This window comes from Dermacentor andersoni, chromosome 2 (assembly GCF_023375885.2).
Source record: "Dermacentor andersoni chromosome 2, qqDerAnde1_hic_scaffold, whole genome shotgun sequence".
In the NCBI taxonomy this organism is placed as follows: Eukaryota; Metazoa; Arthropoda; class Arachnida; order Ixodida; family Ixodidae; genus Dermacentor; species Dermacentor andersoni.
This window is the reverse complement of record NC_092815.1, coordinates 77,179,250-77,601,137: the sequence shown is the minus strand read 5'-3', so window position 1 is coordinate 77,601,137 and position 421,888 is coordinate 77,179,250. Positions and strand designations below refer to the sequence as shown.

Below are 421,888 nucleotides of genomic sequence, written 5' to 3'. Positions count from 1 at the left end.
GAAAGTGGTAGCGTTAACCAGTCAGGCACGTTCAGTACCTTTTGTCGCGTCCCCCAAGACATTTCTGTAAGTAATGTCTTGAACAAATGAATAAAGAAAGACTAAAGAAAGAAAGATGTGGTGGGCCGAGATTTCAGCGGCCGCTAGCTGGCACCGAAGTGCGAGAGAGAGACAGAGAAAAAAATTATAACAGTTTTTGGGAGATTAATAAGGTATCTTCACTCCAGGGTCTTGCTTGCTGCATTCGCCAGTTCGAATTCGATGAACGCAGCAAGGAATAAGACAGAGCTCCAAAACGTAGCGTCTGGTTCTTTGTTGCTGCAGCTGTGAACTGCTGATCTGATCGCGCATTAACAGACGCGTCGAATTGATGAAACACGCTGACGACTGCGTGAGTCCAGGATCGAGGCAATTATTTCAGCCCGACAAGCCGGCTCAATTGACCCGCCTGTGTCGAGATCGTGCGAACGATCTTGCGACTGAAATACAAAGGACAGGCAGAGGGAAAGAGCCCGAAAAAACGCAATTGATTCCAAGCATCATGGTTTACTGAACTTTAATGCAGGTATATTTATTGCATTGGCGACAATGGTCGTTTTCATAACTGTAGAGAGAAAAAAAAAGATGCACCCAATAGCCAGGCGAACGTCATTTTCTTTATTAAAAATATTATTTATTATAACTCTCACAAGCACGTGCGAGCTGTTGAAGTGTATACTTGTAGACAAATATATGTGCAGTAATCGCAGCCCCTGGTAGCATCCTTCTCCAACAAAAGCGCAACATGCTATAGCATCCCACGAACTAGTGGGCGTAAAGTCGCATACAGGAAAAAGATTAGGTGCGCTTGGTCACATGTGCACTGAGGGGGTATAGCTTTGAAAGTGCACTGGTCTCAACACTAAGCGAATTTTTTTTTTTGCGACACTCTTCTTAAAACGACGCATTTACAGCATTTGCGCACGTATACGCTAAGTACGCGTTTTTAAGCAGTATATACATGCGACCCCCGCAACAATATATATAGGCAGCTGCAATGCTGTGCATTAGGTAAGGCACTTGAATTTCCTGCATGCTGTAAGACTCGTTAATGGGCAAGTTCGTTGCTGTTCACTAGGTACAGGTATAGTACTTATTATTAGCACAACAAAAAAAGACTATTAAGATACGCAGAAGGGGACAAGAGAGGCGTCAGCTCTCCTGTCCTCTTTTACGTGTCTATCGGAGCACGCCAAAATACTTTGGTGGTGCGCACAATCTTTGAATAAACCGTCCTCACAAACAGAGAACCAAAGAATATTAAACTAAGGCGTACCGACAACATTTGCACATACTGCACTTAAGTACAAATGGTCACATGAGTTAACAGGGAGTCTTGGGCGTTGCTTATACGCAAACGGGTCTGGCATGCCCAAAGAGACCAAAGGGAAACGTAACGCCCGGCTAGCGTTCTTTCGTATAGCTTTTATGGGGTTCTTTTGTGTACCTTTTCGCGTTCTTTCGTATAACATTGGGGTTCTTTTGTGCACCTTTTCGCGTTATTTTGTAAGCGCGGCGGTTTGCGCCCATAACTTTGCGTATGCTCGAAATCTAGAACTCCCCGATGAACGTTTCGCATTGGCACTGCACGACAGTCGGGTCGCTATAATAATAATAATAATAATAATAATAATAAAAAAAGGCGTCAGTCCCAAGTTGTTGCGACAGCCCTACCTTGCATCAGCGTCATACCAAGACAAAATATAGTCCTAAGTTTTTCTTTTTTTTTTATGTATCGTGCTCTGTCTGCAAGGTTGTTGGTGCATCATGTGTGGCCAGAATGCGGGGTTCAGGAGTATGCGCTTTGTGCAACGCTTTCTCGTGAGTATGCGCGTTCCCGACAGCTATGCGCAGTACAGACCGCGGCGGCGAATATTCGTGGACCTTCGCGCAGTCCAAAGACATTTCTTTTAGTAAAGCAATGAAGTGGATAGTGGATGTTGCGCTATGTACGTCCGCGTCTTGTCCCTTATGTTCGCCAGTGTAACACTAAGCGCAATATAATCATGGGCATTTCTTTTACGGCAATAACGGGCACAAGCATGCTTTGCGTGACAGCCTCTTCATCGTTTACGCACTCTCGGCAGCTCTGAAAATACCGGCGGAAAAAACACCTTCCGCCGCACCTTATACGGCCACCGCGATCAGCACGCACTCTATATTTGACAAATGCGTTTGAACACCATCATCTCAAGAGGTTAAAAAAAAAAAAAAAGAACAGGTGAACGACATATAACCGACAGCCGGAACTACTCCCGAGAAAGGTTTAACGGTGTTTTTAAATCTTGATGACTTGCTCACAAAAAAAATCACCGCCCAAGCACTCGGTACAGATTAACCAGCGAAGCTTAAATATGCGGCCCCGGTTTTTATCACTGGGTTAATCCCGACGGCTCTTGAAACGACGGCTTGGTATGCTGCCGGATTCTCGGTACGCAGTGCTGCTTGCGCTCGGCTGCACGATCCTGTTCTTAATTGTGCCCGGGCTGCGGCATCGGCACGGCGTAGACGAGCTCGTTCCCAGTTCTGCTCGCCGCCTTGCTGATCGAAAGCTGTCTGCTCCTCAGCAGGAGTATGTATGACGCGTGGCCTAGCCATTTCGGAGCCGAAGAGGAACTGCTGCGCGCGCGCTCGGCTGCGACGGAGAGCAACGACGTGGCGCAGCCAATCGCGCGTCCTTTTTTCTTTTTTTTGCGCATGCGCATGGGGTTGCGCCGGAGGAGCTTTCTGTGCACAGGCGACAGACGGACGGACGAATCGGCTAGCCATATACACCTTCGCTGTAAAAGCCAATGCGAGGTGTGCATGAGTATATGTGCGTGCATGCGAACATGCGTATATCTGACCTCATGTGGCGATTGCCCATGCAGGCCGTCTGTCTTTCGTATGGCAGCGCACCACACGCCAAAGAGCTTCAAAGGCGATTGTTTAAGCAATACTTGAACGAAGCTTCGCTAAAGAGTGACAGCAAAATATGGTATGCCCTTAACTATACCAAGCACCGTAATCGACCGCTGCGCATGCGCAACCACAATTGGTATTCTGTTTACATGAGGATTGCCATATATACTATACGGAGAGACAATTCCTATGTCGCCGCGTCCGCCAGGTGACTTGACTTCGATGGCGTATTTCCATCCGCGCTGGACTACAGAGGATGCGCCGCGAGAATTGCAGGTAGAGTCACCAGAAAATCAGCTGCAAGGCATGGGCCTTTTCGCTGTGCTGCTTTCTGGCTGCTGTGTGCTCCTGTTTTGTACTGAGCAAACAATACCACCATCTTTACCGCATAGAAAGAAGGGTACTGAAGGAGGACACCCGGGTAACAACACTCGGGGAGAAGGGGGGAGAGGACAGTATGGCCTCACCGGGTGTAGATAGGTGGTGTCCTAGTCCACGCCCCATGCGACCTCACCCTCTAAGTAACGGAACCGGATCTCGAAAGATGTGCTTATTCTGAATGCAAGCACGCCTGAAGCAATTTCAGGTGCCGAGAACACGTCATGACCACCGTGCTTTTGAAAATCAGCTATTGTGTTAGGCTTATTCAAGGATGGTACCGAACAAATGTATATACAGGGACGTGCGCCTTTCTCTTAAAATAAAAATAAAAAATTCGCGCTTGATGCAGCTGCTCTGTTATTCCTGCTCAAATTTTGCAGCTAGGTCGCACTTGGCTATGGTGGCTATAGAAGCAGAGGTGGCGCCAACGCCCGTAGTTCGCGGCAAAAGCGCGCTCCTTCGATTCATGCCGCCATCTAGTAACGTTGGCCACCACAGCGGCCGTGGTGGCGCTGCGGTCAGCATTGCAATCTCTATCCTAGCCCCTCCGCCTCTTTCGCCCGCTATCTGTGCGGCACGTGCGATTGTCGTCTTCTCGGTTCGACGTTGCGCATATGTGATTTTCGCGGTGTTTTCCTTGTGGTGAAACATTGCTCGTTAGCATGTAGGCTTGGGTTCCGTGCCCTGTTCCAGTCAAATGGATCCTTGCGTAAGGAAAGCGAAGCAAACGCACTGCTTTGCGCCTCACTGCACGCCCGGTTACGTATCGTCAAGGAAGACGGGAGGCGTATCACTCTTGTTTTCTGTGCCAAAGGACCCCGAACGTTCTGAAACGCGGCGGCGGGCTGTCCCCCAGGCTGACAAATTCCTCGACGAGAAATCAGCCCCCTAAGAGCTTCACTTCCACGAACAATACGTTGTGCGGCATTCACGCACGTGGGCAACGACGAAACGGTCAAGATTCCCCGTGATCGACCAGTGCTTACAAGCGACGCAGTGCCATCAATGTACCCAAGTGCTCCATCGCACCTCTCCAAGAAAGCAGCCCTCCCCACTGCTGTTGACAGGGGAGGACTTCTATATCCGTCAGATCAACTGAATGCACTGGCGACATCAATGGATAACAATTTCACCCATTGCTTCAGTGTGAAGCAAGTAAGAAGCGACAGCTTTATGGATCTGGTATCTTTTCTCCAGCTTGAACCTCGTTGGCTGACCTGAACAAACAAACAAACAAAAACAGCACTTACGAATAGAATCGTAACGTTCTATGTGCTTACAAGGCTCCATTTCTACGCAAGTCTCAGAACACAAAACGGGACGAAACGCGGGAGCGAATGAAAATTCTATAACTGCGTTGAGTGCTCTAAATTGTGCCTTGAGAAACTTGCTACAACTCCCCTTTTTTTTTTATCAGTGACTTTTAGTTTCAGTTATGGGCAATTTCTCTGATTTGTATTGAGAAGAAATCCTATTTCCTCAATGCAATGTGCAATAAAAGTAGTTTTGGCAACCTGGATTTGATTGCTGAGGTTCGTGACTGCTTCTGCTGTCTCCTCCATTAGTTGGAGCTGGCCGTCGTGAGCTCGGAGATCGTATGAAAATCACGAGTTTCCTCCCTATCGAGCCATAATCAATCGCTATCAAGAGCTGAAACTGCATGTAGAACTTTATTCACTATGGGCATCAAGTCCTCACTTGTGTTTTTAACTTATCGGCATGGAAGCGCGTCCGAATACTTATACGAGGTGTGACACAAAAGAAACGAGACTAAGTGTGTAGCTTGAAAAAAGAGTCGAGTTGGCAACAACTGTTTTGCTGACGTAATCCCACACATCTCCTCTATTCATGCGTCCAGTTTCGACGGAATCGATCACGCCAGTTGGGAGTGCTGCGTCATTAAGTGAATTTGTGCAACTGCATTATGCCGGAAAAATGTCTGATGTAAAAACCGAACGGCGAATCAACATCAAGTTTCTTGTGAAACTTAAGAAATCAGCCATGGAAACATTTCAAATAATAACCGAGGCTTATGGAGATGTAACTTTGTCTCGTGCACGTGTGTTTGAATGGCATAAGCGGTTTTCAGGGGGAAGGGACAGTGTGGAAGATGATTAACGTGTTGGGCGCCCAAGGTCAGCGATTACAGTCCAAAACATTGCCAAAGTTCGTGATGTGATCAGGGGTGACCGAAGATTAAGTGTTCGTGCAGTGGCGGAGTTTGTTCACTTGGATAGGGAATCTATTTGACGCATTTTAACGGACGAATTACACGTGAGGAAGATTTGTGCGAAGGTTGTCCCAAAAGTTATGTCCGTTGACCAAGAACAGTGCCGTAAAGACGTGTGTGTGGACATGTTAGAACGCATTGCAAACGAGCCAAATTTGTTGGAATCTGTTGTAACATGTGATGAGACATGCATTTTTACCTATGACCCAGAAAGTAAGCGCCAGTCAATGCAGTGAAAGTCTTCAGGATCCCCAAGACCCAAAAAAGCACGCATGTCAAAATCAAAATTCGAGGCAATGTTAATTGTCTTCTTCGACATTAATGGAATTGTAATGATTGAGTGGGTTCCCAGTGGTCAGACTGTTAATCAACACTACTACACTGAAGTACTAAAAAGACTTCGTGAAAAAAATTTGGAAAAAAAGGTCACAGTTGTGGAGTGATGGATGGCTGTTGCACCAGGACAATGGACCCGCTCACACGGCCCTATCTGTCAAGCAATTTCTGACCAGCAAAAACATTACTATGATGGGGCATCCTCCTTATTCACCTGATTTGGCTCCATGCGACTTTGTTTTACTTCCTAAAGTTAAATCTTGCTTAAAGAGAACCCATTTTACCTCAGTTGAAGAGGTTCAGGCAAAAACAGACTCCTGAAGGGCCTTCCAAAAACCTCGTTCCAGACCGGTTACCAGCAATGGCAGCACCGAATGCAGAAGTGTGTGAATGCTGAAGGGGACTGGTGATAACGTCACAGAAAACTGATTCAGTAAGTACAATAAGTTATTGGACCAGTCTCGTTTTTTTTTTTTGTGTGTCACACCTCGTACACGTCTTATACACAATACACGTCTCAACACAAATCGCAGAGAAATTGCTAAAGGCTGCCCGCGGCCAGCACGGCCCAGCGCGGTGGGCGCATCGAGGATGGATGGATGTTATGAGCGTCCCCTTTGGAACGGGGCAGTGGTTTGCGCCACTAAGCTCTTGCTATTATGCTGTCTATTGTCCTACCCAGGTTAAAAAAAAAAAAAAAACACGATGAACTCCCACAACCTAATTTTCATACCCCCTATTGTGAACTTTGCTTTTGTACGACTCCGTTTTTTGTCGTTTCCCTGCTTCCACCAATTTTCCAATCGCCTCTTACTAATGTCTGTTGCGGACATGCTTACTTCTCCCCTGTTCTCGCTGAACTCAAGGGTTTCAAGGAGGCCAATGGTGCCTAAATCGACCGCTGGGCAGATTTTCTCACATTTTAATAAAGCATGCTTCCATCGTTTCCCTAGCTTTACCGCAGCCCAAGCACACGCTTCTTCTTCCTTATTATATCTCGCTTTGTAGGTGCGTGTTCTAAGGCATCCTGATCCCACTTCGAAAAGTATTGAGCTTCCCTTTGAGTTATCATAAATTGTTTCTTTCCTGATTTTGTTTTTTTCCTCTTAAGTTTTTTTCCTCATGGCAGGTTCTTTTTTTTTCCATGTCCGCCACTCATGAGATTATTTCAGCCTCTTTGACTTTCCGCTTGACGTTCTTTGTTGCTGTGTTGCTCACCCTACAGGCCGCATACTTGCTTGTAAGCTTCATAGTTCTTTTCCTCCATTGTGAATCAATGTTTTTCCTGTACAGACACCTCAACACTCTCCCAGCCCATTCACTTTCTTTCATATTCCTCACTCGTTCTTCATCGCGCTACGGATAGCAGCGCCACCTAGGCAAGACATGAATCAGAGGAGAGTGGCGTCACCTAACTTTGCACCGTTGCTTGACTGACTTGATAGTCAAGAAAAAAAAAATGCGAAATTGCCTTCGTCTGCGCCCCTCGCAGTGGGCGATGTTTAAAAAATGGCAGCTATGTCAGTTCCGCCGTTCAACTTCGCAGCACGGCAAAGCATGGCCTTCGAGATTGGTTTCCTTTAATTGCTGGGGCATTCGATGTGGACAACCTAGACGAAGGCAAATTCGCAATTTCTTTTCTTGAAAAATTAGGCAAGTAACAGTGCTAAGCGTTATTTTGAAAGAACCGCCGCCATAAAATGGGATCCTGCTGCAAAAGTTTTAAGCAAGGGCAGTGCAGTGGTAAGCGCAAGATCTCTTTTCGACTTTAAGACTATAAAACGCACGTCGCTCTAAAAAAAACATAAGGCGGACCTCGCACAGAAGCCTCACGTTATCAGCCGCCTACTCTGCGGCTGTATCGAAGTGGACGCGCTGGCGAAAACCCAGCTCGAAAGAGAGGAATGTATACAGCATGCGCATTCGAGTGTCGATCATACAGGGTCGATCGACACCATACTAAACCATACGATACATTTTTCAAGGAGCTTCGCAGCCACACCGGAAGCACCGGGCACGTGACCGACGAGACGCCCTCCTCACAAAAGCCCCCGCGTGCATATAGTATATTGTCGCGTTAACTACATCTTGGACTTGAGCGCGTAGGAGGGTGCCGCGACCACTTGTTCGTCTATCAGCCCCTGCACCTCGGCGTCGCTCAGCCCGACGATTTCCTTGAGGATCTGCCTCGTGTGCTCGCCGGGAAGCGGCTCCTCCATGTCCGGCTCGGCGGGCGTCCGCGACAGCACGGGCGCCGGACGGGGAGCCGGCGGGCCGTCCTTGCACTCGACGAAGGCCCGCCGGTGCGCGTTCTGCGGGTGCTCGCAGGCGCGCTCGTGGTCCAGCACGGGCACCACGCAGCCGTCCGTGAGGTCGAACACGGCGCACCACTCGGCTTGCGTCTTCGTTTTGAACGACCTGGCGAACGCCTCCTTGCACTTGTCCCACTCGGAGAACTGCGGCACCTCCTCCGGGTCCAGGCCCAGACCTGCGCGCGATAGAGCATGCGTTGTGCGTATGCGTATACGCATGCAGCGCGCGCGCTGTAAGAAACAAGACGAATGCCTGTCACTCCTTCTGCGGCAAGTGGACGTACAACTTGACTGTTCCCGCCCTGTCATGTGCAAGAGCGGGAGACAGACCTGCATCACCTTTCCGCGGACATGCCCCAGACTTTCAAGCCATTCGTGGACGTCATCTGCGCCGCGTGGGTCTTTATCCCGAACGGCCAGCAGACTTGCTCAAATGGACTCATGGATCATGCACATTTCCTCTCTCTCTCTCTCTCTCTCTCTCTCTCTCTCTCTCTCTCTCTCTAATCTATGCGGGAGACAGGGCTGTTAGAGGCACAGTTATGGGAAACTTAACTGGGACGCCACAGGTATTTCGTCACACATATTAAAGTCGCATATGTGTGGAAAGTGGCGCTAGTCTCATTATTTCTGCTAACCAGACATGACTTCCTTACTCCTCATATCGGCTGCAATTTCGCAGTTGCAACGTGTGACCTAAAGTTATTAAGAAGTTAAACTAGCATACTTGAGTTAACTTGAAATTATCGTTCAAGATTTTCTTGGTGCTGATGTCCGCCTTGCCAAGTATCAGCAAAAGCGACGAAGGCCTATATATATGAGTTTGTTTCTTTCTTTCTTGATGTTTCGCATAAAGGAACGCCTGTTAACACTCATTTACAGCCAAAGTAAAAGAAGAAAAAAAAACGAAGAAAAAAGCGGCAGCAGACGCAAACACAGTGTTTGGTAGACAAGACAAGACGCGAGAAAACATGGCCAGAATTCCGTACAATTGTTTTGCGCCACTCACCTTCCACGAGTATCTTGTAGAAGTGTGGCTCGAGCGCTCCCACCGACATGTACTTGCCGTCCTTGGTCTCGTACACGTTGTAGAAGTGCGCGCCGCCGTCCAGGATGTTTCCTCCGCGGTCGTCGATCCAGATGGGCAGCGCCATCTTGGAGCTGCGCGTCCGCCACAGGAAGCTGCTCACGTACGCGCTGCCCTCAGTCTGCAAGCGCGCCACGGCCGTGCGTCAACACCGCATAGACTCGTGCTGCTGCTTTTTAACATTCCATAGCTACTTTTTCTTTTTCGCGTGCCCCGCCCACTTTCTTGAACTCTGCACTCGAACCCTGTACTCGAAAACTGCACCAACGTAACCTACGTATATAGTGCATGGGCCCTCTGTCGAAATACTAGTTCCCCTCCGCAATCAACCCGATACGACAGTATGGAAATAGCTATTAAGTGGAATAATAAATGCGACAGCATTTATTTTACGTATGTTGTATCCGTCCTGTCGCTTTATTGAGGATAAAAAACAACTTGTCAGCGCTTTTCTCCGAGCCATCCGTCACTTGCTTTTCTCTGCAAGGAAGTTGAAACTTATTGAAAAAGAGTTTTCTGCACATTATTTTCCTTCGGGGATTTATTACCCAGACCATATATGCCCGGCCCACTTAATTTGCTGAATCCGGTCAGTGCAATCTGTACTCGAAACTATAGCAATGTAACGTATGTAGTACGCCACTTCTCTAAATAGTTAATCTCCATATAGTCAACCCGACACGACCGCACGGTAGCAGTGTTTGCACACACTGACTTGTGCGCAGGTACGAGCGATGTGCACCACCTGTTGCACGAGACGATTGGGGGGAGTTCCATGAGGCTGGGTTAGGTATTAGGTTAGGCTAGAGGGTTAGGGTTCGCAACTTGAATGTGGAGACCTTTCTTCAGCAGTTTTTGTTTTCTGCATGCTTCCTTCATAACTTAAGTACAGAAAGCGCTGCCAGAAAGCGCTGCCGGAAAGCACACAGAACGAAGGCATACGCAGCGCACTTCATTTGACGGCGTCGCTTTTTCTTGTCATCGTCTGTCATACGCTGTTAATTCCCCTTGCATCCGATTTCAATATACAGACGTAAAACCCAGATGTGCTCTCTTAAGACAACCCCTGAACCGATTTTAATAAAATTTGTTGAATTGAAGAGAGAAAGCTGAACTCTACCGACTATAGCAAGCAGGATATTTTTCACTTTTTGTGGCCTAGAAGCTTTTACAAAAATTGCCGAATATCGGCACCATTACATAAATCCGTGACTATGTACGAAAAACATGTATCGCAGTTCTGTAAACTGCATGCAGCTATCTAAAGCCGAAAAATATGCCCTATGAGCTATCTATCGGCTTAGCTGAAATCGTTAGAATGTTTACGAGGGTTTTTCAAAAGTCCTATACTCACAGTTCAGTGATGTGCACGGAGGTGTATAATACACTAATTTTATCTGCCTTAGATCGCTCAATTGACGCAATTTACAGGATTTTGATATAGTTTTTTTTTTTTACTGCCAAACATGAACACCTTCATGCGTACGAGGAGCGCCGGAGGGATAGCAACGAAAATGTAAATTGCACCGGCGCGAAATGACCGCCGACGAAGAACGTTCCCGCGATGCTAAAGGAAAACGACAATCGCGAGCCCGGGCACCTCCGAACGAGCGACGACACCAGACTCGCAACGCAAAAAAAAAAAGACAACTATTCCACTCTATTAAGATGGAATGGCAGCGAAAGCTGACGACGATCAAAGCTCTCAAACGAAAAGCAAAGTGTTTTCGCTGCCATTTCATCTTCACAGAGTGGAATGGTTGTCTTTTTTTATTTTGCGTTGCGAGTCTGGCGTCGTCGCTCGTTCGGAGGTGCCCGGGCTCGCGATTGTCGTTTTCCTTTAGCATCGCAGGAACGTTCTTCGTCGGCGGTCGTTTCGCGCCGGCGCCGTTTACATTCTCGTTGCTGTTCCCTCCGGCGCTCCTCGTACGCATGTTGCTCTTCGGTTGTATACACTATACGTGTCCGCCCCATCGATAACGCAGCTGTTGAATGGCTCACACCCGCTTAATCTATGGCTCGTACCCCCGTATAGACGCGGCCTCCCAATTACGACGACAGAAGGGAAGTGAATTCTACGCTGGAATGATGAGCGGCAACGGTGCCAGCTGTGGAGGACGACGACGACGACGACGACGACGACGAACGCGCGAGCAGTTCGCGCGGTTGGTTGAAAAATTTGTACGAAAATTTTCTTTTTTAAGAACATATCTGTTCTTACCCGTGTGCCTGGGGCCTTTTTGGATCCCATGTGTGGCAAGAATAGTTCAAGGGCGCGTTACAGGTTGCCGAGCCCACAGGGGTATGTGCCATTGAGGTTGGACCCTTTCTGTACTATCACCAGAATCGACCGCATGATGATTTTTCTGTTGCCGGACGCCGAAAAAAACTATGTAAGGTTAGTCATGTACAGCTTTCGCTGTAATGAGACATTTTAGCTTCTGGTAATCAGCCTCTTACCGGGAAATTAACACGGATAAAGTTTCTGAGGTGAACTACACAAGTTTAAACTGATTTAGCTTGTACTTCTCTATACTCGCGCTGCCTCAGCTTTTCCGTGCATTCGGACTAACGGAGAAAAAAGATACTGCGTAAAAAAAAAAAAAAAGAGGAAGAACAGACAAGCACGAGAGTGTATCAACACGAACTCTCTGGTGTTTTCTTTTTTTTCTTGCGTAGTATTTTTATTCTTAAGCATTATAAGCCAACTCGCCGAACCAATCTATCGAACTACTTGGAAGCGAAAATATTTCGTTATCGCTAGCGACACGAACGGAGGCGCCCCCTATTCTACTTGTCGCTATACGCATCCGCGGTATCTAGAGGCGAATGGCGCGAGAAAGCATTCACGCGTAATGAGTTAACTTTGAAACAAGTGAAAAGACAACTCGCGCACGAAACAACGCGTAACCGCGTGCCGCACCCCCAAGTGGTGCGCGACGCCTTTAGCGAAGAATTAGAGAGTGCATCACTGGCCATGCTGGCGTCGATGACCTGTCCCTTGCCGGAGCGCTCCCGCTCGAGGAGCGCCATGCAGATGCCCAGCGCGCACAGCAGGCCGCCGCCGGCGAAGTCCGCTATCAGGTTCACCGGCGGCTGCGGCTTCTGGCCGTACGCGCCCAGCATGGACAGCACGCCTGCGCGCCAAGGACACACACACGTGTACACACATGCGCGGGCTCAGCCTTCGTCGGCAACATGCCGTGTCGAATTAAGCGCTTACTTTGCATGTGTACATTATGAACTGTGATGAAGGAGTATACCATGCGACACAACGGGTTCTCACTGTACCAGTGCTATAACACTCACTCATGTTGAAATGTATTTCATTATGCTTGCGAATGTATAGGGTAGAAACCACTGCAAGAGATTAGGGCTGCGATTTTGTAGCAACGCCTTCCGCTCGAGCATCCACTCTTCACGGCCGGCTGATCCCATTGATAAAGCCTGGGATACATGGAGCGAAAAACCGGCGTCCAGGCGGCGAAAAACGCCCGGCGTCGAACGCTCGCCCCTCGGCGTCCAAAAATTTGACTCCCGCCGGCTATCCGGACCGATCGGAAAAACCGACGCCCGGCGATCGACGCCGGCGGAAGTCGCGGGAGTGCCTCTCGTGCTCACCAGGCGTCGCGACGATCGAACTCCCACTGACTTCCGGTGGCCGCCGAACGTTTTGTGTGTTTTTCCTTTTTAGCTGGTGCCTCCGTGGGAGCGTCCGTCGCGCGGCCGCGCGGAGTGACGGAATGTGGGCGTTTGCGCTTGTTTGGACGCGCACTTTTGGTCTCTCTGCGCGTGAAAAGGACACCATCGATCGTTACAGCCGAATATTGAATGTTTCAGAGCATTAAATGAAGAGTACAAATTTGTGTATACATATTTTTCGTCTACAAACTTAAGTGGCGTGCTCACGAAAGAGATAATTATATATGCGGTACAGTTTTCTTACCAACCCTTTCAAAAATTGCAATTACTGTGAAATATCCTGCTTAAAACCTTTATTCTGCGTAAGTGTTGATTATTACTCGAAATGCAGGAAAATAAGTGACAGCAAAGGTAAACTTTGCCCATATTTACAACGTCAAATTGCAGTAAACTCGGTGGACTCCAATAAGTACATCATGGAAGTCTAAAAAAAAAAAATTGGTGCCGATGTGCTCAATAACATTTCCTCGTTTTAAGAAGTTAACTTTCGTCGGGGGTGATGGGGCATTATACTCTTTGAATTTACTGGTGACGCCAGCGTCACTATAACCGTCGCGTGGGTGCTATGAGCTAGCACTGGCTAATGTGAACAATATTTCGTCTTTTCGCAACTCTTGGTGGTGCTTGATTACACAGATTGCGCTCTTCTCTTTTCCAAGTAGTAGGCTTCCATTCATACTCTGGAACATCGGGAAAGATTGTTGATGGCCCCGCATCGTTTTTCGACTGAGGCACATCATCAAAAATGGCCGGTAGCAAGAACGAGAAAAGAAATTAAACGTACGAAGCAAATAAAAAAAAATGCGTACACTAAATAAAGTAACTTTTATAAATTGCTGACTTCCGCGTCACAGCTTGCACATGCTGTTGTCGGCGTACGTATAGAAAAAGCGACGCTAGCAAAGATAGCATACAAAGGGACAACTGAAACTGCTACGCTAAAAGCCTAATGAAATCCAGAAGGGTACACGGCAAGCTGTATGCCCTGAGGTGAGCGGCAGACGAAACTAATGAGACACATATGGTGACGCACGGCACCGGGGAGCGTCCAAGGAGCGCACATGTGAAGATACCGAAGGATTCTGCTTCCACGTGAAATGCCGAAAGGCGTGAGAATAGTTTACAGAGAAAGCGGGTGTTCCAGACAAGCCAAGCGTTGGTACGAAGAGAAAGCGCCCACTCGGTATACGGTTGCCGCGGATACAAGAGGTGCGCGGAGGCTGCACAATATCCAAGTGCTCTAGGGACAGCACTGCAACCATGGCAAAGTCATCGAAAGCAGCGAGACTAGAATACAATGATAAGCTCATTTCAGCAGTGCAAATACGTGGCATAATTTGGGATTGTGGTCGCCAGGACTACAAGGACCAGCGAAAGAAAGCTGCGGCATGGACAGAGATCATCGCCGATATCGGAACCGATCCGGAAGGTAAGTTCACAATGTTGGTACTGATGAAAACAAATTTATATGCGGAAGTGATCACCCGATGATACCACCCTTTGTGCTTTCGGTACACGACCGCGTTGATTTATATATTCGTCGCGCCAACTTATTGTCGTTCTAATTGTAGGATAGTTATATAATTCTTGCGCCCTTGATGTCCCATCAAACTCATTCCTCCTGCTTTCCTGTTGTTGTTTTATTTCTTTTTCATTCCCCTTTATCTCAGCATATAGTTTTCAAAACCAGTGCGCGATCTATGTGTGCGTGCACACACGGAATGTTTTGGGCGCCAGGACGCGTGTTTGGGTGCAGCAGCTTCAGGCGCTGTTTACACCGCGCGTTTAGAATAGTAAGTATTCTAATTTTTTTTTTTTTTACCAAGTTACTTTAGGATCACGCTCGGAACGAGAGCCGCCCATTTCACGCCAAATATCGATAATTCTATCCTCTCCAGCTGCAGTACAAAACGCTAGTTCTTGGAGGAGGCTTTAAAACAGGAACTGACACTGAAGTAAACATCAATAACCACAATTTATTTTTACGCAAAGTAAACGTCGCTCTTGGAGATCCACAAAACCTTCTGCAACGCCTGCACTCCGCGGTGATCGCAGGTGCCCGCTCACTCAACGTAGCCAGACCCGTCAGACGGCGCAAAGCCAGCCCGCTAAAATGCTCACAGCTAAATGAAATGTGTAGAAATCGTTGGTAAGCGCCTCTATGAAACTTTTTTCGAAGTTGTTTAGTCATTAACAACTAATAATACAATAAAAATTCAGCTTATTCTTTTTTTTGTTATCCAGAAACACATTCGCAAAGTCTGGCAACAATGCGGCGGGCGCGCGGCGGCATCCGCCCGTTTGTCGCTGCATGTAAGCGAAGCCAGCGAACCACCGGCGTCGTCCCGCCGCGTCTATTTCCGCCGCGCGATGTTCGCCGTGAAAGAACGCTCCATGTATCCCGCGCTTAACGCGGACGGAGAGTCGCTCCGACCATTCACGAAGCGCGAAAAGGAACAGCATCGGAAAAGGCATCCATACAAAATCGCGCTCCTTATTAATCTTGATATACTTAAAAGCAGAGCGCGCGCGCGCACGCACGCACACGCGCGCACACGCACACACACACACACACACACACACACACACACACACACACACACACACACACACACACACACACACACACACACGCACACACACACGCGCACACGCACGCGCACACACACACACACACATTTTACTCTCTCTCTCTGCGGTGGCGATCGTCAAGCCTACGAGTCTTTGTACACCATGATCACGTCATTGAAATACAAACTTCACGTCATTTCTAATTTAACTCTTTCAAATGCACGAATAAGTCTATCTTTTTAAGTATTACGCATGCTGTAAAATGACATAAAAGTTGTAATACACTCCACAAGGTATGTTATGTAGTGAGGTATGGACGTCAGACTCTGGAGTTTTGCAAGACACGTAGCGCCACCTGCCGTTGCGAAGAGGCAGTAATTGAGTAGTGCGAAGCCCGACTCCCTTGCTAAGTTGCCTATGCAGATAGCAACTGCGAAACAACGATTTAACTAGATTTTGGTCCATATTGCGAGTGTTTTGCGCATTTAACACCCAGACAGAGAGCTATGAATTTCTACGCTAGTCGGACGCGCCGCCGAAGTGCCATAAAGCGCTTGCTGGCTCACTCTTCAAACTGATGGCGGAAGCGACGGCAACCACGATAGCTCCGCGCGCTACGAAGAAACGCCGCAATCAACGCTACTGTTGTGTTGTAAATCGCCATGAACGTGAAGGGCAGGATAACAACGTTCAGTTTTACCGATTTCCATTGCGATCGTATGAAGGGGAAAGGCGAGAGCGCTGGATACGGGCCGTTCAACCTGTTGGTTAATCGGATTACTTGCATTCCCCACAACACAGCGGCTCGCATGAGAAAGTGCGACAATTTTGTTATTCTGTAATTGTGTTGCGTGGCCCTGACGGAGGACCGTGGTAACCATGCGAAAACTCAAGCATCTGCAGCCGCCACTTCGTTAGTAACAGAAAAAACAACGTTGCGAACCATCCTGCTTATGTACCATCGATATCTCCACATTTTAACAGACGTCCGCGTCCGCTTGACTCAACAAGTGGAACGGGGAGATTTGGCAGGTCAGCGTAACCAAACATCTTGGTTCGTTTATGAATTCAAAATCCAGTTCTAGAGCATCGTCGTATCGCGAGCACATTTTCTACTTTCGGTATTTTGCATGTCCTGCGCCGATACAACAAGCACGCTTCGCAATGTACTGAGCCTGCTCGACTGCGTTTTTCAAATGTGAGCAATAAAGTTGCTGTATAGGAGCACTGGATGAGTAATTGCGAGGTAACGCATGTGTGTAAAGAAAAAAAAAATTTCGCGTTTATTTACATTTATTTGTGCGCGCTTGTTGCTCGAAGCGTCTGCGAAAAGTTCAAATTAAGGTACTGAGCGATGCTGTAGCTCCTGCGAGAAAGATGCAGCGCGTAGGCACTGTAGGAAGCTTACTTTCGTTATGAGAGCTGTTCGCTGCCTTGGAAACCGTTTTCTGTCTGCTGCCCTGGAAAAGGCTATTAAAAGATTTACTCTCTGTAAATAACTGCGAGACAAAACATTACAATAAAATACATAAAAATATAGGAGATACTTAAGTCTTGTGTTCAGGACATATTCAACATGAACCAATTTGAAATCCTTAGATTTTTATGCTGATATGCCTATAGACAAACCTGATGCTCTCCGTACTTGCGAGTTGCAGCACGCCGAAATAACACTTGAGACTTTATTTTATATTGTACACGTACTTCGCCCTGCTGAGCTTCCTTTCCGAAGCGTGGATAGGCGGAAGAAGTTTTCCAGGTCCTTGATTTTTAGGAAACCGTGCCTCAACACAAACGAAAGAGAAGGGTCCATTGTGGTCTATGCACCTTCGCTTGCGGACAGCTTTTCTTGCACTACCCAGTTAGCGCCAAGGCTGCGATGGGGGCGCTGGTGACGGGTTTTTCCGCAGCGCCGCCTGGGCAGAGTCTGAGGTCTATAGGTACGTACTTCTGACAACAACTGTTACCAATTGTCTCTTTGTACATGCAAGTATTTCGAGAGAACATTTCTGACCAGAATTCGATTCTCACGTGTTCGGCTATACAGAGACGTGTTATGGGACGCTTACCGGAAAGTGCGACGTAGTTGATGTCGTGGCCGGCCATGGCGGAGAAGGGCCCCGTCTGACCGAACCCCGTGAGGCGCGCGTATACCAGCCGCGGGTTGGACTGCAGGAGCACGTCGGGCCCGATACCCATGCGCTCCATCACACCTGCAAAAGTTGAGGGGGCGGCAGGACGCGGTGTCACCGTATATCGGTATTTATATATAGGCCCTCATCGCGCACTTCCTGCTCAAAGGCGGCACCAAGCGGTCGTGAACTTATACTTGAGCGCAAGTTAATCAACCAGCGGTGCCCTTCACCAAGGCGCAGTGTTGTTTTGGGGCGTAAAAGCGCACGAACAAATTAATCGACCTTGCGAGTGCAAGTTTGCTTCTTTCCGTGCAATAGCATGCGCAGAAACAAAGAGGTGTCAATACGCTACATCTAAAGCATGGCTGCATTTTGTGCTTTCAGTATTGTGACGTGCTTTAGGGGCATGTGCAAATAAATCACACTGAGAGGGGCGGTGGCAGAGTAGCGTGCTGGAAACCAGTACGCTCGTGTCAGGTTCATTCACGGTTGACTAAAAGCGTGCTCAAGTCACTGATGGGCTACGAACAACCACGGGTGTTCGCTATTTTGCCTCGTCTGCCAACATGGTACTAGAGTAGGGGTAGTGGGCCGAGGGGGAGGCGCGGGCAATGCGCGTGCGTGAAGCAGAAAACCCGGAAAATATTAGCGGCCGCGAGGCGGCGCTATGGGTCCTTTCACCTGGGGCCCGCCGTGCCTGTCGCCTGCACTCGTCCACGTATTTGTGTTATTCTGCTTTTTGTGCGCGCATTTGTAATTTCGTGTACAGTTTTTTCTCTGGCAGATGAGGTGACATGAGGAAGACTCGTAAGAAGAACTACTGCTTCGCTCCCGGTTGCAGAAGTGGGTGAAGAACGCGCCGAAGTTGTTTGGTGTCCTCGAGGACTACGAAAGGCGCTGTGTTTGGAATCGGAACATTCACCACGCTGATAAGTCCCTGGAGCTGACTGACGCTGCGTGTGAGCTACAGTTGGAAGTACATACTTCGAGACTATGTTCACATCATTGACGGAAAGGCAGTGCGGATACCACGTGGAAAGCCCTGGCTTTCACCCGACGCTGTACCGACCAGCTTACCGAATGTTCCCGACTACCTGTCGAAGGTGCCAGCACGAGGAAGACCTACAAGAAAAAAATTTTGCGCAGAACCTGCACTGGGGTGTAGCTCGGCTAAGAAACCTTGCTTGCAAGTTGATGAGCTTCAAACGGATGGGCCGGCAATCGACGTGCAGTACATGCCGTGTCACTTATGGAATGTGTCTCAATCGGCAGAGCAGTGGGCTACTCAATTTTCCCAGCTATGGTGGTGCTGCTGCTTATGTTCACGTTTCCTTTAACAGTCAGTCTCACGCTGTCATAATCGAAAAGACTGTATTCATGGACTCCGGAGGTACAAGGCGACGTTGTCTGCCGGACGAACGTTTGCCGTACGTTAATATCAGAACTACAACCACTCTCGCACGTACACCATGGAAGAAGCGAAACAGATGCTTCATGACTCTTTTTGTTCTGTTTTACAGCGAAGCTGTCTATGGCTAGCATCCCGGGATCTCTTCGTGGCGTAACGTCGACAGAAAACTATCATCTATGGATCATACCTCCGTAAAGCAGAAGCTACAAGCACTTATCAAAGTTAAGCGAACAGTGCATACATTCTCTGGAATCACGCATACAACAAACAGAACTGCATGTGTTTCAATAAAAAACAAGCTTAAGACAAGCATCCGAATAACGTGCATAATAGGTGATAAGACACTCCTACGCCTACATGCAATGCGAAGCACATAGCGCTCCCCGAATACGTTTCCCAGTAAAGATTATCGTTGCGCAAGTTGCCGCGGCGACGACAGCCTTGCTGTTGCATACGAAGCAGGGAGTGACGTAACTTTCGTAAGTGCAAGAAGAATCCGCCTATCAATTGATTTATGTTGTGACACGTGTATAACGAGGACTCCTGAAGAGCAGCGTGCGTACGAGGTGCGACGAATTTCTCTTATCTCTGGCTCACTCTCTGTAGGTGCAAGAAGTGGCGGCGCAAGCCAGGTCGCAGGCCGCCGAAACGTAATAATTGGGTAAAGGGCATGTGAATACCGCCACGTGAATAATTTCAACCTACGTCGCAAAGGGTAATCATTCTAGTTGTCGTTTGCAGCTTCGCTGTCCAACCACCTTTACAGCATGGATTGGAGCCCATTTTTTTATGTGTAAATAAAGCGATCTCTGCAGAAATAGACCTTTGCGTACGCTGAATGTTTTCTTTTCAGTGCAGGTTCCGATAAGCGTGACTCGCATGTGCCAATGAAACTTTTTGAGCCTGTGTCCTCGCAAGAAAAAAAAAACAAGAGAAAAAAACGAAGCAACTCGGTTTCTTTCCCCTAATTATCTCTCTTTTGTATATTAGAGAACGCGGTGGAGCGAATTGAAACGCGTTTCTCCAGCCGGGCGAGGAGACATCCGGCGCGTATGCATGCATGAAGGACCCAGGTGAAATACAACCCCTTAAACTTCGTAAAGTAGCGACACTCTCCTCCTACGCTTTCACTCCTCCTCGTTTCTCCTCTCTTTCACGCTCCCTCCTCGACCGTGGCGCCGCCTACACCGCTCGAGCGTAGCAACCCAACACCCTCTGTGAGCAACCGCGCCAACATGCGCTCCTCGCCACTCCGTAGACGCTTCTGGAGCGAAAATGGCGCTGAAGCACGGCGCGAAGGCCCACGTGATGCTGTTGCGCCAATGGGCTCCCTGCAATGGTCAGGCGGTGCGGCGATCGGCTAGATCGGCTTAGATTTACTGTATATGCTAGCATATACAGTAACTCTAGATCGGCTCAGCCGTCAGCGCCACCGTGTCAGTTGCGCGAAACACCGAGGCGGCCGCTGCTGTGGAGGCATGCTTTTGCGGCGCTCGTTTGAAACCTTTCGGACGTTCTAAATTGCGGTTTCAAGGCAATCGAAAACGTCGAGGCCCATTTTGGACCACCGACGCTTGAGAAAGGACGTAAAATCTTTTACTAAAACCACGTATACCGTGTCACAGAAGTAAACAGCACGGACATCACAGTGAGGTGCTTAAATTAAATTGTGGTGTTTTAGGTGCCAAAACCACGATCTGATTAGGAGGCACGCCGTGGTGGGAGTCTCCGGAATAATTTGGACCGCCTGGGGTTCTTTAACGTGGGCCTAAATCTATTTACACGGGTGTTTTGGTATTTCGACCCCATCGAAATTCCGCCGCCGTGGCCGGGATTTATTCCCGCGACCTCGCGCTCAGCAGCCCAACACCGTAGCCACTAAGCAACCACCGCAGGTCGCGAAGTGTTTGTCACAACAAAGTAAGTATGCTTACGACGTCGATCTCGAAGTGCGTTAACAAATCATTATGTTATGCCACTTAAATGAGCAAATACGGCCGGGACGTCTTTGAACTGTCATTTGTCGCTTCCTTACTTGGAGCGTGCCTTGCACCTCACATTGTAGAGGTTTTGGCAAATTGGCAGGTAAGTGCTTTTTTCTCCGTTGACGAAGTGCCTCGAGCATAATCTGGTATTGTCGTTCGGGCTCGAATGTGAGAGGGCATTACCGCTGAAGCATCATAGAGAGCAATCAGCTGAGACTAAACAACGTGAAGACTGAACGCTTGTGCGCATGCGCTTGTGTGCGCGAGGGAAATGCTAATTTTCGAATACTCGACGTGTTCTGCAGTGTACTCCAACCTTAGTTCTGTTGTTCTAAGCGCGAGAAAACATCAGCACGAATGAGCTCGGTTCCAGCATTCGCGTCTTGATCTTGGCGCAGGAAGAAGCACAGCGCATACAAAGCTCCAGCACGGAGCGCTTACGAAGCTAGATTTGACACCTAACAGCCACTGCGAGTTTGTTTTGGAGCAAGACGAGCTAAACAACTATCAAAACTGATTTACAACAGCCGGAACCAGTTCACGCATTTTTATGCAGTTGACGCTTTATTGTGTGTTTTTACAGATGCCGCTGCTGGCTCTTTTTCATTTCTTTTTCTTGATTTTGCACTTACGTCTTAGTTCGTTTAACAGAAATTCGCAAGACCGACATGAACCGCGACGATCCACTTCAGCCGCCGGGTTGCTTCCCCCGGTTTTGAAGGGAAGCGGTACAATTGGATGCCGGCATCCCCTTCCCGGTTGTGAAAGTTCTTAACGCAGCAGTATCTGCGCTTGTTCTTTTTGTTCACACTTCTCACGAAGGAGCTGCCAAGAGGCCGCGGGGAATCCGTTGGAAAATTGGAAAAGCAGGCTTACAGGTGGGCCTGAGCGCACCACGGACAATGGTGAAATGGCGGTGAGGGCCTACCCGCGGGTGCTCACCGCCGCTGCCAGATGGCGCGACATGTACAGGCAAACTGCATTGCAGGGTGCCCATAGCGACGCGGCGTCGGTCTTGGCCAGAGCGCGCGAGGAGGAGGCGGCATTCTTCAAAGCCTGCCGCTACATTACGAAGTTAAGGAGCTTTAAGGTGAACGGCGCAGAAGCGCCACCTGCACGTTTCTGGGAAAACTGCTTCACCGCGGAGCCTTCCCACGGTCCACTACCCCTAATCTAGTACACTAGAGTCTCACACCCGAAACACACACACACACAAAAATTCGAACACCCTCATGGGTGAAATAAGGGTGTTTCAGTTTCTTGCGCTCATGCAAACACCCTTACACACACTCCCTTCCCAACATATAGGGTGTTCTTACAGGAAACACTTCGTTGACACTCCAGTTCTTATAATTTACACCTTCAGAATGCCAGGCGTAAATAATCAAGGATACAAATGCGTGATAACAGTGTTTGTTCTTGGCAGATTACGCTATTAAGTTGCGTGTACACCTGTGGTGCACACGAATGGGGATGCAAACTGCTGCCGCGACGGCGCAGTTCAACATTAGACAGTTTTAGTTACACGTACGTAGAGGCTTTGCGTACGTATAGCTTCTACGTGTCAGCAGTGCGCATGCGTACGACGTAGCGGGCGCGCGAGCGTCTTACGGACGTACGTGAGATTCAATTCTTTGCGTGCGTTTCTTGCGTACGTAGACAGCTTCGCGCGGGAGTTCCGCGAGATCACAAACAAGCGATAGCGGGCCGCGCGCGCGCAGACGGCTTGCATCGAAACACGGCGGCAGGATTCAATTGGCTACCGCCGTGTTCACATTTCCCGATAGACGTAGCTACGGGGTCCCTCTTGGCGTGCGTCGCGTACGTGTAGCTAAAAGCGTTTCAGATGGCGTGCACGTAAGGTACGTAGGCTTTTCACGTTTGCGTACGTGAAGCCTCTACGTACGTGTAACTAAAACTGTCTATTGACGATCGTAACGTTGGCGACGTTCAACGCCAGCTGTAATAATATTTTTTTTTACTATTTAAATTTGGTGATTCTTCCAGTCAATGTGCCCTCCGCCGGGAGGGTGCACACCGATTTGCTCCTGTCCTGTGGCTTCACCGCGCATCCTTGGGCAAAACACATTTTTAACGCACCACGAATGTTCGGACTAAGTGCTTCAAATGCATATGTTGTTAGAAAGGACTACCCTCTCAGCGCAGTCAGTTTAAACTTTTTTTTATCGTCGGCCAATATTTTCAAATATAAATTTCCAAAGAATTTGCCCATTCAGTCACGATTGTGCATGGCCGTGAAGTTCCACAGAATGGTGAAGGGGCAATGTGCAGAATTCCTGGGCATATGATATCAAGACGTGCACTAACAATTTGTAAAATTTACTGCACATACACTGTCTCGCTGAATTTTAGTTCTTGATTACAAATCAGTTTAAAAAAAACAGAACATGCTTCACGCTGCACGGCAAAGTAGAGAAATGGAGGGAAAAAAACTTGGTGATGATAAGAGCCGAACCCACAACCTCCGCATTACGCGTGCGTTGCACTACGTACCATTTGCGCTACGACGACAGAAGTTCCCACGTTCATGCATTCTTAGGTATTTATGCATGTGTCCAAGATCAGTGGCGTAGCCAGAAATTTCGTTCGGGGGGGGGGGGGGGGGGGGGCTAACGTTGCAGCTCGGCCTCCTCCTAAGAGGAAACATTAGGTCGGATGCTCTTATCTAAATACATGTAGAAGGAGAATTGGTTTTTCTCGGCAACCACTGCACCAAATTTGATGAGGTTTGTTGCATTTAAAAGAAACACTTAAATTCTAGTGACTGTTTGTTTCGAATTTTCGATTTAGGCAGTCAATATTTTATTGAAAAGTGGCAAAATCGAAAATTTTCAGGAAACGAAACAATGCAGTTTACAACTCTGTATATCAGCAATGAAAATTGATATCACAATTCTGTGATTTGCACATAACAGGACATCTACAGCGGACAAAGTTGATATGTTACACATGAGTCTAAAGAAATGAAGTCTTATGGAAATACGGCTTTTGCAGAACCCTTGTACATAACATAACCAATTCACGTAAGATACAAATAGACATATCGAATTTGTCCGCTTTGAATGGTGCAATGGATGCTGTTTACAGAAGCGGGATATCTGTTCTTGATGCAGAGCTATTAATTTGTAAACTTCGTGTTTCTATTTTTTTCGAAGTTTCGAATTTTTCAATATATTTTAAACAAAGTTCAGGCCCTAAATCGAAATTCCGCTTCCAACAGACACTAGAATTTAACTTACTCTCTGAAATGCGACAAATTTCATTAAAAGCGATTCAGGAGTTATCTCAGAAAAGCGTTTCTACGTTTTACATGTATCTGAATAGGCCACGTCGGAGTTCGGCCCGAGCTAAAGCTTCCTCTTAAACAATTTGCCTATGGATCAAATACATGAATAATAACTGCATTATCATTGCCAAAGATGCTGCAAACGAATTCTTGAACGCTACGCACTGTCAATACAAGTAAAATATGTATTCTTTTCATAAAATATTATACTCGTATGTGCCAAAAATTGTGCCCAACATAACTGGTGTCAATGCTTCCATGTTTTTCGTCTATTTAATAAGTAAAGAAAATATCACACGAACTTTAGAACTACATCAGTTCGAAACCACCAAAGCATTCCATGCCGCTGATATGAAATATGTAAAGGCCATGAAATGAACAAGTTGAGGACAAATATGTTAATGACACTTTGTCATTCAAGATCCTTGTTTACATTCTTGTACATATGCAACGGCCAGTGAAAAATCTCAATGACGCTGTCATTTGTTCCAATGTATTACGCAGGAGCAGCTGTCACCGGTCGTGTATGGTGAGTAATTGCACCGAAATTATAGTCGCAACAGAGAGCACGTATAAAAAGCAGGAGTTTTGCAGAATATACGAGGATGAGTCAAATGAAAGTGAGCCAGTGCGAATATATGAAAAATGGGGTACTTTGTTTAAACGTAGCCTTCATTTGCATTCAGACATTTGTCCCATTGACAAACGAGTCGCGTAATTCCCGTCTCATAGAGTTGCTTGGGTTGCTGCTTCAAAACGTCTGCAACTGACATTCACGTCATCGTCCGAGACGAATCTGGTTCCCTTGAGCTGTTTTTTCGGTTGCCTAAAAATGGGGAAGTCGCAAGGCGACAGGTCTGAGCTGTCTGGCGGATGTTGCAGCGTTCCCCGCTTGAACTTTCCCAGTTTTGTATTAACCACATCAGCGACGTAGGGACGGGCATTGTCGTGGAACAAGATGACCCCATTCGTCAATTTGTCACGTAGTTTGTTCTTGATTGCGACACGCAGCCGATCCGGCGTTTAGCAATATCGGAAACAATTGATAGTCTCTCAAGATTTAGCAAATTTTATCAGTAATGGCCCCTGACAATCGAAAAATAAAAGTCAACAATACCTGTCCGGCGGAAATGACGGCCTTTGCTTTCTTTTGGGGTGGTGAATTCAAATGTTTCCATTATAAGATTTGCTGTCGTAATTCAGGCTCGTAGTAGTGGCATGATGGTTCGTCTCCGATCACAATTGCAGACAAGAAATCGTCACCCTTATTGTCATACCGGATCAGATGAGTGAAGGCAGCGCCGAACATCTCCGTATTCTGGCGGTGGTCCAAAATCTTGGGCATCCATTGCGCATACAAGAGCCGATAGCCGAAATGTTCATGAATTACGGCGTGAACGGTGACGGTGAACCGAACCGTGAGCGATGTTCACACGCTCTGGCAGTTCATCGATGCTTATCCTCTGTTCTTGTGTCATCAGCTCATCAACCTTTGCAATTTTGTTAGGTGTGATTGCACGATGGCTTTGGCCCGGTCTGGGATCGTCTTTGCAACTTTCACGTCCTTCTTTTAACCGTTTGTTCAAGCGCTTCACAGTGGCCAATGAAATGCAATGTTCGACGTACACGGCAGCCATACGGTGACTTAATTTCTTTTTGGGAAACACCTTCAGCTGTCAAAAACCTCACGGAACTAAGCTGCTCCACTTCTGGAGCGTCCATTACGTCACGCAACCATGTTCATCCCAGTGTATGAGAGCGTTAAAGAACATTTATCCTCAAACCTGCGTGTCACTTTTGTAAATCACAGATGCCTGTGTGCTACGCGCAGGCCTTGCAGATAATGAACAGAACCATAATTGCGCGGGGTGGGCAGGCTCACTTTCATTTGATTGCCCTCGTACATTAGAAATGCGAAGATACAATGGAATATACAAATACGAAGACACAGCTTGATAACGGGCAAAAAAGTGCCACTGGAAACATAGTTCACTGCACGTATACACAAAACATACGTATAAGTCTCCAATAAAACTACGTATCTAAGAAAGAGTCACGCTATATAATGGGTCAAACAAGGCAAATAAACATGTTACGCAATCACAGATTCACAGAATCCTAGATCCCGCCCCCATTCCATCCACTCCCCCCGATGTATTGTGCGCGACCGAAGGCGGCGCGCTTGCTCCTCACTTTTCTCCCTTGCGCACGCAAGACTGAGCCACCATCGTCGGCTCACCCATTCCCCCTCACCCCCACATGCTTTCACTCGCACATACAGCATGCGGTGCACGGTCACGATGTTATCGCCCTTAGAATTTATGCGGAACATGAGGGCGACGGCGACGGCAGGAATGCGCCTAGTCTCCATATAATTGCTATTGCAATAATATAATAAGAGTATCCGCAGCTGAAGCGTCCCATGGCCCATTACTTTCCGCAAAATAAGTAACAAAATAGAACTTTCACCACGCGACAATTCGCTGCGCCTCAACGTTTTTTTTTTTTCCTTTTGTGGGGCGGGGGCACCATAATGAAAAAGAAACGCAAAGGAAAGTATGTTGGTCACAATCGAATGCCTACTTTGGGCAACTAATGTGGCTATTAAAGGAATATTGAAGAAAACACGAGACGCTTGGTCCACCAAGAACCATGCGCATACTGCTCGGTATCCTACACCGGCGAGGCAAGACATTTAGGAGAGGTTGCGCTCAGGCGAACGCGGTGCAATCCGTCGTCCCCGCAGTGATGGCGGTGAGCGACCATTGTTTCTTTTTCTCGTCTGCTAGCCAGAAAGCGTCTAAACTGCCAGACGAAAATGCACTCGGCCAGAGAAAACCGAATGTGCACCGAAATGCGCCGCGCGGTGGTCGGGGCAACACGAGAAAAACGCATGCGCTCTGGCTGGCTCTCGCAGCCCGCGGGCAGGGGAGCGAGAACAAAAACATTGAAGGGAATCAATGTGTCCTCGCGATTAAAAGTCAAAGTAGAAAAAATAAATAAGAACGTAGTTACCTTGGCTGGCTTTGTGTCTTCACTGGATGCTTTGGTGCGGGTGAAAAATATGTTGATATTTTTTTATGTGACATGACGGCAGGAATGAACCACCACAACGCTTCGTCCCATCGGGCATCGCTGCGGGCTTTGTGCAACTTGTCGGATAGTGTGTTGATTTGGCTTGTCTCGTTGTATGGCCCGATGTGTTACTTTGGAAAAGTTAATGCACCTTTGGCGTCAAATATTTATGGGAACATTAAACTTACAAAGTTCCGCAATTGAAAATCTAAAGCACATGTTTTGAAATATCAATGCACCTTTCACATCAAAAGTTTATGAGAACTTTATACCCATAAAGTTTCGGAATTGACATCCACGCGCTCCGTAGACTCCATGATAGAGTGTAGATTCCGCGGCCTCCGCGAGATGCCGCGCCAGCCCGTTCGCCATCAAAAGGTCCTTGAAATTTTGTGCTCGGATGGGGCTGCTAGCGTTATGTGACTCCCGGTGCATGGGCGTTGCCGCGAAATCTAGCCCGAGTTGGCAATTTTCGCGGTGAAATGGCTTTTTGAGCGTGAAAAAGACGTTCTAGACAAAATCCAGAATGATTTCCGGCGCCGGGGCTTGCTTTGGTCGGCGGTGAATGGACAGCACGAAAAAATTTCGGGGGGGGGGCTGAAGCCCCATAAGCCCCCCCCCCCCCCCCCCCCCTGGCTACGCCCCTGTCCAAGATCTAAACCAAGGAGGGTTAAACCGAAAATAACGCTTACATTACCGGCTTCGTTTCTGCATTGCTTCAAAACTTCGTCGGTGTTTTACTTCCGATTATTATAATTTGCTATATTTTGTTCAGCATGTGGACAACAGTATATAGCCCCATTTTAACAGTCGCTTGTCGCGAAATATTTTAGTTTTGATATTGGAAAAAGAAACCCGAATAGTGCATTTTCGTGTACAAGTAAAATATTACACCCAAGCTATTTGCATTCGAAACATCGAATATTTGCCTACCCTATATTAGTTACAATGGCAAAGCTAAAGCCATCTATACCTTGCTGTACAATTCACTGTTTTCCTTCACCTGCACGGACGTTAGACCAACATGAAAGGTCTAGGTAAATTATTTACTTCACACTATAGCTTATATTCGAGTGTTTCAAAACACCTACGTTCTTAAAATCCACTTCACCGTTATAGCGCGCGAATTAGATACTTTTTTTGTCACACTTCAGTGACGCGCTTCAGAAGATATATTGGCAACACTAGACTGTAATGGTTCATAATATGCGATTGTGAACCAGATCTGTCAACGACAAAGATAACTTTCACTAACGCATTTTTCAGCCTTTCTTTATTGCAATGGCAATCGGCCGGATAATCGGGCGATCTTTACGGCACGTGCCCCCAGTGGCGTAGCAACGGGGAGGGGGGGGGGGGGGGGGGGGTCCTATACGTCTGAAGACACCCGGAAATTGTCGATATCCTCGCCTTCCTCGACTACACACACACACGGGGGGGGGGGGGGGGGTACAGCAGACCTATGGGCCCCGGGTGCCAGATGACCTATAGCTACGCCATGGACTGGGTGCCAACTAAGCCCGGTCTCAGTTGGCTTCGCCCAGTAATCAAGGCGAACTTCTGTATAACTTCCAATGAATATTTTACAATAAATCAACACGTAGTTAACGCATTACATAAAAGAACGTGTCATTGTTTATTGGTCTGCGGCCGCTAAAGCGGCATGTACACCTAGCCCTATGCCTAGCTGGCATAGAGGCTCCCTTTGGAGTTTGTACGGTAACTATATGGTTAACCTCCCTACCTTTCATTTATCATTTGCTCTCTCTCTCCATACGGTAACTCTAGTTTGGCACAGGTTCGCGTACGTCGTCCGTACATTTTTTGCTGTCGACTGCACATTTCACGTCGTTTATTTCGATATTGCGAACAAGAAAACCTAGCTTTCCCAACATTTCATCTTCTTTTTCGCAAGCAAATGAAACATGGAAAGCACACATTTGGAATGCCACATCGTCTTAAGGACGCGTTTCCCCACATTCCATATACACTAAACGATTTCCTTTGTAATAACGATACCTTTCAGTCTTCCTTTTACCCCCGTGTTCGCGAGTGGAATAACCTAGATGCATCTATAACTAACACAGTATCGCAGTCTGATTTTGTTAAGTTATTAGAAGATGAAATAAGTAGTTAGGAAAAAATAGTTCTTATGGACCTATAATCGTCAGAACTCCCATTTTCTGAACTATAGCTATACATTTACCTCCTTCGTTTCTTTCTTTGCTTTTATCAAACTGTAATAGTCTTTACGTACATGTAAGCTGAAGTGTACTATTTATGTGAGTTGCTCTTGTTATTCATATTATTATTGTTGTAAAATTGTGCATTGAACCTGTTTGATGGATTTCCATTTACATGTTTTGATGTTCTTACCATTCGGTATAAAAACATGCATTGTATGTATAATCATATGCCTACCTGCTATAGTCTCGATATGAGACTGGCAGTATTGTAAATAAATAAATAAATAAATAAATAAATAAATACCAGCAAATACGTCGTTCGCTACATAGGTTGCAACAAATTAATATTTTATTCGCTTAAAAGGCAAGCAAATATAACACCAGCTTATACTTCCACCGTACGACGTCAAACTAGCGTGCGCCTGTTTTGATTTCTGCTCCAGCTCAAGCGGCGGTTTTCGGGAAAAGCTGCGCAACACCAACCAACTTCCTTCTTTCTTGCTAAGCACGAGGTCGCGGGATCGCATCACGGCCACGGCGGCTGCATTTCGATGGGGGCGAAATGCGAAAACACCCGTGTACTGGTTTTGGCACGTAAGGCCCCATAATTTAATTTAATTTTTCCTTCTTTGTTGTCACTCGACATATGCGCGGTGTTAAGGTTTTAAGTGCGTACAGCTTGCGGTAGATCACGGGCTATGTAGCTTCACAAGGCGCATCAGGCACAAAGCGATATGGTACGGGAAATACGCGCCGTCAACTAACTGCCTTCCGGACGTGTGCAGTCTAGAGGTCCAGACACAAACTGCCACAGCGGTCGCAAAGCGTACGTACACCCGCGAGCAAAAGTATACGGACCACAGGGTCACCGAAAATATTGACGAGTGTACTGGAAAATTCCCAATGCCAAGTTTGAACTGCAGTCTTTAATTTCAAATTGCATTCATAGGCAGATGAGAAAATGAGCTTTATCGCGCAATCCCTGGTAGGTATACTTTTGCTCCCGGGTGTACATGTGAGGCAGGATTTTCGCAACACAGATCGAGGATCGAGTCAGAGCATGACGTGCAAGCTTGACATGCAGCTCATGATTAAACCAATATTATACGACTGCATGCAGGACTGCAGGCACGTTCAGTACTCGATGATCAATCGCAGATATTCCGCACAGGCAAGAAAATTTCGCAATTACTACCTGGACGGTAGCACTCAAGTAGAACGTCAGAGTTGTTGGCCATCTTTTGCAGCAGAGCAACCCCTTTCTTCTCCCTGAGGTCGATCACGATAGATTGCTTGCCCCTACACAGACGATCTGCATCGAACTGCGGTTTCGGCTGAAAATAAAACAGAAAGCAGATCACATAACAAAAAATTGTCGACGTGCGCAAAATCGTGCGCATTTGTGCCAGTAAACCCTACCCTGTCAATTCGAACAACGGAAGCACCAAAGTCACGTAGCACCATGCCGCAGAAAGGGGCCGGAGCCAGCCCTGCCATCTCGAGGACTCGGATTCCTTTGAGAGCCATCACACACCTTCCTTGATGACTTGAAGAAAGGCCGTGCCGGCACGACGTATCTTGATAGCTTTCGCTGTGTGAAAGCACCCTGATACCTCCTATCACGGCATTAACAGACCTTTCCGTACAGTCAGGTAATGCAAACGCAGTTCGTTGACAAGTGCGTTCAAAGCGAAATTTGCGCCCAGTTGATACGTTGGTTATCAAACACACTGGCTGTTTCGTTTCCTCGTCTTGAATGTCGGCTGCTTCGCTTTCGTGTTTACTTCATGGCAAAAGCTCCGCAGCAAAATAATAGTGTCAGATATCATCACATAAAGCCAAAATACAAAAATAAAATTTCACACAATATATATTTTATGTTTTATGAGCGAGTAATATTGTCTTGTTCATTGTATATTACAACTGTGTTTATACTCGCTGCGGGGCTGCATCCTAAAACATGGCGGCGTACTCAGACGATTCGGAGTCGCTCCAGACTTTTCGGCATATTTACAGCTGTGACTTGGACACAAATTTTAAAATTAAAGTGTAAGTACAAGCGCATGACTATGCTTAGTCGCTATTTGATCGTAAGCTAGTTCTGGGTAGCGTGGTTTCATGTGCTGGTGGGGGTTTATCGAAGGGTGTGTTGGAAGCCAGCTGCTATCAGCTGTTCATTGCGGTCCTTTCAATTAACGTTTGCAGACGGTCAACTTTCACTCTGTTTTCGTCTACGTCACACAAGTGCGAGCATTTTGTGCAGTCCTTTTCGATTGTGGCGCAAACATCAGGCTTGTTTCAAAGCGCGGCGTTCGGACAATCCTCTGCCGAGGCTGATGACAGGCCTTTCACAACACCTGCGTCTCGCTGTTCTCTTTTGTGTGTTGTCGCAGCTGCACACCCTTGACGGCCGTGTCGACTGTCAGCAAGCTTGGGCCACTTGTTGCGATTCTGTGCTGCCGGTCTACGTAAAGTTCGCGCTCGCATCTTCGTGAACGTTTTTCGAACCGGTGCTTTCGAAATTACAAGTTGCAGCAGTTATTCTGAATGTTGTCTTTCTCGCTTTGGTACAGTTGCTTAATTAGTGAAACGGTCTAACTAGTGAAACGTTGGCTTAAAGGTCGGTCTTGCCTCACCTTCGCTGGATGCTAGTCTTAGAGAGGGCGTCTGTTGATAGCTCCTCCTCCCGTTCTGTTTATCTTTTGTTGGGGGAGGGAAACTTGATAAGAATGGTCGTTTGCGGAGCGTGGCAAGCACGCATGCCACTCTTTGTCATATCCACAGTTATAGCTGAAGCACGTTGACTTAACGCGCGTGCGCTAATCATTCAGACCTTCGTTGTGGATTGGGTGCGTCGGTTTAATAATGGGCATCCAGATGTACCAGCCTGATAAGTTATTAGACAATGAGCATCATGTGGCTTCGGTGCATAGGGCATAATGCGCAGATTCTTTTTATATTGCTTGGCACTGTCCTTGAAGCATTATTAAAAATACAACAGCGGCTGTGTTTCAAAGCTAAGAGCAAACTTCTGCCTTTCTGACTAACCTGACTTGTCAACTTGAGTAAACAATACGTGGTTTGATTTTGTTTTGTTTGACATAGCAGTTGTCATCGCTGCTGTTAGTAGTTTATGGCATTATTCTGTTTCTCAGTGACACCTCAAAGAAACAAATGACAGCATTGCTGTCTAGAATGTAGAGCAGTTTGGAATGTGAAGAGGGTCTATTACTTTTCTTAGAAAATGCACCCGCGGTACTGCCCATTCTTAAAGCCAGTAGAGACCAGGACACATCAGTGATTTCATAATGAATGCAGTAAAAACAAACCAACAAAAACTAAGAAAGGAAAGTCAGTTTGACGAGCATTAATTATTGCAAATTATTGCAAAAGACCAGAAGTTTTACAAGCACGCTCTGTATTCTGCATACAGTTGCACAGTGTAGGTAAATCAAGATATCGGTCATGTATGTGATCTACAGGTGCAATCGCTTTGCCATGTGGTGCACGTCATGACAAAACAAGCAACAGATATTAATGGTCCGATCTGGTCTAGCACATTCATTGTATAAAAAAAGCTTTGAGTAGTTTTGCTTCTACTCTCTTCATGATTAGCATGGTGAAGTCAGTTGTGAAAGTAAGCTGTGCTAATGTGCATACCTCAGATCTCTGTTTTTCTCGCTGAGTGTCTTTGGCTTTGTATGCATTTATGGCGCAGCAACAGCTGTGTTAGTGATACATGGTCCCATTGTTCTTGCCAGTCTCTGATTCTCGCTGAACAGTGCCTTTCACTGGATACAAAGCAGTAGGGCAGAGCAAAGTGAATTCTGCACAACTCGTTATACCAAGAATCGACCTTCACTTTCTTGATTCTTTGATCTACCTGTTACTGTTAGGTTAAGCCACAAGCAGTTGTGTCAGCAAATTCCTGCTGTATACGAAGTACATTGCATTCACTAGGGGAGCGCTATAATTCTTCTGTTCATGAAGAGGAATTGTAGAACAAATATTTATCACCAAACTCAGTATTGTTGCGAAGGCTAAGGATGTTGTTGATCAAAGGGGGAAGAGGAAGGGAAGCCTATATATACACACACACACATAGCATATTATGCTATATGCATATTATGTGCGACAGAACTGGAGAGATGTACTGAAGTCTCATTTCATGAAGCTATGTGGTATGTGCAGAGATGATTCCATTGAAACCAAGTCATGTGCGAGATTTGCAGCAGATTGGTAGGCATGATTTAGATTATGGCAGATGACACACATGTGGTCGACTTGATAAATAGCATTTCATGCCTGCACGTACTTCTGAGTACAAGATAAGCTGTTTGCTTTTACTACCACTATTGATAAAGCTGGATTATTGTGGCTTCCTGTGCTTGTCATTAGTTTCAACTTGCACTTTATCTTTTATATTGATAGGCGCCATGTTCATTGTGAATTTGTGCTCAGTAATTAACCACACAGCAACAGACTTGTTTACTGTACATTTCACTCTCTTGAAGAACTAATCAGAGTGCATGAGTACTCTTAAAGTGCTATGCATACAGTGAAATACACTGTCATCATGGTATTCTCTAGGTAGTAATTTAGCTATTGGTGGTGCTATCTTGCTTTTTAAACTGCAGAGCAGATTCCTGAGTGTCTGCACAGCATATTCTCAATTTCCTCTCACCGGCTTTCATGCAAGGAGGTAAGGGGGAGGGAGGGGGTGGTATGCAGTATTATATGCAATTGCTGTAAGCAGTCATTGAACAAAGTAATAATTGGGTGTGTTGGTTATCTTTCATATTAAAAAAAGCACTGCATCTGTGTTTTGCCTTCCATTCTTGTGGTGCCATTCATTGGTGCTGTATTTCCAAGACGAAGGATTCATTCTCTCTTGTTATAAAGTCTTTTATTTCTTTGGTGGTCTATTACTTGAATTGATGGGTGACTGAGTCCAACAGTAATGGCATGGCCATGCTACCATTAACCATTTGTGTCTGGAAATTCCTATAATCAGAATTGGGCACATGAATAAGAGAAGTACTTAATGGCTATGGTTTTAGATGCACATGCTAGCCTCTGTTCTGGCTACCTCACCTGAAGCTATTACCGGAGTTTACTTATAAGCTGTCGACACTTTGATATGTTGAGAGACTCCCACATGATTTTTAGCATCCCTCCTAGTACCCTGGAAATGTTCGCGAGAATTCCAGTGCTACCTGAAAAACTCCTGAAAACTGCTCGTGCTGCACTGTGCTAAAAATTGTCATATGGAGCCTAACACTTATTCTTTGTGCTTTATCATGGACACCATACCCAAAAACATACATTCCTTCTCATTCGTCTACTATCTATAGTTCTATGCATCTTTGGAGATCTTCCTTGTGTCAAATGTGGATAATTTGATGTCTCTTGTTAAGAGGAAGCTTTAGCTCGAGTGCTCCTATCTAAATACATGTGAAAGGAGAATTCGTTTTTCTCGGCAACCACTGCACCAAATTTGACGAGGTTTGTTGCATTCAAAAGGCAAACTTAAAATCTAGTGACTGTTGGTTTCGAATTTTTGAGTTAGGTCGTCAATTTTTTATTAAAAATTGGCAAAAATTGAAAATTTTCAAAGAACGAAACTATCAAGTTTACAACTCTGTAACTCAAACACTATAAATGGTAATACAATTCTGTGAATTGCATCTAATAGTACATCTAAAGGGGACAAAATTGATATGTTACACATGAATATAAAAGAAAATTAATCATAGGGAAATACAACTTTTGCAAAACCGTTGTAACCAACGTAACAAATTCATGTAAGACGTAAAATGACATATCGAATTTGTCCGCTTTGAATGATCTAATGGATGCCGTTTACAGAGCCGTGATATCAGTTCTTGATGCAGAGCTATGAATTTGTAAACTTCGTGCTTCTATTTTTTTCAAACGGTCAAATATTTCAAAATCGTTTTAAGAAAATTCAAGCCCTAAATCGAAATTCCGCTTCCAACAGTTACTAGAATTTAATTTTCTCTCTCAAATGCAGCAAATTTCATTAAAATCGGTCCAGGGGTTATCTCAGAAAGACTTTTTGGCGTTTTACATGTATTTGAATAGGCCGCGTCGGAGTTGGGCCCGAGCTAAAGCTTCCTCTTAAACTACACAAGTATATCCAGGACTTTTCCAAAATGACCCTTCTACATGACCCTTTGACTTCCATGTAAAATTTAAACTCTACATTATATCCAATATAATTTCTTGCAAAAACCAAGCAGGATTCCTTTTTGTATCCCTCACACAATCATTACTTTGCGCAAGTATGCACTTGAATTTCACAACATTGCTAATTTTTTACATTCAGGGCATTTTCTGAAGTGCAAGGATGATTTTGTACTGCCAGTAGGATTTGTTTGCTTGAGCAAAGTGGGCAATGGCATGGCGGTTAGAATGCATGGCTTGAAGCTGTATGGTTGTAGGTCTGACCGCAGGTATATCGGCTCACAGATCTTATGTTGTGCTGGGCCAGAGCCAAAGCATGACAGATAAGTAAACATTACCGTCTAATTTCTTAGCTTATAACTGCTGCTTGCAGCATTCACTCACTCTGTTGTCACCCAGAGAGTGCCTGCCTGGTTGTTTCTTTCAGTGTTGTAGTAGTATTTGCTTGCTTGCTTGCTTGCTTGCTATACCTTTATTGACGTGCTCATTATTGGATGTTGAGAATGCTAACAGGGTCTTTCTTGTTTGTGGAAAATTAGTCTTGCAGAAATCTGCGATGTGGAGGAAGTTGCAGGAAGGGAAAAATTGTCGTCCACCTGACAGTAACACTGTGCTACTGTCCTATGGACAACAATTTTTTTTTCTTCCAGGTATCATTCATGTGGAAAAAATAATTTCCAATTACCGTTACTGTAAAATTGTAGCCTTACCTACAAGTTGAAAGCTAGGTTATATGAAAAGTGCAGTGATTAGGCACGTAACAGATGGCTGCCTCCACACTCTGGCTACCCACATTCATATGTGTAATTTTAACACCGACCCTTACTGCCTCAGTGATGCATGCTAAAAACTATGCAAAGGGTTTATTAAACCTCTAGACACCACATTTGTAGTTTAAACCATTGGCTTCAGTTGAATGAAAGTTGGAACATCCAATACTGTCTTTTCACATCTTTACATTGCGAAATGACACTTTAGAATTTTTCCAAACAGCTTGTTTTAAGGTTTTGGGTCATTTATGGGGCGTTGCCTGCGCTTAATTTTTTTCAGGGGTACGCTTGAAGGCACAAGAGAAAAGCCCAGCCATCAAGCCCTCCTCAGTGACCCTATGCTGAGGCACTCAAGCCTCTATGATGAGAACCGGTCAGATCTTGTTGTCTCCTGTCAGGTCTTCTCTGGTGGCAAACCACTGGCCCTACCTGTCCAGACCTCGTACAAGCCCTTCACAACACGCTGGAAGTAAGCATTTGAGAGGAAGATTATCATCATTATCATCATCATTGCCATCGAAATAGAGCCCATGATTGTCCATTAGGTTCATGGGTTCCTTCTAGTTCTCTTCTATTCTCTTTATCCTGATTAATGCAAAACTTCTTGGAAATCCATTATGTGGAAGCTGTGGGCATTACTGTCTAGCATGCCGTGTACTGACTGGATATTGCCTGTAAAGAGAGATGTGTAGTTAATCTCTGACTCTGCAACATGCAAAAGGTGTGTCATGGGTGGTTCATTCACTCACTGGCAGGATGTGGAGACAATTTCAGTGGCCACATTTTGTAAGAATTCTTTTCCTCTAACTCTATCGCTTTCTTGTCACCTGCCAGGCCGAGTGACTGATCTGGTAATAGTAAGGGCGCAGTTCCATGTGAGACACTGATGAAGAGCGGAGAGAATGGAAGTTAAAAAGTTTAATTTATTTCATCCTTAAAGGCCCGAGGGCATCACATAAGGAGGGGCTACAATTCATGTAGAACAATGCATAATAGAAATTCAAGCACAATGAACACAAACACTACAAACGTGGAGGGCTCAACGGAATAAATATAGACAAGGGATTAGTAGGAGAATGGAAACATACAGAAAACAATGCATGTGCAGCAATGCACGCAGATCAAAGTGAATGTGTGATACATGGTGAAGTCGGCGAAATATTCATGTGTTCTGAAGATGAGTGGCGAGTTTTGCGTGAAATGATTTCTGATCACCGGACAAAACTATGTCAGTTGGTAGGGCATTCCAGAGGATTATTGCATCGGAGAAAAGTCAGCTGCTCATTGCTTGAGTACGGCTTTTGATACTGGCTATGGGGTGACTGTGGCTAAGCTGACTGGAAGTTCAGATCGGTAGTGTTGGCAGGGAGGGTCTTGATTCTGGGCGATAGTAAAAACTGTGCAGCAGGCAAAGATGTGAGATGATGCAACACGACTGAAGTGTGGGGAGGGAGATTGATCGTTTGAGTGCAGTGATGCTAGTTTCTTTTGAATATTTAGATGTGATAAATCGGGCCGCACGGTTCTGGATCGTCTCGAGTTCGGCAGTGAGGTATACTTGAGATGGGTGCCAGGCGGACGGTGCGAATTCAAGTTTGGGTTGGGCGAGTGCTTGGTAGGCCAGCTTTGCCAAGTCATGGCAAAATAATGCTCTGAACTTAAACCAACAATGTTTTATTCCTGAGATCTGTACACAACAGGTACAATCCAAAGAGCACGGCATTGGGTTGGCATTTGCCTTCTAGAGGAGAAAGCACCTGCAAAGTCTTCTAAGTCGCACATGGCTCTGAGCTAGGTTCACAACAGACAGATTCACTTTGCTACTGGGGCATGGTATCAGATGGGTCCTAGCATCTGATAGCTAAGAGCGCCAAACACTAATCTATCAGGGGAAATAGACGCACCAGCTTGGGCGCTGCTGGTATGAAACACCAAGCCAAGGACAAGAAGGACCTTCTCTGCATGGTGCACAACATAGTGTGAGCGACGCATTCACCCACTCAAATTTAGTTTCTTAATTTTGACCACAACATTGTGAGTGAATGTCTGTTCTCTAACCCTTTCTTACTTACTCTTTAATTATGTCTACCACCTTCTTTCTGTCGATTACTGAACAACATATTGGTTATTTCATGTAAATAGAAAAGCATTCAATTTTATTTATTGTTTTCGAGTGTTAGAGAAAGACTGATGCTTGTTAAAGAACAAAAAAATATTGAGGCAGAAATTATCCTTGATGATTATTGCTTTCTTCAGTAACTACAACACCGACTTTGATGAGGTTCGTTGCATCTAAAAGAAAGTTAAAATCTAGTGACTGTAGCAAGTGGATTTCTTATTTTACCCAATAAGTTATTAATAAATATTGCTAGAAATCCCGAAATTTGAAAAAGAAAGAGAAATATGAAACTATGAAGTTTACGGCTCTGTAACTAAGCAGTGAAAAACATCACAATTTTGTAAACAGCACATAATAACACATCTAAACTAGACAAAATTAATGTATTATACACTGTTCTGAAATATACCATTATGTTAGTAGGACTTTTGGAGAACCCTTGTAAATAGTGTAAAATATTCACATAAGCTGTAAATTAATATAGCAAAATTTGTCTGCTTTAGAATCTAGCAGATGCAGTTTTCAGAACTGCTACATATGTTTGTTCTTCTTCTTTCTCTTTCTTTTTTCAGAGTTGCAGATTTGTAAACGTCGTGCTTATATTTTTTAAAACTTACTGATATTTAGTTAATTCTGTAAAACATGCCAGATCCTAAATCAAAATTCTGCTTCTGCAGTTATTAGAATTTAACTTTCTTTTTCAAACACAACAAATTCCATTCAAATTGGTTCAGGGGCTGTCCCATAATATCATTTCAGTATTTTACATGTATTTGAATAGAATGGCATTGGAGTAGTCCACAAGCAAAAGGTTCTTCTTAAGTGCTTTGTTTGATGTTTCTTCAACTGCATGGATGCTACCCATTATAGATGGTAGCTGCCTATGCATACTGAAGTACGAGACGTACTTGCAAGTGGCAAGATCGACCCCTTTGGGGAACACGTGTTTGGTGACGCCACCACATCCCATAGCGGTAACTCGGTTCATGATGCTTAGGGTGATGGCAAACACTTCCATGTAATGGGGGAACCACTGTTTGGCCATATTCGTCCTCTTGCTGCTTCATGCAAAAGAGCCCAAGCAAGTGCAATTCTGTCGTGCTTGGCCACATAGAATGCCCAAGAACTAGGGAGTCTTCTCGTGATGAAGAAGCATGACGACCGTGGGATAACAATGCTGGCTGGAGTAGCGACAATGGTGTGACAGTGACTACCTGATGACCATGAGGAGTGACGACGATGGTGTAAGGCTGACGATGCGAAGACAACATGATGTCCATGCTGTATTGATGCCGATTGGACATGGTATGATGATATGAGGATCTATGACAACAACGACATGGCGACAGTGGGGTGATGATGCTAAATTAATTATAATAGTATAGCGACTATGGCGTGATGACAGTGGTATGATGATAAAGGCATGACAAAAGCGAAATCGCAACAATGGAGTGGCGGCAGTGGAATTGCTAAAAAAAATAACAATGGAACAACCACGATGGACTGATGTTGATGGCTCAAAGACTGTGTGATGACGGCGATATAACACAGTGACAGCAACAGAATAAAAGCAGCAGAAAGATGACGATGTCCTGTACCGGTCAATCGGGCCACCTTAATGCGCACTATATCTGATGTTTGTTTGCACTGTGTCCGATACTGGCCAGTCTAGTCGCCCTAATTTGCACTATATCCAATGTTCGTTTGCACTATGTTTGATACCAGTCAATTGACTACCTTAATTTGCACTGTGCCCACATTTTTAGACTGCGCTATCTCTGGGTTCAGGCCACATTTTTCGGAGACCACATGTCATCGAAATGTTATTGTGTCAGCATGACCGTGTTGTGACCTTGGCTCCGACTAGGCAAAGAAATACATCGCATTTAAAGCTGCTGCTTCTACTAGTGGAGTTCATTAGCATTGAACAAAGTTGACTTATGTCACTAATGTTCTTATCTTATTTTCTTTATCTGTGCGCAGCTGGAACGAGTGGCTCAAGCTTCCTTTGAAGTTCAGCGACCTCCCACGTAATGCTGTGCTGGCGTTGACAGTATGGGATGTGTATGGTCCCCGCAAAAGCATTCCTGTAGGGGGCACCACAGTTGCAATATTTGGAAAGTATGGGTAAGTCAATGATCTGATGTTTTATTGCATGTGTAAAATTATTGTTTTGGCTGGGTGGTTAAGTTGATCATTAAAAAGCTTGATTGTACCTGGTAAATTATAGGAACCAAGTGCATAGCCAGTTTCAGTTCACATGTGAATCTTTTCTGACAGTTCTTGCATTGAGTGTAGACCCTGTTTTTTGGAGCTGAAAACTGGCCCAAGTGTCTCTTTTTGCCCCTTGGCCCCTGGTTGGCGTCGAGCACTTACTTTTGCTTGATTGGATCCTTATGTCATCCTTGAATGATTTAGCCTTTTCCGTAATCACCATGAACAGGTTATGAAATGTTTTTCCTCTTTTTCTCAGAGCAGCATTTCTGACAGTGTCATCATTTCTTAGCAATGATCTTTCTGATTCTACTTATCCTATTGCGATAAATGTTATTTTGTCAGAAAGGTAGACGAATAGAAATTGAAGTAGGCTTATATCAGACAAATATTATGACAAATTTTCAAAAGTAATAACTTGTCTTGAGTGTTACTATGGGTTCATACTTTAAATTGTTTGGCATGTTGTAACTTTGGTTCCAATTACTCTAGATCATTCATTTTCATGCCATTGTATACTGCAATCGCTCAAGGTCATTTCTATATGTCAATATTTATTACCCCATATACAGTTTAGTAAATAGCCCACCTCCAAGCAAATTATATATATGTATATTTACTTTTATGAAATATATTTACGATGCAAAAAAATAAACTGAATGTATATTTTAAATTAGCACACAGAAATACATAAACTCAGCAAGTCTCATCAATATCTACCAAGAAATAATAAAAAAAAGTTCTTAGATGCAGGGCCCCCCCTAATGCGAGATGCCTTTTTATTCAGCTTTAATATTCGATAATTTACTGGCCACGGACAGGACTGTCATCAGACCTGTGAATCTTATTTGGAGGGACCAATCTGGAGTGGCTGATGCTTTTGCTTTTGCAAGACATAATGTCATGCAGCACTTTAGTGTGGCAAAGGGCTGCAAATAATTGTTTGGGTTTTGCGTTAGAAAGCTGCAAACTTGAAGGCTTTTTTTGTGTGATATATGTAGTGAATGCCATTGTAACAATTTTGACCACATTGGGTGTGTAATGTGCGTCCAAGATTTAAGTACATGAGTGTGTTTGCATTTCATCCCTTTTCCAATATGTCTGGGAATTGAACCCCTTCAGCAGCGGGATGCCACCACAATAGATTGAACCACTACAGGGGTACAAGAGGTGTTCAGCCGCATCATGACACTTTAGGTGCACATCCTGTAGCTGAGGTGAACTTGAGAATCGTCTGACTTTGTTAGAGGGCTGTTAGAAGAGGTGTGTGTCTCAATATTCTTTAAAGGTGCCTATATTTGTTGGTTTGGTTAGTCTTTGCGTACAGAAGGGGATGCTGCCGAGAGGTCCATTTTCCGGATGTTTCTCTACTGCAAGAAATTCAAGAAAAGCATTGAACTTGCTATTTACTTGTACATTATTGACATAAAATATTACAGAGAACTCAAGCTTTAAAAGTGGCATTCTTAAATACCATATTTATTCTATTACTATGAGACGGTCGCAATTATGAGGCAAGGGTGCAGTTACCAGCCGTGGTGGCTTAGCGGCTATGGTGTTGCGCTGCTAAGCACGAGGTTGCGGGACCAAATTCAAGCCGTCATGGCTGCATTTCGATGGTGTGAAACGCAAGAAAACGCCTGTGTCTCGCGTATTGGGAGCACGTTAAAGATCCCATGATGGTCAGAATTATTCCAGAGTCCTCCACTGCGGCATGCCTCATAATCAAATCATAGTTTTGGCATGTAAAACCCTAGAATTAAATTAATTAATTAATTAAAGGTGCAGTTAGGAGAACCAAGAGAAAGAACTTAGGTAAGCAGACAAGGCAGAGTAGCCGACGGACGATTCAGGTTCGGCGGGTATTGCCTGAAATACTGAACAACCAAGTCCTCTGCACCCTCCCCCCCCCCTTTCTTGGAAACAATACTGGATTGGTAAAAAAATTCCCTTTCTTTTGAGGTGTGGTTTGGTGGGAGCGCCTGCCACGCCACCGTGAAGCCATACAAGGCGAAATTCACGTTGCTGAGACTTCACACCTCAAGGGGAAACTTGGATAAAACCCGAATCCTGCCTTTACTGCTAAATTTTTCAAATTCTCGATGCAGCTTATACACACGAAAATACGGTTCTGCCTCACCTGTTAATGTTTATTAGTTGCTACAATTGGTGCTGCCATCTAAAATTTGTATAGCTGGAAATGTGGCGCTGCTGCTGCCATATTGAAGCAGTAACTGAATCTATCAGCCTCTTATATAAGACAGGTAGTGGGAAAGAACCTTACCATATGTTCGAATAGATATGACATTCCATATAAGCAATCAGGCATACTGACTTCATATTTGCCTTTAGCACTCCTTTTAAACCCTCAACTAGTTCATTACAATGAGATATACAAGCTTACCTAGAGTGTGTATTCCACAAGCACCTATCTCATCGAAATTGTTAAACTGGCAGGATTGATTGATTGATTCTTTATTGGTTTATCACATATACATGTGATGGGAGGCGAAGGGAAAAGCCATTCAAGGATGGCTTGAGGGAGTCCTTCGCCCCCACGCTGGCAAAGACAACAGCAGAGGCACACACGTCCTGTTCACATGGTCGTACACTTTTGCAAAACCATCATATTAAGCACAACATTGCCATAAACCTTGACAAAACCATAAAATTAAACACATTAGTTACTGTCCTACGTAGGGCAACATGCGTTAACATACTTTACTTCACCTCAGCATCGAATGACAGCACATTTCATAACAATGTACGGTTAGTAATAGTGACATTGAAACAATATAATTAAATAGCAATCGTAAACAGCTCTAGTGGTCAATGTTAGGCTAGAAAGAATGTGTACAAGTCAGATAATGTTGCTTCGCGAATATCGATTTGTTTTTTATTAAACTCATTTAGTAGACGTGGAAGTTTGTTTTGGAGCATTTGCCGACCATAGCCAGTGTGACAATATGGAACATTCCATAATGAGCCCAGATGAGCAAGACCTTTACAAATAATTTGTAGACTTGGTATGGATGAGCTGAGCTCACTCATAACTATAGAATGGCTAATGGCTCTTTTGTTGTCAGGTAATTAATTAGCAAACACTTGTTGGCATATATGGCTGCAAATTTAACCTGCTCAATTTGTGCCAGGGCAATGCGTCAAGGCATCCACGACTTGCGTCTCTGGCTTGGCTACGAGGCAGATGGCAGCAGCAAGACGCAGACTCCAGGCAAGGCTTTTGGCTCCAAGGAACAGATGACAAGGCTGGTGAAGGTAAGGAGAGAAGTACACAAAAGTGTTATGTCCACAGTTGAGTGATTGGTTGGACAGTTCTTCATGCTTTGTCATTCTTTATATGATTCATCAGGAGAGTTCTGTAAAGAAAAGGCTGTTCTGTGTTTTGGGAATGTGTAGGATTTTCCAGTGACCAGATCTTTTTTGAGAAATTTACTGTAAAGGAATTATGCTAGTGTACAATTTCCTAATTTTCTTGGACACATAAAATAAAGTGTAAATGACCATCTCTTCCTTGCTTGCACTTCCCCTACTTCAATAAATGGGTGGGAAAGCTGTTTACGGTCAAGATCTTTTGTTTGATGACAAGCTGTGCAGAGCAGCTGACTCAAAGAGGCGGAATGTCTGTGGCAGCACGAAGTATGGTCTAAATTAGCCATATTTATATGCATTTGCTCTGTAGCGCCCACCTCTGCTTTGGGTCCAGGTGGTGCTCAGTTACAATGAGCTGATAAAAAAATAAATTGGAGAGACTTGGGGTTGGCGTGTGCACTTTACACATAGGCTTGCATGGCAGCATTCAATTTGTATGCCTATGTCCTGGTTGTCACTCCCCTGCGCCACCCATGCACTTGTTCTGTGCACCTTTCAGCTGAGCAAAAAGCACCGCAATGGCCGCCTGCTTAAGGTTGACTGGCTGGACAGGCTGACCTTCCGTGAGATTGAAGTGGTGAACAGCAAGGAAAAGTCGAGTTCCAACCAAATGTTTCTCATGATTGAGTTCCCCAGAGTTGTGTTCCGTGACCAAGAGTACACCGTCATCTATTTTGAAAAGGTGGGTGAGGTACCTGTGCTGTGACTTGACTTATTTGGTTTCGCAGCTGCATGTTGGCTCACAGAAGCTTTAGGGACATTTTACAAGTGTGTGAGATTATTGGAGTCGTAATCTGGTAAGCTTTCTGATCTAGCTTATCATTGGCACTTTCAAGATGGAAGGACGGGACATGGTCAAACCATGAAGAAGAAATAATGTGGTAAAATAGATGTACTCAAAACAGTTTCAAAAAAAGGAATCTAATGCCATATGCCTTTGCCTTCGTTATTCCTTGTATATGCAGTCCATAGTTTTCATTATGGTTGCTATCAGTTGCCTGTTCTTATGCTATCTTTGTTTCCTGCCAAGGCAGATACATGTTAATCGCAAAAACAAGCAGAATAATGCAAGGGCAAGGGCATTAACTGCCATTCTTTGCTGTGTTACACCTAGGATGGAGATGACCCATGCCAAGCCAGCCTACCAGCAGAGATTGTAACTGTGCCGGATCCAGATGTCTCTCTTGTAAGATGTTTTCGGACACTTTTCTATTTTCTGGCACATTACAGTGGTGTTTAGAGCATCTTGCAATGTTAGGCTTTCACTTTTGGGACTATGGTGTTGATTTCTGTTCCAGTGCAAAGCATTCAAATTGTGACTCCAAATTGTTAAAGTTTGTTGTAATCGTACCGCTGGCACGAGTTGTTGGGGACTCGGTGATGACGCCCGTTATTGCCAATGGGTCGCAAGCCCCAAGGGTAGCGTTGGCCTGGCGGCCTGGGGCACTGGAAGCATCCGAAGGTCCCGGCAAAGCATGAGAAGACTGGTAACAGAACAACTTGTTTATTCTAACATAGCAAAAGAGCGGCCGGTCAGTTCGACCGAAGTGGAGAGACGGGAGAGCACGTAACTCAGCAGTACAAATCGGAGCCTCCCTCTTGGCGTCCGGGGGCAGCTGCTCTTATACTCCCGGCGTCGCGGTCCAAAAGGGAAGGAGGGAAGGTCACGGGATGAAGGTCACGGGACGGCGCAGCAGGAGCCCACGACGGCGCGAACTGTCGGGCCGAGAGACCTGCTGAACCGAGTGTAGTGACGCATCGCCAACCCTCACCCACACGACGGCGCGAACAGTTGAGCCGAGAGACCTCCAGGCTCCTCATTCGGGGAACTCCGCTCCCCGGCTGCCGCGCTTTGACAAGCGAGGGCACACACACACACACGCACACACGAAGACACGTGGCACTGAAACACGCCTGGGCACGCTTGGCGGGTAGGCGTTGCGGCGGCGTCGGACGGGCCAAAATGTCCGCCGCTTTGAACAAAGCCCCGGCGTCCGTTGCATCCGCGCCGGCATTACCGCGCGTTGTAGGCGAAACGTAACAGACCGCCCCGCCGGGGGAAGGAGATCCCGATGGTCAGGGGACTGCATCCGCTGTCCGGAGGGATGTCGCTCGATGATGCTCATAACCGAAGTTGGGCGTCCTTGGGCGTTTCTTGAGCGCAGCGCACAGAGAAGGCCTCGTTCTCACGTTCAGGTGCACACAGGACACTGCAAAGTGACTTCGGGAGAGTTGACATTTTTGTTCTCGTTTCCGGCAAGCGTTAGAACCACGCCAAAAGTCAACCGCTCAGTTAGCAAGCACGGCACAACCCTCACTAAGCCCTGCCAGGCTCTTTCCCCTTTTATACTGCTGCCTAGTTCCTTACAGTAGTTTAGCAGCACTCAGAACGCGTCCACAAATCGGAAAAATTGCACTAAAAAGCACATCATCACTTTGAAACACTACACAAAAGCAATAAGTTAAAAAAAATCCTGCCTCAGGAAGAAAAACATCAGTAACAAGCAATTTTGAGGCTGATTCCCACGTTAGGGGCTTCGACTTAAGCCATCGGCGTTACCGTTGAGACTCCCCTTTTTGTAACGCACCTCAAAGGAATATTGTTGCAAAGCGAGGCTCCAGCGCAGGAGGCGGCCATTTTTGGGAGAGATGGTCTGCAGCCATTGGAGAGGGCAGTGATCCGTTTCAATGATAAACCTCGAGCCAGCTAGGTAACATGACAATTTCTGAACGGCCCACACGATACACGCACACTCTTTCTCGGTGGCGCTATACGCCTGCTCACGACTCGTCAGCTTACGACTAGCATACAGGACGGGGTGTTCTACTTCTCCATTTTCCCGTTGGCACAGTACAACGCCCATGCCTCGCTCACTAGCATCACACTGAACAACGAACCCTTTTGTGTAGTCGGGCGATCGTAGCACACGCTGGCTTGTTAGGGCGCTCTTTAGGGCGCTAAAAGCTCTTTCCTTCGTCTCATCCCAGACGACTGTTTGCGGCTCTGTCTTTCTTAGAGCATCCGTCAAGGGAGCTGCGATATCAGAGTACCTGGGGATGTACCTCTGATAGTAGCCGGCGACACCTAAGAACGACCGAATATCGGTCTTCGTGCGCGGTTGCGGGAAGTCTCGCACGGCGGCCACCTTTATTTCAGAGGGGCGGCGTCGACCCCGACCAATCACGTGTCCGAGGTAGACAACCTCGGCCTGTGCTAACTGGCACTTGGGAGCCTTGACTGTCAAGCCCGCATCGCGCAGGCGGGTTAGCACTGCCCGCAAGTGCGCCATATGTTCCGGCCAGGATGCGGAGAATATCGCTACGTCGTCTAGATACGGTAAAGCGAATTCTTGCTGTCCCCGCAACACTTTATCCATGAGGCTTGAAAAGCAGTATGGCGCGTTCTTCAAACCAAAACTCAAAACTTTAGGACGGAATGTCCCCATGGGTGAAATGAACGCCGCATACCTACTAGCCTCTTCTGTAAATGGAACCTGCCAATAACCCCTGACAAGATCTAGGGTGGAAATAAACTGAGCACTACTCACTCTCTCAAGGCGCTCCTCGATGTTAGGGATCGGATAAATTTGATCCTTAGTGATGGAATTAAGCCTGCGGTAGTCGACGCAAGGACGAGGTTCCTTGCCCGGTACCTCAACTAAAATCAAAGGGGAGGTATAATCACTCTCACCCGCTTCAATAACACCGAGCTGTAGCATTTTCTTTACCTCAGCCTCCATAATATCGTTCTGGCGGGGTGACACCCGGTACGCCTTGGATCGTACTGGCTCTGGGGAGGTAAGTTCTATGTCATGAGTAAGGACAGAAGTCCTACCAGGCCTCTCAGAGAACAGACCTTGAAACTCTTGTAAGAGCTGGTGTAGTTCGGTTTTCTGCTCAGGCGACAGCGATGCTTTACTTATTAAGTCACTAATGACTTGATCGGTGTCTTTCCTGTTCGTCACTGAGCCTAGTCCCGGAAGCTCGACCGGAAGCTCTTCTAACTTTCCCGCATCGGGATTTTCCTCTCCAGTATCTGGTGCCTTTAACGCTACAGGCTCAATTTTATCCCGTTCGGGCGTGCTCTGAATACTAGCTTGCTGCGCCTCTGACCCTTTTTCATCGTTTAACAACGTCGACCCCGCAACTACCGCCTTTGCAGCGAGCTCCCGAACCTTCGATCTGGTTAAGGCCTGAACGCTAGCCTCACCAAACAAAAGCCCCTTCTCGCGCAGGAGGTGATCGGACCTGTTCGAAAATAGGTACGGGTACTGGGGGGGCAGCATAGATGACACTGCGGCCTCCGTCTCAAGTGCTCCGAAAGGTCCTTCAATAAGCACTTTTGCTACCGGCAGACACACGCTATGAGCTTCCACTGCTTGCTTGATCCATGCGCACTCGCCCGTGAACATATCGGGTTCTACGTAAGAGGGGTGAACTACATCCATTGTAGCTGCGGTATCGCGAAGCACTCGGCACTCTTTCCCGTTCACGAGGAGGTCTCGCATGTAAGGCTCGAGAAGCTTCATGTTCTCGTCAGTGCTGCCTAATGAAAAAAACACGACTTTTGGTTTTGTTTCTGGGCACTGCGCCGAAAAGTGACCCGGCTTCTGGCACGTATAACAAACGCGCGCTTGCCTCGTCTCGAACCGCTTTCTGCGTTCGGCTTCGGCTGCCGCCGTCTCCTCACGTTCGGTCGGACACTGCGCCGAAAAGTGACCCGGCTTCTGGCACGTATAACACACGCGCGCTCGCCTCGTCTCGAACCGCTTTCTCATGGGCATGAACTTCGGCCTCTCCAACTTGGAGCCAAATTCACCCTTTTGACCGTCCTTAGCTCCGCGAGCCCGACGCGTCACAAACTCCTCGGCTAGCTCAGCGGCTCTAGCCACCGTACTAACGTCTGGCCTATCCAAGACCCAGTACCGCACGTTCTCAGGTAATCGACTATAAAACTGTTCTAGCCCGAAACACTGCAGAACTTTCTCGTGGTCACCAAACGCTTTCTCTTCTTTGAGCCACTCCTGCATGTTTGACATAAGCCTGTACGCAAACTCTGTATATGACTCACTTTTGCCTTTCTCATTTTCCCGAAACTTCCGACGGAACGCCTCCGCTGACAGCCGGTACTTTTTTAGCAGACTCGATTTCACTTTGTCGAAATCCTCTGCCTCCTCTCTCTCCAAGCGAGCGACTACGTCGGCCGCCTCGCCGGGTAGCAAAGTGAGCAAGCGCTGTGGCCACGTTTCCCGAGAGAACCCCTGCTTCTCGCACGTTCGCTCAAAGTTAACCAGGAACAAACCAATGTCCTCTCCAAGCTTAAACGGCCGCATCAGGTCAGTCATTTTGAACAATACTCGTTCTCCTGCACCGTGTGCCTGACTTCCATTACGAGCGCGTTCCATCTCTAACTCGAGACGCTTCATTTCCAAAGCGTGTTGACGGTGGCGCTCTTCTTTTTCTTTCTCTTTTTGTTCTTTAAGTTCACGCTCCTGTCTCTCTTTCTGTTCTTTAAGTTCAAGCTCCCTCTCCTCAATGGTCTCAAGGCATTCCGACAGCTCGTCATCCTCAGCTTCTAACTCAAGAATAGCCCTTAACAGTTCTGGTTTTCTGAGTTTGTCTGAGACATCCAGACCCAACTCTCTCGCAAGCTCCAGCAATTTTGGTTTGCGCAACGACTTCAAATCCATGGCTGCTCTGAATGCTGCTTTCTCTACTGCCTACTATTGTCTTGCCGCAAACTAACCCGGCAGCAACGACAACCACAATTACCAGCTCTGTTTCTGACACTAACAAAAGCCTGGCAAAACTCAGAAAAAGAAAGTCCCGCACTCACCAAACCTCGCAGCCAAGAATTCCGCGCAGTCGTTCCGCTGCAGGCAACCAGTCATCACACAGGGCTCGCTGCACTGCTCCCGGATGGTCGTTGTGCTGCTCAGCATACAGTCAACCGCATCTCTTCGCTGCTGGCCTCCGTTGTCGCGATCCCACCGCTGCCACCAGATGTTGTAATCGTACCGCTGGCACGAGTTGTTGGGGACTCGGTGATGACGCCCGTTATTGCCAATGGGTCGCAAGCCCCAAGGGTAGCGTTGGCCTGGCGGCCTGGGGCACTGGAAGCATCCGAAGGTCCCGGCAAAGCATGAGAAGACTGGTAACAGAACAACTTGTTTATTCTAACATAGCAAAAGAGCGGCCGGTCAGTTCGACCGAAGTGGAGAGACGGGAGAGCACGTAACTCAGCAGTACAAATCGGAGCCTCCCTCTTGGCGTCCGGGGGCAGCTGCTCTTATACTCCCGGCGTCGCGGTCCAAAAGGGAAGGAGGGAAGGTCACGGGATGAAGGTCACGGGACGGCGCAGCAGGAGCCCACGACGGCGCGAACTGTCGGGCCGAGAGACCTGCTGAACCGAGTGTAGTGACGCATCGCCAACCCTCACCCACACGACGGCGCGAACAGTTGAGCCGAGAGACCTCCAGGCTCCTCATTCGGGGAACTCCGCTCCCCGGCTGCCGCGCTTTGACAAGCGAGGGCACACACACACACACGCACACACGAAGACACGTGGCACTGAAACACGCCTGGGCACGCTTGGCGGGTAGGCGTTGCGGCGGCGTCGGACGGGCCAAAATGTCCGCCGCTTTGAACAAAGCCCCGGCGTCCGTTGCATCCGCGCCGGCATTACCGCTCGTTGTAGGCGAAACGTAACAAGTTGCTTTGGAGTATGATTTGTTCTGTCAAGTAAATGGAAGATGCAGGTTACTGAGTAGAACTCAGAGTAAAGCAGAGTGATGCAATTTCAGTTTCTACAGTGAACTCTCACTTGAGTGCACTTCAAGGGACCCCCCAAAATATAGCTCACTTAACTGAAAGTTCACTAAACTGAATATTCACTAAAACATGGAACTACAGAGGGCACAGCAGACAGTGAGTCAAAAGTGTAAAGTGGAATTTGTAGAGTTATGTACATCAATATGTACGAAGTGTGTAACAGTTATGTTGCTGCCTATCTAATTCTGAAAAATAAATAAATATATATATACAATTTTCATTTGCACTGGTACTCCTATAGTGCAAGAAGTAATAAAGCTGTCCAGAGAGTCTATCTTTTTGTGCATTTTCTCTGGCACAGCTTGTTGCGAGACACATGGATACGCCGTTCACCTTTCGTGAGTTGAATTTGACGCTTAGCAAATTAAGAAGACGCTGTGCTGTGGGTCCCGATTCGATCAGCAATCAGATGCTGACAAATCTGCCATATGAACGAAAACGAGCCCTTCTGGACATATTTAATCACGTCTGGAGCACAGGAGAGATCCCAGAAGCGTGGAAGACAGCATGGGTGGTGCCAGTGCTCAAGTCCGGAAAGGATCCTGCAAACCTCACCTCATATCGGCCAGTATCGCTAACATCATGCGTATCAAAGTTGATGGAAAGACTAATATGTACGAGGTTAACATGGTATCTTGAGCAAGGAAATAGACTGCCATCATGTATGACCGGATTTCATCCACGGTTGAGTGCCCAGGACAGTGTCTTGTACCTACTAAGCCATATCGAGCACCATCGCGTAGACGGCCTTTCCACACTCGCCATCCTTATGGACGTTGCCAAGGCATACGACTGTGTGCTTCATACAGGCATCATCAACGGACTCCGAGCCATGGGCGTCTCGGGAAATGCTCTTCGATTCGTCTATGAATTTCTCAGTGATCGATGTGTCCAAGTTAAGCTCGGAAGTATGATGAGTGACAAGCGACGAATTTCCCTTGGCGTCCCACAAGGAGGTGTCCTATCTCCCTTGCTTTTTAACGTTGCCATGGCCAGCCTTCCAGATGCCCTGAAAGTAGGTCGGACGGCAGTTAAAATGTCCATCTACGCAGATGACATCTGCATTTGGATCTCGGGGTACCAACACAAACGTTTGGCCCGGATAGCCCAGGCCGCAATCTCCACTATCGATCGCCACTTATCGACGCTTGGCCTATCTTTATCAGCAGAAAAATCTGCCTTCATGCTTTTCCCGGGAGTGAGACGCAAGTCAACACGTCTGACGCTGAATATCAGAGGGCACTCAATTCTTCGTGCAACTCATGTTCGATTCCTGGGCGTCACCATCAACAACAAGCTACTATGGCGTGGTGCGGTCGAAAGTGTTGTGGCTGCATCAGTGCAAAGAGTCAACGCACTTCGTCGATTGGCAGGTGTACATTGGGGAAACAATCCTATATCCATGCTTAAACTGAACGCTGCACTGATAACAAGCCGCATTCTCTATCAGCTCCCTCTGATATCACCGTCATCGAGTCAGTTCGAGCGCTTGGAGGCAGTGCACAGAAAGGGTCTTCGCTTGGCGATGGGAGTTCCAACGGCGGCTTCAAACAAGAAAGTCACTAATGAGGCAGAGTCTCTTCCACTCTGCCTCTTGGCATCTCAGGCCTTGCTGACGCAGCTATTAAGGCTGCGAGTCACGCGCAGGCACGGCGCTTCTCCGGCGGCTAAGAGCAAGAACTCGCTCACATTTCCATGTGGCGCTGAACACCTTCCGATATTTAGGATTGGAATGGCCTAAACGAAGTTGCCTTGACCCGCCATGGTCTTTTTCAGACGTTACCTGCAGCCTCAATGTACCCCACCTACCGACAAAACGCACCATTTCAACTGCCGAAGCAAAGTTTATTGTGCTGGACCACTTAGCACTGTGTTTCAAAGCCATCTACAAGTGTACACAGACGGTTCGGTGCGCGCACAAACAGATGGCTGTGCAGCGGCATTCTGCATACCATCCGTTGATGTGTCATGGTCTGGCGGACTGGATCGCGTAGTTTCCTCTACAACAGTAGAAAGCGCTGCAATCACCGCGGCTTTGCGGAAACTACGGGCCTTTTCTGCACGAGATGTCGGGGTGCTGACGGATTCCAAGTCAGCATTACAGAGATTACATCGGGGCCTACCTCTAGAGAAATTTACAAGGCAGTCTCTGGCACTGATTGACGACCTAACGAGCAAAGGATTTAAGATAAGGTTTCAGTGGATTCCATCACACGTAGGAATTGATGGAAACGAGGAAGCTGACGCCCTTGCACGCCTAGCGCTGACATGTGTCCCAAAAGTGAAAGCTCCAAAAGCTTTTCAAAACCCTAAGGGTGCAATCCGCCTTCACTTTAGAGAGATGCACAAGAATCCACACGGATCCTGTGTTTTTCATGGATTTACATGCGGACAAGCGACGCTTTTATACCGCATCAGGACCAACTCCGCGTACACCCCAGCTTGGTTATTCAAGACTGGGCTTCGCGCTTCCCCACTCTGTCTTTTCTGTCGTGACATTGGCGACATCGAACATTTCATTTGGCTATACCCGCAGTTTGACACAGAAAGAAAAGCGATGGTCGACAACCTACAAAAGAGCGGTCTTACGCTCAGGAGCTTTGAAGACGTTGTTTTCCCCGGAGGGCCCGCGGCATTCAGGAAGAGAGTGCAACGACTGCTGATAGCCCTCCTGCGAGACATGGGGCTCATCGACACCTGGTGACACACCTCTGATCTCAACTCGAAGGAGGATCAGGCGGAACAATTGCCGGCTATGTATGCCAGGCTAACCCCGCCTGCTTCAACATCACCACCACCGCCACCGCCACCACCGCCACACAAAGTCTTGCAACTTCCCAAGGCATCCTACAGCCTTGTCTAGAATTACAGGATTTAAATCTGCCTCTGACATTGCATCTTCCTTGTCGCACTCCAGATCTGATAGTTCAGCACAGGTAACGAGCTCACCGTCACACTGCACATAGTCGCTGCTGGAGGGGTGATTTGGGGGCGGTAGGCATCTGCAATGCCAACACTGCAGAGCGCAATGTCTCATTGAACTGATTTAAAAAATGTGCCTGGGTCCACTGGTCAAGTTTGTTCAACTGAAATATTTGCTAGTCAGAAATTTGTTCAACTGAAAGATTTTTGCATAGAATGCATAGTAAAACCTCCGGGGATTTTCTAAAAGTTTGTTATTCTGAAATACTTGTTAAACTGATTATCGTACAACTGAGAGTTTACTGTTAGTAGGAGCCATGCATACAGTCCAGATAATGAGCTGGCGTGTCTTGTGTACCACCCAGCAAATTGTGTATGGAGCATGTAGCACTGCACATCAAAGGGACCATGAGCGTGCCTTGACCATGTGCAGCCAACAAGCAAGTGTCCAAGCCAGAAACAGGCATTCGAAGTCAACAGAATCTCTCTTTGGGCCTTTTCATACATCCTTTCCTCACTGCTTTTCTTCACCTTCATGCTTGGTGCTTAGCCTCATCTGTGTGCACACATAACTGCTTTGAGCCTTTGTAGATATGCAACAGAGCTGCTTCAGAGGATCAGTGGCTATGGCATTCTGCTTATGGGTGTGTAAATATTTGAAACTCCCCTATAACAAATCAAATACTGGCTTATTTGATTTGGTCTTTGAATCATATTGCCACGATCTGTAAATATGAATATTTTGCTAATAATTTCAGAAGGCTTCAAATTGTCAACTTTGGCATAAATGTCATCCCATCGGCCATAATGGACATACAACTCATGAAATTACGTAGTGGAGTACGCTTTACGTCACTCTGTGAGCCACCCTTCTAAGGCTAAACCACTAATGTTTGTACCCACCACTGACTCCTGAGTATGTGAATAAACTGCTTGCTTGCTCGTAATGTACAATTTGTGCTTTTAATAAGCAACATATCATAATGTGCTTTGTAGTGACAGAAACTTTCTAATGGTGTGAATGTACCATGTTGTGAAGATCGCTTTGTATTTATGGTTAGAACAGCTGTTATTCAAAAGCTATTAAAAAAATTTTCAATTCGGTCTTGAAAATTACTGTTCACACACCCCTATTCATTTGCTAAAGGTCAAGTCACAGGTTCCATTTTTGACTGTGGCACTGGCATTTATGCAAGGGGAGGATGCAAGAATACTCACATACTTAAGCTTTCAGGTAAAAGTTTGATAAATGCAAACTGCCAAAGTAATGTGGATGGAGCCCAATGCACCGCTTTGGAACATAAAAACTTGCCAGCTTGTATTTAGGTGAAGCAGTGCATTGAAGTCCTATGTGATGGCAGCACTCATGCTTTCTTGTTTATGCTATCTGTTGACTTAATGCCGACAAGCATGGTGGCTCAGCATGATAGCTTGCAAGGTTTCTTGCGTCAGTGGCCATCTGCCATGAAGCAGACGTGGTGGGAAGATGGTGACAGTAGTGGGAACCAGGAACAAGGGCGCTGGTTCTGCTAGCCCATGCAAAGCATAGGTGGGGAAATTACAGCCTGTTTGAGCCCTTCACTTTGCAAAGAGCTAGTACAGAAAAAAATAAAGAAATGAGTGCTCTTCTGCATTAGATTTTGGAAGCCACAAATGCTCTCATAAGAAGCTTTCATTTTTATAGTAATTTTAACCATTCAATGTAAATCCAATCATTTAGAATGACTCGGTTCTTTTTTATTACCAAATTTGAACGCTGGGCTTTTTAATAAATACAAGTGCGTATGGGGGAAAAACTGCGAGTAGGTATTTTGAAGCCATGATGTGGTAGCGAAAACTTTACTTGATCAAGAGGCTTTCGAATGAACAATTGTACTAGTTTGAAGGCCACATACCTGTTAGGCAGTGAGATCATGAAAAGAATTCATATATTCAGTTGTGTGCAATGTGATAAGTCTGTTGTATGCGATGTGATAAGAAAGTTATATCAGCTGGCACCACATGACAAGTGTATGTGGTTAACATGACTATTCTTTGTGCCTTTACTGACATCACGCTATGCATGTTATCTTCTGGTGTCACTGTAAACATGGGATTGCGGGCATATTTTGGTTGTAAGTGACCAGACGCCGTTTTCTGACTTCAACTAGCTGCCATGGTATGCACAGATGTGTTGCAGCACTCTTTGTAGCCCGTTTCTGTTCGAGTTTGATGCTGTTGTTTGTGAGTGCTCATCTGACATTTATGTACAACTCTCAGTACTTCAAACTATTATACACTGACTCTGATACCTGCATGTAGTACTGTGTTAATTTTCTGTTAGCAATGGGCAGGCAATGCAGTGCTTCTAGCTTGTGTGTTTGAGGTATGTATGTCCACTCAGTTGTTCACATCATGCTGTGGACCATTTGCACATCCTTGTTTCAAATCTTCTTACTCCTATGCAAAAACTTTTGCCGATGCACTGGTTCTCATGCGATACTGTTCGGTCTTAGAGTAGTTTTCACTGCTCAGCCTTTATGATTAGCATATGCCCTGTTTTTAGGTACAAAGCAATGAGCTGCTTATTATGAGTTCTTCACACACTCTTGTCTTTGCAGCCTTGTTTCACTTTGCCTGCTTTTCATACACGATGTGCTGTGCAGCTTTTCTCCTAATGGAAAACTGTCCATGTACGCAATGTCTGACAGGAGAACCTGGTGGAAAGCAAGCATCACAAATTGTCGCGCAGCCTTCGTTCAGGCCTAACCGACAAGGACCTCAAGCCCAACGCTGCCACACGAGATCAGCTAAATGTGAGTGGAGAGCAATTTCATGGTGAAATGCTTACACCAGCATTCAAAAGAAAAAGGCCTACAGTTATGTCCAACCTGTCTCTGCCCTACAAAGAATTGGGATAAATTAGTTTAAAGGAGCAACTATAAATGCACTATGTTTTCAACATACCTTGAAGCCACTTAACTTAAGAAGGCTTTTAAGTAATTACTAATTTAGTTAATTATATTATTATAATGTTGGGCAAGTGTACAGCTACCACTCTAAAAGAAAAAAATCAATTAGTGTGCATAATGTTAGCCTATAATTGCAAGTATGTGTGCATAACAAAGAAGAATGTACAACTCAGTAGCATAATTATCCATAAGTTAGCAATTCAGTTTTGATAAATTTTCGGGTTGAACATGTTTAATATTATTAAACTAAATAATCTCTAGCGGTTGCTTTTTGTTCAGTGGTATTTTTTTATTTTTTATGCCTCGTGCCTTTTTATGTTGTAATTTTAATTTGTTCTGTTTTATAGCATCTCGTGCAATTGGGATGGCAGTGTGTTATAGTACTTGAGTTATAGAGCATGGTTTAGTTTCAGAAAGTTCTGTTGATTGCATTAAAAACTGGGACATGTTTATTTCTTTGTTGCACAGGTGATAGTGAACTACCCATCAACCAAGACCCTGACTTCGGAGGAGCAGGACTTGGTGTGGAAGTTTCGCTTCTATTTACAAAGCCAGAAAAAGGTAACTGTCGCTACAACTACTAGCTTATGCATGTGATATGTAATGGATACAGTCCGGACATTAGTTGAATCTCGATAATTTCAAATTCAAGGGGCTGGAAATTTGTTCAAATTATATGGAGCTCAATATAATGAAAGCTCACCTAATGAGTACTTATGTGCGGAGCTGCATGACAAAGTGCACAAGCACTGAAATTAACACATGCATGATGAGTTGCAGGTCGTCGCCGACCGATTTTTTGGTTACAACCAGGCCAGAAATGTCTGAGTATTCTATTATTTTGTGTATAACCTGCACCAAAAATGCAAAAAAATTTAACAGTATAGTCAAGATGCAGATTATATGCGAATTTCACTTTCAAGTGTGACTTCACGGCAGCACACGCCATGCTGCCATGAAGTTCACGGCAGTTGTGGCAAATTGGCGCAACCCCGAACTCCACTTGCCGAATTCGAATTACCGGGTGTTTTTGTACATTAAAATACACGTGATCATGATGAGACCACTGCGTCAGTTCGAATTAACCTGAAGTTTGAATTACCAAGGTTCTACTGTAATATATCAGTTTCGGTGTTTAATAAGCAGACTACTGGGCTCTTGTAAATCTCTTGTGGCACAAGATTGTGGCATCATATATAAAAAAAAAAGTGAGAAAGCACACAACAGAGCATGCCCATATGTGTCAAACTATGCCTAACTCACAGGCATATGCTGATCAAAAGTAAGCAAGTTTTAACTGTTAAGTGGCGCTTCACGGCAATATACATTGCTGTGAAGGTGCACCTAAAGGTATAGTTCACACATCATTACGCATTGTGTTGCCGTGAAGGCTTACTATTCAACTTAGAGCAGCAATGAAAGCAATCATGACTGCTTTCACTGCTATGTCAAAGAGTGTCTTATAGATGCAGTGATAGGATGAAATAATAGTTTATCTTCGAAAACAGCCATCACAAGAGATATAATGCTCTTCTTTGATGCTCTATTTGTATACCTTGGTGTTTTTATTTATATTACTTTACTTTTAGGTGCCTTTGAGGTCATTTAGTTGATGTTCTTGTACTATTTTATTTAAATGAAAACAAAAGAGACATCTGTCTCCACTTGATGCTGTCCACATCATCATCTACACGAGTTTTTCTTTTCCTGGTACCTTTGCAGGCTCTTGCGAAGTTTGTAAAGTGCGTCAACTGGCAGTCTGGCCCTGAGGCACGGCAGGCTGTGGAGCTCGTGCGGACATGGCAGCCCATGGATGTGGATGATGCGCTAGAGCTGCTCGGGCCTCAGTTTGCCCACCCTGCTGTACGCCGCTATGCTGTGGCTCGGCTACGGCAGGCGCACTCCGATGACTTGCTGCTGTACCTGCTGCAGCTTGTGCAGGCCTTGAAGTATGAGCGCACGACCACCAACAGTGACCCTCATCTAATGCGGGTTTCTACAGCTGGCACTAGCACTTTGCCAGCAGTTATTGAGCCTGAGCCAGGGCCTGTGCCGGGCGAGCGAGGAGACAGGTCAGTTTGTGTTCTGCGCCATTTGCTGCATTGACAGCAGTACTGTAACCTTGGAAGGGATGCTAAATAGAAAGATAAGTTTAGCTATGTTAGTAAATTACCATTCTACAATATGGAAAAAAAAAGCCACTCTTACTGTCAGAGGAGGTCTGATAAGCCAAAATAAAATGTAAAAATGAAAGACTGATGGCGATGCTGCCATCAAATTCTTGTGCCAGTTTGCTGTGACATGGATTCTCATGGTGTCTGCTTCGACCTAGGTAGTAATTTTTCATCAGTAATTATGGACTACAATCTGTGTGCCAATGAGTGAACCTAGCAAGTTACTAGGACATTTATTCCATCACACCATCCTAAATAGACAAAATAAATTGAAATTTGTGACAGGCCAATGACGTACTGGCGCTGGCAATTTGGCGCCAAATTTTAAGAATGGGAAGTGTGGCCTCCATTTTCTCTTCTAGTGGTTGGCCCCTTACCATGAAATTAAGGAAATAGCATTCTGAAAGAACGCTTTATCAGTGCAAATTGATATTGTTAATTAAGGGAAAATGAGGCATCCACCCAATCGTAGCAATTGCTACAAAGGAAACGCGTATGGGTTCCTCGAAAGAAAAGCCTCGCTGTTGAATATAGACTACTAAGTAAAATAGCATGATGAGCTGTTGTGCGTGAACTTTAGCAAACAACTCACCTTAGAAAGGGAGAAGCCCCATTTTTCTCACATTTCTTCCAGCATGCCGTGGCTTGTCTTTGATCCATTATAATCTAGTAGCTATCTCTAAATCCACAGTGATATTGAAGAGATAGTGGCATGAGCACCTTCTTGCTAGGCTGCCTCATGTGCATCATTACAGTGACATCTGTTGAGCATGGCGTGACTCATAAGCACTGCCTTTAGATTGGCAGTATGGAGTAATGCACCATGTTCGAGATATCGTGGGCAATGTCACAGCTTTCTGTACCATATTGTGTGGCGCTGCACTAGCTGTGTGGCATTAGTTTCGCAACAGAATGCTTCTATTTCATTCAGTAGACTAAGATTTGAGTTGGGCCTGTAGTGACAGCAGTTAACAGGCTAAATCAGTGTTTTACATGGCCAGCTGTCCCTTCATCTGTCTGTTCTATTAAGTTGCAGCGTGAACTGTAGTGGTTGTTGTGTTGCTGTCACACAATCTCCTTGCCATATGGCGAGGAGATTGCGAAAAATAAGAAACTTGTCCACTTTCACCACTATGCATTGAACTTCTGTCAGTGGCACTTAGAAGCTGGACGTGTTAACCACTCAGTTATTTTGCAACTTTCACGCTTGGCAGTTTGTGTGGGGTTTCTAGTGGTGTGATACAGCCTCAGGAGCACTTCACATGCATTTTGGAGGCAACAGCAGTCAATGTACTAGTGCAGCATAGATGGTGCTTGATGAAACACTTGTTCACAGTGTGGCTTTGAGCACAGCTCAGCATTCTTCACGCAAGGACAGCTGTTCACTTTCATTGATGCCAGTCATTGAAGTGTTGGCTTTATGCTGCTGCAATTATATTCTGCTTTTGTGGGTGTTGCTGTTTTCTTGCCATCGTTGCATACAATTGGGGGAAATTGCACAGGATTGCAGGAATTTGAAGACAGCTGGGGCATTGGGAGGAGTCGCATAATTAACTACTTTATAAGTGTGTGCCATGTGTGTAGCCTTGTTCCAAAAAAATAAAGGGAATCAGGTAAAGCATTACAAACATCCATTCGGTCTAAAACAGCTTGAATTAAGCAGGACACTCAAAAATAAAGGTTGCAGGATTGCTATGAACGATATTGCTGCGAGAGAGAGGATGCAAGCTTCTTCATGTTCCAGCTCAAAGTAACAGCTCGAACAATAACATTTTTCATAAGTGTTTATGACTAATTGCTATGCACACTGTTTGTGCTGACTTTGCAAATCGGATTAGGGGCCTTCCAAATTGACCAGGGAACAAAATGCTTTTCCTTGTCAGGGGAAGCTTCACGGCATCGTCAGAACTGGGAGCTAGCCACTTGGACTCCTTCTCGGACAGCCTACGTAACCCAATGTCTTCCTCAGTGGCCGGTGCTGATGATGCCTTTCAGCAGGAACCTTTGCAGCCTGGCAGTGAATCTGATGTGTGTATATCTTTAACAAAACATTTACATAGTCTGACGTTTCTGCTGTTTGTCACTCTGCTGTGGCAGATTTGGTGATAAAGTGACACGTGCATGAAGCTTGGAAGTACAGTAATCATGTTCGCAGTTTATCTTTTGGCAAGCATTACTGTCAAATCAATCCGACATATTTTCAACCCTTTATTGACGAATGTTGCCTACAGGCAGCATACCAGAAAACATTTATTTTCTTGCCAAGCTTCAGTATTGAGTATTTTCAGGCTAATGTCTTCGGCCAACACTGAAAGACGAGAAGCAAGCGTCATTTGTTGGTTTAGAGCAGGAACACGGGATGAGTAAGAAGTTTGGCATGCAACTCGCTTTCTTTTGGAAGCACGGTCAGGAACAGACCGATGCAACATCTCCAGCTTCATTGGGGTCACAGACACGTGATGTAAAGCAAATGAAATATGCCCCTATGATTCAAATATAATGAGTGCTTTCTGTATAAATTCCAAACGAATACATGGGTTGCTTGGGGTGAAGCCCACTTCCAGATTTCTGCTTGGTGTTTGTTCCCCATTGCTGAAAAAATTTCCACTACAGTCACCGACCATTTATTCGGACCTCACGGGGACTGCGGAAATGTTCGAATAAACAGGTGTCTGAAAAAGCAGATTAAGAAAAAAAAAAAAGAAATCCTTTATTTCCATGCACTTATTCGGGCTCAGCAGTAGGCTTGAAGAAATCGTGAATGTGCCGTTGCACGCTGTTCCGTTTACACGCAATCAGATAAGCCTGAATCTCGGAGAGGGTTGTACGGTCACTATAGGTGGCTGAAAGCACAGTCGCTGCTTGTGCATGCTCCACATGCGACGGCAGCGTAGCACATGGTGCGTCATCTTCCGACTTGGAGTCATCGTCCGGCGGTGCAGAAGAAACCTGATGAATGATCTTGCCGTCATTGAGTTCTGCGCATGTCAGTACAGCAGCGTGAGCACCTTTGAAACTGTCAAATGAGACGGTGTTCGGAACCACTGCACAGGTCTCGGCAGAACACTTTCATCGTCAGTAGGGTGCACATCGGAAGGCAACAAATCCTAAGCTCCCGGCACTCGCTTGCAGGCATTCCCCAGCGCAGTCTGCGCGGGCACTGTCGGTGCCATTAGACACTTGATGCTATGTTTCCTTATGCCACGTTGCATCACCGCAACTTCGACACAGCACACAAAGCAAACATCACCACGCCGCCACGCCGATACCAGTCGCACAAACGAAAAACGTGGCCTACTCGCAGCGTCGTGCATGAAGAAACAAACAAATCAGCTGTTGGATTGTCTTGACATGGCTTACTAAGCTGAGACCGGAACTGCTGTAGCCACGAACCAGGCAGAAACGATGATGATGAGCGGGGATTTGCAGTAGCGCCACTTCGTGGGCAGCAGGGAGGCTCCGTTCAAAACAAAAATGGCATCCAGCAAGTCGAACCATGTACCGGTCAGAGTCGGTGCATGGTGCTTTCGATCGAGTTGGCTCAAGGAGTGTCCGAAAAGTCAGACGAGAGGTTGCAAGGTGTCCAAACTTTCGGCAGTTGTTATACATTATGGTCTATGGCAAGAATGGCGGTGTAGCAAAGCAGACCGAATAATCGAGCGTTTCCAAATTTTTGGAGTCTGAAAAATTAGTCAGCGACTGTACACACACACACACACGCACACACACACACGCTCGCGCGCGCACACACGCACACACCCCCCCTCCCTTTTATTATGCTTATTTTCAATGTGTTTTGCACATTCAGATGGAAAATGATATGTGCCGTGATTAAAAAGTTAATAGTACTGCAAAGAAATTGTGTGTAGCATACACACAAGTTCTTTGCAGGAAGGGCTTAAGAGCCAGGAACTATGGGCATTGTGCTGGGGTCACTCTAGCAAGGTACAAAAGTGAAGGAAACAACAACCACGAATGTACTGGTGTCATTCTGCCGTATGTGACACTTTGTTGCAGGACCTGTTGAACTAAATACAGGGGAAGCTTTAACAAGTGCCTGTTCTTCTCCTTCCAGTGTGACCTTGCAACATTCCTCATCAACAAAGCTTGCACTACTGATGCACTTGCCAACTATTTCTATTGGTACGTACTGCTATAATCGAGTGAACTAGACTTGAATAGCATTAGCAAACTACCGCTGTTAAACATCATTGTACATTTGAACACTCAAACTTGGGACAGCTGCGTAATAGTGCAAAGACTATATGAAGCATTGATTACTGGTTTTTGCATTCAGGTACCTGTATGTCGAGACTGATGACCAGGACAGCGTGGTAAAAGACTCCAAGGTGAAGGAGATGTACACAAACGTCATGAAGAGATTCATGCATCGCCTTCAAAAGGTTGGCTGGTCTTTTATTTCATGCAGCGTTACATGTACCCTTGTTATATGGAAGCCCAGTGAAATGATTAGACATCACACCGATAGGTAAAGCTAGCTGATCGATAGGCTCGTCTAGAAGTGTTTTGTTCGAATTTGTTGAACATACTGTGGGCACTGGAAAGAACAGTTGAGTTGGAAACCAATGTATTTTGCCACAATTTGGTCATGAAAGTGTAAGACCATGCACAGGCGTGACTTTTGCAGCGGGAAGCACCGAAGTGCTGAAAGAAAAGACAAGAACGAAGGGCCATGAATTATAGGCGTACTACTCAAGTTCGCGCGTGCACACCTGACCCTTCTCTGGATCACACCCCGCTGGCAGAGCGGCACTCGCTTGCTAGCACTTTCGCAGCAGCCCTAACAGTCAGAGCTGTGACCCCTAAGTCACGGTTCGTAGTGAGTTACGACCACGGCGGGTTCAGGTCAGTGGGGGCAGGGTGAGTCTTGGACTTAAGGCGTTTATTACAATACCAACAGAGGACAACAAGAGCAAACACAAATACAATACCCCCGCGGCGGAGCGTTCCACACGTCTGAGGCAAAGGAAACCGCACAATGTTGGAAACCACAAGAAAGGCTGATAAGGGTTCAGCTCACCCAGGGCAAATTCGCGCTCGGACTCTGGGGCAGTCAGTCGCTCATGAAGGCCGAGCGCTACAGGGGGGCGGCGTGTGGCGGTCTCAGCAGCTGAATTGAGATGCGGCCAGTCGCAAGCTCCTCAGCCGAAAGACAAAGACGCATCGGGGGAATAGTGCTTCTCCCAAAGCGGTGGATAGGGAGTCTCCCCAGTTCCAAGAAATGGAAAGGAAGGAATGGGGTGCCCTGGCTGCAGTGTCGCGGCCAGGCACGAAGAGCAGCGGGAGCGGCGAACGTGCCCTCTCCTCGCTACCCTCAGCGAGCGAGCACATGAATTATTGCGTGATTACTGCGTGGCCGCTCCGGAGATATCGGGATGCGCGTGCGATCCCACAGAGCTTAGACCAACTCGCCCAAATGACTATTCTTATTCTGTACACACAATTTGTATGAATATGCATTGTGAACTGGGTGGCTTCAATTTTGCAGTTGTAATGTGTGTCTCAATGTTGTTAATTAGGAGTTATTTAGTGGATTTTAATCAATTTGTCCCGTAACAATTATCACAGAGATACTAATGTTGACCTCTGTGAATATGCTGCTCAAAAATTCATTTCCTAATTTTTGCTGTGCTCTATTTAATAATTAGTTTAACTCTTCCTTGAATCCCTGGAACAGCCAGTATTGTCATTCAGATGTGTTGTAGCAGTGAGACACAGAGATTTAATACCTAAAAATTTCACTGTACCGGTAACATTTGAGTCATCACTCAAACTGTTAAAGAAGCAAGGCTCTGTTGATAGAGATAATTGCTTATTAGTTTTAATAAAAAGCTCTCCTAAAGGTCTTTGTTTAAATTTAATGTAGACAGGCCTGCACAATCACATGCATCAAATTTTTATGCCATAGGGCAAACAAATGTAAAATGAAAGGAAGTAAGAGTGTGTTAGTGAGAAATGAAAAGTATTTCAATAGATGCTGACCTCCTAGACGTAAAAAAAGAAAGGTCGAACTTTATTATATATGAAGAAAACACCATGCCGTTCTAGCAGATTTTCTGCTAGGTATAGTTGACCTTAGGCTTTTTTGTTTGCAAAAGGTCACTTTTTTATTGGATACTCCACTAACAGTAAGGGGATAATGCAACTGCAGCATAGTATAAAGGCTCCTAGCAAGTCTTCAGTAAGTGTAAGTGCTGCAGGTAACAACTCAGCTGAATATTAGTAAGCTTTTGTGAGAGGGGTCTGATAGAATTAGTTGAAGCATTTGAAAACAGCATTTCCTAACAGCAAAATACCTTGACCCGCAACAATAAGGCCCCAAGTTTCAAGGCTCTGCTGGAATGCACTGAAAGCTGCAGACTTTCTGGGCAAAGGCCAGGCGTTACAAACATGGTTGATTTCTCGGATCTTTAGGCCTACAAGTGCAGTAGTTAATCTTTGCTAGCATAATCACTACTTGTGCTTGTGAAAAATGTCTGTTTGCCATATTTTATCTGGCTGCATATCGGAATTTTTATTGTAGCAGATGTTTAACAGATTCCAAATGTGCTTTCAATGTAGCATCTATGAGAAAAGATGGCAGCACTGGATGGCATGCTGGCCTATGTTTGGGAAGAGGGGGGGGGGGGGTAGGAAAAAGCATTAGAGTAATGCCTCTCTGCAGGGATGCCGACCCTGTTGGCAAAAATCGCACATCAACTGCGGGACTTAAGTCACATTGCCTTGTGAGTAATGGTGAAATCCAGTGAACGTCATTGAAAGTGCTTGATGTGCACCAAAAATTTCTCTCTGCTTTTGGAGACACAACACGGATGCATGCAAAAAAAGCAATCTGCATTTGTATTTCTGTGCCTTTGTGTGCATTTATGTTTTTGTTTCCTTTTATTTATTTGTCTTTTCAACAATTTACTGCTTTAATTGTTTTCTTCAGGGCAACTGGGAGTATCGACAGAGGCGAACCATGCTGGAGAAGCAACAGGTCTTTGTGAACCACTTAGTGAACATCATGAAGATTGTTGCCAGGGAAAATGGTAACAGGCAGAAAAAGGTAATTTACAAATACCTGCATGGCTGTTCTGTAACCATGTGAAAAAGCAGTCATCTGCTGGTGTTTTAGATGCAATTCAGGACTGATTATCATGATTAACACTGTAATATATAAATATTGTTGGGACCCCTCATAAGATAGCCTTAGAAATATTTTTTTAATGAGAAACATGAAAATATATCGGTCAGAATGCTTCTGAGCATTTATGAAAGTTCAGGCAGACTCTAGAAAGCGAAAAGCAAGGGGAGGGGGAAGAGTGAGAGAGAGAGAGAGAATTTCTGGCTCAATTAGTCCGTATGTACTCTAAAGGATCTAATAGAGTTTTAGAATAGGGGCCCGAAATAAGTAGTGTCGAAGCCGCAGTGCATGCGCGAGACGCAAACTGTTTGGGTTTTGCGTTGGGCATGCTACTTCGCTGATTTAGTGGGAACCCCAAAAGCTGCCCCAAAGCATTTGCGTAAACAAACAGGGCGGCACCCATCCAAGCGACGACTCTAACCTAGCAACAAACTGGGCTCGATTCGTGGTAATGCGTGAAGTTTGCAAGCTAGGAGAAGTGACTGCGGTTATCGCTTTCTCTCAACTAGCGTGTGTTATGAAGATTGATTCATTAGACGCCGCTGATTCCGAATTCGATTGTGGATTTTATGGCTTGTAGGCCTAACGCAGCTTAGCTTGGCTGGTGAAGGCACGTAAGTTTGGTTACTCAAAACTAAGCGCAACTAATTGTTTACTGCTAATAGAATAACTTCTAAATTGTAATTAAATGATAAGACATGAAAGTCAAAATTACTATTCTTATCATAAAGTGGTATATTTTATTTAATTATTTCTAATGGCTTTTTTTTTTTCTTTTTTGGCTGTCAGGGCAAGACGCCATCCGCAAACGCAAAGCCCTATTCTAAAACTCTTCACTCCTGCGTGCCCCAATGCTAACACCCACAAAGCTCTTTGGGGCCTCAAACTATTGGGGCCCCTATTCTAAAACTCTCTAATGTATAAAAAGTGGTCCAGCTTCTGCAGGTTACAATTATAAATTGAATTGACTGGTTCCGCAAAGTGTTGTACAGAAAAAACTAACAAACCAAGTTTGCATCAAGGAGGAACTTGGGTGCTCATTGTAGTTCTTGTGACTGTTTTTCATTCTGGCATTGTCTTGTTTACAAATTTTTCATTTATCTTTAGATGAAGTTGTTCATTTTCTGTGGCAACCAGCAAAATTGTTTAGAGATGCAGAAGCCCTTCTTTTTTTAAGATCTCTTACAGTCCTGTGGGAATCCACAGGACAGCCACAGCAATTGTAAACACTTAGCTACCTTCTGATGACCTTGTGATTAATCTTTCTGAATCTGTGATGCCACTGTGTCTGTACCCAAGTCCGGCTAGGTGAATCAATGTAGGCAATATTTTGGTGATATTGATGATGAGTGCCTGCAACAAGAAAATCTCATTTGGTGGGGAGGAGCCTGTAGCAGTTATCGCTGCTAAAAAAAAAAAAAACATACTATTGGTGACAGGTTGGTGAGGTGCCCAATTTATTTATTGAATATTCAGACTTCCTCGTGGTGCCTTCACGTCGCCCATAGAGCCAATGTTAATGGCAGCTGAAATTTCGGATTCTGTACCATGCTTCACTCAATTTTCATTATGGTTCATACGGCACTTCTGTTTTCACAAGACTTGTGGTGGTGCCCTTTGAATGCACAGATGGAGAAGCTACACGCGCTGCTGTTGGAGCAGGAGTCCCAACAGCTCATCCGATTTCCAGAACCCCTGCCTTTGCCGCTTGACCCCAGTGTGCGGGTGCGTGGCTTGGTGCCGTCCAAGGCAGCTCTTTTCAAGTCAGCCCTCATGCCCTGCCGCCTGAGCTTTCTCACCGACGACGTTGATGGCGGCGAGTACGTTGCCATCTTCAAGCATGGTGATGACCTACGCCAGGACCAGCTCATTCTGCAGACCATCACCCTTATGGACAAGGTCAGTTTGACACTTTCTCCTCTCTAGCATGTCGGCAGGGGGTCAGTGGTCACAGGGTAGGTAGCCAGTTTTGCATATTACAAGTGGATGTGGGCTTTATAAGGGCGTAGGCTTCAACTCGTTGGCAAACCATATCTCATTTGTCTTGACGATAAGTGCAATATAGTAAGTGGAGGGGAGAGAAGAGTGAAAAGAGTGCTATATTTTCTGTTCTGTCTCTTCCGCTTATTTTGATGTGAAAGTGTCAAATGGCCCATTGAGCAGAAAAAAAAAAAACGGCAGCATCTGTAGCAGTGAAACTTGCCATTGGCTGTGATGCCACTTCAGGAGTGTGTGAGGCGCGCTCGTGGCGCTGGCTCACGCTTGCTTGTTTGGGCCTCGACGGAATAGAGTGGGCGAAAGGGAAAACCTGCTGCTGCGGTATTGTGTGATGGGAGAGGGAATCGCCACAATGACACATGACACTCGCTCTCGCGCTCGGGAGCCTGTGTTATCCATGCGTTCTTTGTCTGTGCAAGCTCTTGCCTGCATTCTAATTGCACCCTGGTAAGACGAAATCAAAACGCGCCAAGCGTCTCAATGCGTTCGCTTGCCCCTAAGGAGTTTATAACTCGAAGGACCGCTCAGCGGTGTTCAGTTGGACAATAATGCTATTGTACTCACGACTCATAAGAAGTGCTTAGGTGTCTTCTTTTTTTTATAATGAAGAGAATTATGATGAGCTTGCTTGTATGATTATCTTCTAGGATTCCACATGCTTCTGTAGCATTTCTCCTTCTCTGGAGCTGTTCCGAATTCAGCTGCACTCTGTGCTTGTTTATATGTTGTGAGTGACATTCAGCAGTTGCCTTTCTCATGGTAATTCCATGTTGAGTGAACAAATTGAGTGAGCTTTCAGTGCTGTCATCTGCTGGTAAACCTTTATGTTTAAAGCTCACTGTATGGCAGCCAGGCTATGTCATTCTGCTACTGATCACATTGTTATCTCTTCAAATCTCAGCCATTGGTAGCTTCATTTCGATGGGTGGATAGCAAGAATGTGCATTGATGTTTCGGTGTATGCTGAAAAATCCCAGGTGCTTAAAAAATATTGAGTAGTCCCTGTGTTTCTTTTGGATGTTGAATCTAATAAGTCAATCAAATCAATTGTTTCTTACACCAAGCTTGTTTCTAACATCCTTACATTTTAAAATCCTTTGCCCCAAGATGTTTGCTTGTGAACAGTGAGAGCCTGAGCCTGAATTTATAAGACACAACAGTGACTATGTTTAGGCGTGAAACTTTTTAATAGGGAAAAAGTGATGCTGTTCTGCAGGTGCTGAAAACAGTCAACTTCTGGAGGGATATGTTTGCATTCAAGAATATGTAGCATTTTGAGTTTTTTTTTTTTTTTTTGCTAATTTAGTGTAGTGACTAAATTCTCACTTTTTGCGGTATTTGTAGTAACCAGGATTTTGCTCTTTGTAAAAGCTTGTTCACCTGAATAGGATGCTATAATTAAACATTTACATTGTTGGTTCATCTAGTGAGTGCTTTCTGGTTTTTGCTTTACTACTTTCTTTGTTTTTCCAGTTGCTGAGGAAAGAGAATCTTGATTTAAAGTTGACTCCATACTGTGTCCTTGCTACAAGCACGAAACACGGTACGAACGTGTATTATTCTGCTTCGTTTACATATCTGACATACTGGTATAGTCTATTCATGCATGTTGCAGCCGAGCATTGCTGCTCTGTCTTAAGGTTCATGCACGAAACTGATAAATTGTATAAAATTTTCTCCAGTAATATGTGGGCCATAATTAAAGATGGTGATTTGTCTGACTGGTGTCCTAACACAGCTAGATCGCATGCAAATTTATTTGAAAATTCTCAGAAAGCTTGCTAGTATCAGCGGCGTCATTGCACACATTTTTGCTGGACATATTTACAACACTCCTTGTTCTTGGTTAAGGTGTAACGAGGTTACAAATACTTTGCAAGAGTTTCAATTCAGCTACCTTGCACAGCAATAATTTCTTTGGCCTGGTGACACAGTCTGTCCTTCAGGCAAAAATGCAGTGGGCTGGTATAAAATGTAAGCAAAAATAGGGAAACATGACAGAGCGCAGCGTACGTCGTCTCTTGCAGTCCTTGTCCTTCGCGCTGTATATTGCTTTTATCATTAATTACCAACTAGCCCAAGCAACCACCCTTGTCCTCCAGAAAACATTTCGTCTCATTGTGAAACGAAGTTTATCCTTGTTGCCAAGCAGGCTGTAATGTGTTGGCAAGCACAAGGAGGTTGCATTTAGATCAAAAGGGACAGCTGCCTGAGCATTTGTAGCTTGCAAGAAACTAGAGTGGCCACAAGTTACCTCGGATGCAGATACACCTAGCAGACTCCGTCACAGTTATTTCCTCTGGGTTGCTAGACAAGCCATGCCTGGCATTGCTGCAAATGACCCATCAGATGCAGTATCTGATTCCAAGTTTCGGCAGACATGTTAGCCTGCAAGCACATTTATTTTATTTCAGAGAAAAGACAGCCAGCTGCACTTTTTGTTTCTCAAGAGCCATTTAGCTCCAAGCAAAATTATGTCTGTCCTTTGTTTCTAATTGAGAGCTTATTGTGATATCAAGCACTTTCACATTTACGCTTATGTTTTGGACTATTTGTGTCTTCTGCGAAATAATGTTCAATATGAATGCGACGTGCAGTGTAGAAGCAAAAAAGAAGTGCTGCGGTAAATGTGTGAGAGCTTTGCCATAGTGTACGCATCTTCATGCCATTAAAACCTGTATACAAAAATACTGATGTATTTTAATAAATAAATCCACACAATTTGCAGCGCAATGCAAAGCTCCAAAAACAATTTTGTATGTACCTACATTGCATCATCGCAGTGCACACGGCCACACACTCATGACTTTCTCTTCGATGTGCGGTTTCATTGCAAAGTGCCTTGCAGTGTCATGAAACTGCGCCTTGAGGCAAAATTTGTGTACAACTCACACACTGACCTGGTGTAATCTCCTTGGTTGTCTGGTCCAGGTAATACGAGTACCAGTGCGGTATTTATGATAGTACTACTTCTGCCAGGAAGACATTTGGCAATGACTTTTTGAAGTTATACATTGTAAAAAATAAATGTGAAAGAACAAAGAAAGGACAGCAAATTTATATTTTTGTTACAAAAAATGTTTTTTGATGGAAGAAACAGATTAGTTCATTTTAAAGAAATGGCCTTTAGAGTCAAAGACAAAATTTTTCTTGATTTTGACAGAATTTGTCTCCATGCTGCTAAGTGAAAAATTTGTCCTCAATACTGTGAGCAAAATTAGATTTGTTCATCTCTTTGCTATCGTCAATTAACATTTGTGTGCAGCTTCACTAGCCAAGCAAGTATATATAGGCAGATCTCACACGTATGAGCCAACTGGTCTTAGTTTCTGAATAAGATGCAGATTCAATCAAGGCGAGTATTGCTGCTTAGAGCATGGCTATGTAAGCTTGTAAAGTGGATACTTGGATGGTGTCGTGTAGTACCAGGTTTCTTGGCACCAGATGTCTTGCAAGGCTGCCACCTCTCATATGTTCTATACAGCGTGCTCATCTGTACATGTATGATCTCTTACAACCGCATTCCAACCTTTGACTCTTTTTTACTACTGTGCATAAAGATGCAGTTATCAGGGGAGTGAAAGTTACTCCCTTAATGTAATAAACTAGAGGAGTGGCAAAATTTGTGTACGCCTGATTAGCAGCAGCGCAAAGGACAAGAACGAAGCGAGACATACTTGTCGTCTTGCTTTGTCCTTGTTCTTTGTGCTGCCGCTAATCAGGCGTAAACAAATTTTTTTCTGTAAAGCTACAAAATACCAAGAAATACATTAGTTTGTTGAAGTCACAGAAAAACAAACTAACAGAAAACAGAAGAGAAAAGAAAATATATGTTACAAGAATTGCCATACTTTCCCTGTTTCTTTTTTCTCACATATTTTTTATTGTACTTATGAGCACAATGGAGCACCCCAATGTGTTGTCTGTTTCTGTAATAACATGGTGGAAGTAGTTGTTGCTTTCTGTTACAGAAACAAAGAGTTGTAATATTTTTTCATGCTAGCACTGTATTTGCTCAAGGTTTAATAATAACCTGTTGCTTTTGTATGATGTGGGCAGTAAGAAAACGCTATTGTGCTGAAAACTTTGCCATTTGAATATTTCTGTGAATGTGTTTAGGATGTGAATAAGTGTACCATGCAACACAAAACTAATTGTTCTCTAATATACACATATTCCTCACTGTACTGTTGTGTTCCTTGCAGGCTTTGTGCAATACATTGAATCAACATCTGTCGCTGACGTCCTCAGAACGGAAGACACCATTCAAAAGTTTTTCAGAAAGCATGCTCCCTCTGAAACTGGCCCATATGGCATATCTCCAGAAGTGATGGACGCGTACGTCAAGTCATGTGGTGAGTCTGCAAGCTAAAATCTGTAATAAAATTTAAAGGACGGATATTGTTTTCGATTATTTTAAGTTTGCAGCTTTAAGGATTCCCAGTCAGTACAGTATCTACAAGACTGGTATTCTCCAGTGCTCTTAGGTACTGTGGCGTACTGCGGTTAGGTTTTCTAGTGCACTGGATTTGTAGAAGACTGTAGCTGACTGTGTCTGGGCCTGGTTAGATTGCCCTGCATTTAAGTAATTAGTGGTTTCAGTAAATATGGTGCAATTTCCTTTGGCCTCCCCTGCTCCATGTTTGAAATTGTTCATTCTCGCCTTCATCTTTTTGCAGCTGGTTACTGCGTCATCACATACCTGCTCAGTGTCGGTGATCGGCATCTTGACAACTTGCTTCTGACAAAGACAGGTATGCCATTATTTGACTACTTTACTGGGACACAACATTTGTGGCATATCTGAAATGTGCAACTTACTTTTTCTTGGACAGCAGGTGCACTCATGTGTCTGCATTAACTCACTGCACAGTTATTGTGTGTGAGTTCCACTATTAGAGAGCTTGGCATTGTTGTGTTGGTAACAACATTGGCAACCAGAAGAATGGAAGGGAGCGTGGAGGTGTTGTGTGTTTGCATCTTTTGGCTCTTTGTTCTAAACACTTCTGATTTGGAGTCATCCATATTGCTAGTGTACATCGTTGACAGCAGTTCTTGAAGCTTGTGCAACAAATTTTCCTTGTTGATGACTCCTTGTCCAATGATTGATGAGACCTCTTGTCCACTCTCATTGACGTTAGCCTTTCACCATGTCAAGGATTAGACTAGTGTAAACAGTAAGAAAAATAAAAACACATTACATTATGAAGCCAGAGGCATGTGGCACTGTGTGTAAATTGTTTGATCATTAGGCCCACCTTTTCTACGAAAGTTGACCATGATACAAGAAAGACCATTTTGACATCATGGACGAAAGAACACCTTTGTGAACTACATTTCAAATGTTGCGAGATGTCGCAATTTAGGGTATAGAATAAACATGAGAAACGTATCCATGGCGTTATACCTGCGCATAAGCTAAAGTGACTATTACCTGAGCAAACTTTGAGGAGGCAGTCACTTTGCCCATGCATGTTCGCATGCTGTTGCTCTATGCAGCTGTAACATCTGAGCAGACAGTCCGTTCTTCATGTGTTTCTAACATACCAGATAGCGATGAAAACTGACTCGCAAGGGTCACCTGTGTCTCTGAGCTTTTGTCAGGTAACACAGGAAGTCAAACTTAAGTCAGAGGGCATTGATTTTTCTCTCCAGGAAAGCTATTCCACATCGACTTTGGCTACATATTGGGCCGGGATCCCAAGCCACTGCCACCACCAATGAAACTGAGCAAGGAGATGGTGGAGGCCATGGGAGGTATCAACTCGGAGCACTACCAAGCGTTCCGCAAGCAGTGCTATACAGCATTTCTGCATCTACGCAGGTGAGCCAGTGCTGTGATGGGTTCAAGTCAATGAGGTGTTAGGCTGCTGTATGCAAACTCAGTGGCTTGAGTCCAATCTACACCAGCTGCATTTTGACGGGACTGGGCGCCAGTTAAAATTCTCAACTGGTTGATTGAGAGTGTGTGAAGGGTGAAGTCTTCTAATAAAATTGAATTACACAGCAACTCATCTGTAACAAGTTGCGTTAGCATTATCTGTTTTTGGTGCTGTGTTGTTTTGAGATGTCTTTCAGCTAAGACTGCTGAAAAGTTATTGCCTTTATATGTGAATATTTTCAGGTGATGGTTCTCTGGAGTTTCCCAAGAAAAATAAGACTATGGTTTCGGTGGTTGATAAATAGACCTTAGTGATTATGCTGACCTTGCAGTTAACACTGCTGCTGTTTTGTAGGGAATTTTAAGGTGGTGCTGTTAGGAAGATCCATGCAAATGCTCAGATCTTTGTATGGAACTAAACTTCTTGATTATACTAGCAGTAAAGTTTTCACTATAAAAAAATTTTAATGCAGCTCAGGCTGAAGCATCTTGCATAAATGATCAGTGCAGGGAAAATCACCCATGGTAACATTCAAACAGTCTTTGTGCGATAGCTGTAGCCATCTTCAATGTGGAAGGGAATTGCTGACATGCAAGCATTCAGACCCTTGTTTTGTTTTCAGGCATGCTAATCTGATCCTGAACCTGTTTTCATTGATGGTTGATGCAAGCGTACCTGACATTGCACTTGAGCCTGACAAGACTGTGAAGAAGGTAAAGTTTCCACAAGAAACATATTATCTTTGTAATACCAAACATTTCGGCCAAGACAAAGCAATTGTTAAAAACACCGCAGTAGAGATAAATGCGTTATTTTTCTGGCAACACATTATTTGTGCTGGCGACCATCAAAAATAGTCACGAATAAATTTTATAGATTACTCTAGGGCCCACTTTGTTGCAACCGCAGAATCGAAGCTAGATGTTGCTCAAGGCATGTCTGCATGGTAGCAGTCCCGAGACTAGCATTCGTTTTGAGATATTCTTGCCCAAAAAGTCTGTCACAGGATACGTTAGTTCCAACATTCGTATCAACTTAATTTTTTTCTTTCTTCTGTAAAAAAAATGTGAAAGTATAGTTCTTCAACTTGAAAGTGATTTATTTATTGGGGTTTCACATCCAAAAGCAAAACTGTGACTTTGAGAGACACCATAGCAGAAGTCTATCATATGATACTACAAAGGGCATTGCAGGGTTGGCTTTTTTGTTTATACGAGATTCGTGTTACTTATACTGGAGGTGTTCAGTTGTGAAAACTTCAGTCCCTTTGTTCTCAACTGCCATCTTCGTGTGTAGGTGCAAGACAAATTTCGGCTGGACCTGACAGATGAAGAGGCAGTTCACTACATGCAGAATCTGATTGATGTCAGTGTCTCGGCCGTCATGCCAGCACTTGTCGAGCAGATCCACAAGATTGCTCAGGTGAGAGCCAAAGGCTTAGCGAACATTCTCTGTTGGGACTGAAGCTGCAGACAATGCATTTTCAAACTTATGCCATTTGCAAATTCTTAAAGGGCTCAAATGTCAATGCAGTGTACCATATTTCGGTGCACATAAGCCACACGAGCTGCAGAATATGGCATTTGGATATTCGTAAAAGCAACGTGGCACAAAGCAAATGTCTAGGAGCAGTCTTTGTCTATATGATCAGTCATCACTGTTCTTATTTCTGCTCTCTGGCAAAGTGCATTGTGGCTTCAAAGCAAAGCAACACACTCCTACGTGCAAACTTAGGCATCAGCTTAGACCTCACATCAACGTGGAGCTACACCTTTTGACACAAGTTGCAGCATATGCAAAAATGCAGCAAATGTCTTGATTTTTACTGGTTGTCCACATATCTATGTATGTGGCAGTACTGTATAAATACTAGCGGTATGAAACGTCCTTTATTCTTTTATTAATGTTCTCTATTGGCCGTGAAGCATAGAAATGACTCTTATGTCAGCCAACATTGTGATTGTGCATTTGTAGCCTGTTGCTTTTAATAGTGTCAATTTCTAAAGACGATTTTGTATTGAGAAGACTGAACAGCCATGCTCATTCGTCTCTCCTGCATGCAGTACTGGAGAAGGTGACAAAGGCATCCTAGGCACAGACACCATCAGAAGAAGGCTACCAGACTGCCCCCAAGAGCAGCACCTAAGCGGGGTGTGCATCGCTGAGAGAAACTGCTGCTGGCGTCCCAGCACTTCCATTGTACATATTTATTGCCACTGTACAAATAACAAAAAGAGTGATACCGGAGACGAATATACAGGCACTTACATGGCCACCCTTCTTTCTCCGTCCGATGTCTGTATCATTTGACCCAACCAAAGATAGCAGATCTGCACACTGAATCGACTGATCTCGCCACACTTGGAGCAAGTGTACACCTGTCCTCCTAGCAATGTGGTGCCAGTAGCCCTTGTTGCTTTTCTGTTGCATTTAGGCTAAAGGCAACCTTCAACAGAATGCCCAAGCTAGCTGCATGGTGGGTTTTGTCAATGCATTACGTTAGTGGCGGGTTGGAGGTATTTCGCCATAGGCGTGTCCGCCAGTCCGTGCCCCTACTGTACAATTGTCCTATCCTACTATCGATTTTTAATCTGACACTGATGGAACATGCCAAGAGGGTTTGAATTAAAGGAAATGTTCAACAACCGTGCGTGCATTTTCAACATGCATGAATAAAAAGGTGGGTTGAATTAACCAACACTGACTGTACCTGTGAGGCTGTTTGCCGATGCAGTCGCACTGCTGGTCTGTGTTTAGGTTTCACTGATTCTTCAATAACACAAAGTGTTACACAGTTTTATTCATAACAGTTGTTCACAGAATCAGAGATAGACAGTGATGTGCCTGATAGATTTCATTAGGACATACAGTGTATGCCAGGCAATATTGCCTGAATTTAATGTAAGCGAGTAGCTACTCGCATAAACTGTTTTTATTTTTATCCTGCGGTAGGTATAAAACATTAATGTTAACAAAATGGCTTGTTACGCAAGATATTTGGCTAGCAAACTACAGCCAGTCATTTGTTTTAAAACTAAATGGCCTTTCTGTGTGCAAGTCTAAGCTGCCATAGTATACTTTATTTTTCCAGGCTTACAACTGCCTGTGGCTGTGAAAGTGGCTTTCTGCCACCCAAAACAGTGCCAACGGGCAGCACATGCTTTTAATAATGCAAAAATACCATTCACCATAGTACTGAATATTACTGCATAATTATTGATTATGATACTTGGTAAAACCTCTTCATAACAAAGTAATCAGGTCCACAACAAAGTTTGATCATAAGCACTATTTTGATGAATGTGGAGTCAGGGTGTCTACCAAGTTGACATTTCCAAATTCCCTGAGTTTTCCAGGTTTTCCCTGACTGCCATTGCAAATTTCCCTGAGTGATGCAGAACTATGTTTTATGTCAAGACGGGCTGAAACCATATCGCCTGATGCTGTCACTCTCTAGTAATCATATGAAAAAAATAAAGAAGCGCCTTAATCCAATTTGAATACTAAGGAGTAGTGTTTGTGTTATTCAAAAAAAGAACAGAAGGCCGGGGGGTTAGTAAAATGCACAGCAAATATAAAGTGTCCTCGAAAAAAATTGCAAATGGAGTCGGACATTCTCAAATACGGATAAAAAGGAGATGCATATAGACGCAAATATTTTCGAATATGAGCTATTTCTATCAACTCAAAGCAAGCTCAGTGGTATGAGGTCCTAACTCTGTCACAATCGAGATTCTCTCTCAACAGCTCGTAAGTCAACCTCAACTGTGCTGACATACTCTCAGCACGCGCACGACTCCTGAGTGTTGTGTTTCACTGCTTTAAAGAGTTTATTTTGGTTTGGATGAGGGACACATGCATCTCGCCATTAGCCAAAACTTTATTTTTTGAGCTCAAGCTCCTTCAAAACGGCGGCAGCGAGCTTCCTTCCCCGTTTATTCCTCAATGCGTAGGTCATTTCTGTTCTTGTCCTCTTTCCGCCACTCGTTCGCCCCAAGGACCATTTGAAGCATCTTGGTCAGTTGCACAGTCTATAACCGATTTTTAGAACTCCCTAGGGGCTGCGAAAACGTACGAAAAATCGGCCAGGTGAAAAAAAAAATGGGTGTCATTTAGTGCCTTTAGGGGCTCAAACCATACAGGCACGTTCGAAAACGCTCTGAAGGCCTGTCGGTACACATATTAGGCATATCGGTGCTCGTACTGTGACAGGAAATACCGGGTGCACGCGTGTATAATTAAGGAATACACACTGTGTTCCGTGGCAATAACCCCTTCCCACGCTTGTTATGCTTCACTGCAATACTTTTGCGTATGCTTCACCAAGTAACATTTCTGTACAAAGGCGAAGCTGACTTTCAGGAATCGGCGTTATGCAACGCACCGTGTTTTCCAAGTTTCTAGGCCAATCGCGAGGACCACAAAGGCGGAGTCCGTGCCATTGCTGACAGCAGCTAATTCTTTCAATAAAAAACTCGGCATCCAACGGCAAGAAGCTTCATAGCGAACGTCGAAGCAGCTAGGCCTAGTGTTGCCGCCATGGCAGCAACGGCTGCCAGCGGATCTGCGTGCGAGAGTGCCGGTTCGAGGTGCCGAAGTAATCAAAACGGCAGCGGTGGTGCCTTTGATTATTGCCGTTTCGGACCTGCGGTCACGGCAAAACGTCCGGAAAATCGGACGGCGAAGAGTTCTTGCATCGGAAATGTCACACATTCTGATACGTTGACTCTATGGGGTACGTGGCGGTGCCGCGAAGCCGTCCAAATTATCGGGAATCCGGAAAGTCGGTCGTTGACTGTACACTCGCAACTCCTCCAGCCGACGACAGGGCGTCAAAGACGATTCATTACGATTCCTGTCTGTTACTCGAGCCAGCATTACAGCGACTTTCGACCCTTTCAATAAAATTGCCGCTAATTTTCCCTGATAGAGGCCCAAATTCCCCGAGTTTTCCCTGACTTTTTCCAGACTACTCAAAATCCCTGAGAATTCCCGGTTTTCCCGGTTGGTAGACACCCTGGGAGTAGTTCAAACACAATTATCATGCAGGAAAGGCAATCCAGTACTCCATTAGCATTAGCTAGAAAAAATACTGCAGAGAGTGGATGGAGACCCGAGACCTCTGAGAGAGATGGAGTGGATGGTTGGCGAAAGCTCTGCAGGACTATAAATAAGGTTACCAACCAAGTGGATGGTTCATGGGCGGTATGAAAACACTTGGTTAAGTGAACTGTGCAGGGTAGACCAGTATGAAAAGGAACACGTGAATGGTACTCTAGCAATAATTTCTGAACAGGTATTACTTCAGACCTCACACTCTGATACTTTCTAGCTTTTCTGTAAAAGAATTGACCCCTAAACATCGACTTCAGCGGCAAAAAAAAAAAAGATCTTTAAATGATTTGTTACCTCTCATGCTGGCCCACTAAGTGTACCGTCCAGTGAGAATTCCCACTAAATGACAATGATGTCTATATTGTAATGCCATTCCACTCTTCATAAAGCTGTGTATACCAACGATGCAGTCTTTACTCTGTTGCAAATATTGTATTGACAAATCATGATACGTTGCAGCCATTCCAATGTGCTTTTCCACGATCAAGGTATGTTTGCATGACATCTGGGCAACACACTCGCAGGCTGCTACATATTGTTCCCCGTCATCTTGTTAAAAACAAATGAAAGGGCATCTTTACAAACCTGCATCAAGTGAACAGGTCTTGAATTAAAGAGCATACAAAAATGACTAATTTAAAAGGCCCAATGCATGCTTTTTAAGAAGAGGTGAATAAAAAATATATAAGTGGCATGCTGACATGGCATCTTGAGGAGCATACAGCAAGGAAAGAAGATCCTCATTAGGAAGTTACATGCAACGTCCATGAGGGCGATAGATGGTTTAATAAAATTAGCGCACTTGATTTATAAGGACCAAAAGAGTGATCAAGGAAAGTGAACTGTGATGCAGTCCTTTGTCACTGGTTTGTTCAATATTGTTATCACGAGTCTGTTAAAGGGACCCTGAAATGATTTTGACAATTTTCTACAAACATATTGAGTCATTAGAGTAGGACCTTCTAATCATTAATTGATGCATCTAAGTGCTCCGCGTAAAGCGTGCAATTTATTACAAGGTTTTAAAGATGCATATCGCTGCCAATCGCAGCACACTGCGCAGCAGAATTTTAAGCCGCCCCTACCCATATAACGCAAATCACCCATATGATGTCAGTGGGATGAGCTATCCGATTGGCTGACCAGGGCGCGTCATTAATAATTTTTCCAACTTTATAATAAACAAATGATGTTCATAATAGTTGGAATGTAAGTTAACTTGTTTTTATAGAAAGAAAGTAACATAAAGGGAATGCACAAGAACAATTTTTCAGTACACTTAAGCACTTCCGGCACACAGCAAGTGTGCTTGAGTTACAACGTGCTCCGTCTTTGACGAGAGCTCCGCCGTCAGTGTCAGTCTGTCTTGTCGTGAGCGCTATGATTCGACTTTGTTGCGTTGTGGACTGTAAACGTAGCGACTGGCAATATGTCAAGCTTCGACATCGTGTCACTCTGTAAGCCAGTAGGCGAGTGGACTGGCTGCAGCGCATCGGACTGCCGCTATCCGATCGGCGCCAGGATTTACACCAGAAGATTACTAACGCAATAGCGTTACGCGAGTCCGGTATTAGGGTAAGCGCAAGCGCAAAGGGGACAGGGCCTGGCCGTGTCCCCTTGCGTGTCATTTCATGGGATGAACAGAAGCGCAAATGTGAATGGTCTGCATGGTGCAGCCACCTGGTGGCATAGAGCTCAACCAGACACAGTAGCAGTAACAAAATGTATTCTCCTTTGCTGCTAGTGTAAATTTTTCGCAGGAGTGTAATCATTAACACGTTTTTGTTAATGTTTAAAATGTTTTACACTTGGTTAGAGCAATATTAGCTCTTTCTCTAGCTGGTTAAGATCTGCGCCAACGGATGGCTGGACCGTGGAAACTGATCAGGCAGCTCACGTACGTCTACGCTAAAGTTCCTTCATCAGCTTGAGTTTATGCCTCCACCGTTCCGTCGAAACAATCCGCTACTGTGTGGTTACCGGAATACCAGACACGTCCGGCGCTGCGACAGAATGCTCGCAATGCACGCTGCTTCGATAGCTTTCTCGGCCAAGCGGCTAGTGGATAGGTTTTGCATGGGCGGGGGCTGGCTCAAAAACAACCGGAAGTGGACAATGTGACGTCGCATCGTGACGCAGAACCAGTGAAGGCGGAGCTTAGCCCCGATGGCTCGGCGAAAGAGTTGAGGAGGAAAAGCATGGCTAGGAAGGAGGGTAACTTGTGATCGGTTGTAGCTCCATTAATACGTAACGCTTCGCTTAAATTGTGGTGCAAATGTTCTACTTAAGCTGTACCCTACGCGTCTACAAAATTTGTCCGAACCGTTTCAGGGGCCCTTTAAAGCATTCGCGAAGAGAAAGAAAGCTTATGACACAATCTGCAACTTGTGCTGTGCACATAAAATATTTCCAACACGCATGCCACATGTTGGCAACACTGTTTCTATACTGGTGTTTTTGAAGCATTTGTTGCTTATGCAAGATGTCGTTGGTCTTGAACATATAAAAACGACAGTGCCCACCTTTTGCCAGGTGTGGTCTTCATGATGATAATTAGCTTTTGAATGCACATACCTTGAATAAAGTGATAACTGAAGTGACTTTGTCAGGAGGGTTTATATGAAGTGACGTAGCATGTGGACACAACACAGCATGTGCACCCATGCCTAGAAATTTGTCCAAATTTACTAGTGGTATGAGGCAGCCGGGTATAGCTTGTCCCCAAGTTTATTGTAGGGCTTTCCTTAAAAGATGTGCAGTAGTGCTACATCAGTTATAAATGCAACAATAACCACAAGCAGTTCACTTGAAAGAGAAGAAGAAGGTGCTAGTTTCTCTTGGCTACTTGTGTCAGACTTCGTCATACCATCCATCTTCGTCGGCATCATTATTCTCCTTCCTCGTCTCAGTCAGGAATTGCTAAAATTAAATTCACACAAATATGTAGGTGCAAATGCAATGTAAAAGCATTTGTCATCAGTCATAACAATAATAACAACAAAGTGGTTCTGTATTTCATCACCGAATTATGCACAGCTATGTAAGCACAATAGACTGATTTCTCCATGCTTGGAGTGCATTGACGGGCACTCTGGCAAACTAGTTAAGCAAATTAGTCCTCAATACCTGGTCCATCATGCTATGGGTACAATGGCGTCCTCTCAGCTGTGCAATCAACTCCACACCTTCTCTTAGCATACCCTACCAATTTTAGCATGATCTAAGTCAATCTAAAAAAATTAAATAATATTCTAGGGTTTTATGTGCCAAAAACATGATCTGATTGTGAGGCATGCCATAGCGGGCGACCCCAGATTAAAACCTGATTAAATCAACACCTGGGGTTCTTTAGCGTGTACCTAAATGTAAGCACACAAGTGTTTCTGTATTTTGCCCCTAGCAAGATGAGCCACTGTGGTTTGGATCAAACCCTCAAGCTCGGCAGTAAAATGCCATTGTGGTGGGGAACGTCTACTGTGGTGGGTCTCTAAGCCAATCTGTCACAATAAAATGTCTGAGAGGGTATGAAACTAGTCACTAGTCAGTCTTCTGAACTGCTACTAATGCCATCTTTTGTGGCAGCAGTGACAGTAAAACTGATTGCAAAATTGTTTACTGGTCATGTGCATACTGTCATGGTTCAATGTGCACTGTGATCCACTGTTAAAGGGAACGCTTTAATGTGTGGCTCTTGCTTAGCTGGCATTCTAGCTGCAAGTGTTAGCTGAAGCTATGTCAATTTACTGCACAGATGTGTAGAAAATTGTCACCGCCACTAACCGCTTCATAGCTCCATAGCCAGATGATTGTGCATCTGCCAGAGGGAAAAATTCACATGTGCTCTGCAGTCATCTGTTCCCTTTATCAGTGGACTGCACTGCACACTCAATTCTTGCTCGTTATATCTGTACCAGCACTTCGCGGATAAAAAGTGGAACATGCTAGCTCCTGGACGCATGTAATACAGAAAATGTTTGCCTCCATATGGACTCGATTAGCGGTGCCAAACAAACTATGAAGGGCAGCTTATTTACTAGTTTATCGACTCTGTTGTTGACATTCTGCACAAAAAGCTCAGTGAGGCAAAAAGTTCCCTATCCGTAATTTTCACGTTTAGCATTACACAGGCCATAACTTGCAACTAACTTTAACGAGTACCTAGACCAAGGATGAAACACACTTGTATATGCTACACTGTATGTGCGGTGTCACTTCCTCAGCGTTGTCACCATTCTTGTTACCAACCTTGTCAATCTTGGCCACCATGACATCAATTTCAGCACAGATGCTTTCCAACTCTTTGTTCTCTTTGGCAACTTGTGCTTCTAATGCAATATTTTCTTCTTCACATTCTTTCAGTATAGCAGTCAGGTTTTTTAGGCATCTCTGGTACGGTGGCCGTAAATGGTCTTCAATGTCCTCATCTGGATTTCCAGATGGCCGCCTTGTCAGAAAAGGGAAGCAGAGGAAACATTCATGGGTAAAAAAACTTGGTGCAGGAACCATCATTGATGAATATCAATGTAAGTAAATAGATGCATGCTTCTAGAAAGCTATTCACTTTATTAAAGAAATGATGTAATTAGTGGTCTGTACTTGTTGCAGTAAGGCTAGTTGCGTAGCGTTTGTTGTTTCATTGTGTATTACAGAGAGAAAAGTCACACACACTTCACAGAAATGAAGTTAACGAGCACTCCTGTAGCTGTAGTATAGGTGGCTATACATATAATCTGATTTGTCACGTGTATTGTCTCCAACGTTACAAGCATTGGTGTGGAAGGCGACTGCCATCCTTCTATCCTGCAGCCGCCACTATGGAGAGAGTGAGGCAGGACACTGTCCTTTCCCAGCAATCCACCACAACACCTAAACCTACAGGTGCCACAAAGCTCTTGTACGACATCACGTGCGACATCAATTCGTTGCGCGAGAGTGTATGCCCTTTGCATTAGCCATCAAAGTCCAACCACCAGGAAAATGGGCAAAATAGTCAAAGAAAGCTCTTTTCTTTAAAAGCTATGACAGCTAGACCACGTATATAAGTGTGTCCTTGGGGAAGTGAGTAATAATAAATATATCCAAGCGCTTCTGGAAGGTGTACATGAAGGTGTACATGCGAGAACCCCTTCGCATTCCTTTAGAATGTGCTGAGTGGTCTCTGGATTTTTTTGCTGCAGCAAGCACATGCCTCATCTTGTTGCGAACATTTGCTCTGGTATGCTTTTGTCCTTGGGCAACCAGCTTGAGCCTCAAATAGCAATGCGCTGCCCTGTGTGTTATTGTGCAGCTTTCTGACTTCTTTCTTCCCATCCTTGTAAATCTCCATGGTCTTTCTTGTTTCCATTCTTTGCACCCAATTCACTGTTTCTCTCTTTCTTTTTGATGATTCCTGGTTGTCTATTTACACTTTCATTTGCCCTCTACTTGACCTCTTCCTCTATTCTGTGTCCACACTAATCAGGTATAGTTTAGCCGCCCACTCATTTTCATCCCTGTTCCTGAGTCTTTCTTCAAACTGAGTCTCTCTGCTAGGAACGTTTATGTCCCTAGCACAGTTTTCCTGATGCCCAAGTGGGTTGGTTAATTTATGTGCTCAAAGGATATAAAAATTAAAGGTTGGGCAAGCCACACAAAAATTAAAACTCAACCAGCAGGCAAGTGTACAGCAATGGGCTCATTGCTGACAATGGCTGACCGGCCTTTACTCTTTTGCTCTAGGCTGCGCATGCACATACAGTTATGCAAATTAGCATGATGGAAAAAAAAGTGAGACCAGTTTTGCCAGCCTGTCTGTGCCTAAAGCTCAGTCTTGCATGAAGTACTTACACTTGGCAACGCTTCTTTAGTAGCAACTTAGGCTAGTTGGTGAATGTTCATACTTGGCAAAACGGCAGTAAAACAAGTGAAATGTGTGTGTATGTACCCTTCTTCATTTGTTTTAGTGCTTGATGAAGCCATTGTAGTGTAAATAAAGACAAGCATAACAAAAGACTGGACACCACGAGCACTACACTTCGGTCTTGCATTCCTTGCGTTATTTCTTATTAGCGCTACATTGGCTTCATTAAGTATCAAACAGCTAGCCCAAGAACCAGTTATCCTAAATTTTAGGAATTTTTTTGTGAAGTACGCATGCTTCTTCAGTACCAATACATTCAACCTCTTGCTGGACTAATTGGTGAAACTCGGTTATTGGAACATAGCACTTGTCCTGTCTATACTTCATTTGTGTGTGCAATTTCTGCCTCTGTTATATCTAATTTCTAATCCAACCACTTACTACAAGGCTAAATGGCTGTGCTGATTTCATCACACGGGAGAAGTCATTCATGCATGTTTCTGGTATAAGTGGCCAAAGAACATAGTGTTGGGTGCTAGTTTGTTTTGTGGAATATGGAGACATTCATTTGGGGAATCGTACAGTGGAGCAATCTTCAGGTACAGGGAGAACAAGATATGTGTAAAGACAGGCACAATGATGTTGCTGGCCGTAGCGGTTGCGACAATATAGAGGCAAAAAAGGCTGACGAGTGATGCAGTTGACATAGTCCGAGAATGACCAGCATCCATAAAGCTTCACAGCAGTGACAACAAAGTTTATCTGCCGTTCTTTTGTGGAAGAAGCATGTGGTGGCAAGGTGGAAAAAGACAAAATTTTTCAGTTTTACTGAGTTGCATGTAAATCTGTCAGACTTGGCATCGATTTTCCGAAGGCACATCCATCCATATGTTTGCTGATGATTGAGTAATTTATCGAACTATCAATCTGACAAACCAGCTCTTTAAACTGACCTAAACAATATACAATAATGGTATGACAAGTGGCTGATGACTCTTATCCTAACAAATGCAATCTTGTGTCATTTAGTCGCAGTGTTAACCTCGTCTATTTTCCTTACATAATTCATAATGTCCACGTGGATTCCGTACAGTAATTTAGGTATCTCGGTGCCATGCTATTAAGCGACCTCACTTGGAACTCCCACGTTACAAACATTGTATAGTCAACTAGCAAAACACATTTAAAACGTCATTAACGTATCGCTCCGAAACACGTGAAGATACTTGCCAACAAAATGCTTACGAGACCAAAACTAGAATATGCATTACCTATCTGGAACCTGTATCAAGACTACTTTAAAAACGACTTCGAATAGCTTCAAAACCGTGCAGCCAGGTTCATTCATGTTTCCTATATTCTTAAGACACCAGTGTATTATCTTAGAAAGCTGAAAGCAACTTATTCCTGCTTTCTTATTGTCATCGTATTGCCAGCCTCTGCTTTGGTTGTTAAATTTTGCTACAGCTATTTCTATATCCAGCGCTACGGAAGCAGCCGGGACCGCTTTCGTTTGACGGCGCTAGTTCTCAATGGGTATATGCTACGAGTCAGCATGTAAGCCAGGGCCTCGAACAATGACAGAAACACTAGTTTAATTCTTACCACGCAGGCGTCCCTTTGTATTTTTCTTGCTCTTCGATCAGGTAGCTCAGACTCCTGAACTTCTCGTCCAATCTTAGGTCGTCGAAAGTGGATCTGCACTCCGCGCTTATGTACGACAAAAGCTGATCTGCGAAACTGTTAATGTAATTCTCCAACGAACTCTTCTCGATGCCGCACTTTTGAAGTTCAAGCGTGTTCAAGCACCACTGCCTGAAACGAACCAACAGTGTTACAAGATGTTTACGCATGCATAAGCATCGTTATTTCATCACCTGAACTTTTCGAGCAGATCCTTGGAAGCTTTGTCTACGGCACGAAGAAATTTTTCAGTACGTTTGCAGTACTGTCCATCCATAATTTTTCCGTTATTGTTTTGCACTTCACTCAGTTCCCTCAGTCACGACTAGCATAGAGACGACTAGAGTGTACTCTAGTCACGACTTCGCGCCAAAACAGCCGCCATCAGTCGGTTGCGATCGCGGCACGGAGGAAGGAAACTAAGGAGAGGCCCTACCCCCTCCGCGCGCTAGGAGAAAAGTGTGGCGGAAATGACGTAGTAGGTTCTCAATTTTTGGCTGCTTTTTTATTTTTTTTGTTGTATGGCCACGCCTTTTGGGCCACAATGGCGGCGTTGTTATGGTTTTGAGCGCTCACACGTGTTGCTCTGGTAGGTTTCGGGCCGTGGCAAAGGCGCTGAGTGGGCGGGTTTGCGTTAGTCACCGTGTCTTGTTGCGCTGTGTTACCTGCACCGTGCTCTGCCAGATGGATGGATGGATGGATGTTATGAGCGTCCCCTTTGGAACGGGGCGGTGGCTTGCGCCACCAAGCTCTTACTACTATGCTGCCTAATATCCTACCTATGTTCACCAATGAAAAAAAAAAAAAAAAAAGAAAAAAAACCACTATGAACTACCACGTCCAAATTTTCTGATACCCTATTGCGAACTGTGCTTTTGTACGTCTCCGTCTTTTGTCGTTTCCCTACTTTTCTTCCACCAATCCTCCAATCGCCTCTTACTGATGTCTATTGCGGACCTGTTTGCTTTACCACTGCTCCCGCTGAACCCAAGGGCTTCAAGGAGGCCAGTGGTGCCTAAATCGACCGCTGGGTAGACGTCCTCACATTCTAATAAAATATGTTCCGTCGTTTCCCTAGCTTTACCGCAGCAAGCACATGTTTCTTCTTCATTCTTATATCTCGCTTTATAGGTGCGTGTTCTAAGGCATCCCGATCTCGCTTCGAAAAGTAATGAGCTTCCCTTTGAGTTATCATAAATGGTTTCTTTCCTAATTTCGTTTTTTCCCCTTAAGTAGTTACTCATGGCAGGTTTCTTTTCCATTGCCGCCACCCATGAGATTAATTCAGCCTCTCTGACTTTCCGCTTGACCTTCTTTGTTGCTGTGTTGCCCACCCCACAGGCCGCATACTTGCTGGTAAGCTTCCTAGTTCTTTTCCTCCACTGTGAATCAATGTTTTGCCTGTACAGATACCTGAACACTCTCCCAGCCCATTTACTTTCCTCCATATTCCTCAGCCGTTCTTCGTACTCAATTTTACTGCGGGCTTCCCTAACTTCAAAACTAGTCCAGCCCATATCCCCTTGCACAGATGTTGCGCGAGCGCGCGACACCACGCGCAGCGCGGCGTGGTTTCGCGAAAGATGTAAACAAGAGAGGAGGGTGGCCCAGAAGGCGGAGCATCGCCATGAGCAACGCCAAATTCTGGCTTCACTTTTGCTTCACAAAGAGTGACGTCAGGGCCTCTCCTTAGTTTCCTTCCTCCGTGGATCGCGGCGACCAACAGCAGTTGCAACCATAGAATTTATATATGATGATTATGAAGGAGGAAAGAGACGCTTAATTTCTGCAGCCCATCAATATTAAGAAACTCTATGGTTGAAACCATAGAGTTTCTCACTATATGGTTGCAACCGTGCAACTGTCCAAGCCTTACGTAAAAACACATTTATTATAAGTTACCTACAAAATCCTTATTAGACTAAAACTAGAATATGTATCACCTATTTGGAACCTATTATAAGTTATTTTGCTAAAGTTCACATTTACGAAAAAAAAAAAAAAAATCAGACGACCCTAATTGCGTTTTAATATTTCATACCGCACCTAGATTAGCCAAGTCAAAACAAGTTGGGTTCGGTCGCAACCGGCATATACAGCGTCTGTCCAGTCTGTCCTGTCCGTCCGTTCTATTCTGTTGAATAAGAAAAGATGTGTGGTGTGGAACAAGTGAAACTCAGTTGGTTGAGTGCGATTTCGGATCTATGTTGTCGAAGTTGTCATAATCTGAAATAATCTGCTAGCGAACGCGTTTTCATTGACGTTTCGTAGAGATACATCTGAATTGTCCGGCGAAATGCGCAAGTGCAGCCGACGAACTCGGTGTACTTGCGGTCAAGGAGGTAGCAATACTGCCATTCAATTCTTTTCGATTTCGCGGACGTAATTTTGACTCGCATCTCCTGGATGAGCCTCAAGTTCGCTCATCAGTTTCGTTGAGTGCGCGTTGCTCTTAGCTTCAGCCGGGACATCTTCGTGACTGTAAAAGATGCGCCATAGGTGGTGTCGTATGTTTCTGGGACTCATATGCGTAAACTTTTTCTCGGTGTTTATTATGTGGATATATCTCGACAGCAAGTGCCCGTGCTACGAGGCATCTCGAGAAGGCGGCGACGTCAGAGCCACCGGGGAGGCAGCCCGGCAACATCAGCGCTCGTTCGCCGCGCCTCAGGGCGATCACGACTACAGTGCCGGGGGAGCTTTGAAGATGCGCAACGCGGCTCCCCTCGACGACATCTACGACCTGCCGAACTCCCTCGTTACTCTCGTGGTGCGCGAGTTCGAATTCTATGAGCACGACCTAGTGGAGACTGTTCGCTCTTTCCACACAGTGTTTCCGCGCATGCCGATCGTGCTGTTTGCAGACGACGTGCCGTATCCGCCTCTGAGGTTTCCCCGGGACGAATTCGGCCCGAACGTGACCGTCGTCCCACTCTCCAGGGATCCAGGCCGCTACCCCAACGCTACGCGGTTGGAAAACTACGTTAAGACGGACTTGGTGCTGTTCGTACCCGATTCCGTGCGCATGACGCAGCCAGCCATCGTCACTACCATGATCAAACGCATCTTTAAGAACCCGCGCCTCATGGTGGCCGTTCGAATCGCGGGAGAGATGCGACGCTGCCTGAACCTGGACGTGAACTTGCGCGAGTGGACGCTGGTGTATCGCAAGGCGCCGCGCACGGCCGAGTCTCATTGCGATGCGTTTGGAGGCCGGCATCTGCTCATGGTCAAGTCCGAACTGTTGCTGTCGCTCAGCGAGCCGCTCGTGCGCCCGTTCCCTGAGGCGCTGTACGTACAGACAGCGCTCAGAGACGTGAAGGTAACTGATATGTTTACGTTGCATTGATTTGCTGAGTCAAGCGTGTTGTTAATTCCCGTCGCCAAAAATGAAACAAGGCGTATATGAACTGCTGGCGATCCGTTGCGCATTTCCTGCTTATTTTCTACACTGTCATTGAAGTTATTAGTGTTGTTTAGGTCGAATTACTGCAAGCTCTTACGGCCGCAGCGCCCTACTGCCGCTTACTGCATGCCACAAGGATTGTGATTAATTATTTTGTGCGTACTGTACATTTCTTAGCAGTAAGAAGAGGCCTTTAATTTATTTCGCTCTTTTATTAGACCATTAACTTGGCCCATCTGCATATTGTTTCCATACAGATTGAAATCGTCGACAGCCTAGTTGCCCAGAATGGCCGCCCGCTCTTCACAACAGAGCATAATCGAGAGAAACTGCGTGCAGCCACTGCAAGTCGTCGATCACAGCTCTACACCAACTTTGGCGTGAAAAAAGTTCACCAGCCCGGTGGGGAAGTCACGTGGCATGGCTGCAAGCGGGAGACCTCTCGTTGCTTTGGCACTGTGGTAGATGAGACGCCGGACTACCTGTACAAGGGGCGCTGGACACCACCGTGTTGCCTGGAAAACTTGCGTCGCACAGCCAGGCATGTCTTTGCCATTCTGGAAAGGTGCAAGACCCGTTACTGGCTAGAAGGCGGTAGCCTCCTCGGTGCTGCCAGAAATCACGACATCATTCCATGGGACTACGACATTGACATTGGTGTGTATAGCGATGATGTGCAGCGCTGTGAGTGGCTGCGAAACTCTCAAAAAGGTTCTGTGATTGATGCTGATGGCTATGTGTGGGAGAAGGCCACAGAGGGAGACTTTGTTCGTGTTCAGTACAGCAGCACCAATCGAGTGCATGTGGACATCTTTCCCTTTTACTCCCGAAACGGTGTCATGACTAAAGACACGTGGTTCAAGAGCCATCCGCAAGACAGGGAGTTCCCAGAGCACTTTCTGAAGCCTCTATCTACTATCCTCTTTGTAGGAGTGTTTGCATCAGCACCCAACAACATCACTCAGTTTCTGGAGCTGAAATTTGGGAAAGGTGCTGTAGGGAAGCCAGAGTATCCAAACCCAGCTTTGTTGGCCTATCCGAAAAGCACTGGTGCTTAGCGTTGGACTAGAGCAATTGGTATGTGGAATTCAAAACATGGTGATAATAGTCTCCATAGCAATTTGTTGCAACGTTTCTGCTTAATTATTGTAGAGCATAACATTGTGCATTTTCAACTTTTTTGTCCTTTTGGATTCTTGTAGGCTTCAGCAAACTCGGTGCAGTGCTTTGCCTTCATAGGCATAATGACATAATATCAGGCATTTTATCAATCTCTGATTTACTCTTGCTTTGCTCAGAGTTTGTTTTCCTTTGTGGAACCTTTAGAATGTTTTGTAAGTCAGCAGCCACTGCAGAGCGAACCTTTTAAAACAGAAAATACATATTTAAAAGGCTAAATATAAGATTTGCTGTGGCATTCCGTCCTCATTGCTGCCATTGTGTCATTATATCCTCATTGCTGTTTTTAAAAAGAAATAGGCAGTCACTGACCATGTGTTATGATATGGCGATGTTTTGAAATCTGTGCGATATCTACGATCACAGCTTTGTTCTTAATTTGCTGCATCCCTGATAATTACACACTCCTTTATGACTTTCCTATGTTCCTGTTTGATACACAGTTGAATTTCGTTACTGAAGTCTCATCCACATGAAAATACCTTCGTCATATCTGATATTTGTTACTCGATATTGGTGATAAACGTATTAGATTTACTTTGTTATATCCAATAATTTGGTATATGTGTTTAGTACATCAAGGTTGGACTCTGTGTTTCTAAAGTTGTGCTTTCTTTTTGCCCAGTTTGTTTGTATGGTATGGTACAACTAATGCGCTTTATCCAGATGGATCATCACGCAGGCACAGGGTCATCCTGTTGGGGAGTGTGTTAATTGCCACATACCACACCCCCTACTCCTTTTGTTCTGTTGGTTATAAGAAAAAGTGGTCTCTTTAATTGTTTTGTGCAGTGTGTGTCATATCGCCACCACTGACGTCGTAAACACCATCTGGCAAACAAAGGGGCAAACTTGTGCGGAGCGCGCATAACATAATCAAACCAGGCTGAGAGTTGGGCAGGAACTGATTTTAATAAACACAGTCCGAGTATATATGGAGCTCCGTGCACTACATGGTTGCATGACTGATGGAGGCGCACTTCACCATCCACTGAAGAACTAAAAACATTGATTGAGAGGTCAGAGACTTGACTCAGAGATCTGTAACACCACAGTGTGAATAGTGGAAGACCTGACTTAAAAGTGAACTCCAAGGGTTGGTAGTTATCCCAACAAACAGCTTGCCCACCCAAAAGCTCATTCAAGTGAAACATGAATGCATACACTTTCTAAGCACACTGGGACATTGCATCTGTTTGCCAATATGATTAGGTTGTTCAAGTGATGTTCAAGCAAGTGATATTTCATTGTATTTGACCGTCATGTTTAGCCAGGTACTACACTCACTGGTTGTGTGACCAAAATGTGTTTTTGGAACCACTTTATTGCAGGTGGTAATAGCAGGCAAAACTATATTAGTGCATCATGTAGTAGGTCGGAAGCCATTTTTGCCTAGCATTTTTTTTTATTGTGTTCAGAACTATGGGTTCAGTCAGTTTATTGCATATTTTTGTCAGACAGGGCTAATAATTTTAAGAGAATGCATATCATTTACTTTTTATAGCGAACATTTACCTCAAGTTTTGCATTTCCATGATCAGTGCTGTAACCAGAAGCTTTATTCAGTCAGTCAGTCAAGAACTTTATTGAAGTCCTGAGGAGTTTCAAGCCGTTGGAGATCCCACGCGAAGAACTCCTCCGGCCAAAACCGTAGGCGACGCCCAAGTCGGGACGGGAACGTGGTGACGCGCAAGAAAGATTTGTTCAGCCTGCTAATAACCTGTTTCAATTTCTCAAGAGGGTGTTACAAAATTTTAAGAAGAGCTATGCCACCGAAACAAACTTTATGGCTATGCCTGCAGCCATGATCATGTACAGAAAACAGAAGTGCTGAGTTGCATGTTTTCAGGCACGGCATTGCAATTAGACTGGTACATAAAGCAGCTTTAATACTCGATTTGTTGCAGGAAACTTAAGGAGTACTGACATGGCAACTTTTATATCATTTTTTTTTGTCTTAAATGAAGGTTCAAATCCTCTAAACCTTGGCAAAAATAATGGCAAGTACCAGAGTGGCCTGACCAGAGTGTCCTGACTAATTTAACGCAATACTTGTTTCTGTGAAGCAGTTTCAGTTTTGATACTGAGGAGGTGGATGCGTCATGATATCATGACACACCGACTTGCTTCGTTCCCGTGATCGCTACAGCTGCAAAATGTGAGCAGAGCCTGGAGGAACACACACAGCACTCTTCTGTTTAGATCGGCAACGCCATCATATTTAACTTTATTGATACACAACGTTAGCAAATTTGCCATGACGTCATGTTGATGTCAGGTCTGCCATTGCGAGATGACTGTGGCTTCAAGTTAAAATGTATCTTCAACCTTTGTACTTGCTAAATGTGGTCATATTGTGCAAGAGAAATGTGTGGTTGGGTATATACAACTTTGAAAATATGTCAGTACTCCTTTAAGCTTTCATATATTTCTCTACTGAGGGGAAATGTGAAGCTGGTATGTTACTTATCTGGAATTGCACAAAGCTCAATTGCACAAGTTTTACCATGGATGGAGACTTTGTTAGCCAAAAATGGGTGGAAAAAAAAAAAAAGGCTGGTGGCGCCATCTTGAAATTCTCACAAAAGCTGCCTGTGACATCATAAAGTTTGCCAGCATATCTTCACTGCTCATTAACTCGAAATCAATAAACAAATTTCAATTCCGATGGGGGGCCCAATGCAAAAGCATTCATGCACTAAAATTTGGGTGCTAAATAAGGAACCCTAGAGGCTCAAATTTTTTTTACTTTAGCTTTTTTGTATCGATTTCGCAGTTAATTTGTTTTCACCTTAACACCTTTACTGCTGTGATCAATCTCGAAAAAAATTTTAAAGTTAAAAAGAAACAGTGAAAGTCATTGTGTATTATTTTCTTGTCGAAATTACAAGAAACTGAACACGTACACATGTGCAAAAATTGCCAAAAATTCACAACGAGTTAACGTATCATCGGCACCAGAGGATACTCATTGTGATGGTGGTTTATTTCGTCAGTGGCAGTTAAGGGGTTAAGGGCCCAAAGGCATTGAACAATGGAGGGCCCAATTACGTGTGAAAGTAGTAACTGTAAAAACTTGGTAAAAAATCATGATTAAAAAAAAAACACTGTGAAGTGCCTATAGTCGTAAATACCAAGCACAATGGTGTTCCCAGCATTGAAAACACATTGCATAGAGGAAATACAAAAGGCACAAAAGTAAGGGTAACGAAGAAAAATGTGTAGTATAGGTTGGTGCTTCAACTGCAATGGCAAACAAACAACACAAGGCATGTTCTAATGGGGAATACATAACACGTAAAAAAAGAAAGTTTTGTGTAGATTGGCTCTAAGTCACATTTGGTTAGTAAGGTAGATGTTTACTTTTTTGCAGAATTTTATGTGGTCTGTAGACATCCCAATGCTGTTTGGTAAGCTATTCCAAAGGTTTATAGCATCTCAAAAAAATTAGCTTTGCAAATTAGACGTGGGGCTTCAGATGTGTGGTATAGAAAGCTTGTGACTGGTACACAAAGGTGTCCTTAAAGGTTGTTCTAGTAGCAGGTTCTGAGTCTTTGGGTTATAATAGAAGGCATGTAAAAGGCATAGTCCTGAGATGATGCGGCATGAGACGAGGGTTGTTTGTTCTAGTGATAAATTTAATAGTGTGATACTGGTATCCTTTGCATAGTTTGATGTTATAAAACATGCAGTATGGTTCTGAATCGTTTATTAGTCAGTCGTGAAGTAAGGCTGTCATGGATGCTAGACAGATGATGCATACTGCAATTTCGGTCAACTGAACATTGTGTAGGCTAGTTCTTACTTCAGGAGATGCATCTTTCAGATTGCGTCTTAGATAGCTAAGTCCGCGTGAGGCACTTGAGCACATGGATTCTCTGCAGGATGTCCATGTTAAAGATGGGATTATGTGCAAGCCAAAGTATTTGTACGATTCTGCACAGTTGTTTAGAACTGATTTTATGTAATAATTGTTCAGGCTAATCGAGCTTTCTGATTGAGTTTGAGTTCAGATATATTGCTGTTACACTTGTTGACCTGCAGATTTCTGGGATATTACATGTTGTTAAACGTTTATTTCTTTCTTTTTCAGTAAAGTGTTATAAGCAAAGATTTCTAATTTCCAACATGGTAGCTTCTGCTCTTTCTTTTTTTCCGAAAAAAGTTTTCTTTTCTGTATCCCATCAGGCATCAGTTATAGTATTTACATTAATCAGATAGTATTTGCTCTGTTTATGTGAGCAGTATCCCCACAGCACTGTTAATGCTTCCTGTTACTGGAATACTCCAAGTTTTCAGTTCATTTCATACTACTGAACTACTGTTGCGTCTTGTGTCATAGCATTGCTGTGTACTTAGCGGAATTTCTAGCATTATGAATACTTAAAGAACAATTTTTGCACTGTCTTTATACGTGATAAGGTTAAAAACTTGTGCTCTGTGGTGTGGGCTTGGGGTCACAGACCTTTTACCTGAACTGCAAGTGATTTTCTGAGCATTGCTTATTATTGCATTTAAACAAAACTTTGTTTCACGTCTCTGATTTATTTGTTTTTACGTTGCAGATGCACTTTGTGTGCACTGCGCACCTGTATTTTTGTTGGAGTACGTATTTGTACGTGCATGTGCCATTTTTAATATTTAATGATGTGTAAGCATTTAAGTTCAATTGCAGTGCCAATTGTGCCCCTGCGCAAACTCTTAATGCAATACTTGAGAGTTCTTTTCTGTTAATAACTTCATAATTCATGTCTCAATTTTCTAGTCATATTGTACAATGCTCTTATGTAAAAAAAAAAATATTTACCTTCCTCTGTGAACTCTCTATGGTGTTGGTGTTGTCATTTTACCCACTACAGTGGATGTGACATTCTGCTGCTAAACACAGGCTTACGGGTTCCATTCTCAGTAGCGTTTACCGTACTCTGACATAGTAGGAAAAAAAAAAAAGAACCTTGTCCAAATTAACCCAAAGCCCCCACTACAACGTCTCATAGCCAGACCTCCACTTGGGCTGTAAAATCTCTTCAGTTAAATTTAATGTTACTGATACCGTTATATTTTATTGTTAAAAAGGAGAGACAATATGAGGGAGACTGTTAAGGGGGAGACATAATAAGATATTTAATCTTTCCAGGTTTTACGTAATGTTCTGTCATTCCTTTTCTTGTCGTGCATGTTGAATAAGCTGTGATGCAGTTTAATAGAACAAAATAAAGTCGGACATATTTGTCCACCTTTTCTGTCCACTTGAAAAATGCCATTCACCTCTCAGTGCTACGTGCTTACACATGACAAAGCCCAAGCTAAATTACTTTATGTTCTGTCGTGCCTTTCCTTTCAAGGACGTATAAGAAGGTATATGTTATAGGATAAAGGTAGCATCGTTGTGTGTTTAACTATGAGATTTCACATTCAGTTTGACAGTGTCGTTTGTTTTGTAGAAGCAGGCCTGTACAACTTTATTTATATATATAAATATATACTAAACACCAGAGCTTTAGAGAAGAAAATGGGTACAACAAAAAGAACTAAAGGAAAAAGAAACCCACGCAACGCAACAACATGCAATATGATAAAGCATTAAAAGGATTTGTTGCTTGGCAATTTGGTGCAGCTTGCTCTACATTCATTTTAATGGTGTGAAGAACAGATGCCACACAGAGAACATGACACACAGGTGCTTGTGTGTGTTGTTTCCTTTATGGTGTCTGTTCATTGTAGCATTAAAAAGAATACATTGCATGTACAATGATAAGTGCAGTTGTATTAAAAGAATATTATTCAAGCCAAACACAGTAAAAGGCAAGAACAGTCACGTACAATCTTTAGTGAAGAAATACAAACATTGACTGGCAAGAAAAAGGAAGAGATTCATTAGTCTGTTATCGATAAAATGTCAGCAATAAGGTGGTTCATGTGTAGTATGTGATGTAGATGAATAAAAATGTGTTCTTATCTGGCTAAGAAGGGATTAAACATTGTTATGGTGGTTAACATAGGAAAATAAATTGTGTGAGTATTGCGTTGCGCTCACTGGGTAACAAAACTGGTGATAAATTTTTGGAAAAAGCAAAGGCGAGAACATTTTCTGCATGGAGAAAAGGACAGCAAGGACAAAGCGGCTTCCATTACAACAATGCTAATGGTATATATAGTGTAATTAAATGGGATAAAATGATGCATTATTCTGTACCGGCTCAAGAAAAATGAGGGTGGTATGGTCAATCCTTTGAAATCTTTGACAGTCTTGCACTTATGTGCAAGACTGTCAAGATAGTCGGTTAAAAATGTTGCAGCAGGGCTTGTGCGCAGGGCAGCCGCAGTACTGGACTTTTATTCTGAACTACATTATGCACTGTTTTGTTATGCACCAATGTGATCCATGTGTAACCAACCACAAGAACACATCACATTTTGTGTTGCCATAGTTCTGAGTACTGGAGACAGTAATAACGCTCGAAATTCAGAAATTAGAAGACATGAAAAAATTTTAGAAGTGCATGGTGTGTTCTGGCTGGATCAGGGTCCGTATTCTGAAACGACTACTTTCGGCTGTACTATCGCCTTGGCCACGCCTTCACCATCGGCATGCGCTGACTGGCTGTTTTAGCAAAATTGGATGAGTTGTTTGGCTGTTTGAGCACTACGTCATCCGATTTTGCTCAACCAGCTGCTCAACCAGCCAATCAGCGCGCGCCTGACGGCGATAGTATCGCCGAAGTGGATCATTTCAAAATATGTACGGCGGTTTGGCTTTTCTCCCCCCTTAAAGCCTACGACGTCAATGTACCTTCATCTAGACCGTTCGTACGTGTCGGAGACAGTCAAGTACGTGACATTACAAGTTTAGCTGGTCCAAGGCGCAAAAGTCGTCCTCACGCAAATTGAATTTGGCGCCAATTGCCTTACCTGACGTCAGTGAAGGAGTCGCAATCAAAGGCTAGCGAAGCTAATCGTCAAAAGAAGCAATCATTACGCCGTCTTATCGGCTCAAATTGGAAGGTTTATTCAGTGCACAGCGATCATGTCTTCCTCGCACATTCACCCTTGCCTTCAGTATGCTGTCAGGTGTTCCGCGCAAGCTGTTGTCGAGGCTGCAGGCAAAGCCACCCGTCTGCAATGTGTTGATGCGATGCCTCCGTAGCTTCGCGGTTCGAAAGCGTTGATGTGGGTAGTTTAGCATAGCGAATGTTACAAAATGAGGTATTACACGTGCAACCGAAGGCTAAACGCCTCTCGCTAGCGGCCTTGGAACCATGGAAGACAGCGGGATCGACAGTGATTCCAAGACGAACAGCTGTAATGGTGGCGATCAGCCGCAGCAAGATCTACCGGTTCCTGTGAAGACATTGGATGGCTGTGAAGCGGACATGAACGAAGCAGAAGGCGCTGAGAAAGAACCACAGGCTTGTAGATTTGCATCTTTACCGTAGCTTAAGTTTGTTTGGGTGTTACCCTTCACCATTTCCTAAACCTTCGACGACGCACCACAACACACGAGGACGCTGGCAGTAACCATCTGTCCTAGTCGGCGTGTTTTCTTGTTTAATTTATTCATTAAGCATTCCTTAAAAGCCTAAAAAAAAGTAAAACATGTGCGGTCTCGTAGTGCCTAGGAGAAAAACAAATTAATTTCTTGGGTATTCACGCGACGTAACGACGACGTTTGTATTTCTTATTCATTTAATTAGACATCTAAAAATTAAGTAACGAAAACGCAGTCGCGTTTACGACTTCATTTTATTTGACCCCTGATAGTGCTTTTCGCGGTTACTCTAACAATAAGCAGACGTGTTCATTTGTCACCGCTACATCCGCGAACACGTTTGCATTTTAAGATCCTCCGAAACAAATTCATAACAGACCATCGCACGGCTGTCATCGGCGTATTACGTTTTGACATTCACGTTACATTGCCGTTCTGACGATTTGTACAGCAAACTCCTTTGTCGATTTGCCCAAAAACTACGGCCTTAAAAACTGGAGCAAACAAGCAGTGGCGAAGGCAAGATATCCAGCTAGGTTCTCATAAATTAGCTGATCTTTACGATTTACCCGTTAATGAAGGCGTCCATATGCATCTCTGCTGCGTTGCAGGAGGCACCGCCAGAAGAACCGCATAAGACGCCTCAGGAGCAGGCTGCATCAAAGTCGAGAGCCCTTCAACTTCATAGACGATTAGGTATGTCATCACATCACATGCATCATTTGACGCCTTCTCTTCAAAACGTTAAGGTAAAGAAAGCAAATTTATTGGCGGCAACACATAGTTTGTAGTGCAAAAGGTAACAGGAAAGGAAGAACAGCCGAACAAAAAGAATAACTCGTATAACTAGCTTTATTTAGTGAAAAACGTGTGCATATATTCAACGCCTTTATGCACAGATCCAAACAGCGCGACAACAGGTAATGCCTGCAACCCAAAATGCAATTGCACAGCCATATCAAGAAATTGAGACTCACTCTTGTAAAGCAACATGGAAGGCTCACTGATGCATAAGCCACCCTTCTTAATATATGCTTCAATTAGCTTCCATGCCCTCATATCATGGCTTCTTTCGAGAATGCGCATGCCCTCAAACTTAAGTGCACAGCCGCATGAGCCACACTGGAAGGGTAGGGATAAAGCAGTTCTATTCTTGATCGAGAGGACATGTTACCACGTTTGGTCATTAACACACCAGCTAGTTTGGCCAATGTGTGTCTTGCCACAGCTCAAAGGTATTTCATATACCACACCTACAATGCTGCGCAGATAGGACCTAGCGTGCTTCTTTTTGCATGTCAACTTGACCTTCTTTGTCAGAGTACGGCCATGAAACCTCAACAACTAGTTCGGTGCTGAAAACACCACAGGCACACTGTGCCTGGTTGCCATCCATTTCAGGTTGTCGGCTATCTTATGCACGTAAGACAATGCCTGCGGTCTTCTTTTGGGTGGAGTCAGGCCTACTGCCACAACCTTTCAGCCTTGACAGCTATGTACCAACTACCCCAACCTAGTTTATTTATTTATTTATTTATTTACAATACCCCTAAAGGCCCTCGAAGGAGGGTATTACATAGGGGGGGGGGTGTTACAAGAAAAGCAAGTGTACATTCAGGCACAGCATACATAAAAATAAAAGCACTTACAAGACATTTTTTCTTTCGTTCAACAAGGCAGTGTAGTCATCATAATGAACCAAGAAACCAAAAAAGAAGAAAAAAAAAGCAACGTACGTAAAAACATCAGGAGCAAGCAACAAATCACAAATGAAAAAATTATCAGGAAAACACTTAATAGAGAGTTTTAGAATAGGGGCCCCAAACGTTTTGGGGCCCCAAAGAAATAGCGTCGAAGCCACTGCGCATGCGCGAGACGCAAACTGCGTTTGGGTTTTGCGTTGGGAACGCTATTTCGCCGATTTAGCGGGAGCTCAAATAGCGTTCCCAAAAGCTTTGCGTCAACAAACATGGCAGCACCCATCGAAGCGACGGCTCTAACCTAGCACCAAACTGGGTTCGATTCGCGGTAATGCGTGAAGTTCGCAAGCTAGGAGAAGTGACTGCAGTTATCGCTTTCTCTCAACTAGCGTCTGTTGTGAAGATTGATTCATTAGATGCCGCTGATTCCGAATTCGAGTGTGGATTTTATGGCTCGTAGGCCTAACACGGCTAAGCTTGGCTGGTGAAGGCACGTAAAGTTGGTTTTGTTGCTCCAAACCACGACCTACTGTATAAAGTAGGTCGTGCTCCAAACTAAGCACAACTAATTGTTTGCTGCTTGAAGAATAACCTCTAAATTGTAATTAAACGCGAATACATGCAAGTCAAAATTACTATTCATATCATAAGATGGTATATTTTATTTAATTATTTTTAATCGTTTTTCTTAGACGCCGTAGTGGCGCTGTCAGCGCAAGACGCTATCTGCAAACGCAAATCCCTATTCTAAAACTCTTCACTCCTGCGTGCCCCAACGCTAACATCCGCAAAGCTCTTTGGGGCCCCAAAATATTGGGGCCCCTATTCTAAAACTCTCTAATAAGGAAACAACATTTTAACAGCTCATCACAGTAGTGCAAATTGTTTCCTTAAATTTGGTTATGTCAGTTTCCATGGCTATGTATGAGGGTAAATCATTCCAATCGATGATAGTGCGTGGTACGAAGGATTGAGCGAAAGTTGATGACCGACACAAAATGCGTTTCACTTTGTTAGGGTGATCGCGGCGAGGAAAGATAATCAGCGGTGACTGAAAAAAATCATCACGAAGTGAGGAATGGTGGAAAATGTTATGAAATAGTGATAAGCGAGAATGTTTTCGACGAAGGCTCAAGGATTGCAAACCGGCACGATTTTTTAAAGATGTAGCGCTGATGAATGTTGAATAATCTGAAAAAATGAATCGAGCAGCACGGTTCTGCAGGGCTTCAAGGTTAGAGGCTAGATATACCTGATGGGGATCCCAAATTGCCACAACATATTCAATTTTCGGGCGAATGATTGTGATATACGCCTGTTTTCGTACGAGTGGTGGCGCTTGCTTGAGGGTTCGTTTAAGTATTCCAAGAGTACGGTTAGCAGCTGCCAGGGTTAAATTTATATGGTGATGCCATGTTAGGTCAGACTGGAAATGAAGGCCAAGATATTTGTAGGAAGTGGAAGACTCAATCGTGCTGTTATTAATGAAGTAAGTGTTTTCAATTCGAGACTTTCGGCCGTTAAATGTCATTAACTTGGTTTTAGAGATATTAAGCGACATTAGCCATTAGCCATTAGTTCTTTGCTGGCTGCAACATAGAAGTAAAATATATCAATATATATTTTTTTTAGATGCGGCAAGGTTTATGTCTCTTTCAATTGTTGGTATATATGTCAAAGTTGCACAATTTTATTGCGAGGCACCGCAGATTTTACCGAAGGAAAGGCAAGGTGATAGAATGATGCTTTGTGCATTTTCCAGTGAGTCCACATAATCAGAGTAATTGAACTCAATTTATTCAGCAGTCAGTTGATAATGTTTTTTAAAAATTATTGTTAAAGAAATTGGATCACCAACACGAAGCACATGCACAAGTTAATTATTGGCTTCAAGCATTACACAAAAAGAAAAGATATCCATTCACCATAGCCAACGGAACACAGCATGTCAAACACCCTGTTAAACATGATAGTGCATTTAGCAGAGGGGTTGTATACGGGAATATTCAGCTGATTACAGTGAAATGGAGCAACTTTGAGCATTCAGGGGGTTCAACTTACGTGGAACACAGCATTTGTGGGTTTTAATACTTTCGCATTAAAGGCAAACTTCATCCACTTTGGATCGACAGTGATCAGCCCACATATTCTAACAGAAAATTGGGCTGATCCTGAAGGCATTGCGGTTTAACACAGCGTTTCAATGCGCTAGCTGTCACGAGGAAAGAAAGTGAGAAATTGGCAAGTGACGCCAAACATTTCCAAAGGGGGACTTTACTGCGAGAGAAGCATGTGTGTGATTGTGGCCTAATGTTCAGAGCATTCGGCTGCTGGCTGGAAGACGGATGCTTGATGCCATCAACAATCATGCATTTCTTTACAGCATTGTAAGTGGACTTCACCCGCTTTGGAAGTACCTAACAGAAAACTCGAGGTTTGTTGAGCGCACGTGAGCACATCGCAGTGTGCATGAAATCACAAGTTTGTTACAGACACAAGGTATAGAAACGTCACTTTGATAAATGAGAATGTGCAAGGTTGCCCGTTACGCATGAGCTGTCAACACATCACAATCATCGCAGCTTAAGTATGCAACAGCATACTTGGAGAAGTTGTGGTGTTAAGTTCTTGCCTAGTTCATATTTTGTTGCCACCACCGGGCAGGGGATGTATTCTCGCACGATCACTTTCGGTGATACTATTACCTTCGCGCGATATAGCACTTAACCACCCAATCAGTCATCTGATTTTGCTCAGCCAGCCAATCAGTGTGCACCTGATGGCCAAGGCTATAGTATTGCCAAACGTGATCGTCCCAGAATATGTCCTCTGGACTATGAAAAGCAAGTTGTGTGCCCCAACTTGTGTACCGTGACTGAAGGGGATATCAGACAAAAGGCGGGTGCATACATAAATTACAGGCTTCTTGAGCACATAAACAACGTAAGGGTAAACGAAATTGTCCGGCTGCCTCTGCATTGCAGCAAGTGTGGGTGTGAACCAGTTTTTCATGACACAACCGTGCTAGGCCATGGAAAATATCAGGTTGTTAGTTGGTTGAATTAATGCGCATTATTGAAGTGGAAAAAGTGTGTGAGCATTGCCTCGAGGTACGTGGCTTGAAAAGCAATGGGACTACTCTCCCATTTCACTTGATATCTACTGTTTTTAACGTGACAGTCATCAGTCAAGCTGTTCTGAATGCATTGTCCTGCACCTGCAGAACATCGTTGTGGATGATACTTTTTCTTAGTAAATTTTAGCTGTAAGAGCATGCCTGTCTCATGGCTGCCTCGCTGCGTTTTTTGATTTTGCACTTGCTTGCTATTCATGAAAAGGTCTGCTCTTTCGAAATGAAAGCATGTCTCAGAAGAACGTGAAAAAGAAGAAAAAGAAAGAAAGATGTTCTAACAAGTAGGAAAGGCTAGTTGTGTGGTACAGAGTGAGACATTGCAAAAGGCTTAGTGGAGTGCACAGTCAGTGCAGTGTGTATAAGTGTTGCCTCCTGCTTCTCTGTTATTTGTTTATTATTACCTTTTTCTGTCTGTCTGTAGAGCAAGCAGTATCACCATCACTTCCATTAAGGAAGCTCATTCACATTTTGTTAAGTAGTGCTTATTGATTAATGCTTGATTGAGAAAGTGCTTAATTGTGCGCATCACATTGTTCTGCACTGTAAGCTGCATGTGGGGGCACAGATGCCCATAATGATTGGAAGAAAATTAATTAGGCTGAATCCAATTTTTGCTTGCTCTCTCTCTCCATGTTTGTTGTACTGACTGCTCTATTTTTGCATTTTTCTCAGAGCGGCACATACAGCAGTCAAAGAAAATTCGGCAGCAGACACGAAATGCGTGCATCGACACTCAGCCCAAAAAGACACTCCTACCACGAAGCAGGTAAAGTATGCTCACATTATAGCCCACAATAGTCATACTCTATGTCACAGTGCCCATTCAGTGCAGCTAAGCTTACCTTAGGAAGCATGGGAAACAGCAGAAAAAGAGATGTAAGTGCACTGACACTTAGAAAGACACAACACAAGCGCTATGTTGTGTCCTCCCTAGCCTTGGTCCAAATTTTTGTTGTGCCGTTGTCCATGTCTTCTTAGATGAAGCAGCTAGCCCAACATCACACCTTCTTTCAGGTAAATTATCAAATTAAATCATCAACCGAGAAAAAAATGAGGACACTTTCGCACTGTACCAACTGGAACTGTGCAGGAAGGGGATGAAAGAAGAGACAGACAACACAAAGTCATTGGAGCAGCATTGTGTGTTCCCGTGTGCCTAATTCACTTCTTCCTTTTGGCCTGTTTCTGTACTGTTTCACTTTAGATGCAAGACAAACTAACACAGCCCTTCTGAATTCTCTTGTGTTTCTCCAAGATGTTTGAAAGTGCAGTTACCTTGTCTGCAGATACAAACAGTGCTTGCGCTGCATATGGCAGGGTCCAGGGTCTGTGTTCTTGATTGCTTAACTTTCACACCATTGACAATATCTATTGGCACTCCAATACCAGAGGTCTAACCTCCATCAAGGTGTACCAAACAGGTTCCCCCACAGTGCTGCCATTTCTTTCTTCATACAGGCATATTACTAAAATAGTATAGAAATTGGCTTCGAACTTGCTAAAAAGATTTTTCCGTGGAGAATTTCAGGAAGAAAGATCAGTCATGGTAAACTTGTCTTTAACTATTTCTTTCATATGTCTTGTGCATTATGCTTTCCGTTTTCAATATGCCTGAACAACTGGCCTAAAGGAACACCCTTCTAAAGTTTATAGATCTGTTTGTCAAAAAACTGAGACTTGTTTTTTTTTTTTTTATTATTGCGCGATAAAACAGCATCAAAATTACATAGTGCACTGATACTTTTTTATTTTATTTTTTTCTCACATGAACAGGCTTCCTGTGCCCAACAAAGGCCAAGGGTCAACTGCTCAGCCATCAGGAGACACTGAGCCTTTGGTTACATGGAAGTCTGACAGGTGAATGGGCTCTGTTGTCACTTCTGTGAAGTCTTTACAACCCAAGTTTTGGCCATTTTAGCTTCAGTCAGTGGGCTTTGACCATAAATGTGCTTTGGAGTGTTAGCACTTGCACTGTGCACTCACTAGTGAATGTATAACAGCAGGACCTCACTGAAGGCCCAACTGCAACAAAACATAATTGGCCCTTGCGCCATAACAAGCCATACATCGTCATCAAAATTACAATCACTTGTTTACAAATGACTGGTGCTATATAACATTCAAGCAATCTTGATAAAGCTGCAGGGCTAATGATTTTCTAACTTTCTCATTAAGAACCTTTAAATCGCACATAAGCAGATGATGTGTGCACCTGGTGCTTAGTGGTTATGATGCAAATCACAGCACGTTGCCTCTGAGATTTTCAGTGTGCCGTGAGTTTGCTGCGCTCTTAACCTTCTGGGTTCTGTTTCATTTACATTAATCAATAATGGCCATGTTCTTCCAGTTTCTATATTCATTGTTGCAAGCTATTTGTGACATGTCGACTCTTACTTCAAACAAAGTTTTGTACTGAGACTGCTCTATATATACACTTTCTGAAACTAGCCTTCTTATGCAGCCAAAGTTTGATTGGAGTTGGCCATTTATGTATTAATGTAAAGCATTCTTCGGCTCCTCCTAGGAACTTTGAAGTTAATTCTCGTCTTGTCTTGTTTTCGGTCTCTTCTATAAAAAGAAAATTCAAGTTTGCTATAGTTTTCCTATAGTTTCCTATAACACAGCAGTCCGATGCTATATCTGTTAGGCTATGATTGTGTGCATCAACGTACCTAGGGCCCCCCCCCCCCAACCCTGAAATTAAGCGGCATACCCCCCCCTGCCTGCCTACTCCACCACTCCTCACACACATTCATAACGCGCTGACAAATCAATCTATTCGGTGGTCAACATTTTGCTCCTTTACAGCGAGAGCTGTATATGGCTAACCTTACATAGTTTTTTCCCCATCCGTCAACAGAAAAAATCTTCATGTGGGTTGATCCTGGTGACAGTGAAAAAAGGGACGAAGCTGAATGGCACATACCCCTGTGGGCTCAGGAACCTGTAACGCGCCCTTCGAAACCTTCGGGATGGGCCCACGTATGGAGAGTGCTTAACGCCTGCTTAACCTCCGCCATGGGTCAGCCTGGCATTGCACTACTTTTGGATGGACCCACGTATACGAAGTGCTCAACGCCTGTTTCACCTCCGCCGAGAGTGCGCCTGGTATTGCACTACCTTAGGGTTCGGCCAACATAGGGGGAGTGCTTAATGCCTGTTTACGCTTCACCTCCTTAGCGGGTCGGCCCGGCATTGCGCTACCGTTGGGCCGACCCGCGGCGGAGGTGAAGCACTTTGCTTTTCGTTTGAGAGCTTTGACTTTCATCAGCTCTTGTTGCCATTCCATCTTCACAGAGTGGAATGGTAGTCAATTTTTTCACTCCTTTTGGATGGCGGTAGCTATCGGCATCTCCTGGGGTGTGAAGGCCAGCTTTCTCATCGATTCGGTGCCCGTGCAATGAACTCGAGATGAGTTTAGTTGTCACCATCTATTCAACGATCATGCGCATCATTGTTGCTTTGTTAGTTCAACCTTTGTTTAGACTGATCCAGGGACCAGGAAAGGGATTCGGTTCATAGTCAGCTGGTCTGTATGCTCGTGAAACGAGTTGCAGCCGGAGAAAATGCCAGTTGCGTTAAACTTTACCTTTTGCTTCATTATTTCCTCGAGTGACGGCTCGCCACGACGCTAGCAGATACACCCGTGATATGGGTTAGATAGGGTAAAAAAATAAAATAATTCAAAACAGCATCCATCATCAGACCCTGCAATAACTGTTAAAACCATAAGCAGTATGATTGTTACCCATTACCTCGTCTGGCTGTTCCTTAGTTGTACAGCACTTTTCGTGCAAAATTGGCAACCGGAAAGAAGTGCCGCAAGGAGTTGAGAAATTAAGCGATCTACTAAGGGAGAGAGTCAAGGCAACAGCCAATCAGGAAGGAAAAGCAAAAATTAACAAATTTAACCATTGTTCATGAAAATATTTATGGATGAACATCTCTTTATTTAAAAAGGAAGTAGAGAAAACGCTGCCGGAAGTGGAGAATGATTCCGTGTGTTTTGGATTGAGCTTCTACAGCTATCAGTGGAGCCGCCTGACATAGCCACTTCTCTGCTGTGCTAATGTGAGTGTTTCTTTAACCTTCCGCGGTGTGCGCAGTACGTCTAGAACTGCAGCGTCCTGCACTCTACGCAGTTGTACGGGACTGGTGACCACGCATCGTTAGGCAACTTCCCAAATAACAACATGAGTCTGTTTTGGCACTTAAATTGGTAGAGCAGTAAATGAGGGATCCAAAATAACTGCAATTGTTCCGCAAACATATATATTTCTCTATAATTCTTCCAGGGCTAAATAAGAAAGCTGTACTAGAAATCTTTATTTTATACTTTCCCTTGTTTACTTGTTCTTGGCACCGTTCTTCCTGCGCTTCTGTCATGCGTGAGTCCATTTGATGTGGCTCCTTGCTTGCCAAGTAAAGGAGAGGTGTATCTCACAGGCATACCTGTGAGGTACACCTTATTTCTATTCTCTTCCGCGGGTTTACGTATGCTTATGGCGAATTGTGGGTATTATTCACATTTGTACTAGTAAAGCTACCTCCCCCCATCTCATTTGCATAGAAAGAGTTACCTTGGGTTGCCCCCCCTCCCCCCGAAAAAGAAATCCTGGGTACGTGCCTGGTGTTCTCGTGCCAATGCCAACTAGCTCTTTGATACAACTGGCGTGTGCGTCATGTCACATAGCACGAGTCCCTGCATCAGTTTACCTCTGTCCTTCCCGTGCATCATGGCAGGTAGCTCTTTCAGGCTGTGTGTTAGACTGTGCCGCAGGCACGTACCCAGGGGGGGGGGCGGGTGGGCCCGGGCCCCCCCCCGAAATCAAGTGGCATACCCCCCCCCCCCCCCCCTCCCCACCCACGCCACCACGGCTCACACATTTCTAAAGCGCCGCCAGATCAATGTTGAGACTTGGCAGCTGTTCATCGGTCAGTATTATGCAGCCTTCACTCCTTTTAGATGGCGGTAGTTATCGGCATCTCTTGTAATATGCAGGACAGTTTTCTCATAGATTCCGCACCCGCGCGATTAACTCGAGATGCGTTCAGTTGTCACCATCTATTCAACCGTCACGCGCATAGCTGTTGATTTTGTTAGTTCAACCTTCTTTGTTTAGGCTGATCCTGGGACCTGGAGAAGGATGCGGCTGTTACTCAGCTGGTCTGTACTCTCATGGAACGAGTTGCTGCCGGAGAAAACGCCAATTGCGTTTAACTTCTCCCTTTGCTTCATTATTTCCTTGAGTTACGGCTCGCCGCGACGCTGGCAGATGGTCGGAGCCATATACACGTGATATGGGTTATATAAGGTGGGGAAATAAAATAATGTGAAAGAGCGTCCATCATGAAACCCTGCGATGACCCTTAAACCCATAAGCAAGATGACTGTCGCCCGTTACCTCGTCTGTTTTTCCCTAATTGTATAGCACTTTTCGTGCAAAATTGGCAACCGGAAACAAAAATCGCAAGGAGTTGAGAAATTAAGCGATCTACGAAGGGAGAGAGCCATGGCAACAACCAAACTGCAAGCAAAAGCGAATAATAAAAAAGTTAACCGTTGTTCATGAGAATATTTATGGATCAACATCTTTTTATTTAAAAAGGAAGTAGAGAAAACGCCGCCGCCGGAAGTGGAGAACAATTACTTGTTTTGAATGACGCTTCTACAGTTATCGGTCGAACCACCTCACGTAGCCGCTTCTCTGCTGTGCTTATGTGGGTGTTTTTCTAACCTTTCGCGGTGAGCGCAGTACTTCTAGAATCGCAGAGTCCTGCGCTCTACGCGGTTGTATGGGACTGGCGGCCGCACAGCGTTACGCAATTCGCGGAACTGTCAAAACTGATCAACAAGGCGAAAATAAGTGATATTCGAAACTATAACATGAGAAAGACTGAAGAAGCCGTAAAAAAAATTAACGCAGCCTGAAATCAGTAAAAAGGAAACCTGGCATAGGACAAACCGTGATATATGCACTAAAGGATAAGGATAATATCATCAGCAATCCCGAAGATATAGTAAAAGCAGCGGAAAAATTCTAAGCTGACCTGTATACAGTACCCAGAGGAGTCACGATACCTCACTTAGAAACAGTAATGAAAAGGATACAGAAACTCTCCTATAACTAGCGATGAGGTCAGAAGAGCCCTGCAAGACATGAAACGATGAAGAGCGGGAGGAGAAGGTGGAATAACAGTCGATTTAATCAAAGATGGAGGAGACATAATGCTTGGAAAACTGGCGGCTCTTTATACGAAGTGTCTATCGACTGCAAGGGTCCCAGAAAACTGGAAGAATGCAGACATTATACTAATCCACAAAAAAGGAGACGTTAAATAATAGAAAAATTATAGGACCATTAGCTTGCTCCCAGTATTATATAACATATTTACCAAGATAATCTCCAATAGAATAAGGGCAACACTGGATTTTGTCAACCAAGGGAACAGGCTGGTTTCAGGAAGAGATACTTTACAATGGATCACATCCATGTCATCAATCAGGTTATCGCCAAATCTGCAGAGTACAATAAGCATCTCCATGTGGCTTACATAGATTACGAAAATGCATTTGATTCAGTAGAGATACCAGCAGTCATAGAGGCACTACGTAATCAAGGAGTACAGAACGCTTACGTAAAAAGCTTGGAAAATATTGCTACATGCGTGTGGTATTTGTTTGTTTGAACGAGGCGCGTGGGCGCCATCACTCCAAAAAAGAGGAGGAAGAACGAACTGGGCTCGCGCTGTGAATCTAACCGGTCAGCGCTGCAACCGTTGTTGTAAATATAATCTGTAAATAGTTTCTCGTCTTACTGACTCGTCCTTCGCGTAAGAATATCTACAGAGGTTCTACAGCTACCTTAATTCTACACAAGAAAAGCAGGGAGATACCTATAGAGAAAGGGGTCAGACAGGGAGACACAATTTCTCCAAAGCTATTCACTGCGTGCTTAGAAGAATTCAAGCTATTAAACTAGGAAGGCTTAGGAGCAAAGATCGATGGCAAATATCTCAGCAACCTTCGGTTTGCGGATGACATTGTTCTATTCAACAACAATGCAGACGAATTAAAACAAATTATTGGAGACCTTAACAGAGAGAGTGTAAGAGTGGGGTTGAATATTAATATGCAGAAGATGAAGATAATGATAAATAGCCGGACAAAGGAACAAGAGATCAGGATCGCCAGTTGGCCACTAGAGACTGTGAAGGAGTACGTTTACCTAGGTCAATTAATCACAGGGAACCCTGATCATGAGAAGGAAATTCACAGAAGAATAAAAATAGGTTGGATCGCATACGGCAGACATTGCCAGCTCCTGACTGGAAGCTTACCATTATTATTGAAAAGTAAGGTGTGCAATCAGTGCATTTTGCCAGTGCTGACATATGGGGCAGAGACTTGAGAGCAAGTTAAGGACCGCGCAAAGAGCGATCGAACGAAGATTGCTAGGCATAAAAAGAGAGCGGTTTGGATCAGAGAGCGAACGGGTATAGACGATATTGTAGTTGACATCAAGAGGAAAAAATGTAGCTGGGCAGGTCATGTAATGCGCCGGTTAGATAACCGTTGGACCATTAGGGTTACAGAATGGGTACCAAGAGAAGGGAAACGCAGTCGAGGACGACAGAAGACTAAGTAGAGCGATGAAATTAGGAAATTCGCAGGTGCTAGTTGGAATCGATTGGCGCAGGACAGGGGTAATTGGAGATCGCAGGGAGAGGCCTTCGTCCTGCAGTGGACATAAAACAGGCTGATGATGATGATGATGATGATGGAGGTGGTGGGCCCCCCCCGAAAAAAAATCCTGGGTACGTGCCTGCTGTGCCGTCAGGATCAGCCCACATTCCCCAGTCGTTTTCTCGTAGCAGATAATGCTATGAAGACGCTGTGCGACATTATACGGTCTTCGAGATCAGCCCTGGCTGTAATGGAACAGGTTTTAGTGTTTCTTTACCAGAGTTAACTCAAAACTTCCATCATACTGTCGTCATTTTGCATCTGTCGCTACACACAGGCTCATGCCACACACAGAATTGCTTGCTTTACGTAAATATGTTGGTCCATCTGGTAACACGTTGAAGGACTCTGAATGATGCTGGACAGTCACCTACCCACAAAATGGTTTGCATAACATCTGAGTCCCGCAGTACATGAGATCTGCATAATTTTTTCCCCAGTTATAATGCTGCAGCAGGCCAGTCCATGTAAAGCTAATAGCATGATTTACACTATATGCTTCCTTTTTGGGTGTGACATTTTTATACTGAATATGCTAGAGGGAAGCTAAGTCAGTGGGTCTCAGTTTTGAGTGAGAGAGTCCTCCAGATCTGGTTCATCAATTAGTATACATGAAAAGCTTGTTTGATTTTTATTCAGCTGGCCATTTAAATGAAAACCATGTTTTCTGTCATTTCATTACAGTGAAGAGGATTTCGAATTTCAGCCCACTTCTAAGGCAGCTGCCCGTGAAATCACTCAACAGCTGATTAGAGATGGGTATGATCTTGACCTGACCCCTGACGATGATGATCTGGACCTTATTCCACCAAAACCACTGACTCAGAGGTGTTCCTGCTGCAACCCATCTCAGACATGCTCCATTATGTGACCAGCTGTTGTTAATTTGCTGACAGGATTATTTCTATGTGGAAAAGACAATCTTTTTTTGAAAGGAGGCCATGGGGTACAGGTGTGAATGGATTGACTGTCCGGTTTAACATTCCATATTTTTTTTCTGCTGCTGCTGCCACTAGCTACATTCGTGTTGTTGCAACAGCTATAGTGGATGAACTTGTGATGTACCGTGATGATTGTTGCATGAAATTGCACAAAACTCTAAATTTTATTTGCTGCCTTCCTCCTAGTCACCAGGGGATGCTTAAAATCTCAAAGCTGTTATTAGATGATTCCACAATGTTCAGTGGCAGGCATTGTGTGAGCCTCATTTCTTTTAACTGCCCTCCACTTGCCAAGGGTGTGCTTCAAGTTTTTGGACCCTGCCTCCTGAACTGGCTCATAATGTGCAATTTATTTAATTGCAAAAAATTGTGGAATCTCTCCATTTGCAATTCTGTATATAATGCCCACTATGCTTTACTAAGACATAAAATTCTACTATATGTGCTGTGATACATTTGTTCAGCATTGCACTTGAATAATGGTATTGCACGGAAGATTGGGCAGTAGAAGAACCTCGCTTGTTATAAGGGCGACCTATGTCTGTGGCCGTATGGCACATCCTCACGCCCACAATTTTAGATTGCGTAGCAAATTGGTCGCAAATTTTGCCACCAGAGGGAATGACACAATGATGCATTAATTTTTAGGAGCCGATAAGGTGATTTGTGCCACGTTACTGAAGTGCTTATAGCCCTGCACAGCTAAATTCGAATCGGAGAGTAGTATTAGAGTCACATGGATGTGAAACCTTTGTCAGCAGTTTTTATGAGACAAAGGCTTTCTATTTTGCATCAGTCTTTCCAATTACCTTTGAACACATGAACCAAGTTGTCGGGTAGCACAGGCTAAGCTGAAACATTTTGCATTTTACTCCCGATTTCTGCTGTAGTCAAGGTTGTGTGTGTTAGTCAAGGCATCATCGTGGCGGAATCTTCACAGTGCCAGCATTGTTTAATGTTAGTAGAAAACATTTCAGTGCCAAAACAATTTTTACACCAAAACTAAAATATTGCTTGATGCTCCTTTCTTGCCCTTAGTAGTGCCATGTAAGTTTAGCGAGTGATTTCCTATGTGGACATCAGACTGTTTGAACTCAACTATATTTTGATTTTGATTTGACATTTAAGTCAAGTGGCACACGAAATTATGTGCTTTAAATATTTGATGCTGGAACCCGCACTGCTAGTTTGAGAAAGCAAAGTTTATCCTCATTATTCTGCTACAATTGTGCTTGAATTGAATAATCTGCACTTCCTTAAAACCATGCATTTATCGATATTTGGTACTCACGAAATGTTTCATGACACTCATTATGCTTGCACTTACGAGTGTTAGCCAAAAGAATGGCCCTTCACATGTGTGCATAGCAGCAAATGTCACCAGTCTTTGCCATTAGCAGTTCATTCACACATAAAAAAAATCAACCTATAGTTCTCATTACTGTAGCGATCAGTTTTACTGATCTGTGCAGAACAGCTTTGGTTATGAGAATGTAAGAGTAACTTGAAAAGTTACTCCTGGATGTGCTAAAAATTTGTAAAATGATGCGATTCTGTGTATACTCATTGCACTGGTTGTAACGACAGGATCTGTGCACGGCGCTAACATTGTTCTTATGAAGAGTCTGTTTTATTATTCTGACACTCGGTGACACTACAATTGCGAGTTGATGCTTGTGCATGGCATGCTTTGTTCATGTGAGCTTCATCAGTATTGTATTGCTTCAGAACATTTCCATTTACTCTAGTCATTGCCTTATACGCAATTTACTTGGCCACCTTGGACGCACATGTTTTTACGTAACTGTTATGCATTAAAAATGTGGTATTTCGATGTCTGGTGCTGTGAATTGTGGGGATGCTCGACTCCTACATGTTTCCTGACGTATGTCTTCCCTGCATGGCTCTCACATCTCATGTTCAGCTTCCTCACACAGTACCCACATGTGACGGGGGAAGTTGGTGTTGTAGTCATGGAGGAACGAAAATGATAGGAGGGAGCATACTGCAATGTGATTGAAGCCAACCTCGTGGCCCAACACATGTTCACATGTCAAAGTTCGCGGTTTTAGTGTTCCCGCCCTGCAGGCAGAGCCATGGCAGGGCAGATGAACAAGCGCACACCGAATAAGAACTACTGGCATAGCTACTCGGAACAAACGTCGCAGCAAATTTTGATTCTTGCTCCGTGATCTTGACCCAAGAGGTGACGTGTTGGGCCACCACTGCGGCTTCACGGAGCGTTCGCTTGCCAAGGCTGGTTGCATGACGTAATGCTCCCTCCTGTATTTTTCCTTCCTTCATGGTTGTAGTTATGCAGCTGCGATGCAAGGTGGTGTACATGTTCCTATGTGAGTGTCACTTGATGGCATTGATAACCTGGGTGCGAGCGTAACCTGCCTCCTTCTCCTTGGCTTCGCATTGTTGGCACGCTCATAGGCGTGCTCTCAGGGACTAACCTGCAGGAGGCTTCTCGTTCGGTCTTGGAGTATGGCACCGGCTCGGGCAAACACTATTGCGCACATGTGATTTCATTTGCAGAATTGCAGCTGCGAACAACTTTGGTGTAGGACACAGGCAAGCAATTCCTCAGTATCCTTGCATGGTGAGTCGAACGTCAGTTTCTCAGTGCGTCTTCATTGAGGAGCTATTCCTTGTATGTAGCTCATCTAGCGGTCTTGTTGTATAGGAGGAGCAATAAATGCTCTTTTTGTATGTTCGCACTGCTGTGGTATGTGTTCTTTTTACCAAGATCATTCCAGACCCCCATAATGTCATTGCCGACAATGGTCCCAATCCAATATGCCTATGCTGTGATAATACAGATCTTCAGGGTATCTTCAAAGGATAAAAGTGTTGCCAAAGCAAGCCTTTTCATTCGTTTGGTGCACCAATTACCTGCTCAGATGTAATTTGCTGAAGACATGTCAAGACATGTAGATGTGGCTTGAATATCAAAGCTAAAGGCTAAAAGCAAAATATAAAGTCTTGTTGACTGGCTGAACAGAAATGTTGCACACATGGTTTAGATTTTCACTTTGCCATGTGCGTGTGCAGCATGTGATATTTATGGAATAATTTGCTGCCATGGAGGGTTACACTGTCGCTAAGTGGAATGGTAATGGTAAAGTGGAATGTTTTCCATAAGGCTGTTTCTGTCATAATTAATAGCAGGAGTATGTACATACCTGTGCCTCTGAATGGACATTAAAGGCAAAAATTGAATCAATTTGGCAGTGTTTGATTATCCTTCTGGAAACCTGCCAAGATTTATGCTGGGAGATTGATCTCGTTGCAAAGTAAGTCGGGAGTCGAAGGACTGCAATTTTTAAACAAATTCAAATTGCCTGCACTGATCGGAGTGGGTCATGTAGGATCCATGAGCTGCACTGGCAAGTCACGCCTGTGCAAGGAGAGTGCTGCAAATGGTAAAGTTAGCGGGCTGAAGTTAAAGATTCCACATTTTGTTATCATGCGCAGAATATCTTAAAGACATACTGACACATATTTTTGAAGTTGTAGAAACTCTACCACATGCTTTTCACACATAACGAGATGACACTTAGCTAACATAAGATACAGTGAACACTGTCTTAATTTCGTGCTGCAGTTTATGTCGAAATGCCAGACCTGGTGTCATCAACATTATCATGACTTCTATACTAGTTGAGAAAACAGTCAGCATAATCCAGAGACCTTGCCAGGAGCACCGCGGAGGTTGCTTTTAAATATAAAAATATTTCTCTCTCTCTCATCACATCCGTTCCCTAGATGCCAAAACCGAAACTGGCTCCTAGAAACAAGTATTGTAAATTATTTAAGATGCTCTCATGCTTGCCGCTACTCTTCCTTGCGTTTAGAGGGCTTGGAATCTTCATTTAATAAAAAATTCTGGTGGAACCAACCCATCTATGATGACTGTCGATGTTAATGCAATTAGCAGTCAAGAAATGTAGCCACAAACCATATTGCTGTATACATCTTTATTCACAATCTGTAGCGGTGGAAATGGGCAAAGAATGTTAATCGCATTAATACACGCATGCGCCACAGTGCCACCACATACCACAGTGTTTAATGGAGAAATCTCCACTAAACGCAGCCAGTTTTGTCGCGCCAGTCCCCACAGACCACGGCTTCTACACCTTTGGACGCTACAAAGAAAGTTTTACTAAACACAGCCTCCGGACTGCAGCCAGTTTTGTCCTGCTGGCACTGTAGTATTAGGGTTAAGCATATCCAACTTCAAATTTGAAGTAGCATCGATGAAGCCGGCCCAGAACCAAGGGCGTTTACTGCCCACAAGCGCGGCCTTATAACTGCCAGCAACAGTGACGTCATGAAGCGCCGTGTGCAGTTCATCAGTTTGCCCCACATTCTGCACTCCATGCTTGCACTGCAACAGAATTAACTACATCATGACTGCATAGCTGTCTATTTCAGGTGTCGGCTCAACGAGCAGGTGTTCTCAGTTGGACATGCACCTGTGGAGTGTGCTTGCAGCAATTGAAGGGCACTATGAAGAGGTCAGACAACGGCAGACCAAAAAGTGCGTTAAGTATTGAAAGAATGCTAATTGCATTAGAATGGCAAGTCAGAAATGTCATGTCGGTACTCCTTTAAATGATTGTCAAGGCAAGGCAGCAAGAAGAATGGGCCTGGTGGCAGGTTTGTCACCCCGTTTTTAAGGAGATGCTCATATATTATTCACATAGCGCTGATGGAGCAGTATGAACAGGTAGCATCGGTAGGTTCTTCTGTAGACAAGTAGTTATATGTCGTGGGATTTTCAGAACAGATGCTAATAGAAGGAAAGCGCAGTACAGGCTGGCAGAGAACTAGGTGGTGCGATGAAATTAGGAAATTTGCAGGCATAAGATGAGGTCAGGCGACACAAGACAGGGGTAATTGGAGATCGCTGAGAGAGCCCTTCGTCCTGCAGTGGACATAAACAGACTGATGATAACGTCGTAGGAGCTAGTGTCACATCTTAAATGGTGGTGTCGATCTTGTCTTATGTTTATGTTAATTTTACTGTTGCAAGAGCTGTGTTCTTGGCATTGTTGACACCTTGAAGGGCTAACTAGGGTATGCTTGAATATAGAAATTTCTGAATTGAATGCGAATATCCAGAAAAGTGACCTTTGAATATCAAGTTGAATAATGAATATCATCTCATTTATAAACTATAAAGGTTGTGAGAAGGCTTATTTACATCATTTGGTGCACGTCAACTTGGCTTATGAGAAATAACTGAAACTTAATTGTATCTGGCACACCATCATTATGGCAGCAATCGAAACGGGAACAGCACATCACCAGATGCATGTAGGGCGTATTCTTGAAGGAAACATTAATAAATAAACTGGTTTGCTTAAATCAAGAAATCAATATTGTAAGCTGCCCAGAGGCAAAGCATTCTTATTGAGCTCTGAAACTGATGCCTCTGAGCGACAGTTCTGGCTTTTCTGCAGCAGAATCATTCACAGGTCTCCTCTTGCATCTGTCCTTTCCCCAGTAGACTGCAATAAGTGCAGTTATGTCTTAAATTCAAACAGAAATGATTATTAATGCGTTGGCATTAGGAGTGCCAAAAAGGAATAAAAGTGTGTGTGTGAAGTGTGCATAGCCAGTCATGCGGCATGCATTATGTGCGTGTGTTATATAGAATGTTTCACTTAACTTGAACTAAGGAGTTTAATAAAGTAGTTGACTGCAGCTGAATGAAACCAACGACATGCGGTCGTTGGTCACAATAGTGCTGCAATACGACAACGTATGAGCACAGTCACATGGTTTTATTTCATATTTTATGGTCTTTCATTACACGCCGACCCCTCCTCCCCCCCCCCCAAAATCACCACGTAGCATGTACATTGGTGCAAAAAATTGAATCGGTCTTTTCTGAACGCCTGCTAGAACATAACAAAAGGTTTTGACCTTAAAGTGATTAATTTTTTTCATAATTGATCAGATAATTAACTAATTAAGTGTAATATAAAATATGTTTCGAGGAGCACCACATGATGGCAAACCATATATTGTTGGTTTCACCCAGCTGCAGTTAACCACTTTCTTAAAACCTGTGGATGAAGTTACGTGAAACACCCTGTGTGTGTAAATGAGAAGAAAGGGGGTTTACCGAGGGGCCCGATTTTTATTAGCCATATCATAAGAAGCCAACAAACACTGACACCAAGGACAACATAGGAGAAATTACTTGTGCTTTATAAATGAAATAAAGAAACGATACATTATATGGAAATTAAAGTGGATGAAAAAACAACTTGCCGCAGGTGGGAACAGAGCCCACAACCTTCGCATTTCGCATGCGATGCTCTACCAATTGAGCTAGTGCAGCGCCGTTTCCCCATCCACTTTCTTGGGTATTTATGTGTCCTAGTAGAAGCCTGGGAGTGTTAGCCAGCGCCACCACTCACAGACCTTGGCGGCAGACGTGGAACGTCCTTTTCGCCGCAGGCGTCACGAGAACGTGATCAGTTCGGGTGAAAGCAAATGGTCAATAAACCTACACATGCTACCTGAAAGCCTCAATGTTGCCAGATTCAAGACCCTCGTTATGTAATAAACGAGAAGAGGGGGTTAACCGAGGGGCCCGATTTTTATTAGTCATATTATGAGAAGCCAACAAACACTGATACGGAGGACAACATAGGGGAAATTACTTGTGCTTAATAAATGAAATAAAGAAACGATAAATTAATTCAGATTAAAGTGAATAAAAAACAACTTGCCGTAGGTGGGAACCAAACCCACAACTTTTGCATTTCGCGAAGGTTGTGGGTTAGCTCAATTGGTAGAGCATCGCGCGCGACATGCGAAGGTTGTGGGATCGGTTCCCACCTGCGGCAAGTTGTTTTTCATCCACTTTAGTTTCCATTAATTTGTCGTTTCTTTATTTCATTTATTAAGCACTATTTCCCCTATGTTGTCCTTGGTGTCAGTGTTTGTTGGCTTCTTATGATACCCTGCGTGTGTGTGTATGGCCCAACCGTGCAGTCATTTGCAGTTCGCTCCTTGAAGATGCGTAGGACTTGTGACGAGTAAGCTCCTGAACAGCACCTGACACACTTTGCAAAGTGGTCAATGCAGTTTAAATCATGGATCTGGAACCTTAAAGAGGTGCTGAATTTTTGGACAACTTCAAATAGCAAAGACATTTCGTATCTGTACACAAGTAGTGCTAACCTTTTACTTGACTTAATGTGCTAACTTTGTTGCAGACTAATTGGTTCATACTGAATGAGTAACATACTACACAATATGCATGGAGGGTGGAAAGAGGTCTGCGCTCTGCCTCATGTATTTTTCACAGCGCGTTAGTTTAGTGCATGCCTTTAGCATCTCTTAAAGGGACACTAAAGAGAAAGATGATTTCTTCTGCATCAGTAAATCGCCTTTCTACGACGCCAAAAACACGACTCTTACCATGATAAGACACTTGGTAAGCCAGAAAAAGCGCACAAACAAAAGGGTAGCCACGCCTTCTTCAAGTTCCCGCACCTGGTCGCTGTGACGTCATGGATTTTGATGGCATGTTCTAGAGCCTACTAATTATATATAGCGGTACAGATTGACTAAATTGTGTTCTAGAGGAACCAAACATTTAACATGGCAAGTTTCGGGAATCTTTACTCAGCCAACGCGGCCCAAATGCGATAACATACTTTGGGATCCCCGACGTCACACTGACGTACTGGCGTCAGGGTTTCAGCACGAAATTCAAACACTGATACTTCAACCTTCATTTTCTCATCTAATAATCAAAATATTTTGAAATGACTGCCTGCAGGGTTCTCATACAATGCTTTATTAGTCTAAACTGATTTATTGTTTCGCTTTAGTGTCCCTTTAAAGAATGCTGCTGTTTACAGCCACAAACCGCACTGTAAGCATGAAATGCTTTGGCTACACCTCAAATCTTGCTTTATCCTTTTGCTTTTCACCATGCGAAGAGCTGGTCATCACATATATAACTCTACTCATGAATGCGTCTTTAACCACCACTTCAAATTCGTTGAGGTTTGCTGTGGCCGTTACTCAAAACTACTGCCATCACACTGGCTGTCAGACTGATAACTGCATTGTGCCAGAAACTACAAACCACATAGACCTTTCTAATTTTTTTTATTCATGCCCGTTCTGCATTGCTGCTACTCAATGTTGGGATAAGCGAATTTCCCTTGCAGCTGACGTGAAGTCTTAATAATACTCCTAAAAAGTGATTAACTTTTAGTTATGTTGCAATTGGGTGCAGATTTGCATGCTTTTTCCAGATGCGGAAAGTTATTTAGCGGCGTTAAAAGCTTCATTGGAACAACAAAATGGGGATATCAACCTTTTCAGTGGTGACAGACCCTCAGCGTTGGGAGTCCTTTCCTCAGCTATTATAAAACGAACACAATGGTTTATATTTAGTTGTGCAGAAATGAAAAATAACAGGCAAATGCTCTCTTGGTGTGGTCCTCGCATTGCTGTCTTGCAAAAGGAATGACAAAGAACATGGTGGGACAGTAACATGGAAATGTACTGGTACATCAGTGACGCTGAAGGGGTTAATGAGAACATAATAAATTGCCAGTCAGAAATGGAGAAACTCTCGCCAGTGCTTCATTTATTTTGTTAAGCCTATGCAGCAGAAACAAACAATCTTGCAGACTACGCCATGGGAGGTACCATCCTTCCAGCACACAGTCCAAACCTGTAAAGCAACAGAAGATGTAATTAATAATTGGTGATATTTATTTATTTATTCAGGAACTTGCATCGCCCAGTAGGGCATTATTTTAGGAGAGTCGAAACAATAACCAGAACGACAACATGGAAGCAAAGAGGCACAGTTGTCACTTGAACATTCATCTGAAGTAGGCGTCTTGCAAGGATGAGGATACATACTTGTGGGAACATCAACACTTGCATCCAACTGATTCCACTTGCTAACCATAAAATCAAAAGGGAAAAAATGTGCTAATTCATCTGCAGGACATCTTATTTCTTTAACCATTTTAGCATGACCATTTCTGTACGATATGTAGTAGTTGCTCATCATCTAGAAACTTAATACCGCTTTCATCATGAAAAGTGCGATGGAAAAATTTTAACTGAAAATTTTCCTTTCCAGGTGCATAGCTTTCCAACCTAGTTCAATCTTAATGTTAGTTACACTGGAATTAAGGTTACATAGTTACAACTGGCAAAGCATGCAGCACAGTTTTGTATGTGTTCAAGTGTATAGATTAGCGCTTGGCCATGAGGATCGCATAACGGACCACACAGTCAAAGCCTTGAAAGCAAGAATTTAAAGTGCACTGAAAGAGATCATACTTCCACTGCATTCCTGTAGTAAGACAGCATCACTAGATTAAGCAGTTAAAAAGGCCACACCAGTGTGCTTTCTTCAGAAATGGGTTGCAAGCAACTAACGGACAACCTGGGCAGATGTTTTGATAATTTGTGCACATTTTTAAAACGGCAACTGCAGAGCAAGCTTGCAACCTACTCAATTTTCAGCATAGCATTGCTGGGCAATGGAACATCTATATTAAATGCGATATTAAATGCATTTATTTGGCTACCCTAACCCACTGTGGTCCATCTATACGACTTCAATACGATGACCATGTGAAAAAAAAAAAAACTGTAGCCCCTATGAGGTATCGAACCCAGGCCTGCAGTGCAGTATGAAGTATCTATCCTTGGCGCCACACTAACAGTTGGGAAGGGGTATGGCATCCGTGTGACAGTAGCGTGAAAGAGCATTGCCACCCTCACGCTATCACAATGTAGATGTGCATGCATGGCTTGTGCACGGAGGGTTGGAAGGTCTCGAAAGATGTGCATTGTGTTTGGCTGCAATAGTGACGAAGCCAAACAGACACACTCCGCTCTATCAGCTGTAATGCAAGTTTAATAAAGGGTCTTTGCTGTGTGAATGCTCTTGCATAACTTAGATAATCAACGCAGATGGGCTCCGCCAGAAATATTATGTTGCACAATAACCATTGCTGTTATTGTGGCAGAAATGGTGATAAATTGATGGTGTCCACTTGAATGGCATAACCGTGGAGAACACATTGTGGTCAAGGTTACAACTCAATTGGCAAAATTAAAAGCTAAGCAAGCTAGTCCAAAGAGCACAATGCATATAAAGCTTGTCTTGTAGAGCCGGCAGCATTGCAACAGTGATACCAACTGCTGTCCTAACTTAGCAGTGGCATATAGCAATGTGCCAATTTCTGTTTGTCGTTCACAGAACTAGGCGTGAAATGTGGTGCGCGTTGCATTCAACTCTAGTCAATTCAAACTCCTATAGAGACAGACGTTTTCTTCCATTATTGGAAATTATATAACATATCAAGACAGCATTAAGAGATACACAGATATACACACAAATAATTTTGTACAAAGCAGAAGAGTTAACTATTGGCCGCCACTAGGTTCTGTTGTAGGCAGAAGAGAAAAGGTCACTGCACACACACATGCAAGATATCAGAGCTGTGAACCTGCAGTCTGGTTGGTGGCACCATGTGTACGGAGTGCCTGCCAACTTGCACATCTCGATATCAAACACTGGCCCTTTTTGACTCTTCTTTCCAAAGAAGTGTTTTTGCCAGCCTATTTAGTGGCACTGCTCTGCCTTTGGAAGTCTGGAAGCTTAATTTTACCGTCAGCTTTTAACCGTACTTCTCGGTGCACTAGAAATGCAGTGGGTCAACACATCTGATGTTTTGAGGGTTGCTCGGAGAAACCAGAACTTCAAGCTATTGGCGTTTGAATCAACACGAGTGGAATGTGCACAGAAACTGCAAGAAAATGGCTGCAATCCTGCGTGGCTTACCTCTACGTCTCGTAGTCCAGGGGCATGTAGTACTCTGGCTTGTCGTAGCCTAGCTCCTCGGGGGTGTTGATGCCCAATTCGGTGAGCGTAGGGCGAATCTCTTGAAGGATGTATGGGTAGATCTCCTTCACCTTGCTTCCACACTTGTACTGGATGGGAATGATAAATTTGTGGCCACCAGAAGCAAAATGTTTATGGCTGTCTGTATCAAGCTACAAAATATACTTTGATGACGATATGTATGGGGCTTTACGGCGCAAGGCCCAGTAAGAAAGACTTCAACACAGATACAAATCAAATTCGAGGAAGGTATGGCACTCCAAACACAGGGTATACACGTGTTGTCGCTTACCACACAGTCTATAACATGGCATTTGTACCGAAATATTTTCCCTGTTTGTGTAATGTTTCACTGCAAAAACATTTTCTAAAGTTGCAATGCCACTTTTGAGACTAGAATGTGCCCTGGCACAAGATCGACAAGAGGCTCCGAAAGGTGCTAGCTTGATTACGTGACATTTATCAATTTCACACAGACACACATGTTCATTAAACGCCGAATCTCAAGACCTGGACACGTCAAACGTCGCACAAGTAACTTGTGAAAGCTCGAGCACCCTGGAGAGGTCTATGGGAACAGCTTTCATTGAAGAAGCATTAATCTGATCAGTGACTGCAACAACAGCACACAACTATTGGTCTATTCGCGACGCTCGAGCTCACCTGAATGGACTCTAGGAATCGAACAGCCAGAGCGAAGTCGTTGAGCCGTCGACAGGCCTTTAGCGCGGCGATGACGATTTTGGGTTCGGGCACCACGTCGAAACCCTGGAGGTCGTTCATGGCCTTGCGGATCTCCCAGCCGTCAATGTCTTTGCGGTTGAAGTACGCTTCGTAGCGGGCGTCGAACTCCTCATCAGTCTCCTGGCTGTGCTTGGACATCTGCCGCGCAGAGGGAATTGCTAGAAAATAAAAAAAGTTAGAAAAAAAAGTCAACATAATACAGCTTTTAATTAATCGGACACACCGAGTAACGCCTTCGTCTTTAGCCGCAAGAATGGGAGGCTTCATGACACACCAAGTCGCCGGCGGGCAGTCGGCAATCGATTATGTATACACAGGTCCTGTGAAGGTCAAGTTGTTAGCATGGGGAAACGAAACTGTCAGCATTACCGAACGTTACCGAATATATTGGGCAAGAAATGCAGAAAATAACACATATTGCACACGTTCAGAAAACGCAAGATCTTGGATTGGAAACGGCACTCCGCGAGCCGGCGTAGCACGCATACTACAAGCCAAGGTGCAAAATAACAGCCAGCAAGGCCCGCTGGCACAAATCTGTAGCGGGAGAGGCACACGACGTGAAGCACGCTCCCGAGGGGATGACACAAGGGGTTAAATTCGGGCATTTTCAGCGTTCTCCTCTCAATGATAAAAACGCGTACTGAAACCGTGCACACCACAGTCAGGGTTAGCGGCACTGAACGCAACATAAAAAGAATTCGACGTCAAAAACTAACATCGTGTTCGTACCAATTGGAAGAACTGCATTTTTTGGTATGGTGGCGGCTCGTAGTGCATTCACACCGGAACGGGCAAGCACCGCAAACATTTTGCACGAAATAGTTCACTTCGACCTACACCGTTCCTGCCTCTCCTCTGCTAGGACAAGTGACGTCACGCCCATTGTGGTATGGAGTAAAATGCACCTGCGCTAAAGCTTTTCCTTTTCTTAAAAATAAAACACCATACTATACGCAAAAATGGTCAATTAATCTAATAAAATTAATAATATTTTATTGCAAATAGCGCATATGGTAACACAAGTTATTGTGTAACGATCTCAAAAATGAACCGAAACCGAAACAGTATTTTAAGTGAGCGCCTGGAGCGCCTAGCTCGGCTGGCTCGGCATACTGGAGTTTTTTTTTTTTTTTTGCCCTGTACTAGATTTTGTTGTGCTGAAAAAAAGAAAGAACAAAAAAGAAGCTAGAAATTAAAGAAAGCTTTTACCCGAGTTTCTGCTTTCTGTAATCAACCGAATGCTTCCTATTTTTCCTAACACTGATTGTTGCGGCTTTTCATCGGATTTTATTATTTTTAAAGTCAACGAGCTCTTAAATAAAGAGTATTTTGATTTTTTAACATCGTTTCTCATAAAGTATGACTGTGTCAAAAAGTAAAAAACTTATGAAGCACTATGATTCACAGCAGTAACGAGAACCGTTAAAGGTTTGCGAAACCTATGCTGTTCTGAGATGTGCCTTGTCGTGTGCATGTTACCGCTTCTTTAATTTTCTCGTTTAATCGCGCGAGTTTGTTCTTTGTTTATTCAGCTTGCGGTAAACCGTCGCGCATCGCGAGCACATGTGCATGTTTGTGGACTGAAGAAGGAAGAAGCGAGACACATTGGCGAAGATATATGTCTCTTGCGTTCGTAAGTACTGTCGAATATCCTGCGCCAAATTCTTTTCTGGCGGCTGGTATTTTATACCAAACGAGCACGCATTTAACCAGTAGAATGAGTCAAGGAAACTTGACTTAAGCCAACGAAGCAAGGGCATTTCACGCACGACCCTGTAAGCGTCGGTGACTGGTGATATGTCACTGACAATCAGTGTGACAGGCCAGCGTGAAGGTTAATTAAGGAGAAAACGCGGGGTGTCTCTGAGGTGAATGGTTCGCTGTTACGCTCTTCAGAGCTCGCCGAAGAATCGCGAAGCAGCATAGAGGCGTCGGTGACGACTGACGGCGCCCGCCGCGGGAGTCTCTGTTTAAGCTAAGGCACTGCTACCGAGGAAAAACAAAACAAGAAACGAAATATTTAGGGGCTGGAGAGGGGCTCGTTTTGAGGGCGGCGTTCTCTACAGAAAGAGGAGTGCGTGCGTGACTGTTTGTATCATTCATGTCGTCACAATGGCGTCGACCGACTTGCAGCGCCCTCTCTCTACGCATCACTTTTCCCATCCGCTCTCCGTGGGACAGGCCTGACTATATAACCATCGTCTGCTCCAGCGCAGCGCCAAAAACGACTTGCGGCGTCGAGCGATCGCGAGCTTCGCCGGCGCAAGCAAGCAAGCACAAAAGTCTGAGATCGTCGCGTGACGGCGAACATGGAGCGGTCCTCGCTAGCCGAGAAAAACGAGGAGTGGATTAAGATGGACGACCGCAAGGACAACCCGAGCAAGAAGCAGTCGCGGTTCCAGGTGGCCAAGGTGGACTTCGCCGTCGAAAAGCACTCGGACGACGAGAGCAGTTATGAGGAGGACGGTCATGATCAAGACGCCGACGGCCAGCCGGACGGCCAGTCGTGGAACGCCTGCTCGTACGACACGCACAATGTGCGCAGCCTGCGCCACTACACGCGCGAAGCCCTGCCGCGGCTCGACCACTACAGGAACATCATGTCAGTGCACGGACACATGGAGCGACCCACGCTCGACGAGCTGCACAACGCTACGCTGTCGCTGCTGCCGGACCAGAAGGTGAGCAGCTGGTCGCCGATCCTGTCGCGCGCAGCGCGCTTGTCTTGCCTTCGAAGCTCCTCTCTCTTTCCTTTTCCCACTTTTTCTTTCTTTTCCTTTTATTAGTATTCTCGCGGTCGTTCGTACGGATCGCGTAATCCGATATACTGACTCGCGCGCGCGCGCACTCACGAGCTCACCGCAGCAACTCGTTTCAGTCGCTGTCGCCCAGCGGCCGTCGTTCAAAATGCCGGTGCGCGGCGCAGGCTTCCTGGCCCGTCCCCTTTCCCCGTCTCCCCTTGCCGCCGACTCATTGAGCCGCCGCTGCTGCTTGCACTGTCTGGGCCGATCGAGGGATGCGGTTCTCGCGCGCGCGTTTTATTATCGTCCGCGATGCCACACTCGGAGAGGCCCAGATCCCCGCACCCTCGCCACCACCACTCTGAGACATTTCAGCCCGTCATCTCCATTTATTGTTTTCTCCTTCCTCGCTACGCGCAGTTTTTTCCGACCACATGCGCACGAGCACCGGCGAGGAGAATTCGGCGTCTACGTATCCGATCTCTCTTTCTCGGCGGCAAATAGAACCCGGCAGGAGCGAGAAGGAGCGGATTATGATCGCCGTTCAAAAGGCGGACGAGGAAAAAGAAACGAGCAGACGCCGCGTTACGAAAGCTGCAGGAGAGAGATATGCGCCAAAAGTGAGGCAACGGCAAAAAAAGAAAAAGAAAAGAAAAAACGCCGCCCGACACGACGGGTTCATCATTGCCTCCCTTCGTTCATTGAAAAAGAAACTAGTAATAATAAAGTAAAAGGCTCGGAACAACGTGTACACCGCGCTTCTTAAAACGGCGTCTCCCGACACGGTGTTACGTGAACACACACAGCTGTCTGGAAAGGCAGCTACTCCGCATGCGCCGCACTCGGGTCGTCGTCGCTGATCCCGGTGGCAACGCAAGCGCGGGCGCGAACTTCAAGCGGACATATAGCCGCGCGCGCAGAACGCCAACCGCAAGGAGGTCCCTCAAATCTTCGCTTACGCGCGCGCTCGCGGCCCGCGAGAAAGAGTGAGCGACGTTGCGAGAGTGTGATGCACTTCCTTTTCTTTCCTTCTTTTTAACTCGCGATTTTTGCTGAAAGAACGACGGCCTTTTCAAAGCAAGCGGGCTTGAGTGCTCTGCTGCTCCCGCAACGGCGGCAGCCACGCCGATTCGGAGGAGGAAAGCAGTCCGCTTTACGTCGTCGTCTGCTACTGTCGTCTGCTGTTGCTGCTGCTGAATGGCCGCCGCGGGGAGAACGACTGCCCCCTTCTCCTTTCATACTTTTCTTGTGCGTGTGGGCACCCCCCTAGTACCGTGTTCTCCCGCGCGTAACTTCGCCGCGTCTGTTTTCGGTGATTCTCGCCACAACGATGGGACGAAGCTCTACCATGAAAGTGTATAAAGCGCTTATGACAGTGCTCTTCCATGAAGTGTGCAAACGACAAATGCGCTCTTCTGCGCAAGTGTAATTACTATGTTCGGTTTCCTGCCGTTATGACTACTGCTGTTCCGTGCGCCGCGAAACGGTCAAAAAACACATCCTGTACTGCTCCGCCGCTTTAGCTTCTGAATGCATCGTGCCTGAGTGGAAAAAAAAAAAAAGAACAAGGAAATAGGACATTTCAAGCACAACTGTTGCGTCGCTTATTGCGTATTGCGAGCAAACCCATTTTGTTTGTTCTTATTCGCTTACAACGAAAGTATAGCAGAAACTAAGTCAAATGAGCTCCTGTTGGCTGCCCACTGCACGAAAATCGTGGGTGTTATAGCCGTTTTGTGTTCAGCAGCCTACGAAAACTAAAATAACCAATGCGCAATATTATATAAGAGTTTTTAATAAATCTGATGACACCTCCTATTTCCCGGCCACGATGCTGTCAAGGTATCATAACCGAGCACATAAAATTGATGCTGTGAATCTCAGTAAAAGATGCAAACATCGGCTTGATGGACAACTTCTTCGAATTGGCTTAATACCCGCCACTGACTGGGATCTCCAGAGTTCCACATTTCAAATGAAGAGAGATAGAGAAAAAAGCTAATTAGCAGCATGTCTGAGCGCCACCTTCTTTATCCTTTCTAGAATGCCAAATATCTAAACCTATATGTTCTTTATATTTTTTACTCTGTGTGGTGTTACTGCCGATATTTATTCATAACCTATAATTTCTGACAATAGAATTACGTTCGTGATTCTTTCTTTCTGCCTCGAAAAAAAGGAAATACTACTTTTACGTTAGGCTTACCTTCACAAAAAAATATTGGAACAGTTTATACAATGTCTGCTCACGTAATTTTTTTTGTGTGTGGGAACTATACAGATTGTCTCTAAACAGCCTTTGTCGACAAATATTGACTGTTCGCAGACAAACCGACCGCAGGTATGGAGGCCTAATGGTAGAGACATTTAGCAACTTTTGTTGGTAGGCAGACTTCATATATAGATAAGTAAAAGAACAAGTATAGAAGAAGGCTCTACAAAGAGTCTGTGGAAAATATCTCTCTCTCTCTCTCTCTCTCTCTCTCTATATATATATATATATATATATATATATATATATATATATGTAATGTAAGTCGACCAAACGAGAAGGGGGAATTTTGATTGATTGTATGTAGAGTCGACCGTTGGTCGTGAGGCTAGCTTATGCTTGTGTAGGAGATAAATGGCTTGCAGACGAGTAGGTGGCGCTCTCACTTGGATGAATTACTGCTTAAGAGGAAAAAACGAAATCAGGAAAGAAATAATCTATGATAACTCAAAGGGAGGCTCATTACTTTTCGAAGCGAGATCGGGACGCCTTAGAACACGCACCTATAAAGCGAGATATAAGAAGGAAGAAGAAACATGTGCTTGCTGCGGTAAAGCTATAGGGAAACGATGGAGCATGTTTTATTGGAATGTGAAGACGTCTGCCCAGCGGTCGATTTAGGCAACACTGGCCTCCTTGAAGCCCTTGGGTTCAGCGTGAGCAGTGGAAAAGTAAACATGTCCGCAATAGGGATTAGTAAGAGGCGATTGGAGGATTGGTGGAAGAAAAGTATGGAAACGACAAAAAACGGAGACGTACAAAAGCATAGTTCGCAATAGGGGATCAGAAAATTTGGTTGGGAGTTCATAGTGTTTTTTCTTTTCTTTTTTTGTTGTTTAACCTAGGTAGGACATTAGACAGTATAGTAGCAAGGGCTTGGTGGCGCAACCCACCGCCCCGTTCAAAAGGGGACGCTCATAACATCCATCCATCCATCCATCCATCCATATTGAAATGCTCTACTAATCTGATGTTTTCGCATGCACATCGCATGCGAATTTTTTGTTCGCTGCCCGTATCTCGACCAACTTCCCAAAGTCGGATTGGTGGGCAAACCCTTGGTCCTTCTTTCCGGATTAATTGCGGGAAAACACTTTGCGGTGAATATTTTCGAGGTGTGCATGTGTCCGGAAACATGCGCACTATATGACATGTGACGAGCACGCACACGAGACCAATATTTTACCTTGATTGCTTTTTCTGCATGGAACTATTTGATAACTTGGCGCCTTCTTTTTTTCTTTAAAGTTTTCTTGAGGAGGAATCGGTGCAGAAAAGAAAACACAGCTCGTTCGCGCCACTTCGCGGCTGTACAGGCATCATTAGGCCCGCGCGAAGCGCCCAATTTGAGGCGGTGCCCATGTGAACGCGCCTCCGCATTAGGCTATTTATTGAGAATTCCTGCTTCAGGTATGTGCATACATGCGTCGACTATAAATGCAGCCGCGACATCGTCTTTACTACAGAATACTACTACCTAGCTCTATATATGGTGTACGCTCTTGTTATGTAGTTGTTATGTGTATGCTATCTGCGCGGTAAAGATTCATGTATGCCTATATCTGTGTGTATGTATATATTCAACGGATGATTTCTTAACGCTTGTATAACTAAAGGTGACATCGAAAACCCGAAGCACTTCGAGGGGTGCTAGAAGGACTTCTCTCGTGTTTACATCCTCCATTACACCTATATAGCACCAATATACGTGTAGTCTTAACACACCATAATAAGGATCGGTGCAAGTACATCTCGACTCAATGAAAAAAATTAACACCCACAAGGAAGCCGAATGGGTGATTTAAAATCTATAGCACAAATGTTTTCATGGTACCGGCTCGAGCCAGTAAAAGGTTTCAGCTACTGCGGTGCTGACGACATATTGTGACGTCATTCTTTATAAAAGGGAATAGAACTCTCATCGCTGGCGTACACGTGTCGGCAGGCAGACTTAATGATAACGAATACGTTTTGATGTTTGTTTTTCGAAGAATCCTTTAGCGCAAGAACACCTGCGGATGGCACAGTAGCTGTATAGACTTCGTTTTCAGAGGGTGACTCGTGTTGGAAGACTCGAAGGGACGCGTCCCAGCTACTTTCGTCTGCACATGATGCCGGCCTGGTGGGCCTTTGGTAAAGCTATTCGCCGTGCGCTAGTTTGCCAAGGAGTGCTCGAATCTCGGGTATACTGTGTAACATAGCGTCATACTCATCATATATCATCACACCGCGTAACATATCATCACCACCACCAACTCTATACTAGATTAATTTCACTCCGAAGGCACAGGCAGGGAGGGGGGCAGAGGTAGGTGAGCCGGCGACGTCTCCCTGATTCCCGGCCTATACCGCTACGCAAGCTGTCTCCTTACGGCGCTGCCCGTACCTAAATGAAGGACACGTCGACCCTTTTCTCTCCTTTTTCTTAAGGGAACTTATTCTGCGCAGCTACGCCACCGCTAATCTGATTGAGCCACGACAAAGTGAAACTAAAAACAACAAAAGAAGTTACGCCCCGCAGTTTCTGCCTGCGCATACAAATGTATGATCAATGAGGCAACAAAGCCCTGCTCGTTCTTTTTACTGTAACGGTGCAAGCCATTGCTTCTATAGACTTCTCAGTGCACGTGACCTGCTGTATATATTGATTTGTCGCGAACCGACTGTCGGCTTTCCGCCTTAGTTGCGCGTATGACCTTGCGGAAGCGTCCTGTATATTTGGTTTCTTCGCAAGGAAGGCAGAGCGAGGCGTTGAATACCGCGGATGACACGGTACTGGCGGTTTTCGGCCACCGGTCTTCGGAGGCGGGTCGCGTGCAGCACCACGAAAGCGGCGCGTTTCTGGTCTTCTGAGGGTGCGGAATACGTTCCCGACCCTCGTGGAGCTTTCCGGCACGACGGCTCGTCTGGTATCAATCGAATCCCTCGCTGTGAAGCGGTGGTCGTTCACTGTAGGCGCCACGCACGTGCTCGAGTGAGCGTAGACACCCCGCCGTTGTACAGTACACCCTCGAGAACGGGAGCGGCGGGGCGTATACGCACGCAGCGTCATCAACATCCATGGCGCTGCACTAAACAGAGAGTAGCGCGCCGCGGAATGCACCCACCCCAATACTTCCCGCTTCTCCTTCTTCCGAAGAGCAGCATCTTCTACCCGTCTCCGTCCTCCTCACCCCGAAGCCGGAGCGGTCCCCAAGGGTTCTTCTCTGGCGTTTTCTGGTCCGGGCTGCACGAGGGTCGCTGTTTGTTTTGTCTCGCCGCCGCCCGAAGAGGTGCGCCGACCGAGCACGTGACACAGCGGGGAGGGGGCCGGGGAGGGGGGGAGGTGAAGGCTGCCTTCGAGCACCGGTCTTCCCGTTTTAGGTGGCGGCGCGTTTCTTTGCTCTTCTTCATTTTCTTACTTTTTCGGCGTTATTTTCTTTCGCCGTGTCTGCGTCCCTCCCCTCGCCCCCTCCTTCACCTTCCAACCCCTTCTCTTTATTTTCCAATACTATAATTTTTTACCCTTTGAGGGAGAGGGGTGTTCATGTCCTCTCACTTGCGCGGGCACCGCGTCGGCGCCTTCCTCCCTCGAGCCCGCGACCGAGGGAGAGCGGTGTAACAAATGAACCGATTCCAAAAATTTCGTCACTCTCTCCTTTAACTGCGCCGTGCCAGGGTCGGAGCGACCAGTTCCGCTTACATGGCGCTGGTCGTTTACACCGAGCCACTTAATTGTGCGTATGTGTTCTTGTGGCTTGTCGGACCATTCCCTAATGAATAAATATAAGAAAGAAGCAGAATACGGAACGTTTTTGTATTGTCGGTTTCTTTGGCCCTTTCACATGGCCAAGGCTTAAAACGACGAGTTACAGGTGAGAGGAGTCTCTGGTACAACCGCCATCACAACGAAGGCGCACCCATAGCGTCTTAACCTAAGAAGGACTGTAATCAGCAAATATTGAATGCTTTGGAATGACGCATTAAGCTAGCACATTCAAGGCACCGTAACCAGAAATCTCTAGTATCATCCACAGGAGAGGCAAAACGGCACGTTTGGGTTGAGTATAACGTTGACAGTACTTGGGGGGGGGGGGGGGGGGGGGGAAGCACTCACTAGCGCCTCGACGTTCCGCATACGCAGTGCGGATAATCGGCTTACGCAGAGCGGGAACAGCAATGCGCATTGGTTTTTCAAACACATGCTGCCACAGCACCTGAGACAAGCTCTTTCGCGCGGTCGGCTAAACTGAAATGTTTTGTTGCGACAGGCTTGCCACACTTTGCTGCGATACATTTACAGCAAGAAATAATGACAAAAAAGACGAAGAATGGGCGAAAAGAATTATCGGCTAATGCTCAATGGCATGTTCTCGTGCGTTCGACCGTGTTCTCGTTCGAACACTTTCGGGAATTTCACTTTCATTTCCGATCCATTGGGTAAGTCAGCGAACAGGATGCATGCTCGTCGCTCAAATGAGACTTCGCGTTGCATGTTACGTCGTGTAAAAGTGAAAGTATCACTGAAAGTGATCGCTATACGTAGTTCAAACGTTACTTTCCGTTAAAGTGATCGATACGTAGTGCAAAGGTGAAAGTATCCATGGAAGTGATCGATTTACGTAGTGCAAAGGTGAAAGTATCCATGAAAGTGATCTGTATACGTAGTTCAAAAGTTAGTTTCCCTGAAAGTGATCGGTACGCGGCGCAAAGTGGGAAGTATTCATGAAAATGATTTATGCGTAGTGTAACTGAGGAAGTATCCCTGAAAGTGATCGCTATTCGTAGTGCAAATGTGAAAGTATTCCTGAAAGTGATCGATATACGTAGTTCAAAAGTTAGTTTCCGTTAAAGTGATCGATGCGTAGTTCAAGAGTTAGTTTCCCTGAAAGTGATTGGTACTTAGTGCAAAGGTGAAAGCATCCCTGAAAGTGATTCGTACGTAGCGCAAAGGTTAAAGTATCCCTGAAAGTGATCGCTATACGTAGTGCAAAGGCGAAAATATCCCTGGAAGTGATCGATATACGTAGTTCAAAGTTAGTTTCGCTGAAAGTGATCGCTATACGTAGTGCAAATGTGAAATTATCCCTGAAAGTGATCAACCATGAATACACGGTCCCAGGAGTTTTCTTCCTCATTGACTTCGCGTATAAGTGTCCTTTCGTGAGCGATATGAGAAAGGCGAACACCGGGTTTGTTTTCAAGAAACGATTACTCGTCACCTGTGAATTTGGACGTGTCATTCGATTACGTGCGAAATAGCTTTGCCGCGGAATATAGTGTCTCGTAAAACGCTATAGTCCCAAGTAGGGCCGATCGTTGGGCCAGCGTTGCTTGTCCGTAGTAAAGGGCCAGTGTTCCCCAGCGCTTGGCCTTGAATTCCCCTGATTTGAGCACATTGGCTCTGCTTGCAAAGCTGATGTGGTTGTTACCTTCGGCGCACTGGTTGAACCACTGCGGTCTCTTGCATGCAAGTCTGTCGAACTGCTCCATGCGAGACATCATTTCTCCATAGCGAGGCTTCCAACCACCGCGCACTCCGCTCGGAGTGAGCGACTCGCGATCACAGCAGGGAGGATGGCGTTGCCCCGCAGCGCGAATCGGTGTGTGAAGTCCGGGGCTTCCAGTTCATGCCCACCCTCTCGGTTTGTCGGCGGCCGCCACTTTCTGGGAAGCGGCGCCCCCCCCCCCCCCCCCCGCAGGTCTTTCCTCCTTGTCGATCGCTGCCACCGCAGCAGCTCGGAACAAGGGACGCGGCGCGGACTTTCGCGGCTGTTACATTTTCTTCTTCTTTCTCGGCATTTGCAAAAGGTGAAACGACACTGACCTTGAAGTCCTTGTCGGCGTGGTCTTTCTCTCCCAAACCCCTCCGCCCCCCCCCGCCCCCTCACTGCTTTGGGCGCGGTCCTCTGTCTGAACTCCCTCCCGCGTGTCGACGTCTTTGGCGGGGGAGCGGCTGGAACTCGACATCATTTGGGACTCCTACGTGATGTAAATGCGTGCCTCGCGTGTCTAGATTTATTTTGTCGCCCCCCCCCCCCTTTTCACCCCTTTATTTACCGTGGCCTTCCCTCCATTCTTACCCCCTCCTCGCTTACCCTCCTAATTTCACGCAAGTTGGAGCGTGCGCAAGAACCTCGTCAGACGCAGTCGAAAGCACGGCAGAAGCAGCCGTGTGACAAGCGAAGTGAAAACGCGCCTTAACCGACCAAAAGAGCAAGGTCGAAAAAACAAAAGCAAAAAAGGAGAATGACTGTGATTCGCCCCTCCTGGATTTCAAGCTTGCCCTAACTTCCATGTTTATACGAGAGCGAGAGTGACGCACCATTTAGGGTGTAATTATGTTCCGCGAATACAGTCTTCGTTCTTAAGCGTACGTTCTTTGTCGGACGCTGTGCGCTGTGGTGTGTGTGCTTTCCTTTTGGGAACCGTCTTTTGTGCGCCTTCGCCGTTCCCTGCACAAATGCGCAGACCAAAGATCGTTGGAGAATAAGCGGCCCAAGCGAATGACGAATCTTTTTTATTCATTTATCTTGCTCACTAACTTGAAGAATAACTAAATAATATAATGCTTGTATCTTTGCTTATCTTGTATTAATTTAGCTTGGGGATAAAAAATTACACCCCAAAGGGGCTATCTTTTGCTCTCAGCATCCCGAATGTTGGAATAAAGTTTGTTTTGATTTGAGTAATTACCTGCTTGCCCCATACTGAACTCCGTTGCCGGAGAGTTCTCTTGCCCACAAAATGGAGCACGAGCTCGAAAATTGAGTTTGATGCGAGACAAGCGTGTTACTCTCGCATAAAAGAGTAACGCACTTTCTCTCTGTCTTCTTGGATTGTAAATCCCCGTGCAACCCCTTTTACACTGCGAGGCGTATTACCTTCAATTCATTAAAAAAATAACTCGGGTGTGATTACGTAAGATACTTATCCCGCTTATAAGGCCATATGCATGCGGAACTGTGTTTCAAGCACATCTTTTACTTCAGGTTTCGTTAAAGTCGAGGCTACGTTGATCCACATCGCTGCGTCGTCACAGACGACGAAAGACATCCGGGAAGTGCGTGTCATCTAATAGGTTGGCATGTTGATGCTATACCGCGCGATGTTACACCTTCATTTCTGTGTTTAAGCAAAGAAAAACGGTGTTTAAGCCAAAATAAATAAAATAACATGAGAGTAATGTTTACTTCCTCCAGGTACACAGATAACTTCGGATGTGTTGCCCGCGGCTGGAGTGTTACAGGGCACTAAATGACGTTACACCTTTTTAGTTAATGATAGGAAAACCGAACGTACGGCAGGAAAAAAAAAAAAAAAAAACGTATGGTGCGATTTCGCGTGCAATTCGCGACTCAAGTACGCCTGGTCTTGTCCACCAACCGCATCCAACAAGTGTCCTACACATTTTACCGCAGTAGGAACAGCTATCTTTCTTTCAGACTCGCGTCGTATCGGACGCCACTTCATATCACACACGCGTGTCCTCCGCTTAATGCTGCCTCAAATTTCCTTTTATTCCCGGCCTTTGCACTTCGCCGCCGGATGTCCCATGCACTCTCTCCATTCGTTCTCTGATGCCTGGCCGCTTTTCCTTTACGGGGTTTTCCAGCTCCTTGGGGAGCTTTTAGCTATGTAGCGTGTGCCCGTTGCGTAGTGTGGTACGTTTTTTTTTTTTTTTTTTTTTTTAACGCGCTAACTCGGGTCGTCCTGCCTACAACATTTCGCCGCAGCAGTGAACTGGGCGAGTCAGCAGCGCGGCTTCACTGCTATGCATCCCACAGCTCGGTGGCAACCCATTATTGCGCCGCCCTTGCACTGTTCTTCGCGTCGTCTCTTTTTCGTTGGTTCATATAATGATGGGCGACGACCTGCGGAGTAATCGTTTTCGAACTACAGTCTTCTTGGGAAAAATAAAAAAGCGGGAGAAGCCTTCTTTGTTGACTCATTTGTTAGCCGTTGTTCCCAGACTTCACATGGGGACCGGTGTGGCATAATCCGGTGCTCCTGTGTGACCGTGTGGAACACGCTAGATGCACAATTACGCGCAAAGTATAGTGGGTTGCCGCGGTCGTAAGGCTCCAGGTTGAACGTTTGGGTTATAGTTGAAAGAGTCACTGGAACAAGCCGCCCAGCGCCTTGTGCAGTTTAACAGATCGCCACAGAGAGAGAGAGAGAGAGAGAGAGAGAGAAAAGGCGGCAGGCAGCTTTTCGGTTGAACAAAGGCGATGTCACACGTTCGTAGGCCCGCCCCTCCTTTTCCTCACAATGACGTATTTCGCAACTTGCCGCGTTGTTCTATACGACATAAAAAAAAAAAAGAAATCAGTTGTGCGGAGTTCATTGTACTTGTCCTTGCGGGAACATTGTAGCATATTAGGTAACGACGCCTTTTCGGCACACTCTATACAAAAAAGAAAGGAAGAAAAGATAAAAAAGAAGAAAGAAAGAAAAAGTCTTTTGGGGGATTATCTTGTCCCATATAATAATCGTTATCAATCTCGCGCGCTTCGTTTGTTTAAAGGGACACTAAAGGTTAGTATTAAGTCAACGTGGACTGTTGAAATACCATCCCAGAAACCTCGAAACGCTTGTTTCGTGCGAAGAAGAGACTTATTTTAAGAGAAAATGCGTTCTGAAGCGTCCGCGTACCTCTAGCGCAGTTCAAATCACCCGCCCTCCGAACGAGGAGTATTGACGTCATGGTCTCATAGTGACGCTGCGCCGTCGGTGAGTAAAGCGGCTCCCGCAGACGGCGCTACGGCTTTTCTGCACAAAACGCAAACGCGCGGCCAGAAAGAGCCAAGACAGAGCCGACAGTAGCGCGAAAGCGGAACTATGGTGGCTAGCGGAAGGGAAAGCGCACGACGATAAGCTGGTTCTTTATTTTATGACGCCAACATCGACGCTCGTTGCAATGGATGACCCTGACAACGACACATTAGCTCGCGATTCTGGGCTCGAGTTCAGCGATTTAAGCACTGATGAACGTGACCTGCTGTTGAGGGCTCGCGCTGCAGGCGTCGTTGCGTACTACTACGACGACGGCCTGCTTTGAAGGGGGCACTTCACGCGACTTCAGTAAGTCGGCGTTGAACTCGTAATCCTCTGGACGAAAGTGCAGCGAGCACAATACGTGATTTTTCGGCTCTTTGCCAGCGCGCTGTGGCAGAGGTACGGCACTTAACCACTTCGAACGGAGAGGTTCACTCGTTGGCACACAGTGATAAGTAACGTTGGATTCGCCGCTGCAACTGCCCTTAGCCAAGTTCCGCGGACCGTTCGCGCATCCCACGGCATCACATGGACGTGGCATTCTCGCTGCTTCTTCCAAATGCAAGTTTCGCGAGCCAGCAGGACAACCGCAGCACGACACGATAAAGAAACAACTGAAACTCCAAAGCGCGCGCGGCGCAAAGTCGAGCGCGCAGAGTCGAGCGAAAACGAAACCTTTCGATCACCCATACTACTCAAGGGTAACGTCAAAATGTTATTTTTTCTTAGAATCGAATAGAAGTAGACAAGTAGTATTTTCTTCCGTCTTATAATCTAATGAAATCATCTTTTTAATACGAGTAGTTGAGTACTAGTGACATAAATTATGACGAGGAGTGCTTTCGTCATCGGGCTAGTACCGGAATGTCGCTGGGGGGTCTCAAATCGTGTCATGCATTTACGTCAATTTCTCGGTTACTAAAGCTTTGTTCGCGATTATATTGACGCCTTAGACGTTCTAGAGCATTGCTTTATCACTTTAAATTGACTTTCTGGTAACCTTTAGTGTCCCTTTAACACTGTGCGCTCACTATATATGTTTTACTATCAGGAACGCCATGTCGCGCTTATGCAGGCGTGTGTTCGTGATCTGAAAGTACCGGCAACGCAGCGCCAGAGAAAGGAAATGAACGCAAAAATCGATGACAGTTGTTCTTGGGGCCAAGATAAGCCCCATAGTATGCAAACGTAAGAACAAAATTGAGTGTCGGTGACTCTTTTTGAAGGGTTCACCAACACCCGCATTTGCCGTATTTTTGACAGCGCATGTTTACTCAGCAATAAGAGCATAAGTTCACTCCGCGTGGGCCCTATATGAAAATGAACCTGCTCCACAGAGGAGTGCGATAAATCTCGAAGTCGGAGTAAAGTGTATACACTTTTAAACAAATGTACACCCCTTGGGTCGTATCTTGCCACACAACAATAATCGTCATCTGTCTTGCTTGCGTTTCCTTTCTTGAAAATGCTGCGCTCCCTACTTTCCTGTCGAGAATGCTCTGTCATGCTGATAACTCGCATGTCGTCCAGACTTGGAAGTACCGGGCTCGCAGCGTTAAAGGAATAGAAATGCGGACAAGACAGATGACGATTATTGTTGTGTGGCAAGATACGACCCAAAGGGTGTAATTTTGCTTAATAGTGTAGTAACTCTCGCAAAGGGAGTCAGCAACACTCCTCTTTTGCCCTTGGAGTGTGCCGGCTATCGAACGACTCCGAATAATGTTAATTTTACCCCTTCGTGGGCGAAACCTCGGGACGAGTGCACTTTACAGAGCCTTTGCTGTTTTTTCAAAATTTCCATCGACCTTCGCTCATCGCCCTGCGACCTGGGTTGGTTAGTCGTTTAATTTCCTACACGTGGGGCAATCTATTTATTCAGGCGAGCGCAGAATGGGCGGTTTCACTCCGGACTGCTCGCACGCAGGTTAGGCGGGAAACGCGAAATTCTTAGAAATGGAGCCCCGACATTCAGCAATATACAAGAGAGGCGAGGTGCAATATACGCGGCGATCGGGTTATAATGCGCGTATTTCTGCGCCCACACCTTGTATGTAGACAATAGCGCACGCAGAATGAGTTGGAGCGCAGAAACGCTCAAGGCGCGTTGTCAATGCCAACTGTACGTGTTCTCTGGATAGCTCGTTTGTCTGCGGACCGCTCTTCTGTCGAGAGCGATACCCGTGTAGAAGTTTAGCACCGAAGACATCTGCTGCATTCAACTGCGGTGCGTAGAGCACCGCGGAGAATGCCGGGAAACAGGTTTGGAGCCGTCGCCAATGGCCGCAATGAGTATACCGTCGAGTCATTATATATGCATTTGAACGTTATATGTTCGGTAGCCGCTTCTTGACTTCCTGGGCACCTGATATATATATATATATATATATATATATATATATATATATATATATATATATATATATATATATATATATATATATATATATATATATATATATATATATATATATATATATATATATATATATACACACGCGGTTTTTGAACGTTATCAACGTTGAAAGGCCACATCAGGTTTTAGACTCCGTGCTCGATGAGGACGGTCTGAAGTATTTCTAAGCTCTACAGGGTCCAGAAGGTATACTATTGTCATGGATTCATATTAGAAAAACAGTTAAGACAACGCCGACCAAAATGGTGTTGTCATTCTACCTCCGGACCAGACGAGATGTCCAATTATTGATTTCATTGTCATAGATCGAATGACATTTTGGCTCATGCGACATCTCTCTCTTGCACTCAGTGTTATCTAATGCTCGCGTGAATCCATTTCATTCTGCGCTGACACTAATTACATGTAATGAGCACAAGAACATGAAGGTTTGTCGGTGTATAGGGTAGTTCTCGCACAAATGAACGAACTGTAAGTGACTCACTTAGGCGCATTTCGTGATTACGGTGTTTGACTGCTGAACACGAAGTTGTGCATGAGTGAGTGAGTGAGTGAGTGAGTGAGTGAGTGAGTGAGTGAGTGAGTGAGTGAGTGAGTGAGTGAGTGAGTGAGTGAGTGAGTGAGTGAGTGAGTGAGTGAGTGAGTGAGTGGCGATCGGCGCTTGGAATTTGGCCGCTCCCCGATAACAGCACGGGCATGGCCTCTGCCGGATTTGCCAGCGGTACGAACATCACAGCGGCAGCCTGTCGTTCGTATACCCTATTGTTACGCAACGAATACCGCATGCGAATCACACTGCCTATAGTGTACATTGTGTGTAGAGTGCGTACGTATTCTGAGCGTGGGGCGCCCGGCATGCTGTGCGTGGAAAGCTGAGCCTTCCGCGGTGGATCCTGTTAACAACTGCCTCCGCGTGTGTGGACTGTCGCGACGTTCGTCGCAACCTGTACGGGTGATCACTGCACGTGCTTGTTGCATGCGCTTGGGGAACGTATTTATGAGTCTCCGGTCTGTCTGCATAAGTTATCCGGTTTCTCTGTCTGTTCATCGCGGGCCAGCCGTCGGGCTAGCCGCTTGGAAAAATCACTCACTCAGTCGCACTCGCCAATATTTTGTCTGTGTATGTGCACTGACATCCGTGTACACTTGTACTCGTCAGCACGCGCTATATCCGCTCGAAATCGCGCCCAATCACGCTCGTTGAAACATGCTCGCACTCACACTCAAGTTCGCTCGCACTTCAAAGCGGAGTTACTTCCAGCAAGTCGAAGACCAAGTATGCCAAAGTATGCAGAAGTATGCCAAATAGGGCTACTGTGCTTGCGCCCGATTGGTTGCTACTGTGAGAAAATGTGGCTGCGCTCACTATAGAATACATTATCGGGGTCTTCTGACAACGGTAGTGGGCGCCCCCCGGGACATTTCCGTACAGTTTGTTCCGGTGTTATCGAATTCTAAACAGCTTGTCAGATGATTTGCGCTACAACAGCAGCGTGCCCTTAGCATACATATACGAAAGTGTATCCAGTGTCGCATTAAAACACAGTACCTCCGCTTTCGCTTCATCATTTGGAATTAAGTCTTACGCACATTCATTGAGCGACGCGGAGTACGCAATCTGCTGCGGTCATTTAAGCTCACAGCTTTCCCGAATGACTTTTCCTCAGTCGTGGCCGGCCAGCTGTATTGCTATATAGTTTGACGAATTTCGTTGCTGATATTGATACTTGTCGACTGTGGTACCAGCCCTTGATAACTTGTAACAGATGATATGTACAGTTTGTTCCGCGTAACCTCAACGAAAGCTTCCCACTAGAATTTCGCCTTCACATGTCCTAGATACGAGTACTTAACATTGGCATAAATAATGTTATGGAATTACACATAATTATAGGAGCAGCACAATGGTAATCAACGCAGTTCATATATGCTGGAGCGGTTCGTACAGAACATGCATCTGCCAATTATGATAGCAATCGTATCATATTACGTATGAAGCGGCTGGTCAATGATGATCATTTCGAAGTCTTAGTTATACGAACAAAAAAACAAATTCGCTAGTCTTTCACGGCGCAGTTTCAGTGCGTAGAACATTGAGAGCAAGTGCAGGTTGCACTGTGCAGAATTTCAGTGATAGAGCACCCATAGTGACTTTTTTCAAGGCGGTTAAAAAGATAAACCCACACATGCACGCGCACGCACGCACGCAACCATTTATTCTGTGGTGGATTCGCGTGGCGCTGTCATTAAGGCGCTTGTATCGGGTAACGATCAATTGTGTCTAAAGGGGTCACGATGTGCTGTCCTCCTATGAAGGACCCATTCGCTCTAGAAACCGCCATCGATCACTTTGAGAGAGCGCTTTGTTCACATGTAAAACATATCTGCATAGGCTGCTGTCTTTCGCCACAAATACCGCGGCCTTCGAGGCGTCATTTTGCCACACGCCCGTAAAGCGATTGAGTGCAAGAAACTCCTTTGTGCGGGAGTACTTACTTGTTCCGAATCCGACTCAATTTAGGAGAGTCGCTCCCTCATAAAGAAGCGTATCACTCCCTTCGTTCCAAAGTGTATACAGTATTGCGCCTTCTATGCACACCTTCATCATGCTCGTACTTACGCTTCGTCCTTGCTGTATGAATGACGGCGGTCAATGCGTAATCTTTATGTACTGTCTGAGCTCACTGAATGTTTGCGTACTTACGAATTAATTGATACTTAGCATCAATTATCTGCCGCCCTCGGCGGCGTTTCACTTCCCTTACCACTCTACGATTACCCTGATAGATCACCGCTTACCTGCACTAGGCACAGGCCTGCCTAACTCCATTTTCGTCTCCTAATCTAGTTTCACGTTGTGAATATATCTGCATAATCGTGCTCCACGTAGAAGAAACACTCAAGCTGTAAAGGCCCACGGCATAACGGCGCCGAGGGGAAGCGTTCGCGCGAAGCTTCAGAATAGCACGCGATGCGCGCTTGTCTGCGTGGGTGAGCTTGTTTTGGGCGACGCGGAACTGTTCGACAGACATAGCAGGGGAACGACATAAAATACAAATAAGAGGGAAGGAAAAAAAAAGAGGGTGGGGGGAGAACGAAAGGGAGCCGATGGATGGGTCGCAGTGCATGCGCATGGCGTTTACTAACATGGAAACAAATTCTCTCTCTCTCTGCGGGCTTCCTCTTCCTCGTGTGCATACAGATCTCGGTCCTCCAGCCGCTTCCTTTCTGTTTGTTTTTTTCGTCCTGTTGAAAGAAAAGACGCAGGGTGTGCGCGGGAATTGGAAGTTTCGAATACAAGTCAGGTGTCTGCGCGATACTCGATTTTTGTTTCGATTATTTGGTCATTGCCAAATATATATGTTTTATATATGGTTGTTGGACCCTTGCCTGGTCACAAGAAGGGCACTAGCTTATAACCAACCGGCCGCTTAAAGAGCCCGCTGTAAGCGGGCAAGGAACTGGAGTGACCGTTTCACCTTTTGCGAACATGCGAGCTGTCCTCTATAACAACACCGACGCGCATATTGAACGACGAAAATCTGTTTATTTTTACAGCGAAAGCTATATATGACTAACCTTCCGTAGTTTTTTCGGCGTCCGGCAACAGAAACGGACTTAGTGATTTCTAACAAACCCATACGGGTGGAGTGCGGCGGTGCAGATGTCAAAATGCGGAACAGATTAGAACGCTTGCCGTGAATAGTGACGTAATGGTTATCGAAGTATATAAGCAGGAGACGCATCGGCGCTAAAAACAGCTGCATTGTCGATGGGGCGGACACGTATAGTTCGTACCCTTGAAGAACAACATGCGTGCGAGGAGCGCCGAAGGGAGCAGCAACGAGAATGTAAACGGCGCCGACGCGAAACAAACACCGACGAAGAACGTTCCCGCGTTGCTGAACGAAAACGACAGTCGCGAGCCCGGGCATCTCCGAACGAGCAACGACGCCAGACTCGCAACGCAAGAAATGACAACCATTCCACTCTGTGAAGGTGGAATGGCAGCGAAAGCGCTTTGCGTTTCGTTTGAGAGCTTTGACTGTCGTCAGCTTTCGCTGCCATTCCATCTTCAGAGTGGAATGGCTGTATTTTATTCCGTCTCTCTTTTCAAGCTATCTTGATAATACGTATATTTCTTCCACCTATAGAAGCACACGTATATGCGTCATTCGATTTGACATCCGGAGCCACTATATAGTTCTCATATATATTCGAAAATTGCGAGTGGAACAAGTTGGTGGACGAAAGAAACAGGGATACGAAGGCACGACGTCAGTGCTTTTCTTGTTTTTTAAAAGTCTGTTGTAATTCCTGTATTGTCCTCGTCGAGCTGTTTCTGCTTCGATGCCGAATATTCGCGTTCGATTCGTATTCGAAATTTCGGATGCTCGCACACCGCCACGCAAAGCGACGTTTGCGGTCGCCGTATGTGGGAAGCCTGCTGCATACTCGGCATGGCGGCAGCGGTTCCACCGCCGACCTCCACTGCCGGCGCACTGCAGCAGTTTGGTCAGCCGCGATGTAACAGCGGTGTGGCTTCGCTTCTCGCACGCCGCCGTAAGCATGCAGTGCCCCAGCGGCGTGGTTGCGTGATCGGCGCAGTGCCGCTGCGTGCACACGTTTCGTTTCCCACCGGTGACGTAAGCGCGCGTCTCTTTCACTCGAGCAGCGGTTGCAGCTGCCGCGGTGCTCCTCTCTGCCGCCGCCCACAGTTACAGCGGTATCTACTGACGGCTCTTCCGGCTTGAGAAACGCTATAGCTTCCCGTAACAGTATCAGCATCTTGTCACTTAAGGAAAAATCAGGCATCCACCCATTCGTAGCGTTCGCTAATTACTTCTCTCCACCTTGCGGGTTTCCGCAGAACTATTACGTCAAATCGTGTCACTATGCAAACGACTGGTATTACTTTACTGCGAACCACTGAATGAATGAATGAATGAATGAATGAATGAATGAATGAATGAATGAATGAATGAATGAATGAATGAATGAATGAATGTGTAAAATATTGAAGAAAGTAAGCCAACACTTTTGATTCAGGGGAACCTGTGAGAGACGTATAAAGAACGTATGGAACGTAAAAAAAAAAAAAGAAAAAGGAACAAAGACAGCAAAACGTACATACATAGTGTGGCCACGGGGCACAGCTTTGCTCGTGATGTTCACTCGGTGTATTCTTGTTCACGGGAGATCCACAAACTATAGCGCTCGCTTCAACGCGCCCGTTAACGAGGTGCATCGCAAAATATCAATTGGCGTCGCAAAATCATGGGTATACTATGGCATTGCACCTAGCCTTCCTCAAAGGAACGAGGCGAATGAGCGCGGGACTGTACCCTACTCCGTGACGTGTATATAGTACTTCTATAGCTAATCAGTAGACTTTAGAACACTCGGTGATGGAGCTTAACTTGCGTTCTCACCCCCCAGATACTTCTAGCCCCATGCGCCATACAGGCAAGACCGGACCCCGTCAGGCCCTCATAGCAGCACCCAAGCTCCAAGTGACTTCGTTTCCTTTGACAAATGCTACGCGAGCCTATATATTAAGCAGGATTATTATTATTTTTTTTTGTCGAATCTAAACGAAGCGCGTGGCATAGCGTACGGCAAGTTTTTATACGATGCATCTGCAGCTATATAGCATCGCGGTGTGTGTGCGTGCGTGTCCGTGAACCACGGATTCTTGACCCCTCGCTGCCTTGTATACAGAAATGGCGCGCCTCCTTAACTTATCGGCGCAAGCTGCTGAGCTGTGCGTACGTCGGCCGCGCGCGAGGCTATTGCTCGAAGAGAATTCGAGCCTCGCCGTCAAGGTTACACACCACGCTTGTTGCCGCTCGTGAGCGCGTTTTGTTGTTGTTGATTTTCTTTTAAACTTTCTTGAGGGCGGGATCCTATAAAGATGCTGATGAAAAAATACGTAAAAATAAAGAGGGCTCTGTCGTATACTTTGGACGGCGGCTGCATGTAGCGTCCCCTTCCGCCGGTCGCCGCTCTCTCTTTCGCAGGCTGCGGGACGTCTCGAATGTGTGGCGGCGCTTTGGTCGCATTTCGTGCAAACAACAACCGCCCGCGTAGTCGTCGGTACTATACTGTGTTATAAACTTTTCTACAGACTGAATGGATGACGCGGCAGTGTACTGCATACGTTTGTTTTCGAAACTTTATGGAGAATCGTTCGAGGGAGTCTTGCTGTGCCGAAGTTGCTGCATTCTCCTGACCAGCGTTAAAGACTTCCACTACGCAGGACGGTTGCACGTGGGGCCCCTTCTAAGAAATAGCAATAAGTCACGCTTTATTTTTTTTTTGTTTTCTGTTTACAGTTCTTTGCTGCACGGAAAAGAATTTGTTTTCCTCTTTAGTCAACGAAATACGTTTGCGCCTGTTCGGTGTTTTCGCACCTGCGGGGTTGGCGCAACTGGTTTTCCGCTCGTGTTAGCAAACTTGAGGCAGCTGGGCTTTAGGCAGAGACTGATGGGTTTCCTTCTCGAGGGAAGGGAAAACCGACCGATTGGTTGGTTTGAGTTAACGTCGAAAAACAAGAATACCTGAGGTGATGAGAGGCGCCGTATTACGTACATTACTTTGATTTGGCCGCCTTGAGGGTGTTCTTCTCAACACGCACCCAAATCTTAGAACAGAGACGTTTTTCGCATTTTTCACTCCACCGGAATGCGGCCGCCGCCGCTGGGTATCGAACCGGCGACCTTGCGCTTAGCAGCGGGACGCCAATATGTCAGTTGGCCATCGCATTTGGTGAGGGAGAACTGGAAGGAGAAACAGTCTACTCTAGCCCCCCTCCCTCCCGTCTCCTCCTCCTTCGCTGTGGGCAGCTGGCCGGCAGAGATGCGCCGCTGAACGAGCACTTCCGCTGTTTACACTGCGGGATCGAAACGCGCGTTTCACGCGAGGAATGTTCGCGCGGCCGATATCCATTCTTGCGCTTGCCAGCGCGCGCACGTTCGATCGTTCGTTCGCTGTAATACACGACGACAGGCAGTATAGAACGCTGTTCTTGGGAAGATGTTGTGTGCGCGGCAGTTTGCGCTGACCGTTGCACGAAGTTGCGCGCACTTCCCAGAAATGTAATAAAAAAATGTTACCGTGGGCGTTGAAGGTACTGCGCCGAGACACACATACAAAAAAGAAAAAAAATAGAGGAAAATCAGTTTCGTAATACCGCGAAGCGCCGAGAGATGCTCCACGGTGCATTGCACGGACGCGCAGCAATGCCCGCCGCTCATGCAGCGTCGACCCGTGGGTGTTGAGGTGTGGTGGCAGTGGAGACCGGTTGGGCGAACGAACGAGTAGGTGTACGTCCTCCGTTGAGCGGAATTGAAGATTAAAACGAAAGGAAAAACAGAGTAAAGGCACGTACGGCTGGCGTGAAGGAGAAGCGCATTCGTAAGAGGTGAAGCGGCGCCGGTTCTGAGCAGCGGGATTGGATGATAATTTCTCGGACACCTGAAGCTCCGCACGCCCCCGTCCCGACACGTAGATCTATCTGCGACCCGCTGCGACGACGCCAGACAACACGAGATAGAATAATGGGCTTACTCGAAAATAAAAATGAAGTGCAGCGCCAAACGTGCCGAGTCTGCGCGCTGTAGTGAAGAATTCCGCGAATTTTTAAAACACCTCGGATGCCTTAACGTGCACCCAAAACACGCAACACGAGTGCTTTTGCATTCCGCCCGCAATCGAATGCGGCCGCCGCGATTGGGAATCGAACCCGACACCTTTTGCTCAGCAGAAAGTAATATCCACTGACCTCTCGCGGTGGTTTCTCGCTGAGAGTATAGCAGCAGGGCTTCGCTTTAGAGAGAAAGCGAAGATCGGGCGATGGTCGTTTCGTTATCGCTCTTATTTCGCTATATTTGCGTAGCTTTACGGCCGCTTATCTTTCGGAGAGAATTGCAGTGTATGCTCTTCTTGCTATTCCTGTTGTCTCGAAGGGCGTTCGGATAGTTTTCTGGATCACCCTTATTTCTTTTGTATAACCTCGTTCTGAGGCGTCGGCGAACAACGCATAAGCAGTGCATCAGCCAAACTTAATTACTTCTCGTCATCCTCGGCAGCCTTTCGCACCCGTTGTCGGGGCAGTAAGACTACTTCTACTACGATCTACTATAGCCGACGAGTGAAGCGCGCGTCGGGGGGTGCACGCGTTTTGTTTTATTTCTCTGTTACGTCATTTGTGGCATACCGACATCTCTCCGGTGAGCTCATGCGGATAGGGTTAGGTTGTGCGCACAAAACGATGACGAAAGTTCGACGTTGCCGGTTTGAACGCCACGGGTTCTCAGTGCGTACGTCGCCTCGCGGCGGTCTGTCTCACTGAGGGGCGAAGCCGGATTATACGCCGCAGTTTCCGCCGTTTCGCGACATTCGGAAGCTCTGCACCGCCGTAGTCGGAAGGCGTGAACTATAAGCGTATAATGTGACTCTGCCATTAACCGTGGAGAATCGCTATGTGTCCATTCGTTGTGGGCTGGTCGAATCGCAGCGTGTGCTTCACCTTCCGAAGGACATCGTCTCTCTCATATCTTCGCAAGTGTGGAGGAGAAGAGAAAAAGTTGCACAGAAGCCATAGAAGGGTCGTTGTCAAAGTCAAGCAATAGCTTCCCGGTAGACCTACTGAGATATGCTGCTGGGGACGCGCTTATCGGTTAGCTCTTTTGGTTAATGCTACATGGAGGCGTGTGGGTGCGTGTGACATTGCATGCTTGGAGGATCGGTGCGCGTTATGCAAGCCACATTAGGACGCCTTCGAGGACCCTTATCGTGCGCTAGTATCAGGATCGGCCCACCGAGTCAACGTCTCAGGTCGGCCCTGCCTTCCTAGGTCATATACAGCCCTCCAAGCAATGCGGGTGCAAGAGCCGAAGAAAACTTCGCTTAACCCCACAGAGGCCAAACACCACTCCACATCAATGAAAATTGAAATGACTTGTTCTCATTTATTGCTGGCCGTGAAGGGAACATTCATCCCAAAGAAGAAGAAAAGCTGAATTAACGACTGAATAAGGTTATTAGTATGGTAATTTATTAATTAATGGTTTGCTAATGAGTCCACAACTGAAACGTACCCCCATCTTATGAAAAGCGCTATGCTTATGGTTTTCGCGTTAATCTTGAAGGGCTTACGTATACATTTCGAGGTAAATACAGCGTATAAACACACGATACGTTGGGCTTTGCAAGGTTACAAAACAGTAATGATCCTGTGGAAGCTTATGGCGCGCGAAAAGTCAGGGACGCAGAAAGACGTGGTACACACAGGCGCTATGTGTGCACGTCTTTCCGTGTCCTTGTCTTTTTGTGCTCTACAAACTTCACCACGTCGTACCAACACGCCGCAAAACGCTATACGGTATAGTGATCGGCAGCTGAGGCTTTTTCTTCGGGCTCGCGCATATACGCGCGCACACGCGATAGGCGCGTTGTATACCCGCGAGCGTTGGAACGTTCTTGCCGTTTGGCCCTGCACTGCAACGGCTGACCTCCGGCATCTCCTCGTCGCCTGTATGCGGCTGCTCCGCGGAGCGATAAGCCTAGAGATTGAGCCCGTGAAGGATGGCACTATAGGCGTTGCACGTGCTCAAACTCTACGTGCTAAGACATCGAGATAACAAAACCGCGTACAGATAGGGAAACGTGTGCAACGTAATCACGCGTACGTAAGATATGAGAGTTCCCGCTAAGCGAGATCGTGTCGCTAGTGACGTTATCCGCTTCTAATGCCTTAGGACGACACAAACGGAGCGCTAAGCTTTAGTAAGGACGATGGAAAGCTGAGCTAGTTGTTAGGGAGTCGTAAACCTGTACGTTTAAAGAGCAGGCGTATGAAAGAACACGGACACAACAAAATGGGACGAAGGGGACAACACTAGCGTCCACTGTGAAATGTCGCACGGTTGCGAAAAGGGCGTTTGTACTGCCCCCCCCCCCTTTTTTTTTATCTATCTTGTGTTCATTTATTTCATGTCATGCGTGTGAAAACGACCCTCCATGGTAGTGATCGAATTGCCACTGCGGCATTGTGTCGCAGAGTAATAGGTCGCAGGTTTGACTCCATATAGCGTGGGCTTCGTTTCGACCGCAACGGTGTACAGTATGCCCGCGTATATTGACATTTCGCTGCTCGTTAACCTCAGGTGGTCACAGTTAATTCGAAGCCCTCCTCTATGCCTTCTCCCATAGGCCTGGCGCAGCCTCGGGACGTTCGATCCAAATACACGCCGTGACTCGCAAAGCTGTAAGCTGTAACAAAAGCGGTACGTAATAAAAATAAGAATGAAAGAAAGAAAATACATGGAAGTGCCTACTTAAGCATTTGAAGATCGCGGAGACAGGGGCAAGAATAACAATAACACAAAGGAAGACCAGAGAGAGAGGGAGAGAGCTTTGCAGGACGTCTGGTCTTTTCCTGTATATGCATATCGCTCTTCAAAGTGCGGGGGCAATGTACTTAAGCTCGAGTGGGGATGCCGGCAGCCGCGTCGTCTCTATCGTCTTTCTCACGTTTCGGCAGATGCATGTTCCGGTATGTCGAAACAGGGCGAAGGGGAGGGAAGGGGGGGTGGCGATCTATTTCGGTATTCGCCCGGACTCCATGCCCTTGAAATAGCGCCGTGAAGAGAACTCCTGCAGGGCGGAACAGATGCGCACACGTGATATTTTTTTTCCTTCGGTTAAACCGTAAATATTTTATTTACCATTTCCTGTCTCATGTTCTCGCTTAGTTTTGGGGCTGCAAAAAAGAGAGAGAGAGAGAGAAGGAGTGGTTGTATACAACACGCAGCTCTTATGTATCCGTCTCCACCGTGTTACATGGCGTAGGGTCAATGGCTTGTTACACTATACCGCGCACAGGGTCGCTTGTTCGATTCCCTGTTGCGGCAGCTACATTCTCATCGGGGCGCAAATGCGAAGCTCTCGTCAACTTGGACAAAATAATAATGCAGTTTCGTCCGCTGTACGACTTCTCTCGTAGTCTGTGTTGTTTTGGCGACGTTATGCGGAGGTTAATTTGCTTGACGTTAAAGCTCTCACATGTTTGCATTTTGGGCCAATCGGAGCTGGCCTGATAACATTCGACAGAGTCCAGGTTAGCTCTCCTGGAACGAGAATCACGATGGTCGCTGTCCCCCTCGCTGTCTAATTTATGAGAGTGTTGAAAACACGCCAATGGATAAGAGTTAGCCTATAAGCTGCGGCCGTCTTTTCGCACGTTCGATTTCGTTAGACGGAAATAGAGGGAAAGATATTTCCGCGCTTATGACGCAGAAAGACCACCGCGGCGGATTCCGGGGCGTTGGCTTCGTCGCTCCTGGAAGTCGAGTGTCCCGCGAGCGTCTGCAATGCGGTGAAGAGCACGACGGCAACGTCCTTAACTGAGCATTTCACGTCGCCGCGTTCGTTAACGGACGCCGCGTACGCGCGAGCACGATGTCGACATCGCGGAAAAGTAAACAGAATCGTCGAGCGGCGCGGCTCTAAATATCCGCCGGAAGATCGTAGGCGCCGGATAAGGGCCGTTCCACCCTGTATCGACTTGGCCGGGGGTGTGGGGCGTGCGTCTTTCCTGCCTTGGCTGTTCCCGTGGCCTTCACATTTTCGTTCGATTACCTGTATAGCGCGCCGCAGATGGGTGACTGTTTCGCTAAGAGCGAGCCAGTTACAATAGCATAACTATCAGAAGTAACACATGAAGTATCGCGTAGTAAAAGAAGTGAGAGCTAGGCAAATGAATGCTGAACAGAAAATTGGTTACCTTAGAAAATAAAAGAAAGTAAATGATTTAGAATAGAATAGAATAACTTTATTTCCATCTTCTTGATGGAGGAGGCTGCAAGTAAAAGCTGCTCTAGTGGAGGCTTCCACAATGAAATTAAGTTTCGTTCATAACGGCACGGGCAAAACTTCCTCATATATGCTACAGCACGCTATCAGATAAGCCTTAATTTAGGGCCCGCGAGTAACATTGACCACATGGCATTCTTCAACGGGCACACAGCGCTTCTATATTTCGCCCAATCAAAATGTGACCGCCGTAGCTGGGATTCGATCCCGCAACCTCGTGCTCAGAAGCAGCGCTGATACAGTGACCACGGGGGAAAAAAACATGCAGAGGAATGTTTATGGGCACAGTGTCAAACGCTAACGTGCATGCCTGCATCTATACTGCAGACGCTAGCAGCAGCGTATATGTAAATACACTATAGCCGCACAAGTGCAAGAGTGTAACGAACCGCATTGTGCAGCTCTCTTTCAACACCAGGTATTAAACAACGCTGACGGAGCGGGTTCTTTTGGTATCGTGAGCGATTTTTTTTTCTTTCTTCAATGCTGCTCCTTCAGCGCTGATAACAGCAGAAGGCGAGCTGTTTGAATGCCAAGCAGAGGAATTTGACGACGTTCTCTTTCAATTGCTTTACTTGTTTAAAGGCTACTACCCTTGCAACGTAACGCGGAACACAGCTGTTTCATAGCTTCTTTGGTTCAGAATATACATTCAGCGGCGATAGGGCTTATATTTCCGACGAGCACAAAGTCGTGGCTCTAATTTCAGGTCGCAGTGGCCGCACCCGACGATCGCGATTTCGGCGCTCGTTGAAGAAGGAACGCGCGACCTCTCTCCAAGAATGAGTGCGAAAATGCACGAATAATTAGGACTTGTAGGAGTAAGCTTATACCGGTCCATGCACTGGTACAAGCGTATACAAGTTCACCGTGGTGAGGCTCGCAATTTGTCAAAAGCGAAAGATACTCGGTGGCAACCTATATAAGAACTCAGCATGTGTAAAAGCTCTGCCCGCAAAAACGCACTGCAGCTGCCTGTGGCGCCTCAGCGCTCCGAAACATGGTTCCCGTGCGACGAGTTCTCCTCCGCGGCGACGCCACGGAAACGAGCGAACGTAACTGGCTGGCGCATCTACACAAATTATCTTTGTGTTCGACAGGCGCCGTATGTTTGTCGCTGCATCCTCATATATGCTGTCATCGACTATGAAGTCGCCTAGAGACATTTCCCCACATTTGGCGAAAATGACAATTTCGATTTCCAGTGCACCCGCGAATGACATAACACGCCGGTCACGCAAGGAGACAAAAAAAGTTACGACATCAAAAGAGTGACGCAGTTAAAACGGCAACACGTATACACGACACGAGAACACTGCTGTATGTGGTTCAATCGATATGCAAGAGCTCTACAGAACAACAATGTGCCTATAGACAGTCGACTGTATTCGGTCGATCTGTATGACGGTGCATCGACCAGTTTAGCTCGAGGCGTCTACATAAAGGAAACGGCGCAGCCGCGAACGGCGAACCACAGGTATGGTCAGTGAGTCCGGCATGTCGGCAGCTGCCTGTGCTTGGTACTATAGATCTCCCGCTGGTAAAGCGCCAGGCACGCTGGGCAGTCCCGTGCTCTCACGTGTATGCCAGTGGCCGAGGAAGATAAGTTGACGCCAACCGCAGATTCGCGGGAAACGAATTACCGACAAAATATGTAGTGGGTGACACTTCCGATATTCTGTGCCTTAAAGTGGCATCTGCAAAAGCTCCCGCCAACGCGGATTTTTTTTTCTTCTTTCACTCTTCTAATTGCAGACTGGTAGATTATGTCTAGTGAAGTGTGCGAACACTGTGATAAACAACTGAAACGCTACAATCTCAGCATATTTAATCTTTATTGCGTCATGAAAATGAGCGAATATTGGGGGCTTAAGGAAAACAGTGAGAAGCCTGTGATTAGCACGCTGTAACACCTCTAATCTTAGAATGTCCATAAGTGACAAAAAAAAAAAAAAAAGGTTCACCGGCATTTCTTTTTTTTTTTTTTTGCAATGTGCTTTTGCAAAGAGCGGCCAGTTGCGCGGCAATTTTGCGTGTAATTCGCGGGCTACTTTCATGCTTTGAAGAATACTTCTATGGAGCACGTATTGAGCAACAGAAAGCTGCTGTATCGGGAGTTTTTATGTTGCTTTACAATTTTCTCATTGACACTTTCCATCCAATTAAAATGTTTTGAGAATTTGAATAATTAACTAAGGCCTAATTATGTAATTAGGCGAAATGCAAAAGAAAATCTGAGTATCTCCAAGCGACGGCCAACAATATTACGCTGGTTCTGTCCAGCTACGTGGCATTTGCATATCTTTAAAGTTTGGCTCGAGTTACGTAGGCCACCTTATATATATATATATATATATATATATATATATATATATATATATATATATATATATATATATATATATATATATATATATATATATATATATATATATATATATATATATATACAGTCACGTACAAACGCATCCACGTTTCTCTGTTCACTTGTTCAAGCAAATACTGATTAACGGTATACCATGGAGCTTCCATCCTTAGCGGCGCCACGATGCATATCGTGACGCAAAATAGGGCCATAAAGATTGCGAAGGGCCTGAAACGCAGAGAGGGTCGCGGTGAGGACTGTTGTAAGGCCGTATATTTAATGACATGCAATGAAAGAGACAATAGAACGTTATTGCGGATTCGTCAAAATTGCCACACGCTTTTGCTCTGCAACGTTACCGTTATACTGCGGCTTCGTAAAAAATGCATCTTTGCTATCTTTAAAACTATTTCCAACTTTCTATCAACCTTGTTAACATTCTATGGCGCCTGGTACAGGCAATGTAGCGGGTAACGCTATGCTAAAGCATTCTGTTGACACCATTTGTTTCCTGAAAGGTGCTTGTTAATGTTTCTTTGCGCGTGTGGAAAATGTAGATTTAACGCGATTCTTGCGTCATAGTTAAAGGCATAGAGCGGCAGAACGGATTAAGAATTTCGAAATTGTTTTTTTCGTTGAGTTTTGTAGAGGGGTTCGCGAATACCGACTCCGCGCCTGGACTCTCATAAAAGGTACACGAATGTTGTCGACTATTTCACGCGTATCGGGGCTTTCAAAACCAGCGAGAAACTTCAGCAGTTTGTCTAGCGCGAGTGATTACTATCAAGAACAAGGAAAGAACAGATATCGCTACACGACGACATTAAACTTGACGTCGCACTATACATGCGTACGCCTATATATATTCGAATACACTATCTTCTACAACACATTTGGCGCATAGTAATAAATTCTGGAGCACAGACAGGACCAATCAAAAATGATTTAAGATGTACGCAACGCATTTTCAACGTCGCTATTTTCATTAGTGTTTACGATTTATAGGCGTTATCTTGACACGGAGCGCCTGAGGGCGATATATCGCATTTACTCGAATGTAAGCGTTAGATTTCCCCCTTTTAAACTGACAACTGGGTTTTAATTTTATTCTGCGCAGAGCGACCGCATTCCTCGCGAGATTACGCACCTTTCAGCATCATATGGGCCACATTACGCAAGCGGTGAGATCAGGAGATCCCGAAGCGTCAACTAAAAAAAAAAAAAATGGTCGTAGTGTGGCTTGTATACTACGATCTGCTATATAATAACGAACCGCAAACCCGCCGCGGTGGTTTGACGGCTATGGTGTTGCGCTGCTGAGCACGAGGTCGCGGGATTGAGTGCCGGCCACGGCAGCTGCGTTTCGAGGATGGCGAAATGCGAAAAGTGCCCGTGTGCCGTGTATTAGGGGTACGTCAAAGATTTCCTGGTTGTCCAAATTAATCCGGAGTCCTCCAACACTGCGTGCCTCACAATCAAGTCGTGGTTTTGGCACGTGAAACCCCAGAATTCAATTCAACTCAATTCAATAACGAATGGCAAATGAGAGGTCGCGAGTAAGTAGTCGAATATCCTTTGTTAGCGCGCTTGCGTTGTGCTAAAGAAGTCTGCACTTCCAGGCATGGTCCTTTAGCAACCAACATTCTGGAATTCTTAGTGGCCAACGCGCCAAGTCTCTCTCTTTTAGTTTAAACTCATCCGTAAGTCGACGCCAAGCACTGCTCTTACGTGGAAATGTTCAGAGCCCTCGCAATGGCGTATTCGATTGCCAGTTTCGATAGGATGGTTTCGTGAGTTCGTTAATTTCTTTGTGTTTACATTTGTTTGTTTGTTTGCATAGGCGTCGGACGTTCTACCGCTTTGAATGTTTTCTTTCATTCAGGAAATCACGCGCTTTCCTCTTTGACAGTCTCCCTTTGCTTGATTCCGAAAAGGGCCTCCTGGTGCACTTAAGAGCTCAACCAAGGCCAGCCTTCTCTGTGGTGCATTTGCGGGACCGGTTCTGACGCATCCCGTGCTGTACATAGTGAATCTCTGTGTTTCTTTTTAACTTTTGCCGCGCTGTCAGAACTGGTCGCTGCCAAGACAGAGAGAAAGAAAAGAGAGACCCTTCTTCCGTGTTCGGTTATCAGTACGTACCTCTTTCTCAAGTTCATTTTTGGTTACAGAACTGGTTCGTTAAGCGGTTAGCTTCCTCGCGCCTATAGGACAACATCGACTTGGCTGCGAACTCTGTTTCGTTTCTTATCTGTCTGCGAAGTGCCAAGTGTCTGTAAAGGGGCGCATACTCCTATAGTTAGACCAAATCTTCGTGCTGGCTTCTCGTCGGCACCCATAACGCGGAAGAGCTGCCGAATTAAATTCGAATTAAAACCAACTGCACCAATACTGTCGCATCTGAGTTGTTCGGCCTTCTATCAAATATTCGAAGTTATACGTTTTAGTCCCCCTCGTTTCAATTTCGCATCTGCGCGGTAGTTGAATTTAGTTCCATCTGCAGCCAGCACAGTTAATTATATATTTTTTTAACAATACTGTCTACTTGTACCAGTTTTGAGGGTCCTTACAGGATGCGCTTAATATTAAACAAAGAGATACAGCCGCATAAAGAAAACGCATTGGCAGAAGCACGCGTTTGGGCATAGTTTATATGTCCCTTGATAATCAGTTTCTTGATGTCGTTTGACAATGCGTTGCCAATTTTCGTATAATGCAATTAGGATGTGGTTCTCTGACATGTCTACTATAGCTTCAGGCTCTAAGGTGAGACGGTAAACATTCGAGTGACATCAGTCAAGTTAGTAAGCGCAGATTGTCCGGTCTGGTTAGAGCTTGTGGTAACGTGCCTAGCTGCGCTTGCTTCCCGATCGTTCCGTTGCCCCTTGACATCCATCGATTCTGCGTCGCGACAAGGTTTTTGGCACGACATGATTGATAGAAAATGTTATACTGAGGCCTAGTCTATAAAAGTAGGAAGTAACGCACCAAAACTGTGTACCGTATGAAGTAACGCAGAAATATTAATTATTGATGCGTTTCTTGTTTGCAAGAGCAAGCAAAGTAAACGCCAAGCTTTGTTTTTGACTCTGGAAGAGTTAGCAAACGCAACACTGTAGGAAAAAGAACGAAGGGTGAGCACCGTCCTGCCTTTATTAGCGTAATGTTTCAGCGACGTGACAGTCGTCGACGTGACACTCTCACCGCACACGTTCTTGTCAGCCACAGTGACGCTGTATAATATGCCATTGTCTGGTGGACAAGCGATGCAGACGCCCCACGCTAGCATTATTGCGGCTACAGATCAGTCAGCATTAGGACTGCGTCGACCTAAGTTCTTCTGCCGCATTACGCAACGGCAAACGTTGTTAGGAAAGAGCACCGCTGGTGTGTTTATTTCTCGCTGTCGGTCTATACATACGTACATTGGCTTGAGCTTCTTAGATTGTCTGTCAATCAATCAATCAATCAATCAATCAATCAATCAATCAATCAATCAATCAATCAATCAATCAATCAATCAATCAATCCATCAATCAGTCAATCAATCAGAGAAACCTTTATTACGTGATTAGGAAAACTTCATATATATATATATATATATATATATATATATATATTGTATGTATGTATGTATGTATGTATGTATGTATGTATGTATGTATGTATGTATGTATGTATCTATGTATCGATAACCTAATCTCTATAGTGACTGGTCCAATACAAACAACGACTTGCAATACTGTACAAACTGTTACTTGTAATGATAGGGGAGGTAAATCTAGCTCGTTGTACTGGTAATAAACGCAAACGATTGCTAAACGCAAGAACTCAATGGTCAACAGTTATTTGTACAACACGAACAACCATGCACTTAATAACCAGCAGTTTCTTTTGGACGCGGGATTAGGCCGGGGAAAGAAAGAGTGGGTCGTAGTGATGTGCGGGAAAGTTTTCGAAAATTTAGACTAGTCCGTCTTTTTCTTCGTGTACTTTTGTAGCGGCGCCTCGTGCCATAGTTTCCAACGAAAAATTTAGTACTGAAGGGAACCCTGGCACTTTGGTTGTTCAGCTACCATCGAAATGGCGTTTGGATTTTTCTGATCTTCGTGCTTATGGCTTCAGACGTCTTCGTGGCGTTACTTATTACGCTTCATCTCTCTAAATTTTGAGGAAGTCAAATTTCCCTAAAACGCAAAAAACAAGATTCTGCATGCACGCATAAATCATTGCTAATCGTTATATATATGGCGCAGTGTTTTGGTGAATATAATCTGTTTGCAAAGTCCTTAGAAGCCAGAAATAAGGACAATGTTTAGCCAAATACCCATCATTGCCAAATACCCACCATTTCATTTTCATTTTTTTCATTTTATTACCTTAAAGACCCCTTGATAGGGGTATTACATAAGGGGTGGGAATACATTAGGGAATACATTGCTGTAGTACTGCCCATATCATTGCCATGCTCGGGTGCCACCATCTTACACCTTCCGTAGGCACTAGCGCCAGAATTTCCTCTATTAATTTTTGTGGGGAAATCTGTGGCTCGTGTCAGTACCATGCACTTAGGTAACGGAACAACCTTTAGTATTAAGAGCAGCGACACTGTTCTCTTAAGTCCTAACTCATTGTTACTTGGAATATAGCGCGACACGATATAGAATGACAACGTGGACAGAAAATAAGAAGCGGCACAAGCGTTTGCCCCGCCCCCTCTATTCCGTATGTTCTCATCCTAGTGTTTTCGGACTTGAGTCCGGAGTCCATACGATCGAACGTTGGACGCCTATAGAAGCGAGCGGCATTGCTTTCCGTTCCCGTGACCAGCATCCGTGCACGCAGATGCTCTCTGGTTTGTGTACTTCGCACCTTGCGCGTTCTACATGTATATGTGCCTCAGACGTAACAGGATGAACTTGTTGGCGCCTTGGCATGCAACTCACACCGACAGTGTGATCGCCCGATTGTTTCTCGTGTATGACACCATACAACCTTCATTGTATACGAGGCGAAACCGGCTCCAATGTGCGCAACGAAGAGTAACGATCACTTTTTTGAGACCGCTTACTTTCAAAATACAGCCTGAATGTTGTATAGTAGCCGCCGTAGTTGCTCAGTGGCTATGGTGTTGGGCTGCTGAGCACGAGGTCGCGGGATCGAATCCCGGCCATGGCGGCGAATTTCGATGGAGGCGAAATGCGAAAACACCCGTGTACTTAGAGTTAGGTGCACGTTAAAGAACCCCAGGTGGTCAAAATTTCCGGAGTCCTCCACTACGGCGTGCCTCACAATCAGAAAGTGGTTTTGGCACGTAAAACCCCATAATTAACAAAAAAAAAAATTGTATGGCAAATATTCGCACCTCCGTATCGGAGCGATGCGATACGACCTATCGAACATCACAAGAATTTCGTCGCGCGGGACATGCGGAGCTGTCTTCGCTTTAAGTTTATAAAGACTGTCTCAGACCTGTTGCCGTTTGTGCTATGCAGAATTTAGAATCGCGGTCAGTTTCATGTCTTCTCCAAAGCTCTGTCGCCTGGCCTCATGCCTGGGTACTTCTGTAGTGCTTTAGTTGCTGAAAAGCTCTAAGTATTCAGAAAGCGCATTGGTCCTCGTTCTCATGTACTTGGGAGTGCCAGACGTACTACTGCTAAATGTCCCGGAGGCAGGTCTTGCATTCCCAAGAGTTGCCTCGAAACTTTCGACGGTCTGCTTCTTTCTGGTGTTTCCTTCAGTCTGAAAAGATCGCGTGAGCGTATTAAAAGTGTGGTTATGCTGCATACGGCCGAGATGGTGTTGCAGAAAGACACCAGCCCGTCATAAGAGCACTTGACTCGTGATAAACGTAACGTATTGATCGAAACTTTTATGCTGCGACCACTTCGCCCAGGAAGGTTACTGATCTCTTGCCAGGAAGCGGCGTGTTTTCCACTGCTGCATACTTCCGCCCAATGACCGGAAAGTTCCACGACGCGTCACTTCACTTTTATCCCGTGTCGCTCAATCGCGCACTCTCTTATCCTCTGACATTTCGGCAGCAGTGCAGATGATGCACGTCGACGCTCAAAATTTAGACCTCTCACTTTTATTTATCAATTATTATTTGTTTGCCTTCTTGCCTTCTGTAAGAACATTAAACTTCTCCACTGTATGGAAGTTTGCTTTCTTTCTGCGTCTAAGTCATATTGAAATATGGATTGTGATGATCGGTTGGTCGAGAGAGCACGATTGACACGGGAATAAGGACCGCCTGAATTCTGTAGCGATGATGTACTTTGGAGTCATTTGTTCTACCATCACCCGCCACGATGACTTAGCGGCTATGGTGTTGCGCTGATAAGCACGAGGTCGCGGGATCAAATCCCGGCTGCTGCAGCCGCAATTCGATGGGGGCCGAATGCAAAAAACGCCCGTGTCTCTTGCATTGGGGGCACGTTAAGCATCCCCTGGTGGTCAAAATTAATCCGGAGTCCTCCACTACGGCGCGCCTCATAATCAAATCGTGGTTTTGGCACGTAAAACCCCAGAAATCAATTAAAATATTATACGAGTGCTGGTCTTCGGTGACAAAATCACAACGCATTTTCACAGGGCGGTACGTCGGTGCACGCTACAACCGGCCTACATTGACACTGTTTGTTACAGCCTTTCATTTCAACCTATTTTTTTTTTTTTTTCGTTCTGCACCTGGAAAACGCAGGGGCTCGCAAAACGGCTCGCCTGAACGGTACGTGTCACGCATGTCAGATATATGTAGGTACGGCGTTAATGTACTCGCTCAGTTAATGTTTACTGCGCAGTTGCCGTTGCGCATACGTTCAACTGTCCTCGGGATGGAATTCTGCCGCCGCCAACGGAGGCCCGTTTTGCCATAGCCGTAGGGCTCAGCGTCCGACGCCGCATTTCTTCCGTCTTGGGCAAAAAACGCGGTGCGGGTGGACTTCCGAGCCGTTATGCGCGCGAGGAGGTGGGGGAGCAGGTTCTGAGCAAATGCGGTATCGAACTCGAAGCAGGAAACTGGGCGGATCCTACACGAAAGAAAAGTAGGAATAAAAAAAATATATAAAACCGGGGAAAGAAAAGTGGATGTCGGGAATATAAATAGAGAAATAAAGAATAATGGGCGCTCAGCGTATCAAAAATTCCATCGGTGGAAGAAGCGAACTGCAGTGGCACGCAGGAAAGAGAAGGCGTGTGTGTGTGGGGTGGGGGGGGTCTCGCCCGCCTCGACCTTGAGTGAAAGCCCCCTCCGGGTCGGCCTTGGGTGACGTGTCGCTGGCGGCGTCGGTGACGGGGGCACGTCCAGACGTCGTATCGAACTCTCGCTGCTGGCGGTGTGCCCGCCGCCTCTCCACTCCTCTCCGCACCCTTCCCCTCCAGCACCGCCGGCGCTGCAGGGTGGCACCCCGCCTGGCCGTGACGCTAACGTGGTCGCCGCCGCCGCGTTGGCGCCTCGCCGTTCATTTTTCGGTGCCGCAGAGACAATGAGCGTCCATCTCCCAATCTCTTCGTCGCTGACTCTCGTGCTCGCCTGGCCGAAAGGGAGTTGAGGGTGGGGGAGTGAGGGGGGGGGGAGGCCATCGCACGACCCCTCGGTGACGTTCACGCGCACCCCTCGCTCACCTACGCGCCCCCTCACGCTCACCTCACGCGCCCCCTCAAGGAGCCGTTGCTGCGAGCCGGACGAGAAGGAAGTCGAAGAATTGTTCGCGTAACGGCTTTCGGGGCAGGCGCGGCGCGACCTTTTTGATCGTCATTGCGCGCGCCAGCGGGGGCATCTCCGTGCCATGTGTGTCGCGAAGGAAACGCGACGAAGGAGGTTGACGATGTGCCGCAGCTAACACGCGCCGGTGTGCGAGGTGGCTGCAGACGGTGGTGGTGTACAGTTGCAGCGCTACAGTATATAGGGGACAGGCGTAATGAAACGCGAAATTTTCGCCGCGAATGTGAGCCTTTCGTGGATGTAGTTTTATTATTATTATTATTACTATTACTACTACTACTACTACTACTACTACTACTACTACTAAGGCCAACTAATGCCCTGCAGCGCCGGTCCTGTGCATTTCGTGTTTGCGTGTTTCGTCTTCCGTAGCGCGGTGTAACATTGTTTCGTAATGCCAGTAACTCGCTCTGCTTTCAGCGATAGTAACAAGGGACAGATGGAAAAAGAACGAAAAAAAAAAGAAAAGCAAACAGTAGAAACGTTTCAAGACCAGACAGCTCTGCGGTGGTGCTTCCCTGTCTTGTACCTTTCGCGCATTTTACGTTAGTATTTCCTACAATGTCCCCTAGTACTAAAAAGCTCACTTTGCAACCATTTTTAAAGCCTGCTTCATTGACCGTTATCGTCGTCTATCTCGTCCTTTGTGATGTAACCGGCACTATTACCCTGTACTGCTGACCCTGTCCGTGCCGACCGCAAGAGTCCAATTTTGAAAGATGGACCAAGAACGCTTCCAGTTTCGGTTTTAGGTAGCCGTACGTGCGGGGCTCTATTTCAAGAAAGGAAAAGACACAGTAACAATATCGGGCCACGTATGCCTCAGCCGTGCCAAAGAACGCGAATTAACCCAAGGAAAGAGAGAGAGAGAGCTAGACAGAGAGGGAGAAAGCGGATGAACAAGTTATGAATTTAGTGGGCATAGAATCGATGACTTCGACCGCGACGTAGTCGCCTGCATCCTTCCCGCTGGCGCCGATTGTTCACTGCGTGTCATCGTTGACCTTTATTTCGAGGCCGATAGAAAATGCGCGCAAGTATGCGAGAACGGCATCGCGAGGCAGGTCACCTTGGCATTTGCGCGTCCCTGGTTTGTAGACCTCTGCGGGCGAGGTCGTGCGACAGGTCCCGTAACTTCGCACGTTTCCGACCGCAAGGCGGAAGCTCTATTTCTCTTGCGGGAACCGCGTTATTTCTATTCTTCGTTAACGCGTATTCGTTGCTACGCGAATTTCACACAATGCGTGATTCGTCGGTGGCAAACTGATAAGTTAGGGCCGTAGCCTAAGAGGCATCGCTCTCGCATTGCAACAGGTATCGTACCATTAAAATATCTGAGAATAAGATTGTATGAAATGACGCGTGAAGATTGAAATAATTAACAAGAGGCCTTACCCTATATAGAATTAACTGTTCAAAGAGCACAGGCCAGCCAATCGATGTTACAGATACTTTTAGTAAAATGTAGCTGGCCAACAGAAAGAGCCCTTACAAACGAAACAAAAAAGTTCTCCTTTTGAATTTGGCCCCAGTACGTACCGTACCGTATTGTCAGGAGCAAGGACGGGATCTTCATCGAGCACCAGAAAACCCAGCATTGATCGAACAAGCAGTTCCACTGGCTGGACGCTTTCGGTACAACAGATTCCGCAAACCACCGTACTCTCAGAGGCTGTAGGACGCACATGCAAAATCGATATCAAAATAGTTAGATGGTGAAGTTCCAAAGACAACAACGACAGTGAGTAAGAAACACAAGACACTAAATCAGTTTATATTGGTGAAGTATTCATTTTCGTAAGTTTCTTACGGCTGATTATAGAGGCGAAAATGAAGGTCAAGCTTGCTTCTCTGAATTTTCGCGTTGAAACGCCAGTGGCTGTACGGTGCAGGTATCTTATATTTCGCATTATAGCCGCTGTGGCTGTGCAAATGGTATCAAAACTTATTACTAAGTTTGGTCTTTGGCTTCGTTTAGAATAAAGTGTAGTCCAGCTGTAGTGATGAAATAATTAAGCTAGGCTTGAGCGTGCAGGCACCGTCAAAATGCATTACGTCACGGCGAATTATTGGCACCCGTCTTTTGATATAGCGTCTTTTCTCGCTTACCCAGTGGATTTACTGGTATTCTAGAAGGGTAATACACTAATGCAAGTCAAATAATTTTTTTCTCTATTGGCCCTTAAATTTGTAAGCGCTTATTATGGGGATGCAGGGATGCCCTTGCCCCTCCTCCCCGAACATATATGCCCACGGGGCCGCGAGCCTTAGCCAGCTACAAGGAGATTACAATGTTACAAGTTACAATGTTGAATTCTGGAGCTTTACCTTCCATAACCACGATTTGATTATGAGGCACGCCGTGGTCGGGGACTCCGTGTTAATTCTGACCACGAGGGGATCTTTAATGTGCCCCAAATGCGCGGAACACGGTCGTTTATCTCTCTCTCTCTCTCTCTCTCTCTCTCTCTCTCTCTCTCTCTCTCTCTGTTTTTTTTTTTTTTTCTGCATTTCGCCTTTTATACAATCGGAGCCGGAACTCGATCCCGCGACCTCGTGCTTAGCAGCGCAACACCGTAGCCGACAAGTTACAATTGCACAATGGCAAGCAGTTTTTTTTTTTTTTTTTGTAGAAAGGAATTAACCATGCGCAAACATAAGCTTCGAAACTTCGATCACAACAACCACTGATTTATTTGGTGCTTCCGGGAAAAATAGGAACGCCACGCCTGTGCTTTAAATTAATTTCGAACAAACAATACAGCCCTCTGCGAAGCCTTCCTTATACATATCAACAGTCTGGCGTGTACAGCTCGTCATTTGCCCATCGTATCAACGCGCTATAATAGCATGTGCGTGTATCTATCTGTACGTACACCTCGCGTGTCATCCTCGCGCGCCGTGCCCATGCTTGACGGGCTTATGTGGCGGGAAGACACGGCGCCCTTGACGTCTGTCGGCGTCTGCCTCGTGCATGCGAGAGTCACACGTTTAACACACGCGCTCTATCTTGAAACCACAACCGGCTCGTATGCACGACGGGCGACGTGACGTGTGCGAACGCGCTCGCATCCGTGCCTGTCACACGCACACACACACGCGGCGTTATGCATAAATCCGTCGCTCGCATCTGCGAGCGTCGTCTCGGCGCTGTATAGAGCTGCGCACAGAATGGCGTGGTCGTTGCCGTTGTGTGCACAGCGTTACTTGAATGCGTTTAGTCTGTGTTCTGCGGTTGCCTGCTGCTTTTTGTCTTAAATTCGTAAAAAAAAAAAAAAAAAACGCTCCCGTAATAATAATCCGCCCCTAACAAGTCTCATAACCAGATCATGGTTTAATCGCGCAATATCCCAGAATTCGTTTTTTTTTTTTTAGTCAGATATGTACCAACTCGCCCAACAATGCACATTGCCTCAGTATATCTCTTTGGCGTGCCTCATGCAGTGTCGCTCTTTTCCGTGTGCTTTGTCTGGACGCTGGTCCTCCAAAATCTGAATCTCTAATGACGTGTTTTGACCGGTTAATTTTTTTTCTTCGTTCTCTTTTCTTTGTCGCATATCGGCTACTTGTCATAGCGTTGCCATAGTGGCGGCTTGTGTACTGCTGCTGCTGCTCGACCAGCGAATAAGGCAGTCACACTTTTCCTCTATACGTGCCGTCTTTGTCTCACGACCGAGGGTCACGCAGAGACCGTCGCCGCATGATTACATGGTTGCGCGCACATCAGCGCGTGGCTGCGAATCCCTCAATCAAAGCGCCGGGCCGCACCACGGCCGATTGCGACGGCCCGCAGAAGCGCGTTGTCATCATTCCAGAAGAAGAAGTTAAAAAAAAAAAAGAGAGAAGCTTGGACCTTTCGGCAACGTTGTCTCACTCGATAGAGGACTACCCGCTGACGTCACCCGTTAAGGTATAGCACAGACGCGGCCATAGCGCGAAGCTGTTCAGCGTTTATTTGCGCCGTCCTTGCGCTGTACGCACGCACGCACTCGTCGTGAATGCGTTCTCGGATGTTTCGCTTCCGTAATGGCTTTGCGCCGCTTTCACGTCGCCCGTGTTGTTCTTTTTCTACTTTTGCCGCGACTGGTCACGCGGTTGCATTTTTTTTCTTTTCCGTGTCTCTTGCTCCTCCTTCACTCGTCCTAACTCTTTCATTCGAACCTACCCCCGCCTCCGTCACTCCCATTTTTGTTCTATATTGCTTTTGCAGCTTCACTTGTCCTGCCCCTTTTGTGTGGCACAGGTGTGGCCTTGGGTTATCGTCAGCGCCACACAGCCGCCACCTGTCGCGACACTGTGGCGCAATAGCGCTGCGTGCCCAGCGACTGCACTGAATGTATGTACACCCGTGAGCAAAAGTACACGGACCAGGGGTTGCGCAATAAAGCCGCTTTTCTTTCCTCTGCCCGTAAACGCAACTTGAAATTCAGGACTGCGGTCCAAACTTGGCATTTGCGAACTTTTCAGTGCACTCATCAATATTTCAGTTCACGTTGGCTAATTACGGAGAAATTCATTTTTTTCGGCGGCCCCGTGGTCCGTATACTTTTGCTCACGGGTGTACCTGCTCAGCACGCGCGTGTGTGTATAGTGCCAATTTGTATACGGCGTCCCCAAACGACGGCACAACGACAGGCACTTCATTAGCGGGGCAAGTTTTGTTTCCGCAAAGTTCGTGGTGGCGAGACAGCTGAAATCCGATGTGCTTCTCCAGGCCGCATATTGACGCGGAGGTCGGGATCATCATCACAATCATGCAAGACCTGAAATGATGCGAGAAGCAGGTTTTTACGCGGGAGAAATGCGGTCGTGCAGTTGCGTTGTCGCTATTTTACTTTTATTTTCCCCGTTTATCCAACATATTTAGGCTGTGACGGCGAATTCCTTGTAACATTCTCGCGAACCACTCCGCGGCTTGCCAACTGTGGAGCAGCCCATTGCTATGCGACGTCTTTTTCATTTCTGAGAAAGACTCTGCTGAACCTTTCGCCCGTCCTCGGGCGCATTAGTGACTAATCCGTCGCCTACACAATCATTGTGCGCAGCAAACGTCGCCTGTCTTTTTTTTTTTTTTCCTTTTTCTTTGCATGGGCGACTCAGACCGGCCGACCACCGGGTTTCTCTTTTCTACCGTGTCACTTTCAAATAAAACAGGCGCTCTTATGCGTGTACGTTCCAGAACACTGAGTTGTACGCTGTCGCCGATTCATTCCCGTCCCGAGACGAAATCTCTTCGTCACGCAAGCCGACGTCAGCTTCCCGAACAGGCACTTTCGCATGATTGTAGAGCGTCTGGCTGTACGTTCTATCGTACTCATCGTAAGTATCCGCCGCAGCTGAGGATTACTTTAGCAGTGTCCGTTTCCTCGAAATTTCCCATTGGCAGCTTGCGTAACGCTGCCTGTAGCGAATGGAGATAACGCGGAGCTTTTCAATAACAACATGGCGGCTGCAATGACGTCAATGCGCGCACGTTATACCCAAAGCTGGAATCGTTTAGAAAATCTTTCTTGGCTTCGCGCGAACAGTGTATAGGCCACTCGTCATTTGTAAAGCCAGGAAATGGCTTGCGGGAACGGGTGAGCGCTGTTGCTTACGTCTGCATGTGAATACATTTGAGAGAGCACATGTTGGTTGCGTTCGAAAGCGTACGTATCATTTAGAACTTGTGAAACCGCGTTGGGGTAGCGGTATCTAAATGAAAACCGATCGACAATGAAGGACAATATATTTATTTGCCGCGCCTAACCGGCGTTGTCGATGTCGCACACCTTTGCGCTATAACGCGGTATCCCGCGAGCGGTAATACGTTTTCTTACTGGCACGCGGAAACTCGAACAATTGTTGGGACGCAATACGCGCTAGTCATGTCCGACAACGTATTGCCTGCGGACAACGTCGGCCGAATGAGTGACCGGCTCGACGTCGAGAGGCTGATTATATATCGCCTGGTCGTCACGCAGGAAACAAAACGGACGCCGACTTCGATGAAGGAATTATTTCATTACAGTTATCTCTTCGGAATTATTAAAAACTTGACTTTCTGGCCTCCGCACGGGAGGATTTGTTCACAATGAAATGGACACAGGAAGGGCGCGAGGTTAATGTGCGGCTCAGCACATGATCGACCTAGGATGCAAGTGCAGTGTTTCTACAGTCTTGTCCTTTGTGCGCTCTATAAAAGTTCTCTGAAGGTCATTGCATCAAAATATGAAAAAGTTCAGTGCCGAGAGAGAGAGAGAGAGAGAGAGAGAGAGTCTAAATTTTAGTACTTGAAGAATCCACATCCAGGCCCCGTGCCTCTTCATTCAGCTAGGGTTTTCCGATGAGTTCCACTGTGGCTTGTATTCTTTTCATAGTTAGCTCCCGCAAGAGTTGTACGTCGTGTCGATGGACGAGTCTATGGTCGTAACCCCGTAGACGTCGTAGATTATATAGACCAACCATAGTCTGCTCTCACACGGGTTGTACCTCGTGCCGCCCCCCCCCCCCCCCCCCCCCCCCCTGATGCCCGAAACGCGAGCGGTGGCGTCCGCGGCGGAAGTCTCCGAAGGATGGAGACGCAGAGAGAGAGAGAGAGAGCGGGTGGAGACAGAGAAGGGTCGTCGTCGTCGAAGGGTGGCTGAGCCGTCGGAGGAGGCAGGCATCCGCTTTTCCCCGTAACCGCCGCTTCCGGTCACGAACGCGTGGCGCCGGCTCCGCCTGGGGCGCGAGGCGGCCGCGTGCTCAAAGCGCGAGATCGGTCGGGACCCGGCGCCGCCGCGTGGTGGTGGTAGCGGGCAGCGGCGGCACGTCACACGCAAGGCCGCCGCTGCTGCAAGCAGCCGCCGTCGTACTACTCGCACGGGTCACGTGCATTCATGCTGCGGTCTTTTTGCGAACACGCCTGCTTGGCGCACGCGATGGCACCGCGCCGAACGTTCGCCCTTATAGATTACGTTACCGAAAGTGGGGCAAAAAAGAAAAAAGGCAGGAAGTTGCTTCTTGGTGCATGTACGGTACCTTCGTCGCAGAAACAGTGGCCGTTACTACGTAACAATAGTTTCTTTTTCTCTTCTTTTGCTGAGCACCGTAATGTAGATTGAGAGAGAGAGAGAGAGAGAGAGCAGGTTGATCAATCACGATAAGATCTTAAACGCTATGGATTTTGACTGAGCGTACTTGGCTCTAGCTAAACGTTTTTCGTTGAATTCTACATATTCTGGAGGGTCCAGAAATTGCACCTGTCAAGTTTTTAGAACTTGTGCCGCGCCAGAATGACTCGAATACCAGAACATGCACCAATATGCGTGATTTCACAGGTTCCGGCATTATAGTAAAGAAAACTAAAGAAACAAGGAATATGTAGTTTAGCCTTCATTTCTCTCTTCAAGTATAGCCAAACCTACATCAACAAGTGAATGGAAATAACATTAAAAAATACTTCATGATTTTCCTCTCTCACTCTACTTTTTCTTTTTTCTGCCATCCGTTATCACTGCCGTTTTGATCGAAGTGAGCGGTGGCTGTGTAGTCGGCGACAAAACGCCGTCGTGTCGCTGTGGCTTACGTTGAAACTATAGATGACACACCGTAGATGAGAACAGGACCGGCACGTCTACTCGACAGCAGTGTCGGCATTTATCACCGACAGTTCCTGGGTGAATTCGCGCTTGCCCGTCACGCTTTCTGTAGACGGCGGCGCGCACCCGGCATGTCCCCTTTCCTCGTTTTTTAATTACTCTCGGTTTTGTCGGGGCACACGATCTAGCGAAGATGAATGTGCCGGCGTTTCGTAATCGGCAGCTGAGCGCTCGACGGATTCACCCCGAGGCAACAACGTGCGGCACCCGGATATCCTTGTTTCTTCTTATCTTATTTCTTGTCAATGATGCGCTCAGGGCCAGAAGCGTTATAGATAAGGGGTCGCAACAAGCAAGAGACATATTGTTACAGGCAGGAACAACAATGTAGATACACACTACGCACAAACCACTTCGTCGTCTTCATGACAACACCCGATCGCCTCTTTTTTCATACAAAATAGACTGATCATATGAAGAAATGCAGTGAGTTTTAAATATAAAATGCAGAGGCTTAAGATTATACAGTTTTAGCCAAGGCTTCAAAAATTCTCAGTTGAGTGGCTACAAAAATGAACGATACATAACATACACAAGTGCTGCTGGTTGCGAATGTGAAATACAAAGACTTCTTAGGCAATATTAGGTTAAGCTGATTGAAATAATTGGTTATTGATGATAGATACAACTTTCACGGGGGATAGTTCCAATCAATGAATGAACGAGGGAATGAAATGACTGCGGAAAAGATTTAGTGCGACATATTATTTCGAGGCCAACCTTATAACAGTGACAAATTCAAGGAGATGTTAGCTGTGGTTGAAGAAATGCATTGGGAAATGTGGTTGACAAATAAGAGATTTTTTATTTTAATAAAAGTATACGTCGGAACAATTTAGCATTTCAAAGCTCAAATACTGATGATCCAATCGCCGTACTCATTGAATTTTTTTTTTCACTTCGAACAAAACTTTACAAGGAAGGAGTAACCCAAAAAGCTACTCAGATCAGCAGCTCGACACGGTTGCCTCTTTACACAACAGTGTACGAATGGTAACAAACACACAACAAACGTTGTATGCACTGTTCGCAGAAACAGCACGTAAACAGTGTACCCACATAACGGCTCTTTCACAGACGTTTGCAGTAGAACGAATTCTCTGCGCGATTGAATTCTCACTTTGAAGCGCCTTGCAGCTTTCAGCTCGCTCTCAACTTGTATCTCTCGCGGATCCTTAATGACTTACACAGACACGTACAAACGACACGACGTGTCTCTTTCCGAGTGCCCCCGATGTCCCACGCAGTACATTAAACCAACTCCACTCGTCGGCATCGCACCTGGCCACTCTTAACATCCGACCTGCGTGCCAATGCACGGCGTCGAACGCGATACGAAAGCCGAGATAAGAGGTTTCCATGCGCTCGAATGCTTGAATAAAGCCGCACACCTGGACTGGACTCGACTGCGCGCGCGCACACACGCGCAGAGGCGCCTGCAAGACGCCGCGCAATGTCCAGGTGTTTGCACTGCGCAGGAGGACCAGCCGGGGACGCGGCAACGGGGACAGGTGCTCTCCGGTATAGTGCGTGCGTGCGCGCCCCCTACTCCTTTCCTTACCAACCGACCTCCCGTCGACCGCCTGCAATGTTGCCCTATACACTCGCGCTCACGCACGCAGTCGCTCGCTGCGCCGACGTCCCCGTTTCTTCTTATCGCGTTAACGCGCCAGGTCGTGCCCGTGGAATGTGTACTAACCGGGAGGGTGCTCAGCCCTTTAATAGTCGAGACACGTTGGTAAACGGACGCACGGTCGGAGCCCTAACCGGCGATAAAGGAGCGCGGCCCGTTACAAGTGTCGCGGCGGTTTTACGAGCGCGGGCTGTAAAGGCGTCCCGCCCGCGTGTCCGCGGCGGTACAATGCTCGAGGGTAAAGTGTTCGAAAGGCCTTGCGGCGCCGGACGCCAAGCCACAACGCCTTTGTCGAACTGCGGTCCGCGGACTCCGTGCCGGCCTGTTCGGGGAATTCGAGGAGTGCGCGAAGATCGTCCGTGCAGAGCCATCGCGTCGTTGAGCTTCTGGCGCGACACCTGCCGTAACCCATTCCGTCGCGCCGTACGCGTATGGAGACGGAAGTTATTCTTTGGCGTTCCAGGTGGTGGTGAGATGTGCGAGCACAGCCCAGAATATAAATGTCAGCTTCTGCTAACGAAAAAAAGGAAGCAAAAAACAAAAACAGTGTCACAATTCTCTTATAGAACAGGGAGTAATGTCAAACGATGTCATTTTAGGAGGTGTACACTATAGGCTTATACCCGAAGTTCGGCGTGTTGCATTGTGACAACTGATACGATGCTGCTAAGAAATGTCCTTGCTTGTATCAGGAGGCCTTAAGCTAATTAATAACAAGCGCGCCTACTTGCATAAGAAAGGTTTCGCATCTTTTCGGGAAATAGCGGATCATCAATGCTGGCGCAGTATCCTAAATAGCTTTTTTGTAATTATGTCGACTGTCCAGAGATGGTTAAAAACTTCTTGCTGTGGGATAAGTGTTTTTTTTTTTTTGTCATATCTGTACCAAGTTTCGAGAAACCTGAAAGCCAAAACATCTATCGGTCATAATTCGGCACTTAAGAGATGAATAATATGTACGTGCTTGGGTCGCTTGGGCGTTATCTACGTACATGATCTCGTTGAAACCAAAGACAAAAAGACAAAGTAAGCTGGGTCTATGATAAGACTTGCAACTGCCATTAGCTCCAACTGGCGTCGGCACCGTGATTTTAAAAGCTAACATTTCGTACAGGCACAATGTCCGTTCGCGGTATAGGGACACATAGCGCATGCCCCTAGTCGGGACCTTAGCAACTGTAAATGACCATTGCTTAAGCTATTGCTCGAAATTTTGTGGCTCGTAAGTCTTCGAGTGAGAGAGAGGGAGAGAAACTTTATTTTTCAACTAATCTTAGTCCGAGCTACCACTGTCGGAGTCCAGCTTGGTCCCCACTATTGGTGCTAAGTCCATTCAACTTCATACATTGCATACATTGACGTGTTTTATGTGTGCCACTGACAGTGACCCTAGTGTAGCACGAAGCTTTTGCGATGAAGTGGTTCAGCTCTCCCTGGTGTAGAGAAAGGAAAGTGGAATGCTTGAGCGAATTAAAAAAAGAAAATGTGCGGAAGTGAGTGCTTTGTGGCATCTCCAGTAAGTATGGCGTGTGTTCTGGTATAGTCGCAACCTTTAAGTGGGTCAAATGGATCTGCGGTTTTAGGGAATTAGAGCATGACAGCTCTAAAGCATAACGGGGAGGAGAAAAGAAAAAGAAAAGGAAAGAGGGAAGCTTGTTGTGATCAACTGCTGCGAAATGCCTGACTCATACTGCTCATCGGCGCTCCCCGAACACCTGTTGGAAACGTCGCCGCTATAGTAGATGTAAGGTGGTACATAGGTATAGAATCTATTCTTACTCGGAGGGAGGCTGTGCTCGTTTGCGTCGAAATAATAGTGGTTCTTCGCTGTCTTTTTAACGTGCCGCTTCTTTTACTGAACCTCTAGTTCGTCTAAGAACGCTTATATCTGCGTGAGCTACTCTACTTTCTGCAGCACAAAGCGTATTGTCCGTCCCGGCGAAGGAGAAATGATTAATTCGGGGTCGATGATCGCGTGGTCCTCCTACCCTTGTCCGCGTTCCTAACCCTGTAATGCCTAACGTATCATAATGTGCTATGCTGTTTTGGTGCCTCTGACACTGTTTTAATAATTTAAGCACTGGTAATTTTACGCATAGCCTATAGTAACGGTTTGGATACGCTTGAAATAGTTTTCGGTTGTAAATAGCTTATCAAATCATTTACTAATTACGAATCACTCAATTAATTAATATATTATTCAAACATAACTCAATGACGTTTTAGTGTTTTTATGTGTGTGTGCGTGCAAAAGAACTCTGTAAGGCGAGAAATGAATGCGGAGGTGTGTTTGAGCAGTACACTGTTAAAGGTGCAGGCAGGATCGAAAATTAACGGGATGCATCATCTGAGGAGCAGTATATTTTCCGAACCTGGGGGCGCAGCCTGGATTTCAAATGTGCTACCTGCACCAGTGTACGCGGCCAGCATAGCGTTGTACTGTTTCAGTGGATGCAAGTTAAAACTGGGCTGACATTCGACATTATCGCGGAATCTACATCCCACAATGTTTTCGGCCCTTTATGTGCAATAAAAATAAGCTTGTAATCAGGTTAAACTAGTATGCCACTCTTTCGGCGCCGTTTCTGTATTTGTTCTTCGTGACAATAATAATTTAAAAAAACGTACAATACGACCCCGCCCCCCCTCCCCTCCTATCTTATTCCGTCTCCATTGTTTCTTAAATGTCGTGACAAACGGCGGTATCGTTGACGTGATCCATAACGTCACATATCGCGTCGTTTTGGCGTATTTCGATTTTTTTCGTTGTGTGCAGAAAAAGCCTCCGCAGTATTGGTGAAAGATGCCCGGTCAATTCTCGAGTGCACTGTAATCACGTCCTTTTTTGTTGCACACGCAGTCGGCGCATTCCATTCAGATGTTCTCACATCTATGACGTCACGAGCTGCCGCTAGTGCAGGCGTTTCTCGGAGACGTCGCCGCCCGTCAATCTCTTCTATACGTCACCGTCTGGCATACCAGGTCGATGTCCTCGGTACCGTGCACGTTCGTTCAGTATTTCCACAGCGCAGTAAACCAATTTAGCTTATCTGGAATATTTTACATTTATGCTGTCCCTTTAATAAAGCTCGTTAAGAGATTGCGCCGCCACATATATTGTCGCTGTTGCGATCTCTTCTAATTTCTAACTCGCGCCTTTTACAGCACCAGATACGAGTCATTTGCGTTCACTTCAACGCGCGTGTTGGCGAGATGCTGCAAGATGCAGCGACGACGTGTTGCGTATGCCCGCAAACTCTATATCAGTCGCACCCATAAACGCAACGTCGGCGTTCGAGTCCCGCGGCGTTCACGCGATAAGATGCGTCGGGCAAGCCACGACTGCGGGAATACGTGCCACAAGAATAGCTGTTGCGTCGACACCCGGACGCCTGCGTTTATGCACACTGGTGCGATAAGCTCGTGTGTCGTCACGAGAGACAGTGTCAGAAGAGTTCCAGGATTCTAGAGCGGCTGCGTGTATAAAGGTATAAGCTTGTTCGTATTGCAGTATTGTGATTAATTTTACGTGAGAGCTGTAAAACTGCTTTACAAATGGCGACGCGCTGACAGTGTTGCATGTGCGTGTACTCTCATGCTTACCACATGTAGATAGCATGATCCGTCTGCCATCTTATTGTTCTGTTCTGCTATTTAATATTATGCGCATGTATCTCTTTACGAGCACCACGGCTATATGGTGGTGCTATTACACGGTATAACGTAGGCGACGTTATAAGGAGCGCTGTTAAATTGAGCTCGCTGTTAAATTGAGCTTTTTTTTTTTCCTACAACACGCTCTATTCAAAAGCTTACGGTCAAGGTTGGCAAGGAGGGGCTGCCCCGCGTTTCTTCCACGAAAATGTAGCTTATTTGATATTCCCTATGCGCTCACATACGTACGTACTCCCCTGAGAAGAAAAAAAAAAAAAAAAAAAAGGGAGCAGGCATTTCGCGATTTTCTCCTCCGCCTGCGAGTGTAACTTTAAATTGAGGACTGCACTCCAAACTTGGCATTGCGTACTTTCCTGTGCACTTGTCAATTTTAATTTCTCTTAATTGCGAAGAAATTAGGTTTTTTCTTCGTCGAGCCTGTACTCTGTGTACTTTTGCACTTACATACATACATACATACATACATACATACATACATACATACATACATACATACAACCGTGTCCATGGAGGAGGAGGAGGAAAAACTTTATTTGCTCTAATTGGTTAGAAATTAGCGGTGGCGGATGTGGTGGGCCGTGTTCATGGAAGACTCCCCATCCTTCTAGCAGAGGGAGACATTAAGCGCTGCTTAGTAACAAAGGAGCTTTTTTTTACGAGGACTCGCCTTAGCAACGTGTATAATTGGTGTTGGCTGAACGCCACCTCGTACTAGCAACCGTCACTGTATGCGGCCTCTGACGCGCCGCATCATTAGCGAAAGTTTAGAATTTTCGTCATCAGGGCAGGCGTAAGGTCTGCCAAAGACGTGCTCCAATTATTACCCTGCATGGACGGTTATACCACTACGTGAACGCTCTTGCGAACAGCGTGAACATTTTTCTTTTTGATGGGTAATTTTCCTCTCCTTTTACAAAGGCGCGCCAGGAATTCTATACCCAGCACATTACCCACGCGGCGGAGTCATCGTCAAGGCAAGGGGCCGGTGACGCGGGAGCTCGGGTTGCTCGCCTGCTCCGCGTGCGGTGGCTTCCGCGCAAAAGCCGCTCGTGTGCGGCGATTTTCAGGGCTCTGTGCAACGGGCGTGACGTCACTGGCGGATGAGACGCCGCACGGACTCCTCTATTGTGCATACACCCTTGACGGTCGCTAATCCCTAAACTCAAGAAACGGGCAATAAATCTCCAGGAATGCGCCATTCTCTTCGGTTCAGAAAAAAAGAAGAGAGAGAGAAAAAAAAACCAAGAGAACGAAAAAAAGAGAAAAAAAAAATAATATGAAGAAGCAAACAAGGAAGAAATCTTGTTAACAAACTATTGCAGAGAGAGAGAGAGAGTAAACATTTATTTCAAGAACCAGCGTGAAATAGTTCTTTCTTTGCTTATAGAGTGGGCGGCTCCCTTAGTGAAACTGAGAAAAGTATTCTGTCAAGTAGCTTAGAAGGGCGGCGCATTTGGCTAGCTGGTTTTTCATAGTGATTGTAATAGAGGTGCAGTTCGAAACAAGACGAGAAGTTTGTGCTCCTGTCTTGTTTTGCGCGACCACTGATCGCTGTGAAGTAGCCAAGCTGGCTCAGCGGAACGCTATCCGTTGGTACCAGCAACGTGCAGTGTCTCTTTCTTGAGGTGTTGTACAACTTGTCTGCCGCATTCTAGAACAACAAGAGCCAGCTACTTCAGTATAGGACCAACAGCGTTAGTGCCTGTAATTTCGTTTGATTTATATGACGAATCCTTTATAAAGTTAGGTACACTGGTCCTCTCATGCTTCACGATGGTGGCAACTGAAGAATCGATACACATAGTCATTTAACTCAATGTTCGAACTAATGTCGGAGGCCTAATAGATGTGCATTTAATGCCCACGATTTGTTTCCCGTTTCACTAAAGGTTCTGAGTCATTCAGGTATAAGTGGTCTATTTAGGCAGGCACGCTTCAGTTTTATGTGACACACGCACACAATAATGTTTATTACGCACATTGTTTAAGAATGTATATATACGCGTGCGTTTCCTGGTTTCGACGCGCTGAGGCGCTTTTCCATATAGTGCCGCAAGGCTTGGCAACGCCTTCGCACACTGCCGAAGAAAGACGCTAAAAGCAGCAACGCATTCGTACGACGATTTCTGCGAACCATAATTGCTACAGCTGCTTTAGCTTCTCGATCGTTCACGAAGCGCAGCCGACTCGTGCCGTGTATTTTGCCGAGCGTATACACTCGTATTGGCTTGGCTCCGCGTTTTACTTGTAGCTTTCTTTGGCGCCACAAGGTGATGCATGCGTTTTCCTTTCTTCTTCTTCTTTTTTCTTTCTTTCTTTCTTCCCGAGACACGCGTTCATTACGTATTCTTCGCCGTGTTGATCACGCATCGATTTGAACGCCTCATCCTTTCTCGCCGGTCGACCAACAAGGTTGAGACTCTCTCCTTTCTTCGTCCCTTCCGCGGCCTTCAATAGCGCCTCTTCCTCTTCACAATCACACACACACACTCTCTCTCATAGGACTGTTCATTTTTTTTTTTTTTTTGTAGCAAGAAAACACCACTGACACGACCGATTTCATTTCGTAATTCACGTTGACGCAGTCACAGTAACTCGCACTTACGTAGCGCTTTTTTTTTATTGGTTATACCAGTTGTGCCTCACAGTGGAAAAACAGCTAGGAGACTGAAACAGTGGCGGAAAATTCGCTCATGAGCAGGTCGGAAGCAAGGTACCATGTAGAATTTATATCTGTGAAAGCGACGGTGCTTTGGTATACGACAACGCTATTGAACGCGCATATTTTTTTGCAGCAGACGTCTGACCACTGAAGCTTCTGCAGTGGCGCGTGTTGTCAGGAGGCTAAAATACTTCGCAGTGCAAAGTTTGCAGCGCCTTAACCTGGCGTGCGTGTGGCCTACGCAATGCATCTCTTAATTCAACGCCGCGTAGCCGCGAACTCTACTTGAGCTTCTGCGCCAGTTCCGCGTTCCGTGAACTTTTGTGGGCGAGTGTTGCAGTGCTGAAGTTAGCATTGGGCGCACAAGAAACTTCTCTAACCGGAGCCTCAAACTCCGGGATTCGTGCTTCTAATCGTTCCACTGTCAATAAATTTGTCCCCATCTTCCCGTGATGCATTTGTCGTGTTTTAATAATGATGATCTAACAAACGGTGTCTCAGGCTGGAGCCAACGTCTCAGTCAGGGCGATGAGAAGTTTCCCTGTCGAAACGGTGGCACTCGCCGCGGTATTACAGCTCAGCATGGCTTTGACGTTGCGCCACTGGGCTCGAGGTCGCTGCTTCGAACCGGGCCGCAGCGGCTGCATTTCGATGGGGGACGAGATGAAAAACCCTCGTGTAATGAAATTTAGGTACACGTCAAAGAACCCCAGCTGGTGAAAAAAAAGTAATCCCGAGTCACCTGCAACGGCGTGCCTCATATTCGGATGGTGGTTCTGACGCGTAAAACCTCAGAATTCAGTTGATTCATTTAATTAAGAGGAAGCTTTAGCTCGGGCCCAACTCCGACGCGGCCTATTCAAATACACGTAAAAACGCAAAAACGTTTTTATGAGATAACCCCTGGACCGATTTTGATGAAATTTGTTGCATTTGAGAGAGAAAGTTAAATTCTAGTGACTGTTGGAAGCGGAATTTCGATTTAGGGCTTGAATTTTCTTAAAACGATTTTCAAATATGTGACCGTTTGAAAAAAATAGAAGCACGAAGTTTACAAATTCATAGCTCTGCATCAAAAACTGATATCGCGGTTCTGTAAATGGCATCCATTAGATCATTAAAAGCGGACAAATTCAATATTTAATTTTACATCTTACGTCAATTTGTTACGTTGGTTACAACGGTTTTGCAAAAGTTGTATTTCCCTATGAATAAATTTTTTTAAATTCATGTGTAACAAATCAATTTTGTCCGCTTTAGATGTACTATTAGATGCAATTCACAGAATTGTATTATCATTTTTAGTGGTTGAGTTACAAAGTTGTAAACTTGATAGTTTCGTTTTATGAAAATTTTCAATTTTTGCCAATTTTTAATAAAAAATTTACGACCGAACTCGAAAATTCGAAACCAACAGTCACTAGATATTAAGTTTTTCTTTTAAATGCAGCAAATCCCGTCAAACTTGGTGCAGTGGTTGCCGAGAAAAACGAATTCTCCTTTTACATGTATTTAGATAGGAGCACCCGAGCTAAAGCTTCCTCTTAATTTTCGATGTTGCCCCCAGTCTGATACATCCCTTGTTCGACCACTGTCTCGTTTGACTTTTTCGTGTTCGTCATACTTTCCTGGGTAGTTGATCGGTCTTTGTTGGGCTTTGCAGGCCGAATCGCGACCAAAACGAATCTGCATTGTATACATACAAGAGGGTAGACGTTTAGTCGATAGTCTATGTATTCGCAGTACGGTGTTTAGAACTAGCGGAACCACTGATTTCGCTGAATGGTCTTTCACCGTAGCATTGCCGTGGAAATTGAACGTCTTAAATAAGTTTCTTCATTGCGCGGCTGTGCTAGATGCGCAGCGTACGCGTCCACAGAAATGGAACTTCTTTCCCTAGAATGAAGAGATGTTCCCAATAACCAAGAATAAAATATAATAAAGAGACGGTGAGCAACTTATATACCTAGAGAGACATGGGGAGAAAGATTATTTATTTACTTATTTATTTATTTATTTGATTAACAATACATTATTGTCACGATGCTTGTGGCAAAATGTGACATTGTATAGCCACCTGACTAGGCCTCTAGTACCATATTAGCATTCATTCCACAAAAAAAATATTCACGTACAAGACTGAAATTAACATACAGGTCATATATGCCCAACCGCAGAAAATAACATGTCGATTTTACCTACTACAGTGGACATTGACAAACTTCAATAACATAATATACAAGCAGAATTCAAGTACAACGATACAATATACCACAAGTACGCAACTACAATCAACTACGCTCTCTGGCATAAAATGCCAGAGAGCGCTCACGTCAACATCCGCCTACATGCAATTCCGTTATCGAACATTTACGGGCGCCGACGACATCGGCTGACAAACGTTTCGCTCTATTCTGCAAGTCGTGAGTGCTCATCGGGTCAGCTCTGGCTCTTGTGACCTTTCGCGATATGCCGCGCGGCTTGTTTGTGCAACGTAGCTCCGCGGTATACGTTGTGTGTGTGTGCATACGCTGTATGTGTAGACCTGTCGCCCCGTAGAGCTTTCTGGTATGCAAGCAACCCCCCTTGTAGCACTTATGATGCGTGTCCCCGTATCGAGGTAAAGTGGACGCTTTCAAGAGAGTGACTGCCTGCTTTTGGCTCACCCGACAAGGGCTCAAGCCGTCGTGGATGGAAACGCAATTGAACAGGCGTGAGCTACTCTACTTTCTGCAGCACAAAACGTATTGTCCGTCCCGGCGAAGGAGAAATGATTAATTCGGGGTCGATGATCGCGTGGTCCTCCTACCCTTGTCCGCGTTCCTAACCCTGTAATGCCTAACGTATCATAATGTGCTATGCTGTTTTGGTGCCTCTGACACTGTTTTAATAATTTAAGCACTGGTAATTTTACGCATAGCCTATAGTAACGGTTTGGATACGCTTGAAATAGTTTTCGGTTGTGAATAGCTTATCAAATCATTTACTAATTACGAATCACTCAATTAATTAATATATTATTCAAACATAACTCAATGACGTTTTAGTGTTTTTATGTGTGTGTGCGTGCAAAAGAACTCTGTAAAGCGAGAAATGAATGGGAACAACCGTTCCTAATTTTCCATTATGCGGAGGTGTGTTTGAGCAGTACACTGTTAAAGGTGCAGGCAGGATCGAAAATTAACGGGATGCATCATCTGAGTAGCAGTATATTTTCCGAACCTGGGGGCGCAGCCTGGATTTCAAATGTGCTACCTGCTTGTTTGTGCAACGTAGCTCCGCGGTATACGTTGTGTGTGTGTGCATACGCTGTATGTGTAGACCTGTCGCCCCGTAGAGCTTTCTGGTATGCAAGCAACCCCCCTTGTAGCACTTATGATGCGTGTCCCCGTATCGAGGTAAAGTGGACGCTTTCAAGAGAGTGACTGCCTGCTTTTGGCTCACCCGACAAGGGCTCAAGCCGTCGTGGATGGAAACGCAATTGAACAGGCGTACACGTTCGCACGGTTGACGTAGGCCACCAGTGAACGTTCTTCGTCTCTCCATTTATCGCCCCGCATCTGCCTGGACTGTGAAAGCAATCTTCTGTGTCCGTCACAGCTGTCTCAGTGCCGTCGCATTTCGCGAAGCTCATTACTATTAATGACCTTTTTTTTTTCAAGGCTATAACGTTAGTGCAGGTCACTGGGACGTCGGAGGGGAAAACGGAGGGTTATGTTTTAGGCCAGCTGCTCAACTGCATTGCGTTTACCAGGGAGTCAACATACGAACTCATTAATAAACGTCTTGAGCAGAATGGAAACGTAACTGAGATGGAAACGATTGGGGTGAAATCGGCGGAGAACAAAGCAGGTCGCATCAAGTGGATGTAAATTAACGGTGGGCTGAATTTGCTGACGGCGATGTCATTTTTGTCGCTTACGTCGTGCTGTCGCATAGCTTTCACGTTGGGGCACTTCGCAGCACGTAAACTGAGTAGGGACTGTGGTTAAATCGACAGCTTGATTCTCGTTTGACTCTACTACACAGCTGCCTTTGCACTATGTGCTTCAGCTTCTTCGGTATCAGAAGTAATCATGCATGGTGCATCCAGCGGCATCACGCTGGTTCAACCACGTGCATTCTGAGAGCGCGGAGCAGTACGTCGCCTATACTGTTGGGTTTCGCCTTGTGCGAGGAGATTCGCACAGGCTTTCTAAAGAGCGGCAACTGCATGGAAAGCGTTTCCGACGTATTTCCGTCCGGTTTCAGCGCGTCACCTTCACGTTGCGCGAGAATTATGATCCATTTAATGGCCGAAATGCGTATACTATGATACTTACGTTTCGCTTTATAGCCAAATGACGCAGATTTCCGCATGTATTATACACAGCTCATTCTCACGCGGGAAACGCGACAAGAAATGCTCCCCTTGTGGCGTAATTGTCCCTCTAGTTCTCGCAAACAGTGCCGGTCACCGCATGGTGTTCTCAAGGGGCGCTCTGGGGCACTAACTTCATGTTGCGGGGGTCCGTGGCTGTATTTGACGTGTGTGCTGCATACGCGGCCGCGTGTGTCACGCGCCGGTTCGATCTGGTTCCACGCCGGCAGCAGAGACACGGGCATGACTGCACACACCTCGTGCTAATTCGCCGCACGCTGCGCATATTCCTGTGTGTGGACGCGAACCCTCCCTCCCTCTCCCATTCCACTTGCGCACACACGCACGCACGCACGCACACACGCATACGCACACATACGTGCACTCGTGGCGACCTAAAAACGGGACACCTCCGCATACTAACTGCCAAGTTGTCCCTCATGTCTTTCTCCCCCTCCGCACGAAGCTATACGTGTACGCCACGCGTCGCATTGACAAGCTCAGGACTCACGGGGAGCACCGACTGCGTAACCCTGCCTTGTCTGAATTTCAAAGTTCGCTCTCTCCTCGCGCGCGCCCTTCCATCCATAGTCCGCGCATTAATGCGTCGCGCTGGCAGAAGCCGAGCCATAGGGCCACCCGAGACGTCGCCGCGCCCCTGCGTGTGTGTGTGCACGGCCTGGCGGCGGCGGCGGTCGGTCGGTCGGTTGCGCTTCTCCGCATCCGAGGATTGCCACCACGCTTGCGTGCACGGCGTGGAAGAAAACTGCGCGAGTCCTTTCTTCGTCTCCCGCAAGGACCCTGTGCCCGGTCGAGCATGCGCGGCGCTTATCGGATCACCTCCGCGGGGTCGAGGAGCCTTTCTCTGGCGATGAGCGCACGCGCAGTTTCTGTCTAGTCGAACGGTACCTTTTTTTTTTCTGCTCTTCTTTTTTCCCCTCCTCGTTGCGTTTGCTTATATTTGCGAGAGGGAACGGAAACCGATAGGCGTAACGCTGAGAGTTGTAGAGCTGCTGTAGGAACTGTACATGGAGAGATGCCGGTGGATGGACTTTCTAGTTGAGATTGACAGTAAGGATCAGAGATGAGCAGTGGACTTGAACCGTATTTACTCGATTCTAAGCACCCCCTTTTTTTCATGATCGCGATGCCCAAAGTGAGGGGGGGTGCTTAGATTCGAAAAATCTGGAATGACCCCCACCCCTCTCCCTTTTCGCTGCGACATCACGACGAGACGGGTGCGAGAAATAACATTTTATTTTGCAAACATCCAAAAGAAAAATCGGTGCAGACAGTGAGCCCACCGCTTGTGTCGGATGCTTGGTCACTGTCACTGCCACTCACGAGTGCGCGCGGCTCTGCAGTCCGGCTGTGCGGCAAGATCGCGCCGCGGACGCCGTTCCACCTCGGGACTCCGACGGCTCCGGCTCGATGACAGAGCGAGCATGCGCGCTTGGCGGTCTTGGCTACGCGCTCTTCTTAACAAATAGGGGGGTGCTTAGATTCGCGTGCGAACTTTTTTTCCAAATTTTTTCGCGAAAGTAGAGGGGGGTGCTTAGAATCGGGGGGTGCTTAGAATCGCGAAAATACGGTAGATATCTGGTGGGCTGTTTGACTAAAACAGTGATTATACCGAGGGATGGCAGTGAAATTGAGGGCTACGAGGGATTACATGGAGCCGTAAGAAATTCGCAGGTTCGGTTGACGCAGCATAATTGCAGGTATCATTCAGAGGTGCATTGGTGTTGTAGTAGGCCTAAAATGAGTTACTGCATGGTGTTGCTACTGTTGCTGCTGATGACGACACGAGCAATGGTATAGTAGCTCTGTAGGGCAGTCGTAAGTGTTTTTTAATTTTTATTTTGGACAAGACACTGCGAATACTGATAACGGGACACTTAACCATGGCAGCTCCTTCCGGCGATGAGATAGACGTGAGTATCTGGCGAAGCGGTTGTCGTGGAGGGGGTGACTACTGTGGCCTTCGAACGAGAGGGTGAGCTTACTTGCGTTTACACAGGCTCGATTACATTCTTGTCTGGGATGAAGAGCTTTAACACGTGATTGGGTCTCTCAACATCTGTGCTCAAACTTTTGGAAGTAGCACACAAACACCGTCTAAACGGATCGCAAGCGCTACTATAGGCCCTCTGCAATTTTTCTTTTGTTATGCGCACAGATATACACATGCGTATAGGTAAAAAAAAAAATAGGCAAGCACGAGTTGGTCTCAATATTTTATATAACAACCATATCCATTACAGTGCATAGGGTGTCCCAACTAAGGTCAGCCAAGCTATTATAAAGAACAAATAAGAAAAACAATACCATGTGCAAGAGACGGTTACAAGACCTACGCTGTTCTGTCGTCAGACCTGTGGCGAACAAATACCGTAGGTTTTATAATTATATCTTGCACCGCGTATTCTTCATAAGTTTTCTTTCTTTTAACAACTTGGCTAACGTTAGCAGGGGCACACGGTATATAGTAGGTGAAAAAGCACATGCACAGAAAGAGCGCGGCCTCGCGCCAACAAGCCAAACACAGAATGACGCTAAAGGCAACTTCTCACGTAAGTGTGTGTCGTTCTGGATGAATTTAAAGTAGGAACTGCCGTCAACGTTCCACTTTCTCGATTTGGTTTCTTTTATTTTTTTTTGCCTTATACCTGTCGTCGCCTAGCTTCTCTTTCGTTCGTATATCATGTTTTGCCCAGACGCCTTGTGTGTTTTGTGTGATACATATCTCGCACACAAAGAGCCGCCGCCGATGTTTGCTGCCACGTTCGCACCGTTTTGCGATGGTGTAGGCGTGAAAGGAGACATCCGGGAGCCTTTCTCGCGAAAGATAAGCTATACTGTTTGGAGCGAAGCAACACTCGATATTGGTAGGTCAGCGGTTCTGTGTGTTTGCTCCGAGAACTTAGCATACGAAGAAAGAGCCGAAGCATCGTATGTGCAACCATTATTTTTGTTCTCGGTATACCTGTATATGCCACGAACGACCCTACTACGGACGCTTGTATAACCGGCGAAAACTTTTGAGTGGACTGAACAAATGACGCAATGTGTACTGTCAAGTGGCATAGACAAGGGAAACTCGTTTCGATAGGTAACGTCTAAAACATGGCGACCATGACGTATTTTAGTCTTCTGCCATCGCTTCCGGCGCATGCAGCCCGCAAAAGCACATCTTTAGAGATCGTTTACTGGTATACTCAGTGCAAGCCGTCGCTATGTGGGCTCGTGGGTTTGCTTCTCCTACCCGGCTTTTTCTCCGAGTCGCGCGGTGCGGATTTTCCGCGGGTTCCTTCAACTAACACTTTCTTTACCGCCCATCACTGCGCATGCGTGCAGTGTCAGTCACGTGCATTTCTTGCTCGTCTTGACGGCCAGCTCGCAAGGTTTTCTCTGTCTCCTTCTTCCCCAACGGACTCCGCTTCCTAATTCATTTTGGCTGCTGACTCGCGCATCGATTTGATTCTGCGCCGCCGCCGCCATCGACTGATTGCGTCACCTACCGCGCCGGGAAGCAGGGGAAGTCCTCTGGACGAGACGCGCCGGTAATTCTTCTTATTCTCCTCCTGTCTTCGCATGTCTTTTAGTTGTTTCTTTCTGGATCGCGCTGGCAACCTTGACACCGGCTGGTCATTAGCCGAGTAGTCTCCTCTTCGCGTGCGCGATAACCAGATACCGTGTCGGCGGAGAAAACGTTGTTAGAAGCGGCTAACGAGAGGAAGAAGAATAGCCTCATCGATGCGAGGAAGAGGAGGAAGAGCGTGTGGCTCGAGCGTGCGCGGGCGAAATGCATGCAGATGCGTATTGCGAACGTATTCCTTTCTGCCGCAGTCACGCGAACGTGAGGGGCGGTTGTTCGTGGCTGGATGCGGAGGTTGTGGGCGCTTCGTGGAGAGCTCCGCTTGCGTGGTTAACGAGGCCTTCTCTCGCCCCCTCTCCACTCTTGTTTCTCTTCTTCGAGCCGTCGAGTTGGCTCCGGGAAATGATTGCTCAAAACTGTGATTCTTGCCCATATCTGCGTTTTAGGCACCCATGTGTGGGACATCCTAAAGGACTGTGCAGGGTGTGTGCTATAGAAGACTGCTGACTGAGTGAGACATAAGAATTGACGCATGCGGGAGCGCGGTGTCATTGTGTGTCTCACTCAGTCCTTGTCATTTAGCGACACCGCCCCCCCCCCCCCCCCCCCCCCCTAGGCACAGTATATGAATCACCAACTCGTCCAAGCAGCAATACTCCTATAAAAGAACGTTCTTTCGGAAACACCATCCCGCTCAACTCGCTTACACGACAACGAGAGCGGGCAGAGGAAGCGTACATCAACCATTCACACAGTGCCGCATTATGCCTTGTAAAAGAACGCTAACTACGTAGAGTGCATGAGTTGTGAGGGCCCATAGAGGATGCGAAAAACGCTCATGTATACCGTGGTTTGGGTGCACTTCAAACAATTTAAGGAGGTCCCAATTAATTCGGTACTCTCCGCTACGGCGTCTCTCGTTCAGTTTGCGGTTTTGACGGGGGCAAATAAATTAATGTATGATTTAGGGAGCGGCCTTGGCGTATATTGTCTGGGTGGATGTGGAACGAGTATGATTGGAGCCTTGGTTCAGCGGTTGCACATTAATAGGATGTTAATTATGATGATGATGACAGAGAGAAACAGAGGAAACATCTGCTGCCCGTGTGCGAGTCCGGCGCCCATGTAGAGCGGTTGGCGAGCGTAACCGCGCAGCGGGAAAAGACGAACGCATTGAGATCGACGCTCTCCTCGCGGCCTGCTCGCGGGGCAAGGAAGAGGCGCCCTGCTACGTACACGCGGCCCTTAACGCCGCCTAGGAGCGGACGCGCCGACGACAATCGGCCGCGATAAAGGGCTATTACTAGGCCCCCGGCCGGGCGCCCGAGCGGCTTTCCGTTCCTGTTTCGCTTCATCCCGTCCTTTCGGCTACCCGCCCTTTCTCCACGGCGGCGGCGGCGTTGTTCCGCCCCTCGCAATCGAAATGCCTGGACGTCCTTCGGGGCGCGTGTCGTGTTATAATTTTGCTGCCCCCTTCCTTTCACATGCAGGTCTTTTTTTTCTTTTTTCTTCGTCGGAGCTGCGGCCGTGCGAGCGCGGTCTAGCGTTTCTCGTTGTTGTTTTCGTCCTGCGGTCACGTGGCGCCGGCGAGGTGCGCGTGCGTTTCCTCGCGCTGACCCCTCTGGCGGTGACGGCCTTGTTTGCGCGTGTGCCGAAAGAGCTGGCGGGCGGGCCGCTGCCGCAGCGGGCAGCACGTGACTGTGCACGTCGAACCGAACCAGGCAACTAGCGCCGCCAACACAGAAAGGACAAATCGCACGCGCTCCGCGCGCGGCTTCAGTATCAAGCGCGGAAGGTTGTATATGTGTCGGAGAGCAGGGGGCAGCTCGCACGACTAAGCTTGCAAGAATAGCAATAACAACGATGCAGGAATCGTACAAATTCGAAGAGACACGCACAGAAGCGTCTTTTTTTTGTTTGTTTGCTTGTCTGTAAAAATTGAGTCGCAGAACTACCACGGATCGTGGTCGTGATTTGCCCCTTTGGTGGTGGTATTACAGCTAAGTGAAAACCTGGACTTGCGCTTCCCGGAAGGTGTCCAGTGTTCTCTTTCCCTTCGGCGACCGTCCCATGGTGTGAGTCTACTCGGGGAAGGAATGCGGTCGTTGCTCCGTAGGTAGGTCATCGATTTCCCGGTGGCGACTATCACCAAGGCTCGAGCACTTCCATATAAGGCGCTCAAGCTTTACTTGTTCTACCGGGACTTGGCCCAGGAAGCCTGTCTTGGTAACAGACAAAAGCGTTTGTTGGATATATACTTCTCTCACTTCGTGCGTGGATTTCTTAGCATCCGGCACGCTGACTCGAAAGACGCTGTGTTGTCCGAGTATTTATTGATTCTTTTTCCGAGGTCACTTGGAGGCAACCCTATTGGTCTGGTAATAACGCAAGTCTGGTGCTGTGGTGGCCCGGTGCTAAAGGTCAGTGTGCAAATGTCATGCAGAAGCAACGATGTGCGGTCACGTTAAAATCGTTAAAGTTACGCACTGTACCATGTCCTCGACCGTAACGACACTGATGGGTAGTTCCACATAACAGTCTGGGTCCTCCCAGGAAGAGCTCACTTTTCGCAAAGTGTCTGCATTCTTTATCTCCATAACGGTTGGTCGGCTTTTCCGCGTCATTTTGCATCGCGTCAAGCTCATCGGTACCGTGGCCATGACTTTGGGATGTCGCACGAACACTTTCTCAGTTTTGTGCATAGTGACGTCGAGTCATATAACACGGCGCCGTGAAACACCGAAAGCGTCTGCAACATCATTTTCAGACAAAGTAACCGATCGAAGCATACCGCGTCATTGGTATTAGTCACAGTTAGAAAGCACTCATGTTAGCAACCGGCTAGTGATGGCGGCGCTACAATGCTTCTGTATACGGTAGCCTCAGATACTGAAGTTTACATTGAATTCGTGATTTTGGCGGTCCCATTTCTTCTTGCGTGTGCATACAAATCCAACATCCAAACATCTATTTGGCGCACTTGCTTTATACATGTGCTGCCATTTGCAGAGCAGTCACATGTAACCGTTATTGTGTTCGTTACTTCAGCACACGTTAGGCCTTCACGATTGCGATGGGGGAAAGCGTATGCGGTGTCTACCATTTCGTGTACGTAGTTCATGCTGTGCTCCAATCCTTGGGGTCGCTGCAAGCGCCGTGCACTTTTTCACGTTATCACCCGAGGCACCGACTGGTATACTGCCTATACTTGCTGTGACGGTATCTCTGCGAAAGAGAAGTAACCGGCTTGGCTGGTTCGGAGAGGCGCGCGTAGTCGTCGGTGGGCCTTTACGCATGTCCTTTGTGCGGCGTGCCAGCGCGGGAGGCTTGGCGGGGTCCCGCCTTCGGCTAGCCCGGGTACACGTGTCGCTCGTCTCTCGTGTGTGTGGTCGTCTCGAGCGGCTTCTGTCACGTTTCCGCGTGTTTCCCAAGCGATGGGCGCGTATACTATGCGTACTGCTTGCTGGCCTGGAGCCAGATTGGTCTAAGCTTAGGCTCATCCTCTGTGAATGTCCCTTCCCCGACCGCTCGTGTACTGGGCACGCAATCTTCGTGCCGTCGCGAAATGCTTCGTCCGCGCCTCGGCGGGGTCTTTGGAATGGCGCTTTTTTTTTTACGGGCTATTTACAGACGAACGAGAGATAAAATTGAAGAAGAGTCAAACATATAAGCATCAGCTTTGGCAGAAGGTGGTGAATTGCAGCGTCGACCAGTCCTGTCCCAGCACGATCATGTGTTTGCCAAGATCTCGAAGAAGGATGTAGCGAAAGGGCTGAAGTATTGTCATAGTTGGGCTATCGTGAAAAGCTCAAGTGTATTCTTGCTAACGGTGTGTTTGTCCCGCTGGTACAAGTTTTTCAAGCTAGGTTGTCTTTGTGCTGCGAGGTGAAGACGTAAGCGAGGCGGAGTGATGTTGTTGGATGGGGCTGTCATTAGCGTGCTACCAGTAAGAAAGCTTCATGTTTCGTACCAGATGCGTGTCGAGGAAAACCGTGGTATAGAGGCTTTGAGTGCGCATTCGGTGACAGAACAATGTCAGTTTAAGCGGTTGGCAAGGTGGTGCTTCAGTTTTCTTCACTGTGGCGTGTCGTCGTTTGAAACTTGGCTGTTATCGCCTATCCCTACACTAAGGTAATGCAAAACCGTGACATGTAGCCCACTGTGTTTACATCGACCGTAGACAGAAAACACGCATCCGATCATCGCAACGAGCCATGACTGCAGAAAAGACGCCGTCGCTCACGAGAGTGTGATTTCACAGTGTGCTGCTGAGCGTTTCTCTCGTCTCTTATGCACGGCGCGCACAGTTGAAGCACGTCGGACCGAACTCACGAAACATTTAATTTGTAAGTGCTGTTTGCCACTGGCCAGCCGCCTTAGCTCATAATATGTCCAACATCGCGATGGGCTTTCACCTACTTATAGGAACAGCTCTCGCGTAGGAACGTTTTTGTGTATACGAGCCAAGGTTCTTACCACTTCGTCTGGTGCACGAAACCGAACGAAGAAACCGAAGGGGGGCGAAAGTACAAGAGGGGTGCGCATGACCATGCGACAGGCGCAGGTGAACCGAGACGTATTCCACGATTTACGCTGCCTACCACCCGACGCGCTCGGTCTACAGTCTCTCAGAAGACTGCTCCAACTGCTTCAAAGGCTGCTGCCTTTTTCACGCACGTGAAATCGGTAGTAGGATGCCCGCTTTCATCTCGGAGGCGCTTGCGTTGGGGACCAGCACACTTGTCCGGTTGTTGCTCCCATCCGGGCGGCACGTGCCGCCCAGCAAACGCGCAGAAACAGCTCCACTTGTGCGCAACGCCGCAAGAAGCCGCGAATCCGGGCAGCCAGATCCCACGAACGAGCCCACGGTAGCCGCTGGAAGACGTCCGCTGAGCCAGCGCGTGTTCTACAACCATTACGGAGAGTCGTTACACGAGCCAGCCTGCACGCCAGAAAGTGGAAAAGAGGGAACAAAAACACAGAAGAGCCCGATCATCTTTCTCGTGCCGAAGGTTCTGTGCAGCGACTGGCAACCGCAGAGAGGCGCCACTGAACGATCGTGTTGATGTGACAGCGCTAACACTGTAGCGTCCATTACTCTGACTGTGCCCCGTTATGTATACGGTCGCTCGAAATGTTTCTGCACGCGTGTAGACGGTTCTGGAACACAAATGACAGCGTGATGGTTGGATCGCATAGGCGGAAGACACAAGAGACGGGGCCTATAGAAGATGCGCCCATCTAAACGTGTGCGGATTTTTTTCGCTGTTGGAGGCTGAGCGAGCACAGCTCGAGTGAAGCAGTAAATGCATCCTATTTTATTGCTACTTCCGCAGACAGACTGTATTTTCCGCATGCCTGTGCCCAAGTTTCGATGTCCCATCTCAATCTGTCTTAACGCTTGCATATTAGAGATGTCAAAAAATAAAAGGTTATAGAAGAGTCCACACAAAAGCTGCTGTACCTTTCCGGATAACCATTGGCCATGGGATGTGACGAAAGGGCAAATTTTTGTTTTACTGAAAAGAAATTATTCTGTGATGCTCAGCCACAGTATGGTGAAATGTAGATCGTTCCTTGTGGCGATCACAAAAGCTAGCATGGAACGTGCTCAGACGATCTTTGGAGACGCTATGGCACTGTGCGTCGACCAACTTCGATGTTTCAACTGTATGGACCATGCATCTATAATTAGCGATCTAGAATTAAGATCGGCTCGCTAACTTGATGGCGGGGGGACAGGTGGCATGCCTGTGTTTGAAGGACAGTCTGAAACGGTGTCGAATAACGTTTATTGTAATGAAGTAGTTAGTAGACAGTCACGTCGCCGTCGCGGATCTCGGAGCCAGTTTGTCTATCTTGCTGAGCTCTTGTGCAGCTGCTGCGTTTCTTGTTGCCGCTTGACGAGCCGAATAAACCTCTTTACAATTGGTGGAGATGCTGGGACCCGACACTGAGCCTGGAGCTCCGCAACCGGAAACTCCAGCCCGTCCTTGTCATGCCGGAAAAAGATCCTGGACGCCCTGCTCGTGAATGTAAAATTTTATTGCTGATGTAGTATAGCAACAGGCCCCGAGAACAACCCTGTTTTACCTAGAAACACTTAGAAGTGTCAAAACAGTACGAGGAGACATACAGAACCGCTGGCGGATCAAGAGGAGGGGCCCTCTGGGTCAGCAGGAGGGGCTGGAGATGCAGCTTGTGTTGTGCCTTGTGCTCTTTTATGTCTTCAGCGTCCGCATGTGATTCCACCGTCACTTGGCAGGTACCGTTTTCGACGTGCTTCCTCAGTGCATGGAAGTTGCGGAGGGCTAAGTGTAGCCAGTTCTCGTTGCATCAGCTTCTGGGAGGCAACGCGCCCAAGGGTAGCGAAGAAGAGCCTTCTCTACGGCCAGCACTCTCGGGGCCTTTATTGCCTATCCTTGCCCAGGTGTGCGCGCGCGCTACGCCGCCGACCAAATGGAGATAAATGCTTCGTCGACGGCCGACAGTGGCCCGCGGTCTCTTTCTTTCGCCAGCAGAAGCAGCACGAAGCAGAGGCCTAATGGTCACAAATGGTCGTTGCTACTTGAACGCAGCTGCAGGCACACGACTTTCTCTCTGGCGGGGGGAAGTGGCTGGAGAGGGGACTAGGGGGAGGGTGCCTAACGCCCCGCTGTTGTCCCGTCTGTTTGTCTATACCCCGCTGTTGTGCCTCTAATGGGGGTTAGAGAGGAGGCAATTGCACGCGTGCTATGCCTAGCAGGGGGTTGCGCGTCTGTCCCCGTTCGGGAGCCCCCTCCCCCCCCCCACACACACACACTTGCGTGCGACGCAATGGCGCATGTCCCGACGCCTGCAGAACGAAACGTTCCTCACGACACAGTGCACTATACATGGCTTCCGAAGCAAGGTTACTCAGTTTTTTTTTTTTTCGTTTTCTTTTTCGGGACGCGTCACACAAGACCGTTACTAACGACGCCAGGGTTCTTTGTATACGCTGCTTGGCGGGGTCGCTGCAGTGATAGTCATGTCCAGCCTACATGTTCCTGAAGCTGCGGATGAATATTGACTAGAAGGCTGGTGGTCATGTTCTTTCCGGTCCCCTTTTCCCGCTAGCACTTGATCAAAATTTAACCAGCGTTAGAGTCTGCTTTGGTTACTCAGTTCCTTTTACTTGGTTTTTAGTTGTTTTGATACCCTGCGTCAGTTGTGACCACCTTATAGAGCGCAAGTACTATTCCTTCGTTCCCATTTCTACACTTGTTGTAGGTTGCTTTGCACTAGCTGTAGAGATATGGCGGGAATGTTGAACTATAGCAGCTAGATTATTTGTCATGTCTTTTTTTTTTGTTCTTCACACACAACTGACTGATCCTGCGGCTTGGGTTACTTGGGAATAACTATAAACACTTGCCCACACCTTCAACGTCAACCAACCAGCACCCGCTGCGGTGGCTTAGCGGCTATGGTGTTGCGACGCTATGCACAAGGTCGCGGCATCAAATCGCGGCCGTGGCGGCCGCATTTCGATGGGGGCGAAATCCAAAAGCGCCCGTGTCCCGTGCATTGGGGGCACGTTAAAGAACTCTCGGTGGTCAAAATTAATCCGGAGCCCCCCACTACGGCGTGCCTCATAATAAAATCGTGGTTTTGGCACGTAAAACGCCAGAATCCATCCGTCAGCCAACCAATGCTCCGCCCTAACCTGGCTCGAAGACTGCGCCAAGTCGTTGACGTCCTAGACTGTTCGCTGCCACATAGTTGCGGACGCCACCGTGCGCTTTTCAGAACAATGGAGTGCCGTAACTGCTCTTTGCGGGAGTCTCGCATTTAGCGCCATTCTCAGAAGTTTCGCATATAGCACCCTATAAATTGCGTTAACTCTGTCTGCGTTCGGCCACACTTAACGTACTGAACTGGAAAACAGGGCGTACAAAAACACACGGAAAGAGAGTCTAATTGGATCCAAGCAAGTTAGGTTGGGTTAGGTTTCGAATCTGATATATGTCTCACTCTGGCCCTCGGTGCGCGCCGTTCCACAGGTGTTCGAGCGCGGGGCTCAACGCGAGCCAGATCCCCCCTACTCGCGCGCCGCGGCAGCGCAGGCGGCGAAGAGCGCGCATCAACGCATAATAGTTGATCCATTGCCAAAGCGAAAGGAGAACGTGTCTCCTGGCCCAGTGACGACGACGCCGGGCCGCCTCTTGGCGTGCGCCGCTGACGCTGATTGACGCGTGCTGCTCGGCTGCGCCCGCGGGAGTCATCGGGCGCTGATGAGGCCACCGCTGCGGGCGACGGGGACGCGCCCGTCTCTCGCGCATGCGGCTTGCCTTAGGCGGGCGTCCGTTTACCTTTCTCCTTAACCCTTTCCTCGTGCTGTCGCTCTCTGCAGAATGCGCCACGCACGAATGCTTGCGCGCGGTCGCTGGAAATCTCGGTGCGTATACGCTTCGTTGCGTGCTCGGCCGGTGCGAGCGGTCGCTTGTCGTACAACTTGTCGAGGGGCCACGAACTACGAGTGTCGCTTGAGTTGGATGGTGGAAGCACGGGGTAATTGCGAATGCGATGCTTTTCGGAGATTAAGGATCGCGGTGAGGATGAGAGGGAGCAAGACCTAAAGTTTAGTAACACGAAGGGCCATACGTAGTGAATTGCGATGTGGTTTTGTTTTTGATCCCGTGGCCACGAAGTATGTCTTAGATAGAGAGGGTGGAAAGGGGAAGGGCTTGTGAATAATTTTAGCCACTTGGTATTGTTTAATATACACCCAAAACTTAGTACACGAACGTCTTGCGTGCGAGACGGGCCATCGTCAGATTCGAAATGTGTAGTAACGCTCCTATGAATGCGATGTGTTAGTGAGCACGTTCAATCTTCACACTCACTGTTACTAGCCCCTCCCTCCTCCCCCCACCAGCTCTCCTTCCTTGATTTATTTGACGTCCGTGGTGTGACAGGAGCGAATAACGAATTTGTGTAAGTTGTTGCTTTTCAAGAATGTCTCTCGTCGCAGCGAAAGAGAGACACGTGCATAGCCGGGACTTGTAATGGAAACATGGTTATTTTGGAGGAACCAGTTTGAACGCGTTTCTGCTTACTCTCTGCAGCTTTATACTGACCTATTACCGACTTATACTTGCTGCCCAGTTGGTTCATGATTTAGGTTTAATAATAGTGGAAGAACGATATGGACGAGAAGGGGCCAGATGGGCAGGACAGGCGCTGTCCTGCCCTTGGCCGTGTCCTCTTGCGCTATTCTGAAGCTTGAAGGACCTGTTACCCAATTGTTCGACCTACCTACATGGGAGAAAGAAAGATATAGTGCTTTATTATTAAGAAACCCAGCAGCTTTCGCCGGTTGCGCGAGCGGTTTGACAGGCTTCCGGTGCGCATAAGCAATACAAGGAAAGCTCCTCGAAGAAATCTAGGTCGTCGGCGTGTCTTCGTGGTATCAGCGTGCACTCCGTTACTCAACACGCATGTGCGCTTCTCCGGCGTTTTCGTCGTTCTGCCACCTGATGACGAGACTTGTTGGGAGTTTGAATGATTCATGTACGATCTGTAATGTACTTGGCGCGTAGCCTTTCTAATCTTTAGCTCACACGGAGTACGTGGTTTGAGTTCCTTTTCTTATCTCGTCCGAAGGTTGTAGACGTGTCCTCTAGACCATAATTGACTAATTCTAGGAGCCACGGTAAGGTTGACATGTTAAGAAAATCGTACAGGCAATTTTTAACTAACCTTACTGTCTTTTCTTTTATTTTCCATTGGCAGTGTCCACTACAAAAATTCTCGTAGTGCTGACGATTTTTGTCCGTCGACGCAGAGTGCAGTTGCATAGCGACGCACCTCTATAGTCTATACCCGTCGCGTTGTCTCAGAGGCCATGGCGAGCGTGAGGTTGCGGGTTCGATTCACGCCAGGCGCTGCCGCATAGCTCGTGCATTGAGATTTAGGCACTGGGTAAAGAACTCCAGATGGTCAAAATTAATCCGGCTTCTGTACCCCCTGTGTCACCCTTAGAGCTATCTATTGATTTGAAAAATTAAAACCTGTAAGTTCGTGTTTTTCTTCGTTCTAATCATCTTGCGACACCTTTGTTCAATCGCTTCAGATAAAAAAAAAAAAAAACCTCGCCATTTTTTATGCCTATAAGATAAAATTGTGATAGTGTCATGGCACTACGTTACGTAAAACTCAGAAACTCAGAAAAAAAAAAACAGGGTTTGATGCTTGCAACAACAAACGAAGCTGGATGCTTTAACCACAGTGTATCTTGTAAGTGTTGACGCAGAGGCTATTTCGGTCGCCCTTGAAGATAATAACTAGATGTTGTTTCTGCCACACTTTGGAAATTTTGCATTAACCATTACAGAATATTCTTCACTATGATAATGCTTATTTCTGCATTAATATCACTACCGTTGACGTGTCATACAGTAGAGAACCCTGCCTCTTGGGCCAAGAAAAAAAAAAAATCTGCATAAGCGAACGAAACTAAGAAATGAGGCAGAAAATAGTGGACTAAGAAAGTGTGTTTCCGATAAGCTGGATACTCATATCATGAAATAACGTGCTTTTACAAACCCTTCAGTTTCATCTTCTTTTCCGTAATGGTCGTCACCAAGTGTTTCATAATCAGGAGAGTGGTGTGCTCTACATGTGTTGCCACCGATATGCGTTGCTTTGGTGATCTCCGACCGTCGTTCGATGGCTTCACGACGAAGGGTGGCAGTGTTACAAAGGCTGACACGTTGGTCACCTAAAGAGTCGTTATACGTGCAGTCGTTATACGGATGGCAGCATTACTACACTTCTTAGGCGAGTGCTTTGCTGACGGTAACTTAAAAAAATGTTGATGTTAGTACAGTATTATAATATTACACTATTATTATAATAGCGTGTAAATAAAAGAGCAAGGTTGGCAACAAGATTTGCTGTTGATGCTGTTCGTATGCGTCACGAGCACTAAACGACGAAGCACACAGCATTTCTCCGCTGTTAAAGTAACTAAACAAACAAGTTTTCCGAAAGACTCAATTATGTCATGACGCAGTAACGCCGATGCGGCTTGCTTACTTGCAACTCTTGTTATGGTGCCCTAAACAAAAGATTATTTTAGTGGGAAGCACAGAAAATCCCCTTTTTGAGGATATAAACGTTAACAATGTTCCAATAGATTCTCTTGAAATTTAGGAATTATATGGACACTCCAGGGTAATTTTCGCCGTCCTCGTCGCCGTCGCCGTGATGTTCCAATATATCTATGTATACGTACGCTATACGTTTATCGATGCCGTAGATACAGTGTACGTGCTATTCCTTAGAATTTTTGAATTTCAGCGCGCAAAACAAGAGTCATAAAAATATAATTCACAGCTCTTGCCTTTTATTTTAAATCGTATCAGATTTCGAAAGAAGTGCAAAACAATTTCAGTGCTCACAATCTGAAAGTGATGTAACTTCACTGGCTGCGGCGTTCTCCTTCGGGCAGCGCAGTGGCGCCTGTGCGGTTGGTTCTATTACAGGCCTTAAGACGGTGTGTGAGAGCTTCTAAGGATGCCAGAAGTATTAGCACATCGGCGTGTAGTCGCACCCGCGTGTAGTTAGAACACTGTCCGAGGACTTTAAGGCGCAGCGTTACACATTGCTATCGTTGTCACTGCTTCGGCCTTCGGGTGAAACTACCCTTTTTTTTTCTTCTAGTGCTTTACCAGTAGCCTTCGCCTGACACGAACTCCGGTTTCTATTGCGCGCCAGAATAACGGAAACAAGAACTTGAGTGTTCATATACAATCGGCCTTAGCCGCTGCGGGAAGCCGTAAATCGTGCTTCCCCGCAGACACAAGTGCATGTGGTGAAGCCAATGGTGAAGGGGAACTATAAGGTCGTATTTGCTCCCTTGTCTCGGTGCCGCGTGCACTCAGGTACCCTCATAATATATTTAACACAAGCTGCCCTAGGCGACCCGGTTAAATTGATTTCTGTTTTACAGGCAGAAGATTCACGTGAGAGAAAAGTTTTTTTTTTTTAATACGCATTTTATGCAATTGATTGAACGTACAAGGAATACGTATGTTCTCGGTCACGAAAGAAAGTAGTTTCGAGAATTAAATAATTAATTTCCTAGTCAAAATTACTTTGTGGCTGCAGCAATATCATTTCTAGAAGTGTTCTTTTCTATGACACCTACATGCTGCGTCATCGCGCCAACTAAGGCGCCCAACGCCTTGCCGAATTAATTTACACGTGCCTAACCAGCAAAAATTTCTCGCGTTCAGCGCGCACGTATGTTCGCCAACATTGGCTTTATTGCCCTCTGCGTTGCTTTACTTATGAACATTGCCGCCATGTTACCACCACTGCAGCAATGCGAGAAAGCCAGCTTTACGTTCTCATTCTGTTTCTCTTTTTTTTTGTTTTTTTTTTAAGAGCATGGTATATTTTTCGAAACGTCGTGAAGCGTAGATCTGTATGCAAACAGTGGCATAGTGGCAGACGTGCCTCGTACTATGCATCAAATTTGTATCCCCAACTGTATACATCTGAAAGAGAGGCCTTCATTTCTGTGGTGATAATTTCCGCAGCTTCTTAGCTCACGTGTAACCAACACTTCAGAGACATAGATGCCAAAGCTTCTTTCAACCAAATCTCAAAGATAGAGGGTAACTACGTGTAATACGAGGTTTAGCTTCGCGTTATAAATGAAGCGTTATGCGATGCGTGATACGTTGAGCCCTCTGTTAAGCTCCGCGGAACATACCGTCCGCGGAGCATACCGTCCTCGTGTATCTTGCTAAAATGTGGAAGATTTTGGCTTTTACAGCGTTCTGCATCGCCAACGTGTCGCCAACGCTAATGCTGTGGTGCCACCTGCTACATGGAAATCAAAACACTTTACTGGCTTGGTACCCTCTCTTTAGGCCTAACAACGGCAAAACAAACAGCTGATCTCAGTAATAACAAGTAATCGCGAATACTTTGTCCTCAGCATGATATGGAACTAAGCGATGCCTGATTTTGCTGTTTACTTTTTGCTGTCGGGCCGGACAGCACATAGCAAGGGCTAACTCGAATCGAAGCGGATCGTCTGGGGTGGTCTGGGCGCTGCCATGTTACGTAATCGCGGTAACCTGCCACGTTAATGAGTGCCATAGTAGGACGCGTATGCGCAGTGGGCCTAACGTATCGCGTCTCGCAGTACCGTATCACGCATCACTCGAAGGCAAAACTACCTTTATCAACTTGCACTCCACGCTCTACCCCTCCATGTTTGCCGGGGCTGTTTGGTTTCCACCTGCCATCTGCGTCGCGGTCACTGTCCGCAACTGATTCGGGAGTTCTTCCCGGCTTATTCTTCCTTGACCGAGTTAATGGTCCCATCGGAAGCCTGGCCTCCGCGGGGCTTCTCGATCGACCATTTCCGCGCACCGTACAGTAACGCGCAGCCAAAAGACACGTGATAAATGCGCACAGTAGGGGTTAGGGTGCTTAGCGCGGACAAGATTTCTCTGCGGGGAGTCCGCGGAAGATGCCGACTAAGTCATTTATATCGGCGTCCATTGACCGACGGCTGCGCCGAGGTTGAGTTGGGTTGATAAACGTCTTTATTGGCCGTCCAAAGTGCTTGGATAGCTTAGCTGTGCCGACTCTGGGAGTTATTTCTAAGAAAAAGTGTTTGTGTAAGACATACGAACATGGTTAAGCTCCGTATAACATTGTCATCACATTATAGTGATGACGATTTACGCTGTGGAAGTGTGGTTATTTGGCGATACTGTTTTCTTTCACGGATGTTGTATAGGCACGTGCTGTCGTCTCTCCCGCTAGATGCCGCGGGAGTGTCGGAAAGCAATTGTGACGCAATATCAGCCGCAATTTAATTTTTATGTTTCCGAACAGATGCGTCCTGTACTCAATTTCGACTAGCGAACATTTCTTTTTGCCACAATAGTGATTGCCACGCGCATACCTAATTAGTAGCATGTACGGCATTCTTTATTACGGAGTCCTGTGTTTTGATTTCATCTATAGCCTTTCTATGGAGAGGCCTATGCCACGACATAAATTCGTAAGACTAGGATATACATGCACAAGTCGTGATAAGTATCTTCCTTGAACCACGGCACGCCATTGCGATACCATTTAGCACTCCTGTTCGCACGTCATGTCGCATCCATGTCGTTTCGAGCTTCATCCTCTCTAAATATCCGTCCAAGAAAAACTAGAGCCTAAGAAAGAAGCAGCGGAAACTCGAGGAATTCGTGGTACGTTTCCTTGTCAGTGGTGTCGATCAATTCACCCTTTTAATGATACTTCTTCACTATTTGCGGGGGAAAAAAAAAGAATCAGTGACGATTTAGCAGTAAATGTGAGAGAAATGCGTTAACATAATATCGCACCTTTTTGAAGTCTAGAATACACGATTTAAACCGTGGCCACCACATCGCAAAGTGTTGTTCAGAAGCTCTACGACGACATGTGTCGAGTGAGCCCCCGACAACACGCACACACGCACACACGCACACATGCACACAGGCACACACACACGCGCACACATGCACGCACGCACACGCACACACCTCAAAGAGGTACGACGTAATGCTAACGCGTTTCTCTTGCACTACGAGAGAGATAACAGCAAGGACGTGAACCAGAGATAGACTATACTCTTGCGAACTCACAGCCTTACGCAGTGCGGCTGTGCCGGTTATGGAAATTTATGGTCCGTTAACATTGCGGAAACTTGTTGCTGACATCAAAACAACTTAACCCTCAACAGGCAGAACTGTCGGCGAGCAACTTTAACAAGGGTGTAAGTCGGCAGTTGTTTGCAGAGTATGTAGACGCGCTTGGTAACAATCGCTGTTGCTTGCGGTGTGGCAAGGACGCTGACATGCGCTTTCATTTTTGTGATTGATTTTGCTTGTCTTTTGCGAATATTGTTGGGAAAGCGATTGGCCGTAGTCGACAACGACCTTGCGGTTCACTTGTCCCTCTCGGAACGTTGCCAATAGCTGTGTATACATCAATAAATTCATCGAAGCGATATATATAATGTGTGTGTGTGTGTGTGTGTGTGTGTGTGTGTGCGTAAACCGAACAGAGCGTACGAGACCTTGATAAGAACCGCGGGTGCACAGCGCACGTGTTTTTGAAAGGTTCACTTGGACAACAGAGGAGAAAACGGCTGTTGTCAAGGCGGCCCCTTCAGCACAATTCGCTCCATTAGCCGACAACCTTGTTGTACTTTCTTTGTAAGAAAAAAAAAAAAAAAATCCGCGTCACATCTCCCGACTCGCTCAACGCTTTTAAGCGAGACGAGACAAGAAACAGGACTGCGACGGCGTGCGGGAGTATACATATACTAGAACGCCTAGCGTCCCAATGAACTTCCAGAATAAAACTGCTTGTTTGTTTCTCTCGGAGCGCAGCGACTTGACGAGCCACTTACACCGTCGTAACATGAGCAAGGGCTCGTGTTTCCTGTCCAACGTTTCGGCGCTCTTACGATGCGAGTAGCCCTGAAGGACGCAAAATGACCCATTGTGTGTGGCGCATGCGCACTCCTCTCGAGGAAAACGGCGTCTGACGCTTCCTTATTTCGCCAAATGAACGGGGGCGTTGAATAGACTGCCTTGAGAAAGTTTCACTCACGCTGTACTACGCGGCTCCGCGGGCCGTGTTTCTCTCGGGGTCGTAAAAGCCCCGTTCGTTTCCGAGTGTTCTCTGGGTTATTTATATTCTCCCCGCGAATGATACTGTACTACAGGTTGCAACTGCGCCGTGTAATAATGTGGTCCAACAGATAGGAACCGGCTCCTATTACTCCCTGTTCGTTGAAACTCTGCTCACGTCAGTGGTTTAGCCTGCTTCCCTATTGCCGGTAAATTAAACCTCTCGCCGCCTTCGGCTGGGACAAGTCTTTTGCGACGAACTCAAGGTTACGACGTTCTTGTAGCTTTCAAATAACGCGTTACGCATTGATTGTCTTACTTCTTACGTATGATACAGTTGCAGTTTTCGCCGAGAAAGTTTCGAAGCAACTTTCTCAAGCAACAAATTTCGAAGCAAGTTTCAAGCGGTATGTAAGCTATCATGAGACAGGAGCTCGGTGACGGATCATGTGTTGCTTTACAGCGTTAAACCACTTGAATCTCACTCACTCACTCACTCACTCACTCACTCACTCACTCACTCACTCACTCACTCACTCACTCACTCACTCACTCACTCACTCACTCACTCACTCACTCACTCACTCACTCACTCACTCACTCACTCACTCACTCACTCACTCACTCACTCACTCACTCACTCACTCACTCACTCACTCACTCACTCACTCACTCAATCAATCAATCAATCAATCAATCAATCAATCATGTTCATGTCATTCGCGTAGGGTTTCAAAACTTTTCGCAGACAGTACGTTCGCGTCGCGCGTAACATGATGTGTTATCTTCACGAAACTTACAATTAGCTTGTACACTTCTGTACTTTTGCCATAGGTAGACGCCAGCAACGGAAGAAAACTGATCGTTGCCAGATTACCATTTTACTCCATCGCATTGCGTCAGCCGATATTGGATGGTTAAACGTCGTTCAGCTTCACTACCTTTAATGCTTCTTTGTCGTCGTGCACAGGCATTATGGTTTGCACGATTTACCCGTGCTTGATTAGTTTACAACAATGGCGCTCTCCAGCGCCCCACTTTGCATAGGCGCACAATGATGCGATGGCGCGAGCAAGTCAATAAGATTATAAGCTTGCGCTCGGTGCTTACCAAGGCGGAGCTTTCGACATAATTTCTCCCTGCAGCCTACATCGGCCGGCCGAGCAAAATGTCTATGCTGGTTTAAAAAGCTTTTAAGCCGCCTTCAGGCCATTACTGCCGAATTGAAACGCCGGAAGGGTTCTGAGGGCAAAGCGCCATTAACGGTGGCGTAACCACACTGCTTTGTTAAGACGGCTGACTTTTTTTTATAACCAGTCATGCTACGGACAAACATGATGTGGTCACGTGGGATTATGATAAGCGTCCGCCGCTGCATTTAAGAAAGGGCATCGCGTGTCGCCTGTCGAGTGTTTTTGTTTGTTCAGCCCGTACACGATAAATCATTCGCTACTTCAGTGCAACTAGAATGTTTTTAAACCGATTGTTGCCTAATGTGTGCAAGTATACAAGCTACGTTGTCTTTCCTTTTTTGTTGTCTGGCGACTGTACGTTGATGAATGGTTACCGCTCTCGAAGCGGTTAATATTTTCCAGTAGGAAGCATTAACCGGTTTGGTCTTCAAAAGAGCAAAAAAAAAAAAAGCTTTATTGTCTAGTGTTGCTGCGGTAGATCGCGATCGCTGACCAGGGCACACATCTATAATTTGAGGTTCCCGGCAGCCCTGTACATACGTCGATTGCAAACGCGTCGAGGCTTAGTAATGGTTTCTGGTGCGGCGACGTGGTTGCTACTACGACGCCGTCTCCCTAATTTTGTGCAGCACTGTTAAAAGTGCGCGGGGCTTCAGTTCACCGAATCAACAAATCCATGGACATTTTCTCATCCACGCAATCATTCGCCTACTAGATATCACTTGCGGTCTGAGCGACGGTTGCATGCCGATTGCTACACGTGTCACATTCCAACTGATTTGTCAGCTTCTCCGATGATAGAGCGAACACCGTCGCAAAGCACCAGTACGGGAATGCTGGCCACTGTTTTACGCGGGAGTGACCTCTTGTACCATATTCAAGTCCCTTTGTGAATGTTCGGGTACATATTATTATACGCTTGGTATATTTGCGTACAATGAGAATGATGCGTGATCCGTTGGAGTTTGTCCACCTTACAGAGACATAATTAAGTTGAATGGGTCATGCCTCCCAAGAACCATCACAGAGCTAGGAAGCACACTAGGTCCTATGCCTTTTCCTTCAACGCAACGTCAAGTTTTAAACTTTCTTTTCTGGTTTATTAAAGACGCTGGCTTAATTGACAAGTTACAGTCTGTTTATATCATCACCTTTACCTCACCTGTACTTAGCACGATAATACATTTTACTGCATTTCATTTTCTTTTTCGTTTTGCCGTTCTTCTTTCTCACAGGGCCTTCCTGTAGCCAATCCCTTTCCACACGCTAAGTAGCATATGGCGGCTACATGCATACCGGCAGAATTCTCTGCATGTTGTTACATAGCTTTCTCTCTCTCTCTCTCTCTCTCTCTCTCTCTCTCTCTCTCTCTCTCTCTCTCTCTCTCTCTCTCTCTCTCTCTCTCTCTCTCACTCACTCACTGTCTTGATCGCGTTACTAAAGCTCTCCCGTATGGAGTTCAAATATAGAACAACCGGTCACTCACACAAAATGAGTAGCCACTACTCCCCTCGTTCTTAGAGTGGGCAGCTATTCGACGTCACTGCACGGTTTTATCGAGTAGACGTCTAGTCATAGCGACGGGAGCAGTCATGGCAAGCTAGCGAGCAGGCGAATCCAAGCGTCGATGGCCGCGCTTTCGAGCCGGGCATCCGCGTAAAAGCAAGTCAGACGACTTTAACCTCTTCTTGCTTTTGTTTTGTCATTTCCCCACGTCGGACGTCCCGTTGGCGGCACGCGCTCGGTCGTGTGCGTGCTAGTCATTAACGAGTATAGGTCGGAGGAGGCTGCGCAGACTAGGAGAGAGTGGCTCTCCGCAGGAAACACCTTTCTTTTTTTCTCGCCGCGTTCAAGAGTTGCGCAGCAACTAGCTCTATAGGCTGTCCCGCAGAAGAGACAAAGGAGTCGCCGTCGTCTGTCCGCGCGTCTGACAGACGGCACCGAAAAGCAATTAGCCGGTCGCGCGCGTGCGCGCTAGCTCGCTTCTTGATGGCTCGAACACAGGCGACGCGCTGTTTTGTTTCCTCTCTTCTGGTTGTCGTTCTTTGGTTAAGAGTCGTGATCGTAGTCACCACAACAACGACAGGTTTAACTCCGCTATGATCAAACACAGTCACCCATCAAGGACGATTATAACAACTTGATAACTTTCATTTCTGTCCATGGAGAGTACATTTGTGCATGAAAGAAAAAAGAAATACAAAGGAAGACTAAAAGAAAGAACTGAAATATTGTTTAAGTTATAACTTAGTCAGTACAGTAATTAACTATTAATACTTGGTTTACTGAACTATCAACAGCTGAAAACTTTCTCCAGTGTATCGAAAACGCTACTATAGGCTATGCGTCAAAGGGGCTGACAACCGAATTTTAAGGACCGAGTTTTTTATGGTGCAACGTAAAGCTCACCCTCGGTAACGATTACACCAGCAGCGGTTACCTCCAAACGCGCGTGGTTATTTTGTAAGCAGAAGTTTTTATCTGTGCAGCGTGTAAAAAAGAAAGGAATACCTCCTCTAGCAAAGCAGAGAAGTGAGAGCGATGCCGATAGCCCGCCTCGCAAATTCCTCGGAAATTGTGAAAGCCGTTCTGCTTTCACAGCAGTGAGTGCAGCTGTCGTTAACCGCCTATATTTGTACCTTTTCCACCACTTTTGAAAATAAAAAGCTGCTACAATAGTTTGCGTTGTTGCACAGACCTTTCTGAAATTGGTTCCGCGTTTTCCCCCCAAGTACATGCCTGCGTCATGGCTGGCTGGCCCCCGGCGTCGTTATTCTGTCGATAGACGAACCAAGCCAACTCATCGAAAACGAAGGCTAAGGCGGCGCCCCTTTTCTACTCTCTACAAACGAAGACTTAGCTGCATATTATTAAGTTAGAAAAAGCTTGTAATAGAAGAAAGTGTTCTGCATTTCAATATTAGCAGAAAGACCAGGCACCGCGTACACTTGCAGAAGATCACGTGATAGGTCACTTGCACATCTTCATGTTTTTGCCGCGTGGGGTGCCAAAGGTAATTTTTCGGTACTTTTAGTGATGAGTTAAAGAAAGTGGCAGTTTCGCCCGAGAGGCGAAGCATCGATTGCGATAGCAAATTAGTGGGCAGCTATACGAACTAAGGCTAGTAGTTCCATCGGCCGTCAGAACTATTAAGCATAGACATACTACATAAATTAACAGGCATGGTTTATGTTGGCAACAAGCCAACATAAACACATTTCACTCGATGACCGCGGAAGCTCGCTGTCAAAAGGCTGCAGTGAGGAAACGCGGCAGCAGCAGCGAGCGAATTGACTGTCGTGCCGCCGCTCGCATCAACGCCTACTACGGCGCGAAAACACAGCGCAGCGTGGACTCTGTACCAGTCGCATTTGGCTTTCAAGATACAGCGGCCCTGCCGGGCGCGCACGGGCTAGAACGCGTCCCCCTCCTCCTCCCCCCGAAGCCTTGCGCGCGACGGAAGGCGGCGCGCTTCTTCCCCGCTTTCCGTCGTTGCGCGCGCGAGATTGAGCCGTGATCGCCGGCTCAACCTCCCACGCTTTCACTCGCACATACAGCATACGGCGCGCGGCGACCACTTTATCGCCCTTGGGCTTTATACGGAACCTCATGCCGACGGCAGAAATTCGCCTGGAGTGTCCATATAATAGCTGTCGCAATAAAATGTAAATCCTATTTTAGTGAGAAAAACAGGCCTCGTTTTAGCCAGTACGATAGCCAATCTTCCTATCAACTGAGTTATCTCGATTCATGTTCTGAGCGGTTGTCTTTCGCTTTAAGTTTCCCGTGCATGAATAAAAATAATGAGGTATCAAAATAGCGCAACATACATGATATGTTGAGCGTTGCCGGGGGAAAGGAGTACTGACATGACATTTTCAATTGTGGTTTTTTTCCTTCGCTAAGTGAAGGTTCAAACCTCAGGAAAGATACTGGCTATCGTCAGAGCGCCCTGAGTAGTTTACTGTAATACTTGTTTCCACGAGATAATTCTGGTTTCGGTACCCAGGTAGTGGATGCGTCATGACGTCATGATACACGCTAGCTCTGTTCCTGCAATCACTGCAACATGGTCAGAAAAAAATCCGTTCTATACACAATTGTTTATTTTGCTATGTGGCTAAGGTCGTCGGGCGTGTTTATCTAGCCTTGTTGCTACACGGCGTTAGTAAATTTCGCTCTGTGTCATGACGTCACTACAATATCGACCTGTTGCAAGGTTGGCATTTCGAGAGTAATTTTAGTATCAAATTGAAATATTTAATTATCGCTTCCCAGGCTTCATACTTTCCAAATGTCACACTTTCACTCGCGAAATCACTGTGGCAGAGTTTCCAACACTTCGAAATAATACCGGTGTCAGTGCACCGTAAGAGACGAAGCCTATCCTTCGTCTGTTCTTTGTGCTTTGTTTTTGCTTGCTCATTTCACGGCGTACGCTGTAGTTTCTACTGTGCGCATGTAGCAAGCTTGTGGCTGCGCGGTTGTTTCGTGAACGTGGTTGAGAACATCTAAACTGCACACGTCCGGCACAGTGCGTACAGATTAATGCGTAGTATGGCTAAGTCGTGAAAAAGAAAATTGTGGTAGACGAGATCTTCCGGAGAAAAACCTGCACGGTGGGGTTATTTTAGTGCTTTCTTGCGTCAGTGCCGTAACACTTAATGGAAACAAACAAATAAACACAACAAAGAAGAAAGAAAAAGCTGCAAGGGAACAAAAGAAACAGCCTAGTTTCTTCTTTTGTTCACCTTGCAGCTGCGACTGCAAGGTGTGTTTGACAGTTCTTCGCGAACGATTAGGCCAACAGAAGTCGAAAGTGAACAAGCTACCCCCCCCCCCTTTTCTTTTTTTGTCAAGTCTTTCGCGAGCTTCTACGAATAATGGCAACCGCTCCCCCGCCCCCCTCTCCCATTTATACCGAACGCTGCTTAGGTGTCCTTATTGTACTTTACTCTCGGGGCTTCGTGCCCCAGCAACAGACGCTTCTCTTTAAATAGGTCAACTTCTTTTTCAAAGCAGTAGCAGTGTACAGGGTGTCTCACGTAACTTGAGCCACACATTAAAAATATGCATATGCTACGTAGCTGGACAGAACCAAGGTAATATCGTTTGCCGTCGCTTGGAGATACTCAGCCTATCTTTTTTCATCCCGCCAAATTAGATAATTAGTCCTAATTAATTAACCAGCTTCTCGAACATTATAATTAGATGAAAAGTGTCAATGAGAAAATTGTACAGCGACATGAAAAACTCCTGATACGGCTTTCTGTTGCTCCGTACGTGCTACATAAAAGTGTTTTTCCGAGCGTGAAAGAAGTCCGCGAATTAATAATAGAATAACAAGACAAAGGAGGATAAATAATATGACAGTAAGACAAACGAATATGCAAACAAGAACAGCGTTGTCTCATCTGCCTTCTTTTCTCTTAGTACTTGTTCTTTTATTGTTTCTTTCTGTCCGTGATTATCCGCGCGAAGACTTGCACGGCACCTGACAGATGTCTCGGGATGCTACACACAGTCATGCGTGGTCTGAAGTTTCGTTAAGCCAGATCCTGAGTCTGATGCTTCGAAGACCGGCTCCTCCAACTCTGTTCCTTTCACTAGAATGCTTCTCTGTGATCATGGATGGCGCTTCTCCCTGGTGACTTGGTGGTTAATGTCCAGAGACGCGCGCAAAATGCTACTAAAAGCGCGTTCTCGGATGCAGTAAGCCTGGCTGCACAATAAATTGATGGGACATTACACGCATCATCTTTCCATCACGCCTTGCTGAGTAAGCTTCATCAATAAAAATAAATAAATAAATGGGCAGGAGCTTAGGAGCCTAGGCCGGCGATGATTCCCCCTCCCCCACAAATAATAATGATAATAATAATAATAATAATAACAAGAACAACAACAACAACAACAACAATAATAATAATAATAATAATAATAATAATAATAATAATAATAATAATAATAATAATAATAATAATAATAATAATAATAATAATAACATCAAGAAACTGAAACAAAGCCACGAAGTGCGCATATGCAGTGCTTTGAGGTTTGTGTTCGAATATCACTGTTTACTTGTATGGTGGACTAACCACGTGATTTCTTTTTTCGATGGTCTCGCATCGTTATCGACTTCGGTTGGTCCTAACCGTTTGCCTTTCACCTTGTCTTGTGCGCAGCAGTCACTGGAGAAGTCCGCTCGCAACACTGCCGACGAGGTGGTCATCAAGGGCAAGGGAGCCGTCAAGCTGGGATGGATCCAGGGAGTGTTTGTGAGTATACGCCCGCAGGAGGCCCATTCTGTTCTCATCCTTCTCCATATACCTCCTCAGATCTGAGCGCTGACGCATTGTCCTGTTGCTCCCAGTAAGTGTTTACGTCTCGCTTCATCCAGCGTCGGACTGCAGCCAGTGTCGTTAAGCAGTTTAAGAGAATACTACACCGTTTGCACCCGGCTGCGCAGCTTGTCGCACGTACACTAACGAGTTCGACGTAATTTGTGTTCGCGCGCGCGTGCGCGTGTGTGTTTGTGTTCGTCGCAAATGTAGAACGAAGAGAACAACATTAACCGGTGTGACCTTTCATGTCCAGGCGAGTGGTACCTAGCTAAATGACATGAAACAACAATAGCAACAAAAATTTCTGGGGATAGCCCTCTCAGACGATCAGGGTCACCGGAAGGCGTCGACAAGAGAAACGTGCGCAAGATACGTAAAAGGGAATTCGTAAGTTAGGGATCACTGAATAAATTAACTTAATCGAGTTTTCCGAACGTTAACACTGTAATGTCGAAACACTGTTCCATTGCACACCAAGGACAACTATCGAACAAATTGTTCATTTTATTTCTAGCCATGGAGAGTGCAATAGTACAGAAGTAAAAGAAACAAAGGAAAGATTATTTGATGTAGAATTAAATTAAGTGTAATAATTAATACTTAGTCATCGGTTTACTGAACTATCAAGAACTGGAAACTCACTCAGTCTTATCAAAACTGCAACTACAGGCTATCGTTTAAGTTTCCCGTGCTTAAATCAGAATTTTGAGGTATCAAAACAGCGTGGCATGAGTGGTAGAGATTGGGCCCGTTAGTAGGCCATTTTTTAAAATAACAACAGTACAAGAGACAGGGACAAACGAAGAAAGACCAACACAACACTGACTTCCAACAACTTTGTTGTTGTAAGTCAGCGCTGTGTGCGTTTTAAGCTTGGCCTATTATGATATACGTCGATTACAGCCAAGTTTCGTTACCAAGGTGCGGGAAGTAATATCTTATCGATAAATATTTGGTTAGTGTGTCATATTTTACGCAATAAATGGAAGCAATGGAGAAGTTCTGATGGCTAAAAAAAAAAACGAGTTTCCTTTAGTAGTGAATCATATATCCGCATACGTAGCTGCCTAATTTCTGACGCTTCAGTATATGCATGGTGCATCATGTCATTGAGGTTCTTCTTAGCGAATTGATAAAGTTAGTAGCGGATTTTATGGCACAACGTTCGTTGTTTTTGTGGAACATTAGCGAAAAAAAAAAAAAAAACGGTAACCGTGTTGTCCTGTTTCGGTTTGTCCTCGACAACTCCTAATGGGTGCTTCTTTCTTTTCTTTCCGGCAACGCAGGTGCGATGTCTGCTCAACATCTGGGGCGTCATCCTGTTCCTGCGGCTTTCCTGGGTGGTGGGGCAAGCTGGAATTGGTACGATTTAGTTACTTTCACTGCAGAATAAACTTCCAACTGTGTTCTCTTGGCGACGCCCATATAAGGTTCGTTCCTTGTACCACATACAGCAAAGAGAGGCGCGCACAGTTTTTCGTCCGGTTTAAACATTTCTTTCCGGCACGAAGCCTTCTCGAAAGGCGACAATTTCACTCGTTGAACGCGTCATCGTAGCAAAACTTACGTTCCGGGGCCCATGTGCGAGCTCCTATATTTAAACACGAGATGGGCCCGATTTCGCCTATTGTAAGGGATTGAAGTATGGCGAGCCAGCATTTGAGCAACGACGACGAGAGGTTTGTTGAGACGCGCACAGGCTTCCTGAGAGTGGGTGTGTCGCCCGTTGGAAGCACGAGGAAAGGCGCGGGGACAGCACGAGAAGATGCCCCTCGCGGGACTTGTGTAAGAGGCGCTTCCGTTTGAAGCGGCGCCCGTGCAACATGTTCGCCTGTCGGTAATGCGCGCGCAGTCTTAGGAAGACTGCATCAGTCAGGCGCTTACGGTTTCGAAAGAAACGGCTTTTCAAGAGGAAGGGGGGAGACAACAGCAGGACCCTCTGAAGCGGTGCGCCTCGCTGAAAGATGGCAAGCCGCTCTCCTTAGCGAGGCACCCGAAGACCAGGAGTGGGCCGTCCAGCGGGCCAGGGCCGTTGCCGAGGATCTTGGAAGGTATTGCTCGGGCGATGGACCCCTGGCAGACTAGCCCCGGGCACCAACAGCATTAACCGTTGGACAAATAAGGTTTATTTGTATCCTATCCTCTAAAAAAACGGGAGTAAAGCCCGTACGTATGTCTGGGTGACCCTCGCTAGGCAGGGGCAACACCCAAGTGGCAGCGGCCACCGTGCCTTCGCCTTGTCGGGACTCGCCTCCGTGGAAACGGACTCGGATGGAGAGGTAGCCGCCGCGTGACCATTCGAGGGCTTCTGTCATCGCCGACCCGTTGGCTTTGGACGCGGTTGGAAGAAGCACTTTGTCGCCCAGTGCGGGGACAAAAAATCCGAAGACAACTAAGCACTTTTTACGAGTCGTGAATGCGAAATCATTAATTAACATTCGAGTTTTACGCGGCGAGTAGTAGTTTCCAATTTTGCTGCAGGGTATGTTATCGAGTTTTGCAGATCCGCTGCTGTCTCACTGCATTGCATCGACGTATCTGCACTTCGCGTTTCTGTGCTAAGTGTCCACCACATTCCTCTGGCTTCATCGCCGCCACTCGACGCCGCTCCGTTTCGCGTTTTAGAGCCAACAGGCTCTCGCGTTCTGAGCACACTTCGCTGCATATCGAAGACGTTATGTGTCGCGTCTCCGTATCTGCTCCGTCCGGGCACGCTGGTGACGGGGCGTCGCGGCGATCCCCCTCTCCACTCACGCAACACCTGGCGCGCTATTGGAGCAGCAGGTGTTCCGATTCGCCCGCTCTGCTCCGTCGAGGAGCGCTCGTGGCACCGCGTCGCAGCCGATGGGAATTTAGGTGCCATTTCGCTGCTACAGACGACACCGGCTTTTTCGTTCAATGGGCCATTTGATGCTTTTGCATCAAAAGCAGCCCGCGGAGCTCCCGATGACCGTGGGTGGTCCAGCATTGCTCCTTTATGCACGTGCCTCCTTTTAACGATGCCGCGCCAGTTGGGGGAAAGCCTTAAATGGGGTCATTACGGTCGTCTGGTTGACATGTGTATACGCGGAACTCATGCCGCGAGGAAGGGATTGGATTTTCATTGTTTTCAAGCGCTTAGTTTTTAAATATGGGAGACAGTTTGCTGTACTCTCAATATTCACGGACGTGTGCCCGTCACGGCACTTCCCTTTGGGTCTGAACCGGACCGTGCACCTTTCAGTGTTGTTACTATTGGTTATTCGTCACTTGTGGGCCGGACTCCCGTGCCTTTCAGATGACACCTAGAATCATTGTACGAGGTTCTGGTCTAAGGTCAGGTGCTGTGCATTTTCGGCTCTGCCGAGTGAAACGAGTTCCCAGTGATATCAAGTTCCAAACGTTATCTATATAAATATGTCTTGTTTGTAAACTTCTGTATATAAAGCTGGGTTCCTTTACAACTTCACGCCGTATCTCCAGCCTGCGCAGTTAAGTCTCTGTGCACGCCGTCTCGGACGGGCGAACCTCTGGTGCGACGAGCCGAGTTTGTCTTCGTACAAATTCCGATCGAACAGGCTTCAGCGCTTCAACGAAGCAGCGGAAAAAAAAAAGAAAGAACGAAGAAAAACGAACCAACGTTTACGCTCGTAAATGTAATAGTTGGCGACGTTGTGCAAGTTGATGACGCACTGGAAACCACTCGCTGATTTACCCCCGTACTCGAAGTGCGCATTAACACGAAGCCCATGGTTGACTTGATCTAGGTGACGCTTGACGTGAACGCGCCGAAGAAAATGCAACGAGCGTCTTAAGCACGTTCGCGCCAGGCGTCATCTATAGATCGAGTCAAGAGTGTGCTTCATGTTAAGGCACGTTTCTGAATACGGGGAGGTCAAGGTAATTATTGTTGCGGTTTCACGTTTCAAATATCTGCGTGTATTGTGGGAGAGCGAAGCACTGCACATTTTCGGGCTGACTGTTCATCTGTGGTCACCTGACTCGACATGCTTTGCGACCACACGAGCATTTTTTTGCATTTCGCCTTCACCGGAATGCAGCCGCCATGGTGGAGAATCCAAACTGCAATCTCGCTGTCGGCAGCAACACCGTCTCGCTGAAAGGTCTGCAATCTTTTCAACCCCAGCTTGGCCTCCGAGATGGCGTGCTACTGCGCGTTGCTTCATTGTGGAGTCATGATCCCCGCGTCAGTGGCGACTTGCCCAAGCTTCTCTCGCTTGCGACTTTAGTGGCATTCACTTCCTACTCGTCGAATGGAGCGCAGCGAAATCACGAACAGACGGACGGACACCACCGATGGCCCATGAGGAAGTTCCACGTAATACGTGTACTGCCCCTGAATGGTACTTCGTAGGCGACCTTTTCTTCGACCTACCTTAGTTCTTAGTCCTACAAAGCTTTACTCCTACCGTGTTACCGCTCGTGACACAGCGTATGGCAGGTTATGTAAAACAGCATAGTGCCACTGCTCCAGTGTTCGCTGCAGCAATGTTTTAGGCGTCCGGTGCCTTTATTCTTGTCTATACACATGGGCGGTGATTTCTGCATTGTTTGTATCAAAAGAAGTGCGCAGAAATTAAGTAATACATGATACCCGTTCAGTGTAGCAGTGTGGAGATGTAGCAGTACGCCTTCTTCCCAAAGTAACCTCCCAAATTGTTTCTATCGAAATTAAACTCCCCTGCCCAGTACTTCGATAACCTATCGTCTCCCTCCACTGCTCCGTGCAGGCCTGGGCTCCGCCATCGTCATCCTCGCTTCTGTCGTGACAATGCTTACGACGCTCTCCATGTCGGCCATCTGCACCAACGGGGAAGTCCGTGGAGGTAAGCGCCCACTCTGTATTTACGAACGCGTATCTTTCCCGTTACGCCAACGCTGAAGTAGTGCCGAAAGCAATGACTTGCGGGTGACGTGAGCGGTAACCGAACTATGTTTTCTGTATGTGAATGTGATCGTACAGTCACTCGACACACTCATCTAGCAGGAATTTTTCCTTATATAGAATTTTCTTAATTCTTTTTTTGTATTTCTGTGCTACCAATCTAGCATTCCGGTACAGTCATACGGATGACACTCTTTTGTTTATTTCTGTGCTACCAATCTAACGCTCCGCTGCAGCCATACGGATGGCAATTTTCTCTTAATGTGATCTTTCACCGGTTACCGTGTGTACTGATAAACGCTGCTAAAGAGTTTACGAAGCGTTCCGGTGGCCAATTTCGGTCGTTATGGAAGTGGAAATTGACAGTCCATAGATTCCCTATGGGCGTCGAGTAAACTGATATGCCGTCTTATAAACTCCTTGTGACCGTATAAAGTTTACAGGCATTCAATGGACAAACATTTTTAACATGAATGATTTTTTTTTTAGTAGGATTGAATTGTAATCCGTAGACATTCAAGTCGGATGTTTGTAGAAACTTTGCACGGACATTAGTCGACAAAAATTGTAAGGCCGTAAGTCCGCAGGATTTGTTTAGGCGTTTTATAGACTTCACAGGAAGACGTCTACAAGCTTTCTATACTGCGCCTAAATATGTGCTTTATGTATGCGTGAGATGAGAAGGTATATAATCCGCTTGTCACTCGGCAGTGCACACGACAGTGACATGAAAAAATAGTGGCTCCACACGCTTGTTTTGTGTTCGCAGGAGGGACGTACTACATGATATCTCGAAGTTTGGGGCCCGAGTTCGGTGGCTCTATCGGCCTCATCTTCTCGCTAGCCAACGCGGTAGCCATAGCCCTCTACGTGGTCGGCTTCTCCGAGACCGTCCGAGACTTGTGCAAGGTGAGTGAAAAAGCTCGCCGCCTTCATTCATTTTAGAAGTGATATTCTTGCCAGCTGCATATCATCGTCGGTTAAATAATTTTGGTTCTGCTTTCGACCTTCGTTTACGTAATTGTTAAAGCGTTTGCACGTCTCCTTGCGTCAACGAGCCATCGAACGAGCCAACGAGCCAGGGGTCAAATTTTAGACGCGCAATACGTTTGTCGGGGTGGTCTTCCTCATAACTTTATTGCTTATTCGCCTTCTGGTCACAATTAGGGAATGGATAAGTACGCTTTTGGCCTTTTATTTAGTTGCTCTTGGAGTTCTTCGTATATCTTAAAGGTAAATTTTTAATAATTGTAATGCTCGTAATGATTGCCAGGTGAAATGATTGATGAGGGCTGGCTTCGAACATTTGGTTTAATTATTTACGGGGTGTGTGCGGACGAGTGATAATTTTTTGTTCTGCGAAAGTGACGACGTGCCAACGTTTGACTGATTCATTCAATGGGACGTGGTACCCGTTGCAGTTTCGCACGCCTGTGTTCCTAGTCGTGAAATCAACAGAACGTCAGTGTATGCCGTAGTGGGGCGTAATACGTAATGGGGTGACTGGAACTTACTACAGTGCTGGTTCTGAGGAGACGTTAACGTGACGCGTGCGCTAACCGTCCTCCGCGTCCGCAATGAGGTGACGACAGCTCCTTACGTGGATGCACGACACTGTGGCTGTTGCAGGGAAATCCAAAGTTGATCGTTGCACATATGTTACATCTATTTGCTGATTTGGGCTGTGGCGCTCGTTCCGGTGCCGCACTTACACGATGCTCACTGCCAGCCGCGGTTTCTAGGTTGTTTTGTCAAGTTGCTGGCTAAAGACATGGTCGTGGATTCGACGCCCGACAGCGGGGAGGGACTCCATTTCAATGTGCGTGGAATGCACAAGCATTTGTTGGTGCATTCAGATATACAGGTGCTCAAACTTAATTCGGAGCGTCCCCTTGACGGCGTCTCTCCTAGCGCTTATGTTGCTTGTGATCCTAACCCACCAGTTCAATATCGATTCTCATTCCTACACTATCGCACATTCTGCACTCTATACCGCGCACGCTACGGAGTTTACTGTTTATAATGCCAAACTCTATTTTGCGGCAAATCAGAATACAATTTACGTTCACAAGTGATGATGTACCGGCGTGATTTGCGAGCTAATGTGATTGGTTGTCTTTAACTGACAGCTTCGTATCGCTTATCTCGCACCCCTTACTGTTTCTGGAATGTTAGACAAGTAAGAATAAGAAGCCAGTCATTCGTATACAGTACGGCAACCAAAAAGCTCGATTGAAAACGACGCAATTTAGGCATCACTTTGAATACGCGACGACAACCCGCCGTGGTTGCTCAGTGGCTATGGTGTTGGGCTGCTGGGCACGAGGTCGCGGGATCGAATCCCGGCCACGGCGGTCGCATTTCGATGGAGGCGAAATGCGAAAACACCCGTGTGCTTAGATTTAGGTGCACGTTAAAGAACCCCAGGTGGTCTAAATTTCCGGAGTCCTCCACTACGGCGTGCCTCATAATCAGAAAGTGGTTTTGGCACGTAAAACCCCATAATTTAATTTTAATACGCGACGACACCACTGCGCACTTTAAGCCATGACGTAAAGCGGGAAGTCTTCAGGGGGCACTGGTCCTCCTCTCGCGACGTGACAGCTCAAGACATCCAGGCCTTTATGTTATCGGGGAGCGGTTGGTTTACGCCTATAGCCTAGAAAAAAAAAAAAAAACACCTCGTTCGCATATGCACACTTGCTGTTCTGGCCTTGCGTAAGGTTCCCTTGCTGACATAAATCTCCTCAAGAGTGTTTTAGGAGATAGGCCAAGTAGCATTAAAGGCTCTGTCACCATAATTAATATGCGCTGCTGTGTATCGCACGTGCTGTTCGTTACATGCCAAAGACATGGAGAGACAAAACCTGCGGTCCTGCTTGGGGCAGTTTCGTCACGTAACCAAAAATTGCTGAATACAGTTTTTCGTTTCCTCGTCACTCTGAGTTAGCTTTACGTTGTTCACGCTGCGCTGGGGTTCTCGCTAACGTGAGGGATCTATCGGATATAGTATTCAACACCTGTCGGATATAGTATTGAAATGTACATTGCGTAAAATAATACGATGGCGCCTTTCGAAGCATGATGATTTTTGTTAAACAGTAGGAGGTCTGTTTTGGAGATATGTTATTAATTCTGCCTAAAAAGCGGCTTCAATTGATTTCCTGGAAAGATAGCATCTTTTTTTTCCAAATTTATGTGGCACCGCGGCAGTTAGAGTACACGTTTGCCCTTCAGCGCTCTGAACCAGTCCGTTGCGCCATGCTTCACAGCCTACCTCAGGGTTGGCGTGGCCGCGCACGTGTCGTAACCTGAGTGGATGCGCTGACGTTGTTCTGAAACCGTCAAAATTATTGCTCGTTCCTTCACCCACCGCAGCAACAAGGCACATTCATCGTGGACGGCGGCCTCAACGACGTTCGGATAGTGAGCGGCGTCACCGTCATCTGCCTGCTGGGAATAGCCATCATCGGCACCGAGTGGGAGTCCAAGGTGAGCATGTATATTGGGAGCGCCAAGGTGCGGACTTTCGTCGTTCTCACAATGTAGCTCCTTCATATTTTGCGTGCAGTGAGGTTTGAACGTCTCACGGGCCGCCTGTTAACTCATCCTGGGCCGTCTATTACCGGCCTCGCCGCGCAGAAGTTCTGTCCTGTAGCCATTATTAATTCCTTTGGCATGTCGTCGGCAACCGCGAGATAACAGCGATAATGACAGTAAAGCAATAAAAACAACAGCCAGCAGCAGCAAAAGACAAACACAGCACGATAGAAAGATAAGGAAAGGGTTACTGGACGGATTCCACGTCAAGAAAGAGGGGGAGGATTGTCGTCAGCGAGCCTTCTGTTTCTTTCTGCACGAAATAAATCCGATTCTTCGAGCGATATGTCAAATGGTCGAGCCTTTCTTTATCACTTTGTAATTTTTCAATAACACATCTGCTCATGATCGAGCGTACCATGTATACCCGCCGTGGTTGCTCAGTGGCTATGGTGTTAGGCTGCTGAGCACGAGGTCGCGGGATCGAATCCCGGCCACGGCGGCCGCATTTCGATGGGGGCGAAATGCGAAAACACCCGTGTACTTAGATTTAGGTGCACGTTAAAGAACCCCAGGTGGTCTAAATTTCCGGAGCCCTCCACTACGGCGTGCCTCATAATCAGAAAGTGGTTTTGGCACGTAAAACCCCATATATTATTATAGCGTACCATGTATATATCTATTTGGTGACGATGTTATGGAATAAAGAGTTGGGAGTAGCGCTTGTCCAGTGTCCATCCCCTTTTTATTTCGTGCAGTATTTTTCTTCTTTTCTTTTGCGCTCATATTTGTCACGTAGCACCAACTAGGCTCTAAGCAAGCCCTTCTACTTCTTCGACACATTCGACGCTAAGCTTACACCTCCTTCATTATTTGCCCCATGCATTGGCTGCAGACGTGTGTGCATAGTTACAAAGCACGTTCCCGGCGCCGTTGAAACGAAATATTTTTCGTGACCTTTGCTAGGGGGCACGTCGCGAAATTTGGGAACGTATCACCTCTGCCGGAATGTAACGCACGATTTCCGTTGCCGTGCGATGTAGCGTTTTAATTTTTTTTTTCAAAATCTCTTCCGCGGGTTTCTGCCGGTGACAGGAACGCATACCTACCGATTGAGAACGACGGTCACTATCACTCTGTGCCGCAGAAGTTAACTCAAAAACGTTCGCGAAGTGAAATTTCGTGATTTCGTGAACTCGGATCTCCGGGTGGTAACTTTACGTTTCTAAATCGAAGGCTCTTTGCAAACCCCCTGCCGGGTTTTTACGACCGTGGCTGCTGGATGCTGCATATGTCATGCCGGATATCTTTGTCGAAAAAAATAAATAAAAATGAATTACGTGCCCCATGATGGGATCGAACCTAGGCAACTGCGCAGCATCCCGATGCTCCAACCGGTAGGCCACGCTCACACTTATACATCCATCGGGCCAACGATAACTGTATAGCTCTTCGGGATGATCGCCCGCGGGTGTCACCTTGCTTAGCAGTGGTGCGCAAAGGCTCATGCGTGCGCGCGCCCGAGCAGATGCGAAGGGGCTGAGTTTGGACAGCTTGTAACGTGGATCGTGTTTTGGCGAGGGCCTTCGGGATGACCTTGCACTGACACTTCGACAACAGAGAAACTAACACATGTTTTAGCGCTCTTTTGTGAATTCAAACGAAGCGCCGCTGTACGTAGATTCCAACAGAGTGCGTTGGATCTGCCGCAATTCTTTTATTTCGATCTTCTGCTGGAAGAGCATGTTTCTTTATGTACGATAATGTTCGTGGAATATCTGCCTATTGGAGGCCATCGGTCGGTGTGCTGACGGCGTCGCGTGTCCCGTGCGCGCTGTGCGGTTGATCGCAGGCCCAGATGGTGCTTCTGGTCATCCTCCTGGTAGCCATGGTGGACTTCCTCGTCGGAGCCGCGATTCCCCCAAGCTTGGTTGAGCAGTCCAAGGGCTACTTCGGATGGTCCAGTAAGTATACGCTCACGCTCAGCGCTTCGATGAACTGGTGACTCGTGAGGCAGTCTCGACTCATTTGTCGATGAGAGAAAAAAAAGAAGGAAATCCTCCTTAGAAGCATGGTAACGCTGTAAATGTAATACGTATACGTCGGGCTAATGTTTCTTCACTACTTACAAGTATGTCTTTGCCACTTGACCGTGGCGAGAGGATCTTCGAAAATGTAAGTGCGGCATCGCGTCTTGTCTTAAAACTCCGCAGTCGTCTTCTGGCAAACATACCGTTAGCACTTGGCAGGAGTGTTCGATTCGCCCTCTCACAGGAACAACCCACGAATCATGCCTGAGCTGCGGTGGCGCAGTGCCTGTATGGCGTTCAGCTGCTGACCCGAGGTCGCGGGTTTGACTCCCATATCGTCGAGGCCACATTTAAATGGAGACGGAATGCAAAAAAAAAAAAAAAAAGAAGAAGACGCCGGTGTGCCGTGCTTTGTGTGCACTCTTTGAAGAACACCAGGCGGTAAAAATTAATCGAGAACCTTTCAGTATACTGTGGCTATCCACTGTGCCAGTATTGGGACGTTAAACCCCACATTTCTTGTTTTGTTTTAAGAGGTGCGTAGTCGTGTCGGCTGTATACACAGATAACATGACAGTCTGATGTCTGATATGATGTCCAGAAGAGTGTTTTCGGACGGAAAGGTACGTTTAACCGTATGGCCAGATGCTTTTCAGTATATGGCAGTGTGGCGTTAAAACAACAACACTATTTTTGCTTAGTGCCCCACCATTGGTAAACGTCGCCCATTGTGTCTGCTTATCGATTTCCTGAACGACAATGGGGTTAGCTCCTGTCAAGGGACTGAGCCCTTGAGCCGTTACACTTGTGCGGCAATTCTGTTACTTTTCGCGCTTGCTCATTGGACTTACTGGTACCGGCCTGTACGTTAACTATAACCATGTACTCGACTAGTCCGTATAAACTGGAGTTATAAATGGAGAAGATGTCCATGAAACCCGCCTGTTGCTACAATTCACCACCACCACCACCATGTCCATGAAGAGGACTTTTACGTTATACTTTCATCCTCGCTTTTCCTTTCGTGCTTTCAGGTTTAATCAAGCGCACACATTGCTCGAGAATTAACGAAGACCGTCACAAGTACATACCGTGACTCACAATTACTCACATACCATAAGGAAGGTGCGGCAGAATGCACCTCGCGTAAGCGGAAAGAGGTATTTACAGTTATCTTCCGACATAGCGATGCAGCCTATCACAGTGGTTTTAATGCGAAGCTTTCTTTGCCTAATCCTTGAGTTTGGAGCGGCTGGTCGCTTTCAGTTTCTCGCCGAGTAAACTGAGCCGATACCGGAGGCAGTGCAGCAGTAAAGTAGGCCGGTCTCGGAGGCTATGCAACAACGTGTTACTCGGTGGGGCCGATCCTTACACCAGTGCGCGGTATACTCGTCCTCGCAAAAAAGACTTTGGTGTGGTCTGTATAACGCGAGCCGATTCCGGGAGGCAGTGCAATCCTGATAATTCTTATCGCATTACAGAATCGCTCAGTTGCAGCACGTGTACATAGCTGCATTACCTAATGGCGCATTCCATTGTCACAACAGGAGCGGGGGGCCAAAGGACAGAGATGAGCAGAGCAGTAGAACAGCGAGAGTGACTGCTTGCTGTCCAATTGAAACGATCCGTGCGCGCTAGAAGGCGCCTGGGCGAAGGTGTGTCACGTGGCCACCTTCCCGCAACGAATATCAACGCGAACTTCGCTTCTCAGCCGCCATTTGCTGCCACACACTGAACCAAAATGAGGGAAACACAAATGGAAATAAAAAGGACACGACGCGTTTGCGACTTCCTTCGCACTCCGCTTCTCGCGCGGGAGCAGCGCGGGACTGCTCTTGGCGTCGTCAAACTGCTCTTGTTCTCCCATTGGATCACAGCGTTCCTGCTTGTCAATTGGAACGGCAGCTAACTCTTGAAAGAGCTCTTTGGGGACACTACCGAGTGCTACTGTTGGCCCAATGGAATATTCCGAAAGTTAAATCTAAGTTATGGGGCTTTACGTGCCAAAATCGCGATCTGATCGCTCCGCAATGATTTCGACCACTCGGAGCTCTTTTTAGCTCGCACCTAAATCTAAGTACACGAGCGCTTTTTGCAGTTCGCCCCCAATGAAATGCGGCCGGCGCGGTCGGGATCGAACTCGCGACCTCGAGCTGAGCAGCGCAAAGCCGTAGCCACTGAGCTACCGCGTTAACATTGGTTGTTCCTTCGCATCGTTCTCCGGGTACGGCGGCGTCGGTGTCTCGTCAACTATAGACGTAGCGTGGGCTCTCCTAAACAGCTTTGGCGCGGGTAAACAATTGCTTAAGTCGGAAATAAAGGGCAATTGCAAGCGTCCCGTGTCTTTCCATAGCATTTAATTGAAATGACTCGAGAAAGCGTCGCTTAAACACCTATTCAAGATGTGCATTAAATCGGCGTGACTTTTTTCTTTCATGTTTTTTTTTTCTTTCATGCTTTCATGAAAGGCGTGTCATTGATGCAAACATTCTCGTTCCTTTTTTGACACGCAGCGGCCATAGCGCTGGAGAACGTCGGTCCAAACTTCCAGGAAGGCGAGAACTTCTTCACCGTGTTCTCCGTCTACTTCCCGGCTGCCACGGGCATCCTCGCCGGCGCCAATATCTCCGGAGACCTGGCTGTAAGTTGCGCCCGTTGGCCTGCTGCCGTCAGCTTTCGCAAAAGTCTCTCGGTTGAAAATCGTGACGCTTGGACGGCCGCGCCTCAACTAGGGTGTTTGAAGGGAAGCGCCGCGCCCCGCTCCGTGTGCTGCAGCCATCACTGGGCTGCAGCAACGCTTGTCGGCGATCGTTGCGGCGAGATGTTCCTTAAAAAAAAAGAGCACTTTCCGCTATAATAATAATGGTAATTAAAAAAGATGTAATACAGCACACATGAACGGAACAATGAGGCATCCAGCGCTTCTACGTGTCGATCAGTTCGCCATCGCCCTGCCATCTGCAATGTTTTTAGCTCGCTCATAGAACGAGTGTCAGGCGACGGTCCCGGGTTCGAATCCTGGATCCAATCGAAATTTTCTTCATTTGGGAAGTCTCATTTTCGAGGAGGCCGGCTGTTTTTTACAGTGGAGCTGTTAGAACCTCGCTGGGTTTCTCTTGACGTCCGCAGCTTCGCCGAGCTAGGCAAGAGAGAGCGAAAGCAGAGAATAAAAATAGCATCGCGCAGCATAGCGACGCGGCAAGGGTGGGTGGAGCCTAACGGAAAAGGAGGAGCGGCGCGGTGGTGACATAGGTGGTGTGATATGATTGCTCTTCGATAAAAACCCCCACGCGCTGGCTTCGGCGGTCCTCTTTCTCGCAGTCAAAAAAAAAAAAGAAAAAATTATGCGTGGCTCTGCTATCGCAAACACCAGAAACCAGCGGAGCTGGGCGAAGCTCGGCAAACGTTAGACTAAGTTTGCGGTTTGGCACTACGTTACTGGCCTTCCCCGAGCTCCGCTGGTCTCTGGTCTTTGCGATAGCAGAGCCATGCTTAATTTTTTTGAGCAAGCGATTGCTGGTTTGCCATTTCTTTAGAGCGAGGCTTTCTGAGCGTCATTCCCGGAATTTTGCATCCGCTTTGACTTCTAACCTCTTATTGATTGCGTAGGTTCACGCTGCCGTCCTATAGTCCTGTTTCGGCTTATAATATAGTGCCTAATTTGGACCGCTTATGCTGCCTGCTTAACTCCAAATGAACATCTTATCAGCCCCGGTCGTCTGTGGGGTTTGACTAAAGATTTGGCGCTACGCGTGTTGTTAGTCGCTCACATTATTTACGACGCATGCGTATCGAAGAAAGCGATTTAAACTGGCGGAAATCGTCAGTACGGGGTCCATCGGCAGTAGCACGGGCAGTCGCGTTTCGCAGGTAACTGGGAAAATGTACTCCGAACTACGGACCAACCAGAAAGGGGCAATTAACGTCATCAGACGCATATAAAAGAGACTGCAGAAGAGCCTTTGTCTCAGTTGTAAATGGCGCTCCCTTGGAAGATCCAGACCGCGGCGGAAACAGAAGAAAAGAAACCACCCGAAACCACGGTCGCGTCGTGATCTGTAACCAAACAAACCTGCACATTGTACATACGATGTGTGGCGTTTAAGTGCACCGCCGAGGAAAAAAAAAAATAAGCGCGCGCGCGAGAGAGAGAAAACGAGCTTCGGTTACATGGACAGACATCAGGGATATGTATTCCGCCTGATTCTTTCTTTTTCTTTAAGCCCTCTGCAGCTTGCACCCCATTCTTGGGTAACTTCTCTACAACTGATTGCGAACCGAACTTCCACAGTCACCCCGATTCAGTTTTCGGGGTTCCCCGCTTCGTCGCCGGAGGTTTGCTCGGGAGCTGACCCTCGCGTAAACGCGTGTGCGCGCAGGACCCCCAGACGTCCATTCCCAAGGGCACGTACCTGGCCATCATCGTGACGACCATCTCGTACGTGTTCTTCGCCATCGTGTGCGGCTGCGTGACGGTGCGCGAGGCCAACGGACTGGCGCTGGTGAACGACACCACCTTGGCGGACGTGCGAAACTGCACCCTGACCGGAGGATGCGAGTACGGCCTGCTCAACGACAGCCAGGTGCGCCATTCATTCGTCCGTGCTTCAAAAGGGTCCACAAGTTCGTTAAACAGCTCTCTTTGCTTTGGCGCAAACTATACTGATTTGTTCGATAGAGTTGTTGAACAAAATTGATAAAGAATTTCACATTGATTGGTTGTTTCATTATTTGGTTGGTTGAAGCAAGGTTGTCGCGGGCTCATCAAGTTGCTTTCTTTGCTTTTCATGCAAACTGAACAGATCTCGTCTTCAAATAACATGTGGAGGCCGCTAAAGAAAATCTATTTTCCAAATACATACTTTAGCTAGGCACCCATAAAACGTACCGGTGACACTCATAAACAAGTATTCAGTTACCCCCAAAAAGATAGCTTTCTCTGTAACTCTTCTATAGTTGATTTCGGACGCAAGCTTTAGGCTTTGTCATAAGATGGCGATATAAGTTCAATGTGAATTGCACATGACATACGAAGCATACCTGCACTTTCCAAGCCGTGCCTCAAGCCGGCTGCTTAGCATGTTCGAGTGGAAGGAGGAAAATGGCAGTTGGCGATACTCTAGAGCCAGTGCGTCGACTACCTTTTGTGCTGCCAAGGAGCTGCCCACGTTTTATGTGAACGCTGAGGCCCCGCTCATCGTTGCGGAGGCCAACGTTCCTATGCGTGTATCAGCAGAGTGTGAGTTGGGTGTGGTTCGCTGGCCGCAGGTGATGGAGCTGATATCCGCCTTTGGTCCCTTGGTGTATGCTGGCATATTCGCTGCCACCCTCTCCTCGGCCTTGGCCAGCTTGGTCAGCGCCCCCAAAGTCTTCCAGGTGAGCGTCCCGCGCAGGACTCGGGTCTGGCCTGCGAGCAAGCCGCGCATGCGCGAGGGTATAACCGTGGCCAGGATAGTAAGCTCCGTGTAGGTTTGGGTCCGCTAGCGGAACATGATTACAACTGACAGCTCACGGACCATATTTAGAACAAGGTAGAAAGCTGGGTGAGTTGGAATTGAATACAGTCTTTGAATCAGCGCAGAAGACGACGGCCACAGGATAGGAGAAGGACACAGGAAGAACGCTGTCTAACAACTGCAGTTTATTAGGAAGGGCGCACGAAAGGAAGGCACCATCTTCATGCGCGTGCCATTAATTCACACGGAAAAAGATGACCAAGCATTTGCATCTCACAATATAACAGACAGATAGACGGTTCCTATACACAATCATGCAGCTTTTGTATGCGTAAGACTTGTACGAGTTCACGAGCTTTTTTTGTCTTTTCGCTTGGCGATGATCTTGGTTAGATCGACGAACGCCTTACAACGCCCCAGTTTTCTTTCGCGTCTGTTATCGCTTCTTTCTTTTTTTTGTCCACCTGCGCGTGACTGCTGGATCGTGCGACGATGTCACGATGCATCTTCGACGCACAGCCAAGTCGAGAAAGCGATCGAAACTCTTGTCGCAGTCGTGTCCGCAGCCGGTGTCGCTCTTATTTCACAACGTCCGTTTGGCGGCGCACCGCGCGACGCAGGCGCTGTGCAAGGACCGCATCTTCCCGCACATCGAGGTGTTCGCCAAGGGCTACGGCAAGAGCAACGAGCCTCGGCGTGGATACCTGCTGGCCTGCGCCATCGCGCTGGGATGCGTCGCCATCGGTAAGTCGTGCGCGCGCTTTTCACCTGCTCGCACTCGCACTCTTTATCATCCTTGACGGAAAAAAAAAATTATGGGGTTTTACGTGCCAAAACCACTTTCTGATTATGAGGCACGCCGTAGTGGAGGACTCCGGAAATTTAGACCACCTGGGGTTCTTTAACGTGCAGCTAAATCTATGTACCACGGGTGTTTTCGCATTTCGCCCCCATCGAAATGCGGCCGCCGTGGCCGGGATTCGATCCCGCGATCTCGTGCTCAGCAGCCCAACACCATAGCCACTGAGCAACCACGGCGGGTTTGACGGAAACGTAGCGCAAAGACGTCACCAGCGCCTTACACTTGGCGTTGAGCATCGAACGCGCCTTGCAGCGCTGTTGGGCGACTGCATGCGCCGTATGCGTCGGCGCCTTTGTATCGGCGGTGAAAGCGCCACCACGAAAACATGCGAAAGAGCCAAAGAGAGCTTTTCGCTTTAAAAATAGAGAGGTAGATAATGCCAACTCGGGGAGCTAGACGTTGATTAAAACGGAGATTCGATTTTCTTTGTCTTCTTCGTTCTTTTTTCTTTCTCACAGCGAAGCTGTCTATGGCTACCCTCCGGAAAAATCGTCGCGGCGAACAGAAAACGCCTTGCGGCAGAGCCAACTTTCTCACGAGGGCTCTGTATTTCTCAATCTAATGTCCGTATCTTGGAAAAAAAAATCGTACTGAAATTAGCCGCTGAGACGACTCCATCATTACGCCGAGTTCCATTTACTTGTCGTAACTAGTTAGTTCGCAGTGAAGTTGTAAACGTCACATAATTTCCGTCTGCTGTCAATACATGGGCATCTACGGAGGGAGTATGGTTACAGAAAAGGCCTGTAACCCTTGTTTTATCGAAACTATCCCAAAACAAATTATATGACAATTGGCCGCTAAGACGACTCTAACATTACGCCGAGTTTCATTTTGTTAGTTCACAGTGAAGCTCCGACGCAGCCTCGTCAACAACATCTGCGTCTTTAGAGCGGCGTCGTAAAGGCCCTTCCGCAGTAGCTCTGTGTATGTATGACGTAGTGCGTGACGTAGTGCGCGCTTGATATTTCTTTGTATTTCGCATAAATGACATATACATGATTATTTGTACAATTACATACCTCCCCCCCCCCCCCCACCGCCACCACACACACACACACACACACACAAAAAAAAAAAAGAGAAGACTATACCAACATAATTTATACCACCGTAGCAGCTTCGCTGGTCAACCACAGGGTCAATCACAGGGAGAATGGCTCATTTTTTTTTTTTCGAGTTTCCCATCTGCCGACTTTCCTCTCAGATTACAGCCCATGGATATGTACTTTATGTACTTTATTTCTCGTCCGAGCGATATCGAATGTATTATAGGCATGCGTGCAGCGCGGCCCTCCCACGGTTTTCACGTTTTCATAAGCCGTGGGAGCGCTTCCCGACGGGAGAGGCGCACAGTTCACGTGTCGCCGTTCTCACGCGACCGCCTTTGAAACCAAAGCTGCGCCGCCCGAGAAACCGCGTGCGCTCCGCGTCTATTCGGCTGTTCTCAACAGTTCCAGTCAGACCGAAATGCATTTGTGGGCAACCGTGTGATCTGCTTGACGTTTCTAATACGAGGATCTTCGAAATGAGGCTGTTTTAGCTTTGAGTTCTTTATCCTCGTTCATCGTTCGCTTGGTGTTGTGGTCGAAGAAAACGTTTGCCCTCGTCCGGTACCTTTGATTGATGTTCCTCCGAACTGCTTTGTTTCTCTTCTTTGTGTGGTCTGTTCCTCGTGGGCCCGAGGTCGCGGGTACGATCTCGGGCGCGGCTGACGCATTCCGACGGGCGTGCAATGAACAAACGCTCGCATCCCGTGCATAGGGTGCACGTTAAAGAACCGCAGGTGGCCAGAATCAATCCGAAGCCGCTCTATTACGACGTGCCTTGTAATCAGATCGCCAGTTGTGGCTCGTACAACACCATAATTTAATTAATTTTTTTTTGTTAGTGGTCATTTTACTTACAGCAAAAAAGCTGGACGTGAAAAGAAGCAGAGAAGCATAGAGGAGGAGAGATTGTCTTGTGTGCCTTTCTGCTTCTGTTTACGTTTGTTTTTGTGCTGTAAACAATTTGAAAATGTAACCACCTGGCTACTGACGCAGATCATTGTTATTCGCGCAGAAAAAAAAAAAAAAACGATTTTACCCAGTGAAAACAACGCGCAGAACTAAGAAGCAGACGTGACCACGTTCACTACTTATTGATTGCTTACGCTTGTTAAAGTGCTAAACTTCTTGTGCTAGATCAGCTCCCAAACCGTTTTGTATAATTTTGTTTTCGCTCTGGCAATTTCCGGCAAATAGCTGCCTCTGAGTTTGCGAGGCTCCTGCGCGAAATTCATTTCTCGAACCAAAAGGCGGCGACGCCAGTGTTTGCAGCGGTTTGCAGTCTTCTATCACCAACCTTGTGGCGACCATCGCACTAGTGTCCCGGAACACATTCGGCACTTTCTCGGACTCCGACATGTTGGACAAATATTCCGCCATGTTTTGCGTTTTGGGCCAGTTCGACAAGATGGCAAAATTTGACAGCACGGCGAAATGTGGTAGTCCAGAATATAGCGTGGCATCCTCGGACGGTGATAAGCGTGGTTGCGGCGTTTCCTACCCGTTCTCTCTGACCGGGCTCTACATTTGTGCCTGTTCTCTCGCGCGTGATGCAGGGGAGCTGAACGCCATCGCGCCCATCATCTCCAACTTCTTCATGGCTGCCTACGCGCTCATCAACTTCTCCTGCTTCCACGCTTCGTACGCCAAGTCTCCGGGTGAGTCGTCGTAAACGGCGAGATTCTTTCTCGCGTATTTCACTCTCTTTACAGTAATTGTTACTAATGTGTTTACTAATGTGTTTACAAATCTTATGTGTCCACCTAACTATTAGCGAGATATATGAATTCGTTGTTAAAGAATGCGCAGCAGGTCCTCCACAACCGTCTCATTACACATTTGACAATCTTACAAGTATAGGGGTCATGGTAATCGGCAGCTGAGACCAATCGGTCGCGGATTCGGTTGCCGTCCGCGTCGGCTGCATATGCGATGGCTGCATGATGCCAAATGGCTCGGGTATTTAGTTTTACGTTGCTCACTAAAGAACGCTACAGATGGTAAAAATTCACACAATATACAAGAGAGATATAAGGAAGGCAGGGATGTTAACCAGTCAAGAGTCCGAATGGCTACCCTGCGCTGGGGGAAGCGAGTAGCGGAATAGAAAGAATAGAGAGAAAGAGAGAGATGGGTGTGGAGATACGTCCACGAAGAGCACTGCAGAGTCGAAGGCGCTCGCACAAGCCAGACGTTCTCAGAAAGCATAGAAGTGCCTTTAACGCCTTCTGAGCCGATGATCGGTGGGGGCGGTGTTCTAGTATTGTCTGTTCACTCAGCATATGATCATCTAGTTTCCTGAATGCGCTGGACATACATTGCCTTTGTGCTTCAAACTGAGGAGAGCGGCACAATAGGTGGTCAGTGCTCTCCTCGGAGCCGCAGACATCACCTGCAGGACTGTCAGCCATTCCAATGAGTGCTGAATAAGCTTTCGGGAAGGCAACTCCCAACCGCAACCGACACAGAAGAGACGCTTCGCGTCGGTGCAGTCCGGCCGGAGGTCCGAGTTGCAGCGAAGGGTTGAGTTTGTGCAGTCTGGCGCACCATTTGTGTGCGGTGTTCCACTCAGCTAACGGGAGTGTTCAATTGCACAATTTGCAAGTGTTCAGAATTGATCTCTGGACACTTCCATCACGGCGTCTCCGTTAAACCCGATAAATTATTGATCATTGTGCTGAGCGTAAAATGTTGTCGTTCTCCCGCTCATCACAGTGATCAATATGCAAAGCCAGTTAGCCCAACATTCGACAGTCCTTAACCGATCAACTATTTGTCAATGTTACGGCAAGTGTTGTGTTGTGTGGAGCACTTGCCTGGTATTTTTCGCGCTTAATATTAGTCGAAGAGAAATAGAAATAACGAAGAAACAAATGACTGCAGTTAAACAAGATGCCTTATTCTGGCGTAGCGCCTGTAGTACTCTTTGCCGTAATAGTCTCTTGTGTTTCCTTGCGTAACTTTTTTTTTCTCTATAACCTACGGTCCTGTCAACAGCACAGGAAGTTTTTGATCGGCAGGGCCTGGAAATGCGCTGCCCTTACGTTAAACTAGACTAAGCATCTACATTCCTCCTTTCTTTTCTTTTCTTTTTGGCGCTAGAAAGTACAATTTGCATACCGAACCAATTTTGGACGTTAATTATACAGGTCTAGAGTTAGGGCTCTAACGAGTTCGCGCATATTCAAGCACGAAAAAAAAAACTTCATGAGGCAGGTTATTATATTTCTGACAGGCCGCCATCTTACTTGATATTGTTTTATTCGCCGCCCGGAATTTCCAGAGAAATATGTACAAGAAAGATGCTGGCGCGCTCGCACAAATTTTCCTAGCAGTCCTGCCTTAACGACCTCACCGCCATGTCAGGCGGTGTATTATGCAGCACCGGATCCAATCGTGCGTTTAATAAAAAAAGATAAAATCACCTAGTTCTCTTTAACGTTCTGAACGCCCATACGTGAGGGGCATAGTTAGGTAAAGCTTGCCTTAAACGCAGCAAAAAGAAAAAATTGCCGAAGCTTGCAAAGTTACTTTGTTTTCTGGTAATGTTTCCCTGGGAAATGTCGCTATCGCGCCTAATTTAATTACCACGTTCGCGTACTGGTCCTAGGCGCGAACATTTGCGTGATATATGCTGCCAAACGGATTAACTTTTATTGCGGTATTAACTTGGAACCTAATGGCGAGCCGGCGAAGGCTCGTAAATGTACTCTGGCACGTTCTTATCATTGCACCATAGAAATATCGACCATTATCCGGTCAGACCGCTCGACTAATCTATACGAAATGAGACTGCACACCTGCGCCTCAACATCCATCATCACCCATCTAGCGCAGAATGAATGAGCTCAGACGAAAGTGCTATGGCTAGCGTGTGTTTGTGACCGGACGTCGCGGTATAAAGTTAATTCCGTCTGCTTGAGAACGGGCGTTTTGTACGACTGTTGTACTGCAAGAGCGCGCAATTAAATACATGCCAAAGTGTGTAGTCCTATAAGACCCGTAGCACGACGTTACCCTAGCTGTCTGTCCTCTTGAACCTGCGAGCTAACGTGAAAACGAGCGAGAACCGGGAGTTGTCATCAATGAATCGCGATGTCTGTCATGAAATAATGGTTATATTCCGGTTTACTCTACCAGTTCGTCACACATCTCTAATGGTTCCCGACCTATTTCGGTCGGTGTGTTGTAAACCGACTGCTGTAATCATCCATGCCACGCCTGGTTTACTGTAAGAAGAACGCTCGTCCATCACAAAGCAGGTAGCATAGGCAACACGCGTAACTAATCTAGGTCGGCCGCGCTGACTTCCGCATAACTTATTTTGGCAATGACTCTATCTGCTAGCGCTTCCAGTCTGCTATTAATCTGCCCTATATATTCTTATCTATTAATCTGAACTCTTCGTTTGGCAGACAGTCTTTTTTCGTCGTGCGGTAGTCCCGGGTTCGATTCCCTAACTACCGTGTGTTTTTCTACATCTACGAAGCTTTCTTTCCGAGGAAGCAGCAAAGCTTTCCTTTGCAGTATTATGCAACAATCAGGTGAATTGAGGGCTTTTCTTTCAAGGTTAAAAATGCAGCCGATGAGATCCTTGGTTTCTTCTCTCTCGTCATGAAACGTATCGAGATTGGTGTTCCACGAATTATTTATGAATAAATTGTTGCGGTCGCCGATCGGGGGACGTATTCTCGGACGATCACTTTCGGCGGTCCTATCGCTTTCGCGTGACGTAGCGCTCAACCAGCCAGTAAGCGCGCACTGAAAGCGATATCACCGAAAGTGGCCATCCGAGCATACGTCCCCAACTCAAAGTGCTGGCTAAAGAAAGGAAAGGCATTGAACAACCCTTACTGGTAGCTTACAGTCAGAGTATTAATTTCTTCATCATGAAACCCTACCAGACAAACTTTCGTCGAACTATCGAATTTAATTTTCTTGTCAGCGTGATGGACACCTGCCGTACAGACGCCTTCTAATCGACCGCAGGTTTCCGTCCGGCCTTCAAGTACTACAACATGTGGCTCAGCCTGATCGGCGCCATGCTTTGCGTGTTCGTGATGTTCATCATGAACTGGCAGACGGCGCTCATCACCTTTGCCGTCGTCCTCGGCCTCTACATCTACATCAGCTACAGGAAGCCCGGTGAGTTTTAGCGTCGCGCACGAAGGAACTAATGAACTAGAAACAGCGCTATGGACGGGACACAGAAACAGAGCGGAGAGCAGACGATCGCAGAATCTGCTAGTATCGTCTGCGCGCCTCTAATCTACTGCCCCGTTATAGCGCCGGTGTCATATACGCCTCCGTGCGCGCGTGTTTTATCTGTACCGCTAGTTTAAGGTTACGTCACGCACCAGCAAACCTGGCTCTACATTATGCTAAAGAAAGTGATTATGACTTCTCTTTTTGGGCGAATACCGAAAGTTGAAAGTCGCCTAGAAGCTGCAGAACGTGACGTGGTGCTGCCGCCGAGATTTTTGCTGTAGGCGAAATTCGTAGCGGGACGGGAGCCAGGGAGCCTGCAGAGCGTGATCAGGTCAATTAGTCAGAATATCAATCACTGGAGTATTGTCGGAAAATATAGATGATATATTCGGTAAGGTTTTCAAAGTTCGCTGCCAATGAATTCCTTTGAAGACGTGTGTGTGCTGTGTATTTAGGGAAGATTACTTTTCCTAGAAGCTTATGGTCTCCGTAACGTAACCATTCCTGTGAATCTTTTGGAATAGAGTAAATGCGAATGAGCCAGTCATGGTCACACGGAGAAAGGCTTATTTGCTTGTTACGCACACAGTGCACTCAGTTTTGAGTTCCCGAGTCGCGTCTTGCAGTTTGTCTTCACTGCATTAAGATAAATACAGCGGCGAAGCTAACTTTCAGGACTGCTGAAAAATTGATGCAACAAAACCAACTTTCAAGGAGACCTTTATTGCCAAAGCAAATATGCATAAAGTTGTTGACGCCTTGAAGCAACCTTGCCCTGCTCGACTAGGCAAACATGCAGACACTCGAGGTGCGTTATCGCCCTCACCGGCGCCATGCTCTTCCGAGTGTAACGACGCATACGCGGCCCGCTTGCCGTGTGTTCGAGGAGGTCGCTTGATCTGCTGCGATTGCCAGCATTTCTCTCCTCCATTGGTGCCAGAGTTGATGAAGGGCGATCATGCTAGGGTGAGCCGAGAAGGCTGGTGCCGACCGGACGCGCGCTGTCTTTCCGCGCTCCGTGTTGATGATCACGTGATCTGCTGTATATTGAGGAGGCCCGGCACAGTGTAAATGGTGAAGGGAAGCGGCACCGCTGAACGTTCGCTTCGGGATAGGCACGCGCCCTCCCCGCTGTGTCGGCATTCCTCATTACAATGGCTGTGTGACCGCGATGGCTCGCTATCGTTGAATGGACTCTGTTCATGCGTGTCTTTGAAGGCGTGACATCATGCTTGTTAGTTAGCAAGCGAATGTTTAATTTATACTGCGGATAAAACGATGGGCCCTACTTCGTGTAATGGTTTTATATCTTGCTATCGCAGTTAATGCTTCGCCTCTCGGGCGAAAACGCAATTTTTTTTTTCATTCAAGTTATTTCGGGGTTCGAGAAACGCGCACACAAGTTTCTGTAGATTTACCTTTTCAGCACCTCGGTGGTGGTTCTTGAAACAACTTGCTTGTCTTGTTACCTAACTTCAAGGTGTTGCCGTGCGCTAACAGCGGTTAAGACGCTGCTCCGCTATCGCATTACTGAGTCCTATTTTGGGCTCCGCTCAAACGTAAGCGTTAAAATGTGCGTTCTGGAACGGAAATTTTTCTAAAGTCAGAGCATATGCCTTTGCGGAAAGAGCTGATATTGTGATGATCGTTCGCTTCAGGGAATTCTGGGAGAAAGTTTGTTAAATATCCAGGCCGACAGTTTTTTTGGCGTGCGCAAACTGAAGGTATCAAAAGTGTGAGTCACCTCTTCTTTTGTGATCGCAGACGTAAACTGGGGATCCTCGACGCAAGCACAGATATACAAGGACGCTCTAAACGCCGTCTACCGCCTGCAGACAGTTCAGGAGCACGTCAAGAACTACAGGTATGAACTCCGGCTTTGCACAATGCTGGCTAAATTTTTTGTACTCTCCAGGTTAATTACTGTCGCACCGATGCGTCAGTTTATCTCTATATAAGGTGTGCAACACTCAAATTTTACATTTCACCCTTGTAAAGTTCTGCTGTTTTATGCGTCGTCGGGCGGCCGAGTGATTTCTGCATAACTGTACAAAGTGCTGCAGCATCATTTCAAAGCTGCAGGTAGTACATATATGTTTCTGCCGCTCTGCTAACTAGTGGACCGCTGTTAATATTTAGTACTGGTCGCTAATTAGAACTGTTCTCGAAACTAACGTTATTGCAGAGAACATGAAGAAAGGTAGTGCGTCGGGCTGCTAGTGACTCCATCTGTAAAGTTCCTCTGAAGCATTTCGCCTCATGTGAAATTTCACCACGAGTACACCATAAGGTGTGTCAACAACACAAGTGGGTGTTTGAATCACTTCCACAAGCGAATTTATTGTATGATAGAAAATCCAGACAGAGAGAGAGAGAGAGAGAGACGCTAGTTTTATTGGCAAAAGAAAGGCTATAATATATTGTTTACATGCATAGAGCCACTTCTCCAGCTAAGTGCGGCTGACGCGAAGGGTATAAAAGGTACAATCCCTGTAAATCCGAGATCGTTCAAACTGCCGCTTAATTTTTTTCGAAGTTGTCATCGTTGAGTGTCGCGTTTGAGCTCAAGACGATCTGACCGAACAGGTAGGCGTGTGCGATCGTGAGGGCACGATCGTGATGCTCGCTCTGTCGACATACGGAACTTTATTGGCTCTTGTGACCTCATCCTGCCTCGCCTAACCACGTAATAGCGCCATTAGCATATCCTCGGCGGAATTGTTTTACTATACCACTTGCCGAAATCCGGCCTTATTGTGCTATTGGTAAGCTACTGAACATATTAGTATTGCAAGAGCTGCACATCTGTTCTTGTGGTCTCCATTGTCGCAGGCGTCGATCGGTTTACTTCTTCGCCCACAGGCGGCGCCATTACCTCTAGGCCACCCGACGGCTTCTCGGCGCGCCTTATTTTGAAACACTTGAGCTATGCACGATGGAAGGATCTCGGGTGTTTTTGTTCAAATATAAGAAAGTGAAAGGTTAGAAGAAAAAAAAAAGAATTTGCTGCGAGAAGCATTTTCCGCGACGATGTTGCTTTTATAAACGGTCTCGTAGAAGCTAAGTTTCGTGCGGTGTTTCTCGTGGCTGCTGCAGGCCCCAGATCCTGGTGCTGACCGGCGACCCCAGCCACCGTCCGCCTCTGGTGGACTTCGCCTACAGCATCACCAAGAAGCTCTCGCTGCTTATCTGCGGCAACGTCACGCCCGTGAGTGTGGGCCCCATATTCGCCTGCGGAACGGGGTTGCCTTCCAGGTGCCTGACGTCACACCATTAACGCAGTGCAATTAAATATTAAAATGGCGTGGACCACAGGAAATGTTCGCTACATCGAGAATCCTAAGCTGAGTCGCTACAAACACAACTTGAGGACACAGCGTTGCTTCAACGCTGCATGATCGATTTGTTTGGCTGCGGTTGTACATTTCGAAGTGCCAGTAATAAGCTCGCGTCATCAGTGAAGCTGACGTCGCCCTGAGAATAACACAACTAAAATACAGTGAGAGACAGGAGAGACAGGGCCGTCAGGTTTCAGCTTTACTTTAGCTTTCATTTACAATTGTCGCATACACATACGTTATCACATAGGGACGTGCCAGAGTCGCACTGTCCGGGGGAGCTCCTGGTAGTGTATGATAAACCAACGGCTATTAGCTGCGTAAAGTAGAGCAGCAGATTAGAAACAGGCAAGGACAATACTCAGATATGCGCGGTGCATGGTCAACATTCATTTAATAAATATGGCAGTACAAGAAATGAATTTCAGAATACAACCAACACAGTAATACAATCGCGTTCAAAGAAGCAGCAAACATTTCAGTTCTTAACATTCAGTGAGACACCAAAAGTATGCAAAACAAAATTCTCACTACAAGGTAGAAAAAGACACATACATCATAATACTCGTAGGTAGACCAAGCAAAAGTGCTCACAGGGGGAAAAAGAAAAAGAAAAAATAGAAAAGAAAGCATTAGTTCCAAATCGCAGTCACACGTCGCGTAAAGCATTCAGTCAGGATGTCTGAAACGTTTGCCTACTTGAGGTAAACGAGACATTTCTCCCGTGGTCGTTCCTTTTGTGCTGCGTAATCATGAATACCCAAAGTCGTTCGGTGCGCAAGCAGGCGCGAGCGATACCAATCTCAAGGCGCTACGGTGTGGCAATCCTGGTCTGAACATTAATCGCCAGTCGCGGTTGGTTGCACGACGTGTGTCAATCGCCGGTGTGGATTCACCTTTAAAGACCGAATGTAACGAAGTTTTGCACCGCGTAGGATGCCTAGTTTCAAATAGCGTAGGTAGCATCCTCCGTGCAAGATATTACGTTTGAAATACCAGTGGATGCACCACGAGAAACTCGCATAACAAGACCGTTTTAATTACCAAAATAAGATTTAAAAAAAAGCTACGCCGTCATTACCGCTCGCCGGAAATGATGCACTACCCAGATCGTTGAGAATCAGCGCGGCACATTGGCATAACCTCCGAGATTACAGGGCGGCGCCCGCAAAACGCTGGGAATCTCGAAGGCGATGTAATAGGACTTGCATTACATCCACTAACCACCAAGTGCATGCGTGGTTGTGCTTCGGCACTATTGAACAGCTGTTAACGGGAAAATTAGATAGCTACCACTCCCACAGATTTGCCACGATTGCTACAATAGTGTCTGTTACTCTTCCGCAACCAATTTAGCCTATAAGTGAAAGTTCGTTGCAGTTAGCCCGCGAAAAGTCGGCCGTGTGTCCAGCACCTTCGCTTCCGGTTCGCTCCGTTTTCCGCCTGTGGCGTCTGCAGCTCCTTGTTTTCTCTTGCAGCACCGCCTCACGTTCCGGTCGCGCACTGCTCTCACCAACCGCGCCAACGCATGGCTCGAGCGCCGCAAGGTCAAGGCCTTCTACACACTGGTGCGCGACGAGGACTTCACGCACGGCGTGCGATCCCTGCTGCAGGTGTGTCACCACTTCTCTCTGGACGCGGGAACGGAACGCGCGCGCGCCCTCACCTTTCGCGCGCAGTGATCTCTCCAACTGCCTCCAACATTCGCGACACCGCGGCGGCAACGAGCCGAAAGATCTCAGGCGCATTTCCTTGGCCCACCTCGCGGGCAAAAAAAATTTCGCTGTATCGCACCGATGAGATGAGGGAAGAGGAGCGTGCAAATCTTGATGTCGAAGGTTGGGAAGAGGCAGTGACGTCAGTGCAAAGCCAACCATGTTTGGGGGAATGGTGGCGAAAGGCGTGGCTACTAGTTGATTGTGCGCTTGAAATGGCGCAAGCAGAAGGGCTGAGGCGTTAGTTAATATCGCCGCTAAGGTATCTTACGCAGCCGCCGTGAGTGGTCCGACCGCTTGCATATCGCTTTCGTATAAGTATCACCCGCCGTGGTTGCTCAGTGGCTATGGTGTTAGGCTGCTGAGCACGAGGTCGCGGGATCGAATTCCGGCCATGGCGGCCGCATTTCGATGGGGGCGAAATGCGAAAACACCCGTGTACTTAGATTTAGGTGCACGTTAAAGAACCCCAGGTGGTCGAAATTTCTGGAGTCCTCCACTACGGCGTGCCTCATAATCAGAAAGTGGTTTTGGCGCGTAAAACCCCATAATTTTTTTTTCGTATAAGTATCTCTTAAATATTCGCTACAGCTCTGATTTATATGTGACAGCGGCAAGCCTGCCATATGATGCAATATTGCTTTTATTCTAATGTATTAACTACCGAATGAAACACGATGTAGTTCATGCTCGGAATCATCACTGCCATCCCGAGCAATCAGCGGGCACCGTTACCCAAGGCGCAGGAGTGTAAGGCTTCTTTCAAAGGAAGGAAAGGTTCGATTTAAAACTGCAAAAAGTACAAATTTATTTGTTACTTTAACGTTACAGCATCGCTACTCGCGCCACCGCTGTTACGATAGCGTCATACGCAGGTTGCACCTTGGAAATGTTAATCGCTGGCTCTCTTTTCCGTTCAGTCCTCAGGACTGGGCAAGCTCCGTCCCAACGTCGTGCTGATCGGCTACAAGTCCAACTGGCAAACGTGCGACCGCCAGGAGGTGCTCAAGTACTTCACCGTCATCCAGTGAGTATAGAGCGCATTGCGCGTTTGATTTTTTTTTTATTTCCCTTCGGCAGCCGGGGCAGCGCGGTTCCCCGGTTTATTACGGTTCCCGCATTGAAAGAGCGTCGGTAACAGGAACTATAGCCCTGCAACAAGTAACCTGCGTGTCGCATTATTGTGAGCATCGTAACACACCTCCTTGCCTCGGCATCTCGCAGCGACGTGCTGGACCTGTACATGTCCGTGTGCATCTTGCGGCTTCCCGAGGGCCACGACTACTCCGAGTACGCCGACCAGGACGCGACGGTCGCCGCCAACGGCAAGAAGCCCGACATGCTGACCGTTCCCGGAATTGAACGCGAGAACTCGTCGGGGGCCTTCCCGCGAAACATCTCCAGCGCACAGCTCTCCATGGGTGAGACACGAATGACTGCAGCAAGATCTCTCTCGTTCACAGCCTTACGCTTGCGAGGGCAGTGGTAGCGAGACCATTCTGTGCGTACGCACCCTACGGCAGATTAGCGGACGTGCATACCTTGGGTGTGTTTCTGGAGTAGCCTAGGGACACTTGTGTCGGAGTTGCAAACGCATCGTCGAGATGCGATTGAATCTAGTTTAGGCTTGAGGCAATCGAGATAGGCCGAGAGGCCCTTGCTTAAATACGTTTGTTTTGTTCCTCGTCCTATCTCGCGACTATGCAGCATTGCTTCACGTCGACCGAACATACACTTTCCACAGAACCAAGCAGACGGATGGTGCATGTGGGCGGTGCGATTTCAGTCGACCAAGCCAGTGCACTTGAGGGTGGCTCTTTGGGTTTGTTGGTACTGGCGTCTTCTACTTTGTTTTACTGGCAGAACGACGCGGGCACAGAAAAGCACATTAGAAAAACATGCAGCGCTATGTCCATGTGTGTACCTCTTTCCCTCTGCCTGCGCTATAGGTATAGCTATAGTTATGTGTATCTATAGCTCCAAGTTGGCGGCACCATGGACGTGCCCGACGATATTCCGTGCTATGTGACGCACTGCTATACACGACGAAAATGAGACGCGCGTTCTCGCACAGCCGTGGTTCTCGCCGTTGCTGCGCTGCACCGCAAGTTGCAACCGTGCAACATCCGTTCCAGGCGACGACGCTTCAACTGGAGAGATAAGAAAAGAGCGTAGACACGAGAGAAGTACAAGGGGGGCACAATGCAGTGTAATCGTGGCTTACTTTGGCAGTCGTCTTCGATGGTTTTTGGCGCCAAACTGCTTTCCTACTGTTCGGCTCCTCCCCGTGCACGAAACGGTAGTTTCTCGCTTTGCTGCGTTACGCGTACAAGTCTCGACGAGGCGGCACGAACGTCGTCGCACAGGTGGCAGCTCCCGGGGGCCCTCGCCGCCGGCGACTCCGCTCATGGGCCGCGCGGTGGGCATGCCGGGCGACGCCTTGGAGAAGGCGCCGCTGGCCGAGCCCGAGCCGGCCTCGGTGGTGGTCAACGTGATGCCCCAGCACCACCAGGGCGCCGAGGACACGAACAAGACGTCCGACGAGCCCAAGGAGCTGCCGCTGGCCGTCAACCAGTTTCTGCGCAAGCAGAGGAAAGGAACCATCGACGTCTGGTGGCTGTACGACGACGGAGGTGAGCACGGAAAGTGGTTCGTACGTCGAAACGGTTACGGTGGTCGGGACGATGCATATTCGTTAAAATGTGGATGGCTCGTCGGTCTGCGAAGGTAACGGGTTTGGGGAAACTGGAGGTGTCGACAGGGCCAGCTTTCGTGGAACGCTCCCCCCGCTTGATTGCGTACGTACACGATGCGGAGGATGCTCGATTCCGCAGCCAAGGCGTGAAGCCTTCTCGGGACGCTTTTATTTTCAGCGAGAGCACACGCCTTGCTTGTGAGCCTTTCTCAGCGGCGCCACAGAAGCGGCAGCACGGGAATTCCTATTCAAGCACAACAGTCTACAGATTAATAAAAACTTTATCGCTGTAAGTGGGGGAATAACCATTTCGAACATTGTGCGAGTGTGGCTTGGTATTTTGAAGATGCGATGTATGGATTGGAGATTACTTCGCAAGATTGCAAATATTTAATTAGGCGTGGTAATCAGAGTGGGTTCTTATAAAGTCGGCAGATAAATGTTCGCGTGTGCAGCGCGTGTCGCTGAATGACGTAGACCTACAACGCACGCATGTCTTAAATGTTCCTTTACGCGCGTAGCCCGTAACCTAGGCTACCTGCAGTCGTACGTTGGACCCCTCTGCACGCGCAAATGCAGCACGTCAAGCGTTTGAACGTAAATGTCGCCGTATGGTCGGCCGTACTTATATGTCAGCGACGAAATTCATTATTAATATTTTTCTTACAGCGATGGCATCTTAGCCGTTAGATAATCCCTTTTCCAATGCGATGGAAATAACCGAAGTCGATTACAGAGGTTTCGCGAGGTAACGTTGAGCTTCCTTAACCGTAGCGCGTTTACACAATAGACTTAGCATGTGGTCTTACCATCATATAAGTAAACTGCGGGTGCAGCACTTCACAGTGCATTGCTCACGGTAGCGATTTCGGTGGATGTGACCATTCCAGTAAATAATTTGATGCCGAAAACAAGTTATAGCGAATGCGCTCCCTTGGCCTGCTGACGTTGCCGTGAAGGCAACACGAACTCTGTGACTCATTGATCCACGGTTCGTATGTTTCGACAACTCAGTTTACATTAGCCGGAATTCGGGTATTTAATTCTGTAGGAGTACGGCGCGCCCTCGTCATCTCTACCGTCGCAATTTCGTACATTTGCATTTGAAACCGTTAGCTTGTTTGTATTGTCAGTAGGAAAATTACAACAGGTGCTGGTGTACGGCCTAAGGTTATATGCCATGCTCTGGTTCAGTGAGCAAATATACCCGCCATGGTTGCTCAGTGACTATGGTGTTGGGCTGCTGAGCACGAGGTCGTGGGATCGAATCCCGGCCACGGCGGCCGCATTTCGATGGGGGCGAAATGCGAAAACACCCGTGTACTTAGATTTAAGTGCACGTTAAAGAACCCCAGGTAGTCGAAATTTCCGGAGTTCTTCACTACGGCGTGCCTCATAATCAGAAAGTGGTTTTGGCACGTAAAACGCCATAATTTATTTTATTTTAGTGAGCAAATAGTTGTCCGGGTCTGCGTCTGCGAAGAAGCTTCGTTGAATGGCATCCTATAAAATTAAGCAGGACATTTTGCAGAGTGTATGTACCAACGCGGAAAAAAAGAAAGAAAAAAGTAACGTAACGCGAATGGGACAGGTAAACAATGAACAAAGAAAATACCAAAATTTGTTCAGGGATAATACATAAGTGTCTAATTAGCTACATCCTACAAAATGAAAATGGTTATGATGCTTTGAGGTTCTGATGAATAATCTGGGAACGCACTCACAAAAACCTTTTACGCTAGATTTGTTCGTACGATAAAATTTCAGCCAATCCCGATGCTGCACATATTATTAGTGAAGGCTACCGGCCAATGGCAAATAGTTCTTATGAACACCAAGTTTTGTCAATTCAGCCCCTATTTTTTTACTTAAGCAGAATCGCTCGATTTCGGTGCTGATTTATACTTTCACGTTCAGGTTTCATTTGTTCGCCATAGCACTATATAGTGGGAAAAGACAGCTCTGAATTTCAGGACTTATGCGTAGACTCCGTGAGTATACTTGTCGCAGACGCCGCATTACCCAAAGTTCTTGCGTCGATAGTAGGTTCGGCTTCCACCTGCGCAAAGTTTCTGTTTAGTCTACTGTCATTTCCATTTTATTACGACAGCAATTGTACGGACGTCACAAAAACGCCGCCGGCGCCGCTGTCCGTTGCCGTTATGTCCCGCTAGACGGTGCATGCGCGGCTCGTGCGCTAAACAGTGACCTTATCGTGCGCGCGCTTGAGTTTCTTGCAATAATTGTGCGCGGAGGGTTTAGACTCTGGTTTAGAGGGCCCCCAGACTCGCGGTGTGCGTTTGGCTGCAACAACGACGAAGCGAAGTGGGTGCACCGTCAACGCATACGCTCAACGGCCTCGGTGGCGGAGCCAGGTCGGTGTTCTGCTGCCTTGCGCTGATGGCGTGAGCGTCGTGCGCAGGCGAAATGCAAGCACTACCATAGCGTTCCTGTTGAGTGAGTCTGCTGTGTGTACTGTCAGGATTGGGGGCTCAATCCCATCGCTCGAGATCCGTTGCCAAGATTGGAGTCCGGCATGAATTCGAAGGTAGCTGGCCCATGCCGTCGTCCAACTTAAACACGCTGAGGACGTTGATGAAGGGAAGAACTGCTTCTCATCGACAACGAGGAAAATGGGTTTATTTACAGTATTTGAATCAGTCTAACATGACTGCTTAAGAAAAAGAGTGTCAGTCCAACATGACTGCTCAAGAGAAAGTGTGTCAGTCCAACCTGACTGCACGAGAGAAGTGTATCGAGCATCCGCACAACAGCAGTTTTTATACACTCGGTCCGCCGGCGATACAAGGCGGCGCGAACGTTCGTTTACTCATTGTCAACTTGCCGCCGCCCCGCAGAACAGTTTACGTACACATCGGCACACACATTCTGATGGCCGGCGCCGGCGACAGAGGGGCGCCGTTCCGCAGAACAGTTTACGCCCACACACACACGCAAACACACAGGTGCGAAGGTCTGGAGCCGACGTCAGAGGGGCGCCGTTCCGAGTACCTCGGAGACATTCTGGGTAGCTCGTTGTCCTGCTCATCTTCGTCGTGTGAGAAGCACGAAAAGACAGCTTTCCCGCGGCAGCTCGCTCACGCGTAGCAGATCAGGTTCGTGCTGGAGAGCTCTGGCACAATAGTTCGCCCTCCGAACTAGTTCCGTCACAACGGCGATGGGGCTGGAGGATTTGCGGCGGTGTCAGCACAAAGCCCGCTTCCTCGAACGTATCCTAGCTGAAGCGACGGAGAGTGGGGGATGCGCGTCTTGTCCCCCAGTCGAAATTGGGTGGCAATCCTACATTGCAGCTCGCCATTCTTAAAGGGCCCCTGAAACGGTTCGGACAAATTTTGTAGACGCGTAGGGTACAGCTTAAGTAGAACATTCGCACCACAATTTAAGTGAAGCGTTACGTATTAATGGAGCTACAAGCGATTAGAAGTTACCCTCCTCCCCAGTCATGCTTTTCCTCCTCAACTCGTTCGCCGAGCGAGCGGGGCTAAGCTCCGCCTTCACTGGTCCTGCGTCACGATGCGACGTCAAATCGTCCACTTCCGTTTGTTTTGAAGCCCGCCCGCGCGAAACCTCTCCGCTAGCCGCTTGGCTGTCGACCCCAAGCGAGAGCTATCGAAGCAGCGTGCGTTGCGAGCATTCTGTCGTAGCGCCGAACGTGTCTGGTATTCCGTTAGCCACAGGCAAGCTGGTCATATCGGCAAATGACTGGAGACATTAACTCAAGCTGATGAAGGAACTTTGGCGCAGACGTACGTGAGCGGCCTGATCGGTCTGCACGGTCCAGACACTTGTTGGCGCAGAGCTTAACCAGCCAAACACAGCGCTAATATTGCTCTAACCAAGTGTAAAACATTTTAAACATTTATAGAAACAATGTGTTGATGATTACATTCCTGCGAAAAATACGCACCAGCAGCAAAAAAGAATAGGCTTCGTTGCTGCTACTGTGTATGGTTGAGCTCTATGCCACGAGGTGGCTGCACCGTGCAGACCATTCACATTTGCCCTTCTGCTCATCTCGGCTCATCCCGTTACGGCACAGTCAAGCGGCCAGACCCTGTCCCCTTGCGCTTACGTTTGCCTAATACGGGACTCGCGAAACGCTAGTGCGTTAGTAATCTTCCTGTGTAAAGTGACGGCCACAAACGCGCAAATCCTGGCGCCGATCGGATAGCGGCAGTCCGATGCGTCCGATGCGCAGCAGCCAGTTCGCTCGTACGCTGCCCTGCAGAGGGACACGATGTCGCAGCTTGACATATTGCCAATCGCTACGTTTGCAGTCCACAGGGCAACAAAGTCGAATCATAGTGCTCGCGAAAAGACTGAGACCAACTCTGACCGCGGAGCTCTCGTCAAAATGGAGTACGTTGTAACACAAGCAGACGACACTTGCTGTGTGCCGGAAGCGCTTAAGTGTACTGAAAAATTGTTCTTGTGCATTCTCTTTCTGCTACTTTCTCTTTATAAAAACAAATTAACTAACATTCCAACTATTACGAAGATCATTTGTTTACCATAAAGTTGGAAAAATTATCGATCACGCGCCCTGGTCAGCCAATCGGATAGCTCGCCCCACTGACGTCATATGGGTTATTTCGGTCATATGGGTAGGGGCGGCTTAAAATTCCGCCGAGCAGTGCGCTGCGATCGGCAGCGATGTGCATTTTTAAAACCTTATGATAAATTACACGCTTTACGCAGAGCACTTAGATGTGTCAATTAATGATCAGAAGGACCTACTCTAACGACTCAGTACGTTTGTAGAAAATCGTCAAAAGCGTTTCAGGGTCCCTTTAACAGTGCGCACTGCTCAAACGCCCAGCTAACGTTACCTAACACTTCGCTTGGCGCCGACTAATGTCGACGGGGTCCCCTCCGTCTCATCTCCCCTGCGCCACCCCGAGGTGCGACGCCTTGCAACGCCTCTGGCGACGCTCCTTATCACGCCAGCATCGTGAGACGCCTGGCAGGTATCGGGGCGCTGTTCCGCCAGCGCAGCAGCAGTTGTCTCGCATGCTGCCTCGCGCCAACGTGACTCATCCGCGTGCGGTTTGAGCACCGCCCGAGGACAAGCGCAACGCCAAACCTCGCTGTCGCTGACAATGATTCACACGTTGGGCGAAAACTGCCAATTTTCTTTCTTATTATTCCTACACTTGAGTCAGGGAGAACAGTTAACTTCCCTTAGCCCTTTTCTTGGTTTCATTGTGTGTTATACTCATGTGGTGGTCAAGACAAGATAAGGGTTCACAGAAATATGGAGACTTGAAAACCGATAGACAAACAGTGGTCGAAGAATAAGGGACGTGTCTCAGAGTGGGGCCAGCGTTTCGAGAAGGGTGCTTGCCCCTGCTGACTACTTGAGTGTGTGTGTGTGTCAGGCCCTTTTGTAACTTACATTGCCCGGCGGTCGCTGCAGGTCTCACGATGCTCATTCCGTACCTGCTGACCACACGCAACAACTGGAGCGCATGCAAGCTGCGCGTCTTCTGTCTGGCCAACAAGAAGGAGGAACTGGACCGAGAGCAGCGAAAGTAAGCATATATACCGCACTTCGAATCGCACCGGTTTTCAATCGACGGCCACCGCAAGAACTCATGGCGCTAGTGTCTATAGGCTAACCCCTACAGGAAGGCGGTTGAGCTACAGCCCGTGATAGGACTGTCGGCGCATTCTCTTCGTAAAAGCGCATATTTGTACTTGTAAAGGTAGCGGCCGCGATGTGACCTTAACTAACAGTGATGTACGAGTTTTGACATTGCGTTTATTTTTCGTTGGGTCTGAAGGTGACATCAGTCGAGAATAAACCTAGAGAAAATTCGCAGGTATAATTTTGCACTCCGGCGTCACGCTTTCAACGTTACGATTCTCGCTGCATACGTGCACACTGAACTGTCTTCATTTATTTCATGAAAGCGAAAATTGTGATCGTTAAATATTTCATTGCTGGAAATAGACGCTGTGAAGTCAGCAGACAGTGAGATAGAATCTGAAGTGCACATACAGTAAAGGAAGTCACACTTGCACTTTCAGTTAACACCACGGCCCAGTTAAGTGAACGAACTCTATGTGAGCCCCACTGTCATTCTCGCGGTTTTTGAGCGATTGCTACTTCGGAATGCCACCTATTATATGTATGAAGCTTTAAGCAATAATTAGTGTATAGCACCTCTGAATTCCCGCATAGTCCTGTTCTCCTTGAGTGAAACCATATTAAATAACGCACTTATCTGCTCTACTCGCCGTGACGGCGTATTGTATCTTTAGTGTTGCACTGCTGTGCTAGTTAGAGGGCGCGGGATCGAATCCCGGCCTAGGCCCCGCTTTTCGGTGGGGGCGAAATGCAAAAACGCCCGTGTACCGTGCATTGGGTGCACGCTGAAGAACTCCAGGTAATCCCACGCAGTGATATCGGAATTTTGGCACGTGAAACTCTAGAATTTAATTTTATGTAGTTATCTACTCGAAGTAAGATATATGATAAGTATCCGGGAGTTTTCTCGCGACTCTTGTAGGTCTACTATAGCGACAGAAGCTGCATCTCGGTCGTCGTCGTCATGCTGAACACGCTGGTTCTAGTCAGATAACCGAAGCACATCATTCTATAGAAACATTCTATTTATAGAAACATATAGTGACATACACACATACTGATTAGTGTCATGTGGCCGCACTGGATGAACAAAAACTTGCGTTTACTTTAGTGGGCGCTTACCTTTCTCCATCAAGCCGTTTCGACAGGCAGAGACTGAGTGACATTATAGATGCGACACCTGGTCCATGGATTGTTGTTGGGGACTTCAACGCGCATCATTCACTTTGGGGAAGCAAGAAGATAAATTCGAAAGAAAGAAACCTCGTGTCCTTTGCTTGCGACCATGAACTTTGTTGTCTAAATGATGGTCCCACGTTTCTGCGCGGCCGGACGTACAGTAGTTGTTTAGACTTAGCATTTGTTTCGCGATGCCTCACTCGCTGCGTCCATTGGTTCACAGATATAGGAACCCACGGAAGCGACCACATTCCTACCTACCTGAAGATAAAAGGCCTCACCAAATCCGTTCCATCAAATTTTAAACAAACAATCGATTGGCCCGTGTTTAAATCACTTATGGAAGACGCATGCCACGAAGGCATTTCGTCCACACTAGAATCTGAGATCGCCAAGGCTATGCAGGATGCTATGCGCTCATTTCGGCCATTAGAAAAACACACAGATTTTGATTCGGAAATACAGAGCCTCCGTGCAATCCGACGGCGTGCGGAGCGACGGTACAGACGGACTAAATCATTGTACGACCTTAGAGAGGCCAGACGCATTCAAAAGAAAATTCAACGTCGCCTTGCTGTACTGCAAAATCAACGCTGGAAATCGTTTTGTGAGTCTCTCGACCCGCGTAAACCTCTGTCGGTTGTCTGGAGAACAATCCGTGGACTTCGAACAGCTCCTCAACAGCGTCGTCCATTTAAGTCTCTAGCCCTACATCAAGGACGCCGAGAAGTCGAGGTAGCCGAAGATTACTGCGCAAGGATCGCGGGTCCGGCGCTCACGTAGTCACCTCGCGCACCTATTCCCATTGTGCCCCCTTGCTCCCGAGATCCTCGTATGGACGCTGCTTTCTCCATCGAAGAACTGGAGGCCGCACTTGCTGGGTGCAGGCGATCTTCGTCACCAGGACACGATGGCATCACATACTCTGCGCTTGCAAACCTTGGTCCAGAGGCCAGAGATGCCCTTCTTGGCCTGTACAACGCATCATGGCGTGACGGCCTGGCCCCTACAACGTGGAAATCCAGTCGGCTTGTTCCACTCCTCAAGGCTGGCAAATCCCCGTTGGAATTGTCATCTTACCGTCCAATAGCACTGGCCAGCTGTGTCGGCAAGGTAATGGAGAGAATGATCCTTACACGGTTAGAATGGTACTTGGAATTTTACAACGTCTATCCAGAGTTAATGGCTGGTTTTCGACGTGGCCGCTCGTCAATAGATAGCGTTATCGACCAGGTAACATACGTACAACACCAGAAACATCTGAAACGAATCACTGCGGCCCTATTCCTTGATGTTAAAGGTACGTACGACAATGTAGATCATCATGCAATTCTGGACGCCTTAGAAGCTGTAGGGATTGGTGGACGCACCTTTCGCTGGATATGCAACTATTTGAATGGAAGATCTTTCTTTATTTTGACTGAAGACGGACCAACGCCATCAAGCTATACCAGTCGTGGTGTACCGCAAGGCGGGGTACTCAGCCCTACCCTTTTCAACCTGGTGCTCGTTGTTCTCGCTGATTCGTTACCGCAAACTGTTCAGCTCTCCGTATATGCAGACGACATTTGCATATGGGCTTCAGGCGTGACACGTGTACAAGTCCGCGCACGACTTCAGAAAGCCTCAACGGCTGTGTCAACATACCTAAGAAGACAAGGATTGGAGCTTTCCGCTGAGAAATGTGCACTCGTTGCTTTTACTCGCAAAGCGATGGCCCCGTATGCTTTGCGGGTTAATGACCAAATTATACGATATAGACGAACGCACCGATTTCTTGGCGTCATCATTGATAGAGACTTGTCTTGGAGCCCTCACATCTCGTACATGACAAAGCGTTTGGCCGCCATTGTGGACCTTCTTGCGTTTCTCGGCGGGAAGTCCTGGGGTGCAACAGTACCGTCAATGTTGCAACTATATAAAGCACTGTTTTTGGGCTTCCTACGGTACAGCTTACCTGTACTAGGAAATACTTGCACTACGAATATTCGCAAACTCCACAGCGTGCAAGCCCAAGCACTTGGGACTTGTCTCGGTCTTCCCAAAACTACGTTATCGATTGCGACAGTGGCCATAGCCAGAGACGCTCCTTTGACAGTCTACATTGATACGGATGTCCTGAGAGCGCACATCCGACACCTGACTCGGATTCCCTCACACCATGTTGCTTGCTTGCCAGCAAAAAGGCCACTTTCAACTTTTGCTAAAACTATTGTGAGACATCAGTACTACTTGCCATCAGAATTTACGCCCGCTACACGATTGTCAGATCGATTGTGGTGTCTGCACCGGCCGCAAGTGCAACTGACAATTCAAAGAATCAGAAAGAAAGCTGGAGCGTCATTGCAAGCTTTGAAACAAGCAACTTTGGAGCACATTCACAACGTGCACAGATTCCGGCAACATGTATACACAGATGGTTCAGTAAAACTCAACAGCTCTGCTGCTGCAGTCGTCATCCCGGCACAATCTGAGGAAATCAAATTAAGAACTTCATGTGTGACCACATCGACAGGTGGAGAACTCGCGGCGCTCCGTGCTGCACTTGATTTCATTAAGCAGAAGCCACCGCAACAATGGACAGTCTTTAGCGACTCCAAGGCAGCCCTTCAGTGCATACGAAGCCCAATGCGCCACGGACCCAATGAACAACTGGCCTCAGAAATTCGTCACATATATCATCAAAGCCATGACAAAGGACACAACATAATCTTTCAGTGGCTTCCAGGACATTGTAACGTCAGCGGGAATGACCACGCCGACGAAGCCGCCCGATCTGCACATGCAAGTGGTCAACGAGTCTTCATTCCGCTTTCGCGAACAGACGCTGCGGCTGAGCTGCGATTGATGTCCCGTGAGTGTACCTTGCCCCTGTGGGACTCGAATGTTTTCACCATGTGTCGGTTGCGTTCGTTGTCTCCGGACATACGGATGCACCTCCCGCCTGGATTACCACGACGTGAACAGATCATGCTCTACCGTCTGTGGCTAGGCGTTGCCTTTACAAACTCATATGCTTTCCTCATAGGAATGGCCAACAGTTCCACGTGCGACACATGTAACATCGACGAGACACTAGCACACATTATCTGTGTCTCCCGCGGTACAGTGCTGAGAGACAAATGATGTGCAGAGTACTGGACCAGTTGGACAATCGTCCACTTTCAGAACTGAAAGCTTTAGGCCAATGCTCCGAAAGAACACCCGTGTTGAAGGCCTTACTCGCGCTATTAAGGTTCTTGCGGTCCACGGGGCTTCATGACAGACTCCAAGAATGCCGCCCCCTACCGCTGCTGTGTAGTGTACGCGCTTTGTTCGTGCTTGTCTTCCTTTCTTTCTATCTCCCCCTTCCACTCTGTTTCTCTTTTTATCCACCTTAACCCTTCCCCCTGCGCAGGGTAGCCAACCGGAACTACCTCTGGTTAACCTCCCTGCCTTTCTCTGCGTTATTCTCTCTCTCTCTCTCTCTCTCTCTCTAGTGACAAAAATGGGGCGTTTGTAAACAGGCCGGAGGCGCTGGTGCCAGAGTAGCAGTCTCAACCTGGTCCGTTGTCGTCAGAATGAGTTGTTAATCTGGCATTATCACGAGCTGCTCAAAGATCTCTCTCTCTCTTAAGCGTCAACAGTTTGTCAGGTCTTTCACCGTGCCATTGAGGGACTTTGCATTCACACGATACGCTCGAGGACCTGCGAAACTAAGCAATATTTGTGTTCGGAGCTGCTGTAATTTAAGCACAGGTAATAAATTGCCCGCAAGATTTTAATTTCCGCGCGCGCTGCCTGCACGAGGTACAACGGTTGCCGCGAGAACTGAAGAGCCAGCCTTGCGGCGTCATGGCCACCTTAGAAATCGCTATACGTTACTAAGCTTACGAGCCTCAAGATCGACCGGTGATTTCGCAGAGGAAAGCATATTGAGTTTTGTAGCTTCCGAATTTCAATAGCTGCAATAAAGCAACAGCCTGTTGAGCAATTTATTGGCACTGATCATAAAAAGGAAGGGGAAAAAAAGGCCCCGAGAACTAACGACACTTCTTGACTAATACTTGTGGCATTGCTTCTATGGGCGTTGCCATACTTCTGACCCTTAGCCGTGTTTCTGAACTGCTTATAGCGCTGCGGTGGCGTTTGTCAGCGGTATCAGTTTCTCCGGAAACATAAGCTTTAGACTTCCACTTTTTCCGCTGTGTACGTATTGTGTATCACTGTCAAGATTCCGCCTCTTTGTCGAGCTCGCTATCTCGAAAGCTCTGATTGATTCACAGGGCTGCCACGGCTTCTCTGATTGGCTGAAAAACGTCAACGTGGCGGAATTAGACAGTGTTGAATGGTGCCTAGGTGTCCGCTCTGAGCGTGGCAGCGTTACCCGCATCGAAGGGTGCGTCACCTTACCATCGCGGCCTGCGAACTCGTGCGAAGCTCACACGAGCAGGTAACTGCACGGCTAGTGCTTCCTCAAAGCTGACCACCGCGTCGGTTGCGTTCGCAGTATGGCGTCGCTGCTGAGCAAGTTCCGGATCGAGTACTCGGACGTCACGGTCATCCCGGACATCGTGCGGCCCCCGGCTGAATCCAGGTATGGCACATTTCGCTGTTGTGTTTTGGTTTAAAAGTCTTGCCTCCTGCCAGATATCAAGCACTTCAACGTCCTTCGAAGGATTTGCACTTTGCGTCAGCGGGCAATGGCTGACGCAAAGTCTAGTTACGAGACTGATACAGTGACTATGGTGGAGGAAGTGTAGCTCTTGTGAGACGTTGTTGGTGAGGCAAATACTTAAAAAAATTATGTGGGGACCTTCACGCCAGTGCATGAACTCAAGCTGCATTTCAGCGCGAGGTGCAAGCACATCCGCAATGACATGCAGATTAAGGCAGGACCACTGCCTTCAAGCAGAAAGCACGCGAGGCAAGTGCTGATTTAGCAAGCGAAAAGCATAAGCAGAAAACAAGGGAACGTGCAGGTAAATGCAGATATACCCAGCTCGTCTTTTATTTTTGGCTTTTGCGTACGAGCACGCTGGTGCCTAGTCGACAACCCCATGGTTGGGCATCGCAGTAAAGGGCGCAGATTTGGCCGTAGTACGCGTCTGGCTGTACAGGTATAAATTGTAAAGTAACACCTATTTCGCGTTATGGTCCATCATGGGTTCTTGTTCTAGCACCAAATTCTTCATAGCTTAGAGAGGCACATTCCACTGGAAGATAACCCAGCAAGTACTAGCAAGTGATGTACGAACTCGGAGTCTTGCAGCAAACTTAACTTCGGTGCCTCTTAAACGTTACTTCTTACATTGGACCACCCTGTACGAAGATGCAGCAACAATACCAGTGCAGTCGGACACCCGCTGCGCACGTTGTTGGGACAGCTTCGACCGTCGCCGTTGGCGTGAGGTTCCGTATAAAGTCCAAGTGGGATAAGATTATATCGTGCCGTATGTGTGCGGTAAAGCGCGCGCGATTCAGCCGAGAAGGATAGTGGCTTGATGTGTGCAGTTTCTCGCTGAGCCCAGTGTCGTGTACAGAAAACGAGGTAAGAGGGGGGTGGGGGGACAGGTGAGAGTGGGGTGCGTCTACTCTTCTAGCGCGACCGTTGCTGGCTGAGGCGCGGCTGAGCGCGGCGTTGCAGGTAATCTGCGACAGGTGCGAAGGTGGGGCGAGCCTATATGTCCGGTGGCTTGAGTGCTCTGTGTTCTCGCGCGCCTAGTGTTGGAAGTTGCGTAATCAAGTTTCGGAGCCGCTTCGAAGCGAGAGGCAGCACGAAGCGATCGCCCGCCGCTGCTTCTGCTCTTCATGACCCCAGTGTTGGGCCAGCGAGCGTCCGCCATCGTCGAGCGAAATCTGTTCGTGTTTGCCCGTGAGCTCGCGACGCCGTGTCCGTTAGTTTAATTAGTAAGCGATCGTTTACTGCAATTTATACGACCGATAAAGCTATGATCCCTATTTCGTGTAGTTGTCTAATACTTTGTTATCGCTATATCACTACCGCCTTTCAGGCGAAACTGGGACTTTTTGTTTTGTTACGTGTCATGTCGCTGCTACCTTGGCTGGGAGGTCGCGTGCCCAGTTAGCATCGAATGATGGGGATATATGTCTGTTTGCTTGTTTCCTCCGCCTTTGCAGCAAGCGCGAGTTCGAGGACCTGGTCCGCAAGTGGCGCCGGACGGAGGACGACGACACCGAGGTGGAGCACGACCCACTCGAGATCTCGGACTCCGAGATGCTCGCGCTCAGGGACAAGGTGAGCGACCCTGACCTATCCGTAGAAATTAAAGAACACGTTTAAGGAGTGGCTTTACGATTGGGTGAATCAGCGGAACACTTCGTAAGTATCCGTGCCCGTGCGATTGCATTACCAGCTGACGGATACATCAAGCACACGATCAATCAAGCGAATGGTCACATTTGCCATTTAGGAGGCAAGCGAGGCGCATAAAGACAGATAGCTTAACCATCAGTTCAACGTGACTCATAATTGACATGATTGACTCGTTTTATTGTTTGATATTGTTCGTACATGGGAACATATATGCTCGAACAGTTATGACACCGATAATTTTAGATATGGCCCTGACATAGAGGAATGAATCGCAGTGTACGTGTGCGTTTCACCAATTTGTGGGCGTAAATTGGCAAAAAGATTTGCGACGCAGTAAGAGGTGCTAAGTAATATGCTGTGTGCTTCTAGACGTCCCTAGGATGAACAAAGAAATATATACATGTATATATAATCGCTACTCCTCGAGCGCAGATGTGCCCACAGGTCTTCAGCGTAACTATCAACGTCACCAAATCACTTTGTCAAGTTGTCAGCGACGTGGAGTAATTGTCGGTAGCAACGAGCCATCTGAAAGCACAAACACCTGCATAAAAGTTCACGGATCGATCTAACGTGACAGGCAACTAGCAAGGGCCTGCGGCTTTAATTTCCGATGACATCGCTTTTCGTTCCCTTCCGAATTAACGAAATGTGGGGTATTTTTTAGATTGGGTAGTCACTGCACTGCAGCTTTTACGTAGTCGCGCTTACCTAAGAGGCGTAACCTGAACGCAGAGGTGGCGAACAAATAAGGAACATATATTTCTTTTGCTCGTCTTTTTATGTGTCCGCCATTATTTTGTCATTTCTGTGTAGTATGGAGTCCTCGGAAGAGGTACAGTATACCCATTGCTTCGGTCGGGCGCACGCGCAAGCGCTAGTTAGCGTGTGCGCCACAGTGTTTGGTGTAGGTGCACCGCTCCGTGTAGGTGTAGGTGGTGTAGGTGCACCGGTGTAGGTGTAGGTCCGTTGACCGATCGAGGTGCAGTGTCGCGCTTATCTGTGACGAGAGTGGGATATGCGTGCGGTCAGCACGGGATGAGGTTAGATTAAACGGTGCCGCGTCGTTTGGACTCCTTGTCTCGTGCACGTAGTAAGCACGACCACGAAAACGATCGCAGACCTGCCTCCCTCCCCCCAGCGTCGTTGGGCTGTATCTGCTGACGACGAATCGCTGAATTCACCAAACGTTGCTCAACTGTGTAGGAATTACGCGGACCATTCGCATTCTTTATGTCGTACGACCCTCCTCTAAAGGACAGCCGTGGCGGCGTTTCTGTGCCGAGAGTTACGAACGTACACTCTCTGGAACACCAGCGTCGTTTAGAGTATACCCGGCTGTGGATGACAGAAAGGTTTTGACATTTGTAGCAAGAGTCATTCGTGTAACGGCAGTACTGAAACGAAAAATAAGAAACGAGTTTTCTTGGCCGGAAGACCGTTGCCGCTGCATAGAGAGAGGAACCTTTGGCTGCTGCGCTACTTCGTGCAGAGGCGATGCTGCGGGAAAGTAGGAATTTTGGTCGTTAGATGGGAAAATAATATGTTCATCGTCTGTGAGAGAACCTTCAGTTCTGTTCATTGGTTTGATTTCAATCGATGTTCTTTACATATATATATATATATATATATATATATATATATATATCAACGTGAAACTAATTACGTAAGCGGCCACAAGTCGCATGAAAAAAAAAAAAAGAAGCATTTGCGCTACAAATACCAGCTAAGGATAAAAGAAGAAAGGATAGGAAAAGAGCGGTAACAGCAAAAGCAAAAATTTATCAAAACACAGTGGAAGTTGCCTTGTGGTGTTGCTTAACATATGGTATGTTTGAGGGCTTTTGAGGATGAGTGTTGCCTAGACTTTTTTGGCTAGTACCTAGTACAACCGAGTCAACCGCTATCGAAAAGCGGGCATGGTGTAGGAGCCAATGCACCGCAATGTCAGTAAGTATGAGAGATTAACGATCGCACGAAACTAAATATTAATGATGCAAATACGATTTGGAAAAGTTCGCCGAAGGAAATCGTCACTCTAGTTTTGACTCATGTTCTACAGTGAATGAGCCATTCCTTACTCAGAATTGCATAATGTTCTTTATCCACGCTTCACTGAGTGAATGACTAACAAATGACTTATCGATGCAAGCCCGCCAACGTCCAGAATAATTTTGCATAATAAATACACGCAGTTGAAGAACCTTGCGCAGATTATGGTAATTTGCTATGCGTGCGAGTTTCGCGTCTGCCTTCTTTCATAACGTCACCTTCGTGAGATAAACTGCCTGGCTGTGATTTTATGCGTACCTGCGTTGTAAAAGTAGCGTAACACAGATCAACCTCCGAACATTCCTCCGAATTAATAAACCACGAACGCGAACGATGGGCGGTTGGGGTAATTTATTTCGCTAGAATAGGTAACCAACACACTATAAGGCAATGCAGATAAGGTGAATATGTGGAATCCTTACCTCATGCATCATTCTGCATGTCTCGCCTTGCCAGTAGCCACAAAAACGTAATTATCAGGGTCGCCAGCGATGGAAAAGAAACAAAACAAAAACAAATATAAAAACCGACAGATATGGGGCACGCAGAGTCTTTCATTCGACGAGATATCGCGGGACGACGCACGCAACTTGTTCTTGACGTCGTACACCTCTCGAGATATCCGATGAAAAACGCCGATGAGTGCCGTTTGGTAATGGCATGTGTCGCGACACAGTTGCGCTACTTGCGCGCCCGGTGACAGAGTTCGCCGCGACTTGGCCGTTGTCTCACAAGTCGCCTGATAGCGAATCACTGGAAGGTAGGGCGTTACGCACGGCGTATCGCGGGGTTTCTTCCGCAAGACAATCTTTGGGCGCTATTCTGGACATTCCGCCATTTTTTTCGGTGCGTGACGTAGGCGCGACGCAAACAAAATGGCGCTGGTGGCCAAGTTTTGCTTACGTAACGTGACGCCAACTTGACGTTTTGCCTAAGAAACTGAAATGAAGGCACTGAGTGTAGCGTTATCAGTAAAGGAAAACAGTTTTCCTCCGCAGTAAAAATAAAGCAGCTATCTCAAAGCATATGATTATTCCGTCGAAAAGGCTTCTCGCTTCCGTCGTCTGCTTCAATAGCTAGGATGCGTGTCCCCGGAAAATGGAATGAATCATCGCATGTTGGCGCCAACGTGCTTGTTTTCTTGCTTGAGACAACATACGCGACCTACCAGTGGTGATGCGCGCACGTTCTAGGCCACGTTATCGCTATCTCGTGACACGCAAGTGACTCAGCCCGACTCGGCTGGCTGAGAAACGGCCGAATATCACCGATAGCGTTGCGCGCGCCAGAGATATCCACGCAAGCGCCGGCGCTGCCATCTCTTGTTCATTTCGCTGGTTACTCGCAGCGGGGGAGGAAACTTCAAGGCGCCGCCTTGCGTACATTTCTTTTTATAAATTAGAAAGAGGCCGTTGTCATAACTTTTGATTGTGCGAAAAGGCATTAATCTTGATTACAATACAAATGCAGCAGTGAAAAGTGGACAACATTGCCGAAAGTTTGCTATGTTCAACCAATATTATTTCGTATAAACGCGTTCTTTTAAAAAATGATGGCCCCAAACACAAATGCCAACACCACCCGAGAGCGATGCAAATACTATGAGCACGCGTTATGAACAAAAGATTTTCGTGGTGCCAAACGACGGGGAAAATGTGGCGATACGCATTCCTCTCGGCTGCCATTGCATATGGCTGCTCATTAGCATAAGTCGCGCGGCTCGTCGCAGCAAAAATTATGGCGGAAAATGTCAGCAATGGCGGCCCAGCGCAACGTCACGCATCGTCAAAATGACGTTTACGAAACAGCCCTTCCTGTGACGCTCCTCATGAGATATTCCTTCAGCCAATCAGCGAGCTGGCATGGCGCATATCTTGGATCGCCACCACATATTCGCGCAATTGCAGATGCATTGCACTGGCTTCTGCACGCTACCGCTCACATTCTTTTTGAAGCGCTAACATCCCAATATATCTGCCAAGGACCAAAAAAATGTATTAGTCCATAAAATTTGCAGCTCCACGTCACGTTTCGTCATCTTGATGAAAACGCAAAATTGCATTTTGCAATACTTCCGCTTCCCGGCACAAATTTCAAAATACGTGACCTCTCGACAGCCAATCAGAGAGTAAACATGGCGGATAATGGCGGCCGTGCAGCCGCCATGCTTGTCCAGAATAGCGCCCTTTGTGACCTTTGAGCCAACGTTTCTAAGCCGTGGAAAGTGCATATACGGTGTAGATGCGCACTTCAGCCAAGCTACGCCCAGGGAAAGAAAAAGAAATAGTAATGAACTAAGCAAAAGGCCGCTACGAACATATGTGGACATTCGTTACACGTAACGAGAGATTAGAGCTAATGTTTGCGTGAGTTTGCAGCCCTGAAGTAAGCCTAATTAAGGAAAGGCCTATGAAATTCCTCGTCACTGCTTGAGCACGTACATGATGTTTTGTGTGTTCCCCTAAACACGTTAAGGTTTTAACTACCAGCAGGCTTTGCTCTCTCTCTCTTTTGTAAAGTCCTATGCTATTTCATTCACATTAGCTAAGGTATCAAATCTCTTGAGAAGTCGTTCGCGTGCATCGTGGAGCTTCGTATGTGGGCGTGGCAGTTCAGTAGAAGCACCTAATGCGTACTGTTACCGTCCGCTTTATCGGAAGAAAAAAAAAAAATCTCGGCCAATCCACTCCTGTGAAGGTGGTTGGTCAGCGAAGCTGTAGATACGTTGCGCATCACGTTCGGCAACTTGTCAGACACTGATCCTATGCTGTGCGCTCATTACGCACATTGCACTTCAAAGTGATATATGGCACAAACACACGTTTCACTGCAGGTCATGCCTGACCCTCGCCCATCACGATAGACGTCTAAAAGAAAAACTCGCGACGCTCAAGATTTTAAAACCTTTAGATATGTGCACGGCTACCTCGTGATGTGTGATTTCAACTCGAATAACGCTGAAACAGTTGCGGTGTTCAATTAATATTGTCTTGACAATCTGGTTACTACGTACGAGCTACCTAACAATAATGCTATCCAGTTTATATATATCAAACTAAATGTGATAGGCAATCATTGCTGTTGGGAATATCACCCAAGGGAAGCAAAGGTGTTGCTTCCGCATGCCTCGTCTCATTCGAAGCTGGCGAAATGCGCAATCGCGAACCTATGTTGTGTGAATGCGCTTTGCAAATCATGCCCCCACCTGAAGCCCGGGAGCTTTTTTTTTTTTTTTGACAGAAAGAGCGGCTACTGGAAGCAGGCTACCCTATTCATGCACGTATTTTTATCAATGGCGGAAAATGCGCTGAAAAAAATTAAAGGAACCGGGTGGTAAGTGCGAGCACAGCCACGAAAAGGGAAAGAAGGTGGTTGTACCGTACGTGCACGGGATATCACATGGTTTGAAGATGGTGGCTCGAAAAAGTGGAAGTGTACGTCGCATTTCCAGCTCCACAAACGCTATCAAGCATATGTAAGGCCACCGATCCGTTGAGAAAGACGCGACGAGGATGCGCGAAAAACCATCGGCCGCCGTTTGTACACCGCGCACAAGGTGGTGTATATCGGTTTCCTTTCTCGTGGGGGCAAAATGTACACAGGGCAGACAGGCAGATGCCTCAGTGACAGGTTAAGGTAACGCGAGCAAAAAAAAAGAAAAAAAAATAATAAATTGGACTGTTATCGCGATGGACGTGTCTCCGTGCATTGTGATGATGGCAGGTGTAAACAACTGATTAAAGATTGTTTAGTCTTGCTTAGAAATACAGATAAATACACGTGGCAAATTTTAGGAGCAGGCTTGATTGCAAAAGAAGGTGCTAACTTCGTCGGTGCTCCGTCAATTACTCCGAGCAGAAAGGAAACTGCCTATCTGGAAAATGTTGGGTTGCGCGTGAGATGATTTTCACTCGCCATAGCCGGCATAAGTATGCCACGCTTTTCTGAAATAAAATTCAGTTGATAGTTAGCGCACGTCCTGTCGCTTTTTCTTGTCCGTGTCATTACAGCGCTATGACTTCAACTGATGCAACTGTAGCCCAAAAATCTGCACTCCTACAGTTTACGAAATCTTTATTTTGATGTTTACATTGAAATTATTGCTGTAACTGCTTTATGGTCGCTTGCTGTACACACAGATATATTCCAGTTCTTACTTTAGAAATGTGTTTGGCCAAAGTCAAATCGATGTATGACCCGTGTACGGTAGTTGGTTGAATCGGATCGTCGAGGTAACCGAGGCCAAAGTCTTCCACGAAGTGGGTGAACCACTGCTTCCTTTCCGGTTTTAAGACGTCTACGTTAAAGTCTCCGACAAAACCACCGGCGAGCGATTGGCGGCAACGTACGTTGATCAACGCGGAAGTGCGCGCGCCTCGTCATCAATGGGTTTGATCAATCATGTGGTTTGAAGGCTGTTTCTATTTGCGCGTTTCGTATTGACACGAAAGCTGTGTGTGTATGTTCGCTTCGCGCCTCTGCGCCTTACCGGGGGTACGAGCCATTAGCCATAGACACCTTCGCTGTAACAAATACTTTCCGAATATAATTTTAATAGTCACTTATGCATAGTTCGTCAACAAACCGGGATTCGCCCTGTGGAAACTGACCAAAACGTCGATGCTGGGCACCATTCTTTTAATCCCCCGTACCGCCTACAGAAGGTGTGAATCAGGACTCGCTTATGAGTTTTGACTGGGCAGGAAACGTCCGGCCAAAGTTCCATTTGGTCACTTTTGGATTTGGGTAGGAACATCCTGAACTCGCAGTGGGGCTTGAAATCACGAGTGGCTGGTGCAGTAGAAATGTCAGAAGAGGTGGTCGCTGACCTGCCTGCGACAGCTGTCAAAAAATGTCACATCTCATGGCTGTGTTCAGATCATTGTTTTTTCTATTTTTTTTTCGCTTCTCCAGACGTACCGACATCTGCGTCTTCGCGAGCTGCTGCAGAAACATTCCAAGAATGCCACTTTGGTCGCTATGTGAGTACCTTCTCCTTCTATATATATTTCTGTATATTTTTGTCTACATAGAACATACTCTAAGAATGCTTTCGGGGATGTCAGTGACACGCGAGCGAGTTTTTTTGTAGAGTCATTACCAGCCAAGTCAAGCACAGCCAAAGATGACAACGTCTCTAGTGACAGTTAGCGCGGTGCTCGTATACGTTTATACAAATAGCATGTTGATTGTTCGACGCTCTACGGAGCTGGTGAGAAAAACGCACACCTTGAGATGCTCAGGCCGACATGTGGAGTACAAGCAGAGTGTTTTGCGAGTATTTTTGTATGTCCACACACATATATCTTCGTGTTTTACTGATATTTTGAATCGAAAGTATATGCAATCCTGAGAAGGCGCTCTTCTCTTTATGTCAATCTCGCACACCTTACAATGCCTTTAAGGCCTTATCCTGTGAAGCGTGATAGCTGTCAGGACCACATAAATTTACCACGAAAATGAATATGCAAATCGAAACGGTACACGGGTTGAGCAGCGACGAAAGAGAAAAATGAATGAAATTCAACATTCGCAACATTCTAGTGCGGGGACACAAGGGAAATTCTCCTGAGTTGTCAATACTTTGAAGCCCCTCCGCTGAGATAAAAAGACCCACTACAACGCTTCGGGAGGCCACCCTCGTCACAAACCAATCGGGAATCGTGCTTCTGGCGAAAAGTAACATGCTTCTGTGCGACCTTTGTCGGAGGAAACAAATCCACTGGGAGTCTGAGAATTTTAGGAGTGACGTTTTATGAGTTTTATGTTTATGTTTAAACGTTATGAGTTTTATGAGCAGTTTGCCCTCGTCTTCTCCCATTCCTACTGTGGCTGGCTGCGGGAGAGGAGGATGGCAATCGCCTTCCACGTCGACGCTTGCGCCGTTGAAGACGACACGCGTATGACGAATCGGCTGATATGTTTAGCCACCTATACTATTTCTGCAGATGTACTGGTTAACGGCTTTGTTCTCTACGGAGTTGCGCTACGAAACAAGTAACACTATTTAAGTATCTTCACTGCGACAAGTATGCGACTTCGCGTTCGGCTACTCGCTTGCATTGGCAATCATTAAAGTTTGTTTCTCTTTCTGCCAATCACCGTCGATGGTTTTCTGCGCAATTTTCGTTTTTCAGTATTTCTTTCTATCTTTTTTTTTCTTTACAAACAACTTACCAGTACACGGCCTGCACGTTCTCTCTGTTCCGTTGGCGAACACGTGGTTGCAGGCATATCGCAGTCTGTTTCGCGAAGCGCGCGCCCGGGCGTCCCTTTCTCCCGTCGCATTCACGCCCGCCCCTCCCGACCTCTTCTTTCGGCAGGACCCTCCCGATGCCGCGCAAGAGCACCTGCTCGGCCTCCATGTACATGGCGTGGCTGGAGACGCTGACCAGGGACCTGCCGCCGTTCCTGCTCATCCGAGGCAACCAGACCAGCGTGCTCACCTTCTACTCTTAGTGACGTGCCTTCCTCTGGCGCGAGCGCCCCGAATGTCCGCGCAGCGAAATGCGCACCCACAGGCTGCATCGTCGATGCAACCTGGCAACGACGACGACGACGACTAGTGCGTCTTCGAATGACGACGCGTCTTGATTCCCTGGTGGCGGCATTGTGCGCGCCGTCTCGCTGTTTGGACACGGGCGCGAACCGGTGCAACTGGGCTTCCGGCCCCTGCCCTTATTTTTGTGTGCATTTGCGTGCATCTGTGCGTGTTTGTGTGTGTGTGTGTCGCGTTTAATGTTTCTTACGGCCACCGTGGCATCGAAGTCACCGGCGCCGCCGCGAGCACTTTCTTTCGAGGGTCCACTACACTATAGAACACTCCGGCTGGACAGCAGCCGTGCCAAGGCGAACAGACTCTTGTCGTCGTTACATGATGGTGACGGCGGTGCGTCTCGAAGAGACTGCAGTGTATTGTTGCCCGCCTAGTACATTAGTATTAAGTCTAGTTGTTTACTCTTTTCTTTTCATTGTCCTTTTTATTTTCTTCTTCTTCTTGACGCTCTTCTGCTCCGTAACTCTTCTTTTATGTGCTGGCGACTATAGCGTCATATAGTGACGTGTTGCAGCTCGTCGGACATATCGAAAAACGTGGTAGTCTTCCCGAGGCGCAGTCCGATAGCGCGACCGTCGCGCCACCTGTGTACAAAGGTTTCGGCGGCCCTTGCCCCCTCTGGCGACGCCTTATGTATAGCTTGGGTGGGAAAACCCCCTCTACCTCTGATGTAATCCTGTCGCAATATATGTCTTCTGTTCTGACCGATTCGTCAATAAGTGCCCGCGTTCGCAAGCCCCTGAAAATGATTCCCAATTGTGCGTTCGAGCAACGGGGGAAAAAGAAAAAGTGCTTAGTACTGTAGGAGCAGTGTAACACAGTTACAAAATAACCTCTTCTAACTTCTCGTAAACCGGTGTAGTGTGTGTCCGGTGATTCGCATTGTGCCATCGTGGAACCATTTGGACCGTCTCGGCCCTTTGTTTGACGCTTGTATAATAATCTGCGATCATGACCACATTTCGTCGTCGTGTGCAAGCGTGCGTGTGAGATGTGAGTGTGCAGTCATACGTCATCTTGCCTTCTGCCTTACGAATGCATAAGCACAGAATACTTGCGAGAAAAAGTATTAATGGTTCAGGCTGCGGAGCTAAGCAGCAAGCCCATCTTTCATTCAGACGTGCCCGGTCATGCAACCTTTAGAAGTCGCTGCACCGGTCCTCCGAATGGCAGTTTTTTTTTTTTCCACTTCCCTCTTTCTTACATATTAGCTTTTGTGGTGCGTTTGCGCTCCCGACTTGGGTTTTGTACCTTTAAGACGACGCATGTACATCTCGGCCTACATTATGTCACTACGAATCCCGCGATGTGTGTCTAATGCGACTGTTGCTGTTAGCCACTGTCCCTACAATAAGGATCGGATGGATGGGACGTAAGCTCATAGAAAGAAGGAAAAGTAGGTTTAGCGGTAAATCGTTGCGTGTACCCAATGTTAAACCACAAATCCGCCCATTGAATGGACTTCCATGTGAGCCACCTATATATAAAAAAAAATGTTCTGGGGAATCTTGTTATGCGTTGGATCGCCTGTAGTCCCGTTTTATTTCTTTTCTTTTTGTCGCAGCTCAATACTTTTGATTAAGCTCGTAGTACCAGGTCGCTTTAATAAAAGATAGCTGTATACTGCTTTTGTGCGGCGTCGCATACATATATTTAACACGACGACGCCAACATTTTTTTTTTTTGTTCCAGTCATTGCATTTATGAGCGTAGAGTTTCCCTGCGGATCGCATTTTAAGCCTGCGGCCAAACTAGCTGAGGCGATGAATTTTTACAATTGTTAGTCCCTTGTATTGTTCGTCAGCTCCGTTGTGAATCTCTCTGTCATTTTGTTCTTTTCTTTGCAAGTCTCGTCAATGTTAGTTTTTAAGCCGCTGTCTCCGGTTACAACGACCCCGTGTACGAAGTTTTACTCTTAGACGACCGTGGTATTTCATCGTTCAACTGCTGCGGTATTCTGGAAAAAAAAAAGAAAAGAAAGGCTCACAGGATATTTTTTGCTTTTTAAGAACTTTTCTCACTGAGCAATAGATAACGACCAGCCGAAGAGCGAAATATTGCTTTAACGTAGCGTACTCGCTGTACCGTCTGACGGGCCTGTTTGTTTCCCGGAATACTATAGTGATGGGGCGAAGCCTTACATCGCCTGTGCATCGAGCAGCATACATTAGCCATTTAGGCGTCGCGGCAGTGCCTTTCACGCCACGGCCATCGCGAATTCATCGTCGTTTTATTCGCCCGATGGCCAGCTTTAGTTAACGCTTCACCGTGAGCCACGCAAGCGGACGGTAGTATGGCTATTTGTGAAGTAGTAGCGCGCTGTTATAGTTTTTTTTCTTTTTCAAGTTAGGCGTGAAGCGACGTTCCAAACGTCGACTTCTCCCGTTCGCGAGCACGTCTTCCAGCTTCACTTCACGAGTACTTATCTGGGTAACTTTTCCTTCTGTACTGTTTGCAATGCGCGTCTGTAACTTACAATGTATAGACCTACTGTTAATGGCTCAACTATTCTTTTTCGCGATCTATCTTTTTCTTTTTTATCGGGGAGCGTAAACAAAGTTTCCTCGCATTTTCGCGTTCAGTTACTAAGCGCGGGGCCCTGAAATACATTTCGTCAGAGCTTCAGTTTATTTGCTTCTCAGCAGCGGTACTCCTCCTTATTAAAAAAAAAAAAATGATTGCAAGCGTTTTCTGTAATGTAGAGATGCGGCAGTGTTGTCTAAGTAGCGTGACGCATGGAAGCGTGAAACTGTGACGTCACGCTATTCGGCTGGTTACTCGTCCATTCAAAGGCGAGCGCCAGCTACGCGTGAATCACAGTGGAAACGTCGGCCCACTAGCGTCGAGTCCGTCTGCTATATGGAACGCGTTGGTTGGTTTACAAGATTTCGCGAAGCACGTGTGACATCTCCTGTGCTCGATCAGACGCGGTCAACTTTCGCTTCACTTTTCTATAGAAGAGTTCATTGTTGGGCTAGTTAGTTTTCCTTAATCGAAGTAGTAACTTAGCGCGATAAAAACGCAGAAACAAGAAAGGTGGACGAAGACAAGTGTGCTTGTCTTCGTCAACCTTTCTCGTTTCTGTGTTTCTATCGCGCTAAGTTACTACTTCGCTTCACTTTGATTCGCTAATCTCGCAGGAACGTCTGTTCCTGCGTATGTTTTACTTTGCCATGCACGGAAACTGACCCCGCGGTAGATGGCGTTCCTTGTGGTGTACGAAAAAAAATGGAGCATTCGGACGCAGGTGAACGACACCTCCTATATGTCGGAAGAGTTGCGCATTCTAATCGCAGTGTCGTCTAGGAAGGCCATATTGGCTAAGAGATGTTCGAGCTAGCAAAGATTTGAAACACGAAGTACACAAGTGTTTATTACTTTTTTCAGGGCCCTTTTAAATTCTGTTGTCATTTATAATAGCGATAGAGCGTAGTTCCCGGGAAACTTCTGTCGATTGCAGAGGCTATCAATACAATGCCTTCACAACAGGTTTTTTTTTTCCCCCTCCACGTTAACTCTCTGTGTAATTTGTCAGGAGTCGCATCATTCGAAGACGCCGGTCACGTCTTCGCTAGAAATGCTACTATTTTTGTACGGCAATGTAAATAGGAAAAGTTTGGACTACCACTGTAGGCAGTATTTTAGTTGTACATAGTGTGTTGTAGTGTCCTCTTCCATGCATTTCTTTTCTTTTCTTTTTACGCTGGTGTAAAGTTGGCAAATAGCGCAATTTTTTTTTTTTTTGCGCCGTCTTTGGCGCTGACCTGTATCCATTCTTCTTTTTTTTGTTCGTTTTTTCTTTACGAGTATGCCTAGAAATTTGCAGTGTCAAAACAAAGTGCCTTTGGATAGAGGGAGCGTGTTTGAACGCGCCTTTCACTGTTCACACTTGTTTTTTAGGAAACTGAATTTGCCTGACCCGCGCGGTCGTCCTCTGCGTCTCCTCACATTGACTGTTCCAACTTGTTTCTTGGACTTCAATAAATGAGAGTGTGCGGGTCAACTTACCTTCTCAATCGTATTCGTTCTTTGATCTCGACGTTTCGCTGAAAATATTTCCCACGTACTTTGCATTAACGTATACAGCCTGCGTCAAAACTTTACGGACAGCGGAATCTGATAAAGCGTTGCATTACTGAGCAGTTTGCGAGTGTAGCTAGTAAAATTTGCAGGCCAGTAAAACTGCAGGCCATTAAAACCCGAATGCCAGGCTGGTTGCCTAGGCTGTGGAAGTATTCGTCTTTTTCTCTGACTTCGCGGTCCGTAAGCTTCTGACGCCGGCTATAAATTGACACGGACGGCCATACATTGGACATTGCTGCAGTTTATTTGAAGTAGTTGCAAACATGCGGCGAAGCACTTGCAAACTAAGCTGACGCAAGCGGAAGTAACCTTACAGTATAGACCCGGCGCGGTGACTTAGTGGCTACGCCGTCTCGATATATACTTAACACGGGGCCGAGGTTTCTACTCCCGTCTGCGGCGACCGCATTGCGATAGATCTGCTTTGCGAGAAAGCTCGCGTACGGAGCTTTGGGACAACGTTGGGAAGATCCCACCCGGTAACAATTAATAATCCCGGAGGCCCGCGTTATGGCGCCTCCGATGTCGAGATTGTGACTTTGAAACGTAAAACCTTGGTAATTTAATTTAGCTGACTCTTTCTTTAATGGCTGTACGGATGCCCACAAAATGAAGAAGGCCGGTGGCATTGGTAGTGACGCGCACTGCGGGAAGTTAAGAAAAAAAGAAACTCAATTCTGGGGTTTCACGCGCCAAAATTACGATATGATTACGAGGCGCGCCGGATAGTCGGCGACTCCGGAATAATGTTCGCCATCTGGGGTTCTTCGACGCGCACCCGAATTTAAGTACGTGGATGTTCTTTTTTTTTTGTGCGAAGCATATTACGAGAGCTCAGCCCAGCTCCTCAGGCGCGGCGGTGTCGCCTTCAATACCACGTGACACCGTGACGTCACGACAGAGGAGAAACGGGGCTCCAGGCTCCAACTCGCGGCGTCGCTCGCGGCGTCGCGTCGGTGTATAAGCAGCTGCGCTTGCCTCTGCTAGACACTCACGAGGTGAGATGCCTCCTGGAGACAGAGCTGCTCGTTGGAATGAGAAGCGAAGGTTGCGGCGTGCTACAGAGACTGATTTTCTAGGTGGCTTTGGCTCAACTCTTGCAAGATGGGCTGGGTGGGAATCGAACCAGGGTCTCCGGAGTGTGAGACGGAGACGCTACCACTGAGCCACGAGTACGATGCTTCAAAGCGGTACAAAAGCGCCTCTAGTGAATGCGGTGTTGCCTTAGAAACGAGCTGTTTCTAAGGCTCAGGCGTGCGTCGCTTGCTCAGGCGCACATTTCGTTGCCGCGCCGAACGCTGCGTTGCTCGACGCTCACCGCGTCCAATGCGGGGCGCGTAGTCGCTGCGCCGTAGCCCATTGTCTTACACCCCTTGGCGGGTCGACGGGAACGCTGTCGCGTTCCACTCTTGAAGGCGAAGCAGAGTAACGCATGAGTTGTTTCTTCGTCTAGCCGAACCAAATATAGCCAAGCAACAGCAGTTCACCAGGCTAAACAGTGGTTCAACAACTAAAATAAAGGCTAGTATGCTTCGCATCCTGGGCTTAACCTTAGCTAGGCCACAGCCATTTTTTTTTCTCGTTTCGTCCCCATCGAACCCAATGCATCGAGCTCAACAGCGCAAACTGCGGGCAGTCTAATTATTTTACGCGCGTCGTTGTACGTAAGTGTGGCTGTTTTCTGTCGTGGTGGTAAAAGGTAATTCTATACATATCTTTCAGGAATATGCGCGCAGTGACATATCTTCGAAACTTCCTTTAGTTCCTTCTTGTGCGTTGTACAAATGGCCTCGAACGCACCATAAATGTAAAGCGCCGGACAGCCATCCTCTGGCATTAAACTTACTATAAGCTTTATTACTTCGGGGGGTGCGAGAACGTGATGTCACGGCGCATCGAAAAAAGGATTGCAAGCTTTTCAGGACGAAGAAGGGCGGCTCGGTATCGCCAACACGTCTTTCATTGAAATCGAAGCGTGATGACACCACGGGTGACTTCGCCGAGGCAAAACAAGAAGAGAAGCAGAACGTGCCTGCTAATGTCACGTAGACCGCAAGTGTTATTCCTGCAAATCATCGAGACACGCCTACATATCTTGCTGGATCGCCTATTCAATGCATGAGCACTGAATGCGACAGGAGACTTCAGTGCCCCGACAGTGGTTAATTTCTAATTCGCGGTGTACCTCAGTTCTTGTGACGGTGTAGTGCGCTATGCGGACCTGGCAATATCTTAACAAAAAGCCTGAAAGCTGCTGCGGTACACAAATCTTAAGCTTTGTGGTACCTGTGAAAAACCACCTAGCCCAAAAGTATGTTCTCTTGGACGCAGAACATGGCTTATAAACAAGCGCTTTGAAAATCGCACACATTGTTACAAATATGACGTACACGCGGCACAGCCAAGCACAAATACGTACTGCCAAAATAATCCTAGTCGCTAAATCTGGAGCTGGTTGTTATTCTCAATACATTAAAGTTGCGATGCGGGCTTGCTGTAAGCCATCTCGACATACTAGTGTAGCGTAAAGTAAACGAGGAATCAACAAAAACACATAAACACAGTGCCGTGTCTGTGCGTTCATCTGCTTTTCTCGTGTTCTCGTTTAGTTTGCAATACACAAGAATTTCGAGTTACATACACCGCACACAGCAACTCCCGTTTGACCTCAGAACTTACAGCTCAGTATCGACAGCGTGTATGAAGACTACAGGGTGCCCTTAACTTAGCTGAAACTATATCTCAAGTACGTTCTAGACTATTGCACTACTACAACGAACCTAATAAGTCCAAAAGCGGCACTAGCCCTTCAGAAGGGACAGTCCGAACAGTGACGAACTGCGGTACCAGTGCACGAATAAGCTTTTTCGCAGAGCAGTGACGTCGTGCATCGCGGTATGCATTGTGTATACTTACGCACTTGACACCGCTCCTTGTCACTTGCGGTGATCATTGTGCAACCTACGCCGTCCTGAGTGAGGATTGCTCTCGAGATATGGAGTTCAATACGCACGCCCCGAGGGACGGTGCGTTCGACAGTTCGTCGCAAGAGCAGTAACCGTTCACTGCAGAACGCTTATATGGTTAATAAGAAACATTCTATATTGAACCAAGCATGCTCCGCATTACGTATATGTCAATTGGAGTCGAGTTAGCTCAAGTTATTTAATGCCAAGCATTGTTGTCGGAGCAGTTTCTGTAAGCAAGACAGAAAACTCGGCTATTCGCATAAAACTGCGACAGAAGGGACTTGCGACAGCAAGAACTTGCTGTCGCAAGCCTCTTAAACTCAACGTGCGGTTTATTTGCAGACATTGTCGCAGATCTATACGCTCTCTTGGTCATCAAAATCCTCTTGAGATTAATATTGACGAACTTACGGTAACAAGGCACAGATACTGCGCACCTAGGTGATGCATAGGCGAATAACGAATTTTCCCGCCTTTCTTGCAGCGCAGCTGTATATAGCTAGCCGATTCGTCCGTCCGTCCGTCTGTCGCCTGTACACCGAAAGCTTTTCCGGCGCAACCCCATGTACATGCACCGATATATATATATATATATATATATATATATATATATATATATATATATATATATATATATATATATATATATATATATATATATATATATATATATATATATATATATATATATAATAGAGAGAGAGAGAGAGAAGCGCGCGATTGGCTGGGCCAGTAGTGACGTCGTAGCTCGCCGTCGCAGCCGAGCGCGCGTGCGCAGCAGTTTCTCTCCGGCTCCGAAATAGGTAGGCCACGCGTCATACGTACTCCTGAGAAGCAGGCAGCTTACGATCAGCAAAGCCGCGAGCAGAACCGGGAACGAGCTCACCTACGCTGTGCCGACGCTGCGGCCCAGACACAAGAAGAGGCTCTTGCAGCCAAACGCAGGCAGCAGTTGTGTACCGAGGATCCCGCAGCCTATAACAAGCCGTCGTTTAATGAACCGTCGGGATTAGCACAGTGATAAACACCGAGGCAGCACGTTTCAGCTTCGCTGGTTAACAATCTGTACGGAGTGCTTGGGCGGTGGTTTTGTTTAACGACGTGATTAGACATGACACGCCGGGAGGCTTCCCGCCACCATAGCTGAGTAGCTATGACATTGCACTTCTGTATTCTTGGTCGCTGGTTTAGTCCAGGCAGTGGCGGCCGCATTCCGATGGGGCGGACTGCATGAATATAGGGCGTGGGTGCACGTTAAAGCACTCCAGGTGGCCAAAATTAATCCGGAGCCCCCCCCCTGCTACGGCGTGCCTCATAATGAGATCGTGGCTTTGGCACGCAAAACAACAGAATTTAATTGAGTAAATTAACAAAGAGGCTTCCAACAAAGTGGCGAGTGCAAACGCTGCATTACCTGCTATCGCAAGTAAAATCTTTTGTGATTACACATCTAGGAGTCACACATTATAGATATGAGACCTAAAGCGAACCAGTGCAAACAATAAGTAGAACTTGCTATCTCAAGTAAAATCACGTTCTACGCATTCATTGTAGCTCCTCTCTGTCTGTCTCTCTCTCTCTCTCTGAAAGGCACTCCGGACGCGAGTTGAACCGAATGCATGCTGTTGACACTGGCCTTGAATTACTCGGGTTATTTTTTTATTTTCCCCTTAACTAACGGATTATCTATGTTTAATGAATCAACTTTTTAAGTATTGGCTACAGACCCACAAATGTGATACGCAATGTTGTAGAGCACGTTGAGAAACCTCTCAATAAATTGCTTCCGACACGATATATCTCACGTGGTCCTTTTTTTTCCGCGTTCTAAAGAAAGCTCGCGAAATTTGAAAAAAAAATGACCCGTGACAGGGCGCTTGCGCACTGTTATTGTGCTGCTGTCAAGCGTGCGATTGATGAACAAGGTCGGCTGCAGCGAGACTTGCCCGTGACAGGGCGTTATGCCTGGTGTACGTATCTGGGCATGCGGCTCTTGTCGCATGACAGTGCAAATGCGCTGTCGCGGGCCATTTACTCTGCTAAGAAGACTATACTGCGTTCTCTCCTGATAATAGAAACGAATAAGTGAATATAAAGCAAGGAAAAAAAAGATACACACTTAATTCTTGCTCATTTTGCAGTTTCCTCACAATACACATCTCACGCTGATAGTTTCCACAGCTGACAGCAGTGCCAGTGCACACAACCTAGCCAGCGGAGGAAGCAAAATGGCAGGAACACGATACGCATTCGCAGTGACAGCTCCGACCGCTTATAGAGAGGGATGAGTCCATCCGGGCATCGAAATTTTAAAGTCGGACTGTTACTTTCAGGCTCTTACTGACGAGATTGTACCTCACCACCATAGAGCGCTTAATTAGACAGGCCTCACCTTCCCGCAGTCGTACTCCAACTGCGGTCACGCGTGCTGCTCCTCCGACCACAGGCTCTGGCTGTGCCCGTACGAAGCGGGCTCCGAACTTCAATACAAGTCCAAGTGGGACGCCTTGCTGAAGAGCTCAGAAATCACGTACCAACTACGTGATTCCAGAGGGCGGCCACCACCTCCCAGTCCCGTCGTGAGCGGAGCCACCAACTTGATTGGGGAGCCGAAGTCAAGTTCCTCAGGACACTGCAATAACGTTCTTGTCAGTTGTCAATTGGACCGCGAATGAATGATGATCAACTGGCACTATATGCCATGTCGTTTGCCAACAAGCGCTTGACCAGTGCCTGCACTTAGTGCAGCCGAACCGTAATATCTGGATCCGGCACGATTTCAAATCCGAGAGCGGCACGCAGGTGACACGCACTGCACTGCTGCGTGAACGAGGACTAATGTGCTGAATTTCTTGAAATGACACGAAAATTGCAGCCAGATTGGAGAAATCTGATCTACCTATTCTCCAGCATAGCCTTTGAGCAACCGGGAACCAAATTTTTCTAATCACAGGGCTTCCAATTGCTCGTAGCTGTGCTGTTACAATACCGTAGAATGAACCTTATCAAACGGAATCATCTACTATACAAGGGAGCAATTGTGCTGCTTGTTTTGTTTATGCTTTCCTCGCTGTCAACGGTTGCGGGGCAACAAAACGGGGCTAGAACAATTCAAAACAGGAACAGAAAGAAAACAAAAAAAATATAATTTAATTAGCGAACTTTGTATAAAATCCTAACTCGTTGTCATCTACAATTATCGGTGTATCGATGGATCGCACATCGCAGTTCTATAGTAGAGGATATCGATACCGCTTCTTCATAATGCAAGAATTTGAGCTTTTTGACTAATCATCTTAAATTTAGAACAAGGAAAAACGAGACATGACCAGAATAACTCACACAGGGCTGACTTCCAGCACTTATTTATTCCGAAGGAGCAGACATATATAAAAAGACGGAAATAATAATAATAAAAATATCAGCGTGAGAAATGCAGCTAATATGTAATCGTGTCGTGGTCACCACCGATATTGAAACTCGAGTAGCGTGAATCTTTACAGGACAGTGCCACTGACGTCATGCTAACGCATGACGCTCCCGAGCGCAATCTCATTTGCTTCGAGGATTTATATTGTAAATGATTGTAATGCCTGCGAAGAATCCTAGAACGCTTAACAAACCCGGGCCTCAGCCACACATCTGGCGACGACTTGCCAATATGGCATCTTCCTTCCTTCTAAGGTTGCCATCATGCTCATTTAGCCTGTCATTAGTACACCTTCCATTTGTACGTACACTATCGTACTTTATGAAAGGGAACATGCAAGCGCATGGCCTGTACAGGAACACTGTACAGGAACACTATATGCGGCGGCTGCCTACAGCGCCATCAACCGACAGCTAAAGAAAGCACGTCCGCTTTTGGCGTCATCTATTGGCAAACAAAATAAAGAGTCATGGCCGGCGGACAAGCGCTGCTAGATTACCCTCCCTCTCCGCTCGCGCAACTGGCGACGCCTGCAGCGCGTCGTCTGCTGCCAACAAATCGAGCGTGGTGCGCGAGCACGGCCGTTATTTTGTTTGCGAATAGATTTTTTTTATTCATTTATTCAAACAACTCACAGGCTCCTTTACATGGGAGCATTGTGCGAGTGGGACAATATACACGAAAATCGCGAATGCATAGGAGCAAGTACATCGATTGAAGAAAAACGTTATACAATTGTTAGCGACACACACCAGATATTACACTCTTAAAATCAAGGAAAGCAGTTATAAAAATTTTAGGTTTTAGAAACGTGGCTATATAAAAACGGAACACAACGTGGCTCAGAAATAAACAAGAGCGCAGTTTCATACATGCAATACAACATTACAAAACATCTTGTTTTGGTAACAGCGCATAAAAACAAAGATATTAGGTAAGTATGGCGGTTATCCTGTCTCTAAATGCGTTAGTACCTCTGCTGTTAGTGACGTCATCAGGAAGGTAATCCCAGTGGCTTATGGCCTGCGGGACAGGAGACATGTTAAATGCTTTAGTGCGACCAAAAATGCACCGAAGGCTACTGCGATTGTGAAGACGATGTGGTATACGGCATGGCTGAGACAAGGGCAGCGTGTTTCTATGAGGACTGAACACCATCTTATGAAATAAACAGAGCAGTGCAACCGTTCGACGTGATTCTAAAGATGGAAGTGATATCGTCATCTTGATGTTAGTCACACTGGAATGTCGGCTATAATCGCGAGCGATGAAGCGCGCAGCACGGTTTTAAACGGATTCAAGGAACTGTGTTAGGTATGCTTGGTAGGGTGACCAGATGGGCGATGCAAATTTAAGTTTTGGGTGAACAAACGTTAAGTAGGCTAGCTTTATGGTATCAGGTGGCGCACCATGAATATTACGTTTTAGATATCCGAGAGTACGCGAAGCCTTAGCTACGATTTTACTCATGTGTGTCGTCAAAGAAAGGTTAGGAGTAAGAGTGGATACCGAGGTATTTGTATGAAGATGTCGCTGAGACTTGGTGATTGTTAAATGACGTTAAGAGGCGTCAAGATGACGCCAAAAGCAGGCGTTCTTTCTTTAGCTGTCGGTTGATGGCGCTGTAGGCAGCCGCCGCAGAGCGCAGGCCACGCGCTCGCATGTTGCATTTCATAAAGGACGACAGTGTGTGCACATGCTTTACGAAGACGCGCGTTGGTGACACGGCAGATGGCGGGAGCTTTAAATGCAGCCACTGGAAAAGGCCGCGACGGCCGCGCCTCAGGGAGATAGATGGAAAGACGCTAAAGAGAAAAGATTGGCAGGCGAAAGAAAGAATGCGCGAGCCGTCTGCCCTGGCGCTGCGAGCAGCCGACGCGAGCGGCGGGGGAGAGCAAAGCAGGGAGGGAGAGAGAGGCAGCGAGCGGCATTTCGCGTTCGTGTCTCTCTTCGCTTCTCCTGCGCTGCGCGCTTATAAAGTCGCGCCCGGCGCGAGTCCGCGGGTTCGAACCGCCGAGAAGACGTCGTCGTCGAGCGCTCGGTGGCGAACGAGAGGGAGTGGTGACGAGCAGACGTGCGCACGCCGTCGGGTCGGGCGGGTGGGCTCTGCGAAAAACAGAAACAAAAGAAACAGAAAGAGAAAAGCCGTTTAACCTTTTCGTCAATTGCGGCGCTTCGGGGAGCACGCTAGCCAGACGCGATGGCGGAGAAGTCGCGCTTCCAAGTTGCCAAGGTGGACTACGTGAACGAGGCGATGGCGCCGGACGAAGACGTGCCCAGGACGCCCACGGCCGTGGCCGCCGCATCCATGGGGGGTCCCCAGTGCGTGGTGACCAGCGCGTCGGCGTCGCCCACCGAGCTGGCTAACTACGGCACCGTGTACGACACCGTGAACGTGAAGAGTCTGCTCCACTACACTCAGGAGGCGCTTCCGCGCGTCGACCACTACCGGAACGTGATGTCGGTGCACGGACACATCAGTCGGCCCACGCTCGACGAGCTGCACTGCAGCGGACGCGGATCCATCCCGGGACTCACGCAGGTCAGTGCGACTCGATTGAAAAGACTGGCGAGAGCGAAACAAGTGCGAACGCTCCTAGGGAAACGATGACAGGGACGGCCTATCTTTCATTGTTGTGAACTTAAGCGAGATTCGTTTAAAACATGAAAAAGCATCACAGAACGCTTAGCGCGTCATATTTCTTGAAGTGAGGGGCATTTCTCGGAGGCTACGCATGTTGTTGTCACTAGTAATTCTTCTAACTTGGGCTGCAGGATTAAAGTATTTATACCGGCAATAGGTGACTTTTCACCGCCGTTTCGCATTACCTTTTCTTTTTTTGTCGCCTGTTACATTTTTTTTTTTTCGAGAGTGGCATAGGAGCAGTTGCACAAGGGGGCAAACGTGGAGCGAGACCTATCCGAGAGCGAGAGGGAGCTCAAAAAATGTTGGCCACAGATACGGAAAGCGACCTATCTTGCGCGAGCGTACGTGTGTGCGATTGTTTCTTTCTTTCTTTGAATTGACTGCCTTAGTAGAACAGCGAAGCACTCGCAAGGAGATAGCGACGCTGAATGAGAAGTTCTGGAATCGAGGACACTCAGCGCAGTATATCGACACTACCTTATGTGGGTGCCAGATATAAGAAAAGGCCGAGCTTGTCTTCTCAGCATTTTACAGCTCGCTTAGGTATACTTTAGCCGTTGCCGAGCGCCTGAAACTGAACTTCGCAACTATATAGTTTAGGAGCGCCAAATTAATCCAGAGTACAAACGCACAACTCATGTAACCGCATAGCTGACGCCAAAAAACAGCATCGTGGTGGCCCCAGATTAGCGAGGATGCGACAAACACTGCTCCGCAGATTGTCACGCCGAGATAAATTCAGGCCTCAAGTACCTAACTGAAGCTGACCGTTTCTAGAGGCACACCTCAATCGCTGCCACGTCCTGCGTATTTGTTGTAGATTCGTTATCTGATATGACGGATGCGGACTATAGCCGGCATGCGCACTGAAACAGCGGCACTACGCATGCCAGTTGAGATCCGACTCCCGAGGGTGTTTCCTAACCGAAGCGCTTGAGCACACTCTGTGTACTACGCGGTGCATCGTGACGTTCGAAGGCAAACGACGATGCACCAGCTGTGCAGTTTATACTCCGCCTCTCGTCATCGAACAAGATCGGCGCGTAGACGATCTACTACAGCATCGCGGCCTGTTCAAACGAGTACCTGCGGAGGAGCGCGTCGACGCGAAATGACGCTTTCTGCTGGAATGTGCGCACATGGCGCCGACGCGGTTTACGTTTGAATTTCCCGCCTTTGGATCATTTCTTTTGCAGCGAGCCTGTTAGCCTCTAGCTGGTCGGCATTTCTCGCGGCGCGATCTCACGAAAAAAAAAAAAAAAAAGAAAGCCTTCAACGATAAAAAAGTCCTTCAATGATTTACGCGAAAAATGCATGCATTCTTTGGGATCATGCATGCAACACACAATAAGTTTGAATAAATCCTGAGGTGCAGACGATCTGTATCTTATATTGTAGGAATGCTGCCGCAAAATACGCACAATGGAGAATCCAGCAAGCTGAAAAGAGCGCGTGCAACAAATGGCACGCCTCCTTCGTAGAATTGCCACCAGTATAAATACGGTGTTAAGGAAACATGCCTCTCTGTGTTGTTCCTGGCAATTTTCAGCTGGATCACATACTCGCTTCCTTGTCTACATCATTGGCAGGCAGATAAAACCAAGGTGGATTTCATCATACCCCAGGCCTACAAGACTGCGCCTGGCACCCCTCGCTATGCCAGCATCCAGCGGCCCCTCTATACATCTGGGCGTTCATAACACGGTAGATGGGCTAAATGACGCCCACCGAATGGCGCAGAAACACCGTTTAACGTTTACAACAACAGGCAGACGTGTTCTTAACAAACTGGGCATACAGCCCGGCCCCACTCACACTAGAGACGCATCCCTTCCACCTCTGGTTAGGGCCAGGAACCTTGCCAAATCGCTCCCTAATAATGTGCCCGCAGGGATACACGATGCCAGGCGTAGGTGTCGCGCGAACTCTCTGCCCGATTCCTGCAACGGCTACCCAGATGTACTTTATACGGTCGCGGCTCGTTATCCTCCCTCTCCTAGCCACTTTCACTTTAGAGTCTGCGTGGTGGCCGGCTCGGGGCAAATCGCTACCTCAGCGACCACCTCGACACCCAAATCAGACGCCGCGGAAGAAGCAGCTATCGCACTCGCAATGCTAAGTCTGGACATCCGTGCAGTGGTCAGCGACTCCAAGCAGGTCATCCCTAACTTCCTTCGCGGCAGAGTAGCTTCACCCGACATCTATCTCCTTCGTGCGCTCTCTTCCTTCCAGGACCGCGATCCCATCGAACTGGTGTGGGTTCCAGCTCACGCGGGCAATCAGGGGAACGAGGCAGCCCACCTCAGCGCTCGAGGTTTCGTCAGCCGAGCGGGGGGCACCTCCGACCCCGATGTGCCCAGCGAGGACCACACCACGTACATCACGACATATTATCGCACGAGTAGGCGACTTTACTCCGTTCCGCACCCTCGTCAACTACACAAACAGGCCTTCTTTAATCCTTACGTGCTCTCCCGTATATATGTATCCGGGTGACTATGAGCGTCACTGCCCCTCGTGCAATGTGTCCGCCACTTTCGCCCACGCGCTATGGGGATGTAGGGCCTTCCCTCCTCCCTCCCAGCTCTTGCCATCTCTCTCGCCGAAAGCGTTGGACTGCCTACTGCGATCAAACCGTAGCCGCATCCAGGCCGCAACCATCCTACACGCCAGGACGTCGCAGGCCTGTTCCGCCGGCCTGTCACCTAATGGCTCACTTGGTCAGTTCTGCCTTTGGCGAATTAAGTATCTCTCTCTCTCTCTTTTCAATAAAGAACAAGCACAAAACAAGCATCCAAACCACATCATTGATGATAAGGCGCTCCTGATAACAATGCGAAGGACGCAGCGCTCCCCGCATACGTTTCCCGATAATCTTTACTGTTGCTCAAGCTGCCTCGGCGACCGGAGCTTGCAACTCGGGGAGTGACGTCACTAGCCTTTCATATATATATATATATATATATATATATATATATATATATATATATATATATATATATATATATATATATATATATAAGAACCAGCCTACCAACTGATTTCATTGTTGTTGCAACTATGGGTAGGCAACACATGCCTATAGGACTACCGAGGGGCAGCGTGAATACGAGGAAAAGAAACGGCCATTACGACCAGCGACGGCGTGCTGCCAAAATTACCATTACTCCCATTATTCTAAATTACCGTTACTCTAAAGCATTGCATGCCCCCCTCAGCAGGCGTAGTGGTGGTTTTCAACAGCTTCGCTGGAGACCTTTCACCGCGTCGATATGGCGAGCCATGTTTATATATATATATTCAACCCATGATGTATTCGCGAATGGAGAAAACAATATAATGACTGATTCTGCGTGCCTACAGTCAGTTTTACGTAAGGTGTATACTTAGCAAATGCTATTCGATCGAAGGTAAACTTTTCTTGGGCAATACTAAACCAAACGGCGATGAGCCAGAGCATTATAAAACAAAATAACAAAGTATTCAACGAGGCCAGATCGCACTTTGGCTTTGGCGGAGTCAACACTGGGCAAATTCGTGGGTGTCGTCATTTGGCGTGATATCGCTCCTCCCGAGGTCTCATTTCACGAAAGTGCTGACTTTCTTTTTCTTCATTTATAGTGTGGGTTTGTTGCCGTTTCCAACAAAACGTGGTCTCCCCGCGATTTTTCGCATTCAACCTGCCACCTCGCTATCGCCAAGTAGTAGTAACTTTAATTCCTATAATTTGTACGCGCAAAGTGCAGCTTTGGCACATCGCGGGGCCCCTATTTGATACTCGAATAATAAAATGCTTTCACATTCGATTCTGTTTGCGAACACTATATATGCGTCTTTTATGCTCTTGTTTACTTGCTTCGATAGGAACAAACTCTTTTTTAACTATCTCTCCCTCTCTCTTTCTGTTCTTTCCTTCACTATCTTTGTCTCCCCTTCCGGGGTGTAAAGTAGCAAATTAGATATTTATCTTCCGGTTATACTCCCCGGCTGTTGCATCTCATTTATGTCGCCCATTAGGACTCTCCATCGCCAAATTCAACGTTTTTTATTTGCTTGTCTGTTTGTTTGTTTCTTTTTTTGCCTCCCCATACCTTATTCGGCCTCGAAGCAATTTCATTTACAGTACTGGTGGCTTTTCGTTTCCGTGCACTTCTTCGCACTTAGACGTACATAAAAGCGTCGCGATACTCGAACGACACGGCGTGCTTCGACACGACGTGCTTCCAGAGGCGAGCGATTCTCGCCTTTCACTTCGGTCACGCCGCGATGCGAGGCTCTCGCGCTCGTAATCCCCCGCTTAAGCAGTTCCAGCGTGACGCGTTCGACAAACGCCAGCGTTATTGGACGGCGCGTCGAAGCGCTCCGTTACGGGCGACATTCTTTAGCCCTACTGCGCATGTAGTGTTTCACAACGCTCGTGTGGAGTGTGTGTGCAGTTGTGTTCAACGTGTCAAACTTAGGACTTTTTTTTTTTCTTCATACAGCTAAGCGACCGGAAAGACAGCTTCTTTTACAGTGAGCCCGTCGGAGGGCTTTCCGTAGTAATTAGGCTGGATGCCTCCGCGTGCGTTCAAACAACACTTCATTTATCTTTACTAATGTTTTTATTTGTTGCTTACTTTTAATATTTATCTAATTCTATTTATTTGCTGTTTATAATTCACCAGGTGGTCGAAATTTCCGGAGTCCCCCACTACGGCGTGCCTCATTATCAAATAGTGGTTTTGGCACGTAAAGCCCCACAATTTAATTTTAATTTTTACTGTTTATAATTGTAGAGTTACAACGCGTGTGCGATTAACGTCGTTGCCCAGCAAAGTTGAAATGCGAATGAGGTGGTGTACGGCTGAGTGTTAGCAACGAACACTAATGTCGTCAAGTTGGTGTATAATGTACTGCGCCCCTCGTTAATTTATACAAACTCCAATTTTGTCATTAGTTAGGTTACACAACTTATACATTGAAGATTAGGTGCTTAGGCCACAGCTACGTGTTGCGGTTGCATATATATAGTTGCAAACGCGTCTAGCTTTTGGGTGTAGGGTTAATTACGAAAATTTCAGGCCTAATTAACAATGAGCCCATGCACTAAACGTTGCATCATTGCGTTGTTTCTTGCATGTAGTTAAGAACGGAGCGAGAAGATGCATCTCATTTTTTCTCCCGATAAATTACCACGCATTGCGGTGACCTGCGGCGTTGCGAGGCTGACTTTTGCGGCAACAGAGTGGCCTGCATCCGCGCGTAAATAGGCACCCGCCTCGTAGCAAATGTCAGTGTTTAGTAGCTAGTTCCTTGCATATGTACTCACTTACCCGCCCCGATGGCTTAGAGTGTTGTGCTGCTAAGCACGAGGTCGCGGGAGCCTGTGCCCCGTGCATTGGGGTCAAGTTAAAAGATGGTCAAAATTAATCTAGAGTCCCCCACTACGGCGTGCCTCATAATCAAATCGTGGTATTGGGACGTGAAACCGCGTAATTCAATTCAGTATGTGCTAACCCGTTAGAAGCTTATAGTATATCGATTGTGCCACCGTGACATTGCCCCTATCTTTCGAGTAGTAGGAGGAAGAACATCTATTGAAAAAAGAAAAAAAGACAGGTGTCTTTCTGCCTGTGTAGGGAGGCTCCATGGCTCTTGCGGCACTTGCTGTCTCCTGGGCCCTTGACTGAGGGCGCCTCTCCGCACATGCAGAAAGACACCTGCTCGTGCGGGGAATAGCCGCGCCAGTGAGCTATCAATGTTGGCTATTAAGCACATAAAAAGTGTTTGCTCCATAGTGATGGCGATAAGATAGCGTGTGTGTCAGGAAGGTGAGGAGGAAAGCGGCTTGCCTGTTCTGACGCTTTCGTGGCAGACGTTTTACATGCATCTGAAGTCACAAACCTCCTTCCTGGCATGGACGCGCGCCATTAACGATGTGCCGTGTCCCAAAGCCAAAGGCGAACCGCTCCGCGAGCTATGCCGCATGAGCGGCAAGACAAGGGGGAACTTTCCCGCGCGATAATCGCCGGCCATAAAGGCGAGACCAAACACACACGCATGCATGCGCGCACGCAAAGACGAAACGTAACGGACATCTTTATCACTTGTCTGCGCGCGAATTCAACGAATTCTTGACTGTATTCTTTTAAATCTCGCGCGCAGATTAACCAAACAGGGCCAATCGCTGCATTGTCGATGAAGTAAGCTTCAATTCATTGACGTAAGGTGCACCCAACATGTTGATTGCCTTTCAACAGAGAGCGCGCAAGCATTATATGCAGTCTTTATGCGAGTATAGTGGCGCACGCACACGCGCACACGCACGCACATACGCGCGCACACGCACGCACATACGCACGCACACGCACGCACATACGCACGCACATACGCACACACACGCACGCACATACGCACACACGCGCACGCACATACGCACACGCACATGCACACACGCTCACGCACGTGCACACACGCTCACATGCACATGCGCACACACACACACACGCACGCACACACGCACACAAAAGATATACTTAACCGTCTGTGTCATGTGTTGTCGAATTTATTTGCTTGATATTGAACGAAGCGTTGAGCGAACCTTCTTTTCAGCAACTGTTCTAAAGGCTCATCTGCGCATACTACCGAAGCCGTGTTTGCCACGACATGCTTTCTTTCTCTATTTCGTCAACTTATTACGTCTCGAAACCCGTGTGAAGATCCGCAGTCGCGTATATCACTGAGGCTTCTAGCTAAACAAGCTTTATTTTCGCACCTAACGTAATGCAGGGCGCGCCCCTGCTTCTGCGCGCTCGTTTGAGCATTACGCACCGAGTTTCGCACAGCAGTGCTTTCACACAGCACAGCAGGGCTGTTAGACGGGCTAGTCGGCTGTACGAGCTTCTCGATTCACGTTACCAGCCCGATAGAATCGGGACATAAAGGGGAGTAGACGCAGAGACCACAAGCGCTGTTGGTGGCGGCGTCTCCTCCGCTTTGAGTCGCGTGTCTATCAAGCGTTGGTCTTATCCAGCGCGCCCATCGCGCTGGTGACGTGAAACGAGTGCTGTTGCGGGGCTTGTGCATCGCGGACGCACGATGCCACGCATGTTCTTATATAGGATGTTCCCTTCCATAATAGGCGTGCCGTCTATTTTTTTTTTTTTTTTCATCAGCGCGTCCCACTCACGTTTGCACACTATACCGGAGAAGCTGTATTTGAATCTCAAGCGGGAGATAATGTTTCATTGTTCTTCGCCGCACGACAAGGGTCAAGCTTACGATGAGAAGGCGGCTTGACGACGACACGATAGTGTCACGTCGACGACGAAGTGGTGGTGTGGACGACGCTTTAACGCAAAGGACATACACGGCAAACCCACTTCAAAGCTCTTAACTGCTGTGAGAGTAATTTCTTTTCTTTTTCTTTAGGTATAATGATGAAATGCCCTGCGATTTAACTGACGAACTGCTCTAGCTATCCGGAGCATCCTGCAGTTTTCCTCGCTCTGTTCAAAACTGTCGCATTGTCACCTCTCCAAATGACTCCAAACGGGTGACACACGTGGGTGGGGAGACATGTCGCACGCGCCGACACTCCACTGGCTCGCCGGCGAAGCGCTCGCCTCCCTCTTTGCGACAGGAAGCGTGTGACGGAGCTTCCGACCGCAGTGGCTTTCTATCAGCTTGCACTTTGCGACGCGACACTCTTTCTTACGTAAAGTTCGAGCGTTCCTTCGGCGCTGCGTGAGTCTCTTGTGTTGCGTAAGCTTGCACTTCGCGCCGTTGCCGTGCAGTGATGCGCCTGTCGGCTGCTGCTGGTGCTACGCATACTGCTCCTGTCGCTGCTGCTGAGAGGTCAATGTTAACACGCTGGTGAGAAGGCGCACGGCTGTCCGAAGTGAAGAAACCGCGGTAAGTAAAATAAGAATACCGCATGGGAAGCTGACGCGCGGGTCGACGTTCCGGTTACTAATAAATGTGGCGTAAGCCTTATCTACACACATACATACGGCGAATAGCCGTGTTCACTGGATATCGAAGGTGCAACCAGGACAATAGCTTAATATCCGATACGGATTCTGTTTCGGACCAAGTTATTAAACTTATTTTTGAAAGTCGGCGGAGTCGTCCAATTCTTGCGACTGTGCATGGCGCCACGAGTATCCTACGCGCGAGTTTGGACTCGGCACCGCCGTCCGCGTTTTGGTTTGGGTCCATCTGACGGATACGCACCAAGCCTCGTCACTCGGTAAAGGTGCACAGTATTTATATTAGGGAGCGTAATCTGCCGTTTTACCTTAATTTCATTGTTGTTCATTGAGTATTTTTTAGATTCCCGAGGCCTTCTTTATGCGAGAGCACTATAGGCGGATTTCGCGCACCTTGTAATTATCCGCCTGCTGTAAAGTCTAACACAGCGGCTCAAGTTGCTTACTGCCTCGAGGAAATTATGCGAAATACTGGCACGTGCGCCCTCGCGCCAGACGTTTGAAACAGCTATTTTGGCGCCAGCGTGCGTACGATCGTGGCCTAACGGCTATAGTTAGATTCTAACAAATTCTACCTTCTAATATTCTACTAGATTAGATTCTAATATGCTAACACACCCAGTCTTCAACCTTGGCTAATGGCTAGAGCGTTGATAAACTTTGCCGGAATGCAGAAGTTCGATCCCATCATCGGTCGCGCGTTTCTTGTAGCATTATAGTCAGACTTGACCCACTTCGAAGGTATTAACACAAAGCTCGAGTTGTGTTCAGCGAACGTGATGGCGTCGCGGTGGGCACGAAATCGCAAAATAGATACGAGGTAGGAAGCGTCGCTTTGTGTGTGAGGTCGCCCGTGACGCGCGCTCGCGCAGGTGCCGAGGTGTCACAATCATCAAAATCTAAATATGCTTACTTAGGGAGTTGGCTGTACTTGGTCCGGGCCTGTATATCACTATCGTTATGTCAATATAGCTGTAGATTTTTTTTTTCTTATTCACATTTCTCTCATTTTCATCGCCTAGCACACTGAACGCTCACATCTCGAACAATGCGCAGACTCCTCGAAAATTGATCTTATAATTACGTCAAGCTGTGTTGTTCTGACACCAACTATTCCATGAATTCCTAAAAAAAATTCTTGAGGACCTGTCTGGTAACACATTATCAGAAGCCGCTGCGAACATCACTAAATGTATTATACAAGCTTGTTAGTTATTCAACTATGTATTTGCAAATAACTCGCTAAATTACTTTATGTTGCATATGGCGGAACTTTCAGTCATTGAGTGCATGCTCAAGGGCTTGTTCGCTGGGTTGGAATTTTGTAGACAGCACCCACATTTGAAATAAGGCGTCCTCAAATTTCGGTAGAATTTCTTTGGCGTTAAATCTACTTTCCCGGAAAGTCGTTCTCACGTACTCTGAACAAGGAAGATATTGGCGACGAATATCTCAAAGGTAGCGAGCGGCCGTTTCAGGTTTTCCCGCTAAATGCGTATGCCTCGAACACTGGAACAGCTTCAGTTCCACAGTTTCAAAGCGGGGCACAAGTAATTATCACGAGAGCATATTAGTGAATTTAGCTAACCAACTATTGAGTATCGCGCATTTGCTGACGCCTACCGCCGCTAACATTACGCCGTCCGAGAAAGCGTCTCCACTATAATCACTGAAATGCATTCACGCAAGTTGGCTTTCTTTATTAATTGACACAATACAAGGGTGATGTTGGCGCACATGCATGAAGTCGGCTGCCCCTTGTCTCATGAACAGATGGTACGCTCATATATATTATTGGGCAGTCATGTACCCTCCCCTCCCCTACTTCATGCACTTTCTTCTTTATTTTTACTTCACTTCAGATATCCTGCTGTCATATTTAATCCTCCCCACCCCACCGTGTTAGTCAGCCGCGGAAGTTAGTATGGGAGTAGCCAGCCAGCTTTACATTGACTACTATTTCTTTCCTGCTCCTCCTTTGTACACTTACGCAAAAGGCTGCGTAACTGCACGTTTGTTCTCGCTCTCATCTTTCTGTTCTCCTGTTCGTCTTTCCCCAAAGAAGGGTGGCCAATCAGACGCTCTTCTGGTTAACGTCCCCGACTTCTCTATCTTCTTTCTCTCTACTTTGTGCAGACAAACGAGCAGATGAGCAGCTAATGGCGCACGCAACGACATTACGACTTAAGTCAAAGACAACCTTACGAGGACGCTCACAAAGCAACGATGCGGACAAGAACAATATCTTAGTTGGTCGCGACAATTGGCACATCCTAAACGGAACGAAGCGCGCGCCGTCCTGCGCGAGCAAGAGAGCTGATCGAGCGAATATCGTATGCCTGCTTCTCGACTTCGAGAGAAAAGAAGCGCCCGTTGTTCACGTGCGTTCGGCGGGAGCGCGGATTTGGTTTCCGTGGCTGCTCACCGCCTCGCGTGTCGGCAGCAGCCCCGCGACGAACGCGTGCTCCTGGACCGAACACGTATCGCAGTCGCTTCTGTTGGAGCGCTCGAGGCTGTGCTTGCGATGACCAAGTCATCGATCAACTTTCCGGTCAACCGGTCGAAGCTTTACTTGCAATTACCGTAAAAAAAAAAAAAAAAAAAAAAAAAAAAAAAAAAAAAAACGAAATGTTGCTTCCGTAACATTTCGGGAAACGGTCTCAACGGGGCTTATTCTTGTTAATCTTTTTTTTTTTAATTCATGGACTGGAATCAAACACAAAACAAAATCTGTGTTTGCGTATGTGCGAATTGTTCTCGGTGCCAATTTTTTCCCGAGCGGTGGGCCCTACATGGAAATCACGAAAAGTTAGATGCGCTACGAAATTAGCTCCTGGTGGCGGCATGTGCTGGTGGCGGCAGGCTGAGCTGGTACGACCCGTGATGGTGGCAAAGTATCTGCCGTGGTCGCTTTCAGTGCGTGGCTGTGTGTGCCCTGCTGCTGAACACAGGGTCTCGGATTGAATTACTGTCCCCCGGCGGCAGCATTCCGATTGGGACAGAAGCCTAAAATGCACTCGTACGCAGGTTTAAGTGCACGTTATAGAGAACATCAGGTGGTCGGAACACAGAGCCCTCTACTATGGCACCTATCATGCGTTCTGGTGTTGGTTTGGGATAATAAATACAAGTAATCATTGACTTGAACATTAAAAAAGCATGGGTTACTTTATAATTCATTTAAGGCAAGGTAACTTGTCGATGTGATTGTAAAGCCTGCCTCTGTCGCGCGGTAACTATATGACGTTCTATACTTCTGAGCAACAGGCCACGCGGGCACTTTTGTCAAAGAGCACTATGTCCATGCGCTCGTTTTTTTTTTTTTCATGTCAGATATAGCGCTGTTCTCTTTTCCTTGTTTTTTTTTTTTTTTTTGTAGCCGTGAAACAATTAGCCCGTCAGTCAATCTCGGCTGCTTTCTCAGCTGGCGCGGACGGAGGTGTTTCGTGGATATGTGTCAAAAGCCTGTGACAGCGTTGCACTTGACCTTATACCACGTTGGATACGTTGTGCATACTAGCTCGTCCTACCCGTTAGGCCGAGCTGCAATGCGTATATATACGACCACGCTCCGCGTAGGCGCGCTTTTATTGGTTGTTATATGCTGCGTTCTTTCTTTTTTCTTTTTTCTGCCTCGTCGGTTCGTGCTGCTGGATTCTCGCGTCGCTCGCATACCGACCGCTCGTTCACGAAGCGCTATTGTTTTGCAGAGACTCGCGAGGAAGCCGAAAAATGCGCGGGTCGATAGTGAAAAACCATGCGCCGACGCCGACAGCAGCAGCAGCAGCGAAGGCTACTTCCCCAAAGCTATGCGCTGTTTACTTTCAATAATTTTTTTTCCCGCACGTTTAGTTACATTTTCGATTTGTTCGCTGTTTATAGTGTTTTTCTGGAGATGCACTTCCTACGCAGTGGCACTCCCGTTTTCTCGGCACGTTCCAAAACGCTTCATTTGGGGTTTCGTGCACTTAAATAACGCGTGAAAAGATATGCCAGATAGATATGGATAGCCAAAAGGCTATCGCCGCTGAGCGTTTTTGCCCCCCGTTCACTTTCTCGGACACTGTAGTCGTCTCGCCATTCGCCGGCAAACGGAAAGCCGGCAGCACTAGGCTGTCTCACGTGTGGCTTCCCTCAAAAGGTCAGAGCGAGCCCATAGCTGCTTAGCTTCGACGACGTTCGACGCGTTAGTCACCATCGCGAACAACATTCTGTGGCAGTAAAAGGGAAGCTACAGGGACTTTGCGTCTACACGTGTGTTACTGCGCCAAGTAGTCCGGCAGAGTTTGACAGCGTTGTGGGTTTCTTGGAACGGATACCGAAGCCGTGTAACATATACGCGCGATGCTCTCGCGTTTGCCCTAACGCAGAAGAGAAAAAGCAGAAATTTAGTCGAAGTTAAAACTCAGTGGCGTACTTTTGTCTTATTTTGCTTCTGTGAATATGATGTTTGTTTCCTTTTCCCAAGCTTCAATGTAACGTAAATGAGAATGTGGGACTTTTTTTTCGGGAGAGCTCTGTTCACGCTTCGCCTCCGCAGATTTTCATTCATGGAGACTGAAATTTGTCCGTAAGTGTATCGGGTACATTCAATATGGCGGCATCGCGTTGCTTCAACTGCCTTGACGTTTTCGTCACTACGTGATTTGTTGTAAGAACGTCAACTCAGCATTGTTGCGTCATAAACTTGAGTCTACCATTTTTGTGAGCCATGGCTAGATGAGGGCTGAGCTTTGTTGGGCTTTAATTAGCGTGTTATGCGGGTCGCACGTTTTACAGAGGTTTTACAGTAAACACTTTTGGATGACCGCACGATATTTTCCGTCGATATACGTAGGTCATCGTTTCGTATATCTTATGGTATACTACATGGAACCGTTTAGAGTGCAGTTTACCTGAGGTGATAGTGGTATTTATTGGCTGTATTCGGTCATGGAAATGGTATATGTGTTTGTTGCATATGGATCCATGCATTTTCATTCCAGTGCAAATATATTGGCCCGTAAGATGCACATGCAATGGAACCTACTCATGGCGTGTGGAACAAAGGAAATAGAATCTTATATCTGTTGCACTATTTCAGACAGACGTGCTTATTAAGTGCATGCATGTTATAGTATGCTAATGTTCATCCACTAGTATCACAATACAGTGGTCCCTTCTGAGACCGAAAATCAAGCTATTTACAGGCATGGTGCTCGAACCTTGACAATAGCTGAAAAAAATTAGTGGACTGCAATGCACTATCTGCACTCAGGGTTTGCTTAGGCTGAACTGCTGCACTTGTATAAGCTGTATCATAAATTCCTAAAAATAAAAATAATAATAATGAAAAGTCGCTTTTCCTGCTACACATGCCTAGCGGCAGATGTCGTATTTTGTATGAAAGCCTCCAATTACGTTTCATTACCAACTTTGGTACATAATTATTGGTTAGTGCTGATGCTTTTTTATCCCTATAAATGCTAATGCTTGCATGAGCTTAAGGAAAGAATTGTTCTCCTGAAGTTTACAAGCATCAGCTTATGGGGAACCAGCGCTGGACAGGCGGCGCGTCGAAAAGAGTGCGTTGCACGCCGCCCTGGCGACGAAATGCGGCATATCCCAGCCGCTCGACCAGACGATACGTCCGCGGCGCGGCCCTTTCATAGTTCGCATGTTACCGTCTTCGCGCCGCTTCAAGTGGATAGTTTTCGTAAAGAAGCTAGCGCCATCAAGTCAAGAAATGACGAAAGAAGCTTTTTTAAGCTTTGTATATTTTCCACTGTGTGTCGCGGCGAGCACGTGCGTTTATTTAACGGTTGCGTCGTGTGCCGTTCCCATGCTTATGTGGCAGCCTGCCTCGCCAATCTAGCAGCTACGGCGCCGGTCTTGCTGCGCTATGGTTTCGGAAGTATTAGTTGGCCTGAAGACATTCCATACTTCTCTGGCTAGACATAAGAAATTCTGATGTTACTTCGCCACAGCAGTCAATGGAGAAGAAAGCTTTATCGCATCAGCTGACTCGGGCAAGCAAAGGTTTGAGTGCTCTGCTGCTTGATCCGTAAAAATCCTGGCTACATTTAGCACTAACTATACAATATTTACCGGATGCATCTCACCGCCGAGTCCTCATCCGCAAGGTAACGAACAAGCAGATCACCTCGCCAAAGAGGCTCACTTTCTTGTCACGCCAGTTTCCAACTTCGTCTCGCTGTTTGACACTGCACGCCAACTGGTAGCAAATGCAGTTAGAATCAAACACGCGGACAGTCGCGTCGCCGCCGGCGATCCACCCCGGCCGCTTCCGAAACTCGGACTTCCTCGCGCCGATAGGGCCCTTTTGCTCCGTCTTCGCGTTGGTTGTTTTAACACAGCTGAGCGGATCTCCCGCCATTCAGGCGTCATTAGTCCTGTCTGCCAGAACTGCACTGATGGCGTGAACGAAACTCTGAGCCACATCCTTCTCGAATGCGCGGCACACAGCTCCGCTCGTGAAGACCTAATCGCTTCCTATAGACGCCTTGGTCTCCCCACTGCCCGTCCAGAGGACTTCCTGTTTCCCAGGGGTTTTACTGGCTTACTCAAAAGAGCCTTCCCGGCTCTCGTAGAGTTCTTCGAGGCCTCAAACCTATACACGCGGCCATAGGCCCCGTTTTTCGCTTCTTCTTTTATTTTGTCCCCTTCGCGGACTTACCCTCGACTTCTTCCATCTTTATTTCTTGACACTCTTTTATTCCCATTACCCTTCCCCGTGCAGTACTGTTGAGGTGACCTCCTAAGCGAGAGACAGTTACGGTACTGCACTTATCTCTTCTTTTCTCATTCAAAATCACTTACTACTACTCCTCATCCGCATGCGCATTTTTATAAACACATAGGCGGCATAGTCGCGCGTGCGCCGGCAGTATGCGCACAAACTCGTATTACAAGGGAAATTCCCTGCCACATAATTCTTGGAAATGAATGGAAATTATTTACCTTTCGTATCGTTCGCTTGGTGTGGTGGCATTGGAAGGAGCTTGGCGGTGGTATTGCGAAGAAAAAATGGTTGGTACATATGCCGGATGGTGCATGCTATTGCTCATTTTGTTTGGTACTGGCTGCCACGGCTGACCGCCTTCGCTATCGAATAAACCAAGCACACACGCGAAATTCTATTTAGAAACCAGCCCGACGCCGCTTGACAGGGCGACAAGACGGGAACTTACTCCGCTCGCCTGTCTGCTTGGATCCAACGCCGCCTCCCTTCTTGTTCGTAGGGTTTAGATGGAAAGGCGCAGAAGGATACATCCTTCCTCATTCCGACGTAGTTGTGACACTTGTATACGCAACAGTACCGTCGGCGTCCTTTTGCTTTCCTTCGACTTTCAGCGCACGCAACGCGCTACAAGTAGCAATATTCGTCCGCGGGAGCGGCTGCATTGTGCACGTTCTGACCGCCAGGGGGACGCTGCAGGCGTCGTGAAACCTCCAGCGCTGGTTCCCCATAAGGAGTGGGTGAACAATACATAGAGCACAAATACATTTCTTTGTAAACATTCGGATAACTATTTCAGTACTGGCGCCATGTATCGGCAAAAAGTATTTTGTCTCCTTCTATTACTTCTTTAAATTATCAATTTGGTATATGTGCAATATTAGAGTGGCATGAAATCAGGGCCTGATTGGGTTGGGAACTCATCTGGTTGGGAATTAACATGGCACAAGACAGACACTGACCGCAGCGAAAGTGAAACTTTCCCTGTTGTAGTTGCCTTTCGTCTGCTTTTGTCATCATCATCATCATCATCAGCCTGGTTACGCCCACTGCAGGCAAGGGCCTCTCCCATACTTCTCCAACTACCCCGGTCATGTACTAATAGTGGCCATGTCGTCCCTGCAAACTTAATCTCATCCGCCCACCTAACTTTCTGCCGCTCCCTGCTACGCTTCCCTTCCCTTGGAATCCAGTCTGTAACCCTTAATGACCATCGGTTATCTTCCTTCCTCATTTAATGTCCTGTCCATGCCCATTTATTTTTCTTGATTTCAACTAAGATGTCATTAACTGGCGTTTGTTCCCTCACCCAATCTGCTCTTTTTCTTATCCCTTAACGTTATATATATACCTCCATCATTCTTCTTTCCATAGCTCGTTGCGTCGTCCTCAATTTAGGTAGAACCCTTTTCGTAAGCCTCCAGGTTTCTGCCCCGTACGTGAGCACTGGTAAGACACAGCTGTTATACACATTTCTCTTGAGGGATAATGGGAACCTGCTGTTCATGATCTGAGAATGCCTGCCAAACGCACCCCAGCCCATTCTTATTCTTCTGATTATTTCAGAGGTATTAATTTACCACTTCCAGTGCCTCGCTACCTATCGTACACTGCTGTTCTCTACCGAGACTGGTAAACGTTACTTTAGTTTACTGCAGATTAACTTTTAGACAATCCCTTCTGCTTTGTCCTTTCAGATCAATGAGCATGCATTGCAATTGGTCCCCTGAGTTACTAAGCAAGGCAATGTAATCAGCGAATCGCAAGTTACTAAGGTATTCTCCATTAACTCTTATCACCAATTCTTCCCAACCAGGTCTCTGAATAACTCCTGTAAACACGCTGTAAATAGCATTGGAGAGATCGTATCTCCCTGCCTGAGTCTTTTCTTTATTGGGATTTTGTTGCTTTCTTTATGGAGGACTACGGTGGCTGTGGACCCGCTATATATATATCTTTCAGTAAGTTTACATACGGCTCGTCTACACCCTGATTCCGTAATGCCTCCATGACTGTTGAGGTTTTGACTGAATCAAACGCTTTCTCGTAATGAATGAAAGCTATATATAATGGTTGGTTATATACCACATATTTCTGTATCACCCGATTGATAGCGTGAATACGGTCTATTCTTGAGTAGCCTTTACGGAATCCTGCCTGGTCCTTTGGTTGACAGCAGTCTAAGGTGTTCCTTATTCTATTTGCGATTACCTCAGTAAATATTTTGTGGGCAACAGACAGTAAGCTGATCGGTCTGCAATTTTTCAATTCCTTGGCGTCCCCTTTCTTATGGATTACGATTATGTTAGCGTTCTTCCAAGATTCCGGTACGCTCTAGGTCATGAGGCATTACGTATACAGGGCGGCCAGTTTTTCCAGAACAATCTGCCCACCATCCTTCAACAAATCTGCTGTTACCTGATCTTCGCCAGCTGCTTTCCCCCTCTGCATAGCCCCCAAGGCTTTCTTTACTTCTTCCGGCATTACTTGTGGGATGTCGAATTCCTCTAGACTATTCCCTCTTCCATTATCGTCATGGGTGCCACTGGTACTGCATAAATCTCTATAGAACTCCTCAGCCACTTGAACTATCTCATACATATTAGTAATGATATTGCCGGCTTTGTCTCTTAACGCATGCATCTGATTCTTGCCTATACCTAGTTTCTTCCTCACTGCCTTAAGGCTTCCTCCGTTCCTGAGAGCATGTTCAATTCTGTCTATATTATTCTTCCTTATGTCAGCTGTCTTACGCTTGTTGATTAACTTGGAAAGTACTGCCAGTTCTATTCTAGCTGTAGGGTTAAAGTCTTTCATATATTGGCGTTCCTTAATATCTTTCGTCTCATGCGATAGCCCACTGGTATCCTATCTAACGAAGTTACCACCGACTTCTATTGCACACTCCTTAATGATGCCCATAAGATTGTCGTTCATTGCTTCAACACTCAGGTTCTCTTCCTGAGTTAAAGCCGAATACTTGTTCTGTAGCTTGATACGTAATTCCTCTATTTTCCCTCTTACCACTAACTGATTGATCGGCTTCTTATGCACCCGTTTCTTCCATTCGCTCCTCAAGTCCAGGCTTTATACGTGCAAGGATAAGAACGTACTGCAAGACCTCCGGAAATATTTTATGCTACTTTTTATAGTAAAATACATCAACGTAAATTACTAAAGCACGCGTCACGCGTGACTGCAGCCCTCATGCCGGCAACACCGGGGAGGCGTCGCTCAAAATCGTCGCTCGCACGGAGTACGACTTGTAGGCGACGAGCGAACGCGACAGCCATCTCCGTCGCGTCGCTTGTAGCTGCCGCGCGCAAGATCGCTTATATGGGGTTTATACGTTTTTCAGCATAAAACATGGATTCCTCATGCGTTATCAGTAAATTCAAGATAACGCGCCCAACTGACCTCTTGCAGCATGCAGCTGAATGCCTGCGGCAAAGTTTCTAACTAGCACTGGTGCTGCACGTAACTTCAGTGGTCGCAGATTCCCCCTGCGCGAGACACCGTCAAGCGCGCGGTTTATTTATAAAAAAAAAGCATGCTGCCAGCAAAATGACGTTTTCTGTTATGTGATTCCTTAGTTCAACAGCGTTCCGTACACAGTAGACTGCCAAACTGAATAAATTCAAACACACAAAACGCACGGTAATCACGCTCCGTATAGGCTCGGAATCACGGGCTGGTGAACTAACCATTTTAAGCGTCCTCTCGCCTGGCGTGTTATTGAACATACCATAGTTCTGGCAGCGTTTGCGATTTTTAAAGCTCTTACGGACAACGGCAAAGTGATAAAATCACATGCAGTTATCGCGACGACTGGCTTTTTCGATTGACATCGAGAGACACGGCGCGTATGCCTAGTCCTTTGTCAATCGCGTCGGCTAAGCGCAGCGACGACTTCCTGGCGATAGCATGACATATACGGACAATGTGCACCTAAGTTAGAATTCACTTACCGTGGAGGATTTGCTGTTATATCCAAGGCATGACGAACGACAGTCGTGTTTTCGTGGCGACGCGAGATGGCTGACATACGATCTCCCTTGGCTGGCCTTTGCTGCTGAAATGCATTGGCTGCTGCTGTGCTGCTCGGCGGACGGTCATCTTTCTCCGGTGCTGTGTTGTTCCGCGATCTTGAGCGCGCGCGCGCGCGGTGGAGCAACTCCGAGTGAAAAAGTAGAGCGCTCGCTACGCGTTCCGTTGAACTGCGGCGGCCTGTTCTCTTAGAGGCAAAACGATGTGTTCTTTGCTCAGCGTGCATGAATGATACATTGCCATGTTCGGGGCCAGCCACCTACAGTTGAAGCAGAAGATTACGCTACGTTTTGTTTTCTATTGCCGCAAGAGTCTCTCTTTTCTAATGTCGCAAGAGTCTTTTCACTCTCTCTCTCTGAAGGGGAGAGTGAAAAGCACATTTCACTCTCTCCTTGGTGACAGAGTGAACAATGCATTTCACTCTCCTCGACATTTTGCGAGAGTAAAACGACGCTTTGAAGAGTGAACCGGCAGCTTCACTCCTGCGATACCCTTCCTAGTTTTTAGAGTGTATGAAAGGTTCTGTCCGCAGAAAGTGCATGACAGGTGAATTCTCAGTCGGAAACGGGTCATCAACAAGCGAATTAAGAAGCTCCATTAAAAACTGGCTAATCACATTCTGCCACCTGCCGAGTTCAGTCACAATTGTCCAGCATTTTAAGGGGGAGGGGGAAGTAATGAAAGTATTTAGATATGTTTATAATAATTGCCCGCCGGGAAGTGACATAGGGTGACAATGTCTGTTCCCTCTCTTCACGTATTCTGCCTCCGAGGTGAGCCATGGTGCGCAAATTTATTGAGAAAAAAAAAACAAAACAAGGAGGCCTAATACGCGATCGAAATTAAAACACTGTACACTAAGTTGCACACAAACAGGCGCTGCTTCCATGAAAAGCCATGCACACCCGTGCTCTGCAGGGTAGAAAACCAAGGGCTCTCTTCTATGTTTCCAATTCCTGCCTGCCAAGTGGACGCCAACGTGTTGGGTACGATGCCGTTTTCACCGAAACCCACTTTTCGAATGGTGTATAGTGTCACACGACACATGACGAACGTCAGCACTGCAGGTAATGAGAAAAAAAAAGGCATGGTGTCAACAAGGTCACTTTTCTCAACTTAAAGCTGTATAAAGGTAGCAATTAGGAAGGAACACTCACAATATATCCAATCAATCTCGAGTGCTAGATGACCCCTCTAGAAACATTGCAAGGTATGTTTTAACCAAATAGATGGTTTAATTGGAGACAAAATTGCGAATAAAAGGTGCACAAAATAATTCCTGAAGTCCTTCGTCTATGGCTTAATTAAATGCCATAGACTGCATTGGTGATCTCGAAGCTCGAGATTTGCCTGTCACTACAGCGCGCTTGAGTCAGACAACAACTTTCAACAACTCTGCAAATAATCCGGCACCTTTATACAGGCGTGTAGGCAAATAAGATTTCTAGTGATATCGTCGATAGTGCAGTACGGATAAAGGTGGTTTTTTCTTCCTTCCTATATTGATTCACATAATGAAACTCTAATGCATCTGAGTAACCATTCATAATTTCTGAGCACGTGCTGGTATGGTATGGTATGGTAAAACTTTAATGAAGTCCTGCAGATCGTGAGTCTTAACGAAGCGGGCCGCTCCCACGTGGGAACCGGAAGGCCGAGCCTCTCGGCCGCATCGTGGGCCGGCTGGACAGCCCAGAGTTGGTCAGCCAGAAGAGGGCTGCGGAGAGCCGCCTCCCATCTGGCCGAGCTGTTAGCGATGATAGAGCGTGACCAGGCACACCGCCAGAGCATGTGGTCTAACGTGGCTATTTCTCCATAATCGTGGCAGGTAGCATTGGTGTAAGTATCCGGATAGATTTTATGTAAAAGCGACGGATTGGGATATGTATTCGTTTGTAGTAGACGGAGCGTTAATGCTTGAGCTCTGTTGAGGCGCGGATGAGGAACAAAGTAGGTTCTACAGCTGAGATAGTAGTGTTTAGTAATCTCGTCGTAGGTGGAGGGCGTGTCCCTGTTCTCTGGAGGGTCGGCTTCCGATTGGTCGAGGGTAGCGCGGTGGGCAAGTTCACACGCAGCCCCGTGAGCCGACTCGTTAAGGTTGGGAGGAGCACCCTTTATCTGGCCCTGAGCTGCGGGAAACCAATAAATGAAGAGCTGCGTGATTGCCTTGCCCCCAATAAGCCTGAGGGCCTGTTTGGAAATGATGCCTTTTTGAAATGCTCTGACTGCAGATCACTATATATGACAACCCGTGAGCTATCCAGCAGGGCTAGTGCAATAGCCATTTGTTCAGCTATTTCGGAGTCCCTCGTCTGAACCGAGGCAGCATTGGTTATTCCTTGCCGACCATCAACAGTGACACTGGCGAACGACCGACGTCCCTTACAAGAAGCGGCATCCACAAAGCTGACCTGCCGCTGATCACTGTGTATTTGCCTAAGGAGGTTGGTCGTCCTTGCCCTCCTTCTACCGCGATTATGATCTGGGTGCACGTTCCTAGGTATTGGCGCGACCGTAATGTTCTCACGAATCGACGGAGCAACGTCAGAGAACGCCGCTACTCTATCGGGGTGATATCCGAGTTCCTGCAAGATGGATCTCCCTGCCTTCGTTGTTGTGAGGCAAGTTAGCTGTGCGCGCTCCTGGGCCTCTGCAATCTCTTCAAGAGTGTTATGAATGCCAAGCTGCATTAAGCGCCCTGTACAAGTGTATACGGGTAACCCGAGAACCCGCTTAGTAACCTTCCTAAGCTGTGCATTCAATTTACCCCGCTCTGCCCGTTTCCATCGATGCATGGCTGCCACGTATCTAAAGTGGCACAGAACGAAGGCATGCGTTAGTCGAATGAGGTTATCCTCTTTGAGTCCATGATGCCGATTTGATACCCTCCTAACTAAACGAACAGCACTTTCAGTTTTAGCAATTAGCTTGCGTATAGTCTTGCCGTTTGTACCCCCTGACTCAACGATCATGCCCAAGACCTTGATTGAATTGGCTCTGGGTATACGGCAACCATTTCTTGTATATAGGTCAATGTCTCTGTCTTCTAACGATGTCCACCCCTTGGGCCTTGGACCGCGTTTCTTGGGACTATACAGCAAAAGTTCCGACTTCAAGGGGGAGCATCTTAGACCGGTGGGTTCGAGATAGGTTTCGATAGTGTCTATGGCCTCCTGTAAGGCTCCCTCAACATGACCGTCATTGCCTCCTGTGCACCATATAGTTATATCGTCAGCATACATAGTGTGTTTGATGCCTTCGATCCCGAGAAGCTTTCTGCTTAGGTCGACCATGGCTATATTGAATAAACAGGGGGAAATGACTGACCCCTGTGGGGCGCCCCTCTCGCCAAGTTCCAGCAGTTGTGATTCGAGATCGGCTACCAGGAGGGTAGCTTTATTCCTATCCGAGAGGAACGATCTAACATAGTTATAAAACCTCTCACCCAGATTGAGCCGAGATATCGAGGCTAGGATATGCGAATGTAGAACGCTGTCGAAGGCCTTCTCAAGGTCAAGTCCCAAAACGGCCCGAGTGTCGCTAGAGTCGTTGTCTGTGATTTGATGCTTAATCAGTTTCATGGTATCCTGTGTGGATAGGCCTGGTCTGAATCCTATCATACTATGGGGGTACATGTAATTATTCTCCAGGAACCGGGAGAGCCGATTGAGGACCGCGTGCTCCGCTACCTTACCCACACAGTATGTAAACGAGATGGACCTCAACTTGTCAACGCTAGGCGTTTTGCCAGGTTTGGGGATGAGTACTGCGAGAGCAGTCTTCCAAGGTAATGTGACGGTTCCATTCCTCCAAATTTCATTAATGTCCTCTGTGAGGTATGCGATTGACTTTTCATCCAGATTTCGCAACGCCTTGTTCGAGATGCCATCAGGCCCTGGTGCGGATCTACCATTGAGTCCATGTAGAACGCTACGAATCTCTTCAACGCCAAACTCTGCATCCAGATAGGAATTGGCCTGGCCCTGGTAATCGACATGTACAGGAGACCGCCCTGAGCCAACTGGAAGATATTTTTTAGCAAGCGTGCGGATTAATTCGTCCTCAGAGGTCATTCGTGCGGCCTCATGTATGGTTCTACCAATGACTTGCCTCTGATTAGGCTTAGTATTGGTCTCGTTAAGCAGATGCTTAAGCAAGCTCCAAGTTTTACCATTGCGCATTTGGCCGTCTATCGAATTGCAAACCTCATCCCACTGCTGTTTAGAGAGGGTTATACAATGCTCCTCAATGTGTTTGTTAATCTCACGTGCTGGTGGGTGAGATTGTTATACATGATAACAGCGAAGGCGCCAAATAAAAGAACTGACCAAGATAAACGACAGGGGACAACCACGTAGGCTTAACCACGTTGTGCCTACGTGGTTGTCCCGTGTGGTGTTCCTTCGTCCCTCTTTTATTTAGCGCCTTACAAATATAAGCAGTATAGAAATGTTATTTTGTACAGGTGTTTATATATATATATATATATATATATATATATATATATATATATATATAATGTTGAAGTCACGTAGAAGTTCATTTATCAGTGTTACGAGATAATACGTGCACGCCACTGGTTCAGTCAATTAGCATCTGATATCAAAAACAAGGATCTTCGACACCCGACTTGGACAACAAAAGAAGTTCAACAGCTTGCTAAACCTATACTTCAAAATAAGTCTAAAGAAAGATATGTTACATACATGGAGTCAGAAGATTCTAGGTGCATGGGCACATTTTTAAAGAGGATAACAAGATGTTTCAGTAATTATTTAAGTGAACCATGTGACCAAAATTGTAAGTAAAGGATGACAGTAAGTAATGTCTTGCAGGCGATTATATTTTTGGCAGTGTTGTAATTAAGAGATTTTTTTTACTCAACATTGCTCACTGTATTTAAGACTTTTTTCGCTAACGAATTAGATTTAAGAGGGAACTTTGGCTGGGGCTAACGCGGCCGATTCAAATACATGTAAAACGCAGTACTGCTTTTCTGGGATAAACACTTGACCGTCTTTAATAAAATTTGCTGCATTTGAGAGATAAAGTTGTCCTATTTACTGTTTCAAGGGAAATTTCAATTTAGGTCCTGATTTTCGTTAAAAAATCTTTCAGAAATTCAGAAGTCAGAAGAACATAGAAGCACGAAGTTTACAAATTAATAGCTCTCCATCATAAACAGATATTGCGGTTCTCTTAAACGGCATCCATCAGATCATTCAAAGCGGCAAAATTTTATTTGTCAATGTACAGATAACGGGAATCAGCTCGATATCACAATAGTACATGTATCTTAATCTCTCAACCCCCGCACATGTCAGCTGCAAAATCAAATCGGCACTTTTACGACTCCATGGCGATGATTTCTTCGCACGCTGACGCCAGGAACTCATCTACGGCCAATTTTTTATCGTTTCATTTGCCCAACAAGGAGCGCCTTGTTCAAGCACCAGCCACACTGAAGCGCTGCGCTCCGTAGAAGGCCCAGTTGCGAGCATAAGGGCATTAACCTAACACAGCCTTGTGGGCAAAGTGTCCCCGAGTAACAACACCGTGCTTTTCTTCAGCATGCACATCCAGCGAATTGTAGTGTTGGTGCAGATGTCATCAGAAGAAAATGATGATAGTCTACAAATGGAATTATTGAAACGAAATTATTGTTGCAGCTATGTAAGACGTAGAAGGCTGCGGAACATGCAATGAAAGATTCAGGCCTTCTTGTTCTATTTATTGTGTTTCTACAATGTTAATAACATTAGGACGAAAAATTATGTAGAAATATTCGATTTCTTTTTAGTCAATTCTAATCGGAATCTGCTGCATGAAATGCAACTTGCTACTCAACAGCGACCCCCGCTTTAGGCGTAACTGGGCTGGCATTGCCAAAATAGCAGATGCCATGTTTTAACAAATTCCACGATCACATTGCTGCTCACAAAACACGATTCTGTTGTGGGTTTATGAATATAAAACCCGTGCCGCGATTCTTATTTTTACTTTGTATGGCAATGAAGAAATCGTTACATTTTCCCGGATCGCTCAAATTCCCGACTTAACGATCTTGTATTGTTGTACAACTGTTGAAAGAAATTACTGTTTTTGACGTTCCTGAAAACCTCTGCTTATTGTAGAAAGGCTGAAATATGCTGCTGGGACAGTTTTATTTTTTTAAACAACCATGTGGGTGCTGCGATGTATGTACACGCCAAGTCGATTTGGCAGTTAGCCCTCAACATAACCATGCGACAAAATTCTGCAAATGCTGATGTATTTTCTTTCCTTCTTATGGAGCGTTACCCTCACTGCAAATTTGCGCTGATCTCAATTGTCTCAACCTTGACTTTGTAGACAAAACTTTATAACAATCGGAACTTAATTTTTCACAATCTGGATATACATACATATCACGCATCAGTGTCATACATAATATTCCATATATATATATATATATATATATATATATATATATATATATGACTCGAAAGCAGCGCTAATCCCATCTTAGTTGGCCCTGCTGTAGGCATAAATCTTTCGACCAGGTGTTTTTGGAACCTTCATATACTGAACTGATAAATCTGCTAGAACAACGTTGTGATCGCTCAAACCTGGCAACACCCGTACATTGTATATAACATCATGTGCGTTACAGAGCAAAAGGTCGAGTACGTGACCTGTTCCATCAATGCGCGATGGCTCGTGCACATACTGATACAAATTGTTCTGATCTAAAATATCAAAGAAAGTTGATGTGGTCGATGTGATGTGATCGATGTGGCTGTTACATTCATGCCTCGCGGCAAAGGTTATCTTGCTCTGCGATTTTCGTTATCTCAGCTTTAGTAGGCTACCTACAGCTGTCGCAAACTGTCATGTGCGCATCCTCGATGCTCGTCGCAAGCAGGAATTTCGCCAGCATGCCACGATTAATGTTTCGTCAATGCGATGCAACCAACGTGGAACCACTGCGGGAAGCATGCAGAGTGTTTATGAATTTTTCGCCGCATTTGAGAACAGAATGCTGCGGCACGCACGTAGTGGGCGCGATAGACTTTTTCTTCGACGTAACGTGCGAAACGCTGTAACAAGGTCACACGAGAGGTTGCGTGGGTGGGGATACGAAGATGGTGATAACTATTCATACCACTGCAAAAAGTTCGCATCACACAGGAAAAAGGCCTATGTGAGGATGAGCCACATTACAGCAGGGATCACTTCTAAGATATTGCCTGCCGCCTTACCTAATGACACACAAACCAACTAAGAGAAGCTTAGCTAAAGAAGATACAATGATCCGGAAGCTCCACTGGTCCACCACAATGTTTTGTACATCGTGTTTTGATTCTGGATTTCTACGTTGCTATCAAGAATTACGAGGAAGCTTTAGCTCGGGGCCAACAGAAATTCCCCTATGATAGAATACATGCCCAACGCAGAAATTCCCTCTTGGGAGCCGCTGGCCTGATCAAAATAGAAGCCGTTGAATTTTGGAGAGATTGTTAAATTCTAGCAACGGTAGGAAGCCGAGTTCCCCAAATCTTTTACACAAATGCAAAAATTTTCGAGAATTTGAAGATAAAGATTGAAGCACTGAGTTTACGAATCCGTAATGTTAGACAAAAATTAAACATCTGTTTTGTAAACGCATCTGTTAGAGCACACCAAGCAAAGAAATTTGATTTATGTCTGTTTACGTAAATTTGTTACAATGTTAACACGGCTTACGCTGTGGGGTTCTCCTCCCGTGCTCTTGGGACAAAGGAACGACAACACAGTAGTGCAAACAATCACAAGGGCATTTATTGCTTCTTTCATAGATCAATGCCTGCTAGCCGAGTTGCTATCCACAAAACATGCCGATGGGCGCACGACAAATCTAGAAGTCCGACTCACCGCGACCGGATAGCGAGCGAATATGTTGGCCCCATGCTGGATCCCAGCGCCTGGTCATTCGCGTGTACGGTCACGCGAACGGTGGCGCGTTCGAGGGCGGCCACGCGAGACGGTCTCGCAGAAGCATGGGTCGGTGCACTGCTTGCTGTCCCGACCACAAAGAGGAAGCTCCTTCTCTTTCGGCGCCCAAGTAACCCCGCCTATCGGCGGCGTTAGCAGCGCAGCACTCGCGCCCTCTCTCGCACTGCGCTTGTACCACTCCGACCGTCGCGGGCGCCAGGCCACGCGGTGAAGCCGTATTACAGGAGACGCGCTATGCGGGAAGAACATATCAGGGGACCGGCGAGAGTCGCGCATCCCCACAGCGCAAATGTCCTACTCAGGAACTAGTCGTTTATTTGATACGTCAATTCTGTCGGCGTTAATTGTGGTAACAGCTGAATTTTACCGAATCGGATATTGTTTTTATTTCGATATTGCAGGTTGACAATTCCATTGGCTCAAATCCTAGCTTATTCAAGTTTTGAAATACTCAATATTATTAAAATAAAAAGTACGACTAAAATTAAAATCAGCTTCCTGATCGAGATTAATATATATTTTATTAATGCAACAGAACTCATAAGAATCAGTCCCGTAGATGCTAAGAAAATTGAATTCTCCGCAACCATGTAAAGATACAGGAGGTCCTGAGCTACAGCTTCATCGTAAAAGTGCGTCCGTGTCTTCTTGAATATGCGTGAGAGACATCCCGGTAATCCCGGTACGTTTGAAAGAGCAAAGCGTCGCTTGGTCCTAGCTATGCGTACAACATTGATAACATTAGGCTTACTAATTTATTGGTGATTGTTTTCTAGCGCTCAATTTAGTCAACTACACAAGGGAACGGATATAAGAAAACATCTTACCGGTGCTCACCAACATCATCAAAGGCAGCACCCGAGCTTTCCCCCACCTGAAAAAAAAAAGGAGAAAAGGTTGTGTCATGATAGAAAAGCAAAACATTTTCCTCCTTTTCAAGGTCTTCTGGATCGCCCGTACTTATTAGGCGTGAATAATAAAAGGTCTAGTGCCGACTGTCACTCTCCCGAGAACACCGCGTGACCCTGACTGCCTGACAAGACGAAAACAGGGCTTTAAAATATCTGCTCAAAAAATAAAATTATTTTTAACGTTAGGTGTTTTTATCATTGTCAATCAACTAGCAGTAATGTGATGGATAGTTCTGCCTCTGCTGAAAATTTATAGATTTCCGAAGAGACATACAGCCGGTAATATTGCCACGGACTAGCACCATGGATGTGAAAGAGGCCAAGCGGTTCTGCGATTGACAGTGACAGTTCTTGAGCTGAGACGAGCTGACGCTTTTTAGTCAGTTATTGATACTCATTTGTCTACTTTATGTATACTGCCTCTCGTCTGCATGTTTTCGCGTAACTTCTTGGCGGCAGTAGCATCCGTTGTGCTCTTCACGTGACTGCTCAGTGGACCTTACCTTTACAAATGAGACTGGGCTTCGTTCACTTCGGTCTTTTCCTGCCCGACGACGACTTTAATCATATTTACGGTCCAGACCATTTTGTTTCTGCAAAAACGCATGAGCATCACCAACAGGCGGATTTATCATGTTCCCAAATGCAATGTTTAACTAAAAGCGCCACACCTCAAGCCTACTTCAGAACATACAAAATTTACCGCATTAGTTGGGAAACCGAATCAAAAGCTATACAACTGTTCAGTGACCATTATTGCTGCGGCACTCCGCATAGAAATGCTTGACGCCGTCGCATGCGGATGTAATTCGAGCCTTACACCACACAAAAAATTTGAGGACGCTTAAGCTTTGCCTTTGAGAATGGACGCCCGTAGCATTCAAACATGCCCGACCGCTTCTCACGCTTTCCGCCAACTGCAGCTTATGTAGCCGCATTGTTTGCAGGGAAACGCTGGCGGCGAACGGCGTGCATGAAGGCGAGCTTTGTGGTAGAAACACGGCCTCTTGTGTGGCCAATCTTCTGGTATTGTTTCGCATTTTTTATATTTCAATCTGAGAAAATTTAACAGAACAGACATGCGCTGTCGGTGTTCTGTTTCATGATATTTGTTTGTTGGCTATTATCCTGAAAATTGCGAGGGATACCATAGTAAAGGATGCAACACAAGGTATGAGCAAATTCAGTGATAGAAGAAAAACTTTAGTGCCGTATTGAATACATATGGCAATTTTTGAATAAATACGCCAATAGAGATGGTGTATTGCTATTTTAGGGATTACATTCGAATAACTGTAACAAAATGTGAAAGAATAAACAAAAAAACGTTGATCCTTCCAAAAATCAGATGGTCTTGGTCGTAAACAACAAATTCCATTCAAATTGGGTAATGTGGTTTCGTTGGGACACTTCTGGGCGTTTTACACGCATCCAGAGCAAGGAACCAGTGCAGCTCGGAACGGACCACTGATTCCTCAAAGCGCAATCAAATAGAGCGCAACGGCAGCCCGTGAAATCGTGGAGCATCTTGGAATGCTACTAATGACGAGCAACGGACACCTCAGGACCACGTGACGTTGCTTGCTCCAGATGGCCACCGCAAGGCCTTTCTTGGTTGGTGCTACCTGGCTTCCTTGCTTGTGTCGAGAGCCGTTTGAACGAAATGTTTAGTAAAATTAATTACAACCTTCATGCGTCATAAGCGAACTGGGCTAAGAACATAATTGTGGAAGCACAGATCAGTTAGTGCAGCATTTTCAATAATAAGATAGCGCAGTACAAAGGACGGAAAACCAGGCGCAACAACAAAACAGCTTATTCGTGAGTAATCATAAAAGGGGGAACTAGTAACTTTCTAAAAAGTCAAGCACACGTGCATCAACCTTTTTTGCACATATCTTCTTTTTAGGCACATGCTCACTTCACCGCACACGCTAGAATGATTAACGAAATTTGGCAGTTTTACACTAAAGGCGAATCATTGACAGAAATAGCAAAATTTGCCGTTGCGCTGCAGCTTCTAGAAGTTCAGCACGCCAAAGGACCAGCCGCCGGAGCTACTCATGGTCGAAGTCTCGTTCTCGTACAGACCTGTCCAGGTCTCGCTTCTCCTCGTGGACCCAACAGGAAGCGGGAACCTTAGCGGACCTCCTGTACCGGGATCACAAGCGGTGAGCTGGTCAGCACGGCTTTTCCCCTCTCACACAGCCCACCAAGACAACACCCTGTCATCGCGTCTACACACAGCACCCACCCCACACAATTCTTCACCCCTAAACAAGACTGATGTTCAACTGCAAATTCTAGCTGAGCTAAAGGCCATCAGGGAAGAAAACAAACGCCTTCATGAAGAAAACAACAGACTTCGCACGCAGATTGCAGAACTATACGCCACTCGTACTGCCACTCAGCATTCCACACCAATGTGAATAACCGCACCCTCAATGCCATCATCTTCAGAACGTTCTGAACCGATGATTCTCGTGGAATCAGCAAAACCGACAGAAATCGCACAAGTCGAGGAGAAAGTTGATGTACTGCAACGGCAGCGCCTAGCAATGCAACAAAGCATCCAGCAACTGGCAAGTGTTATTGAAGAAACACGGCTCGCAAAAGATCAGCAACGCAAGAAAGTTAGAACACTAGTACAACAGGAAGTAGAGCAGGGACACCCTGCCGATCCCCCCGTCAGCCAGGACGAATAGCAAAACCAACCACAGGAACGAAAACCCACTCATAATCTGGCTATGGAATTGTCGCAGCTATAAACGCAAGCAAGGGTCACTAAGACAGTACATAAGTAACGCCAAAACGACACCAAGCGTAATCGCACTACAAGAAACAGGCACACACCCAACTCAATCTGGCTACAACACACATACCACCACGCCTGAAAGCCGCGTGGCCACACTTACAGCTAAAACGCTCAAAACCACACAACACACAATAGACGGCAGTGATGTCGATCATAACCTAATTGAGATCCTGCCGCTCCAACGAGGCCGAAAAAGCCTTTTCATATTGAATATATACAGCCCACCCAAGCAGAAGCAGGCCAAGTTCGACTACTTGATGACTTAATAGTGTGCTGATTGTAGGCGACTTCAACGCGGCTCACCAGGCATGGGGCTACACGACAGCCACATCAAAAGGCACTGCACTCCAGTACACCATACAGCAGCACCGTCTCACCATCCTCACAGATCCCGCATACCCCACACGTCTAGGAAACAGCGTCTCCCCAGATACATGCCCTGACGTCACCCTCACTAAAGGGATACAGCAAGCTGCCTGGCACAACACGGAGGAAACTCTGGGCAGTGACCACTGCATACTTGCCACCACATTGAACGTTACGCATGCACGCCACCCGATAAAAAAGACAACACTCACAGATTGGACAGCTTTTCGCAAAGAGCGAGCGGATGACTCCTCAACCTGCATTACGGATCTCGAGCAGTGGGTACGAGAGCTCCAACAAGACTTAGCCAGACATTCAAAACAGATCACACTCACCACAGACATACCGGCCGTAGACCCGCACCTTCTTCACCTCTGGGAAGCACGTCGAGGCCTTGTTAGGAGATGGAAGCGCCAAAAACATAATCGTAAATTGAAACTACGTATAGCGAAACTCACGGCAACCGCGGAATGTTATGCTGGGGAGCTCACCCGTCAAAACTGGCGACAACTATGCAACAAGTTGCAGGGTAATGTTAGCACGGCCAAAACATGGTCGCTGCTACGCCATCTTCTTGACCCCACACAAAGCAAGGCAGTTAGCCAGCAAACAATTCAACGTATCCTCCACAACCATCCGGGTTCTGATGACGAAATCCTGGAGGAGTTGCGGGCGCGGTACATAGGCGGTCCGGCGCACAACACCGGAGCGATTTTAGCACTCGATCTCAAAGGCGCTTTCGACAATGTGGCTCACCATACCATCCTTAGAAACCTAAGCCTCACGAATTGTGGTCGTAATACTTACAATTATATACGCGCCTTTCTAAGCAACCGCACGGCCACAATAGGCATTGGCTCACTCAGAACCCCGACGTTACCTACTCGCAACAAAGGAGCCCCACAAGGTGCTGTTCTATCACCCACCCTTTTCAATATTGCTATGATGAAATTACCTGACGAACTCAACGCAATACCAGGAATCAGGCATGCAATACACGCCGATGACATCACTATCTGGACCACCACTGGTTCCGAAGGAGAGAAACAAGACGCCCTTCAACATTCGATCCCTCTCATACATTCTGGCTTCACAGGACAAAAAGGCAGTGCCGAAGCACATAGCTTATACATATATGACGCTGGTTCACGAAGTGCAGTGATCGCTGTGTTGAGCAGCGCCATCGGTCTCATGCTGGAGACAAGCGTAGACATATAGTAATTTCAAGCCTACTAAACTTTAAATGCGGGAGTACGATGCCGGTGTATCACACATATTTGGTAGCGCCTGCTGCTAAGATGCTTTGTGGTTGACTTAGGTTGGCCGCACACGAGCATGCGCTTTTATGTTTTAGTCCCTACGCCAAGCGATCAGATAGTAAGCAGATTTACCATTTGATGCTGGTAATACAGAGAATCTGGTTCACTTCGTTGAATTAAAACCGATATACGCAAAATAGTTCACAAAAAACACACACCGCGGCTGATAATACCCGTCACATGTTTGCGCCCCCAAGAGATATCTCCGCGTACTGTTGCTACCGATGCACCGAAAGGCTTCCCCGACGACCTTATATGAACGGACATTGCGGAAATTTCACAAAGTACAATCTAAAACATCGCGAAATCGTCCCGCAGCAAGCGACAGCAATACTTTCAAGCAGCGCAGTGCCGGATCGCGCAAGCCAGAGAGGAGGAAGGGCTCGCCGAGCGTCTCTTCCTCCTCGCCCGGTGATAAGGTGTATATATATATATATATATATATATATATATATATATATATATATATATATATATATATATATATTGTAAGCACTATTAACGTACTTCGTCGTTTTCATTTGTACATAGCCATCATCATCTTCACTGTTCTTCGACTTCTTCGCGCGTGAGCTGGGGGCGTTGCCTTTGGTGGAATAAACAGCGCTGGACAACTTGATCGGTCTCGGTATTATAAAGTGGTGGAGGTACGTCAAGATCCCGACGTCCTCTCGCGTTCCCGTCCTCCCTGGAGCTCCGTTCCGGTCGCCGCCTGCACCCAACTACCCCTACAACAATGGACACTTCCGACCCCGGCCCTTCCGGCGCCTCAAACCCTACCACACAGACGACCCCACCTGCGGCGCCCTCTTGGACTGTGACGAGCCCTCAGCGCGATCCCCCTGTCTTTGCGGGACTCCGCGGTGATGACGTAGACGATTGGATCGACCACTACGACCGCGTGAGTTCTTGTAACAAGTGGAACGACACCCAGAAATTGAGGCACGTCGCCTTCTACTTGACCGGTGTTGCAAAGACGTGGTATTTCAACCACGAAACCGACATCGCGGATTGGACCACGTTTACCTCGAAGCTGCGGCAAATCTTCGCTTCCTCGTCTGGCCGTGCAGAAGTCGCCAAACAGAAGCTGGGAACGCGCCGCCAACTTCCCCAAGAGTCTTACACCTCATACATAGAGGATGTCTTGGCTCTGTGCCGCCGTGCGAATCCTAGCATGACGGAAGCCGAACGCGTTCGCCACATCTTAAAAGGCATTGGGCCTGTCGCGTTCAACGCCTTAATCGTGCAAAATCCGGCTTCTGTCCAAGACATCACTTCAACGTGTCAACGCCTCGACGAGCTGCAGTCTATTCGTCTTCCACATGACAGCAGCGATCCTCAGGTTGCTCATTCTCCAGATCTACGTGCTCTTATCCGCACCATCATCCGCGAGGAGCTTCAACTACAAGACCTAAAGCGTCCCCCTGCTGCCTGCGCACCAACCCCCACCTTCGACTTGCGCGAGGTCGTAAAGCAGGAGTTGACAGCGATGACTACACCCACGACGCATCTTGCTCCGGTAGCGCGCTCCACCCCTACCTACGCGGATGTTGTTTCGCTACCCACCCCTACCGTGACTTCCGTGCCTACTGGCGTTTCCTATGACCATTTGGCTTCGATGGGAACCAGAGCACTTGCTGCGCCATCGTACCCTCAGTGGCGTCCACCTCGTCCGGTTTGTTTTTACTGTGGCATACGCGGCCATATATCTCGCTTCTGCCGCCGGCGCCAGCAGGATGAAAGGCGAGGCTATGCTGAGCACGAAAGAGACCGCACTCGCCGATCAGACGACTACTATCCCGGACCGCACTCATTCCCTCAACAGCGTTCTCCGTCTCCACCAGCTGCTCCCAATCTGCCTCATAGTTCCCGTTCGGCCAGACGTCGTTCTCCATCCCCTTACCGGCGCTCTACATCACCACTTCGTCCCACTTCCCATTTTGTCGACCAGCACTCGGAAAACTAACTGTTGCAGTTTTTGGAGGGGAAACTGCTTCTTATCGGTCTTCAAAAATTCCTCCTGTTCGCCCGGCCAACATGCTTTCTGTGACTGTCGAAGGTGTTCCCGCATCAGCTGTCATCGATACCGGTGCCGCCGTTTCTGTTCTTCGGAGTGATCTGTGTTCCCGGCTCCGTAAAGTAAAAACGCCTTATCTTGGACCTATTTTGCGTGGCGCTAATAATGCATTCATTCACCCTGACGGACAGTGTACTGCTCGTGTTCTCATCGACGGCATACGCCACCACATCGAGTTTATCATCCTTCCAACGTGTATCCATGAACTTATACTTGGTTGGGACTTCCTACATTCTGCTTCAGCCGTCATTTCATGTAGAGAAGAAGTTGTCCACATCACAGATACAGAGCTTGAACCTGTTGCGGACTCTTCACTTTCATGCGTGAACTTGGTCCTCGCTTCAGACTACGTCCTGCGTCCTGGTCACGAAGACGTTGTAGCCGTAACGTCCAGTCAGATCGCCGACGGAGACGCCCTAGTCGCCCCTTCTTCCCGCTGTACTTCTCGCGGAATTCTCATTGCCACCTGTCTCGTCCGGTTTTCACGCGGCCGCGCCCTTCTGTCTGCTTGCAACACGACCCCAGATCCTGTGATGCTGCCCAAAGGGATGACTGTGGCAACCCTCGCCGACACTCAACCAATCTCTCTAGTCACGCTTTGCCCTTCTTCATCGCCAGCACCAACCTCAGGTTTGGATGATTCTTTCCCTCCTCCAGCCGTTCTTGGTTCTGACCTAACAGCCGCGCAGTCCGAAGCCTTAATGGTGGTCTTGGCAAAACACAAAGCCTGTTTCGATAGCTGTTCCTCTGTGTTGAGCCAAACTCCTGCGGCTACACACCGTATCGAAACCGAAGGTTCCGCTATAATACGACGACGCCCCTATCGTGTATCGCCGTCCGAACGAAAGGTCATTGAACAACAGGTCGCTGACATGCTTGCGCGGAAGATAATACGACCTTCATCTAGCCCATGGGCGTCTCCCGTGGTCCTGGTAAAGAAGAAAGATGGCTCAGTTCGCTTTTGCGTGGATTATCGAGCGCTCAATAAGATCACGCGCAAGGACGTATATCCAATACCTCGAATTGACGACGCTTTGGACACACTACAAGGGGCGGAGTATTTCTCCAGCATTGATCTTCGATCAGGATATTGGCAAATTCCGATGAACGAGACTGACAAAGAAAAGACCGCATTCGCTACACCGGATGGCCTTTATGAATTTAACGTGATGCCTTTTGGCCTTTGCAATGCTCCTGCCACATTTGAGCGCATGATAGACAACGTACTTCGTGGTCTAAAATGGAAGACATGCCTCTGTTATCTGGACGATATTGTCATCTTTTCGTCTGACTTCAGCCAACATCTTCAACGATTAGACGAAGTTCTCAAGTGCCTTGCGAATGCTGGTCTCCAGATCAATACAAAAAAATGCAAATTTGCAACCAAAACAATAAAAGTATTGGGTCACGTCGTCTCAAAAGATGGCATCCAGCCTGACCCCGACAAGATTAGTGCCGTTCTTCAGTTTCCTCGCCCCCAGCAACAGAAAGATCTACGTAGTTTCCTCGGCTTGGCGTCATATTTTCGTAGGTTTATACGCAACTTCGCAGCAATAGCAGCTCCTCTACACAAGCTACTGGTTACCGGTGCCTCTTTCACGTGGACTAGCGACTGCGAGTCGGCTTTTCAAGCTCTTAAGCGGCATCTTACTTCCGGACCAGTGCTTCGCCACTTCGATAATCGTGCCCCCACCATACTCCATACTGACGCAAGCGCACAAGGTATTGGCGCAGTACTTCTGCAACGTAATACAGCATCTAAAGAGCAAGTCATAGCATATGCCAGCCGAACACTTTCTCCAGCTGAGCGGAACTACACCATTACAGAGCAAGAGTGCCTGGCTATCGTTTGGTCGATTCAGAAATTTCGCCCATACCTTTACGGCCGCCACTTCACCATCGTCACCGACCATCATGCTCTGTGTTGGCTGTCATCAATGAAAAACATGTCAGGACGCTTAGGACGCTGGATACTCCACTTGCAGGAATATGACTTCACTATAACGTACAAGTCTGGAAAACACCATCATGATGCAGACGCATTGTCTCGCTGCCCACTCTCACTCTCTCCAGGTAACGCGCCGTCGTCTTCCCAACCACGTCGTTCCGATGCTACGCCTGCCTCTCACCAACTCTCGATAACATCCCTGGACCAAGTTACGCTTTCATCACGCTCTGATTTCGTCTCGCTTCAGCGGGCCGACTCCTACTGTCGAGCTCTCATGGATCGCCTTAGTGGGTTCGCCGAACCGCCCAACAGCCGCTTGCGACGCCAACTTCGACAATTCCGCCTTCAAGGTGGCGTGCTACACCGCTACATTTACCACCCAACAGGTCACCGGTGGGTCCCAGTTCTACCTCGCTGCCTTCGTTTGCGGGTATTAGAGGCACTTCACGACGATGTATCGGCTGGCCACTTAGGCTTCCACAAGACATACGACCGCATAAAGACCCGCTGCTTCTGGCCTGGCCTATCCTCAACGGTGGCCAAATACATTGCCTCTTGTGCGTCATGTCAGCACCGCAAACGCTCGACATCCCCTCCTGCCGGTTTACTACAACCTCTCCCTTGCCCGGACGCACCTTTTGAATTTGTTGGCATTGATTTATATGGTCCCTTGCCGTTGACACCCTCCGGTCACCGTTGGATTGTCACTTCGGTCGACCATTTAACAAGATATGCCGAGACTGCCCCTCTGCGATCCGGCACCGCTTCTGAGGTCGCCGACTTTTTCTTGCGCGCCATCGTCTTGCGCCATGGGGCTCCTCGCGTTCTTCTCAGTGACCGTGGCAAGGCGTTCATTTCACAAGTCCTCGAGGAAGTTCTTCGAGCCACTAATACCGTCCACAAATCTACGTCCACTTATCATCCGCAAACCAATGGCCTTACTGAGCGCTTCCACCGTACGCTGTCTGACATGATTTCCATGTACATCCGTCCTGACCACACTGACTGGGATAAAATTCTTCCTTTTGTGACATTCGCATATAACACTGCTATTCAACGAACTACCGGCTACAGCCCTTTCTTCCTTGTGTATGGACGATCTCCTTCCACCATATTCGACAGAGAACTATTTTTCGCACCTTCTTCGCCTAACGCGTCGCTTCCGGAAGATTTCGCTGCCCGAGTTGCACATTGCCGTCAAATCGCCCGGCAAAGCACAGAAGCTACCCAAGCTGAGCGCAAGCGTTACTGCGACAACAAACGCCGTGACCTACGTTTTCACCCTGGAGACCAAGTACTGCTTTGGACTCCAGTCCGCACCCCAGGCCTCTGTGAGAAGTTCCTTCCACGCTACATTGGCCCATACACCGTTGTGCAGCAAACATCTGCAGTGAACTATCTCGTTCGCCCAGTACACTCCGTCACTGACCGGCGCCGCCGGAATGCTGAAATTGTTCACGTCTCGCGGATGAAGCCCTTCACTCCCCGTTTAGATAATCTCTAATCTGCGGCCAGGCTGGCCGCTTCCATGACGGGGGGAAGTTAGTGTAAGCACTATTAACGTACTTCGTCGTTTTCATTTGTACATAGCCATCATCATCTTCACTGTTCTTCGACTTCTTCGCGCGTGAGCTGGGGGCGTTGCCTTTGGTGGAATAAACAGCGCTGGACAACTTGATCGGTCTCGGTATTATAATATATATATATATATATATATATATATATATACGTTCGCGCATGTCTCGCGCAAGCCGTCGTGCATGTCGCCGACATCGTGAACAGTGACACCGAGTGCGTGGCTGGGACTGTGCGGAGGTCGGGAGCAGGGAGGCACGGAACGAAATACTGTTCTGTGCCTACGAGAACGCCGGTGCCCGACATCAAGCTCCTTAACCAGTGGGGGCAAACTCCCCTGTAAGTAGCTAACTCCCCTGTTTCGGTGGCAGAGGTAAGTGGCGCCATCTATGAAGAGGGCGAAGCGGAAAATCGGTTTCCCTTGCATAGCCTCGTAGATCATCGAGCGCACGCGCGCCCATCCAGATGGCTGGTTTCTTACCCCCTCAACTCCTCTCCCCTCGCTCTCCCTCGTAACTCCCTCACCTTCGACTGTGTCCGCGCGCGCGCCGTGCGGCCCCGCCGGCCGGGCGCCAGCTTATCCCTCTGCATTACGCTTCATGTTTCGTTATCTGCTGTTATCGGGAAGCGTGCGCTGCTGTGCGTTGACCGGCGTGGGTAGTTGCGTCAGTTTCGTGGTCCTCGATAGCTGTGTGCTTGTTCTCCGCGATGTTTCACCCGTTTCACGACTCGTACCGCTCGTGCATCGTGCAGTGGTGCCCAAATACCTAAAAAACAAGCCCTGCAAGGTTGTTCCCGGTGCATAAAGACAACAGGTGAGCGCGCAGACCCAAGTACATCAGAAGGCGCACGTACACAAACACAGCCCTGACCATGTGTGTGCTCCATGAGCCGCCGTACGTCGTTGCGCCTTCACTGTGCTACATTTCCCTCTTGCCGTAGAGAAAGTTGACAAATAGATGTTCCTCTTCATTGTCGCCTGGTGTATGACTTGTGTTTTTCTGTGCCAAGTCTCATTCTGCAACTTCAGTAACTTGCCCAGCTTTATGGGCACGTTGCAAGTGCTAGGCGGCGCCCTGTCTTTCCGACCCCTAGCGCCATCTGAGGAATAGTTGCGCGAATGTGGTAGGATTACTCACGGCGTCAGCAGCCCGCACTGCGTGTTTGGCGTCCTGTCAAACGGTAGCGATGGCGCGAAACAGCGTGCCGATATTAATTTTAACCGGGTTTCTCGGAATTACAAGATCTTCATAGCTTTTTTCGTGAAAAGAATTTAGAAAAAGGAAGTCGTCTATTTGAAGTGGGGCACGTCTACGACGTGAGGGAAGTGTTGAACTCGCACTGATCGGAAGTAACAGCTAGGTTTATTCCGCAAACGAAAAATAATGCACCAGCGAGATGCGTGAAGCTCAGCGTAATTTACTTCGTTATCTGCCGTGTGGACGCATGAAATTGTAGGCGAAATTGATTCTTGAAAATCGGCGACAGCAGACAAATCCTAGCGGGGAGCTGCGATTGCCGTGCTGGCATCGCAGGGAAGTGCAAGGACGCCGCGGTAGTTTCCCTGTACATACATGACGGCAAATACGAATCGAAAACATCTCATCCAAGAACGTGGGGCGTACGAACGACTCGTAAGACCTACCAGAGGTATTCTAACGTTGCTCTCCCCAAACACAAAAAAGGGGATGAACTTACCAGTTGTGTTAGACTACGCTGGGAAAATATTTTCGCCCAAGTTACTGGAAGTGCGATACTTTTATGTTGCGATTTTTCAGTGCGTGCAAAGGAAGTTCCAATAAACCACGTTGTCAAAAATTTTGGTGATCTCATCTGCACTATCGTTGATATGCTGGGCGCAGAAGAGTGTATGCCAGCTCAGCTGGCTGCAACCCCTCCTCAAATCTCTCAGCAAGCCCTAGCGCTGTTTGAATGGGAGAGGATTGGGAAAGAGTTCCACGGCTTTACTGCGGTACAGTGTAGGAACAAACTACTTTGTTTGATGCATATCCTGGTACGCACTGCAGGCAGTGGCGTAGCAAGGGGGTAGGGGGGGGTGCGTGGGCTCCGGGTGCAAGGGGCCAGTGGGGGGGGGGGGGGTAGGGGTGAGGTCATATAGGTCTGGGGACACACGGAAATTGTTGATATCCTCGCCTTCCTCCAATAAACCCGGGGGAGCGGGGGGGGGGGCAGAAGACCTATGGGACCCGGGTGCCAGACGACCTAGCTACGCCACTGACTGTAGGTGTCCCGTGTGTGTGTGTGTGTGTGTGTGTGTGTGTGTGTGTGTGTGTGTGTGTGTGTGTGTGTGCGTGTGTGTGTGTGTGTGTGTGTGTGTGTGTGTGTGTGTGTGTGTGTGTGTGTGTGTGTGTGTAGCTGCCATCATTGCTGTAAAAGCAAAGCATTCAGCGTTATAACGCACTTGGCATAACGCCGGAATATAAAACAGCTTATGCCGTCGGACGAGCGCTATCCAGTGTTGACGCCGTTCTGCTTCATACGGTCGGCTTGGAAACCTGTAAAACTTTGTTCCTCGTGAGTTGGTGTACGTGCTGTTGCAGCCCACTACTCAACAGCTCGGGTTGCACTTGGGCATCTGCTAGCCGCCTGGTTAGCTCAGATGGTAGAGTGGCTGCCCCGGAAAGGCGGTGGTCCCGGGTTCGAGTCCCGGACCAGGACGAATTTTTCTTCAACTATGAGGCTTTTCTTTCGAGGAACCCGTATGGGTTTCCTTCGTAGCAATTGCTACGAACGGGTGGATGTCTGATTTTCCCTTTATTCATTACGAAAAGTATGTTTGCTTTGGGCACCGGGACATCATTGGTTGCACTTGAATGAAATGGCTGATTCACTCGCACGAGCATCTCTGAACGGCCCTATCATATCTGTTTTGCCGACATCAGCTTTATATGTCACCGCGGCTAGGCACAGAAATTTCGCTATATCTGAAAACTCTGCAATATCCATGCTAACGCCGTCTTCTGATTTCCACCATCTTGGCTTCCCATGGAATATTAATTGGTGTCCTTCAAGGCAATTGGAAGTTTCTTTTACAAAATTGAGATGTCATATACCTCCTCTAAAGTTTTACTTACACAGGCCTGGTCTCGCAATTTCCCCTCTGTGTTCTTTTTGCAGTGCACCTGAAACTATCGAACATTACTTTCTCTTGTGCCGCCGCTTTCTAAGACAAAGAAAACTATTAAAATACTCATTTACCAAACTTGGCCTATCGCTAACCTCGTCAAGCATTCTTTCTTTTGGGGCGACTTCACTGGGATCCAGCCACAGGGATGCTTTTCTGGCAGCTTACAATTTTATTAGAGAGACAAAATTAGTACCTTGCTGAATTTCTAAAGTTATTCATAATTTCTATTATTTCATTTCTTTACGTTAACTTATTTTATCGAAATTCTTAACAATTTTTAATTACACTTCTAAATCACAGTTTTATCGTCCCACGCTCCACTATACAAATCTAGTTTCTCTCTACTTCTAACCTTACGGAAAACCGCCTGCTTCTTGGCCATACCCCATAGTGGGTACGCGCCACTTGAAGACACAATCTCGTGGAACGAGATATTCTACTAGCGCTGGGAAGCCATGGTGCCACCACAAAATTGACCGTCTGGTAAGTCCAATGCCGCTTATTTCGCACCGTCTTCTTTGTAGTAAAGTCCCTAGATTTTGAGCTCTTGTTCAAGTAGCGACATCTCCTCTCACACGCAGCCGGCGTCGGCCGCCGCGTTCTTAACTTCCTGAAGCGGCGCGCCCGCGTAGATAGCACCCGACCGTCAACGGCCGCTCATGCACCGCATGAGTCAAATATAAGTTTCAGTCATCGTGCCAGACAGTGAAATACGAACCCAAATGCGGCTTAATACTGCGCTGGTGAGGTCGAGCGCGAAATTTTCCGACACAATTCTTACCCGTACTTAGTAGGCCTCTTCGAGTTTCGGAGTTCTGGCAGCGCGCTGGCAGCCAGACGACAGCCAGGTAGTTGCGGTCTTGACAGGAAGTGACGTGTCTAGGATCCCAAGACAACCGGAAGCTGCTTGAAGTTTGCAAAATCGAGCGCCGTGCCCGTTCCCGGTGCCCGTTCCTCTTGGGTCCACGAGGAGAGGCGAGACCTGGACAAGTCCTTACGAGAACGACACTTCGACCGTGAGTAGCTCCGGCGGCTGGTCCTTTGGCGTGCTGAAGTTCTAGAAGCTGCAGCGCAACGGCAAATTTTGCTATTTCTGTCAATGATTCGCCTTTAGTGTAAAACTGCCAAATTTCGTTAATCATTCTAGCGTGTGCGGTGAAGTGAGCATGTGCCTAAAAAGAAAATATGTGCAAAAAAGGTTGATGCACGTGTGCTTGACTTTTTAGAAAGTTACTAGTTCCCCCTTTTATGATTACTCACGAATAAGCTGTTTTGTTGTTGCGCCTGGTTTTCCGTCCTTTGTACTGCGCTATCTTATTATTGAAAATGCTGCACTAACTGATCTGTGCTTCCACAATTATGTTCTTAGCACAGTTCGCTTATGACGCATGAAGGTTGTAATTAATTTTACTAAACATTTCGTTCAAACGGCTCTCGACACAAGCAAGGAAGCCAGGTAGCACCAAGAAAGGCCTTGCGGTGGCCATCTGGAGCAAGCAACGTCACGTGGTCCTGAGCTGTCCGTTGCTCGTCATTAGTAGCATTCCAAGATGCTCCATGATTTCACGGGCTGCCGTTGCGCTCTATTTGATTGCGCTTTGAGGAATCAGTGGTCCGTTCCGAGCTGCACTGGTTCCTTGCTCTGGATGCGTGTAAAATGCCCAGAAGTGTCCCAACGAAACCACATTACCCAATTTGAATGGAATTTGTTGTTTACGACCAAGACCATCTGATTTTTGGAAGGATCAGCGTTTTTTTGTTTATTCTTTCACATTTTGTTACAGTTATTCGAATGTAATCCCTAAAATAGCAATGCACCATCTTTATTGGCGTATTTATTCAAAAATTGCCATATGTATTCAATACGGTACTAAAGTTTTTCTTCTATCACTGAATTTGCTCATACCTTGTGTTGCATCCTTTACTATGGTATCCCTCGCAATTTTCAGGATAATAGCCAACAAACAAATATCATGAAACAGAACACCGACAGCGCATGTCTGTTCTGTTAAATTTTCTCAGATTGAAATATAAAAAATGCGAAACAATACCAGAAGATTGGCCACGCAAGAGGCCGTGTTTCTACCAAAAAGCTCGCCTTCATGCACGCCGTTCGCCGCCAGCGTTTCCCTGCGAACAATGCGGCTACATAAGCTGCAGTTGGCGGGAAGCGTGAGAAGCGGTCGGGCATGTTTGAATGCTACGGGCGTCCACTCTCAAAGGCAAAGCTTAAGCGTCCTCAAATTTTTTGTGTGGTGTAAGGCTCGAATTACATCCGCATGCGACGGCGTCAAGCATTTCTATGCGGAGTGCCGCAGCAATAATGGTCACTGAACAGTTGTATAGCTTTTGATTCGGTTTCCCAACTAATGCGGTAAATTTTGTATGTTCTGAAGTAGGCTTGAGGTGTGGCGCTTTTAGTTAAACATTGCATTTGGGAACATGATAAATCCGCCTGTTGGTGATGCTCATGCATTTTTGCAGGAACAAAATGGTCTGGACGGTAAATTTGATTAAAGTTGTGGTCGGGCAGGAAAAGACCGAGGTCAACGAAGCCCAGACTCATTTGAAAAGGTAAGGTCCACTGAGCAGTCACGTGAAGAGCACAACGGATGCTACTGCCGCCAAGAAGTTACGCGAAAACATGCAGACGAGAGGAAGTATACATAAAGTAGACAAATGAGTATCAATAACTGACTAAAAAGCGTCAGCTCGTCTCAGCTCAAGAACTGTCACTGTCAATCGCAGAACCGCTTGGCCTCTTTCACATCCATGGTACTAGTCCGTGGCAATATTACCGGCTGTATGTCTCTTCAGAAATCTATAAAGTTTCAGCAGAGGCAGAACTATCCATCACATTACTGCTAGTTGATTGACAATGATAAAAACACCTAACGTTAAAAAGAATTTTATTTTTTGAGCAGATATTTTAAAGCCCTGTTTTCGTCTTGTCAGGCAGTCAGGGTCACGCGGTGTTCTCGGGAGAGTGACAGTCGGCACTAGACCTTTTATTATTCACGCCTAATAAGTACGGGCGATCCAGAAGACCTTGAAAAGGAGGAAAATGTTTTGCTTTTCTCTCATGACACAACCTTCTCTTTTTTTTTTTTCAGGTGGGGGAAAGCTCAGGCTTTGCCTTTGATGATGTTAGTGAGCACCGGTAAGATATGTTTTCTTATATCCGTTCCCTTGTGTAGTTGACTAAATTGAGCGCTAGAAAACAATCACCAATAAATTAGTAAGCCTAATGTTATCAATGTTGTACGCATAGCTAGGACCAAGCGACGCTTTGCTCTTTCAAACGTACCGGGATTACCGGGAGGTCTCTCATGCATATTCAAGAAGACACGGACGCACTTTTAAGATGAAGCTGTAGCTCGGGACCTCCTGTATCTTTACATGGTTGCGGAGAATTCAATTTTCTTAGCATCTACGGGACTGATTCCTATGAGTTCTGTTGCATTAATGAAATATATATTAATCTCGATCAGGAAGCTGATTTTAATTTTAGTCGTACTTTTTATTTTAATAATATTGAGTCTTTCAAAACTTGAATAAGCTAGGATTTGAGCCAATGGAATTGTCAACCTGCAATATCGAAATAAAAAACAATATCCGATTCGGTAAAATTCAGCTGTTACCACAATTAACACCGACAGAATTGACGTATCAAATAAACGACTAGTTCCTGAGTAGGACATTTGCGCTGTGGGGATGCGCGACTTTCGCCGGTCCCCTGATATGTTCTTCCCGCATAGCGCGTCTCCTGTAATCCGGCTTCACCGCGTGGCCTGGCGCCCGCGACGGTCGGAGTGGTACAAGCGCAGTGCGAGAGAGGGCGCGAGTGTTGCGCTGCTAACGCCGCCGATAGGCGGGGTTACTTGGGCGCCGAAAGAGAAGGAGCTTCCTTTTTGTGGTCGGGACAGCAAGCAGTGCACCGACCCATGCTTCTGCGAGACCGTCTCGCGTGGCCGCCCTCGAACGCGCCACCGTTCGCGTGACCGTACACGCGAATGACCAGGCGCTGGGATCCAGCAGGGGGCCAACATATTCGCTCGCTATCCGGTCGCGGTGAGTCGGACTTCTAGATTTGTCGTGCGCCCATCGGCATGTTTTGTGGATAGCAACTCGGCTAGCAGGCATTGATCTATGAAAGAAGCAATAAATGCCCTTGTGATTGTTTGCACTACTGTGTTGTCGTTCCTTTGTCCCAAGAGCACGGGAGGAGAACCCCACAGCGTAAGCCGTGTTAACATTGTAACAAATTTACGTAAACAGACATAAATCAAATTTCTTTGCTTGGTGTGCTCTAACAGATGCGTTTACAAAACAGATGTTTAATTTTCGTCTAACATTACGGATTCGTAAACTCAGTGCTTCAATCTTTATCTTCAAATTCTCGAAAATTTTTGCATTTGTGTAAAAGATTTGGGGAATTCGGCTTTCTACCGTTGCTAGAATTTAACAATCTCTCCAAAATTCAACGGCTTCTATTTTGATCAGGCCAGCGGCTCCCAAGAGGGAATTTCTGCGTTGGGCATGTATTTTATCATAGGGGAATTTCAGTTGGCCCCGAGCTAAAGCTTCCTCGTAATTCTTGATAGCAACGTAGAAATCCAGAATCAAAACACGATGTACAAAACATTGTGGTGGACCAGTGGAGCTTCCGGATCATTGTATCTTCTTTAGCTAAGCTTCTCTTAGTTGGTTTGTGTGTCATTAGGTAAGGCGGCAGGCAATATCTTAGAAGTGATCCCTGCTGTAATGTGGCTCATCCTCACATAGGCCTTTTTCCTGTGTGATGCGAACTTTTTGCAGTGGTATGAATAGTTATCACCATTTTCGTATCCCCACCCACGCAACCTCTCGTGTGACCTTGTTACAGCGTTTCGCACGTTACGTCGAAGAAAAAGTCTATCGCGCCCACTACGTGCGTGCCGCAGCATTCTGTTCTCAAATGCGGCGAAAAATTCATAAACACTCTGCATGCTTCCCGCAGTGGTTCCACGTTGGTTGCATCGCATTGACGAAACATTAATCTTGGCATGCTGGCGAAATTCCTGCTTGCGACGAGCATCGAGGATGCGCACATGACAGTTTGCGACAGCTGTAGGTAGCCTACTAAAGCTGAGATAACGAAAATCGCAGAGCAAGATAACCTTTGCCGCGAGGCATGAATGTAACAGCCACATCGATCACATCACATCGACCACATCAACTTTCTTTGATATTTTAGATCAGAACAATTTGTATCAGTATGTGCACGAGCCATCGCGCATTGATGGAACAGGTCACGTACTCGACCTTTTGCTCTGTAACGCACATGATGTTATATACAATGTACGGGTGTTGCCAGGTTTGAGCGATCACAACGTTGTTCTAGCAGATTTATCAGTTCAGTATGTGAAGGTTCCAAAAACACCTGGTCGAAAGATTTATGCCTACAGCAGGGCCAACTACGATGGGATTAGCGCTGCTTTCGAGTCATTCTTTCCAACTTTTGACGCACTCGCAGATAATGCAGATATCCAACAACTGTTGAATACTTCAAACTGAAAATGTTTGAACTACGTGAAGCGTTTATCCCATCATGAGTTATATCAAGTAGGCGAGCTCGAGATAAACCCTGGTTTAACACAGAGTTACGGGCCCTTGTTCGACGACAGCGACGAAATTATCAAAGATATAAGGCGACTAATTCGCCAGAGCATTTGGCCTTGCTGAAAGCAATAAAAATTGAATTTAAACAAAAATCTGACATCGCTAAGGACGCTAAGGATTTTAAATCTAGGAGAAAGACTTGTCAGGGATACCAAATAATGTTGGAGGTATGTGAAGCGTAATGGCAAGGACAACAGATCGATACCTGCTTTGAAAAATGAGGAAACAATTATTCATGATAATGAGTATAAAGTTGAAATTTTTAGCCGTTATTTTTCATCTGTGTTTTTGCTGTCTAGCTCCCGTACTGTTTCTTTTGAATTACCTGCTGAAATAGACCACATGCCGGAAGTCACCTTTTGTGTCAATGGTACCCGTAAATTATTAAAAGGTGTGAACCATGCTAAGGCATGCGGCCCTGATGACATTCCTGCCGCTATCATAAGGATTTGTGCGGACGCGTTATGCTTTTATTTCACCCGGTTGTTCCAGAAGTCCCTCAATGAAGTAGACATGTCTGATGATTGAAAATTAGCGCGGTCGTGCCCATACATAAGAGTGGGGTGCGAAACTCAGTTCAGAACTACAGGCCCGTTTCCTTAGCTAGTATAACCTGCAAAATTATGAAGCATGTAATATACAGTTGCGTTATGGCCCATTTATCTAAACATCATCTCCTAAGCCCCAGCCAACATGGTTTCAGGCGTGGTTTATCTTGCAATACACAGTTGGTAGAGTTTATTCACGATTTAGCCGCGGCAGTTGATAAGCAACAAGTTGTGGACTGCGTTTTCCTAGATTTTCTTAAGGCATTTGATGTAGTCGAACGCAGACTCCTGCTCCACAGATTAAAAGCTTATAACTTGGATGGCAAAATAATAGCGTGGATTGCCGAATATTTGTCATGGCGGAAACAGGCTGCTGTTCTGAACGGTATATCTTCGCAACATGCAACAGTTACGTTGGGAGTTCCCCAAGGCTCAGTGTTGGGACAACTATTGTTTTTGTTGTACATTAGTGATATTTCAACTGGTATACAGTCTTCATTCAGGATGTTTGCCTATGATTGTGTTGTTTATAGAGTCGTAGATGCCATTTCAGATTCACAAATCCTACAAGTTGACTTAAATAGTATAGCAGACTGGTGTGTGCGTTGGGATATGTCATTAAATATAAATAAGATTGTACACATCACCTTAGCAAGAAAACGAGCTAATCATCCGTATAGCTATAGAATTAACGATTTAACTCTAAACACAAGCAAGGAATTTAAATATCTAGGTGTGTTTTTTACTTCTGATTTACGATGGAGCAAACATGTTGACTATACTAGAAATAAGGCAGCGTCAGCTTTGGGATTCTTACGGCGTAACTTTATTCATTTACCGATCAACTTAAGAACGCAGTTCTATTTCAGTCATGTACATTCAATACTTGAATATGGATGTGTTTGTTGGGACCCCCCACACATATCTGAGCTTATAAATGAGGAAAAATCCAGAACGTTAGATTTGTTCTTGGTAACTATAGCCGGCAGCTTAGCATGACCAAAAGCAAACTTAAACTTAAATGGCAAGAGCTGAAGGATCGTAGAAGGCATATCAGATTAAAATTTTTCCATGATATTTATTATTCTAAAACAGGTATAAACCGTGAATATATCCAGGCGCCACATTACATATCTAAGTGACTGACCACTGTTTGAAGGTCAGGAAATTTTCTTGTAGGGGTGACGTCTTCCGTTATTCCCTTTTTGTTAGAAGTGTTCGAGATTGGAACATTTTGCTATCCAGCATTGTATACATCACAGAAAATGATGCTTTTTTCCACGCATTGAAATAATTTGTTCATGTATTTATTCAAGCCTGCAACCTCCCTGCTGTAATTCCCTACGGGGCGATGCAGGTAACTAATAAATAAAATAAATAAACAAACACCCTTATGATTAGCTCGTCCATATTCTTTGAAAGCTATTCGAGATGGTTCGGCCTTGCAGCTGGCGCTCATACTCAAAGTAAAAACTTTTATAACCAGCATCTCATGATCTGAAATCCATTCTTCAATGCCCATATGTGGTGTTATCGACTGCGATGCTCAAGTAAGGTCAAGTACTGAGCAGGCATCTTCGTTGACACGCATAGGTTCTTTAACGGTCTGCGAAAAAGAAAGATCGAACATTATACCAAACAGGTGAAGACAGTTTTTTGCACCTGTGTTGCCGACACAACTTATCCCAGTCTGTCCCAGCTAGGTTAAAATCAACGGTTAATAAAAACTTTGTGCGATTATTTATAGTGTTGTGCAGGTAATAATGCAGCTTCAAAAGGTATTCCTCAGGAACTCCAGGACATCTTTAAATAGCAGCTATTAACAATGACGTATTATGCAACTGAATAGTGCACCAAGAACTTTCATGGCTGTATATTCCAGGCTCTTCATTAAATATTAAACGGCTTTTTGTCATGATAGCTGCGCTGGCTCTGCAGCCGTCACGATATGTGCACATGAATGAAATTGAGGCATGTTTTAAGGCACAAAGATAACATTAAGAAGATATAGATACAATGCCGGACTGATAAAATGTATACATTACCTGGTAAGCTAAAACAGGCTAGGTGGCTATGTGTCACCGCCCCTGTCGAGAGAGCGTTCTCTCTTTTTTTTTTTTTTTTTGAGGTAAGAAGAGAAGTGCAACGCCGTAAATGCCGCTCGTGCGAGGGCACCTCAACAGCACATGTACGGGGAAGGGGAGTGAAGAGAGAAACCAGAGGGAGGCGGGAAGCCCTAAAAAAATAAACAAGCAAAAGCGGGGCTTAGAGCCGCGCCTAGCTACGACGATGAAAGGTCTCCTGCGAGGCGAGGGTCGTAGCGCAGATTTGCCGCGCAGTGTCGTCGACGGTCGGGGTGATACCCATCGGACCGCGTAGTGTTGTAGCGAGAGCCGCAATAAGCGCATCCCTTGCGACCCGCTGATTCCTCGACAGCTGCGGACCGATGAGTCGGCTGTGGTTCGGCTGTTAGCGTGCTGTGGTCGCGCAGGGCGTCGCTAAAGGAGAGGCCAGACTGGACTGGACTCTCGCGGACAGGCGAGGAGCGGCTGTCTGCAGTTGGCGGAGTTGGGCAGGTGCGGCGCGAGCTTTAGCTAGCTCGAGCGCCCGCTTGCGCTTGACGGGCTGCTGAGTGGACAACAATAACGTAGCTGCCTTTCTCCCGAGCTGCCAGTGAGGGCAGCGTGGCTCCAATGCAGCGTGGTTGCCGCTGCAGTTAACGCAACGCGGTCGCTGCGATGTGCACTTTTTGGTTACATGCGACCGGCCGCAGCGGAGGCAGCAGGCGTCACGCGAACAAGTCGCGCCGGCGTGGCCAAAGGCGCTACAGCGGTCACACTGAAGTTGTCACGGCAGCTTAGCACAGACCGGGTGTCGCTGCTTAAACTGGATCAAGTCCGCGGGCACAACGTTGCCGGTGAAGGTAACGCTCACGACGCCGCCACTACGCGAAAGGAAAGGATCTGTACGGGGGCTTCGATGTGGTGTCTCACAGGGTCGGCATCGAGAGAGAGACGGGTCCACACCGTAAATGATACCTACACGTGTTCTTGCTGAGTGCTTTCGCCCTCACTGGGACGTTGACAATGGCGCACACTTTGAGAAGGCTCGACAGGTCATTACCGGGCGCATCATTCACGGCCACAACATTGCGGTAGAAGTTAACGCGAATGCGAAGGGATACAAATAAATCATAATTGCGGGACAAGAACGGAGGGTAGTCGAAGAAGGTTGGGACTACACCGGGGGGGGGGGGGGAGGAGCGAATATTTACCTATGAGAGGATGGGGGGCCGACTGGAGCTGTTGGAAAGAGGGAAGCCCCTGGGAAGGGCACTATATCCTTATGGATTAGGAATAGTCTACCCCGTATTGTTTTGTATCTGGAATTACTCTGTAACAGAGAACGTGGATATATATATGTATATATATATATATATATATGGAATATTATGTATGACACTGATGCGTGATATGTATGTATATCCAGACTGTGAAAAATTAAGTTCCGATTGTTATAAAGTTTTCTGTCTACAAAGTCAAGGTTGAGACATTTTTCGGTTAGAATTCAAACAAGCGTCTAAAATATTTAGCGGCTCAGAAACAAACAAACAAGCGCACGACAATAATCCTTAATTGGTGGTGGCGGCGGCTCATAACCTCAGTTCAGTATCAGTAAAATCACTATCCCAACATCAGCACAAATTTGCAGTGAGGGTAACGCTCCATAAGAAGGAAAGAAAATACATCAGCATTTGCAGAATTTTGTGGCATGGTTATGTTGAGGGCTAACTGCCAAATCGACTTGGCGTGTACATACATCGCAGCACCCACATGGTTGTTTAAAAAAATAAAGCTGTCCCAGCAGCATATTTCAGCCTTTCTACAATAAGCAGAGGTTTTCAGGAACGTCAAAAACAGTAATTTCTTTCAACAGTTGTACAACAATACAAGATCGTTAAGTCGGGAATTTGAGCGATCCAGGAAAATGTAACGATTTCTTCATTGCCATACAAAGTAAAAATAAGAATCGTGGCACGGGTTTTATATTCATAAACCCACAACAGAATCATGTTTTGTGAGCAGGAATGTGATCGTGGAATTTGTTAAAACATGGCATCTGCTATTTTGGCAATGCCAGCCCAGTTACGCCTAAAGCGGGGGTCGCTGTTAAGTAGCAAGTTGCATTTCATGCAGCAGATTCCGATTAGAATTGACTAAAAAGAAATCGAATATTGCTACATAATTTTTCGTCCTAATGTTATTAACATTGTAGAAACACAATAAATAGAACAAGAAGGCCTGAATCTTTCATTGCATGTTCCGCAGCCTTCTACGTCTTACATAGCTGCAACAATAATTTCGTTTCAATAATTCCATTTGTAGACTATCTTCATTTTCTTCTGATGACATCTGCACCAACACTACAATTCGCTGGATGTGCATGCTGAAGAAAAGCACGGTGTTGTTACTCGGGGACACTTTGCCCACAAGGCTGTGTTAGGTTAATGCCCTTATGCTCGCAACTGGGCCTTCTGCGGAGCGCAGCGCTTCAGTGTGGCTGGTGCTTGAACAAGGCGCTCCTTGTTGGGCAAATGAAACGATAAAAAATTGGCCGTAGATGAGTTCCTGGCGTCAGCGTGCGAAGAAATCATCGCCATGGAGTCGTAAAAGTGCCGATTTGATTTTGCAGCTGACATGTGCGGGGGTTGAGAGATTAAGATACATGTACTATTGTGATATCGAGCTGGGAATGCATGCAATGTGTAGAGTTTACAACCGGTGGACCATTAGAGCTGGAGAATGGGTGTCAAGAGAAGGGAAATGCAGTCGAGGATGGCGGCGAATTAAGTGGGTGATGAAATTAGGAAATTTACAGGCTCAAATTGTAATCAGGTAGCGCAAGAAATGGGTAATTCAAGGTCGCATGGAGGGGCCTTCGTCCTGGAGTGGACATCGAAATAGGCTGATGACGATTGAGTGTCCGAGTTCACCTGTCTGAACATGCGTATCCTTGGAACTGCTGCGTGGGGCTACCGTGGGCATTGCGTTGTAGTTCCTTCCAAATGCTAGTGCTCAAAGCTGCTTCAGCACTTGCAGCTTGCCTAGTGAATAAAGTAACTACTCAAGACGAAGGTTTAGCTCGGGTGCTCCTATCTGAATATATGTAAAATGAGAATTCGTTTTTCTGGGCAGCCACCGCACCAAATTTGACGGGGTGTGTTGCACTTAAAAGAAAACTTAAAATCTAGTGACTGTTCGTTTTGAATTTTTGATTTAGATTGTCCACCTTTTATTAAAATTTGACAAAAGTCACAAATTTTCAGAAAGCGAACTCTCAAGTTTAAAATTAACTCAATACCAAAAAATGATATCCGGATGCTGTGAATTGTATCTGATAGTACATCTAAAGCACACAAAATTGATATGAAAAATTTTTGTAATATGGAAATACAACATTTGCAGAGCCCTTGTACACAACGCAACAAATTCCCGTTATATGTACATTGACAAATAAAATTTTGCCGCTTTGAATGATCTGATGGATGCCGTTTAAGAGAACCGCAATATCTGTTTATGATGGAGAGCTATTAATTTGTAAACTTCGTGCTTCTATGTTCTTCTGACTTCTGAATTTCTGAAAGATTTTTTAACGAAAATCAGGACCTAAATTGAAATTTCCCTTGAAACAGTAAATAGGACAACTTTATCTCTCAAATGCAGCAAATTTTATTAAAGACGGTCAAGTGTTTATCCCAGAAAAGCAGTACTGCGTTTTACATGTATTTGAATCGGCCGCGTTGGCCCAAGCCAAAGTTCCCTCTTAAATCTAATTCGTTAGCGAAAAAAGTCTTAAATACAGTGAGCAATGTTGAGTAAAAAAAATCTCTTAATTACAACACTGCCAAAAATATAATCGCCTGCAAGACATTACTTACTGTCATCCTTTACTTACAATTTTGGTCACATGGTTCACTTAAATAATTACTGAAACATCTTGTTATCCTCTTTAAAAATGTGCCCATGCACCTAGAATCTTCTGACTCCATGTATGTAACATCTTTCTTTAGACTTATTTTGAAGTATAGGTTTAGCAAGCTGTTGAACTTCTTTTGTTGTCCAAGTCGGGTGTCGAAGATCCTTGTTTTTGATATCAGATGCTAATTGACTGAACCAGTGGCGTGCACGTATTATCTCGTAACACTGATAAATGAACTTCTACGTGACTTCAACATTATATATATATATATATAGATATATATATATATATAAACACCTGTACAAAATAACATTTCTATACTGCTTATATTTGTAAGGCGCTAAATAAAAGAGGGACGAAGGAACACCACACGGGACAACCACGTAGGCACAACGTGGTTAAGCCTACGTGGTTGTCCCCTGTCGTTTATCTTGGTCAGTTCTTTTATTTGGCGCCTTCGCTGTTATCATGTATAACAATCTCACCCACCAGCACGTGAGATTAACAAACACATTGAGGAGCATTGTATAACCCTCTCTAAACAGCAGTGGGATGAGGTTTGCAATTCGATAGACGGCCAAATGCGCAATGGTAAAACTTGGAGCTTGCTTAAGCATCTACTTAACGAGACCAATACTAAGTCTAATCAGAGGCAAGTCATTGGTAGAACCATACATGAGGCCGCACGAATGACCTCTGAGGACGAATTAATCCGCACGCTTGCTAAAAAATATCTTCCAGTTGGCTCAGGGAGGTCTCCTGTACATGTCGATTACCAGGGCCAGGCCAATTCCTATCTGGATGCAGAGTTTGGCGTTGAAGAGATTCGTAGCGTTCTACATGGACTCAATGGTAGATCCGCACCAGGGCCTGATGGCATCTCGAACAAGGCGTTGCGAAATCCGGATGAAAAGTCAATCGCATACCTCACAGAGGACATTAATGAAATTTGGAGGAATGGAACCGTCACATTACCTTGGAAGACTGCTCTCGCAGTACTCATCCCCAAACCTGGCAAAACGCCTAGCGTTGACAAGTTGAGGTCCATCTCGTTTACATACTGTGTGGGTAAGGTAGCGGAGCACGCGGTCCTCAATCGACTCTCCCGGTTCCTGGAGAATAATGACATTTACCCCCATAGTATGATAGGATTCAGACCAGGCCTATCCACACAGGATACCATGAAACTGATTAAGCATCAAATCACAGACAACGACTCTAGCGACACTCGGGCCGTTTTGGGACTTGACCTTGAGAAGGCCTTCGACAGCGTTCTACATTCGCATATCCTAGCCTCGATATCTCGGCTCAATCTGGGTGAGAGGTTTTATAACTATGTTAGATCGTTCCTCTCGGATAGGAATAAAGCTGCCCTCCGGGTAGCCGATCTCGAATCACAACTGCTGGAACTTGGCGAGAGGGGCGCCCCACAGGGGTCAGTCATTTCCCCCTGTTTATTCAATATAGCCATGGTCGACCTAAGCAGAAAGCTTCTCGGGATCGAAGGCATCAAACACACTATGTATGCTGACGATATAACTATATGTTGCACAGGAGGCAATGACGGTCATGTTGAGGGAGCCTTACAGGAGGCCATAGACACTATCGAAACCTATCTCGAACCCACCGGTCTAAGATGCTCCCCCTTGAAGTCGGAACTTTTGCTGTATAGTCCCAAGAAACGCGGTCCAAGGCCCAAGGGGTGGACATCGTTAGAAGACAGAGACATTGACCTATATACAAGAAATGGTTGCCGTATACCCAGAGCCAATTCAATCAAGGTCTTGGGCATGATCGTTGAGTCAGGGGGTACAAACGGCAAGACTATACGCAAGCTAATTGCTAAAACTGAAAGTGCTGTTCGTTTAGTTAGGAGGGTATCAAATCGGCATCATGGACTCAAAGAGGATAACCTCATTCGACTAACGCATGCCTTCGTTCTGTGCCACTTTAGATACGTGGCAGCCATGCATCGATGGAAACGGGCAGAGCGGGGTAAATTGAATGCACAGCTTAGGAAGGTTACTAAGCGGGTTCTCGGGTTACCCGTATACACTTGTACAGGGCGCTTAATGCAGCTGGGCATTCATAACACTCTTGAAGAGATTGCAGAGGCCCAGGAGCGCGCACAGCTAACTTGCCTCACAACAACGAAGGCGGGGAGATCCATCTTGCAGGAACTCGGATATCACCCCGATAGAGTAGCGGCGTTTTCTGACGTTGCTCCGTCGATTCGTGAGAACATTACGGTCGCGCCAATACCTAGGAACGTGCACCCAGATCATAATCGCGGTAGAAGGAGGGCAAGGACGACCAACCTCCTTAGGCAAATACACAGTGATCAGCGGCAGGTCAGCTTTGTGGATGCCGCTTCTTGTAAGGGACGTCGGTCGTTCGCCAGTGTCACTGTTGATGGTCGGCAAGGAATCACCAATGCTGCCTCGGTTCAGACGAGGGACTCCGAATGGCTATTGCACTAGCCCTGCTGGCTATTGCACTAGCCCTGCTGGATAGCTCACGGGTTGTCATATATAGTGATCTGCAGTCAGAGCATTTCAAAAAGGCATCATTTCCAAACTGGCCCTCAGGCATATTGGGGGCAAGGCAATCACGCAGCTCTTCATTTATTGGTTTCCCGCAGCTCAGGGCCAGATAAAGGGTGCTCCTCCCAACCTTAACGAGTCGGCTCACGGGGCTGCGTGTGAACTTGCCCACCGCGCTACCCTCGACCAATCGGAAGCCGACTCCCCAGAGAACAGGGACACGCCCTCCACCTACGACGAGATTACTAAACACTACTATCTCAGCTGTAGAACCTACTTTGTTCCTCATCCGCGCCTCAACAGAGCTCAAGCATTAACGCTCCGTCTACTACAAACGAATACATATCCCAATCCGTCGCTTTTACATAAAATCTATCCGGATACTTACACCAATGCTACCTGCCACGATTATGGAGGAATAGCCACGTTAGACCACATGCTCTGGCGGTGTGCCTGGTCACGCTCTATCATCGCTAACAGCTCGGCCAGATGGGAGGCGGCTCTCCGCAGCCCTCTTCTGGCTGACCAACTCTGGGCTGTCCAGCCGGCCCACGATGCGGCCGAGAGGCTCGCCCTTCCGGTTCCCACGTGGGAGCGGCCCGCTTCGTGAAGACTCACGATCTGCAGGACTTCATTAAAGTTTTACCATACCATACCATACCAGCACGTGCTCAGAAATTATGAATGGTTACTCAGATGCATTAGAGTTTCATTATGTGAATCAATTGTGGGGATCGCACGCGCATCCCGATATCTCCGGAGCGGCCACGCGGTTATCACGCGATAATCACGTGCTCGCTCGCGGAGGGTAGCGGGGAGAGGGCACCTTCGCCGCTCCCGCTGCTCTTCGCGCCTGGCCGCGACGCTGCAGCCAAGGCACCCCGTTCCCTCCTTTCCCTTCTTGGAACCGGGGAGACTCCCTCTCCGCCGCTCGGGGAGAAGCGCTATTCCCGCGATGCACCGTGGTCTTTTCGGCTGAAGAGCTTGCGACAGGCCGCATCTCAACTCAGCCGCTGAGACCGCCGCACGCCGTCCCCCTGTTGCGCCCGGCCTTTGTGTGCGACTGACCGCCCCAGGGCCCGAGCGCGGATCCACTCTGGGTGAGCTGAACCCTTATCAGCCTCTTTTGTGGTTCCCACATTGTGCGGTTTGTTTCACCCCAGACGTGCGGAATGCTCCGCCGCTGTGGTTGTTGTGTTGTATTTGTATGTGTTGTTGCTGTTGTTGTCTGTTGGTATCCTTGTACTCTAAGGTGAATAAACACCTTAGGTCGAGACTCACCCTGTCCCCCCTGGCCTGAACCCGCCGTGGTCGCAACTCACTGCGAACCGCGGGTTAGGGGTCACAGCTCTGACTGCTAGGGCTGCTGCGAAAGTGCTGGCGAGCGACTGCCGCTCCATCGGCGCTGTGCGATCCAGAGAAGGGTCAGGTGCGCACGCGCGAGCCTGAGTAATACCCCTATATTTGGCGCCCAACGTGGGGCCAGAGGTGTGACAGGTTGAGTCTGTTTGTGTGAGTGATTGCCACCACACGAACGAACCATGGCAGCATACGGGGCTGATTTACAGCCGTTGTATACGCTGTCGCAGGTTGCTACCAACAGACAACAATTCGAAGCGGCGGTAACTGCTACCGCTCAGTCATGCCCTGCGGCGAACGTTAGCCCTGGGAATTTGATAAGCTTCGAAGAGGGTAGCGCTACACATGAGGCGCTCTCTCCGGCAGGATGTACCCTTGAAGGCGTGAGGCACATTACGCCGAACCCTTCGCCAGAGTTTGCGGAGAGCATGGAGCCACAGCGGCACACTTGCTCAACGCGTCCCGCTCCTGTGCCAGGCATTACTGGCCAGAGCGAGCCTCAGCACGCACTGTTGCACGATGCGATGCGCTTGATTGAGAGGTTGACAGGTGCCGTGCAGAACACTCTGCTGACATCTGCCGCCGCTGCTAGACCGAGAGTGAGGGTGGACTTACCCACCTACAGCGGGTATCATGATTCAGTTAGCGTCAACGAATACCTCGATCGCGTGCTGACTTACCAGCGCGCAACGGGGCTGTCCGATGGCGAGATACTGGAACGCGTCGTACCAGTGTCGTTAACTGATCACGCTGCCCGCTGGTTCCGGCTTACTGGCCACCGGTCTAGCACGCTGGCCGAGTTCCGAGCGACCTTACGCGAGGAATTCCTGCCCGCAGATTACGAGCGTCGTCTGCGGCGCGAGTTGGAGCTACGTACTCAGCATCCGGACGAATCCTTGCTCGAGTACGTCAGGGCGATGGACGAACTTTATCGTACCGCTGACCCTACTGCTCCGAACTGCGATAAGGTGGAGAGAGTCACGCGACAAGCTCATCCCACCTTCGCAGCGTACCTAAGAGGCAGCAAGTTCAGGGATTTGGATGAGCTGGCCTCGGAGGCAAAGCGCATACAGGCGGACATACTCGCCTTGCGCTCATACCGACCTCCACCCCCAGCGTCGAGGGCACTTGAGCCGCGATGCGCGTGGAACGGGGACACTTTTCGCACTCGTTCCGGTGGAGGTGGTGCGGTTGCTTTCAGTGACGGACAACTGAGAAACGGTTGGGGCTTATCTGACCGGGCTCTCGACCCGTACACTTATGCCATGCGTGCAGCATGCGCTGCCGATGGCCGAGGTATGCAGAATCGTGGTCGACATGCCGGCTCGATGATGCCAGAGCAGAGCGTGCCTGCAAGGGAGCAGTCGATAGAGAGGAACAACGGTCAAACGGCGCGAGGCACTGGACGCCAAGCCCGAAAACGGCCGGCTCTCCTCTGTTATCGGTGCAACCAGCCAGGGCACTTCGCCCGGGATTGCAGACAGCCTGCGAACCGAGAGCACGCGCTTTCGGGAAACGAGCGGGGCCGCCGGTAAGCAACGCTGCATGGCCGGCGGCGGTTACAGCGGCGCGAAGTGAGACACATGAACTCCTTGCCCCGCTGGCTTGTCGTTTTGGATTACCCAGCGACACGCCAGCACCGCTCATAGAGGTTACAGTCGCCCGGCGCAGGTTTTTTGCGCTGTTAGACACAGGAGCAAGCGCTTCACTATTTGGCGACGAGGTGTGTGAACATCTCCGTCGGAACGCTATCCGACTGAGAGAGAGTAATGTGACCTTCCGACTCGCCAGCGGCACGGCACACGCGAGCTGTGCTGCTAGGCTTGTGGTGCGGTGGGAGAAACGGGTGAGGCGACAACGCCTCGCTCACCTTCCCGGCCTGTCGGTTCCTATAATTCTTGGTAGAGACTTCCTCGCCAAGACGGGCATTGTTATTGACGTCTGCAACGGAGGATATAGGGAGCGAGCATGTGGCACCCTGAAACCTTTCGTTTCATTTCAAAAAGCGTCAGAGACAACTTCGTTCGATGATGCTTCGCGCGCAGACCGACCAAACGATTGCCCGAAAAGGTCCCTCAGAACGGTTGCGGCCGGGTCGAAATGCCGTCCGGCCAACCGCACTGAGAAAAGAGGCGCGGAGGGGAACTGCTCCCCTCCCGCACAGCCCATAACCCCCGCTGCGGTGGCAGACTGTGCCGCAGTGAGGGGCGAACGATACCACCCGCTGCTGGACGACTCAAGCAGTTTGTCGGGGGAAGAAAAGGCTCGCCTCTCATCGCTTCTGACTGAATATGACGCCGTATTCACAGAGCGGCCTGGTTGCACTACGCTATACAGGCACAAAATTGAGACAGGCGACGCCTCTCCGTGGAAGTGTAATCCTCGGCCGGTGAGTTTGGCTAAAAGGAAAGCACTAGACAGCGCTCTGGACGAACTGCTCGATACAGGCGTTGTTGAAAGGTCGGACAGCCCATGGGGTTTTCCTGTGGTGTTGGTTCCTAAAAAGGATGGGACGCCCCGCCTTTGTGTTGACTATCGCCGCCTGAACGAGGTGACACGCAAGGACGCATATCCGCTTCCTAGCATTCCCTCGATCGTATCCAACGTTGGCGGAGCGAAGTACTTCACTACGCTCGATGCAAGCAGAGGATACTTTCAGGTGGAGGTAGATCCCTGTGACCGAGAGAAGACTGCCTTCACTTGTCACAGGGGACTTTTCCAGTTTACCCGTATGCCATTCGGACTTGTCGGTGCGCCTGCGACTTACCAGCGCCTGATGGACCGTGTCTTGGGTGACGCAAGGTGGCACCACGCTCTTGCTTACCTGGACGATGTTGTGGTATACTCGCGTACCTTTGATGGGCACTTACGCCATCTCAAGGACGTGTTGGAGCGTCTGAGGTCTGCGGGGATAACGCTAAACCCGACCAAGACCCAGATTGCAGCAACCCGAGTAACGCTACTGGGTTTTAAACTTGATAACGGACGCCTTCTACCGTGTGATGACAAGGTTCAGGCATTATTGAACTACCCGTCACCGGCAGACATAGGCGGACTGAGACGCTTTTTGGGGCTGGCGAACTTCTATCGACAGTTCATCCCAAACTGCGCTGCACTGCAAGCCCCCTTGACAATGCTGTTGAGGAAAGGTGAGCAGTGGAGGTGGGGTCCCGAGCAAGAGGAGGCACTGCGCAACCTCGTAAACGCGCTCGTGGAAACCACCGAGTTAAGGCTACCAGATTTGAACAAAGAATTTGTCATTCATACGGACGCCAGCGACCTTGGCCTAGGAGCGGTTTTGCTCCAACAGCACGAAGGTAGCTTGCGCCCGGTAGCTTTTGCCAGCCGCTCTTTGACTACCGCAGAGAAAAATTACTCCGTGACCGAAAAGGAATGTCTGGCGATCATTTTCGCTCTCAAAAAGTTCGACTACTATATTGATGGAGTCCCATTCATAATTGAGACCGATCATATGGCACTAACTTGGCTTAGGCGCTTAGGAGAGCCGAGCGGCCGGCTCGCGCGATGGGCACTTCTCCTGCAGCGATACGATTTTACCGTTCGCTACAGGAGAGGAAAGAACAACGTTGTGGCGGACGCACTTTCGCGCGCGCCCGTTGACTGTGAGAAGAGTAACATTACTACTCAACTCACCCCGCCCGAAACTGAGCTTGAGAGCGGACTAACCGCTGCGACGATTGAGGGTGTCAGGAGGGGTAACATTAATACCCATCGTGACTCCTCAGTGACTCAGCCTAAGAGCAAAGTAACTGCTACAATGCTCGACGGCGCTGGTCCCGAAGGAAGGGCAGACGAACCCCCTTCGCAGGACGAAGGCGTGAACCACTTGGACTGCGTCAGTTCAGTGGGGCGCGTGTTCGGCAGAAAGGAGCTGTTAGAGGCACAGCGGGAGGATCCGTTTTGCAAGAAAGTGTTTGAGGGGCTCCGGGAGCCCGGCGGCGCGGCCGCGGCGCACATCGACGCAGCTGGTATTGCTGTGGGTGCGCGGCGCTCTGAAACAGCTGGTTTTGCTGTGAGCGCGTTGGATTCCTACCTGCTAGACTCTGACGGCGTCCTGCTGAGATATATCCCCGCGGAGAAGGATACACATGAGTCCTTCAAAGCGGTGATTCCACGCACGCTGAGAGGAGCACTTTTACGCTACTTTCACGATACGTGCCTGGCTGGGCATGCAAGTGGCCCTAAGACTTATCTGAAGTTGTGCCGCTTTGCTACCTGGCCGGGAATGAAGCGGGATGTGATGCGCTACGCCCGCTCTTGCAACGTGTGCCAACGCGTGAAGCCACGTGGTGGACGCCCACCCGGGCTCATGCAGCCGATCAATAGCCGAACACCGTGGCAAATTGCGGCATGTGACGTCATGGGACCTTACCCCAGGACACCGAGCGGGAACCGATTCCTTCTCGTAGTCACAGACCATTTCAGCAAGTGGGTGGAACTGTTCCCCCTACGGAAGCTGACGGCACGCGTGATCATGGGAAAGCTGATCGAGGTGTTTACACGATTCGGCTATCCTGAGCAGTTGATAACGGACAATGCGTCCTACTTCACTGCCAAACTCTTCGTGGACTCTTGTGCAGCTCTCGGCATTAAGCACAGGAGAACAACCACGTACCATGCCCAGGCGAATCCCACTGAGCGTGTGAACCGCAACATCAAGCACATGCTAGTTGCATTTGCGGGGACGCACAATGAGTGGGACGCTTGTCTTCCTGAAATTGGATTTGCTATCAGGTCGACAGTGAATCGATCGACTGGGTATACACCCGCCACCCTCAACCTTGGGAGGGAGCTGTTGAATCCGGTAGAACTTACTCTACAGGAACGAAGCAGCACGGAACTGGTTGTTTCGTCGGCACGCGCCGATTATGCGACTGGGCTGCGCGCGAAGGTAACGGAGGCTTTACGAAAAGCGCGACGGAACCTGAGCACTGCACGTGCCGAGCAGAAAGCGCAGTACGACCGCTCTCATCGGGAAGTTCACTACAAAGTGGGCGACCTGGTGTTGAGACGGAATCACGTCCTGAGCGACGCCAGTAAGAAATTCTCAGCTTCTCTGGCGCCGAAATGGACAGGACCGTACCGGGTGCGAGAGACTGTCTCTTCGCTCGTGTACAGGCTGGCGGACTTGAAATTAAGACCGATCAGCCGACCGGTGCATGTCTGTGATCTCAAACCCTACTACAACAGAGGGAACGAGTGGCCCGAGGAGAACGCTCTCCCGCGCCCGCAGGCAGCGGCATCGGGTGGCACAGCTCGACGTTCGAGCCCAGTGCGGCGTTATAACTTGCGATCTCGGCAGAACTAACTCTGTCCGGTTCGCTGAGGCTATTTTATTGCGCGCGATATTGGACGGAATGCTCCTCCGATGTCTAGCATGCAGGCTTCCAGAGCGAGCACGCGCTTTCTCTTCGGAAGAAGCGAGAGGGGCTAACAGAATTGTCGCAGCAGCAGACCGCCCGTCGGGAGCCGTGCAACAACCTTCAAGCAAGAAGAAAAGACCGTCTTCACTGTTGGTACGAACGAGCAGGCCGCAAGCAGTCAGCAGCGCAGTGCAGGCAACAGGCGGCGAGTAACAGCGAGGTGAGAGGTACGGCGGGCGACTTCCGGTCCGGAATGGTCGCAGCGGCGCAGAATTCGCCGAACCGCGCCGCAGAACTCCGCGACCGAGTTGCGAGCCCCGCAACCAAGCACCCAGCCTCAAGGCCGAGCGAAAGACTTCGCCCGCAAGGACAGAGTGGACCCCTGCTGCGCAGCGAGGTGCAAGCCATCGTCAGGGGTGAGTCGGTACGCCTATGCCGATCTTGCGTGCCGACACCCGCGAGGGGGCGCAACAACAGAGAGAGCTGTGGCGGAACGAACAGAAAGAAACGCGTTCGCCAATACCAGAGGACAACGAACCCCGGGAACACCAAAAGACAGCTGTCCTGCGCCATATCGAGGCTGGTTCGGGGATCGCGTCAGTCTGGTCGAGGCAGCCAAAAGAAATCCAGGGACCCTTTCGCCACCACGGACCCGGCACGTCCGACTAGGCAGGTGACGCCGCCGAGACGCAAGGTGACCCGGACCCAGCGGCCTTCTTGCCTCCTACTACATCCCGTTACTGTCAAGCTGCTCCGTGACATCCTTCAACGTTCCGGCCTGGCTCGCAAGTACCTACACGGCGACAACGACGGTCTGCAGCTAGAGCTGCTCCCTCACCAACATGGACTCAAACCGTGTTGCTGTCGGAGTAGCATGTCCCTCTCAGGAAAGCCTCAGGTGACGGCGGCCTCTTAGCGGCTAAAGGGTTATTTTAAGGAGGGGGGGATGTGGGGATCGCACGCGCATCCCGATATCTCCGGAGCGGCCACGCGGTTATCACGCGATAATCACGTGCTCGCTCGCGGAGGGTAGCGGGGAGAGGGCACCTTCGCCGCTCCCGCTGCTCTTCGCGCCTGGCCGCGACGCTGCAGCCAAGGCACCCCGTTCCCTCCTTTCCCTTCTTGGAACCGGGGAGACTCCCTCTCCGCCGCTCGGGGAGAAGCGCTATTCCCGCGATGCACCGTGGTCTTTTCGGCTGAAGAGCTTGCGACAGGCCGCATCTCAACTCAGCCGCTGAGACCGCCGCACGCCGTCCCCCTGTTGCGCCCGGCCTTTGTGTGCGACTGACCGCCCCAGGGCCCGAGCGCGGATCCACTCTGGGTGAGCTGAACCCTTATCAGCCTCTTTTGTGGTTCCCACATTGTGCGGTTTGTTTCACCCCAGACGTGCGGAATGCTCCGCCGCTGTGGTTGTTGTGTTGTATTTGTATGTGTTGTTGCTGTTGTTGTCTGTTGGTATCCTTGTACTCTAAGGTGAATAAACACCTTAGGTCGAGACTCACCCTGTCCCCCCTGGCCTGAACCCGCCGTGGTCGCAACTCACTGCGAACCGCGGGTTAGGGGTCACAGCTCTGACTGCTAGGGCTGCTGCGAAAGTGCTGGCGAGCGACTGCCGCTCCATCGGCGCTGTGCGATCCAGAGAAGGGTCAGGTGCGCACGCGCGAGCCTGAGTAATACCCCTATACAATATAGGAAGGAAGAAAAAACCACCTTTATCCGTACTGCACTATCGACGATATCACTAGAAATCTTATTTGCCTACACGCCTGTATAAAGGTGCCGGATTATTTGCAGAGTTGTTGAAAGTTGTTGTCTGACTCAAGCGTGCTGTAGTGACAGGCAAATCTCGAGCTTCGAGATCACCAATGCAGTCTATGGCATTTAATTAAGCCATAGACGAAGGACTTCAGGAATTATTTTGTGCACCTTTTATTCGCAATTTTGTCTCCAATTAAACCATCTATTTGGTTAAAACATACCTTGCAATGTTTCTAGAGGGGTCATCTAGCACTCTAGATTGATTGGATATATTGTGAGTGTTCCTTCCTAATTGCTACCTTTATACAGCTTTAAGTTGAGAAAGCTGACCTTGTTGACACCATGCCTTTTTTTTTCTCATTACCTGCAGTGCTCACGTTGGTCATGTGTCGTGTGACACTGTTCATCATTCGAAAATTGGGCTTCGGGGAAAATGGTATCCTGCCTAACACGGTGGCGTCCACGTGGCAGGCAGCAATAGGAAACATGGAAGAGGGCTCTTGGTTTACTACCTTGCAAAGCACGGGTGTCCATGGGTTTTCATGGAAGCAGCGCCTATTCGTGTGTAACTTAGTGTACAGTGTTTTAATTTCGATCGCGTATTAGGCCTCCTTGTTTTTTTTTTTCTCAATAAATTTGCGCACCATGGCTCCCCTCGGAGGCAGAATACGTGAAGCGAGGGAACAGACATTGTTACCCTATGTCACTTCCCGGCGGGCAGTTATTATCAACATATCTAAATACTTTCATTACTTCCCCCTCCCCCTTAAAATGCTGGACAAATGTGACTGAACTCGGCAGGTGGCAGAATGTGATTAGCCAGTTTTTAATGAAGCTTCTTAATTCGCTTGTTGATGACCCGTTTCCGACTGAGAATTCACCTGTCATGCACTTTCTGCGGACAGAACCTTTCATAGGGCACATGTTTTTCGTTGACATTGAGGATTTGTTTTACTCTAGCACGTACAATGAATTTTTTTCTTGTGTCTAAAGTTCCATCGAGGAAAGCGGAACCATTGCCTTTCAAAATGCATCAGGCGTGTCCGTTGACGCTTTTTTTTTATCTCTTAATCCCTGCCACGGAGGCCGCATTTCAATGCGGGCGAAATGCGAGAACACCCGTGTACTTGGATTTAGGTGCACGTTAAAGAACCCCAGGCGGTCGAAATTTCCAGAATCCTCCAGTACGGCGTGCCTCATAATCAGAAAGTGGTTTTGGCACGTAAAACTGCATAATTTAATTTTCTTTTATCTACAATAGACCGTGCTTTGCACCAGCATTTTAATGCGACGGAGGTAATGAAGGTATTTAGATATGCTGATTTTCACTTTTTTTTTAAAGCAACATTCCGTTGCCTCTTATCAGCCCAGTCTAGGCAAACCTTTAGCGACTTTATCTTGTCTCGGCAAGGGAATGGTTTTTGTTTACGAGTTACCTTCCTACAATTATTTGCAATTTTATGATGTCGGCATCACAATGCAGAAGGGCCACGCCTACTGGCTTTATTTGCCTCAGGCAACAAAGGAATTGCTGTCATGAGAGTCGACGCATTCTAAGATTGATCAGATGGCCATAGCTAAACTTTGCCTCGAGTCCGCTCATGTACGGTCGTGTCCTCACGCAATGCAGGCAAGCTTTCAAAATAAATTGAATCGTCTGGGTTTTCCCACGCGCTCCTTACTGTCGCTGCCGAGTCTCGCCTCCAAAAATGAAAGAGCGACGTACGCAAGGTAAGGGGTTAGCAGGCGCAGAGAATGGTGAGGCTGGAGGTCCTACCTTGTATGCATCGCGTTACCCGCATCCTAAAGAAGGTTGCAGACATTGGATGCCAGTCATCATAGCTGCGCCCCGCAAGCTCGCCCAGCTGTGTCCCAACATACTTTCCGATGGCAGTAAGAAACGTGGTTGCAGTAAAAAGCACGCCAAGCCGTACATAAAATATGCCACCGGTGTCGAATATGCGATCCTGCTATCTTGTGGCAAGACATATATAGGCCAGACTGGGCGATGCGTAAATGAGCGTGCGCGGGAACATGAGCTATCTTTAAAAGGTAAAATGGAGCACATTCGCCTACACATTGCAATTCATATCAATTTGAGCCACGACTGGAGAAGATACGTATTAGTGGAAAGAAGGAGGGGCACCACGGCACGTGAACTGTTAGAGGATTTTCAGATTAAAGAATGAGATTGGCCATCTATCAGCGATACATCAGTTTTACTCTTGCGTGCAGAAAGGCGGCTTTTTTCTACCTGGCTTTTGATACGTTTCCCGGTGCCGCGCAATTTTCCACCGGAATAAAAAAAAAAAAAAATCCGCGTGTTGATAAAATTGCATAAACAGGCCTGGAGTGCGGCCTGATCCCGGTGACCAGAACCGGTAACGCACTCCGTCACCAGAGTAGGATTGGCTACCCTGGTGCAGTACTTGGCCACAGCCTCATATATGAATACAACAATCAAACCCCGGCCCTCAGTCCCCAGCAGCTGCGAAGCAACTGACCACGGCGGCGGTGAGACCTGTGACGCAGCAGAGGGTGCTAAGAATCCCTGGGTCCGTACACGCCGCCATTGGAATCTGAACCTGGCAACGTTTAACGCTAGTACCTTATCTAGTGAGCCGAGTCTAGAAGTGCTATAGGAGGAATTAGTGGGCAGCAAATGGGATATAATAGGGCTCAGTGAAGTTAGGAGGGCAAAAGCAGCATATACAGTGCTAAAAAGCGGGCACGTCCTGTGCTACCGGGGCTAAGCGGAGAGACGAGATCTAGAAGTCGGATTCCTGATTAATAAGGATATAACTGGTAACATACAGGAACTCTATAGCATTAACGAGCGGGTGGCAGGTTTTGGCGAGAAACATAATAAGAGGTACAAATTGAAGGTCGTACAGGTCTACGCCCCTACATCCAATCATGATGACCACGAAGTCGAAAGCTTCTATGAAGACGTGGAATCGGCGATGTGTAAAATCAGAACAAAATACACTATACTGATGGGCGACTTCAACGCCACGGTAGGCAAGAAGCAGGCTGGAGACAAGTCAGTGGTGGAATATGACATAGGCTCTTGGAATAGCAGGGGATACTTATTAGTAGAGTTTGCAGAACAGAATAATGTGCGAATAATGAATACCTTCTTCAGCAAGCGGGATAGCCGAAAGTGGACGTGGAGGAGCCCGAATGGTGAGACTAGAAATGAAATCGACTTCATACTCTGCGCGAACCCTGGCATCATTCAAGATGTAGACGTTCTCGGCAAGGTGCGCTGCAGTGAACATAGGATGGTAAGAACTCGAATTAGCCTGGACTTGAGGAGGGAATGGAAGAAACGGGTGCATAAGAAGCCGATCAATGAGTTAGCGGTAAGAGGGGAAATAGAGGAATTACGTATCAAGCTACAGAACAGGTATTCGGCTTTAACTCAGGAAGAGAACCTCAGTGTTGAAGCAATGAACGACAATCTTATGGGCATCATTAAGGAGTGTGCAATAGAAGTCGGTTGTAACTTCGTTAGATAGGATACCAGTGGGCTATCGCATGAGACGAAAGATATTAAGGAACGCCAATATATGAAAGACTTTAACCCTACAGCTAGAATAGAACTGTCAGTACTTTCCAAGTTAATCAACAAGCGTAAGACAGCTGACATAAGGAAGAATAATATAGACAGAATTGAACATGCTCTCAGGAACGGAGGAAGCCTTAAAGCAGTGAGGAAGAAACTAGGTATAGGCAAGAATCAGATGCATGCGTTAAGAGACAAAGCCGGCAATATCATTACTAATATGTATGTAATATATTATTTTATATTATTTATATTATTTTATTATATATTAATATTATATATTACATATAATATAATATGTAATATGTTCAAGTGGCTGAGGAGTTCTATAGAGATTTATGCAGTACCAGTGGCACCCATGACGATAATGGAAGAGGGAATAGTCTAGAGGAATTCGACATCCCACAAGTAATGCCGGAAGAAGTAAAGAAATCCTTGGGGGCTATGCAGAGGGGGAAAGCAGCTGGCGAAGATCAGGTAACAGCAGATTTATTGAAGGATGGTGGGCAGATTGTTCTGGAAAAACTGGCCGCCCTGTATACGTAATGCCTCATGACCTCGAGCGTACCGGAATCTTGGAAGAACGCTAACATAATCCTAATCCATAAGAAAGGGGACGCCAAAGAATTGAAAAATTGCAGACCGATCAGCTTGCTGTCTGTTGCCTACAAAATATTTACTGAGGTAATCGCAAATAGAATAAGGAACACCTTAGACTGCTGTCAACCAAAGGACCAGGCAGGATTCCGTAAAGGCTACTCAAGAATAGACCGTATTCACGCTATCAATCGGGTGATACAGAAATATGTGGTATATAACCAACCATTATATATAGCTTTCATTCATTACGAGAAAGCGTTTGATTCAGTCAAAACCTCAACAGTCATGGAGGCACTAAGGAATCAGGGTGTAGACGAGCCGTATGTAAACTTACTGAAAGATATATATAGCGGGCCCACAGCCACCGTAGTCCTCCATAAAGAAAGCAACAAAATCCCAATAAAGAAAAGACTCAGGCAGGGAGATACGATCTCTCCAATGCTATTTACAGCGTGTTTACAGGAGTTATTCAGAGACCTGGTAGGGAAGAATTGGTGATAAGAGTTAATGGAGAATACCTTAGTAACTTGCGATTCGCTGATTACATTGCCTTGCTTAGTAACTCAGGGGACCAATTGCAATGCATGCTCATTGATCTGAAAGGACAAAGCAGAAGGGATTGTCTAAAAGTTAATCTGCAGAAAACTAAAGTAATGTTTACCAGTCTCGGTAGAGAACAGCAGGGTACGATAGGTAGCGAGGCACTGGAAGTGGTAAATTAATACCTCTGAAATAATCAGAAGAATAAGAATGGGCTGGGGTGCGTTTGGCAGGCATTCTCAGATCATGAACAGCAGGTTCCCATTATCCCTCAAGAGAAATGTGTATAACAGCTGTGTCTTACCAGTGCTCACGTACGGGGCAGAAACCTGGAGGCTTACGAAAAGGGTTCTACCTAAATTGAGGACGACGCAACGAGCTATGAAAAGAAGAATGATGGGTGTAACGTTAAGGGATAAGGAAAAGAGCAGATTGGGTGAGGGAACAAACGCCAGTTAATGATATCTTAGTTGAAATCAAGAAAAATAAATGGGCATGGACAGGACATTAAATGAGGAAGGAAGATAACCGATGGTCATTAAGGGTTACAGACTGGATTCCAAGGGAAGGGAAGCGTAGCAGGGGGCGGCAGAAAGTTAGGTGGGCGGATGAGATTAAGTTTGCAGGGACGACATGGCCACTATTAGTACATGACCGGGGTAGTTGGAGAAGTATGGGAGAGGCCTTTGCCCTGCAGTGGGCGTAACCAGGCTGATGATGATGATGATGATGATGATAATGATGATGATGATGATGACAAAAGCAGACGAAAGGCAACTACAACAGGGAAAGTTTCACTTTCGCTGCGGTCAGTGTCTGTCTTGTGCCATGTTAATTCCCAACCAGATGAGTTCCCAACCCAATCAGGCCCTGATTTCATGCCACTCTAATATTGCACATATGCCAAATTGATAATTTAAAGAAGTAATAGAAGGAGACAAAATACTTTTTGCCGATACATGGCGCCAGTACTGAAATAGTTATCCGAATGTTTACAAAGAAATGTATTTGTGCTCTATGTATTGTTCACCCACTCCTTATGGGGAACCAGCGCTGGAGTTTTCACAACGCCTGCAGCGCCCCCCTGGTGGTCAGAACGTGCACAATGCAGCCGCTCCCGCGGACGAATATTGCTACTTGTAGCGCGTTGCGTGCGCTGAAAGTCGAAGGAAAGCAAAAGGACGCCGACGGTACTGTTGCGTATACAAGTGTCACAACTACGTCGGAATGAGGAAGGATGTATCCTTCTGCGCCTTTCCATCTAAACCCTACGAACAAGAAGGGAGGCGGCGTTGGATCCAAGCAGACAGGCGAGCGGAGTAAGTTCCCGTCTTGTCGCCCTGTCAAGCGGCGTCGGGCTGGTTTCTAAATAGAATTTCGCGTGTGTGCTTGGTTTATTCGATAGCGAAGGCGGTCAGCCGTGGCAGCCAGTACCAAACAAAATGAGCAATAGCATGCACCATCCGGCATATGTACCAACCATTTTTTCTTCGCAATACCACCGCCAAGCTCCTTCCAATGCCACCACACCATGCGAACGATACGAAAGGTAAATAATTTCCATTCATTTCCAAGAATTATGTGGCAGGGAAGTTCCCTTGTAATACGAGTTTGTGCGCATACTGCCGGCGCACGCGCGACTATGCCGCCTATGTGTTTATAAAAATGCGCATGCGGATGAGGAGTAGTAGTAAGTGATTTTGAATGAGAAAAGAAGAGATAAGTGCAGTACCGTAACTGTCTCTCGCTTAGGAGGTCACCTCAACAGTACTGCACGGGGAAGGGTAATGGGAATAAAAGAGTGTCAAGAAATAAAGATGGAAGAAGTCGAGGGTAAGTCCGCGAAGGGGTCAAAATAAAAGAAGAAGCGAAAAACGGGGCCTATGGCCGCGTGTATAGGTTTGAGGCCTCGAAGAACTCTACGAGAGCCGGGAAGGCTCTTTTGAGTAAGCCAGTAAAACCCCTGGGAAACAGGAAGTCCTCTGGACGGGCAGTGGGGAGACCAAGGCGTCTATAGGAAGCGATTAGGTCTTCACGAGCGGAGCTGTGTGCCGCGCATTCGAGAAGGATGTGGCTCAGAGTTTCGTTCACGCCATCAGTGCAGTTCTGGCAGACAGGACTAATTACGCCTGAATGGCGGGAGATCCGCACAGCTGTTTTAAAACAACCAACGCGAAGACGGAGCAAAAGGGCCCTATCGGCGCGAGGAAGTCAGAGTTTCGGAAGCGGCCGGGGTGGATCGCCGGCGGCGACGCGACTGTCCGGGTGTTTGATTCTAACTGCATTTGCTACCAGTTGGCGTGCAGTGTCAAACAGCGAGACGATGTTGGAAACTGGCGTGACAAGAAAGTGAACCTCTTTGGCGAGGTGATCTGCTTGTTCGTTACCTTGCGGATGAGGACTCGGCGGTGAGATGCATCCGGTAAATATTGTATAGTTAGTGCTAAATGTAGCCAGGATGTTTACGGACCAAGCAGCGGAGCACTCAAACCTTTGCTTGCCCGAGTCAGCTGATGCGATAAAGCTTTCTTCTCCATTGACTGCTGTGGCGAAGTAACATCAGAATTTCTTATGTCTAGCCAGAGAAGTATGGAATGTCTTCAGGCCAACTAATACTTCCGAAACCATAGCACAGCAAGACCGGTGCCGTAGCTGCTAGATTGGCGAGGCAGGCTGCCACATAAGCATGGGAACGGCACATGACGCAACCTTTAAATAAACGCACGTGCTTGCCGCGACACACAGTGAAAAATATACAAAGCTTAAAAAAGCTTCTTTCGTCATTTCTTCACTTGATGGCGCTAGCTTCTTTACGAAAACTATCCACTTGAAGCGGCGCGAAGACGGTAACATGCGAACTATGAAAGGGCCGCGCCGCGGACGTATCGTCTGGTCGAGCGGCTGGGATATGCCGCATTTCGTCGCCAGGGCGGCGTGCAACGCACTCTTTTCGACGCGCCGCCTGTCCAGCGCTGGTTCCCCATAAGCTGATGCTTGTAAACTTCAGGAGAACAATTCTTTCCTTAAGCTCATGCAAGCATTAGCATTTATAGGGATAAAAAAGCATCAGCACTAACTAATAATTATGTACCAAAGTTGGTAATGAAACGTAATTGGAGGCTTTCATACAAAATACGACATCTGCCGCTACGCATGTGTAGCAGGAAAAGCGACTTTTCATTATTATTTTTTTTATTTTTAGGAATTTATGATACAGCTTATACAAGTGCAGCAGCTCAGCCTAAGCAAACCCTGAGTGCAGATAGTGCATTGCAGTCCACTAATTTTTTTCAGCTATTGTCAAGGTTCGAGCACCATGCCTGTATATAGCTTGATTTTCGGTGTCAGAAGGGACCACTGTATTGTGATACTAGTGGATGAACATTAGCATACTATAACATGCATGCACTTAATAAGCACGTCTGTCTGAACTAGTGCAACAGATACAAGATTCTATTTCCTTTGTTCCACACGCCATGAGTAGGTTCCATTGCATGTGCATCTTACGGGCCAATATATTTGCACTGGAATGAAAATGCATGGATCCATATGCAACAAACACATATACCATTCCCATGACCGAATACAGCCAATAAATACCACTATCACCTCAGGTAAACTGCACTCTAAACGGTTCCATGTAGTATAACAGCAGCAGAACTGTGTGTGTAGAGAGTGTATTTTGATGAAGTTAAACGGCACGCAGAAAGGCTGTTTCCTGTCTCTAAATAGGCACTAGCTTGCATAATGGCTTTTACATGCTTAAGAGAGCAGTAAAAATGCAGTTTATTTCATAGGTAGAAATGTGATTCAGTATGGTTGCTATGAACATGAGTAATAGATTGGGTCCTCAGTAATTGCACCCTCTCTACAGAAAACTTAGAAATGTTCATTATCAAGGCAAAAAAATTGTTTTAGGTAAAATGATATTTCAAATGGTTTTAAAATGGGTACAGGGACCAACTTTTTTTCGCAGCATCACCAAACGCAGTAAACTTTATTTTCAATTAAAGCAAATAGTCCAGAAAAAAAAAGGCAATGACTTCGATGGAACTTAAAGGGCAGCAAAGGCCCATTCCCAATGCCCTCTTGAATATATTTTCCCAGTAATCAGTTGTTCTAAAAGACTTATTTTGCTTAAATCGTAGCTCCGAAAAGTTTGTTATTGTCACACACACACACACAAACACACGCGCGCACACGCACGCACACAAACACACAAACATACACACACGATTTGTGGTGCTTGCAAAAGTTACGAATACAAATTACAGCTGAACTGTGGCTGACTTACCAGAAAGAGCTCGTTGTGGGCCCTGGATCCATATCTTGAACAGGAGGCCCAGCATTTCTGCTTACCGGGAAGGCTTAATTATAGCACGCACTGCCCGTCAGATTTTTGAACCACTTTAAAGGTTCACTTTTAATGAAATGTAGCTCATGTATGCTTAAGCCGCTGCTGATATTGTTTACTGTCTTGTGGCTTCCGTTGAAACAGCATCATAAACTTCTGCTCTTTACGGTCATCATCGTACAAAGGAGTCCTCAGATGCAGGCGGCCATCACCTTCGGCGACCGCACTTGCTGCCTGCCGTTGGTATTATTTGCATTGCCTTCATGCCTAATTGTGGAGTGGGCACAGTTCCATGAGCTCAAGCGGAGCCACTAGCAATTTTTTTTTCCGGCTTGGGAGGTCAACGAATGGTGTTGAGGCCAATTTTGTGTGATATTTCTGCGGCTTCGCTTATTTTTCCTCTGTAGTCGTAGCCTGCAAGTGCTACCCGATTATGTTTGATTACAATGCATGCGTAGTGATGAATATAGTATCGCATCTGCATATCGAGTCGGTAACAAAATTGCACAGCTCTCTTCGTAGCCTCAAAGCGAGTACATATTCAAGTCCTTGCAAAGAGGCATAAGAAAGAGAATGCTGCTAAGAAACATAAAAAACTCTCAATCTGAAACAGCCTCTGTCAATAACTGCATGAACGCCACAATTCAAACGCTAACTGACGTTCACGCCATTCAAATCGTGCAACATGATTTCCAGCACTGTAAGAACTCTTCAGCCATATAATAAAATCACTTACCAAACCAAAATAGAGTGGTGTTGCTGCCGTTCCTCCAAACACGACCCGAAGTTATCCAATCAAAAACTCTGTATCACATTAAGAAAGTGAAAAAACAGCGCGAACCGCCGCCATCGCTGCCGAAAGTTTCAAAATCTGTAAAAGAGAAAAAAAAACGCGAAGCGGCACTGTTACGTGGGGTGCCACCTGCTCCACCTGCGCTGTGCTTGAATATATCTTCGTAATGTTTTCTCATGCTTACATGTCACCCCCCACACCCCCTGTTCACCTTATGCATTGCCGAGCACCCCCCCCCCCCCCCTTCTCATTCATTGAGGCTTCCCTGGACCCTCCCTGGCAATGCCTTCAAAATTTCGACACTTGTCTTCACAATGACTCCAAGCGTATGGCTTGAGACATCACTCCCACCAACCATCCTGAAGATATCTGAACTATCGCTTGACATAGCTCTAGCTGCTTCTAGCCTGCTCAAGCTGTATCAAGGTGACTAGTGGCCAACTTGTGCTTCCTAGGACGGACCTGCAGGCGCTTTCACAAGGAAGCCTCACATACCTCCACGCCTGCATGAATTTACCTTATTATATGTGGCAGATTGACACTTTTCGATAACAAGCGATAGTACCAGGTAAACATTGAGCTTCGAGATAAGCGATGTAGCCAATAATTATCAGTTAGGCCACAAACGACCTGCATTGTGGAAAATATGAGCGCCTTTCATTCACAATGGTGCTTCTAATTAAACCGTATATTTGCATTAAAGACATCCTGCGAGGTTTCTGGAAAGGTAATCTCAACATTGATTTAATATGACTAACACGAGGTGGGTGTTCCCTGTTCTGAAGGCTGCGCCATAGAGACGCTGCTCTCTTCACGTGTGCGGTCCTACTGTGCCAGGTCGTGCTGTCCTCCTCGGGGGCTGTGCCGAGCTGAAGGAACGCTACCCTGGTAGCGCAGTCGTCGAGAGCCATCGTAGAGCGGCCAGCGGTCTTTGATACGGTGTCGCACCCTTGATTTACGGGAGTTAGTCTCATGCGCATCGCGCCAATAGCGTGTAACAGTAAACGCTGTAAGGATTGGAGTCGGGCATGAATTAGATGGTATCTTGCCCATGCCGTCTTCCAACTTATCGAAGCTGAGGACGATGCTGAAGGGAAGGACTGCTTCTCATCGAGAACGAGGAATATGGGTTTATTTACAGTATCTACACAAGGACGTTGCCGTTCATCAGTCTAGCATGACTGCGAGAGAAAGCACACTGAGCAGCCGCACAACAGCTGCCTATAAACACTCTGTCCTCCCTAGATCCCTAGGTGAGGGAGAAACGTTCGAACAGCCATCGTAGCCGAGCCGCCTTTTAGCGGGAAGGCTTACACACACACCCTTCCGCACAGGCTACTGAGGCCAGACGGGCTTCGCAGAACTGAGCTTTACGTCTGGAAAGGTGCGTGGGACGGTGCCGCCAAATACGTTCCCTCGGGAACTCCCCCGCTCACGGGAGACCAGGTCGGCGGTGGCGAGTTCAGTAACAAAGCCTGGTTCGTCGACCTCATCTCGGCATTCCCGCGACGGAGAGTCGCTGACGCGGCGTATTGTCCCCCTCACACAGTAGACTTAGTGGCGCCGTTCGGCTAGAGGATGACGGTGGCTTCCCATAAAACGTCAACGCCGCTGCCGCAGCTGGCTGGCAAAACTTTGCATGTCGGCACCTCAGCAGGCCGTTCTTAACAGCGCCTCCATGGCCCGGAAAATCTCGACTGTCCAGCGCCGACAACCGCTGGGCAGGAAGAGAACGCCTGGTGGCCAGGGGGTGATGCCTTAACTTGCAGCGACCAGCTAAGAAATGAGGTCACCGCCCCAAAACATCCAACAAGGCCAGGCAACTGCAAAACGAACCCGACAACATGGTTCTGCGCCGAGATGACGTATCCTGCATCTCACTTTAAGCTGGAACCGCATGGCGTGTTTTCCGCGAGCGAAAAACGTGAGGCGCGGCGAACGCCCGCGTTGTCGCCGGTGCGCGAGCACCCGCACGAAAAAAGAGAGCGGCGCTTTCGCGTCGTGTTTTCCGGGTTGCCAGACAACATAACTCCCAACGACATGAATTGTCTCTGTTACCGCATATATAATATGCCCTTAAACTTACAGAACATTACAATAAAAATAACCTTAGTGTAATTAGACAGCGACATTTTTGTCCGAAGTGTATTTATCAAGCTTAATTTCAAGCAGCAAGATTGTGTGCGAAACTGCGACTATGTACCTTCCACATGCTGAGAGGCTGCGGCTTGTTAACAATTTCACATAGAAAATAGAGTGTCGGCCACTTACTATCGAGCAGAAGAGGCGATTGCTACTATTAAGGGGGATGCTGAGGGCATCTGATATACCGTCTACGCTGAGGGTATCTGCTACAGCTCGCCAAGCCTGGTCACGTTTGATGTTGTTCTTGTAATTGCGGTCGCGTAAAGGCGGAACCGCATGGCGCGATTTCAGGAGCGATTGACGCGCGGATGGTGGGACACGCGCGTCATTTTGACGCGTGCCCAGCATGATCCGTCACGAAATCGCGCCGCCGCGTGCTGCTGCTCGGAGTAGAAAAAAACGCGGCGCGGCGGCGCGTCCACCAATCAGAGTTTAGGTAAGTCACGTGGCATGTAGTCACGTGGCATTTTGGTTATTTTCTTGCCACCGGATGGCCCTGCTCTCTGCGCATCTCAGATGATAGCCTGTTCGTGCTTACCCAGTGCATAGAAATAGCTAAGGCGGAAAATAGACCTCTGTATTTAGCCTTCCTGGACATAAGTGGTGCATACGACAATGTAAACAGGGAACTCCTGTGGAACATATTAAAAGCTGAAAGTATCGGTAATGAGGTAATTGATTTTCTACAGGAACTATATCGAGAAAATAATGTTGAAATAACATGGGAAGGAATCAAGAGTACGACAACTGTCGAGGTTCACAAAGGATTAAGGCAAGGTTGTCCTCTATCACCGCTGCTGTTCATGCTTTATATGATAAGCATGGAAAGAAGGTTACAACGAAGCAATCTGGGGTATAATCTGTCGTACAGATTAGGCGAGAAGGTTGTTGAGCAACGACTACCGGGTTTAATGTATGCGGACGATATTGTGCTGTTAGCAGATAGCCAGGAAGATTTGCAAACTCTGGTTAATTACTGTGGGGACGAAGGAGACAGTTTAGGTTTCAGTTTTAGTGCAGCTAAGTCCGGTGGGATGTTTTTCAACGATACAACTGATCAGGAGCTTACAATACAAGGCCATGAAATACCCCGAGTGGCCGAATACAAATATCCCGGGGTATGGATAAACAAAGGGCAGATGTACACGGAAAAGCACGAACAGTCTCTCATAGCAAAAGGGCGAAGAGATGCCGGGATAATGAAACATAAGGCATTGTGGGGGTACAACAGGTATGAGGTACTGAGAGGCATTTGGAAGGGAGTAATGGTGCGGGGCTTACTTTCGGGAATGCGGTCCTGTGTTTAAGGGCAAAGGTCCAGTCGAAACTAGAAGTAAATCAGAGAGCTGTGGGAAGGTTAGCACTAGGTGCCCACGGGAAAACCACAAACGAAGCAGTACAGGGAGATATGGGCTGGACATCGTTCGAAGCACGGGAAGCTCCGAGTAAAATCCTATACGAAAAACGTCTGAGGAAATTGGACGATAACAGGTGGGCAGCTAAGGTGTTTAAATACCTATACAGAAAGAGCGTTGACTCACAATGGCGGAAAAGAACTAGGAAGCTAACCAGTAAGTATGCCAGACACGAGGATGAAGAAAGACAGAGCATTAAACGACAGGTTAAAAATGCGGAAAGTAAAAATTGGATAAATTCAATGGAAAAGAAGCATAGTGTGGAACTATATCGATACTGGAAACAGCAGATAAGGAAGGAAGCGTTTTATGATAACTCAAGAGGCAGTTCCCTACTCTTTGAAGCTAGATCAGGATGTCTTAGAACGCGGAGCTATAAAAGGAAATTTAACGAAGAAGAAGACACATGTTCTGTGTGTGGTAAATATGTAGAAACAATGAAACACCTCATACTAAAATGTGATGGTATCAATCCCGATGTCGATGCGGCCACAATCACCCTTCCTGAGGCCCTAGGGTTCAGAGATAATGATAGTCATGTAAATAAATATGCGGTGGAAATTAGCAAAAGGCGATTGGAGGATTGGTGGCTCAAAAGCAGAGAGGTGACATAAGGTTAAAAGGGTAGGAATACGTATTTAAAGAAAATCGAGAAATTCAATAACACACAACACAGATAAAAATAAAAGGCAAAAAAAAAATCTGAGCATGGTGGCAACTGCCATCGCCCCGTTTCAAAGGGGACGCTCCTACCTTCCATCCCATCCATCCTCAACGGAACCTCCTTGGAGCAAATCTTTTTTTCTCTCGGCAGAACTGGCGCGCGCGTCATGGAAAATACGTGCTACCGTGATTTCGTTCGCGCATCGTTTTCACCTAAAATGGACAAAGCAACCTTCAACGAGGCCCTAAGAAATGAAGTGGAAAAGCGTCGCGTCTCATCGCTAATGCTGGCAAGACAATTTGCTAACAATATTACCAGTGTATGGAACTCGCTCTCTTCTCAACCATGTAGGCTGCACCCACATATGCCTCCTGACCCGCATTTTTTCTTGCTTCAGTAGCAGCATCCCCCTTAATAGCAGCAATCGCCTCTTCTGCTCGGTAGTAAGCGGCCGACACTACTTTTCATAGGTGAAGTTGTAAACAAGCAGCGGCCTCTCAGGATGTGGAAGGTACGTAGTCGCAGTTTCGCACACAATATTGCTGCTTGAAATTAAGCTTGATAAATACACTTCGGGAAAAAAATGTCGCTGTCTAATTACACTAAGATTATTTTTATTGCAGTGTTCTGTAAGTTTAAGGGCATATTATATATGCGGTAACAGAGACAGGCGTCGCGCCATGCGGTTCCAGCTCGAGTCCCACAGGACGCTACGCTTCTCCACTTCAGTTATTAAGGCCTCGTTGAAGGTTGCTTTGTCCATTTTAGGTGAACACGATGCGCGAACGAAATCACGGTAGCACGTGCTTTCTTTGACGCACGCGCCAGTTCTGCGGAGAAAAAAAAAATTGTGCCAGAGAGGTTCCGTCGATGATGATGATGATGATGATGATGATGATGATGATATTGTGGCCAACCCTTTGTATCGGGTGCACGTGGCAACCACGCCCAAGCCAGAGTGACGCTCTATTGCCTACCTATCGAGCAAAGCAGGCACAGGTAGGAAAAGGAAAGAACACCAAAAGAAAAAGAAGAGAAAAGGAGAGAATGCGCTACACTGATAAGCAGTCAGATGCGCAGAGAGCAGGGCCATCTGGTGGCAAAACCAAAAGCCGAAATACCACGTGACCAAGTGTCACTTGACTTATCTGAACTCTGATTGGTGAACGCGCCGCCCTACGCGTTTTTTTTTTTTTGTTTTGTTTTGTTCTACTCCGAGCAGCAGCAGCGGCGGCGCGATTTCGTGACGGATCATGCTGGGCACGCGTCAAAATGACGCGCGCGTTCCGCCATCCGCGCGTCAATCGCGCCTGAAATCGCGCCATGCGGTTCAGACCCGCTAGGCTTCAAAGACAACATAAGGGCAGAAACGAAATATGCTGCATTTCGCAATGCCATTTTTGTAAGGAATTTTGTGCTGACAAATTTAGCAATCATGGAGGGAATCCTGCTAAATGAGAGGGGATCTTCTTGGCTTAACCAAATTAACAATAACTACCCCTACATATAGGCGGGATCCCTAAACGCAGCATTCAAATTAGCCTGCTCAGACCATCCGCATTGCTGTGGAACTTTCTCTTCTTATATCTAACGGAGATATACATCAAGAGTGAGGCTCCATCGGTGCAAGCGGCCATTTTTGTGTGACATTTGATTGAGCCACGTCAGAGGACAGTGGTCGGTTTCGAAGATGAACCTCGGTCCGTTCGAGTAACACAACTTCTGGGTGGCCTAAACTAAACAAGCGCATTCCTTCTCTGAAGCGCGGTAGGCTTCCTCTCTTGCAGTTAATTTACGGCTGGCATGGGGCTCCTGCATTGCCCAGGGGTCGCTGCGAAAATGGTGCTAAAAAGCGTCTTCTGTCCTGAACTGGGTAGTACCAAGCTCGGTCGTCTCCTTCGGAAAGCACGTTTACAATATAGACCCGCCACTTTCGGTTGTGTTGTCCCACGGCTTGCAGCGAATATCGGGTGCCGAAGATTCTTTCAGGGGTGGCACGCTGCGTAAAGGCAAGAAATTATGCAACGCCGAATACGTGTACGTCGTTCAAGAAATAAGCGGCGTAGTTTTAGCACGGTGTCAATCGCAAATGAAGCGAGTCGCGTACGAAGTTGAACTTCAGATAAGGTGTGCACGTTGCTAGATTCAGGCGCACAGACGCGAGGAAATGCTTGCTATAAATGAATTCACAGCAGCGATAAGCAGACATCATGTGTACGGAACTGCTCGAGCGCACGACGGTACGCGCCGTCCCCGACGGCAGCGGTCTTTCAGTATGCCGCGACGTACGAACTGCTCGAGCGCACGATCGTACGCGCTGCGACGGCAGCGGTCTTTCGACATACCGCGATAAGGCGGGCCTCCTGCTATCTTTGTTGACTGCATGGCGCTGGACAAGTAGTTATGCCTGCGCTGTAATAGCGGCCATCTGTCCCTTTAGCAACTGATAAATAACTGATGCAATGCATATGAGCACGCAGTAACGTTTGTGCTAATCGCGCTGTAGCGCGAGCTCGTGCGCTGCTCGCTTGATGTAGGTTTTAGTGGTCGACAGCGCTCGGACATCGATGTGCTGCAATCAATATATACTACCTTGCTACACTGCCTCAACGTGCTGTCTTGAGGTCAAGGATAAGCACATTTAACTCTCTAACCTGTGCTGCTCGTAGTAGGGTAGTGAATTGTCACCGAATCAGCCCGATCATTTGTGGTCATTTGCACACACCTGGTGACTTCACCACTTCGCACCGGTCGAGTTGTTCATTGTCGCTGTGGCTGGGTCTCGAATCGTGAATCACCAGCCATGCCTGCTTCTATGTCGGTCTGCCGTCGGGATTTTAGGTGCAAAAGATCGAATTTCAGAACGCAGATAATCAAGCAAGCTTCAAGAAGGGCGAAGCAGTCAGCATGGCGCCAAGTTTCGCTTACCCAGCGCGACGAACTGCAGCTACCCAGCGCGCCCGACGCACCGCTTCGTGAGGCCTTGAAGGAAAACTGTAGAATCTGATGTTTGGATTCAGGCCTTCTTGCAGCAGTAACGACGGTGACGCTTTTTCGAGGCTGAGCTTGGTTCCTCCGGATCGGCGACGCCGATTCCTTCTGCTTCCTGCATTACGTCCCACGGCACACGGAGAGTTCGTTTTCGTTAAACTATAGGCTGCGGCCAGCTCGCAGCGTGGTCTGTGAGAAGTGACACGCCTTTTCGCAGTCGCAACAGGGCAGAAAAAAGTGCGAATCGACGCAAAACTCTGGCTAGAAACGTGCTTCGCAGCAGTCAAGGCTCAATACTACCCAAGCTGGTACTACCCAGATAACGTGTCTCGCCGCCAGCAGGCGCCGCTACTATACCTCAAGCTCCAGCGCAAGACGCCCATAGAGGATAGGATGTTCCTCGTTATCGTCGCCGACCTGACGAAGTACCACGCCCGTACTTCTGTCGCTTGCGTCGCATTGAACTATGAATTCCTTTGTGAAGTCTGGCGCGCGAAGCACAGGACGAGAAAGCAATAGCGTTTTCAAACTTTGGAAAGCGTTCTCTTTGTCCTTATCTCAGTGTACGCTGCACGGTGCTCCCTTTCGGAGGGCGTCCGTTAAAGGACTTGCCATTTGCGAGTAATTCGGAATGTACCGTTGATAGTAGCCCACAAGTCCGAAAAATGAACGAATGTCTGTTTTCTTGCGCGGCTGAGAAAATTCCCCAATCATAGCTATTTTCAGCTCGGCGGGCGTCTCGTGCCCTGGCCGACAACATGGCCTAGATAAGTAACCTGCGAACAACCAAATCTACACTTTCCCGCTTTCATCGTTAAGCCAGCTTCCCTCAAACGTGAGAACACCTGTCTGAGGTGCGATACGTGCTGTTCCCACTTGTCCGAAAAAATTGCTACATTATCAAAATATGGCAAGGTGAACTCCTGCAAGTCTTTTGGGACAATATCCATTAGTTTATAGAAGCTAAACGGCGCGTTCTTCAGCCCGAAGCTGAGTGCAAGAGGGCGAAAAGTACCTACAGGTGAGGTGAATGCGGCATAGCGACTGGTACTTTCTGAAAGGGGAACTTGCCAGTACCGCCGCACGAGATCTATAGATGAAATGTATTTAGCAGAGCTAACGCTCTCAATTCGTTCCTCAATGTTGGGTATTGGGTACAGCTGATCCCTATTGATGGCATTTAACTTCCTGTAGTCAACACACGGACGAGGGTCCTTGTTAGGGGTTTCTACCAGTATTAGCGGTGACGTGCAGTCACTCTCAGCGGGCTCAATAACTCCCATCTCTAGCATGCGCTGTATCTCTGCTTCCATAATTTCTCTCTGTCTTGGAGACACCCTGTAAGGCTTTGATCTTACGGGTTCGGTTGATGTCAGCTCTATTTCATGCGTTATTAGTTCGGTTCTACCTCGCCGATCGCTGAATCTGCCGAGATATTCCCCTAACACCCCTTTTAGTTTTTCTAGCTGCTCAGGTCTAAGAGCGTGCCAGCTTACCGAATGTTTTACTACTTCTTCTAGGCCGATTTCAGAGTTGGAGGTCGCCTTATACTCCTTAAACTTGGTACTAGTGTCATCCTGCTCTTTTATGGTACCACTTAACGACTCCGCTCCGCTCTACACACTTCATCAAATTGGAGTGATATATCCTCACCTCCTTCCTGCGACCGGGCATTTTCAGAGCATAGTTAGTATCTGAAAGTTTGTGCAACACTTTAACGGGCCCGTCCCAGTGATCTTCAAGCTTGTTCTTTCTAATGAAGGTTTGAGGATCATTACCTGGTCTCCAGCGTTAAACGTAGGAAGCCTCCCATTCTTGTCGTAATAGAATTTGGCGTTCTTTTGAGCTACTCCCATGTTCTTTTCGACTAGTTCTTGGGTTGCGCTTAGCCGTTCCAGCAGATTTAGCACGTATTCAACCACTGTTGGACTCTCTCCTAATTCCTCCCACATCTCTCTTAACATTCTCAGTGGAGAACGGGGTGTCCTCCCATACACTAGTTCTGCTGGCGAGAACCCTGTAGCCTCATGTGGCACCGTTCGCAAAGCAAACAAAGTTGCCGGAAGACAGTTCTCCCAGTCCTCCTTGTGCTCGTAAAAGAGCACCCGCAAAACGCGCTTAAGCACTGAATGCCACCTCTCTACACTGTTTGACTGAGGGTGATAGACGGAACTGTGTATCAACTTTACCCCGCACTTTACCCCGCTAAGTCAGTGTGCTGGTGAATACTGACCTTTGATTCGCCTGAATTTCGGCTGGAAACCCAACTCGTGCAAATAATGTCAAAAGCGCGTTTACCACTTCGGTGGAGCTGAGCTCTTTCAGAGGGATTGCTTCTGGAAACTTTGTAGCCGGACACAGCATGGTAAACAAGTACCTTTATTGCGATTTTGTTTTTGGTAGAGGCCCTACCGTGTCTATCACAAGTCGTCTGAAAGGTTCTGTTATTAAGGGCACTACCTTTAGTGGAGCTTTCCATGTGTCTCCTGGTTTACCCGAGCGCTGGCAGGCGTCACATGACCTTACAAAGTTTTCTACGTCATTGAAACAGCCCGGCCAACAGTATTCCATAAGCAATCTTTCCTTTGATTTGTTTATGCCTAGGTGGCCGGACCACCAATTTCCATGACAGAGATTCAAAAGTTCCTCCCTGTACTTTGTAGGTACGACTGACTGATCTAGAATCCTACCCTTTCGATCTCTGTAGTGCCGGTACAACAATCCTCCTCTCTTATCGTGACGTTGCCCCAGCAATGCCTTCTTTAGCTGTGTGATGTAATTTGGCTAAGCTGTCATCATTCTTTTACTCGGCTGCCAGTGACTCTGTCCACACGTAAGAGCTGATCAAAGTTCTTTGAGGCCGGTGATAGTAACGACCTTGTCTCGCTTGCGAGTGCATCAGCGGGCTCTTCCTGCAGGGGTGAACTTTGACGCCTTAGTGATCCGCTCTCATTGAGCTGCTCAGCTGGCAGGCTTTCCTCAACCGTTTTTTCATCCCTCTAGCCTAGCTCGGATTCGGTTACTGAAGTTACCTCTTTTGCTAATTCCGCTGGAGCAACTTGTGCTTTTTTATTCGAAAGCGACGCGATTTTACGAGCTTGCCCTCGCGTCAACGCCTGTACTCCCAGTTTAAGCACTTCATCACTAACTGATCCGAACGATTCGAAAAAATGTTGGGGTACTGCAGCGAAAAAAATTTGGAAACTGCAGCCTCGGTCACTAGCTTCCCGAACGCTCCACTGAGTTTCATTTTCGCCATGGGCAGACACACGCTGTGTTCCTCTACAGCCTGTTTGATCCATGCTACTTGTCCCGTGAAGTCATCTACCGTCACGTAAGACGGATGGACAATGTCCATCGTGGCGGCACTGTCTCGCAGCACCCGGCATGGTTTAACATTAACTTGCAGGTCGTGAAGATATGGGCTTAAAAGTTTCATATTCTCGTCCTTTTCATCCACGTAGAAGAAAACTACGCTGGGCTTCCCGCAGTTTACAGCGATATGTCCTAGTTTGTGGCATTTATAACAGCGGATTACTCTTAAAGATTCGAATTTTCTTTTCTGATCTTTTTGTACGGTTTCTTCGTTGGACTTCTCGCTCTTTTCTGAGGGCTTTTCCTCCACGACTACAGGCTCCTGTCGTCTTGTTTGCGAACCCCTTTTGAACGGAAATGGTTTCCGCGGTCCGTTTCGACCGTCCGAATTTCCCTCCTCGGCGTTTAGCTTTTTACGCGTTGCGTACTCTTCGGCTAATTCCTCCGCCCTTTCCACAGTGTTTACATTCCCTCTGTCTTGCACCCACAATTTCACAGCTTGGGAAATGCTTTTGTAAAACTGCTCTAGACACATGCATTCAATAATCATGTCTCTGCTGTCGTACGCTTCCGCGCTTTTCAGCCACTCGACTAGGTTTGCCTTTAAGCTATATGCAAACTCCGGATACTCCTAGCTATCTTTCTTGCCTGTGCTTCTAAAGCTTTGCCGAAAAGCTTCGGCTGAAAGGCGGTATTTCTTCAGACGACTAGCCTTACTATTCGTATAATCATATGCATCCTGTGCACTGAGTCTGGCGATTACTTCCGCAGCCTCACACGGCAACATAAGACAGCAGCCGCTGTGGCGATGTACTCGGACCTAAGTTCATCTTCTCGCAAGTCCTTTAAATATTGCTTAAGAACAAGCCTGTGTCGGTCCCGACCTCAAATAGCTTAAATAGCCTGTCCATGCGGTATGATTCTGCCGCACTTGATCGTCCCAGAGCCCCTTCACTTCCTTGAGAGAACTCCAAACGTTTGCTTTCAAGTTCAAGTTGCATTTTTCTTAACTCGCGATCTTTCCAGCGTTCCACTTTCTCTCTGTCCCGTTCTTCTCTGTCCAGTTCTTCTCTCTCTCTGTCCCGTTTCTCTCTTTTTATCAGAAGTTCCAACCCCATTTCAATTTCTTCCTCACTGGCCTGTTCGGAAATTAGCTGCAATAATTCCGATTTTAGCATTCCCTTGCGTACCTCTAGGCCCAGTTCCTCAGAAACAATCAACAATTCGTATCTCAGCAGTGCCCTTAACTCCATGATTGCTGCTTTACTGCCTTGGTCCTGCTCGCTAAACCTACTTAGGAAAACACAACTTAGCTAAAAATCAAAAATCTAGCTTCCCTACTGTTTTAAACAGAACAACCACAAAATGAAGCCTAGAGAGTCAATGCAAGGACCAAGCACTCACCGCAGACACAGCACCACGTGGCGAAGTCCATCCCACCGCTGCCACCAGTTGTAAGGATTGGAGTCGGGCATAAATTAAATGGCAGCTGGCCCATGCCGTCGTCCAACTTAGACACGCTGAGGGCCTTGTTGAAGGGAAGGTCTGCTTGTCATCGAGAATGAGGAACATGGGTTTATTTACAGTATCTGCACAAGGACGTTGCCGTTCATCAGTCTAGCATGACTGCGAGAGAAAGCACACTGAGCAGCCGCACAACAGCTGCCTATAAACACTCTGTCCTCCCTAGATCCCTAGGTGAGAGAAAAACGTTTGACCAGTTATCGTAGCCGAGCCGCCTTTTAGCGGGAGGCCTTACACACACACCCTTCCACACTGGTTTCACGGTCGCCACCGAAGCCAGACGCGCATCGCAGAACTGAGCCTTACGTCTGCAAAGGTGCGTGGGACGGTGCCGCCAAATACGTTCCCTCGAGTACTGCCCGCTCACGGCAGACCAGGTCGGCGGTACCGAGTTCAGAAACAAAGCCTGGTTCGTCGAGCTCATCTCGGCATTCCCGCGACTAAGAGTCGCTGACGCGGCGTATTGTCCCCCTCACACAGCAGACTTAGTGGCGCCGTTCGGCTAGAGGATGACGGTGGCTTCCCAGAAAATGTCAACGTTGCTGCCGCAGCTGGCTGGCAAAACTTTGCATGTCGGCACCTCAGCAGGCCGTTCTTACAACGCCAAGGTAGCCGTCTAATAAACGCTTTCCCTGTACTCTGGGCCTTCTCCTTCCGGCACTATGCCTCGCTCACAGTGGAGAGCGAATAAGTTTCCCCTTCGGGCACACACAGCACACGCGGCTAAGCTGATTGTCCCCCTGAGGGGCTCGTATCTTCGGACCCGTGCAATGGTCTACGTGACTGCCTGTGGAACATCGCGTCAGGGAAGACCACCTTTGCATTGAAGTGGTGATGTTTTCATCCTTCATAAATTTTCTACATATTTAGAAGTCGTTCTTTTTTCATGAATCGTTAGCATTTTCTTCATTACCGTTCATTGGAATTTTGCTAGTCGTTAGCACTTGTGCTAGTCGTTAGCACTGACATGTGCTTCCGCAATGTGATCTTTAAATCGAAGATTTCGTTGCCTGCTATTGCGGGTTGTTGCAAACAGTGGCGTAGCCAGAAATTTCTTTCGGGGGGGGGGGGGGGGGGGCGCTCACATTTCAGCTCGGCCTGCTCCTCATAGAATTTGTCGAGGGGTCAAATACATCAATGGTAACTGCACTGCCACTGTCAAAGATGCTGCAAACGAATTCTTGAGCGCTACGCACTGTCAAGACATGCAAAATATGTATTTTTCATACAAGAATATATTCGTATGTCCCAAAAAATTGTGCAAGAAATAACTGATATCAGTACTTCCACCTTTTTTGTCTGTTTAAAAGAAAATATCACAAGAAATTTGGAATATATTAATTCGAAACCAGCAAAGCTGTGCATGCTGCTAATATGAAAAATGTGAAGCCATGAAATGAACAAGTTGAGGACAAATAATTTAATGAAATTTTGTAATGCAAGAACCTTCTTTACATTTCTCTACCTATGCAACGGCCAAAGAAATATCTCAATGGCGCTGTCCTTCGTTCCAATGTATCGCGCAGGAGCAGCTGTCCCCAATCACATATTTTGAGTAATTGCACCAAAATTAGTCTCAATGGAGAGCATATATAAAAAGCAGGAGTTATACAAGATATACGTTAGAAATGCGAAAATAAGCTTGATAAAGGGCAAAAAAGTAACTGGAAAAAGAAGTTCATTGCATGCTATAGGAGTTGTAGGTCGTAGGGAGGAACTTGGGAGGAACTAGGCGTATGGGATTTATTTACAAATATTTACATTCAAACAGGGGATACATTCGACACTGTGGCGTGACTCCCAAATGAAGCACGCGAGACGAAGCATACAGCATACGAGCACGAAGCTCCAAACACGCAGCACAGAGCACGAACACACAGCTCACGAGCACCATCACAGAGTACACCCTAGCAGCCGACAAACAGCTGCTTATAAACACTCCGTCCTTCCTAGATCCCTAGGTGAGGGGAAACGGCAGTTCACCGCCATTTCGTAGCATCCAACGTCATTGAAGTTGACCCGCCCTTTTAGAGGAGGAGGGCTCACACACACACACGTACGCACTGGTTTCACTGCCCCCACCGAGGTGAGACGGTCTTCGCAGAACTGTGTCTTGCCCAAAGGAGGCGCCTCTTATTCCCCGAGCTGACCTCGCACAATGGCCGCTGCCGGTTCTCCATTGTCTTGCGTCTTGAAAGGCGTGTGGGACGGTGCCCCCCAAATACATTCCCTCGGGAAGTGCCTCGCTCCCGTAAGACCGGGTTGGTGGTGGCGAGTTCACAAACAAAGCCTGGATCGTCGACCTCGTCTCGGCATTCCGGCGACGAAGAGTTGCTACACTAGACGCATTGTCCTCCTCACACAGTCGGTCGCCGTTCGGCTGTAGAATGACGGTAACTTCCCAGAAAATGCCAATCCTGCTGCTGCAGCTGGCTGAGAAACCTTGCATGTCGTTACCTCGGCAGGCCTTTCCTAACAGCTCCTCCATGGCCCGGAAAATCTCGACTGGCCAGTCCTAACAACCGCTGGGCAGGAAGAGAATGGCTGGTGAGCGAGAAGATGGCTTTGCTCTGTGCAATCCCTGCGCACTTGGAATGCCTTCAACCATCTCCCAAACACCGGCATAGAAGAGTCGATCCCGGCAACACAATACCGTTCAGCGTGCAAACGCCCGGAATCAGCTGTTAACCCCTCAGGCTTCCTATCAAAATTTCAACACAAGCCGCTCAACTGGGAACCCCAAATTTTGCCTCAAAATTTCGTGTCGGCAAAGCGAGCGTTCACGTTCCCCTTGAGCCTAACCAGATCTCATTGTCGTGCTGCACAAGAGTAAAGGTTTACGTAGAACTAAACCGAAGGCTCGCAACCACCAATACCCGAACATAACTTAAGCAGCCTAACTTCACGAACAGCCTGTTCTTACCCTGTCGCAGTGGCGTACTTATCGCACGTAGTGGTACCACTGAACAGTCTGGTCAACTCCACAGGTACCTAATCACAATCGCGCTAGCTTTGTGTTCCCTATTCAGAACGGGTACTTGCGTCGTACGTAAGCATTTCATCACGCTTACTCACATTTGTTCCTTTAGTCCATACAGGACACGTACCTTAAACGAACAACTAAACTTGCGTAACTTACGCATTCCGCAGAACCCTTAAAAAATGCGTCTTCTAACAGCTAGTTCCTCTCACGCTCACTAGAGAAGTCAGAACACGGCCGCCCTAAACACACACGAGCAACCCAGTCATAAACCTGCTGCTTCCTTCTGTCCGCACAGGACATGCGCTAATGGAAGTAAGAACGCTTTTCAGTGCAAATTACGCACTTACTGAAAACCTATACGCGCTTAACCTTAGAAAATTCAAAAACATTTATATAAATAAAGAAGGTTAACTAATACATACACGTGTTACCATAGGCCTCTCACGGACAACCTTGACCTTCAGGTTACTCACAAGAAAAAGAAAGCCTATCTACTCATTAACACGTCGTGAAACTAAAGATTTACCTAAAACGCATCTTTCAAATCTCGAAGCTTCTCAAACAAAACATAAAACTCATACCTTACTTATTGAAAGAAATGCTAGCCTCAAATCGCGAAAATTTTCAAAATGCTCAATATTAAAACCATATAACACGCTTTACTTCTACGGAAGGTCTCTTGGCCTCCCGTTCCAAACACTTTCGACTGACGCAATACTTTTGCGCCGTACTCGAGGTGGTCGCGGTTCGGAAGCTATTCTGGCTACCCAGGAACAACAAAAGGGCTGACACACTATCAGCTCTTTGAAGACGTTACAGTCTCCTGCCAGTTTGCGTCCTGGCGCCACGCTTTCATCACGAACTCCACTGACCGTGTCGCGACTCCTTACCACCTCGTCTCGTCTTGCCACTTTGCGCTCCTTCGCACTACATGCTGCACTCCGAAAAGAACGACGGAACGACGAGGAACGTAACTGCCCCGTGCCCTTTGTCCGCGTCCGTGCAGAACATGCTTCTCGGTCTCTTTTTGACCGGTGGCTCGAGCGTGTTTGACGCGCACACGTCGTCAACGACGGCCGCACCTTTCTTTTCCTCGCTCCCTGGCTTTTTGCGACTGTCGCCGTCTTTGGCTGCGCTACATTATTCACAGCATTCTGATCTTTACTGCGCTTCTTTCTACGGCGCTTTCTCTTTGAACTCACTCTTATGCCGCCTTCTCGCGCCTCGTGCTGGCCGGTACACATTTCGTCAGCCCGGATCGCTCTCCTACCCGCACAGTCTGAGTGATTTTCATTTAAATCTACTTTCTCTTTGCGTCGTCTGGCGGACAGCTCAAGCGACTCTGGAACAATACAGCAGGCTTTACTCGAGCTATGAAACTCGCACTCTTGCGAACTGCGCTCTTCTGCATCGCCCAGCTCACGCTGTGCATCGGCGCACAGCTCGCCGGTCTCGATCGCTGTCTCATCCGCACAGTCCGAATGATTCCTAATTAAATATTCCCTCTCTTGGCTACTTAGACTGGCGGAGAGCTGCACCGATCCCTGAACAATGCAGTTGTCTTCCCTTGAGCTACGCAGCTCGCAATCCTGCAAACTGCCCTCAACTGCATCGTCCAGCTGGCACTTCGCTTCGGCACGCAGACCTGACTCGATATGAGTGCTCGCGTCTGTCGGGTCAGCAGTACTCTCTACTTTGTCAACAACCTCGCTAACATTACAAGCGACGCACATGCGCGGTAACTGTGCCAATTCATTCGCAGCTGTCCTAGCTGTCTCTACACTGCTCTGTTGGCACAGCACCTCGTCGCTCTTACTACGACCTTTAACGGTCTCTGGTGCCACTAAGGCATCGTTAGCTTCTGGCACTTCGAGTTCACCTATGAACGTGCTGCTAATCTCGCAAGTGCTACTACTGCTTCTCTCGGCTTTCGACCAAAATCTGCTATCGACTTCCTCCCCCTTTCGCTGCGTCCAGCCTACAGATTTCTCAAGCCGCTGTTGACTTCGTTCGGTTGACTGCTCCAAACCTTGAATCTCCTTGTTCAATGCAGCAGCGTACTGCCTCGTTACTATTGTTAGGCCTTTTTCCTGCGAAATCGTTTTCAGTTTCTGCCTAGCTTTTCCCTGTTTTTGCCTCATTTTTTCCTGTTCTTGCCTAATTGCTTCCTGTTCCCGTTTTTTGCTTAGAATTCGTTTACCCATTCGTTCGATGAATTTCAAATCATTGGCACTTTGCAGAATGGTCTTATGAATTTCTGCTTCCGTCAAGTCCTCCTCTACGTCTACCTCGACCTCTTCACACAACCGCAACAGGTCAGCTCTCGTCGAACACAATAGGACCATGGTCGCTACATTAAGCTTTGGCTCTGCTGTCACACAATACTTGCTGCGATACCCACGCAAATCAGAATACAAACAAAAGATCATCAGCGAATCAAATATACAAACACAGAGAAATTGAAGCCTGGTAAATCTTACAGCCAAAACCAAACGCTTACCCAATGAAGCAGCACTATATCACCAGTCCTTCTCCCCCGTATGCAGTCAGTTGCAAGAGGTGGTCAATCCCAAGTCGCCTCCAGCTTGATCGCGATACCGATCGGTCATCATGTTCCAAAGTCCGTGAGCTGCCGTTGCTGTCTACGAGTCGTAGGCCGATCTCAGCACTGCCATCCCGTTGCAAGGGTTGTCGGTCGTAGGGAGGAACTTTGGAGGAACTAGGCGTACGGGATTTATTTACGGGTATTTACATTCAAACAGGGGATACATTCGACAGTCTAGCGTGACTCCCAAATGGAGCACGCTAGACGAAGCATACAGCATACGAGCACGAAGCTTCAAACACGCTGCACAGAGCACGAGCACACAGCTCACGAGCATCATCATAGAGCACACCCTAGCAGCCGACAAACAGCTGCTTATAAACACTCCGTCCTCCCTAGATCCCTAGGGGAGGGAAAACAGGCAGTTCAACGTCATCGAAGTTGACCCGCCCTTTTGGAGGAGGAGGGCTCGCACACACACGCACGCACTGGTTTCACTGCCCCCACCGAGGTGAGACGGTCTTCGCAGGACTGTGTCTTGCCCAAAGGAGGAGCCTTTTATTCCCCGAGCTGACCTCGCACAGTGGCCGCCGCCTGTTCTCCATTGTCTTGCGTGTTGAAAGGCGCGTGGGCCGGTGCCCCCAAATACATTCCCTCAGGAACTCCCTCGCTGCAGAAAGACTGGGTCGGTCGTGGCGAGTTCACTAACAAAGCCTGGCTCGTCGACCTCGTCTCGGCATTCCGGCGACAAAGAGTTGCTGACTAGGCGCATTGTCCTCCTCACACAGTCGGTCGCCGTTCGGCTGGAGAATGACGGTGGCTTCCCAGAAAATGCCAATCCTGCTGCTGCAGCTGGCTGAGAAACTTTGCATGTCAGCACCTCGGCAGGCCATTTCTAACAATGCATACACAAAAGCTCGCAACGAGATATATATATATATATATATACGCATCAGTCTCCAATAAATCTACGTATCTAAACAAAAGCCACTGTATATAATGCATCAAACAAGGGAAATAAGCATGTGGCGCAATCACAGACCACAGAATGCTCAGCCCCCCCCCCCCCACCCACTTCCTCTATTCTCCCCGATGCATCGTGCGCGACGAAAGGCGGCGCACTTCTTCCCCGCTTTTCTCCCTTGCGCACACAAGACTGATTCACCATCGTCGGCTCACCTATCTCCCCTCCCCCTACGCTTTCACTCGCACGTACAACTTGCGGCGCGCGGTGACGATGTTATCGCCCTTGAAGTTTTATCAATAAGCGCCAAATTATGCACTGACCAAGATAACTGAAAATTTGATGACGCTTCGGCTCCCCATGCGGGAGCCTTCTCCACAATGAAACCGATAACAAATATACAACGTATTTAAGTACGTTTCAGTACGTGACGCAAGCAGCGAGTGTACACCGTCGTAAGTGTCCCGTCATGCCTATTCAGCGTGTGCGCCTTGGTCTTTATGTGGAAGGATTCTCGATGCAGGTATTACGCAAGCTTCTTTTCCTTAGCCAAGACACATGCACTTCACCAGTAAATATTGTGGCCTGTAGATTCCGTATGTTCAGCAAGGGCAGTCGAGGCCACGTGCCGTTTCTTGAAGTCATACCCATGCTGTTTCACATGTTTCTTGAAGTCACTTGTCTGGCCGATATTCTTGTAATCACAGTTCTCGCACGTTATGGCGTAGACTAAACCGAGGAAATTTCCCCGTGTAAGTATATATTTAACGTTTACTAAAACGTTTCTTAGTTTGCGGGTTGGCACATGCACAATTTTGACGTAATACCTGCGCATAATACTAGCGATGGTCTCATTTGTGCCAGGGACATGTGGAACGGCAGTTCACTTCTTCGGAGGCTACGGAGAATGCTGTCTTTCTGGGAGTGACGCTCCTTTCCTTACCGTAGACGAAAAGGATGGAGGGTAGCCGCAGGTTCTTAAGTCTTCCCAGATGCTCCCAATATTACGCGTGCAGTCAGTCCTCCTGTCTTGTGCAAATGGTTTTTGCTCGCTGGAACAGCGTAGCAGGAGGAGATCTTCTGTGTGAAAGCGGTTGTACCGATTTGAAATTCAGGTACCGGCCTGTATGTGGGGGCTTCCTGTAGACGTTGAAAGAAAGGCAAGAGTCACCGCGCTTGACAATAACATACAGGAATGGTAGACAACCGTGTACTTCTTGCTCGACAGTAAACTGAATTGCATGTTCCACACTGTTAAGACGAGAAGTAAAGCCAGCGAAAGTATCCTTGTGAATTATGCAGAAGCAATTGATGATCTACATATCCTAAAAAAAACCTTTGGAGTAGGGGTAAAAATGCAAACGCCCGACGTCCTCCGTGACCAGATTCGCAAGAGAAACTGATATAGACGCGCCCATAGCCGTAGCATGCATTTGCTGGTAAAAATTCTGTTGTACGAGGAAGTATATATACGACAAACAGAACTTCAACAGACGGGGCAGGTCTGAAACGTCAATCGGAGACTTATCGGGCAGCGACCCGCCAGCTTCAAGGGCAGCGGTGCAAACCTTTACAACCTGTTCTACTGGTAGGCTTGTGAATAGTGACTTAACTTGAAATGAGACCATAACATCATGAGCAGGGACAACATGGGGTATCTGTTCAATAAAGTCGCCAGAATTGCGTACTCGAGTGCCGCTTTTTCCAATGAGTGGCGGCATGATCCGGTGTAAGAAACCGGAAAGCTTGTACAGAGGTGAGTGAGTGTATTTGACAATGGGGCGCATAAGAACGCCTTGCTTGTGTGTCTTTGGTAGGCCATGAAATGCAGGAGCTTATCCGTTGTGAGAAAGTAGCCGGTAATAGAGTGACTTATGCTGGGGTGGGGCCAAATGAAAGTTGTCAGCTCGAAGCTTCTGGAAGTCCCTTTGCAGTTTTCCTGTTGAATCACGCGTGAGGTTACCATAGGTATTGGCGTCACTCCCATATTCACTCGCACTCGCACTCCCATATTCTTTCTTGTATTAGTAGTCGTTCAGCCTTTGAAATCACGAAGCCTTTTCGCGTTTACTCAACATGTATTGAATAAACGAATTGCAAATTGAATTATTGAATTGAAAATTGCAGTGCATGCTCACTGACCTGGAGAGGCAAAGCAGAAGAGTGGGTCTAAAAATTAATCTGCAGAAAACTAAAGTAACGTTTAACAGTATCGGAAGAGAACAACAATCAACAATACGTAGCGAGGCACTGGAAATGGTAAGGCAATACATCTACTTAGGGCAGCTAGTGACCGCGGATCCGGATTATGAGACGGAAATAATTAGAAGAATAAGAATGGGCTGGGGTGCGTTTGGTAGGCATTCTCAGGTCATGAACAGCAGGTTGCCATTATCCCTCAAGAGAAAAGTGTATAATAGCTGTGTCTTACCAGCACTCACCTACGGGGCAGAAACCTGGAGGCTTACGAAAAGGGTTGTACATAAATTGAGGACGACGCAGCGAGCTATGGAAAGAAAAATGATGGGTGTAACGTTAAGGGATAAGAAAAGAGCAGATTGGGTGTGGGAACAAACGCAAGTTAATGACATCTTAGTTGAAATCGAGAAAAAGAAATGGGCATGGGCAGGACATGTAATGAGGAAGGAAGATAACCGATGGTCATTAAGGGTTACGGACTGAATTCCAAGGGAAGGGAAGCGTTGGAGGGGCGGCAGAAAGTTAGGTGGGTGGATGAGATTAAGAAGTCTGCAGGGACGACATGGCCACAATTAGTACATGACTGGGGTAGTTGGAGAGTTGGAGGAGTATGGGAGAGGCCTTTGCCCTGCAGAGGACGTAACCAGGCTGCTTGCTTGCTTTGCTTGCTTAGCTTTGCTTTGCTTGCTTTGCTTTGCTTTGCTTGCTTTGCTTTGCTTGCTTTGCTTTGTTTGCTTTGCTTTGTTTGCTTTGCTTTGCTTGCTTTGCTTTGCTTTCTTTGCTTTCTTTGCTTGCTTGGCTTGCTTGCTTGGCTTGCTTGCTTGGCTTGCTTGCTTGCTTGGCTTTCTTGCTCGCTTGCTTGCTTGCTTTGCTTGCTTTCTTGCTCGCTTGCTTGCTTGCTTGCTTGCTTTGCTTGCTTGCTTGCTTGCTTGCTTGCTTGCTTGCTTGCTTTGCTTTGCTTGCTTTGCTTTGCTTGCTTTGCTTGCTTGCTTGCTTTGCTTGCTTTGCTTTGCTTTGCTTGCTTTGCTTGCTTTGCTTGCTTTGCTTGCTTTGCTTGCCTTGCTTTGCTTGCTTTGCTTGCTTTGCTTGCTTGCTTGCTTTGCTTGCTTTGCTTGCTTTGCTTGCTTTGCTTGCTTTGCTTGCTTGCTTGCTTGCTTGCTTGCTTGCTTGCTTGCTTGCTTGCTGCTGCTGCTGCTGCTTTTTCCGGCCAAACGGGTTGCCGTAACACTTTCGATTTCAGCTCGACAGGAATGCGCCTGAAGTGTCTATATAATTGCTATCGCAGTAATATAATAAGAGTAGCAGAGTCCCGTGGCACATCGCTTTCCGGAAAAGAAGTAAGAAAATCGAACTTTTACCGTGCAACAATTCGCGCTCTTCAACAATGTCTTTCTTTCTTCTGTGGGGCGGGGGCACCGAAATGAAAAAAAAGAAAACGCGAAGGAAAGCATGTTGACCGCAATCGAATGCCTACATTGGGCACCTAATGTGGTACCTAAGGAATACTGAAGGAAACGTGAGACGCTTGGTCCACAGAGAGCCATACGCATATACTGCTCGGAACCCTACACTGGCGAGATAAAAGACGTTCCCGAGAGGTTGCAATAACATCAAAGTGAAGGTGATGTTCTCAAGCGGATGTTTTGCAATCCATCGAGTCCCCACAGTGATGGCGGCGAGCGACCATTGTTTATTTTTCTCGTCTGCTAGCCAGAAAGTGTCCAAAATTCTGGCAGGCCAAAATCAAATCGGTCCGAAAAAAACGAACGCGAACCAAAGTGCGCCGCGCGATGGTCGGTGCAACAGCAGAAAAAAAAACTTCAGTAGAGTCGAAAGTTGGGCTAGTTGATGAGTAATCATCATACCTTGCTGGTGAAGCAGCGCACTGACACAGACACAGTCAAGACACACAAGAAAAGACGACACTCGCTGCACTCGCAGCTATTTTATTTCAGAACACATACTTCATATTTATATACCTGCGCACCCTCAGACGTCAAAGAAAATCAAGGCAAGATTGAAGGCATTTTTTAAAAATCATTTACCCGCGCCTACTCGGGCGTATAAGATATGACACCTATCTATCATGGTGTGCAATCCTATCGTATTTGTTGCACCCCTAAAAACCATTTTATTACACAATTTTTTTCTTTTAGTGTACTTCCAAAAAGGCAACCTCACCATGGCTTAGATGTACAGATGGCTGACTGATACAATCCTCTCCCCTCTTGTGAATATGAAAAGCTTCCATTATTTCCCTGGTTATCTGATCCTTATGCTGCGATAAAACTGGTATCATTGTAAAGCGGCCAGCACCCATGTTGTGAGCAGTGCCCCTTAATGTGGGAATGAATGTTTCCCCCCAGTGACCTTTTGTGCTCCAAAAGTCTTGTGTTTACACACCGACCCGTTTGGCCGATGTATACTTTACCACACGATACGGGCAAGCAGTAGACAACGGATGACCTGCACTCGACAAGTTTTTCTTTATGCTTGACCGTGCACTTACGACCATTTACTTTTATTTTTGTTGAAACTCTACGATGCAGTCCAGCACATATTTTTCCGAGTTTGTTAGGTGCTGAAAAAAACTAGTCGTAGACCATATCTGCCACCTACTTTTTTTAAAGTTATGCGCAATTTTGTGTGCATATGGTATTGACGCAATTTTTTTGCTGTCAATCTCTTTTCTGTTGCGCTCTTTCTGATAGCCATTGCGCACATTGCGTGTCTTGACTGTGTCCGTGTCAGCGCGCTGCTTCACCAGCAAGGCATGATGAGGGGAAAAAACGCATGCGTTCTGGCTGGCTCCGGTACCCTGCTGGTAGCGAGAACAAGAAAATTGAATAGGCTGAATGTGTCGATCCTCGCGAACAAAATTGTCATAGTAGAAAAATAAATAAAAAAATAGTTACCTTTGCTGGCTTTAAAGCCTTGACATCGATGCTTTGGCGCAGATGAAAAACATGTAGATATTGTTTTCTGCTACTCATACTTATTAATTAAAAGCTACTCATACTTATGACCCTGTACATCCGTATAACTGCGGTACCACAAGCCCGATTTCTCATGGAATGAAACATTCTTTCTCGCTGCTCCCAGTTTCACATTATCAAGCAAGTCCTTTATCAAGATATCCCCTTGCTGTTCTCGAATGAACGTCTCTCGGTCAACGTTCAGTAGCTCATTCCAGCTGTCAGAGATTGGGGTCAACGTCGAGCTCACCTCGCCCAACGGCGCTGGTTCGGTTTCTCCGCCGGTGGGGACGATGCAACCCTCTTCCGCAGCAGACGGCCCGACTGCACTATTGCGGGAGTTCTCCAGCCCGGTCGACTGACTGCTCGGGTTACGCTGCTCGGCCGCTGTTTTTGTCTCACTCTCTGGGGCAGCATCAAGTTTCTGCGTAAGCTTCCGCGCTTGCGATCGCGTGAGGGCCATGCATGTCAAGCTGGCAAAGAACGATTTTCCCTGTTCTTTTAGGAGCTGCTCCGAGCTGTTAGAGAAAAGATAAGGAAAATGCTCTGGGAGGGCTGCAGACATTTAGCCTACCAAAAGTGCCTTCAATGATCACCGTAGCGACCGGTAAGCAAGCACACTGCTCCTCAGCAACCTGCCTTATCCACGCGCATTCTCCTGTGAAGTCGTTTGGAGAAACTAGTGAAGAGTGAACCACGTCCATAGTGGCTGCTGAGTCCCGGAGTGCTCGGCATTTTTTCCCGTTAACGCTTATCTCCTGCATATAGGGTTCCAACAACCGCATGTTCTTTTCTGTTTCTCGAATCGTTGCAAAAGCAACCTTCTGTTTACAGTTTGCCGCGATGTGCCCTTCCCTTTTGCAGTTGTAGCAGATTAGCGGCTTCCGCGTCTCAAATGCACGTGCGGCATCCGCTCGCTGCTTGGCATCATCGTTTGATTTTCGCGATTCATATAACTCTTTCCTCACAGTCTCTTTAGGAGGAGATGAGTCCTTCCGAAAACTGCGGTACGCGAATGGTTTCCTTTCATCAAGCTTTGTAAAAGCGTCCTTCCTCTCCGCTTTTTCCACTCGCACGGCCCTATTATGCGAGCTTTGGTGGATATAGTACTCCTCAGCTAGCTCTGCTGCCTTGTTCAGCTTTACTTCTTGAAGCTTATCCTGCAGCCAGAGCCTGACGTCATCTTCGTTGCAGCGGTAGAATTGCTCCAATGCTACGCACTCTACCACTTTATCTCGATCGTCGTAAACTTCTTCGCCCTTAAGCCATTCAATCAAATCAGCCTTAAGGTGGAATGCGAAGTCGATGTGCGACTCACTGCCCTTTTTTGCGAACCTGAACCTTTGCCGGAAAGCCTCGGGTGACAATCTATGCTTCCTCAATAGAGCCTCTTTGACATCATCGTACCTCTTAAACGCCTCCTTTGACAGGCACGTTATCACGTCAGATGCCTCCCCAGGAAGCATAGCTAACAGGGTCTGTGCCCAAAGAGACCTCTCGATGTCGTTACGTTCACAAACGTGCTCGAATTTGACGAGATACTTTGCCATGTCTTCGCCAATTACGAACGGCGGCAGTTGGTCCCGAATTCTTGGACCGCTCGCCTGAACTGTCGTAGAAGCTACCGCCGGCGAGGACTGCCCAAGCTCTAACTTTAACCTCTTTGTCGCGAGCCGCTCTTTTCTATCGGCTTCCTCTTTACGTATACGCTCCTGCTTCTCAGCCTCCTCTTTACGTATACGCTCCTGCTTCTCAGCCTCCTCTTTACGTATACGCTCCAGCCTCTCGGCCTCCTCGAGCTCGCGTTGACCGCGCTCTTTGATCGCAGCCCAGGCCTCATTGGCCTCCTCAGCAGTTACGTTCTCGTTCTTCGTGATATCAAGAATGGCTTGCTTTCGTTTCGCACGGCCTACGGTAAGGCCTAGCTCCTCACAAATTTCGATGAGTTCCTTTACCCGAAAGTTCTCCATTGTTCACTGTGGCCTCTTGCCGTTCGCCCTTGTTAGAATTCCCTTGCCTTTCACTACTATCGAGCTACTAGCGTGACACGCGCAAGCAATTCTTTACACTGTCTTGTTTATTCCCTCGGCACTAGCTTTGCTTTCAAAACTCTCACTAGGTCTGAAACAATCAAAGCTCTCCACAGTGCTTCACACAGCCCTACTCTAAACTACAATAACCTGTGCTAGAGAAGTCTGGTGAACTGAGGGGAAAACATCATTCACTCACCGCGCCGGGGTAGCTGACGCCGGTCGATCCCGCAGCTGCCAACCAACTGTTGTGACGGAGACGCCTCAACGCTGCCGCCACTGTTGCGAAGGAGGATCCAAGGCGACGGTGATTAAACGAAACATTTATATGCAGTATGTACATGGGCGTTACATGAACGGCTCAGAGGCCGGGGCATAATGGACTCGCACTAAAGCGTGCGGTGAGAAACGGGAGCACGCCTCTGCTTGCTGTCCTCGTCGTCGTCCCTTGGTTCGGGCTTTTATAACCACAGGAGTCGATGCAGTTGCCATCGGCTCGAACCTCCAATCAGGACCCACCACGGGCTGCTGTGCGAATTTCGACGAATGGACGAGAGGCACCTGCATCAGGCGATCCCGGTGAAGTGGTTCAACGGCGCCGCTCCGGCGGCGCCACCGGATGTAAACCCAACACGACCCGCCGTCGGGCCGAGCGAATTCGTTCTGCGCCCAGCTTCAGCCGCATGCCGGCAAAGCGAACCTTTGTTGGGAGCTCTAGCACAACAACACTCCCGTAGGCCCCTGCCACCGACTTTAGTCTGCATGTATGTGCTCCCGCAGGGAGCAAAGTTGCGCATAGATACCTTTATCTTCCCGCTCTGCAGTGAAGCCACTCCTCACGCGCCCAGGAGGCAAATGCCGCGCGGCGTTCCATTTGCTTTTTTGTGTGCTGGTCGCGAGATACATGTAGCAGTTGTTCGCAAGCGCAGAGCAAGATGGCACTTTTTAAGGCAGGCTATGCTCGAACCATTCGCGTAGTGGGTGGGGGGATAGGGCGCCATCCCACCGAAATGTTTAGTTTGTATGTACATATTAACAGTAAGACTTGTATTTAGAGAATATTTACAATAATTATAGAAGCTGACAAGATGGTAGGCACCGCGCGAACACCAGAACATCGTCTTCTTCCGACGATGATTAAAACATCTTCTTCGTGAGCGTGTTCCATGACCCCCAGCGGCTGAAGAACCGGCTCGGTGCTGGTTAGGAGGCGGACGAGTGATACAACTTGAGACAAGCGACGTGGGCCACGTCGGAGCGATGCTGAGCCACGGTTGGCGCAAGAGGCGCGATTTTGTACGTGACGTCAGTTACTTGACGCAAGACACGGTAAGGGCCAGAGTAGCGTGAAAGTAACTTCTCCGAGAGGCCAACGCGTCGCGACGGCGACCAAAGGAGAACCAGTGCGCCCCATGTGTAATGGACGTCACGATGGCGGGCTTCATATAAGCGCCGCTGATTGTCCTGCGACTCCACAAGTCGACGTCGAGCAATATCGCGTGCTTCTTGTGCTTTGAGGATGGCTTCACGGGCGTACTCGGATGGGGAATTCAGACTAGCAGGCAGAACGGTGTCGAAAGGTAATGTAGGGTCACGGCCAAATAAGAGGAAGAATGGAGAGAAGCCTGCGGTATCATGGCGAGAGGAAATATAGGCGAAGGTAACGAACGGCAGCGCAACGTCCCAGTCGCGATGGTCTTCCGAGACATACATGGACAGCATGTCAGGAAGGGTGCGGTTAAGGCGCTCGGTTAGACCGTTCGTTTGTGGATGGTAAGCAGCAGCAAGTTTGTGTTTAGTCGCGCACGAGCGTAGAATGTTATTGACAACTTTAAAAAGGAAGTAGCGGCCTTGGTCGGTGAGGAGCTGTCGAGGGGCGCCGTGGTGAATTATGACGTTTTCTAAAAGGAAGTCGGCGACATCGGTTGAACAGCTTGTCGGAAGAGCCCGTGTGATTGCATATCGGGTGGCGTAGTCTGTTGCTACAGCAATCAACTTATTTCCCGAAGCAGACGTGGGAAAAGGGCCTAAAAGATCAACACCTACACGGAAGAATGGTTCTGATGGTACGTCAAGTGGCTGAAGGCGACCAGCGGGGAGTGTGGTCGGCTTTTTGCGTCGTTGACAAAGATCACACGCAGCGACATAACGGCAGACATCACGGTATATACCAGGCCAAAAGAAGCGCCGACGAACGCGGTCATAAATCCGTGACACGCAAAGGTGACCTGCAGTCGGTACATCATGAAGCTGGGCGAGAACTGGCTGACGCAGATGCTCAGGCACAGCGAAGAGTCGGACAGGGCCGTCCGGGCGCATGTTAGAGCGGTACAGTATACCATCTTGAAGTTCAAACATGCGAAGGGAAGCATCGGGCGTCGTTGAAGTGAGCCGTTGAATAAGTTGTTGCAAGGAGGCGTCCCGACGTTGTTCGGCTAAAATGTCGCGAAAAGAAGCCAAAGAGAACGGTGACAGATATGCCGGCCGCAGAAACGTCAGGAGGATCGACAAGATGGCGCGACAAGCAGTCCGCATCTTGATGTAACCGGCCGGTCTTGTATACAACTGAATAGTTGTATTCTTGGAGGCGCAGAGCCCAGCGGCCAAGGCGCCCTGAAGGATCTTTGAGGGACGAAAGCCAACACAAAGCGTGGTGATCAGTGATGACTGTGAATTGGCGGCCGTACAATTAAGGGCGGAATTTACCCACTGCCCGAACGAGAGCCAGACACTCGCGTTCGGTGACAGGATAATTGCTCTCCGCCGAGGAAAGAAGGCGGCTGACGTAGGCAATAACACGTTCTCGCCCTTGTTGTTTCTGTGCCAAGATAGCGCCAATACCGTGGCCACTGGCATCGGCACGGACTTCTGTTGGAGCTGACGCATAAAAGTAAGCGAGAATGGGCGGGGACGTAAGCAGCCCAGTCAGCTCGGTGAAAGCACCAGCTTGCTCAGAGCCCCAAATGAATGCGCCGTCTTTCTTGAGGAGCTGAGTGAGAGGGCGCGCAACGTTCGCAAAATTTCGGACAAACCGACGGAAGTAGGAGCAAAGGCCCAAAAAGCTGCGAACATCCTTGGCACATGTTGGCACGGGAAAGTTTTTCACTGCCCGTATTTATCGGGATCAGGGCGTACACCAGAAGAATCGACGAGATGCCCGAGCACAGAGATTTCCCGACGACCGAAGTGGCACTTGGACGAATTTAATTGTAGGCCCACCTGACGGAAAACAGTAAGGTTTTCAAACGGTAAGGTTTTCAAAGTTCGCTGCCAATGATGCCTTTGAAGTAGCAGATGACTGATGGTGAGCAAGACGGGTGTGTGTGCTCTGTTTTTAGGGAAGATTACTTTTACTAGGAGCTTATGGTCTCCGCAACATAATAATTTTTGTGAATGTGTTGGAATAAAGTAAATGTGAATGAGCCAGTCATGGTCACGTGGAGAAAGGCTTGTTTACTTGTTACGTACGCACCGCACTCAATTTTGAGTTTCCGAGTCGCGTTCTGCAGTATGTCTTCATTGCATTAAGATGAAGTAAGCGGCAAAGCCAACTTTCAGGACTGCTAAAAATTTATGCAACAAAGCCAACTTTCAAAGAGACCTTCATTGCCAAAGCAAATATGCTTATAGTTGTTTACGCCATGAAGCAACCTCGCCCTGCACGACTAGGCAAACATACAGACACTCGAGGTGCGTTATCACCCTCAGCGGCGCCATGCTCTTCTGAGTGTAACGACGCATACGCGGCCCGCTTGCCGTGTGTTCGAGGAGGTCGCTTGATCTGCTGCGATTGCCGGCATCTCTCTCCTCCATCGGTGCCAGGGTTCATGAAGGGCGATCATGCGAGGGCCGAGGAGGCTGGTGGCGGCTTGACGCGCGCCGTCTTTCAGCGCGCCGTGTTGATGATCACGTGATCTGCTCTATTTTGAGAAGGCCCGGCACAGTGTAAATGGTGAAGCGGCACCACGGAACGTTCTCTTCGGGATAAGCACGCGCCCTCCCCGCTCTGTCGGCATTGCTCATCCCACTGGCTTTGTGACCGCGATTGCTCGCTATCGTTGACTGGACTCTGTTCATGCGTGTCTTCGAAAGCGTGACATCATGCTTGTTAGTTAGCAAGCGAATGTTTAATTTATACTGCGGATAAAGCAACGGGCCCTACTTCGTGTAATAGTTTTATATCTTGCTATCGCTGTTAATGCTTCGCCTCTCGGGTGAAAACGCGATTTTTTTTTTCATTCAAATTATTTCGGGTTTCGAAGAACACGCACACAAGTTTCTCTAGCTTTACGTTTTCAGCACCTTGGTGGTGGTTCTTGAAACAGCTTGTTTGTCTTGTTACCTTACTTGAAGGTGTTGCCGTGCGCTAACAACAGTTAAGACGCTGCTCCGCTATCGCATTACTGAGTTCTATTTGGGGCTCCGCTCAAACGTAAGCGTTAAAATGTGCGTTCTGGAACGGAAATCTTTCTAAAGTCAGAGCATATGCCTTTGCCTAAAGAGCTGATATCGTGATGATCTTTCGCTTCAGGGAAGGTTTGAAGAAACTTTGGTAATTATCCAGGCCGACAGTTCTTTCGGCGTGCACAAGCTGAGGGGGGGGGGGAGGAAAGAGAAAAGTAGAAGGCAGGGAGGTTAACCAGAATAACGTCCGGTTGGCTACCCTACACCGGGGGAATGGGAAAGGGGAAAACAAAGATCACAGGGAGAGAGAGGAGGGAAGGAAAGAAGGAAATTGCGGCGAGTTCGCTGACGCGAGTGGTCTTACAGAAATCGCGTTAATAGTCACAGATGGTCGCACAAACCCGTCGTCCTTAAGAAACACAAAAGCGCCTTCACCGCTTTATGGGCCGACGGGCGATGGGGGCGGTGTCCTAGCAGCACCTGCACAGAAAGCGGCCGATTGTCCAGTTTTTGGAAAGCTTTGGCAAGTTCTTGTCTCTCTGAGGCATATCTTGGACAGTGGCACAGCAGGTGGTCGATGTTTTCTTCGGTGCCACAGACCTCGCAAGCTGCACTGTCAGCCATTCCAATTAATGTAGAGTATGCCTTTGTGAAGGCCACTCCTAACCAAAGGCGACAGAGAAGCGTAGCTTCACGTCGAGGAAGTCCGAGTGGAGGTCGGAGTTGCAGGGAGGGGTTTAGTCGATGCAGTCGCGTGAGTCGTAAGTTTGGTGAGTTCCACTCGGTCACTGTGAGACTGCGTGCCAGGTGTCGAAGCTGCTTTGCAGCATCAGTCCTCGAAAGCGGAATTGAAACGCTGTGCTCTCCTTGATGTGCTGTGCGAGCAGCGTTATCGGCGGAATCATTGCCACTGATTCCACAGTGACCAGGTATCCATTGAAAAACGACCTCGTGACCTTTTTGTTGGACATCATGGTAAAGTTTCACAACTTCGTATGTCAATTGGTCATGACATCCGTGTCGGAGAACTGACTGCGTGCCCTGTAGTGCTGGTTTTGAATCGCAGAACACAGCCCATTTTCTAGGTCTTTCAGAATCAATGAATTCCAGTGCTCGACGCAGGGCCGTTAGTTCTGCCGCCGTTGAGGTCGTGATATGCGATGTCTTGAACCGCAGTGTCATTCCTCGCGTTGGTATAACCACGGCACCAGAAGAACTGCACGACGTAGTCGATCCATCGGTATAGATGTGCACGTGGTTGCTGTACTTTTCGTGCAGAAGAAGTAAGCTCAGCTGTTTTAGAGCAGGGGCCGGTAGATCTGTCTTCTTCTGTAGTCCCGGAATCATTAGATGTACTTGTGGACGGCTCAAACACCACGGAGGAAACGCTGGCTTGGCCGCAGGTGCGTACCCTGAAGTAAACGACGCACGATGTGCACTGACAATACTGCTAAATGTCGAGCAGGGCCTTGCAGCAGTGAGGCTCGCCAAGTGGTGGGAAGGGGTCCTAGCATAATGCCTGAGATGCATACGCATTGTCTCAACGGTAATGTGCGTCGTGATTGGGTTATCCTGCGCAAGGGCAATGGTTTCAGCCGTTGATGCACTGCGTGGTAAGCCAAGACATATCTTAAGTGCTTGGGCTTGAATACTCTGAATCGTAGGCAGGTTAGTCTTGCATGTGTTGGATAATGCAGGCAGGCTGTATCGCAGGAATCCAACGAACAACGCCATGTAAAGCTGTAACATAGCCTGTATAGATACTCCCCAACTTTTTCCTGCAAGGAACCTGAACAGGTGACAGATAGCAGTCAGCCGCTTTTTCACGTAATTGACGTGCGGAGTCCAAGACAGGTCTCTGTCAATTATGACTCCCAAGAATCTGTGACTTCTGCTGTATGGTATAAGTTGTCCGTTAATAGATATGCCGTAACCAGACATTGGCTTCCTCGTGAATGCCACCATTGCGCACTTTCCGCACGAAATTTCAAGTCCTTGTTCACGAAGGTATAGCAAGATGTCATTGTGGCTGCCTTCTGAAGCCGAGCGCGAAGCTGAAGTCGTGTCACACCTGATGCCCAAATGCAGATGTCGTCCGCATAGATGGAAAGTCCTACCGTGCTTGGCAGGTTGTAAACTAATCCACTGAGGGTGAGATTGAAAAGAGTCGGGCTAAGCACTCCTCCTTGAGGGACTCCTCGGCTACCGTAATGCTCGGATGTCGGGCCATTTTCTGTGTGCACGTAGAATGGTCTCCTCTGTAAGTAGTTGCACACCCACATATACATCTTACCACCAAGTCCGACGGCTTCTAACGTGCTAAGGATGGCTTCATGGGTGACAGTATCATAAGCTCCTTTAACATCTAGAAACAGAGCAGCAGATAGTCGCTTACAGGCCTTTTGGTGTTGCACATAGGTTACCAAGTCAACAACACTGTCTGTTGACGAATGGCCCCGTCTGAATCCGGCCATAGCATCTGGATAAATTTCATAGTATTCTAAATACCATTCCAGACGTGTTAAAATCATTCTTTCCATTGTTTTTCCGACACAGCTGGCTAGTGCGATCGGACGGTATGAGGAAATGTCCAAAGGCGACTTGCCAGCTTTGAGAAGTGGAATGAGGCGAGTTGACTTCCACTCTTGCGGAACTGTACCCGTCTGCCAGGAGTCGTTGTACAGGAGCAAGAGTGCCTGCCGAGCTTGGTCTCCTAGGTTACACAGGGCACGGTATGTAATGCCGTCAGGTCCTGGCGCTGAAGAACGCCTGCACAAAGCCAGCGCAGCTTCTAGTTCTTCCATAGAAAAAGGGCATTCCATGCGGGGATCGCGTGGAAACAGTGGGTGGTCGAGCGTTCCCGTACCCGTTCCATCGGAATTTGCCTCGCCAGCAATCTTTCTGCAGAAAGATTCAGCGACGTCAATATCACTACATTGTAGATAAAGTGCCAGAGATTTAAACGGGTGGTGCTGACCAGAGGTTGTGCGAAGTCCACGAACAGTCCTCCATATAAGCGACAATGGCTTTCGCGGATCCAGGGACTCGCAAAAGGATACCCATTGTCGCGAAGCCAGCTTGTTCATTTGACGCTGTATTTTCTTCTGTGTTCGTCTAGCCAATCTCAAGTCATGATTGGACCTCGTGCGTCTGTATCTTCGCTCCGCACGACGGCGAATTGCTCGAAGTTTTGCTAGTTCGATGTCGAAATCGGTGCGGGAAGAACTCCTCGAAAGCAAATGCGTGGTCGTTTGTATGGCATCCTTTATCGCGCCCTGTAGGTTACACGAGGTGCCGTCACGACAACAGTCTTCCATTATTATTTTGTATTTAGGCCAATCGGTGCACTGGATGGTTCTGGAGGACTTGGAGCTAGTCAAACCTTCGATCATTAAATAGGTTGGGATGTGGTCGCTGCCCCGTGTTTCTAAATCCGAAAACCAGTGCACTCTTCTCGAAAGCGAACGTGAAACGAAGGTTAAGTCCAAGCAGCTGCTATACGCTGATCCACGCAGATAAGTAGGGCTTCCATCATTTGACAAGCAAAATTCGTTTTCAGAGGCAAAGGACACCAACGCTCTGCCTCTAGAATTAACTTTGGAGCTTCCCCATAGGTAATGGTGGGCGTTAAAGTCACCAGTGAGCACCCACGGCTGTGGAGTCGATGTTAAAATTCCCCGTAGGCGCTCACAATCTAGACGGCTTGCTGGAGTTAAATAGGCTCCAAGGAAAGGAAGGCTCCAAGGCTCCAAGTATTGTGAACGTGAGCTTTTTCTTTTTCACTGTTAAGCAAACGTATTGATTTGCTTCGTCAGGAGGCACTGGGTGATGTACATAAGTCAAGTCACGGCGTATAAACACAACAACCTTGCTGCACTCTCCGTGGGTAGAGGACATAAAGCACTCATACCCGGACAGTCTGATAGGAGCTGACAGGTTGGGCTCGCAAATAACGATAATGGGGAACTGGTGCGTAAAGACAAACTGTCTAAAGTCGGGCATGCGTGACTTAAGCCCTCTGGCGTTCCACTGAAGGACAGATGCATTCTTGACTTCCTCTTGAAACGACGGCATCTCTCGGGCCGTGGTTTTACCCTAGAGCCGCAAGCACCGGACTCAAGGTGTCCAGCACCTGCAGTGCGCTCTGTGCCGACGGGGTTTTCATGCTGCTCAGTAGAATGCGCATGGCGTCCATAAGTGACTTCAGCATCACTATGACTTGGCGATCCTCAGTCGTCGGCCCATCCGCGCTTCGTGGGGATATTGAGGGCGGCGCATTTTGATGTGACTCCGAGGCAGGTTGTGTTTGTGGAAGTGTAGACCACTCTTCAGGGGGCGAGAGTGTTGCCCCAGTCTTCGTTTTCGCACTGTCGCTCTTTGTGGAAGTTGGCGTTGATACGGTAGCCGCTTTGCCGGAAGATGGTGTATATCTTTCAGTAGACGTGACTCTTCGTGCTGCTCTTCGGTGCCGATGTCGTCGTCGCCTGAGAGAAGCGGCAGCCTCTCTGTGTGTTGAATGGTCCCGTACCATACGTTTAAGTATTGCTCGCTCGTTCCTCACCCGCGGGCAATCATTCGATGAGGCCTCATGAGTACCATGGCAGTTAGGGCACTTTAACACAGTTGCGCGACAGGCATCTGCTGAATGAGATTCGGCGCAACGTGGGCACACGAGGTTATTCCTACAGACACCTTTTACGTGCCCCATCTTGCAGCATTTGTAGCATTGCAGGGGCTTCGGTACGTATGGGCGGACTGCATGGCGGACGTGGCCAACTTTGACGTGTGAGGGAAGGCTGTCTCCATCAAACCACAGCTTCAGGCAACGGGTGCTGCCAAGTCTTGCGATGTGCGTGATAAGAGTGCCTTCTGTAGTTGGCTTTATTAATATCGGTAAGTCGTCGGTTGGTATAGAAATATCGACATCATAAATGACGCCGATAGTGCCACTGCAGCCAGTAGGAATCATGGATCGCACTTGCACTTTGTCGATCTTCGTTACGTGCCGCAGGTTTTGCAGTGCACTACGGTGTAGAACATCTACTGCAAGGACATTCTTCCGTGCGTTTATTCTCACGTCCTTTATCTCGTTTGGCGCGATTCCCTCAAGAAACGCAGAAAGGACTTGCCTGTTTAGGAGTCGCAGATTTGACACTGGGTCCACAGGCATGAAGAGCATAGTGTACGGCCAGCGCTGTTGTGTTGTCTTCACGGTGGAGACACTTGGTGACGATGACCTCCGTAGCAGTCTTCTTTTTGTGGTTCGGCTCATGACAAGCGTGAAATCGTCGTCCGACGAGTCGACGCCATCCGAGTACAACTCGGTTGCCTCGCTGTCCGTGTCACTTGACGCATTGCCACGTTTTCTGGACGTGACCCCACGTGATGGCTTGGCTCCAGGAAGGTCTTCGAGGGCTTCTTCGTCCATTACCGCAACACGGGAGCGGCAGCTCCCACAGTTTGGAAAGAAACAAATCGAGACAAAGGTACAAGCGTTCTATGATAGAAACACTTCGTCGTCGTCTCCGCACAAACTGAAGGTGTCAAAAGTGTGAGTCACCTCTTTTTTTCGTGATCGCAGACGTAAACTGGGGATCCTCGACGCAAGCGCAGATATACAAGGACGCTCTAAACGCCGTCTACCGCCTGCAGACAGTTCAGGAACATGTCAAGAACTACAGGTATGAACTCCGGCTTTGCACGATGCTGGCTCGATTTTTTGTACTCTCCAGGTTAATTACTGTCGCACCGATGCGTCAATTTATTTCGATATAAGGTGTGCAACACTCAAATTTTACATTTCACCGTTGTAAAGTTCTGCTGTTTTATGCGTCGTGGGGCCGCCGAGTGACTTCTGTGTAAATGTATAAAGCGCTGCATCATCATTTCAGAGCTGCAGGTAGTAGATGTATGTTTCTGCCGCTCTGATAACTAGTGGACTGCTGTTAATATTTAGTACTGGTTGCTAATCAGAACTGTTGTCGAAACTAACGTTATTGCAGAGAACCTGAGGAAAGGTAGTGCGTCGGGCTGCTAGTGACTCCATCTGTAAAGTTCCTCTGAAGCATTTCGCCTCATGTGAAATTTCACCACGAGAACACCACACAACACAACTGCGGGTTTGAATCACTTCCTCAAGCGAATGTAGGGTATGATCGAAAATCCGGACTCCTAAATGCAAGCACCAGTGCATGGCGCATTGATCGCGATGGATCGCTTATTCATGTATTTAGTGGAACTCTCGGATATATAGGCTAATGCAGAGAGAGAGAGAGAGAGAGAGAGAGAGAGATGCTAGTTTTCTTGGCAAAACAAAGGCTATATAATTTGTTTACATGCATAGAACCACATTTCCAGCTAAGTTCGGCTGACGCGAAGGGCGTAAAATCCCTGTAATCCCTGTAAATCCGAGATCGTTCAAACTGCCGCTCAATTTTTTTCGAAGTTGTCATCGTTGAGTGTCGCGCTTGAGCTCAAGACGATCTGACCGAGCAGGTAGGCGTGTGCGATCGTGGGGGCGCGATCGTGCTGCTCGCTCTGTCGATCTACGGAACTTTATTGGCCCTTGTGACCTCCTCCTGCCTCACCTAACCACGTGATAGCGCCATTAGCATATCCTCGGCGGAATTGTTTCACTGTACCACTTGTCGAAATTCGACCTTCGTGAGCTATTTGTAAGCTACTGAAGATATTAATATTGCCAGAGCTGCACATTTGCTCATATGGTCTCGATTATCGCAGGCGTCGATCGGTTTACTCCTTCGCCCACAGGCGGCGCGATTACCCCCAGGTCGCCCGATGGCTTCTCGGCGCGCCGTATTTTGAAACACTTGAGCTATGCGCAATGAAAAGACCTCGGATGTTTGATTCAAATATAAGAAAGTGAAACGTTAGAAGGAAAGGAAAAATTGCTGCAAGAAGCATGTTCCGCGACGATGTTGCTTTTACAAACGGTCTCGTAGTAGAAGCTAAGTTTCGTGCGGTGTTTCTCGTGGCTGCTGCAGGCCCCAGATCCTGGTGCTGACCGGCGACCCCAGCCACCGTCCGCCTCTGGTGGACTTCGCCTACAGCATCACCAAGAAGCTCTCGCTGCTTATCTGCGGCAACGTCACGCCCGTGAGTAACCCTGAGTGTGGGCCCCACATTCGCCTGCGGAACGGGGTTGCCTTCCAGGTGCCTGACGTCACACGATTAACGCAGTGCAATTAAATACTAAAATGGCGTGGACCACACTAAATGTTCGTTACACCGAGAACCCTAAGCTGAGTCGCTACAAACACAACCGGATGACACAGCGTTGTTTCAACGCTGCACGATCGATTTGTTTGGCCGCGGCTGTACATTACGAAGTGCCAGTAATAAGCTCGTCGTCAATAAAGCTGACGGCAGCCTGAGTATAACACAACTAAAATACAGCGAGAGACAGGAGGAACAGGCCTGTCAGGTTTCAGCTTTACTTTAGTTTTAGCTTACCATCGCCGCATACGCATACGTTATTACATAGGGACGTGCCAGAGTCGCAGTGTCCGAGGGAGCTCCTGTCAGTGTACGATAAACAAACTTACATGAACAGCCAAAAATAGAGCAACAGATTAGAAACAGGCTAGGACGATACTCAAATATGCACGGTGCATGGTCAACATTCTTTTAATAAATATGGCGGTACAAGAAAATGAATTTCAGAATACAACGAACACAGTAATACAATACGCGTTCAAAGAAGCAGCAACCATTTCAGTTCTTGACGTTCAGTGAGACAACAAAAGTATGCAGAACAAAATTCTCACTACAAGGTAGGAAAAAACACATACATCATAATACTCGTAGGTAGACCAAGCAAAAGTGCTTACAGGGGGGAAAAAGAAAAGATAGGAAAGAAAGCATTAGTTCCGAATCGCAATCGCACGTCGCGTAAAGCATTCAGTCAGGATGCCTGAAATGTTTGCCTACTTGAGGCAAACGAGACATGTCTCCTGTGGTCCTTCCTTTTGTGCTGCCTAATCATGAAGACCCAAAGTCGTTCGTTGCGCAAGCAGGCGCGAGCGACACTAATCTCAATGCGCTACGGTGTGGCATTCCTGGTGCGAACATTAATCGCCAGTCGCGGTTGGTTGCACGACGTGTGTCAATCGCCGGTGTGGATTCACCTTTAAAGACCGAATGTAACGAAGTTTTGCACCGCATAGGATGCCTAGTTTCAAATAGCGTAGGTAGCATCCTCCGTGCAAGATATTACGTTTGAAATACCAGTGGATGCACCACGAGAAACTCGCATAACAAGACCGTTTTAATTACCAAAATAAGATTTTTAAAAAAGCTACGCTGTCATTACCGCTCGCCGGAAATGATGCACTACCCAGATCGTTGAGAATCAGCGCGGCACATTGGCATAACCTCCGAGATTACAGGGCGGCGCCCGCGGAACGCTGGGAATCTCGAAGGCGATGTAATAGGACTTGCATTACATCCACTAACCACCAAGTGCATGCGTGGTTGTGCTTCGGCACTATTCAAAAGCTGTTAACGGGAAAATTAGATAGCTACCACACCCACAGATTTGCCACGATTGCTACAATGGTGTCTGTTACTCTTTCGTAACCATTTTAGCCTAAGTGAAAGTTCGTTGCAGTTAGCCCGCGAGAAGTCGGCCGTGTGTCCAGCACCTTAGCTTCCCGTTCGCTCCGTTCTCCGACTGTGGCGTCTGCAGCTCCTTGTTTGCCTCTTGCAGCACCGCCTCACGTTCCGGTCGCGCACTGCTCTCACCAACCGCGCCAACGCATGGCTCGAGCGCCGCAAGGTCAAGGCCTTCTACACACTGGTGCGCGACGAGGACTTCACGCACGGCGTGCGATCCCTGCTGCAGGTGTGTCGCCACTTCTCTCTGGACGCGGGAACGGAACGCGCGCGCCCTCACGTGTCGCGCGCAGTGATCTCTCCAACTGTCTAATATCTCATTTTCAGCAAAAAAAAAAGAAAAAATCCTATTTAGGTATTTATTCTTTTTCGACCCACTGCCGCCCGATTCATGGCCAATCCCCCGTAGTGGGTTGTTATTCTAACATTCGCGACACCGCAGCGGCACCGAACCGAAAGATCGCAGACGCATTTCTTTGGCCCACCTCGCAGGCAAAAAAAGATTTCGTCGTCTCGCACCGACGAGATGAGGGAAGAGGAACGTGCAAAGCTTGATGTCGAAGGTTGGGAAGAGCCAGTGACGTCAATGCAAAGCCAACCATGTTTGGGGGAAAAGTGGCGAAAGGCGTCGCTACTAGTTGATTGTGCGCTTAAAATGGCGCAAGCAGAAGGGCTGAGTTGTTAGTTAAAATCGCCGCTAAGGCATCTTATACAGCAGCCGTGAGTGGTCCGACCGCTTGCATATCGCTTTCGTATAAGTATCTCTTAAATATTCGCTACAGCTCTGATTTATGTGTGACAACGGCAAGCCTGCCATATGATGCAATATTGCTTTTATTCTAATGAATTAACTACCGAATGAAACGCGATGTAGTTCATGCTCTGAATCACCACTGCCATTCCGAGCAATCCTTAGCGGGCACCGTTACCCAAGGCGCAGGAGTGTAAGGCTTCGTTCAAAGGAAGGAAAGGTTTGATTTAAAACTACAAAAAGTACAAATTTATTTGTCACTTTAACGTTACAGCATCGCTACTCGCGCCACCGCTGTTACTATCGCATCATAGGCAGGTTGCACCTTGGAAATGTTAATCACTGGCTCTCTCTCTTCTCCGTTCAGTCTTCAGGACTTGGCAAGCTCCGTCCCAACGTCGTGCTGATCGGCTACAAGTCCAACTGGCAAACATGCGACCGCCAGGAGGTGCTCAAGTACTTCACCGTCATCCAGTGGGTATAGAGCGCATTGGGCGTTTGATTTTTTCTTCCCCCTTCGGCAGCAGGGGCAGCGCGGTTCCCCGGTTTATTACGGTTCCCGCATTGAAAGAGCGTCGGTAACAGGAACTATAGCCCTGCAACAAGTAACCTGCGTGTTGCATTATTGTGAGCATCGTAACACACCTCCTTGCCTCGGCATCTCGCAGCGACGTGCTGGACCTGTACATGTCCGTGTGCATCTTGCGGCTTCCCGAGGGCCACGACTACTCCGAGTACGCCGACCAGGACGCGACGGTCGCCGCCAACGGCAAGAAGCCCGACATGCTGACCGTTCCCGGAATTGAGCGCGAGAACTCGTCGGGGGCCTTCCCGCGAAACATCTCCAGCGCACAGCTCTCCATGGGTGAGACACGAATGACTGCAGCAAGATCTCTCTCGTTCACAGCCTTACGCTTGCGAGGGCAGTGGCAGCGAGGCCATTCTGTGCGTACGCACCCTTTCGGCGGATTAGCGGACGTGCATACCTTGGTTGTGTTTCTAGAATAGCCTAGGGACTTCTGTCGGAGCAGTAATCACCTCGTCTAGGTGCGATTGCATCTAGTTTAGGCTTGAAGCAATCGAGATAGTACGAGAGGCCCTTGCTTGAGTAGGTTTGTTTTGTTCCTCGTCCGATCTCGCGACTATGCAGCATTGCTTAGAGAGACGCATTAGAGAGACGCATTAGAGAGACACATTAGACAACAGAGAGACACATTAGAAAAACACGCAGCGCTAGGTCCATGTCTATGCCTCTTTCCTTCTGCCTGCGCTATAGGTATAGCTATAGTTATGTGTATCTATAACTCCAAGTTGGCAGCACCATGGACGTGCCCGACGACATTCCGTGCTATGTGTGACGCACTGCTATACATGACGAAAATGAGACGCGCGTTCTCGCACAGCCGTGGTTCTCGCCGTTGCTGCGCTGCACCGCGAGTTGCAACCGTGCAACATCCGTTCCAGGCGACGACGCTTCAGATAAGAAAAGAGCGTAGACACGAGAGAAGTACAAGGGGGGCACAATGCAGTGTAATCGTGGCTTACTTTGGCAGTCGTCTTCGATGGTTTTTGGCGCCAAACTGCTTTCCTACTGTTCGGCTCCTCCCCGTGCACGAAACGGTAGTTTCTCGCTTTGCTGCGTTACGCGTACAAGTCTCGACGAGGCGGCACGAACGTCGTCGCACAGGTGGCAGCTCCCGGGGGCCCTCGCCGCCGGCGACTCCGCTCATGGGCCGCGCGGTGGGCATGCCGGGCGACGCCTTGGAGAAGGCGCCGCTGGCCGAGCCCGAGCCGGCCTCGGTGGTGGTCAACGTGATGCCCCAGCACCACCAGGGCGCCGAGGACACGAACAAGACGTCCGACGAGCCCAAGGAGCTGCCGCTGGCCGTCAACCAGTTTCTGCGCAAGCAGAGGAAAGGAACCATCGACGTCTGGTGGCTGTACGACGACGGAGGTGAGCACGGAAAGTGGTTCGTACGTCGAAACGGTTACGGTGGTCGGGACGATGCATATTCGTTAAAATGTGGATGGCTCGTCGGTCTGCGAAGGTAACGGGTTTGGGGAAACTGGAGGTGTCGACAGGGCCAGCTTTCGTGGAACGCTCACCCCGCTTGATTGCGTACGTACACGATGCGGAGGATGCTCGATTCCGCAGCCAAGGCGTGAAGCCTTCTCGGGACGCTTTTATTTTCAGCGAGAGCACACGCCTTGCTTGTGAGCCTTGCTCAGCGGCGCCACAGAAGCGGCAGCACGTGAATTCGTGCTCAAGCACAACAGTCCAAAGATTAATAAAAAAACTTTATCGCTGTAAGTGGGGGAATAAACATTTCGAACCTTGTGCGAGTGTGGCTTGGTATTTTGAAGATGCGATGTATGGATTGGAGATTACTTCGCAAGATTGCAAATATTTAATTAGGCGTGGTAATCAGAGTGGGTTCTTATAAAGTCGGCAGATAAATGTTCGCGTGTGCAGCGCGTGTCGCTGAATGACGTAGACCTACAACGCACGCATGTCTTAAATGTTCCTTTACGCGCGTAGCCCGTAACCTAGGCTACCTGCAGTCGTACGTTGGACAGGAAGCCCTCTGCACGCGCAAATGCAGCACGTCAAGCGTTTGAACGTAAATGTCGCCGTATGGTCGGCCGTACTTATATGTCAGCGACGAAATTCATTATCAATATTTTTTTTACAGCGATGGCATCTTAGCCGTTAGATAATCCCTTTTCCAATGCGATGGAAATAACCGAAGTCGATTACAGAGGTTTCGCGAGGTAACGTTGAGCTTCCTTAACCGTAGCGCGTTTACACAATAGTCTTAGCATGTGGTCTTACCATCATATAAGTAAACTGCGGGTGCAGCACTTCACAGTGCATTGCTCACGGTAGCGATTTCGGTGGATGTGACCATTCCAGTAAATAATTTGATGCCGAAAACAAGTTATAGCGAATGCGCTCCCTTGGCCTGCTGACGTTGCCGTGAAGGCAACACGAACTCTGTGACTTAATGATCCACGGTTCGTATGTTTCGACAACTCAGTTTACATTAGCCGGATTTCGGGTATTTAATTCTGTAGGAGTACGGCGCGCCCTCGTCATCTCTACCGTCGCAATTTCGTACATTTGCATTTGAAACCGTTAGCTTGTTTGTATTGTCAGTAGGAAAATTACAACAGGTGCTGGTGTACGGCCTAAGGTTATATGCCATGCTCTGGTTCAGTGAGCAAATATACCCGCCATGGTTGCTCAGTGGCTATGGTGTTGGGCTGCTGAGCACGAGGTCGCGGGATCGAATCCCGGCCACGGCGGCCGCATTTCGATGGGGGCGAAATGCGAAAACACCCGTGTACTTAGATTTAGGTGCATGTTAAAGAACCCCAGGTAGTCGAAATTTCCAGAGTCCTCCACTACGGCGTGCCTCATAATCAGAAAGTGGTTTTGGCACGTAAAACGCCATAATTTATTTTATTTTAGTGAGCAAATAGTTGTCCGGGTCTGCGTCTGCGAAGAAACTTCGTTGAATGGCATCCTATAAAATTAAGCAGGACATATTCCAGAGTGTATGTACTAACGCGGAAAAAAAGAAAGAAAAAAGTAACGTAACGCGAATGGGACAGGTAAACAATGAACAAAGAAAATACCAAAATTTGTTCAGGGATAATACATAAGTGTCTAATTAGCTATATCCTACAAAATGAAAATGGTTATGATGCTTTGAGGTTCTGATGAATAATCTGGGAACGCACTCACAAAAACCTTTTACGCTAGATTTGTTCGTACGAGAAAATTTCAGCAAATCCCGATGCTGCACATATTATTAGTGAAGGCTACCGGCCAATGGCAAATAGTTCTTATGAACACCAAGTTTTGTCAATTCAGCCCCTATTTTTTTACTTAAGCAGAATCGCTCGATTTCGGTGCTGATTTATACTTTCACGTTCAGGTTTCATTTGTTCGCCATGGCACTATATAGTGGGAAAAGGCAGCTCTGAATTTCAGGACTTATGCGTAGACTCCGTGAGTATACTTTTCGCAGACGCCGCATTACCCAAAGTTTTTGCGTCGATAGTAGGTTCGGCTTGCACCTGCGCAAAGTTGCTGTTTAGTCTACTGTCATTTCCTTTTTATTACGACAGCAATTGTACGACCGTCGCAAGAACGCCGTCGGCGCTGCTGTCCATGGTCGTTATGTCCCGCTAGACGGTGCATGGGCGGCTCGTGCGCTAAACAGTGACCTTATCGTGCGCGCCCTTGAGTTTCTTGCAATAATTGTGTGCGGAGGGTTTAGACTCTGGTTTAGAGGGCCCCCAGACTCGCGGTGTGCGTTTGGCTGCAACAACGACGAAGCGAAGTGGGTGCACCGTCAACGCATACGCTCAACGGCCTCGGTGGCGGAGCCAGGTCGGTGTTCTGCTGCCTTGCGCTGATGGCGTGAGCGTCGTGCGCAGGCGCAATGCAAGCACTACCGTAGCGTTCATGTTGAGTGAGGCTGCTGTGTGTATGCACTGCTCAAAAGTCGAGCTAACTTTACCTAATACTTCGCTTGGCACCGACTAATGTGGATGGTTTCCCGTCCGTCTGGTATCTCCTGCACCACCCGACGCATTGCAACGCCTCTGGCGACGCTCCTTATCACGCCAGCATCGTGAGACGCCAGCATCGTGAGACGTGAGAGCAGTTGTCTCGCATGCTGCCTCGCGCCAACGTGACTCATCCGCGTGCGGTTTGAGCACCGCCCGAGGAGAGTCCAAGCGCAACGCCAAACCTCGCTGTCGCTGACAATGCTTCACTCTTTGGGCGAAAACTGCCAATTTTCTTTCTTATTATTCCTACACTTGAGTCAGGGAGAACAGTTAACTTCCCTTAGCCCTTTTCTTGGTTTCGTTGTGTGTTATACTCATGTGGTGGTCAAAACAAGATAAGGGTTCACAGAAATATGGAGACTTGAAAACCGATAGACAAACAGTGGTCGAAGAATAAGGGACGTGTCTCAGAGTGGGGCCAGCGTTTCGACAAGGGTACTTGCCCCTGCTGACTACTTGAGTGTGTGTGTGTCAGGCCCTTTTGTAACTTACATTGCCCGGCGGTCGCTGCAGGTCTCACGATGCTCATTCCGTACCTGCTGACCACACGCAACAACTGGAGCGCATGCAAGCTGCGCGTCTTCTGTCTGGCCAACAAGAAGGAGGAACTGGACCGAGAGCAGCGAAAGTAAGCATATATACCGCACTTCGAATCGCACCTGTTTTCAATCGACGGCCACCGCAAGAACTCATGGCGCTAGTGTCTATAGGCTAACCCCTACAGGAAGGCGGTTGAGCTACAGCCCGTGATAGGACTGTCGGCGCATTCTCTTCGTAAAAGCGCATATTTGTACTTGTAAAGGTAGCGGCCGCGATGTGACCTTAACTAACAGTGATGTACGAGTTTTGACATTGCGTTTATTTTTCGTTGGGTCTGAAGGTGACATCAGTCGAAAATAAACCTAGAGAAAATTCGCAGGTATAATTTTGCACTCCGGAGTCACGCTTTCAACGTTACGATTCTCGCTGCATACGTGCACACTGAACTGTCTTCATTTATTTCATGAAAGCGAAAATTGTGATCGTTAAATATTTCATTGCTGGAAATAGACGCTGTGAAGTCAGCAGACAGTGAGATAGAATCTGAAGTGCACATACAGTAAAGGAAGTCACACTTGCACTTTCAGTTAACACCACGGCCCAGTTAAGTGAACGAACTCTATGTGAGCCCCACTGTCATTCTCGCGGTTCTTGAGCGATTGGTACTTCGGAATGCCACCTATTATATGTATGAAGCTTTAAGCAATAATTAGTGTATAGCACCTCTGAATTCCCGCATAGTCCTGTTCTCCTTGAGTGAAACCATATTAAATAACGCACTTATCTGCTCTACTCGCCGTGACGGCGTATTGTATCTTTAGTGTTGCACTGCTGTGCTAGTTAGAGGGCGCGGGATCGAATCCCGGCCTAGGCCCCGCTTTTCGGTGGGGGCGAAATGCAAAAACGCCCGTGTACCGTGCATTGGGTGCACGCTGAAGAACTCCAGGTAATCCCACGCAGTGATATCGGAATTTTGGCACGTGAAACTCCAGAATTTAATTTTATGTAGTTATCTACTCGAAGTAAGATATATGATAAGTATCCGGGAGTTTTCTCGCGACTCTTGTAGGTCTACTATAGCGACAGAAGCTGCATCTCGGTCGTCGTCGTCATGCTGAACACGCTGGTTCTAGTCAGATAACCGAAGCACATCATTCTATAGAAACATTCTATTTATAGAAACATATAGTGACATACACGCATACTGATTAGTGTCATGTGGCCGCACTGGATGAACAAAAACTTGCGTTTACTTTAGTGGGCGCTTACCTTTCTCCATCAAGCCGTTTCGACAGGCAGAGACTGAGTGACATTATAGATGCGACACCTGGTCCATGGATTGTTGTTGGGGACTTCAACGCGCATCATTCACTTTGGGGAAGCAAGAAGATAAATTCGAAAGAAAGAAACCTCGTGTCCTTTGCTTGCGACCATGAACTTTGTTGTCTAAATGATGGTCCCACGTTTCTGCGCGGCCGGACGTACAGTAGTTGTTTAGACTTAGCATTTGTTTCGCGATGCCTCACTCGCTGCGTCCATTGGTTCACAGATATAGAAACCCACGGAAGCGACCACATTCCTACCTACCTGAAGATAAAAGGCCTCACCAAATCCGTTCCATCAAATTTTAAACAAACAATCGATTGGCCCGTGTTTAAATCACTTATGGAAGACGCATGCCACGAAGGCATTTCGTCCACACTAGAATTTGAGATCGCCAAGGCTATGCAGGATGCTATGCGCTCATTTCGGCCATTAGAAAAATACACAGATTTTGATTCGGAAATACAGAGCCTCCGTGCAATCCGACGGCGTGCGGAGCGACGGTACAGACGGACTAAATCATTGTACGACCTTAGAGAGGCCAGACGCATTCAAAAGAAAATTCAGCGTCGCCTTGCTGTACTGCAAAATCAACGCTGGAAATCGTTTTGTGAGTCTCTCGACCCGCGTAAACCTCTGTCGGTTGTCTGGAGAACAATCCGTGGACTTCGAACAGCTCCTCAACAGCGTCGTCCATTTAAGTCTCTAGCCCTACATCAAGGACGCCGAGAAGTCGAGGTAGCCGAAGATTACTGCGCAAGGTCGCGGGTCCGGCGCTCACGTAGTCACCTCGCGCACCTATTCCCATTGTGCCCCCTTGCTCCCGAGATCCTCGTATGGACGCTGCTTTCTCCATCGAAGAACTGGAGGCCGCACTTGCTGGGTGCAGGCGATCTTCGTCACCAGGACACGATGGCATCACATACTCTGCGTTTGCAAACCTTGGTCCAGAGGCCAGTGATGCCCTTCTTGGCCTGTACAACGCATCATGGCGTGACGGCCTGGCCCCTACAACGTGGAAATCCAGTCGGCTTGTTCCACTCCTCAAGGCTGGCAAATCCCCGTTGGAATTGTCATCTTACCGTCCAATAGCACTGGCCAGCTGTGTCGGCAAGGTAATGGAGAGAATGATCCTTACACGGTTAGAATGGTACTTGGAATTTTACAACGTCTATCCAGAGTTAATGGCTGGTTTTCGACGTGGCCGCTCGTCAATAGATAGCGTTATCGACCAGGTAACATACGTACAACACCAGAAACATCTGAAACGAATCACTGCGGCCCTATTCCTTGATGTTAAAGGTACGTATGACAATGTAGATCATCATGCAATTCTGGACGCCTTAGAAGCTGTAGGGATTGGTAGACGCCTCTTTCGCTGGATATGCAACTATTTGAATGGAAGATCTTTCTTTATTTTGACTGAAGACGGACCAACGCCATCAAGCTATACCAGTCGTGGTGTACCGCAAGGCGGGGTACTCAGCCCTACCCTTTTCAACCTGGTGCTCGTTGGTCTCGCTGATTCGTTACCGCAAACTGTTCAGCTCTCCGTATATGCAGACGACATTTGCATATGGGCTTCAGGCGTGACACGTGTACAAGTCCGCGCACGACTTCAGAAAGCCTCAACGGCTGTGTCAACATACCTAAGAAGACAAGGCTTGGAGCTTTCCGCTGAGAAATGTGCACTCGTTGCTTTTACTCGCAAAGCGATGGCCCCGTATGCTTTGCGGGTTAATGACCAAATTATACGATATAGACGAACGCACCGATTTCTTGGCGTCATCATTGATAGAGACTTGTCTTGGAGCCCTCACATCTCGTACATGACAAAGCGTTTGGCCGCCATTGTGGACCTTCTTGCGTTTCTCGGCGGGAAGTCCTGGGGTGCAACAGTACCGTCAATGTTGCAACTATATAAAGCACTGTTTTTGGGCTTCCTACGGTACAGCTTACCTGTACTAGGAAATACTTGCACTACGAATATTCGCAAACTCCAGAGCGTGCAAGCCCAAGCACTCGGGACTTGTCTCGGTCTTCCCAAAACTACGTCATCGATTGCGACAGTGGCCATAGCCAGAGACGCTCCTTTGACAGTCTACATTGATACGGATGTCCTGAGAGCGCACATCCGACACCTGACTCGGATTCCCTCACACCATCTTGCTTGCTTGCCAGCAAAAAGGCCACTTTCAACTTTTGCTAAAACTATTGTGAGACATCAGTACTACTTGCCATCAGAATTTACGACCGCTACGCCATTGTCAGATCGATTGTGGTGTCTGCACCGGCCGCAAGTGCAACTGACAATTCAAAGAATCAGAAAGAAAGCTGGAGCGTCATTGCAAGCTTTGAAACAAGCAACTTTGGAGCACATTCACAACGTGCGCAGATTCCGGCAACATGTATACACAGATGGTTCAGTAAAACTCAACAGCTCTGCTGCTGCAGTCGTCATCCCGGCACAATCTGAGGAAATCAAATTAAGAACTTCATGTGTGACCACATCGACAGGTGGAGAACTCGCGGCGCTCCGTGCTGCACTTGATTTCATTAAGCAGAAGCCGCCGCAACAATGGACAGTCTTTAGCGACTCCAAGGCAGCCCTTCAGTGCATACGAAGCCCAATGCGCCACGGACCCAATGAACAACTGGCCTCAGAAATTCGGCACATATATCATCAAAGCCATGACAAAGGACACAACATAATCTTTCAGTGGCTTCCAGGACATTGTAACGTCAGCGGGAATGGCCACGCCGACGAAGCCGCCCGATCTGCACATGCAAGTGGTCAACGAGTCTTCATTCCGCTTTCGCGAACAGACGCTGCGGCTGAGCTGCGATTGATGTCCCGTGAGTGTACCTTGCCCCTGTGGGACTCGAATGTTTTCACCATGTGTCGGTTGCGTTCGTTGTCTCCGGACATACGGATGCACCTCCCGCCTGGATTACCACGACGTGAACAGATCATGTTCTACCGTCTGTGGCTAGGCGTTGCCTTTACAAACTCATATGCTTTCCTCATAGGATTGGCCAACAGTTCCATGTGCGACACATGTGACATCGACGAGACACTAGCACACATTATCTGTGTCTGCCCGCGGTACAGTGCTGAGAGACAAATGATGTGCAGAGTACTGGACCAGTTGGACAATCGTCCACTTTCAGAACTGAAAGCTTTAGGCCAATGCTCCGAAAGAACACCCGTGTTGAAGGCCTTACTCGCGCTATTAAGGTTCTTGCGGTCCAGGGGGCTTCACGACAGACTCTAAGAATGCCGCCCCCTACCGCTGCTGTGTAGTGTACGCGCTTTGTTCGTGCTTGTCTTCCTTTCTTTCTATCTCCCCCTTCCACTCTGTTTCTCTTTTTATCCCCCTTAACCCTTCCCCCTGCGCAGGGTAGCCAACCGGAACTACCTCTGGTTAACCTCCCTGCCTTTCTCTGCGTTATTCTCTCTCTCTCTCTCTCTCTAGTGACAAAAATGGGGCGTTTGTAAACAGGCCGGAGGCGCTGGTGCCAGAGTAGCAGCCTCAACCTGGTCCGTTGTCGTCAGAATGAGTTGTTAATCTGGCATTATCACGAGCTGCTCAAAGATCTCTCTCTCTCTTAAGCGTCAACAGTTTGTCAGGTCTTTCACCGTGCCACTGAGGGACTTTGCATTCACACGATACGCTCGAGGACCTGCGAAACTAAGCAATATTTGTGTTCGGAGCTGCTGTAATTTAAGCACAGGTAATAAATTGCCCGCAAGATTTTAATTTCCGCGCGCGCTGCCTGCACGAGGTACAACGGTTGCCGCGAGAACTGAAGAGCCAGCCTTGCGGCGTCATGGCCACCTTAGAAATCGCTATACGTTACTAAGCTTACGAGCCTCAAGATCGACCGGTGATTTCGCAGAGGAAAGCATATTGAGTTTTGTAGCTTCCGAATTTCAATAGCTGCAATAAAGCAACAGCCTGTTGAGCAATTTATTCGCACTGATCATAAAAAGGAAGGGAAAAAAAAAAGCCCCGAGAACTAACGACACTTCTTGACTAATACTTGTGGCGTTGCTTCTATGGGCGTTGCCATACTTCTGACCCTTAGCCGTGTTTCTGAACTGCTTATAGCGCAGCGGTGGCATTTGTCAGCGGTATCAGTTTCTCCGGAAACATAAGCTTTAGACTTCCACTTTTTCCGCTGTGTACGTATTGTGGATCACTGTCAAGATTCCGCCTCTTTGTCGAGCTCGCTATCTCGTCAGCTCTGATTGATTCACAGGGCTGCCACGGCTTCTCTGATTGGCTGAAAAACGTCAACGTGGCGGAATTAGACAGTGTTGAATGGTGCCTAGGTGTCCGCTCTAAGCGTGGCAGCGTTACCCGCATCGAAGGGTGCGTCACCTTACCATCGCGGCCTGCGAACTCGTGCGAAGCTCACACGAGCAGGTAACTGCACGGCTAGTGCTTCCTCGAAGCTGACCACCGCGTTGGTTGCGTTCGCAGTATGGCGTCGCTGCTGAGCAAGTTCCGGATCGAGTACTCGGACGTCACGGTCATCCCGGACATCGTGCGGCCCCCGGCTGAATCCAGGTATGGCACATTTAGCTGTTGTGTTTTGGTTTAAAAGTCTTGCCTCCTGCCAGATATCAAGCACTTCAACGTCCTTCGAAGGATTTGCACTTTGCGTCAGCGGGCAATGGCTGACGCAAAGTCTAGTTACGAGACTGATACAGTGACTATGGTGGAGGAAGTGTGGCTCTTGTGAGACGTTGTTGGTGAGGCAAATACTTAAAAAAATTATGTAGGGACCTTCACGCCAGTGCATGAACTCAAGCTGCATTTCAGCGCGAGGTGCAAGCACATCCGCAATGACATGCAGATTAAGGCAGGACCACTGCCTTCAAGCAGAAAGCACGCGAGGCAAGTGCTGATTTAGCAAGCGAAAAGCATAAGCAGAAAACAAGGCAACGTGCAGGTAAATGCAGATATACCCAGCTCGTCTTTTATTTTTGGCTTTTGCGTACGAGCACGCTGGTCCCTAGTCGACAACCCCATGGTTGGGCATCACAGTAAAGGGCGCAGATTTGGCCGTAGTACGCGTCTGGCTGTACAGGTATAAATTGTAAAGTAACACCTATTTCGCGTTCTGGTCCATCATGGGTTCTTGTTCTAGCACCAAATTCTTCATAGCTTAGAGAGGCACATTCCACTGGAAGATAACCCAGCAAGTACTAGCAAGTGATGTACGAACTCGGAGTCTTGCAGCAAACTTAACTTCGGTGCCTCTTAAACGTTACTTCTTACATTGGACCACCCTGTACGAAGATGCAGCAACAATACCAGTGCAGTCGGACACCCGCTGCGCACGTTGTTGGGACAGCTTCGACCGTCGCCGTTGGCGTGAGGTTCCGTATAAAGTCCAAGTGGGATAAGATTATATCGTGCCGTATGTGTGCGGTAAAGCGCGCGCGATTCAGCCGAGAAGGATAGTGGCTTGATGTGTGCAGTTTCTCGCTGAGCCCAGTGTCGTGTACAGAAAACGAGGTAAGAGGGGGGTGGGGGGACAGGTGAGAGTGGGGTGCGTCTACTCTTCTAGCGCGACCGTTGCTGGCTGAGGCGCGGCTGAGCGCGGCGTTGCAGGTAATCTGCGACAGGTGCGAAGGTGGGGCGAGCCTATATGTCCGGTGGCTTGAGTGCTCTGTGTTCTCGAGCGCCTAGTGTTGGAAGTTGCGTAATCAAGTTTCGGAGCCGCTTCGAAGCGAGAGGCAGCACGAAGCGATCGCCCGCCGCTGCTTCTGCTCTTCATGACCCCAGTGTTGGGCCAGCGAGCGTCCGCCATCGTCGAGCGAAATCTGTTCGTGTTTGCCCGTGAGCTCGCGACGCCGTGTCCGTTAGTTTAATTAGTAAGCGATCGTTTACTGCAATTTATACGACCGATAAAGCTATGATCCCTATTTCGTGTAGTTGTCTAATACTTTGTTATCGCTATATCACTACCGCCTTTCAGGCGAAACTGGGACTTTTTGTTTTGTTACGTGTCATGTCGCTGCTACCTTGGCTGGGAGGTCGCGTGCCCAGTTAGCATCGAATGATGGGGATATATGTCTGTTTGCTTGTTTCCTCCGCCTTTGCAGCAAGCGCGAGTTCGAGGACCTGGTCCGCAAGTGGCGCCGGACGGAGGACGACGACACCGAGGTGGAGCACGACCCACTCGAGATCTCGGACTCCGAGATGCTCGCGCTCAGGGACAAGGTGAGCGACCCTGACCTATCCGTAGAAATTAAAGAACACGTTTAAGGAGTGGCTTTACGATTGGGTGAATCAGCGGAACACTTCGTAAGTATCCGTGCCCGTGCGATTGCATTACCAGCTGACGGATACATCAAGCACACGATCAATCAAGCGAATGGTCACATTTGCCATTTAGGAGGCAAGCGAGGCGCATAAAGACAGATAGCTTAACCATCAGTTCAACGTGACTCATAATTGACATGATTGACTCGTTTTATTGTTTGATATTGTTCGTACATGGGAACATATATGCTCGAACAGTTATGACACCGATAATTTTAGATATGGCCCTGACATAGAGGAATGAATCGCAGTGTACGTGTGCGTTTCACCAATTTGTGGGCGTAAATTGGCAAAAAGATTTGCGACGCAGTAAGAGGTGCTAAGTAATATGCTGTGTGCTTCTAGACGTCCCTAGGATGAACAAAGAAATATATACATGTATATATAATCGCTACTCCTCGAGCGCAGATGTGCCCACAGGTCTTCAGCGTAACTATCAACGTCACCAAATCACTTTGTCAAGTTGTCAGCGACGTGGAGTAATTGTCGGTAGCAACGAGCCATCTGAAAGCACAAACACCTGCATAAAAGTTCACGGATCGATCTAACGTGACAGGCAACTAGCAAGGGCCTGCGGCTTTAATTTCCGATGACATCGCTTTTCGTTCCCTTCCGAATTAACGAAATGTGGGGTATTTTTTAGATTGGGTAGTCACTGCACTGCAGCTTTTACGTAGTCGCGCTTACCTAAGAGGCGTAACCTGAACGCAGAGGTGGCGAACAAATAAGGAACATATATTTCTTTTGCTCGTCTTTTTATGTGTCCGCCATTATTTTGTCATTTCTGTGTAGTATGGAGTCCTCGGAAGAGGTACAGTATACCCATTGCTTCGGTCGGGCGCACGCGCAAGCGCTAGTTAGCGTGTGCGCCACAGTGTTTGGTGTAGGTGCACCGCTCCGTGTAGGTGTAGGTGGTGTAGGTGCACCGGTGTAGGTGCAGGTCCGTTGACCGATCGAGGTGCAGTGTCGCGCTTATCTGTGACGAGAGTGGGATATGCGTGCGGTCAGCACGGGATGAGGTTAGATTAAACGGTGCCGCGTCGTTTGGACTCCTTGTCTCGTGCACGTAGTAAGCACGACCACGAAAACGATCGCAGACCTGCCTCCCTCCCCCCCAGCGTCGTTGGGCTGTATCTGCTGACGACGAATCGCTGAATTCACCAAACGTTGCTCAACTGTGTAGGAATTACGCGGACCATTCGCATTCTTTATCTCGTACGACCCTCCTCTAAAGGACAGCCGTGGCGGCGTTTCTGTGCCGAGAGTTACGAACGTACACTCTCTGGAACACCAGCGTCGTTTAGAGTATACCCGGCTGTGGATGACAGAAAGGTTTTGACATTTGTAGCAAGAGTCATTCGTGTAACGGCAGTACTGAAACGAAAAATAAGAAACGAGTTTTCTTGGCCGGAAGACCGTTGCCGCTGCATAGAGAGAGGAACCTTTGGCTGCTGCGCTACTTCGTGCAGAGGCGATGCTGCGGGAAAGTAGGAATTTTGGTCGTTAGATGGGAAAATAATATGTTCATCGTCTGTGAGAGAACCTTCAGTTCTGTTCATTGGTTTGATTTCAATCGATGTTCTTTACATATATATATATATATATATATATATATATATATATATATATATATATATATATATATATATATATATATATATATATATATATATATATATATATATATCAACGTGAAACTAATTACGTAAGCGGCCACAAGTCGCATGAAAAAAAAAAAGAAGCATTTGCGCTACAAATACCAGCTAAGGAAAAAAGAAGAAAGGATAGGAAAAGAGCGGTAACAGCAAAAGCAAAAATTTATCAAAACACAGTGGAAGTTGCCTTGTGGTGTTGCTTAACATATGGTATGTTTGAGGGCTTTTGAGGATGAGTGTTGCCTAGACTTTTTTGGCTAGTACCTAGTACAACCGAGTCAACCGCTATCGAAAAGCGGGCATGGTGTAGGAGCCAACGCACCGCAATGTCAGTAAGTATGAGAGATTAACGATCGCACGAAACTAAATATTAATGATGCAAATACGATTTGGAAAAGTTCGCCGAAGGAAATCGTCACTCTAGTTTTGACTCATGTTCTACAGTGAATGAGCCATTCCTTACTCAGAATTGCATAATGTTCTTTATCCACGCTTCACTGAGTGAATGACTAACAAATGACTTATCGATGCAAGCCCGCCAACGTCCAGAATAATTTTGCATAATAAATACACGCAGTTGAAGAACCTTGCGCAGATTATGGTAATTTGCTATGCGTGCGAGTTTCGCGTCTGCCTTCTTTCATAACGTCACTTTCGTGAGATAAACTGCCTGGCTGTGATTTTATGCGTACCTGCGTTGTAAAAGTAGCGTAACACAGATCAACCTCCGAACATTCCTCCGAATTAATAAACCACGAACGCGAACGATGGGCGGTTGGGGTAATTTATTTCGCTAGAATAGGTAACCAACACACTATAAGGCAATGCAGATAAGGTGAATATGTGGAATCCTTAGCTCATGCATCATTCTGCATGTCTCGCCTTGCCAGTAGCCACAAAAACGTAATTATCAGGGTCGCCAGCGATGGAAAAGAAACAAAACAAAAACAAATATAAAAACCGACAGATATGGGGCACGCAGAGTCTTTCATTCGACGAGATATCGCGGGACGACGCACGCAACTTGTTCTTGACGTCGTACACCTCTCGAGATATCCGATGAAACGCCGATGAGTGCCGTTTGGTAATGGCATGTGTCGCGACACAGTTGCGCTACTCGCGCGCCCGGTGACAAGAGTTCGCCGCGACTTGGCCGTTGTCTCACAAGTCGCCTGATAGCGAATCACTGGAAGGTGGGGCGTTACGCACGGCGTATCGCGGGGTTTCTTCCGCAAGACAATCTTTGGGCGCTATTCTGGACATTCCGCCATTTTTTTCGGTGCGTGACGTAGGCGCGACGCAAACAAAATGGCGCTGGTGGCCAAGTTTTGCTTACGTAACGTGACGCCAACTTGACGTTTTGCCTAAGAAACTGAAATGAAGGCACTGAGTGTAGCGTTATCAGTAAAGGAAAACAGTTTTCCTCCGCAGTAAAAATAAAGCATCTATCTCAAAGCATATGATTATTCCGTCGAAAAGGCTTCTCGCTTCCGTCGTCTGCTTCAATAGCTAGGATGCGTGTCCCCGGAAAATGGAATGAATCATCGCATGTTGGCGCCAACGTGCTTGTTTTCTTGCTTGAGACAACATACGCGACCTACCAGTGGTGATGCGCGCACGTTCTAGGCCACGTTATCGCTATCTCGTGACACGCAAGTGACTCAGCCCGACTCGGCTGGCTGAGAAACGGCCGAATATCACCGATAGCGTTGCGCGCGCCAGAGATATCCACGCAAGCGCCGGCGCTGCCATCTCTTGTTCATTTCGCTGGTTACTCGCAGCGGGGCAGGAAACTTCAAGGCGCCGCCTTGCGTACATTTCTTTTTATAAATTAGAAAGAGGCCGTTGTCATAAGTTTTGATTGTGCGAAAAGGCATTAATCTTGATTACAATACAAATGCAGCAGTGAAAAGTGGACAACATTGCCGAAAGTTTGCTATGTTCAACCAATATTATTTCGTATAAACGCGTTCTTTTAAAAAATGATGGCCCCAAACACAAATGCCAACACCACCCGAGAGCGATGCAAATACTATGAGCACGCGTTATGAACAAAAGATTTTCGTGGTGCCAAACGACGGGGAAAATGTGGCGATACGCATTCCTCTCGGCTGCCATTGCATATGGCTGCTCATTAGCATAATTCGCGCGGCTCGTCGCAGCAAAAATTATGGCGGAAAATGTCAGCAATGGCGGCCCAGCGCAACGTCACGCATCGTCAAAATGACGTTTACGAAACAGCCCTTCCTGTGACGCTCCTCATGAGATATTCCTTCAGCCAATCAGCGAGCTGGCATGGCGCATATCTTGGATCGCCACCACATATTCGCGCAATTGCAGATGCATTGCACTGGCTTCTGCACGCTACCGCTCACATTCTTTTTGAAGCGCTAACATCCCAATATATCTGCCAAGGACCAAAAAAATGTATTAGTCCATAAAATTTGCAGCTCCACGTCACGTTTCGTCATCTTGATGAAAACGCAAAATTGCATTTTGCAATACTTCCGCTTCCCGGCACGAATTTCAAAATACGTGACCTCTCGACAGCCAATCAGAGAGTAAACATGGCGGATAATGGCGGCCGTGCAGCCGCCATGCGTGTCCAGAATAGCGCCCTTTGTGACCTTTGAGCCAACGTTTCTAAGCCGGTGGAAAGTGCATATACGGTGTAGATGCGCACTTCAGCCAAGCTACGCCCAGGGAAAGAAAAAGAAATAATAACGAACGAAGCAAAAGGCCGCTACGAACATATGTAGACATTCGTTACACGTAGCGAGAGATTAGAGCTAATGTTTGCGTGAGTTTGCAGCCCTGAAGTAAGCCTAATTAAGGAAAGGCCTATGAAATTCCTCGTCACTGCTTGAGCACGTACATGATGTTTTGTGTGTTCCCCTAAACACGTTAAGGTTTTAACTACCAGCAGGCTTTGCTCTCTCTCTCTTTTGTAAAGTCCTATGCTATTTCATTCACATTAGCTAAGGTATCAAATCTCTTGAGAAGTCGTTCGCGTGCATCGTGGAGCTTCGTATGTGGGCGTGGCAGTTCAGTAGAAGCACCTAATGCGTACTGTTACCGTCCGCTTTATCGGAAGAAAAAAAAAAAAATCTCGGCCAATCCACTCCTGTGAAGGTGGTTGGTCAGCGAAGCTGTAGATACGTTGCGCATCACGTTCGGCAACTTGTCAGAGACTGATCCTATGCTGTGCGCTCATTACGCACATTGCACTTCAAAGTGATATATGGCACAAACACACGTTTCACTGCAGGTCATGCCTGACCCTCGCCCCATCACGACAGACGTCTAAAAGAAAAACTCGCGACGCTCAAGATTTTAAAAAACCTTTAGATATGTGCACGACTACCTCGTGATGTGTGATTTCAACTCAAATAACGCTGAAACAGTTGCGGTGTTCAATTAATATTGTCTTGACAATCTGGTTACTACGTACGAGCTACCTAACAATAATGCTATCCAGTTTATATATATCAAACTAAATGTGACCGGCAATCATTGCTGTTGGGAATATCACCCAAGGGAAGCAAAGGTGTTGCTTCCGCATGCCTCGTCTCATTCGAAGCTGGCGAAATGCGCAATCGCGAACCTATGTTGTGTGAATGCGCTTTGAAAATCATGCCCCCACCTGAAGCCCGGGAGCTTTTTTTTTTTTTTGACAGAAAGAGCGGCTACTGGAAGCAGGCTACCCTATTCATGCACGTATTTTTATCAATGGCGGAAAATGCGCTGAAAAAAATTAAAGGAACCGGGTGGTAAGTGCGAGCACAGCCACGAAAAGGGAAAGAAGGTGGTTGTACCGTACGTGCACGGGATATCACATGGTTTGAAGATGGTGGCTCGAAAAAGTGGAAGTGTACGTCGCATTTCCAGCTCCACAAACGCTATCAAGCATATGTAAGGCCACCGATCCGTTGAGAAAGACGCGACGAGGATGCGCGAAAAACCATCGGCCGCCGTTTGTACACCGCGCACAAGGTGGTGTATATCGGTTTCCTTTCTCGTGGGGGCAAAATGTACACAGGGCAGACAGGCAGATGCCTCAGTGACAGGTTAAGGTAACGCGAGCAAAAAAAAAAAGAAAAAAAATAATAAATTGGACTGTTATCGCGATGGACGTGTCTCCGTGCATTGTGATGATGGCAGGTGTAAACAACTGATTAAAGATTGTTTAGTCTTGCTTAGAAATACAGATAAATACACGTGGCAAATTTTAGGAGCAGGCTTGATTGCAAAAGAAGGTGCTAACTTCGTCGGTGCTCCGTCAATTACTCCGAGCAGAAAGGAAACTGCCTATCTGGAAAATGTTGGGTTGCGCGTGAGATGATTTTCACTCGCCATAGCCGGCATAAGTATACCACGCTTTTCTGAAATAAAATTCAGTTGATAGTTAGCGCACGTCCTGTCGCTTTTTCTTGTCCGTGTCATTACAGCGCTATGACTTCAACTGATGCAACTGTAGCCCAAAAATCTGCACTCCTACAGTTTACGAAATCTTTATTTTGATGTTTACATTGAAATTATTGTTGTAACTGCTTTATGGTCGCTTGGTGTACACACAGATATTTTCCAGTTCTTACTTTAGAAATGTGTTTGGCCAAAGTCAAATCGATGTATGACCCGTGTACGGTAGTTGGTTGAATCGGATCGTCGAAGTAACCGAGGCCAAAGTCTTCCACGAAGTGTGTGAACCACTGCTTCCTTTCCGGTTTTAAGACGTCTACGTTAAAGTCTCCGACAAAACCACTGGCGAGCGATTGGCGGCAACGTACGTTGATCAACGCGGAAGTGCGCGCGCCTCGTCATCAATGGGTTTGATCAATCATGTGGTTTGAAGGCTGTTTCTATTTGCGCGTTTCGTATTGACACGAAAGCTGTGTGTGTATGTTCGCTTCGCGCCTCTGCGCCTTACCGGGGGTACGAGCCATTAGCCATAGACACCTTCGCTGTTACAAATACTTTCCGAATATAATTTTAATAGTCACTTATGCGTAGTTCGTCAACAAACCGGGATTCGCCCTGTGGAAACTGACCAAAACGTCGATGCTGGGCGCCATTCTTTTAATCCCCCGTGCCGCCTACAGAAGGTGTGAATCTGGACTCGCTTATGAGTTTTGACTGGGCAGGAAACGTCCGGCCAAAGTTCCGTTTGGTCACTTTTGGATTTGGGTAGGAACATCCTGAACTCGCAGTGTGGCTTGGAGTCGCGAGTGGCTGATGCAGTGCAAATGTCAGAAGAGGTGGTCGCTGACCTGCCTGCGACAGCTGTCAAAAAATGTCACATCTCATGGCTGTGTTCAGATCATTGTTTTTTCTCTTTTTTTTTTTCGCTTCTCCAGACGTACCGACATCTGCGTCTTCGCGAGCTGCTGCAGAAACATTCCAAGAATGCCACTTTGGTCGCTATGTGAGTACCTTCTCCTTCTATATATTTTTCTGTATATTTTTGTCTACATAGAACATACTCTAAGAATGCTTTCGGGGATGTCAGTGACACGCGAGCGAGTTTTTTTGTAGAGTCATTACCAGCCAAGTCAAGCACAGCCAAAGATGACAACGTCTCTAGTGACAGTTAGCGCGGTGCTCGTATACGTTTATACAAATAGCATGTTGATTGTTCGACGCTCTACGGAGCTGGTGAGAAAAACGCACACCTTGAGATGCTCAGGCCGACATGTGGAGTACAAGCAGAGTGTTTTGCGAGTATTTTTGTATGTCCACACACATATATCTTCGTGTTTTACTGATATTTTGAATCGAAAGTATATGCAATCCTGAGAAGGCGCTCTTCTCTTTATGTCAATCTCGCACACCTTACAATGCCTTTAAGGCCTTATCCTGTGAAGCGTGATAGCTGTCAGGACCACATAAATTTACCACGAAAATGAATATGCAAATCGAAACGGTACACGGGTTGAGCAGCGACGAAAGAGAAAAATGAATGAAATTCAACATTCGCAACATTCTAGTGCGGGGACACAAGGGAAATTCTCCTGAGTTGTCAATACTTTGAAGCCCCTCCGCTGAGATAAAAAGACCCACTACAACGCTTCGGGAGGCCACCCTCGTCACAAACCAATCGGGAATCGTGCTTCTGGCGAAAAGTAACATGCTTCTGTGCGACCTTTGTCGGAGGAAACAAATCCACTGGGAGTCTGAGAATTTTAGGAGTGACGTTTTATGAGTTTTATGTTTATGTTTAAACGTTATGAGTTTTATGAGCAGTTTGCCCTCGTCTTCTCCCATTCCTACTGTGGCTGGCTGCTGGAGAGGAGGATGGCAATCGCCTTCCACGTCGACGCTTGCGCCGTTGAAGACGACACGCGTATGACGAATCGGCTGATATGTTTAGCCACCTATACTATTTCTGCAGATGTACTGGTTAACGGCTTTGTTCTCTACGGAGTTGTGCTACGAAACAAGTAACACTATTTAAGTATCTTCACTGCGACAAGTATGCCACTTCGCGTTCGGCTACTAGCTTGCATTGGCAATCATTAAAGTTTGTTTCTCTTTCTGCCAATCACCGTCGATGGTTTTCTGCGCAATTTTCGTTTTTCAGTATTTCTTTCTATCTTTTTTTTTCTTTACAAACAACTTACCAGTACACGGCCTGCACGTTCTCTCTGTTCCGTTGGCGAACACGTGGTTGCAGGCATATCGCAGTCTGTTTCGCGAAGCGCGCGCGCGGGCGTCCCTTTCTCCCGTCGCATTCACGCCCGCCCCTCCCGACCTCTTCTTTCGGCAGGACCCTCCCGATGCCGCGCAAGAGCACCTGCTCGGCCTCCATGTACATGGCGTGGCTGGAGACGCTGACCAGGGACCTGCCGCCGTTCCTGCTCATCCGAGGCAACCAGACCAGCGTGCTCACCTTCTACTCTTAGTGACGTGCCTTCCTCTGGCGCGAGCGCCCCGAATGTCCGCGCAGCGAAATGCGCACCCACAGGCTGCATCGTCGAAGCAACCTGGCAACGACGACGACGACGACTAGTGCGTCTTCGAATGACGACGCGTCTTGATTCCCTGGTGGCGGCATTGTGCGCGCCGTCTCGCTGTTTGGACACGGGCGCGAACCGGTGCAACTGGGCTTCCGGCCCCTGCCCTTATTTTTGTGTGCATTTGCGTGCATCTGTGCGTGTTTGTGTGTGTGTGTGTCGCGTTTAATGTTTCTTACGGCCACCGTGGCATCGAAGTCACCGGCGCCGCCGCGAGCACTTTCTTTCGAGGGTCCACTACACTATAGAACACTCCGGCTGGACAGCAGCCGTGCCAAGGCGAACAGACTCTTGTCGTCGTTACATGATGGTGACGGCGGTGCGTCTCGAAGAGACTGCAGTGTATTGTTGCCCGCCTAGTACATTAGTATTAAGTCTAGTTGTTTACTCTTTTCTTTTCATTGTCCTTTTTATTTTCTTCTTCTTCTTGACGCTCTTCTGCTCCGTAACTCTTCTTTTATGTGCTGGCGACTATAGCGTCATATAGTGACGTGTTGCAGCTCGTCGGACATATCGAAAAACGTGGTGGTCTTCCCGAGGCGCAGTCCGATAGCGCGACCGTCGCGCCACCTGTGTACAAAGGTTTCGGCGGCCCTTGCCCCCTCTGGCGACGCCTTATGTATAGCTTGGGTGGGAAAACCCCCTCTACCTCTGATGTAATCCTGTCGCAATATATGTCTTCTGTTCTGACCGATTCGTCAATAAGTGCCCGCGTTCGCAAGCCCCTGAAAATGATTCCCAATTGTGCGTTCGAGCAACGGGGGAAAAAGAAAAAGTGCTTAGTACTGTAAGAGCAGTGTAACACAGTTACAAAATAACCTCTTCTAACTTCTCGTAAACCGGTGTAGTGTGTGTCCGGTGATTCGCATTGTGCCATCGTGGAACCATTTGGACCGTCTCGGCCCTTTGTTTGACGCTTGTATAATAATCTGCGATCATGACCACATTTCGTCGTCGTGTGCAAGCGTGCGTGTGAGATGTGAGTGTGCAGTCATACGTCATCTTGCCTTCTGCCTTACGAATGCATAAGCACAGAATACTTGCGAGAAAAAGTATTAATGGTTCAGGCTGCGGAGCTAAGCAGCAAGCCCATCTTTCATTCAGACGTGCCCGGTCATGCAACCTTTAGAAGTCGCTGCACCGGTCCTCCGAATGGCAGTTTTTTTTTTTCCACTTCCCTCTTTCTTACATATTAGCTTTTGTGGTGCGTTTGCGCTCCCGACTTGGGTTTTGTACCTTTAAGACGACGCATGTACATCTCGGCCTACATTATGTCACTACGAATCCCGCGATGTGTGTCTAATGCGACTGTTGCTGTTAGCCACTGTCCCTACAATAAGGATCGGATGGATGGGACGTAAGCTCATAGAAAGAAGGAAAAGTAGGTTTAGCGGTAAATCGTTGCGTGTACCCAATGTTAACCCACAAATCCGCCCATTGAATGGACTTCCATGTGAGCCACCTATATATAAAAAAAAAATGTTCTGGGGAATCTTGTTATGCGTTGGATCGCCTGTAGTCCCGTTTTATTTCTTTTCTTTTTGTCGCAGCTCAATACTTTTGATTAAGCTCGTAGTACCAGGTCGCTTTAATAAAACATAGCTGTATACTGCTCTTGTGCGGCGTCGCATACATATATTTAACACGACGACGCCAACATTTTTTTTTTGTTCCAGTCATTGCATTTATGAGCGTAGAGTTTCCCTGCGGATCGCATTTTAAGCCTGCGGCCAAACTAGCTGAGGCGAAGAATTTTTACAATTGTTAGTCCCTTGTATTGTTCGTCAACTCCGTTGTGAATCTCTCTGTCATTTTGTTCTTTTCTTTGCAAGTCTCGTCAATGTTAGTTTTTAAGCCGCTGTCTCCGGTTACAACGACCCCGTGTACGAAGTTTTACTCTTAGACGACCGTGGTATTTCATCGTTCAACTGCTGCGGTATTGTTACAGAAAAAAGAAAAGAAAGGCTCACAGGATATTTTTTGCTTTTTAAGAACTTTTCTCACTGAGCAATAGATAACGACCAGCCGAAGAGCGAAATATTGCTTTAACGTCGCGTACTCGCTGTACCGTCTGACGGGCCTGTTTGTTTCCCGGAATACTATAGTGATGGGGCGAAGCCTTACATCGCCTCTGCATCGAGCAGCATACATTAGCCATTTAGGCGTCGCGGCAGTGCCTTTCACGCCACGGCCATCGCGAATTCCTCGTCGTTTTATTCGCCCGATGGCCAGCTTTAGTTAACGCTTCACCGTGAGCCACGCAAGCGGACGGTAGTATGGCTATTTGTGAAGTAGTGGCGCGCTGTCACAGTTTTTTTTTCTTTTTCAAGTTAGGCGTGAAGCGACGTTCCAAATGTCGACTTCTCCCGTTCGCGAGCACGTCTTCAGCTTCACTTCACGAGTACTTTTCCTTCTTAACTTTTCCTTCTGTACTGTTTGCAATGCGCCTCTGTAACTTACAATGTATAGACGTACTGTTAATGGCTCAACTCTTTTTTTCGCGATCTTTTCTTTTTTTTTTTTTATCGGGGAGCGTAAACGAAGTTTCCTCGCATTTTCGCTTTCAGTTACTAAGCGCGGGGCCCTGAAATACATTTCGTCAGAGCTTCAGTTTATTTGCTTCTCAGCAGCGACACTCCCCCCCTATTAAAAAAATATTGATTGCAAGCGCTTTCTGTTACGTAGGGATGCGGCAGTGTCGTCTAAGTAGCGTGACGCATGGAAGCGTGAAACTGTGACGTCACGATATTCGGCTGGTTACTCGTCCATTCAAAGGCGAGCGCCAGCTACGCGTGAATCACAGTGGAAACGTCGGCCCACTAGCGTCGAGTCCGTCTGCTATATGGAACGCGTTGGTTGGTTTACAAGATTTCGCGAAGCACGTGTGACATCTCCTGTGCTCGATCAGACGCGGTCAACTTTCGCTTCACTTTTCTATAGAAGAGTTCATTGTTGGGCTAGTTAGTTTTCCTTAATCGAAGTAGTAACTTAGCGCGATAAAAACGCAGAAACAAGAAAGGTGGACGAAGACAAGTGTGCTTGTCTTCGTCAACCTTTCTCGTTTCCGTGTTTCTATCGCGCTAAGTTACTACTTCGCTTCACTTTGATTCGCTAATCTCGCAGGAACGTCTGTTCCTGCGTATGTTTTACTTTGCCATGCACGGAAACGGACCCCGCGGTAGATGGCGTTCCTTGTGGTGTAAGAAAAAAAATGGAGCATTCGGACGCAGGTGAACGACACCTCCTATATGTCGGAAGAGTTGCGCATTCTAATCGCAGTGTCGTCTAGGAAGGCCATATTGGCTAAGAGATGTTCGAGCTAGCAAAGATTTGAAACACGAAGTACACAAGTGTTTATTACTTTTTTCAGGGCCCTTTTAAATTCTGTTGTCATTTATAATAGCGATAGAGCGTAGTTCCCGGGAAACTTCTGTCGATTGCAGAGGCTATCAATACAATGCCTTCACAACAGGTTTTTTTTTTCCCCCTCCACGTTAACTCTCTGTGTAATTTGTCAGGAGTCGCATCATTCGAAGACGCCGGTCACGTCTTCGCTAGAAATGCTACTATTTTTGTACGGCAATGTAAATAGGAAAAGTTTGGACTACCACTGTAGGCAGTATTTTAGTTGTACATAGTGTGTTGTAGTGTCCTCTTTCATGCATTTCTTTTCTTTTCTTTTTACGCTGGTGTAAAGTTGGCAAATAGCGCAATTTTTTTTTTTTTTTTTTTTGCGCCGTCTTTGGCGCTGACCTGTATCCATTCTTCTTTTTTTTGTTCGTTTTTTCTTTACGAGTATGCCTAGAAATTTGCAGTGTCAAAACAAAGTGCCTTTGGATAGAGGGAGCGTGTTTGAACGCGCCTTTCACTGTTCACACTTGTTTTTTAGGAAACTGAATTTGCCTGACCCGCGCGGTCGTCCTCTGCGTCTCCTCACATTGACTGTTCCAACTTGTTTCTTGGACTTCAATAAATGAGAGTGTGCGGGTCAACTTACCTTCTCGATCGTATTCGTTCTTTGATCTCGACGTTTCGCTGAAAATATTTCGCACGTACTTTGCATTAACGTATACAGCCTGCGTCAAAACTTTACGGACAGCGGAATCTGCGAAAGCGTTGCATTACTGAGCAGTTTGCGAGTGTAGCCAGTAAAATTTGCAGGCCAGTAAAACTGCAGGCCATTAAAACCCGAATGCCAGGCTGGTTGCCTAGGCTGTGGAAGTATTCGTCTTTTTCTCTGACTTCGCGGTCCGTAAGCTTCTGACGCCGGCTATAAATTGACACGGACGGCCATACATTGGACATTGCTGCAGTTTATTTGAAGTAGTTGCAAACATGCGGCGAAGCACTTCCAAATTAAGCTGACGCAAGCGGAAGTAACCTTACAGTATAGACCGGCGCGGTGACTTAGTGGCTACGCCGTCTCGATATATACTTAACACGGGGCCGAGGTTTCTATACTCCCGTCTGCGGCGACCGCATTGCGATAGATCTGCTTTGCGAGAAAGCTCGCGTACGGAGCTTTGGGACAACGTTGGGAAGATCCCACCCGGTAACAATTAATAATCCCGGAGGCCCGCGTTATGGCGCCTCCGATGTCGAGATTGTGACTTTGAAACGTAAAACCTTGGTAATTTAATTTAGCAGACTCTTTCTTTAATGGCTGTACGGATGCCCACAAAATGAAGAAGGCCGGTGGCATTGGTAGTGACGCGCACTGCGGGAAGTTAAGAAAAAGAAAAAACTCAATTCTGGGGTTTCACGCGCCAAAATTACGATATGATTACGAGGCGCGCCGGATAGTCGGCGACTCCGGAATAATGTTCGCCATCTGGGGTTCTTCGACGCGCACCCGAATTTAAGTACGTGGATGTTCTTTTTTTTTGTGCGAAGCATATTACGAGAGCTCAGCCCAGCTCCTCAGGCGCGGCGGTGTCGCCTTCAATACCACGTTACACCGTGACGTCACGACAGAGGAGAAACGGGGCTCCAACTCGCGCCGTCGCTCGCGGCGTCGCGTCGGTGTATAAGCAGCTGCGCTTGCCTCTGCTAGACACTCACGAGGTGAGATGCCTCCTGGAGACAGAGCTGCTCGTCGGAATGAGAAGCGAAGGTTGCGGCGTGCTACAGAGACTGATTTTCTAGGTGGCTTTGGCTCAACTCTTGCAAGATGGGCTGGGTGGGAATCGAACCAGGGTCTCCGGAGTGTGAGACGGAGACGCTACCACTGAGCCACGAGTACGATGCTTCAAAGCGGTACAAAAGCGCCTCTAGTGAATGCGGTGTTGCCTTAGAAACGAGCTGTTTCTAAGGCTCAGGCGTGCGTCGCTTGCTCAGGCGCACATTTCGTTGCCGCGCCGAACGCTGCGTTGCTCGACGCTCACCGCGTCCAATGCGGGGCGCGTAGTCGCTGCGCCGTAGCCCATTGTCTTACACCCCTTGGCGGGTCGACGGGAACGCTGTCGCGTTCCACTCTTGAAGGCGAAGCAGAGTAACGCATGAGTTGTTTCTTCGTCTAGCCGAACCAAATATAGCCAAGCAACAGCAGTTCACCAGGCTAAACAGTGGTTCAACAACTAAAATAAAGGCTAGTATGCTTCGCATCCTGGGCTTAACCTTAGCTAAGCCACAGCCATTTTTTTTTCTCGTTTCGTCCCCATCGAACCCAATGCATCGAGCTCAACAGCGCAAACTGCGGGCAGTCCAATTATTTTACGCGCGTCGTTGTACGTAAGTGTGGCTGTTTTCTGTCGTGGTGGTAAAAGGTAATTCTATACATATCTTTCAGGAATATGTGCGCAGTGACATATCTTCGAAACTTCCTTTAGTTCCTCCTTGTGCGTTGTACAAATGGCCTCGAACGCACCATAAATGTAAAGCGCCGGACAGCCATCCTCTGGCATTAAACTTACTATAAGCTTTATTACTTCGGGGGGTGCGAGAACGTGATGTCACGGTGCATCGAAAAAAGGATTGCAAGCTTTTCAGGACGAAGAAGGGCGGCTCGGTATCGCCAACACGTCTTTCATTGAAATCGAAGCGTGATGACACCACGGGTGACTTCGCCGAGGCAAAACAAGAAGAGAAGCAGAACGTGCCTGCTAATGTCACGTAGACCGCAAGTGTTATTCCTGCAAATCATCGAGACACGCCTACATATCTTGCTGGATCGCCTATTCAATGCATGAGCACTGAATGCGACAGGAGACTTCAGTGCCCCGACAGTGGTTAATTTCTAATTCGCGGTGTACCTCAGTTCTTGTGACGGTGTAGTGCGCTATGCGGACCTGGCAATATCTTAACAAAAAGCCTGAAAGCTGCTGCGGTACACAAATCTTAAGCTTTGTGGTACCTGTGAAAAACCACCTAGCCCAAAAGTATGTTCTCTTGGACGCAGAACATGGCTTATAAACAAGCGCTTTGAAAATCGCACACATTGTTACAGATATGACGTAGACGCGGCACAGCCAAGCACAAACACGTACGGCCAAAATAATCCTAGTCGCTAAATCTGGAGCTGGTTGTTATTCTCAATACATTAAAGTTGCGATGCGGGCTTGCTGTAAGCCATCTCGACATACTAGTGTAGCGCAAAGTAAACGAGGAATCAACAAAAAAACATAAACACAGTGCCGTGTCTGTGCGTTCATCTGATTTTCTCGTGTTCTCGTTTAGTTTGCAATACACAAGAATTTCGAGTTACATACACCGCACACAGCAACTCCCGTTTGACCTCAGAACTTACAGCTCAGTATCGACAGCGTGTATGAAGACTACAGGGTGCCCTTAACTTAGTTGAAACTATATCGCAAGTGCGTTCTAGACTATTGCACTACTACAACGAACCTAATAAGTCCAAAAGCGGCACTAGCCCTTCAGAAGGGACAGTCCGAACAGTGACGAACTGCGGTACCAGTGCACGAATAAGCTTTTTCGCAGAGCAGTGACGTCATGCATCGCGGTATGCATTGTGTATACTTACGCACTTGACACCGCTCCTTGTCACTTACGGTGATCATTGTGCAACCTACGCCGTCCTGAGTGAGGATTGCTCTCGAGATATGGAGTTCAATAAGCACGCCCCGAGGGACGGTGCGTTCGACAGTTCGTCGCAAGAGCAGTAACCGTTCACTGCAGAACGCTTATATGGTTAATAAGAAACATTCTATATTGAACCAAGCATGCTTCGCATTACGTATATGTCAATTGGAGTCGAGTTAGCCCAAGTTATTTAATGCCAAGCATTGTTGTCGGAGCAGTTTCTGTAAGCAAGACAGAAAACTCGGCTATTCGCATAAAACTGCGACAGAAGGGACTTGCGACAGCAAGAACTTGCTGTCGCAAGCCTCTTAAACTCAACGTGTGGTTTATTTGCAGACATTGTCGCAGATCTATACGCTCTCTTGGTCATCAAAATCCTCTTGAGATTAATATTGACGAACTTACGGTAACAAGGCACAGATACTGCGCACCTAGGTGATGCATAGGCGAATAACGAATTTTCCCGCCTTTCTTGCAGCGCAGCTGTATATAGCTAGCCGATTCGTCCGTCCGTCCGTCTGTCGCCTGTACACCGAAAGCTTTTCCGGCGCAACCCCATGTACATGCACCGATATATATATATATATATATATATATATATATATAATAGAGAGAGAGAGAGGGAAGCGCGCGATTGGCTGGGCCAGTAGTGACGTCGTAGCTCGCCGTCGCAGCCGAGCGCGCGTGCGCCGCAGTTTCTCTCCAGCTCCGAAATAGGTAGGCCACGCGTCATACGTACTCCTGAGAAGCAGGCAGCTTACGATCAGCAAAGCCGCGAGCAGAACCGGGAACGAGCTCACCTACGCTGTGCCGACGCTGCGGCCCAGACACAAGAAGAGGCTCTTGCAGCCAAACGCAGGCAGCAGTTGTGTACCGAGGATCCCGCAGCCTATAACAAGCCGTCGTTTAATGAACCGTCGGGATTAGCACAGTGATAAACACCGGGGCAGCACGTTTCAGCTTCGCTGGTTAACAATCTGTACGGAGTGGTTGGGCGGTGGTTTTGTTTAACGACGTGATTAGACATGACACGCCGGGAGGCTTCCCGCCACCATAGCTGAGTAGCTATGACATTGCACTTCTGTATTCTTGGTCGCTGGTTTAGTCCAGGCAGTGGCGGCCGCATTCCGATGGGGCGGACTGCATGAATATAGGGCGTGGGTGCACGTTAAAGCACTCCAGGTGGCCAAAATTAATCCGGACCCCCCCCCCCCCCCCCCCCCTGCTACGGCGTGCCTCATAATGAGATCGTGGCTTTGGCACGCAAAACAACAGAATTTAATTGAGTAAATTAACAAAGAGGCTTCCAACAAAGTGGCGAGTGCAAACGCTGCATTACCTGCTATCGCAAGTAAAATCTTTTGTGATTACACATCTAGGAGTCACACATTATAGATATGAGACCTAAAGCGAACCAGTGCAAACAATAAGTAGAACTTGCTATCTCAAGTAAAATCACGTTCTACGCATTCATTGTAGCTCCTCTCTGTCTGTCTCTCTCTCTCTGAAAGGTACTCCGGACGCGAGTTGAACCGAATGCATGCTGTTGACACTGGCCTTGAATTACTCGGGTTATTTTTTTATTTTCCCCTTAACTAACGGATTATCTATGTTTAATGAATCAACTTTTTAAGTATTGGCTACAGACCCACAAATGTGATACGCAATGTTGTAGAGCACGTTGAGAAACCTCTCAATAAATTGCTTCCGACACGATATATCTCACGTGGTCCTTTTTTTTCCGCGTTCTAAAGAAAGCTCGCGAAATTAAAAAAAAAAATGACCCGTGACAGGGCGCTTGCGCACTGTTATTGTGCTGCTGTCAAGCGTGCGATTGATGAACAAGGTCGGCTGCAGCGAGACTTGCCCGCGACAGGGCGTTATGCCTGGTGTACGTATCTGGGCATGCGGCTCTTGTCGCATGACAGTGCAAATGCCCTGTCGCGGGCCATTTACTCTGCTATAGACTATACTGCGTTCTCTCCTGATAATAGAAACAAATAAGTGAATATAAAGCAAGGGAAAAAAAAAGATACACACTTAATTCTTGCTCATTTTGCAGTTTCCTCACAATACACATCTCACGCTGATAGTTTCCACAGCTGACAGCAGTGCCAGTGCACACAACCTAGCCAGCGGTGGAAGCAAAATGGCAGGAACACGATACGCATTCGCAGTGACAGCTCCGACCGCTTATAGAGGGGGATAAGTGCATCCGGGCATCGAAATTTTAAAGTCGGACTGTTACTTTCAGGCTCTTACTGACGAGATTGTACCTCACCACCATAGAGCGCTTAATTAGACAGGCCTCACCTTCCCGCAGTCGTACTCCAACTGCGGTCACGCGTGCTGCTCCTCCGACCACAGGCTCTGGCTGTGCCGGTACGAAGCGGGCTCCGAACTTCAATACAAGTCCAAGTGGGACGCCTTGCTGAAGAGCTCAGAAATCACGTACCAACTACGTGATTCCAGAGGGCGGCCACCACCTCCCAGTCCCGTCGTGAGCGGAGCCACCAACTTGATTGGGGAGCCGAAGTCAAGTTCCTCAGGACACTGCAATAAAGTTCTTGTCAGTTGTCAATTGGACCGTGAATGAATGATGATCAACCGGCACTATATGCCATGTCGTTTGCCAACAAGAGCTTGACCAGTGATTGCACTTAGAGCAGCCGAACCGTAATATCTGGATCCGGCACGATTTCAAATCCGAGAGCGGCACGCAGGTGACCCGCACTGCACTGCTGCGTGAACGAGGACTAATGTGCTGAATTTCTTGAAATGACACGAAAATTGCAGCCAGATTGGAGAAATCTGATCTACCTATGCTCCAGCACAGCCTTTGAGCAACCGGGAACCAAATTTTTCTAATCACAGGGCTTCCAATTGCTCGTAGCTGTGCTGTTACGATACCGTAGAATGAACCTTATCAAACGGAATCATCTACTATACAAGGGAGCCATTGTGCTGCTTGTTTTGGTTATGCTTTCCTCGCTGTCAACGGTTGCGGGGCAACAAAACGGGGCTAGACAATTCAAAACAGGAACAGAAAGAAAACAAAAAAATATAATTTAATTAGCGAACTTAGTATAAAATCCTAACTCGTTGTCATCTACAATTATCGGTGTATCGATGTATCGCACATCGTAGTTCTATAGTAGAGGATATCGATACCGCTTCTTCATAATGCAAGAATTTGAGCTTGTTGACTAATCATCTTAAATTTAGAACAAGGAAAAACGAGACATGACCAGAATAACTCACAGAGGGCTGACTTCCAGCACTTATTTATTCCGAAGAAGCAGACATATATAAATAGACGGAAATAATAATAATAATAAAAAATCAGCGTGAGAAATGCAGCTAATATGTAATCGTGTCGTGGTCACCACCGATATTGAAACTCGAGTAGCGTGAATCTTTACAGGACAGTGCCACTGACGTCATGCTAACGCATGACGCTCCCGAGCGCAATCTCATTTGCTTCGAGGATTTATATTGTAAATGATTGTAATGCCTGCGATGAATCCTAGAACGCTTAACAAACCCGGGCCTCAGCCACACATCTGGCGGCGACTTGCCAATATGGCATCTTCCTTCCTTCTAAGGTTGCCATCATGCTCATTTAGCCTGTCATTAGTACACCTTCCATTTGTACGTACACTATCGTACTTTATGAAAGGGAACATGCAAGCGCATGGCCTGTGCAGGAACACTGTGCGGCGGTAGTGTTCTTATATACAGGGACACTATATGCGGCGGCTGCCTACAGCGCCTACAACCGACAGCTAAAGAAAGCACGTCCGCTTTTGGCGTCATCTATTGGCAAACAAAATAAAGAGTCATGGCCGGCGGACAAGCGCTGCTAGATTACCCTCCCTCTCCGCTCGCGCAACGGGCGACGCCTGCAGCGCGTCGTCTGCTGCCAACAAATCGAGCGTGGTGCGCGAGCACGGCCGTTATTTTGCTTGCGAATAGATTTTTTTTATTCATTTATTCAAACAACTCACAGGCTCCTTTACATGGGAGTATTGTGCGAGTGGGACAATATACACGAAAATCGCAAAAGCATAGGAGCAAGTACATCGATTGAAGAAAAACGTTATACAATTGTTAGCGACACACACCAGATATTAAACTCTTAAAATCAAGGAATGCAGTTATACAAATTTTAGGTTTTAGAAACGTGGCTATATAAAAACGGAACACAACTTGGCTCAGAAATAAACAAGAGCGCAGTTTCATACATGCAATACAACATTAGAAAACATTTTGCTTTGCTAACAGCACATAAAAACAAAGATATTAGGTAAGTATGGCGGTTATCCTGTCTCGAAATGCGTTAGTACCTCTGGTGTTAGTGACGTCATCAGGAAGGTAATCCCAGTGGCTTATGGCCTGCGGGACAGGAGACATTTTAAATGCTTTAGTGCGACCAAAAATGCACCGAAGGCTACTGCGATTGTGAAGACGATGTGGTATACGGCATGGCTGAGACAAGGGCAGCGTGTTTCTATGAGGACTGAACACCATCTTATGAAATAAACAGAGCAGTGCAACCGTTCGACGTGATTCTAAAGATGGAAGTGATATCGTCATCTTGATGTTAGTCACACTGGAATGTCGGCTATAATCGCGAGCGATGAAGCGCGCAGCACGGTTTTAAACGGATTCAAGGAACTGTGTTAGGTATGCTTGGTAGGGTGACCAGATGGGCGATGCAAATTTAAGTTTTGGGTGAACAAACGTTAAGTAGGCTAGTTTTATGGTATCAGGTGGCGCACCATGAATATTACGTTTTAGATATCCGAGAGTACGCGAAGCCTTAGCTACGATTTTACTCATGTGTGTCGTCCAAGAAAGGTTAGGAGTAAGAGTGGATACCGAGGTATTTGTATGAAGTTGTCGCTGAGACTTGGTGATTGTTAAATGACGTTAAGAGGAGTCAAGATGACGTCAAAAGCGGGCGTTCTTTCTTTAGCTGTCGGTTGATGGCGCTGTAGGCAGCCGCCGCAGAGCGCAGGCCACGCGCTCGCATGTTGCATTTCATAAAGGACGACAGTGTGTGCACATGCTTTACGAAGACGCGCGTTGGTGACACGGCAGATGGCGGGAGTTTTAAATGCAGCCACTGGAAAAGGCCGCGACGGCGGCGCCTCAGGGAGATAGATGGAAAGACGCTACTAAAGAGAAAAGATTGGCAG

At 47.2% G+C, this 421,888-nt stretch overlaps 8 protein-coding genes and 1 long non-coding RNA gene across 9 annotated transcripts; 5 read left to right on the top strand and 4 right to left on the bottom strand.

The window, feature by feature from the left end:
* Positions 1 to 539: 539 nt before the first annotated feature.
* Positions 540 to 31,504, bottom strand: Amacr (Alpha-methylacyl-CoA racemase). The gene is made up of 6 exons (XM_050189103.3): positions 31,078 to 31,504; positions 30,854 to 30,992; positions 17,629 to 17,772; positions 12,263 to 12,423; positions 9,209 to 9,407; positions 540 to 8,375 (listed from the first exon to the last, which is right to left on the bottom strand). Exons 1-6 carry the CDS (start codon positions 31,183 to 31,185, stop codon positions 7,969 to 7,971), a joined length of 1,158 nt encoding a protein of 385 aa, XP_050045060.1. The 5' UTR covers positions 31,186 to 31,504; the 3' UTR covers positions 540 to 7,968.
* Positions 31,505 to 31,595: 91 nt separating this feature from the next.
* Pi3K59F (phosphatidylinositol 3-kinase 59F) lies at positions 31,596 to 76,961 on the top strand. The gene is made up of 21 exons (XM_050189048.3): positions 31,596 to 31,707; positions 36,916 to 37,104; positions 40,738 to 40,881; positions 44,121 to 44,244; positions 44,858 to 45,040; positions 45,473 to 45,544; positions 56,802 to 56,906; positions 57,531 to 57,623; positions 58,785 to 59,134; positions 61,120 to 61,264; positions 63,312 to 63,379; positions 63,534 to 63,639; positions 66,189 to 66,305; positions 68,013 to 68,282; positions 69,855 to 69,924; positions 72,587 to 72,736; positions 73,061 to 73,135; positions 74,037 to 74,205; positions 74,886 to 74,976; positions 75,560 to 75,685; positions 76,327 to 76,961. Exons 1-21 carry the CDS (start codon positions 31,619 to 31,621, stop codon positions 76,339 to 76,341), a joined length of 2,751 nt encoding a protein of 916 aa, XP_050045005.1. The 5' UTR covers positions 31,596 to 31,618; the 3' UTR covers positions 76,342 to 76,961.
* Positions 76,962 to 82,061: 5,100 nt separating this feature from the next.
* LOC126542089 (uncharacterized) lies at positions 82,062 to 87,311 on the bottom strand. The gene is made up of 4 exons (XM_050189094.3): positions 87,095 to 87,311; positions 86,823 to 87,032; positions 83,624 to 83,822; positions 82,062 to 82,297 (listed from the first exon to the last, which is right to left on the bottom strand). The coding sequence occupies exons 1-4, from the start codon at positions 87,175 to 87,177 to the stop codon at positions 82,229 to 82,231; spliced, it is 561 nt and encodes a 186-aa protein (XP_050045051.1). The 5' UTR covers positions 87,178 to 87,311; the 3' UTR covers positions 82,062 to 82,228.
* Positions 87,312 to 88,442: 1,131 nt separating this feature from the next.
* Positions 88,443 to 96,743, top strand: LOC126542067 (ribitol 5-phosphate transferase FKRP). The gene is made up of 2 exons (XM_050189060.3): positions 88,443 to 90,222; positions 90,564 to 96,743. Exons 1-2 carry the CDS (start codon positions 89,389 to 89,391, stop codon positions 91,362 to 91,364), a joined length of 1,635 nt encoding a protein of 544 aa, XP_050045017.2. The 5' UTR covers positions 88,443 to 89,388; the 3' UTR covers positions 91,365 to 96,743.
* Positions 96,744 to 98,394: 1,651 nt separating this feature from the next.
* LOC126542086 (protein FAM219A-like) lies at positions 98,395 to 115,724 on the top strand. The gene is made up of 5 exons (XM_050189091.3): positions 98,395 to 98,894; positions 99,586 to 99,670; positions 104,480 to 104,573; positions 105,581 to 105,664; positions 112,239 to 115,724. Exons 1-5 carry the CDS (start codon positions 98,745 to 98,747, stop codon positions 112,423 to 112,425), a joined length of 600 nt encoding a protein of 199 aa, XP_050045048.2. The 5' UTR covers positions 98,395 to 98,744; the 3' UTR covers positions 112,426 to 115,724.
* Positions 115,725 to 121,104: 5,380 nt separating this feature from the next.
* Positions 121,105 to 125,037, bottom strand: COX5A (Cytochrome c oxidase subunit 5A). Its single transcript, XM_050189096.3, has 4 exons — positions 124,890 to 125,037; positions 124,077 to 124,315; positions 123,354 to 123,502; positions 121,105 to 121,217 (listed from the first exon to the last, which is right to left on the bottom strand). Exons 1-3 carry the CDS (start codon positions 124,966 to 124,968, stop codon positions 123,356 to 123,358), a joined length of 465 nt encoding a protein of 154 aa, XP_050045053.1. The 5' UTR covers positions 124,969 to 125,037; the 3' UTR covers positions 121,105 to 121,217; positions 123,354 to 123,355.
* A 624-nt stretch (positions 125,038 to 125,661) lies between these two features.
* Positions 125,662 to 265,559, top strand: LOC126542060 (solute carrier family 12 member 2-like). Its single transcript, XM_072286444.1, has 24 exons — positions 125,662 to 126,841; positions 208,902 to 208,994; positions 210,347 to 210,422; positions 213,791 to 213,886; positions 214,715 to 214,854; positions 217,324 to 217,437; positions 219,338 to 219,449; positions 222,029 to 222,156; positions 223,895 to 224,098; positions 224,784 to 224,891; positions 225,592 to 225,715; positions 228,439 to 228,540; positions 231,872 to 232,027; positions 233,855 to 233,954; positions 235,187 to 235,298; positions 236,907 to 237,041; positions 238,064 to 238,170; positions 238,368 to 238,564; positions 239,510 to 239,776; positions 245,276 to 245,390; positions 251,118 to 251,204; positions 252,749 to 252,866; positions 259,911 to 259,978; positions 261,320 to 265,559. Exons 1-24 carry the CDS (start codon positions 126,470 to 126,472, stop codon positions 261,453 to 261,455), a joined length of 3,267 nt encoding a protein of 1,088 aa, XP_072142545.1. The 5' UTR covers positions 125,662 to 126,469; the 3' UTR covers positions 261,456 to 265,559.
* An 8,936-nt stretch (positions 265,560 to 274,495) lies between these two features.
* LOC126535372 (bumetanide-sensitive sodium-(potassium)-chloride cotransporter-like) lies at positions 274,496 to 413,642 on the top strand. Its single transcript, XM_072286445.1, has 15 exons — positions 274,496 to 274,576; positions 316,457 to 316,589; positions 318,058 to 318,147; positions 318,687 to 318,733; positions 384,396 to 384,495; positions 385,819 to 385,930; positions 387,543 to 387,677; positions 388,567 to 388,673; positions 388,868 to 389,064; positions 389,887 to 390,153; positions 393,294 to 393,408; positions 399,131 to 399,217; positions 400,762 to 400,879; positions 407,991 to 408,058; positions 409,400 to 413,642. The coding sequence occupies exons 3-15, from the start codon at positions 318,065 to 318,067 to the stop codon at positions 409,533 to 409,535; spliced, it is 1,572 nt and encodes a 523-aa protein (XP_072142546.1). The 5' UTR covers positions 274,496 to 274,576; positions 316,457 to 316,589; positions 318,058 to 318,064; the 3' UTR covers positions 409,536 to 413,642.
* On the bottom strand, positions 294,215 to 303,158 carry LOC129385341 (uncharacterized). Its single transcript, XR_008612910.2, has 3 exons — positions 302,829 to 303,158; positions 302,242 to 302,288; positions 294,215 to 294,501 (listed from the first exon to the last, which is right to left on the bottom strand). It is a non-coding gene; the product is annotated as an uncharacterized lncRNA (long non-coding RNA).
* Positions 413,643 to 421,888: the final 8,246 nt, after the last annotated feature.

Coding starts and splice junctions, on each gene's coding strand:
- Amacr (XM_050189103.3), bottom strand. CDS start 31,185: ATGGCTCTCAAAGGAATCCGAGTCCTCGAGATGGCAGGGCTGGCTCCG. Junction 30,993..31,077: donor CCGTTGTTCGAATTGACAGG/GTAGGGTTTACT, acceptor TTTTATTTTCAG/CCGAAACCGCAGTTCGATGC. Junction 12,424..17,628: donor CAACTACGTCGCACTTTCCG/GTAAGCGTCCCA, acceptor CTTGGCGCGCAG/GCGTGCTGTCCATGCTGGGC.
- Pi3K59F (XM_050189048.3), top strand. CDS start 31,619: ATGGCGGCGTACTCAGACGATTCGGAGTCGCTCCAGACTTTTCGGCAT. Junction 68,283..69,854: donor CCATCACCCTTATGGACAAG/GTCAGTTTGACA, acceptor TTGTTTTTCCAG/TTGCTGAGGAAAGAGAATCT. Junction 74,977..75,559: donor CTGACAAGACTGTGAAGAAG/GTAAAGTTTCCA, acceptor CTTCGTGTGTAG/GTGCAAGACAAATTTCGGCT.
- LOC126542089 (XM_050189094.3), bottom strand. CDS start 87,177: ATGGATGGACAGTACTGCAAACGTACTGAAAAATTTCTTCGTGCCGTA. Junction 87,033..87,094: donor GATCTGCTCGAAAAGTTCAG/GTGATGAAATAA, acceptor GGTTCGTTTCAG/GCAGTGGTGCTTGAACACGC. Junction 83,823..86,822: donor TACAAAGGGACGCCTGCGTG/GTAAGAATTAAA, acceptor TTTTCTGACAAG/GCGGCCATCTGGAAATCCAG.
- LOC126542067 (XM_050189060.3), top strand. CDS start 89,389: ATGCGCCATAGGTGGTGTCGTATGTTTCTGGGACTCATATGCGTAAAC. Junction 90,223..90,563: donor CAGCGCTCAGAGACGTGAAG/GTAACTGATATG, acceptor GTTTCCATACAG/ATTGAAATCGTCGACAGCCT.
- LOC126542086 (XM_050189091.3), top strand. CDS start 98,745: ATGGAAGACAGCGGGATCGACAGTGATTCCAAGACGAACAGCTGTAAT. Junction 98,895..99,585: donor GCGCTGAGAAAGAACCACAG/GCTTGTAGATTT, acceptor GCTGCGTTGCAG/GAGGCACCGCCAGAAGAACC. Junction 104,574..105,580: donor ACACTCCTACCACGAAGCAG/GTAAAGTATGCT, acceptor TCACATGAACAG/GCTTCCTGTGCCCAACAAAG.
- COX5A (XM_050189096.3), bottom strand. CDS start 124,968: ATGTTTGCGGTGCTTGCCCGTTCCGGTGTGAATGCACTACGAGCCGCC. Junction 124,316..124,889: donor AAATGCAGTTCTTCCAATTG/GTACGAACACGA, acceptor TTTATTTTCTAG/CAATTCCCTCTGCGCGGCAG. Junction 123,503..124,076: donor GATTCCTAGAGTCCATTCAG/GTGAGCTCGAGC, acceptor ATTCCCATCCAG/TACAAGTGTGGAAGCAAGGT.
- LOC126542060 (XM_072286444.1), top strand. CDS start 126,470: ATGGAGCGGTCCTCGCTAGCCGAGAAAAACGAGGAGTGGATTAAGATG. Junction 213,887..214,714: donor CAACGGGGAAGTCCGTGGAG/GTAAGCGCCCAC, acceptor TTGTGTTCGCAG/GAGGGACGTACTACATGATA. Junction 224,099..224,783: donor GCCTGCTCAACGACAGCCAG/GTGCGCCATTCA, acceptor CGCTGGCCGCAG/GTGATGGAGCTGATATCCGC.
- LOC126535372 (XM_072286445.1), top strand. CDS start 318,065: ATGGTCTGGACGGTAAATTTGATTAAAGTTGTGGTCGGGCAGGAAAAG. Junction 384,496..385,818: donor GAACATGTCAAGAACTACAG/GTATGAACTCCG, acceptor TGGCTGCTGCAG/GCCCCAGATCCTGGTGCTGA. Junction 408,059..409,399: donor AATGCCACTTTGGTCGCTAT/GTGAGTACCTTC, acceptor TTCTTTCGGCAG/GACCCTCCCGATGCCGCGCA.